The 541,629-nt window shown below is 45.7% G+C and overlaps 12 protein-coding genes across 42 annotated transcripts; 2 read left to right on the top strand and 10 right to left on the bottom strand.

Annotated features, from left to right (window-relative positions):
- Window positions 1–7,622: 7,622 nt before the first annotated feature.
- QSOX2 (quiescin sulfhydryl oxidase 2) lies at window positions 7,623–43,130 on the bottom strand. Of its 2 annotated transcripts, none has more exons than XM_038374955.2 (12): window positions 42,830–43,130; window positions 33,226–33,326; window positions 30,850–30,898; window positions 29,201–29,306; window positions 28,917–29,007; window positions 24,880–25,025; window positions 23,563–23,706; window positions 20,217–20,346; window positions 17,756–17,878; window positions 15,745–15,895; window positions 10,858–11,046; window positions 7,623–8,693 (listed from the first exon to the last, which is right to left on the bottom strand). In XM_038374955.2, exons 1-12 carry the CDS (start codon window positions 43,098–43,100, stop codon window positions 8,143–8,145), a joined length of 2,052 nt encoding a protein of 683 aa, XP_038230883.1. In that variant the 5' UTR covers window positions 43,101–43,130; the 3' UTR covers window positions 7,623–8,142. The 2 variants fall into 2 exon arrangements, with proteins under 2 accessions (XP_038230883.1, XP_038230882.1); XM_038374954.2 differs by having other exon boundaries at window positions 29,201–29,309; window positions 42,830–43,129.
- A 13,921-nt stretch (window positions 43,131–57,051) lies between these two features.
- On the bottom strand, window positions 57,052–125,897 carry CCDC187 (coiled-coil domain containing 187). Of its 3 annotated transcripts, XR_006276129.1 has the most exons (34): window positions 125,763–125,897; window positions 124,910–124,953; window positions 123,872–123,965; window positions 121,554–121,623; window positions 120,122–120,750; window positions 117,772–117,891; window positions 116,330–116,428; window positions 111,080–111,208; window positions 109,706–110,457; window positions 109,224–109,318; window positions 107,675–108,345; window positions 106,664–106,763; window positions 95,435–95,625; window positions 86,366–86,460; window positions 85,241–85,351; window positions 83,685–83,803; window positions 82,539–82,675; window positions 81,783–81,928; window positions 81,457–81,644; window positions 80,054–80,141; window positions 78,171–78,317; window positions 76,977–77,158; window positions 74,076–74,260; window positions 71,733–71,845; window positions 70,255–70,336; window positions 68,122–68,249; window positions 67,217–67,311; window positions 66,108–66,190; window positions 61,682–64,671; window positions 60,762–61,103; window positions 59,923–60,066; window positions 59,230–59,355; window positions 58,811–58,944; window positions 58,582–58,701 (listed from the first exon to the last, which is right to left on the bottom strand). XR_006276129.1 is itself a non-coding variant. In XM_038374438.2 (33 exons), exons 1-33 carry the CDS (start codon window positions 125,854–125,856, stop codon window positions 58,546–58,548), a joined length of 8,745 nt encoding a protein of 2,914 aa, XP_038230366.1. In that variant the 5' UTR covers window positions 125,857–125,897; the 3' UTR covers window positions 57,052–58,545. The 3 variants fall into 3 exon arrangements, 2 of the variants coding, with proteins under 2 accessions (XP_038230366.1, XP_043355088.1); XM_038374438.2 differs by lacking the exon at window positions 58,811–58,944 and having other exon boundaries at window positions 57,052–58,701; XM_043499153.1 differs by lacking the exon at window positions 58,811–58,944 and having other exon boundaries at window positions 57,052–58,701; window positions 82,539–82,669.
- Window positions 125,898–148,128: 22,231 nt separating this feature from the next.
- On the top strand, window positions 148,129–293,723 carry GPSM1 (G protein signaling modulator 1). Its single transcript, XM_038374448.2, is given in 14 exon segments — window positions 148,129–148,472; window positions 196,034–196,255; window positions 197,741–197,876; window positions 199,044–199,186; window positions 203,448–203,571; window positions 205,701–205,822; window positions 206,991–207,146; window positions 212,382–212,490; window positions 219,079–219,193; window positions 247,558–247,628; window positions 251,623–251,802; window positions 285,382–285,532; window positions 290,633–290,841; window positions 291,471–293,723. Coding segments are annotated over 14 exon segments (1,977 nt in total). The 5' UTR covers window positions 148,129–148,413; the 3' UTR covers window positions 291,651–293,723.
- LOC119844114 lies at window positions 293,571–309,332 on the bottom strand. Of its 6 annotated transcripts, XR_006276133.1 has the most exons (11): window positions 308,485–309,332; window positions 306,010–306,148; window positions 305,352–305,516; window positions 304,308–304,511; window positions 302,523–303,535; window positions 302,248–302,352; window positions 301,622–301,724; window positions 298,972–299,136; window positions 297,753–297,934; window positions 296,674–296,927; window positions 293,571–295,551 (listed from the first exon to the last, which is right to left on the bottom strand). XR_006276133.1 is itself a non-coding variant. In XM_043499155.1 (6 exons), exons 1-4 carry the CDS (start codon window positions 305,557–305,559, stop codon window positions 303,214–303,216), a joined length of 687 nt encoding a protein of 228 aa, XP_043355090.1. In that variant the 5' UTR covers window positions 305,560–306,003; the 3' UTR covers window positions 300,450–300,723; window positions 301,622–301,724; window positions 302,523–303,213. The 6 variants fall into 6 exon arrangements, 2 of the variants coding, with proteins under 2 accessions (XP_043355090.1, XP_043355089.1); XR_006276130.1 differs by lacking the exon at window positions 302,248–302,352 and having other exon boundaries at window positions 308,485–309,329; XR_006276132.1 differs by lacking the exon at window positions 302,248–302,352 and having other exon boundaries at window positions 302,523–303,388; window positions 308,485–309,328.
- A 2,457-nt stretch (window positions 309,333–311,789) lies between these two features.
- DNLZ (DNL-type zinc finger) lies at window positions 311,790–314,264 on the bottom strand. The gene is made up of 3 exons (XM_038374126.2): window positions 314,012–314,264; window positions 312,961–313,100; window positions 311,790–312,071 (listed from the first exon to the last, which is right to left on the bottom strand). Exons 1-3 carry the CDS (start codon window positions 314,219–314,221, stop codon window positions 311,900–311,902), a joined length of 522 nt encoding a protein of 173 aa, XP_038230054.1. The 5' UTR covers window positions 314,222–314,264; the 3' UTR covers window positions 311,790–311,899.
- Window positions 314,265–315,566: 1,302 nt separating this feature from the next.
- CARD9 (caspase recruitment domain family member 9) lies at window positions 315,567–332,691 on the bottom strand. Of its 4 annotated transcripts, XR_006276067.1 has the most exons (14): window positions 332,544–332,691; window positions 330,358–330,581; window positions 328,461–328,598; window positions 326,865–327,190; window positions 325,881–326,060; window positions 324,881–325,036; window positions 323,878–324,003; window positions 323,582–323,773; window positions 322,962–323,003; window positions 321,945–321,993; window positions 319,704–319,774; window positions 317,912–317,988; window positions 316,545–316,645; window positions 316,320–316,371 (listed from the first exon to the last, which is right to left on the bottom strand). XR_006276067.1 is itself a non-coding variant. In XM_038374120.2 (13 exons), the coding sequence occupies exons 2-13, from the start codon at window positions 330,539–330,541 to the stop codon at window positions 316,275–316,277; spliced, it is 1,638 nt and encodes a 545-aa protein (XP_038230048.1). In that variant the 5' UTR covers window positions 330,542–330,581; window positions 332,544–332,691; the 3' UTR covers window positions 315,567–316,274. The 4 variants fall into 4 exon arrangements, 3 of the variants coding, with proteins under 3 accessions (XP_038230048.1, XP_043354778.1, XP_038230053.1); XM_038374120.2 differs by lacking the exon at window positions 316,545–316,645 and having other exon boundaries at window positions 315,567–316,371; XM_043498843.1 differs by lacking the exons at window positions 316,545–316,645; window positions 332,544–332,691 and adding an exon at window positions 328,688–329,014 and having other exon boundaries at window positions 315,567–316,371; window positions 330,358–330,491.
- SNAPC4 (small nuclear RNA activating complex polypeptide 4) lies at window positions 332,573–365,336 on the bottom strand. Of its 3 annotated transcripts, XR_006276066.1 has the most exons (25): window positions 365,174–365,336; window positions 364,802–364,945; window positions 361,661–361,701; window positions 360,616–360,777; window positions 359,380–359,505; window positions 357,938–358,016; window positions 357,223–357,304; window positions 356,216–356,320; window positions 354,795–354,867; window positions 354,190–354,354; window positions 352,437–352,584; window positions 351,838–351,944; window positions 351,086–351,180; window positions 350,414–350,508; window positions 348,287–348,372; window positions 347,290–347,703; window positions 345,793–345,882; window positions 344,550–344,799; window positions 343,848–343,918; window positions 343,393–343,500; window positions 342,260–342,287; window positions 339,460–341,600; window positions 337,388–337,529; window positions 336,172–336,305; window positions 332,573–332,708 (listed from the first exon to the last, which is right to left on the bottom strand). XR_006276066.1 is itself a non-coding variant. In XM_043498841.1 (24 exons), the coding sequence occupies exons 1-23, from the start codon at window positions 365,217–365,219 to the stop codon at window positions 337,407–337,409; spliced, it is 4,779 nt and encodes a 1,592-aa protein (XP_043354776.1). In that variant the 5' UTR covers window positions 365,220–365,336; the 3' UTR covers window positions 335,903–336,305; window positions 337,388–337,406. The 3 variants fall into 3 exon arrangements, 2 of the variants coding, with proteins under 2 accessions (XP_043354776.1, XP_043354777.1); XM_043498841.1 differs by lacking the exon at window positions 332,573–332,708 and having other exon boundaries at window positions 335,903–336,305; XM_043498842.1 differs by lacking the exons at window positions 332,573–332,708; window positions 356,216–356,320; window positions 357,223–357,304; ... (4 more) ...; window positions 364,802–364,945; window positions 365,174–365,336 and adding an exon at window positions 355,751–356,194 and having other exon boundaries at window positions 335,903–336,305.
- Window positions 365,337–366,522: 1,186 nt separating this feature from the next.
- On the bottom strand, window positions 366,523–373,314 carry ENTR1 (endosome associated trafficking regulator 1). Its single transcript, XM_038374268.2, has 8 exons — window positions 373,186–373,314; window positions 373,007–373,104; window positions 372,540–372,902; window positions 371,777–371,850; window positions 369,583–369,694; window positions 368,842–368,904; window positions 367,823–367,962; window positions 366,523–367,268 (listed from the first exon to the last, which is right to left on the bottom strand). Exons 1-8 carry the CDS (start codon window positions 373,253–373,255, stop codon window positions 367,175–367,177), a joined length of 1,014 nt encoding a protein of 337 aa, XP_038230196.1. The 5' UTR covers window positions 373,256–373,314; the 3' UTR covers window positions 366,523–367,174.
- Window positions 373,315–373,426: 112 nt separating this feature from the next.
- PMPCA (peptidase, mitochondrial processing subunit alpha) lies at window positions 373,427–382,821 on the top strand. The gene is made up of 13 exons (XM_038374267.2): window positions 373,427–373,638; window positions 374,662–374,864; window positions 375,567–375,646; window positions 375,934–376,016; window positions 376,295–376,389; window positions 377,061–377,161; window positions 378,033–378,296; window positions 378,648–378,740; window positions 379,097–379,215; window positions 379,696–379,786; window positions 380,408–380,470; window positions 380,976–381,120; window positions 382,409–382,821. The coding sequence occupies exons 1-13, from the start codon at window positions 373,586–373,588 to the stop codon at window positions 382,576–382,578; spliced, it is 1,560 nt and encodes a 519-aa protein (XP_038230195.1). The 5' UTR covers window positions 373,427–373,585; the 3' UTR covers window positions 382,579–382,821.
- Window positions 379,096–400,516, bottom strand: INPP5E (inositol polyphosphate-5-phosphatase E). Of its 4 annotated transcripts, none has more exons than XM_038374263.2 (11): window positions 400,373–400,516; window positions 396,109–397,186; window positions 394,764–394,887; window positions 393,780–393,877; window positions 392,813–392,937; window positions 391,927–392,046; window positions 390,690–390,797; window positions 390,389–390,550; window positions 389,404–389,519; window positions 387,980–388,116; window positions 379,096–386,741 (listed from the first exon to the last, which is right to left on the bottom strand). In XM_038374263.2, exons 2-11 carry the CDS (start codon window positions 396,954–396,956, stop codon window positions 386,609–386,611), a joined length of 1,971 nt encoding a protein of 656 aa, XP_038230191.1. In that variant the 5' UTR covers window positions 396,957–397,186; window positions 400,373–400,516; the 3' UTR covers window positions 379,096–386,608. The 4 variants fall into 4 exon arrangements, 3 of the variants coding, with proteins under 3 accessions (XP_038230191.1, XP_038230192.1, XP_038230193.1); XM_038374264.2 differs by having other exon boundaries at window positions 384,666–386,741; window positions 396,109–397,180; window positions 400,373–400,511; XM_038374265.2 differs by having other exon boundaries at window positions 385,155–386,741; window positions 387,937–388,116.
- A 3,256-nt stretch (window positions 400,517–403,772) lies between these two features.
- Window positions 403,773–445,131, bottom strand: SEC16A (SEC16 homolog A, endoplasmic reticulum export factor). 15 transcript variants are annotated; one of them, XM_038374386.2, is made up of 33 exons: window positions 444,774–444,972; window positions 434,405–437,021; window positions 433,103–434,266; window positions 432,091–432,236; window positions 429,710–429,798; window positions 428,419–428,554; window positions 427,292–427,490; window positions 425,829–426,006; window positions 424,734–424,876; window positions 423,493–423,554; window positions 423,102–423,240; window positions 422,453–422,695; window positions 421,945–422,042; window positions 420,944–421,025; window positions 420,370–420,487; window positions 419,949–420,060; window positions 419,538–419,643; window positions 418,683–418,823; window positions 418,421–418,534; window positions 416,126–416,330; window positions 415,031–415,282; window positions 414,182–414,270; window positions 413,144–413,191; window positions 412,791–412,955; window positions 411,903–411,980; window positions 411,615–411,671; window positions 410,863–410,968; window positions 410,384–410,521; window positions 409,310–409,404; window positions 408,181–408,255; window positions 407,496–407,555; window positions 406,547–406,624; window positions 403,773–405,431 (listed from the first exon to the last, which is right to left on the bottom strand). In XM_038374386.2, exons 2-33 carry the CDS (start codon window positions 436,940–436,942, stop codon window positions 405,363–405,365), a joined length of 7,323 nt encoding a protein of 2,440 aa, XP_038230314.1. In that variant the 5' UTR covers window positions 436,943–437,021; window positions 444,774–444,972; the 3' UTR covers window positions 403,773–405,362. The 15 variants fall into 15 exon arrangements, with proteins under 15 accessions (XP_038230314.1, XP_038230311.1, XP_038230312.1 ...); XM_038374383.2 differs by having other exon boundaries at window positions 433,103–437,021; window positions 444,774–444,974; XM_038374384.2 differs by having other exon boundaries at window positions 410,384–410,518; window positions 433,103–437,021.
- An 8,082-nt stretch (window positions 445,132–453,213) lies between these two features.
- NOTCH1 (notch receptor 1) lies at window positions 453,214–534,402 on the bottom strand. Its single transcript, XM_038374675.2, has 34 exons — window positions 534,083–534,402; window positions 529,791–529,872; window positions 492,009–492,271; window positions 490,875–491,213; window positions 483,938–484,060; window positions 483,292–483,525; window positions 482,587–482,742; window positions 482,203–482,388; window positions 481,136–481,249; window positions 479,363–479,476; window positions 476,625–476,858; window positions 476,075–476,185; window positions 474,389–474,581; window positions 473,618–473,763; window positions 473,089–473,202; window positions 471,538–471,657; window positions 470,976–471,128; window positions 469,836–470,064; window positions 467,827–468,028; window positions 467,463–467,616; window positions 466,810–466,994; window positions 466,068–466,200; window positions 465,274–465,531; window positions 465,060–465,172; window positions 463,491–464,062; window positions 461,890–462,318; window positions 460,758–460,906; window positions 459,935–460,151; window positions 459,537–459,627; window positions 459,104–459,269; window positions 458,017–458,312; window positions 457,370–457,517; window positions 457,160–457,257; window positions 453,214–456,439 (listed from the first exon to the last, which is right to left on the bottom strand). Exons 1-34 carry the CDS (start codon window positions 534,138–534,140, stop codon window positions 455,021–455,023), a joined length of 7,599 nt encoding a protein of 2,532 aa, XP_038230603.1. The 5' UTR covers window positions 534,141–534,402; the 3' UTR covers window positions 453,214–455,020.
- Window positions 534,403–541,629: the final 7,227 nt, after the last annotated feature.

The raw sequence follows: 541,629 nt of genomic DNA, 5'->3' as shown, positions 1-541,629 counted from the left end.
GACCTCCAGTTCTCCCTGCTTGTTTCCAAGGCTTTGTGCATTTGTATATAAGCACCTGAGATAACCTGTTGATCGCCCCTCATTCCCAGTATGAGGCAGGAGCCCTCCCCTCACAGACATTCCTGCCTGTGCTTCCTCCCGGTATCCCGCTTTCCCACTTACCTCAGGGCTTTGGTCTCCTTCCCCCGGTGAACCTAGTTTAAAGCCCTCCTCACTAGGTTAGCCAGCCTGCTGGCAAAGATGTTCTTCCCTCTCTTCGTAAGATGGAGCCCGTCTCTGCCCAGCACTCCTCCTTCATGGAACACCATCCCATGGTCAAAGAATCCAAAGCCTTCTCTCCGACACCACCTGCGTAGCCATTCGTTGACCTCCACGATTCGACGGTCCCTACCCAGGCCTTTTCCTTCCACGGGGAGGATGGACGAGAACACCACTTGCGCCTCCAACTCCTTTATCCTTCTTCCCAGAGCCACGTAGTCCGCAGTGATCCGCTCAAGGTCATTCTTGGCAGTATCATTGGTGCCCACGTGGAGAAGCAGGAAGGGGTAGCGATCCGAGGGCTTGATGAGTCTCGGCAGTCTCTCCGTCACATCTTCCCCCCCCAAGGGTTTTTAATGTAGGGCTGGAGGAGCAAACAGGATTGCACGGCAGCCTATCGATAGCCCAAAGGCAAACAGCATTTGCTGTGATGGGACTGGAGATTAGCTTGCTGGTTTCCTTGCAGTCTGCGGGAGTTTTGCCTGAGTAAGACCTGAAGTGCTGCTCAGCATCGCTGAAAATCAGGCCCCGAATGACACCAACGCCTCTGCCCTGGGCCAGAGCTCTCTGAGTAAGGGGCTGCAGCAGGGATGGGCATGGGGCAGAGTAAAGCAACCAGGACGGTCATGACGGAGGCTGGAACTCTGTCCTCGCCTCACACCTGGAGAAGACAGGCCTTCAGACACCCCTCCTGCCTGCACTGCACTTTCCAGCCCAGGAGCAAGGGATCATTTCACACCTTAGTGCTGGGGGGAGCTGAAGCCCAGAATGGGGAAGTAACTTTCCCCGAAGTCATCCAGTGAGTTGGTCCAAGGTGAGAATAGAAGCCAGATCCCGACTCCCAGCTCTGATCCCCAAAACAGCCCTTTCCAGGTCAGTGTTGTGTGCATACAGGAAACCCGATGGATGGGGAAGCAGTGATTTCGGTACTTTTATTCAGTAAACAATCACTGTTGCTACTTTCATGATATGGAGCTTTTTTTGGCTGTGAAGGGCACTGCTTTTCATCTAGCTTTGCTCTGCCTGCTAGTCCCCCCTGCCCCACTAGAGGAGTTTGTCTCAAGCTTTCAAGACTGTACCCCTTTCAGGAATCTGATTTGTCTTGCATACCCCTAAGTTTCACCTCACTTAAAAAATACTTGCTTACAAAATCAGATAAAGTATCACAGCACACTGTTACTGACAACTTGCTGACTCTCTCATTGTCTGTATGACATTTATTTGTAGTGACTGCACTAGTGCTTTTTATGTGGACTGTTGTAAAATTAGGCAAATCTCTAGATGAGTTGATGTACCCCCTGGAAGACCTCTGCGTACCCCTGATTGAGACCCACTGCTCTAGAGGACAGTTCAGACACTGGCCGCCAGAAATCCTACTGGCTCAGAGATGTCCTTCTTGAGGCGGGTGAACTTCTGGGCTAGGGCTGAAATGCCCTCCCACTGTTAGCAGTAGTTGATGGCGCAGAGGCATACAAACCAGCCTCACCCCTCCTTATAACCAGTATCTACTACTGCCCTTTGGTAACTTGTTACAAAAAGAAGGAAACTGCTTGCTCCAACCGTCACCTTATGCTAAGAACTATAGTGTATTTGTTGGCATCCCTGACACACTGCAAGGAGAGGGCCTTTTCCCCCCGTTAGGCTAAATGTGTACCCAGTGTACTACCAACAGACGATAACATCAGCTTTCACTGAACCCAGGGATGGGTCTGAGATCAGAGTTTTCCTTCTCCCAGTTAGGCTGTCCTCGCCTGGCTAAAGGGCCCCAGCTACTCTGAGCTATCTGGTGATTTGAAAGGTGCCAGAAACCCACCTTTCATACCCCACCTCTGCCCTATGAAGGGGAATTTGGCTGTCAGAGGTTATTCTAGACCCCACCTTCTATAGGCCGGGTTTCTGTAGCTGTTTCTAGGATGTTCAAGAAAGACAAGGTGGGTGAGAGAGAGAGAGACAAGGTTTTGAGCTACACTGAGCTCTCGCCAACGGAAGCTGGTCCAATACAAATATCCCCTCACCCACTGCTTTCTGGAGGCATTTAATAGGTGGTGGGAGCTCATTCTCAACCCCACCTTAGCCGTAACAGCACTTTTGGGAGGTCCTCATAGTCTTCTCTTGTTTTGATTAACCTACATCGTATTTGCAATTTTATCCACCTCACTGTCCATATGAAACAAGTCCCTTGGGACAACCCACTTAATTTTCTACCCTGATGAAAATTGACCATCTATTCCTGTTTTCTAGTCCAGGAGAATTGAGTTTCCTTAATTCTCTTATGGATTTTTGTCAAAGGCTTTTATAAGTCCAAATCAATTATGTCAACACAGTCTCCTTTGCTGTTTTGTGGACATGCTCCAAGAACTTTAATCTAAAACAGTTACAAAACCTATAGTGTTACATATTTGTTACCATAGGGACAAACCAGCAAAGCTTCTGTAAAGGAAAATTGTGCCTCTAATATTAAAGTTTCCATCATTTTAATTGGTACTGAAATAAGGCTTCCACAGATTACTCCCAGCACCTATTTTAAAAGGAGGCACCATTTGTTACTCTGTGGGTTGGGGTGTGGGGGAATTATACTTCAACTAGCAGGACAGATCGCTTCATAGCGCTTTAAGGGGCTAGCTAACAAACCCATACATCAGGTTTCCCAGGAGGATCCAACCTCCAAACAGCTAGTGAGCAAACCCTACAATGAGGAAACACATCTTTCTGTATGGAAGTTTGGAACTTTGAAGTGCTTGTCTACAACCTATTTTTCCCTTACAATTTCCCACCGACAGTAGCCATCTTCCTGTCAGTGCCCTCTTCAGCACATTCAACAGTGTTGCCCAGAATTGATTTGAACAGGGTTAAACAATGGTGGCAGGGTCAACTTTAGCATGCCCATTGTTGCTACCATCAGAGGACATGCACTGGTGAGAAATTTACACATGTCTAGTGTAGTCACAGCCCAAAAGATTAGCAGCAGTGAGGAAGCAAATATTTTGGCTATTAGGCACATTCCTTTATCTTAGCTCTCAAAGAGAGCCGTGAAACAAAGTGAAATATAGAAAGCAGTTTTTCATCCTCACTAGACACAGCTTCCCCAATATGCCTTTTACATTAACGCTTTATGAAGAAGTCACGGGTTGGGGCTGAGGGGAAGGAAATTTGGAAATTCAAAGTGTTAAACTTAAGTGTTGCGTTCCGGCCAAATATTTTAAAAAAAGTGTACCACCACATGATATCCCCTGCTGGTTGAAATGGACTTTTACCAAGTTATTCTCGCAACATTCCCTAATTTGTACTAAAAGTCCAGACTCCAGATCAAAAAGGATTTGACCACAAAAAAAAATGCATTTTTCTAAAATGATGGCAATTTATTTATTTAAATGCGCACATTAATTTACAGTTTAATACAAAATGGGCATTTTCCCTGCTAGAGAGGTATCATGCTGACATTTTCATGTTCACTACTTTCTCTTTTATTCAAGTAATTCAATTAAAAATAAATAAAATACTTAAATTACTGAACGGTTATATTCAATCTCAACAGCTTGTAGCCAACATTTTTCAGATACAGAAAATACATCTGAACCTTTTGTAAAAATGGTACCAATTATCCAGTTCTAAACAGGAGTCACATGAAATGCACACAATTTGCGGTTAAAGTTAGAACTCAAGGGAATAGTTTCATTTTGGCATTCTTGGCACTGTAACTTCCCCTCCCCCCTTAGACCTAGTAGGTCCTATATTTGTTTTTTCACTTCTTTCTGCAGTCTAATATTTTCACACTGAAAACCTCTAAACAGCACAGAACCCTTTCAGTGAGTTACGATGGACAAAATTCCTTCCTAAAAATGGAAGTCTGATATGATCCATATGTATTGATTTATCTCACCTTGCAAATTTTGGAACTTAGCACATTATAAAAATCAAAATTCCAGGATTGAATAGGTGCTTTTAAAAGGTATTTTAATAAAAGAAGATAACCAGATCACAGGGTATTTGTAATACAGCATGTCAAAACAGCATCGTGTTATCTCATGACGGACACTTAACACTTTCTGGAGACGTGGTCAACCATGAGTAAAATCGTATTATAGCACCGAATATGGAAATCTTATCATGACAGTCATCACGCACAAAAGGAAATAACTCAGGTCAGTTTAAACCTACACAATAACAGCACATAAACTGAGATTTACATAACTAAACCCGAAGTTCAGGGTAGCTTTTCCAAGTGAGGTGGGCATTGCTACCAATGAAAATGAAAGCCATGTACCAATTACATGGCAGCACTTAGTCATAACACCAAGATTGGATAACCCAAATTCTGTTTACATCTATCTGTATTCTTTGAGAAAAAAGCCATCCTGTAAGTTTGGGTACGTATTCCACTTCCCATGTTTCAAACAGCATAAAGGCAGAGTGAAAGCTTACATTATTTATGCAGTGAACAAAACATTTTCTTCAATGCATCACCCACTAGCTGTTCTAAGGGCAAAATCATCCCCATGATCCTTCAGTGGCTCGATTGGTTCGATTAATATACAGATGAAAACAAAATGAGACACAAAACTAACAATCCCAATTCTACACATCCAGCAGAGTTAAAAATAAGCTAGTGTTGTTTGAATTTCCTTTCTCTGTTAGTATCACACGTTTAGTATTAAAGATCCCTCTAAGACTAATCAACATTTTCCAAATCAGGTGGCCAATTTAGAGATGCTGAGCTCCCTCCACTTTGTCAAGTCCACCCAAAAAAATCAGGCCACTTGGTTAGGTGCCTGACTTAAAGCCAAGTTCCAAAATTTTGGCCTCTGTTCTAACTAGCCTCCCCTCTTTGGGGCCCCCACTATTTGAAACCCTATAATAACAAAGCACAATGGCACTGATCAGACTAAGAAGCTTAATTGTTAACTTCCACTCTTGTTTCACCATCTCTCAGAGTATTTAAAAATGAGCCCCATGAGATCTTACAGGGATTCTTAACAATCCCACAAAAGAGGAAAGAAGCCATTTTGGCCCATTGTGTCACACCTTTAAAAACATCCATTTACCTAGAAAAACGTAGACTGACGTGAAATTGTCATGGCTGCTTTTTCACATCCATTTCCGGAGAAGTTCTTTCAACTTCACAGACACCCCAAGCATAAAACCGTCACCCTATGGCAGACTCCGCTCCCTCACCACACTGCCAAGGGGCCCAGGCAGTGGACAGAATACAGAACTCCTGCATGGGTGCTCAACCTCTAGCTCCAGGTATAGAGGTGGGGTTGGTCACGCATGCAAAGCCCATTCATTCAGGCTTTGCACATAAACAAAATTTTGCCCTAAGGCAGCTTAAGAAAAACATGAGTTGATTGTTTTTTCACAGCTCTTGTCGCGTGAATGCAGAGTTAGGCGTTTTTAGACACATACAAATGTATGCATAGTACATTTCTTGAAGTGGTTATTGTAAATATGCAATAGTCACTTCAGGTCCCTTTACACTGGCTTTCTCTGAATAATCATTTGCCTTCTTTTAAAGTTACATGAAGCTGTACTTTGACACACAACTCCCTATAATTTCCAGTTGTTACATATATGTTAATAAAAAAAAATCACGTCCTTATTGAGACGCATGTGCTAAATTTTAGCTCATTTTCACCGCAAAGTTTTAACTTTATAATAGGGCTTGCAGTGGAAATAAGGGGACGTTACGGAAGTATACAGATTAATAAATAAAATGAAGGAATAAATTATTGAATTAGCCTGGAGCTGTTTATTCCCCCTCTCATAATACAAGAACAAGGGGACATTCAGTGAAATTGACAGTTAACTTTAACACTGATATAAAGAAATACCTTTTTTACACAACGTAATTGATCTGCAGAACTCAATGCTAAAGGAAAACATTGAGACTAGAGCTTTGAAGGTTTAAAAAAAGATTAGACATTTATATTGATAAGAAGAACAGCAAGAGTTACACTAGATAAAATTGTAACCCTCATGCTCCACACCATAAACCATCCACTGAGAGTTGAAATCAGGAAACTTCTACTTTGGGCTGGTAATTTTGTCATCTGTTCACTTCATGGCTTCTTATGCCTTCCCCTGAAGCATCTGGCATAAGCCACTGTCAGAGACCGGATACTAGACAGCTGGACCAGTAGTCTGATCTGGAATGGCAATTTCTATGTTCCAAAAAGCTGCCACAACCCATATTGGAGTAGAAATGATTAGCACAATTGCAGCTAAATGTCTGTTTAGAACCAGGGGTCACTCCAATGAAATTAATAAGCAGCAGGTGTAAAAACAAACATAAGGTAGTATTTCTTCACATAATGCAGTCAACCTGTGCAACTCATTGTCAAGGGATGTTGTGAAGGCCAAAAGTATAACTGGATTAAAAAAAGTAGAGAAGTTCCTGGAGGATAGGTCCATCAATGGTTATTAGCCAAGACAGTAAGGGATGCAATTCATGCTCTGGGTGTCCCTAAACCTTTGACTGCTAGAAGCTGGAACTGGATGACAGAGGATGATCACTTGATAATTGCCCTGTTCTGTTCATTCCTTCTGAAGAATCTGGTACCGGCCACTATCAGATTCTGGAGTAGAAGGACCACTGGACTGACCCTGTATGGCCATTTTCATGTTGTTTTTTAATCCAAAACAGTGGAATGCACTAGCAGAAGGAACATGCATAAGGAGACTGTCTTGAATCACTCATTTTGGTGACACAAGAAAACTTTACAATTGGGAGCAAAGATTCCTCACCACCTCGCAGGCTCAGGAGGGGAGATTTCTAAATGAAATGCTTACATTGTGGAACCCTTTATACTGAAGGTTTTTTTGTATGTGTCACAATGTTGTAAGAAATTCACTGTAACCAGAACTGCAATTTGTATTGGTCCACCGAAACCACTCAGGACTTTCAGTCTATTTGACCTGGCATGGAGTTTCACTTTACTAGAGCTCATGAGAAGTGGCTTCCAATAGTGTCATTCAACAGTACAGTATTTCCTCTAACTATTCCTTAGTTACTTCCCTACTTAATAAATTAGCAAATAAAGAGTGGGTTATTTAATGCTCTGCTTAAACTTGGAACAGAGGGGCAGGCAAAAATATTGGGCTTGGTTCTGCTCTCACTTACAATGGTATAACTCTACTGAAGTCAACAGGGTTCCTTTTGAACAAACATTGCCATACACAAGATCGGAATCAGGCCTCTTGTATACTATTCAGATCATCCAAATACCCCAAATTGCTGAGCCTCCTGGAAGTGCATATTCCCTTGGTTGGAACTAAGGGGTGAGGGAGAAATTGTATTTGGACACTTATGGCTTCCAACTACAAAAATGTAATGGAGAAAAAAATATTCATTTTTTTAAAAAACATAATACATTTGTAAAGTTTATTCAATTAAAATACTTTTTCTTTCTCTAAAAAAAAAATCAAAATTCTTGCTTCTCCAAAGGCAACAACAAGATCTCACACAACATGCAGTGGGTGGACAGGTAGATCATTTAGTCAACTCAGGATAAAATTAAAAAGGCTGTTTCAGAACACACACAATAGTATTCAGTTTCTTTCCAAAACCTGGAGTAACTAATTACATAGTGCAATTCTTCACATTAGAGACCAATAAAGGATGGAAACAATAAGTAATGATGGAAAAGTTCAATCTTTCTCCTTTAGTAAACACTTTAAATTAGTGCTATGGACCTGGATACTAGACAAATATTGGGATTCCTAGAGCAAGCTCTACAGCACTAAGTGAGAACACTGGTGAAATGAGTTGGGAGCTGGGGAAGAGGGCTTTTGAAACAATACTGTGTATAAAATCCCTGATCATAAATATTAAAGCTGCATCTGGTACTGATCAGCCACTTACAATGCAAATATCATTTCTGATAAGTTCTACACAGCTGGACGATAATACCTCACCTTCCACCGTTTGGACCTCATTCGGAAAAAAAAGTACATTATCATTAAAAATAAGGATGATGCTATATAAAGTACAACACATAGACTCATGTCTATGTTAGAAAATCCAATCCCTAAGAAAGACACAGATGGCTTGGTCTCTTTATGGATAACTGATTCGATTGCATTTTTACCTCTATCTTTGACAGGTCCATTATTTGCTATTAATTTATCTAAGACCTTAGATTTTGAATCCAACATATTTTGTTGATCCAGGATCTTGTCCTCTTTGTCTCCACTTGTTTTTCTTGGGTAAATTTTTGTCTTTCTCTCTCTCACATCCCCAAGTTCTATTTCATTAGCGTTAACCTGGCCTTCTGTGTATTTATATAGAATATTTTCATGGTGATAGTGATGCTTCAAGAACTGTAGCACTTGGGCCTCATTCCAACTGTGTAACCCTTTAATTTCATCATGGCACTCAGGACAGAGATCTGGAGTTGGCCATTGAACTTTAGGAAATTTTGGGTCTTCACTTGGATCACCTAAGTAAGGAAAAAGAGAAAATATAAATGGATAAAAGAATATAATCTATCCATCTGCTCATCTGAAATTGAGGAGACAATTTTCCATTTAATGCAAGTAATAAGCTTAGTTTAAGGGAACAATAAAAGTCGTACTTAAAAAGCCAGAGTCAACAGGTTTATACTAATCTAAGAATGATCAAGAATGAATTTTGAAATCAGTACAAAGCCTCCCTTGCTGAAAATGTTAATTTTCATATTCTGAGTTACTGCTTTTTTCTTGGAGAACACAAACATTAAATTATGACAGGAGAGCAGTTCACAATGCTACAGTTTTATCAATGATAAAACCCACTCGATCAATGCATTTCCAGGAGTTAATTGAAGTTATGGCTAAAAAATGAACTACTCTTCTGTGCAACAGTACTATGTAGTCCTGAAGCCTAGTTTTCAGAAAGATGCTTCAAGGCCATTCCAAGTCTTGTAAATATATTACAAGTTTCTATAGATACTGGCAACATTCCATCCTTACCCTGCTTATTTCAGAAGTGTGTTTTACTACTATAGCAAATCATTTTTAGTACTTAACAAGTCAACTGAAACATTTTAAATGTATGATAATGGTTTTTAAACTTTTAAATACAGTATATAAGCGTTTCTCTTGGACTGGGTTCAATTTTAGTGTTTCAATTTCTCATAGCAGCAGCCATCATTCTGTCTTAATTGGTGGTAGCTGTCCTCCATCACTAGTGTTGGACTTTGTCTGCTCTAGAATAATCTCCTTAAACTTCAATTGAGGTATTTAAAAACAAAAGTCCTCATCTGGTTGAAAAACTAACAGGGCTACAGTGTATATACAGCACCTCTGATTTTGATTAATACATTTATTGTTCAAAGATTTCACAGAACTATGCTAATAAACAACAGGAAATAACTATTTGTAGAATTACTAGGTGGCTTTTAGAGACAGCCCTACTCATTGTAAAGTTCCTATACTACAGATTAATCCTAAATCACAGTCCGAAAGAGAAAACAAATTTTAACAAATTTAGCACATATAATTTGGCATTATTATTTGCAATGCATGTTCAAAATTTTTACTAGAAGGGATTTTGACCAATTGTTGCATCACTCAAACCAGCATCTTAATGAACTCTCCAAGGAGGAAATATTTTTTATCTAAAATATTATATTCTATCTTGACAACACTTAGCAACCTATTGTGAAGAAAAAAAAGACTCCAATTTTTCCCTTTACCCCCTCAGACATTGCTAACATGCATTATGGGGAAATATCTAATATGTTGTGTGCTTCTCCTGCTTGGAGGCACAAGACATAATGTTTGTATTCAAAACAATATTTAAAACTTCCCATATCTTGGGAATGCAGCTTAACCAGAAAATAAACACAATGTTGCACATTTGAATGGTAAGTAATGTTACATACACTAATCCATAACAGCAGACAGGTACTAAGTGTAAATAGAAACCAATTTCTTTAGGTGCTTTTAGTTATAGGACACCTGTGCAACACAATGGATTAAATACAACCTAATATTTGGTGGTGTTTTAGTCCAATTGTTATAAAAAAAAAAAGCTCCATAGGAAAATAAATCTTGTTTGAAGAATAATTTTAGTTTATTCTATTACTGATTTATGAATAGTTTAAGCCACTCTACACAGAGGAACAGATTCTCTTCAATTATGATCTCTAAATTACATTTCTTTAGTGATTTTTTTATTCCCAGCTAGAACAAAATGAAAACAGGTTTTAATGGTGATCTAAAAATTCTGGAGAGAAAACTGTAATTATTCTCCGTCCACAGATTAGTAGCTGAGCTACATTCCTCAGTTTCAACAGGCTTTGAATTGCACTCTGGAAGGATCATCCCATCATGCAGCAGGTGGAACTTCAGAAAAACTGTTGCTTTTGAGAACAATGGAGCCTCTTCCACACACATTATTGTATCCTGAAGACCGGTGTGCCTTAAATGAAAGTTTTACTCACTCAGAAGTTATTTCTGTTGGAATTGGAAATGTGCCTTGTGATCAGTTCTAATAAACTTTGAACACCCACAGAATTAAGACCACTATTTGTTCAAATTATATTGTAGAACAGTACTATCATCATAGCCACCAGACCAAAGCTAGCTTTGGTACATGTTCCTACGTCAGATCTCCCATACCTGCAAGCCTGTCATTCACTATATTGTGCTTCTCCCACAGCCATAGAACAGCTTTGTCTAAGGTTTTCACGGACTCCATGGATTCTTTAGCCATCTCTTCAAAATGCTGTGCACAAGCCTTGCACCCAAAAAAGTGCTGAATATATTGCCGCATGATCTGTAGGACCACTTGGGGATTATCTTCAAAACCTGTAAAGAGCAATGGGTCCCTGTTAGCAGCACCTGAACAAACACAGCTTCCAACATTATTCCACCTGCACAAGCAAGATACATCGCAAACCAAAATAAAAACGAATCATGGGGGGAAAAGGGAAGGAAATGCTGCCCCCTGTTGGTTCCACACCATGATGCTAGCATTTAAAATGTAGAATGTTGGTTTTATTTTACAGCTGTTCCTTTATGAGGATATCCATCGTACAAGTGAGCTCACATAGCAACTGCACCTCAGTGAATCACAACTGAGGTAGACAGTGGACAGTGAACAGTTTTGCATAAAACAGTTCTGCTGCCTAAAAATATTGCTATTTCTACAAATAAAACCTTGTTGTAAACAAATACTAGACAGACACAGAGGTGTTAAAGATATTTGACTGTACAAAGGTGCACTGAATGCAGGATGGATAACATTATATATAGTATCAAAAGCTAATCAGTGATGTCACGTCATTTCCCCTTTCAAAGGATATTTTGCCAGTACAGAGAAGAAAGGCAATTACAAGATCTACGTGCAACATGGATGGTAAAACCTTTTTCTCAGAAGCTCAAGTCACAGAATAAGATTTGACACTGTGAAGCCAGCTGTAGTTTCTTTATATAGCAAGTGATTTTTTACAAAAATAGAGTATACTCCAAGACCTCTTTCAATGACTGAACATACACACATAATGTCAATTCAATATTAAATCTGTGCTCAGATACTATAATGATGGGTGACCTCATTTAAAAAAAACCTCAAACAGCAAAACCCCTCTAAGAGGTAACAATGTCTCAGTAGCCCCAATCTGCCTCTCACCTTTCATTAATATTCTTCGTAAGTTTGAGGAACACAAATATCCCATTCTCACTACATATATGTATATTTAATACAGTGACTTTACTTAACACTTATAAAAAAAGAATTTTGGAATGATTTTCTGATAAAATCATGACTATTGCTTCATAGTGTTTACATGTCCATGCTGAAGATACATGAGTGCATTATTATGGAGAGAAGAAAAACTGCTAAGACCTCTGCAAATGAAGAGCCTTATCCTGCTGTTGTGACTGCACGCACTGTTACTTCTACAAGTAGTCCTTATTCAAGTCCATGGGCCGTAGTCAGCAACAGAGTGGTCTTACTGTACTTCTCAAAGATTTAATTGCAGAGCAGTGTAGAGATGTCTGACTAGTATACTTAACTTCTCCTGTAAAACACACTGTAGTATATTTACTAGTATACTATGAATTATCATAAATAATTGATGTAAAACCTTTGTCAAATGTAGTATATTTGTGATGTAGCATCCTGGATTGAATTGACTGAATTAGCAACTACTGTAGCTGAACAAAAATTCAACAATCTGTAATGGGATGAGATACAGTAAGGTTCTACCATAATTGATTACAGTATTTAATTGAACATATCTTCCTAATGGCATATACAAAATTTAATTTTATTTACTATTGTTAAATATTTGAAGTACTTTTTAATTTCAAAACAGTTCTGTAGTGCATCTATAACCTCCTGCACTGTTCCCTGGAAAAACTGTTAGCACAAGCTATTAAAAATATTAACTGTTTATGTACTCCAGAAACATATGTACAAGGGTCTATTCATAAAACACATGTAGGCAACAAAAACAGCAGCATTATGCTGTAAACATGAAAGCTCAAAACATAAAAAGAAATGATTTGAAACCAAAGAGAAGTAACAAATGGTGAACAATCTCTACTCAGACATTCAATATCTGTGATTGAATAGACATGTATAAATAAACAAACAACTGAGATTAAAGCAGATTAAATGCGAGTATTAAAAGAACTGCTGAAAAATAATTTTAGAAAGCCAACATGAATTTCAGGCAAAACAAAACTATTACTAAGCAACAGTATTTTAAAGATTGATCTTTTAATTTTTTAAAGCAAACGCAGTTTATACTATTCTTCAGATTATTGGCAAACTCAGCCCCTTTACATAGGAGCAAAGAATCACATGCAGATTTAACCATATCCATTAATTCTTAAAATTCTACTTCCTTGAAATCTCAAGCATCACAATGTTCATCTTTTGACGGTTTCTTGTGATTTTATGGATTTACAGATTCTTGAGAAAATTTGGATGTTCTCAATAAAACAAAATACAGGAACACATCCTGCAAAACCTTACACATGTAATATTTACTTATGCAAATAGCCCCATCATCTCAACGGGACTGCTCCGATGACTAAGGATTGCAGGATTGATTCTTGCAATGATTTTAAGCACTAAGATTCCACTAGATTCCTTTACACCAATCTTGGTTGCAGGATCAGACCACACAGCTCAACATTTTAACAATGTGTCTGCAAATATATATTGAAGGAAACAATATGTTAAGAAAACTAGAGCAATTCAACTTAGCTATCATACTCTCTACAAGTAACTAGAACTACCAAGAAAATACTGATGCTTTTAAAAAATAAAAAAATCCAAACGCAAAATGGCTCATAGTTTGTTTTTTTTTTTATCAGCCGAAGATGGATCTTCTATTAACATCTGCCATGTATCATCGTGTAATCCTTCTTTTCTATTTCCTCCCAAACTACTGCAATTCAGGGTAACCCTAATCTTTAAAGTGGACAAGAATCATAAACCCTACCTGTAGTGGGAAGGATTAGGGAATGCATCATGCTTTTTAGTAGATGGGATTAAACAAGCAATAAGGAGAGGAAAACCTCCCAAGACATAATCCGACAGTCTCAGAGTGACCCAATTCTTTCGCCATAAGAAGTGATCATCAAATTCTGCCCTCATTTAAATTGATAGTTAAGCGTACTGTACTGAAGATTTTCAGGTTCTAGAGTATACTTTAAATTTCTGCCTCCTTGAAAACACACTTGCAATATGGGAGCAATTAAGATTCCATTTTGTGTAGTTAAATTATGGAGAACAAAAAAACCAAACATACTGCTAAATTACAGCATTTTTGTGACAAGTGGAATGAGTGAATGAAGACCACCGGGAGGTGTAACTTATACCGGCTGTCAGTGCAGTGCCATCCAATGTGCCTCTCTAGGGTGTGCTCTTCAATAGGCACTATTGGTGTTAACTTCTAACACCAATCTAAGGGATTCAACCTGTCTTTCCACAAGTATAAATGTACAAGTACTGCCAGTTAGATGCTGAACTACCTAATTTGTAGATGGAGTCCAGCTAAGACAATTAAGCAATCTTAATTGTATCTGCAAATAATGCTGCACAAACATTTGTGCCTATAATTTGGGAGTTCAACCACAGAGCCTTTTTTTTTTTTATTATTATTTTATTAAAACTGGCCTGTTACAAACGGCAACTGGAAAAAATTAAAACCAGATTCTGACATTGGCCACGTGGTGACATTCTTCCTGGAATTTTATCTTTCAAGGACATTTCTTGCCTGAAAATTGTTTTTGTTACTCCAATCCACCCATCTGGATACAGGGTTATTCCACACAGGCTTCCTATAGCCTGGCTCTGCCTAGATTAGTTGTCCATTCTGTTTTACAAAGTCTCTCTCAAACAGGTATATCAGCAAAAGGTACAAACCTCCATATTCTCAATCACTAAATAGTCCCTCCTGACTGATGGAAACCGGATTCTTAACATACAGAGCATTTGGGGCCATAGTTAAGGGAAATGAATTGCCTCAATTTTAATTGTAATTGGTAGTTTCCAACCTCAGATTAATCTTGCTCTATTCCTGAAGAGGTGGTTTGAAAGGTATTCCACAATTTATCCATTTGCTATAACATTTCCAGAACTCTTCCATTACATTGCTTTGACATTATAATCAGCAAGTATTTTAAAAATACAACAGAGCAAGAATAAAAACAAATTGTCCTATCAAATACAAAAATGATTTAGAAAATTTCGTTTTAGCATCAGTAATTCAGTCTTCTAACCATGATGGAAATAAAATGTGCATCTGACAAACAAGCTTCTTAAATGTGAATCAATACCAAATTTTCCTACCCCCCTGTGGTTGTAAAAGACAAGTAATTATTTGGTATGTCTGCTATTAAACAAGAAATGTTGCTTATGGACACAAACTTTCCTGGTGGACCTACAATATGAAAATGAAATAGAAATAATTATTCAGTCCTGTGATTTAGTATCTATAAAATTACATGAATTGGTTCATGACCAATTATTTTGCTTTATAAACTAGTTTAGCTGCACTACTAATTTACATTTTTTTTTAAATACTGGATATGATCTATCCTAACAAATAGATTTGCATACCCCCTCCCACTCCATTGGGAGAAACATCAGTTCAGTGTTTCAAAGACATTCCAACTCATCCATATTTCATTACTCCCCCCCATCTTCAAGGCCATGTACCTAACTAAACCACTCTTGCAGGGAAGAAGGGAGGGCTGTTGCTCCTTTCAGAGCCCATAAAAACAGTTCAAGTCAACCAGAAGGGTTGAAACAAAGCAGATATGCCCTGACCCCTACTGCTCCAGAATTGAAACACTGAGCCTTGGATGTCAACGTCCTCCATAGAACTGGAGTGCATCTTTTATTAAAGCATGTGCGTGCATGCGTGTGTGTGTGATCTCTGAGCAGAGATTTATCAAATCTAGTATTTGTTATGCTAATTTATGCACAGCTAGATTGCCTCATCAAGATCTCCCCTCCTTTAGTTCTCCTGCATAACTGCTGCTTACCTGTGTTGATTAAGGCTTTTGGTCGAACTGCAGCTTGAACAGTTAAGGTGTGGAACAACTTCCAGAGCGAACACGTATAACCTCTCAGCTCTGGTCTGCTCCCCTGACAGCTGACCCACTGAATGTGGTTAGTGAGAAATATTCCAGAAATCTGAAAAGAAAATATTCTTTCAAATGTGTCCAGTCTGGGACCACATTACTTGAAAATGACACTTCCCTATTGAACTTATCACGTCTGTTAATTGCTCCTGAACGTACGAGATAGGTCAGGTATGTGTGCACCTCTTTTTGTTGTTTTTACCTGGTAATTTCAATAAGTCAATTAAAAGAAACAGACCTTTATGCACTTTAGGCAGAAAAGGGCCTAAGACAAGCAAGCCCATACAGCCAAACATGTACAATGCTGATATTACAGGTTGATGTTTGGACATTCTTTGAACGGAGTATTATCTTCTGGTTAAATATAAGGTACGTCTACCTTTACAGTGGTGTGTGGAGTACAGACATTGCATGACCAGCTAGCACAGGAATCAACAGCAGTGTTGATGATGAACACAGCTTAGGTGAGTCGACTAAATGTCCTAAATGCCTGAACCCCTAGGTTCCATGCCTTACATTGCTCTCTCCATTCCCAAGCCATGCCTCCAATGTCTACTTTGCTATTTTTAGTCGTGTAGTTTCCTGTTGCTGGAGCATTTCCCCACCACAGTGAAAGGCTCTGGCCAGGGGGAGGGAGCAGGGAAAGGCTTTGGCTGGCTTTTGGCTTTTAGCCTCGTGGCTAAAGCCTTTCGTCGCTTTCTCCCCATGCAGGAGTCTTCCACAGCCAAGTGCAGCTACACACTGCAGTGACAAGTGTGGACACAGCCTGCCTTTCATTATGGTAGACACATAGTCTACACTGACATAGCCTTAGTTAATGCATTCTCCCAGGTAGCACCTTCCAAAAAAAAAAAGGCAGTTTAATGAAATGCTCAGTTCAGATCAGAATGGCCCAAACCTGCAAGATGAAGTTCTCAATTCCCACTGAAATGAAAGGGAACTGAGGGTATCCAGTGCTCCACAGACACTCAGCACATTCCAGGATCAGCCTCCAAATTTATTAGTTAACACTACTATTAATGACAGTAGATCCTAATTTAAAATAAAGAGGATCCATTTGTGAAAAAGTGTATTAAGTTGAAGCTATTAAATTCACGTTTAAAGGAACGTAGAGTTTAAGTAGTCTGAGCTATTCTCATGTATTAGTAAATTTTTTTTGTGTAAGCCTTAAAGCAGGACATAATACTTTTCTCTTAAACACTATAAATTAGTATGATGGAAAATATAAGACATCCTAATTTGTAAGATTCTTTATAAAAACATTACATGAAGAATTTTTTTTTTTAATTCTCCTCAACACTTGTTCTAGGTCAGTACATTAATAAGTTTCTGAAAAGTCTTCAGGGTTAATGTAAAATCACAATGGCTGACTTTGCCAGCTTTTAAACTCTGGCCTTCAGGACAAATCACAGTGCTGACAATAACTGGTCCAATTCAAAGTCCTAAAAATCCCATTCATCAGAGGAGAAGGAAATAAAGAGGGAGGTGTGTCTCAACATACAATAAATGTGTGAAATTGATTTGCGCTGAACAGTCTCATCCTGCCCTTCTCTGCCAGAAAGGCGATGTTCATATTTTGTGTGTGCGTCTTTCTTTTAAAGGATATTGAGCAAACATTTTCATCAGAGACACTGAATTATCTGAGCGTGGCAAAGGAAAGATCTGTAACATCAGTAACTGCACATTCATACACAGAGGGCTGTGCTATGCTGCACTGTACTTAATTTCTCTCATTTAAGTTCCTTTGTAGGGATTTTTTTTTCTGGTTAATGAATTCACTTTATTTCCATTTTAACCTTCTTATAACTGCATTATGCCCAAGGGAGGCATCAGTAAGCGGTGTCTTGGATTTATACAGAACCTTATCCTTTACTAATGCTGTATTTTATGCTGGAAACTCGTAACAGCTTACCCGCATTTTGTTGTTGACCAGATCTAGGATAGCATCATAAGGGATTTTGTCTAATGGAAGGCTCACCAGCCACTCTTGCAAGGTCTCTAACAACTTCACCACAGGCTGACGGCCAGGAAATAACTAATAGAAATAAGAAAGTACCCATAGACTTTTAAAGCACTCATTACAGTGAGACCAATTCATATTTTAAAATGTTTTTACTTCTTACAAGCTTTATTTAAACTTGCCATACTAGATTTTTTGTTACACACAATTGGAATTAATCACTTATATTTTTCAGTAAATAATCATTTTGCATTAATTTAACATCTGTACACATACATTGTTAACCACTGAAATGAAGCTGGTATTTTACAGCACACAGAAATACAATACAGCAGTTTAGGACAGAACATGAAAAAAATTGTATCCAAACTGCAGAATACACCTCAAGATGGAATTCTGGCAGGCACTTCCAGACGACTTTTAATGTTCATGATCTCGTTTTCACACCTCTCCTGAATGATACCAACCCCTAATACAAATAAATAATAATAATGCCAGAGTATTGGTTCAATACTGACTCCAGTGGAAGAGCGTCACAATGCTTCCTACAAAAGCTAGGCCTTCCATGGAGATTTCCCATCAAACTTTTGACTCAATCTGACCCTACTTTATTTGAGATGTAATGTCACTTCTAAAATTGGAAGTGCATTGTAATTTGTAAGTCTACTTTCATGTTATTACAGTTCGGGGAGTTTTAATTTCCAAAAGCTTTTCAGTTCTCTGTTGGGAACTGATCTTAAAAAACAAAACAAAACAAAAAAAAAACCCACAGCTCTGGACAACGATGCATGAACTTGTAAACTGCTCTGACTATACTGCATACAGCATCAAAGACCTCAACCCAATCTTTGGATTTGGGGTTCCTATAAACTACCATAATAGGAGTAAACTGTACACAACTGAAATACTGATAGTGTATTTGATAGATATAACTTTAAGTGCATAGATATAATACCTTCCCAAAGTAATGCTGACCAGTGCAAATGAAAGAAAGGGCTACTGCAAGTTGCACAAATAGCCAAGAAACAACAACAATGAAAATCTCTGAGCAGGAGATGGGACCACAGACTTTAGTGACGTAGCAGCACTGTAAATGCTCTTCTTCAGAAATGAGGCTGGTGTACAAAGTCCTGAAATCAAGGTTCACACCGATGTTTTTATTAACTGATCACAAAATATTTAGTTTAAAAAGGAGTTAGGTTCTTAAAAACAAAACCTCAAATAAACTAAATTATGGCATCAATGCAGTATGCTACATTTTCTGAAGTCCTTTGGTGTAAAGAACCATACAGGAAAGAAATCAGAATTGTGACTAAAATGTGAAATATTAGAAGAGAAACGTTTTTAAAAAAGTGTTAAAAAAATACAAAATAAAGAACCCTTCTGCTGCCTAGAAGGGAGCATTCCCCATTTATTCACTAATAGCCAGGAAAATAAATTACATTAGCTGGCCAGGATCCATCAGGAAGAAAAGAGGCTGTTTTAGGGATAATATGATGGACAGATTAGCACTACACTTTCTTAAAGGAAATGAGGCCAGCTAGAGATTTCTGATCTCTGACTGTCATGGGGGTAAGAACCTGTCTGACTGATTTTCACATAATGCCAGATACTTGGAAATGTTATATAAATCTTATTGTCCCTCTAAACAGCCATTTATTTGCTTTGGTTACAAACAAATACAATCTGTTAATTACTTGATAGTGAAATATGGAGAGACACTGCAGCTCATGTTTAACTGGGGGGTCACTTTTAACAATTAAAATATTAGAATTTTTCTAAGTCACATTTTCTTTATGTCAGACTCACTTTAAAAATATCTAAACTTTAGGACAAATAAGTCAAAACAAAGCACCAACTAAACTCCCATCATCGTCAGAGTATCTGAGCACCTCAAACATTAAAGGGTTTATCCTCACAACACCCCTGAGGTGACACTATTTAGAATCTTTGAAATACGGTGCTCATCAATCAGCTGTATCGTTAGAAGTCCAACCTAATTTTTTAAACACTGTATGTGGTCACGTAGGCACAAGTTACTTTAACAAAGTCCTAGAATCCTCTGTGTGTGGGGGGGGGGGGAAGAGGGGGAATAATCTACGCTCAGTTACGATCACTATCTATCCAGAAAAATCTGAGCAACCATCCCAATTTTCACAGGTCTGGGACAACCAGAATCCTTATTTCATTCTGAGCCATGCAATGCAACAAAGCGCATTTTAATCCTTCAGGTTTATCCACAGAAGCATAACAGAATTTCTATATCTAAGATACTGCAGAAACCAAAACTTGTACATTTTTAAGGGCACTCTGAAAGACATTTTCAGAAGCATAAAATATTCTGTCAAATAATAAATTTCACATTATATTTGTAAGAGTCAAGTGAATGTAATCAAAGACTAGAAGTGTATACCTTGGAAATGACTGTAACAAAATCCTTGAAGGTCTTTAGCTCAGCTCCCTCAAGCGTCTTGTGAGTGGCAAGTTCTACCCTGAGTAGGTAATGCAATCCTGATTCAAGGTCAGCCATGTACAGCTTAGCTCTAAAACACACACACACACACACATACATATATATATATATATATATATAAAAAATGTTAAAAATTGAGGCAGCTTTCTTTCACTCATTTTCTCACCAGTCATTAAGGTAAAACTGATATGTAGTGGGCACTATTCAAACCTCATAATCTGCAATTCCACAGTGATTGCAGTATCTCCTATTCCAAAGGCAGGAATATACAGTGCAGTGTGTAGTACCGTGAATTTCAAGTTTAATGGCTTCCATAGTACTCTAATTTTAGAACAGCAATTTTATGCCACTAGTTCAGAGACTAGACAAATGAAGCACAACTGCATAAAAAATTATCTTGTGTTTGAGTAAGAACTTTCTACCTCCCAGCCCAATTTCTCCCTCTAGAGAAATCGTAACCCTGAGATTGTCAGCAAGCAAATTGCTGGTGTCACAACTTGTGACTTCTCTACAGAGTTAAATATAAAGTAGAGAACAACAGGCTGTGAGGGGAAAAGCCTTTTATTTAACAGAAGTATCTTTGATGTGGAACAATGCCAAGGAAACTGACAACAACAAAAATGAAAATAACCCCATATTAAGAAAGATGGAATTTAGAAATTCTCCCCAAATGCAGCAGTCCCACTAGAGAGACCTTGTACACCGTAGCGTATTTAAGAGTCAGTCAATTACAGAAGGTCTTGTGACAGTCAGTCACCCACTGATGGATATGGATAAAGCACACATTTGAGGTGAATGAGACCTTATCACCTCCCTTTCTCAGGGCAGCAACTATCATGGAAAATATTTTTATATTTATACCACCACCACCCACAGACTAGCAAATGAACAAAATATAAACAACTTAAGAGTTTGTATCCTTCAGTGCTTTTAGATTACAAGCCCAAGTTAGTACAAAATACAGCAACACAGCAGAACAAACAGAATTGGATACAGACCTGACAGCCTAATGTTTCAAAAAATTCCTGAGGACCTTTATGTCTTATAACCCACATGATTAAACAGTAGATTTAAGAGAGCTGATCAAATCAGAAAAACAGCTTATTCTGACAACAATGGTTGCAGAATGAGAACAGTACACTTAAAAACACATGAAAAGCTGCAGTGGAGAACTGGGAAACTTCTGATTTATTTTCATGAATAGACGTGTGAGACTCAGTTTCCCCTCTCCCCTTGTATTGTTCTGCCATGTGTGTAGGGGTTAATTTCTTTTTTGAGACAAGGGAGTGACTGTGTGGAAGTCACCCAAGCATGAATGAATAATCAGGAACTAAAATTACTGGGGAATAATTAATGTGAATCCCTAGGCAGGTAAACAAGTCTGGAAAGGCACCACACATGAAGAAAATGGACTATCCTGCTTTGAACTGGTTGAAAGAAGTTATCAAACAAAGAATTGCCAAGCCTGCTACAGGAAGGAGGTCACTCTCACTGGACTCAAGAACTGACAAAAAGCTATGACAGGAAGGACACAGCCCGCAGAAAGAGTTTGAAAACTACCAGCATCTGCATGTTGAAGACGGGTGATACCTGGTAAGGGAGGCAGGCATATAAGCTGTTTATTATTTTCAAGATACGTTTTCTCTATAATGTTTTTGGTTCCAAATAAATACTTTGATTTATGAAGGCTGGCTGGAAATTGATTAACCCTGTCATAGCCCCTGAGAGAGCGCACGATGTCAGGTGCTGAACTAAACTCAGACCTGCTAAGGTGATTGAAGTGAATTGCAGGAGGGATTTTAGCCTAAATCCCCTGTCTGGAAGGGGAGGAATGTTGGCTCCCCCAAGAAAGGGGATGGCTAGAGACCTGAGTCGCATCCCCTCATGGAGGCCATGAAGAGGTTAGAGATACAGGTATCTCAGGAACTGTGACAGCTGCATTCTTAATAATACAGACTACAGACATATTCCGAGTGGCCAAGTGTCACCTCTTTAGTAAACAATGTATTCACTTAAGAACAGTTATAAAAAATTTATCTATTAGTAGGTCTGCTGACTTGTCAGTATTAAATCATCAAGCACACAAACAATCTAGCTGGGAGATACTTATATAGTGATCTTTTATAAAAAAAATTGTATTGTACAAGCACTAAGATTGATAGTATCTTATTAACATGAATGATTCTCATTAGCTACAAAAATCAGTTATCAAAACACAATATTCTATATAAACTGTTAAAAGCAAACAACATAGCCATCTGTCAAAAAACAAAACAGGGCTGACACTTTAATAGTAACCGTAACAAAAAATGAAAATAAGTATAAAATGGAAGCACTCAGTCCTATCTCTTTTCCAGCTAAAGATGCTGAAGGATTATCTCACTGCAAAGCTCCTGTATCCTTCTCTCAAACACTCAGAGGGTGAACATAAACCTAAGTGGATTTGGTCTGATAAACATCTTTTCTGGTGACTTTAGGGTTCTCTAATGTATATGCATTTACCTAACACTTTCTAGTGTGTCTTGACTCACCATTATACAAACAAATACTGGGTTCGCTGTTTTCTGTGGGTTTGCCAAAAACTTGTTAAAATTTTTAAATACTGACTTTATTTTTCTCTGGGATATTGATTTACAATCTAAAGTTTTCCAATAAAAAATAAACTAGTGAACCCTACATTTCAGATACTGGTTTGATCCTCAATCCTGCTCACACTCTGACACCAATGGAAGCAGAACCGAGATATGGATTTTTTTTTTTTTTTTAAAAGTAAAACGTGTTTAAAATAAAAACAATCTCTAATAGAACTTTCTTCCAGAGAAATGCAGACATTTGCTCCAAATGCATATTGAAAATATTGCTTGAAGCTTCTTTAAAATCCCTAAAACATCAGTCATAATTGCAAGAAAGGTACATTCACTAACCAGAGTATTACATCTTTGCTGCTAGGGCTGAATTAATTTACCATTGTATCTAGTATATTGTGAAAAGGATCCTGCTGAAGAAACAAATGAAAGCAATGCTGTACAACGTGATCTGCAAGACATTTCAGTGCTTGGATCCCTTTAATAGACACACACAATCCCTTTGTTCTGCTCAGCAAGTCACTGTGTGGTAGTTCACCTATTCAATTCCGGGTGTATCCTTTGAGTAGTTATGGAATCAAATAAAGCTTTCAGCTACAGTAAGATGTTAAAATAAATTATTTTATAGTTTCCCACTTGGCAATAACAACTGCGGATTTAAACTACCAACCACTAAACTGAAGCTCAACAGTATCACTTACTTATCAAATTCCTTCCATGCCTTGATTTCTGTGCCCTCCTGTTTATTTTGCTTTTTTGGTAGAGGAAGTTGTGAAACAAGTTTTCTTCTCACACCAGGAAGTGATTTTAAATAGGAAGAAAAGAAAGACCGAAGAGGCTTCAAACTGCATATGAAAGGACAGTGTAAGGGTTAAAAATCAGCTCAAGCTAATTGACTGACAGGAACAGTTTAATATATCTGAAATACGAGATTTGGTTTTCTTTACTCTGTTTTACAAATTTGGTAAAAGGCAGCAAGTATGCAAATTTTAGAAGCAGCAGCAGCAAAAATAATTAGGACCAGTGGCTTGCAATACCATTCAAGCTAACAGCAACATCCCCATTTTCATAAAAACTTCAGGTCATATTTGTACGTCTTATTGGTTCACTTTCACTGAATCCAACCGGTGATTTGACTGAGTAGGATGTGTGCGATTTGGTACTTAATATTTTTATTTCAGATTTGTCCCAAACCATACATATTCTCCTCACAGGCATCACAGTTTCCACTGAATGCATCCGATGAAGTGAGCTGTAGCTCACAAAACCTTATGCTCAGATAAATTTGTTAGTCTTTAAGGTTCCACAAGTACTCCTTTTATTTTTGCGAATACAGACTAACATGGCTGCTACTCTGAAACCAGTAATGAGTCAGTGATACTGACTGGTGGCAGTGGAAGACATGACTAATGCAGAATCTCTTCCCAAAAACCTCAATGATATTCTATTTATCAACATCACTAAACTATCAGCATGTCACTAACTACTGCTTAACAGCTTATATTTTCTGAACGCTTTGCACTGACACCATCAGCCTGGAATTTCTATTTCACAGATGGAGTATTCTTCTTTAGCGCTCATTTTACAAGCAAGTTTGTGAGCAGTCTAAACTCACCACTGCAATGAAGTTATAACTAAGCACTATAGCATTTTGTTTTTTCTCCAAGATGAGGGAGAAATCTATTTTTTGTTCTCTTAGTTCATTTCAGTGTATTGTAAACTCCTACAGAGAGTCAGCAGTATAAGATTATTAAATATGAACAGGTTATTTTTCATACGCAATGGAATAGCTGTCAAGATCTGAGATAGTCTCTTCAAATATGAAGAGTCTGAATATTAAACATCAGTAAAATGCACTGATCACATATTGGGATACATTGCCTTTATTTAAACACACAAATAAAACCTGGTTATCAAATACATTAACTTGTATGCAAGGAAACTAAGGCAACGGTTTTAAAGCTTAACTGAACTCCTCAAAGTCCTGCAAGTATCCCTTACAAATATATAGTACTTACATGTTAATTAATCCATGGGACCCATTTGGATAGATCAGATAACATGAAGGGATTGAGGTAATACCAAGTTTCTCTAGAAAAGCCTTATCAGAATTCAGCACTCTCTTTACCATAACGTTTTCATACTGAATCAAGTCTAAGATCACCTGGGTGATGAGAAGACAACATGAGAGTTACACACTGTTCAAAGAATATCCAATTCTTGTAAGAAAGGACAAATATATTATAGGGAGTGCACCATACTTTTAAGTAAACTATGCTGTTAATAGAACCACCTTACTATTCACCAAGTATGTATATTTATTAGGGCTGTCGATTAATTGCAATTAACTCGTGTGATTAACTCGAAAAAAATCGCGATAAAAAAATTGTGATTAAATCGCAGTTAAACAAATAGCATACCAATTGATATTTATTAAATATTTTGGATGTTTTTCTACATTTTCAAATATATTTATTTAAATTACAGCACAGAATACAAAGTGTACTGTATTCCCTATATTTTATTATTTTTGATTACAAATATTTGCACTCTAAAAATGATAAACAAAAGAAATAGTATTTTTCAAACTCACCTCAAAAGTACTGTAGCGCGATCTCTTTATTGTGAAAGTGCAATTTATAAATGTAGAAATTTGTTACATAAACTGCACTCAAAAACAAAATAACGTAAAACTTTAGAGCCTGTAAATTCACTCAGTCCTACTTCTTGTTCAACCAATCTCTAAGACAAACAAGTTTGTTTACATTTACGTGAGATTATGTTGCCCGCTTCTTTCTTACAATGTCACTTGAAGTGAGAGCAGGCGTTCATATAGCACTTTTGTAGCCAGCATTGCAAGGTATTTCCGTGCCATATATGCTAAACATTCGTATGCCCCTTCATGCTTCAGCCACCATTTCAGAGGACATGCTTCCATGCTGATGACACTTGTTAGAAAAATAATGTGTTAATTAAATTTGTGACTGAACTCCTTGGGGAAGAATTGTATGTCTCCTGCTCTGTTTTACCAACATTTTGCCATATATTTCACATTATAGCTGTCTTGGATGATGACCCAGCACACATTGTTTGTTTTAAGAACACTTTCACTGCAGATATGACAAAATGCAAAGAAGGTACCAATGTGAGATTTCTAAAGATAGCTGTAGTACTCAACCCAAGATTTAAGAATCTCAAGTGTCTTCCAAAATCTGAGAGGGACGAGGTGTGAAGAATTCTTTCAGAAGAGTTAAAAGAGCAACACTCTGATGCGGAAACTACAGAACGAGAACCACCAAAAAAGAAAAATCAACCTTCTGCTGGTGGCAACTGACTCAAATGATGAAAATGAACATGCGTCAGTCCATACTGCTTTGGATCGTTATCGAGCAGAACCCGTCATCAGCATGGATGCATATCTTCTGGAATGGTGGTTAAAGCATGAAGAGACATATGAATCTTTAGCGCCTCTGGCACATAAATATTTTGCGACGCCAGCTACAACAGTGCCATGCAAACACCTGTACTCACTTTCAGGTGACATTGTAAACAAGAAGCAGGCAGCAGTATCTCCCGTAAATGTAAACAAACTTATTTGTCTGAGCGATTGGCTGAATGTGAAGTAGGACTGTGTGGACTTGTAGGCTCTAAAGTTTTACATTGCAGTCAAAAACAAAACAGTTTTTTGTACATAATTCCACATTTGTAAGTTCAACTACAGTACTTGTAATGGGGGAACTGAAAAAATACTATTTCTTTTGTTTTTTACATTGCAAATATTTGTAATGAAAATAAATATTAAGTGAACACTGTATACTTTGTATTCTCTGTTGTGACTGAAATCAATATATTTGAAAATGTAGAAGACACCCAAAATATTTAAAAAAATAGTATTCTATTATTGTTTAATCATGCGATTTTTTTAATCTCTCAACAACCCTAGTATTTATTAGTGTTCTAACATGGACACTAACAATTTCTGTTCAACAGAAATTTTACTTCACTGGGGGAAACTATTTTTTCTTGTCTTCTGAGCTATATGATTTTTCCTTAGCCCATTCTGACTGTTTTCCCCTCTCAAGTCTCACATGTCTAAAGACCACATGAGAGAGAGTGACAAAATGTCCTGGAGAAGCCTCTAAACACAGATAAGATGATATCTGTCACACCCACTGGTCTGTCATGACAGGTTACATACATACAAGGGTTTAAAGCCAATTTTTCAGGTACTGGCTTCCATTTTTCTGAGCTCAAATGACTCCGGTTTTGCCACTAACCAGCTCCTTGTCTAATGTAATCAGAACTGTCAAACACACACTGCATGTTTCTATACAGATTATGCCTAGTAATCATGCAATATGTTTTTGTTACTTATCCTAGAGTTTGGCAGTAGTAGAAAACTAACAAAAGTTGTGTAGGCTAACCGTAGCTCTTTAGATTGTGAAATGGGGCCAAACCAAATTTCATACGAATTTAATTCTCCACTTCCTCATACCTCAGTTCAAGATGCTGAAAATACTTACTATCTAGTCTACACTAAAATGATGGCACAACATTTTCCACTGAATGCATCCGATGAAGTGAGCTGTAGCTCACAAAAGCTTACGCTCAAATAAATTTGTTAGTCTCTAAGATGCCACAAGTACTCCTTTTCTTTTTTGCAAATGCAGACTAACATGACTGCTACTCTGAAACCTAACACTTTGTAAGTGTCCTTAAGTTTCACATTTAATTAGGCATGGTGGCACATAAAGCTACCCATTCATGTAGAGAAAGATTTATATGCTGGTGTAGACGGTCATCTCCTTGAGGCAAGGACTAAGTTGCATAGCACACTGCTAGCACTGGCTATCTACATCCCTCCTACCAAGCAGCTTGTTTCAGTCTGGCATTTTATTGGCCTTTTCCTGCTGCAAAAGACCCTGCTGTGTCTTTACTTAGCCTTCCTTTGGATATGCCAAGTACCCCAGAGGGGTTCTTACCTCACTTATTTGCTACAATGACATATTTAACTGCTTCACTGATTGATATCCATCACACACAAAAATCTGTTATAAGATTTAAATGGGCAATTAGGCCCTGACTCCAAGAAACATGAGCAGCTTGGGCCAATTTGAGACATTCAATAAAAACACAGCCTATTTCCACATTATAACAACATACAGGAGATGCAATACCCTAAATATAATATCATACAATTCCTGAAGAGTCTACTACACCTCAGCACAAACTGAGCTAAGATCACCATCGAAGAGTTTTAATACAATATTCTGTATTGTCTTGGTTTTGGTGGCTTTTTTATTTTAAAAAGTGTGGTGTATGGACCACATAGACACACAGTATATCATACAGGTTTCAGAGTAGCAGCCGTGTTAGTCTGTATTCGCAAAAAGAAAAGGAGTACTTGTGGCACCTTAGAGACTAACAAATTTATTTGAGCATAAGCTTTTGTGAGCTACAGCTCACTTCATCGGATGCATTTGGTGGAAATTGCATCCGATGAAGTGAGCTGTAGCTGACGAAAGCTTATGCTCAAATAAATTTGTTAGTCTCTAAGGTGCCACAAGTATTCCTTTTCTTTTTGAGTATACCATACAGATTAAAGTAAAATAACTACGTTGCAAAAGGAGGCCAACAGGAACAAACTTTATGAATGGTTCTCTACTAGTGATAAAGCAATGTCATTCATGATCTGAAATATTTTTCCTGTGATGATGTGAGGTTTGACAGTCAGAAGTATTTTGCGGATATTGAGGAGGATAAACTAAACTTCTACTAAGGAAAGAAAGGAATCCCAATAGCCAGAAAAGTAACACTGCATTTCTTTAAAAAACGCACTCCTCTCTGCGACTAAAGTAAAAGCCAATGCCTTATGGCATCATGTGACTTAGTCATATTCTAAACGCATATGATCTGGCTTTTACTACTTACGTGCCAATCCTGCAAGCAGTCGCACCTTTATTCCCATGCATAGTTCCACTGACTGAATAAAATAAAACCTCAATTGTAATATTATGATTTAAATATTGGATTAAATTCACAAGTCACACATTACCTCTCGCCCAACATAGGAGTTACTACTTTCAACCACGATGGCAGTATAATGATGGCTATTCTTGTCAAAAAGAGAAGTAATCTCACTGGACCTTTTAAGAAAAGAAAAGCTATTTAGCACATGAAGAATTCAATGTTCTCATAGCTCACAACATGAACTTACTCTAAGTATTTGTTAAACAGAAATATAAAAACATTCTTTATCCTTGGAAACCGTCTTGACATTTTATTTGAGTAGCATACTAAGTGTACAATATTTTCTGTTATTTCAAACAAGATTCTTACGGAATTGGATTTAAGGGAGGGCAAGCAGGTGGTCTTGATTCTTGAGAATGGTTCTGTAGAAAATCAATCATCATCTGACGAACGGTTTGGAGCTCGCGATCTGACCCTGCTAAAAACAGTTAAATAAAGAACTATTCAGAAGACAAAAAAGTATCACTAAGTTCAGGTTGAAAAGGAGTACTTGTGGCACCTTAGAGACTAACAAATTTATTAGAGCATAAGCTTTCGTGAGCTACAGCTCACTTCATCGGATGCATCCGATGAAGTGAGCTGTAGCTCACGAAAGCTTATGCTCTAATAAATTTGTTAGTCTCTAAGGTGCCACAAGTACTCCTTTTCTTTTTGAGAATACAGACTAACACGGCTGCTACTCTGAAACCTAAGTTCAGGTTGTCTCATTCTCAGTTTTGAGGGGGTTTTTACTTAAAAAGGTAGGTGACAATGTTTGTTTTAGGAGGGGGTTGAAGTACTTTTATTTGCAAGATTAAGTTTGCGGACTTTTTGTAGAAGTTGTTTTCCCCAAGAGCTTAAAAAAAAAAAAAAAAGGACATTTCTAACTCAAAACAGCTGACCTGCCTCTCAAAAGGGTTTTCAATACACTATCATCTTGCTTCATACAGGTCTATACTCACACATAAACAACACTTATAGTGGCAGGAGTTCAAGCAGCTTTTTTGCAATGGAGATGTTCAGTGACCAAATGAACGCTTTTTGTTTGCATACTGGCTAACAGCAAGCGTTGAAAATTTGAGCCACTGGTGTAACACTCTTAACAAATGGCCCAGGTAAGGTAACAACCAGCCACAAAGGGAAATTAATAATAAAATAAAATAATAATAATAATTAATAATAATAATAAAAGGTTTTTGAGTTTAACTTAAGGTTTGAAATGGGGGGGAGGAAGAGAGGAGAGAGCCTAAAAACAGATTCCTTAAACTTTTTTTTGCCAACAAAAGCAACCCCCTCCCAAACCCTAAAAAAAAAGCAGGTACAATTGCAATAATAATCTACCAGAAGGGTTAATGGTGCAGGTGGTCTGTTTTCTGACCTCTGGCCTTTTATATGTTAGTCCAATCGAAAAGGTGTGTTACTTTAGTCTGTAGCCAGACCACTTCAAGGTGTGACCATGTCAGAGCCATAGATGACCAAGTCTAATGTCGTTTAATATTAAATAAAGGACTTCTAATAAATTGAGGTGTTGCAGAAAGTAGTGCTGGTAAATCAGAAGGTGGCAATCTTCCACTGAAGTCAGAGCCAAGCAAGTGCTTCAATAGGGACACCATGCTGCTGAGAACTGTGTGCGTTTTTTTTTAAATGAGATTTAAAATGAAGGATCTGCCCACTTGCAACAATTAAATACTACAATGTATTTTAAAAGCACAGGGGTGTTAACTCTACCGTCCTGGACAAATGTAAACTCTAGCAATTACATTCTGCCATCTAAAATTTCCCCTGCAGTTTCATTTTCAAAGGGTATTTTTAACCTTCTCTTCTAAATAGTTGCTTACTGTCCTGTTAAACAGCCTGTGTATTCCACCTAGGGATGTCTGAATTGTATTGATGGGTAAAGAAATCTTGTTTATTATATAATGTACTCTGGAATAGTAGGATAAATCCTTTTGAGATAGGTTAGAGTGGGGTTTTCTTACCTTTGTAATTTTCCCCAGTTGTGAACTGCTTTGTAAATGCTTTGAAGTACTGTGGGGTGAAAAAAAAAAACATTCCTTTGAAGACAACTCCTGGCTCAAGGGGAAAAAGCACTTCAGGAAAGCTCAGTTCAGAGGCAGAACACAATTTTCATGAGTTCTTGCTTTTTACAGTTTTAATTCATCACGTTGTTACTTAGCTTACAGACAAGCAGAATATACAATAGAAATTTTAGTCTCGCCTGGTAAATTCCAAGGGCTGATCCTCAGCTGGTGTGGGTATAATGATTGCTGATTTACACTAGCTGTGGATCTTGCCCACTGATCCTTAAACAATCAAGCTCTTATAAGTCAAAAATTTCTATAAATTTAACTAGTGAGATAAAATTCTGTATAGATTTTCTGAGAAAAACAATTTTCAGAGGCATTCTGAAAAAATTCAACTGAAGTCTCCAACTTCATAGACAAGGTTAGGATCAAGAGGTTGACTCATACTGATGATTTACTAAGCAAAACTATTAACTGATAGATATACTTGATAAATTGGACAACTGGTCTGAAATCAACACAATGCAAGCCAATAAAGACAACTGCAAAGTTACACAGGAAAAATTAAATGCACCAGTATAAAATGGGGAATAACTGGCTAGGCAGTAGTACTTCTGAGAAGGAGCTGTGGGTTAGAGTGGATCAAACTGAATAGGAGCCAACACTACAGTGCAGTTGCTAATATCCTGGGGTATATCATTAGGAGTGTCACATGTAAGACACAGGATGAGATTGTCCTGGTCTACTCGGCACTCGTGTTGCCTGAGCTGTATCCGGATTCGGGCCCCACATTTTAAGGAAACAGTCCAGAGCAACAACATATGATAAAGAAGTTTAGAAAACATGACCTATGAGGAATTGTTAAAAAACAGGCATGTTCTGAAAAGAAGACTAAAGGAGGACATGGTAAATCTTTAAATATGCTAAGGGCTGTTATAAATAGGATAGTGAGCAATTGTTCTTCATTTCCCCTGAAGGTAGGACAAGAAGCAATCAATCTGCAGCAAGGGGTTTACATTAGGTATTAGGATAAACTTTCTAACTATAAAAGATAAGTACTGGAATAGGTTACCAAGGGAGGTTGTGGAATCCCCATCACCGGAGGTTTTGTTGGACAAACGCCTGTCAGGGATGGTCTAGGTTTACTTGGTCCTGACTCAGCATGCGGGGCTGAACTAGATGACCTCTTGAGGTCCCTTCCAGCCCTGCAATTCTATGATTCTGTGCTAAAGAATACTGCTCACACCCTAAACAGTCTTAACTCCCTCTTGTGGTTAAAACAAAATACATAATGCAACATAACTTCTACCTATTTTAAAAAACAAAACATACAGTGCTTTGGGAAGAAACGAGTCACATTTTGGCCTCACAACATGAAAAGAAAAAAATCACTATTGTTTTTCCCAACATCAGAAGAACAAACAGTTTTTATATTATAACACCTCTCTTCTCCCTTCTCACACTACAAACTTTTTATTGAGATTCTCCTTGTCCCCCATTTTATTCTCACATGGGGTAAATAATGATAATGATGATTACACACAACAGGAAAGATTGGTAGTATGGCAAATACAGAAGTTCAGTTTCATCCTTAGATGCAAAATTTCCATATTAAACACAGTTCCTGATTCTCTTGGCAAACAGTAGAAAGTATTTTTAAATTCAATTTAAGTAAACTGTGAAGTAAAAAATTAAGAATGTTATGAGGCTAGTGAAGGATCGATTCAAAGATTACAGCACTAACTAACACACAGTCCCTCATAAAATCAGCTACTTGATTCCATCTTTGTCCCTGATGTATCAGTTTTAAACTACTGGATTTACGCTCATGACACTAACTGAGACAAAATGTATAACTATTAATATTGTTTACTATATATGGATCTTTACATGTTTAACAGCTAACAAATAGTTTGAATCCAGATACCTTAGTGATGGGAGACAAAAATGCTTTAAAAGAATATATTGCTTTTTGGTGCCGTGTCTCTTATGTTTGAAAAATTCTAATTCAGTGTTTAGGACAATCATAAGCCCAACTGATTCAGATAATTGCATTATCTATTCCATTCTATTGATTAACAGAGCCTGAAAGCATCTTTTATTATAATCACAAGAATCTTTGCAGAAGAAAAAGAAAGCACCCAGATCCAAGAACAAGTACACAATATTCTGGGTAAATAAGTTTGCTCTGTTTTTAACTACAGGCAGCAGGTTCAACAGTTGTAGTTTGGAACATGGAATAACAGAAACCGTTTGAGATTTAAAACAAGTATTTTTTTTAAAAAATGGAATGACCACCATTTGCCTGATGCTGTATATCGTGCTATTTACCCTAAAAGTTGGATAGTAGAGAATACCATATTCTTTACAGGTCTCATAGTTCTCTTCCTCCCCGCAATCCAGCACACCAATCCTGATGGAAGGTTCCCAGTCTGAAAAATAAATAAAAAACACATTTACTTTTTGGTGCAGCAGTGACCAGGCATCCTATCTTAGGTCATGCTCTGGCTCCCATGGAAGTCAATGGCAAAACTCTCACCGACTTCAATGGGGTAAGATCAAGTCGTAGGTCTACCCACATCTGTCCTGCATTTGCACCCTCAACAATAATTTGGCTGATTAGTTTTGAAAACTAACTAACTAACTTAAGATGACATCTACCACAATGGAGAGAAGTATTTTCAACAAATCTAAAGAAAAAGAAATCCAAAGCAAACAATTAGACTTATCTCTAAGGCTGCTGGCATTACTCAGTTCAAGTGAACAAAACAGGGCCCAACCCAACACTAACAAGTGGTAGGTACTGTATTCTCTGGTTTATCCTATCAGCTAAGCTCATTACTCAGTTAATTGTATTCTTCATGTCAGTTTTCAAAGATGAACATAATGGCTACCCATCTGCATGGCTTTCAGTTACATGGTTACATAGATGATGTATAATCTATCAGAGCTGATGGTAACATAGACCTGCTTTTTGCTGAACTTGTAATTTATTCAGAGGCTTACAAAATGGTGCAATACCTAATTAAACCACAAAGATCACACTTTGATTAATGAAGGTGCTTTTAGGTGTAAGTGCTGTCCAAGAGCATGTTGGATGCAACTGGAAGATATCTGAGCAAATACAGCACCATGAAGATTAATTGGGGTGTAGTTTCAAGTTTTGTAAAGAGTTTTATTGAGAATAAATATTTAGAATGATAAATAGCTTGAAACATTCTTACACAACCATTTTGATGAGAGAACCTTTGGAGGCCTTTAATAGTTTTCTTTCCCCCTTTATCGGTATTTTAAAGTAATATGGTGAAGTACATGCTACCAGTAAAGATTTAAATGAATTAATCTTCATTGCTAAGAGATACTTGTGTACTGTACAGAAAAATATTCAATCTTTTAAAAATAAAATTCTGTTGCAACTCCCACTCCAACAGCCTTTCTCCCCTACCTATGTAGAATAATAGCAGGAAACAAGGGAACATTAAATGTCCATAACTAACCCAGAGAAATTGGAAAACAGCCATGACAACTCTGGACATCCTCAAGGAGGGAGCTTCAAAAGCCATCCCTCAGCACTGAAAAGGTCCCACCTCCAGCATGTCTTCCCCCACAATAGGAAACAAGGAATAGCGTACGTCACTTTCCTTGCTGTCCATCACTTTAATCATTCTTTAGTGGCCTTTAAAGAAATTTGTGTTTCTTGTTGGAGGCCAAAAATAAAAGGCTTGACATTTGGAAAAGGATCATCACTCATTTTCATTACTCATTTTGTTGCGTAATAGAATACGCTTATTAGGGATGAGTGAACTGGTTCAGATAAATTAACACCATTGTCCCTCAAAATTTTCATCCAAAACTTTATTCAGATATTTTTAAAGATATTAGCTTGACCTATTTCCTCTGTTGCTTTTGCCCACATACGCCCTCCAGGGACTGTGAAGTGTAAATTCCAAAATGCTGCAAATCAAGCTGTTCTTGTGAGATTTCCAACTAAATTTTGAAGCTCCAAGTAGTTTGGATAGTTCACACAGGCATTCAAGCTTTTGGATCCTTTGGTATTCAAACACACTGTTGACATTTAAGTCCTATGCCTATGTGTGGTACTAAAGCAAACAGATACATTCATGTTGTCAGCTTAGCATCAAGAACTTTAGAATTGTCTGTATATTTTTGCCCCAGAGTTCTAAACTTAGCAACCATAAGAAGAGCTAGATAACTTTTACTGTAATTAGTGCAACCTTCATGTCATGTCAAAATCGCAAGACTGTAAGCAAAACAAGTGTACAAACAATTTTTTTTGGCTACATCCATAACTTAATAGGATGTAGTCTCTCTTTGGATAGACAGTCAAAAGACCATTGACAGACGAATTCTTACAGCAGTATCATAACTCAAGGCATTTTCCAGAAGGATTTGTTTATAACTAATTCCAGTCTATTTTCATCTGGCAGACTACAGTAACAGTTTGAACAGCCTCAAATATTGCTTTGTAAGCTCAATTGGATTATTCATGCAGAATTCTCATAGCACACCAAAAAATGTCTGACAAAAAGCATCAATGCTTCCTGTCCTCAGGACAGCAATGGCAGAGATTTAAAAAGGACTCTCTCACCTTTTTGACACACTGAGTGGATTGGGAAAGTTATGGTCTTAACTGCCTCTCCCAAAAGTTTATTTCTAGGCAGAAGAAATGACTGTTGTTGCAATCCCTTACCCAATTAAATGCACGCACAAGTGGTACAAATTTTTCGTACTCTGCACTGAAGGTACAGCATAGCTTACAAAACTTGGAACCAATGGTATGTCATAGAATTATTCATACACTTCTTGCAAGAATTCTAAATCTTTCTATCCTGGTAAAATCACCATGTAGCTCTGAGAAAAAGCAATAATATTTACAGGAAATAGTTTCTTTTGTCTTCAGGTACTGACTGTTGGATTGAAGACCGATCTGAAATACAGTCAAATCTCTGGATACTTTCTTCCCTACTCCCAAAATATAAATCCACTATAAACTCCCTCTTTATAGAAGCAGAAAGCTATTGTTCACTTCTCTGAAAAAGAATACCTTGTATAATACTGCTGACTTAGAATGGCTGACACATTCCACATCTGCAGATCAGTATTTTCAGCATAACAATGTGCTCACCAAGCTATTCCTTCTATAAGGATAAAGTATTCGTTTTATTATTACGAAGATAGGATATCCATCCATGAATAATCAGGGATTTTTCGTTAGTGATAAAGCATAACACAATATGAAGGACAAAAGGAGAAAAAACTTTAAAATGTCTGCATCATGATCAATAAGCAAAATCATAGTGACATTTCATGCCATGTTGTGCAATCAGCTTAATCCGACTAGCTTCAGTAGGTAATTTCAAACCCTAATAAAAACAATATCATACAAATTGCACTGGAACAACAGATCACATCATTCTGAATTCTCAAATTGCATATAACTAAACTAATATAGTTAATACTATCATCCAGTTGGTGTAACAGATGGCAACCGTACACTTATCTGAGGAAAACACATTTTAGGAAATATTCAACATGAAAAGCTGTATTAATGTTTATTATTACAGTTTCACAGTGAAACAGCTCAATGACATAAGGTACAGTAATATGCCTCCCTTCTTGCAGTCCTATACTGCTATACTTTACAAAAAAAAGTTGTGGAATGCAAGCATCCATCTGTAGGAGATGCTGAATTTTATCTTACAAGTTATTTTTCCGTGTAGGTGTGGAGATGAAGCTAAGGGTCTGCCTCCCTCTTCCTAAAAGTAAACAATAAGGCCATGTACTTACTAGGGCTTATAATATTTTAAAAGCAATTCACAGCCAGACACAGTTTTACAAAGTTTGGTGGTCACACCGCACATAAGTCAGTTTCAGAAACTGTGCTTCAGGACTTGATAAGGGTGGAAAGCAATTTAAAGCTAGGTTCTGGTAGCACCATTCTCTCTCATTTCCAAAAAAATCTGTCTATACTATGCAGAGAAATGGTTCTTTCATAGTCATGCTAGAAAATGGCTATCAAGTGTGATGCTAGCAAAACCACATCTGGTGTCTGATCACCATTTCTGAACACTGCTGTCTGTATCTAGCAAAGTTCTCTGAATGTACACAAGACTTAATCTGTACAATTGTTTTTGAATGCATAAGAATGCAGGAATTTTCTTTTTAAGCCACTTCCTACTACACCAGTATGTCGAATGAGAATCCTCAAGTAGTTACTTTAAAATACTGAAAGAAGAATCCAAACAGCTTTGGCAGAAGTTGAAGATGCATCTATTTCTATTAATGTTGGTGTCTTTGGGAGTTTTTTCTTTTTCTTTTACGAATTCCTGTGAATCAACAAACTCCTTTAATTTAAAAATGTTTTAAAAGTTAAACTTGCCTCTGTGTCAAAGGACATGAAAAGTTCAAAACTTGATTGACATTTCTATGCCAGGCTGCTTTTGAAATTTAGCGTTACCTTTGTTTTTCTTTGAAAGAACTCCTGCATTTTTATCAGGGAGGATGGGGTAGCTGATTGAGAATTTCAATTGCAGTGAACATGCCGACAGCTGAACAGACGCCAATAGTAACTATAAGCATCCTAGAGCAGATGGACATGTATTCACAGGAACACAAAAGATACAACAGTCTATTTTATCAAATAGAACTAAAAAATGTAAAAAATAAGTTTGGCTTCATGGTATCCGTCTCATTCAACTTTTACCATTCCTCCTCCCTTTTCCACCTGTCTTGATCCCCCTATACACAATGAACAGAAGCACTATAAACCTAATGCAAATAGCCTACTTTACAACAATGCAAGCCCATCACTAGCTAAATACTTGGGTTAAAGAGCACCAGCTGGGATGCGTGCAGTTTAGCATTCACTTCTGTTAAAAGAGCCTTTAGTTTTCTAAGGGAAGTGAAACCCATGCTTCTGTTGACCTCTGTAACATGCAGCCTAGATTGTATACAACACTACTGTATATTAGATTTTAAAGTGATATTAGTATTACCGGAAAGGCCCAAATAGATTTCAATGAATGCAGAATGAAAAATAGTACCAAGATTTTCCAACACTGCATTACTAAAGAGTTAAAAATTTAACATGCCACAACTCACATGCCAAATTTAGTCCAGTTCTTCCAAAGTAACAGTCATACTTTGCTATACATTTAAATATACTGGAAACTGTTCCAAAAAATGAAAGTTAGGGATATCAATGGAAAACAATTTCTGATAGAGATCCTCCAATCCGTAAGGACGCAATGTGTATCCTAAAATGTATGAAAAAGGAAGTCCAGTAAAATTATTTAAACAAAGACTATTACTACTTATTCTGAACGGTTTCAGAGTAGCAGCCGTGTTAGTCTGTATTTGCAAAAAGAAAAGGAGGACTTGTGGCACCTTAGAGACTAACAAATTTATTAGAGCATAAGCTTTCGTGAGCTACAGCTCACTTCATCGGATGCATTCAGTGGAATTTCCACTGAATGCATCCGATGAAGTGAGCTGTAGCTCACGAAAGCTTATGCTCTAATAAATTTGTTAGTCTCTAAGGTGCCACAAGTCCTCCTTTTCTTTTTACTTATTCTGAAGAATTTTCTAGCCAGCAAGCTGATTTTCATCCCTTATAGATCCCTACAAATATAAAAGTACAAACGATAAAAAATTCAAAGGCTGGTCAAATTGACTAGATTATGAAACCTATCAACATTTAATATTCTAAAGTATCCAAGATATTAACATCAAAACATTACTAAAGAGGGAACACTTTTTCACAAATCTTTTCCTTTTACTTACTACAGGCATTGCAGTATTCTCCATTATGAATTTTTAGTAACAGATAAGAGACATTGCAGGGCTTCCCTCTATTAGTATTTCCTGCTGATCAGGTCTACAACTAGCCTGAAAGTCTATTCCTGAACTATACAGCTTCTCCTGAAAAGATGTTCATTTAAGAAACACGAGGGAAGACATAAGTGCCAGCTTTGGAAGCGGTGGTTATAGTGTTTTTCAGTTATCTTTGCACTGAGAACTATTACATAAAATTCCAGCCCCAAAGCAAATTTTACAGGCAAGTTTTAATTGCCTTTAAAAAACAGCAATAGTAAACTTAGAGAGCAGCAGTCCTGGGACCTGTTTTAATACTGAGTATTTTAGCAACTGAGCACCATCAGGACCAACTCCAAAATTAATTTTAATGTTTATTCTGATGGAAGAGTAGATACCTAAATGAAAATACAAGTTTTGATGCTCCATTAGTGTACGTAGCATTGCACAAAACAGCCATGGTTCCTGCTTTCAGTTTTTGAAGTTTGCAGTTGTTACTACAGAATTTGAGACCTTTAGAAAAGGAATAAAAGTGAACTACATTAGCACAGGCCTTCTCTATATAGAAAAGCTGTACCAATTTAACCAGATCAGTAAAACTGCTTTAGTTCAATCACTGCAACCCCCTTGTGTGGACACTGTTTCTGTATAAGAGTGCCTTGTATTGATTTAGAGATCCATATAAGGTCTTGTCAATGTGGTAAATACAACTGAAATACCTAAAATAGGTTGAAAAATCACTTCTTTATTTATTTCAGTGTAAATTTGTGTGGGGGCATTTATTTTGGCTTAGGTGCCCTATTTTGATATAACAAGTCAAAATATGACTCTCCTCATCCAAAATAAGCGTGTCCACACTCCAAGTTTCCTCAAAGTAACCAAGTGTGAATTATAAACAATTTGTTATTTTGGTTCCAGTTGTCATGTAAACAAGCCCTAAGACCAGCCACACAAAGGGGATGCACCAAATTCACAAAACAAATTCCTAACTCAATTTAGTTAAATCAGTACAATTTACTTATGTGAACAAGTACCAGGAGATATGAAACACATCTTAGTGTTTGAGTAAAACACCCATGAAAGATAAATCCGAGTAGTCTCCCCGTGTGAAATATTTTCCATTTCCTTCCTCACTGTGGCAGTTCCCAGGGGTCTCCTACTAACACCACCTTTCCAGACACTAAGACAGAAAAGTTATTTCAGACACTGCCCTAACCAACTGCATTGCTAGTAGTGCCCATTTTGGTCTGACAAATTGCTAATGCACTACAGTCTGCCAATCACAAAAAAGTAAATCTTTTAGGGGTGAAATTTTCAGACTGTGGCTAGAAGCACAAATCCTTCCTCCCACAAGGTGCTCCCCCTGACCCCGCAGTTGGTCACAATAATATAAATAAAGTTTCAACAAACGTCTAATCCTATGAAGTGCTGAGTTGAACTCTATGGTTATATTTGCAAAGAGCTGCCAGCTCCGATGCATTTAAAGCAAAAGGCCTTTTTCAAAACTAATAATTGGAACCCATATGGTGCTGAGTTGAGCAAAAACAATGGCTCCAAATAAGATGTTCCATTAAAATCAGTGTTTCACAAGAGAACAAAGGGGTATCTTTCCTTACAAGTCCCAACATGCACACATTTCTCTGGAAATCACCCAATTTTGCTATTAAGAGTTGGGAGACCCTCTATTCCAGAGGCAAGCTTCTACCACCTCTCTTTCAAATTCCTCTTCAAACCACATTTCTACCATTCAGTCTATCAAGGTTAATGTACCACCCAGGTAGGGTTTTTTTTGTTTTTTTTTTTTAAAAAAGGTATTTGTATTTGATTGATCATCAGTAATGTCATATTGGATTGAAAGCAACTTGTGGCAGCGACCTTTCTGGTGTATATTCTATATGGCTCTGAGATGACTATCACTGCTAGCTCAATGAGTAAAAATAGTAAAATAATAATATCTTAAGTGATTAAATACACATCACACTTAGGGATAGGGGTGACAAAACTTTTTTGGCACACAAATCAAATACCGATTATTTCAAAATGATTCTGTCATGACTATTACATGACTGCTGGAACATTGTGCAGTCTCGCACCACACACAGAATGTCTACCTATTTCCCCCATTGTTAGTCTTATCCAATACTCCCTTTTGGAATAAAGCACTTATTTTTGCTTTGTGCTAGGACGCGAGTGTCTGTATTAACTGTAAGAGCACAGAAGCAAGAGAAAGCACTATTAGCAGCCACACTGTGTAAGAGTCAGTCTTCCAGAAGGCCACAAGTGAAAATTCATCACAGTGTCAAGTAATATGCGAGAAACACACTGAATGTGCTGCATATGGACCCACCCTGCAGAGTAGCTACCAGTGCTGTCTCAAACTGGGCTAGGGTTCATCCAGACGGTTCTCAAATGTGTCTTTCAATTCATGTGAAGGGAAAGGCAAACTCATGTCAAGGATGATATAAATCTTGTGGTTGGTGATCCAAGAAGCCAGACTGCTGATGAAAAATTAGTGTTCTGGACTGGAGAAGTTTAAAATGTTGCTGAAAAAGTTATTAGTAAGAACATATACATTTTAACTATAAGCAATGAAAGCTATTTGTATGTAAAATGAACAAGGTGCCATGTTGATGTATAAAAATAATAAAAGGAGATTGTTTACACAACACCCAAAAGAAAGCCCGGCACTTCTCATTAATCAAATATTACAAATTCATTAATGGGATCAGAAAGTTCATTCCTGGGAGGCAGCACCTGAGTGAAAACCTATAGTCAATATAGGACTATAGCATTTCAAAATGATAAGAAAATAAAGGTGGCTTGTCAAGACATACATGCTCAGATTGTTAACAGGAATTTAGTACAGATTACATTTCATTTGACAAGAGTTCTGTTCTATTCAGGTTCTTAGGTGGTGCTCATCATCAGGGTATCTGAGCACTAAATCCCCATGCTGCCCACAATTTGGCTTACAGTTAGTTTGGATTTTTACAGTACTTCATTCTTTTCTGTCTTCATTTCTCTATGCAAGTGTTCAGTCTTCCTTTTTATATTAACAAAGCTTAAGTTAAGTGAATGCACTGCAACTCAAACTATTATTTTGTTATTTGTTTAGCTCTTAAAATAGGGTAGGCACTTTACAAAACATACAGAAGATGCAGTGCCTGGAAGCGTTTACAATCTAAATATACCGCATATGCTGTTAGAGCTTCCACTGTACACCGTGAAGCACCTGGATACTGGATATTTGCACATACATAACACCCTAGCAGTGGAATTCTCTTCTTCGTGATAGGGAAAGCAGGGATTCCCTTTTTCTTCTTCTTCTTCTTCTTTTTTCCCCCCCAAACTTAATTTGAAAATATTTTTCACTATTACTACTGTTGTTGCCATTTATCACATATTGCTCCTTTTTGGGCAGCACTCTGATGTAGTGACAAGTGTTTTGCAAATCAACAATAAAATAAAGTGGGGGCAAACTGGGATTTGGGGGATAACGTTGAGGCACGTCCTGATGTCCTTGTCCAGGGTTCTGCTGGTGGGTGTGCAGCCCATACAAGCGAGGTAGATGGAAGTTGGACAGGTTAGGGGGGGGTTGCTATGGGGACTGGATTGGCGATGGGATGGTGGGGGCTGCCCTGCTGTAAATTGCTTTGAGATCTACCAACTAAAACCAGCTCTCTACGGGCAGAGTCATATTTTGACAGTTACTTATTATGGTGGCTAGCTGTGTGAATGGGGATTGTGGGGGCAGTAGACCAGTGATGTTAAGGGGGGGAACCCCATTACTGTACACATCCCAAAGCACAGATCTCAGGGACAGGGCAAAGCTGAGGTGGGTGAAGGGGCGATGGGGATACAAGGTTGGAGGAGGAGGGGAGACTGAAATCTTCTCTCGCATGTGCAGCCAGGGCGAAGCTGCTGCAGTGGGGGCGAGGGGGTAGGAAAGGGTGTGTGTGTGGGGGGGGGGGATCCACATGCACATCCCCAGCCAGAGCCTGCCCAGCGGGAGGGCGGGCAGAGGGGCACGTCCCTGGCCGAGGCGGGGCGGGGGAAGCTGGGCTGGGCTCCCCGGGGAAGGGATCGGGGCTCCCGGACTCACCTCTCACGTCCCCGGCCAGGGCCCGCCAGGTCGGGGCGAAGCCGATGCAGTGGCCGCACGACGAGCTGTAGAACTGCAGCACCCAGGCGGCCGAGGAGTTGAGCAGCGCCCGGCGCACGGTGCCCGCCTCCAGCACGGTCAGCGGGTCCTCCCCGGGCCGGTACAGCCGCGCCGCCTCCCCGCCGCGCCCGGCCGCCGCCGCCGCCAGCCCCAGCAGCAGCCGCAGCAGCGAGGCCGGGGGGCAGCCGCCGCCTGCACCACCCGCCGCCATGTTGGGAGCCGAGAGGAGGGGGAGGCCGGCCCTGGAGACGGGCCTAGGCCAGCACCGGGCACCCGGCAGGAGGGGCGGGGCCAGAGAGACACGCCCCCCTCCCGGGGCTGCCGCACTGACACGCCCCTCAGACGCGCGGAGTCGCTCCGAATTAGACCCCCCCGCTCTTCCTGTACACGGGGGGGGGGCTTCCGCACTGACACGCGCGGAGTCGCTCCGAATTAGACCCCCCGCTCTTCCTGTACACGGGGGGGGGCTTCCGCACTGACAGGCCCCTCAGACGCGCGGAGTCGCTCCGAATTAGACCCCCCGCTCTTCCTGTACACGGGGGGGGGGCTTCCGCACTGACACGCGCGGAGTCGCTCCGAATTAGACCCCCCGCTCTTCCTGTACACGGGGGGCTTCCGCACTGACACGCCCCTCAGACGCGCGGAGTCGCTCCGAATTAGACCCCCCCGCTCTTCCTGTACACGGGGGGGGCTTCCGCACTGACACGCCCCTCAGACGCGCGGAGTCGCTCCGAATTAGACCCCCCGCTCTTCCTGTACACGGGGGGGCTTCCGCACTGACACGCCCCTCAGACGCGCGGAGTCGCTCCGAATTAGACCCCCCCGCTCTTCCTGTACACGGGGGGGGGGCTTCCGCACTGACACGCGCGGAGTCGCTCCGAATTAGACCCCCCGCTCTTCCTGTACACGGGGGGCTTCCGCACTGACACGCCCCTCAGACGCGCGGAGTCGCTCCGAATTAGACCCCCCCGCTCTTCCTGTACACGGGGGGGGCTTCCGCACTGACACGCCCCTCAGACGCGCGGAGTCGCTCCGAATTAGACCCCCCGCTCTTCCTGTACACGGGGGGGCTTCCGCACTGACACGCCCCTCAGACGCGCGGAGTCGCTCCGAATTAGACCCCCCCGCTCTTCCTGTACACGGGGGGGGGGCTTCCGCACTGACACGCCCCTCAGACGCGCGGAGTCGCTCCGAATTAGACCCCCCGCTCTTCCTATACACGGGGGGGCTTCCGCACTGACACGCCCCTCAGACGCGCGGAGTCGCTCCGAATTAGACCCCCCCGCTCTTCCTGTACACGGGGGGGGCTTCCGCACTGACACGCCCCTCAGACGCGCGGAGTCGCTCCGAATTAGACCCCCCCGCTCTTCCTGTACACGGGGGGGGCTTCCGCACTGACACGCCCCTCAGACGCGCGGAGTCGCTCCGAATTAGACCCCCCCGCTCTTCCTGTACACGGGGGGGGGCTTCCGCACTGACACGCGCGGAGTCGCTCCGAATTAGACCCCCCGCTCTTCCTGTACACGGGGGGGGGGCTTCCGCACTGACACGCCCCTCAGACGCGCGGAGTCGCTCCGAATTAGACCCCCCCGCTCTTCCTGTACACGGGGGGGGCTTCCGCACTGACACGCCCCTCAGACGCGCGGAGTCACTCCGAATTAGACCCCCCCGCTCTTCCTGTACACGGGGGGGGGGCTTCCGCACTGACACGCCCCTCAGACGCGCGGAGTCGCTCCGAATTAGACCCCCCGCTCTTCCTGTACACGGGGGGGCTTCCGCACTGACACGCGCGGAGTCGCTCCGAATTAGACCCCCCGCTCTTCCTGTACACGGGGGGGGGCTTCTGCACTGACACGCCCCTCAGACGCGCGGAGTCGCTCCGAATTAGACCCCCCCGCTCTTCCTGTACACGGGGGGGGGGCTTCCGCACTGACACGCGCGGAGTCGCTCCGAATTAGACCCCCCCGCTCTTCCTGTACACGGGGGGGGGCTTCCGCACTGACACGCCCCTCAGACGCGCGGAGTCGCTCCGAATTAGACCCCCCCGCTCTTCCTGTACACGGGGGGGGCTTCCGCACTGACACGCCCCTCAGACGCGCGGAGTCACTCCGAATTAGACCCCCCCGCTCTTCCTGTACACGGGGGGGGGGCTTCCGCACTGACACGCCCCTCAGACGCGCGGAGTCGCTCCGAATTAGACCCCCCGCTCTTCCTGTACACGGGGGGGCTTCCGCACTGACACGCGCGGAGTCGCTCCGAATTAGACCCCCCCGCTCTTCCTGTACACGGGGGGGGGCTTCTGCACTGACACGCCCCTCAGACGCGCGGAGTCGCTCCGAATTAGACCCCCCCGCTCTTCCTGTACACGGGGGGGGGGCTTCCGCACTGACACGCCCCTCAGACGCGCGGAGTCGCTCCGAATTAGACCCCCCCGCTCTTCCTGTACACGGGGGGGGCTTCCGCACTGACACGCCCCTCAGACGCGCGGAGTCGCTCCGAATTAGACCCCCCCGCTCTTCCTGTACACGGGGGGCTTCCGCACTGACACGCGGGGAGTCGCTCCGAATTAGACCCCCCCGCTCTTCCTGTACACGGGGGGCTTCCGCACTGACACGCGCGGAGTCGCTCCGAATTAGACCCCCCGCTCTTCCTGTACACGGGGGGGCTTCCGCACTGACACGCCCCTCAGACGCGCGGAGTCGCTCCGAATTAGACCCCCCCGCTCTTCCTGTACACGGGGGGGGGGGCTTCCGCACTGACACGCCCCTCAGACGCGCGGAGTCGCTCCGAATTAGACCCCCCGCTCTTCCTGTACACGGGGGGGGGGGGCTTCCGCACTGACACGCCCCTCAGACGCGCGGAGTCGCTCCGAATTAGACCCCCCGCTCTTCCTGTACACGGGGGGGGGCTTCCGCACTGACACGCGCGGAGTCGCTCCGAATTAGACCCCCCCGCTCTTCCTGTACACGGGGGGGGGCTTCCGCACTGACACGCCCCTCAGACGCGCGGAGTCGCTCCGAATTAGACCCCCCCGCTCTTCCTGTACACGGGGGGGGCTTCCGCACTGACACGCGCAGAGTCGCTCCGAATTAGACCCCCCGCTCTTCCTGTACACGGGGGGGGGCTTCCGCACTGACACGCGCGGAGTCGCTCCGAATTAGACCCCCCGCTCTTCCTGTACACGGGGGGGGGGCTTCCGCACTGACACGCGCGGAGTCGCTCCGAATTAGACCCCCCCCGCTCTTCCTGTACACGGGGGGCTTCCGCACTGACACGCGCGGAGTCGCTCCGAATTAGACCCCCCGCTCTTCCTGTACACGGGGGGGGGGCTTCCGCACTGACACGCCCCTCAGACGCGCGGAGTCGCTCCGAATTAGACCCCCCGCTCTTCCTGTACACGGGGGGGGGCTTCCGCACTGACACGCCCCTCAGACGCGCGGAGTCGCTCCGAATTAGACCCCCCCGCTCTTCCTGTACACGGGGGGGGGGCTTCCGCACTGACACGCGCGGAGTCGCTCCGAATTAGACCCCCCCGCTCTTCCTGTACACGGGGGGGCTTCCGCACTGACACGCCCCTCAGACGCGCGGAGTCGCTCCGAATTAGACCCCCCCGCTCTTCCTGTACACGGGGGGGGGCTTCCGCACTGACACGCGCGGAGTCGCTCAGAATTAGACCCCCCCGCTCTTCCTGTACACGGGGGGGGCTTCCGCACTGACACGCCCCTCAGACGCGCGGAGTCGCTCCGAATTAGACCCCCCCGCTCTTCCTGTACACGGGGGGGGCTTCCGCACTGACACGCGCGGAGTCGCTCCGAATTAGACCCCCCCGCTCTTCCTGTACACGGGGGGCTTCCGCACTGACACGCGCGGAGTCGCTCCGAATTAGACCCCCCGCTCTTCCTGTACACGGGGGGGGGGGCTTCCGCACTGACACGCCCCTCAGACGCGCGGAGTCGCTCCGAATTAGACCCCCCGCTCTTCCTGTACACGGGGGGAGGCTTCCGCACTGACACGCCCCTCAGACGCGCGGAGTCGCTCCGAATTAGACCCCCCGCTCTTCCTGTACACGGGGGGGGGGCTTCCGCACTGACACGCGCGGAGTTGCTCCGAATTAGACCCCCCGCTCTTCCTGTACACGGGGGGGGGCTTCCGCACTGACACGCCCCTCAGACGCGCGGAGTCGCTCCGAATTAGACCCCCCCGCTCTTCCTGTACACGGGGGGGGCTTCCGCACTGACACGCGCGGAGTCGCTCCGAATTAGACCCCCCCCGCTCTTCCTGTACACGGGGGGGCTTCCGCACTGACACGCCCCTCAGACGCGCGGAGTCGCTCCGAATTAGACCCCCCCCCCGCTCTTCCTGTACACAGGGGGGCGGCTTCCGCGGTGGCACGCCCGACAGAGGAGGGGGAAGTCACCCCGAATCAGCCCTCCCTCCCCAGCACTAGGACTTCTGCACTGATACTGCCCCACAGATGAGGGGGAGTCACCCCGAATCAGACCCCCCCCATCCACACAGGGAGCGTCCACATTGCCCTACAGGGGTGGGGGCGCAGCCAGAATCAACATCTCCCAATCATTATGTAACCCCAACATCATCATTACCAGTCCCAAGCCTTCACAAATCAAGAGATATAAATAATAATACATTTGGGGTTCTGTTTATTTGCCTCCTGGCTTTCAAGCCTTTAGGGGATCCTGTCTTTGAGCCTTTCTCTGCAGCCAGGGGGCCTAGAAACTTACTGGCTTTTTTATTTACTTGACAGCCAAGAGTTGCACCTAATCACAGGTTTCAGAGTAGCAGCCGTGTTAGTCTGTATTCGCAAAAAGAAGAGGAGGACTTGTGGCACCTTAGAGACTAACAAATTTATTTGAGCATAAGCTTTCCTGAGCTACAGCTCACTTGTGACTAAATTTGTTAGTCTCTAAGGTGCCACAAGTACTCCTCTTCTTTTTACCTAATCACAGGATTCCAGGAGCTGGAACTTTAAGAAAAATGCCAAATATCATGAGACTTGAGATAAGATTGTAAGAATTGGGGAATGCTGCCTCCCAGTGAGGGAGAGTCACTCAAAGAAACTCACTCCAATGAGGGAAGTCATCCCCAAAATGGAGAGTGACACCCCAAAACAATCACTCAAATGAGGGGAAACCCTGCAAAATGAGAACAGGTATCCCCCTGAAAACAGAGCGGTGCTGCCCTGAGAATTGTCCCCCACCAAAAAAATTGCATCTTGTCCCCTCAAATGAAGCTGTCCTGTCCGCCCTAAATGAAGGAAAGCTCCATATAAATGAAGTGGAGTCTACACCCCCAAAGAAGCTGAGTTTCTCCCTTACACTGGTGAGATTCGGAAGCACTAAAATGTTGCACGAAAACACACACTCACAGCCAAAACTTGCATCATAAAGGGGCTGCTGCTTTAAAAGTATCTCAAAATCAATCTTCTTATACTTCCCCGTCTGAAAAAAATTCCCCCATACACACACTTCAAAATGGGGCAGAATTCCCTGCTCCCAAATTAGGATCTGCCCTAATTTACGGTGGTTACGGCCACAGTTTCCACTGGGCTACTCAGTGGCCCAGAAAAGCTTGACAACCAGCATTCCCAACACTTCCCCTTCTACCCCTGATATTCTCCCATTCATATTCACAAAAAGAAAAGGAGGACTTGTGGCACCTTAGAGACTAACAAATTTATTTGAGCATAAGCTTTCGTGAGCTACAGCTCACTTCATCGGATGCATTTGGTGGAAAATACAGAGGGGAGATTGATATACACACCCAGAGAACATGAAACAATGGGTTTATCATACACACTGTAAGGAGAGTGATCACTTAAGATAAGCCATCACCAGCAGCAGGGGGGGGAAAGGAGGAAAACCTTTCATGGTGACAAGCAAGGTAGGCTATTTCCAGCAGTTAACAAGAATATCAGAGGAACAGTGGGGGGTGGGGTGGGAGGGAGAAATACCATGGGGAAATAGTTTTACTTTGTGTAATGACTCATCCATTCCCAGTCTCTATTCAAGCCTAAGTTAATTGTATCCAGTTTGCAAATTAATTCCAATTCAGCAGTCTCTTGTTGGAGTCTGTTTTTGAAGTTTTTTTGTTGAAGAATAGCCACTCTCAGGTCTGTAATCGAGTGACCAGAGAGATTGAAGTGTTCTCCAACTGGTTTTTGAATGTTATAATTCTTGACGTCTGATTTGTGTCCATTCATTCTTTTACGTAGAGACTGTCCAGTTTGGCCAATGTACATGGCAGAGGGGCATTGCTGGCACATGATGGCATATATCACATTGGTAGATGCACAGGTGAAGGAGCCTCTGATAGTGTGGCTGATGTGATTAGGCCCTACGATGGTGTCCCCTGAATAGATATGTGGACAGAGTTGACAACGGACTTTGTTGCAAGGATAGGTTCCTGGGTTAGTGGTTCTGTTGTGTGGTGTGTGGTTGCCGGTGAGTATTTGTTTCAGATTGGGGGGCTGTCTGTAAGCAAGGACTAGCCTGTCTCCCAAGATCTGTGAGAGTGACGGGTCGTCCTTCAGGATAGGTTGTAGATCCTTGATGAGGCGTTGGAGAGGTTTTAGTTGGGGGCTGAAGGTGATGGCTAGTGGCGTTCTGTTATTTTCTTTGTTGGGCCTGTCCTGTAGTAGGTGACTTCTGGATACTCTTCTGGCTCTGTCAATCTGTTTCTTCACTTCAGCAGGTGGGTATTGTAGTTGTAGGAATGCATGATAGAGATCTTGTAGGTGTTTGTCTCTGTCTGAGGGGTTGGAGCAAATGCGGTTATATCGTAGAGCTTGGCTGTAGACAATGGATTGTGTGGTATGATCTGGATGAAAGCTAGAGGCATGTAGGTAGGAATAGCAGTCAGTAGGTTTCCGATATAGAGTGGTGTTTATGTGACACAAATCAGACGTCAAGAATTATAACATTCAAAAACCAGTTGGAGAACACTTCAGTCTCTCTGGTCACTCGATCACAGACCTGAGAGTGGCTATTCTTCAACAAAAAAACTTCAAAAACAGACTCCAACGAGAGACTGCTGAATTGGAATTAATTTGCAAACTGGATACAATTAATTTAGGCTTGAATAGAGACTGGGAATGGATGAGTCATTACACAAAGTAAAACTATTTCCCCATGTTATTTCTCCCTCCCACCCCACCCCCCACTGTTCCTCAGATATTCTTGTTAACTGCTGGAAATAGCCTACCTTGCTTGTCACCATGAAAGGTTTTCCTCCTTTCCCCCCCCTGCTGCTGGTGATGGATTATCTTAAGTGATCACTCTCCTTACAGTGTGTATGATAAAACCCATTGTTTCATGTTCTCTCTGTGTGTATATCAACCTCTCCTCTGTATTTTCCACCAAATGCATCCGATGAAGTGAGCTGTAGCTCACGAAAGCTTACGCTCAAATAAATTTGTTAGTCTCTAAGGTGCCACAAGTACTCCTTTTCTTTTTGAGAATACAGACTAACATGGCTGCTACTCTGAAACCTCCCATTCATATTCAGTCACTCCTTCAGCATGTCCTTACCCTGGGGGCTTTGTGTGTGGAGTGTCCTAGGACTGACTGCCTGCACCAGCCCACCCCTGTACAGGCACAATTTTTGAGAGCCTGTTCTGCTCACTATGCCCCCACATATACAATCAGAGGAGAGTAAAGGGGGTCACAGGTAAGAACCCCACAGTGGCTGGACTAGCGTGTCCCTTGATAATAATAGCTAAGTTTTTTTTGCATATTCTAAAGCCTGGCCTTGTTTTCCAAGGAAATTATTGACTATACAATTAAGTAACAAGAGATGTTGTCATGGAAGTGCAGGAGAATGAACAAACACCAGAAACATTTCTACAGTTTATTTTAAAAATTATATATTTATTATGAAAATAAAAGTTTTTAACTTCATGACATTTCTTCCTGGCTCATGGAGAAGAACAGTTTAAAACTGTGGCTGTGAGGAGCTTTGATCAATCCTACTAAGAACCATATTTTAAATTGTAGAACTCAACAGGAGAGAGACACTAATGGAACTACAATAGTTTAAAGTTCTTTCAACACACAGGACATGATAAAAAGACTGACCACAACTCCCCACGTTCTAAAGAGGACTTTTGAAATACTGTCCTTTTTAAGTCAGGTTGGTTATGAGCTAGTAATGCATTTCTAACACCTTCTATAGCACTAGCAAACATACCAAAGCCTTCTTTCATTTGTAGATGTAGGATTAAGGATTTTCATTACATTACCAAAGAGAGAGAAAGAGAGAATGTTCCCAAGAGGGAGAATTCAAAGGACTCTAAGAACTCACATAGATTCCAATAAAGAATGAAGTCACCCAAAACCCAGCTAATTCTTACTTTGTCTATTTAGGGTACAGACCTAAGTTAAGTCACCTCTTAACACTTCAGGGTAAAATAGTAAACATATGGGGCCAGATTCTTATCTCAATTACACCAGAGTAAATTCAGATAATGGAATCTACTTCCATGATAATTTACTCTGCATTTACACTGATGTCAACAGTGTAAATCATAGTCCACATGATGTCTGTAGCGTGGATTAGAACCTTACAAATACCTAACATAAAATACAGAAATAATGCTGATCTGAGAATCAGAGACCAGATTCTACCATCTTTATTTATGCTGAGTAGCACTTACACAAGTGAATAAATGTGTAGAATTGGGGTGTCTGTTTGTATTTGTCTGTATGCTTTTGATTTGGTGCATGCAATGTCCTTTGACTGGATATTTGGTAAGGGAATGTATTTTCATTGCAGCAAAAAAGTGAAGCAACGTGAAATGGACCAGACAAAAGAAAAGTGTGGCTGAAAACGTATGGCTCTGTAAGCTGTGTAAATGCAAGAAAACTATGGACGCTGACTCTGCAGTAAAACGACCTTTTCAGCAGATAGGCCACTTGCTGCAGAACCCTGTGGGCTTGTCTGCATGAGAAAACTGGCTGGCAGAACTATAGTGGCATAATTATAATGCTTGTGGCACCTTAGAGACTAACAAATTTATTTGAGCATAAGCTTTCATGAGCTACAGCTCACTTCATCGGATGCATTCGGTGGAAAATACAGAGGGGAGATTGATATACACACAGAGAGAACATGAAACAATGGGTTTTATCATACACACTGTAAGGAGAGTGATCACTTAAGATGAGCCATCACCAGCGGGGCGGGGGGGGGGAAGGAGGAAAACCTTTCATGGTGACAAGCAAGGTGGGCCATTTCCAGCAGTTAACAAGAAAGTCTGAGGAACAGTGGAGGGTGGGGTGGGGGGAGAAATAACATGGGGAAATAGTTTTACTTTGTGTAATGACTCTTCCACTCCCAGTCTCTATTCAAGCCTAAGTTAATTGTATCCAGTTTGCAAATTAATTTTGCCCCACTGTTCCTCAGACATTCTTGTTAACTGCTGGAAATGGCCCACCTTGCTTGTCACCATGAAAAGTTTTCCTCCTTCCCCCCCCCCCCCACCTCCTGCTGGTGATGGTTCATCTTAAGTGATCACTCTCCTCATCGTGTGTATGATAAAACCCATTGTTTCGTGTTCTCTGTGTGTGTATATAAATCTCCCCACTGTATTTTCCACCGAATGCATCCGATGAAGTGAGCTGTAGCTCACGAAAGCTTATGCTCAAATAAATTTATTAGTCTCTAAGGTGCCACAAGTACTCCTTTTCTTTTTGCGAATACAGACTAACACGGCTGCTACTCTGAAATCTGTAATTATAATGCTGTAGCTATGCCAGTATAACTCCTCATGTGGACACACTATTGTGGAATAAAGTGACTTGCTCCAGAACAGTGTTCAAACCAGGGGGAGGAGGACAGGGGCAGACGGATATCAGCATTGCCATAGAGGTATAATTATACCACTATAGTGCTGCTGGTCAATTTCCCCATATAGTCAAGCCCAAAGAATAAAAAAACCAACAACTTTGGGTAAAATTCACAGAGGACCAATACAAGGGCCTATACATCCTATTTTGAGGGTATAGACCTTACCCTGGCCTCCGCATAGGAGTGAATTTCACCCCTTAGAAGCAGCCACAAACTACAGAAATGCCAGGAAGGAGGAGAATAACTAACAGAAATGAGCGTCATGCCTTTGACCTTCCACTACTTCTGAAACTCCTCATACAACCAGCTCAGGTGTGTCCATGATGGTGTGATGGTGATGGGTTTTAAAAAAACCCACCTAGACAGCAACAAAAACACACAAACCCCCACTATATTTGGGAATCTAATCCCCACTGTGTTAGGGCTAGTAGGGATGGAGATTCTCAGTCCAGTCACAAATTCACTGTGCATATTTGAAAGTGTTCTTTACCTGATGATTATTATTATTTGTTATCATAATGCCTCGGTGCTCTAATCCTGGGCCAGAACCCCATTGTACTAGGTGGTGTACAAACCGAACAAAGACAGTCCCTGCCCCAAAGAGTTTACAATCTAAGTATAAGACAGGAGACAACAGATGGATACAGATGGACCAAACAGGAGTACAAGGAAATAATAAGACAATATTGGTCACTGTAATAGGCAGCAGTCCCAGCACACCAGCTGCTTTACCTCTGTCAAATTTTTTGTAGGCTGTTTGTTGGCAAGGAAAGATTTAAAGGAAGATAATGAGTTAATTTTCCAGTTGCTTACAGGGAGTTTCTCCCAAGCATGAGGGGCAGCGTAGGAGAAAGCATGAAGGTGGACAGTAGAGACTGGCATTATAGTCTGACTGGAGTTTAAACATTGTTCATTACTGAAGTTTTACCATCACTGAACAGAAATGAGCAAAAGTTCTCGGGATGTCAAATACTTTTTTGCATTTAGCTAGATCTATATTTTGAGATCAAATTTCCATGAAGCCCTTTTCACTATATATTTGTTGTTTTTAGTTGCTGTACCATAAATATCCAATAGGCCAAATTCAGAGAGAACATAAATGCTGGTATCATCCCTTGATTTATCCTTTACTCTCCTGTTAATTGTTTCACCTGCTACACACCTCTTTGCCACCCCTTAGCAGTCTATGTTCCTTTAATCTATTTATAGAATTGTAACTTATGCCACTCTTTATGTCTTTATATTCTTTTAATTTGATCCAAAGAATTTTCTGTCTCTATTTTTATTGTATATCCAATGCAACAAAATGAGATTGTTTCAAGAGTGGAGTCTAAATTAATCAAAATCTCATAGTTATTGCTAACTAGGAATTTAAATTGGCAATGTTTAAGATATTTTAGGGTGCATTTTATTAAGAAGAAGAATTGTTAAATGTGTGTGACTGAAAGAGATGGATTACAGGAAAATTAAATGTAGGGTTTAACTGAGAAATAATCATTTTCTATGAAAGATAATGACTTCTCTTGAGGCTAGTATCAAGATTTATTGACCCAGGAGGTTAATATTGATCAAAACCAAGGCAAGCAAAATATTAGACCTTGAAATAAAGTAATCTTGATATTGAAGTCTTGCCACCGCCTGAACAGGTCAATATATCTGGGTGTGAAAGTCTAAGGCTTTGTACACATAATGGTGGAGGATATTAAACATGTCTGACATGTTCTGTGTATAAACTTTTTATTCCCATCAAGCAGCAGTTACTTTACAGCTTTGTCCTTCTTCTATATATAGTTATCCTGCAAATGTTCAGACTTCACTTAGGTTCCTGATTGCTGCTGTAATGGTCATCTCTCTCAAGTGTAACATACAGCCCTGCAATCTGAATTCTCTAAAATAAACCAAGCCCTTGAGGCACTCATTCACATATATAAATTATACTCAAAAATACTTCTTTATTGCTAACATACATAACAGGTATCCTTGATGATGGTGGTACTAAATAATAAGAAAGTAAACTTTGAGAAAACTATGGTGCTTCAATATATAGATGTGTTACTGTACCCAACAACTTGTCTGTAAGACCAGGGCAGGAGCAAACTGTGAGTTAATAACCCATCTAGCTGACTGGAAGAGAGGTCTGAGAGATGGAGCTTGAGCCAGCACTCTGGTCACTATTAGCACCAATTAGGTTCCTCCAGAGAAAGCCTGGCTGGTGAGGAGTGTGCCTGATTACTAGGCTAGACTGGGGTTAGGAAGTTAAAGAGCGAATTAGCCCATTAACAGGCAAGTCGTTTAAAAAGAGCACAGGAAAGAAATGCTTGGGGGAGGAAGGGAAGCATGTAGCCAACCAGCACTGGCTAGGGTAAAGGGAAAGCTCTTCTCTCTCTGTCAAAAGGGGATGATGATTCTGTGTCACTGTAAATAGAATTGCTGCATGGGGCTAGGCTGAGCAGATAGCAAGTGTCAAAAATTGGGACAGGAGGTGGGGGGTAATAGGTGCCTATGTGAGAAAAAGACCCAAAAATCGGGACTGTCCCTATAAAATCGGGACATCTGGTCACCCTACATGGGGCAGTAAGGGAGGGGGGGGAGTTGCTATAACACAAATAAAATACACAACAGTGGTTACAAACCAGAGGTAGGGTCTGAGCCGTTTGTGCAGGAAGACAAGCATGGAAGGCCAAACTCTGTTGTACTGACAATAAGAAAACCTTGTTGTTGGAACAAAGAACTGAATTATCCATGAGGATAAAAATAGGAACATTAACCTCCCCAAAAGGGCAGAGGTCATGTAACACTGCACCTTGGGTGGTCCACTGGCATCAGGGAATGAACCTGGGAAACCAAAGCATGAGCCTCTTCTACCTAAGTTAAAAGACCCTGTATTATTAGCCAAGGCTGTAGTAGGCTCAGCAACTTCTATACGTGGTCCAGTTGCTACTAGCTAGGGACCAGAGCATTTAGTTTGGCATTAACATTCTTCCAGGCTGCCTTAGTCTGTGAAAAGTGACTCAGGGACACCCTTCCCTCAACCAGATGTTCAAAATGGGATTCAAAATGTTCAGTGCACGTAGCTGCTTCTCTTCTTTCTCTGTCCCTCCTTTCTTCATGGCATTTGGAAACAGCCAAAAGGCAGGTTCTCACTTCTCACTGCATCGGATGCTTTTGCCCTTTGATTCTGTTTTAGCCTTCACCCTCAAGAGTTTTAATTTCAATTAATTCAATAGGTATGAAGGTCAGAGGTCAGTTTACTGTGGTGACAAGAAAGCATAGCTGGTCCCAAAGCTTGTTTCTACAGTAGAGAATCTAAATACTGTAACTGAAGCAGTAGGATGGCACGCATGTAAACAGGAATGGTGCCAGAGGCAACAACAGCCATCTTGTTTTGGTTGTGAATACTATCGTCCACTCACACATAGCTCTCTAATAAAAAATTGCAGTGTATTTCCCTCTTGGTATCTATCCAACTGTTCCCATCAAAGCTTCCAAAGCAGTTGCTTGTGGGAACTTTAGCAACTCCTTCTGTGTACCAACAGAATTGGTGGGGAAATACCTGATGCCTTCTGGGATGAGGGAGGGAAGGCAGTTTGCACTGCTGGGGTTATTACGTCAGTACTTGCTGTCTATAGTAGCATTGCATTGGAGGAGAGTGACATGATGGCTAGCCTTGTTTGAAGCCGGTGCAATCTACACAGTGGGGGTGAACACCTGTGCATTGCCGACATCAATTCTGGCTTGGGCACTTTTAACTGAGAGCTCCATTAGTGGTACATTAAGAATGAGAATTTAAACACAAGAAAGTCCAGCCAACTCCTTCACTGGTATAATTTGACATCTTCGCTGAAGTCAGTGCAGCAATGCTGATTTACACCAGCCAAGGATCTGGCCTAGAATGTGCGTTGCTGTGGTAGTGCCTCTACTTGTACCCCAGGACATGCTAATTTCACCAAAACTGAATAATTGAATATATTTTAATATTGCAGCTGAATGTCAGAATTGCCCATTCTATTTGCTTTACTTAGGGACTGAATCTGCAAAGACTTTCACACATGCTTAACTTTATGCAATGTGAACAGTCCCACTGAGTGCAAGAGGACTATAATGTGTAAAGTTAAGGACATGCACAAATCTTTGCCTACATCTGTAAGTTCTTTTCATGTTATGGATGTACAATTCCTAGCACAATGGGACTTTAATCTCTTATTGGTGTCGCTACACACTATTGTGATATAAATGGGTAACTAATAAAATAATATAAATGTATTAACATATGGTATTCAATCCATTCCAGTCTGTGATGAAAACAGTTAAAAAAGGTTTTATTTAAGTTGTTCAGAAGTCTAACAAATCAATATGAAAACTGCAGTATGAAGTATCTATATTTAAAAATATAAACACAAAACACATTTCTTATCCAACAATACCAAATCTTAAATATTGTGCCTTAAATATAAACAGTTATATATAATTTATATTAAATTAATTATCTTGATTCCCTGAATGAGGAGGATTTAATAAATCAACTGAACTAATTATTTAATTCCTCATATATAAGCAGTTTCTGTATATTGGTAAATTAAATAAAACACCAATTAACAAATCATATACAAACAAATCAGATCCCTAGGCTCTATTGGCCAATGTTTGTTTAAAACAGTAACAAAGTCATTGGCCTTCTCTGAATATGAAAAAAATTCAAGGACAGGTCACACACAGAAACCTTATCTGGATCAAGGACAGGGCACACACAGAAACCTTATCTGGATCAAGGAATTGTGAAGATCCTATTTTCCTCCTCTACTTCCTCAGTTTCCCAATTTTGCCCATTAAAGGGCAAGTCGTACATGTTCAATATACATGCTTTTTAGGGGGATTATAATAATTCAAACACACTCACATGTGCTAAATGCATACCAAAGACCTAATTATTTTCATAAATATATACAGCATTCATTAAACTGGGCTGCTGATAGGAAACATCCCATTTAAAGTGCATCACAGTGTACATAAAATTGGTATGTGTCTTATTTACATCAGCGCACAGACACTAAAACAGAAATACCTACTTGGTCATTTGCCTACCCCAGCCAGCGCAGGATCATTCTATACAGTATGTTCTTGCTGCAGTCTAATTTTGCTTTCTCCAATTTAATCTTAAATATCTCAAGAAACTGAGAGGTTTAGCACAACCAGCAAAGGGGACAGCATGGTTCTAAGGCTCATGAGCAGTAGGGCCGAGATATTAGTGCAGAGAGCAGGCATCGTGGTCCCAAATGTGAACAAAATCCATTCCACCTGTGTAAATCCTGAGAAATTCGGGAGAGCCTGGAGGGAGTTAGGGAGATCAAATCCACTCCCACAATCCAGGGTCAAAGTGAAGAGCTGCTGGTGAGCCCCTCTGTAGCTGCTGCTACTGCAACTCCAGCCTGTAGGCTGCCACAATGGCCACAGCCTCTCCATAAGTGTGTAGGGGGTCACAGGATCTGCCTAACCATAGATGTGTTGGCCCCTCCTTTGGGCTGACCCCTTCTTGGCTTTTAGGAGCAGCATATGTGGGGCTGCCATGAAGACATTATCTATAGTGCATAAGGGGTGTATGATATTTTTTCATCCCTATAAGTCAATTGTTTGCACCCTTTTCACTGTGAATATGAACATATAACTTAGCCAGGAGATGCTGGTATTGGATGCAAAGTTCAGAATGAAAATTCTTAAGCATATGCTTATGGAACCATTGCCTTGAAACTCACAGAGCTTAAAACCTCCACCACTATGGGCTCTAAGAAAAACATCTAATCAGAAGTTCTTTTGAGAGAGATCTTTTTAAGAACTCCTATTGTATCAAGGACCAAGCTGTCAAAAATGTCTTCAGTTACTCTCATCTTCACAGCTAATTCATCCTCAGCATAGTCAGTCCATTGAGATTCTTCTTTGTGGAGCTCCTGAATCTAAAAATATAGCATAGACATAAAGGTTGACATCTAGAAAAAGGACTTGATCTTGCAAGATGCTGAGCAGCTGGTCTACTATTCAGAAAAGCAACTTCGCACATGTTACCTTAAGCACATGAGTAGATCCTTTGAAGTCTATTGGAGAAGTCACACGTTTAAACGCCTGTTTAAAGTCTTTGCTGGCCCAAGACCAGGGTGCTCAGCACCTTGCAGGATTGAGCCCAATGAGCAGACTTAATTCTGCATTCAAACAAAAAGCTAAATAAAATGAACTAATTCAAGGCCAAAACTTAGGAGTTTTTGAGTAACTGCAATTCCCATTGAAAGCAACCACTAGAACATGCAATCAAATCCATCACCTGAGCCTTAATGCTTTGACAACGCTGGATTATTATTGTAAATATAAAGACGGGAGAGTCATAACATTCTATATGATATTTTAAGTAAGTGTAGCTCTGTCACAAGAATCAGTAAGGAGTGTAGATTTAATACATATAAAATATAAAACATTTCCATTAGACTTACCAGAATAAGATCCACTCGGTCCCTCTTACAGTTTCCATACTTGGTCATATTAAGGAGTTTCCTCTTCATCTCCAAGCTGTTCTTTTCCAAGTTCATTATCTTAATAATTTCTTTCTCAATAAATGACTTTGAAATAAAAAAAAGGCTGAATTGTAATGCTGTGCATATAAGATTTGTCACTGATGTGGAAGTGGCAAATGAGAGATGTTGATTTGATCTGTGAAATTCAAATTCAAAATCTGGAAATGTCCCAAAGATTGTGGGTTTGGTGTGGGATGTGCTGAATTCTGGGTTTGGGCTCAAAGTCATCATTACTGAAAAATACATTTTTAAAGTGAGAATACTTTAAAGGCTATACCTCTGATTAAAGCTGACTAAGAGATTTAAAGGCCCAATTCCCATTTCTTTTAACATAAAAACATCTCCAGGCTGTAGAATATGTGCCCGCCACTTAATTATTCATAATTAAATGGCTTTAGAAATCTACGTGCTATGGGGATTTTGGGATTAGCTGCCCACCTCACTCTATTGTTACGCATGCATTCAGTTCAACCCTCTGTATCACCACCTGTGTTATGCTCTTATCACCCTGTTTGCCCAAGTGTTGTACGTTTCCTTACCATTTTACTCATCACACACTTAGAACTCTACACTGACTTTCAGAATTGTGCCCTTTAAATCACCATGATGTACCTTGACCTCACTGATATCTGTTTTTCTGCGAATATGTCTGTAATAGCGAGAATCCAAATTTTGTTTGAGCCACGGAAGAGGATTTGGATTTGCCATCACCTGATATTCTGCATGCAGCAGCTCATGAGTTAAATCGAATATAACCTGGAACAAAGAGAAAACAGAATAGCAAAATCAATTGAATCTGCCACTGCTATTTTTTCAAAAGTTAATTTAAGGCTGGTGAAAGGGGCCAGACTGACAGCCCTGGAGTCTCCAGACTCAGTGCAAGATTCCCACACACAATTATATTGCTGACATCTCTAAAGCGGGTCTGATTATGCCACCCTCTAGTGGCCAGAATCTAAAGAACATATGAACCCTAATACTAGTCGCTATCAGCGCAGCACTATCCGAGCACCTACTGTGCAAGTATGAATGGTTTAGGCACTGCTGCTATTTTACATGTAATAGTGAACAGGAGGGACTGAAAATCATGTTGGTTTTGTGTGTGCTCCAATGGACGGCAACCAAATAGTTTTTTTTTTCCACCAAATGCATCCGATGAAGTGAGCTGTAGCTCACAAAAGCTTATGATCTAATAAATTTGTTAGTCTCTAAGGTGCCACAAGTACTCCTTTTCTTTTAACAAAATAGTTGTCTCACATCAGTGCAATCTATATTTTATTTTACTATAGCTTAATAAAAATAATGTATTAACTCTTCATTTTTCTGTACCTGTTTTGGTCTCCCTTTGCTATAGTTGGTACAGTTAGACTGAAGGTAGGTGCTCCTTAAAGTCCAATTTTCATTTTTAAAAAATGGGAAAAAGCAAACCGCAGTTAATGCTTTAAAAATACCTGATTGTAAATCCTATTGCTTTCTGCTTCCAGATCGTCATCTGAGATGTCATTACATTCAAAATTCTTTGGCACATTGATCCTCCTAGAATTTGAACAAATGTTTTGAGGAGTCCATAGTTCATCTACTGCATGTGCAGACAGTATCTTAACATGTGAACTATTATGTGGTACCACCAGAGGAACCTCCATTGTTTTCTTCCAAGGAGCTGAGTGCCAGTGATCTAATCTATGCTGAATTTGCCTTTGAGTTTTTATCTCCTTGTTATGTTGGATTGAATTGAGCTGATCAAAATCTTCAGAGCTTCCAAAAACACCCGCATCAAGGATCTTAATAAGGAACTTGAATGAAAAAAAAAGAAAAGAAAAAATCCATTGCATTTACATTTGTATTTTTGCATAATTTTAAGAGGTATTCAGTTTGCTAATATTTAAAGAGCCATTTAAGCTTAGCAGCTAATAGCCAGATTCCAGTATAAATGATCCCCAAGCTGATGTACATTAATGCTGCACAAAAGTTTTAACTATAACTGTCTTTTGCTCCATGCACAACCCACCACACCCACACACCTCTGCTGATTGCAGGGGTACTCTGCATGCGATGGAGTCACTCTGCGATGGGTAAGGGTGAGCCTGGTCTATGCAAGAATCATGCTGAGCATGTCCCCGATCCTTAATTGCCTCTCTGGAATGCCCCTCCCTGGGCAGAGCATTACCTCAAAGGTTGGAAGGGAGCCAGACTCAGGATTCCCTTGCACATTCCCAAATAGAATTGTTGTTCTCTTGACATTATATAACCTACTGATGGCAAAGAAACCAACTGGACAAGCACAAAGATCTGCCTGCAGATACCCAACTGCGGGATCAAGGCCTAAACAGATATATCTAGAAGACAAAGAAACTCCTGAGTCTATACTTACTGGCAAAGTGCCTTGAGGAATTTCAGAAGATACGTGAAACATCGTGTCTGCTTTAGCTCCTTGTTTCCTTTTAATTTTCTTATATTCTTTCACTGCATCATCTACAAATTTAGTGACAATTTTTTCTGCTACTGTTTGTGCTGTGTGAGGCCCATGAATGCTAAGTGTATCAAAGTCACATAGTAAGACATCCAAAACTTCAGCTGATTGCTCTGATAAGCTAGTCCTGTGATTGCCTTCTTTTTTTAGGCCTTTAACATGATTCCGCAGTTCTCTTTCAAAGGCACTCTTATATTTGTGTTCAGTTGTATCAGAAAATGCACTTAAAGTGTCATACAAAAGTTTTTTTGTGAGTTTGTTTGAGATATCATCAGCCAGTTTATTTCTTTCTTGATCTTTCAACAAGCAACTAATATGTTTGCTCTTGTTTATTTCTTCTGAGTTACTGTCTTTATTTCTCATTGGAAGCACATCTTCTGCAATTGTCTCTTTCTTTATCTGTGTTAGTTCTGTTGTTTCCTTCTCTGATTCGAAACATATTAAGTCAGCTTGACAAGTGAATTCATTGGACACATATTGATCATTGGTAGGAAACTGACCTTTGGGCTCTTTTCCTGATGGCATGGACATGAGTGATCTAGACTTGTTTTCTTTCAGTGCTGAACCTCTTGCACTGTATGTGTCTTCAGGTTTCCGCTCTATATATCCTGTTCCCTGCTCGTTATCATCAGCATGTTTGTAGTCCCCCCTGGATGATTCATCACCAGAGAATGAGTCTTCATCCCCTGAGAATTCAGAACTCTTTTCATTATCCTCCAAGAGATGTGAAATTTGATCAGGTCTGACAAAGATGCCAAAATATTTAGCGCACATGAAGTATTTCACTCCTCCATAAGTTCCATCATGATCACCTTCTGGTTTGTCAAGTGCCACACCAGCCCAATAACCTTCATCGAAAGAGGTACATCCCTTGAACATCAGCGTACCTGGCTGGATGTGCTTCACTAATACTCTGTCTCCAACTTCAAATGATAATAATGGTTCATCATTATATTCCTGAGCTTTGGACAGTGTTAAAAATGTCTCGCTTTGTTTCTTTAAATGTTCCGGCTTTTTAATGGCTTGACCTGAAGAAGTGGGACTTGACACACAGAGTGAGCCTAAAGGCTTCAATGTTGTCTCGTTTTCCGCTGTCACATGTTCTAATAAGTCCTTCTTTCCACCTAAAATAATTTCTTTACCCCAACAACATCCAGAGAGAGTCCCATCCTGAGCTGAAAAAACATCCATTAACTCTGGAGATGGCGGGGGCAATTCTTCAAGCATAGTGCTATCACCTAATGAGGATAACTTGTCCGTTTGTCCTGACATGTCTTCATTCAGAGAATAGTGTGAATCTCTCATCTCAAAGAATGTCATTTGTTCTGGTGGAGAAGGGAAGTCTTCTGTGCTGAAGCTAATATCCCCACTTTTTATCCCACCTACCTTTTCTGGGGATGTGGGAAGGTCCTCACTGTACAATGAGAAATCTTTTTTATTAGATGATGGTAAATCAACACTTCCATAGGACAGCACTTCATCAACAGGAGACAGTATTTCTGACAAGGTATCTTTATCAATAGGAGGCAGAACCTCATCACTGATAAAAATCATATCATCTTCACTCTCAGAAGGGCAGCGCCTTGCTTGTGGCAACTGCTTTTTGGGGGCGATAGAACAAAGTGGCACTATCTCAGGCTTCTTGAAAGTTTGACTTTCTCTTGCTGAGTTATTTTGATTTTGTGCAGTCTCGCTTTGAAAGGTTCGTGCATCAAATGAACTGACTTCAGCTTCTGTAGGAGCCTCTTCAGAACTTGTGGCCATTGATAAGTGTGGAGATGCAATTTCATTTGGTTTATTGGAGACATGTTCGTCCGTTAAAAGTTCTGTGTGATTAATTTTAGCTTTTGACAAGTCTCTGGAGGCTAGTGAAGAGTCTACAGGAAACAATGGCATCTGATCATTTGTCATGGATTCTTTAGGTGGAAGCAATACACAGTTATTGAATTGCTCAGGAACAGCACCTAGATGCTTCAGGGAACTTTCGGGTGGAAACCACTTGAACACTACTTTACTCTGATGAACAGATAAATCATAACTTTCATCATCCTTTTCTGCTTTGCTAGTTGCAGAACCCTGTTGTTCAAAGGTCTTCTCAGTACAAAAATCATCATTATACAATAAGGAGCTAGATGATGAATCTGAATCCTGCTCAGATTTTCCCTGAGAGGGGATCTTGTTTACACTGCAATTTTCTGAGCAAGGCAGTAGAGCTGAAGCTTCCAAGTACGGCTTGCTTCTTCCATTAGCAGTGTTATCAAACTGAAAGGAAAATGGTTCTTCTCTCCCTGAGGCACTTAGTGTTGGCTTTTCGCTGTTTGAGGAAGTGACAGAATGTGATTTATAAGCACACTCATATTCTGAAACATCTCCAAGATATTTTTCAGAGCCATGAAAGAACGATGAGGCCTCACGATTGCAATCATAGTGGGGCGCTTGTTCATCACATATATCACTGGCTAATAATTCATTTCCGTCACTTACTACTATCTGTGCCTTTGTCAAAGGGTTAGGAAACACAACAGCATCATCACCACCACACAGTTGTTGCTGGATGGTAAACTCCTCAGGGAGGCTGATATCTGTGTCCTCAGCTTCTAATTCAGAGTCTGAAACAAAGCTTTCTGAGACATAGATCTGAACTGCAGTCACTTTATGAAATTCAGGGAGGGAGGGGTATGAATTTACACTCTCACATCTCAGAGAGGAGTCGTGTGATTCAGTGGATGATACTGTGGACCCTAGTCCCTCTGAACATGTTTTCAAAGCAGGCTCTTCATCAAAGGGATCACATGGATCGTTGTCCACATGCTTAAGCAACTGGTTATCCTCAACAGGATTTTTCTCATATGGTGCAGATATTTTTGCTTCTTCTTCATTGACTGGAACATCTGCCAAAATCAGCGATCATGACAGTCATTTAGTTTTATTTTAAATGGTTAGTGTCAAGTACTTGAGCCTTCAAATCCTGCAATCCTTTACTCCTAGGGCCTTTGCTCCCTTACTTCAATCAATCTAGATCTGGGAGTGCCTGTGGGGAGCCAGCCACAGGACTGGGGTCTAGTCTCTTTTTCTTTTCATTCTGCTGTTTGCAAGAATCTTTTAGAAATTTGCAAACAACATTTCTCACCCTCCAGGTATTGACTTTTTTCCATCTGGCAAATACTGATTTTTTTATATAATATATATGTAGTACTTTCCTACTCAAGCTACACCTTCTATTCACAAGTTATATTTTTAATTTCAAAGTCAATAAAATTAACTGTGCAGTCAAGGCAAGCACTATTTTTAATATCACATTTAAATTTAAAATAGGCCAGATAACACTGAAGAGCTAAATAATGTAATGAGTGAGCAAATATAATAACCTCCAGTATGGTTACTCAGAAGGGTTTAAATCCAGGACTCTCACCACCAAAGCATAGACCTCTATCGTTTGAGCTAAAGGAGTAATTCCACTACCAGGTAGCAATAGTAGGCTGTTATCTTTTATGAGGATTGGTTGCTAAAGGGGGATGTGACTCACCTGCAAGTGTTTTTGTGATGTACCCCTAACTGGAGACAGAGCAATTAATTCACCTGGTTGCACCTCTTACTTCTTCTTATTTATTTGTATTAAGCCCAGCTGGGGAAGGAACTGTGTGGGGACCATAAAGGGAGAAAGCCGAAGCTGCTGGAAGAGAGGGGAAGAACTCTGCATCCATCTCTAGCTGGTAGAGAGTGAAGGAAGGACTTGGAGAGAGGCAGATGTGGGAACGGGCCTGAAAGAACGCCAAGGTAGGATGAAATCCAGGGAGACAGTAAATCTTAGCTGCTCACCACAAGGTCCCTGCCTGGACTGGAACCTAAAGGTGAGGGACAATCTCGGGTCCCTTCTGGTCCACTGGATAAGGTGGTGTGGAAACACCCTGACACAAGGGAAGAAGGACTACAGAGTTTAGAGCTAGACCTCCAGGGAGAAAGCCCTGGGAGGCATCACTGCAAAAAAAGTGGAAGGACATCCCTGCAGAGCCTGGGAAGGGGTGAAGAGCCCGCAGACGAGCGAGCCTGGGTAGCAGCAAAGAGTTATGTTAATTTGAGTTTAGTTTATTGGACTCTGTGTTTACCATGGGAGAGGTGAGACTAAACATGACCTGACTGAAAGGCTGAGCTATGAGAAGATGCTGGCCATCACTGGGTTGGAGCAACTGTTATCAGGGAGAGCTAGAGGAGGAGAGTCTGCTACTCCCACATCCAGCCATATGGGGGCGTACCAGCCCTGAGTCAACCCTTCTATGGTGTTACACAAACACACAAACTTTATTGCAAAAAATTGTTTGTTTCTTACCTTGCAGTGGAAGGATTTTAGATACCAGGTTTTTTACACCCATGTAAGTGATGTCCGAGTCTCGTTTTGAGTCCACATTTGTCCTGAAAATACAGTCACACGCTTGCTGGATTTAAAGTATTTTTCCAGTGAATTTAGGAAGAACTTGGCATCCATTAGTATTTAAATCCTGTATTTGGGTGATGTTAATGAATGTCGGATGTAATGTTAAATATGTCAATCATTGTCTACGCACAATAAATAAATGTGCTGGTAAAGACAAAATGGTATTCCTTATTTTTTAACTGTGTTCTCAGACACTTATGGCCTGATTCAAAGCCTTCTGAAGTCAATGGCAGCCTTTCTATTGACTTCAGATGATTTTGGATTAGCTCTTAGCAGTAATTTCTTATACATGTAAATTGGAAGTCAATGCACATTCATCAGACCCATAAAACGATTCCGCATAAACAAACTGTCATTTTCAACAGGAAGAGTTAATGCCTTTAGTATCCTGACCCATTATGTTGCATCTTATATGATCTTCAGGCACGCGTATACTATAAGCATAGATTAGGGCCAAATGTTCCCTTGGCTGTATGGCTCTGTGGCTCCCAACGGCTGCAATGGGATTTTCATACGGGCCTCCAAGTGCAGGACTTGCCCCTTATATCTAAGTCTGCTTAACCTGGAAGAATAATTCCCCCTTGTTGCTCAGCTGTGATTTCATATCATATTGCAATCCATTGCTTTGCATTTACTGTGATTTGACTGCTCTGGAAATCAATGCACAGCCTGAGAGGTCACTCAGTGAATGAGGGGTCTCCACTGGAGCTAAGCAATAGATAGCTCCACCCCCAGGCCACAGAATGGCAGTGGAGCTATTCTGTGCTTTTCCCTCAGTGGGCGTGGGGCAAAGGCTAGTGGATCCCTGCAGAGCTCCATGGCACTCAAGGTGAGCAAACCCTTGAGCAGGGTCCCCATATCCTACTTCCCCCTTTCAGCAGTAGAACCAACAACTTGCATTGGGTCAGGGCTCCCTGAAACCTCCGAAGTTGGGGCAGGCTTTGATCCTTCGTGAGTGAAACAGAATTTGGGACAGAAGTCCATGCTCTCAGGGGTTAATGTACCTCTGCTCTTCTGACCGCCTTCCTTTTCCTGTCTGTGCTTCCACTGCTGAGGTTCCATCTGAAATCAACCCTGACCCTCTGTCACCATCATTAGCCTGCATGGACCATGGTTAAGAGAAAAAGGAAGAATCAGCCCCACTGATTATGTAGGAGAAAGAGAATATAAATGGAGAGCTGTATAAGTAGGGCCATACCAAAATTCATGGCCATGAAAAACGTGTCCCGCACCATGAAATCTGATCTCCCCCATGAAATCGGGCTAGTGTAGGAGAGACCAGATTTCACAGAGCTGAGCAGCCGGAAAGCGGCAATTACTGGCTGGGAGCCCAGCACTGAAGGCAGCGCCGCCACTAGCAGCAGTGCAGAAGTGAGGGTGGCATGATGCGGTATTGCCACCCCTACTTCTGCACTGCTGCTGGTGAGGTGCTGCCTTCAGAGCTCAGTGCCCGGCCTGTATGCTGTCCAGCTCTGAAGGCGACAGCACAGAAGTAAGGGTGGTAATACCATGACCCTCCCCCATCAGTAGGCTTGTGGCCCCCTTCCCCACGACCCTGTTTGGGGTTGGGACCCCCGTGGTTACAGTACCATCAAAGTTCAGATTTAAATATCTGAAACTGTGAAATTTATAATTTTTTAAATCCTATGACTGTGACTTTAACCCAAATGGACCATGAATTTGGTAGGGCCCTTTGTATAAGAGTTGTACTGCCACAGTAAGCCAACCTATCAGATTTAAGGGTCATACATTAACATATCGCAACAAAGTGCTGGCATAAAGAGTTAGCTTTTATGTCACCAGCTTGAGTTCATGCTGTCACGCTGGCTGATTTTGAGGGTTTATTTGGTTGCATGTTTATCTGGGAAAAAGCCAGTTTTAAAACATAAATAGCAGCCCTGCTACGTACCTTGTATGGACAGCAGGAGCCTTCATCTTCTCCTGCAGTCTCTTGGCTTCCTCCTTTCATCCTGTGCACCTTTCCCATTGTCAGTGTATCACTCTCTAATTCTTCCACTGAGGAGGAGGTAGCACTACCTGCAATACACCGATTATTGGGACACAAAAGGAAGAATCTACGGCCCTGTGCTCTGTGTCAGCAGCACCAGGCTAGCTCTAACCATGAGAATGTAAAGTGGTGCCAGATGTTTCATATGGCTTTTTTGACCCTTGTATGCATGGATATTTTACTCCCCCAAAAGCTGTGCTAGCCAAACTGTCTTCTACCACTGTTATACCTAAAGCTACTAGTCCCCTCTGTCTATCTGTAGATGGGCTTATGTAAAGCACCGATCACTGCAGTATCTAGCAGATATGTAGGTAATATCTCTGGCATGCTTTTATTAAAAAACGGTCTAGTCTAACATGATTTTCAGACAAAAACTACCCCTGTTCACACTGGGAAGGACAACCATGCAAGTGCTAACGAAACACATTTGTACTATGTATAGTTTGCTTCTGAAAGCACTACATCAAGTGTTTGGGCAAGATTGATAAATATATTCTGAGTGGTGATGTTTGAAGAGTGCTAGGTATTTCCCATGGAAACAACAAAATATCCATTCCAGTCACAGTTTTCCATGGAAATTTTCAGTTTTTCAAGGAAAAAAAACAAAAACATTTTGTTTTTTCTCCTCCTTTTTTTCCATTTCTGGAAGGAATAAAAGAGAGAAATGATTTGGGCATGAGAAAAGATGGATGTTAAACTTAGAAGTGAAAGATAAGAGAAGGGTTGAAAGACCCAGACAAGATGGATGGATATTATCCAGAAGGATGTGATTAGCTGCAGAGTTTCCAATGAATGGCATCAGGAGAGACTGAAATGGAGAAAATGGACTCAAAGACACAACCCCATATAGATGGGACTAAACCTAGAAGAAGAAGGTAAGAGAATGGAGTGAAAGGGGAGAAAAAATGAGAACCAAAACATTCTGTATTTTTCAAAATTTGGCAAAACCACCATTTTTTCTTGAAAAAAGTGTAACAAAAATGTTTTGACCAGCTCTAATTCCAAGTCTGAGAAAGCCTCAGTAATCTTCCACCATCAGCACAGAAGGAGCCAGCTAGGTAGCACTAGCAGAAAGCAAAATACCTGTCCTGTGCACAAGTGTTAACAGTTAACCAATGGCAAACCTAGGTAATGAAACAGAGCTGAGCCTCTGGACAGGAATACAAACGAGGACAAAGCACTAAATGTGAAATCCTGGCTCCATTGAAGTCAATGGAAAAATTCCCATTGACTTCACTCACTTAAAATATGACTACCCACATGCTCAAAGTTAGGCATGTACTTAAGTACATTCTTGAAATGAAGCTTCTACTAGGCCTATGTAATCTGGATCGTTGTTATAAAAAATAATTACACAAATGAATTGAGCATTCCTCATCATGGGTTCTGTGTTAATTTGATGCAATTAAGAGACTCCATTAGTAAAAATGATACAAATGAGAACTGATCTGACTATAAATATATATATATTTATAATACTGAGACTCTGCATACACAGAACTATATAAATGATATAACTGTCTCATATATAAAAAGCCAGTTTTATTTGTTGTAAGTTGAACTGGGAGCAAGAAATATGAACTGAAGATAAAACCTGGAAACAAAAATAACTCCAGTATGTCCTGTCAAAGTCTATCTTCAGCTGATCTATGTTCTTTTAAGATGCAGACCTTTAAATTATTTTGAAAATACCTCAAAATAAAGTAAATTCTTAATGACACAATCCAAATAAGTTATGATTTTGTTCTGAGAAAGCAGTATAATCATCTCTCATAATAACCCTTAGACAGATCTCCAACATCTTGTCTGAAGGTGATTTATACATTTGGTACAGTGAGCAAGACACTTTGCTAATAAATGAGAAGACTGTTTCTCTTTCTGTCTATATTAAAGTTTGATTGAAGCGCCTGAAACAGATTGGACATAATAGCATTAAATATGATTTACCAGTTCCTTGAAGAGTATTTTCTATTCAAACAAGGCATAAGCTATATCAAGTGGAAAGTATCCCCAAATCTTTCATTGTAAACTCACTGTCATGGGAATTAATATCCTCATTGCCTTTAGGGGCTAGTGCTCGGTTTGAAACAAACTTCTTTTCCTTATGATCGGAATCCTATAATGTAAATGTTCAAAGGTCAGAATTAGTATCGTAAAAGGGGAGAGAGAGGGGCCAGGTCTACACTACAGACCTATATCGGTATAACTATACGCCTGAGTGATGTAGCTGCACTGACCTAACCCCCCATGTAGACAGCATCATATCAACAGGAGAGCTTCTCCCGCCAACCTAGGTACTGCCTCTCGCGGAGGTGGATTAACTGTGCCGATGGGAGAAGCGTCTTCACTATAGTGACACAGCTGTACGTGAAGACAAGCCCAGACTCTCTGCAGTTGGGAGATTTGGCACAAAGCCAGTTAAGCTATGTCTACGTTACAAAGAAAAACCTGCAGCGCCAAGTCTCAGAGCCTGGATTAACTGACTTGGGCTGTGAGGCTATAATTAGCAGTCCAGACATTCCTGCTCACGCTGGAGCCCAGACTCAGAGACCTTCCCGCCTTGCCAGGTTTCAGAGCCCCAGCTCCAACCTACATGGAAACAGTTATACTGCTGTTTTTAGTCTCCCTGACTGAACCCCACCAGCCCGAGTCCAGTGACTCAGGCTCTTAGACTGGGCACCGCACGTTTTTCTTTGCAGCGTAGACGTACCTCAGAGTACGTCTACACAGCAGCTTGGACCATGCCTCCTGATCCGGATAGGCAGATTCACGCTAGCTCCGTTCAAGCTGGCATGCTAAAAATAGCAGTATAGAAGTTGCTGCAACGGTGGCAACCTAGGCTAACCACTTGAGCTGGTTCACACAGGGTGGACGGGCTTGGACTCGGACGGCTAGCCGGAGCCACTGCCTGGGCAGCAATGTCCACACTTCTATTCTTAGCATGCTAGCTCAAACAGTCGGTGTGAGTCTGTCTACCCGGACAGGGAGGCTTGCTCCCAGCTGCTGTGCATACATACCTTTAAGGGCCAGACAGTGGCCAGGCCTACAGACAGACATAAGGAGGCATAAGACACCCCCCTGTTCCCCCCCTCCACACACTCACCCTATGCAACCTCCCTGCATTTCTGCTGCAGGTGGGTGGTGGGGATAATGACCTGCTGGTATGAGCATGTAATAGTTTACTGCCCTTGGGAGCAAGGGAGGGGAAGGTTAGGTCGCTGGTTAGGCCACACAGCATTTAAGCCTCCAATACACAACACACAGCACAAGGGAGCCATATTTTCAAACCAGTTACCCTTAGTAAATTTAACCTAGCAAGTGATAAAAGCTCCTGCTTATAAAGCTATTCAAGATCTTAAATGGTGGAATCGACCCTTGTGCAGAGAGGCCAGTATAAAGCCAATGCATTACTTCATCCCTGTTTGGACTGGCGCATAGGCCTTGGGGTAGAATTATTGCAGTGGCCATGTGGTCATAAGCGGACACAGGATCTCAAAGAAGGATGTGCTTACAAGAAATTCATGGGGATTGTCTTCTATCAGAACAGGGGTGAGTGTAGCTTCATCCGTTTCGGCTGAATTTGTGTGTTCCGAATGTAAGAGAGCATGACGCCTATCATTAATCTCTGAAAGACATGAAGTTCTTAAAGTTACAATGGTGTATTTTTATGCATGGATAAGGTAACTTATACTTTATTTTTTTGTTAAATTCAACACAAATTTTTCATGGTTTACAAAAAGTGTATTTAAGTAAATATTTTTAAAAAGATTTTGCCCCAAATATTCCTTGTCTGAATAAAAATCACCCCAACAGAAGTAGCAGCAACTAACAATAATACTTAATATTATTCAAACATTTATTGTCTAATCACACAGCTATTTGTACATCCATCCTATCCATTTCATTAATTTACTAGCGCACCAATCTCCAGCTATACAAAGCTATCCTTCCTTTTAGGGGTTCAACAAAAGTACCTCTGTTTTTGTTATCCAGGAAGTGATACTCAAGGATGGGTTGTTTATAGTGTAAGCTGGTTTTTAGCTAGTATTTGTTCTATTAAGAAAAGGACCCATGGAGATTGTCAACCCTCATAAGAGTTCATATTGCACAGTGAGTGTTTGTGTGTAAAAAAATATTGATCACATTTTCCCGTGGGAGATACCATGAAATTTCCAGCCTGGAGAAACAATGATGATTTACAGCAACACTTAGATGCAGCTTTGCCAACATCTTAGTGCCTCTATTATTTTTTTACTGTTAAAAAGAGACAACCGGTGCCTGCCAATAGTGAGGGTGCAGAGTGAGGGCAACTGGCTTCAGCAGTGTTACTGAGCACGCTCAGTCCATGTGAACATGCTCAATACAAGCTAAGCAGCAAATCTGGGGGTGGCACATGACCCCGCATGTCCCCCTCCACGCGTCGCCTCTGCTATCAAAGGGTGAAACACCTCTGTGCAGGGGCTTGGGATCCAAAGTGAAATACTCTTTCAAAGTACAAATCTTCATTTTGGGTGAAAATTTTACCCCTGTGCAGAGAGCTAGCACAAGACTTACGTATCACTTAAGGCCAGCTTAAGCCCCATAGCTTTACACTTTCTGGGTGAAATCATGGCCTTACTGAAGTCAATGAAAGTTTTGTCATTGACTTCAATAGGGCCAGGAGTTCACTCTCTGAATGCAATGCAGATGACATAAAATATATGGGGTGCATTATGAAACATCATAAACCTGGAACATAACCTCTGGACATGCGCATCAACTGTCTGCCAGCCCAACATTATCAAGCTGCATTCTGTATACTGCAACCAACTGTGCGGCACATAAAATGTATTGCCTGACTGCAAAAGACCCATTTGTATTTATACTATCTTCTGGTTCCAGCATTCTTTAGCTTCTTATGTTGTGATTTCATGGCCCTAAAGAAACCAGCTTGACATCTATTTAATTCCCCTAGAACTAGTATTTAAATCTATCCTCTTAACCAAGTTACACTGTATTATAAAAGTGAAACCATTCTGCAATGGTTGACGCTCCCTAGTAACTCTTGAGTAGACCATAATCCAGAAATCCAATCTGGCGATGACAAAAACATGGATAATTGTGGCAAGGTCTACTTCGGACACCAAAATGTAGCAAACCTAGTCCAACAGAAATATTTTACATTGGTTCAAATATGCTTACACTCATAGACTTTATGGCCAGAAGGGTCCATCACGATCGCCTAGTCTGACCTCCTGCACATTGCAGGCCACAGAACCCCACCCACCCATTCCTGTAACAGACCCACAACCTCTGGCTGAGTTACTGAAATCCTCAAATCATGGTTTAAAGACTTCAAGTTACAGAGAATCCACCATTTACTCTCCTGTAAATCTGCAAATGACCTGTGCCCCATGCTGCAGAGGAAGGCAAAAAAAACCCCAGGGTCTCTGCCAATCTGACCTCGGGGGAAATTTCTTCCCGACTCCAAATATGACTATCAGTTAGACCCTGAGCATTTCAGCAAGACACACCACCAGCCAGACACCTGGGAAAGAATTCTCTGTGGTAACTCAAAGCCCTCCCCAATTAGTGTCCCATCACCGGCCGTTGGGGATATTTGCTACCAGTAGTCGCAGATTGCCTATAATGCCATTGTAGGCAGTCTGATCATACCATCCCCTCCATAAACTTATCAAGCTCAGGCTTGAAGCCAGTCTTGTGGCCTTGAATTAATCGTCCCCTTTTAACAGATCATTTAAAGTGCTACATGGAGGGTTTCAGCTTTCAACTTCTACCATGTTTGCTTGTTTTGACTGAATGGTCATGCCACTCAATTGGGATGGTTCTGGCATGGAAGCTTTTGTATTGGATACCTGTGTTTTCAGAGTCTTTATCCATCATGAGTGGGCCTGTGCTTTGATCACTGGAATCACATGGTTCCTTGGCCATTGTTTCAAACACCACAGGGTCTTGTGCTCCTGACCATTGCTTCCACCTCTGAGGCGCCTCTGTCTGTTGCCTGCATAGCAGCGATGTTTTCTCTTTCTCAATAGGAAATCTGTACACAATTAGACAAGCAATTAATGATTTCAGGTTGATTCATGGTTGCCAATTAATCATGACAAACCCAGGGGAAGTCAATAAAGGTATGTATCAAAGGCTACTGCAAGTCCTTCTTAGAGGCTGGAGAATGCTTATGTGGGTATATTTGTAGAAAGAGCAGCAGAATATTGAAGTCAGTAGTATTCCCTGCACGGAGCATTTGTTTTTCCATTCCAAATACAGTTAGCAAAAAAACCCGGCATTTTGCCGTCATCTCATCTATTGCTGGGTTTTGCATAGCTGAAATCCCTACCCTCTCACCCATACACAGTGGAAGACTAAAAAAAAAATAAATAAATCAGCAGCATCAAGGAAAGAAAAGTATAGGACCAAATTCTAGCCCTTGATGCCCACATGCTGTTCTCACTCAAGTCAGCAATGATTTGCTAGATTTCAACAGTTATTTTATATGAAAAAAATCTAACATAACAAATCTGTGGCTATTTGAACTTCACATGTTGGTCACTGTAATGGCTTTGAACTTAAAAGGGACTAGGAAATAGAACTCATATCCTCCTACTCCAAAGGCATAAAGCTCTACCATTTGAATTAAAGGAGATTCTCCATTAACTGTTAGCAGTACAGGTACCATGACACATAGTTGAGCAATTTGATTCCACCCTGCAGAGGGCAGTGGTGCATACTAGCCATTTACTATAAAAACACTGAAACACTTTTCATATGTTATCCATTGGGCTAAAACTATCTTCGCTTCTAGGAGTTAATCAGCTATTGGATAGCCGTGAAATATATATTTTTTATTTTCTCTTTTTTAATTTGGACAAAATAGTTTTAGGTGGTCATATAAAGCAACTAATATCACCAATCCTTAAAATTACAATTGGAAATACATTTCAGAAGATGTATTTGACTCCTTAGCTGAAAACTGTTATTTGACAATAAAACATGACTACATAATTGTTTTTATTATTTTTGTTTCCTTTTATAATTATTATAAACAGTGTAAAACATTCAGATTAAAGCCACTATACAGAATAAAGCTTAATAAGTATAATTCTTTAGGATGAAAAATTGAGAAAAAGCAATAATAATAGTGGTATAGATTTGCTTAAATTTACAGCAATATCTAGTCCTGCTCTGCATAAAAATACATATAGTATCTGTTCCAAACCCCGCTTAAGGCAACAGGAAACTTTCCATTGACCTCAATGAGCTATGGATCAGGCCCCAAGTCTTGTAGGAGAATGCTGAAAAAATAATATAGGATTTCCTCTGCTGTTAACGTTTTCCTATTAAACTGGGGCACCACTATTGCAACATTTCCTGTTTGGATGAGGCTCTAGAGATGGTTTTAAGGAAGGGTTAGCCTCTTTCCAAATGAACCAACGTTGCAAGGTGTTTTGAATCAGCCTGGAAGCAGAAAGTTATCACAGGTGGCTCTTTACAAGTTCTGGAATGCAGCACCTGGATACCAGCCTGATCCACTCATATAATCTAACAGCAGCAGTGCTTTCAGAATATCAGCATTTACTTGTTATGTCTGGGCAGTTGGAAACATTATTTTAATTTTTTCTTTAATTTTGTAAGTGTTGCTCTACCGCCTACCCCCACAACAGCTCTAAGACAGTAACAGAGAATGCCAATTGCTTTTCATTATTATCCTGATTGGTATAAAATATTAATGCACCTGCACTGGTGAACAGATAGCATGCTTACCCTTCTGCAGTCTTACACGTGAAACAGATCAGTATACAACAACGCAGCCACAGTTTGGGTACTAGGCCCTGTCTGCTATGGACTTGGGCTAATATTTACTCTTCCACTATGAGCAAACTCAGTAATAAGAAGTGAAAGTCCAGCCAAGAAACCTTCCTAAGGATTCCTGTGACTTGTAATCAATAACAACATGAATTATAGATCAGTTTCATGCAGAGATTTATTTGAAAGCCTTTCCCTCTGGGAAGCTAAGTAAATGCCCAGTACTAACTCACCAGCCTGCTAGATTGGCTCTTAGTTATAATGAGTGAGGCTCCTTTATATAGAGAGAGGTGTAATTTATATTTCCCTATATTATACATATATATCAGCCTGCTTTGGAAGGCTGCTGTTCAGTGGGTATGTATGAAATCCCAGGAGTGTTTTATAGATCTTATTTTCAGAAGTGCTGAGCACCCACTACTCCATTTGGAGTCAACGGGAATGGCAGGTACTTAGATGGGAGACCATGAAGACAGTTCACATACCTGCCTGTTGGACCCATGTGCCAGCAAAAGAATGTGCACCACTGTTTCTAGAGGTGATATCTTTCAGATGAGCTATAGTAGCGTGGTTCCACTATAGTTTGTCATTAGAGATCATATAGCCCTTTCTTCATCTCCACATTCCAACTCACATAACTGCATTCTGCCTACAGAAACTCCCACTGCTGTATCAGCTGGGCACAGGCTCCCTTTCTGTCCTAACCTATTGTGTGTTATTGCTGTATGCTGCTCAGCAGCTGTAGCAGTGTGTCCCACAAGTTCTATGTAACCATGACAAGTCCCTTATATATCTCTCAGGAGTGCTGGACGCTTAATTAGCTATGTTCGTGAGTCTCAAAACCTGGCTTTAATGAGTGGTCAGTTAGCTGGGATATAGCAACACACATCCTTTCCCCACTGGTTTTATCAGTAACCATAACTGTAAAAAAGAATTTAAAAGCTATTACCGACCTCTGGTATTTCCTGCTTTGTGCATTATTTAACTGGGCACACCAGTTTCCATTCCTTGACAGAACAGGCCTTTGTGAGTATGCTGTAGCTTCTGCTGGCATGGACGATATTGCTGGACTGGAAACTGTCCCAGTCTTCTTCTGCTTTATTGCTTCTTCAAGGTCTACTGAGCTGTTTGTAAACTAAAAGGAACAGGGCAATGCATAAGAGTTTACCTGGGTTTCTTCAATGAGTGTCGGTTCTGATTTCAGTCATTTTCCATTCCAAGGGACTACTGCAACCTCTAGTCCCTGCCTCTTACAGGCTGAAAGAATAACCAGTAAACTCCCATTGACTTTAATGGGAGCAAGGTTCAGCCAAAGCCCTCACTGAATGCTTTTGAAATTGCTACCCTTAAAATATATGTATAGGGCTATACTGATACACCAGTATAAATCTGCATTCGCTGAAGATAGTGGTGTTACATTAGATTGGTTCTGATGCAAGGAAATCCTGAATCCTGAGCCCTTTTCTGCAGGTGTGGAGGGCCATTTTTACTGTGGAACCCCTGCAGTCCTGCTGTATAGAGGAGGAAAGATTTCATGAGCTCACTGAAAGGGGTGTGCATCCTCTGTATTGTGGCTCTTTGGGAGTGGAGCATGGGCAACAGATCTGCTATCTTGGGCATGTACCTCTTTTGAGCAAAGCTGGTATTACCAATGCCAGATTCTGCCAGATTGACTGACAGCGTATAATCAATATAACCCCCCCCCCAGATTATGATGAGGCATCATGTTCATTTGTACTGATATTTTTGAGGCGAAGGGCTAGAACATTAATCCCATGTGCGTTTCCTCTCTCAATTCTGTCACATCACATGTGCATCCCTATTCTGTTGGGCAGAGCATTTATATGCTGATGCTCAAAGGCCGCTAGGGTGAAGTGAAATTTACCCATGCCAGGCCTCCAGCGCAGCTTATACCAACTCTGCTAAACTGTATTCACCAGCTTGTTGAGGCAAGTATTTTTTTTAATGGGCAAGTAAAATATCATTCCTCTTTTCCTATAGGAGTCAATACCATAGCAACATTTATCGTTGCTTTAGCTGCATTACTGCAGTTAGTAAGATACCAAACCCATGACTTTCCTCTACCTGTAATGCCCCAAATCTGCCAATGCCAAATGTTACTGTAGCCTTTTAAGGGTTCTATTAACCTGTGGCCCTTGTGCCAACCCATGCAGCTCCCGCTGGAGTTGTGCTGTTGACTGCTGCATCAGTAAGATTTCTCTCTGCTGTTTTAATAGCAGCTTTCTCTCCTGGTGAGCTGCCCTGTAGATATTTCGCAGGTGCTGGATTTCCGCCTGCACAGAACAGACAGCGAAGAGGGGGGAGCGTAAATTACAGTTAAAATACAAATACACATGAAAATGGCCTACAGGTCAGTTTATTATAATTAGTAACAGGTGGAAATATTGCAATTAAAGTGCATTTTGGATATTCAATATGCATAGCTATTTTTATGTGCATTTTTGTGTACAATGTTTTCAGTCTTTGCTTTGAGCAGTGCATGCTGACTTGTGCCCAGATACGCGAGGTTACTGGCAAACAGGTAAAGGAAATGTTTCATAGAGTTATTAGAAAGTGGCAAACTGTTCTGAATGTTGATGAAAGCATGTGCAGAGAAAATTGGGGGGCTGGGAAAGGTGAGAGCGAGGCATGGTCTAGTAGCACATGGGAGCCAGAAACTCCACACTTCAAACTCAAGCTTTGACACTGACTCCCACTGCCCACTTGGGCCTGATTTTCCAAGGTGCTGAGTACCTGTAGATCCCGTTTCAATCAGAGAGAGCACCAGTGCTCAACACTGTAGTATAATGGGGACTGAAGAAAGAGAGTCAGGTTTTATGAGGGACCTATTTGGTAAGACACCAGGGGCTCAGGTGAGCATGCTGGGCCAGGTTGCTATTAGATACACAGGCCTCTCTCCAGGTGCTTCTGTGCATGCTGAGTAAAGATCTCTGTCCTACGACTCTATCTGCTGACTGCAACACATATTGCTAATGAAAGAAGCACCTCTGAAAGTCAGGCCATTGGGCTCAACTTTTCAAAGGTGATCACTAATTCTGGATAACTTGGTTGTTGCTTGCCCAACTTGAGACAACCCGGGCCTAGTTTTCAGGTGGGCTGGGCTCCCACAACTCCAAATGAAGCCATTAGAGCTGTGGATACTCAGCTGCTCTGCAAATCAGATTCCTTCAAGGCATATAAGGCTGGGCAAGCCCCCAAAATGACAGGCCACTTCTGAAAAATCTGATTGCATGGGACTTGTCCCAAGTCACAGAGGAATTTACAGCAGAGTCAGGAACGTAATCTAGATCTGACTCCCATGGCTGTGTTTTAGCCACAAGACTGTGGGAGATGGAGACTATCAAATGTTCTAGGAAGAATTTCTCAATGGAAGATATCAGAATTTGGCAGAGCATAAAGCTACCCCACGGGTCATGAGTAACGAAGTAAACAAGATTATACAGGTTGGGAATTTGGCCACACTACAAAGCTAATAGCATGAGAAGCAACTTCTAGTTTCCAGCACAGCAGAATAATGAAACACTAAGATAAGGACATTGGATAATGAATTGTAAAAAGGTTAAACAACTATCGTATATATATGACTGTATAATCAGAAATAAAATGCTTTTACCAGCAACTGTCTCAGTTGTGCTGCAAGCCAGCCTGCTAACAGCGACACAAGACCACCACTAGCTGTTGGCTAATTTCCTGTATCTCAGCAATGGAATCCTAAACACCTCATATAATCTGGATGTATACACTAAGAGTAGATAACTGCAGTAACACTGGAGTTGCAGAGAGAAATGATGTTTCCTGCTTCTTTACAATGTATAGAGGACAGTCCATGGCATAAAATAACGTATTTGAGGTATAAAAATCAATATCAGTGAAGTATATTATGAAGTCTGTGCAACAACACTATGTACTCCTTTACTACTGTTCGTGAGATTCTCATCAGCATTGAGTGTTAAATCTTCCCCTTGTTTTTCAAGAAGAAAGCAGGATTGTGTAACTGCAATAACATTACCTGCTCTTGCTTCAGCCTGGTTAGTATTTTGTGCTGCTTCTCAGCTATGGCAGACACTTCCTCACTGTCTCGCAGATTATCCAGACAGCTGAAAGCAGGGTGGAGACCAAAATCACTACCAGAAGGACATTTGGATGTGTGAATGCAATGCCCATGACAGGTGTCCCCATGACAGGGCTGGGGCCTGGAGTGATGTCTTTATCCTCAGAACAAATACATCAGTGCAAGGCTTACCATGCTGCCCTGCCCGTATCTCAACCCCATCTGGAGAATGAGAAGATACTTCAGTATTCACAGCCCATTTCATCTTGTACCTCTTTGCAAGATGGCCAGGTTTCCAGATGCGCCCAGCATACTGCAGCTCTCATTGACAGCAATGGAGATTCTGTCCTTTCCACAGAGAGCAGTAGGAACTGCTGGATGATGAACTGGGTTGAAAATTTGATCACTTCCTTTCAGATGCCTAAATGGGGCCTGGACTCTTTTGGACATCTGGCCCTTAATATCTATGTATTGTGATGCATACTCTGTGGAGTGACACCCAGCAAACTTATTTCACTCAGGCTACCAAACAGACCCCAGATGGTAACAACACCCAGTGACTACCAGCTTGGACTCAGAGCAGCCACTTCAGCAAGCAAAGCTTAGTCCTTCACAAGTCCCTAAGAGAGCCCTTCCCCCAAGCCCAGCCCTTAGTTATCGTATATTTTGCTTTTATGGCATGCTCCATATTGTAGATGAAGGCGGGTGCAGTGGTTAGGGTGTTAGCCTGGCCTTCAGACAACTGGGGTTCAATTCTTTGTTCTACCACAGCCATCCTGGGTGACCTTGCATGTCTCTCTCTCTGCCTGTGAAATGGGGATAACTGTACTTCCCTAACTCACAGGGAAGCTAACCCAAAATCCAGGAGGTGGTGAAGGGTTCCAGTTCAGGCTCATGGTATGGCTTTCATCTTATGTATGCCTGACTGGAGGCTAGCAGGAAAGGGGTTAACGGTCACTCTAGTTAGAAGAAGAATTGCATCTGCCTTCCCTGCAAGGCTGGGTCAGCTGTGGGGAATTTATTAATTACCTCCAGCTCCAGCCCACTCCAGGAGGCATTTGGTGTGGGGAGCCAAGCTGCATATAAGAGCTTAGCTGGAGTAAAGCCAGACTTTGGATGTGGTTGAAACAAGCTGGGCCTTGTCCCTTCTGGCTGTGGGGAAGCCTGGTTGTACCTTAATTTGCCCTGTAAAGGGGCAAGTTGTTTACTTCTCTGCTTTTACAAGGTAGCCTATCATGAAGAGGGTATAAGCTCTCCTTAGTGGGCAGAGCCAAGCTGCCTTGTTCTGACTGGCCTGTTGCAGTCAGACAGCATGTTTACCATGTACTGAAATAAGGAAAGGGTATGCAAAATGGGCTCACTGTTTCCGATGCTCCAGCCAGGCCAGCTCTGCCTTAGTTTTCTCCTGAAGGGCTTTTTCACGGAGTCGAAGGAGGGCAGTCTGGTGCCGGGCTCGTAGTTCTTCTTCCCTCAAGTACTGCTCGGCCATTGTCAAACTAAAACGGCAAAAGGTGCTGGACCCTCCGTAGAACTGACTGATTTCGCTCCACTAAAAGCAGAAGCAGAGGGCTGCATTTATTGGGGGGAAGCCGCTGGATGTCCCATGAGTGTGGCATTGCAATTAAAAGCCACATGGGTGACTCCACGTGCAACGACTAGCAGGAGAGGAACTCTGGAGACCAAATACCTGGCTTGTGGAATCCATGTGTTCGCTGCTGTCTCCTGAATCATCTGCTGTGAGCGTCTTGCTGTTGGGCTGATTTACTGAAGGAGGCAAAGGATTCAAGGATCGATGTATGTGCGAAGAGTCACCATGCTTTGCAGACAGAGATCCTAAAGAAAGAGACATTAAAGTCACTGTAAGTAAAATATTTCTTCATACTGGGGAGGGAGGGGAGAAAAGTGATGTATCCCATTTCAAAACTTTATAGCGTGGTTGTAAAAAATATAAATTAAAGCTAAACAATTTAGCTTTCTAATATGCTTCCAAACAGATCAGTTCATACTGTGTTCTAGGCTAGTTAGCTTCCATTCCAAAATACTAGACAATCTGAGCACGGGGTCGGAAGCCTGCCACACATTCATGTGTTGTAATCACTGCTTTGACATTAACTTTTCCTGTGACCTAAGGAAAGTCACTTAATCTTTTTTTCTCTGATTTCCCTGCTGTTATATAAATTACGTTAATGACACTAGCTGACTTAACTACCAGGGTGTTCTCAGGGTTAATGCCTATAGAGTGATCAGAGGTTATAAAGATACTGTTCTGACTATTCATATATACGGTGAGTTAAATCATTTGGGGCAAAATTTTCAAAGGTGCAGTAAGAAATTTGATGAAATCTCTACCCAACCCCAAAATACTGCTCCACTTCTGGTGCCACTGCAGGGCACCTGTAAATTTGCCCCCAAATGCCACTAAATCACCTAGCTGGATGGTCACCTTGTTGCTGGGTTGAGGAATCCAGGTTCATTTCCCCAGTGGATTTTCTCTCTGTGGCTTTTATGGCATCCATCACATTGCAGTTGATTTCAGTTTTCAGTGCAGATTGTTTAGGAGACTGTGCTCTAAAGCTACCGCTGTTGGGGGGAGAAACACATTCTTACATGATATTTTGGTATATTAGGTGCCAGGAACAATAATAATACCTAGCTCTTGGGAAGTATTCTTCCTCAGTTGATCTCAAGTACCTTTCATAACAGCGTGTTAGTAATATTTATTCTATAGTGGATCTTCTATACATATGAAAACTTCTTTTCTGGTACTTAGCTCAGTGTGAGCTTGGAACCAGTTCTCAAGTACTTTAAATGAGTATGAAAATGTGCACTTAGAAAAATGCTCCTTGACAATGCTGGTCAAAAGGGATACTCCTTCTCTTCAGCAGGTAGCAACATAGATATTTATCCAAGATACCTGACTGTAAATCAAAGGAACTGAGGAAAGGATGTTCCTGTTCATCAAAATAATAAATGAGATCTTTGATCTATAGTTAAACACAATTTTTCCTGCTACAGAAAATACAGCAGAGATCATGGGTGGCGGGTAAACCGGCTCGACTGTTGTGGGGGGCTAGCTCCTGGCCCCTCCCTTTCTGCCTGAGGCCTCTTCGCGCCCCCCCCCCCACCTCCATTGCCAGAGCACCCAACCATGGCCAGTGGCTGCCTGTGGGCTCAGAGCCCTGGGTGGGCAGAGTGGCCCCCCACCCTGCAGCGTGTAGGCGGGGCCATGCTGGGCTATTTGGGGAGGCTCAGCCTCCCCTAGCCTATGATACTCGCTGCCCATGGCAGAGTCGTTTCCCTTCAGGATCTGGGCAAAAATCAGGCCAGAGAAAGCTTGCAATTGGAGGATGTATAGTTTACAATGGAAAACTGAAACATCAAAAGGGTTAGGACGCTAATCCCATGTAGAGGGCAGCTGCCATGTGAGCTATTCCCATTGTTAACTTGAAGAACATCCACAGCAGAAACATGTTACTGATGCACAGTTCGCTGATGCAGAGTTCAAACACTCCAAAGCCCTGAGTCATTGAACTTGAACAAACCACAGAGTAAAACAGTCAAGCATCCCATTGTATGTTGCTTATTGTACCTGTCCTCGGCTGTATCATCTCTTTCAGGATCACCTTCAAATTGATATTCTCTCTGGTCTATCTTAGCATGCTTAAGTCTTGCCTTCACAGTACAGCTGGCTTGGGAGCCATTCAGCCCCTGTAAAAACGGAATGGATCCCAATGACAAATGAGTGATCTTTACAAAAGGTGTCACCTTTCAGCCCTTTTGGTAATTCTCATGGGCTAGAATCTGGGTTTATACAGTGCCTTTCATATTCCAATGACCCCTAAAGAGTTGTATTGACTAATGAGTTAGATCAGTGGTTCTCAACCAGGGGGATGTGTGTACCCCCTGAGGGTATTCAGAGGTCTTTCATGGGGTACATGAACTTATCTAGATATTTGCCTTGTTTTACAACAGGCTACATAAAAAGCACTAGCGAAGTCAGTACAAACTAAAATTTCATACAGACAGTGACTTGTTTATACTGCTTTATATACAATATACGGAAATATAAGTACAATATTTATATTCAATTGATTTTTTATAATTATGACACATGAGAAAGTCAGCAATATGTCAGTAACAGTGTGCTGTGACACTTCTGTATTTTTGTCTGATTTTGTAAGCAAGTCACTTTTAAGTGAGGTGAAACTTTGGGGTACGCAAGACAAATCAGAATTCTGAAAGGGGTACAGTCATCTGGAAAGGTTGTGAACCACTGAGTTAGAGGCTAGCAGTGAAGTGATTATGTAGGCATATGGAGATGTCCCATGATAGCTCACACAGAAGCTGCTCTGTTGACAATGAGCATGTCCCATAATACTGTGGTTACCCTCTGGTCTTTCTTTTTAAAAAGCCAATGAGATGTTTCTTTTACCAGTGCCGCTAGTAGAAATGGACAGAAGTAGTGGTCAAAGCATCATACAAAGTATGGCATTCTTAATAATATAGCAATGCCCTAGGACTGCACATTGGGTCTGAGTCCAACGCGTTGTATTCATGAACATGGGACCAAATCCTGGGATCCCTTACTCTGGCAAATGCCCATTGACACCAGTAGGATTTTGCCTGAATTAAGGACCTGGAGACCTAAAGACAGAAAAACAAGCCGTGCACCAACCTCCCCACATATTTCTTTTTTTAATAGGAGACTCCTTGGCTCTGGTCAGACAAGAGGCCTATGGGGCGTGAAATAGAAGCATGAAAGAATAGTTTACAACCCTTCAGGAGAAAAGTGCTCAGACACTACAGTGAAAGGTCCTACAGAAAGATGCCTGGGGTAAAATTTTCCAAGGTGCCAGAGTCCCACCAACTGTCTATGGGATTCAGGCACCTAAGAGACATGAGCCCAGATCATCAAAGGTATGTAGGTGCCTACCTCCCATAGGCACCCAAGTTCCATGGAAGCCAAAGTACCTCTGAGGATCTGGGCTCTAATACTTTGGGAAATATACCCCCAGTCTGCATTCTTTGTTCATTCAGGTGAGAGAGGCAGGTAGGTGCTGGCCCCAGGTCTGAATGATTCCAAAGATGATAGTGTCGAGTCTGGAATGGTGCCATTTTCCTGCTGCTGGGGCCACACAGATTTACCGCTAACTGATGCTTGAGCAACTCATCCAAAGCTCTCTGGTTCTCTTGAGCTTCTAGCTTTGCTTTCTCACCCCGGATAGCCAGCCGCCCTTCCTGCTGGAGCTGATTGGCCTGGATTTGGGAGAAAATTGTTGGACTTCTTAGCTCATTACCATGAATTTAAAACCTCACTGTGAGCTCCTTACAAGGACTTTAACAATGCCCAGAGCTGAAAAACTTGTTCTTGCTCTCTTGCTACTGCAGGCAAACTGGTGCATGTAGCTGAGCTTTTACTAGAAACCCTGTGATAATGAATGTGGCTGGGGGGATGAAAGGATGAATAATTTATATAAGGAAGCGGAGTTCAGTTTTAAGGTCCAAACACGTGGTGTGGGCTTTTCTTTAAATGATTGTGCGTAATAACTGTTTTTAAAACTGTGGGAAGTAACTTGCCAAATTCAACACACAATGCCAAGCTCCACTCTCACGAGCAGCCATGTAACCCTATTGGCTTCGGTATGGTTGCCCAGGCAGAATTTGTCTCCTATGGTTGAAATCTAATTAATTCTAGAGAAATAGCATCAAGGACTCTTTCACCATCGGTACAAATTCTGGGTAACAGAAAAAGTACCCATGATGTCCACCGATCCCCACCACCACTGTGGCCTTCATGCCCCATGGCTGCATTCTGCCCTTTTGGTGTTTCAGACCTGCCAGTGACCTTCACCTCCCACACAGCAGGAGCTGGGGCCAAAGTGCAACTTTGCAGGCAAAGGAAAATAAAGAGATGGAGGATTGTCTATAGGTGTGGTCCTGCTCTTTTGAAGTCACTACCAACGCTCCCATTGACCTCGGCTGTAGCAGGTTGGGGTACTGCCACTTGCAGCGGAGGACACTGTGTCTCCCAGGGGCAATCCAGTCTTGCCTGTTGATGCTAGAATTGGGTCTGCCAGTGGGGAATTGGGCTTAGCAGTTAACAGTGGGTGTAGGTGTCATTGGGAGTTGACCTGAGGTGGCAACGCTGTGATCATAGACCTAACACTGCCATTTGAAGGTAACCTGCTTTAAGGCATGTACAGGAATATCCAGCATCTTTCCATGGAGAACTGAATCCACATTTAATTTTGCTTAGGGTACACGCTTTACCTTCAGTTTGTGAGCCAGCCTCAGAGATGTTTGCTGTATGTTTTCAAGGTGATCCCTGTATCTCTCCTCCGGATCTATGCATCTGGTGTCTCTGCCTATGAAAGATGGGAAAATAGAGACCGTATCTGAATTTTTAGCCATGAATTAATTCTGAAGAAAGAATAGGACCCGCCTGTACTCCTTCAATAAGGAATGCATTAGAGAAAGCATCCAATGCTTTAACAGAAATAGCCAATGGGGCACTAGCCAGAGAGAGCAGTATTGAGACAGCTGTATTGAGACCTGCATTTTCAGGTGTACTCCAACAACTGCACATCCAGGATCACAACCACACAGCAGCCACGGCAAGGTACAGAGAGCCAGCAAGGAACCCACCAAGTCCCAGGGCTGTCCCAGGGATCCATGCCAAGAGGAAAGGGTTACTGATCTGCCTATTCTGTGCTATGCACTAGCCACCACTCCACAAGCTGTGAGATCTGGAGCAGGATGTCCTAAGGCATCTGCAGCTGCTGGTAGCATAGCTCCATTCAGCCAAAACCACATCACTAAATCTGCATAAATCATCACTGACTTCAGGCCCCAATCCAACCCTACTCTGAAGCACCTGCTTAAGTCCTACCAAAGTCAATGGGATTGAAACACTTGTGTGTCACTGCTTTGCTGAACAGGGATGGCTGGTTGGATCGGGGTCTTGGTCAATGTTATGTGATATGTAATCTAGCAGCATTTTGAAGGCTACTTTTCATCAGGATCATGGGGTGGCTACTCCCGATCTCTGCAATGCTTTAAGGCTGGCCCTGCCCTCCAAATTGCATATTATGACAGATGATGTGTGTTACTTAGTCATAGGGACAGGTGGTGGCTACTCAGGAGGACAGAAGAGTGTATATATGACCCCCTAGCTGCTTCACCCCGCTGACACCTCCTTGGATCTCCTTTCAGAGGCCTTCCTGGTTGGATTTCTGGCCTTTATTAGAGCAGTAGTGCCTCCCATGTGCTTGTGACAGTTTGGCGTTTACTCTGCACCCCCAGTCTGATTCTGTGAAAACCACATTCTATCTCTATTTTGAGGGTGACCTTGATCACACCTGCACGCTGTAACCCTCATGTTGGCTTGCACTCTTGTGTTAGGGATCCTACGTGTCCAACCCTGAATGAGAGACGCATCCAGGGGGCATCACCTTTGAACGACTCTCCTTTATGAGAACGGCAGGGCCAGGCTAAAGGAACTTGGTTCTTCCAGTTTGTCTCCTGGGCCCTGGGACTTTAGCCACTTGACTAGGGCTTTGAAGCTGTCCAGTGAATTTCTGACAGGGGACTGAAACTTAAATTAAGAGCATCTGCACCAGACACGCCCCCCCCGTCTCTCACCAGCCAAATATCACCAGCAACCAGATGGACTGCAAGGGAAAGGGGGGCCTACCTGCCTCACACACAGACTGGGCCTAGGGACTCGGGGAATGGGTCAGCATAGACTCAGGGAGAGTATACAGGGCTTTGCTGGTTTTGTGTAGCTCTGTATCCCTCCTGTACCGTCTAAGAATGAGTGTTTGTGGCTCTAAGGGAGCATGCATAAGCTACTGGAGAGACTGGATGGGGTCCAGTGCTGATCTTGAGGCTTAGTGCAGCTGGACTGTAGGGTCCCACATTCCAAAGAGGGGGTGCAAGCCAGGGGGTCTGCACCCCAGGAGTGTGCCTCAGAAACCAGAATTAAAGACCGTGTTTGGATGCTGCCCAGATCTAGTGAGCTTGGGAGCAGGCAGGATCCAAAGGCTGGTGACCAGCCACAAAAGGGAGAGGGCTCAGCCAGGGCTGAAACAGTGCTGCATCCACAGGAAACAAATGTCTCTAGCCTAAGGAGCTCAAAGTGATTTTGCTCCATTCTATGCAATTGGATAATCTTTTTAGCATAAACCCTTGCAACATGAGGGGCAGAGAAAAGGGGTGGAACTTCAAAGGGTGTGTGCTGGCAGTGGGACTGGATGAGGGCTGGCTGCCATAAGTTAGAGCAGCTAGGGGCTGCTCTATCTTACCTGGGGCTATTTCAGCCCCTGGAGCAGCCCGGAATCTGGAGGGTACAAATGGGGAGGGGGTGTAATCCCACCTTTTCCTCCCTCTCTCGGGGCTGCATCTACAGAATGCACACACATAAAATAGAACAAAAGCTTTCAAACCTTGATCCACCTGTTTCAGACTTCTAGCTGCACTGCACCTGTTCCTCCATGTCCACTTCTCTCAGCACTGCACTGCCATTGTGATTCTTTCCTTTTGTCAGGGAGGAACATCTCATAACCACAGCATATTGATGCTGTCGCTTGTTCTTACTCTAGGCACTCCCATCTCAGAGCTACTTCCTTATTACAGCTCTCCTGGCTGTTGCTCTATAGGTGATGTAATGTTTACTAATTATAGGTTCTTGGCTGTGTAAAGCTTTTCAGATGAGTTTGTGAAGCCCGCTCAGACAGGTTACATATTTACTCTGAGCTGCGTCACTGTCAGAAATGAATATCATAAATGGATGGTCGTGTGTATCATAAGTAGAAATGGGCCTGATTTATAGATTTCAGAGCTGCATCCCCCCCCCCCCCCCGGATTTCAGGGATATTTGCATTGAGGGGGATAGATCAGGCTGCCGTACGTCGGGTCCAAAGGTTCCCAAAACCCCACGCTAGCTTTACATATGCAGGGTTTTTTAAAATGCCAAAGCCCCTTTTTTTAATAGGGGATTCTATCAACGCTGCAGAAAGTGTGTGGGTTTCTTGACTTGAAAAGCATCATGGCATGTGTACGCAGAGGTGAGGGAAATCAAATGTCAATGCCCCAAATTTATTCAGGCTTCCTACGGGAACACTGTTGCCACTTTGGGAGGTGATGAAACTGACAGCAGAGCTCTTCACCGACATCATGTGGCGTCGCCAGCTCTCATGATTTTAGCACAAGTCTTATGATATTTGGTGCTTTTTTAAAAAGACCTAGCTTCTGGACTCAAGAGAAGAGTACATGAGAATCTCAGCTTCCTTTTTTTTTTTTTTTAAAAAAAAGGATGTTTCTAGCTCTCCTGGTTCTGGAGAAAAACTTGAAAAGGTAAAGCAAATGTGTCCTACAGACACAGAAACCAGGAGGTAAATAAAAAGAATCCATCACTTTTTTTTTTTTTTAAATCTTTGTCTTTAAAAAAACACAAACTCATGATTTTGGGGACCTGACTCATGACTTTTGCATACTTGGACTGGCAATACTGAGCTGGTGAAATGTTCCAAGGTACTTTAGCCAAAAAGCTAAATCTCACATTTTTAGTGACATTGCAGGGAAAAGAACTGTTGATTCATAGCAAGATATTGCATGTATTGAAGAGAGTAGTAGGGAAAAGACAGATGAGCAGTACCTTAGCTTCTACTTGGATTCCTCCTCACGTTCAACAACAATTTCAGGGTGTCTCCTTATATAATTGTATATAGGGTAATTTTATATACAAGTGTATAGACTAAGGTTCTAAACACTAATTCTGCTTATTTGGTTGGTTAAAGGCACTCTAACACCTGGGTCATTCCAAAGCTTTGGCTGGGAATCCAGAAGGGATTCTCCAGGATATAACTGACTGTGATGTAGCCTTAGCTTATCCTCCAAATTTGAAAGTGTTACTGCTGTATGGGTTAGAGGCATCAAAATGCCACTTCGGCCACAGTGAATAAATGATTTGCTGCATCGCTTCCATCTTGTTTTATTTCTCTTGAACATAAGGTTAATGTGAAGTCACGTTATAGCTTCCAGTGAGTAATATTGTTTCGCTAAAGCACGTGGTAGTGTCCATCTTGACTGTCTCTCTCCTGACTTTAAATAGTTTCAGGAACAACAAGCTTCTTAGCATACACTCTGCCAGGGAATGTTTCAGGAACATTCCCTGGCAGAGTGTATGCTAAGAAGCTTGTTGGCAACTTAATGCAGAACCTCATTCATGGTGTGCACAGTGGTATGTGCCATGCAGATGCATATGGAGCAGGTCAGATGCAGTTCTATAGAACCTGTAGCGGGAACTTGCCAATGCAGATGATGCAAGTGCACCTAATGCCTACATATGCCCAGCATGAAAGCAAGCTAGATAAAGGTGGACCTCATTTAAACAAACCCCACTCATCCAGCACCCTCGTGTTATCCATCTTGCTATATCCTGATGCACTCTTTGCATCCTGCATTCAAAAACGCCCTTATCTGGCTAAATTTCACAGCCTCCGTTCTATTCCAATAGCATTTAAAAAAACATACCGGAGTGTGCGCACATTGAGGCTATTTATTAAATCACTTACCACTACACCTGCATAATCTAAGTAAACCCTGTAGAATCCCTACTCGATATAATTTAAAAAGCTGGGCTCAAAGTCTCATTTTTCTAATCACTTGAAGTTAGACAGAGGCACTTACTGCTGTTTTATTCAAGGACAGCTTCCCTTTTTTCTGCCAGCGTCAGCAATCAGTCCAAACCAATTATTACCAAGATGCGCACTTGCAACTTGAAAGGTATGTAAGTGCAACTTGGGACAACTAACTATCACGCTGTATTTTTTTCCTGTATGATAAAATTGGAGTAATTCTTATAGAAAAGCTTTCTTTTTCCGTGTAAGCCTGCAGGGCGTTTCAGCAACCCAAGATCACGCGTACGTTTGCACTGGTGCAACCACAGCTGGCATATTGTGTCCAGTTCTGGTGTCCACAGTTCAAGAAGGGTGTTGATAAATTGGAGAGGGCTCAGAGAAGAGCCACGAGAATGAATAAAGGATTAGAAAATGTGCCTTATAGTGATAGACTCCAGGAGCTCAATCTATTTAGTTTAGCAAAGAGAAGGTTAAGGGGTAACTTGACTGCAATCTATAAATACAAATATTTGATAATGGGCTCTTTTGTCTAGCAAAGAAATCCAATAGCTGGAACTAGAAGCTAGACAAATTCAGACCAGAAATAAGCTGTAAATTTTTAACAGTGAGTAATTAACCATTGGAACAACTTACCAACGATATTGGTGGATTCTCTGACAATTCACTGACAATTTTAAAATAAAGACTGGATGTTTTTTCTACAAGATCTGCCCTAGGAATGATTTTGGGGACGTTCTGTGGCCTGTGTTTATACAGGAGGACAGACTAGATGATCCCAATGGTCCCTCTTGACCTTGGACACTCTAAATCCCTTTCAGAGGTTCTCGCAATTGAAAGTCCAATCACCTGTGCCATGATCACCTTATAAGAGGAGGGGAAAAGTCAGGTCAAATTTGAATCAAGCTTTTCACAATTTCAGCCTGATAAATGTTTCCATGAGTCAAGGAAATCAACCTCCAGTGGAAACAGTTTGTGATAGGGAGGGGAGAACCTCCTCTGCGGTGTTTACAGCCCAAACATTTCAACGCTGCTCTAGTGCAGGAGTGCCTGGGAGGGAGCGTGATTAGGAACAGATGGTAGCTAAGTGAAACTGAGTGGTTTGCTTTTGTGATCTAAGCTGAGAGGGTGTTTAATTTTTGCAGCTCTAAGAAGTGAACCAGGTGGCTAAATTCTAACCTTAGGCCTGACTCAGCAAGGTCGTTAAACACGAGAGTAGTCCCGTGTGATTAAGTGCATGCTTAAAGTTATGTATGTTGAGCCCACGAAAATGGATAGGACTGTTGGCAGTTTTGTGTATCTTGTTGAATTGTAGCCTTTGTGTTTTGGGTCTGTTTCCCTATATAAATAAACCTGCCTGTGAGCTGAGCACTTCCACATTTTTGGCTTGTCTTCATACTATCTGCTTGCTAACCTCTGGAATCACTTTGCCTACTCTCACTGTCCTCTGACATATTTTGTGCTTATTTTTAAATAGCACAAGAGGTTGGCCAAAATTCCACTGGTAGGCCCGATTCAACTCCCCCTACTGCAACTCTGCACAGTAGTCCAGGAGGCAGCCAAAATTTCTACCTATGGCAGTTTTCCCAGCAACAAAGCAGTTGGCTTCTGCTGCTAGTTAATGGGAGCAGAGCTAGGCAGGGAGATCATTCCAGATTGGAGCATGTTAGCTATAGTTCCAGCCTTTATGTGGGACAGAGAAATATAAGCTATTAAATCTTTAAACTATAGCTGGTCAAAGTTGTGAAAATCTCTCCATAAAATGTCACTTCCATTTTTCACCAATTACGTTTGGATTGAATTCTCCCAATCCACTGCACTTCTAATATGCAACCAGTGGTGCAAGAACCATGCTGGTTGCTTCAATGTAGGAGACAAGTGCCCAGGACACTTCCTGGAGTGGGATGTTTCAAATAGTGACCTGCTAGAGCTTGGGAGAAGAGTAGTTGTGAGACAGAATGAGGGAGTCTCTTCCTGAGCAAACAGTCCATGGTCTGATTTATCTGTCGGATAATGAAGGGTGCAAACAGCCCTCTGAAATGGGGGCTCATTGTAATCACTGCTTTGACATTAACTTCTCCTGTGACCTTAGGAAAGTCACTTAATCTTTTTTTCTCTGATTTCCCTGCTGAAAGGGGGCTCATTGCAAAACACTTTAAAGCCAGTTGAAAGTCAAAGACTAAACTTGTTTGAGCTTTGCTAGGCAATGAGGTTGTAGCTGTTATGAAATACGTGAGGTGATGCTTCAGTTTCTACTATATGATCTTAAAGCAAAACACCAAAGGAGTCTTATTTCAAGCTTTTCAGTCTGAGGACAATTAATGGAAGCAGTGATGTTACAATTCTCTGCCATGCTTTGATTCTACTAATTTAATCACTTCTCCATCTTCTACAAACAAGAGGCTAGCTCCCCCTAGTGACACAAGATTAAGTGTCTGCAAAGGAAGGAAATGGTTTTATGTATGAATACCTCTTTGTGCTTCCAGTGAGATTACTACATTTTAAGGCTATTCGCTCGACTCTAATGAAATAATTTAAAACATTTGCTGTACTGTAGCTTGAATTAAAAAGAAAATGGGAAATCTTGGGTCAACAGTGAATTTCAGTTTAAAGCCCGCAATCTTTCATCTCAGAAGATCTCAAACTATTCATTCTAGTCGCCACAAGCATGCACTGATTCTGTGACCCATAGTCATGTGAGAAGACCTCACTTTCAGAAGTCCTCTTAACTGAACATCATGGCAGTTACATGAGCAGACTATAGGATTTGGGTTAGAAACAGATATAAGTAAAGTATAGTGTGCATGGAGATATACTAACATAAAGGTATATGTTATATTTAGTATTGAGGTTAACATGTATGCTATTAAACATATTGTCTCCTAGGTGCCTAAATCCCTTTAGAAAAAGGGACTTGGGTGCTTTTGAAAATCTTACTCTATTGTATACTTTAAGGATTTCATTACCATGTAAAGGAAATACTCAGTAGCAATTAGTACTTAGGGGATGCATACATATTTTAAAGATAAATATTTATATTTTGCACTGATCTATATAATTGCACCTCATTATACAATCTGCACTGCAGAAATGACTTGTACTTTTTTCTGCAAGAGTGTACCAGTGTTGACTGACTGTTTTTGCTAGTTATGGGAGCGTTTAACAAGGTCTTTCATATCTCCCATCTCCCATTTGACACCATCTCCCATTTGACACCAGTGGTGAGCAGAGCTCTTTGTGACCTGTAATTCAAATCTATATTGTCCCTCAAAATGACCATACCTTACCTCACCTAGGAAGAAGCGACAGGCTAGAAGCTACCGTTTCCAGTTAAACTTGTGGCTGGATTCAGTCAAACTCCCTTAATCTCTGCAAATGCTGGGGGTTTGCAAAGACTTCTTCCTGTATATACAAGCCAGGAAGAAGTTTCTATCATTCAACTCATGCACTGTATGTGGCAGGGTGTTTTCCTCGCTGATCAAGAGACTGCAGAATCAGGGCCCTTATCCATTAATACCGGATGACTGAAACATCCTTTGTTCAATGGGAAACTCTGCAGACAAGAGACTTAGTGACCAAGCATCTGAACCGCCCTTCCTATTTGTTGGAGGCTGAGGAAGAGACAGAATAAATAATGTTGATTGCTCACCCACCAATATTTCATATAAAATCTTGGGGGGGGGGGCAACAATGAAACATCCTTTATAAGAGCAAGGGCTTTTTCAAAGTACCCTCTTTGGAGAAAGATTATCTGATCTTGTTCTTTTGTCTCTGAAAAGCCCTTGAAACAAAGCACCATCTGTTGCTGTTTGGCAAAAGGAAGCCAAGGTCTCCTCTGACAAAGGCATGCTTGCTATTATTTGCTCCTTAACCCTTTCAGCAACAAACTTTCTCTTGTCTCTATGCAAACATTTATTTAGAGTATAAACTGACAACGTTCTTCCTGCCAATCCCCCAGCAATCCTGAGTTCAGCTCCTGACTCTGCCACTGACCTTAGTTCACTTGGTTAAAAACTCTGCCTCAGTTTCCCCAGCTGCAGAACTGGGACAATACCCTGTATGTATCAAAGAGGGGCTTGGGAGGGTTAATCATAAAGCTTTTTGAGATCCTCAAACGAAGCCTCAAGGGGTTACAAAAGCATATGGCAACAATGTAGACTATCCCAATCAGGGGCATGTTTGTCACAGCTACAGTTGGCTAAAAAGATGGAGGGAATCTTTTTTTCACAATCTTTTCCTTTTTTGTCTTTGTGCCAAAGTTTGATATTTCAATGACCGTTTTAGCTGAAACATCAAAAATTAAGCTGTCTGACTATCCCAGTAGTTCTCAAACTTTTGTACTGGTAACCCCTTTCACACAGCAAACCTATGAGTGTGATCCCCACCACCTTATAAATTAAAAACACATTTTTTTAAATATTTGATGCTATTATAAATGCTGGAGGCAAAGCGAGGTTTGGGGTGGAGGTTGACGGCTCACGACCCCCCACGTAATAACCTGGCAACACCCTGAAGGGTCATGACCCCCAGTTTGAGAACCCCTGGACTATCCCTTGTCACAACTGGCAATGCGAGCCTCATAATACTCTTCTAATGCAGGACAGAAGAAAACGTATGATGGCATTACCAACCAACATTACCTTAGAAATGTAATGAATAACTACTGCATTTTGTGATACTACTTTGTTAAATGCTGTCTTACCAAAGTCGTCCTCAAATTCTTTTTGCATCCCAATCCTTCTGGTTGGAGAAGTGCAGGATTCAAATCCATGACTGAGAGATGTTTGGAGACTTCGTCTAGGAGAGGATGAAATAATTTCCGCTTGATTCTGAGCTTCAGAAAGAGCATCAAATATGGAGTGATTCCCTTGATTTGCTGGTTTTCTCTCTGGACTGTATTAAGCCAACAACAAAAATTTGCTGAATGACAGATGTGAATGAGAGAAATCTTTCCAAACATTGTATTATGTTAATAAGAAAAGATGTATAGTAGGGTTATATTTTGACCTCAAGATAAAGTGGGCCAAATTTGTCTTGGATTTGTCAATAGAATCTAGATTTATATCAGAATTATACCAGGAATGTATTTTTCCCACTGTGTCACTTGCCATTCAATGCTGAGCCTGATTCTGTATTTCTCAGTGAACCTTAGAGAAGCAAATGAATGAAAGCTATGTGTAGTGTCACTTAAACTCCCACACAAAATCTCCTGAGGAAATAGTGAATACAGAAATGGATGCAGAAAATCTTTTGTATGACTATAGAATCTTGCTGCCTAAAATGGCTTCAAGCTGTAATAAAAATAAGACTTTGTTTGATTCATCCGAGGATCTCAAAGCACTTTACAAACAAGAATGAGTAAACTCTGAGGTAAGGAATTTGTTTACAGGCCTAGATCAGGGCCCCATTGTGCTAGGTGTGCTATACAAACACACAACCAAAAGATGGTCGCTGTCCTGAAGAGCTTACTGTTCTTAGACCATCATTATGGATCATTATTCCCATTTTACAGATGGAGAGACTGAGGCAGAGGTAAAGCACCTTTCCCGAGGTGCAGAGTCACAAAATGGGGAGGAATAACTAGCTTCCACACCTATAAAACAGACCGGTACAATTGGCGTTTTTAAAAAGTCACACTTTCCAGTTAGATTTCATTAGCAAACAAATATTATAAACAGAGATACAGATATGAGTAGAGTGTTTTATAGTTGGTTATAAATATACCACTACAAAGTGTTCTATATGGTTATAAGCAATTTGCTGGACTTTGTAGCAATGGATTAACCATTTAGTAAAATGTCTGTTTATTAGCTCTTTTATAAATGGAAGCTTCACATAAAGTTGGACCAAAAATCATACCTGCCAATGTGCAAAATCCCCCTTCCTGTACCTTGATGATGATGGAGAAGCTAAAGAGGCACCTAATTACCCATCCAAATTATTACTTGCTCCGAGCTGGATTTTTCAGCACTCCTGAAAATGGAAATAACTACCTCACTGTTTTGAGGCTTAATTCATTAGAGCTGGATTGTGCAATCCATGCTTACGTTAGGGAGTATTTGTTCCACCACTATGAGTCAGGGTTGCACAACCTCGCCCTAGATGTTTGCAAAGCTCGTTGAAATGTTTTTATGCAAGGTGCTATGGAAATGCAAAGTAGCGCTCAGGATCAAATTTCTAGGACTTGTGGTGAGCATGGCGAAGGCACAGCCAAGTCCTGCAATCGGTGTAAACGCTTTAATATGGTAAATCCTGTCAAAATGCAGCCTACGGGGTCCCAATGAGCTGCTTTTTCCTGCAATCCTGTCCAATATCTCAGTAGTCAGACAGCTTTTACCCTGGATTCGAGCTGCGTGTCTCTGAGCGCAAAGCAGCTCATTGCCTCTTGGCTACATGGACACAGGGTCCACTGGGAATGTTTTAAAAAATCCTGCACAAAGCTTAGCTAAAAAGATTAGGAAGGAACGCGTGAAAATGGGCACCTATTGATCTAGTAGCAGCCCAAACAAGGCCGGGAGACCAAGGCAGACTGAAATATTGACAGATGGTTTTTGTACAAAAAAATGAATGTGGAAATGGGGTTTTTTTATCAGCAATCAGCTTAAGGAAATCCCATTTCATTTTTTTCATTAATAAGCTTTTCTTTGTTTTTCCTGGTGCAGAATGACCCAGAAATAGCTAAAACGAGTAGAACGGCTCCTGCCAACTTGTGCCTTGGATGCTGTCTTCAGAAAGTGGGTATGAAGATGGAGTAGGGGGAGGTGGCAGGGGATTTCTAAGGAAATTCTAATATTTGTCTCTGACAAATACCTGGGGCCTGGTCTCTGTATTTGCATCTTGTGCTAGTTTCTTAACTGGCTCCACAGCTTCCTTAGGGATCACTCGAGAAAGGGTGGAGATCAAGGGCCTGATCCAAACTCCCATTATACGCAATGGAAAGACTCCTGTTGACAGGATCAGGCCCTAATGGGAATATAGTGATAGCAGGGAACAGAAGAGCACTTGGTGATCTCTCCTGGTTCTTACCCTACGTCCATCTGCATGGTAGGATAGCTGAATGGAAAGCATAGCTTGGCATTGGCCATGTACACAGGGAGCTTGCCATGGTGGCCTTGAGCCTGGTATATAGCAGAGCACATGCTCCAGACCAAGTGGAAGTGCCGGTAGCTACTCGGGAGCCATGGGCACAAGTATGGGAGCTGCCCGAGCTGAGCAGTCACCAGTTCAGGTGCCTCTTGTGCGCAGTCAAAGGGGCAGAGCGTAGGCCAGTGGGTGTGTCTTAGCATGCACGGACTTCAGTGCAGTCCTCCTTGGTATTAATGAGGCACCAAGGCATGTGTTCCCCTCTTGGGCCTCAGTCTCGCTGCTTGGCAGGGGTGACTGGCTGGCTGACCATGCAGCCTTGCTCCAATGCAGGGCCTGGTTGCTTTGCAATCCCCGTTCAGCTCATTGTCTTTCAACTTGCACATAGGCTGACACCACAGCACCTGTGCAGGGCAGGATCAAAGCCTTGGGCACAGATCTCAGCACAAACAGAGGGAAAAGGGGCACGGCAGAGTCACTAGGGAAAAGGAGTTTTGAATCCTGTGGAAGTGACGTGTAATTTGTTAATGAATGGAGCTCTTCAAGGCCAGAGGTCTTCATTTGTACCTATTCAAACCTGATAGGCTAGATCCTCAGCTCATATAAATCAGCACATCTCTGCAATGGGACTGTCCTGATTTCCACCCGCTGAGGATCCAGCCCTGCAAACATTCACTTTTGAAAAAAGCTTTTTGTTTAAGACTCAGTTTGTTCAAAAAATTCTGGCCAGCCTGGTCTATCTAATTACCCCTCACTACTACATGATGGCTTGTAGGAGATGGTCTCTCTCGTTTCTTTATTGGAAAATATAGTTCAAGGTTTTATATCTGTCGTCTGTTAATTCAAAGGGAATTCAGCTTGAAAAATAACCGATGGCGTGATCTGGCCCTCAGAGCAGAACTCAGCTCATCATTATTCACCAACCCTAGTTCAGTAACAGCCTAACGCATAAATACTCAGACACTAGGTGACATGTTGGCCCCCTTGAAGTCCAGGGCAAAACTCTCATTGACTCAACTGGGGCCAGGATTTTCACCCATTATGGTCTTTGACTTTCCCACCCACAGTCACATGCATGTAATCTAGGCAGGGTTGTTTTCCCCCTTTTATCGCAGGATTTTATTGTTCTCCTCCTTTTATTGCAGGATACAAGACCCTCCTACTTCTTCTAGGTGCCCAGATGAATTTCCTGATTTTTCCCATTATTCCTGGATTTTAAGTGGGACCTTCACTACTGGGTATCTCTCTTAATTTTGATTCTCTTGTTCCTGGGCAAGGTGACTGTTCTCGTCACTTCACTGATTCTTCCCATCACTGTGTGTATAAGAGATGCCTCCTCTTTGTTTTATATAAATCTATGTTGGGGCTACAGGTCCAAGCTGCAAAATTAGGATCTTGATTTCAAGCAGTCCAAAGTTTGGGGTGGTTCAGAGCCAGAGTTTTGATCTAGGCCCATCTCTGATTTGCAGGCATCCTGATTCCGCCTATTGTCTAGTCCACCACTCGCTAAGAGAGGAAGACAAGGCCCTGTTTATAGGGGTATTGACCAAATGCTTTCGGGTAAGAGGGTCTACATGAGATATTCCTTCCCTACTACACAGACTGGCTGCCTAGGCTATGTGTAGGGCCCTTCGTTTTCGGGTTTTATTTTAATTTTTTTCCTGGGAATTTATCAGTGTTTATTACTACTACAACAACAAAAAGAGGTGAAAATCAGTGCAAAAAACTATGAATTTTTCTGGGTAAATATTGGGGTCTAATTTGGTGGACAGGACGACGGAGGAAATATAAATGCTTTCAACAGAATTCAATTTGGCTTGCTGCAGAACTAAAACAGAACTCAAAACACATTGCCACCTCTGAGTTAAAGAAAACAATAAATCTCTATTCCCCAAATAAAACTTTTTTCATTTGAATAAACAATTTACTGTTGTAGACTTAGAACTATTAGCCTATAAATATTTACATTTAATAATTGGGTTTGGCCACACCATTTGCAACACATACACTCAACTTCATCCTTTTCTCCTGTTTTTGTTTTTAAACTTGGGTTCTGAAACGTATTCTGATACAGATGTTTGTTTTCTTCCCGTTTTAGTGTCAAATATTTAAACCGTTATCTTGAAATGTGTATGTGGTGGGCGTGAGATTCATCAGTACGTTCAACTGCCTATGCACTTCAGAACTTGTGTGTGTGCCTGTTTGTTTATTGCGTGTATCTTCTAGACTAATACATAGTCTTATGTCAACAGGCAGCTTTGCATATACACACAGACTAATCTATTTTTGTAATACATAGATCTCATGCAATGGATTGTATTTTCCTAATAAAACAAGTTATTTTTATATATTTAATGATACAAAAGTAGGGTAAATATTGTGGGGGGGAAAACTAGTAATATTTTTTGTAAAACCCGGGATTTTTTTCTAAAAATCAGTTTAAACTGAAAATGAAGGAGCTTAGCTATGTGCTATAGGGCAGGATTGGAGTGAGTGTCTGTTTATATTCTCCACCTTCTGCACCTTCATCTCTATTATCAATACAGCACCATCTCTAGAAGTTCTTCAGCAAGCAATGGACTGAGCTCAGCATTACCCACAATCACAGCCTGCCTTCCATTCCTCAAGTCCAACTGTAGCTGTATTTTGTACGTACACAGTTCCTTTCATCTCTCAGGGCAGCGATCACAACAGGGTTGTGATGCTTTGTGTGAGGGCTTCTATTGGTCAAAGCGTTTCTGTGACGCCATAAGGACCTTGACTCTGCTCGTTAAACAAACGGAGCTCTGCTTTTTCAGTAATTGCGTTGTTCGGGAGATCAGCACACTCTATCTTATTTCTACTTTGTCTAGTGTTTGTCAATTACAGTTGAGGGTCGATTCCCATCTGGATTCAGGGGGATTTCTGCACCTCACTTCCATTAGCGTGAATGAGAGTTGCATATAAATCCCAGGGCATCAAGATGAGAATAACAGACCCCACAGCTTAATGGGCCTGATCCTGAGAGGTGCAGAGCATCTGCAACCTTGCTTCCCTTTGCGGAGGTTTATTTTTGAGATCTTTTGTGCTGTACCTGGGTGACGTAACTGCTGCATAATCCTTGCAACTGATCCACTGGAACAGGAATCAGTACACCCTTTGTGAACATGGTTGATGTACACAAAGAAGAGGTTTTACCTTTCTGTAATTCCAGTAATTGCTGTTCATAACTTCAGTAAGCTGAGCTATCTGGATTTCTCACTCCAATTTCCATTTCCCTCTTGTATACTTTTACAGTTTTACTGATCAAACAATCTTCTTAGAAGAATCTTGTTCCATATTTAAAGGCATTTACTATATGAATGGCAGACCCCACCTTGCATGTGAAGAGCAGCAGGTCTCCCTTTTGGTAGATCATGCTGCAGTTTAATATTTAAATAGAATCTAATACTGGAAATCCAATCCCACACACTTCAAATATTGCCTTTCTTCTGCTTTCTTCCTAGTATACGCACCCTGTAAGTATGAATTTTGCCCTGAGGAGGCAAACAGCCAAATTGTGCTTTATTACACCAGTGTAAATCCAGCACCTCATGCAACTACTCCATTTACATCTTTTTAAAGTGAGAGTAACATTGGCCCATCTTACTGGTGGTTTTGAAGTCAAATGAAAAACGCAGGCCAGGATATGGCCCTTAGTCTTATGCTGCACTTCCTCTCTCCCCCAGTAGGGAGAAGGAACATGTCAAGAATGGGAAAATCAAATGCTGACTGTCTCAAGCAATGCTGAATCTGCACTTGGAGCTCTGATCCTCACTCCGGTTCAAAGATCCCTGCTGCAGCCATGCAAACTCCTTCCCTTTTCCTGGGAACTGCAAGTTAGGGACAAGATTTGGGTCTCCTAGTCCATCCCTGGCCAATCCAGGGGTATATTTGTTAGTGCTCTGTCCTGTGGGGATTGAGGAATTAAGTCTACACTGATGACTAGGGCCCTGCCAAATTCATGACCATGAAAAACATGTCCCGGACCATGAAATCTGGTCTTTTTTGTGTGCTTTTAACCTATACTATACAGATTTCATGGGGGAGACCACTGTTTCTCAATTTGGGGGACCTGACCCAAAAGGGAGTTGCAGGGAGTCACAAGGTTATTTTAGGGGGGTTGCAGTATTGCCACCCTTTCTTCTGCGCCGCCTTCAGAGCTGGCTGACTGGAGAGCAGTGGCTGTTAGCCAGGCACCCAGCTCTGAGGGCAGCACCTGCCAGCAGTAGCGTAGAAGTAAGGGTGCCAATACCATACCATGCCACCCTTACTTCTGGCTGCTTCTGGTAGTGGCTCTGCCTTCAGAGCTGGGCTCCCGGCCAGCAGCCACCGCTGTCCAGCGCAGCAGCCAGGGTAGCAGTACCACAATCCCCGCCCCCCACAATAACCTTGGGATTCCCCCCACCCAACTCCTTTTTGGGTCAGGTCCCCTACAATTACAACTCCATGAAATTTCAGATTCAAATAGCTGAAATCCTGAAATTTATGATTTTTAAAATCCTATGACTGTGAAATTGACCAAAAAGGACAGTGAATTTGGTAGGGCCCTACTGATGACACAATGAAATGCCTTTATACAAACAGCTCTCACTGTACAGAATATATTCTATAAGCCAGGAGTTTTCTGTGTACCACCATCTGCATTAAACCTGCATTGAATGTAAGGCTGACGAGGAAAATCTGAGTCCACATTCATTGAATCAACTTTATAAAGAATGTTCATAGTGTAGCTTCCAAAATTGCCATTCTTGGCCACACTCCCTCTTTAATTAAACTTACATTTGTGTGGTGTGTGATGATACACACAAATGTGTACACACATGCACACTCAAAGCTAAATCTACAGTAATCATCATTTCTCTCTGCCCCCCACCCTCCCAAACTTCAAGAGTAAAGTGAGTGAAAACAATTACTGAAAATGAATCTATAGTATCCAATTGGCTAAACCACTCTTTAATCCTCTGCAAAAAGGAGATCAGTAGAGATTTAACTAGGTACTCATAAAGATAATCAATTTAGTCTACTTCTGTCAATGCCATATGTTATATCAATGTGTGTTCTGTGGAAGGGGTGGAGGGGTGAAGGAAGGAAGATCCACATTTTACTTTTCTAAACATCTTTGGGATAAAAAACACCCTAAAAGTAATGTCTTTAGACAAAAGTAAGCTTATAGAACTAAGCATGATGCATGGTAAACAATGTATGTCTCTGATGCTTGGCATAAGAGTACAAAAATCATAGTACATTGTTCAGGATGGTTTTAAATGCCCCCATTCCCTTTGGAGATCATTCTACATTCTAGTAGGAATCACCATGAGGAAATCAATGGTTTGTGACACTTGACACAATTTATTTAACATGTGTTAAATTTAACAAGAGTTCTGCCTGGATCAGGAAGACCCATTGGCTCTAATCCTACCAGGTGATCAAGGCTGTGATTTCAATGGGAGTTGGACATCTAGCCCCGTAAGGCATCTGGAAAAATCCCACCCCAAATCATTTGGAGTTGAGGGTGCTCAGCTCCTCACAGGATTGGGCCCACTGTTAACTTCAACTCCAGAGCTTTCAGCCTACATTTTTCTGTACATACCAAACAGAAGCTTGGCTTAAGAATACAGACATTGGTCAATAAGCAGCGATCCATCAGCTACTGACATAGATGCGCTCTAGACCCTAATATTAAGCTTGGCATTAAAGTTTTCCTAAACCTAGGAAAAGGTGAGTTAAGGTTAGGACTGTAACTCGGACAATTGGGCTTAGTATTTTCAGGGATTTCTAATGAGGGATTTTTAAGTAATGAATTTCCCTTTTGCCTGCAAAATTCCCATTGGTTTTAGCTGGCATTGTGCACACACAAGCAGGGCTGGATTAATCTTTTGTGGTCCCGATGCCAAATCTTTTGTGGGACCACCCTGGGGCCAGTGGAACATGGCGTGGGGAGGTCGATCCCCAGAGCAAGGGGCTGGCCTGGGGCAATGGGGCATGGCATGGCGGGGGCAACGCTGTTCCGCCCAGTGTGAGGGCACTGTTTGCAAACCGGCAGGCACCAGATGCACACTGGCCCACTAGGCCCTGTGCTGCCAGCATGCCCCTACCCTTTGCTCCACTTGCACTGATCTGGGCGTAGGGCAAGTGGAGCAGGCTCAGACAGGGCTGCTTTTGAGCGTGGGTCTGGCGCCACTGGCACCATTGTAAACAGGTACTGCACATAAGAGGCCTGAACATAGGAGGAGCTGGGAAGTTGTGGGTGCTCATTACCTCTCGGGATCCAGAGAGGTAATGGGCTGCAAGTTAAGGTCTGATGTGTGCTCCCCACTGCAAAGTATGCTGCGATAACTAGCTACACTGGGATAGTGTCCCAATCTGCACTCTGAAATTTTGGTGCCTCTGCAAATTTATAAACGTCCTTCATGTAATCAAAATCTTTTGTGTGGCTCAAAAGAAAACATCAAGAAACATGCAGGGGGCAAAAGCCATGAACAGTCACGCAAAGTAGCCGGCTTCTTAACACCATAGGGCCCTCCATCTGCACCATGCAACTGCTTAAAGAGCAGACACATTTCTGCAAAGTACACGTGAGAAGAGTTTGATTTGAATGGCGAGGCCTCAGAGAACACAGTGTTGTCTCTCCTCAGAGGATGGCCCTGAAACAATGGATCTTCCTTCTATAATTTAATTTCAACAACCTGGCACACAATGCTTTTAAAACCTAAGAGAGTAGAAAAGCAAACGGGGAAAAGCCTCTCTAAAGGGTTCAGTAGATTAATAGCTCTCCCTAGTGGGCAATCATTGAATTGTACCAGGAAGATCATAGTCTTGTGGAGCCAAATCCTGCAATTCCTTCTGGAAGGTGTTGGGTGCTCTAACTCCATTGAAATCAATGAGACACAAAGGTGCTCAGCACCCTGCAAGATTGGGCCCACCACTTTCTAAGTAGCCTGACGTGTTTAGTATATAAGGGAGGCTTTCTCTAGCCTGATCTTCATTCATCTGATCCAGTAGCACTAGTATTAGCTACAGAACATAGGGTGAACAATTGTTCTCCATCCCCATGGAGGGGAGGACAAGAGGTAATTGGCTTAGTTGGCAACAAAGGAGATGTAGGTTAGATATTAGGAAAAACTTTCTAACGCGGAGGATAGTTAAGCACTGGAAGAAGTCACTTTAGGTACGTCTACCCTGCAATTAAAAACCTGCAGTTGGCCCATGCTAGTTGGCTCGGGCTGAGTCTCAGGGGCTGTTTAATTGAGGTGTAGAGGTTTGGGCTCAGGCTGGAGCCCAAGCTCTAGACCCTGCAAGGTGGAAGAGAACATTAGAACGGCCATACTGGGTCAGATCAAAGGTCCATCTAGCCCAGTATCCTGTCTTCCAACAGCAGCCAATGCCAGGTGCCCCAGAGAAATGAACAGAACAGGTAATCATCAAGTGATCCATCCCCTGTCACCCATTCCCAGCTTCTGGCAAACAGAGGCTAGAGACACCATCCCTGCCCATTTTGGATAATAGCCATTGATGGACCTATCCTCCATGAAGTTATCTAGTTCTTTTTTGAACATTGTTATAGTCTTGGCCTTCACAACATCCTCTGGCAAGGAGTTCCACAGGTTGACTGTGTGTTGTGTGAAGAAATACTTCCTTTTGTTTGTTTTAAACCTGCTGCCTATTTCATTTGGGTGACCCCTAGATCTTGTGTTATGAGAAGGAGTAAATAATACTACTTTATTCACTTTCTACACACCAGTCATGATTTTATAGACCTCTATCATATCCCTCCTTAGTCATCTCTTTTCCAAGCTGAAAAGTCCCAGTCTGATTAATCTTTCCTCATATGGAAGCTGTTCCATACCCCAGAACTCAGGCTGAAGTTTGGCTCCCCCAACCCAAACGTTCACACTGCAATGGAGCAGCCCCTTAGCCCAAGCCAGCTGGCACAGGCCCAACCGTGGGTATCTAATTGCAGTGCAGAAATACCCCTTAGGGAGGCTGTGGAATCCCTGTCATGGGAGGTCTTTAAATGTGGGTTAGAGAAACACCTGCCAAGGATGATCTAGGTATTCTTAATCCTGCTTCAGTGGGAGGCATGGACTACATGACCTCTTGGGGTTCCGTCTAGCCCTACATCTCTGTGATTCTCTAGAGACCCTCACACAAGATCTTGGGGCAGCTAGCCCATCCCACAGCCAAGGCTATGTTCTATTTTTAGCATGCTAGCTTGATGGGAGCTAGCACGAAAGCTGAGACTCGCCCACTCAGTTCCAACGGCAGACATACCTTTGTGGTACAAACCTAACTCCTGGGCTGAGTTCGGCACAAGCACAAGGCTTGATAGGATTCAGGCAAAACACTGCTGCTGAGTTTTTTGCTTTGAATTTCTGGTCTCTAAACCTTTTGCAGATTCCTGTAAACTGCAGGCAACCAGTTGGGAACTGCTTTGCTTTCCATTCTCCAGGACAGCTAAGAACTTCGCAGAGCATTGGGATAATATTGTTGCCGTTTCAGGAAAAGATGTGGGGGCGGGGAGAGAGATTGAGAAATCCAGATCCCAATGCCCCCTAAACTCCAGAGAAGTTTTGCTCAAGATTCAAACTTTGTGGATTAGGGCCATCTCTTGAAAAGGCTGTTGTCAAAATGTTCCTGTTGATCTGCCTGATCTGTAGAAATTGGGGACTCCCTATTTCTGTACATCTTGTGTCAAAATCAGCCTATCTGGCAATTCTCTGATGAAGGAATAAAGAGCACTCGTACTCCATGCTCAATTGGTGCCATTTATTTTAACTCTGTGTGGGCAAAGCATTTAGCAAAGAATAGTATAACCAGATTTGTTTACCTTCTCGTGAGGAATCTGGGAGATGGAGAGGCTATGCAGGTTATCGACTTTCCTCGTAATGGGCACGTTTCCATTTCAGATTCCTTCTTCACGGTAAAACCTTTGAAAAAAGACAAATGAAGGTTTTTAATAAATACGCTCTTCACAGGAATGAAAGGGTCCCAGTTTTGAGTCTGTTCTTCTCTCCCCGCTTAAATACAAGCGCTTAGCTCTTTTGATCCAAAGATCTCCAAGTACTTCAGGAAGGTGGGTCGGCATTATTATTCTCATTGTAAAAATGGGGAAACTGAGGCATGGGGTGGGGGTATGGCATTACAGGCCAGTGGCAGAGCCAGAAATAGAACCCTGGTCTGTAGCTTCACAGGTGCAAAGAGGAGAATAAGCCTGTGAGACTCTTTTCCCAGCTTTCCAAACAGTGAACTTCTCAATCCAGTCCCCCCCAAGAGTCTCTCAACTTCCTCAGTGTGCACAGGAAGAACACCTTCTTGGATAGGTTGGGGAATCTAATTTTATCCCTATCTCTTGAATTTCTTGAACCCAACCCTCCTCTCTGTCAGCAGAGTAGGAATAGTCTTTGTTTTGGTGTCTTGGAGCACTCCAAGTATCTGGTGGCCGGACATTTCCCTCCCCTCGGACTCCACTGGGAGGATTATCCATGCTAAGCCTCTAGCTATGCAAACAAATGATATAACTGTGAGAGGTGGGCCCAAGCTGGGATGTTCTGATCTGAGAAGTGCTTCCCCAGAGTCTGAAGGGTTCAGAGCTGGTGAACCAGACTGCCCCCGCCTCTACTAGGTACGGTAAAATGTTCACTTCATACTGGTACAAACAGAACATTGCCCTAAAGTCTAGCTAGTTTCTGCTGTTTTCTACAGGGGTGATTTTCAAAGGCAAAACAGATCATGGAAAGTCAATGGGAGCGGAGTGGCTCACTCCCATTTCATGCCTTTGAAAACCTCCCGCAATGCTAATGTCAGTCACCCTGTGGCAACTTGTGTGACCACGCTCTACCTTTCCACACGTTCTTCACGGCTTTCCCATGCATCACCGAACTGGAGCTCCATGGTAACTCCTCACTAACAGTGGCTGTGTCGGACAGAAGAGCCTGTATCCGCTCCTTCCTTTTCTGGGCTTCTGCTCCTTTAGGGCTACCTGAGTAGAGAGTGCTATCCTGTGCATGGTCTAATGAAATCCATAAGCCATTAGGACTTGGAACACGCAGGAGCGTTTGTGTGTTCATGGTCCTGTTTCCCCCACTCTTAGGTGTCGTGGGCTTTGACGGTGGAGAAGACCAATTGGGAGGTTCTAAAGGTATATGTTCCTCTCCTCCGTTGTCGTTGGAATCTTGTAGCCTGCTTGTTCCCCTCAGTCTTTCAGTTGCCATCTCAATCCGCTCACCAAGCTCCCTGGCTAGGGAGTGAATGGCCTTCACTCTATCCTGTGTATTTCTATATGGAGCGGGGCTGGAAGTGTCCTCAGAAGCTGAGGCCTTGAGGCCAGATTTTGCAGTTTTCAGTGGAAAGAAAAAGCTCTGGGGAGGCAGGTATCGAGCTGGAGAAGGGGTGACTGCCAGGTCTTTAAGGTTCAAAGGGCTGAGGAACCCACTTTCAGATGCCAGTGAAGAAGGAAAATCTAATGTCTCCATTGCTTTAGGTGGCTGAATTGTCTTTGGATGTAAGTCACTGTTTAAATACAAAGGGGGACCCACATCAGTGCATGAAGTAAGATACAGTAACAGAAGTCAGGCTAATTTTTAAAGGCAACCGGGCAAAGAGACCAGATACAGAATAAGGCAGCTCATGAGACCGAGAGAGATTGATGCTTATAGATTAGAAAATGCTTGACAAATCCAGGACTGAAGATGTAGAGTGAGATGCTAACATCTAGGACGAAGCTTCAGAGGCTTGTCTATTAAATGCTGTAGAATTAAAGTCTTTAATAATATGAAGCATAAAACCAGGCTGCAATATTGGCCTATACCTAGACTGCATGAGATTCTCATGTTGTGTTTATAACCCAGTCACTGATTATTAGAACCAACCTGTGCACTGGGCAGAGTACTATCCTAGTTGGGACTGGGTTTGTTTTTTTTCTACAAAACTCTAATTTGAAATGAAATATTCTTATAATAGAGAGAGAGACCAAACCTACCAGCAAAATAAATCACACCAGGGCTTTTCTGGGGAAGATGTCACAATGCTTTACAAGCAATTATTAGTTAGGCCTCACGACCTCCCTGTGAAGTGTCATGATAATCCTTTGACAGGCTTGTAAACTAAGGCACACAGAGATTAGGCCATATTCTCCCACAGACACAGAACTCCTGGCTCCCAGTGAACGACTTCAACTATTGCACTTGCATTAGTATGTGATGAGGCAGATTTTAACATGGGGACTGACAGCACCTTGCACATCAGACTCGAAGTCCTTCCTTGTTGCTGAGTAACGAGTGAGCTTATTCATTACAGTTTAAAGCAGAACACTTATGACAAATCTCCAGGACACACTAGAGAAAGGGCTGAAGAGATGCACTTTTGTATCTCGGTGGCTCATGTAATACCTGCTTCCCTGCTCCTCACTTCTCAATAAAGCATATGATGTTTTATGCACCCACTCCATAAAATTCCTTTCCAGGCTCCTTTTCATTGCCTGTTCCTGAAATAAAAGAATAACAATTAATGTAATTGCAAAATAACTATGGAACAATAAAATACTGCTTGGTCTTCACCCCATCTAATAGCTGACCTATATAATCAGATAAGAGTCAACTATAGATGCCAAGTAATGAAGCTATTCTTTCAGCTCAAGCAGTGGAAGCTTATCCTTTTGCACCTAAAGTTCAAGGCTTCCAACCCTACGGATACCCAACCCATGCAGTGATCATCATCATTAGAACTTGAATTCCTGTATTTACCCAGATAGGACTCAATTTATATAAACCACTTAAAATTGCCTCCAAACACAGTACAGCTGGTCAGGATTTTATATTTTTTTTTCACTCTATCACCATCCTTGTTCATTTATCTTCCTTTATGTACTTACTTGGGCAAGTTTATACCGAGAACCTTGTGTTGCAGGAACAGTTCCCCTGTTTAAAGTCTGTGCCACCCCAGAACATGATTTCTTTGCAAAAGCTTCCTTCTGTTTCCTGTACAACTCTTGCAATCTCTGAGCTCTTGTTTCTCTTGCCTGCTTTAAAGACTTTTTCTCTTCTAGGTTTTTCTTCTTTCTCTCCTCAATCTTTCTGTGCATAAATACATGCACTTCTTCTGGGCTGTAGGTGTGACCTTTCCCTATGTTTACTCTCTTCTTAGCAGACTGGTTAACATTTTCCTTCTTGGACACTTTCTGTCCTGGGCGGTTTGAACCCTTACTTCTTGGAAGAGATGCACTTTTTCCGCAGCTGCAATTTCTTGGCTCTATTCCAGCTTTCATTAACAAGGACCTGGTCTTTTCTGTGCTGTAATCAGAGGCAGTGATGCTGTTGATTTCAGTTGAGGAAGGATAGGTTTCTGGATATGGCTTTGGATCTTCTGCCCTTCTTGTTGTGGTATCTTTCCGCAGCTTTGTACTTCTGTATTCCTCACAAGATTGGTTTTGCAAATGTAGTTCCCTTAGTATTTGCTTTGCATCTCTGGTCAGTGCATTGCTGGCAATTTCCATGGAACTGCCAGGTGTAGTCTGACAGCTTTTTTGCGGAAGGCTGTTCCACATGTGATCACCTCCACCGGGAACACCATTTTCTCTAGAGCTTTGTTCCATCTGTGGGGCTGCTATAAATTCTTTACCAGGTTCTGTGAGAACATTTTAAAGCAACAGTTAGTTTATTACTTTTGGGATGCATCATTTTCTGTATCTAACATCTCAGTCACAAAATCTACTTTCCGCTAACAGTCTGTCAGCATTTGCATTTATAACTCTGTCTTTGCTGGAGTTTACTTAGCAGTAAAACCTCAGGGCAGCTTGAAAATCGCTGCAGGTTTTTACTAGAAGTCAAAATTGTAAGGGCTCTTTTTTTGACATTGCAGTGGTTCGCTATATAAATGATCTGTGGATTATGGACCTTCCCTGTAAAAACAATTTAATACACAAGAGAAGTTGCAGATTCCTTATCAAAAGGCCCTTTAGATAAGAACTCCATCTAAGGTCTTGGTTCAAACACAATGACACCATCAACTGGCCACATCTCCACAACAGACAGGTGATATTGTAACTGTTCCATGGGGCTGTTAAGTGAAGAGCTGGGGAATTGTAACCATTTTTAATCTCAGGAACTCATAATGACCTTGAAGAAACAATTTGTTTCGTCTAGTTTCTAAAGGGGTGTTCAGCCACTATTTTTTTTTTCTTTATCAAAATAAAAGACCAGGATCTCTCCCCTGCTCCTTACAACCCAGAAGTTACAGGTAACTGTACCACAGTCATTTTTAGGGGTCTGCTCTTCAGGTGTGCTCCCCAGCTTTGTACATTTAGGAGGTGGACCAAGCAACTTTTTAACCAGCTTCTGACCTTCTCGCCATGCAGAAGCACCAATCCGTTTGGATCCTGGAAAACAAAATACAGATGTGGCTTTTCTTTCTTAAAAAATAAAAAGTGTGTGTGTGGGGGGGGCATTTTCTCATAAGTCCATTTCAAGGGACCACACTTGGGATGCTGGGGGGAAGGGGGGACAATAGGTTCCAATTAGAGCGAGTCAAAATTTTTCATCAACATTTTGACATTCATCAGACTATTAAAAAAAAAAAAAAAAAATGTAAGGCCGCTCAAATTTGAGTCCTACACTCTGTATTCGGGCCCATTTACAGTGTGGGATAGTGCCATCTTGTGGCGCCTGCAAGCATGTAAGAGGAAGTGGGCTAGAGAGAGACCTGGGGACTGACAGAGTTAAGCGGTTCTCCAGATATGAGACTGAATTCTATTTTTTCCATCCTGTTCCTGTGACGCTTAAAAGCATTTTGCTGAAACCTGAGACTCCCTGAATCCTTGAGGATACTAGATAAAGAAAAGCTTGCAAGTTTCCCAAGGCATGTCTATCGACAGGTGCAGCCGGAGCTTGGACGCAATGGGCTGCAGAAGGTGTTGGGGGTGTTAACAGCATTGCCACCTGTCCTGGCTTTCCCCAAATCAGTGCTTTTTTTGAGGCAGCTGTCTGGGGAAGTTTGTAAGGGTGCTCAGTGTATGCTTCCATCTGTCCCGTTATAAGTGCTTGGGATCATCCCATATGCCCCATTTTTTGTATCTCCAAGGTAGGAACCATAGGTGTTTAACGGGAACGTGATTTTATTTTTGATTTTCAACCTCACTAGAGAAAACACATTTATTTTTAAACAGGTGAGGATCAGCAGGATACAGTGTAGAAGAATCAATGAGCCGTACAGCAGGAGAGGCTGCGTATAATGCAAAAATAAATATACAGCATGAGGCACAAATGAATAATTCTTCCTTAATACATGGTGTCACATAATAGACAACATTTATCAAAGTTTGACTTCATAATTTCAGATTATATTCAGGGGATGCCAATACTCCCACCAGTATAATTATGTATTTGTACCAAACACCTCATCAGCAGAGTGTGAAATTGACTAAACAGACATATTTTTTTTTTCCATGTGCCAAAACCCCTGAAGTTTTCCATGGACAAAAGTTAACAAAGTTATGAAGAGGTTTGAAAGGGACGATTCCGTTAAGGTGAAATAGATACTGGGCCAGATTTACAAAGGCAGCTAAAGATTCAGATGGGGTCAAGTTGCAAAAAGCTAAAGCGTCCATGGATCCATGTATGCTTTGAGCTGGGGGTGTGATTCCCGGCTGGAGGAGAACTGCTCCTGCTAGCTCTGATCGAGCTAGCGTGCTAAAAACAGCGGGTAGCTGCAATAAAGCAAGCAGCGAGAGAGCCACCCCGGGTACGTTTGACACCAGAGGCATGTTCTTGGGGTGGCTAGCTCTCATGCTGCCGCAGCTACAGTGAGTATTTCTCCTTGAGCTGGGAATCCCACCCCCTGCTCCATGTGTAGACATCCCCCACTGGCTTTCACTGGGAGGCAGGAGGAGCCTAGCTGCCTTTATAAATTCCACTAAATAAATCTGGCCCGTTATTAAAGCAGCCTTTTGGGAGATTGGCTAGGTAAGGGATTTACACTAGCATAGTCGGATACCCTGTTTAAGTATCAACTTCAAGATACTGGACCAGTGTAACTGGGCCCAGCTCTATTGATTTCAATGAAGCTACGCCCATATACACCAGCAGAACTTCTGGCCATGAATCTGCAACACACTCGTTGCAACCCCCTAGCGCCATTCTGGAGCATCGGGTTCACCACTAACTCCTGGGCTAGACAATTTTGACTCTTTGCTAGACAATTAGGTCTTGTTAGAAAACAAAGCGGCTTAACTAACGTTCAGCACAATATCACAGTCCGTGTAGCTAGGGAGACAGGAAGAGCACCACCCACAGAATGACTGACATCACTTCCTGCAGCACCCTGTAGTTACTCTGGACGGCTTACTGACCAGACCACCCAAAGTAGTACCTGCAAACTCTAGCAACAGCCAGGGGGTTGAGACTCGTCGCTATTTTGAGTGAATCAACTTTCTGGCCTATTTCTCTGTATAGTTTTTGCAGTAATAGAAATGCAGGTGGTGGTTGTTAGTACGCAGTTTTAGAACTTAAATACCTGATAGTTTCTCTAAATGCAACAGACAAAAACTAAAAAGGCTCTAAGCCCTTTTCCCTCCCCCAGCGATGTCTAATTTCAATTAAATCTTTATTTTGTTTAATCTGCACAATTTTTATTAACTACAAAAACTTGTGTCAAAATTTGAGAACAGATTGAATCCCTGATGAAAGTGCCTGCCCAGAAGGAAACCATCTTAATTTAAATATTCTGCAATTATTTTTTGCTTTCTATGAACAGATGAATATTTTATAGCTGTTGCGACTTAACTTTTTGTTAAATACAGCAAATTTATAATTCATCAAATTCCCAAGTACTTTGCCTCTGACCCCTGACCCCTCATTCATCTCTTCTTAGCCCTGGCCTGGCTTCTTCACTGACAGAAACGAATGGCCAATAAAGACATCCTGACACTGGCAGTTACAATGATGAATGTTTCATATAGCATGGTCTTATTATGACCCAGTCTCTGAGGAAGATCAAGCCATTTTTCAAGCAATCCATTAAAACAAAAAATGGAGGGAGAAGAAAATTATTTTGTATTTCATGCATTTTAAATAGCACTTTGGTAACAGAATGCACCACGCTACTACATTCATAACCTCATCTGCATAGTGTTAGATGGGGGATCCTTTTGCTTTTTTCTGAAGTCACATACTTTATACTCTTGATGGTGTTAAATACCCCTGCTTTAAATAATCTGCACATCCAGTACCCCTTGCTTGTTTCCTGCAAAGTTTCATAGAATCCTAGAAATGTGGGGCTGGAAGAGACCTTCAGAAGTCCTCAAGTCCAGCCCCCTGCACTGTGGAAGGATTAAGTAACCCTAAACCATCCCAGACAGGGCTCTTTTCAACTTGTTTTGAATGCTTGTAATGATGGGGAGTCCTTTGGAAACTTATTCCAGAGCTTACCTACCCTTCTAATTCTATCTAACCTAACCCTCCTTTGCTGCAGATTGAGCCCATTACCTCTAGTCCTGCCTTCAGTGGACACAGAACAATTGATCCCTGTCCTCTTTAAAGCGTATGTAACATATCGGGAGACTGTTCTCAGGTTGCCCCTCAGTTGTCTTTTCTCCAGACTAAACATGCCCAGTTTTGTCAACCTTTCCTCAGAGGTCAGGTTTTCTAAATCTTTGATAGTTTTTGTTGCTCTCCTCGGGACTCTCTTTCCAATTTCTTCCCATTCTTCCTAAATTGTCATGCCCAGAACTGGAAACGATATTTCAGGTGGGGCCTCACCAGTGCTGAGTAGAGTGGGACAGTTACCTCCTGTGTCTGACAAACAAGACTCCTGTGAATACACCCAGAATCCTATTAGCCGTTTTTTTGCAGCTGCATCCCACTGAGAACTCGTACTCGGTTTGTGGCCCACTGTCACCCCCAGACCCTTTTCAGCAGTACGACCATCAAGTGCTATGACTTTGAATGCAGCTGTTTCCAAACCAAAATTGTGGCATTAAATGGGCAAAGTTGCTTGATTTCAACAATAAAATGCTGTACTTAGAAATAGAGGTGAGGAGAGGGTGTGGTCTAGTTGTTCAGACTCCCACTTCTAACGCTGACTTGCCGCAAGACCGTGGATAAATCATCCACTTTCTCTGTACTTCAGTTTCCCAGTCTGTAAAATAGGGGTGATAGTCCTTGGCACTTTTATAGTACCTTTGATTTAAGGAACACCAAATACTTTACAAGCCCTAATGAAATAAGACTCAAATCCCTTTGGATGCAAAGTATTACTAAAAATGGCAAGGCTTGTCCTATGGCAAGGATTGTCAATGGAGCATAAGAAAATGTACTGCTCGGTCTTCCCAGGTGCCTTTGGAAAGCCAACCTATATTTATTATGGTCATAATACTTTGAACGTCTACAGCAGCTTGTGCATACATATCTCAAAGCACTTTGCAGCTAAACCTCTAAATACCATTGTGAAGGTGTCCAGGCTGCAGTGGGATGGCAGCTATGCCACGCTAGCACCAGAGTGCAGATGTTTCCTACATCGACGGAAGGGGTCTTTCTGCTGCTGTAGTTGATCAATCACGCCAAGGTAGTAGCTAGGTCAACCGGAGAATTCTTCCATCGACCTACCCACATTTACCCTGGGGGTTAGGTCAACCTAACTATGGCGCTCTGGGTGTGAAATTTTTCACAGCTCTGACCTATTTACAGTGCTCAATCTAATTTATAAGTGTAGACCAGGCCTGACAGAATGTCATGCCTCACTTAAATAGAGCCACTTCTGGGGTGCAGCGGGTCAGCTGTTTTAATAGTGTGGCAACACAACAGTTTAGAAGAGAAAGTAACTCACACCATACCCCACTGAAACCAGAGAAAACTCCATTCTGCTTACCCAAGAGTCCATCTGTGTCGTAATTGGGCCATGGGTGTAACCAATATCCCTGCAAAACACCCCAGGGGATTTCTAATGACTATAACTGCTCCTAATCTTTTACTTCTCAGCCCAAAGATGGTACCCCAGTAGCTCAGTCCTGAGTTCAGTCTATCTGATAGATCACATGGCTTTCCTATCAACAGACCACTGAAACTGAGTTTCTGCTTTTCTGCCAATTTGTTATTGCTGTTATCTCATCCGCCCCCCATCGAATTTTCACCCCTGCCCTTATTTGACTGTTTTGGCCACCAGTTCCAGAATGTCACTGCCTTTGTTACTTTTCTGCAGAGTGCCTTGCCCAATGGACCATGATCCTTGACTGTGGTTCCCAGGAGTTAATGTGTATAATGTACAGTATAAATAAAGGTTTCAGAGTAGCAGCCGTGTTAGTCTGTATTCGCAAAAAGAAAAGGAGTACCCGTGGCACCTTAGAGACTAACAAATTTATTAGAGCATTAAATAAAACATATAAATAAACAACATGAGATTTTGCCAACTGGACATTTTCTTAAGCACCTTTGTCCATTTCCCCCCCCCCACCCCCACCCCTGTTAATCCCTGTCATTGTCTCAGCCTAAATCATTTGCCTCTTTACCTTTCTCTTTCAATGTTTTCTCAGGGACAGAAGACTTGGATGAACTCTGTTCTTGCTTGTGCCTTTGATGTCTGCTTGTCATGCGTCTGTCTCTTTGGTCTTGACCCATCAGAAAAGACAGAAAAGACTGAGCTTAGAAATGCAATCAAATTGCAAACATGACACCTTTTGCTGATATACCAAACACTGTGAAATTAACATAGATAGGCTTTAGTCAGTCAAATCAGTGGCAGGTTTCCACAAGCTGTCTTTTCATTGCCAGCTGAATTCCTAGGTTGTAAAGATAACTAGTTGGCTTTCACTCTTTTATTGTGCCATGCTTTGTAGAAGAATGGTTCAGACTTGATGTCGTACCAAGCTGCAACATTCAAAGCAAGATGGAGCCTGATCCAATTCACCCTGAAGAAAAAGGGGGTCTGTCCATCGATCTTCCCCGCCCCCCCCCAGGCATTTTTAAGCATCGTGCATCCGATGAAGTGAGCTGTAGCTCACGAAAGCTTATGCTCAAATAAATTTGTTGGTCTCTAAGGTGCCACAAGTACTCCTTTTCTTTTTGCGAATACAGACTAATACGGCTGCTACTCTGAAACCTGTCAGTAGCTCAGGAGGGCAGAAGAATTATCCAGATTCATTTGGACTTATTTGGGAGACCCCAGAAGGGTTTGAGCTTTGTAACTTGGTCACAGGGCTGCACCACAGAAGACCTGGAGTTGATGGCAGGCAGGAAACATGGAAGATAGCGGCAATATCCCACACTGCTGCAAGGGGGCACTCCACGAGTGAGCACACGCAACAACAACCCCCATGACTAGAGTGAGCACCTTAGTGCTCTATGTATTTATCCTTGCAACACCCCTGTGAGGTAGGGCAGTGCTATTGTCTCCATTGTACAGATGGGAAACTGAGGCACGGAGAGACTAAAGCCAGGTCTACACTGAAAAATCCACCCCCCTGAGCAATGCAGTTATACCGACTTAACCCCCGGTGTAGACAGCGCTATGTCAGCGGGACAGCTGCTTCCATCGACACAGCTACCATCTCTCGTGGAGGTGGATTAACTACGCCGACGGGAGAAATTCTCCCTTCAGTATAGTAGCATTTTCACTAAAGCACTACACTGCAGTGTTTTAAGTGTAGACCCGCCCTAAGTGACTTGTCCAAAGTCACACAGGAATCTCTTATAGAGCAGAGAATTGAGCCCACATCATCTGAGCTCCAGGCTGGCGCCCTAACCACTGAACCATCCTTCCTCTCTTCTTCAGCTGCTCTAATTTTAAATGACCCAAGTAAGAGAATTCCACCACTTTCTTTGTGAAGAGTATTATCTCTGACTAGTGGAAAGGTTTGGATATTCAGCCCAAATTTTCATTTGCAGAACTTGTATCTCATGCATGCAAAATCCCCATTAGCAAATAGTCCCCTGTGCTATTAGCAGCACTAACCTGGCCTCTTGTTTTTATAATCCCCACTTTGTCTGGTGGTGGCCACGTCTTCAAATTCTGATATTCCAGTCTCTTCATCTGTAGAAGAATGAGCAACCTTCAGTTTCACAGCACTAAAACCTAAATGAATGGAAATTTAAAAGAAGTCACTCCACAGTGAGACACACAAGGGCTGTTTGGTTTGTAACAATGTGTTCATGCAGTTGTTAAAAGTAGACACATACTTATCAAAACCAATTCCAGCTCATATCTGACCTGATCCTGGGGTGGCAAGGCAACATGGTTTCATGACTTAGTTTCAATCTTGCTTGGTCTTGTCAATAGTGAGTGATCAAACTGTGTTTTAAACTGTATCAGTCTGGACTGGTTTAAATTCTGTTTAATGCAGGCTTAGTAAAGATCCAGAGTTTGGCCCCTGTACAGATTAGGTTCCCCAGAGAGAGAGCAATTGGTATCAGTTGCAGGGCTTGGTTTTTGTGATGCTGATACCAGTCTACAGGGAATTGGACGGAGACCCGGCATTTCATTTCATGCAGGCCACTGAACAGCATCACGATGTAAACAGCCATTTCTGGGGAAAGCTCTCTGGGAACACCAGTGACTCAATGGGGCTGGGGCTCTAAATTCTATGATTGTTCAATTATCCCTGTGCACTAACTGAATTAATTGTTGGATTCCATTAACAGTTGGAAAGTATTAGTGTATGAATAAGACTGGTTGCCATGCTTAGTGTTTCAGCCTGTCTACTATATTCTGATGTAACCTTAATATTCCCCATCATCTGATACAGCAACCAGGCTGGCAGGCTAATCTAAACACACAAGCATCCTTGCTGCTGAGTCTGGGCCATCATTCACTTGCAGAAACCTGACCTAAATCACTCCAAAGCAGAGTGACAATTAACGGTGTACAATCCTCTAAGGCCAAGTTAGGCTCCCTTGTACCCAGCTTTGTGGCTAAAATTTGCTTTCAGAACCATTCTAGTTCCGCTGAACAAGCTGTTAAATCCTCAGTGGTGCATTCTGAACCGCACAGCTCCTGTTTTTTAACTCCTCTGTGATGCCCCCTCTACACTGCTATGCTGCCACTTCTCATGCATGGCAGGAGTCTCTTGCCATGGTTTTTTATCTGACAAAGATCAATATCATTCGCAGGGAAGGCAGAGTGGATCCTCCATGCTGACAAGTCAAAAGAACAATAAAATGGACTGACCCTTCCTCTATTATTTCCTAGTAACACTTAGCTCATGTCTAGCACTCATCATCCATAGATCTTAAAGCACTTCACACAGGAAGTCAGTATCATTATTCCCATTTTACAGATGGGGAAACTGAGGGGCAGGGAAGTGACTTGTTCCAGGTCACCCAACAAAGCAGTCACCCAGGAATAGAATCCAGCTCTCCTGAGTCCCTTTCCAAGACTCTATTCCCTAGGTCACCCAAAAGAGGCAACTACCCAAGAAAGTTCTCTTATGTCTACCTGCGAGCAAAGCTCTGAAACTGAAGGGCCAATGAGTCAGTGGTGGCCCTCCACTGACTCGGTGTGTGAAGCTAGTGGAAGAAGGATTATGTATTTTTCGGGGAAAGTAGGAAACATTTTCGTGGCAGGTTTTTGATTTAAGTCCTGACTACGCAAAGCTACATGGACTTGGGCATGTTGGAAAGTAAAGCTCCCAGGTGGATTAGGGGGAGGGATAGCTCAGTGGTTTGAGCATTGGCTTGCTAAACCCAGGGTTGTGAATTCAATCCTTGAGGGGGCCATTTAGGGATTTGGGGCAAAAATTGGGGATTGGTCCTGCTTTGAGCAGGGGGTTGGACTAGATGATCTCCTGAGGTCCCTTCCAACCCTGATATTCTATGATTCTATGATTAATGGGCAGGTGGCCAGTTTCAGATGGGGAGTGGGGGCGGGGGGAAGGGGAAGGAAGGTATATGAAATGGAGTACATGAAGGTGTGATGTAGACCGGATTGGATGGTGTGGAAGACGGAGGGTTAACTCTGCAGTTATGCTGAACAAATGCAGATAGCACTAATGTGTCATTGCTCCTGAGTCCATTTCTTGGATCCCTATGCCTGTAAGGTCTGTAAACCTTTGTTACCAGGAGTCCAAAAGCGCAGGGCTCAAGGGGAGAGAGAAAAGGCAACAACAATATAAAACACCACCACGAATTGACCTTTTTGGTAACTCTCCCTGTTCTAAAGTCTGGCGTCACAGGCCCCACCCCCATTCCCAGCGCTGGGAAGTGGGGGGGCTTTGATTCTAGCAGGTGCTGGGCCTTGCAGCCTGCCGCTCTACACAGCCCAGGCCTCTTCTCCGGCAGCACTCAGTAGGCACTAGACTGGCACTGACCTCTGTAAACTGGGGCTGGAGGAGCAAAGGCCACTTTGCAAACCTTCCTCTTCAGGGGCCCTAGATGCAGCACTTCCCTGGTGTAGCTGTCACTGGGCTGCTTCTCTTCCTGAATCAGAGGTTGGTGTCGCTGCTTCTGCTCCCGAATTCTCTCTCTGAGTCGCTCTAGTTTGTTGTCGGGTGATCTTCTCCTCAGTCCCTGCTGCTTCTGAGCAATGGGACTATTGCAGGGAGAAAGGGAGCACGTGACAGGTGGGGCTGACGTGCAGTCGGGAGTGTGGCTCCAGACTGCACAGGGGGCAGCTTGCTTGCTGTCCTCTGGGGAAGAGGGCAGATGCTGTGGGGAGCAGTGAGCTCCCTCCACCTGTTCTGTGGGGCTCGTCTTGCCTGTGGTTATCTGGTCACTAAAACTGCCCCTGCTTGTCAGTATACTTAGAGTCTCTGGAGTAGATTGAGTCCCAGCTTCAGCTCTGCCGCCTTGGGCTGCCATTCTGCCGGGGCTGCATGTTGCAGAGGTTGGCTCCCTGCTGCAAGGTAGATACGTCGTTCTGGCTGATCCATTCCTCACAGCCTGGCTCTCAAAGGACTGGTTCTCTGGCCAAGCAGGAGAAACACTTGCACAATTTTCCCTGTTTTGAGAGAAGAAAAACCCTGAACGCTGGGAAATTGAATGATCAAACTGCTAATTACGTTTCTTCAAAACTGATTTGAATTTGTATCACCCGCCTCTGGTGGAGGATCTCAGAGCCACACAGCAATCCTTATTCATCCATATAACTGAGGCACGGCAGATCAGGGACTTGACCAAGATCACACAGCAAGTTTTGTGGCAGAGCCAGCAATAGAATCTCAGAGATCACTGCTCTGACCTCTTGGCAACGCTCACTTGCTTCATAGTGACAAAGGAGAGAATACCCAGTCCTCCTAATCCAGTGCACAAATCCCTACCACTTTAGGAAAAGGGGAATTTCCCTGTTACCAGTGTTGGGTCTCTGTAACAGTTATACACTACTGCCTTCTCCTGCAAGGAGCCATATTTATTGCTAAGTTCAATATTTGCAAATTAAAGAAAGCAAGGAGCAGAGGGAGAATCTACCAAAAAAACAAATAAAAAAAAGCAGAGGAGGGGTGGGGTTATTATAAACTCTGGTTAAATTATTCAGGTAGGCTCATCAGGAAGATGAACTAGTAAATCAGCACGCTGGCTCAGCACACCTCTGGCCTTGCTGGTGAGATTTCCTAGGGTGAAACGATTTAGTAGCTTTGTGTGTTTAGTTCTTTTTAAAAAAAAAAAAAAAAAAAAAAAAAAATTTTGAGCTTAAGTGACTTTTGCTGTTTATGGGTGTCTGCATCCAAGGACCTAAAAACACTTTCAAAATCTGTACTAATTAGCTACTCCCAGCCTGAGAAGCAGATATTGGGTGTAATTTACCTGCAGGATAGACAGCTCTCCCCAGTCTTGATTTCATTTGAAACGGTTTCCTCTTGTCCTCTGTTACTCTCTATAACACAACCAAATCAGTGAGAGTCTGAGTTTTTTCTTGAATTAATATTTAAGTTTGGCTGAAGAGAGCACAATTAGGCTTTGGTGGGAGGTCTGTGGAGACCAGATCTGGCCCTTTTAAAAAACACCAATACAGTTTAATCTGTGAGGAACAGTACACAGTAACAAATCCCTGGAATGGGCCAGTCTTGACTTGGCCCAGCCTTTGTGGTTCTGGACAGGGCTGTTTCTGGGTTTGCACCTGAGTCAGTTTGCTCTTTGGTGTTTTGGCAAATAATAGCCTCAATCTGTCTCCTGTACTGCTCAGAACTTTTGTTTCAGTGTTGGTAGCACTTAGTGTGTGTGGTGTCAACTCTTTCTAGGCTTCCAGGAGCAACTGCCACAAAATGAGGGTGAAATGGTGAATTCCTGAAATAGATGGCAGGTGCGGTGGGGTGGGAGTGGGAGAGCATACATCACTGCTTATTGTTTGTACCATGGCAGTGCCTAGAGACCCCATTCACAGAGCAGAGCCTCACTGCTAGGCGTGGTACAAACAGGAAACTAAAAGGCTCCACAGAGCGCACACCGTCTCCTCCTTTTACAGCGCCTGCGCCGTGGCACTGAGCAGTGTGCACCTTACACGCAGTGTGTAGCACTGGCAGCGGCAAGGAGGAGCAGTCTTGGCCACCCCACTGCCCACTCAGACTCCTGCCATCACAACAGAGGGGCTGCAGGGCCAAATCTGAGCGAACACACTGGGCAGTGGGGTGGCTGGTGCTTCTGCTCCAAGCCACTGCTGTGGGACCAGCTCCTGCTTCAGGGCTCCCCGCCTGCTGGGCCTTGCCCCACTTCCAGCAGCCTACGTCCCTTCTGATGGATGGGGAGTGACACAGCACCTGGGCAGGCCAAGCTCAAAGGCAGGATCTGAGCATGGGACAGACTTGGCAGGCAAGGCCCTGGGGCCAGCAGCTGCAGCAGGGATGGCTGTACAGGGATTAATAGTGTGTACTATGGGAAAGATTTCTGGGGTCACCTCTGCACCTGCGTGGCAGCTGGGCAGGGCTCTGGTCTAGGGCTACACAAAGGAGGGCAGCTAATATACTCAAAAGTGTTCCCCAGCCCCAAGCAACATAGGGCCTGAGAATGAGCTCACTGGACTGTACGGAAAGGCGCACATTGGGTTCACTGGGTTTTGACTCGGGCTTATAATCTGCTGTTTGTAGGGAACATTTGTGCCCCTAGTTCACCCTCCTCTCCCATCCTGACTAAGCCTTTCTTTTGATCTTTCTCAGTCCCCTAGATCAGCACAGAGGGGTCCATGTGAAGCCCATTGACATCAGCAGGGCTCTGTGTGGAGTAGGCTCTGATGTCGTAGATCCGAATGCAGGATCTGGGCCTTAGGGAGGAGGATCGTTCCACTTGTTTCAATGGAGCATGCATCTTGCCCTCCATTGCTGTCACACTGTGGTCAGTGAACTTCTGGGCTTTAATGCTGCAGCCAGTGATGGAAAGTCTGAGAACCTTGGTGTCTGTTTAAACTCCAGGACTGAATCTGAATCCTCACTTCCCCTGTCTAATGGTAACTCTTGTTGGGAAAGAAAAGAAATTCCTCTTCAAAAGCAGTCAGCAAGGCAAAGCATCCATTCCCTTGGAACAGATCGGCTCCATATGCCTCTCTTGCTTTTCCCATTAACAAGACAAGAGCCTAGGAATTAAGCTGTTACCTTGAGAATGGTGCAGTGCCCTGGTGCTTTGGGAAGAAATAGCACCCCTAAATACAAGAGTCATCAGCTTCAATGTTTTGCTGCCAATACACTCACAGTTGTGAGTGTGAAAAGAAAACCAACAAACGGAGTTCTTCTTGCTTTTTGTTTTTATCAGTGATCTGGTGAAACTCCCTCCTTCCTTCCTTAGCCTCTTTTGGCTTTTAGAGAATGATTTTAAAGACTCTTTGCTGCAATAAAAGTGTGTATTGACATGGAGATAACTGTCCTGCTCTAAAATCCTAATGGAGACGAGTCATGGGTAGTTTTAATCTTGATATTGCTGTTTTGAGATTAACACCATGCCACCCGCCTGTGCTTTACCTCCACAGATTCCCTATACCTTACATCCACTAGGATTTCACCTCCTTAGTTACAGCCCCCACCAGTTAGTTCTTTCTCATTAAGCGCTGTGTAGCTTTCCCCTTTGTTTTCCCCTCCCTACTGCAGACAATCAGCCAATCAATCCCAGCATTGTTTCTTCAGTAAATCAGAACTCACCGGGGCTTCTTTCACATTGTAGCTTTTTCCTGGCTTTCTGGTGTTTGGCATAATTCCAATCTTCATGGTCAAATTTGTTTTCAATCCTTTGTAACTGTAAGAAGGCAAATTTCCCTTTCAAAAGGGACATAGGATGTATTTCTCTGGTTGTCTTTTGCTGGCATATGTTGCTTCTCTGATTAATTTTTTCCTCCCAGCTACTCTGCGTGTAAACACTGGCATGTCTAGGCATGTTGCTTTTGGTATTTTCTACAGTTAGAAGGAATGCAGTTGACTGGAAAGATAAGAGACAAAAACAACTCTCTCCATTATCTACGCTGGTAGGCCTAATAGATTTTTAAAAATGTATTAAAGCCAATGTTAAAATTATCTAATACATAGGTTAAGGAAAGAGTCTCTCTACATATAGGTATAATGCTAAACCCAGTTCTGATCCAGCTTGTGTGAATCAGGAATAGCCCTATGGCAGACACCAATGTGATACCAGTGATCCTGCAAACACTTATCTGTATGCGTAACTTTACTCGGGCGAGAGTAGTCTCAGAAGTCAATAGCACTAGCGTTAAACATATGCAGAAGTGCATGCAGGATCTGGGCCTAACCTATTAATATCATGCTTCACTATTGCCAGAGATGAGTCAGGTTGCCAACCCTCCAGGATTGCCCTGGAGTCTCCAGGAATTAAAGATTAATTGTATGTCGTATAATGAAACCGCCAGGAATGCATCCAGTCAAAACTGGCAACCCTAGCAGATGACCTGTGTGCCCTAGCAGAGTGAGGGCAGTGGTATCAGTAGATGTTACTGAGTATGCTCAGGGAAGCCAAGCCGCAATTCTGGGTAAGGCATGTGACCCATATGTATGCACCCACTCTCCCCCACACGTCGCCTCTGATTATTGCCATAATAGCAAAAGAGGACAGAGCTGGAAATATAGGGTGAAGTCAGTGGGGTCAGGATTTCAGCCATCATTTAGGCAAAACTGCATGTAACCAGAGGCGCTTTCTTTAAGAGTCAGAGTGCTACAAACCTCACTTACCACTTCTTTGGCTTTGTGAAGACTCTTCCACGCCAAGGCCACATCTGGGGAAAGAATAAAGATGCCAGTGATGTGACAGCACATTGGAATACCTGTCTTTGAAAGAGCTCATCTCCCCTCAAGTACAATTTAAGACTGAATGTTGCATCTGTAGAATTCTTGAATTGCGCCCTTGGTGCATATAGGATAATGGTAGCTGCTGGGTTGACTTTTTTTTTTTTTTAAATGTTTTAGTTCTGTTGAGCTGATGCTTACTGGGCCAGCTTGCGAAATGCTTCCTCAGCAAAACTTCCACCCATGTCCATGGGGAATTTTTGCTGTGTTAAAACTGACCTGGATTTGCCATGCTTATTCCTGTTGGATTGAACTTAACTTTGGTGCCCATTGGGCTACCTGTGTGAAAGCAGGTTTGCAAGATCAGGCCCAGCATCTAATTACCGAAAAAGTACATCAATTTAAAAAACCTGTGTTGAAGTAAGGTCAATATTCTACCCCTTCCCTCCCAACCACATGCACACTTGGAGCTGACCTTGACTAGTTACATCAAGGTAAAAACTTCAGTGCCTTGACTCCAATAGGATTTTACACTGGGATAGTGATCTCAGTATAAAAACACACCTATCTTTTGCAATGAAGACACAACCCTGATGGAGAGGGTGAAACAGTAAGAAGGATTTATAAAAAATGATTCTATTTTTGTCACCCAATCTCTGTCTTCATCTTGTAAATATTTAGTGATGGTAACTACACTCCACAGGCTTCTTTTAAGTAAAAAATCTTTGGTTTAAAATAAAAATAGACCTATCTTTCACTGTTACCCTATAAAGGCACTGGAAATTTGTAAGCCAATTACCTGCTAGCGGGGTTGATTCTTCGGCTGCAACTCTGCAGTCCACTTTTAAAGCCATGCTGCAAGTTTGATTAGCTGGCGTCCACCTCTGGAACATTCACAAGAATCAGGTTTCAGAGTAGCAGCCGTGTTAGTCTGTATTCGCAAAAAGAAAAGGAGTACTTGTGGCACCTTAGAGACTAACAAATTTATTAGAGCATAAGCTTTCGTGAGCTACAGCTCACTTCATCCGATGAAGTGAGCTGTAGCTCACGAAAGCTTATGCTCTAATAAATTTGTTAGTCTCTAAGGTGCCACAAGTACTCCTATTCACAAGAATGTGCTAGTCATTGGTGACAATTGATCACACTTCTATGCTTTAGATATGCTTAACAGTTTCGCCTTGTTTACAATTGCTGACCATCAGTAACAACACCTAGTATTTAAAGAGCAAATTGAAGACCTCTGCGGTGTTTGCAACTGACTATTTTCATTAATCCTCTCAATGCCTAATGAGGGATGCAAGTATCCCCATTCTACAGGTGGGGAAGCTACAGTACAGAGGGTAAATGATTCCGGATACCATGGATGGTCAGTGGCAGGGCTAGGATTAGAAACCAGGTGTCACATTTATTTGCTTTAGTCACTAGATTATGCCACCATTCCAAAGCAATGGCACTAAGGGACTTAATTCCCCTCCTCAGATCTACCCAACCAGTCCCCAGTTAACCAGTCTGATACCTTACTTGCCTATAATAACATCATTCATGCTTTTAACAGCTCCATGGCCAGTGGGATCTTTGTGATTCTTTGCTCAGGAGCTGTGCCGAGATTACATCCCAAATGCACCATTTCTCTCCAGCCATTCACAGAAGCTCTTTGGAGATTGTTCCTCATCTCTCCAGACTGATTAACCCCAGCACCCCACTCCCAGCAGGCTTGGGAGAAAAAGCCCCCCAAAAGCCCCCGAGTCTTCTCTTTTCTAGCTGCTCCTCTCCTGTCTGTCCCCCAGCTGCCGAGCTAACCTGCTGCCATTCTGCCTTCAGCCAGCCAGCCACTTGATGTGTAAAGCTGAAAGGAAAGGTCAACTTGACAAATGAAATCCAAGTCCCGCCACCGGCCACTCCTGTGTAGGCGCCACAAGGGGCGGGAGAGACGGAGAAGCAGGATCCCAGTGCACACACCTTTGTTTGAACTCTTTGGTGGGTGGACAGAAGTGACAGCACAATGCAAGGCTGCTAGGGTACTGCGAGAGAACAAACAGCAAAGCTATTCATTGACTACAGAGCGGCCTGAAAGCACATCGGCTTGCAAATATGTGGCAGGGTGCCAAAGGCTTTTCTTTAGAAGTCAAGGAATACTTGTGGCACCTTAGAGACTAACAAATTTATTTGAGTATAAGCTTTCGTGAGCTACAGCTCACTTCATCGGATGCATTCAGTATCCACCCACAAAGACTGGCACCCTGCTGGTGAGCGCCAAGCCCGTGCACACTGCCCACTACACCACTTAGGAAGGAACAATCAAATGCACAACTACAAAATGGAATAACTGGCGAGGTGATAGTATGGCTGAGAAGGATCTGGGGGTGATAGTGAATCACAAACTGAATATGAGCTGTCAATGTGATGCAGCTGCAAAAAAGTCTGATGTCATTCTGGGGTGTACTAGCAGGAGGGTTGCATGTAAGACATTGGCAGTAACTGTCTCACACCACTCGGCACTGGTGAGACCTCAGCCGGAGTACTGGGATGTTGTAGAATCCTCATCACTGGAGGTTTTTAGGAACAGGCTGGACAAACCCCTGTCAGGGATGGTCTAGGTTTACTTGGCCCTGCCTCAGCGCAGGGGGCTGGACTTCATGACTTCTCAAGATCCCTTCCAGCCCTATGTGTCCATGATTCACTAATGTCAGGTAATCAGGAATTCAGGGCCCAAGATGGGCAGAAGGCCTGGAGCTTTCAGACTGGCAGAGAATACTGCACTAGAGTGGGGGGGCTCACACTCAGTCTGGAGGAGATTGCCCAAGCACCGGCTAGGATGAGTCTTGCGCCCCCAGAAATCCTTGCTGTAATGGAATGAGTCCCCATCTCAAATCAAGCCGTCTCTTTTTTGCTTCTTTTTATGGGCCTGTCTCAACTCTGATCCCTTCCTTGGTGACAAGAATGAGAGGGTTTGTCACAACAAACCAGGAGCGTTGGCACTGCTGAGCCTTGTGATGTTTGATGTCTAACTTAAATCCCCAGCTCCTAGAGAAATATGGAGTAAGAATCTCAGCTTTTATGTAGGGGGGAAAAAGTCAATTTCTAGCACAAATGGCTACTGAACCATGACTGCACCCTAAAGACACGGCAATTAGAAGGCAAAGAGACTCCCAAATTTATTGATCATGATTTTGAAGCCAATGTCTTGATTTCTGGGAGGCCTGGCACCTGATTTTTAAATGCTTGCCACTGGTAGTACTCAGCTTTTGGGGGACTGTCTGATCTATCTTTTAAAATCTCTCTGGCATTTCAGACCAAAGGGAGGGAACAGCCATTGTTCGGCAAACAGCAGATGGCGCACTCGGCCTGCAGAAAGAAAGGTAAGGGAGCAGTTTAGGGGCTGATGAGGTCTTTTGTCTTCACTGTGAGATCCAGGTTGCTGGCTGGACTTGGATTGTCTAGTCCCAGATTTAAGAACCTGTAATTGGGAGCTCTTAACTCATTCCCTTGGTGTAATGCTCCATCCCTACACACACCAGTTTTGCTCATTTTATTACGATGATGCGAATTCAGTGCTCAGGAAAGGCACTGACCTATCTGAATCCTGGGAAGCAGGAGGGGGGAGTCCCCCAGAACCGTAAAAGGCCTGCTCCCTCAGATAAGCGAGTGGCTACAGAACCCAGAATGTAAGTGATTATAGGGGACAATAAATGGAACATAGGGATGGGGCATGCAGGTCAAAGGGTTAAACCAAGAAATCCCAGGGAGACACTGAACAGACAACCCTGGAAAATGCCCCTTGCCCTAAGAAAGAGATGAAGAAATCAATGGGCACCACCCAGAGGAACTCTGCCCAGATGCATGCATGGATGAAGGAGCATGGAAAGTTGTAGAAAACATCCCTTTCCAATGCCTTCCTCCTGGACTGATGAATGTGCCAGGAGAACACAAGAGAATAGAGTTCTCTAGCTAGCCACAGGCCAGATACTGAATGGGCACTAATTGTACCCCCTTGCGCTGCCACCACCCCTGCCCCCCCGTGTGTATTCCCTCTGCTCTGAAGAGAGGACGGTTCATTTCTGCCTGTCCTCAGAGATTGTCACGATGGAGGACTGGCCATTGGTTGTGACTGGTTTGCAATAGAGATTCCCAGGCATTGGACTGAGATGCAGCCACTCATTTCACAGTGCCTCAGATGATTCTGACCAGAGAGAGAGAAACACTTCACAGTGAATAACTCATCTGCTGAGCTGAGTCTGTTCTCTTTCTCTCTGCAAACTGTCCACAAGTGACGGTTTCAGATTTTTCTGAGGTTAATTGTTTGACATTATTCAGTTCTTTCCATGTCTAATTCTTGGATCTGCAGATGTCTAGCCAGCAGTTTCTTGAGAGTAGTTGATATCTGAGTTGTGTGTTTTAGTTTTGATGATGGCTCTTAATGATGTGTATCATAGTGTAGCACTTACAGGCTCCAATCCCCATTGTGCTAGACGCTGTACACATACAGTCCCCGCTCAGAAGATTTTTACATTCTAAGTGTGACAAGACACAACAGATGGTTCCAACAAATTGACAGGGGAGCTCGATTCCAATCTGGGATGATTGGACTCAGATCATCTGGCAATGTTTGTTTCTTGATTAGATGATTTTTAGACTCTGGTTTCCTGTGGAATGCTTGCATTTGTGAATTTGAAATCTGCTTCTCACAAATACCCTCTAATATAGGTTAAGACACGTGCTGTTTCCATGGGTCTTCCAGCCAATAAATCCATTGGCTCAAACACACATGGGAAGCAAACACAAAGCGGTGCAAATATAACAGAAGTGAATTGATTTCTATAACCAACCAAATATGGGTGGAAAACTTCTTCTGACCCAACTGCGGTAATGACTATCAACATCTGCCATTTTGGGGTGGAATTCAATGAGTGACCTGCAGATAATCGTATCCCACTCTTTGTCCCACAGTGACTGCTTTCCAGGGCAGACTGAGGTACTCTTTCTTCAGCTTTAGATTTACATTGAGCCTGATTCTTGCCTCTGTTTTATTTCCTCTGTTTTTTTCCCCCTTTGGAAAGTGCTGTCAGATGTGTTTAAAGGACTGTGCCAACTCTATAGAACTCAATATTATTGGAAAGTCCATACAGTGTAGGGCGAGATACTGACACAAACAACCTCCTTTCATGTACATGGATTCCTTTAGTCTATACAAAAGTTGGTTTGAAAAGCGAGTATCAACCCTTCCCCCAATCTAATAAACAACATCTTAGCCTTGGCTCAAATATTTCAACTATTTTAGTGTTTGGAGCTTAACCCTGCTAGGAATTCCCAAGCTGCAGATCACAGCAGCAAAAGTCCCCATTTCAAGTGGCTCCAAACCCAAATTTTGGCCTGATTAAGATGTTCCAGTGCTAAGAATGCAAAGCTGGGCCAAGAATGGAACCACAGCCACTCATGGCATGCAAGTGATAAGAGTCTTAAATTCAATCTCGTAATTCACAGAAAGCCCTTGTAATAATGGGTCTGAGCACTGGGAAGGGAGAAGGAACCAGCAATGGGAAACCTTGAGGTTGAAATAGGACTTTGGTTGAAAACATCCAAATCTTGGAAATCTTACAAGAGTGAGGGGAAAGTTTCATGTTCCCCCGCAGTCGTCTTCTGTTCAGTTGCACCTCAAGCCGTTGCTCACAACGGTAGCCCTGGATACACATGTCATGTCATGCTGTGCCTTCAGCTGCTCCCGCACAATCCTACTGAAGGTGCTAGGGTTGGACAGGTGTCAAATTTGGCTCCCATCTCTCTTGGCACAGCAAAGCCTCAGCAGATTGGCTGTGCAGAGGAAAGCCAAGAGATTGGCCACTTGCCCAGCGTATTGTGCTACACACAGCAGAGTGTTGGACCACAATTCTGTCAAGATGTGAGGAAGTGACACCTGACACTGGGCCAAATCCTGCCTGTAGTAGCATGCGTGTAACGCCCAAGTCGGTGAGCCAGATTCTGCTCTGCCGTGCAGAAGCACAGGCATTCAAGTGAATGCACTTTAGGTCTGCACCAACATGATTCAGAGGAGCATTTGCCTCACTGACTTCAATAGGCATTGCTCACAGGTCATCCAGGGCAGAATTTGGCCCATAGTGCTTTAGATCATCATCCAGCACTATGCTGCACCAGCCATCAAAACCCAAATTCCCTCCCCAACAGTCAATGCAGCCCCTATTGATTTCAATGCTGCTGTCCTGGAGTGTCAGGTGGGATGCGGGGATATGTGTGCCATAAAGCAGAGAATAGCCATTTTAAGGCCTTCCAAGGAAGATCACTGCAAGTTTTTTGCAGCTATGGACCTGCTGAGAGATTCACAGGATACCACACTCAATCCCATTAGCCCACAAAATGAACGTTGCCATTCTCTGAATCCAAATGAGCAATTTAGCAGCTCTTGCTAACTACCATTTCGGTCAGTGCCTGTGTAGTCCTTTCCTTTCTGCAGAATGTGAAGGTCTGAGAGGAAGGGCTGGACTCAGGAGATCTGGGTTCTAGCCCAAGCTCTGCCACAGACTCCCCGTGAGACCTTGAGCTAGTCACTTAATCTCTCTGTGCCTTAGTTCCTCATCTCTGAAATGAGGAGGGTTATCCTTCCTTTATCTGTCTTCTCTATTTAGACTATAAGCTCATCGTGGCATGGAGCGTCCCTGGCCCGTACTTTGTGTGTGTGCGGGGACTAGCACAATAAAGCATTGACCTAGGCGGTCCTGTAGTATTTCTGTAACTCCATGATCTTTGAATTGCATTATGGCTAAATATTTGTGAGGCAGTGTCTTCTGAGTTTGGAGGGTTTATCTGAGTTTGTTCAAACTGCAAGCTTGGCTCTGTCTTTGTCTTCTCTTAGAACACGTTGCTGCTGATTGGGAAATGAAACCAATAACCCACAGTACATGGCCAAATTCAGGAGATATGCATGTATGGGAACAAAAGGCGAAAGTCGTCCTAAGCCTGTGTGATTCGAAGCAGCTGATTTGCATAGTTCTAGCGATTAAATTCCAGGGATTGTAAGCAGAGATGGAGGCAGAATATGAAACTTGCAGCTCTTGCTCCTTCAGGCTACTTCATATGGATAAAACTCTCCACTCTCTCCTTTTGGTTGGTCTGTTGTCCTGAGCGCTTAGTTTTGGGAGCTTCTCACTTAGGGGAAATATGTGCAGGCAAATGAATAAATAAATGCTCCTTGTTTGTTTGCTGGAGTGTTTGGCGAAGCAATTTACATCAGAAGCCCTTTTTTCATAGCAGTTCCTAGTTAGCCACCAATCAAAGCACAGATCCAGGCTTTAATTGCAAACTGGATGTGACATGAATTTTGCGATAAACATATGGTGGGAGAAGAGAGCTGACTAACAATGAAGTGTGCCACTCTGAAGCCTGACAACCAAGGGCCTGATCCTGCACCCATTGAAATCAATGGCAGAACTCCACTTGAGCTCAGTAGGGGCAGGGGGCACGCCATTTAATAACCTGAAATTTGGGCTTGATCCTGCAAAGTGTCAAGTTAGGAGTCCTACTTATTTCAATGCTGTATCCCCTAAGTATTCCCTGAGCTAAGTGATGTGCGGTGAATCCTGCAAATGCAGAGGTGATAGTTCCTTGTTATTTAAGGCAAAGCTGAAAAGATTTTTAGGCTACCACTGTCCAGTCCTGAGTCTATGCAAGGACCCATTGAAATGAATAGGAATGCTGCCATCAAATGAAAGTCTTATGTGGCTTTCTGTTTGCACTGACTTCATTTGGGAATGCCTGTAAATTGAAGCCTGTATTTTCTGCTTGGTGCTCTACAATGATAAGAATCATGTACATCAAGAGGGAAACATACCTTTAACCCTACAGATTTTATGCTGAGTGCCAAATCAAACATGGGAAAGGACAGAGTATCATTTATGTATACTAAAAAAAAAAAGGCCATTCAGTTATTGCAACAGCAGTGGAGAGATGAGGTAGAAGTTAACTATTCATGGACTGCTTGTTTGTTTGTTTTTTCTATCAATATGGGAATATGTGAACAGAATCTTATTGTGAATATGTGAACTGGAAGACCCAGGGACTAGCTGCCTATGGTGTTACATCGAACGTGGGGGAGAGAATGTAGTATCCATGGTAACTGGCTATAGTAAACGTGGCTCTTCATCTATATTAGAGGGTTTATAGCACCAGAGCTGGGATCAGGCAATTTAAATGGAGGATCTCCAGATAAAACAGCATATTTCATTGTAATAACCACAACATCTCAATTGCCTGTAAAATGAAAAAAGGTGGCGGGGATGTGACAGCATGGTCCTATGGCTTATAAGCCTCATCCAAAACCCACCAAAGTCAGTGTAAGGATTCCCATCGGCTTCGGACCAAGTTCCGTATGCGCCATTGTGCAGCAGAAGGGAACAACCCAGTGCAATGCCGGACCCGCTGTGCCCAGCAACCACAGAGGGGAGAGCAGGTGCACGGCCAACTCGGCTTGTTGGCCAAGCCCCTCAGATGGCCGAAGCTGCCCCACGTGAACACCTTACTGTTAGGGCTCTGTGGTCCAGGGGACGGTCGGAGCTGGGGAAGAGCCCCTCTAGGAGGTACTGTCCCCTGGCAACAGCAGATTTTCTAGCAGGTGCTCTACAGGGAATTGATGGCGCAGCGTCCCCCTGAGCTGCCTGCTCACTGGCCCCACCCTCTCACCAGGATGCATTTCACCTCCGTATATAGCTGAAAAAACCCTTAAAACTTGGCTTTCGTTTTCCAAACTCACCAGGCAGTTTGGGTGCCTCCAGTTCTGGGTGCCCAACCTGAGATACCATTGAGGGGCCTGACTTTCACAAGACAGGTTCCCTTTAAGGCATGCCAGATTGGGCACCCAGAATAATCATAGTCTCTTTTGAAAGCATATGCCCTAATAGCGAAAAGCACTAGCCCCAGAGCGGAAGGAGACTATGCCATGAGCTTGAGCAGCCCTTCTGTAAGAAGGATAGTATCCGATGAGTACAGAGTGATTTACTGGCTTCCAAATCTTCCCTTTATTGACTTGCGGGCACGATGATCTCTGGAGTGGCATGAGATAGCAGCAACAATATTATTTTTGTGATGCTGCTTCCATCACCATACATTATTGAGTGATAGCACTGGGTTAAACCACACCATGTCACACAGCACACACCACTCCAGTATGCTCCCATTGAAGTCAACAGTAAACATTCTATTGACTTCCAAGGAGCAGGGCCCTGCATGTTCCTTAGTTCCTGCAGAACTGTGCACATCAATGCAAGTCACCTCTTTGTCTTTGTCATTTCCACTAGTTATGTTCAGAATCCTCTGATTCATTCCATAAGAAAAAAAATTCCTTTTGAGTTGGAGAATCACAGGTGCTAACAACGCCAGGCCTCTTGCACACCTCTAGGTGTGGGCAGGGTTGTGTTTTGCTTTGTACTGCTTCCTCCTAAAGTACAATCATAAGCCAGGGAGGCCAATTCTCCAGCCAATGCATCAAACAAAGCTCCCCACGGCTGTTGAATTTCGATCTTTTTTTTTTTTTTTTTCAGGGATGATTTTATTTGCCAAAACAGTCCAACCTAAATCAAAACCAATCGACTGGGACCTGCCTGCTGCCTGGCCCCTCCTAAAGTCATGTGTCTCAAGCTTCCATCCCAACCCCCAGAGCAGGTATCTCCAGCCAGGTCTCCCCCTAGCTATTGAGATGTGCCCCCTCCCATCTTCTTTCTTCTGACCCAAGTCTTTTCCGGGAGTATGCCTCCTCTTTCTCCTAACGGGGATGCTTGCTGCTCTTTTACCTGATGACTAGGTGGCCTGCAGGGCTATCGCCTGATCTCTGGCCTGAAACCCATCACTTGGGAGGCAACTAATTATGCCTAAATAGGTCTAAATCCACTCCCCTCAAAGGACCAGCCCACCCTATGACAGCAACCCTCTTACTTGCATTCTGCAACAGAAACTTCAGATGCTGTAGTGAGGAGGAGCTCCATGTAAATACCTAGCTAGCTGTAAACCTTGGACTGGCTGGAGTATTATGCCAAAGTACAGACACAGAAGGACATTTCACCTCTGGGGTAAAATGACTTGAATCAGATATGATTTGGATCCATTCCTTACTGGAACTCCAGTACGGGGACTATGATAGACTAAAAGAGCAGAATTGCTTTTTACATCTTACTCATGAAGAACAACCCCTGTGGGTGTCCATCCTTCACTTTTTTTAAATGCCATCCACCTGATTTCTCCTTATTGTATTTTGTTTTACCTCTGAGATAATGTTGCATGGTGAACCGCATGGTAAGCTAGCATGAAGGATTGGTTCCTGCCCCATTACGCTGCATCACCCTGGGTTGCCCTTAAATTTGCCACTGCCTGATTCCCATGATCTCCAAGGCTGCTAGGCAGAGGCATCCATTTAACCCAAGATTGTTTCTGACAGCGACTGTCTAGCTGTGATCTTGTTTGGGGCTTTTTTTTCCTTCTCCATTTATTGATATAAAACAGCAAACGTTTATCCCATTATTCACCAAGTTGATCACCTTGCTGAATGCAGGGGGGATGCTAGATATTACACACCCACCAGCCTCCACTAGAAAATAAATACCCTGTGAGCTTGAGGGCCAAGTTCTCTGCTGATGAAAACTGGCACAACTCCATTTAAAGCAAACAACAACACCAGTTTACACTAGCAGACCATTTGACCCTATTGATTTGTGCCTCCTTCCAGCAAAGTCAATGGAAGTACTTTGATGGGGGAAGGAATGAAGCTAGGGATGTCTTTGAGGAAGATGCACTGTGTGATGATACACATTCTTTAGGGCGTGATCCATCATCCATTGAAGACAATGGGAGTGTGTCCCTAGCCTCTGTTTGCCAGAAGCTGGGAATGGGCGATGGGATGGATCACTTGATGATTACCTGTTCTGTTCACTTCCTCTGGGGCACCTGGCACTGGCCACTGTTGGAAGACAGGATACTGGGCTACATGGACCTTTGGTCTGACCCAGTATGGCCATTCTTATGTTCGTGCTGGAGGCCTCCTAAGGCCATTCCGAATGACTAAGGAGCTTCGTACAAAGCGCCATGTTGTTCTAAGTGGAGGCGTATCCGCTGGCAAGTAGCCTCCGAAATCCCTCCTCAGCCAGGCAGCACCATGGCAATCTAAGCCTCTTCCTCAGTCACAAGTGCACTGGCTCGCCTCACCCCGATTAGCACAGCTGTCTGCTTATCACTGTTTAATGAGAGCTAATCTAGAGTGGCTGTGAAAAACTTGCAGCTCAAGGGACTGGCACAGCTGAGCAGCTCCAAATGCTGGAGCTGATCAACCTAAATCATCAACGCTGGGCTAGGACGCGGTGACCCGGATCGAGCTGCAGTGCAGAGTTCCCAGCCAGCCAGGCTTGGGAGAGGAGGATGCCGGCGTGATAGGCACTTGAGAGAGAATTTCATACCCTTTCTCTTTGCAGTTTGCAACTGAACATCAAGGCTTAGCTCTCTTATAGGCAAGCCAGCATCACAGGCCTGGCTTTACGGACAGTAGCTGCCGATGGAGTTAGCATACAAAAGCCCAGCTCACTCTCTGCTGACCTGCATCTGGGGAACACCCAGCCACCAGGCAGGCCTTCTTTCTCTTGCAGTCATCCTGCAGTGGGGGGAGGCTCAGAGACTGGAGCTGAGCAAGCTTCCTATCCGAAACCATCAAACCTTCCTGGGTCGGTGACTCTGAACACTCTCTCTTCCACTCCTCCGCAGGGCTGTGAACCTTGTTAGCCAACCCAGAGAGCAGACCTCTGGCTCAGGATTGGGGAAAAGAAAACATGTGCCCCTAAGCCTGGGGGAGGGCTAGGCAGAAAGTAACAGAGGGAGAAAGGAGCAAATGAAAGCAAAGTGATTGGAAGGGTCCTTTAAGGGTGTGGAAATGCAGATTAAGGGGATGCAGGGCCCCAAGAATAACCTCATTAGAGGAGCCTAAGCCAGCCCTGGAAATAGTGGCATAGAACCATTCATGGAATACTCATGTAGAGCCTGCAGGGGTAGAGAATGTGTGTGTACGTTCAGGGGCTTTTGCTATTTATTTAAAGAGAGTCCAGCCCAGTCTGAGAGTCACGGGAGGCAGATGAGATCTGCCTCTGGGCAAGGATGGGAGGAAGAGAATGAATGAAAAGAAAATGCAAGGAGGTTGGAGGAGCTGGCAATATAAAAGATAGACTCAGAAGGGGCAAATCCTGAGCTGCTGCAAGTCCTATTGAAGCCCAAGGCTGTTCCAGATGCTCAGTGCGGCTCAGGATCTGGCCCCCCAGGGAGGCTTTTACTCTTCAACTGTTACAGGCATGCTCTCAGCCATGCTGCACAGGGTTGAATTATTCAGAGAATCTCATTGCTGAGATTTATTCTGGAGCCTCTGGGCTCCAGGTGCTTTTAAAACAGGTGATCCACTCCAGCAAAGCAGCTTTTTACTGCCATATGATCCTCTTTATTTCTGATATGAATAATCTTTCTGGCCCAGTTAGAGGTTGGTTGCAGGTTGTAGTAACCTTTTTCTTCCTGCTTAGGAGGGGAAATAAAATCTTCTCACCAGCACCTAGGAGGGGGAGTTTATTGCCTTGGGACTGGAATCGGCTGAAATAAGCCTGTGAAAGCCTTTGAAGACAATCAGCTCTTCAGGTTCCTGAGCAAAACTTGGCAGGGTGGGAGCAAGAACGAGTTTTTCATAGAGGTTAGATGGGCAAAGTGCTGTGAGATCACCTAAGCCAAGGCAGGATTTCCTCCCCATGGTACGTTGTTGAACCTGGTCCCTCTTAATATGTTGTTTTAAATAAACTTGAGTGTTTAGCAGCTCCTGAAAGCTCTCCCGGTCTGCTCTGAGTTTCCTGCATGGCCCAGCGTGGTTCCAAGGAAACTGATTTTGCAGCTCTCATATACAGTTATTATCTTTTATGAAAATCCCAAAGCCAAAGAGAGCTCTCCAGGTTCAGACAGTGTGTGTGGCACAGAGTGGGAGGCCTGCAGCTGCCCTTCGCAGCCTCTGGGAGGCCTTTCTTTTCTCTTGCACCAAAGGACCCAACAGTCTTACCACTGTTCACAGCTCAATAACAGACCTAGCACTTCTAACCATTAACTAATGCTTCCTCCGTCTGCTAACCAAGACTGAGATGTTATGTAAACTGGCTGGTGCCTCTGAGTTGTTCGATGTGGCAGCTGGGATTAGAATTCAGGGTGATCTGGATATGAATTCTGTGCTCAAATATTCTTGTTGATCCTGTTAATTCATGGTCTGTTCATATCTTAATTTTTTTAACTATTTCTGTTCACACCTAAAAGCAACATGTATAGGTTAGACTGACTGCCTAGAACGTGCCCACACCCACACCTTACTAGCCAATCCTTTTGCATTTCTTTTTTTCTTCCTTTTTCTTGCTTACCTCAAATCACTTTTTGCCTTACCTTTGTCAGCATTTTTTGCTTGGTTTGTCTCTCTGACCCTTTTAAAGGATTTTTTTTGGAAGAACTATTGGGACATACTATTTTACCAGGGGCTGTACCCCAGCTGTGGGGGCCTTTTGGAATTAGTTTTTAAAAAATCAAATGTACAGTGTCTCTAACTATGGAGTGAAGAGTAGCTATTATGGGTTGCAAACTCAGCAGTGATTTTAGCCTGAGTGTCTGAGGTTTTGAAGTCTGAATGATAGTGCTCCTTATGTGCACGCTCGCCAGTAGAGGCCACCAGCAGCACATTTCATGAACGAAACAAGCTTACATGCTAATTACAGAGACATCCTATGATTGGAGTGAGTTCCTGCGTCCTTAGCATTCCTAGATGAGAAACTCATCAGATCCGCAGGAGGTCTTTTAATTTGCCACAAGTCCACACGTGATTGGCAAAAACATAGTGACCAACTACAATGTCATAATTCTGTGTTTATTTTAGAACTGGCTTTTCCTACAGCATGCTGTTTTCATGATTCTTACATGTGTGCAAATATTTTTACCTCCAAAGGGTACCATTTCTATTATTTTCTGGCACTGACACTGTGCAATATAGCTCTTAATCAACCTGGCAAGAAACACTACTGTTGTGAGGGCTTGCTTGGTAGTCTGGTGTAGTAGAGTTGGATAGGAATTAAAACAAAATTAGATTCCTGCAACCCTACCACTTCGTGTTGTGATCCTGTTTTGAGCTTGTAAGCCAAGCAAGATTGTGTTCATGTCTGTACTTGGATGGGAGACCTCCAAAAAATGTGAAAATGAACTGGTGCTGCATTATGATGTAAGGAACACCAAGCTGTTGGAGGTGCTGCTTGTCAGGTGATGTGTGTAAACCCCGACTCCTCCTCATTTGGATTCATGAAAGAGTCCACAATTCTTTTCATAAGTGGTGGTGTTGCCAAGAACTAGCCAAATTCCAGCTGCTGCTTCAAGCTGGTGCATTCTCCATATTGGCATTCTCAAGCATTCAAAAATGAGTGAGACTACAAAAAAATCATGGGGGTACTGCCCTCCCCCCCCACACCAAATGCTGTTCTTTTTCATTGCCTTCTAGTTTTTTGCCTTTAGGGTATATTCCGGTCATGGTTTCAAGTTTTTCTTTGCAAACTCAAGGGCTAGAAACTATTTTTTTTCTTTGTGGTAGCTGAGATTCTCACATGTTCACTTGACTCCAGGAGATGGGGATTAAAGAAAAACACCAACCATCATAAGCCTCATGTAAAATAACAAGAATATTCTTCTTCACACTGCATTCTTCTTCACTTCATTTCTCAAATGGATCAGGGTGGTATGAAGTCATGTGATCTAGAGGAATGTGCACAGGATTGGGAATCAGGAGGTCCTGAATTGTCATCCTGGTTCTCTGACTTGCTGTGTGACTTTAGCTATGTCACATCCACTCTCTCCTTCAGTTTCCCCATCTACAAAATGAAAATAATACCTCACTGGGCAACTCGTGTGTATATATTTACACAATACAATGACTAGCATGTAAAAAGAATGATTGTGCGCTTTAAACAGCGGCCATGCTTCTCCCAAGTGGCGGGTGAAGGGATCTCTATATTAATTTCGAAGAGTGACTTGGGGTTCTTTGGCATGAAAGGTGCTGTATGAATGTGCACTGCTTTTGTTTTAGTTTTTAAACTGATCCCCCCGCCTCCCATGATTTTTATTAAAGTGATTGACAGAGAGCTCTAGCCAGACAGCAGGTTTTCATGCCTTTACAGCATTCAGATTTTTATTTCAGGAGCTTGCCAAACTTAAATGGCATGACAGTATCCATTGTAGCAGCAGTTATGCCTGCCCCTGTGTTCTTCCAGGCCGTTCTGTCTCCTTGCCCTCTGGCCCGTGACACAGAGGAATCTGTTGAACTGTATCTTACACTTGTTCACTCTAAAAGCAGCCCTTGTGTTATCGTCAACAGCACAGAACGTGAACTGAAGTGGAGGGAGATGCTGGCCCTGATTTATTTCTCTCTCTCCCTTCACTGGCAAACTGTGATCCAGGCAAAACTTTTGCTAGGCAGAAATAAACAGTCATCACCACCACAGTGTCCCTAATGCAAGGGAATTTCCAGGCCTTCTCCTCGCAGCTCCAACAGTGTTAGCGATGATGGGAGAATTAATGTTGATTGCCACTGACATTTCTATCACCACATTGACTAACCCTTCTCAGAGCAGGTTTGGCTAATAGGCTGGTTAAGAATCCAGTGACCAGTCTACACTAGCACTCCTGCTATTGTTACCCCTGGTGTTAGTACAAGGATGGTAAAATTTGAGAGGCAACTATGTAGATAATGCCATAGCTTGAGCAACGTAACAAGGGGATAACTTGCAATGACTACTGTCCTCTGAAAAATAAGGGAGTTCTGTCTCTGCAGTGAGACTAATAATTTAAAAAGGGAATTGTCTGTCAGTTGTAAAGGAGCGTTGCAAGAGGGAAGATGCACAGAAGCAGAGCTGGGCGAGTGCTGCAAATAGTTTCATGTGAATGTTAGGTTTCAGAGTAGCAGCTGTGTTACAGTAGTAGCTGTCCTCATCATCTCCTGGGTGCTCTTGGCCACAAATAGAAAAGAAGGACTTGTGGCACCTTAGATTTGTTAGTCTCTAAGGTGCCACAAGTCATCCTCTTCTTTTTATGTAAATGTTAGCAACCAGTAAATCCCTATGCCTAGGAATTCCTAATTCCTGCTTGGTCTGTGGGGTATGTCTACACTATGAAATTAGGTCGAATTTATAGAAGTTGAATTTTTAGAAAGCGATTTTATATAGTCGATTGTCTTCACTTAAAACCATTAAGACCATTAAGTCTGTGGAGTACGTCCACAGTACCAAGGCTAGCGTCGACTTCCGGAGCGTTGCCCTGTGGGTAGCTATTCCACAGTTCCTGCAGTCTCCACCGCCCATTGGAATTCTGGGTTGAAATCCTAATGCCTGATGGGGCAAAAAACATTGTTGCGGGTGGTTCTGGGTATATGTCGTCAGGCCCCCATTCCCTCCCTCCCTCTGTGAAAGCAATGGCAGACAATTGTTTCGCATGTTTTTTCATGGGTTACCTGTGCAGACTCCATACCATGGCAAGCATGGAGCCCGCTCAGCTCACCGTCACTGTACATCTCCTGGGTGCTGACAGATGTGGGACTGCATTGCTACACAGGAGCAACTCGTTGCCTTGTGGCAGCAGATAGTGCATACGACTAGTAGCTGTCCTCGTCATCTCCTGGGTGCTCTTTGCCGGCCTTGGTCAGGTCGGTCAGGGCTCCTGGGCAGGCATGGGTGCTCCTGGCAGATCTCAGTGAGGTCTGTCAGGGGCGCCTGGCGGACCTCGATAAGGTCTGTCAGAGGCACCTGGTCGGACATGGGTGCTCCTGGCGGACCTCAGTAAAGTCTGTCAGGGGCACCTGCATATAAATGGGAGTGACTCAGGTCATTCTCTTCTTTAAGTTTTGTCTAATGGAGATTCAGTCCTGCCTGGAATATTGGCAGAGGGATAGCTCAGTGGTTTGAGCATTGGCCTGCTAAAGCCAGGGTTGTGAGCTCAATCCTTGAGGAGGCCATTCTGCCTCAGGCTGCTCTCCCAGCCAGCAGCACCGTCTGCTGCCAGCCTACCCCTCCCTCCCTTTTGAAAGCAACGGCTGACAATCGTTTCATGCGGGCATCATATTGCTGTCAGCATAGTCATCCACCTGCCCCTTCTGCTGCCATTCTGCTCTCCTGCTCACGCCATACCACAACAAGCATGGCGCCCACTCAGATCACTGCAGCAGTTGTGACCGCTCTAAACACCATGTGCATTATCATGCAGTATATGCAGAACCAGAACCTGCAAAAGTAGGCAACAGCAGCGCGGTGAGGAAAGTGATGAGGACATGGACACAGACTTCTCTCAAAGTACAGGCCCTGGCAATTTGGCCATCCTGGTGGCAATGGAGCAGGCTTATGCTGTGGAACGCTGATTCTGGGCCCGGGAAACAAGCACAAACTGGTGGGACCGCATAGTGTTGCAGGTCTGGGACGATTCCCAATGGCTGCAGAACTTTTGTATGCATAAGGGCACTTTCATGGAACTTTGTGACTTGCTTTCCCCTGCCCTGAAGCGCCAGAATACCAAGATGAGAGCAGCCCTTATAGTTCATAAGCGAGTGGCGATAGCCCTCTGGAAGCTTGCAACGCCAGACAGCTACTGGTCAGTCGGGAATCAATTTGGAGTGGGCAAATCTACTGTGGGGGCTGCTGTGATGCAAGTAGCCAACGCAATCACTGAGCTGCTGCTATCAAGGATAGAGACTCTGGAAAATGTGCAGGTTATAGTGGATAGCTTTGCTGCAATGGGATTCCCTAACTGTGGTGGGGCGACAGATGGAACGCATATCCCTATCTTGGGACCAGATCACCAAGGCAGCCAGTACATAAACCGAAAGGGGTACTTTTCAATGGTGCTGCAAGCACTGGTGGATCACAAGGGATGTTTCACCAACATCAACATGGGATGGCTGGGAAAGGTACATGACGCTCACATCTTTAGGAACTCTGGTCTGTGGGAATAGCTGCAGCAAGGGACTTGCTTTCCAGACCAGAAATAACCGTTGGGGGTGTTGAAATGCCTATAGTTATCTTTGGAGACCCAGCCTACCCCTAAATGCCATGGCTCATGAAGCCATACACAGGCACCCTGGACAGTAGTCAGGAGCTGTTCAACTATAGGCTGAGCGAGTACAGAATGGTGGTAGAATGTGCATTTGGATGTTTAAAAGTGCGCTGGTGCAGTTTACTGACTCGGTTAGACCTCAGCGAAACCAATATTCCCATTGTTATTACTGCTTGCTGTATGCTCCACAATCTCTGTGAGGGTAAGGGGGAGACGTTTATGGCAGGGTGGGAGGTTGAGGCAAATCGCCTGGCTGCTGATTAGATGCAGCCAGACACCGGGTGGTTAGAAGAGCACAATAGGGCACGCTGTGCATCAGAGAAGCTTTGAAAACTAGTTTCATGACTGGCCAGGCTACGGTGTGAAAGTTCTGTTTTGTTTCTTGATGAAAACCCAACCCCTTGGTTCACTCTACTTCTCTGTAAGCTAACCGCTCTCCCCTCCCCCCCTTGATCACCGCTTACAGAGGCAATAAAGTCATTGTTTCAAATTCATGCATTCTTTATTAATTCATCACACAAATCGGGGAATAACTACCATGGTAGCCCGGGAGGGGTGGGGGAGGAGGGAAGGACAAGGCCACACTGCACTTCAAAACTTATTGAATGCCAGCTTTCTGTTGCTTGGGTAGTCCTCTGGGGTGGAGTGGTTGGGTGCCCGGTGGCCCCTTCACCGCATTCTTGGGCATCTGGGTGAGGAGGCTATGGAACTTGGGGAGGTGGGCGGTTGGTTACACAGGGGCTGCAGTGGTGATCTGTGCTCCTGCTGCCTTTCCAGCACCTCAACCATACACCAGAGCCTATTGGTTTGATCCACCAGTAGCCTCAGCATTGTGTCCTGCCTCCTCTCCTCTCGCTCATCCCTCCTCTCCTTGCGTTCATTTTGTGCTTTCCTGGACTCTGACATTGTCTCCCTCAACGCATTGTGCTGGGCTGTTTCAGCATTGGAGGCCTGCGTGAGCTCAGAGAACATTTCATCACGAGTGCGTTTTTTTTCAGCTTCTAATCTTTGATAGCCTCTGGGACGGAGACAATAGGGGGAACATTGAAACATTTGCAGCTGCGGGAGGGGAAAAAATGTCTAACAATTTTTTTTAAAGAACGGGTAGACTTTTTCTTGGTGAACCAAGCTGTTAACATTACATAGCATGTGTGGTTTCTTTACAAGGTTGCATTTTGCCTCTTCTATTGAGGGCCTGCCAGTGAGAGATCACACACGCAGAGCCAGTGGGCAACAGAATTCAGCTTGCAGGCAGACATGGTAAGCCACAGTTTTTTGGCTTCTTTAACCTTCCTAACTTGTGGGAATGGTTTCAAACAGCAGCACCCTCATTTCACATACCAAGCACCCATTGGGTTGGCCCTTTAAAATGGGTTGGCCATCTAAAAGGAGGAGCTGCAGTTTTTGGGTTATCATGCAGCACAAACCCAACTAACCCCCCACCCCCCAGCACCACCACCACACACCCAATTCTCTGGGATGATCGCTTTGCCCCTCCCCCGACTGTGTGGTAACAGCGGGAATGATTTCTGTTCAGCCACAGGCAAACAGCTCAGCAGGAACTGCCACCTCTGAATATTCCCTTAATAATATTCCCCTATTTCAACCAGGTGACCATGAATGCTATCACTCTCCTGAGGATAATATAGAGAGATAAAGAACGGATGCTGCTTGAATGCCAGCAAACACTGGGACCATATGCTGCCATGCTTTGTTATGTAATGATTCCAGACTATGTGCTGCTGATCTGCTGTGTCCTACCATGGAGGACGGAATAAGGCTGCCCGCTCCAGAAACCTTTTGCAAAGGCTTTGGTAGTACAGCCAGGAGAGCTTCATTGAGATGTCCCTGAAGGATTTCCACTCCATCCCGATACACATAAACAAACTTTTCCAGTAGCTGTACTGGCCGCGAATGCATCCCAAGTCTTCAGGGCAAATTAATCATTAAACACGCTTGCTTTTAAACAGTGTATTATATTTACAAAGGTACACTCACCAGAGCTGCCTTCTCTGCCTTCAAGGTCTGGGAGCCCGGATTGGGAGGGTATTGGCTCCAAGGTGATAAACAGTTCCTGGCTGTCGGGGAGAACAGTTTCTCAGTGCACACCAGGCAAGCGATCATCTTCCTCGTCCCCAAAATCCTCATCCCTGTTGCGTGAGACTCCCCCCTTGCAGGAGTCCACGTACAGGGGTGGGACAGTGGTAGGGGCACCCCCTAGAATTGCATGCAGCTCATCATAGAAGCGGCACCTCTGGGGCTCTGACCCTGAGCAGGCATTTGCCTCTTGGGTTTTTTGGTAGGCTTGCCTGAGCTCCTTAAGTTTCACTCTGCACTGCTGTGGGTCCCTGTGATAGCCTCTGTCCTTCATGCCCTTGGAGATTTTTTCAAATATTTTGGCATTTTGTCTTTTGGAACAGAGTTCTGATAGCACGGATTCGTCTCCGCATACAGCAATCAGATCCAGTACCTCCTGTTTGGTCTATGCTGGAGCTTTTTTGCGATTCTGGGACTCCATGGTCACCTCTGCTGATGAGCTCACCACACTGGCCAAACAGGAAATGAAATTCAAAAGTTTGTGGAGCTTTTCCTGTCTACCTGGCCAGTGCATCTGAGTTGAGAGTGCTGTCCAGAGCGGTGACAATGGAGCACTCTGGGATAGCTCCTGGAGGCCAATACTGTCTAATTGCGTCCACGCTACCCCAAATTCGACCCAGCAAGGTCAATTTCAGCGCTAATCCACTTGTTGGGGAGGAGTACAGAAACCGGTTTTAAGAGCCCTTAAAGTCGAAAAATGGCTTTGTAGTGTGGACGGGTGCAGGGCTAAACTGATCTGATGCTGCTAAATCTGACCTAAACTCATAGTGTAGACGAGGGCTTAGTATTCAGCCTGTAGGACCAGGCAGTGTCACTGGCATGCCTGCAGGTAGTGTCAGAGAGCAAATGTTCTCATTTGCACGTGTAAGTATTTGTACAGAAAATGTTTACATGCTTGTCCAATTAAGGTTCAGAAACAATACCATGTGACTTATCTGACTAATTGCAGCTAACTGACTGAGCTGGAGTGTTGGCTGTGCATTGAATACTTGCGGCGAGCATCTGTAGTCAACAAAACCTGCACCAAACCTGGCAAATAAATTTGATTAATGAATTAAAATCTGGTGCAAATTGCTCACGACTGCCCTGCAAGCAGAAAAAGCAGCTCTTTGTCAGATGATAAATTATCCATTGCGGAGTCATAGTTTTTAAAGCCAGAAGGGACCTTTAGCATCATGTAATCTGACCTCCTGCATAGCATAAGCCATGGAATTTCACCCCATGACCTCCACATCAATAACTTGTGGGCAACCCATTTGCTCAGCTCAGTGGGGAATGATATTCATCTGGCACCAAACCAAAATGGAAGTCAGGCTTCATCCTCCTCTCTCTTGCTTCCTACTATAGCATTGTTCCTCTGCAGGGCGATTACTTCAGCTGCCCACAATCATTTAAATGCCAACCAAGTACTGGTGGGCTGCATGCAGCAACACACCCTCTGTCTCCTATGGGTAAGGGAGGGCTGCAGCCAGTGGTATCAGCAGCTGGTTTTCATTCTAAGTTTTTCTGTAGAAGCGGGGCGGGGGGGAGATCCCAAAAGCTGTGGGAGTCCCAATATCTCTTAGGGCCAGCCTGCAAAGTGCTTGCTCCTACTGGTGAAGAGCTGCTCACATGAAGAGTCTCACTGGTTTCAGTGGAATCCTGAGTAAGCACTGGCCGGTGTGAGTCGCAGCTCTCCAGCCTGGCCCTGTGGGTGTATCTTTCCTCCTGGATCAGTGCACACTCCCTTTTAATCAAGCCGAGTGACATGTACCCAGGACAATGATGCTGCTGAGGGTTTTGGGGTGATGGTTTCAGGTTTCACTTGCTGTGGTTTATTGGCTGAATCAAGCACATTGTTACACTGTGGGGATACAGGTTTGTTGGTTTTGTTTGGTTTTTAAAGCTCAATCAATCAGAGTGGAGTGAGAGGTTTCTGCGGTTCAGCCAGCGGGACATTGTTCAAGGTCTCTGAAGTTCCATGCCGCACTGAGTAAGATCTTCATGTACTCTAGAGAAGAATAAAACTGCTTCCCAAGAGTGCAAAAATGGTAATAAGTAGGACATGTCTCTGGAGCCCTTCTGCCGAGGGAGTCCCCAATGCAAATGCGAGTGGAGAGAGCTGGTGGAATCTGCCACAATTTATGTTTCCGGTGGAGTTGCCACAGTTTAGGCCATATCCCTCTCAGGATGGCCAGGATCTCGAACACGCTGAATAGGCAGCACTAATTTAGACTCTGCACTTGTACCCCGTGGAGGAGACGCTGGCTGGTCAGGCAGAGTGTGCCTGGCCTCCCATAGAAGCACTGCTGCAATGGACCAAGGCGTGGCCCAGATAGGCTGGGTGCCTCTGCTCAGCTTTCTGTTGAATCCGTATGGATCTCTGGACACCTGATGGGTAACACCCTGAAATCCACTGCGTGACAATAAATAGCAAATGCACAAAGCTTCACAAGGTGGTGGTGGGAATCACCTGCTACAGCCCAGACTGTGATGTCCCTCATCCTGCTGGATCCCGAGCTCCTGGGAGACTGCTGTTCCTTATTCCTGGAGTGTTCAAATCAGGGGCCTGCTACTCTGCAGGAGGAAGGGTGCCCAGTGCGTGGCCTTCCTTTGAAGGGGCGGGGCTGCTGCTTGGCCCTTGAAGTGCCCGCTGAATGAGTGCGGCCTGGGCGAGACTCTGTTAGGGCAGGGCCTGCCGGAAAGAGCGGCTTTCCTTATTCCTCCCTTCCCACATCCACGCTCAGCATTTCGGCTTTTCTCCTAGACGGCCCAGGGTTTTCTCACAGTGCCACCCTCTGATCCCACTTCCTCCACCCAAACAGCTGGCGCAGGCTCCCCTTCCAGCCCTCAGCCTGCTGCCAGCAACCTGTTGACTTCAGTGCCTGGGGGAGAGAGGGCAGCCCAGCCGCGCACACGGATGGAGGGGAGAGGCCTGCCAGGGGCAGGGGACACTGTGTGGCTGAAATCAGGAGTTTGGGGCGGAGGGGGATCAAGTCCCTTTAAGCCCCTTGACTTGTTAGCTCTGCCTGACATCACCAGGCAGGGGAGGGGCCTGCCTCATCGTTATTGTTACTATACATCACTTCCTCGCTGCCATCCTACTAACGGCTACGGCGCAGAGCTGCCGCTATAGGTGCAAAGGGGCTCGCTTTGTGTGTTTTTTGTTGCGGCTGCTCTTGCTCCACAGATCCTCCTTGGGGAGGCGGGGGAGGGAAGGAATTCAGGCTGGAGCTGCCTTTTTCATGGCTTTTCTCCCCCACGAGGAGATCCAGAACTCGGCCACCAAGAGACTCCACTCCAGGTAAGAGAGGACTTTAGGGGCAGCTGTTGGGGGCCGGGGCCCTGGCTTGCCCCCGGGGCGGTCTCCCAGCTCCTCCTGTTGCCGCATTCAAGTGCTCGCTGCAATCCCCCACACGCGGGGCCGGAGGAAAAGTTCTCCGGCTGCGGAGAGCCGCGGTGCTGCCAGCCGGCGAGGGTTGCACGGGGGCTGGGCGATGTTCCGCGCCGCAGCTCGCCGGTTAAAGCAGCCAGGCCCCCGGCCGTGGGCTTCCCCGGGCTGCAGCGGAGCGGCGGAGACAATAGACCGGCCGCCGGGCTTTGCTGCAGCTGTGCGCGCCTGGGCTGGAGCGAGGGGCCGGCTCCGGGGCTGCTTGTTCGCCGGGAACGCGTCTCCTGTCGTCCACTCTCGCCCTCGGCTGGCAGCGGGCAGGGGAGTCTCTGCAGCCCAGCCAGCAACTCCTGTATCGAAGCGAAAGCCCAGGGTCAGCTGGGTGCACACGGGACTGCAGTTAGCCGGTTTGTACCGGGTTTCTCTTCCGTGCGGTGTTCCCGGAGCCCGCGCCGCCTGCCTCGGGCTGGAAAGGCCCCCTGGGGTCGTGTCTTTTGCTTGCGTCCTTTGGTGTAAACCCTCCGCATCAAAAACGGAGCCGACTTTTAGCAAACCTGCTATTGATCTTCCCGGCTCTGGCGCAGACGGACTTAGCGGGAGAAGCATCTCCTCCCTGGCATTGGTTTATCTAGCCCCAGTTCAGAAGGATGTGGGTGTGCGTACACACACACACACACACACACACACACACACGCAGTTGATGCCCACATGGGCATCGGGGGGGTTGAACCAGAGACCTTTATTGCTAAAAGCAGGAGGTTCCCGCTACGGGAGCTGACCGGAGGATGGCGGGTCCCTTTCCACGGTAACTTTAGAGGTTTAACTCCTTACTATGGAACAAGCCCCTGCTGTGTCTGATTCAGCCTGATCTGGGATGTCCAGCTCTGCTGAGACTGGGGCAAAATGGGTATTTGAATTTCACTCTCCCAGGCCAGACCCCTAGCGTCAGGGCTAGAGAGTCCCCCTTTAAAACACTGTTTAAACCAAGATCTTAAAGCTGCCTGACAAAAATTAATTTCGTTGAAAACGTTCTCACCAGCTGTAGCCTCTACCCCCTGGAGCTGAAGGAGCAGCTCCATTACCTAGCAGCTGTAGTGGATTCTTATCCTCTTGACTAGGGAGGGTCACAGCGTGGGTTACCAGTGCATCTGGGAGGGGAATCGTGAAAAGATGTTCTGATGATTGCTTGATTCTGTATAGACCAGTGCTGCTTTTGTAAACATGTAGCAAGGTAGGGCCCTGCCCTGAGTAGCTTACGGTCTGTTTCAGGTGACAGAGTACACAGGAGGACTGCAATTCATAACATGCACTGAGGATTCTGGGTGCAAAAATAAGTGGAGGAGGATTGGTTAGAAATGGGTTTTCCGGAGTGTTTTGTAAGAGGAAAGGAAGTGCTGGTGTGTGGGAAGTGAGAGGGTGTTACTCTCATGGGGGCACAGAAATTGTAAAGATAAGAGCAGGAGAGAGAATACTGTGACCCTCATGGTAGAGAAAAGCTATGACATGGCTTTAATTAACATATAGGGGATTCTTTACTGAAGCTGCTGGCCACACGGACCCTTTAGTTCTCCTTGGTTCTCTTGCTCCTACAACGACTAACTAATTGTGCTACTTAGCATCATGCTAAGATTTTGCCAGGACCAAGCAGTCATGGATGAGACTATTGATTACATTACACATTCAGAGCAGAGGCAGATTTGCCCAAACCCCAGTCTCAAAGTGAAAAATGGATGCCACACATGTAAAAGTAGAGAATGTTCTCATGAACCCCATGCAAACTGAAATGGCTGTTTTTTCACAGCTCTGGTCCTGCCTGTTACTTGAACCAAATCAAAGAAGTCTAGTGAGCTGGAGAAAGTTTGTGACCTTAAGATATTTTTATGTTGCTATCAATATTATCTGCATTTCAGATTCTCTCCAGCAATGGGACACAGTCTGTACAATATCTAGAATTTAAAAAAAAAATCCTTTAATCATACACAACATGGTGTTTTTTCCATTGGCCCCTCTTCGATACATGCTTTACACAATAATTCAATCCAGCAATGAAAGGGTTATTTGTCTGATTCTATTGAATATGGGTTGACTAGAGCACTCGGTGCCTGTTTAGGTTGTTTTTTTGTTCCCCCTGTTGACCACCAGCTGCTGGTAACAGCCAAAAGAGAATGCACTGTTGCAACTAATAGTTTAGCCTACACCTGTTTTAAGCTGGGGTTGTGGAAATGTATACTACCTTCTAAGCAGGTAGGAGTCAATCTCTCTTCTTGCAAACCTTTTAGTTTAAATAAACTTCAATCATTTTTGTGAAGGAAATCCAAGTGGGCGTTTTGCGACTCTTTAATACATGCCCACCCCTCCATGGTTGCTGCACAACTGCTAATTCAGGGAGGGATAGGAGAGGTGGGTAGATGCCCCACCTCTTACACGTGGATTCATCTCGACAGCTCTCAGGAAAGAGGTGAGCTGCTAAAATCCCCAGCAAATGAAATCTGGCCACTTCAGCTGAGTTTAGCTCTGCGTTTTTGGGGTTGCTTGAACTCGGACTACGAGGACTATGAAATTCCCACAAACCGTGACTGCTATGACGGAATGTCGTACCCCTCTCCCTGCTGGGAGAATACTCCACGCTGCAGCCTCGAGACCATCCTTTTGCGCCTGACACATGCTTTGTGCACCCAAAACTCCCATCTGCTTCCAGGGGAGTCTCAGATGCTGGTGGAATGCGGCCGCGCCTTTTGTGTTCCAGGCTCATTGAGGGAGGCTGGGACTGTGACCTTAAGCACTATGTAAGAGCTCATACAAGGACTGAAAGTGACCAGGGTCCTGGATCGTGATTTGTGGTGGATACTGTGGATCAGACTCCTCCTTGGGGGGTGTCCTCTGAAACCCCAAAAGTTAAAGGCCTTCTGCTTTAAGAGGCCATTCTGCAGATTGATGAGGCTGTGTGTGAGAGAGGTCGGCAAGTTCTTGGGAAAGCAGCAGCAAGGAATTCACATCACAGGCATATTACCAATCCGGCACAGAGAGGACATTAGCTAACAGTGCAGTCAGATCAGAAACGAACAAAGCTGGCACAAAGGCTTGGATAAAAGAACACCCTCCCCAATGCTGCCTGTTTGAAAAGACTCATACAGACTCCAAAGCATTTAGAAACGTTCCTGATTTCCCCTGAGCATGGCATGAACAGCATCCAGCTCATTAGTGTCAATCCAGCGTTTACCTGACCTGTGTGTGCGGGGAGTGGGCAATAGGTATATCAGGATCCCTCAAAGCATCCTGGTTCTTAATAGGCGCCCTATAATGATAGACTCATGGGCTGCATTTTGCCAAAGCCAGTAGGAGCTGAGGTAGCTCAGCACCGGCACAATCGGGCCATATGAAGTGTGTTTGGAAAGTGTTTTAACAGAGCAGGGGAAAGTGAGCTAGTGTTCTGGATTTACTAATCCATTGGGGGGAAGGCCTGTGATCTGAGGGCTCCAAGCACAGCACGGAGAACCTGAGCTCTCCTCCCTGTGCTGACATGGACTCATTCTGTGGCCCTTGTGCAACCCTGTGACCACAGTTCCTCCATGCCTCAGTTTCCACATTGGTAAATGAGACTAATGAACCATACCTCAGAGGTGGTATGAGGCTTGATTAGAGGCTGTGCTCCTTACTTGGCTACATTTCTACTGCAGCCAGCCAGAGTCTGCCATGTTTGCTCAGGTCAGAGTGGCCCTGCAGGAGCGTTGATACAGATTGCCTTTTCTGTGCAGCGCTGCCCTTTTGAAGAGACCTTGTGTAATCACTCACCTTTGTACTGCTAGTCATGGTAATGATAGATGGTGTGGGCTGGCTGCTTGCTCCATAAATCTGAGCAAAGTTGGAGTCTGAAATGGGAGAGGGGTGGGGGAGCGAGGCCAGGGCCATTCTATTCATCCCTGTTTTAGAAAAGTACATTCTGCTCAGAACGGTTCCACTTTGAAGTGTTTACACCAGATCCTAGCCACTCTCCCATGCTAGGGAAGGGCACTAGGGCACAATCCTCCAACACACATACCTTGCATGGGACTGCCAGAGTTCTGGAGCTGTGCTTTTTAAGGGAAATGGGGTGCTTGTATAGCCATCTGGTGAGTGGGTGTTAGTTTTCCCCTCTGGGCTCAATCCATAGAGAATATAAGTCTGTATAGTTCTGGAGGTCCCAGGGTCAGTCCCTGGTGTGTCAGACAGGAGGATGTCCAATACATTTGTACCAACTCCTAAATTGCCCCCTTTTGTGCTACTCTGGCCCCAAAACTGCAGAGAAGATGGGGTCTAGGATTCAGATCCCAAACCAGCCCGCTGAGTGCCCTGAAAAGTTCAGTGGTTTTCTTCTTTTTGAATAAAAGACCAAGTTGGGTAGAAGAACTATATAACAGTATGTTCATCAGCTGGGGGATATTCCATATATTCCATATTGCTGCATTTTTTTTTTCAGTAGCTCCCAGAAATCGCAATCCTCCATGAAATAATCAGATTTTTTTTTGGACACTCAGCACTCAGAGAAGCAAATCTCCAAAGCATTCAAATAAATAGCTATATATTATTGTGAAAGTGTGGTGGTGTGTTGTGTAGTGAAAGTGAAGTATAATTGAGAGCAAAAGAAAATACTTTAACCTGTTTGATAAGATTGCTATCTTTTGAAATAAAATGTAGTAACCACCTCATGAAGGCAGAATGGTCATCTCCTTTCCCTGGCCTGTTCAGTCACTGGCTTTTCAGCTGCAATTACTCACCAAGATGAAAATTAGCAGGTGGCTTTTGTTACATGGACAGCTAGGAACTGGACTGAAATCCACCGACCTGTATCAACCCAGACTAGAAATGAATAGGCAACCTAGCGATGAAAAGCTTCATTATATCTTGCTGCAAATCCTCTGAGCCATCTATGAGAGGTTTCTGATTGTTAGTGGTAAGAGAAACATCACTGAAGCTTTTTCAAGAAAATACCAGAGATAAACAAACATGACTGGATTGTTCCATCTAACTGGAAAGGAGTTCAGGTGAAATGCATCCTTCTGAAATTGCACATGTAGACTAAATGGCTGGACACTCTGTACCAAACCTAAGTGTTTAAAGCACTAAATGGTAACATTGGGAAGGAAAAACTCTCCTGTTGCATAATGCATTTTGATGCGGGTCCCAAAGGGTTGGCCATGCCCAAGTTCCCAGGGTGGATACTGATTGGTATACTGCAAGTAGGCAGGCACCTTATTTGGTAGGACAGGCAAATAGGTGGAATTGGTGCAGCTAGTTATACATGCGGAGTGGCAGGCACTCGCTGCAAGGTTAAGTGACTGCACGACAATGATTCAGACCACAGATGAGATTTATTTTGCACAGTTGACTGTCTCCCCTGTACTCTGTTCACCTCACCTCTGCTGGGACCACTTCTGCAATTCCAAACAGCTACTCTCCTCCCCACCAATGTTTCCTCCTTCTCCCCAAATGTGTATTTCTACTGCCAAAATCTCTCCCATCATGCATCACAGGCTGAAGGACATTCAGTCCTAATCTCTGGCAGGTCGAAGGTCTGGTATGCTGTGGGCCATGAGACTTGCCATTGGAAAGCCGACAATGCCCTTGTGACATAAGGCCTTTGTTTTTGGCCCCGATATATCAGACCTTCAAACTGCTATATTATTACATTTGGAAAAGGCATTTTAGATCATTTTTAGAAGTCTCTAAATTATATTAGCTATAGTTTTTTCTCCTCCCCCCCCCGCCCCCCGCGGCCTGTGTGATTGGACTCTTGGCACCAAGATAGCCTGCCTTGGCTGGAAAAAGGGTCTGAAAAATCGCGCGCACGAACATTTCTAAAATGTCTGTGCTGCGTAATAGGGGGTCTGGGCAAAACACAGGGTTACTTGGTGTGGAGTAATGGGGTTTGACATCTTTTCGGCTTGCAGAACTTGTTTGTAGTTTTAACATTCGTGAGTCATGTGGGTCATCCCAGACTCAGGCCAATAAAACATTCATTCCACCGCAGCAGCAGGCATTCTGCGAGCAGCTGAATAGTTTTGTGGCTAAGGCATTGAACTGGAACTCAGGAGATGTAGGTTCATTTCCTGGCTTTGCTACAGACTCCCTGTGTAACCTTGGGCAAGTCACTGTATTTCTCATTTCACCCTATTTAAAAGGGGGATGATGATGAAGATCCATCTTTTCTCTCAGCCTTTGTCTCTTTTGTCTATTTAGAGTGTCAGTTTGTTGGGGCTGGAGACACCTCTTACTTTCAAAAAGAAAAGGAGGACTTGTGGCACCTTAGAGACCAACAAATTTATTTGAGCATAAGCTTTCTTGAGCTACAGCTGACTTCATCGGATGCACTGAAGTGAGCTGTAGCTCACGGAAGCTTATGCTCAAATAAATTTGTTAATCTTTAAGGTGCCACAAGTCCTTCTTTTCTTTTTGCGAATACAGACTAACACGGCTGCTACTCTGAAACCTCTTACTCTGTATATGTACAGCCCATCGCACAATGGGGTTCTGCGCTTAGCTTTGGCATCCAGTTGCTACTGTTATACAAATAATAAATGCACCGCCCTAAACACAGAGACATGCATATGTGTATATAGGTCATCAGAACACTTTGTATTAGTCTTCCAATCAAGATGCTCTATCCGTATTCCCTGTGCCAGTTTAGCTGACTGGCAGTTAACTAACACAGCTTATGCCAGACATTTATGCTTATGTCATGTTCCTGCAAGCAATAGCAATCCCTGCATTTTTTTTTGTCCTAAAATATTTCGTATTGTAGAGCAGATATGACAAATGGATGGAACAGAAATAGCACTTTCAAGTGGGGTGGCAGGCTTAGGAGTTATATAATTTTCTATCAACACAAGTCAAACCAACCTGATAGCTTTCTTTGCAGAGTAACAAGCCTTGTGGCTAGGGGGGAAGCAGTAGACATGGTATAGCTTGACTTTAGTAAGGCTTTTGATACTGTCTCGCATGACCTTCTCATAAACAAACTAGGGAAATACAACCTACATGGAGCTACTATAAGATGGGTGCATAAGTGGTTGGAAAATCATTCCCAGAGAGTAGTTATTAGTGGTTCACAGTCATGTTGGAAGGGCATAACGAGTGGGATCCCTCAGGGATCAGTTCTGGGTCCGGTTCTGTTCAATATCTTCATCAGTGATTTAGATAATAGCATACAGAGTACACTTACAAAGTTTCGCAAAAAGAAAAGGAGTATTTGTGGCACCTTAGAGACTAACAAATTTATTTGAGCATAAACTTTCTTGAGCTACAGCTCACTTCATCGGATACATTACAAAGTTTCTGGAGGATACCAAGCTGGGAGGGGTTGCAAGTGCTTTGGAAGATGGGATTAAAATTCAAAATGATCTGGACAAACTGGAGAAATGGTCTGAAGTAAATAGGATGAAATTCAATAAGGACAAATGCAAAGTACGCCATTTAGGAAGGAACAGTCAGTTGCACACATACGATATGGGAAATGACTGCCTAGGAAGGAGTTCTGTAGAAAGGGATCTGGGGGTCATAGTGGATCACAAGTTAAATATGAGTCAACAGTGTAACGCTGTTGCAAAACAAACAAACATAATTCTGGGATGTATTAGCAGGACTGTTGTAAGCAAGACACGAGAAGTAATTCTTCCACTCTACTCCACACTGATTAGGCCTCAACTGGAGTATTGTGTCCAGTTCTGAGCTCCAACTTGTCCCCATCTTTCCTGAAATGTGGCAAAATCCAGAGAAGAACAACAAAAATGATTAAAGGTCTAGAAAACATGACCTATGAGGGAAGATTGAAAAAACTGGGTTTATTTAGTCTGGAGAAGAGAAGACTGAGAGGGGACATGAGAACAGTTTTCAAGTACATAAAAGGTTGTTACAAGGAGGAGGGAGAAAAATTGTTGTTCTTAATCTCTGAGGATAGGACAAGAAGCAATTGGCTTAAATTGCAGCAAGGGCTGTTTAGGTTGGACATTAGGAAAAACGTCCTAACTGTCAGGATGGTTAAGCACTGGAATAAATTGCCTAGAGAGGTGGTGGAATCTGCATCATTGGGGATTTTTAAAAGCAGGTTGGACAAACACTTGTCAGGGATGGTCTAGATAATACTTAGTCCTGCCTTGAGTGCAGGGGACTGGACTAGATGACCTCTCAATGTCTCTTACAGTTCTATGATTCTAAATCAAATAAGCTTAATTGACTTTGAGGGTTGGGAGCATCCCCCTATAGTTAGTTCCCGGAGAGCTGAATGTTGACTCTTTAATTGGCCATCCCTGAGCCTTACTGGACTGGGAGACCTGGGCTTGGAAATGACGGCGTTTGCCTGACCCCTCCCTGTGGTGCATAGCCTAGCTCAGTCGTGCCTTGCACGTGATGACCTTGAGTTCCATCACCTGCTACGCCAAGGTCTTTTGCTGGGAGGTTGGCTGCTCTGCTGCCCACCTTGTCGTAGCTCCTTTCTGCCTCCCCTCCTGGGAAGGGGCCTGAAGAACCATGCTCATAGTCAGCAAAGGAGACGTCAGGGGTACTGATGGGTCCCCAGGTGAGGAGATCATTGGCCGTCAAGTTGGGACTGACTTGGGTGCTGAGAAAATGGTTTGGCTGGACAGTGGGAATGCTGCCATCGCAGAAAATGTTTGTTTTAAAAAGCCTGGGCTCTCTGGGTAGCGAGGAAGAGCCTTTTACCTCTAGATGGCTGGTTCAAATCCCGCCGGGGTCAGCAACACCTAAAAGACATTACCTTCAGGCTGAGACTTAAAGTTAGTCATAGAATTTCAGGGTTGGAAGGGATCACAGGAGGTCATCTAGTCCAACCCCCTGCTCAAAGCAGGACCAATCCCCAATTTTTGCCCAAGATCCCTAAATGGCCCCCTCTAGGATTGAACTCTCAACCCTGGGTTTAGCAGGCCAGTGCTCAAACCGCTGAGCTATTGACCATGCTGTGTCGGCAGCCAATCTCCCAGTGCAGAGGTTTCAAACTCAGGGAGGGCAGAATTTATTCTGAGCTGGGGGGGGGGCACGCATTTTACCCACAGCAATGAATACCTAGCACTCCTATTCCTCCAGACATATCGGGTCCTCAGATGGCGCTGTGCATTTGACTCTGGATGGTGCTGTGCATTTTGATGGATTTTTGTTAAGCTCGAATAGCATTATACAAACTCATTGGTACCTGTACGTTAAGCCGTTTGCTACGATGCGGTCTGCACATCTAACTGTAAGCATTGACCCCCAATTACAGTTTTGTTTGTGCCCTTTATTACAACGGATCGTTGGCTGTGTTTTAAATCAGAGCCTTACTGTTTTTAATATTTAGTGAGAGTTGCTTGTTGGTGTGGTTTTTTTTTTTATTGGTATATGTACTTGTGTGGTGAGGCAGGAGTGTAAATTGCTACAGGCACAGAGAAGGGGGGCATGGGTCAAATAAGTTTGAGAACCACTGTCCTAGCAGACAGGTGCTGGTTAGAGCCTTGGTGCTAACTGGTATTCTCTTCAGCAATATTCATGCACTCCATCTGCCCTTGGTACTTTTGCTGTATGGAATTAATTTCTGCAGTTGTCCTGGGTGATGTAACCAATTAGGGGTTGGCTTAATTTTATTTTAGAAAGGGAATTGGATAGCATGCGTCCATTACAGCCACAGGATGAAAAGCCATTACCAGGGCTGGGAAATTGATTTGCTGCAGAAAAAAGACGTTTGAAAATTCCTTTATGAACATTAGCCCCCACCCCCACACCTCCACGTGAAGGTTAAGAATGAGGATGCTACATGACAAATAGCTGAGCCTACTGCAGTGATGGGTGCATTATAAATACCTGGGTAAATGGATAGAATTTGAATTCTTATCCTTGGTATAGTAGCAATGAAAATATTCCAGTATTTGGATTTATGCCAGCACTTGAAAATAAAAAAACCTAGGGGTTATCTTTCCTTGGCCTGCTTCTCCAACAGGAGCAAAACCTGACTTGGCTGCAGGAAGGTTGAAGATCAGATATGTTGGCATAAGGCTGGAGAACCAGCTTCTGTCCCCCCAGAATGAAAACTGGTACAATGTGCTGTACAGCTGAGAAAAGCTCTTTATGGACTGTAGCTAATAGAATGATGTTAGCCTTTAAAGGAGCTCAGCAGGATGGAAGATCCTGCCTGGATTCAAAAGAACATCACTCATCTGTGCATTAAAGTATGATCTCTCCAGCTGTGATTTATATGGACACTTCAATGCTGTAAGTCGGGGTGGCCAGCCTGTGGCTCCGGAGCCACATGTGGCTCTTCAGAAGTTAATATGTGGCTCCTTGTATAGGCACCAACTCTGGAAAGTTGGCATCTATAGCTCCAGCCCCAATGTGCCAGGGGGTCCTCACTGCTCAACTCCTGGCTCTGCCACAGATCCTGCCCCCACTCCACCCCTTCCTGCACCCTCCCTGAGCCTGCTGTGTTCTCCCTCTCCCCCTCCCTCCCAGAGCCTCCTGCACTCATGAAACAGCTGATCGGGAGGGAGGGGGAGGTGCTGATCAGCGGGGCTGCCGGTGGGTGGGAGGCGATGGGAGCAGTAGTGGGGGGAGCTGATGCGGGGGGGGGGCTGCTGATGTATTACTGTTGGTCTTTGGCAATGTACATTGATAAATTCTGGCTCCTTCTCAGGCTCAGGTTGGCTACCTCTGCTGTAAGTGTTCAGTTCCCTGCTGATCTTTGGCCAGAATTAGGGATTGTGTATACAAATTCCGTGTTTCTTCCGGAGCTCCTGGGCAGGTAAGGGCTGGCCAGAGAGGTCAGCCTCAACAGGTGCAGAATTCAGCTTGGGTAAGTGGCCACAGAGGTTGGATTCTTTTCTCTCTTTATCTCTTCCCTCTGCAGAATCTGCTCCCTGCTGGGGAGAGCAGGCTCATTCTGCTAGTGCTTCTGGCCCTGGATGGGGTATAGTGAGGAGAGCCATCGTTGGTGCATTGCCAGGCCTAGCTGAGAACCGGAAATGAAAAGGAGCCACTTACCTGAATGTTTCAGCACTTTGCAGGGAGATTGGCTCAAGGGGGTGTTAGCCTGGACACACATGGCCTCTGAGACCAGGAAAACAGTAGGAGAGTGGGCTGTATAGCTGGGACTTGGGCTGTTTCCACTTGGCACTGCCAGGGCATTGGGGGTGCATGAGGAGGGTCTTCTCTGCCCTCAGCATGAAGCGATATCAGAGATTCTCTGGTGGGCCCAGCTGCCTCACAGTTGGGCCTGCAACGAGCACGGCCCTCTTACCTTCTGGTGCTGCTTAGCATAGCATTGTAAGGAGTCTTACATGATGCTTCATGGTGCAGGTGAAGGACAGCTGGGGCTAAGCCCCCGGCTCCCACCCACATCCTCACTGCTTGCATCTTCTGGTCCCACTCCCCTCCAGCACTGGAGCCCTCCCGGGTGAATCTGTGGCTCCAAAGCCAGGCAGTTTCTGGGTCTGATTTAGGGTCTGCGCTGGTGCTCATCCCTGTGGTACTTGAACACGTCTCAGGTTAGGTTGGCAAAGAAGGCCCCTAATGGACATCACCGAAGATTTGGCTCTTTCTCAGGCCTGGGAAGGAGAAGCTCTGCATGGGCTCTGATTCATTAGCAATATGTGACGAGGCAGGCAGAGTTGTAGAAAAGAGATCTTTATGAAGAAGCATGTTGAGTCTCTAGAGCGTTGGGTAGCAGCCTGGCCCTGGCTTGCGTTCCTGACCCCGTGGCGTCCCTGCCTACTGTGTCTCCCCTGAAACTTGACCATCCTTACTCACTCCCACTCCTCATATTACAGAGCAGGACATTTCTTTGGGGGTAGGGAGCCCTGAGGGCCTGCAGGCCCCTGTAGACCATTTTGAGCCTGTGCTAGTGAGCAGTCAGTTTGCAAAAGCAGAGTGTGGTGGTGAGAAGGTGGGGTTTATTGGTTGCAAATGTAGTTCCTTAATGCCTAGGCTGAGTTTGAATTAGGGCATATTACACGCATAATACTATGCAGCTGCCCCTCTATGAAATAGGATTGTTAGTGGCAGCACATTAAAGTATTAGGGATCAGGAATATTTCCCAGCAAACCACATTTCAAGAGAATTAATGATGCCTAATTCCATCAGGGTTGGTGGGTGGGGGTCTGGTAGGATAAATTGAACAGGAAGCAGGCGAGCTGGGCAGATTAGACTCGGTATTCTAAAGCCAAGAGACATCTCCCAGCCTCTGCAGCGTTAAAAATGTTGTCAGTCGTCCTCTACAAGCAGTGTGTCAGCGAACAACAAAGTCAGAGGTGTTTATAAACTGCTGCTGTAGCACAATTCGTGGAGAATTTCAAAAGATCACTTTATTATATATATTTTTTTATTTTTAAGGGGGTATGAAAGACTGCTGAGGATGAGAGGCTAATATCCATGTCTTGAGCCAAACAACTGGGGGCAGATGCTGTGCAAGCTTTCCCCATATAGCTCTGCGGATATTCTCCATCCTACCCCGCACCATCCCTCTAGCTATTCCAGTCTTTGTCCTGGCCTCCCCCACTCCATCCCCCAGCAGCTCTGCTGCTGTATGTTAGTCCAGGCCAGCAGGAAACACTGCTGCTTCAAGTCTGGGCCTCCGGCATGCTGCTGTACCAATACCTCATTCTGCAACACTGCATGCAGTTCCGGTCACCCCATCTCAAAAGAGAGATGTTAGAATTGGAAAATGTACAGAGAAGGGCAACAGACACCATTAGGGGTATGAAACAGATTTAAATATGAGGAGAGATTTAAAACACTGGGTCTGCTCAGCTTAAAAAAGAGACGACTGAGGGGGGATATGACAGAAGTCTATAAAAGTGTGACTGGTGTGGAGGAAGTGAATCAGGAATTTTTAACTCCTTCACATAACACAGGAACCAGGGGTCACCCGATGACATTAAGAGGCACCACAAGGAAGTACTTCACACTACGCAACGCCAACCTGTGGAACTCATTGCCCAGGGATGTTGGAAGGCCAAAAGTATAACGGCTAAAAAAAAAAAAGAGAGAATTTTCCGGACAATAGGTCTGTCAATAAGGTTATTAGCCAAGATGGTCGGGGACACAACCTATGCTCTGGGTGTCCCTAAACCTCTGACTGCCAGAAGCTGGGAGTGGACGACAGGGAATGGATCACTCGATAAATTGCCCTGTTCATTCCCTTTGAAGCACCTGGCATCGGCAACTGTTGAAAGACAGGATACTGGGCTAGTTGGACCATTGGTCTGACCCCGGATGGCTGTTCTTATGTCCTGGCACAACCCTTGCTTGTTCTGGTCCCTGCACCTAACCTCTGCACTTTTAAACCCTTCCACACATCACTCCCTGATGTTCCTCTCTGACAGCTCAGCAGGTGCACGTCAATCTGACCTGCAACATTTCTGCCATGTCTACTTTGGGATCTCACACAGCCAATGGACCTTTATTCTAGTCTACAACATCTCAGTGTTGTCCCCTTACTTTCTGTTCTAACCATACACCTTAACGCTTCCCTGCCACAATCCTGGCTAAGTCAATCTGGGCCCACCCAGAGATTTGTCTGTGAATCTCAGGCTGACCTTAAGCCCCCCCTGCTATTCCAGCCCTGCACCTCACATGGCCAGTAGATCTCAATCCTGACCAGTCCTAGACCTCTTGAGGAGAGAATGAAAATCATGGGTTTTTTAAACATTGAGTTGTTTTTGTTTTACACAGTTCAGGTGACTCGGCAATGTCTTCAGCCCTGACAAGTGAGCCACCAGCTCAGTCTCGGGAGGCAGGACCGTCTTAGGATCTGTTCACCTCTTGATGCTATGGTAGTTTAAGAGTAAACTTTACTCTAGGTTGCTGCCTCCTTCCCCACTTCATGCCTACCGAGCTCTGCTGGCCTTTGAGCAGCCAGCCCAGCTTCCAGAATTCAAAGCCACTTCCCTGTGTAAAAAATAGACTAAAAATGCTGACCATAGCCACAAAACAAAAATACATCCTGGATCTTTGCACAATCTGACCATTAAAGTTGTCTGTGGGGCTCTAAGTCAGGACTATTTTTATGCTGTCAATAGGAAAAGTTCCCATAGACTGTCTTGAGCTTTCCCTCCTCTAAGGTATTTGTAATTAAATTTTATTTGGCAGTTCTGATTTTCTAAACCGTTTAGTCTCCACTGGTACAAATAGGATTTTATTTTTCATGAGAAGCTAAAGAAAACTGACATAATCCAGTTGGTAAATTTATATCCTGTCTATCTGATCTTAAATGCAGTTGAGCCAGGCAACTCTCCATGTGCTCATTTCTGTCCCAATATATAGTTTAAAAGCACATTCCTGCAAGTGCTTGATACTGACCATAGTCCCACTGAAGTCAGTGTGGGAGGGAGTGAATCAAGTCCTAGATACAGTTTTTCAATTGTTTTCTCCTATTTTATGTATTTATTTCAATGTAAATTTAAAAAAAGATGGCTCTGCAAGGCCTTCGGCACTATAGCTCATCATTGGTACCTCAGCTCAGACCCAGCAGCATTAAAATAACCATGGAACTTTGCCACCTGCCACCTACAAAAAAATCTGCTTTCAATCGCAAGCCGCCTTTAGTTGCCAGAATCTTTCTTGGGGTTGTCTGAGCTGGGAAAATTGGTCTTTCCTTTCCAGCAGTGTAAGGTGCCCGGTTACACGCTATACTGCACTTATAAAGCTTAGTGTCCTGCCCTGTGTTTAAAAACTCCATAGGCCGTTAAACCTGAAGGAATTCCAGAGCTCGAGTTGGCTTTTCACCAGTTACATTCTGTCTTTTCTCTTTGCACTTTGCTCACCCAAGCTAGTTAGATTTCAGGCTCTGGTTCTCATAAACCAGCCCAGCGCGGTAGCAACTGTGTTGTCTGAATCCAAACAAAACCACTACACAAGGGCGTTTAAACAAAATGCTAACAAATGGTTCCATTAACATGAGGGATTTGTAAAATCACTTTTTATAAAACAACCCCTGTATGTGGGTACGTGTCCATGGCAAGCAGAAACCCGCAGCAGTGAGTCTTGGAGCCCAGGTCGCTAAGATTAGCTGTGTAGACATTTAGGCTCAGGTTCTGGAGCCCGCACATCTACACAGCAATTGAATGACATAGCACGGCTTCCTGCAGTGGGTTTCTGCTTGCTGTGCGCACGTACCCTGCAAGGCCTGGGCTCCAGGGTAGGTGCCCAGACTCTGACCTTAGTGAGGCAGCTCCAATGAATCCCTTCCAAAAGCAGATATTTTGGCCTGCCATCTCTTTTAAGATGTGGCTCTGATTTGGCACAATCACTTGATATGTATGTAGCTTGTTCTCTGATCAGCAGAAAATCAAGGCTCAGCTCCCACCGTGCTTTGAAAACCCATTGCATTGTTTCCTGTGCTGGGGACCTAGTGCTGCCTTCCCTCCCCACCCCCCCATGTGCCTGCCAGTGGAGTGAGACATCAAGATGAACCTGGTATGAGTGTAGCCTCATCACTTCAGAGTTTGTTTCAGAGAGTGGGTGTGGGTAGAGCACTGGATTGGGACTCAGGAGACACGGTCTATTCTTGACTGTTCCACTGACCTGCAGTGTGACCTTGGGCCAGTTACTTCACCTCACTATTTCCTCTCCCATACTTTGTCTTGTCTATTAGACTGTAAGTTCTTCAGGGCAGAGTCTCGCTCTTACTAGTTGATTTTTAGAGTGCTACCACAATGAGGCTCTGATCTCAGCTGGGGTAGGTAAATGCCACTGCAATACAAGTAATTAAGAATAATAATAACAGGTTCTGAGATGAAGCTCATGCACACGGCCAGATGGTCCCTGTATGTTCCAAATCATAGTGTCACTGAAATTCTATCGTACATTAAGATGATGTCATGCTGACGTGTGGTTATTTGAAGGTAATACAGAGCTTTTCCTATAGTGAGCTACCCTCTAAACATAGAGCAGCTCATCGTACATTTCTTTGGCTTTTTCCAGATGTCTCCTACATTTCTCTAAACCACAGCACCACGTTTGCTCTTGGTGGATCCTTCAAGGGCTGTCTTTTCTCAGTAGGATTGCCAACCCTCTGGGATTGTCCTGGAGTCTCCAAGAATTAAAGATTAATCTTTAATTAAAGATTGTGTTGTGAAGAAACCTCCAGGAATACGTCCAACCAAAATTGGCAAACCTGTTTCTCAGTAGTAGTTCAGTATGGCCCGTTGGAGGTTTTGACTGCTGCTGTAGCTTCTAAGGCAGATTTTGTAGTGAATTATTACAATTTCCTGTACTCCATGGCATGGAGCCTCATGAGAACAAATGACCTCAGGGCAAAATTCTCCTCTGTGATCAACCCTGCAAATCTCTGTATTCTGCATTCGTTCCACCATGAGAGCTAAACCTTGCCAATTCGTATCCTTCTCTCTAGGTTCATGTAGCGTACCCATCCCCATACTGACCAGCAGACATTGTCCTACTAGGATCTCAAAGCGATGTGCCAACATTACTGGCTATATTCTCACATCCCCCTGGGGAGCATTATCCCCATTTTTAGTGTGTGTGTGGGGGGGAGGGGAGTGGGAAATGAAGTACAGAGAGGTTGAGTGTCTTGGCCAGGTCAAACAGGAAGTTGGTGGCAGGGTTTGGCTTAGAACCTAGCTCTTCTGAGTCCCAGTTCATTCTTCTGCGCACGCCCTTCCTCCCTCAGAGGATGAGAGGTGCATTAAAAGGAGAATTTCCCCCTTAGCTTGGCTTGCTATTTTACTGCTTTCCAATACAATGGCATGGTGCCAGTGCTCTTATTGCTCCATGTTACAATATTCATATCATTCTTTCTGATCACTAGGGAAAGATTATTTAGAAGGAAGCTGGGAACTGATGATTTTAAAATCAGCTGCACCCAAAGCCTCCCTTGACCTTTATAATGTAGTCAGCAGTCCCTTCTATGATGGGGGAGTCCAGGCCAAGATTTCGGGAGACCTGGGCAGTAACAGTAGATTGCCCAGGCTGTATAGTCACTCTGGGGAGCGGCTGGCCACCTCAACAAAGTGTGTGTGTGTCGTTGGCCATAGTTTGTGAGATCTGCCCTACAGATGTGGTAGGAACAATTCAACCCGCAAACACACAAGGGAAATGAAAAGACATTGGAGTGAAAGGCCCGATTAGCATTCACACAACATCTGGTCTCCATTAAAAACCTAAATTCAGGTATAAGCTCATCAGAGAAACGGGAACCACTCTCAATAATTAGAGGGCCCAGAGCCCCACTTTGCTACACACCCATCCATCTTGCAGGCTCCAAGAAGTCAGCAGTTAATTTTAAAAAATACGCTATTTCCTGGTAGAAAACCACTCTTGGGGCCTATAATCAAATAAGCGCTAACTAGAGCCAGCCAGCTTTGCTGGAGCATTTGGTTGGCAGCTGTTCTCAGTGAGCTATTGTGAAATGTGGAGAACAGAGGAAATGCAGTTCCTAATTCCTTTGTACAATGAAGAAGCTTTTAGTAAGGCGTGCTGCAGCAGGTTTCTGGTTACCAGGTTTTCTGCTTCAGCCATGCCAGCTGTCCCGCTTTACCAAGCCTCTCTACTGGGTTCTGCTTTCTGATGGCTTCAAGCATAGGCACTGGGCAACATGTCTACGGTAACACAGCTGCATCTGCAGATGCCATTCCATTTGATTGCAGCTGGGTGGGGCTAACATGCTAGTCACCCTCTCTCTGACTTAGGCCAGGTCTAAACTACAAAATGAAGTTGCCCTAACTTAGGTGGACAGCCGCCACTGTAATGTCATCGCTTGTGCGCGTTTACATTATGCTCCTTGTGTCGGCGGTGTGGATCCTCACCAGGAGTGCTTGTATCCGTTGTACTGCCAGTGTGGGGCATTGTGGGATAGCGCCTGAAAGCAGTAACAGTTGATGTCAGCAACGCGGTGTCTACACTGACACTGCACCAAACCCACGTACTTTGACCTGACTCTTGGCTGCTCGTGGAGGTGGTTATGTGGGGCGGGAGTAACATTTAAGTATAGATGCTTCCATAGTTAGGTCAATGTCAGCTGCCTTGCATCACCTAGCTCTGTAGTGTAGGCCAGGCTTTAGACTGCACTGAGGTCAGTTTGCCTCTCAATGCCTCTGCTCACCTTTTGGTGTCCCCCAAAAGAGGGGACTGTCCCTGGCACTTGCTCTAAACAGGTTTTTTATATGCGTTTTATAGCCCCACCCTGTCTCTGCGAATGCGGCTGTGTTTACCTGTCTCACAAGGGGTCTGATGAGGCTTCACCACCTAGTGTTTGCAAAGAGCTCAGGAGCCTCAGATATAAGGTGCCATCTTTGTGTTCTGTGGCTGTACAGGGCCTAGCACAATGGGACCCTGCTCCATGACTGGGGCTCCGAGAAGGTACCACAACACAAATAATAATGAACATAAAACGTAATGCCCTGCCTAGGATCTCTGTGAACCACAAGCATATTTTTCTACCCCATTCGCTTAGGCCACCTGTGGAAGGAGATCTTGTGATGAACAGCGAAGTAAGACAAGCCAGCCAGTAACAGGAGGGTTTTGGGGAGGGAGAAGGAGGTGATGCTTAGATCAAAACACAGTGAAACCTCTTTTCTGCCTTGTCCTCACTGCTAATAAAGGTGTATCTTTTTTTCCTCAGTGCTCACTCGCATTTGTTACTATCTGTGATGCTTCCCAGGGTTGTGAGGCATCTTGCTACCGCCTGCCCTTAGCGCAAGTCTTGTCTGTGGCTGCTGGTGGTCAGCTCCCTGCCTCACCAGCCTCTGGGAACTCAACCACTGTCTCCCAGTTATCTCCCTCTCTGTACAGGTTAGTGATAGGCACACACCAACCCCTAAGTGTCCCTCTGGAGCATTCCCAATAAAAGAAAATCATAACATGCTTTCTAGAGCCTAAACGTAACACACTAGCCATTCCCTTGTCTCCTATAGCATCGCTTACTCCAAGTCCTTTTCCCAGTGTTTTCAGATAGGATGTCCGAGATCCCCCTTTCATAACATCTAGCCCGCTGGCAGCTGGTCTTCACAGGCTGAAGGATGCTAGGGTGTCTCTCTGCACCCCCAAATAGATAGACCAGACCTTTGATCTTCACCTGAAAATAGGGTTTCTCCTGCCCTCTGCTCCCTTTTTCCTGTTAATTTCCATTGGAAATCTCTGTAAACTCTTCATTAGCATTTGACTCAGTATGTTGATAGACTTCTGTTGTGAGACGCACACGATATCCATTGGTCTACCAGGGAGATAAGGGTCTCCCGCCTTCTTTCTGCAGAAGTTTGTCTCCAGACACGCTACCTTTAAGTGACCTGCCTTTAATGACAAGGCCTAGAGAACATAATTTCCAGCATATATGTATCCCACCTCAGGTATTTTTCCATACGTTTATCTCATAAGATTATGATGACAGGTGTGACCTTACATGCCATTTCTTCTGGTGAACCTCTGGGATCCTGGTACCCGTATGTACTCCTGTGCCTTCTGGCAGTCAACATCAAGAGGTCCTTGTCATGTTATCTTAAGGCAAAAACACAATAGGGATAAGGTGCTTCAGTTTTATCATGAGGTACACAAGGTGAGACCAACTCCAGGCAGGAGTAGAGTGCTGACTTTGTCTAATTTACTTCACAGTAACACTGAAGTGCCTTGTCCTCACTGTGTTTTTACCTCTGGATAGCTTACCTACTTTAGTTGCCCTGAGATAAACTTTCAGCATTGTTAGCAGTGAAGAATTGGACTGGAAGCCTGGGGGATTGTGGTCTCTAAAGATAGAAGTGGCCTGTTTGAAAGTGGCCTATAGTGCAGACTTTGGAGTTGGCTGTACCAAACAGGCAGAATAAGGGGCCAGTAAAGCTGATGGAGCGAGCACTGTGGGCTGGTAGGGAAGGAAGCTTGTTGGTACCTGTAAGAGCAACAGAGCTGGCAGCCATTCCTGCCAACACTGACTGTGTGCTTGTCACCATCTGTCATGAAAATGTATTGCCCACGTCAGACCTACTCCTAGAGATTTGGTGAGGATGTCTGTGTTGTGTGTATAACCTGTCATATCGCAGCTGATTCAGCATCAGGAAACAGTCATTTATTTTCCAATAAGCCTCTGGCACAGAGGCACATTTTAGAGATGAGCAGGGAATTGTTTTGGGGATTGTATCTGACTATAAAATACAGAAAGAAAAGGAGTACTTGTGGCACCTTAGAGACTAACAAATTTATTAGAGCATAAGCTTTCGTGAGCTACATGAAGTGAGCTGTAGCTCACGAAAGCTTATGCTCTATAAATTTGTTAGTCTCTAAGGTGCCACAAGTACTCCTTTTCTTTTTGCGAATACAGACTAACACGGCTGCTACTCTGAAACCTATAAATACAGGAGGCTCTCGGATTTTATTTGTTACTGAGCTCATGTTTTGTAGCAGGAAAGCAGGAATATAATCCATTGTTGCCAAAGCATCGGATAACACTCTGAAGATCAATGTGCAATTAGCATCATATAGAAGGCACGTTCTCTATCCCATTTGCCAAATGTGTCTGTCAGAGCTGGATGAGATAAGGGGGAATTGGCCTAGCAAACCAATGAGCAGTCATCTCATGGCCTAAGGAGGTGGTGTTCCATGGTGTAAACACAGATGGAGCAAAAAGAAAAGGAGTACCCGTGGCACCTTAGAGACTAACAAATTTATTAGAGCATAAGCTTTTGTGAGCTACAGCTCACTTCATGGAGCAGATTCTCTCTTGGAACCTTGAAATTCTGTGTGTTCTACCAGGTGTGTCCTGACCTGTGAAGTCTACTGAAGAAACTGAGTTTCTGTGCGGCTTTTTTTTTTTTTTTTTTTTTAAATTATAAGACACTACTTTGATGCAGCACAGGTGTGATTTTAAGGCTCCAGGACTTTGGGCTATGGTTTGCAGTGGTGTCCTTCACTAAGGCCCCGATTCACCAAAATGCATGCTTAATTTTAGGCATATGAGTAGTCCATTGATTTATGCATGCATTTAAATGCTTTGCTAGTTAAAGGCCTACTTAGGGGGACATTATCTTGATTCCTATTGTTTATGACAAAGGGGAACGCAAATGGATGTGCTTGCAAATACTGCAGGCATGATTCTGGCTTGTTTTAAAATTAGTTCCCCAAAAAAAACTGAAGGCAAGTTGTGTGGCCAAGAAGCTAATGAATATCTAAGGACTGGAGTGCTCGAAAAATGGACCAACTACTGTTGGTCAAAGAGGATAGAAGATAGAGACAAGCTGGGTGAGGTACTAATAGCCTGGGACCAACACGTCTACACCAACACTGCAGAACAGTGTCTTGGTCAGTGACCAAGGGAAAGGAAAAGATGCTCTGCCCCAGATCAACCCACAATCCCAAACTCCAATCCCCAAGGGATTGTGGGTGGAGCTTGGGTAGAGTCCCATCAAGTGTCCTTTTCACCTGGCCACTGACTAAGACACTGTCCTGCTTCAATGAAGCAGAAATGTAAAGCACATGGGCCAGATTTGATTTGCTGCAGACCCCAGGAGTAACTCCATTGAAATCAGTGGAGTTATTCCAGATGAAAGAGGTTGCCACGAGATCCAAATCCAGCCGTGGGGCTCTTTAATGCACCAGTTCTATAGGTGTCAGTCATTCAAGCTCTGGAACCTGCCCACCCAGATAGAAGGCAGTTGCCAAAATCCATTCCTCTGGGGGGCTAGGATGGGGGCAGAAAGAAGGCGCTGTGCAAACCTGGTTCTAAACAAACAGAGTCATCTGTCAAGGCTGTCAGCTCTCTCTACGGTAGCTGGCAGCCTGGGGCTAGCTTTGCACACAGTTGGGATACTTTTTTTTTTTAAATGCAACAGCTCAAAACATGTGATCAGAATTTTTTTTAAAAATGTACCAATTAAAGCGGTGAGTGTTATTGAGGGTGTAACTGCTCTTCAAAGGCTCCCAGCAGCCTGCTCATAGTAGAGGCTGTTTGTGAATTCAGCCTTTCCAAAATGCCCTGGATTAAGATAGACAGGCTCCCTCCAGCGCACTAAATCCTTATGGAAGTTCTGTCGTTCCTGTTTGTTGCCAGCTTCCCCTGCTGACAGGACCGTACAGGCTAAGGTAAGGAGCTGTCGAGGGACATTGGTGTCACTCATCTCGTTCTTGCCGTCACTTTTATTTGGGTTCCCCAAGTGTATTTCAGAGTGAAGCCTGCTTTTGTTCTGTCTTTTGTATCTTCTCCCCATCCACCCACGTGGGCTGCTCATAGGGGTCTTCCTCTGTTCGATACGAATGTGATAATGTGATTTTGGTAAGTAATTGATCTTTAAATATTCAGGGTAAATAGGACCAGGGTTGTGAGTTTAATCCATGAGGGGGCCATTTAGGGACCTGGGGCAAAAATTGGGGATTGGTCCCCCTTTGAGCAGGGGGTTGGACTAGATGACCTCCTGAGGTCCCTTCCAACCCTGGTATTCTATGTCATGTGACTAATCCCCTGAGATGGGATATTAGATGGATGGGATCTGAGTTACCCAGGAAACAATTTTCTGCAGTATCTGGCTGGTGAATCTTGCCCATATGCTCAGGGTTTAGCTGATCGCCATATTTGGGGTCGGGAAGGAATTTTCCTCCAGGGCAGACTGGAGAGGCCCTGGAGGTTTTTTGCCTTCCTCTGTAGCATGGGGCACGGGTCACTTGAGGGAGGCTTCTCTGCTCCTTGAAGTCTTTAAACCATGATTTGAGGACTCAATAGCTCAGACATAGGTGAGGTTTTTCGTAGGAGTGGGTGGGTGAGATTCTGTGGCCTGCGCTGTGCAGGAGGTCGGACTAGATGATCAGAATGGTCCCTTCTGACCTTAGTATCTCTGAATGTCTGCATGGGGCAGTGGTTATAAAAGGACCCCTCCTGGCTTCATGCAGTTATTTAATCTAGACTGTCAAATCCATTTTATATATGAACCAGCCTTAGAGTAAGGGGTTGGGCCAGTGCTTTAAGTCCTACTAAAAAAGCTGTATTCTGTATGAAACCATTATAATTCACCATGGGAGTTTTATAGAAGGGAGCTTAGGGTATGTAAAATAGCTTTGTGGAAGTGTCTTTGACGTCCATTCTTGGAGACCCATGACCATTGCAGCTCCTGAGCGTGCTTCTGGCAGGCAAGTAATAAACAATGATTGTTAAACCTGGGGTTTGACCCATACGTAGCTTCTGTCATGCCCAGGGCATCCCGCACCTGCAGGGAGATGGGAAAAGAAATAGACAAAGCTTGAGAGTGAGAGACAGCCTTAGGACCCAGTTGAATTGGGACTCAATTGGAAAAGAAGAATCCTGTTCTAAAGCACCGTGGCACGGCGTATGATAAAGAGCAGACATGGCTACTGCTTAGACACAGTAGCTGAGTATTACTACGTACAGCATGTTGTTCCTACTTCACCACCTAAATTAGTGAGGCTCCTTTGCTGCTCGGCCGCTCTGTACTGTCCGTTTGCTCTTCTGAAGAGAAGGATTAACGATTTATTGTTAGGAGCAGTCTTAATATTCCTTTTATTTGGAGCCCTGTAAAATCCTGAGGTGACCACAGCATTTGCACTAGCAACCTTAGGAAAGCTCTTGGGAATGATCTCCAGTTAATGCACTTTTTAGCCATGCTGGTAACACTGAACTATAGCTATGAAATGTCCAGTCCAGGCTGTTTTCATTCTGATATATGTTCCCAGAGCAATATTCAGTTGTTGGCATCCCCAGTTGGCTTTAGATTTCTCCATATTTACAGGCCATTAAATTATTTCAGGATCTACACTCCCTGGGTCAGAGGCATTTGTGGAAGGCTGCCTGTTCAATCCCTGAGAGGGGAGGGAGTGTCTGCCATTGCATAATAGCTATTGCAGCAGATTTAAGGAGAGGCCTTACTGAGGCCTGAGGTTTCAGAGTAGCAGCCGTGTTGGTCTGTATTCGCAAAAAAGAAAAGGAGTACTTGTGGCACCTTAGAGACTAACAAATTTATTTGAGCATAAACTTCGTGAGCTACAGCTCATTTCATCGGATGCAGTGAGCTGTAGCTCATGAAAGCTTATGCTCAAATAAATTTTGTTAGCCTCTAAGGTGCCACAAGTACTCCTTTTCTTTTTTTGAGGCCTGAGGGAAATTCTAGCTATCCTAGATGCGGGAAGGGAAACAGTGTTGCCAGTTCTCACCATACTTTTTTTTTTTTAAATCTCTGCTCCTGGAGTCAGGTGATTACATGAGAACTTCCATCTAAAGGAATGTAAGTTTCTGCTTGTGAAGAAAACATGAAAACACAACCCCAAAAATGTAAACACCAGAAGACAAATAAAAAAAAACACAATTAAAAAAAATCTCAGGATTGTCTTAAATCATAATTCTGGGGGCCTGAGACCTGATTTTGGGGTTTGGGAGAGTAATAGGGTTACTTAGGGTTCTCACTAGGCCTGGAAGACTCCTTGGGGAAAAAAATAGATGCCCATGGGACTGTCACCTGTGGATATGCAGGACCGAGCCTGTTTTTGCAGGCTTGTGTAAAGATACCAAGCTCTGGTTTCCAAGGCCAGACTTTTAGAACTAAGTGATTATCTACCCTAGGGATTTTTGCACCAGTAATGCAAAAAAAAAAAAAAAAAAAGGTTTCACTGTCCCAGTGCAAATCCCATCATGTAGGAGCCCTGCACTGGTGTAAAAGGTGACTTGCCACCATTCATTTTATCTTTGGGTGCTAGTGCAACACATGGACACACTAGAGCTTTCCATCAGAGCAGATATCTCAGCCTAGCTACACCAGTACAAAAATCCCCACTGTAGGATGATGCCAAAAGTCTTGAGAAAAACGCTTGAGAATCCCCCTAGTTACATCACATGCTGCTTTTCTGCAAGAACTGAAACCGTGTTGCACTAGAGTGCCAGGATTTGCCATTCAACTAGTGGCTATGCAATATGGGCTTGCAAAGTAGCATTAAACAGGCAATGGGTGTGCGAAGTCGGCTGTTTCTATTGGGTCAGCAAAACAGCATAATTCTTGTCTTGCTCTTTACTGTCCTGCTGCAAGGACAGTGGTTGAGCCTTCTATTGGGAGCCCTGCCACATTCAATTTATGGGCTTACAAATTAAAACATACAGCCTTTAATGATCTTTTTTCCCCTAATGTCATAAAAATGAAAACCAGCATTTTATGCTCTGCTGCTGACCTTAGCTTGTCATCAGTCCAGCTCCTAGTCTGCAAGGATCGGCTTTGTCTAAGAAAAACAAAAACAATAAAACTCTTGACATAAAGAAAAGGAGTACTTGTGGCACCTTAGAGACTAACAAATTTATTTGAGCATGAGCTTTCGTGAGCTACTGAATGCATCCAATGAAGTGAGCTGTAGCTCACGAAAGCTTACGCTCAAATAAATTGTTAGTCTCTAAGGTGCCACAAGTACTCCTTCTCTTTTTGTGAATACAGACTAACATGGCTGCTACTCTGAAACTCTTGGCACAGAGTTCTTGGGAAAAAGTTTCCCACCTTTACTAACTTTCCCACCGTTACTAACACCTTTGCAGCTCCTCAGGTGGGAGCACTAGCGTGAGCTGGCCAAAGGTATTTTTAAACTTCACCCTTGTCTAATCCTGCTCAGAGCAAGTCAAGCTAATTCTAGGCCTTGTCTACACTAGGTAACCCATTGTTGCTTGCATTGGTGGAGCTGCTCTAGTTTTAGCAACATGGGAAAAGTTTACCCAGATAACCTGGCTGTACACAAGGCTACTGCGTTTTCTTTGGCTTGGAGTCCCCGAGGAACACGATGCATTGTCACAGCTTGGACTTGTTTGCCAGTCTGAGTCTGGCTTTGCCTAGAGAACCGGCAGAGCTGTGTCCTCGGGTGTTGGCTTCTAAGCTGGATAGGCTGGTGTATTCAACTCCGAACTCCTTGGAAACTCCATTTCCTGGGTTGAAATAGGGGAAAGCCTTTTCTTAGAGAAATCCAACTGGGTGTTTTGTGGATCGCAACAGCTCAGGAGAACTGTGATTTGTCCGTGTTTGGAGTGTAACCAACAACCGGGGGTATAAAGGCAGCTTTTATTATAAACAAAGCACATCTGGTCTTTGTGTTTTGTTTTAGAATTTTATCACCCTAAAATTTCAGGGAGCACTCGATGATGCCTTTAACAGCCCTGAAAGTGTGAGACGGGCGCAGCTCACGGAGGTGATGCATCTGCTGTACCGCAGCTATGCCAGGGAAAATCTGTCATAGCCTGCAGCCTTCCTACCATTCCAGACCTGAGCTGCTCCTGCATGGCTGCTGCTGGGAACGCTGAACTGTCTGGAGGGGTTTTGTGTTTGGTTTTGTGACCTGCATAAACCACCAGCTCCGTTTTCACTTACGACTCCTTGGGTCCAAACCCAGAGGATCAACTGAAGGGGTAATAATAGGCAATTGAAGATGTGCTTTGGCTGGGAACGCATGAGTGGTATCGGCCCTCCCGGTTTGCATTAGCTGCCTGGCAGGTTGAGGAAGGCACTTACTTGTCATTCTGGGCTCTCTGAGTCTATTACTCTTGCTCCCTCTGCAATGTGAAGCAAAGGAATCTCAAGTAGAATCAAGGTCTTAGCCAAGCCCCTTTCAATGATCCTGATAGAGAACAAGCAACTCCCATTGATCTCCAGGGGCATCACGACTGCCCAGCACCTCTCTGGAACAGGCCCCGACTGACCCAGAAGAATGTTCTCTGAGGGGTGTGTTTTCAAAAGGATTCTAAAGGCCTCGGTTGGCCTGAAATATTTAGCAGCGCTGGAGCTGAAGAAAAGCAGATGAGACAGAAAGGGAACAGAATCAGATTGGCTGCAAGTCGCTGGCAAGTCTAGTCTGTGAAAAGACTCTCTCCCCACCCCATCCTGCCCTTGCTAATCAGAGCTGTCCATCACTGGGGCTCTGACCTGCGGCTGTGTGGTTAGCATGTGTAGGAGGAAGGCCGAGCACTCGCCAGCCCAGTAATACCCTTTCTGAAAGCCTGGGGCAGAGGGGAAAAACCAACTCAGATTCTCTTAAAGAAATCGTGTGGGCTACTAGGGCAGGCAAGGTCAGCTTGACTTGCCTTGATGGAGTTAGATACAATATGAGCCTTAGACATTGGTGTAAATTGGTACCACATTTTAGGTAGCTGATTCAGTTCCCTTGTTCAGCAGTCACGGAGACAGAGTCCATGCCTCTGAGCAGATGTAGCATGCTCAGTGTGGCTGGGGCAGAACGGGGTATTGCAGAAGAGGGGATTTCTAGGTGAGCTAGAATGAGGAAAGTTGCAAGAGTTCAAGTTGCAATGGGGGAGGTTTAGATTGGATATTAGGAAAAACTTTTTCACTAAGAGGGTGGTGAAACACTGGAATGCGTTACCTAGGGAGGTGGTAGAATCTCCTTCCTTAGAGGTTTTTAAGGTCAGGCTTGACAAAGCCCTGGCTAGGATGATTTAACTGGGACTTGGTCCTGCTTTGAGCAGGGGGTTGGACTAGATGACCTTCTGGGGTCCCTTCCAACCCTGATATTCTATGATTCTATGATTCTATGAAAGACTGGCCCCTCAGCCTATTCCTCTGTGTTTCTGGGAACAAGAAAAATCCCTTTCAATTGGCTTATGGGAAAAAACAATATGGGGTGGGAAAGGTAAATCCCTTGAAGTCCCAGCATGTGCAATTTCATAACAGGCATGAATTGTTGATTGGAATTCACTGAGCTCAGCTGGTTCCTTTGTGTGGGGTGGGAAGGGAGGAAGAGAGGGGATGCCTGGAGAGGGGAGTTAGTTGTATTGCCTTGGTTTCCACTTGAAAACCAAAACTGCATCCACTTCCCTGTGAACTGAATTGAAAGCGTTCAGACAATAACACAGTTAGTATTGTTCAAGTCACAGCCGCAGTATTGGCCATGAGAAGGAGTGTTGGGCAGGAACCCGGTTCCCCATCCTGTGACCATTTTTGAAAGTTCAAAACATTTTACCCTCCTGAATCAGGACAAGAAGTCAAAATCTCAGAATTGTTCCCCAAGTAATGCTTTTCTGGTTTGGGTCCATTGAAACATTTTGTTTTAATCATTTTAAAACATTTTATTTGAATCCAACCTTTTTTTTTTCTTTTTAACCTTTTAAGTGGCCTAATTAGCTTAAATTTCTAAATGAAAAGTCATTTCAAACCAGAAAGCTGGGGTTTTTCATTTTGAAAATGCATAGTTTTTAAACCTTTTTTCTTTTTTTTAGTCACTGGAACTGATCCCGTTTTGCAAACCATTTTGGTTTTGACAAATTGGCATTTTTCAATGGAAAAAAACCTTTTGTCTAAAATTTCCTCACTGGCTTAGTAAGATGTTTCCCTGCCTCCAGTATTTAGGAACATAGGACTTGCTAGATGGGTTCAGACCCAAAGCCCATCTAGTCTTGTATTGTCTTTGAGAGTGACCACACCAGATGGTACAGAGCAAGGAGCAAGAATTTTGCAATAGGCAGATGTGATGGGTAAGTGTGAAATATTATTCCATTCTCACTGGCAGAGAACTTCCCCAGTTTCTGGGGGATGATTTTGGTTTCTCTAGTGAAGGGGCCACTGCATACATAGCGGAGCTGCAAACACCACTGTTTTTAAATGAAGGCTCAAAGTTTTGAGAATCCAGCCAAACCACTGCAATCTGCACATTGATGTGACCATAAACATGAAGTGGGCCCGGCTCTCAGGAAGAAAGAACCTTCTGGGACTGGAAACATAACCAGATGAGGAAGACACTTTCCAAATAATAAGTGTGCTGGCCAGACATGGGCCCAGGCTGCAGAATTGGACTTTGGACCCACATCCAACTTCTCCCAACGTTTATGAGCATTCAGAACTGCAAGGTGAGGCTCCAGATCTGAAGTTTGGGGTGTGCAGGTCCCCGGTTTTAGTCCCTAATGTTAATATTGTAGGCCCAGTTATCAAATGTGGGTGCTGTACTAAAAAGATTAAATCTCATATTCAGGGCTTACTTACCAAATTTCACGTGTAGGCAGAGTGTGAATGTAAAGTAAAATAGCTATTCTTGATTGTCTCCAGTTGTGGGCACTGTTGTTCTGAAGTAGTAAGAACATCCATATATGGAGTTAATCAGGAACAGTTAACCAAGAAGACCTATTCCAGAATAACTCCATGTAAATTAGACTTTATATACTTTATTCATCACTTTAAGAGTCAAACCCTGATCCCATTGACGTGGTGGGAACTTTCCCATAGAGCCTATAAATGGGACTGAGGTGAGAGCCCTCTGCAGAGTGAATATTGATTCTTTTGTATAAAAATTGCACTTCCCTTTTATGGGCTGGTTTCAGAATCCAAATACAGACTTGCACATCCTGCCTAAAACGTGCGTCTTTGATGAGTGGGCTTTCCAGCAGTAGCAGCAGCCAGAAGTACCCAGCTTTGAGCTATGGGGCATCTGTTAAAGACACACACAAAAACAAAGAAATGGCTTAATGTGTTCATGACTCTCAACAGGGCAATTATTTCAGCTCCCCAGGAATGAAACCAGAGATGGAAAAAAGAAATCCCAGGTAAATTGAGGGTTGGGACATCCAGGGCAGTACATTAAAATGGTTTCAGTCTTGTTAATGCCCATGGGCTCTTTTTATGCCATGCTGGTTCATTTGGGCCATTAAGGAGTAGAGAATTTTAATAATCTGGCCAAATATATTTATTCTAAGATAAAGGAAGTTTGGTGGAGTTTTCGAAACTTTTCAGCCTATCTCCGCTCTTTGAAACCAACGGGAGTTCTCCCAGTGGCCTCGCTGGGGCAGAGTTGCGCACACTGAGTGCTTTTGAAAATCCCTGCTGTAACTCATAGATTTCAAGGCCAGAAGGGACCATTATGATCACCCAGTCTGACCTTGTGCATAACAGAGACCCGCGAAGCTCACCCAGGAACTCCTAAACCAAGCCCAAAGACGTACAGTCTTGATTTAAATTCTCCTAGAGGACAAACCTAGTGTTAAACTGAAAGACAAATAAATACAGCCTGGTATGTGCTAGGGGACAGGAACTGTGCTCTTCCCATGCTTAAAATTTGCCTTTTGAGATGCCCCATTAAATTCCAGTAGGAAGATTTCCCAAAGCATGGTTGTCCTATTACCCAGATTAGCACTGCTGAATTTCTCAGCAAAGATAGTGGGTAAACTACTGGCCCAGGAGTTTTTGCCATTGATTTTAATGGAGCCAGGATTTCACGCTGAAAATACAAGTCCAATCTTCCAGGTAACCCCTTGCCTCCCCTGAAGGTAATGGTGCTCTGTGTGGCTGAAAGATCTGCCAACATGGATCCTATAGGAGGATTGGGACTTCCAATAAATAAATTCTGTTGAAGATCAGATGGCTGAGCGTAGGCATCTCCCATTTAATGTTCACTATAGCTCCCTAATTAAAAAAAACAACAACGTCTAAACATTTTCAGTAATAACTGAGCCACGCACATGTCCCTGTTCGCTGCTGGGTTTATATGTCTAAAATAAATCCACTAAATCCACTATCTTCGTCTTGCGTCTATTGAGCAGCCAGCAAATTGCCTACCAATAAAATCCATCCGTTTACTTATGCTGTGCATTGTACATTTCATTCAATTTATTTTATTGTGAAATGACATATTGCCTTAAAACAAAAACAAATATTTAAGACTGAGTGTGCACTGATGTAACAACCAAGGGAACATTACAATGCAAAGCCATTCACGCTCTCTGTCCTCTCTTGCCCTCTGGATGCTGGAAAGAATCAGTCTGAGTAAAAGCTAAAGGAAATGTGACTTCACCTCTGGCAAAACCATCCCAAAGTCATTGTTTCCAGTCCAGTGCAATGGAACAAATTCCTTTGAGTGTGCTGACACTGCACTGTAGACAAAAGGTCCTAGGAACCCTTGCAAGCCTTCCTCCTATTCTGAAATGCTCGCTGAAGCAATTTAAAGTACCCTGTTTGAAAAAATATCCGTACCAAGGAGACAGAACAGTGCAACCCTCTTTCTGCCTGCTGCATGAGAGGAGGTTAGAGAAAGGAATTGACCCATCTGGTCCATGAATCTGTCCCACCATAATACAGGTATAGTTATCCTAACAGGGTACATATCAGGTGTTGAAGTGATGCTACCCTTGACCTTAGTCTATGGATATGAGGGTGGGAGTGGGGTTTTAACTGTAGAAAAAGGAAATCCATATTAAACTCAGCAATCTGACTTTGCCTCAATAGACTGCAAAACATGTAACATACTTGCCAGTGTGTACCACTGGCCCTATCTACCACTTGAGGATAATAGTCTACTATTGACAGCTGAGGGTGTTACCCTTTAGATTGAGTGGTAGAGGTCTGTGCTGTGGTGCTGAAGGTTCTGGGTTCACATCCTGCTGCCTGCTCCCACAAGGGGTCATTACACATGCTTTACAGAAGAGCTGATTCTCACTGATTTGGAGCGTAAGATTTCCTGTGCAGTTATTGGCTATTTCCCCATCTGTAAAATGAGGATGACAGTAATCACCTTTGCAGAATGCTTCGTGACCTCAGATGGACGTTGCCTAGAAGTGCCAGGTATCTTTCATTAACAGCTGTGCAAAGCCTCAGTGCTAAAACATGGCCTGAAACCTGCAAGCTTTCAGGTTCTTTGGAGCTTGAAGCCTCGCCCCAGGATGGGGAACATTGTGGGCGAGGCAGAGTCTGAATGTAGAGTCAGCTGCTGAAACTAAGCAGGGGAAGGTCTGGCCGAGTTTTGCTTTGAGGGGTGGGGTTTGTTGAATCCTGGCCTCCCGAAGAAAACTCGGGAGGTGAGAGGTATGAGTTCTTGAGCACCAAAGCCACAGAGGGGGCCCTGTCTGCGCGCTGAAATGTTGGCTTCTGACTCAGCTCTGTTAATAACCAGCGTAAATGCAATGAAATACAACAGCTGTCCATGCTGTTGTTTGCTAGCAAAAGTGCCATGGAAGCGAATAAGTACTCTGGAGCTAATGGAGGATAGAAATCGACCAAAATGAGCACTGGTGAGCAGCAATCCCTCTCTCAATGAAGAAGGGAAGAGAGATGAAGCCTGCGTAAACACCTTGGGAGCTCTGCACTTTCCCTCTCCTGCAGCCTCTCACCTATTTCGCACACAGGGCTGCAATGAGCCTTGCCTCACTGTGTTACTTCCAGGAGCTGTGGCTTGAGCAAATGTTTTTCGGGCAGCGGCAAGCCGATTTGTGCAGTGCGCGAGGACAATCGGAGGGAACCCCTGCAAATGGAAGAGCAACAGGTTTTTTTGGGGGGTTTTTTTATAATCCCACCCTGTCTCTTCCACATAAACTCCCTGGTGCAGCTTCCATCTCCTGACATGCTTTAGGTAAATATAATGCAGTGTCTGTCTCAGACAGCTGGTCAATTTTGACAGCTCAGAAGTACTGGGTGGAACAAAAACAGTTTAGTCTTGTGCCTTTCATTTCCATGTTCAGCTGTAATTCCTCCTCCCTTCCTTTGAAGATGACTGACTACTGCAGGGCAGGACTTAAGAAGAACCGATGTTTACATAGGGAGTTCGGGAGAACCACATGGTCTCCGTGTGTTCAGAATCCTCAGTGTTCTCTATTCATCACAGCTGAGTCCGGTCCTGCTGTGAAGGTGAGCTGCTGCAGTGCCTTGGTTTTACTTTTTTTCTTCCAAGAGCAGCAGGGGATTGTAAAGGGTTGAGCCATCACTCCATTCGTGAAAGCTTCCAGGACTTGCTTCGTGTCTATAGCAGGTGCAAGGCTTTTCCTGAAGAGAGACAGACCTCTGCCCCTCCTGCAGCCAGCTTCTCCACCTTATCTCTGGGCTGTGTTCAGAAGTGCTGTTAGTGACCCTTCGCTATAGATCAGGGTAGGTGCACTTGGGGATCCTAGATGCGTGGGCCTTATAGACAAGATATTTTCAAAAGATCTCTGTATCCGTTATAGGCTAGATTGTCAAATGAGCTCTGCTCCCTTTCTAGGCACCTTTAATGAAGTGGCCGGAACGGACCCCGTGGGATAGAGCACCGCCAATATCACAGACCCATGGTTCAGCCACGCAGCCTTTTTAGAGTAACTGTGCTGTGTTGTGGAGGGGCAGCGTGCCCCGACCCCTCCCTCGTCTGTGAACACAGACGGCACTGGGACCTTCATCCTTGTCAACACCATTGTGTCGTTTAGTTACAGGGTTTTACTCTCTCCACCAATACACAGCAGTTACCTTTACACTGTATCTCAGCTTTCTAATCCCTTCCCCAAAAGGGGGTGGGGGCGGGAGTAGGAAAGTGGCTTTCCCAGCCTTCTCTTTTTTCCCCACTGAACACTCCTTCCTGTGCCCTTGTATACAGCTTACCTGTTAATGAGCTTGTTGACTCCCCGCTCCCGTCTGGCCTTGTTATCAGGTACAACTCTGTCCACTAGGCCTATTCCAGAGAACATAATTAGTGCTAATAGGACGAGAGAGATGGCTCAAGTGCTAAGCCCACTGCACTCTGTCACACGTGTCTATCTGCTTAGCTCTTTGTATGTCATGACCGTTCAAAGTACGAGATTGCACCATTCTGCACCCACAGCCAGGAATCAAACCAGGATCCTCATTGCGCTGGTGTCTGAGAAATAGTGTTTAAAGTGTGTGTCTTGTCCCCATCTAGGGGCGGTCCATGCAGAGCAGTGGTTTTCAACTGTGGTCCGCAGGCCCTGGGGGTTTGCAGACTGTCTAAGATTTCCAAAGGGGAAATCTCCATTTGAAATATTTAGGAGTCCACAATGTGAAAAAAGGTTGAAAACCACTGAAGTAGAGGAAACTAGCCTATTTTTGCAAGTAGTTGCCCTTTAGTTCAGGTAGAAGTGGTCTGTGCTGTGAATCTGAAGGGTTTAGACACCGGGGTGACATGTCTGTAGCAAAAAAGAATGTGATCATGTAATAAAGACTAGCGTAGTGCATCCATGCAAGGGGCAGAATTAAAACAGAACTAGAATGGCTGCTCAGCAATCCTCCAGCTGCCAGAGTTCTCCAGGGTAAACAGGACTGATTTCTAATGCAAAAAGCCAACAGGAAAAAAAAATTCTATAGAGTGTGCTGCCATTTGCATTGCTAATTCATCTATAATTAGACAAACCAGTGAATATCTGGTTAGGCTGAGCACTTTAAAACTTTGTTCTGTGGTTGCTTAGAGAAGGAAGGATTTACACCCAGCCCATACTGATGCTGTGAAATATTTACTTTCATATAAAATTCAGTACATTTCAATGCGGTGTCTTAAGTTTATCACACTGAAGCCATAAAAATCACATTAACAGGAACAAATACTAGTCCTGAGCAAGGTTGTAGCCTCATATTCCCAGTGTATATGTTTCCTGTGCTGTTAATCATGCCTATCTTTTGATTCTTGCTTTACAACCACAGTGGCTCTGTTGGAGTAAGCTGTGCAATGGATCTGCTTAGAGCACGGGTCAGCAACCTTTCAGAAGTGGTGTGCTGAGTCTCATTCATTCACTCTAATTTAAGGTTTTGCGTGCAGTAATCATTTAATGTTTTTTAGAAAGTCTTTCTATAAGTCTATAATATAGAATTAAACTATTGTTGATGTAAGTAAATAAGGTTTTTAAAATGTTTAAGACGCTTCATTTAAAATTAAATTAAAATGCAGAGCCCCTGACTGGTGGCTAGGACCCAGGCAGTGTGAGTGCCACTGAAAATCAGCTTGCGTGCCATAGGTTGCTTACCCTGGCTTACAGTAACACACTACCTGAGTCGGCTGCTCATAACACTCACTTTCCCGTGCAGAAAGGAAAGGGTTAACATGTTGCTACCCTAGCGCTGTGTTGTCTCCCTGAGTGAGTTTTTTCTTACTGCAGTGAGAGCTGGTATTTAAGAGAACTGACTCCTAGCTCAGTGTGTGACATGGCTTTTTTGGAGTCGCTAGACAGGCATGTTGCCTGCTAGGTATTCATTATGAATGAGGCATGACAAGCCAAGCAGCACCCAACAGGCAAGGTGGAGGTTTTGAACAAGGGACAGATTTTTAAAAGAGCTGAGCATCCAACAGGTCCCACTTACACACCTAAATGAGTCTGCCAAGAGTGGACTTGAGACTTACCCTTCGATCGGAGAGTTGGACAGCTGGCTGTTCTATGCCTGGTTCTGCCACCAATCACTGAAGGCAGAACACAGCTCTGGGCCTCAGTTTCCCCATCTGTAAAGCGAGATGTTATGATTTTAAAGTGCTTTGTGATCCTCGGCTGGAAGCTGCTATGGAAATGCAAAGCATTATTATTTTGCAGTGGTGAAACCCCTGATAACTCAATGGTTTAATAATAAAGTGTTATCAACTATTATTATTCAAGGCTGATTGCAAACAGGGCCAGGAGGCTGCACTGCTTTTATCCAAATTTCCTCTGCAGCTTTGGTGAGATTTTTCCTTTCCTGAAGTGCTGTGATGGTGGTCCCGTTTGTTTTGTTTGCCAAGCATTTGCAACACGCTGGGCCTAAAATCTAGGCAGCCTGACCTGAGGAATTTACAAATTAGACAAGGTTTAGTAGTTTGTTTCACACCGTACTGTATTGTATTTGCTATTTTTTTTGGTCTCTGCTGTTGGTTGTGTACTTCAGTTCCAAATGAGGTGTGTGGTGGACTGGTCAGTTCGTAACTCTGAGGTTCGACTATACCTATCTACGCCATACCTTGTCCTGTCCTGTTGCTTAAATCTATAGAATTTTGTTCTTCTTTCATATTTTTCTTGACACTTAATTCAGTAACATGTATTCACTGACTGGTTTTAAATCAAATCCAAGCATCCCCTCATGTGCCATTTTTAGGGAACAAGAAACATGATAAGTGAATCTGGCCTTAATTAGTCAGATATTTTTGATCTGATATGTGGGAAAGCCCAGTTATAGCACTGTTTTGATGGGAGCTATGATAATGTGACCGCTAATGGCCCTAACAACCCTTCACGCTGCGCTTGCTTCATGCCTTACACAGCATCCCAAATGCAGCCATTGTACCTAAGAGGACGTTCTAGCTCTCCCACCAGCTCTGGTACATTCTCGGATAATGTGAAATCATTTTCTCTTTGGAGCCATTGTTTGCTCCCATAGATTTTGTGAAGGAATATTTAGGTTCGTAGTCCTTTGGTTAAGTTATGAGGCAGCAAAAAGATATTTGGTATAAATCATCATTAATCTTTAGCTGACAGTGATGAATGAATCTGAGCCACCTTGCTGGTCACGGCTACACCTAACTACCCTGCCTCCCTCTGCTCTGCTCTCGCTCTCCTTCCTCACAAAGAGAACATGCTTTAAAACAAATGGCAAACAAGGAGGAGGAAGGAAAACACCAGAAGAAGGAAAGGCTGGGGCTCCCATGTACCCCTGGAGGGATGAGCAAATAGAAAAGGTGGCCATGGGGTCTTCCATGGGATTCTCCAACCCTTGCCCATTTTTTTATTGATATAAAACTTTCTTGGGACATGTGGAGAACGCGTTGGCAGCAGCTGGAAGTGGACGGCGGCTCAAAGAGGAGTCTCTCCTGCGGAACTTCACGCTGTGTTGGCCCGTGAGAGGAAACTCTTTTGGCATCATGAGACCAACTTTTCTGGATGGAATGGGTTGGCGCTGACCGCTCAGTGATTCACGGTCCGTAGCCAGAGGAGAACCCAGAGAGGATGGGCCTTCTGCTCCATGAGGCACAGTGAATGGCCTGCTTACAATGTGCTGTCCCGCTCCTACCGCCACCATATGTGGATAACTCTGTGGTACTTTCTGTTACCCTGCATGGTGAAAGGTGAGAGAGAAGGTGGATGGAGAAGGGATCTTTGTTTGGTTGCTGGGTTTCAGTGATCAGGGTGGAAATTTGTTTTTCTGGTGCCCTAAGGCACTCACCCCCCCAAATTTTTTTCTGGGGCTGCAGAGATCAAGCCAGTAGAATCCTCCTCCCCTTCTCTGGTGCAGGGGTAGCACAGAAGGGAGCAAGCAGTGCATCCCTGGCTCAGTGTCTTTCAGAGACCAAAGGACTGACCATCAGAATCCACCAAGCACATGGAGCAAGGCTGCAAAGTTGTTACTGTGTTGGGTGGGACTGAAGCTGCCCACGGCGCCTCTAAAGCCCCAGCTTGTGGCCGTGAACTGAGCAGAGAAAGCCGTCTGCAAAACTGGCCAGTGCGGCTCTTTGCCCTACTGCCCCTTGCTGCTGGTGGACTTGGGGCTGGGCCTTTGGCTCTGTGCAGAAGATGCACAACTTGCGGAAAGAGAGGACCTGTTGTCTTGTGTGTGAGGAATGGAGGCTCTAACTTACTCATCTGCATTTTTTGTCCTTGGAGGGAGGCTGTCAAGAATGATGCACCGGTCCTCTTTTTTTCTCCTTGCAGTCCATGGTACTTGTATGGCCTCCATTAGTGCAGTGCCCAAACATTAATCACAGCTGTTAATGGATCTATCCTCAGAACACTCCTGTGTGGTGGGACCGTGCTATTATCCTCACTGACAGATGGGGAACAGAGGCACAGAGAAGCTGAGTAACAGGCTATGTCTACACTACAGCGCCTATGCTGGCATCGCGCCCCCTCCCCCACGTGTATGCCAGCAGAAGGAGTTTTTCCCAACAGTGTAGGAACACCACCTCCACAAATGTTAGCTCTGCTGAAAAGCATCTTCTGTCGGCCGAGCTCCGTCTACACTGCGGGTTTTGTCAGCAGAGCTGTGTCACTGGGGCATGTGGTTTTTTTTTTTTTTCATACCCCTGCTGGGCATAGCTATGTGGGCATCAGTTTTAAGTGTAGATCGAGCCTAGCTTGCCCAAGGTCATACTGGAAGTTTGTGGTGGAGCAGAGACTTGAACCCATGTCTTTGGCCAGTGTCCTAAGCATGCCACGATCTTCCCCACCCCAAAATCACCATCCGTCGTGGCTCTTTCTATGCTGTGTATGTTTAAAAAAAATCTGTTTTCCAAGCTGAGAGCCACTGTAGAGATCACTGGAATGTCTATTGCTCCAGAAGTCATGGCACTTTTACAAGTGTTCATTTAAAGCACATGGCATCCAGGCAGATATATAAGCAGCATTAGGCCACTTTTATTGATGAGTAACATGAGAGACACACTGTCCACAGGCTTTACATGAGATGACCTGGTGAATCAGTGGCAGAGCCAGGACTAAAACCAAGGAGTCTTAGCTTAGCGTCCTTTGTTACACTTCGAACCCATCAGGCTTGGCAGTGATACTCCTCTTTCCTACCTGCATCCTTCTTGCGAGTCTGCTGAAATCCCAACCCATTTAGCCCAAGCGAATAGCTCCTTCCCTGCATGACCTTCTCTGGGGGGCCCCTTTCCTCTGATCCAAACTCAGAGCATGCCCTGATCTGATTTCCACGACGCCCTGGGACTCCAGGAGCTGGAGGACGCAGTGTGCAACATTTCTTTATTTTATTTTATTTTATTTTATTTTATTTTATTTTATTTTTATTTTGGCCTTGAAGTTGGAGCAGCAGCACGCGAATGCTCCCACAGAATACAGAGGCTTTGGGGTGTCGAAGGACCAATGGTTGTGGGGGCCACATTGCATTCCCCATAATAATCAGCCCTGCAAATCTCATCCCTTCACACAGAAGCAAATGGGTTTCATTTGCCATGTGAGCAGGAGGGAAAAAGCCTTTTTTTCACCCTCTCTTTTTAGTAAGTCCCAAACTGAGCATCATTGGTAATTAGGCAAGTCAGACATTCAGCAAAGCAGCCAGTTCAAGGACAAACAGATTTTAATTAAAGGCTGCATGCATTTGGGAGCCGTGACACTCTTGTGCCTGAGTAGTTACTATGGTAACACCAGAAAGCGTATGCGACTGGGTTTGTGTGTATGAAGTTCACAAATTAGGCCCAGCGGCAGAATGGATTTCACCTCTGGCCAATGTAAAATGAGAGCGATGGATGTTGCCCTTGGAAGAAGTAGATGGGTGTTTTGTTACCGTTTGGGTTTTTTGTAAGCTTGGATTGTTTGGGGGTTTGTTTGGGTTCTTTTTTTTTTTTTTTTTAAATAAGTCGTTTACATAATTTTAACAGTTTCATCTCCTTTTGATGAGCCTGCTGATTGGAACGTGATCTGCTCCCTGATTATTCATGCTCCATAGGATTAGAGGAACTGGTGCACTCAGCTTTTATGCACGCTATACTCAGGCAAACGGGATCCTCTGGGAAGGTCAGACTTGAAGCCAGCTGAAGTTTTATTTGAGTGAGAATCTCAGGATTTGACTCGTTTGCAATGTCTTATTCCCCTTTCCCTGACCTCTGTCTTTTGATTGTAAGCTTTTTGGAGCAGGTGTTGGGAAAGTGTCTACCTAAGACATAGAAGGAACCACTTCAAATTATTATGAATAATAATAATGGTAGAAGCCATTTCTAATGATCCTGCATTTTTTGCAAACCACAAACTGCCTTTGGAACCAGTGGGAGTTTGGGATGCTGAAAGAATGCAAAACTGGGCCCTTACAGGGCAAAATACAACAAAGGACGCTTATTCTTGAAAGGCTGGTTTCTCTGCACAGCTTTACAGACATGATCTATAGACGTGGGTTGAAGACAGATGGTGTAATACCTTTTTATTTCCATTGAAAACTGCTTAAAGCAGGATTGCTGTTGCCCTGAAACTCAGAAGGACTTCCTAACCCGAGTAAAATAACCCATATAAATCTGGACATTTTACAGTAGTTTAAATCAAATGTTTGTGTTGGGGTTTGAGGTAAGCATTAAACAAGGTGTTCTGGGGTGTTTTCTCCCTTTGTTATTAAAGGACTGGGGTGCCACCAAGCAGTCAGAGAAGAGAGGTCGTGACGGTATGGCAGCTGGAGAGAGTTCTAGCTGTCTGTTTCCCTGTCTGATTGTATTATTTTGGAAATCTGATCCAGCCTGAGAAATAACTGCTGCGGCTTTTCTTTCTTCCAGCTACCGTACTGCCATTTTCCCTGGTTACCCGCCAGTCAGACTGTTGTTTATGAACTTGAGGGATATTTTCCAAGGCACAATGGAGAATTAGACACCCAGTTCCCATTTGGTGAAATAGCAGCAGCAGCAGCTGCTAAAATGTTTAGAGCTTAAAGAACTTAAAGCAAATGATGCTAAAACTATGCCCCATGTATGCCTTGGATTGTATTGGTACTGATTTTGTTGAGAACATCACAAATGTTGCAGCAGCTTCCCCTTTTGAGTCTGCGCAGAACAAATAACTGTAGCGCCAAATTGTCCCACAATAAAGACAGAATTGTGCCTCTTGCTCTGTGTGTTGGTATTTCTGTGGCCTGCTTCACTGGATGATGATGATAATTTCTAGCTCTTCTATAGCACTGCTCATCAGTAGATCTCAAAGCGCTTCATAAAGGAGGTCAGTATAATTTTCCACTAGGTAAACTGAGGCATGGAGATGTGAAGTGATTTACCCAAGGACACCCAACAGGCCTGTGGCAGAGCCAGGAATGGAACACAGGTCTCCTGAGCCCCAGTTCTGTGCTCTCTCCACTAGGCCGTGCTGTCACTTTGTAGTACACAGTAGCGTCTAGGCTCCTCACACACTGTCTATGAATTTTCCCCACATAGCTGCACTGTAGGGAATTGTTATCCGTGTTTTCCCGAGGCAGAGCTAAGGGGTTCTGCGGGGCTCATAGAGGGACTCTCATATCAAACCCAGATTAACCACAAGACTGTCTTTCCTTAGCAGTTAGGGTAGCACAGATTTTGGGTTTGAGTCTCGGCTCAGCCGCTGACTCCCTGTGCAAGGCGCCCGTCTGTTTCCCAGGATCCCCACCTGTGGAGCAGGGGTATTGCATTTCTACTTGCAGGGTGGAAATGAGGGTTAAGGCAACTCGCTGGGTTTCCCGCAGTCACAAGCATGTGACAAAGTAGCCCCCAAATAGTGACGCTGGTGAGGCAACCGGGAAGCTCCACTTCTCAGACTCTGTTGCCTGAGAACCCGTGTTTTGCAGCTCGGCCTGTGGTAGCTGTTCTTAGCCTTGCGTGTTGGTTAGTTACGCGCTCTGGGTCGCTCTGATCAGGGTGCAAAGCCAGTTGAAGCAAATCCTCCTGTTGGGAGGAGGGGCTGTATTGACAGGATTGCCTAGCGAGATTACCAGGCCAATAGGGTTATCCCATAATGGGAAGAGTTGGCTTGGCTTGCTGACACAAGAGAAGCACAGGTCTGCTTGCTCGGCTCTGATGTCGCCCATCTCAAACATGCAGCAGCCATGCAGGTGGCTGGGTGTGCGGAGTGAATAGTTCGGAACAAGGCATTGAACATCCAACCTGCAGCAAGGGTTACCCTGGGCCTCTGCAGGTCAGGTGTTCAGTGCCCCATTTTAAAACGGGTTGGTAGGGCTCTGAGTGCCGGTGGGGAGCTCTCTTCATCTACAAGGGAGGAACAGCAAAGGCACTAGTGGAGTAAGTTTCTTCGTGCCACCATGCCTCAGTCTTGATCTTCAGGGGTCACATTTGCCGGCGATTGGCCCGTTCTTTCCGTGGCCTCTTAGCTGTGGCAATGGGGACACCTGTCCACCAGTGTTACCATCCATCCTTCTACAATCCAAAACCAGGGAACCCCGATGCAGTGGTGCAGCTGTCAAACTTTCCACAAATCCCTCCATCTCCCCTCTATCCCTGGCTTGTATGACTCTGGACAAATGAGTTCTGTTTTCTCCAGGCCAAAGAGCAGTCTTGTACTCTTGACCTCAGCAACTTGGATGTTAGATTACAGGCAAACAACAAAACAAGAAAGAACAAAGAAAAGTCTGAGTGAGAGCATAGTGTGAGTGAGTCTTCTGTGACATCTTGCAGCCAGTCTGCCTTGCAAAACAGCAGCTGCCTTTGCAGACAAGCTAGACATTTTAAAGGTGCAGGATTGAGGGGGAAAATGTGTCATAAGCTGCATTATCAGTGACATTTCCAAAATGTCAGTGCCTGGGTCACTGAAACACTCTTTTCCTGTTCTGTCTTTCTTGTGCCTTGTCTACTCACAAGTTTTTGTTCTGCTATAACTATATTGCTGAGGGGTAAATTAGCAGCCCAAAAAGCTGAGAAATCCACCCAAATTGTTTCAGGAATATCATGTCCTTCATTTGCCCAGGAAGCTGCTCAGACAAACCAATCACACTTTTGGCAATCAGCGCGCGCGCGCGCTCTCTCTCTCTCTCTCTCTCTCTCTCTCTCTATATATATAAAGTAGTGCCTCAGTGAAATACCATTCTAACCACATGCAAAGGCAGATCAGCTGGGAGTCATCACATTTAAAGAAGGAGCAAGTTGTAATAAATGTGGGATTCTTTGTATAGTGTTTAGAAAAGAATTGAATAGAGAACTGCACCCCTGTGATAGAATATGCTAGCCAAGGACATTCTTGGGGGGGGGGGGTGCACAAGAGAGACAGATCTGCTCATTAGGGCTTGCAGAGATCAGTTTTATTATTTTTGGGAGAATTCAGTGGTGTCTCTACAGTTTTATCAATTGCTGGCTAGAATCTCTATTGCTAAAGCCTTAGAAGGGTCACTTTTGCTTGTTTCAGTTCCTTAAACAAAGGGGCCAGTTTTACTTTTCTAGCCCAAAGCGGTGACTTCGTTCTGGTGGCTGTGCAGGCCACTTGTCGATGAACGGCAAATGCCCAGGTCTTTCCTGGATTTAGGGCTGATGACATTTGGGTGACAGAGTGTCACAGAATGAATTAACCCTAGTGGGAAATGAGGTTTGTCCAAAGCATTGAAAAAGACAGGGGGAAAGGAGGGGAAAAGAGCCCCGTCTGCAACTGGAGACAGCGTGGCTCAGGTTCATCTTTTTATGCACTAGCTAGTCTTCATAGATACACTGCACTGTTCCTTTGTCTCCACCCTCCCTGTCATCTCTCATGTGCTTTTGCAACGTCAGCTCCTGACTCCACTCTGCCAGTGGTGCCAGCCTTTGCTGCCCATTTCTTAAATTAACAAGCAAGCACCTTCGTGCTTTCTCTCCTGCCACCCCTATGCATTGGAGGAGCTCCCTGCAAACAGCCACCAAGCCACCTCCTTGAGCTCCTTCAGATCCCTCCCTAAAACTGTCCTCTGCCCCGGGGCCTACAAAAAAAAACTCTGTAGTCAAGCAGCTGGTGTGCTGAGGCCACTGCTGATCATGCTGACCAGTGTTGCCTCGTTGTTTTCTTGTGCTCTTCCTGACTGTCTACCCCAGTGGTCCCCAGCCTTTCCCGTGGGTAGTATATTGTAATTCCCAGAAGACTTGGCGGGCGCTGCACACCCCGCTGCCAAAATGCCACCGCAGAGAAGTGGCAGCGGGAAGAAGTGTCACCGCCCAAATGCTGCCGTGAAACGGCAACGCTTCTCGGCGAATTTTGGTGGCGGGGTGTCCTGCAGGCGCACAAAAATGCCCCGGCGGGCACCGTGTTGGGGACCCCTGGTCTACTTCATCTACCTATTGTCTTATCTTAGACTTAGACAGTAAGATCACTGGACCAGGGACTGTGGGTTAGTTCTTTGTTTGTATAGCACCTTGCTGTACGGGGTCCTGCTTCATGACTGGGGCCACTAGATGCTAATGTAATGCAAATAATGACTATCTGATGATGATAATCTGCTCTATAAACATTAATTACCTCCCCCACCCAGTGTCTTTCTGAGGTAGGTAGGTAGGTAATATCCCCATTACAGATAAGGTAAACTGAGGCATATGTGATTACCAGAAGGCACATGGTGAATCAGTGGCACAGCCCAGGAGCCCTGACTTCCAATCCTGCCCTACCCCACTATTGCCCCTATACGACGCTGCTTCTGTTGCCTCCCGCTGCTTTCATTTTTTTTTTCTGATTTCTTGTGCAAAATCGACAGCGTCACAAATTTCTATTTTTAATTTGGGTTGGACGAACTGAGTGTTTTGGTTCAGAGAAATAATCTCCACTAAGCAGTCAAAGAGCCTTATAGCATGCCACTTTAATGCTGTGCCTCACTTTCCCCCTCTGTAGAATGGGGATAATATCGGTTATCTACAGTATCTACCTGTCTTGTGAGCATTAATTAGCTCTTGTTTGCATGTGTTTTGTAGAAGCTCTACGGAGTCGACGAGGGTTGTTATAAGAATCGAGGCAGTCTGGAAATCTAAAGGAGAAGGTTGGCATTTGTACCACAGGATATGATCTATCCCAGGACTAGTTTTGTGGTGGGGGTCCTGTACCTCAGCCATGCCTAGCAATTGCTCTTGGTATTGTAAAGGAGGAAAATAAAATGTCTCTGTCTCTATGACTCCCTGCCGTGTGTTAGACAATTCAGTGCTGCATGAGCAGACTTGGCAAGCAAACCTGTAATTGTGCCCTTTTGCTTCCTCAGCATGAACTCAGAGCAGGGGGGTTATTTTTTTTGCAATAAATATCATAGAAAAGTACAAGTGCAAAAGTCTTGCACTCTGCACTCAATGGCTTGCTATTCCTTCGGTAACTCTTAATTGCTCCATGGTGCTGTGATTGTGTGGACAGTTTATTTTCCTATCTTGCCTGGAAACCATGTGGTTTTGAGAGGTTAGATGTTTGAATAGTGAATCTGTCAAAACGACCATCCTGGAACCTAACATTGGCTCTGTCTTTCAGGAAATGTAAAGATGCTTCTCAGCTGTGAAATTCCTTTAAATGTGTGCCCTGGGTTAATCCCCTGTAGGAGGCTTATTGCTTTATCTCAGCATTGTTGGGCAGCACTGTAAATAATCCTTTAAATGACTAATCTCAGCCAACACTGTAGCTCACTATAGCAACTGCTATACTCGAACTAATGGCCTGTATCCTCTTCTTGATATTGACCGATCCAGCTGCTGCAGAGGAAATAGTGAAAACCCGCAAAATGCACCTGGGGGATTGTGCAATACTATCAATGTGGAGTGAACTTCTCCACCCATCAACTTGAGCCTCGATGCTTGAGGCTTGAACACCCTTGTTAATGTTCCTCTAGCGAGGGTTGTTGCTCATGCTCTTCTTATTCGTGGAAGTCTCAATTCCTTATGAGTCTTGCTAAGATACTTCCCTGAATAGTACCTTGCAGCTGTGTGTTCCACCGGTTGATTGTGTTGTGCAAGGAAGGTTATGAGCTACAAACCACCTAGGCACTGTCAACATTAGAGACTGCAGAGATGTTAGTGACAATTGTGTTTAAATACCTCATGGTTTCTATGACAGTTGGGATCTGTGCTGGCCAAACCATGCTACAAGATTATCCCACACCAGGGTGTAACACTGCATTTGTTTGTGTTTTGGGGGGAACCAGAAGGGGGGGTACACTGATCAGGCAGACCTTAATGGAAGCCCAAATCACAACAGATATTGACCCTAAATATGTGCCATCTAAACTTTTTAGTCAATGAAAAAAGGTGTTTTTGACCAAAATGAAATGTTCACAATAAATAAAGAAATCCATAAATCATTTTGGCCTAAATATTTTGGTTTTTGACCAAAAAAAAAAAATTAAATGTCATTTAATTTTTTTTAATGAAACAACCTCTCCCCCCTCCCCCCCCAAATATACTCCTCTTTTTACAAAGTGTAAACAAGGTTATAGCAGGCACGGCTTTAGCCTTACCGTAGACAGAGCTGCAAGGCTCTTTGTGCGGAATATATTGCTTTGGGAGGAAATACCTCTTGCACCGTTCTTTTGCCCAGGTTCCCTATGCTTGGATGGGCTGTTGACCCGTATTCCCATCACTATGTGTGTAAGTAATAAGAGGTGTCAAGAAGCACAAGAGATGAAAGGTGGGCCGTAGTGCTATTGTGTAAAGAATGCTGATGGAAAAACTGATGGCCAGGAAGTTAATGAAAAACAGGCCCAGGGCTGTGGCTTATAGGCCAAGAAATTCTATACAGTCCAAAGTTTGTAGTGCTTGCCAGATTTCTGTGGTATTCATTAAAAACGTGCAGCAACCAGGCTAGCCTCTGTGTTACCCCTTGGGAAAGTGGCATAGGCATTAATTTAGGGTGGATGAGGTTTGCACCCCCTTAAAGAAAACCATACCCATCCATTGCTCTTGTGCGGTGACTCGGAGTGTGTGTGGGGCCTGGGAACCAGGAGACCAGGCCTGGATTCTCATCTGAACGATCCCACATTGTCTCTGGGTGTAATGCTACCCAAATCACTTAAGCCAGCATTTTCAAAATTGGCCTGTAATTTTGGATTACCCTCGTCTCAGACGCATGGGGCTTGATTTTCAAAGCGGCCAAGCACTCTGTCCCAGCTGATGCCTGATATTTGCTCCAACCCTGTTCTTTTCACCGCCTCTTGTTTCACAGTCTCTTCAATTCAGCATCACTCCAAACCTGCCCTTCTCACCCCTCTTCCCTTCCCTTTTTGCTGATCCCTCTCCTAACTAAGTCCACCCCAAAAAAGAAGAAAATCGTGGCACTAACATGATGTTTGTTGCCATCACATTGTTGGCTTGGCTGGTGTGTTCTACCCCTTCCCCTACCTTGGGTCTATTTAATTGCAAGCTTTATCAAGGACTGTCAACCACTCTTTGTTTGTCCCATGCCTGGCACCAGGAGCTCCAGTCTTGGCTGGCCCTTAGGCACTGCCATAAAAACGTGATTAATAATTTTTTTATAGCCAGGAAGTACATCAGGTGCTGCTTGGGGAGGAAGAGAGGCAACACAACTTTGCTGTGCAGTGGAATGAAGAGCTGACCATACTGGCAGATGGTGAGAGCAGGTTGGGCAATAGCCCCTGGGTCCCCTTTGTGAAAGTGGTGGGCACTTCTAATTAGTATAGTCCAATAACCCTTTAGCACCTGGGCTATTTGCATGTGCTAATTGAAGCTGGTTCTAAGGGCTGTTAAGAAGAATGGGCTTGTGGTTAAAGCACAGGACTAGGTGCTAGAAGACTTAGCTTCTGAGTCTGGCTCTGCCACAGACTCTCTGTGCCACCTTGAGCCAGTCACTCAGCCTTTGTGCCTCGGTTTCTCTGTTTCTAGCATGAAGAGTGAGTGTCATGGGGGTGTGGCGGCTAAACGTAATACGGGTGAAGCATTTGAGAGCCTTGGATGGAAGGTGCCCACGATGTGTGGAGTATTGTTATTTTTTTCTTATTTCAATAGGAGTCTGATGTATTTACACTGTTGAAAGGGGAAATCAGTAGCTGCTCCTCCAGTTCATGTGCCTAGCAGCCCTTGATCAGGTGGTTATTCTGTATGGAGAGTTTTGTACAACCCCCCATTCCCCTTCCCCATGTCTTCACACTTGGGGCAAAATTTTCAAAAGTTCCTAAGTCGTCACCTAGGAGCATGAGTCCTATTTTCAAAAGGGATTTAGGCACTTAGGAGCCTAAATCCCATTGACTTTCAATTAAACTTAAGTTCCTAAGTGACTTAGGAGCTTTTGAAACATTTGCCTCTAATCTTTAAAATCTATTCTGGCTCTCCCTTGCCTTCGGAGCATAGGGCCTTCTGTCTGCGTAGGGACAGCCTGTGGTTTGCATCACACATTTGTTCCTTGTGCTCTCAGCAAAATGTCTGTCTTTTTAAAATGACAGTGTAAAAAGGAGAGAACTCCAGAGCTTGGCTCATCTGGAAATGATCTTGATTTTAACAGAATGGAGGCCTCCTGCCTCGAACTAGCCCTCGAAGGAGAGCGCCTGTGCAAAGCTGGGGACTTCAAGGCTGGAGCAGCCTTCTTCGAAGCAGCAGTGCAGGTGGGGACAGAGGATTTGAAGACTCTTAGCGCAATCTACAGCCAGCTGGGCAATGCCTACTTCTACCTAAAGGAATATTCCAAGGCCCTGGAATACCATAAACATGACCTCACTCTAGCCAGGTAAGCGTGCCTGCGAACGCGATCAGTCAGGGCTTGAGTTAAGGCAAGATCCCTGGTATCCCAGGCCAGCAGCCTGAGGGAACTGGTCACTGCAACTGAGAACAGACCTGGGGCACCAGGGGATGACTGTCTGGAGAGAATCAAGGAGCCAGGGAGGAAGAGTCTGCCCGGGGTATGGGATTGTGAGGAAGAGCAAGGAGTCTGAAAGTGGCAGAGGATATTGGGAGGAAGGTCTGGGGCCCATTTAAAATCTTAATCCACCCCTCCCTAAAATACCGTCTCCCCCGAGGGGGGAGGAGTGTCACTACAGAGGAGCCATCTCAGCCAGGCATGCTCCCTCTGCATCCCACCCAGGCCAGAGCAGAAAGCAGTGCACAGCTATCTGTTGTGTCCTCTAACAGTCGCTCTAAGGGCCACCTCCAATCAGACTCCCTGCCTTGAGGCGGGCAGGCCATTTCTAGTGCCATTGTATGTGATCTTCAGTTAAAGACACCGATACTGGTCCCTTGGATATTGGTGAAAGGTGGGTTTCATGGGACCAGCTTTTAGGAACAAAAACATAAGCATTCTTTCAGCACCACCACATTACACCAAGGCTGCTCCCCTTCTCATGGAGCATCTTAGTTGGATCATTTGGGCCAGGTTTTCCAAAGGTCCCCCACAACGTTTGCAAGCACATCCGCTTTGTGTGTGCAAAGAGGTAATGCTGATTTGCACACCCATGCAGTGGGTTTTTGTCAGCTGAAGCCACACCTTTTGAAGAGTAGTGAAGGAGACCTGCTGAAAATGTGGCCTCAAGACCCATTTAATAGAGGGGGCAACTTTAAAAATGGGACAATTCTCCATCTGCAGTCGGTTAGATTTACTGTAATATCTGAGAACCTTCCACTCTCTGCAGAGAACGTAGCACCAATGTGGTGGCCCGGGTGAGCAGCATGGTGTGGCATTTGTCCCTGCGTGACTTGCACTCCCTGCAGGGCAGCTTCCTCCAGACACCGGTATAAAACCGGTAACTAGACTGGGCTGGGCTAGTGGAAGTGCCATCCGGTGTGGCTGCATGTAATTCCCTGGTGCAGCAGTCCCCGGGTGCTGGGAGTTGTGTTGTGGCAACAGTATACTTGGTTCCTGGAAAAGAAGGCAAACTCTGATTGAGCAGAACTGATAGGCCATCTGGGGCATTGTGTCCTGTCCTCTCCAGCTGAAAGGACCGTAAGTGGGGAGGGGGAGCTTCAAGTCTGGGGGGCCTGGTAAATAGAACTTTTACTTTCCATCCTGGATTTAGACAACTGTCAGAGGGAAAGCAAAAATCTGTCTCCAAGACTAAAGGAGCTTTCTCCTTCCATTTGCACATGTTGCCTGCAGGCTAGGAGCGGATGGGTTTAGTGCCTACCCCTGCTACAGGCTTATGTATCAGTGTGATTGAATTCTGCCTGCTGAGTCCCAGCATTTATAACAGCCCTTTCCCTTCCTCCGGTCATCTTGTAGAACCATTGGGGACCGGATCGGAGAAGCCAAGGCCAGTGGCAACCTTGGGAATACGTTGAAAATACTTGGGCAGTTTGATGAAGCTATCGTTTGTTGCCAGAGACACTTGGAGATTTCTCAAGAGCAGGGAGACAAGGTACTTGATCCATGATGCCCCACAGGAAATATTCCCTGGCTTTTAAAAGATTCCTCCTGCCAGCCAACAATCAGGACAGCATTGAAGCTGGCTCTGGAAGGAGACTGACCGTATCACCCTCCCTTTCAGCTACAGATCTGATGCCAGGGCAGCTAGTGGATGAAAATGTGGGCGGGCCATCTCTGGAATGAAGCCCCCAAAATACCCAGGAAGCAATGGATTCCCCCAAAAAGAGAAAATTGAACCCAAATAAATAGAGATTCACAGTCTTTGAGTTCACAGAATGGGGCCAAGCAAAGAACTCCAGGATGGCTCTTGGAAATCCATTGTACAATTATGGAAAGGGATTCTTCCCAGTCTGTCTCTCTGACACATGCTGTATGGTGGCCAATATGAAATGAACTGGGTGTCTCTCAGCCCCGTTCCTGCTGGACAAGCATCCACGCCTCTCTCTCACGCACACAAATCCCACCATGCTTGGGAGCATTGAGCTGGCAGTTACACTGACTGGCCTCTCTGGTGAATGAGTTATGGGGGGAGAACTCTCCCTCCGCGCCCACAGGAGATTGGCAAGGAGCATTGTGGGATAGCTGCATGTGCTGGGCTTGTTATATGTATAGATAGGAGTCTCCATGGTCCCCATCCACAAGGGGCTGGACTGAAACCATCCCTTGCACATAAGCCACCAAGCAGTCATTGAATGAGGACTTGAGGTTAACTACTGGTTTCTCTTCAGAACAGTGTATCCTAGTGGATAGAGCATTAGACTGGGACTCAGGAGAACTGGGTTCTATTCCCCACTCTTCCACTGGCATGCTGGGTGGCCTTGGACAAGTCACTTTCCTGATCTGTGCCTCAGTTTCCCCATCTGTAAAAGCTGGAGAATGAGAGTGATCTCCTTTGTAAAGTGCTTTGAGGTCTACTGTTGAAAAGCACTAGGTAAGAGCTAGGGATCATTGACTTGGGCTGGCTTTGAACTGGCAACCTAAAGGTGGCAGGTTCTATGTCCTTTTTAACAGTCCCTGGATTCATCCAGTCCTCCAGACTCAGCTTCTAAAATGAAGCTGTAATGGTCTACAAGGCTGCCCTTTGCCCAGAGACGGGAAGCTTGGCATTGCAATGTGGAGTGTAACACCAGCTCTTCTGTGGTTCCGCCCCCCTTTCCAGGTAGGTGAAGCTAGAGCGCTGTATAACATTGGCAATGTTTACCATGCAAAGGGAAAGCAGTTGTCTTGGAGCACGGCCCAAGACCCAGGTTTCATGCTTCAAGAAGTCAAGGAGACGCTTCAGAGAGCTTCGGAATACTATGAGTAAGTACCCACCCTTCCCAGAGCTGCAGGGGATGGGGCTGCACAGACAGCCCCATTGTGGTCGGCAGTACTTTACCCAGATACAATCATGCATGTGGCAAACTTGCAAAGCGTCTGGCACTTTCTCAGTGCTCAGTGATGAGTGCATCATGCCAGCACTGTCTGCGTGTGTCTTGTTACTGTCCTGATGACAGCTCTGGGGAGCTGCAGAAGTGTGGGGCCGTCAGGTGAAAGATAACAGCACTGGGCTTGTGACAAGTGATTTTTCACACAGCCCTCTTTAAAGCACTCCACTTAGAAGGTGACTGGGTCCCACCTGACTAAACCAGCAAGGAGCTGGGGGCGGATTTGGCTGAGCTTTTGGGCAGGGGAGCGCTGTGCATTGCTCCCCTGTGATCCCCACATCAACCCACCCCTTGTGGCTGACCCAAGGACAGCCTTGCCTGCCTTGCCTTGCCTTGCCTCCTCTTTGGCAGGGTGGGGCACACCCATATGGGCTGTTGAGAGGAGAATAAAGGCAGAAAGTGGGGGGAGTGGGAAGCGGGGAGGAAAGTAAAAGTTGATGACATATTAAGGCCAGAAATTAGGCTCATCTAGTCTGACCTCCTGTGTAACACAAGCCAGAGACCCTCACCCAGTGCCCCCTGGAAAAGACCTCTCTTCCCCTGCACTAAACATGAACTGAACCAAAAAGGAACTTAGATACCAAGACCTGAGATTGGAGCTTATTCTCCTGCGGCTGGCAGTGGCATTGGATACCTCTACCAGTTCAAAGGGTTGCATCCCTCGGCCTGCCTGAGGTGTTGGCGATATTGTGGGATTGGGCAGAAGAGAGACGCTACTCTTGGCAGGCCATCCAAGGAGGAATTGGCTTTTTGGCTGCTCTGAAATGTATTTATTGATGGTTTTTAAAGGCAAGGCAGGAGACAGGCACTTCTGGTTAGTGTAGGGGACCTAGGAGCCAGGACTTCTAGGCTTTTTCCGGATTGTGTGTGAGAACTTGAGCAAGTCTCTTTTGGCCTGATATTCCACGATATTGAGCATCTACAGGAAGTCTTTGGGGGCTTGGCACCTCTAAAAATCAGGCCACTGGCCTCTCTGTGCCTTAGTTTCCACATTGTGTAAAACTTCATTAAACATTTCAATGCGGTGTTGTAGCTGTGTCAGGCAGGCCCAGGCTATTAGAGAGACTAGGTGAGGAAGGGAATATCTTTTATTGGACCAACTTCTGTTGGAGAGAAATGAGATTTTGAGCTTGAAAAGCTGCTCTCTCTCCAACAGAAGTTGGTCCAATAAAAGAGATTATCTCACCCACCTTGTCTCTTAAATATCTCAAAGCATTTTGAGAGCCTTTGATGAAAGGCTCTGTATAATTGCAAAGTGTTGATAATCATATACTGCTACATTAGACTTTGCCAAGAATCTGAAATCCTAAATAGCTCTTATTTTATATTGTGGAGCAGGCTCAGTTCCCCTTTAAGAACGTGCAGTGCCTGTAACCCCTGTGTGTTTATTCCCCTGCCACATACTGTAAGGAGATAAATGGAGATATAACTAGAGATCTGACTGATGGTACATCAAACTGCAGTCCCCTGCTCCAGTCTGAGCAAGCTCAAATACAAGATGGCTGAAATAACGTAGTACAGCAAGGGGATCGTATAAAGCATGTGGGATAAGCAAAGTGAAAGGAGGAGTAGACTGCTGTGAATAGAGAGTTTGTGATGATCCTTAATGAACGAACCATTAGTCAACAATTGCATTATGGTCCCTAGATTTTGTGTCTGTCCCTTTTACTATGGGGACTGGGGATATTATAGTGTGGTACAATTTTAGTGCCTAGAATTGGAAAAGGAAACACCTTGCACATTTTTGCAGAGGGTTTATAGTTTTCTCTTTCCCTGGAAGGATAAAGGGGAACAGGAATGTTGGTTCTGTGGGTGGGATCAGCTGGGTCTGGTTCAGCAGCTGCGGATTAAAGGGACCCAAATGCTGTACATACTGTTTTGCAGATCGGCTTAGAGAAGCAGCAGAATAAGCTGCTTTGTCCCATCTGGCAGATGCTTGGGAATGAGCAGAGATGCAGAAACATTGCGCTCAGCATATGAAAAGCTGGGCCAGAGCTGATCTCATCTGCCAGAGTCGGATGTCGCTTGTCTGTGCTCCGATCCTTATCTTAATTGAGCCAGAATAATCAGTGGGGATGATGCTTCCTGGCAGTTCATATAATGTTGACCAAGGGTTGCTTTGCCTGGAGGTCTCTGAGCATGGGAATAGGATTCTCTACAAGGAGGGATGAGGAAAGACTGCAGGCTTTTTTAATTAAAAAAAATAAAACAAAACTCCTTTCAGAGAGTTGTAAACTAAGCTTCTGAGCTTACCTGTCTTGAGTATAGCTGAGAATAGGTCAAACTGTAACACGTGCAATTAAATTCAATCCCTGAGCATCTGTTTTGATGCCACAATGTTCTACAAAGTATGATAATTTGGAAGGGGGGAAATGTACTCACAAACTCACTTGTGTGCACACCACTGCCCTCTACTGGATAGAATTAGAACTCTTCAACTTTGTATCATTGGCCCTATACTGCAATAGCTAATAGAGATCACCTCTAGTTCAAGTGGTCAGAGCCTGCATTTCTGCAGAAGAAGTTTCCTATTCTGTCACCATGAAGTTCTGAGGCATTGCAGCGTGTCCCACAGTAATAACTCTGCCTTTTCCAAATAGCTGTAGATGTGTTTGCTATGGCACGTGCTGGAACGCTGTCACTAGGCTTATTTAGAGCTATCTGCAAGGTTTCTCCCCTTTGATTTTAACTTCAGTAAAGGAAATGGGTTTTTAAAAATAACCTTTTTTGTCTGAAAGGGAGAGACGAGCATCTCCCTTAAATCAGTCTCCTCTTCTCTGCAGATGTGATAGCTCCTCGATATAGCTCCCCATCCTTTTGTCAAAGGAGCAGTGCATGTGGAGCATCTACTGGGTGAACTCATGCCAGCCTGAAGCGTCCAGGCTGCTCTGAATGTGCTGAGCAGATGCTGCAGAGGGTTTGACTGTGCTTGTTGTTGTAGTGTTGCATCCAGTCATGCTCATCTCAGATGCATCCCAGCTGCCAGAGGAATAGCTCAGAGCTCCTGGCCCTTCCTGTTTTTTTCCCCCTGTTTCTCTTTCTTCTTCCTGACTTCATCAAAGTTTAATAATAATCATAACATCTAACTCTTATTCTGGTTCTTTTCACTCATAGATTTCAAAGTGCTGTACAAATGAGAGATGTGTCATTATCCCCATTTTACAGATGGGAAAATGGAGGCAAAGCATGACTGAAATAGATACTGAACTTGAAACCTGAAAATAGCGCTCTCTCCTTTTCTTTGAGATAACTCTGGGCATGAAGGTATCTGCTCTTCTGGTTAAGCAGGGCAGTTGTGTGTAAGGAGAGATGGTTAGAATAAGGGACACTGAGGCAGCACCAGTGGTAATGCATTGAGTTCCCAGCTCTGCCACTGGCCTGCTAGGTGACCTTGGGCAAGTAATGCTCCCTTCCTGTGCCTCAGTTTCCCCATCTGTAAAATGGGGGTAATGACACTGTTCTCCCTTTGTAAAGAGCTGCGATTTCTTACCAGATCTGAAGGTCAGATCTGGCAGCTGCTGCAAATCAACTGAAGTTGAGGGAGTGGTGCTGGTTTGGGCCAGCTAAGGGTCTGGCCAGTGTGAAATGCTAAGTGTCCCAAGGTGGAATCTCTCACTTGTGTCTGAAGGCATAAAAGTGCCATTCTACCCAGCGATTAAAGGTGATTGAAATGGGAGGGGGAGCTCTCGCCACATCAGGCGAGGAAGAGGGGCAGATCATAGAATCATAGAAGATTAGGTCTGGAAGAGACCTCAGGATGTCATCTAGTCCAACCCCCTGCTCAAAGCAGGACCAACCCCAACTAAATCATCCCAGCCAGGGCTTTGTCAAGCCGGGCCTTAAAAATCTCTTAGGGATGGAGATTCCACCACCTCCCTAGGGAACCCATTCCAGTGCTTCCTCCTCCTCCTAGTGAAATAGTGTTTCCTAATATCCAACCTAGACCTCCCCCACTGCAACTTGAGACCATTGTTCTATGAGGGGAGCTGTTCATGCAGGCCCGGGAGAGCTGTGTCCCCTCAGAGCCCCTTACTTTGACCCTGGGCTTTCTGTATCTCATGTTAAGGTCAATGGAAGCTGGATGCCCGTTGGCTGAGAGTGACCGAACGGGCTGCTGTGACTTTTTTTTTTTGTAGGAGGAATCTGTCTCTGGTAAAGGAGCTCGGGGACAGAGCTGCTCAGGGCCGAGCCTATGGGAACCTCGGCAACACCCAGTACTTGCTTGGCAACTTCAGCGAAGCCACAGCTTTCCACAAAGAGGTAAGGAGGGCGTCGATTGTTCTCATGGGGCTTGGGCAATCCAGTCGCTTCCTCAGATGCTGTGCCTGGCCTGCAGTAGGGAACTAGACATTGGTCCATTAGCCCCCACCTGCATCAAATACTTCATCTCCCATTACAGACACTGCACACCAGATCCTGTCACCCTTCCTCAGACTCAGTAGCTCCTGACTCCACAAGGTATCCCCCCCAAAGCCAGTGGGAATAAGGTGGCACTCAGCACGAAGGTGGAAGACTCTCACATGGCAGCTGCTGCCAGATGAGGCGATCTAGCCAGGTGTTATTGAAAGGCTCAGTAAAGATCCACCGAAAAACAGTCATTGGTCACCTGTGGGAATGTTGCCCTGCAAGGTCAACTCTGTATGCTATGGGCTATCCCTGCCTCCCTCCCGGAGGAGGAGATGCGTAGGTCAGAGCGCTGAGAACCACAGCGCTGAAGGAGGCTGCTCTGCTCAGAAGACAGATCAGTGGTGTTTGGAGGCCTGTGTTTTTACCAATCCACAGAAACACTCTGCCTGAGGTATAAGCGTTTAATATACACACTGACTACTGCCCCGATTGAGGCACTGTGCAGAGAGCCCAGGGATGAGCTCCTCTCCCACGCTTGGGAGCCATCCTTCCCCTCGTCAGGGGTGAGGCACATTCGCCAAGCAGACGGGAGGCAGCTCGCAGGATTCAGGCTGGGCATAAATAGAGGACTTGAGTCGCCAGGGCCGGCTGCTGTCCTGAACAAGAAACAAACTTGATTAAAAAAACACCCCAGACGTGAACGCCTCTTGTGTGAAGTGGGGAGATACGCAGAGGTATCCGCAGCGCTAAATAACCTTCTGGAGAGAGAAACGTTACAGGACAAGTCTGTTTTACTCAGTGCTGCAGAAGCAAATGATTTGCTGCCACTGCCTGAAACAGCCCACTGTGAAGTGACGGGCACCTAGCTTCATTGCCTTACCGGGGCCCTGCTCCAGTGTGAGCCGAGAGCAGCTCTTGGGCCCCATCTTTGCTGGGACAGCTGCCTCGCGGCATGGAACAATTCTCCCAGGAAGGAACACAGTCAAAGCTGCGATGGGGCCAGGCTTTCCCAAGCAAAGAGAAACCCGGCCGCCAGGTGACTGGCTGGCCCCGCAGCACCAGGCAAAGTGGCCTGAGTTAGTGTCAGTGGCGGCAGGGCCAGCATCGAGTGGGGAGGTCACACAGGCTGTTCTTAGTGTCACAGCAGGTATCTGGCACCGGATAAGTCCCAGCAGGATTGGAACAGCGTGGTCTTCCCCGGCGGGGCCAGAGGGCTAGAGCCAGCCAGCTGTGTTCTGCATGGAGCCCTGTTGGAGCCCAGTAGTTTGCAAGGTGCCAGATGACTGTCTGGGGAGCACCTGATTCAGCTGAGATCAGCTGGGGGAAGCTACAGAAAGCAGGCTGGATCCTAGAGTGGGCCCTGGCAGGGAGGTCCCAGTCAGTTGGCCTGATGAAGAGCTGCCTGGAGCAGGTCAGCCTGGCAGCCTCTGCGCATGGCCTCCCCTTCCTGGGGTCAGCAGCCAGGCCTACAGGCCTGCAGTGGGGTTTGCTTGGAACCACATAGGCTGTTCCTCTGTAACCGGGGGAGGAATTGCAGACAGAGCACCTGGTCAAATGGGATCGGAAGGAGGGGGAGGGCTTGGGACCCTGCTCCAGGCTCAATGCAAAGCCGAGGATGCGGCCTAGCAAACACGAGAGAAGAGAGGAGGGTGGGGCAGAACCAAATCAAGGTCGAGACATGGGCCCAGCTGGAGCAGTGCAGAACCAGGGAAGAGCGGGGTTGGGGTTCAGTGAGATGTAGCCAGCTGGTGAGGGGTGAGGGGATTCACTCTGTGCCCACGTACCTGAGCGACACGACAGAACCCCTCCTGAGCGTTACGATGGAGTGATCAGCTGCGTCACTTCTCCAGCTGATTTGGGACCCCCCCCCTCCAGCTGACCACTTACACGCCTATCTATAAGCCAGCAGGACTGCTCGCGAGCTGACAGGCACACGCCTCAGTGGATGGTTGGGTCTGGGCCTTGGAGAGAGGACATCAGTTGCCAGCAGTAGCGCATGCTTCCCCAACGGGTTCTCACACGCTTGCCTGTGTCTGTTTCAGCGACTCGCCATCGCCAAGGAGTTTGGGGACAAAGCGGCCGAGAGGCGAGCGTACAGCAACCTGGGCAATGCACACATCTTCCTCGGCAGGTTTGACATCTCGGCTGAGTAATTACTACGTAAGTGCCACGGCTGCTTGGGGAAAGCAAAGGCTGGGCTCCTGGCCTTTGCCGAATGTCAAGAGCAGCCAGGCTGAGCGAAGCTATCCCCTGGAACCCCAGTCTGATGTAATGCATACGGGCTTCAGACTCATGATACAAGCACTAGTATAAGCCACCCACAGGGAAACTGGAGCCGGTTCAAGGGAGTCTCCGTCTTGTCTTCTCCAGCCGGAGCTAGGCTCCAATTGATATGTGCATTATGTTGCCCCCCTGTTGGCCACTTGTGTAACTTGTACAGATTAAGAAAAGGAGTACCCGTGGCACCTTAGAGACTAACAAATTTATTAGAGCATAAGCTTTCGTGAGCTACAGCTCACTTCATCGGATGCATTCGATGAAGTGAGCTGTAGCTCACGAAAGCTTATGCTCTAATAAATTTGTTAGTCTCTAAGGTGCCACGGGTACTCCTTTTCTTTTTGCGAATACAGACTAACACAGCTGCTACTCTGAAACTTGTACAGATTAAAGTTGGTGCATGTTATAGTCCAAATTCTCAGATTCTCCAAAGCAGCGATCTGCTGTGCTGGAAGAGCTGTACCCAAGGAGGCTACCTCCCAAAAGAGCAGGGACTACCTGCTGTGTAACAGGAGGTGTGACAAAGCCTCCAGCCTTTCTGCAGACCTCCACGTACCCAAACTTATCTCAATCGGTTCTGCTTGACAGAGCAGAGCTGAATTTATTGATACAACAGGTTTAAATTCACCCTGGTGTAAAGCACTGAAGCCAGTGGTGGAACAGTGTTGGGTTGGGAAGGCAGGGGCAGCCATCAGCAGGTCTTAGGGATATCCACACTAGAGCTGGAGGGAAAATTTCCAGCTTGGGTAGACATACCTGCATTAGCCCCGACCTAGCAGTGAGTCACCCTACATGTACCTTGGACATTGGATGAGATCATACTTGGAGGTCTGCGGCTACACCTCTGCTTTTAGCTCACTCGCTCTGTCAAAGCTAGCACTGGGATGTCTACACGAGTTGGAATCCCACCTCCAGTGCTGACACACCCTTAGAAGGTGTCATTCTTTGGCTTCAGATAAACTCCCTAAGGAATCTACCCTCAGCAGATCAACATTTCTCCCTGGCTTGCACGTGTGCTGTGCATGAATGTGTCTGTCTCCATCTGTTTATTGCAGGAAAACACTCCAACTCTCCAGACAGCTGAAAGACCAAGCAGTAGAAGCTCAGGCTTGCTACAGCCTCGGAAATACTTACACGTTGCTCCAAGACTACGAGCGAGCCATCGAGTACCATCTAAAGCACCTACTGATAGCACAGGAGCTGGGGGACAGGTGAGAGATTTGGGACCGAAATGTGCCTTGTTAATATAATGGCCTCAGCAGGGATCGAACCCAGCGTGTCTCACACTAAAAGCCTGAGCCTCTAGGGCTAAAGGACTAAGACCATTAGCTCTGCAGTAGTAGCAGACTCATAAACCTTTCCTATGATCCAGCCCCTACAATGGGGGCAAAGCCTCATCCCCAGCTGTAATGTGGGTGATATCAGCTCTCTGGTGAGAATTACTAAAGGTCTGTTGTGTTCAGCCCTCTATCCCAGCTGCTACTCCTGTTTATCCCTGCAACCTCCTGGAGAGCACCCGCCGGGAAGTAAAAATAGCTTCTGCCTAAGGAATAAAGTGAGCTGTGAATGAGCCCAAAAGCCCCACTGCTGTGTCCTGCTTGCAATGGAAGCTCTGAGAAGCTGCAATAAGATCCCACACTGATGTGACCAGAAATGGCATTTGAGGAAAAATGGTGTATTGCCTGGAATAGTTAGGGAAATGCATTTTACTCCATAGATAAATTATTGCCAACTTGTTACTGCATCTATCTCCAGCCTTGTGTGAAGTTTCCTGTCTCCTGAGCTTTGCCACGCTGGGTCTCAAGTCTCTTGCAGGTCCTTAAGTGAATTTTCAGCCAGCTTGTTGAGGATCTCTGCAAATGACCCTCTTAAAACCTGAGCAAGATGGATATTCAGCTTCATACAGTGCAGAAGATTCAAGGGAAGGAATTGGCAAACAACTAGAAGAAATGAGCATTGCAAAATGGAGAAGGAAGTATTCAGCTGGGAGAGCATTTGAGTTGAATGATCTGCTGTGCCATTAAAGGGGGTGGTCAAAGCACCCAAAGAGTGGACAGTGCCTCGCTTTGTGGATGTCCAATTTGAGACACCCTCTAAGGGCCTGTTTTTCCTAGTTGCTGAGCACCCACACCCCAGATGAAGTCAATGGGCACTGCAGATGCTCCACCCCTTCTGAAAATCAGGCCCAAGATGTGCATCCAAAACCAGGCCCAGCTGAATATTTGGCTGTGTATAATGAGGGTTTTCACACAAGGGGTGGAGTAGTGAACTGGGAAATCAGGACTCATGGGTTCTATTCCTGGCTCTGTCACTGATTCACTAGGATACTTGGGAGAATCACTTCACCGTGCTATGCCTCCGTTTCCTCATCAATAAAATAGGGTTACAAATACTCACCCCACAGGGGTGTTGAGAGTGATCTACTCTTGTGAGGCATGGAAAGAGCAGTTCCATAGAAGAATCATAGAAGATTAGGGTTGGAAGGGACCTCAGGATGTCATCTAGTCCAATCCCCTTCTCAAAGCAGGACCGACACCAACTAAATCATCCCAGCCAGGGCTTTGTCAAGCCAGGCCTTAAAAACTTCTAAGGATGCAGATTCCACCAGTGCTTCACCACCCTCCTAGTGAAATAGTGTTTCCTAATATCCAACCTAGATCGCGCTCACTGCAACATGATACCATTGCTCCTTGTTCTGTCATCCGCCAACACTGAGAACAGCCGAGCTTCATCCTCTTTGGAGCCCCCCTTCAGATAGTTGAAGGCTGCTATCAAATCCCCCCTCACTCTTCTTTTCTGCAGACTAAACAAGCCCAGTTCCCTCAGCCTCTCCTCGTAAGTCATGTGCCCCAGCCCCCGATCACTTTCGTTGCCCTCTGTTGGACTGTCCAATTTGTCCACATCCTTTCTATAGTGGGGTCCAAAAACTGGATGCGGTACTCCAGATATGGCTTCACCAGTGCTGAATAGAGGGGAATAATTACTTCCCTTGATCTGCTGGAAATGCTCCTACTAACACAGCCCAATATGCCTTTAGCCTTCTTGGCAACAAGGGCACGCTGCTGACTTATATCCAGCTTCTCATCCACTGTAATCCCCAGGTCCTTTTCTGCAGAACTGCTGCTTAGCCAATTGGTCCCCAGATTCTTCCATCCTAAGTGCAGGACTCTGCACTTGTCCTTGTTGAACCTCATCAGATTTCTTTTGGCCCAATCCTCCAATTTGTTTAGGTCACTCTGGACCTTATACCTACCCTCCAGCATATCTACCTCTCCCCCCAAGCTTAGTGTCATCTGCGAACTTGCTGAGGGTGCAATCCATCCCATCATCCAGATTATTAATAAAGTTGTTGAACAAAATGAGCCTCAGGACTGAACCCTGTACTCCGCTTGATACCAGCTGCCAACTAGACATTGAGCTGTTGATCACTACCCGTTGAGCCCAACAATCTAGCCAGCTTTCTATCCCTCTTATAGTCCATTCATCCAATCCATACTTTTTTAACTTGCTGGCAAGAATACTGTGGGAGACGGTATCAAAAGCTTTGCTAAAGTCAAGACGTATCTCATCCACCGCTTTCCTCCTATCCACACAGCCAGTTATTTCATTATGACTTGCCCTTGGGGAATCCATGTTGACTTTTATAGTGTTGATTTTTATAGTTCTTGATCACCTTCCTCTCCTCCAAGTGGTTCAAAATGGTTTCCTTGAGGACCTGCTCCATGATATTTCCAGGGACTGAGGTGAGGCTGACTGGTCTGTAGAATAGAATGGATGGAGTGAGCCAGGGACTGTTTCAGGGCAGAATCTGAATGAAAAGCCTCAGATGTTCAGTGTGAGAAGCCATAGTGTTGTGTTGGTGTCGCTTTAATGTGAAGTCTAATTAGTGAGCGTCCTCAGAAGGTACAACTGTCCCCCCAGGGGAGACTCCCTGTCACTTGGGTCATCTGACAGGAAGACCCTTCAGGCTGTGGGATGGTCTCTCTCTATGGAAGTGGTGGGAATGCCATTGCTGGAGATGAGACCAAGCGCTTGAATGGGATGGGAATGGGAAAGAACAACTCTGCTTGGACAGGGAGAGGAATGGGGGGCATGTCTACAGGAGCTGCAGTCACCACCCATGATCTCAGTGTAGCCATACGGTGGGTCATTTCCATCTGTAACTTCTGAGAGTCCAGGAAAACGAGACAGGACAAAGTGCTACAGAGTGGCACGAAGAAACAGCCTTGCACTCCGAGGATGGACTAGGTGTGTTGAAATAGGCCTTCCTGTCTAATCAGGCTATGAAAATACCACTCATTGGCCCCATATAGAGCAATTTCCAAAGAGCCTTTGGGACACTCCAGTCCCCAGGGGCACTGGGTCTAAGAGCACTGATTGTGCGGCAGCACCCTCTGGCTTGAAGGAATAACCGCAAGCTTATGCACAACTTCTATTGCGGACTGACTTTGCAGCTTTGTTCGATGGCTTTCAGCATCCCCGCTATAAAAATCCTCCCAGTGCCCCTGCTAACTCCTGCCACTAGATGGAGCATGGACATTAAAATGCAGACAGCCTGCATATTTCTGCGCTTTTACTGTCTGATCAGAACCCAAGAAACCCCATTGGGTGAGATGCCGGTTCTGATGGCTCTCTGGGAGATGGAGAGCGGTCTCTTTCCCAGCAGCCCCCCGGGAGTTCATCAGGCATTAGGGGGGCTGGCGAGCTTTCGGAAGGGGATATTCTGCATTTAGGTTGATGCTAGTAGAAGCAGCACAGAAGCAAAACCTAGGGAACAAGTTTTTATCAAACATGCTGGACTTCCCATTCCTGTGTGGAGCTGGGAGCAGTCTTTAGGGGAGGCTGGTGAGTCGTAAAGATCTTCTGGCCCCCCCCGGGAGCTGGCCCTGAGGAGTGGAGAGCATGGAGAGGTTGCTTCATATGAAATGCTTAAACGTGGGAGTTGGGGGGGATGATGTTTAACCCTAAAAAGTGAGTCACAATCTCCTTTTAAAAAACAAAACAAAACACTGAAAATTAGAAACCCTCCAATAGCCCATCCCCTGTCGATGTCTTCCTCATGAACAGATTTAGGGGGGCTCCGTAGGTCCCCCTGCCTGCACCCCTTGAGTAGCATGCGGTTCCGCTCCATGGTACATAATAGGCACCTGTCCTTTTACTACACATGCCATTAAGCTAGTTGTGTGCTAGCGAGCAGTCTCTCTAGCACTCCCTAGCTCGGTGCAGGGAAGCCTTCCCCTGCTGCTCTGACAGTCTGATGACCCTCCGGGCCTGGGGTAAAGCTCGCCTGCTTTCTCAGGTTCATGCCTGAAGTGGGGTGGACTGTGAAAAGCTGCACCCTGGAGGAGGAGGTAACTGAGGTTATTGTCGGTTGTGGCAGTCTCTGTGTGTGGCCCATGGAGCTGCTCATTCAAAGGCCAGTGCCGTGTGCAGGTTGCATTGTTGCTGTGTTTGATCCATGCTCTCTCCTGCTTATTCATCCCTGGCCTGTGAACAAACGGGGCGGCTCTTGGATGCCCTGTCACTGTTGCTGTGGGAACCTGTGTGCGTAGCGAAGGGGTTAATTGCCAGGGGGTAGCTGGGAAGAGTTCAGTGACAGCAGCCTGCTGAACATCTAGTTGTGTTTGGAAAATGAGGACAGGCGCATGTGTGCTCTGCTGCACGGCGGACCCCCAAAGTGATTGCCAGTTTCCCACCCCTCTGCTCTCCAGGGGGGTGGGAGTGCTGCAGAGGCAGCTGCTCGCCCCAGGATGAGGGAAAGTCTGGTAAGGGAGGAAACTGATTGATTTGATGACGGGAAAGAAGAAATCAAGGTGGTTTTTGAGTGATTAAAACCAGTCTCAGGAAAGAGGAATTTTCAAAAGGCCATTTTATCCGCAAGACACTTAAAATAAATCCCCCTCTTGACTGTTGACCTTGCACGCAGTGGGTCAGATCCCCCACCAGCATAAATCAATGAAGCTCTATTGCAGTTAATGGGCTACACTGATTTACACCACTGATTATCTGGCCCAGGCTTTTTAAAGTGTAGAGCCATTTTTTTTCTCCAGGGCCTCTGATTTCTCTGCTCGCTTCAGCTGTCCCAGCTGATTGCCTTTACAAAAGGGGGATGTGCCCTCATTCTGCACAGCCAGCTTGCATACGCGGCTTGTAAGCGTGCAGCCACTATTCGAGGTGCAGCGAGATGCCATGCAAATAGCTGCTCTGTAAGATATGGAGTGAAATCCCAACCCTATTGATATCAATGGGAGCTTTGCCATTGACTTCAATAGAATGAGAATTTCACCCATAGGCTTGATTATGTGTGCAAAGTGGGCACAGAAATCAACATGGAAACAGGGTCTTTGATGCTTCCAAGGAGCCGCCGGAAACATACAGGTTCTGAAATGGCTGGTTTTTGCTGTGTCTCACAGAACGCCTATGGATGATGATTTCCTGTTTTGCAGAGTGGGAGAAGGAAGAGCCTGCTGGAGTCTAGGAAATGCCTATGTCTCTCTCAGGAACCATGACCAAGCCCTGCGCTTTGCAAGGAAACATCTTGAAATCTCCCAAGAGGTAAGACAAACTGGTCTGGATCAGAGTGAAGCAGATCTCTCTGTTGGGAAGAAGACCTGGATTATGCTAATAAGACACACTTAGGGAGTTCTTCTCCAGTCTTGAAAGCTTCCATTGTGTGTGGTGCTTGGTTTTTATGTGCTATCTTTGAGAATTGCAAATCTAGGCTGGAAAAATCTCATCATGGGAGACCCGCTGACACCAGGGCTGCCTTTTAATTGTTGTTAATATAGTTACTGTACCTGGCTAACTTGGCCCTGGTTTGCGAATTGATTTCTTGGCATAGTTTTTGGGGGGTGTTTGCCAAGGCAAAAAGGAAAGGGTGGGGCCCACTTTCCAAGCTATTCTGCACTGGTGGGCTCCAACTGGCATGGAGGAGCCTAAATACAACATGTGTCCAACCACTTAGGAGAACACCCGCATTTGAGACCTGGGCTGTGTGACTTTGGCTGAACCCAGAGAGCACGTAGCTGACTCAGAGCTCAGTCCTGTTCTGTAGAGGATCAGGGGGTCTGAAAAGATGGATGCTGGATTTTCTCTTCAGATGCAAAGTGAGGCTCACATGGGTGAGCGGAAACATTGTTTTACTCAGGGCTGGCAGTTCCCTGCGGCACCATAAGGAACATGATGGAGAAAGGGGCAGGGAACGTTTCTGAGTAAAGATGGGAAAAAATAAGAGCCATCCCCCTTGTGACCCAGGGTGCCTGGGGTAGCCCTCGCTGAAAATACCAAGCTCAGGGCAGGCTGCAAAATGGCAAGCAGATACTCCCAAAACAGGTGATTGACTGGTGGATGAGTTTAACTTCAGTGTTACAGACTGTACTTCTGATCCCCACACTGGTCATCAAGTTTAAAAAAAAAAAATCTCATATTCTAGTTCTCTGGCTCCCAATCAGCACCTAGGTCCAGTACAGTGAGAAGTTATTTGAAAAACTCTGCCCACTATACAAAATGTTCCTCTGAACCCCACATTGCCAGGTAAATATTAGGCTGGATCTTACCCAAAATCCCACACTGCCAGACATTCCTTTAGTGCCTAAAACTAAAGGTGTATTATAAAGAAAGAACAAGAAGAGAGTTGGTAAATAACGCACTCAGATACATACAGAGATTTCAAAGTCCATGTATCAGGTTCTTAGCAGTGTTGGTGAGTTTGCTGGCTTGAAAGTCCCTCTGGAACACATCCATGGCTTGGATGGGTCATTCAGTCCTTTGTTGGGAGCTTTGTTTGTAGAGAAATTACTTCAGAGGTAAGAAGCAGGACTGAAGACAAAATGGAGCTGATGCAGCTGCCTTTTATAATCTTTTTGCCACGTGGCTTGTACTTCCTGTGTCCCAACACAAGCTTCACAACACATGGCATGGAAAAACCTTAGCGTTTTCTATCCACAGGCATACCACATGCCTTGCTGACTCAATAGGTGTATCCCCTAGCTCCTTTTAATGGGTTCATTGTGCAGCTGATGACTCTTGATGGGCATTGAACAGGCTAGGCAGTGCTGATGCCAATCCATCTGGGAGTGTCACCCAGAAACACAGCACAAGTTTTGAAAAACAGAGTTTACATATCTATAACTTACAATACAAAGGTGATACAAACATATAAACAAGATGATCATACTTGGCAAATCATAACATTTTCACAGATACCTCACATGGCATATCTGGTCACATTCCTTGCAATTTAATAATATTGGTATCAACAGTATCATAAAGTGTCTCCCGTATTCCATACAGCATCACACCCCTTGTGTCATAGTGTTGTATTCTAGAACCAAACGGTTACCTTTCTCTTCCCAATCCTGGTTTTGCTCTTGCTTGGGTGCCTCTAGGTTCAGAGTGGAAGGGCCAGAATAGCCCCGTGTGGCTCTTACCATATTTCTGGCTTAGAAGTGCAGGGAAGCCCCCCTCAGAAGCCAGTTCTTCTGAGCCTTCCACCCAGGTTTGCAAACAGAGACTTGGCTGAGGCTGAGAAGCAAGTGGTCTGCGTTTCCGAACCACAGCCAGACAAGCGTCACTCATCTTTTAAGGACAGCATTGGCACCTCTCGCCTCGAGTGGCTCAAACTGCTACCAAGGAAGTGACTGACAAATATCATCTGCAAGCCTATAATTGTGTGCTGTTATTTTTATGTTTATATAATGGTGCCTCTTGGGGCACAGATAACCGAAAGGGTCAACACAAGAGAGTTGCTAATCCAGCGGTAGCCAAAGCAATCCTATAATTACCCCAGAAAACACTTTCCTCTGTCCACAAACATTGGGAATGTTCAGACCCAGGGCAAACCACACAGATGGGTGAAGTTTCACCCACTTTGCTCTAGATCTGAACGTGGCTCATAGCCTGAAGCCCAAGCCAGTGGGGTTTTTGACATGTTGCTTTTCCTATATATATTATCAAGCTAGCTACCAGAGTCCAAACCCCGGAGCCACATTTAAATGTGTTCAAACCTCGCTTATATTGATTTCGCTCAAATTGATACAAGTGAGGGCTAAACCAGTTTGTGTCTCCATTAGGGTTTTGCACTGGTGTAACTAGATCAGTTTTAAGTGATCTAATTATATGGACGCAACTTTTCTGATATAGACAAAGCCAGAGGCTTTTCAGGTGGCTTAGAAATCTAGACTGCAAAAGTGCTTTGTTGTTTACCCTTTGTAGCCTGATATGCGGAAATCAGCCATGGTCCCTTTAAAGCTTTCCCCAGTTGATGAAATTGCCCTTTTGAAGCATTAGTTGAAACCACCATTTATAAGTGCTTTGTACATTTTCCTGCCTCTATTAGCTTGGCTAAATCTTGAGGTAGGGCTAACACACCAATCTAATTATACACTTAATTATACTTGTCAGCCATTCAGAAGAAACACTGTTCGTTGGCCCTGTTCATTTTAGAACAAATTGACTTTTTGGCTTTGGGTTGGAGTCTTCCAGCGTGGAAGACTGTGATTACTCACAGCCAGATGGAGGTTCAGCTGTTGGCACTGCAGATGAATGGGGATGGGAGGACAGAAACAATAGCAGCCTTGACTGCTCCTGGGGGTGGCGGGGGGAAGCCTTTGAGGATTTACAATACTGTATTCTTTGTGGGCTGATGGCTTTGATTACAGGGCAGTGTCAGAAGGGGTTTACTCATGGCAGGTGGCTAATAAACTCCCCCATGTTGCTAAATATGGAGTGGTGCTGAAAAATCATGTCCTTTTCAGGGATACGGGGGGAGGGCATGTATTAATTTCTAGCATTCGTCTGCTCTTAGGGAGTGAAGAGCCAGATTAGGGACATAAATTGCTCCAAGATAACAGAGCAAGGGATGTAAATACAAGAAAAAATGTGGACCATGTCCCAACTTTTAGACGCTGCCCACCTTTCCATTTCTCCGTTCACAGCAAAGCGGCATCTCTGTTTTGGGAAATCCAGGATTAGGTCAGAAATCTCTGTCCCCATATTCCCCCTTCAGGACCTATGTGTTTTGACAGGTGCCCACAAGCAGTCCACTGCCAGAATTTCTCTGTTGGATATTAATTCTTCCTTTAAGGTCATCTGAAACAAGTGGAAATCAGCTAATCATTTCATAGAGCATGTCTGGGACTATAGGACCCAGCCAGAATGGGATAAATTTCCTGGAGATCATCTCAACAACAAATCTGGTGTAACTGGGAGAGGATTTCTGCCTAATTAGAAATGGTTTGATCTCGCTCCCTTTGACAGGCATTCAGTGCTTTGTCAAAGGTAACATGGGGATTTATTACTGCGTTTTTAAGACTGCTCACACCATAGGTACTATTTCGAATGGCCACAAGATAAGCCACAGTGAGGCATTTATTAAGAAGTTGTGTTCTCTGGATGACCAAGATGTCGTTTCTAAAATACACTGCTGTTGGTAGAGAAATTAGAGGCTGCTTTCAAATGACCTTTATGTGGTGGTGGCTCCTGGCTAGTTAGTTCCCATATTTGGGGAAACCTGTTAGGATCCTGCACAATCTGTTCCCACCTTTTAGACAGTTCCTCTCCCTTGTTCTTCAGCACAGTGGAGTTGGGCTTTTTAAGGAGCTATCAGCAGTTATAAAGTGACAAACAAAACCCCCCACTAACCATCATTTTGCACTGCTGATGGGTAAAATATTTTGGATTGACATGGGGTTCAGGGTACGATCCAGACCATAACTGGTTGTGTCACCACTGGCCATGCAACCCTGCATGCCTTACAAAGTTTTGCTGCTGTAGTTCCCATCCTGGGATGCTGGCAGCCAGCCTACAAGCATGCCAGTCACACCTTGAGTGTTTGGGCATTAGTTCGAGGGGATGTCCAGTGGCAGCAGCAGGGTTCCAGTGGCCAGCCTTCTTCCGAGCCCAGGGGTGGGCAAACTTTTTGGCCCGAGGGCCACATCGGGATGCGAAACTGCATGGACGGCTGGGTAGGGAAGGCTGTACTCCCAAACAGCCTGGCCCCTGCCCCCTATCCAGCCCCTCCCACTCCCTGCCCCCTGACTGCCCCCCTCAGAAACTCTGACCCATCCAACCCCCCCGCTCCTTGTCCCCTAACCTCCCCCTCCCAGCATCCCACGCCCATAACTGCCCCCCCGGGACCCCACCACCACCCCCTGACAGGCCCCCCGGGTCTCCCACACCTATCCAACCCCCCTATTCTCACCCCCGCCCCTTAACAAGGCCCGCGGGCCGTAGTTCGCCCACCTCTGTCCTAGCCACTGGGGAGATTGATGTCAGTGTCTCCTTGCTCGTAGAAAATCCAAACTTCTCCAAAGTACACACTCTAGCTAATCTTTTTATAAGTAACTCAAAAAAAAGCATAACTCAGAGTAACTTCTAATATGCTAAAAATTTCTCAACAGCAAAGAACTCATAATTTTTACTTATTGGAAAAGCAGCTCTAGCAAGAAACTTACAAACATAGGCACCCAGACCAAGCTGAGCTATCTTTGTTAGTAACACTGCAGATGTGCAGATGTTTTTGTCTGCCTAAGCAAGGCCAAATTCTTTCTCTCTACATGGTGTGTCCTCACTTCCAGCTTATGGTGGCTAAATGCACACACGGCTGCGGGGTGTGTCCCGTCCAGTTCTCTGGTAACCCTAGCAGCCTGTCCGCAGCCCCTCAGTTCCACCAGTCTTGGTTATAACCAATCAGGTGATCCCAACACATTCCCAGCCCCAAATTTTCTCTGCATGGTCTCTTCAATGTCCAGCCCTCTCCTGGACTGTTCAGAGAAATAATAAGGTTGGTTTGTTCCTTTAAAGAGACAAAAGCACATCGCAGCTTATTAACCTAACTGCGGTAAATAACCCAGCACTGAGTTAGTCTATAGTAAAAATAAAACAAATTTTATGAACAGGGCATAGGATAGGTGATGCCAAGTAAGGGGAATAAAGTTAGAAAGGGTTACAAGCAAATAAAAGAGAAAACATGCATCTAAATCTTAATCTAGCAAGGTACAAGCTTTATTCTGGATGGCTTTTCACACTGGTCACTCTCCTTCCCAGCCTTGGCTGACTTTCTCGCAGTCAGGACCTTCCGTAGAAGTACAAGGTTCTGGCTTCCTTTGTCTTCCTAGGTGCAAGTACTTAGCCTAAGCAGGCTTCTCGCCTATATTCAGGTACCAGAGACTTCATATCCCCCTTCCTCCTCCCTCCCGCTGTGATTAAGGGACCCATCTTTCTCAGCTTGCAAGAGCTCGTTTCCCTTGTGGTTGTCTAGTGATGGAAGCCAAAGATTGCTTCTGTCCTTGCTTATATATTCCTAAATTCAATGACTTGATTTCAAGAGGCAGAATGGCCTCACACTGTTTCTCCCTTCTTGGGGGCTTCCCATCTCCTTATATGTAAATGGGGGTTCCATTGTTTTGATTCCACCATGCTTAATATACCTAGGACGCAGGTAAATAAGTTCCCCACCCAGACAGGAGAGAAGCCAGCTTTTTCTCCCCGTTTGGCCATGGGCTTTAAAGAATATCATTAAGTATCCCTGTTTCCTCATATAGTGTTAATACAGACATTTCACAAGGATGTTACTCACCAGCGTGTCATTAACTTTCAGAAAAGACCTCTTTTGGGGCAGTTTGTCATGGGATATTGCTAGGGAGAACATAAAACCCAAGAATCTGCTCCAGAATGGAATTCTTCTAGAGCATCCAACTCTGGTTTAGTACCGACCCAGGCGTATCCAAGCCCCACAAATGCACTGTCCATTCAGCTGCTAAGGCTTGCTCTACATTACAAAGTTAGAATGACGTTATCTGCCTTGCACTGACCTGGTTATGCATGAGTCTATACTTAAATTTGTCCCCCACTGATCTAAATGCCCTGGTAAGGTGATGCAGTAATACCACCTCCCTGAGTGGCTTTGAGCCATGGTCGATGTCCTGAGGAAGACACTGCTTTACTTATGTTGACCTTAACAGTCCTCCAGCATCTGTCCCACAATGCCTGACACTGCTGGAGTGATGGAACACAGCGTAGCCGAGCTGTGTCCGTGATGCAGTGTCGCCTGGGTTTGCCGGGGCTTTCTGAATCTGCACAGAGGATACAGGCCCATGGCATGTTGCCCTTTCAACAGCTCCCTTGCTGGTCTTGGCTTTGCAGATCGGGGATCGGAATGGTGAGCTGACAGCTCTAATGAACGTGGCCCAGCTGAAGTCAGCCCTTGACGATGAGGGTGGGGATGCAACCAGTCATTCCGCTGGCTACGAAGCGCAAGGTAAGTCTCAAGAACTGTAGTCTCTCTGGGTACGTCTACACTGCAACTGGGAGCGTGGCTCTCAGCCCTAGCTGACAGACTCACACTAGTGCCACTTGAGCTAGCACGCTAAAAATACCAGTGTGGACATTCCGGCACTGACTAGCCGCCCAAGCCTGCCCGACCCCTTGGGGGAGGTCCAAGTTCAGGCGTCAAGTCCGAGTCACTGCTGGTGCCATAACATCCACAGTGTTTTTAGCGCGCTAGCTGGAGAGGAACTAGGGCACGTCTGTCTACCCAGGCGGGGAGACTCGCTCTCCGCTACATTTATACTCCCTTACTTCCCCAAGTGCCCTTTCCTTGAAATAAGACAGGTTGTGGTTTCTGACCTCTTGCTCTGTTCACGTGTCTTTGGAGCTGCTAGTTTTCTTGTACATAGTTGGTTTAAAATGTAAAGCAAAGTTAAAACAATAGGAACTATAAGTGTTGCTTTTGGTCCTCTAAGTCTGGTATCCAGCCTCTGGCAATAGTCAGTATTTCTGGACAAGGTGAAAGCATCCCCAAAAATGCATCTAGACACGAGCAATGGGGAAAGACCCTGGCCCTTGCAGTGATTGCCTTGCATCCAGAAGTATGTGGGAGCCGCCTCTTAAGTGGAAAGTTTTTTGCAGTATTTGACTGTCTGGCCTCCTGCAGCAGTGAGTTCCACAGCTTGCGACTGCCCTCCGTGTGAAGAGGCATTTCCTCAGACTCATTCTGAGCTGACCAGCTGAAGGCAATACGCTGCTCATCACCTTTGTCTTTATTGTTGCTAAGTGCTGACAGCGCTCTTAGTGCTTTACAAACACATGGATAGACATATGTCCCTGCCTGCTGGGGTATGAAGGACCCCTGACTCAGACAAAACAGTTCAGACGCAGTACATCAGATGATTGCAAAAACAGGAGGTGATGCAGAGATCTGTGTTTATGTGGTTGCTGAGAGATGGGAACCTCAGGGCTGGGAGAAGTGCGGTCTTCCTGGAGGAGGAGGGAGATTGTTTGGCACATGTGAAGAGGGAGGTTTTTCCAGGTGTCAAGAGCAACGCAGGAGAAGGCGCGAAAGCCGGAGCGGGAGAAGGATGCAAAGGGGATGGTGCGAGTGCTATAGGGCATGGCTGCATTAAATGTTCCATAGATGGAGGGAGGCCCAAGATGATGGTTGGGAACAAAGGGGGTTTTGTTGTTTGTCACCAGGAAAAGACTGGGGCCTGATTCTCCCCTTCCTTGCCCCTTGCGGAATCGTTTTCCACTGTGCCACATGGGTGGGAAGTCGTGCCAGTGGTGTGAGCGCGTGCAGAGTCCGGATTTGGCACCACACTCTGCACAGGTGTGTACATGAGCCAAGGTACAGGGTGGTGGAGAACTGGGCTCCAGAGAGCAGAGAAATGCAGATTAACAGCGTCGCTATGAATTCTGAATGAAATCTTCTTGTGACTGGCAACGAACCCTCTACTTCCTCTCCTGCAACACTCTGCTGAGCTCCGTATGCTCCTCTGACTGCTCTAGGTGACAGAGCAAGTTTCCAAAGGGTGGTCACTGTTTGTTTGGCTGCCTGGCCACTCGTGGGCATCTGAGAAAGGAGCCTCCGGCAAGCCCTTGCATTGACCTGCAGTGAGTGACATACTTCAACATTCCCCAGGGCCTGACTCATCCCTGAAAGCTGCACAGGCATTTCCCTGTTTCCCAAGAGACAAGGTGAGATGTTGCATGACTTTGATGCAGGGGACAAAAGGGCTTTGATTTCTCCTCCCCCCCCCCGTTTCTCCCCCCACACACACACACACACTGTGCCCTGGACAGTTTTCTCTATGCTCCCCTGGTAGCAGATTGAGCCCTCAGCATGGCAGGCTCTTTGCCTGATCATCAGATGTGCTTAAAAGGATCTGACCTTCAGATCTAATCAATGAAACCCGAACCAGAATGTAACCAAGCAGAGCCTGCACATCCCTTGCTGATTTGGGGGTGGGGCAGATCAAGGGAGGAGTGGTGTGTGTAGAAAGGCAATTTCATTTCACGGAGGATTTTGATGTTTCAAATTTGCTTTAATTCCAATTAGGAATATAAACAGAAAAATGTAAAATTCTCTGTAAAAGGGGAAGCCCTGGGGTCTGAGATCATGGACCCTGGAAATGACCCCGGGGTGCTCTGCCTGGCTCCTTGGCCTGTGGCCAAAGGACCTAGAAGTCCCTGCCCCGGGACTGCAGATTCTGGAATCCTGGCTTCCCTGTAGCCTTGCAGGTGGGTTGCTGAAAGCCAGACAGAGGAACTGGCAGGACACCAGGCAGGTTTTGAAAGCCTGCCTGGCTTTCCTGACACTTCATCAAAATCAAATGGTCTTCGTGGAAGGTTTTGGTTTCGACGAATTGGGAAATTCGGATGAAAACCTGTTTGGTGTGACTTGTTCTAACCAGCTCTCGTCACCGCTGCTTCAGGGTTTCCATTCTTTGGAAGTGGGGCAGACACAACTTAGCATGCTGGCAATGGGCTATCTGACCCCCCGTGGCCTATGTTCATAGCCAGATTCTGTCTCACCGTTCCCAGGCCCCTGTGGGTGAGGGGAAAACACTGCATGTCACCAAACGGTGCCCTGCAATTCTTGGCTGGAAGGATAGCGTTTGCAGTGTGCGTGTTTTTGGAGAGCACAATGAAAACGGGCCCTCTGCATGCCGAAAACTAGTGTCAAAGTACCCCCAGAATAATGTATATCTAGCGATGCTGAATACATGGCATCTCTTACATCAATATCCTTCATGCATCAAACAGACCTTGTTTCTCCCCATACATGCAGTTATGCTTGGGGGCGGGACTGTTGGTAAGTTAAATATGACCTTATTAGGGCTGACACTTTTCTCTCGCATTGGTTATTTTGTTATTGGCAACAGATTTAAAGAGGATCGCACAGCGGTCTGAGTGTGTTTCTCAAATGAAATTAGCCATCACAGTTTGCGTAGGGTGTTGATTTTGAAGCTGTAGCCTGGAGCTGAAATACCAAACGCCTTTCCAGAGGATTCACATCACCTGAGCGGTAAACGCTTTCGTCCAGGCTCAAGCTCTGTGCTGCATGGGAGCGGAGCTGAGCGTGCTCAAAGCTAGTTTGGAATGCTGCAGCCGTACTAACCAGGCCATCGGCCTCATTTTGCAAGGCCGTCCTTTCACGTCTCTGTTCGTCAATTAATTAGCTCGTGTCCTCCGTTGTTTGCGATACCTCATTAGAAGCTTCCTCCCTTTGGCAGATGTTTTTGTTTTGAATGGAGGCGGGAATTAACCTAGAAGTTTGAATTTGCTTCCTAGTTTTTTGGTTCTACGACAGAGCTGAATGTGGCGGAAAAGAGCCTGTGTGCCCATCTGAGACGCAATGTGTAGCCTCACAGCAGACCCAGCAGGGCACAATGCCCCCACGTGGCGTGGCCAAGTTGCCTCAGCCCTGACCTAATCTGTCTTCTAGTGTGATGGCGCTCTGCGTGCTGGGTGGGTTTGATAATCCCAGCTGGTGGGCAGGTAGCCAGCTGTGGCTGCTCCCACTGTATAACAGGGCTTGTCTACGTGGGGAAATTGACAGGCAGAACTGCACAGTGGATGCTGGTTATTTGCAATCCCGATAAAGACCGCTTTCGGTCATTAGCGACGCTTTCCCAAGAGCTGATCCCGTCCCACTCGCTTTAACGTTAATGGGATTTGGATACTGGCAACTGCCAGGCAGCTTAATGGTAACCATTTGACATGCCAGTAGCCCCTGCTTCCCGTGGCAAGCCCTGGCCACAGGCAGGTTTGCAGGGCTGCAGCCAGGGAAGGAAGTGCTGTGATATGGTGAGCCTGGTCCCTGGTTCCAGGACTGAGTGCAGCCGGTAGAGGGCAAGGAGAGGACCCATGCAACCCCAGGATTCCCCTCCCCACTGCCACCTTCCTTGCCCTCAGCCTTCCCTCCAGCCTGCAGCCCTGGATGCCAGCCGGGGCTCCCCTGTTACGTCCTGTGCAGGCGGCGGGTCCTCGTGGGGCCACCCCATGCTGCTGTCTCAGGCTCGGGCCTTTGGCTTACTGGAAACTTTTGGATAATAGAAGCATCTTGCTAGCAGAGAGGTTGCTAATAAGCTGTACTAGTATAATGACACTGCTGTGGCTCTGCTGGCCCAGCTTCATGGGCCGACGGCTGTTCTGGAATAAGAGTGATCTCTTTTTTTTTTTTTTTTTTTTTTTTTTCATGTTGCGTTGGAAGCAGTTTAAGCGATGTGGGGGGAAAAAGTCACTTTATTCCAAAATTGCGTCCACATGGAGAGATGTATAATTAGAGCTCTGGAGGTCAGCTGATCCGTTTCCCCATCTAGACAGGATGATCAGAGTTGGGGCCTCAGGTACTTAGTGCTGTTCACTCCTCTTTCCTCCAGACTTGCCTCCATGATACGACTCCCCCATATGCTGGTTCCCAAGTGAACGCAGGACCGGAGCTGAGCTGAGCCTGGAGGAAGACTGCGCTTCCAACTAGGGAGAGGCAGATTGGGTGGCTTGCTCCCCCTCCCAGCATCCAGAAACTGTCCCCACACCCTGGCACCATGTCCCTAGTTCCCCAGTCCCCAAGACCTCAAACCCCTGGAGATCAGCCAGTGCCGGAAGGGTTAAGCCTTTTGCAGGGCTAAAGAGAGACGGGGAAGGGGAAAGTTGATAACTTAAACTAATTATTATGTAAGGGAGTGAACTCAGGAGGGACAGCAAATCTTAGGCCCATCAACCTTGCCATTGTCCCCTCCAAGCCCAAGGCTAGTGCTGTGCTTGGTTAGCATCCAAAGCCGGATTTCGTTTTCCCCTTTGATCTGAGCGCGTTTAGGACTGACTGAAAGCCATGCCAGTCTACGTGCCTAATTATCAGAGAGCGGGACAGTGGCTGCGTTAATCAGACGGCACTGTTTGTTTGAGGCTTTTATAGGTTATAATGACCTCATTCATCAGCGGTGCCACGGATCAGGTTTCCAGGGTCAGGTTTGTTCCAAAGAGAAGGACAAAGTGTTCTTTTAAAAAAAAAAAAAAAAAAAAAAAAAATACAACCAAAAAAAACCCACTTAATAAAAAAGCAACCGACTGAGGGGAGCGCGGGAGTAAGAGAGAATGAAAAGTGGGCCTGCAGCAAAGATCGGAGCTTTCCTTAACGAACTATGGCCTGCCAAGGAGGGACTTCACCGCACTTCTCGGGCATGTCCGAGAGGGGAGGTAAATACGGTCCTTTCAGTGACATGGCAATTTATGAAGCATGGCTTCTTGCCATCTTTTATCAGAAGCTGGGTGCGGTGTGATTGCGGGGTGGGGCTTACGGGTTTTCCAGCATGTTGAAGATTATCTGGCTACAGTTTACTGATACAGACCCATTTCTACTGTGGGGAAAAAAAAGCCAGCATTTTTTCACCTGAGTTGGAAAATCTGGTGTTGGTCCAGTGTCTCTTCTCTCCCCAGCTCCCGCTCACGGGACAGCATTGACCTGTTAGTCTAATCTTTATTTTCCTGCTTGCTGCAGCTTTACTGATTGGATACAGCATTCTTCTTCACCTCCTGTTAAAGCAGAAATTGTAACTTCCCTAGAGGTTGTGTTAAAAAGCTGCCACGTTCTACCCCAGATGTAGCTGCATTTTGGCAGTGGATGAAATGATCACCTAACCTAGGCCTGAGTTAGGACTTTCAGTGAAACCCCAAACGAGATGAATTTTGACAACCCACCCCTGGGTTTTTCCTTTGCTGCAGAGATTTTGCAGAGCTGTATTCCTCGGTGGAATAGATGCATATTTGTCTTTGTATCTCTCTGTGTGTATCTGCACCCATGGAAACAACTATAGGACGTGGACTGTCACTAAGACATGTATTTGTGCTGTGTAAGGATGAGCTTTCACTTCAAGAGACAAGGAAATGCTCAGATTTGTTAGGATAAATGTTAATGATGCCACAGCATGAGTGCCTTTTCAGTGACCGTGTGTGTGTGTGTGTGTGTGTGTGTGTGAATAGTTGCGTGTATATAATAAGAAAGGAAAGTTGGCCTTGTAGATCAGACACAGGAATTGGAATACAGACTCCTGGATTCTGTCCCTGGCTCTTAGGGTATGTCTACTCTGCAATTAGACACCCATGGCTGGCCCATGCATGCCAGCGGGCTCGGGCTAAGGGGCTGTCTAGTTGTGGTGTAGATGTTCAGGTTTGAGCTGCAGCTTGGACCTTCCCACCTTGCAGGGTCCTAGAATCCAGGCTCCAGCTCGAGCCTGAACATCTACACTGTAATTAAGCAGCCCCTTAGCCCGAGCCTCATGAGCCCAGTCAGCAGGCACAGGCCAGCCAGGGGTTTTTAATTGCAAGGTAGCCATAGCCTGAGACTAACTCCTTCCCCGTGAGAATTTGCTGAAGTCACTGATGCACAGGGGAGGTTAATCATGCTACTCTGCTTCGCAAGGAAGCAGTGAGGCTCAGTTAATGGTTGCAAGGCACTTTAGTGGGTGCCTCTGATGGTCCCAATGTGTAATATAAAAGCATGGTTACCATTAATAGCAGCAATTCACAGCAAGGGAAACAGACAGAGGAAAATGTGCATCTGTACCAGGAAGCAGGCAAGACGTAGAACTGATGCTCAGTTTGACTTTGGGACAAGTCGTGCTTTTTGGGGTCAGTAAATCTTGTGGTGAGAAACTCTTTGAACACCCCAACCCTTTCCATTTCAGAGCATGGGGAGGGTTATTTGGTGGCTCTTTATTCATGTGGATGCTAAAATCAGCAGATGGCGAAGGGAGAGCATTGTTGGAAATATTCTACCTGTTTGAAGTCAATTGAATTGCTTTTTAGATTCCTCTGGCAGTTTTACTTATGGTCTCCATGAATCTAGGCCTAGAACTGAAACACAGCCAACTGTATTGTCAAACTACAGACGTTGTCTGCTGGTTATTTTCGCGTCTAATTAATGGGCATCGGATTGTGTTTGGAAAAGGCTCACATCTGATCCGTCTCTTCTGCTGTTTTGGCTCTTCTTGCTGGGTTCCTTGTGATCTAATTAATATCCCTTGAACAATTGGCTGTGTGGAGACAAAGCGGGAGGCCAGAGGAGCGGGATGGCGGCTGTAAAAGTCTTGTGAAATCAGCGACCTTGTCATGCAACCCAAACATGGCGAGCTTAAAGCAACAAACAAAAACAAGCCAGAGGAACAAAGACAGAGCAAATAAATGGGCAGTAGCCATTCCTCTGAGCACCGGTATGTGGGCCTGAATGCAGCAGAACTGGAAAACAAAGGGTTTTGCAGTACTTCTGCTCAGGAGAGGTTGCCACTTCTATTTTAATTTAGGGAACCAAGATTTCATAGGCTTTAAGATCAGAAGAGACCATTAGATCATCTGGTCTGGCCTCCAGCATAACACGGTCTTGAGAGTTTCACCCAGTTACCGCTAGGTTGAGGAACCAGTTTGGAGAAATGTAACTGACCAGGCCCATTGCCCGGAACTCCCCCATTGAATTGCTAGGGGTTGGGCACGCACAGGGAGCCTCATCTTCTGTTTTCACTGGTGCCTTTAGACTTTGAGTCTCTTCCCAGTGTCTGGGCCCAGACCACAATTTCACCCCCCAGAGAGGGAGAGTCTCCCTCTCAAAATCAGCGAGTGTCGGGGAAAGGGAAAAGCCGTGAATCTCCCTAGAGAACCTGTTCTCCTGAGATTTCTGACACGAGGGCTTGGACCTGTCCCCCCAAGTAAATAACACGTAAAACTTGCTAGAGCCCATTACACCTATAGGCTTCAAAGCCTTGTACAAAGGAGAAGGAGTCTCGTCGTCCTCAGTGAGCAGCGGGGGAAACTGAGGCACGGAGCAGTGACGTGACGTGACTTGCCTGACAGGAATAGGACCCAGGTCCACTGGACCGTGCTGCCTCCGTTTTAAGTGGTACGAGGTTTGCATTTGATGTCAGAGGTCTCGGGATGGAGGCTTCTATGCCATCCACACTTGTCGGGGCTCATCCCAGACGAACCTTCTGAGATTGGCCCATCACCAGTTTCGAGATGGCTCTGTGCAGGATCCTGTCCTTCCTGCCCTTACCCCACCTTCTCTGCTTCTTGGGCCAAGAGATTGAGCCTTCTTTCCATATCCGGCTGCCTTGCGTTGCACTTTGCATCCCCGGAGGCAGCAGTGACTCATGTTCTGGCTGCGCCTACTGGCTCTGTTTAAGTGAGGCAGTTATTCAGTCTTCCCACAGTGGCAGGTGTGCGAGTTACCACCCAGCCAGCTGGGTCTGGGCTGGAACAGAATTTGTTCACTCAAAGAATGTCAGAAAGCTGTGAAAATTTAGAGGCCAATCAGCACACAGCTGCGGCCCATGTGACATCCTCAGGGCCATACAGGTAATATATATGTTGTGTGGATACGGCCCACATAGCTCATAGAGACCAGGAATAAGTGGCCCACAATGGTACATGGGTTGAGAACTGCTGATTTAGAGACTGGCGTTACAATGGCCATGTGCAGACAGAGCAGGCATTCTGATAGGAGCTCACACGCAGCCTCCCCACCAGAACCTGTTTTGTTATGAATGAGAAGAGTGGCCAGGACATCCCCTCCCTCTCCAGTCCCCCATCCTTGTTTCCAGCGGGCCTAGGGGATTATGGTCCGGAGGATAGGGCACCAGACTGGGATAGGAAGGCTCCGATTTATGCCTGGTTCTGCTCCTGACCTGCTATGTGACTTTAAGCAAGTCACTTCTCGTCTCTGTGCCTCGGTTTCCCCATCCGTATCGGGGAGCTGCCTTGCCCATCTTTGTAAAGCACTTTGAGCTCTATGTATGAAATGATACTGCATCTGATTAGTTTCTGCCTGGGGTTCAGGTAGGTCGTTTTGGTATCTCATAGGAGAATTCAGTGCCTAGTGGACAAGTGTTCACACCTGGCACCTCTTTTTGGCACTTTCAGCAGAGTGACTGAGGGCAGAACAGGCCTTGGAAACCACATGCCCCGTTCATTCCTGGAAGATGATGGGCCTCGTGGAAGCAGACTGGGGGTTGGGGAAATGGGGCCAGGCGGGAAACCTTCTACCCAGGGTAGGATGCCTGCTATGAAGCCAAAGAGCCTCTTGTGATGGGAGGGGCAAGTTAAGAGCTGGTTACTGGCAGGTTTTTGCTTCTTGGATAAAATGAAAGGAACCTGCTGGGCAAATAGCGAGGGGAAGCCAGGGCAGCTGCCAACAATGGAAACCATTGTCTTGTGCTGGGATGGGATCCAGAGAGCAGGAGGCATAAACAGCCCAATGTGTGCTTGCTGCTCCAGTTAGAGACTGGGGGTGGCTGTGGGGTGTCACCACTCGGAGGCGGAGAGAGGTGGCTCCCCGGGCAAGGGCACAGCTCGTTCGGAGCCTCGTTTTTCAGGCTCTGTTCTAAATAGTAAGACAGGCCTTAGCGCATGGCATTTCGCAGGCATTACGCGATCCCCGCAGCATGGCTGTGAGGAAGGTGAGTTTGATCCCTCTGCAGGCCGAGGCATGGAAGGGTTAAATGATTCACCCAAGGCCATGGAGGGGAGTCATTTTCAGAGCTAGATTAGAATTTGTGAGGTCGTGGTTCCGAGATCTGTGCTCAGACCACTAGGCTATGCTTTCTGCATGTCTAGTGGGTGCTGTCTTCCCCCCACGGTTTCGCTCAGGTCTCTTTGGTACATTAAACAGAGCTCCTGCTCTTGCTCCCCTCAGCGCCTCAGTGGCGGTTCTCTCCCTTGTGGAAATTGGCATGGATCTGGGGAAACCTGCCAGCTGGTCAGAGGGATGGGAAGGGAAGGGGGTTTGGTCATGTCAAAAAGGGATGGAGATGCTAGACAGAAGGCAGAGACCCGTCCCTGCCAGCCAGCTAGCTAGCTGGAATTTTTCAGTGCATCCCTTACGTGAAAGCTGCTCCAGGACTGTTTGTGCTTTCACACCCAGCAGCAAGTCAGCCTGAATCCACTTCACTTGACAGCAGCAGCGTTGCAGGACATGAAGTGACATCGAGGTGGGATGGTCAGGAAGCAGAGTGGGGGACCAGCTTGGGCTCTGGGAGAGCATTATCGCTTGTCTCCTTGCATGATTTCCTCATCCATACCAGCGCTTAGCCCAGTGAGATTGCATTGGTAGGGCTGAGGGCCTGGACAGGAATACCAGGGGCCACTGCCCGCAATTATTGAGAGGCCAGGTGATCAGTGAGTGTTTAGAGCCTGGTGTTGCAGGGAGGTCGCATGCAAACAGGGTAGCTGATCTGTTCTGCACTGGGAAGCCCTGGGAGGGCCCAGCAGAGAGTGCTGCAGATGAGGACGGATGAGCATGTGGAGAGCTGTGCAGAGCAATGTCCTGACCAGGGCCTGCCTGCCCCTAGCCTGACAGCTGCTCAGAATGCCTGGAAAGCAAAGCTTGCTAGTGGTGGCCTCTCGTAGCTGTCTGGGTGGTGTCTGGTCCCTAATGCTGAACTGTGCAGAACTGGATTTTGTGTGTCCCTAATTAGAGAGCAACCCAGTCTGTCTGGGGATCCCCACTTTCCTCCGCTGCCCTGTTGCGAGCTTCCTTACAGACTGGTTTCCCTTCAGCCCATTTCAAGGGCAGGTAGCAAATAACTTCAGCGGGGCGCCAGACCCATTCCTGCAGTTCAGACAGAGTAAGATAAATTGCAGGGATTCAAGATGCTCTGACACTAGTGAAACTTCCTTGATTTCACCAGAGTTACTTCTGATTGATCCAAGCATGAGGGAAAACACACACTGGTCTGGTTTCTGGTGATCAAACAGCTGTTTACTAGATATTTAGATTAGGGGATCTTATTAATACTGTGAGCTCTTGAGGGCAGGGAACCTCTCCCCCACACCTTCCAGTAAAGCACTGGCACACTAGCGATGCAGGAATACTACTGTCTCATTGCCCAGCTGTTAAACCACAAGCTTATTCTTAATACTCCTTGGGGATTGAGCCTCTAGCTAAAGCCATTCAGATGTCAATTGTTTGGGATGCTCAGTTGAGAGTGGCACCAATTGTGTCTTAATGCCATTTAAAAATACGTATCCTGTGTTTCAGAATACTTGATTCCCTTTCTAGCCTACTTCATAACTAGCTCCAGTTGCCTCTCTTCTTAAGCAAATCTCCTTTCTGGGATAAGTGTATAGTATAGCAAGTCTTGTTTAGGTCACAGCGGAAGGCAATGAGCTAATGAAACCAGTGTTTGTTTTTCTAGATGTCAGAGGCGATTGCTCAGCTTGTCTTCTGCTGTCAGGGATTGGTGCATCTGAGAGAATGATGAGCCAAGATGATGTCTTTTCTGGCATCCCATGGCACATGCATGTACATATGGCTGGAGATGCCAGATGACGCCTCCTATGGCATCCCATGGCACCTTTGGTGAACCCTTCCAAACTTTTAATTTTGGGAGAGGCTAATAATTGTGGGGATATTTAATCCCTCATAAAAGTTTGTTTTACCTTTGAACTGGAGGAGTCCATCTTTAGATGGTAGCACGAGAGCCCTGTTACCATTTACATCTGCATCTTGGCTTCTTGGTATATGCTGTGTTCGGTTCAAAGTTGCATGTTCAGTAAGCAGTTGCCTTGTCCAGCCAAGGGCATGGGAAATGACCATGGTTGTGGTGATCTGAGCTGAAATACATACCACCGTTAAATGTAAGAACACACCCACCTGGCCAGGTACAAGGGGGCTGAGAGGAGAGGATGAATGGTTCTTTCTCACCCATACAGAATGACACGGCCCTACAAGAGATGCACAGGGTCCCACTATCAAGAGTTTGAAGTACCTAGCCATGGTTTGGGTGGTTGTGTGTTTTTGTTTTGTTATGGTAAAGAAAAATTCCCACAATGGATTAGTCCAGTCTCGCGGTGACCTGGAGAAATACTCCCTGTGGAATGTTCTGCAGGAGGTCAGGTTGCTTGCATCTTCTCAGGGGGGTTATAGCTGCAAGGTAAATGTCTGTCCTGGGGAGATCATCATCTGAGATTCTGGCCTTTGTGCATCCCCTGTCTGTAGTGTAAATCCCTCTCTCGCAAAGCCTGCATTGTATGTAGCACTAGCACTGATCTGTGGAAAGGATTTGTTCGTTGGCGTTTCACCCAGGAGGTGTGCTCCACTCTGCAACTGACATGTTATAATCAGGGCTACACTAGAAACTTTTGCTGGTATAGTAATGTTGCTTAGTGGTGTGATTTTTATTTTTTTTTTTTTTGGGGGGGGAGCAACATTTTCAATCCAGCAAAAGGCCTAGCACAGTTATGCACAAAAGTGGCTTTGCTGGTTTGGCTTATTTTGCTCACCAAACTGGTGTAAGCTATGCCAGCAAAAGGACTTCTTAGCTGATATAAACTGCATCTATGCTCAGAGGTTTTGCCTGTGTAGGCATACTGGCAAACCTTTTCTAGGGTAGGCCGGGCGTATGTGATCTTAGGTAAATCATTTCAACAGCTCTCAACGCCTTGCTGTTCCCATCTGTAAAAGGGGCATAACAAGAAAGTGCTCTGAGGTCTGCGGGTGACAAACACTATGTACATGCAAGCCCATAATGTCTGCAGAGCACCTTGAGACCCTTGAATAGAGGGCTCTAAACTATCTCCATCTAAGTACTTTTATGGCTCCATCACTACAGTATTTGAATGCTTGAGTACTGCAGAGGGCATTTTGACTCCAAGACTTTTTTGCTTCCTCTTTGATGGGGAAGTTTAATACGGTAGAGAAGGGGCTAATGCTGTATCACTCAAAGGGTTTTATAGAGATGACTTGATGACTGAAGTCTCTCCTATATCATCTCAGTGAACAGAGTAAGGCCAGATCCTCAGATGGTGTTAATTGTTATGGTTCCATTGACCTCAATGCTAGCTACTCTGGTTTATGCGAGCAGAAGGGCTGGCCCTCAGGACAGCTGTAACTTGCTTGGCACAGTGAGTGGGAGTTCCCCGGGTGGGTAGCACTGATGACACCCCCGGGGGGGGAGCCCACAGTCTGGCACCGCCACCCACCTCCCGTCATGCACTACTATGGGATGCAGGGAGAGGGATAGCTCAGTGATTTGAGTATTGGCCTGCTAAACCCAGGGTTGTGAGTTCAATCCTTGAGGGGGCCATTTAGGATCTAGGGCAAAAATTGGGGATTGGTCCTGCTTTGAGCAGGGGGTTGGACTAGATGATTTCCTGAGGTCCCTTCCAACCCTGGTATTCTATGACTCTATTTCAGAGTAGCAGCCGTGTTAGTCTGTATCCGCAAAAAGAAAAGGAGGACTTGTGGCACCTTAGAGACTAACAAATTTATCTGAGCATAAGCTTTCATGAGCTACAGCTCACTTCATCGGATGCATATGACTCTGATGATTCTATGCTTCAAGGTGGATCCTCGGAGATGAACAGCAGCCCTGTTCGGTCATTGAGCTCTCTCTTGCACGCCGCCCCATTAGCAGCTGGTTCCTTTTCATCAGGTTGATGTCTTTATGAAGAAAGCAACTCTGATCCTTGGCCAGACAGTGCCCTGTTAATAAGAGGCTTGTGTTACTAATGCACGGCAGCGCTTGTGAGACGCCAGCACCAGGACTATGGGTCGGGGTCTCTTTACAGGGACTGATGTTGTGGGCATTGGATGAGGACTTGCAGGGGCTATGAGTGGCCTGAGCCAGCTGCTGTTTGCTGTGCCCTCCCTGTATCCGTCTGGAGGAAACAGCTGCCTCCACTGTGTTTGTTTAGCTGCCTCAGAAGGTCCATCCGTCCCCCGCGCCCCACCCGCCTGCCCGTGTTAATTACAGCAGGTCTCTGCTTAGCTAAGTCTCAGGTCCTTTTTGGTCTATTGTTTATTTCCACAAGCTGATCATGGCAGTGTAAGAAGCTCTAAGCTCTCCTGCAGCAGGCCCAGGGGCTGCCTGTTCTTCCCAGGGCCCCAAGGTTACCTTACTGTCTCCCTGCTATCCTAGGGAGCCCCAAAGAGGACGCCCCCCCTTTCAGATGAGAGCTGGGGGTCTCTTCTCCTGAGTCCATCACTGTTGCTCCTTGAATGGCCCCCGGGCTCGCTCTTGATCAACACAAAGCAAACCCTCCTACCCCCACCCTGTGGGGCCAATCACCACGGGCCTAGCAATTCTCTCTGTCAGGCTGGATCCTGGAGCACTGCTGCATCCCAGCCCCTGACCCAGTCCAGAGGCGAGTCTCTTGGACGCTTTTAGGGTTCCAGATGGACTCAGATCCAGCTCCCGATTCCCCCACTGTTCCGGCTTGGATTCCATCCTGACTCTATTTTTGGCCATGCAAAATTGTTAGGGGCTTGGCTGGAGTCCTGTTTCCAGAACCAAACCCCCCAGCCTAGGGTTTTGCTGGTTGGGCTGTTCTGGTTCACGAATTCCCTCGAGTTTCAGAGCGCTTTGCCAGTAAACTTCCTCTGTCTCCCGCAGCCCTGTCTGGGAGCCAGACATCCCTGCTTTACAGATGGGGAAACAGAGGCACAGGGCTTTACCCAAATGCACACGAGTCAGAGCAGGGGACAGAGTCCCTTTAGCCCGCCACTGTGACCCTGCGCACCCTGGTTCCCAGTGCCTTGCTCTGACCACTAAAGATGTGCAGCCTCCCAAAAGAGTATTCACTCCTTCTTGAACTGCTTCCTTGAAAACCTCGATGGAAAAGCCATGCATGATAGAGCAGCCGGGGGATTGTAGGGGCAGTTCTGTAGGAAAGTCTCTTTTGATGGCTTATCCACAAGGAAAGAGAAACCGGATCCTTAACGAACATCTGAGTCCATGAGAAACGGAATCATTTCATACCTGAGGCCAGTGGTTTTTCTGAGGAGCCTCATTCTTTGACTTCTGTGCAGGTCAGATGCGCTTTCCACCAGGGGATGATGTGTCTGTGATCTCACTGGCTCAGAGGAGGCTTTCCCATCTCAAGTCCCGCCTGTCCCATGTGGACATTAAAGATCTCACGGCAGTGTGGAAAGGCAGGCTTTGCCCTGTCCAGTATTTCCCCTCACCCAAGGCTCACTGCGCAGGCTGCCCATCACGGAGGTGGCTGGCTTCCAGGAACGCACAGGTTGCTGAGCTCTGATGGGCTCCCGGCGGCCATGTACTTGTGAAATATTATTAATGCTATTCTGAGCCAGTTGTCCAGCTGTCAGACAGGCTGCTGGAGGGTGTAGAACTAGGGTGACAACATTGTGGTGCATCTCCTGCCAAATCAAGCAACTGAGAAGCTGCTCGGTTGAGAAGTGTGATTTTGTGGCTGTATATTCTATTTATCGTAAAGGAACAGTTTTGTCATGGGGGGGACCCCCTCAAAGCTGTTGTCGTGGGGAGTTTTCGGGTAACATTCAGGATCTGATATTGACTCAGCTGTGTGCTGTTCTTTATGCCAGTGAATGCAGCTCTTCAGAGCGAGGCAGCACAAACACGTTGGAAGCCTGTCTTCCCAGCGGAAACTGTCCAGATACCTGATGTTCCCAGTCGGTTAGTTGCTTTTGGTATGTTGAGGAAAGGGCCCAGAATGCAGAGCCTTGTCCTGGAACTCAGCATTTAGGAGGAGAGTCCAACTAGACTTGGGAAGCAGCCAGGTTTGATCCTGGCCCTTATCCATGGGCTGATTTCATGCTTCTTGTCACTACCTCCTTATCCATTGGATTTTGAGCTGTATTTTTCCTAGCCTAGTGCGGCCCCCAAACACTGGTACACGCACTCCCGGGTTTTCCAATATGACGGGTACAAGCACCCTGAAATGTCTTTTCTGCCTGGGTAGGGAAAATATCCAGTCCCCGTGTTTGTAACTCTGTGTACGCCAAGTCCAGCAGCTGGCTTTGGGGAGTCAACTTTTGCTGGGTTCTCTGAACATGGCAGGCTCCTGCATACTCATGATTTATTTCCTGTAGCAGACAGAGACCGTGCTGAAGATCGGGGCCCCTTTGTGCTGGGCGCAGCGCAGACTCAGAGGGAGCGACAGTCCCTTCCCTGAAGTGCTCACAGTCCAAAAAAGGTGGGAGGAGAAAGAGAGAATATTCATCATCCTCACTAGATTGGTTGGGGACTGAGGCCCAGAGAGATTGGCTGAAGGTTACTCAAGGCATATTTGCTAGCACCAGGCATGGAACCCTTCGGCGGCTCAGTCCAGCACTGTCCCCTCTGCAGATGGTTTAACCAGAGCCAGACTTGTTCTGCCTGAAAGCCACTGAGCCGCCACCCTCTCACTGCACCTTCTCCCTGCATGCTCAGCCACTGAAGTGCCAGGAGATCCCAGGATTCCTCTCCTCCCCCAACCCTTGCAGCCATTACCACATCAAACAGGGAAATCCCCAAAGTCAGGATCCCATGGTTACAGGTACTGTAACCATCCCTTCAAGAGACAGGGGTTTAGTGGCCTTGGCCAGCAGTTTGGTTTCTGGGTCATGAGGCTTGTCAGCACCCGGTCACTGTAAATAACCAGTATTATTTGTGTAGTGCTATCTCACGGCAGTGGTGCTTGGGAAAGCAAGTGCCAGCCTTTGTCAGCCACGGGGAGGAGGGTTAATAATATGAGAGGTCAAGTGGATTTACAGCAGCCGAACCCATTATGTGTTTGAAGACTAATTAAAGCCCTAACTGAGCTGCTGCTCCTGCTGCAGGCTCCCGCCCCCACCCCCTGCTGTGCTCTTCCCCACCCCCTTTGCAGAGGTTGCTGTAATGATGGAGTATTAGCTTGACACAGATTTCCCTGGTTAGGTGTCATAGAAGAGATCAGAGCCATGCTGTGTGCATGCCAATCACTAGACCACATCTCAGGGTGCAGTTCTGAACCCTCGAAGCCGAGACTAGTTTTACAGGGCCTGTTGGTGGTGTGTGGTTTTTCAAAAACTTGGGGTTCATGATCTCGCCCACAGATCATGAACCCCAAGCCTTGAATCCCTTTTACCCCTTTTAATCTTTCAATTAACCTCATCGGGCTTTGGATCGGGCCCCAAGGGAGAGAGAAACAGCTCCTGAAAGAGTGAGCGTTGAAGGGTGCCGAGGGCCAAAGCCAAAGTTTGTCGTGTTTTGTTTTCATCTGTGGAGACGCTGTAAGGCAGCTCTTGTGCCCAGGGTGGCGCTGGATCAAGCCACTGAGCCAGCCACATGAGCCAGAGAGAGGGAGGGTAAAAGGACATCCTAGCCCTGTAGCCTTTAGAGACTGGATTTCTGTGGAGTTTTGCTGTCAGGTTTCATCTGGTACAGCCTTCCCACAGGGGCCCGGCATGTCCCTGTCCCACAAATAGAACTGCTGCTCATTACGTTTCTAGAGGGGGCTTTGATTTGTCTTTAACAGGGATGGAGTAGGCAGCTCCCCGAGGGTGGGGGAGCCTAGGTTTCATCAAAGCACATGTCATCTCAAGGAGAGCTCCTTAAACAGCTCCCTGAGTGACCACTACATGCGTTCTGCGGAATCTTACCAAAGCCTTACATCTCCGAGATGCCAGTCAGGTACTAGCCCTGCAGTCCCAGCCTCCGCTCACCTCGTGGGGGGCACAGCAACTCCGGGTGAGGATGGGTTACAGGTGGGGTGTCTCATCGCCACGATTAGGAAAATCCATGTTAACGGGTGGTGGTGAAGAGAGGTTCCCCTTCCTGGTGGTTTCTATGGTCGCGTCTTATTTTGTATTGAGCTGCAACCGCGCATCACCGGTGACTACAGCCTCGCAAGCCAAGCAAGGCCAGGCCTGGCTGTTGGGAGACGTCCTTGGGAAATGCCGGTGCCACAGGAAGCAATGTTGCTTATTGTTCTTTCCTTCCAAGTCAGTGCTGACCCCGTCCCTTCAGCATGCCGCCACCTCCACAGCTTGTTGTAATTAAATGGCACTGTACAAAGGGAAGAACGGGAGAGGATGGCGGTGGGGCTTGTTTCCACCAAGAAGCAGAGTGCCTCATGCTTGTTGTCTTTATAACGTGTTCCTCTTCTTCTTTCCTTCCATATATCGCACGCTTGAGAGAACGCCTTGAACTAGCGCAGCCGTGGCTCGGGGTGACCTGCAGTGCTGCCGGGATGTTCAATGGCCGTTGTGGCAGCAACCAGCTGACACGGCCGCACAATGGTTGCAGCCCTAGCAAGGTGGACACGGGTTGTGCCTCGTTTTCCTGAAAAGCATCTTGAGAAGAATCTTGACCTTCCCACAGAAACAGGGCAGGTGCGACTTGGGCTGAACGTTTCAATCGAAGACCCAAATCACGCATCCTTAGTGCCGCACTGTGGATATAACCCCAAGGTGTCACTCCATAGCCTCTTGCCAGGGTGGAAAGCATGGCATGTGCATGACCCTACATGCTAAGCAAGCCTTATAGTGAAAGGGGGATGCTCTTTGGATTGAGAAGCAGTGGGATGAAACCTTGGCACTGAAGGGGGTAGTTAAAGGGTGCTTCCTGTTTGGCTGGCCTTTTTGCCAGAGTAAAGAGCGTCTATGGCATGTTGCCAGTGGAATTTGCCAGCACAGCTTTTGGTCTGCCCATAAATGCTTCCCCTCTGTCACTGACACTGATGAGATGGAAGAAAAGCCTTCTCTATGCAGAGCCACAGCCCCTACAGGTGTGTGCTACCTCCCCATCCTCCACCTGTTGTTCAGGATCCTACAGCAAGCACCCAGATAAATGCCAGTCTCCATCTGTAGGGGTAGGTGGAATGAGGGAACCTTACCTGGTCATAGCTGTAACGTTACTCCACCAGCAATATGGCTGGGCCAATGAAACTGCTAACCTGAAATAGCTGCTGTTGGAGGTGCACCAGGTATAGAGATGGGCCTAAGGAGCTGCCATTCACATTGGAGGCTGAATCCTTACTGATGTCCAGTCTCTTTGGTGGTGATCTTGTGAGATGTGACCTCAGGATTTGCTTGCCACCTTGGACTTTATTGGCATTTGGCCCTGGAGAACTGGTAACTTCTGGCTTTGAACTGTTACCCCACCCCAAAACTGCAGTGGCAGGCTCGATTCAGGGATTGGATCCAACCTTAGTGTTCAGATTTGGGGTTCTGATTTGGGCCTCTCTCTTGCTGATAAAATCAGAGTCCCTGATCCTGCAGATGATTGACATGTATGTATCTGAAGTCCTATTCTGGGTTCAACACATCACAGATCCCCGGCTGCACAGATTAGGTTGTCGGGTCAGGGCTGTAGACCGCTTCTGGTTCCATGCTTGCAGAGAACCTCACATATTTCTGCTCCTCCCCCACCCTCCCATTCTGTGTCCCACAGCTAACATGTGGTTCAAGTTTGATCCCTTGATCCAAACTGACCCTTATAGTTTTGTTTCTAGGTCACATTGAAAGCCAAGAGGTGGGGCGTGTTTCTTGTGTGTGGTTCAGCTGCGACCCCATGATGGTGAAACTCTGGTGAAAATCAATTGCTGTAGTGACAGCAACAGGGTACAGCCAGACAGGGCATTGGGGTGGGGAACTGGGGCAACCAGTGTTCTATTCCTGGCTCTGACACCTACCTGCTGTGTGACCCTGAAGAAGTGACCTCCCCTCTCTTGTCTATTTGGAGTGTAAAACTGGGACTGTCTCTCTCTCGCTGTGTGTATGCACAGTGCCTACCCCTATATAGGCTGCTCACAGCAGTTGTACAAATAGTAGTAGTAATATCCACCATTGGAGCTGAAATCTTACGAGACAACTCAGGACTCACTGAATGTGAATCATAGCCCTGAGCCTCCTCCATCCTGAACTGTAACAAGAACTTAATCCAGACTGAAAAATCCCCTCTTCAGGACATCTCTGTATATCTGGAGTATACAAAAATACAGCAAATCTTGAGCCGTTCATGATACTGTCAGTATTTCCTTGCATGTCGTGTGCTTCCTTAACCACACACATGTTCTATTAAATCCCATTCTCCACAGGGAATCATTTGAATCGATATGTTCCTGAAAGATGAGCAGAGAATAAAACGCTTGCAATCTTGTTTGAGAGTCAGATTCTGAGCAAAGTGGGTCTCTCGTTGGTCCCAATTTATGCATAAAGAAAAAGAGTACTTGTGGCACCTTGGAGACTAACAAATTTATTGAGCATAAGCTTCGTGAGCTAAGCTCACTTCATCGGATGCATTCGGTGGAAAATACAGTGGGGAGATTTATATACACACACAGAGAACATGAAACATTGGGTTTTATCATACACACTGTAAGGAGAGTGATCACTTAAGATGAGCTATTACCAGCAGGAGGGGGGGGAAAGAGGAAAACCTTTTATGGTGATAATCAAGCTGGGCCGTTTCCAGCAGTTAACAAGAACGTCTGAGGAACAGTGGTGGGTGGGTGAGGGGGGAGAAATAACATGGGGAAATAGTTTACTTGTGTAATGACCCCATCCACTCCCAGTCTCTATTCAAGCCCTAAATGATTGTATCCAGTTTGCAAAATTAATTCCAATTCAGCAGTCTCTCATTGGAGTCTGTTTTTGAAGTTTTTTTTTTGTTGAAGGATAGCCACTCTCAGGTCTGTAATCGAGTGACCAGAGAGATTGAAGTGTTCTCCGACTGGTTTTTGAATGTTATAATTTTTGACGTCTGATTTGTGTCCATTATTCTTTTTACGTAGAAGACTGTCCAGTTTGACCACTGTACATGGCAGAGGGGCATGCTGGCACATGATGGCATATATCACATTGGTAGATGCGCAGGTGAACGAGCTATGATAGTGTGGCTGATGTGATTAGGCCCTATGATGGTATCCCCCTGAATAGATATGTGGACAGAGTTGGCAACGGGCTTTTGTGCAAGGATAGGTTCCTGGGTAGTGGTTTCTGTTGTGTTGGTCTGTGTGGTGCTGGTGAGTATTTGTTTCAGATTGGGGGGCTGTCTGTAAGCAAGGACTGGCCTGTCTCCCAAGATCTGTGAGAGTGATGGGTCGTCCTTCGGATAGGTTGTAGATCCTTGATGATGCATTGGAGAGGTTTTAGTTGGGGGCTGAAGGTGATGGCTAGTGGCGTTCTGTTATTTTCTTTGTTGGGCCTGTCCTGTAATAGGTGACTTCTGGGTACTCTTCTGGCTCTGTCAATCTGTTTCTTCATTTCAGCAGGTGGGTATTGTAGTTGTAAGAATGCATGATAGAGATCTTGTAGGTGTTTGTCTCTGTCTGAGGGATTGGAGCAAATGCGGTTATATCGTAGAGCTTGGCTATAGACAATAGATCGTAGGGCCTAATATCATAGGGCCTAATCACATCAGCTACACTATCAGAGGCTCGTTCACCTGCACATCTACCAATATGATATATGCCATCATGTGCCAGCAATGCCCCTCTGCCATGTACATTGGTCAAACTGGACAGTCTCTACGTAAAAGAATAAATGGACACAAATCAGACGTCAAAAATTATAACATTCAAAAACCAGTCGGAGAACACTTCAGTCTCTCCGGTCACTCGATTACAGACCTGAGAGTGGCTATCCTTCAACAAAAAAAAACTTCAAAAACAGACTCCAATGAGAGACTGCTAAACTGGAATTAATTTGCAAACTGGATACAATTAGCTTAGGCTTGAATAGAGACTGGGAGTGGATGGGTCATTACCACAAAGTAAAACTATTTCCCCATGTTATTTCTCCTCCCCACCCCACCCCCCACTGTTCCTCAGATGTTCTTGTCAACTGCTGGAAATGGCCCACCTTGATTATCACCAATAAAAGGTTTTTCCTCCCCCCCCCCCCCAATCCTGCTGGTAATAGCTCATCTTAAGAGATCACTCTCCTTACAGTGTGTATGATTAAACCCATTGTTTCATGTCTCTGTGCATGTATTATAAATCTCCCCACTGTATTTTCCACCGAATGCATCCGATGAGAGTGAGCTTTAGCTCACGAAAGCTTATGCTCAATAAATTTGTTAGTCTCTAAGGTGCCACAAGTCCTTCTTCCTTTTTGTGGATACAGACTAAGACGGCTACTCCTCTGAAACCATTTATGCCTGTGAGTACTCCCAGGAGTTAAGTTAATCTTGGTGAACTAGGCAGGACCTGCCCACATGTGCAGAGTGGCACACAACATGCGTAAAGTTACTCGTTGTAATATTCACAGAACTGGGGCCTCTTTCTTTCTTTCTTTTTTTTTTTTTTTTGTTTGGACACAAGTGCAATAAAAAGCCTTTTAAAATCAAATAATTTATCTTTTCCAAGTGTTGTCTTCTAAAGCCCATCTCCCCACTTAGAGTATTTCACTGCAGAAAACCCAACACTGGAAATCCCTTTCAACGTCAATGAGTGGCAAATTAAAACCCCAGATGTGGTCATTCAGTTTAGACCTAATGTTTTACAAAATTAAAAAGCGTTCTATAAAACACGTGTCCGTCAATATCCCGCGTATACATATAAATATATTGCCCCTTTCAAACTCAAACAGAACCACGTTTTGAAAGGCTTGTGTGAAGGTTGTAGTTGTGGCCAGAGAAGGGCAAATAGCAACACCATGAAGTGCCGCGGCTTCTCGAAGTACCAGAGGGACGAGTTGCAGCAGCTTGAACTACTCCCATCCTGGGTTCTACCCACCCAGATCTGCCAATGCCCATCATTACATGCATTATTCTCTGGGTGTGAGTCACTGAACCTCCCTCGGTCTCACTTTCCCAGGTTATCTTATGGGGCCAATATCCACCTTCACAAAGCGCTTTCATAGCCATGTGCAGAAGGTGCTGAGCAGGGCAAGGGTTTGTCTGTTGTTAAACAGCTCCTCTGGATGATAAAAGTGGTTAGAGCTGTCACGAGACATCCCTGGATTCTCCGTCAATAGACAAAGACGTACCATGATTCTGACCTATTAATGTCACTTCAGCGAGGCTGGAGAGTATCTAGCGGAAGCATGTGTTCCAGTGCATCACATTGGATTCCTGCACTGCAGACGAGGGTCAGACCCCTTTCCTTCACTGCCTGATGCAAAGTCACTAAGAGGCCGGCGGGCCAGATGCTGAGCAGTGAAGTTCCTGCTATCTGATGAGGGGAGCCATTCCCAAGGCCCTACCGTGGACACTGGAGAGGAAAAGGCAGGATTTCCAGTTCAGTCAATTCTGGTAAACAACTGAATCCAGGGCCTGCAAAGCTGGAACCTACTTGCCATAATTCAATCACTCCAGGAATCAGGAGAGCTTTTAACTCTCCCCAACATGATGGGGGCTATGAAGAGTAATGTATAAATATAGGGAAATACAGGAATGTGAGTATGAGAGAGAGGTCTGTATGGGTGTTGGATATAGGTAGATATGGTGGGCTGTCTGTGAGAGGAGAGAGAGGCAAGAGGTAGAACGGGTATTTGTAGATATGAGGTGGTATAAAAGAGAGGGGGTGTATTATGCATATAGCTCAAATATGTGCATAGAGAGAATGTCTCTCTGTGCTTATCATTTTATGAAGGCCCTCACGTCTGCCCTGCCTTTAAGATCAGGTGGTGGTGGACCTTACCCTGGTTTTATAAATGAAAAAAACGAAATGCGAAAAACATTAACGCGGCCCAAATTGTCAAGCCAGAGAGATTCTGATTGGTTTAATCGAGCTATTTAGCTCATAAGGTGATATATTTTTAAAAAATTATTTAAAAAAAAACAACCCATGACCTTGAGTATCAAAAAACAAAAAACAAACCCAGATCTCAAAAAAAAAAAAAAAAAAAAAAAAAAGAGCATGAATACAGTCCAGTCAGTCAGGTTGTTCAGTTTATGTTCACAAAAAGGTTTCAACTTGCTAGATTAAAGACCTCTGCAAACCTTAAGAGAGAGAGAGCATTTAGAAATGCCTCTGAGTTTTCCGTTAGTCTGCAATGGGCTTTGTAAACATGCCAATAAATACAGGGGAGAAGAAAAAAAACCACAGAGTAACAGACACAGGTTTTCAGTTGCTCAGTCTTTTGCATCCAGGACTGCTGCTGCTGATCAGTGGAGGAAAGAGAGAGTAAGAAAGTGTTATTTTTCTTGCTGAATATTAGGCAGTTACAAATATCTCTGGGGAAAAATAATCTGTTGGAGGCTGTGGGAGGGGACTGGGTGCACCCTAAAGTTAGTTTGGAGTCATCTGAAGTAATGCCCCTGGTCCGTAATAGAAATTAGCTGGATTCACATTTTCCTAGTGGTTAGGTGAATAAGGAAGTCTCTCTGCTATTCTTCATGCTGAGGGCGATACAAAGATTAAAGGCACCACATTCTGGTCTTGGTTGCACCTCTGTATAATGTGGAGAAACTCCAGTGAGCTCCATGGAGTTACTCCAAATTTAGGGCCAGCTTCTGAGACCTTTACTCACACTGAGTAGTACCTTACTCTTTGTCCATTCATTTGAATGGGGCTGCTTGCAGAGTAAGGTATTACTCAATGGAAGTGTGGCAAAATTGTCGTAACTGAGTTCAGAATTCGGCCCCATAACTGATTTTAATTTCTCTCCCAGGTAAATAGTCTCCTGTCTGTTTGGAAGCTGTATTTGTTAACTCTTAACTTCTCCCTCAGATGAATTTGAAATCCTAGTGGCAATAAAGGAAGAACACACTGCCACAACTGAAAAAGCAAATTATTGTTACACCCCAATTACTGGGAAGGTCTCAGCTGAATACATATATTAAAGTAACAAAGGTTATGGAATACTTGTGGCACCTCAGAGACTAACAAATTTATTTGAGCATAAGCTTCATGCATCCGATGAAGTGAGCTGTAGCTCACGAAAGCTTATGCTCAAACAAATTTGTTAGTCTCTAAGGTGCCACAAGTCCTCCTTTTCTTTTTGCGAATACAGACTAACACGGCTGCTACTCTGAAAAAAGGAAAGGTATGTTTGTGAGCTCAAAGATTAATGGTTTTATCTCCAACAGTTTAGTGCTATTGCAAATACACTTAAGCACTGAGGATGGGGTATATAATTAATGACTCTTTAAGGCTGTTAGAAATTATTTCTGTTTATCTAATCAGATACACTGCTCTTTGTTTTCACGGTGATGCACTCTTGCTTTCGAACACTGGACTTCACCTCTCAAAGGCATTGCTTAAGCAAGAACAAAATGCAGAAACTGCTTTAAATGTTTATAATGATCTTGGTTCCAAACCCCTCGCTGCACATAATGGAGGAGGCAGTAGCTTACTTCAAGGAAAGTTCAGTGCCTTGAGCAGCTTTCCGGTAGCTGTGGAGATTTGTGGGCACCTTTATTGAGTGGTCCTTAATACCGCCGCCCACTCCCCCACACCAGCCTTCTATTTCCCAACTCGTATATGGACTCCCTGTTTATACAGATGCACCCAGAGAGAATATCTGTAGCAGCAGAAATAATAGTCCTGACAAGATTCTCTCAGAGTCTCACTGATACCTAGAGGGTGCAAAGCATTCCTGGATATCAGGGAGCAATCTTAACAGCAGATGCAGGAGAAAGATTATTCTGAAATGAATGTTGTCCGAAAAATGCCTTTTGTTTTTAATGGGAGGTTCCTGGAAGGTAACTCTTGTAACTGTGAGGGGAGGAGCATGCTTCGATTTGGGGCGGGGGAGCCTGGGTGATGGTGGCTCTTCCCTCCGTTCTGTCAGCGCCCGAAGATGACTTGTGAGAAGGCAAAAAGAAAAGCAGTACTTGTGGCACCTTAGAGACTAACAAATTTATTAGAGCATAAGCTTTCGTGAGCTACAGCTCACTTCATCGGATGCATTTGGTGGAAAAAACAGAGGAGAGATTTATTTCCACCAAATCCGATGAAGTGAGCTGTAGCTCACGAAAGCTTATGCTCTAATAAATTTGTTAGTCTCTAAGGTGCCACAAGTACTGCTTTTCTTTTTGCGAATACAGACTAACACAGCTGCTACTCTGAAACCTGTCATTATGTGAGAAGGCAGAGAGTGTGGCTTGGTGGTCAGAGCTGGGAGTGAGCATTCCTGGGTCTGCCAGGCCCTTGCTGTGTGACCTTTGGTTCAGCTCTGGGCTCTGTCTAGGCTCCAAGGGACAGTGATGTCCTGGGGGAGGGGGCAAGGAGGGGCTTGAGCAGTGTTTGCAAAAATGCAAAAAAGTGTTACTTTAAAATGACTAGATGACAGGGGCTATGTAGACAGTGGGCCAAACTCTCTGATGGTATAGATTGGTCAATGCCATTGGTGTCAGCAGAGCTGTCAGTTTACATGAATGGAGAATTTGACCCGAGCATGTATTTACTTGGGCCCCGTTCATGTTCTGAGCGCAAATGCTGTGACTGGTAATTAATGCTTTCAGATACTGAGGCACCACAAGGTCTCTCAGCAAAAGTAGGCAGGGATGGAAGCAAACACTGCAAAAGCCAATTAGCCCTACCCGAGTTGCTCAGAGTAGCAGAGGCCCTTCTTCCCATCTGCCCAAAAGCTGGGCGAGCTCTGTGGCTGAACACTGGCTAACTGCCTGACTTCCGGGACAGAGTCCTGTTTTGCTGAGCGAGTGCCAGCTGAGAAACTGGCCTTGCCTTTGCATCTGTGGCAAGGTGACAGATCTCCCTGTTGGAGGGACATGGTGGTTGCCTTACTCTTTGCTTTGAAGCCTAACCAAAAAATCCTTTTCTCTAGAGAAATTCAATTTCTATTTAGGTCCCAATTCCACAAACTGTTCCAATTCAGCGAAGTCCATCAGCCTGTGCTCAATTTTAAGCATGAGTTGAATTCCTGTTGACTTTAATATGACTTTAGCACATGCTTAAAACTAAGCAGGTGTTGCCAAGCTTTGCTGAATAGAGATGGACTTAAACATGTGTGTCAGTGTCTTGCTGAATTGGGGCTTTAGGACTGTAATAATCTAAGTATTTTAGGCTGACAGGACAGGGTTTAGGGGTGGTGCAATTAGATATAGGTTAGTCAAATGAAATTACCATACACTAGACCACATTTTATTACAGTGCTGGTCACAACAAGAGTTATGTGGACTTTGTCCTCTCATCATATGGAAACCGTGCATTGAGTGTGCCCAAGAGACATTCAGCCCAGCTCCTTCCAGAATAGCTAGTGGGAAGGCTCAGGCTTGGTGCACCCAGTATAGCTGAGACTTGCAGGCCATGAGGGTCCCAGTTTGAGCCCTGGTCCTGGTTACACACAGGCTCGCAGTGCAGCTGGACTCTGCTTGGGGCTGTTGTTTCCTGTAGAAGCATAATGCTGCTATGCTTCCCCACAATTATCTAGCCCTCCCGCTGCCATTTAGTCTGTCTATTACAGGCATTAATTGCATTTTGTCTTAAACTGGAGTGTAAATTCTTTGAGTCTGGGAATGTACCTTGCTCTCTGCTTTGTACAATCCCCAGTGCAATGGCACCTCAATCCTGATCCGGGTACCTGGGCATGACGGTAATACAAATATCTGAGATTATTAATGGGCTTTGCTGTGGGAAATCAGAATAGTTTTGCTCTTGGTGAATTTGCTGTCACAACCATACAAAGCTCTGGCATTTCCATTCTCAGGAATTGGCATGGCTTTTGTTTTCCGAGCCTGAAAACTTCCAGGTAAAACTGGTCCCAAACCTCTAAATTTAGCATCTCTGCCACCTGAAATCACTGAATTTTGCATGGTTCCCACCCAAACTTAGACTCCTGAGAAGAGGGGAGAGCCGGAAGGGTGGGGGGAGGACTTGTGCCAGGAGTTTTCCCAGCCATGATGATTACGGCACAATGGGGGATGCTGCATGTATCTAATTGGAAGTACAGAGGCAAGAGGAAGTATGCTAGAGAGAGAGAAAGTTTGGGGAGTCAGAATCTAAATCTAGAACTCTACAGTCAGAATCTACATCCATTTTCATCTGTTATATTCTTGATGTAATTGTTTCATAAAATGAATTTGCTGGAAACTCAGACACTCTCTTCAGTGTTGCCAGCTCTCATAATTTTATTGTCAATCTTGCGGTACGTGGTGTATTTTCCTGATGCTCCAGCTCCTGGAGTCATGTTAGCTTTTAAGTCTATCAGCTTTCATTTACGTTTCTAGCCTTCATGGTTGTGGACAGAAACTTGAAGATATGACCCAGGCATATCCCAAAGGTTTGAAACCAGATGGCAAAGAAACAGAACCCAAAACATATTATTTGGTTAAATCTCATGTTTTTTTCGCATGATTTTGGGGGGGAAACTTTTGATTTTTTTTTTTTTAAATGTTTGCGGTTAGTAACACTGCTACAGAGCATCTGGCTCAGATTCTAGGCTTGAAGCACTACACTGGCATGGTGTCCAGGTTGCCATCGTGTGACTCTAACTGTTACTAACTGAACTGCGATAGTGGTTTGAAAAAACAAACGAACAAAAGGGAACAAAACATGTTTTGAATCTCAAGGACAACCTGACTGCAACATCCTGTCCTGTTGACTTCGTATCACTCCAGTTAACAGGAGCTGGGGACTGCTGTGGATTGAATTTTATCTGCCTGACATTAATACCGACAATAGGTGACAGCCACTTGCATAAAGTCTGTGGTGTTGTTTTTTCAGGAGCCAGGCCTAAGAGAATCCAAAGGAACAGCATGGACAGTTTAGACCTCTTGAAGTTCCCCTCCGAAAAGGTAAGCAGAGCTGTCTGTGAGAGGAGGCAGGGAGGGAAGGGGCAGGGAGGCAGGACAACCAAATTCACATTGGTTGGCCTAGGACATTAAATATCAGCAAGACCTATGATGGCTTATTGGATGACTTCATCTGCAGGGACATGTGCAATTAGTAGATGTCACTAGAATCTCTGGTTTCAGAGTAGCAGCCGTGTTAGTCTGTATTCGCAAAAAGAAAAGGAGTACTTGTGGCACCTTAGAGACTAACAAATTTATTAGAGCATAAGCTTTCGTGAGCTACAGCTCACTTCATCAGATGCATCCGATGAAGTGAGCTGTAGCTCATGAAAGCTTATGCTCTAATAAATTTGTTAGTCTCTAAGGTGCCACAAGTACTCCTTTTCTTTTTACTAGAATCTCTGGGATTAACCAAGGAGGGTTTCTAGGGAGCCTGGAGAAGAGGAACAGCTGGTCGAGCTAAAAAAGGCACTTAGTTGAAATCTGACAAACCAATGGCTACGCTTTTTGGAAAACGATCCTTCCTGGAGAGGACAATAGTTAACTTTAGACTCTGTTAGCTCTCGGTGGCCAATCTCAGTCTGTTTTACTCTGGGACAGGGCTGTCTTCAGGGTGAATGTGGAATTAGAGGCCAAAGGCAGGAGCCTTCTCTTTACCACAGAGTTTTGCTCTGTTAGTGCACTGAGACTTTCCTGCCAGTGGCTTCTCCAGAGGAAATGTGGGGTCCAGGCATGTTTCTTCTCCGCTCTGTCTCTCTCTCGTGCTTAGGCTCGTATCTGAGCCAGCTGGGAGACACTGAAACCTCCCATCTTCGGGGAAAAATTTAATTTTCCTGTGAAACCTTCCCCAGGCCATTGCTCGAGTCCATCTGTAGGTGCTGGAGCTGAGGGTTCTACCGCACCCCCTGGCTTGAAGTGGTTTACAGTGGGTGCAATGGCTCTCAGCACCCCCACTATGAAAACTGTTCCAGCGCCCCTGTGTCCATCTGCACCTGAACACCTTTGTAAATCTGACCCCAGACCTCTCAAGTCCCCGACGTGATAGCTGCCCCTTTAATTCACTCAGCCACTGACCGGGACACATCGTGCTCTGGAGCTGGACTGGCACTAGTGATGCCAGCTTCCCCCAGCGCGGCATCCAGCCTGCTGTTCTGACTCGGGAGCGGTGACGCCCAGGCTGTGGCGCTGAGATCAGAGAGGGCGTCTGAATGAGCTTCCGAGGGATAGTTAGTGCTGAGTAACTTGGGGACTCTCTCGCTGATGTGTGGCTTGCTGCAGGCTTCAGTGTAATAGCTGAGCCCTCAGGCAGGATTATGAGCTCCCAGAGATCTTGCTGGGAGGCTGGAGTAAACGGGAGCTGTCAGCAGGCAGCGGCTGAGTTCTCCCATTCTCCTTTAAGTGGCCCTTGAGGAGACAGAGTATTTTGGTCTCTTCCTGGCGGCCTCTTCAGCTGCATTGTCCCTTCTGCTCTTCAGCCCACTTGGAGGGAATGTGATTATAGCCCAGAAGGGGGGCATCCGCTCTGAGCTCCCAGTGGGGGAAACGTGATCGGATTAAAGCTCACATCTCTGTCTCATCTCTTCAATCTCTCCAGCCCCTTTTCCACCCCATTGCCTAATTCTCTCGCCCTTTCCTGCGTCGATCCCTCAGTCACTTTCACAGATTCATAGATGTCAAGTCCCAAAGAGATCATCTAGTCTGATCTCCTGTATAACGCAGGCCTTAAATTTCAGTTACCCCTGTGAGAGACCATATCAAAAGCTTTGCTAAAGTCAAGATGTGTATGCTTGAGGACAATAGTCGCAAAACCGTTCAGTACTGCAGCCGACGTTCTAGCTGAACCAGCAAGTGCTAAGGCTGAATATGGTTTTTGGAGCATTCGGGTGCTGTGCTCAAGCGAAACGCACAGTGCTGTGTAGCCCAAGGACTGGAAGCACTGAGCGTCAAACCCCTCCATGCTGCCCTGCACCAGCGCACCTCTGTCTGCCTCAGCCACACGGCAGAAATAACCACGTGTCGGAGTAGACAGGCCAGTGAGGGTTGGTTGGTTTGTTAGACAGGGAGAGGGTGGGAAGTTGGATGCATCTTGGGGGAGGGAAGTAAGGAACAGGAACCCATGATTGGGGCGGAGGTATTAGTAGGGATTTTTTCTTTTAAAGCATGGAGGGTTGGAATGGGAGGAGCTTTATTTCCAGAAATGGAGGTTACGTGATCCAATGGGCAGGACACTGGACTAGGAAACTGGTTCCTCTTCCAAACTCTGACCTCTGTGACCTTGTGCAAGTCACATAGAATCATAGAAGATCAGAGTTGGAAGAGACCTCAGGAGGTCATCTAGTCCATCCCCCTGCTCAAAGACGGACCAACCCCAACTAAATCATCCCAGCCAGGGCTTTGTCAAGCCTGGCCTTAAAAACCTCTAAGGATGGAGATTCCACCACTTCCCTAGGTAACCCATTCCCATGCTTCACCACCCTCCTAGTGAAATAGTGTGCTGGGCTCCTGGAGGATGTAGGTATATTATGAAAGGGAAGAATATCTTCCTAGGTGTGGAAGCAAGTGGATGGAAAGGGAGTGATTCTACTCTTGCAGTAGCTGATTCATTTGTTGAGCTCTAAGGACCCTTTGTGTTTGCAAATCAGAGAGATGCCTATTACTATCTGTAGGATAAATGGGTTTTTTCCTATCACAATTACACCCACTACGGATGGAATTAAAGTGATTGAATCAAATTTCTGGGGAGTTGCTTCAGAACGATTGAGTCACGTGCATCTGCCTGACCTGGTAATTTCTCTCGCTGAGTAGTTTGAAATGTGACCAAGCTGCTGGGTTCTCAGTTTCCTGAGCCTTAATCTCTGATAGGAAATCCTTGCATCCTGTTTGTTATCCTTATTGAGCACTGTCCATGTGCTAGGTGGTGTAGAGGAAGATGCTGTCTCTGTCTCATGGGCTACATCAGTGATTTATGCCAAGATGTTTGTGCAGGATTGTTTGTGCTTTCGCTACAAACGGGTGATATCCTTGAAAGTCCCAGTTCCCATTTGTTAGTTGACACCACTCAAATATTTTGCAGTATTGTTCCAGCAAGGAATCAGGCCCCTTTGGGGAAGGGGAATAGACCAACCTGAGCAGGCTTTGAAAAGCAGCTATAGAGATAGAGAGCTGACTGTCAGGAACAGAGAAGGCAACTAAGAGACCTCTCTGATGTGGTGGTTACGTCCAGTCACACCTTAATATGTTGTCCTAGGATTGCAGCCAGGCCTGCAGGATGGTTTTCTATGTGCCTGGTAAATATAATAAATTATCAGTCTGGACTTTTTTTACAAACATACACACTGACAAGCTAGTGTAAGCTTGACTAATTTTGTTTCCTGTGAATGATGCATCCTCTCCAGTAATGTATATTGTCCTCTACTAAACGGTGCATCAGTCACAAACTAGGGACCACCAAATAAAATTAATAGGCAGCAGCTTTAAAACAAACAAAAGGAAGTATTTCTTCACACAATGCACAGTCAACCTATGGAACTCCTTGCCAGGGGATATTGTGAAGGCCAAAAACATAACAGGGTTCAAAGAAGAACTAGATAAGTTCCTGGAGGATAGGTCCATCAGTGGCTATAAGCCAGAATGGGCAGGGATGGTGTCCCTAACCTGTTTGCCAGAAGCTGAGAATGGGTGACGGGGGATAATCACTTGATGATTACCTGTTCTGTTCATTTCCTCTGAAGCACCTGGCATTGGCCACTATCAGAAGACAGGATACTGGGCTACATGGACTATTGTTGGCTAGATACTGGGCTAGATGGACCCAGTGTGGCCATTCTTATGTTCTAAAGCTTTCTATGCCTAACCCTCCATGACACCATCATAAATGTGCGATTGTGGCTTCTAATCTCCAGGTTAATTTCTTACAGATTCTAGGTGTAAATCTGCAATCACCACATTAAGCCTCAGCTGAATGATTTGTGCAATGACTGTTTCTTGTCCTCCCAAGGAGCAGAATGGGGATAGCCACCACATGGGAAACTTGAAGATCACAGGAAAGGACTTCTTGTCTCTGCCCGTGAGATCCAAGAAATACCAGGAGAACCAGTCCCATTCAGAGAGGAAATCCCAGGAGTCCAATATGTCACCGCTGGATGCAAGTGATGTCCGACTCCAGGTGTCTCAATCGGTAGGAAGATGAGGGTTTGGGGGGGTTTTCAAACAGAGCTCTTTGAGCTTTTTATAAAATGTTTGTTTGTTGTCACATGTGTAGCCTGATGAGGCAGGAGGCAGTGTGGCCTGAACCTGGGCAGAGCACTGGATTTCAGAGACCCGGATTTTATTCCCAGCTCTCCACAGGCCTGATATGTGACTTTTGGCAAGCCAATTCACTGCTCCCTGCCTCAGTTTCCCCATCTTTAAAATAGGGATAATGATACTGACTTCCCTTTATAAAGATCTCCTTTTGTGATCTACTGATACAAAGTGCTATGTGAGAGCTGTGGATTATTATTGTTAATAATGTGAATAATTATTATGATGTGAAAGATCCTATGGTGGTTTTCCATTTGCTGTTTTTACTAGAGAGGGGACCTGAACTTCTCCTAAGTGTGGGATGTTAGCGTGGGAGGCCAACATTTTAACAATTTTGGCTGTCTCCGTCTGCGGGCCCCTAGCTTGATCCATGTGAGGATCCTTGCTCTTAGAGGGCGGGTGCTCGCCACTTTTGGAGAATCAGACCCTTTTTAGGAGTTCTTACCTGAGTGTCCAAAATGATGAGTCGCTTTTGGAAAAGGTTGGCCCATTTTTTGTTCCGAGCTCATCCCTAGGCTGGCGCTGATGTTCTCCTGGGAAATTGTTGGTGTCTTTTTGTATATATTGTTATCCCTGAACATCAAGCTCTTCGGTACCATCAACACAATCAGAAAATAACTGTGTGCCGGTTTCCATTCTGACAGGCATCTAATGGGTTACCCTGCGGAGGCTTCCTGCAGCTGTGTGGGTTGTATAGTCAGTACTGCAGAGGGGAGTCAGACTCACAAGCAACTGCAGGTTTCTTTATTGTGGGCAAGGTGGCTTTGAAATGTTTTCACTGAGTGATCTCAGATGAGGAACTCTGATTCAAACAAGAATGAGATAAGTTCATAGAAGATGGGTCCATCCACGGCTGTTAGCCAAGATGGTCAGGGCCACAGCCCCTTACCCCAGGTGTCCCTAGCCTCTGACTGCCAGAAGCTGTGACTGGACAATGGGATGGATCACTCAATAATTGCCCTGTTCTGTTCATTCCCTCTGGGGCACCTGGCACTGGCCACTGTTGGAAGACAGGACACTGGGCTAACCGGACCATTGGTCTGACCCAGGATGGCCGTTCTTATGGTTTTATCGCGTTCTTTTGATTCCCGAGGTGGCTGTTTTGCGCTCCGTGTGATAATTATGATTTAAATAATAAAATGGGCACTGCTAAGCCTTGCCGGCTCTGCGAGAATGCTCTGTTTTCATGCACTCGAACAACGCTGCAATGTTTGGGCTACAAAAGCCTACGGGGGAATATTTGAGTCCAAATGCAGAAAAAACAACCAACCAAAGGACCTATTTTCTTAGCATTAAAAACACTAACAACAATCAAGGGAAACAGAAGCTTTTTGTATGAGCTAGAAATGAATCTCAGATGCAGTTTGGATCTAGACTCAAAACTTCCCTAGGGTTTGGGGTACTTGGATTTATCTCGACTGTTGCATTTGGATTCCCTGGATTGCGGTCTACTGGTCAGAGCCCAGGGCTGGGAGCCACAGACCGCCCTACGTAGGATATTTACCAGGATTGTGTCCTTTTAAAAGAACTCTCTGGGCTGATGTCCCATTCCCAAGCTGCACCTTGGAAAATGGGAGTCTACTTGGAAGAGCGCTTTGCTCTGTTTACCCCTGCAAAGCTGGTCACCAGCAAGGAAAACACAGCTCCGCGAGCCAGAGAGGAGACGGAGGCGGCACGGGGGCAGCAGAAGGAACACAGAGAGAGAGAAAACATTTCTGCTAGAAATAGCCTTGTATTTTTAACACAAACATACAGCCCGAAACCAAACAAAAGCCCAGCTCCAGCAAGCAGTCAGGCAAACCGCGTCCCCCCAGGAGCACAATGCTGAGTAAATAGGCTGCTGTACACGGTAGTAAAGCCCCCACTGAACATCACTGACCGATGGTGACCTTGTGGAAGTCTTGATGCAGAAAAGCCAACCTGTCTGCGAGCGAGACCTGGGAGGTGAGGGTGGGAGGAGGGGAGAGAGGGTGGCAATTGGGGAGTGGCTTTGAGGCGGACATTCAGGTCTGAACCAGAACTTGTAACCCCTTTGGCTTTCCCCTCCCCAAATGCACAGGCCTGCACACGCTCACTGGCCAGCAAGGGGTAGCAGTGCTCATGCGCGCGTGCTCTCACACACACATACTTTATTTATTGCTATTTTACAGGGAGGAACGTTGCACTTTGCAGACCAAAAGACAAGTCGCTATCCTGAGTACTTTCCAATCCTGCAGACAGGGCGTGCTCTGCTCAGGAGCCAGGGCTTGTGGGCACTTTGAAATGTACTGAAATGGCTCTGTAGGTGCATCCATTGCAGGATTTATACCCAAAGGATTAGTCCAGAGTAGCCCTTTTGATGAATTTCCAAGTGTAGACAAGCCCATGGTGTGTACAGGATCAGACCCTAAGTTGTACACAAATCAATATTTTTTTTTAAGGCTAGAAGGGGCCATTCTGATGATCTCATCTTACACATGTGCTAGCTCCTAAGCCTCTACCATAGAAATGTGCATGCAGACGAGGGAATTACTCTTCCCAGCATCATTAGGGAAATCAGACAGTGCCCTACTGGAGGTCCTCTGGAAGAGTTTTCTCTCCTGGGCAGTGGTGGTGAAGGTTTTACTTAACTATTGGCAATCTAATGCTGGTGTCAGCTGCACTGCCAAGGCAAAAGCCCCTTTCACATCTTCTCTGGCCTTGCATAGAACAGGACGTGTTGCCTCACAGCCTGCTCTGGATTTTCAGGCTGAGGTTTTTCTTCTACACCTCTTCGTCTGTAATATGGGCAGAGGCCTAGGGTTCTTCTCATTTGTTCTGCATGCTGGGGCAACAGCATGATGTGAGGCTAACGTACCTTGCAAAGCCACAGGGCGTGGGAAAGGGTGGCAGAATTTAGAGAAGGACAAGCCTGAGTCTGTTCCCTGCAAGCACTGAACATGGCCTCTTTGATCCTGCCTGAGCAGAGAATGGATCGGATACTCAGGAGTGCCCTGGGTTGAAAGCTGAGGGTGACCACCTGGCTTGTATTTGAAGGGGTGTCCCATATTTGGTAGCTAATGGCCCATATCCAGTGAAGAGCTAGCAAGAAGGGTTTGATTGGATTTGTTTTCAATCAGTAGCCAGGCCAAGGGTTATACGCTGGTACAAACGTATGCTTTTGGGTCAGGAATAAATCCGTGTGGGCTGGTGTCCCTACTATGGCTGGTTCCTTTCTTTACACAGAGCTTTGTCCCTTATCTGTCTGCCTTTTCTCGCGCTGAAATGTAGGCGGTTGCCTTGAAGGACGGGAGTGTATAGCAAAATGCTCAAGTTTCCAATATTAATTTGCAATGGGTGCTTGTGACTTCCCCTACCTGCCAGCAGGGGGTGTTGTACCCCCTCTCTAGGGTTTGCCCCTCTCTTCATACACAAAAAGGTAGGGGCAGTATTTTTTTGTCCTTTTGTAAAATGGTGAGACATCCCTGTGATGATGGCTCAGTAGAAGATAGTCTGATGTGCTCATCAGTACTGTGTGTGTGTGTGTGTGTGTGTGTGTGTGTGTGTGTGTGTGTGTGTGTGTGTGTGAAATATACACACACACGGGGCCAGATTTACAAAAGTTCTCTGCACCCAATGGCCCCTATTGTGACACTTCGGGTGCAGAGTTCTTTTGAAACACGGGCCCTGGTTACGTGTGCTGAGCCCCTCTGAAAAGTGTGGCCATGCTGTATGCATGCGTTCGCACACGTACACATGCACACGTGTGTACACGTACACACCCACCGGCTTAAAAAGAACCCCTCACTCCAGACTGCATCTGCATGTCATAACCACTCTATTTTGGATAATTCATGGCAACTTCTTGCCCCAGTTACTCTTCCAAAAAACCTTTCGTTCGGTTTCTTTCTGCTTAAGCCCAGTGCAGCAGTTTGTTTTATGGGAGCGTGGGTGGGCTTTTTAAGCTATAATTCTCATTTACATGATCCTTTTTTAACTCTGATCCGGCAAATCCCACCCTAGATGCTAACGTGATGAGGTAAAAATAGATGTGTCCTCTGGGTCACATGACGACGCTGCAGAGCCAGCTCCATGAAAGCTGCCATTGGCTGGACTTTTTAGACGAGAATCCACAAAGTCTGTCCTTTAGTGAAGATTGTTTGTTGCTTAAAGCCTCTAATGGGTGAAATCTGTCAGTGAAGGACACCAACAAAGAGATGTTTTCTTTGCTCAGAGTTTAACTTACTTAACCCCACAACAGTTCTGTGCAGTAGATATTATCCCTATTTTACGGGTGGGGAAGTAAGGCCCAGAAACGAAGCCCAAGGTCACACAAGAGCAAGGAATTGAATCCAAATCCTAGGCTAGTGTCCTAACCACCAGCCTGTGCTTCCTCCTAGAGAGTTGTAAAACCCTGTGCATTGCAATGCCCTTTATTTTCGGTAGCATTTTGAATACCGCTTGGATTCCAAAGGGCTTTACAGAGTTAAGCAATATACCTCGGGGAAGGGTGGTCTTGCAGCTAAAGCATAGGACTGAGAGGCAGGACACATGGATTCTTTCCCCAGCTCTTCTGCAGACTAGCTGTATGACATCTTGTGCCTTAGTTTCCTCTTCTGTAAAATGGTTACTGCCCACCTACCTCACCCAAGGTGTGTGAGCCGCAAACGATCACTGTAAAGATGTCTACGAACCTGGGATGCATGATGCTGTATTCTTATTGTTGTGGTCATTGATGCCAATTACTGAGATGATGATGATGATGATAAACTCCTAGTGGGAGAGGAGTCAGGAGAAGGGAGCAGGAGACACTGGGCAAGCCAGGAGGCTGGGGAGAGGGAGGGGCCCCTGCATCTGCCAGAAGCCTTGGTGTCGGGGCAGGTAGAGAGCAGCTGCCTGCAGCCAGCGCAGTTCAGATCTCAGGGACAGGTAGGAGGAAGCCATGACTTAGCTTCTGTGTAAGGTAGGAGAAAGCGCAGCGGGACCTGCTGGGCTGGGGGGGCGGGGTCAGCCCCAACACCTCTGAACGGATGGGCAATATCATTGTGCTTCAGACCTTCTGCTCTTTGGTCCCCCTGAGCCAGGAGCACTCAGCTGGTTGGGACTGTTTCTCCAGAGGACACTTTGCTCACCCTCTCCACCTATCTGCCAAAGTTCCCCCCTCTGGGAGCCCATCCGCCCTCTGGCCTTGGCCCTTGCACAGAGCTGGCAGGACTGGGAAGGGCTCGATGGGACCTTGGATTCAGCTAGTGTGCTGCCAGCGAGCTGGGAGAGATGTGAGCACAGATCCCAGCTCCCCATGGGGCTGGGAGAGGCTTTGCTTTGCTTCCCATAGATCAAGTTTGCATCGGAAGCATAGGGTTTCTGAAGACCTGTTTCTCTGCAGTTAGGATACAGATTGGGTCTGGGTTGGGGTGGGGCTGGGGTTGGTGGAGAGGGATTGTTTGGTTATTTTTTTTTTATAGCAGGGCCCTAAGCAAAAGTGTGTGATGTTAAAGTTCACTCCCATTTCCCTGTGACTGATCATATGCTAAGGCTGGGTCCAAATGCTGATGTGCTTTTTGGGGGACCCTGCATCTTACATGGTGCATCCCCAGAGAACTTTCTCACTACTTGACTTTGCATTGCTAAGGGTGAGATTTTTCCAAAGCTTTTTAAAATGGCCCAGGAGCACAAGTCCTGTTGCTGGTCAGTTGAGTTTTGTGCTCCTAACTCACTTAGGAGCATCTGAAATTTCACCCTAAAGCACCTTCTGTCCAAGCATCTCAAAGTACTTGACAGTAGTTGTGATGCTGGCAGACCAGGTCATGCCAGCATGTATCCAGGCCAATTCACTTTTGTATTAGTATAGATCAAAGTGATTGCTGAAGGTAGAAGAGTATATTTAGTTTTATGAAGTGTAAACACCAATGGGACATTCTTTGCATTGTTTTCTCTTATCTGTATCCTGTTACGAGCTTGTACATACCCCTGGAACTAAATAACCCATCAAGAAAGCCTTGCGGAATGCTAATGAAGGATTTTATCAAAGTGCTAATTTCAAAGCAAATGGCCACTGTGTGTGATGGCCGGAGGTCAGAGACTCAAAGTGCTTTCCTCGCTCACAAAGCCCATGTGGGCAGAGACACTGTCAGCTTGTTTTCAGTCAGAAGAAGCTATAAATATGGATTCAAGGGAAGATCCTTCATCTCTGAACTGTTTGGACTCTGACAGGGAAGTGTACTGATGCAAAGTAGAGATCCCCAGGGACAATATGGGTACCCTGAAAAGACTTTTAGGAAACTGGCAGTTGGTTACATATCTGCCACCATTTGGCATTACAAACTGTGACTCACCTGTGCATATATTTTACCTCCTTTAACCTCAATAACTCTCATTTCCTTTTCTTAGCTAATAAACCTTTAGTTAGTTTACTAAAGAATTGGCTACCAGCATTGTCTAGGATCTCGAGTACCAGCTGATCTGGGGTAAGTGGCTGGTCTTTTGGAACTGGGAGCAACCTGATGTCATGTGATTTTTTGCTTTAAGTGACTTTTTATCACATAGTCCAGTTGGTCTGCGTGGTAAGCTAGGCTGGAGAGCCTAAGGATCTGTCTGTGACTCCATGGTAAAACTGGTGTAGAGCTCCAGGAACTCACATTTGTCACTGGCTTGGTGAAATCTAACTGTAGAACTGCTTTCTGCCTTCCTGCCTTAGCCTTCCTGAGGTAGGCATTCACAGTTGTGAGCCACTCCAGTCAGCGTGACAGTCGTAATGGACAGAGCCTCACCATGCTTCTAAGAGAGGGGAATATTATACCCATTTTGCAGATCAGGACGTGAACTCAACTGTCCTGTGTGGTAGGCCAGCGTCCTAACCACATGGCCGCTCTCCCCCTGATTAAAGGCTAGCAAACTGGAGAAAGGGTTCTGTTTGCTCAAGGTTTTGAGCAAAAAGGTCCAGGTTGATTTGTTCTTTCACTGATCTGGCTCGCCAGTTCCTTCTGCCTGGCTGGGATATATCATGTGCAAAAAGGCTCTGAGGAAAGAAGGGCAGTGCTTTGCAATAGTCACTTTTTAAATGGATGGATTAATTTGAGAGGAGAACACCCTGGATTCCAAAACTGTCTCACATGGGTATTGCTCTCCCATTCCCCGTTCTCCCCGCCCCCTTTGTTTTTAAATGGGCAAATGGACTGAGGTGAAAACTGGCAGCTTCAAATTCCCATCCAGAACAGACTGGTGCCTGGACTGGGACTTGCATCTCATGTCCTCTTCAGACAACGCGCATAAAGCCTGGGTTTCCAGGCTCCATGGTAAAACTGGTGTAGAGCCTGTGAGGAGTTCTGTCGAAGTCAATGGGATGGTTCACACGCCTACATTCCCCTGCTTGCTAAAGTACTTTGCTGTGTCAGGGCCTAAGTGCCCATCTGCTGGGACTGAAAACAGACAAGTAACAAACCTAGGGCTAATAGTGGGAATTCTGCCGTAGGCACCACAGCCAAGGGCAGCAGCCCCTTGGGAATGGCCCTGCGCATGCAAACCCTCCTCTGGCAGGCAGGATCCACCTGGGAGGTGAATGCAGAGCCCCCTCCTCCTCCCTCACAACTGCCCTGCTCTCAGTTCTCTCAGCACAGACCATTTATAGTCACAAGAAAGAGGAACCTGGTTTTGATTGGAATGAATGCTTGCAGAGACGGGCCGATGATGTGTTTGGATACTAAACAGTTTTCATGCACGCCGTATCTCTAAACATTCCCCATGACAAATGGCTTTACTAGGCTTTTTTTTATTATAGCGAGCTGTTGCTGTAAAAAGAACGGAAAATCTTGCAGATTCCCCCCATAGGCAGGATGCAGGGGGCTCTTTCACTTGTCTTATTTAGAGTGGGCCAGTGCTTTTGGCAAGTGGTTTTTATGACCCCCCAGAAACAGCGTACTGAACTGATGTCTTGGTCACGAATGTCGTGGGACTGCGAGGCTGAGACGTCAAAAGCCTGATGTCACCAGCGAGGGAATGGTGCTGTGCCAACAGCAGGCGTGAGTGGAAGTGACTGTGGCTGGCTGTGCTAACTAGCTCGGTGGGATAAGCATTCCGCTGTGGCTGGAAAACAGACAGGGGCCCTATCTGCACGGTAGTTTATCCATGAGTGGAAAAAATTTCTCCTAGCCCATGTTATCCATGGCCTCTCCTGATGCCGGTGCTGGAACTTGCTTTGCCTGGGCTTGCACGTGAATGCCATGCAGAAGCAGCAGCTCATAACACACCCTGCAGCTAATGTCTTAAGCACCAAAGGTCACCGTAAGCTGCTCGCACTGGTGCTTGTGCGCTTCCCGTTCCTTTCCCAATTGAGCTCAAAGTCCCTGTCCAACTATAGGGCTCTTCCTGAGTTAGCACCTAGCTATCCCAGCGAACACCTCTCCACTGGCAACCCTCCAAGATGCACCAAAAACGTTTCGGAGACTCAGCTGTGAAGGACAGAGCATTCTTGAAGGGGGTACCAGGCTATGGAGCACACCGCTAGAGGAGAACAGATTGAGCACTCACCAGATCAAACGCAAGACCCACTTTTTTAGTTAAAGTCTTTCCCCCAATAGCACCTTTTCTAGGACCAGTGCCTAGCATGGATGTTGGGTGAGAAGAAAAGCGTACGATCTTGTCTGCACAGGAAAGTGAGGCCAATATAAGCTAAGGTGTGAATTGAAAATGATGTCGCTATACTGGTATAACTTCCCAGATGAGTACACTTATTCTGCAGTACGTGTCCACAAGGGGGATTATACCAGTATAGCTACACCAGTTAACTATACTGGTATAAGCACACCAGTATAACTGATAAAACTTCCCCATGTAGAAAAGCCCTAGGAAAGAGGAGGAGGAAGAGAAGAAGAAAAATACCTGTTGGAATCATGGACGGACAAGGCCACTGATGGGTTTGTTACATCCTAATAGGATGACACCATGACTGCCACCTGGGACACTGCCACGGTTGTGTAGATTCCTTTGAAATACCAGGGATAGGTACCTGAACTTTCACCGGGCTCTTGAAGCACTTGAAACTTGAAACTGTTCCCAAGGTATTTGCTACGCAGAGGCTGGACGTCTCAACAGAGAGCCTGCCCTGGAGAGCTTTCTAGTGCCTCTTCAGAGACTGAGCTTTCTGAAGTTCAGCCCTTGCTCATAGCAGTCTCCCCTTGACTTGCCACAAGGAAAAGGTCTGAGGCATGTGGTCTTTTGTGCGCACGAGGGGCCATTTTCTTTTTGTTCTTTTCCCCGGGCCAAGCAAGCGGAACGGGTAATTGCTGTACAAGGCGTGGAACGTTCTAGGAATCTCACTTGTGAGCTCTAGAGACGCAGCACAAATAGCTGAGTGGGAACCAAGCCAGGCTCATGCGCTCAGCAGCCCAGAGCTTTCACTCCCCAGCAGTACACGTGCAGTATCTCTCCCTGAATCTGAAACCCTGGGATTCACTGACTGGGGAGTGAAGGAGAGAGGCTGGAATGGTCAATGCATCGCAGTGAATCTCCACTTGGAAGGAGGTCGTTCTGGGGGAGCAAAAAATAGCCTCACAAGGAGAGAGGCTCCCATCAGTGCTACCAGCTCACTTGTCGATTTTCAGAGCAGCGCAGCTTCCATGACTGTTAGGAGGGACCAGGCAATGAAATTCCCTCCATGAAAAGCCTCATTCCTCCCACTGACGATAACGTCATGAACGTGTAGGATTTGCTTTGGTTCTGTCGTTTGTTAAAGTGTGCGCGCGCGAGAGGCTCCGAGCACCATGGCGACAACTGGGTCTTCACTTGCTTCATTGCTGCTAAGCCTGCCAGGCATCAGGATTGGATCTCGGCCAGACCCTAATACTACCTTCTGCTGAGCACGAGCAGCTAGCGCTGTTTCCCCCTCGGCCCCCGGTGGGCCATGTTCACGCTGTGATGCCACAAGGCCAGCGTGCTGTAATGGATCGTCCCAAGCGTGTCCTTTTTGCAGGCATTGTGATGACCCTGACACAGCTCTACAGAGCCGCAGGAAGTCTGGCAGCAAAGGGGTTAATCATAGCGCCAGTCAGGAGCTCATTTGTCCTGCCTCGGTCCATGTGTTCTAACCAGGTTCTAGAAAAGACGAGGTAGGAATTACCTGACAACCACCTACGGCGCCGTGGAAGGACACTTATCCCCAACATGAGGGCCCTGTCCAGGACTCCTTTGGAGCCATTCTGGCAGGGAGGGGACGTCAAGGATTTGGGAAGTGCCTTTGGCCCCATCTACACAGTTTGTGGGAGAGCGCTCAGCTGATTCAGAAACAAGGGGCCAGGTAGTGCATCTGCATCGCAAGTAAAGATGCAATCATCAGGGCCAGGCCTGCGCTAGCTTTCATCCAGCGGTTACATGCCGTGAAGATGCAGCAGCACACGACAGCAGCCCCAGTACATACCCAGGGTCCCTGGCAGGCTTGGCTTGGGCAGCTGGCCTGGGCTGAAGCCCATCCCACAGTGTCTGCACGACTATTGTTACCCGTGCTACCTAGATGAAATCTAGCCTGGGTGAGCTGACAATCAGAGACAGGCTGGGCTGGAAGGGATTTCAAGAAGTCATCTGCCCAGGTGCCCACGCTGCCGAGTAAACCTGGCCCATCCCTGACGGGTTTGTCCAACCTGTTCTTAAAAACCTCCAGCGATGGGCATTCCACAGCCTCCCGTGGGAGCCAGTTCCAATACTTAACTATCCTTAGGCTAGAAACTTCTTCCTAATATCTAACCTAAATCTCCTTTGCTGCAGATTAAACCCATTGCTTTTTGTCCAACCTTTGGTGGACTTGGAGAAGAATTGACCACCATCCTCTTTAGAATACCCCTGAGCATATTTGATTTATTCCAGCGGGTTGTTCAGCTATTAGCATTTGTAGACATAGCCAAGGCCTGGGCTTCTCTTTGTGCTGTCATCTCTCCAGCAAGGCAGGTGCTGACACTCAAGTGGGGCAAGACAATAAAAGAAATGTTTATATTTGCTGGGTCTCATAAACTGTCACTTTAAAGAGAACAATACCAAAAAAGAAGGACGAACTAAAGTCAGTCCCAGAGCAATAAAACTGCAAATGTTTGACTTGTCTTGAAATCTGGAACTCCTCACTCATTTCTAACTTCTCTGTCATGCCTGGGGGCATTCCATACACTCTCTTGTAAAATCTTCCAGAGTTTATTTTTTTTCATAAATTATACAGGCCAGGAGACCTTAAAAAAAAAAAAAAATTACAGGACAGATCCTCATCTGGTGTAAATCAGCATAACTCCACTGAAATCAATGGAGCAACAGTAATTTACATCAGTTGAAGATCTGAACCATAATTTTTTGCTTGCACAAATGCTCTTTGCTCATGCAAATGTGGGTTTTTATGGGCACAACAGCTGCATGTGCATTTTGTCGCTGCGGCCGCTTTTGCAAATCAGTCTGGGGTGGGAGAGATTTGACTGAAGTCACTGGAGATGCACTAAATGCCTTTCTAAGGATTTGATTGTTATTGCCTTTCTGTCCATTCTACACAATACTTTCAGAAATTTACTACACCAGTAAATATACCTTTAGAATAGATTATATATAATCTAATATAATCTAAATAGATTATTATATATAATCGAGAGAGTGCTTAAAAATAGTGAACTGAATCATGCTAATACATCTATTAAATTAAAGAGCATATCTGTAGCAATTAAGGAATTGCCATATATTGCAAGACCAGTGGTCCACTTAGCCCACTGTCCTGTCTCTGACATTGGCCAGAACAGATGTTTCAGAGGAATGTGAGAGATATCCCAGAATGGACAATTATGGAGTTTGTGTTTGGTTTTGTTCTGAAGCATGAGGGTTCACATCTCTTGTTTTTTTCTATCTTAATGCAGCTGTGGATTTTCTCGGTATCCATACACTCTAATCCTTTTCTGAACCCCACTAATGCCTTAATATCAGTATCTTGTAATCGTGAGTTCCACAAGTTGATTGTGTTGATTTCTTTCTGTTGGTTTTAGAGTTACTGTCTTTCAATTTTATTGAATGTCACCTTCTTCTTCTATTCTGAGAGAGACCATAGAGCAGTGCCTGATTTAGTTTCTCTGCACTGTTTATTATTTTGTATGCCTTTAAATCATCCCCAACCTTTTTATTCTCTCTTCATGGCTCTAATCATTTCCAAACCTGACTGAGCGCTCACTCTTTTTAGATCCTTTTACAGACACTGGCTGCCTAGAACGGAACTTAATATTCCAACTGCAGGCGTACCATTAGTTTATGTGATGGCATTTGGATAGTTTCAGTCCCATTCCTTATGCACCCTGACGTTTTGACTACTGCGGACATTTTCCCTGCTCACATCATGATGCCTAAATCTTCTTTCTGTGCGTAGCTACTACTAAGGTAGAACCCACTTCTCCTGACTCCCAGCCTTTTGCTTTATCCAGGAGACAATCCTCCTTCCCTGACAGATGCATGCAGCACACACATGCAAGCGACGAATGAGACAGCAAAGCTCTTTGATTTCATACGGCTTGGCACTTATGCTGCTTGCTGGCCTTGTTCCCCATGGGGCTGCTTACAGTGCTGCAAACCACAAGCAGTGTTAGTTTACCTTCTCGCCAGGCCGTGACGGCACCCCCCAAACTGCGATGCCTTAGGACTAGCTGGGACCCATGGGAAATGGCATTTTGAGGCTTCCCTTGAGGCTTGTGAAGGGTAAATCCTTGATTAGAAGCTGCCCAGCAGAGGCTGTTCCATCATTTTTGTCCATTCCAGCAGAAAAGAGGCCTCACCAGTGACCCTTTGACACAGTGATGAGAACAAATGTCTTTTGAAGGCTCTGGGTTGTAATTCTCAGGCAAAAGAGGATTATTTCTGGTCCTCGACTCGGAGGCTTGCTGTGCTGCCAGAGATACAGCAGCCCTGTGAAGTCCATGGGCTTAGCTGCACAGTTAATACGTGGTAAGGAAAAGCATCGGCTTTTGTGTAGTAGATTCAGACCCTGCCGCAGTCTGCGTCAGCCTTGTGCACTTTCCACACTAGGCACGGTTACCTCTGCACATCCTCAAGGCTTTGTGCCCCATTCCTTATGCGAACACCTGCCCGTGACAGAGAGCCATAGGATTGGTGCCGCTCAGCTGGTGGAATGCTCATCCCTGGAGCCAACGGCGGTGGGTTCTAATCCCCCATCAAGACTCCATCCTGTCTCCAGCATTTGCACTGTGGCGTAGGCTTGGGAGATGCCCAGTGAGAGAGTCTGATGGATGAGCCCCGAGGCTGAGATCCTGCTGCTTCTCCAGGGTAAGTTCAAGCGCTGAGGGGATAGCCTAGGGTTCATGGCCACCATTCCTTCTGTCAAAAGCCAGTGCCAGATTCATCCCTGGTGTCAATCCATAGAAGTCGGGGAATGCCCCCAGGCATGAATTTGGCCCTTGATTGTTACTATCCAAGGCTACATGTGAACTATGGTTGAAAGCACAACAGCTGCTGGAATATCACTATCTAACCCATTCCTTCGGAGATGGCCAAGGTATATTGCCTAAAACCAATTCTGTCCCTTCTGGATTGCACATCACCTGGGGACGAGCCGCGTGTTTTGCTCCACTTGTCTGGAGCCAGTTTGTGTCAGAGTGGTTGGGATGGATCCATGCTTTGGGGCATAGACAGGAAGCCATCACTTACAGAGAGTGCTCGGGCGAGGGCCGTCCAAGGCTGTGGGGAAGTGGCGAGGATTTGGCCCTAGGCAGGTATGTGACTAGATAAATAAAAGAAGCTTGAGACAACAAGGATTACCAGACAGTCATGGCTGTAAGGCACTAGAGGCGCTGTGCTCATGTGAATGCCTGTTACCATACAGGAAGTCTCGTGAGTTTGTTAGATACACAAACTCACTGCTGGAAAGAAGAAAGACACCTTCCTCTGTCCTGTTCCAGTAGCTGCCTGTCGGCGCTTCATCTGAGCTGTGTCTGACAAGCATCCCTGGCAGGCAGGGACCGGACGGGGCAAACCTGAGACTAGAGTTAACATGAAATCCAGGGAGCCCCTCTGGGGAGAGCAGGCAATAGAGGCTCATTGAGGCAGGGATTGCCTCTGACCACGGGGAAATCCTAGTCTCATTGAAACCAACAGCAGAATTCCCATTGAATTCAGTAGGGTGAGGATTTCATTTTGTATGGGTTTGTACAAAGCCTAGCACAAAGGGGCCCTGATCTTGGCAAAAGCCCTTAGGCATTACTGGATTACAAATAAATAACAATAATGACGGGCTCTGGCGTCCTCTGGGATGAAAGGTGTTTATATAAATGGAAACTAGGTGTAGTTGTTAGTGCGGGTAGGTGTATATGTATACATATTCTACCTTCACATGATCCTTATCACTGTTGCTATAGAATGTGCTGCCAGATGGGTTGCAGATTTAAGTTACGTGCATCTCAATACACATTTAAAAATCATAACTGTAAGAACGAGCATGTTTGCAAATAAACACAACTAAACAGCGCCATTTGGGGAACCAGAAGGCACAAGCAGGCTTCTTTGCAGAGGTTTTCAAAGAAAATATTTGGCTGATTCCAATTTCAGCTGCATCGAGCACAGTATGTGGGAAAATACATGTGCTGTTTGGGGCATATCGGTTAATTTCCCCCCTTGGATTAGGAAGCGTGTGTCCTCTGATGGCATTGCCCGTGGTGCTTACCCACACCCATCTCATTATCCCTTCCCCTCTCAAACTGCAAATGAAATACCTGCTCCCAAGCAAATCTTTAACTGAGGATGCAGAGTGGGTTAGTGGACAGAGAGTAGGCAAGTGGGAGCAGAGTGCTTGTGTGATGATCTTGACTTTGCCATTAATTCAATGAGTCATTTTGGGCAAGTCACTTAAACTCTCTGCAGCCTCCGTTTGTGGAGTGGTGATGGTGATTCTTAACCTGACTTGTAAAGTGCTTTGAAACCCCTGGATGAAAGGTGCTGTAGTAATTGCAAAGTAGTACTGTTAGTGTGTGTGAACTGAGTGGATACAACCGTCAGTGGTATGTTGTCTTCTCCACAATAAACTGGAGATAGTCATGCACCAGAAATGCATTGGACTCTATATTAGAGACCTTGGCTACCAGACTTGTAATTTCAGGCTAGATTACAGTGTATTAAAAAAGAAAGTGTAAAATCAGAATTAATGAAACTATTGCACAAAGTAGCTATGTGTGAATGTTTCAGAGTGTTGGCAATAGCAATTTGGCATTCAGATCAAAAGCTTTAAGTATCTGAGGTGTCACCAACACCTAAACCAAACACCCCCACACACCCACACAGGCGTTCACACATTCTCCCTCTTATGCAAAAATCATAATGTTATCTGTTTATCAGATCAAATTATTTTTATTTAACATGTGTAAATCCATTTGGCATGAGCCATGCAAATGAACAGGGCCTTAGCTAAGGCATTTGGAGGAAGCGTGGCGTGCTTGATTTCTTTATTTGAAATAATAAAATTTGGTTATTTGAAATCCAACAACAGACCCAGCTTTTAGCAGGTGTATATGGGGGATGAGTTGTCTAAGGGGGAAAAAAATCATTGGAAACAATCAAAGTAGGAAAATAAGTACAACCCTAGGGAAAAAATGTGTGTGCATCTTTGTGTCCGCACGCGCGCACACACACACACCCCTCTAATTCTGATAACTGGTAATTCCCAGCTATGTTGCAGATGACCTGGAGTCTTTAGCCTCTGACCTTCCTGACGTGCACGTTGCCTGCCCCTTCCCTTCAGTCCATCCAAACTGCAGGTCCTAAAACGATCTCCCTTGCCTGACAATCAGACCACATCACCCTCTCAAAGGCTGGCTTCCCCTTCTCCACTACATCAAGTTCAAACCCCTTCAGAGCCCTTTGTGACGTGCCTCTGCCTGTGTATCCAGCCTGGCGGCTTCTTGCACCATCCCACGTGCTCTCCATTTCCCCATCAGCCCGTCTTTGTCTTCACAGCCATCCTGTGCCTTTCCCCACCCTGCTCTTTAAAAGAATGAGACATGCTCCCGATTTTGGTCTAGCCCACTGCTACCCTGTTTTCATTCAGAGCCCTCCTTAAGCCCCACTCCTGCCGCAATACCTCGCGTCAGCACTAAAAACCAGAGGTCAAATCCTCGGATGGTGTAAATCGATACAACCTTATTCCAGTCAATGGAACCAATTTACGTCAGCTGAGGATTCAGCCCTGGAAGCGGAACCACGACACCATGCAGGTGCCCAAACCGAGTACTCTTGTTGTCTTAGTGCTGTGCTCCTGGTTCTCCTTCGCCCCATTAGCTCTAGGCCCTGTTGCTGCAACATGTATAAAATTGGGATTGCAAGCTCTGCAGTCAGCAGCTGGGGTTTTAAGCCCGATTCTGGTCCCACACCTTGTGCAGCCACTTGCACATCCCTGGCTGGGATGATTTAACTGGGACTTGGTCCTGCTTTGAGCAGGGGGTTGGACTAGATGACCTTCTGGGGTCCCTTCCAACCCTGATATTCTATGATTCTATGATTCTATGATAAAGTGGGAGCAGAGGGTCATCAATATGGAGTTAGTGGCATTTTATACCCTCTCTGCACTGGTATAAACAGCTCTTCTGGGTACACGGCCATGGAGAATTGGGCCCTTTGTTTTCTCCTGAACATCCTGATGGCAAATAATGACAGGGAACACAGTGACCCCCACATCTCCGCTCTGCTCACCCCCCCTGCAGAGGGCTCAGATGGCTTTGTATGGACTGTCGGCACCTGACTGGGGTTCACTCAGTGCTCCAAGGGAATCCCCTGTGATGCTGTAGCTGGCATCAGCAGTCTCCACAGTCTCGTTCCGTTTGATCCTGTGTGGCAGCTGAAGGATTTGCACTGTGCTGTCTGAGGGGATCAAGGAGCTAAAGACAGACCCTCTCCGACGTATGAAGCATTTCACGGTTTTAATTGCAACAACTAATGAGAGTGTTTGGAGTGGGTAGGGGCAAAAGTGATGTTAACCTGCATGCCCCCAAAGAGTTGTGATTCCCTGAGGCTGCCCTGCAGTTGCTGAGTCTCTGACAATCTGTTCCAAAGTGGCTCTGGCTCCCCCAATTTAGCTCTTCCCTTTGCCACGTGCTCACTGACAGGGCCTTGTGTCACTATAGGTCAGTTTCATGGGTCATTGCTCCCAGCCAATTTTCTGTAATTATAATTTTGCAGGGTGTCCTTCCTCCATTCCGTGTTCTGGGATGAAGCCACAGGGCCAGGTGATGAGCGGGGAAGTAGATCCAGGGGTGTTCCTGCACATCACGAATTACATTTTGGTCATGTTGCATTTCCACGCCTCCTTTTTAATATTTGCTTTCTGGGTGAAATCCGTCCCCTGCGTGTTTAGCCAACACACAGCTTAGGTCCCCCTTAGCCCTCCCTGGAGATTGTGGTTCAGGTCCTTTCTTGTTTTAACCAAACTAATTTGCCAGTACTTAGTGCAAATCCAGCGTCCCATAAGCCTTACCTCTGTGTCTGCATGGCTGAAACACTCTCTCTCTCTCTCTCTCTCTCTCTCTCTCAGATCCTGCTCTTGCTTCTAGTGAGCAGCTCTGAACTTAGGTTCTAACTCACCCCTGCATCACTGAGCTCAGACTTTGGTTCTCTGACCCTGGAAGGATTTTCCTATGGCGATTTTCCTTTAATAAGCAGAGAGGCTGAGATTTTAAAGTCACCTAGGTGATTTTGAAACCAAATCCCTATTAAAATGATTGCTTTGGGGACTTTGTAAATGTCAACCAGGGTATATTTCCACTCTTCCTGTACCCTAGTTTTTCATTTTTCCTTCTCATCCACCGCTTTTCTCTCCATATTCTTTGCCTACCTTGGTTTCATGGTCTGTTCTCCATCTCCTATATTTCATGTGCCTTTTCCTGTCCTGTTAGCTGAAATGTAATGAACATTTTTCTTGAAAAGAACCCCCTGAAAGAAATGTATTTACAAAGGAAACACACATTGCCAGGTAGCAGCCGCTGCTTAAAGTCTTTGAGGCAGGTGACAAGAAACTTAATGTGGGAGACATGTCACTTGTACGGAGAGTCTCTTGGTGTTGGCACTCCTATCGTGTCCGGAAGGCCAGTCTTGGCATGAAGTGCTAATAGGCACCTCCGGTGCCCTTCTCTGGCTTCTCCTGCCATGTGGGAGCTAAAGGATGAGGAAGAAAAACCTGTCTCTGTCAAGCCGGCGTTCCAGAAAGGGAAAGCATTTCTGCAGACGTGCCTCCTCCATCACTCAGCTGTGCTGAGCTTGTCATCCTGCTATTCAGCTGAGAGATCCATGGTTTGTTTGCCTGAGCATCTTCTCTAGTTTTCTGATTCATTACTGGCACAGTCAGAAAAGGAAAGAACTGGAGGAAGTAGTTCCAAGGTGAATTTCTCTCTGTGGATAGATTGCAGGGTAAGTCCCGGTTGGAGCGATGGCTTTGGAGTTTGAGAGAGAGTGGCAGTGTGTCAAGGCTGGTTTATAGAGTTACTTTTTTCACTGGACAGTCGGGAGTTCATACATTCATCTACCTGACATTCAGGGCATCGAGTCTCAGGGAGGGAGGGAGGGCGAATCTTAGGGCAGAGTGCCCCAACACTGTTATGAAGTGTGCACTGTACTTTAAGGGACTGGCTTTCCCCCCTGAAGAATTCTGTATTTTCTCCTAATGTCCCAACATCTGGATTTCTCTTGACAACCCATGGAGTACTGCAGTTGTACTAATGAGGAGAGGAGCTGACCAGAAATGGGTGAATGGAAGGGCGCATGTCGGGGCTAGTTCTGGTCTGTATAGGGAGGGGGGTTGCATGGAAGGGCATGCATTGGGGCTGGCTCTAGTCCATGCTGGGAGGGAGGGTTGCGTGGAAGGTCACACATCGGGGCTGGCTCTGGTCCTTATGGGGAGGGGGTGGTTGCGTGGATGGTCAAACGTCAGGGCTGGCTCTGGTCAATACAAGGAGGGGGGTTGTGTGGAAGGTCACACGTCAGGGTTGTCTCTGGTCAATACGAGGAGGGGGGTTGTGTGGAAGGTCACACGTCAAGACTGGCTCTCATTAATGAGTGATTTTTTTCATTCATCAGTTCAGAACTGTCCCTTGCCCTTGCACACTGCCTGACCCGATCACGGTCACAAGCCACCCTCCATCTCGCAGCCTAATTGTCTCAGTGACATAATTCTTTCTTCTCCTGTTCGAATTCATGTCCCATCATCTCTGAGTGTGAGCAGCTTTACTTCCAAATCCAGCCCTCCCCCATCTCCAGCCACGGCCCAGCTGCCCCCTCCTGCCATAGGTGGTGGTAGCATTACCGCAAGGAGCAACCAGAGCTGCTGCTGCAGTAAGGTGTATTTAGTAGTAACCCTTTGCATTTCCTTGGCACTTCTCATCACGGGTCTCGCATCACTTTGCAAACACCAATTAGGCTTCCCAGCCTCTCTGGGGGCATGGTAGTTATCTTCCCCTCCCCCCGTGGGGAAACTGAGATGCAAGGACTGACTGTCTCAGAGCAGATCAGTGGCAAAGCCAGAGAGAGAACCCGGGGGTCCAGACCCCCTGCTCCAACCACACTGTCTCCCCTTTTTAAGAATAGTGTGCAGTTCCCTGCAAAGAAATCCATGTCTCTAACTGAATAAACTCTCCCTGCTTGAAGAACAGGGAACTTTCACCACTGCTTATTTAGACCCTGATTCTGAGAGGTACTTTGCTATAAGTGGGAACAAATGGGGCACTTGGGATTAAGCCTGGAGAAGCAATTCAGAAAGACAACTGGGTTCACAACAGCCACATTTGTTCTGAAGCTGGTAGCTTTGCCCAGGAAGAAAGGGTCCAGTCTAGGGAGGCAGTGTGGTCCAGTGCCTAGGCTGCTGGACAGAAAGCCAAGAGAACTGGGTTCTGCTCCCAGCTATGCTATTGCCCTGCTGCATGACATGGGCAAGTTGCTACACCTCTTGTTGCCTCATTTTCCCCATCTGTAAAATGGGGGATAAGGTTCTTTGGCTCTTACAGCATTTCCATCTGATCAGTGTTGTTGTTAAAACCTTGTTGCAATTTGGTATTGAATTCCCAGCTACTTAATATCAATGCATTTGAATTAAGAGAGGAGGTTACAGACAGTCGTGCCTCTGGCTTTTGCAATGGGAGAAAAAAATACAAACAGAAATTGTATATAAAAACAATTAGAAGGAGCAGCAAACAACGTGGTAGTTTTGGTTTGAAACTCTTCCCTGTCATATTGTGTAAAAAAAAAAAAAAAAGAGTACTTGTGGCACCTTAGAGACTAACAAATTTATTAGAGCATAAGCTTTCGTGAGCTACAGCTCACTTCATCGGATGCATTTGGTGGGGAAAAAAAAGCATAAGCTCACAAAAGCTTATGCTCTAATAAATTTGTTAGTCTCTAAGGTGCCACAAGTACTCCTTTTCTTTTTGCGAATACAGACTAACACGGCTGCTACTCTGAAACCTGTCATATTGTGCCTCTATGCACTGTGTGTTTATTGCCTGTGTGTGTGTGTGTGTGTGTGTGTGTGTGGCTCTACTCTGGCAAAACTGGTAGTCTATTTATAAGCTAAAATGTATGCGGTGGACGAGGTGGAGGAGGGAGAGCTAAATATTCTCCAATCTCTAGCGCATATTGAAGATCATCTAGTAACATTAGGATTGTGGCATCAGCGGTGAGAAAGCCGACCTATTTAACTGAGTCCACACATCCCTCTCCATGTGCGGGCAGAACACAGTCACCTGAGGACAGGGGCTCTGAAAATGAGACTGTCACTTTAAACCACATCTCAGCTCAGAGCGGGTCATTGGCGCTGTCTACGTTTTTCACATGGCTGAGTGCTCCGCATAAATCTTACCTCTGGCAGCCTGCGAGGGGAGATAGCTGGTGAGAGCTCTCTTGGCTGCTAGCAGTAGCTAAAAAGCATCAAAGCAGCAGCTTCTCTCCACAATTAATTCCTAGATGGGCTTAGATTGTTCATGTGCTTCAAGATGTGAAAGCAGAAGCTTTAGAGGGAATTGTTGCTGGGATCAGTAAGTAGCACTCTGTCTTTCTATTTGTGTTCCTTCTTGTTCTCTGGAGGGAGAAAACACATGAGGGGAGAGAAGGAATTTGTTATATATTTGTATTTTGGGGGGATAGGAAGGCTTGCATTTGGTCTGGAAATTGTTTAAAAAATCAGCTGCTTTGAAGTTTGCAAGAGCCCTTTCAGTTTGAACTTAATTGTAACATAATTGTTTGTTGCTTTCATTTATCCCCCAAGCCTCAAGAGAGGAGCCCCTGGTGTCTTGGGAATGTCTTGTAAAGGGCAGTATGGGGATTTTGATGACTAGGGTCTCACTCATGATGACGGGTGTGTTTATTTAGGAGGAGGTGAGGGATGCCTGTGTATGGCCAGGACACTGTGAGATCATTTCTGAGGGTGGCTGGTCGTGATACTGAAAGACCATTAAAATGCTCTACTCAGCACAAAGACTGTGCAAGTTGAACAGCCCTTTTGAATGTGTTAAAATGGCAATAGCATTAGCATGGGGAGTGCGGGCTCTAGCTAGCAGGAGACTGTTCATCACTAGACGCTGTGAATCCAGATTTTGAATGAAAACTCCAGACAGCTCCTTTTCCTGTCAAACAGACTGAAATGTTTGACCATGGGGTTCCCCCCACCCCTCACTTTTCCTCTGCAAGGCTCACTTCGGTGCCTCCGCTCTGTTTGTACCTTCTTGCTTCACTTTTTGTCAAGCAGCAGTTTTCCAAAACAGGTTAGACAGCAACGTTAGTTCAGTGCCCGAAGCAGGCAGAATGTGTCTTTGACGCTGATGGCCAGTATCGTCATTCAGTCCCCTCGCCCCAGGCTCGGCTCCTGCCTCTCTTGGCACACCTCCTGCCAGGCCTGGACTTCTTCCAACTCCTCTTGAAGTTAGTGGGAGCGGACGGTGCCTGCCACCTTGCAAGGTGTTTTGCAGGAGTGAGCCCTTAATTGGCAGGTGTTAGGGAAGACGAGACTGAGAAAGCAGTGGCTGGTGGTACTCAGGAGATGGCTGGCTGGATTGATGCAATAGATCTACCCAGCGGCTTCAGGTATTGGCATGTCCTCACTCCTGTGCGCTGGCTGACACTGTTGTGGTAGATCCCCCTTCAGACAGGATTAAGTAAGTAGCTGTAGTGTCTGATATACAGAGGGCAAGATGGGCAAAGTAATGAAATATGGGGTTTGTGTGACTTGGGACAAATATCCCACAGGTGATGGGCATATTAATTATCTTCTGCCTGGAATGAGGAAGATATTCCCCAGAGCTTCCTGCAGTATAGAAATGAACACTCTAGAATCCAGGAGTCCCTGAGTCTTGTCCCAGACTCTGTTACTGACTCACTGTGTGACTTGGGCAAGTCACTTCAGCTTCTTAGTCCCCTCCTGGCTAAAATAAGAAGGAAGAGCCTGAGAGATGAAGTTTCTTTTCAGTATTTGGCAGGTGGTGCTGAGTGTGAGATAGCCAGTGTGAGAACCTACATAGGAAAGGGGTCTAGTGATATTTACCCGCCTTACTGGCATGCTTAGGTGTTACAGTCCAGGCACTTTGCGTCTGATCTTATGCCACTGACGTCGATGGGGAATTTGCTGCAGACATCGGAGGGGTCGGAACTGAGTCCTTTGAAATCTTGTGATGGAAGGTGCTCTAGAAGACTGAGGGACATTAAAAACCATGCCTTAAATTTGGAGGTTTTGAAGTTGATTTACCGTTCAGAAACTTGCTACCGTTTTAATTTCCATTCAGTGATGTCCCACATTGTGTATTTAGAAGCGATGATCTTTCATCCAAAATAGGGACGTTTTAAGTGGCAGTGAAAAGTCCTTAGAGATCCAAGACTTTCTGCTGGCTGGGAGTACGTTTTATAATGAAACAGACTTCTTTTAGTTGGGGTGGGCATCAAAGTTCTCCAAGGCCCCTTAATGGAATTGGTGCTACAAGGGGATCTTATTTGTGTGATCAGAGAACCGAAGACTAGCTATTTACATGGATAATGAGCACATCTGTAGTTACAATGAATGGGATAAACACAGTTCAGAAGGGGTATTAGCCTTTGTGCTTCATGGCATAAGCCAGCCAGATGGGTGTTGGAACAAAATGCCGCTCTGAACTTCCTAGTCCCTAATTGTCCACTAGAATTTCTTTTACTTGCCTTTGAAGCATCCAGCGCCAATCGCTGTCAGAGAAAGGACACTGGATTAGGTCAGCCCTCTGCTCTGATCCGCAATGACAATCCCAATATCACTTGGAGGGCTTAGAGGCTTTGAGAGCCCCCACGATGGCCTTGGGTCATTGGACAGATGATAGAATCACTGTGTGAAATTCCACAGCCTACGTTAATGGAGATCAGACTAGCTGATCATGATGGACTTTTCTGAACTTTAAATTTCTGACCCTCAAGCCAGCAGCACATCAAAAAGTCACACAATCGCATCTCATGATTGTAAAATAAGGTGAAAGTGGGAGGATTTTTCTCTTAGCGTAGGGATCAATAATAAACCTTCCTCCCCAAATTGTATCCCACTCCAGCCACTCTGCCTGGCTCCTATTTCCTGTTTGACTCTTACGGTGTTAAAAAGAACTAACTTTAAAATGTTGTGGAGGCAGCAGGAAGCTTTGTGGGAGAAGCCCCAGCTGCCAGAACCGTTTGGCTGGGGTATTTATAACTGGCAGGTGATGTGTATGTGTCCATGAGGAGGAAGCATTTGCCAGCAGGAAAGTTCCATGACTCTTTGTGGTTAAATGCATAACACAGAGAGCTGGACAAAAAATGCCCATCAACTTTTGGGGGGGCATTTTTTTTAAATCACTACCCCCTTGAAACTTTAGCCTGAAAAGTTTTTAGGTTTGGGGAGGGAGAGAGGGAGGGCTAACTAGAACTTGAAACATTTTTTGGTTTCAAAAACTGAAAAATCAGTTTGGGGTTTTTTTGGTCAGAAATCTCAACCGAAGGAACAAAACAAACATTTCTATTTTGGCTGAAAAGCCTCCTTTTCTTTGGTGAAGAAAATGTTGTCATGAAGACTTTTGACCAGCTCTAATAATAAGCCTCTAAAGGGGACTGAAACCTTGGGCGTTATTAGCAGATATTGTCATTCCGAAGCCCCTATGGAGTATATGGATAATAGTGTGATCAGTAGAAAATGCTGATCACCATTCTTTCTGCATTTATGACAGTATTGAATAAAAGGTGTCAAGATGCCGTGTACTACACTTGTGTAATAATTATAATAATTAGTAGCTTTTCTCTAAAAAAAGATGCTTTTCTCTGGCATCTGAGGATCTCAAAGTGTTTTCACAAACATAAGGTACTCAGGGAAACTCAGACAGGGAAAGGTTACATGGTTTACCTACAGTGAGTCACAGAGTGGGGAAGAGAACCCAGGAGACCTGACACCTAGTCCCCTGCTGTAAGCCCTACCATCCGACCAAGCTTAGAAGGACATTGTGGGGTCGGTGAGTCAGAATGTGACTTTCTTCCTTCCACTCGCCCTCCAGGATTTATCTCCTTGTTTGTTCCTTCTCGCACTCTCTCTGTTTTCTTGTCCCCCTTCTCCTGGATGCAGGGTGGTTGGGATTTATTATGGGTATTACAGTAGCTCCCTCGATGTGTTAGGTGCTCTTGGCATAAGAAGGAAGACAAAGTCCCTGCCCCAAATTGCTCCCTGTTTAAGGTGAATTTTAATTCCTGGCCCTGCCCTGCCGGGGTTTGCTTTGCGGCCTGTTGGGCTGGCCATGACTGCGATCAGTGCCAAGTGCTGTGCTCTCCACAGGTGGCTGCTGAGCAGAAAGGAACACCGATCAATGACTAGGCAGGGTGGCAGCTGCGTGCACAGAACAGCCACACTAGCTGCCAGGTTCCAGCACTAGGTCCGTCTCTATTTCGCTCCGTGAAGCTGAACATCTTGGAGATGGAGGGACCAAGCCAATGGAAAGGTGGTAACTTTGGCCCGCACGCCCTTTCGTAATAGACCAGATTCTCACCTCCCCAGCTGGACAGGAGCAATTGCTGAGCGCACAGAGGGTGTTTCCATTGGCTGGCCACTCGGCACTGCTGTCTAGCTCGTTGCTTTGAGAAGCACTTTGGGGCACCAGCCAAAGGAGAGGTGCTGGATAAAACCACCCCACGGTACCACAGAGACGGGGCTCATGCACATGTTAACGCATCCAGTACCATGTTCAGAAAGTAGCTCTGTCTGGGTGCGTGTCAAGGGAAGGCTGCCTTTTGCAGAGACATGCCGGGGCCAGGATGGGGAAGACGGGACCCCAGAGCCGCCCTGGGATCTGCCTTTGTTGTGAGAGAAGACAGAGGCAGTTTTAGGGGAATTTTCAAAGGGACTCAGGCGCACGAGTGCTATTGAAAGTCAACAAGACTTGGGTGCATACATCTCTTTAGTGCTTTTGAAAATCTCCTCCCAAGGGCCCTGATTCAGCAAAGCCCTTAAGCAAGTGCTTACGACTAACTTTCAGCATGTGTGTAAGTGATTTGCTGATTTTCCCCCTAAGCTGTCCCTGCACAGCTGCTGCTACACTGTTTTTCCAAGGCCCTGAATCACATTAATCTTCCCCAGGAAGCCAGGCAGCCTGGGACCTTCTAGCGGATGTCTACATTGCTCTGTAAACCTGAGTCTGTGGGCTGCATTGTAAACCTGGGCTCGCAGTTGCTGGACCTGGGTCTCTCGCCATACAAGTGCGTCCACGCAGCAGAATGAGAGATCTTGGACCAAATGTCAGCAGGACTCTGACTCTGTTCAGCAAGCACCGAGGAGGTGGGTCTTAGGACCCTGCTAGTGGGATGGGTCAGAGTCTAACTGATTGGTGTGTGGACAGAAGCGGGGCTTGGGCTCAGACCTGAGTCAGAGCCCAGGGACAATAGAGGGAGCCCTGAGCCAGGTATTTTAGGTGAGTTCAGTGTAGAGCTTTTAGACCACAAGAGCAGGGGGGAAACCGGTGGATTATGTCTGTGTTCGTACAGCCCCCGGCACAATGGGGCCTGATCCTGGTATAATAGTTCCAAGCATAATACCTTTATGCTAATAATGGGATATGGGGAGTTTTAAGGCTAAGTGGCCTTGGGAGAAAAGAGTTCCACAAGATCCTCACTCCCTTATGAATGCTGCTAAGGAGGTAGAAGTCTCCGAACCCCCTAAGCTTCTCAACCGGATTGTCAAAAGCGCCACGCACTCCGTCAGGAGTTATGGGTGCGCAGCATCTCTGCAAATCCTCAGTGCGAGAAGGTGACTCAGAGACACCCAATCGCCTGGGCACTCACTTTTCGATGCATTTCCCAGACAGCAGCTGGTGTTGTCTCTACCTTGGTTACAAAACAGCAGATGAAACGGGCCTGCTGATCACTTAGAGGAAAAAAAAAATGTATGCAAAAGCCTGGATGTCTTCAAATTAGGGAGGCCTATTTCAAGTAAACGAGTCTGACTGGCAGGGTTTCATTAGCCCTCTCTGCACTCTGATTAGCAGTCAGGTGTTGTGATGAAAATGTCAGTCATACAAAATGGGGACTGTGATTTTAAAACAAATGCAGTTCTCTGCCCCCCTCTCTGGCTGGGTAGATCTCCATTAGTTCAGCTGATGCAGGCTCCCTGAGGGGAGAACATGGGGTCAGCCTCCCTTGTTCTGACCCCCCAAACAGCCCTGACCCTGTCGTTGGCTCCATTCCAAGCTGTATTTTCTCAGATGGCAAGAAGAGAATTCATGTCTTGCCCAGTAGCGAGGCCAGGGGAGAGGAGTGTGTGTCTCCAGTGCCCTTTAGAGCGAGAATGGATTTGTAGCTGAGCTGAAGAAGTCTGCATGTAAGCTGGCTCCCTTTGACAATACTAAAAACCCCAGCAGCACGTGGCGGAGGCACAACTGGATTTTCTCTCCCTTTCAGGGCCCACCTGCCTGGCCAAGACCAGACTCTCTTGTTGAGGGAGCCCCTCAGCTTTCCCCTGACAATTAAATACCTCGTCTGGTTTTCACATGTCCTTTGCCACCCCCGGAAGAGGCTTAGGAGCTGTCTCAGGCTTCCCCTCCCAAAAGAGAGACTGCAACTCCTCACTTGGGTCTCCCACAGAGGAACAAAGCCAGACCTCCCCACAGCCCCTCTTGGAGCAAAAATAAATCTTTGGGGGAAGATGAGGATTGAAGCCTGTTTCTGAAACACAAAGGAGACTCCAAGAGTCTGCTCCAATGACCGTTGACATCAATGGATTTTGCATTGGGCCCTGAATGCTGCAATGAGGCATTTGGAATGATTTCTAAGTAAGAAGTAGAAATTCCCTATATCAGATCAGCAGGACCAGTAACCCAGCACTGGAGCACGGGCTAACTCGTTGCTTTGGGACCTCAGCCAAAGCAGAGGTGCTCTGGAGACCGCTAGCACTTGAGCTACAGGAGTCTCTCCATCAGCTGGCAGAAACTGTCGCTTAATAGCACGAATAAATATGTCGAAATTGCAAACCGCTGACAGAAAGAAACTAGATTAGTCAGATGCATTCCTCCATTGCAGACTAAGAGCTCTGCTCTGGCTGCGAGGCTGGGTTTGTGTTTGAGTGAGTCCTTTGAGATCCCGCTGTGAATGGTACCATGTGAGAAGAGATTTTCTTTCTGATCATAAGGGCAGTTCCACCCCCCAGCATGCATGCGCATGCGCGCGCGCACACACACAAAAACCCACCCCACCCCCTCATTTCTATTTAAAATCCGTATAGAGAAGTGCAGACCCATTTGACCAGTCTCTTTGGCACGGTTCCCTGGGCTGTGCTGGACCGCAGGTGGTGGGTGTTCAGATAAATGATGAGCCACTCGGCGGAAGGGCCCCTCATTTCTCATCTCCTTACCTGCCGTCCTTATAGAGGACACTGGGGAATGGGCAAGGAGTCCTTCAAAGGAGGCTTATTGATATGGCAGGTGGGGAAGCCCCCGTCTCATTTTTCATTGTTATGGTAAGTTAAGGACACTCGTAGACAAGGTCTAATTCATGGGTGAAAGATCCAGGGAACTGGGGACCAGTCCTATAGGCTAGAGCAGCAGTTCCCAAACTGTTTGGTGGCAGGACCCCATTTTGATGCTTTATTAACTCCCACGACCCCAGACGGCACGGAGGATGCCATTTTGTAGCACACACACCATATGTGCCAGATGAGGACGCCGCTTTACTCTACAAAATGGCATCGTCCGCACACTCTTGATCGCCACTCCATCCGCAGCCTGCATCGTGGTGGTCCAGCTCTCTCCGCACCTCCTTGTCCGAGGCCAGGACGGAGGGAGCCAGGCGCTCGGGGTATCGTCAGGGTTTAGCATTTTAATTAGAGGGGTGCTGAGCCAGTCCCTGGTGAACCAAGGGGAAAGCGAGCCGCTAGTCCGCAGTGAGAGGGACATGGAGGAGGTGGGAGTTGTTTCTCAAGGGGGGTTAACTATGTGAGTGGTGCTTATGAAGGAGGAGGATGAATAGCACTGGCTTGGGCCAGCAGAGTGCAAAAGCTCCCCCGTCCCACTCTGCCAGTGTCCCGTTAGCTTGACCTGCATCCCTTGCTTTTCTCCTGGGCTGCCTGTGAACACTGACCCTGATCTGCAGCTCCTCCTGCAAGTCCTGCACTGGACTCCTATATGGCTCCCCCAACATGCCTCCATCTCCGAATCTGCCTGACCGTTCCCATGCTGTCCCGGGTCCCGCCACACCCCACCCCTGGCTCTTTCTGTCCTTGACTCCTCATACAGATCAGGCAAAACACCCCTTCCTGTCCCAGTCCTGGGCCTTGCTTGAGCAGTGGCTGCCAGTCACCTGAAACTGTGTGATGCTTTTGTGACACAGACAGAGTGTCCAGTAGAAAGTCATTTTTTCCCACCATGGCAGATGTGAACTCAGCTCTTTGGAGTGCATGACATCACTTCTTAGCTTAATTTTTCCTCCCCCGTGACACTTCCCTAATGTTTGCACCTCTGAAGTCAGTGTCCTTCTCTTGACCAAATGCTACTCCCAGTTACGCTGGTGCAACCCCACTGAAACCAGCTGGGTTGAATCGGTGTGACTGAGAGCAGAATTTCTTCTCCCGCATGAAATTTGGGTCACGCAACCTGATGTGGCAGAACTGTAATAAATGCAGCACATCCTCAATTTAAACCCTTTGATTTCCAGAGTGCAACTTTTATTGGTTCAGAGGCTGTCTTTCCATCACACCATTTTATTAGCAGATCAGCACATGGAAGAGGTGGGGTTTTACTCCCCCCCCCCCGCCCCCAATCAGCTCCCAGATTGCTAATGTTCCATTGCCTGGCCTGTTGCTAATTTTGACGGTGTCCTAAATAGAAGTTGAGTGTATCTCGGCTGGTTTGAGAATAAGAGAAAATTATTTTCCTTCATTTACTGAGCCAAAACCATTGCGTTAACCTCCTCATCACAACTCTCTCCTGGGATTTTCCATCCCCTTTGAAAACAACCGAGCTGCCCTTTGTTAGAAGTCGTCTTCACCTGTTTAGAAGGTCTCGCCACTTGGATAGAACGAGGAGGAGCCCATAAGAGAAGCCTCACGTGGCTTCTCCTGCTCCAGACTCAGTTCCATAAAGGATAACCCATAGCTTTGCTGACAAGCTTGAGAGGATCCCAGAGTCAGCAAAGGACCCGAACTCTGACTTCTCCTCTTGCTTTGCTGGCTTTACTCCAGTGCCCTATGTGTCTGGGGCTGGAGTTCCAGGTTTTCTTTGCCACCAGCAGGCACCTGTTGCTTGAAATCTTGAATGAGTTAAGGCCTTTCTCTGATGCCTTTTCTGTGTCCAGCGCCCAGTGCTAAAAGGGCCGGGCCTAGGGGCTGAGTGCTCCATCTGGCTTTGACTCTGCTACACCTTGCCCTGTTCCCTGACTTGGAAGGGATTGCAGTCACTCCAGAAGCAGAGAGTTCAGCCAGCGTGCTGAGGAGTGTGAGCTAAGCCTTGCATCACCCAGGAGTTCCCCTCTACTGGCCAAGTTAGGAGCCCTGCGGTGGTATCTCCCGCAATGGGAATCCCTGTCCAGACCTCTGCCAAAAGCTGGTGTGGTGGGGGTTGAGGTGGCAAATTAGCGCAGATGCACAAGGCCACAAAAGCCAAAAACCTGGAAGGAAAGGAAGGTTCGTTGTTGCTGTTGGTTTTTTACATTAAGACGCAAGTGCCTCTAAGCGCTTCTATCCCAGGATGCATTGGAGCTTTACTTCATTTTGTACCTTCAGTGTCCACGAGAGAAGCAGATTCCAGTGATCAGAGCAGGGGACTGGGAGCCAGGACACCTGGGTTCTACCCTTGGCTCTGCCGGTGACCCGCTGTGTGACCTGGGCCAAGTCACCTGACCCCTCTGCTCTGCAGCCTGTAAGATGGGGCTCAGCCCTCTCCTGCCTCTCAGAGATGACGGGAGGAGAAAGGGGCTGCTGCTGGCATCAGTCGGCGCTTTGGAAAACGTAGAATGCAAAGGGTTAAAATTGGCAAAGGCTGGTGAGCTCTTCGAACGGCTGTCTGAACGCGCTGCTGATGCATTAAAGAAGAAATCTCCAGACAGGCATTGCATTGAGGAAGCAGTAGCACGACTGGCTTCCCTGGTGTCCCACACGTCTCTTGAGCCTGAAGGCTGAATGCTCCACAACACCACAAGCGCAGCCAGCCCATTTATTAGTAGGTATTTCCAATAGCACCTGCTGTGCACTTGTGCTTTCAAGGCACTCGTGGAGAGCAGTCCTGCTCGCAATTTAAGGACAAGACCAGCACACAGACAAGTGGTCCGGGCGAAGGGAACAGCGGTGGGTGATTTGTATACAAGCCAGCTCAATGTATAGAAGCAGCACAGCAGAGGGGATGGCAGATGGACTTGGGTACGGACGGGGTGTGGCCATGTAGTGAGCGCAGCATGAGCTGGCCCCGCTCGCATGGAACGTGCCTTCCCTGCTTCATCCAGTTTGGAACCAGACCGGTTTGATTGTGATCAGTGAACGTTGTGCTGGTGAATGGCTCGAGATTCACTAACTCGAGAGCTAACTCTCCATCTCTCCAGGGCAGGTACCCGCAATTCCCCACTGACTGGCCTGGAGGGACCCGCCTGTAGCGGGCGAGAGAAGGGGGTTCGATCTGTGGGCCCCATTCATGCATCACCTCTCTGCTGAGGCAAGCACCTGACTGGAGGGATGGCTGTGCAGAGAAGGCCCTGGGACACAGGCCATCTGGGGTCAATCCCCTCTCTGCTACAGCCACCATGTTTGGCAGAGCACTTCACCTCAAGCCCTGTAATAATCCTTCCTGTCTCCCACCCTTTGCCTGACTTGTCCATTAAGATCATAAACTCCTCAGGGCAGGGACTTTCTCTTGCTAGGTGTCTGTACAGCGCCTAGCACTATGGAGACCTGATCCTGCTTTGGGGCCCTGGTCCAGATCCTCCAAGGTATTTAGGTGCCTGACTCTCATTGGTTTCAGGGTCCCATTGGTTTCAATGGGAGTTACGTGCCTAAATACCTTTGAAGAGCTTGGTCTTCATAATACTAATCAAAATAATTGCTCTTAGTTTTGGTGCTGTCATTCCATCCAGGCCACCAGCTCATGTCAATGGGCCACTGAGCAGATACCAGAGGTTCATCAATGTCCACTGATTTTATCCGTTGCTCTTGGTAGCATCTGACCAGTCTGTGTGACCGTACCAGATCCCAGTCGGAGCCCACCTGAGCCTGGCAGATGCCTCTCTTCTCATTTGCTAATTTTACATCCAATTCTGAGTAATGCTTCAGAGAAATCTGCTGCTTATGATGCATTTGGCTGAGTCAAAGAGGGGACTCTGTGTTTACTCCATTAGCGAAGCGTGCCTCAGAATGGCATACAAAACACATCTGTCTGAAGTGGAATTGGTCACACCATAGGGCTTGTGCATGGAGGCTTTGGAAGCAAATCTGTTCCAGAGCACAGCTTAAATATATCGCTGTCTGGTGAAAGGTGCTCATTTGGGGCTCTCGGGCGGGAATTGTTTTCCTCAAGAGCTATAATCGAGTGGCATTTGCAGCTCACAGATTGTTATAACCAGTGGTCTCCTGTGGATAGCCGAAAGGAAGGAAGAACTCTGGGAAGCCCACGTTGTGGAGGCCTGTATGGGAGTCTAAATTTAGCTGGCTTGAGAGGAATACTCACTGTCTGTGCATACAGGGTTATAACCTTGCAAAGGGAAAGGATGGGGATGGGGACAACACATCAGAAGGGAGTTCTGTGTGATACCCTGTGGTCCATCTCATTCACTGGTTTTCTATCCCTCAGGCTTCAAGCCCGGGACTGGGCTCCCAGGTTACTAAACTCTCCCCGGGCTGACTCTGCTCCTGTCCGGATCGCTTCTCTTTCACTTAGCTGCCCCAACACTGCTCAGTAACTAATTCCCTCTCCCGTGCAGGGCTACAGAAACCCCTCCCTCTCTCAAAATCTCTCCTTTAGAACCAGCCTTTTCTCCCTGCAAGAGAACAATCCCGGCGCGCCAGAGAGAGCTTGCCCATGTGTTCATGATGCTCTGTAGCAATGAAGGCTGTTGAACAACGAGGCTAATTTTCCCATTGCTGGAGCCCAAAGGAAGACTAGAAACGCGGCCCCAGCCAAAGGCTTCTTGGAAAGCATCCAGAGTTTCCCAGGGTCGGCTGGAACGTGATGGGATTATTTAACAGAAGGGCTTGCCACAAATGTTCCTCTGGTGAAATGGAAAGGAAGGGTGACGGCTGCTCACCTTGTGCCTTTGCAAATGCTCCCTGGTAATAGCCCCTGAAGGAGAGCTCTTGCAAAGGAAGGTAACTCTGCCTTGCTGGGGTGTGTGTGTGGGAGGGGGTTGATCTTTCTTTCCGGTGGAGGCTAGTTTTACCCGCCCCTGATGGAAAGGCAAGGAGAAGAACAGTGAGAAGCTATTTTGGAAATGGGAGTGGATGGGGACACAATGCAGCTGTATGCCTGGGGGGGGGACACCTGCGCTGGAAACGAGCCGCCTCACTAGGAGATGAACAATGAGCTGAGTGAAAGGGAATTTGTTGGCCCCTGGACTCCCGGAGGCACATTCGCTGTCCTGCTCTGCTCCCTTTGCATTGCTCAGGTGGGAACCCGCCATGCGTCCCAGCTGGGGTGGCTAAGGGTGGGGTGTGTGCGCGTGCGGAGAGAGGCTGCAGTAGGGACAGAGGCAGTTTCTATGCTTTACCGTCCTAGCCCTGGCCAAGGAGGGAACTGGGGGACGGAATGGGGTGCGGACAGTCCCTTGGAGATGATTGCCAGCCACTGCAGGTTAGAGCAGCCCCCAAACTGGTCTTAACCTATCCTGTGGCTGGGGGTGGAGTCAAACAGATAATCAAATATTGCTGACCCTCTCTGACGGCTCTACTCTGCAGCACCGAGCAGCAGGGAATCCGGCCTCCACTTGGCCTAAGACAGGGCAGGGAACTTGTAAGTCAACAGTTGCAGATGAAAGGAGTTGCTTTTGATTGCTCGACTTCTTCTGTTTCCTTTCTTCTTTGCAGAAAATCAGCCGGGCCCCTTCAGACGAGGAATGCTTCTTTGACCTGCTGAGCAAGTTCCAGAGCAGCCGAATGGATGACCAGCGCTGCCCACTAGAAGAATGCCAAACAGAGGCTGCTGGCACCTCCATTCCTGCCCTGGAAGAAGGAATATGTAAGCACTTGGGGGGCTCCCGTTAATGAGAGTAATGACATGTCTGCAGTGCTGCCAGTTCTCAGGAACTTACCTGCAAGTCTGGCAATAGTTGGTGTTTTCTTTTAAATCCCAAGCTCCTGGAGTCAGGTGCTCATGTGAGAATCTCAGCTTTCGCTTGTTCAAAAGTATCTTTCCTGGTTTCAGAGAAAAGCTTGAAAAGATGAGCCCCAAAGGCACAAGGACCAAGATACACAAGAACCCCAAAATTTTGGGGTTGGCTATAAGGCGCTTTCCAGATCTGGATGAAAAGTGCTATAAGTGCTAAATATTATTAACTGTTAAGGCGCTCTGGCAAAATTCTATTTGCTGACACACCTGGGTCATTTGCCATGTTTTTTATTGGGCAAGTAAAAAGAGTGTTAGGTTTTTTTCATTGAAATCGTCATTTGGTTTTTGTGTTTCTGAATTTTGTTCAGCACTTAGATACTATGAGGAAAGGTTCTGGAGAGACAGATAAACCATAGGGGGGACACAGAGCACAGATAGGTAGATAACCACAGGGCATCCAATTAAGTGAGCTGTAGCTCACGAAAGCTTATGCTCAAATAAATTTGTTACTCTAAGGTGCCACAAGTACTCCTTTTCTTTTTGCGAATACAGACTAACACGGCTGCTACTCTGAAACAACAGGAAGATCATAGATAGCTGAATGAATAGGTAGATAAACTATATGAAAACTAGATGGTAGTGATATCAACATAGTACAGGTAGGCAAGGAGATTGGGTGCTGGACTGGTATATTTTCATGGCCATTTTGCAAGGCTGTGATGAGATGTGTTTAAACAGTCATCAGAAAGCAATGGCTAAAGAGACAAGTATCCAACTCTTCGCTTTAAAAGCCATTTCTGTGGTACTTTATCCTTTTATTTGTTCCAAACGTTTTTGATGAAACTGAGCAGTTTGGAACAAACAAACATAAAAGAAGATTTAAAGAAAACGCCTGACATCCCTAAAACAGCCGACACATGAGAGACGGCACCGAAGCATCCAGGGAATACAGAGCGGGCACGACACGTACACAGCAGCGAGGGCTAAATAGTGCTGAACAGGTCAGGCTGTGTTGTGACAAGGAGCACAGACTGGCTCCAAGTCAGGTGGCTTTTTCCAGCCTAAAAAGAGGCTGGAAGCGTGCAGTGTTTTTATGAAGATACGCATGCTTCTGATACAGAAACCAGTGTGGGTTTCCCAGCTGTGCTGAGGTCTATAGTCAAGGGAGCTGTAGGCAACAGCAGCCTTTAAGCTGTTCATAGAATATCAGGGTTGGAAGGGACCTCAGGAGATTTAGTCCAACCCCCTGCTCAGAGCGGGACCAATCCCCAATATTTGCCCCAGATCCCTAAATGGCCCCCTCAAGGATTGAACTCACAACCCTGGGTTTAGCAGGCCAATGCTCAAACCACTGAGCTATCCCTCCCCCGCTGTTCCAATATTGCCATCCGCCCAGGTGCTCCAAACCAGGCGTTAGAACTCCAGAGCAGGAGGCTGGATTAAAAATCCTGATTTGTTATTAAATACGTGAATTTGGGGCTCTGTTGATTAGGCTCCTGATTTCTGAGCTTTTGTGCTGTCCTCACTTCATATTATGAAGCTTTTCTCCACAACCCTGATGGCTGGAAACTTAGGTGCTGAAATGCCTTTTGAGCTTCTGGGCCAAATTCTCATTGGACTCGATCCCTTTTGACAGTCTGGGCCTTACTTCCTCTTTTAAATGAAAGCTGAGATTCTCATGTATTAACATGCCCCCGTTAACAGGAGGCTTTCAGGACAACAGCAAATACTGTGAGACACTCGATAAAAGGGCGAGTTGGGCACACTGCTGTTTAATTAATTTGCACTCTCACTTAGACAGTAAAAGTACGTGGCCTGTTTTACTTTCTATTTAGAGTTATTTACTGGGTCCCCTTTGCTCGCCCAGTGTTAGCGTGTTTGGATTTCTACATTGCGGGGGAATGTTTCTTTCCTAACCAGCAGCAAAACGGAACCACGCCGCTGTTTTCATGGACTGTTGAATATTGTTTCAGGGCTTGCGATTGAACATTTTCGTTGTGCAGTGCCTTCTGTTTGCTTACACCCATCATTTCAAAACTCTCCTGTCTGAGGTTCACAGCAATGCCAAATGTGGTGCCATCCAGACCTGGTCATGTCAGGCGTGATGGGCATTGGCAGCATAATAAGTCTTCACTTTGGCATAAGGACAATAGCCAGCACGTTGGGCCAGTGGCTGAGCTTGCAATGCACCTTCCCCTTCGCTTCCCCAGCCCCGTTTCCCACGGGTATGCTCCAAGACCGAGCACGGCCCTTCACATGGAGCGCCAGCTCCTCGGCTCGGGGAGCTGTCTGTGCCAGCAGCCTGCTGGTCTTTTGCTTCTCATAGGGAGACAGCACTGGAATCTTCAGGTGGCATTTGGAGCGTGTGCCCTTGTGCTAGATGTGAGCATAGCACTGAATGCTTGTAAGGAGGGTGGTGGGAAGTCATGGCTCAAATTCTCCTCTGGGGGAAATGGGCAAAAGTCCACTGAAGCCAATGGAACTGAGCCCATTGAGAGCTTGGCTCGTGCTCTAGCTCCCAAACACACACCCGGATGGACAGCCTTCGGAGGAGCAGGCTGGCTCCGGGAGAGCTGAAAAGAACCAAGCTCAGACTGTGATTTCCTAAGGCACACGGTATGATGCAGGTACCTCTGCTTTGTGCTGGACAGAGCGTCTGCAGCCATTGCCCAGGTAGATACCGTATCTGCACTGGCCCTGAAAGGCGAGAGTTGTCTGGGGGACTCAGAAAGGACGAGCTGTCTGATGAATCACTTACCTCTGCTCGCACTTGGCTGACTACATGGCCTCTAATTATATCCCACCCCTTGTAATTGCATGGGGTGTCTGTCAGGAGGCTGCCTGAGTGCAAGACAGAAAGCCACTCAAGCTTCCAGGGACTTTGGAGTCAATTGCAAGCACAATTTCTGTAACTACCGCCTACTTGGAACTGGCCACCCCCTGCCCCCGAATCCTAAAATTAGGCTTAATAATGAGGAAGGCGGGAAATGACGCTTCAGACAGGGTCCTTGGTGGTTCACTGTAATCATGGCCTATTAACTGACTTGGGATCTGCAGTTGCACTGAGGAGGCTGCTCCGGGGCTCAGAACAGGCAATTAGAGGACGCCTCAGAACCAGGAACAGGGGCTGTTTGGTCCCACCACCGGGCAGTTCGCAAAGGCAGACCTGCTCGCCCATGTCAGAGCTTAAAAGGCCACTTGGGCGCTTGTGCCCGCGTTGAGGGCAACGTTCTGTGCCCTGATCCGCTCAGCCGCTCCCCGCCGCGTTCTCCTGCGCGCCTTGCCAGCCGCTCCCAGCGGGCGCTCGCTGCTTGGAGCGACAGCAGCGTGGGGGAACCAAGATGCAGCTTAGAATCCTGCGTTTCTAGCCCTTTGTATGGCACTGGAGGGGTGCCAGGCGCTTCAGGGCCAGGGCAGCCTGGCAGCATACCCTGGGCGGGCGGGGGGAGGGAGGGTTACTTTCCTGATCTGGACGGGTCAAGAGGCACAGAAGTCAAGCTCCTGGGGCAGTACAGCCATTCGCTAGGAGAGCCAGAGATGGACCTTGGGAATCCGTGTGCTGGGGACTAGACAGCACTGCAGCAGCTGTTCGGGAGTGGATGATGTATGGGTGACAGGGCTCATGGCCCCGGAGTAAGGTACAGGTTTTGCTTGCCTGGCTTCACAGGCAGAAGGCTGGCAATGCAATGAGAATGCTAAAGATTAGGTACCTTCTTGAAAGGCCACGTCAATGAGGCATCTCTTCCCTAATCTAATCTAATCTAATCTAATCTAATCATCGGTCCATGTGCAATTAATATCCTGTCCTGCTCCCTTAGTGCAGCCTTGTCAGCCAGGGGGAGATGTGTAGCCAGAGTTTCTGTGGTTTACCTTATAAAGCCAGCTGCTTTCCCCCTTCCCTGCCCGATGTTTATGCACTCACAGAGCCCTCCTTCCAGGGAGGCACTGATATCGTCTAGACTTTATTGATGTTGTGTCAAGCAAGGCAATAAACCCCCTCTGATCTTTTAAAAGATTTTTTTTTTAATGTCACAGAGAAAACAATAGCCGCAGCATGAGCTGCTCCCAAGGCCAGCTTTCAGGGTGCAAACTGAGCCTTCGTGTCTTCTACACGCAAGGTCCTACCAGCCATTGTGCTCTGAGTGAGCGCGCTCCTTGTAAGGCCTCCAGCACACCCAACCTGAGTGGATTGTGTGGCACTGCTATGAGGAAGTTCACAGCACCAGCAGTCTGCTCTCCCTAAGAGTGGCAGTCACTTTAGCGGACTGATTTCAGAAAGCCTGGTCTGAAATGAGGCCCTGGCTGGCTCTGCACATTGGTAATGGGAGCTGCCTGCAGCTCAGATGGGCCATTCAGCTTTGGCTTGGCCAGACCCACTGTTATAAAAGAAAAGTCTTTGGTCATTTGTTCTTCTTTGCCATTGGATGAAATGGCTGCAATTCGTTTCTCTCCTGCTGTGGGTCAGCTGAGCGCATTCAGTGCAGGGAAATGAGGTTCCTCTTAGCAGGGGGATCAATTAAGAGATCAAGTAGGGCAAAAAAAAAGACAGCTCAAATCACCTTTCTGCTGAGAGAGGCTGACCACAGGCCTGGTCTAATCCCGGCTCTGCCACTGACTAGTTGGATGCCCTTGGGCACATCACTTGCTCGCTCACTGCCTCAGCTTGCCCACCTATAAAATGGGATCATTTACTAGTTAATAATGATGCATTTGGAGCTTTATGGGGACCAAGCTCTAAGGGCTTTACAAAGGCAGGGTGGGATTAGCTACCCTCACTGTGCATGCCCTGAGAGGCACAGAGGGGTGAAGTGACTTACCCAAGATCACCGAGCAAATCTGCATCACAGCCCAGAACAGAACCCAGGCGTCCTGGCTCCCAGACCTCAGAGGGGTGGTGAATGAGTTTAATTAGAGGCTGAGCAGCATGTTGGAGTTGAACAGGGCCGTGACGCAGGCCCCCTCCCTGGACTGACGCCCGGGTGCTCTCCCTGTCCCCCCCCCCCCCCACAGCTCAGTCCTCGCTAATGGCATCGCCGCAGACGGAGGAGTTCTTTGATCTCATCGCCAGCTCCCAGAGCCGGCGGCTGGATGACCAGCGTGCCAGTGTGGGCAGCCTGCCCGGCCTCCGCATCACTCACAACAACCTGGGGCACCTGCGCATGGAGGGGGATGCCCAGGAGCCAGGGGATGAGTTCTTCAACATGCTTATGAAGTGCCAGGTAGGCAGCTTGCTCTTCTGTACTGACCCCAGGGCCTGAGATGCCGCTTGGCCCAGGACAGCGCCAGGGGGCAGGGCAGTGCCAGCTTTCCTGCCACTCCTAGGGCTACCCCTGGGGCCCATCCTGAACAGGACACAGCACTGTATGAACATGGGGCAAGACCGGCAAAGGGCCCAGTGAGCTCTTTGTGGGGCCGCGTTTGTGCCTCCAGAACGGAAGAGCAGGTGCCAGTCAAGGTCTTGTGCTGCTCTTCGATTGGCACCTGCAGTTAGGTAGGCCAAGGTGCAGGGCCCACGCCTGTCCAGTGAGTGCACTGTGCCCAGGCTTTGCCTGCAAACTGGGAGGAAGCAGGGCCTGAGAGGCTGGTCCATTACAGCAGGGCTCGTGCCAAACCCTGTGAAAAGCCCTTCTCTCCCCCCCGGGCTCAGGGCCACCGTTTCCAGGGTGGGATTCTTCTGCCCTTTCTTGCCACCTCCTCGTGGCAACCGCATTTGCCTATAGCCAGCTGCAGGGAGCTCGCTGTCCCCCCAGCAGGACAAAGCCAGCTGTCACTGAATCCCCTGGTCCCTGCGCTCGGGGGCAACTGTTTCTAATGCCTGTTTCTCCTCCCCTCCCCTCGGCCGTGCCAGTCATCCCGGATAGACGACCAGCGCTGCGCTCCGCCGGACACAGTCCCCCGTGGCCCCACCATGCCCGATGAAGACTTCTTCAGCCTCATCCAGCGTGTCCAGGCCAAGCGTATGGACGAGCAGAGGGTGGATCTGGCTTCGGCCCAGGAGGAGCAGCAGAGGCGACCCACCTCCAGCTAAGAACTGGGGTTTGCTTTGCGGAAAGCAGCGTCTGTTTAAAAACTGAGCCCGGCGGTTCCACAGCAGGCAGTCCCAGTGAGGAGTAGCCCTACTCAGTGAAGGGGGGGGTGTGGAGGGGGAGGGGGCGTTTCCTACTGCTTTGGGGGTTTTGTCTTTCTTTGGAGTTGGGGCCAGGCAGGTTCACAAACTAGGGACAGTTTTTCTATATGGCTTTTTATACAAACAAGGACTCTTCTACGGCTGAACAGAGCTGGGAGGAACTGCTCACGCACGGCTGGGCGCCAGGTAAGTAGACTGAGACAACCGGTGAATTGGCTGCTGCAGTTCCCCCGCCAGCGGTGCCTGCGAGCGTCTGCACCTCCCTGCCGAGCTCTGTGTGGAAGGGGCGTCCAGCTGGGCTGAGATGCAACCGTGGAGAAGCTGAAGGCAGCCAGCGGTGTGTAACCCTGAGCCCTGGCTGCAGCCCTGGGGAGACCATGGTCCCCTGTTCCGTAAGGTATTTTATTTCTGCAACACATGGGTTAACGGGGAGCCTCTCTTTTCTGTGGACTCCTCCCTCCCCGCTTACCGTCAGGCTAGGAGATGTTTGGAGCTGTCCTCACCAGCCTACCAAGGTGACAGCCGCAGCCATTGGAACTGGGGTCCTGCCCTGCAGGGCCAAGCTTGGCTTTTTCCCACAGGGCTGAGCAAGCCCGCTTCAGCTGCTGTGCGCATGTGGGGCTGCCACTACTCATGGCAATGCCCCCCCCCCCCCACAAAAGCAGCAGTATCAAGGAGGTTGCCTATAACTTATCTCCACAGCCAGCACATTCATGGCCCAGGGAGATCCTCTGGTGCCATGCTGGCTGTGTTGTTACAAGGGGAGCAGGGAACTCTGGAGTGGATCCTGTGATCATGAACCAAGAGGTCCCCAGTATACTTAGCACTAACCCCTGCCAGCTGTTGGCCTGTGTGACAGTGCGCCTGGGTGTTTGTGTCACAACTGGCATTGCTGGCAGCAAACCCCATCAAGATCCACTGGAGACCCGTCAGGTTGAACCAGAGCCACAGGATCAAAAGCTTGGTTTGCTGCGTGTTGTGAAGCTGGTAGCTCACGCCCCAGGGCTGTCAATCGGGCACCGTTCATCCTAGGAATACAGGTGCCCCATGTTTTTAAAGGAAAGCTGTTAGTCTGTCCAGTGTGAATCTAGCTTAGAGCACTTCCCCCATGCATGGGGCTTCATAACGCTCCTCCTTTCTCTTGCAGTAGTAGCTAGAGGCCTCCAGCCTGGTAGGCACAGGAGCACACAGGGAATGGGCCAACTTTAGTGTGGATTTGTCACTTTCAAATACGTTGAAAAACAACCCTCCTGCCTCACATAGAATGGGGCTAGCTGCTCTCAAGTTTAGCTGAACAGAGGTGCCCCTTTGCACTGCCACGCTAGCTGGGACTGGCAGGGCTGCATCAGTCCTCCGGTGGGCCTTCCAGCTGCTGCTCATCTTCCCCCAAGTCCATTCCTGGGTCTAGCGCTGAGTTCCTGTTGCCCGTGTCTCTCTCAGGAGTGGCCTTCATAGAAAATTTCCAGAAGCAAGAAATTCAGCCAGGCCGCACTTAGCCCAGCTGAACGGATGCTGGGGAGAGACCCCTGGGCCCTAACGTGTAGATGTCCTAGGTGTGAGCAGGTACAATTCACCCCTGAGTACTGCTGGAGGGATCAACCAATGCAAGGACTGGTTCGGGGCACCATCAGTCCCTTCATTGTATTCGGTAAGAGAGGCCACCTCGCCGGGCTCCTGCTGTTACGACAACATGCCCAGCAGTGGACTCATGCCCGTGCTGTGCTTGGCCCGGCCACAAACTGGAATCTGACCAATCAGCTTGCAGAAGCGTGATGTATTTACCATATACTTGAATGTATGAGCTTATTTATTTTTTACATGTACATGTGCATTTGCTAATGTCATTTTAAGAGGGAATTTTAACCCATCAGGTACTTTGTTTTTTCCTTAAAAATAATAATCTGCCAAATGAATTAATATATAGAAATGCTTGGGGGAGGAGGGGTTGTGCTTAATAAACATTTGTGATCCAAACTTCCAGGCCAAGAGTAACTTTCTACTGCTTCCCTAGAACACAGCAGCCCCTTGTCTGGGCTGAGGACTCCTAGCCCAGGAGAGAGAAGGCAGGAAGCAAGGCCTTTGGGTGTTGTTTTTTTGGAGAACTCCACCAGCAGTGCAAGCAAAGCCCTGTCTGGGGAAAGTGCACATGCTAAAGTTTAAGCAGGTGGTTACGAGCTTCCCGGGTCTCTGTTTGCATTGACTGCCCAATGCTTTGACTAACAGCCAGTGGTGCAGGGCTTTTGGGGAACAGTAACTAGCTCTCCTAGCCAACGATGACAGGCCCGTGACTGTTTTCCATCTCCAAACAATTGCTTGAACTGTCTGTCCTACAGGGCAGTCACAGAGAGGCAGGCTGCAATGGAACAGAGTTCCAAAGCCTAGAAGCAGCCCCCTCCCCAAAAGGAGGCCTCGCTCATCCCTTAGGGTACCGAGAGCCCAGTCCCCACCCAAGCTGTGCACACGCCTGCTGGGGGCAGTGGTGTCCAGGTACACTGAACTGCTTTCACACACAGCTGCTCCAGGGCCCCAGCCTCTCTCCCTTCGGGCATGCACCCCGGCAGACTCGCTTTCAGAAGTCAAGAGCCATGCCAGTTAGAGTTCTGACCCCTGCCTGAAGCGATGGCCTTTGAATCCTCTCCAGGGAGACAGGAATTGCAAGGGTGGCCACAGATTCCCCAGGCCCAGCACAGCTGTTTGACTCTTCACAGCTGCCTTCTCACACTAGCTTTAGGTTGGCCATTTGCTTGCCATTGCACTCTGTATTTGCTTGCTGGTAGCAATACCGTATCGATAACCTGCTGAATAGCAGGGACCCCCTAGGTGCCAGTGCAGTCAGGGCTGGACATTGTGCTGCCCTGGGTACGGCCAACAAAGTCAGTGGCCTGCCAAGGTGAACGTTGATCTTAGCCTCCCCACGCACGTGCTGTCCTTCAGCTTTCACTATAAAGCAGGCGCCATTTGCCTGTGGAGCTGAGAGCAGCCCCCGCAGCTGAGCTGGCAAACTGCGTTCTGCAACCCACGCTCCAGCCCCCAGGAGCGCTGGGGCAGCCCCGCGCGCGCTGCTAACGCGGAGGATGGAGGCTGCTGGGGAGGGCAAGATGCAGAGACACAAAGCAGAGGCTCGGTAAGTAGGCTAAGGACAAACCTTGCAGCTGGCCCCCAGGTACGGACCAACACAGGAGAGAACTTCAGAAGGATGGGACTCTCCAAGCAGAGAGGAACATCGCACGTGGAGGCTGCAGGCAAGGCCCAGCCCTTTGGAAGGGGGGGAAGTGGGGTCAGATGCCAGATGTTTTCACTGCCTCCTGCCCTCTGGTAGGCAACAGTGAAGAGGTTTGGGATCCTGCAGGAGGGACAGCTGCAGGTCTGCACTGTCATCACACCAGCACCTTCTCTTGCCAGGCCAAGGGGGAACCAAATGCTTAACCCTGCGCAGGCTCCTGCTACAGAGTCAGACTGCAGCGGGGCTGGCCCAGGGAGTGGAGGGGATTTATGGTTAGCATTCTGCACCAGCAGACAGGAGCCCTAGGATTGACTCCCAGCCTTTCACTCCCCTGCCCTGGCTGGGAAGGTGGCACCCTCACACACCTCGGGCTGAGCGAAGGGCAGAGCCTGGAGCTAGCAGGCTGGAGCTGGGCTACAAGTGTGAGCAGTGGGGTTCAGGCAAGTCCACCAGAAACGCTAAGGGGAGGTGAAGGGGGAAAACTCAGAAAGGATGTTACCGGCTGTCAGGTCTCAACACCTCCTGCCAGCTGGGATGGGAGCCTCGATTCTCGGGTGGGCAGTGGGCCCCTTACAGCACCTAGGGAATAGAAGTCACCCAATGTGAGCATTTCCTGAGGAGAATGGCCATGTAAGGGGTGCCCAGGGGCCAGCCCCCTGCCAGATTGCTATGCAATCAACAGCCTCCCCTTTGCCCCATGCACTGGGAGGAAATCCTGGTACTTTAAAGTCACTTTCTCCATGGCACATGTTACCCTTCCTCAGTTTCAGAGCAGCACACTGAGGGTTAAGGGGTCTGGCAGAGAAAGGGCTGAGGGTGGCACCACTTGGGGATAAGGGGAGACAGGCTGTAAACCATCAACCTGCATTTACAGCAGGTTCAGAATAGTAGCAGGATGGACAGCACAAGAAATGCGACTGCTTCTGGGGAGGAGGACAGCAGCTGATTGGCACCATGCATCAGACCAGAAAAGTTTTGGACAAGAGCAGCAGGGTAAACATCTACTCCAACAAGAAGTGCCAGGGGCTCTCTGTGGTGCAGACATGGTGGTGGCACATGCACAGTGGGGAAATGGCTTGCAATACCATTTGTATATCTCAGGAGGAGGAAAGGTGCCAGCAGCCTGGCTGGGATTTGAACCTGTAATCTCAGAGAGCCTCTGGAGCCCAGGTTACATCCCCAGCAGAGGAGTTATGTTGTGGTACATCTATGTACTCGCACCCTAGGCCTGCTGTTGGAACAGCCAGGGAAGTATTTGGCTGAGCTCTCTGGCCTGTCCTGCTTTGCTAAGATCACTTCCCACCATCCTGGCCCAGCCCCAGCTTCCGGCTGTCATCCTGTGCAGGAGACGTGTCTCACCCCAGCTCCCTGCACACACCTGCTCTCCTCTGTCTGTCCATTGCTCCACCCCAGCTGAAGGGGCAGGGGGGATTCTAGATCATTCCAAGGCTCTCTTCCCCTCACGGTTGCCCGGGGAGGTGCCCCTCCGCTTTGGCCTAACATTTGCTCAAGAGCTACCATGGGTCACAGCCCTTCCTGAGACCCCGCCTGGCCCAGGGGGGTGGGAGTGTTACACCTCTCCTCCTAGGAGCCCCCCAGGAAATCCCCCTCCCCTCACCCCGCTCTCCCCATTGCTGTCATGCAATTCCAAAGCCAACGCAAGGCCTGGACTGTCCCCAAACTCACCTGCAACACAGCCACCAAGAAACTGGCCCCCCCGGGTTAATGGATCCTGGAACAGCGCCGTTGCTTGCCCCCATCAGGATCAAAGGAGGCTGCAGCTCTTGGCCTTTCCATAGTTCCTCTGCTCCCTGCATCTGCTGACGGGCTGAACACATCCCGGAGTCTGGACCAAGAAGCTGAGAGCGAGCCAGAGACTGGACCAGGGGTGAAGGCTGCGCAGGGTGGGCCGGATCCCTCAAGTAGCCAAGTCCCTGTGGATGCTGCTGCTCAGTCTAAGGGGTGGGAGAGAAGATGTCCATCAGTCTGCAGGGAAAGTTGCACAGGGTACCCGCAAAGTCAAGGCAGGTGCACGCCGCTCGCCCCCATAAGCATCTCCTTAAGCCTTGCAGTCTGGCAGGCCTTGGAATCAATCAGCACTGATAGAGCATCAGTTCAGCCTCCTCACTTGAAGGGCTCTGCCATGGTGACACCTTCGGGACGAGCCACGTGTTACAGGAGGGCTGGGCAATGGTTAGTATCAATCCCATGTTCTTACATAGCACGTTCCACCACCCACAGATCTCAAAGCACTTCTCAACCTACCTGTGGTCGTGCTTTGCACGTGGAAATATGGCCCCAACCTTCACAAAGCACCTTCCTTCCCCAGAGCATGGCACTCTTCACAGGCTAGCAGGGATCGCTCCCAACACCGGGGAAGGCAGCCGGCAGCTATTGAACAGCACATGGCTGCAGGGGGACAGTGTCTACGTGGCAGGCAGGGGGAGTTCCTGGGAGGCAGGACACAGTTACCCAGAGCACTAGGGCTAACACTTGTCCTGCTAGAGGTCTCACTGGGAGCCACAGATGGCCAGGCCAGTGGGTTTATGTTTACAAGAGGCCTGTGCTCTGGTTGCTAAAATGACCGGGGCATTCCTAGCACTGGTTCCTGGATTGGCTAACCCCACGTAAATTGCCCCTCTCTAAAGCATTTGGGATACTGGGCCAAATCCCCAGTTGGAGTAAGTCAACACTGTCCCATTGATTTTGATGGAGCTGCGCTGATTTACAGCAGCTGAGGATATGGCCCATGGCTGGTGATGTTTTACCGGACGTATTACCTAAGCTATGTGCAGTAGGGGACTGGAGAGGGCGAGAGAAGCTGATGGAGCAGCAGCCAGTGCAGGAGAGAACGTGCCAGCTGGCCTTCTGGTACAAGGTGATTCTCCCCCCCAGTGCCAGGCGGTGCTGAGACAATGCTAGAGACAAGCGTGGCCTGCGGTGGGGGGCAGGGGTCCAGAGCCTGCCAGGGAGCCGGAAAGGAAGATCATTGCCAAGGTCACCAGGCTATCACAGCAGTGGGTCACTCCAGGGTGATGCAGCCTAGTGGTTGGGGCAGAGCATTGGAAGCTGGGATTCCTGGCTTTTTATTCCCGGTTCCTTAAGCTTTCTGTTAGTCAGGCCTCTGTTAGAGATAATGGGGAGGAACTTGGACAAAACGATGTATGGGACTCTGGCTTCCATTCCAGTTAGTGCCCACAGACTCCCTGTGTGATGCTGGGCAAGTCACTTTGTCACTCTGTGCCTCAGTTTCCCATTACATGGGGGTAAAAGCACTTCCTTCTTTGTCTCTCTTTTTATATAATAAGCTCTTCAGTGTAGAGATTAGAAAGAGGACAGCGATCAATTATTCTCCACATTAAGGAAGGTAGGACAGGACACAATGGGCTCAATCTGCATCAAGTGAGATTTAGATTAGAGATCAGGAAAAACTTTCTACCTACAAGGGCAGTTCAACTCAGGAACTGCTTCCCAGGGAGGTGGTGGAATCGCCATCATAGGAGGTTTTTACGGACAGGCTGGGCAAACCCTTGTCAGGGATGGTCTAGGGTTACTTGGTCCTGGCTCAGCACAGGCTGGCCCAGAGATGAGCCAGCAGGGATCACTGATCATCTAGTCCGGCCTCTGTACAACACTGATGACCTCGTGAGGTCCCTTCCATTGCTAGGATTCCATGAGGGCAGACAGACGAGCTGCTCCAGCAGCAACTCACCAGCCCCTAGGGCTTGGGCTGAGACTGGACACCGTGCACCACGTATGGGCAGAGGGGGCTCTCCATGGAGCTGCAGGTTCAAGCACTGGGCGAGGCTCCCGCATGCTGCCTGCACTGCGACCTCTCGCTCCAGGGCTCCTAGCCACCAGCTACTGCCAGCCCCAAGCAGCTGTGTGTGAGCAGGAAGGAAAGCAGCCCCCCAGGGAGAGTTGCATTCAACAGCCCTCAGGATGCCCTTCCTCCCTGCACGGTCACAGAGTCCACCCCAAACAAGCCCTTCTACTCACGCCGGTTCCAGAGGTGGGTGGCTCGCCAGCTGAGGATGGCCCATGGACCGAGGCTGAAGGCAGCTCCTGGGAACCAGCTGTGGAGGGGGAAGCCAACGATGGTGCCTGACTGGGTTGCGCTCTCTCCCCAGCAACAGAACCCTTCTTGTTCGGCTTGGGATTCTCCTACAGGGCGGGACGGGAAGTCAGGAGGTTAATGGAGCAGAAGGGGAGAAGATACGGCAACAGAACACACAATGAGCCGGCTCCTCTGGTCTGTGTTTGGGGTGCCACAACCCAGGCTGAACATGGCTCCCGATAACCCCTTTTACACAGCCTCCCTCCTGTCATGGCTTTGACCTCAGACGCCCACCCTGCAGCCACTAGCCCGCCACACTGGGATCAGGGCTGTTTGCTCAGCCTCTCTGTGTAGGACTGTCTGATAGTCCCCGGGAGCTCCACACCCTCAAAACAGGCGGTCTCCCCAGCGTCTGCCAGGGGGGCCAGCTGGGGTGACCGCTGGCTAGGCCCACATGCTGCAGAAGGCTGATGCCATTCAAAGTTAGAACGGAGGCTGCAAAGGTCACGTTGATAAAAGCAGGGGAATCCCAGAGATGTGCCTAATCCATTCAGCTGGGCCAAACAGCCCACATGATGCTAGGGACTCTGAGCAGAGAGAAAAGGATCCATCCAGAGAGTTCTTGCTCTCCAAGGCCGAGACACCCCACCTGGCACAGCAACAAGGAAATACGTAGCATGGGCCAATCCTGTTCTCACCCACAGGGGCACGGCAGTCACCAGGGCACTTCAGAGGGCACGAGCGCAACTGAGCCATGGCGGGCAGGATGCCTTTAGAAGTCACCCAGTCCCACCGTGCAGGAGAGCTGGGGCTCACGCCTTGCCCTGGGACTGGTGGGAGTCGGTAGGAGGGAGAAAGCAGCACTCGGCATTAGGATGGCGGGTCATGACCTCCTCCTGGTCAGCCAAGGACCAGCCTTGACTGGTTCCTCTCGAAGGCTGATGAGGGGCAGGGTGAGGAAGTTTAAAACAGAGGGAAAAGGGGCTGGTCGGGGATTGTTATTTCAGGCAGTTTGGAGACAGGTGCCAAGGTTCAGCCAGTTCTGAGGAGCGACTCAGTGGGACCTGGGCTATTTCCCATGCGCTGTTGTTTCAGCGCTGAGGCCGGACACTTCCCTCCCCTCTCCTCAGGGCCCTCACCCTGTTCTTGCTCCAGCCATTGACCATCATCAGGCTGAAAAGTCTCTCAGGCCCCCCATACATTGCAGTCCTGTATTTTCTTAGCAGGGCTCAGGTGGGGCTTTTCCCTTTTCCTGACTGTTTGGAGGGTTTCATTGCCTTGGCCGGTTGGTCCCACACAGATGACACAGCACCAGCAAACAGGAGATCCAGACCTTATAATCATCGACGCCAAGAGAATCTCCAGCAGCTCCATTGAGCCTTTTAAACTTCTTCGTTGGCCTTTGCTATTATAGGAGGGCAGCGGCATGGGCACACATCGTGTTTCCAAATAAACCCCGAGTTTTGCTCTGTGCTTATTCATAAAGTCCAAAGCCAGCAGGGATCACTGTGATCATCTAGTCCGGCCTCTGTACAACACAGACCACAGAACGTCCCCACAACAATTCCAGCATGACCCTTGGTAGGTTTCTCCAATGGTTAGTTACTCTCCCTGCTAAAAATTTACCCACCTTACTCCCAGTCTGAATTTGTCTAGCTTCAACTTCCAGCCATTGGATCGTGTTAGACCTTCTTCTGCTAGAGCAAAGAGCCCATCGTCAAATGTTTTCTTCCCCTGTCGGTACTTACAGATGGTGATCAAGTCACCCCATAACCTTCTCTTTGTTAAACTAAATAGATTGAGCTTCTCGAGTCTATCACTAGTTCTTTTACTCAGTCTGTTCTCTGAACCCTCTCCAATTGATCAGCATCCTTCTCCATTTGTGGACCCCAAACTGGACCCAGGATTCCAGCAGCGGTCTTACCAGTGCCAAATACAGAGGTAAAATAACTTCTGCTCCCACTCAAGATTCCCCTGGTTATATGTCTCAGAATCACATTAGCTGTTTTGGCCACAGCATTGCATGGGGAGCTCACGTTCAGCTGATTATCCACCATGACCCCCCAAATCTTTGTCAGAGTCACTGCTTCCCAGGCTAGAGACCCCCTCCTGCAAGTGTGGCCAATATTCTTTATTCCTAGATGTATATGTTTACATTTAGTTGTACTAAAAGGGCCTATTGTTTGCAAGGGACCAGTTTACCAAGAGATCCGGATCACTCAGTATTCATGACATGTCCTCTTCAGGATTTACCACTCCCCAAGTCTGTGTGTCATCAGCCAACTTTATCAGCAAAGATATTGTGTTTCCAGCACATTGTCCAAAGGTAAGGGGCTCAGGATATCCCCGGGAGGATGAGGAGCACATGTTTAGATATGGAGGCATGATGTCCATGGGCAAAAGGGTGCACAACCTGTGCCTACAGTTATGCAGTAAGTTGCCACCACTGTGCACACAACTGGATAGGTGTCTGAATTCCCTTCTGTGCATGCCCATTATGGTAACGTTCCCGCACATGAAGCTGGCAGACCTGTGGCATTATGGCAGACCAGTGCGATCACCAGAGGGACACAGCACATGCTCACAACTCACCTGAGGGCATCAGCATTTCAGCTAGGACTCGGCGGGCCTCTAACTGGCCCATTAATGCTCGATCCCTCCAGTGCTGCAGCAGCCGGCTGTAGGTGTGGGCCATCTGAGAAGGAGCCAAAGGAGACAGCACAGAGGAAACCTGTATGCTATATGGTACAGTCCATATACATGCCAGGCCGCCTGATCCACCCCCATCAGAGTGAAAACAGGCTGGACACACACCTCTCAGGCATGTGGAGCAAGAAGAGGACACTAACACATCGGGCCAGTGCCCAGTGCAGTCTAGGGAAAGGAAGAGAGCCCTGGAGACTGGATGGTTTTATTTTAAATATTTGAGTGAGGAAAACTGAGGCACAAACAGATTAAGTGACTTGCCCAGAGTCTCACAGTGAATCAGAGGCAGAGACAGGATTAGAACCCAGGAGCTCTGGCTTTTAGTCCCCCTAGCTCTAGCCCTCACGGCCTCCCCAGGATCCTTTGGCAGAGAGGCGTTGGTATGCCAGATGTTCATTTTTTTTTATATCTGACTGACTTGCTCTGAAGACTTGATGTGCCCCACCGCTACTGCGAGCCTGGCATCCCCGACACCCCCGTCCCCGCAGTGTGGGGACACCTGGAGTATTTACTGCAGTGCAGTTGTCCGCACAGCACTTCTCTTTGCCAAGTTCTGCAATGGGCTTGAGGAGCCCCAGAGCTCCTTTCCCCTTCTTCCGCTCAGCTCTGGGGAGCTTCTGTAGGGAACACCAGGCTTTCACTAGCAACCGCCCTGGGGTGTAACTCCGCCCCGCCCCCACTGCCCAGAACACACTCCGTCCCCATCTCTAGGCTGGTTAGCACCACACTCTCCCACACAACCCCATCCTTGGAGCAGGGAAGGGGGAACATTCATATGTCAACTTACCTGGCTGCTAGTTTTGAGTTTCTCATGCAGGAGTATCCCAGAATCCTTTGCGTGGCTCTCTCGCATAGTTTCAGCTCTTCACGCAACATCCTCCGGCTCTTCAGGACAAAGTCCTCAAAGACTAGGGACCTCCGCTGGCCGCTTCCCAGCCCAACAGCTCTCCTCCTTGAGGAAATCAACAGGACAGTGTTGTTCCCTTGGCTCAGGGCCTCAGCGCGCTGCATGGAATCAGGGTGCCTAGCCCCCATTTCGCTACTGGAGAAAGGCAGGGGAAAGCACTTGCCCCAAACAAATTATACACTGAATTCATACCGGTGCTGGGAAAAGAACCCAGGAATCCCAAGGCCCAGTCCCCTGCTCTAACCACTGGACAACATAGCCACTCAAAAACCAGCTGGGCTTGCTGCTAACCAGTACCACCCCATGGGTCTGCAGAGGCCCTGGGAGCCTATGGACACCCGAGACAATAGCATGTCATCGCCCCAAATCCCTTCCCTGTAGGTCTCCCTCTGGACTGAAAGTGATCAGTCGTCACCCTAAACTCTGTTCTTGTCCATGATTATCGGCATTTCCCACGAGTCAGCTGGGCCAGAGCCCCGGCAGCAACACATTGGAGGACACCCTGATGGAGAATCCTGCCTGGGGAAGGCTCTGCCCACACGCACGACCCCTCAGCTAGGGGATGTGCTGCTTACACCGCGGATGCTCCATTACTCCCTAGGGGTTTCACCCCACCCCACTCCTTGCCTCCTGGGCTCCCCGGCTTGCCCTGTCGCTGCAGAACTTCACGGCTTTCAGTTGCTTGGATTCCTGCAGCAACCTCAAGAACTCGAAGGCTCGCGTACGGCTCTCGCTCTCGCCCAGCCCTGCCACGGGAGCAGCATGTCAGCACATCAGGGAGTCGGACATGGAACCGCATGTGGATGGGGGGGCTCTACAAAGAGTGGTGCCCTGCTACGAGGAGCTGCTGAGCCCTCCGGGAAGGGGAGGCCCATGGGATTGGATCCGAGAGGCTGGGATTGACGGGGCAGACATTTCAGCTCTAGCTGACAGCGCCCACAGGACCCAGCCTTCCTCCCTCCTTGCATTACACTAATGCTGGGGACTATTTTTTATGGCTCACTTGGTGGCACCCTCACTGTGTGTGCCACCAGGTCATGGGTTCGAATCCCACCCTAGGGTGTAAGCCAATAGCTCAAAGCAGACACTGGCAGTGATGGAGTGAGATGCCACCTTTTGGGAGTTACAGCCAGTGCCCTCTCTGCCCCTCTTGGGGGGCGGGGGCGGGCAGGTGAACGTGTGAGCTGCTTTTCGAGAAGCACATGGACTAAGCCATGCATCTCGGTCAATCTTCCTGATAGCATTCAGGCACCATCGTGGTGGTCCACAAACGTTTCCCGTACTTAGTAGGTGGAAGTTTTAAACAACCTGACTCCCTGGGACCTCAGGTTGATATTCTGGCTGGGATGACCCAGCCCTTCCCCTCTTTCTGAGCCAGATGAAGAGAGGCCTGTACAGTTCTCAACATGTGGGGCTTTCCACGATGACCTTAGAACAAAGGTCCAGTCAGCTGTAGAGGGACACCACGCTCATGGCAGTTTTCAAAGGGTACGAGTATGTCCCGGTGTTCTTGCCAACATGTCCCGTTCCTGTCACTAACATGTTCTACACTTGCTGGTTGCCACCCTCCACCCCAGCAATGGCTGCATTTCAGTAGTGCACTAAGTACAGAGCTCTGGGATGAACGGCACTACGTTATATTACTCTAGGTCCATCTCCATCCACCTGGGGCTTTGAGATAATTCTGGAGGCAGAGGCAAGGTTTCCTGGTGTAGGCAGGACAGCAGAGCTTGCTCCCATCTTGGTCCCCGAGCAGCTCCACCATGGACCGTCCAAACGCCTGCAGCTGCTCTTCATGCCGCTTCCTCTCGTCCGGCCCAGGATCCTTCACAGGGTTCGGAGTGCTCCGAGGCCTGCTAAGTGTCAGACCTAGGGGAGATAGCCCCGCCCCTGGAGGAGTTACAGCCAATGGTTATTACAGATAGCGAAGGACAAGCTGTAATATTTTGCGTTTTCACACGTACGCGCAGAGCTCCTACACAACAAGGGCCTGATCGCAGCAGTAGCACCTAGAGACGGTACGTCGCTCCCAACCGCCCCAGCTACTGCACCTCCCCTTCGCTGCTAAAAACCCACAAAGACACTTCGGTGATACCAGTTACCACCACACCACTGACATTCTCCATGTCACTCTTGGGCTAGCCACCATGACTATACTCCTGGGACAGTAACCAAGCAGAGACAATACTGGGATCGGAGTGAAGGGCTTGGGGGACTGTTCGCAGGGAAAGGTCACTCTGCACACGTTGCAGCTGCTGGATCTCATACGGGTGGCAGTTGATAAAGGCAAAGGCTGATGACCCCACTGGGACTGCGGGGACATGATGTTCAAAGATGACCAGACATCACACGGGGGGGGGCCTGGCCAGCACTCACCTGCTCACATCTAACCAGAGAATAGACTTTGGGAGAGGATCATAAGGGCCTGATCCTCTTCCTATTACAGGGAATTTTGCCACTGATTTTCAGTGGGAGCAGGATTGGGCCCTACATACAGACTGGCTGTATGGGGCCAAGATACCCAACACATCACACACAACGCATTGGCTGGATGGCTCAATATATGCATGAATTTTGTTTCCCCAGCAGGGGGCAGGATTGCAGCATCCTTTGAACAAGAGGGAGAGACAGATAGTGAACATAAGGTAGGGCCATCAGGTGATGCCCAGCTCAACCCCGCACAGACCACAGGAGAGAGCTTTCCCTCACCGCATGCATTGCAAAGTGTCAGCACCTGGCCTGGCCTGGCTTCCCGTTTGTGGCGCGGAGAAGGCAGAGAGCTAGAGGTCTTCAGCTGGTTGCCTCTGCGGCCGGGGTCGATGGTGTAAGGAGAGCTGCAGAGGTCACAGCAGAATCCGCGTCCTTTCCCGGAATCTGGAATGACACCTACATGCTGAGCACGAGAAGGGAACGGCATCTCCAGACACCGCAACCAACTAGCCACCTGCCACGTTTCCCCACCGGACCTAGCCCTGGAGTAGCGCACCCACTTCCTACCTCCTCACATGGGCCACCGAACAGCAGTGTCTTGACTCTATTATACAGGGTATCAAGGCTCCCTGGGATCTGAATGTGACCCAAGAGGAAATGGACTGAGATCTCTTAGCGGGAGAGGCAGAAAGCAACCTTGCAAAGTGTATTTGCCATGGTGCTGAAAAGCCTTTGTGGGGTCTAGGAACACAGGAGTCACCAGATTGTATCAGATCCAGGCTCGATCTGGTCCAGCATCAGCCACCGCTTAGACGCTTCAGAAGACAGTGCAAGAAACTTTGCCTGTCTAGCATAATTCATACAATGCTGCTTTGCCACCCTTTCCACCCGCTATCCCCAAGTCTACTTACCCAAGCCAGCTGCTCCTTTAACCCACCTTGTCTGCCCTGGCCCGGCTGCGTGATCCCCCCTGCTCACTTTTCTCCCTTTTGCCACAATTTCCACTTCAGGAGAAAAGTTTCTTTTCTTCCTCACTCTCCTGCTCCTTTGGCCGACAGCCGGGTGCTGGGTGGCTCCTAGACACAGCACATATTATTTATCTATTGTCTCCTTCAGATAATATCAGAGCTGGACCCACAGGACAAAGTCCAAAGAGAAATTCACAGTCCCCTGAAGTCGGGAAGTGTTTGTTCGGACCTATGGATCTGGCTGAGGCTTGGCTCATACTTGGCATTTCATAACTATAAAGTATGATGTGACGCCTGAGAACAGTCTTGGAAAGTCAGTCAGTCAGTCAATGTTCTACCTAATTTTTGGAAAGGGGAAACTGAGGCACGGAATAGGAGAAAATGACTTAGCCAAAGTCCCAGAGGGATTTAGTAGCAGAGTGAAGATGAGAATTCAGGAACTCCTGGGTCCCTGCTTTGTGCTCAGACAACAGATATAGCCTGTACAAACCCTGAACGCATCTCCTTGTGTTGCATGGACATAACTAATGACATCTTTGTGATTGTGTCTTAGATGAACAGAGCCATCTGTTGAGAATTTCTCTTAGGACAAATAGTCCTCTGAGAAAGTGAGTGAATAATTGACTCTCTTGCTGTGTGTGAACATGGAACCTAGCACAATAGGCCCTGTACAGACTTACAGTAAGGGACAGCCCCCGGGAGCTCCCAATCTAAAGAGAGGAGGCAGACAAAGGTCTGAAGGAGATACAGAGGGGTGAAGCGACTGGCCTGTGGTTACAAAGTCAGTGACAGAGCGGGAATTAGAACCCAGGTCACGTGAGTCCCAGTCCAGTGCCCTATCCTCTAGACTGCACGGCCTCTTCATGTGTAAGCACAGGACTTAAAAATCCTTCAATTTACTCCCAGCAAACCCTCCTCTATTAGTCACAGATTGCCCAAGTGCACACAACCCCCTCCCAACCCGATGTTTTTAATATTTTCCAGTATTTTCTGATGAAGAGCACGTTTCGTGTGTGCGTGGCCTGAGGGTTTGGTGCCATCGAGTCCCTAGGGACTAGAGTCTGTACACAGTTTGCTGCAAATTTTACAGAAGCAGCGGTTAGCTGAACTCCACGTGGCCACACTGACCCCTGCAGGCTTGTCAGGACTCTGCTGGCTGCAAGCTGCTCTTTGGAGTTCCATTGGCGGCGCGGCTACTGCTTTTCAGGGCTCTGCATTCAGTCTAGTCTGCTTTTGTACTGAACATAAACAGCAGCACCATCAACCCCCCGGCCCTGGTATCTATTAACCCTGTGAAATCTGGCAGGTCAAGTAAATGAGAACAGAATAATTATTTAGATTGGAAGCTCTTTGAGAGCAGAGACCATCTGTTTGTTCTGTGTTTGTACAGCGCCTAGCACCCTGGGGTCCTGGTCCAGAATTCACTGTAGACAAAGGAGATTTTGCTCCCCCAAGCTGCAATTTGTAATATAAAATGGAAAAAATAACATGGCCTTCCTGGCCTGTAAACATCAAACAAGGCTGACAAAGAAGGAAACAAGGAGCTCCAGTCCAGAATCTGATTGTTTATTCATTATTGGTATCACGGTAGTGCCTAGAGGCTCTCCATTTGTGCTGGGTGCTGTACAAACAAGAGACAGTTCTTGGCTCAGAGACTTTACAGATCTCAGGGCTCATCTGTCCATGAGCAATTCCGGAGTAAGAGTGCCTGTCTCCAAATTAGTTTAATCCACTTTGGAAGTGGATTAAGATAAACCAGAAAAAGGTACTGATTCCAGAATAAGAACATTCACACTGGGAGCTATTCCGGACTAGCTATTCCATTTTCAGTTCACACCCTGCCTTATTCTGGAATAACTTTTGTGTGTACATAAGCCCTACAAAGATAAAACAGCAAAGCGTGGGAGAAAGGCGGGGTTCTACTTCTATAAACAGGGAACAGAGACTCAGACAAAGTGATTGCCCCCCCCCGCCCCTGCCCCAGGTCACAATGGGAATCTGAGGCAGAGTTGGGATCTCAACCCCTCTCTCTCAGCTCCCAGCCCAGTGCCTTAGCCACAGCACTCGCCTGCTGCTCTTCCATGTGAGAGGCCAGCCTTTGGGGCTGAACCCTATGCCAAGTGCCCCTGTGAAACCAGCTGGAGCCGAGTAAATTCTAGAGCGACCGTGGAGCCTCAAAACCCAGGAACCCCCCCACACCTCGGCTGGCACGGGCCCAGCTCAGCTCAGCCCCAGCAGCCCCTGGCCTTCTGCAGATCCAGAGGCAGGGCCAGCCAGGCTATGAACAAACCCTCAAGGCTACTAAGGGCAGCAGCCTCCCAAAAAACTACAATGCCCAGGAGTCTCGGCAGCCCCTTCCTCCCTGCTCTAGTAAGGAGAAAATGGAGTGAATGGGGCATTGAGGGGCAGGCTGGTTCCCCTCTGGCAAGGGGCTTTGCACCTACCTCAGCCATCTCAGCCCAGCCCCTGCTGTGCAAGGGGGCAGCAGCCTGGCTCCTGGCTCTTTGTGCCTCCTCCCTCCTGGCCACCTAGCACAGACCCTCAGAAGCTGCAAATTCTCCCAGCTCAGACTCTGCCTTCCCTGCTGAAAGGGGGCCGGGCAGAGCCAGTGTTAAAGGGGCAGGTGCAAAACTCCAGGGGAGTGAACAACTGACACAAACACAGACAACTGAGCCACTCATTCACCCTGCAGGCGGTAACAGAATTCAAAGGGGCCTGCTCAGGTGCACAAGGATTAATCCGTTAAGCGTTGGAGCCGCAATTAGTAAACCAGCATTTAATGACTACATTGAATTAAACATCCAGCCTTTTAAACCACTCTGAACATTGAAACATGCTCTGGAAGTGCCAAGAGTTGTTACCGATTTAAAAATCACATTGTTTTAGTGAGGACGTGTTGCCTAGTGGTTAGACAGGCTCTCAGGCGCACTGCCTCACTGCATGACTTTGGGCCGCTCTCTCCTATAACAAAATGCAGATAACTGTTTCCTTTGCCCTCTATGAAGCGGGTTAGTTTATCTCTTATGATTCAAAGTGCCAAGTATTATTCATATAAGGGATGGGGGGGAAAACAGAGGGATAAAAGCAAAATATACAATAGCAATAGAAATTCCAATTTAGACTTTTCAGCAGTTTTGCTTCAGACAACAGTGGATTTGTTTCCCAATTAGACTTCTCCATCATGCAGATAAATACATCCCTTTCCAGGGTGCTCTTAAAATAGGTCATTCAAATCCAATCCAATCCATGGACAGCATGGAAGACCCTACAGAAACATTGCTGTGGATCTTGCAGGAGCGAGCCCCTTTGAGCAGGGACCACCTTTCTGTTCTGTGTTTGTACAGCGTCTAGCACAGTGGAGTCTTGGACTGTGGCTAAATAATAATAAACAACTTGTGGCCTGATTTTCAGAGGTGTTTATCCCCCATTGGTTGTGAATCCTCGGTGGCTCTCCAGCCTTCTCCCCCTTGTTCATTGCTACCTTAGGTTAACAGTATCATTTAAACAGCGCGTTCCCTATGTCACTCCCTTGCCAAATGGCCCATTGAGTAGTGTAATCCCATTGTCCTTAATTAGCATATAAATGGACAGGTAAGAGAGACTTCTTAAAGATAAGTTTGCAAATTCATGATTACCAAGACAGCACCAAGCTCGCAGTGCTTAAGGAGAGGTATATATATTATTACATTCATTTCTAAAGCATCTGTCACAATGGAATCTCAGCACTTTTACCATGCTGAGAGACAGGGAGGTGGGAATAAGCTCCTAGGAGGACAGTGCTAGCCTGTTTCCACAATTTCTAATGGGATGTGTCTACTGGGTAGAGCAAGGGGCTGGAATATAGGACCTCCGACCCCTAGTTATTATTTGTATAGTGGTAGACCTCACAGGGTTCATTCAAGCACTGGGGCTGCCTTGTGCTAGGCGCTGCACAAACACACGACAGCACCGTCCTCCTTAGAGAGCTGCCCTTGTAAATTGCAGCCCTGTGGGAGTCTTGCTTCAGCGGAGCTATCTAACGAGTCTAGGCTTATCTGTAAGCACGAAGACATTCCTAGCCTTCCACCCAGAGCTGTTCGGTGGCTAAATTAACATTTCTAAAGTACTATGAGAGCTTCAGATGAATGACACTGAGTTCATGAATATATGTGAGGTGCTCACATACTCTGGCAAGGCCATATAAGAACCTAAAGAGACAGATATTCAAGCGCAGATAAGGACCGGGTTCTCTTTATTACACTTCAGCAAGAAAGGCCACTACACCTCAGGGACTAGTCCGTTTTCTTCCCCCCTCTCCAAGAATAAAGGGTGTCAATCTGTCTTTCCCAAAGACAATCTAATGGGACCATTCTGCTGCAAGACGCATCACTGAAATCACATCCTGCTAGCCTTTTAGTTTTTATTGTGGTTGATTTTAACATCGCATAATAAAATTAATAAGCACCTCAATAGTGTTTGGCAAGTTGCTCTAGGAACACTCTTCAGACTTAGCACTCATCTTCTCAGCACTTTACAAACTTTAATTAATCCTCAGAACACCCCTATGAGGAACGGAATTAGATTTCCTAATCCCCATTTTGCACCACGGGACAACTGAGGTAGAAAGGTGAAGTGATTTGCCCAACACCATGTAGCAACTGTGGCAGAGCCCAAATTAGAACTCAGGAGCACTTGGGCACCAGCCCAGCATTCAAGACATGCCCAGGGCAGCACAGGAAAGCAGTGCGTGCTGCTGATGGATTATGAAAGGATGAAAGTTTGTGCATGACCTGGAGAGGTTGTGTCCAGGACACTGCAACTACTTTCTGGCTACCTCCATCATGCCTGGTGTAAACCACAATGGAGATCTTAGCTGTGGCTGACTAAACACCATCCCTCTAGCTTGTATGTGCACACACTCATCCTGCCAGAAGGCCCTGGTGCAGAACTGAGGTAGAGTAACTGCAGTTCTAGTACCTGTAAAGCAGAAACCTCTGGTTTGTCACTCACCCATTTGATGGCTCTTGTGGCTGGAATGGAGATGAAGGAAGACAGAGTAGGGGTCTCCAGCCTGACTGCAGCAGCCCCTTGGCAGGAAGGGTGCCAAATCCTTCTCAGATAATTACAGCCAAACAACCCATGCCATGGGTTGCACTTTCCATTCAAAAAAGTGCCTTCTACAGACCAAACTTTCATCCTCAGAGGAATCAGACCCCAAGTACCAGCCACCTCTGGCAGATGATTTATCAAGCTGCCCAAAGTTAATAGTGGATGCAATAAAGAAACCAAGGTGGGGAAATAAGAGGCAGAACAGCCACCCCACTAAGCAGCAGAGAGGTCTGGGGGCATACTTCCCTGCTACAGAATCTCACTGGCTACGCAAGCTCCAATTCCGTTAAGAGCCCAGCTCCTCAGCTGGTATGAGTCAATCTCTCTCCATTCAGCCATGCTGATTTATACCATCTGAGGAACTAACCTTAATTTATGCAGATAGCAGATGAGAACAGCAAAACACTGCTAAAACTCACTAATTTAGTGCTTTCCCCCTCTGGGCCCAAACAAGTTAACGAAGACCTGCTGGTTCCAGGCTTGGAACAAGAGAACAAAACAGGATTCCTAGTGTCATTTAAGAAATAAGGCTGGTTTTAAAATCACCACTACACGCTATAGTGAGAACATGAAGATTCTAGCTGTAAAAAACAACTCTCATGTGACTGGTCAAAGATGAAGCTGCACAGTACAAAGACAGGAATAAACCAGAGGCCAAGGCTTCCTTGATCTTGAATTTATTTAAAAAAAAACAACAACACAAAGTTGAAAGGGGGAGAGAAATGGCAAAGTCTTTCTCTGCCAAGTGCAGAGCAGAGGGAACTCTGTTGATCAGGTTGTTCCCTTGCCTCCAGACTCCGAGGACCTTCCCCCACCTTCTCCCTCTGTGTGGTGGTTTTGCGACTCTGTCTCTGCAGTCCTCTCCAGAAGCAGTTCCAAGGCATCCTCGCCAACCACACGTCTCACTTTCTCCCCTTTGGCTGCTAGGATTTCCTCAATGTTCCTGAATTACAAGTTAAAAAACACTAGTAACATTACAAAGGTGCCCATGAGACTAGATGTTAGATTTTGCAGCTGAGACTTAGGGGCTCTCAGCTGCATTCTGTTTTCACCATTAGCAGGGATTCAAGTTCTGAAGATAAATATAACATTTCCTCCTGGCATCCGCTGAAGTGAGCTGTAGTTCACGAAAGCTTATGCTCAAATAAATTTGTTAGTCTCTAAGGTGCCACAAGTACTCCTTTTCTTTTTGCAAATACAGACTAACTCGGCTGCTACTCTGAAACCTCCTAGCAGAGTTAGTCCAGGTGACTGTGGAGAATCTGGGATTACAGGCCTTTAGGGGCTACTTTCACCCAATATAATCACTAATTTGGCAACTATAGTTAAAACAGAGGTAGGATTTTCAAAGGAGTAGAAGGGAGTTAGAAGCCTTTGAAATTCAACAGGATTTGAGCTCCTGGCTCCTTTGAACATGCTAGCCAGAGACCAGCAATGATTTAATAAGATCTGATAGAGAACAAAAGAATATCACATCCAGCAATAAGATTGCAACTAGCAACAGTGATATCTGTGCAACATGCACTTTCTAACTGTTTTGGCTACATCCCACTTAGTGGGCCTTATTTGGGCGATTCCATTATTTATACCACCCATCTGCAACGGGTCAGAAAACTTGGCCATGGGAGTGGAAGTTACATGTTTACATGCTTCAGAAAGTTGGCTGTATCAGAGATTATCCCCCGCAATAACTCTCCTGAGCATTTAAACCACCACTTTCAAAGCCTATAAGAAACAGAAGTCCAGTGTACCAGTTAAACAGGACTGGGATATATTTTGATGGCCTTTCAGGGGGGAGAAGGGGGAAGAGTTGCTGTCACTGACACACTTACCTTTTCCCCTCCAAATCTGAAAACCATCCCAGGTTATCTGCTATGACGTGATGATTCTTGCAACCAGGACACTTTACTATCACGACGCCGTTATGATACGCTAGTTTGGAAATCGTTTTTGCTGACCGCGTTTTGCAGACCTAAAAAGTAAACAAAGTTTATTTCATGACCAAGATGCTTACATTTTATATGTTTATTTTGTAAAAAGGCACAACTCTATTACAACCCAACAAAACCAGAGACACAGTTTATCTCAGTAAAAAGGACTTGTTTTCCCCCATCCATAACATTCCTTCAACTAAAGTGGTCATGCAGCCCCACAATATGATCCTACCCAGTTGTATGCTCCCTTCCTATGCCATTTGAACTTGGGCCAATGGAAAGAACACAGTCTCAAATGCATTCTCATTTCTGAGACTTACTGATCTTTCCTTACCCTCTTGCTGAAAGACTAATTAAAAAACCACAGTGGTTTGCATTCCTAAACGTAAACTAGAATACAAATCAGTTTCTCAAGCCTGATATTCTTGGTTGTTTAGGTACCATGGATTATACTGGTTTGTGTCTTTAAACCTCAGGAAAGACCAGCTCCTGTGTATTTAAGTTTATTTTGGATATGATTTAAAGGTTTGAATTCTACTATGAAAGCAAATAATCAAAACATTATTATGAACTAAAACCACCCCGATGCGGATTAAAAAATATTCACCCAAAATGTGACATCTCACGTGTTAGCTTTTAGTAAGACAGTCAGGGGCGTAAATGAAACACACGCACTTTATTAATACTAAAAGAAGAGTTGAAAGGGGGAAGCAGTTTTTAGTGGGCACTAGCCTTAGTCGCCTTCCCTTTGGCAATAGGGGCTGCGGGGCTACAAAACATGCTTTGAGGGGGCTTAAGAGCCCCCTCATTTGCAAGCATGCAGCAACTCCCAGCCCCAAAACAACACAGGTGCCCCCCAAAAGATAACAGCGAGTCCTCAGCCCTCAACCACTGGGGTACCCCACGCACCCAACTCCCAGGGCCCCCCATCCCCCCAGGGCCCCCCCACCTGGCAGGTGTACACCAGCCGGTAGTGCGTGGCCTCCACCCGCCCCACGGCGCCGCCCGGCCCGGGGGCGCTGCAGAGCCGGCGAGGCCGGGCGGGCTCCGGGCAGCAGGGGCGCGGCCCCGGGGCGGCCCGAGCCCTGGGACGGGGCGGCGGGGCCCATCGCCCCACAGACCCCAGCCGGGCCCCGAGCCTCCGCCCGGCCCGCAGCATCCCGCCCGCTCCGGCTGCCGGATGGGGCGGCCGCCGAGGCCCCGGCCGCCATCTTAGGTGTGGGCAGCGAGCCTGGCTCCCCGCCCCCGCTGGGCCCGGGATGTGGGGGCCCTCGTGCACCCAATCCACGGGGGTACTGCGGGGGGGTCCCCACGCACGGGGCTACGGGGGGAGCCCGTCCTGCCCCTCTCCGGGCTACTGGGGGGGGGCGGGCTCTTCTCTCTGCAAAATCAGAAGTAGGGCCCCTCCCCAACATCCCCGAGCTGGGTGCCCGGCTCCTGGGCCCCAAAATCCCACACAGGAGGCTCCTGTCCCTGGCCCCCACAGCAGGCCCTGCCCCTTCATCCCCCCACCCCTGAAGCGCGGGGGGGAGTCTCCCCTACTGCCTCTAGACCCTACAGCCTCAAATCAACCTGCAAGGTCCCTGTTCCCCCAGAAAAATCCATCTGATAGAGGGGATCCCTCCTCTCCCCCCCCCTCGGAGTCGCTGGTGCTGTGTCCCCCACGGCTGGTGGCGGGGCCGTGGAGAGGCGCCCCTACCCCACTGTCACCATGCCAGTTAAAGGGACACCCTTGCTAGCCAGCCGGGGCTCGGGTGGACCCAGGTGTTCTGGAGATAGCCCTTCAGTGCTGAGAGCGCTTTCTGCCCCTCCAGCAGGAAGCCAGGGCCCCGTAAGGTCTCACAGCCCACTTGGCAGAGTAGGGCGAGAAACCTTAGCAACCTCTGGCTGACTGAATAGGCAAGAGAAATAAAAACCTGTTACATGTTGAAGCTATCCAAGTCCGGTTGCAGGTGGGCAGAAGGACAGCAGGTCACGTGCAAGGAGAGTGTGTTCTCTTCTTTGCTAGTAGCATTGGGCATCTACCCCTATAAACCAGCAGTCGGAGTCACTATCCGCACACTAGTGCTCTCTCTTTCTGAGATTACACAGAGCCTTAGAAGCGCTTAACATAACTGATACATATTCAAAAATGCTATTCAAGAGAGTAGAGCTAAATTAGTTTTGGTCAAACCTACACTATTGTGTGTTTACTTTTGTATTTGCTAATGATATAGGGGCAGGCCCTTTGCACCCTGCTAGATTTGGTTAGTTTTCTGGTTTAGGCCCTTCTGGCGTTGGAATACCCGGCCATGACACCTGCATAGAGCTCCAGTCGCTCCACCCAAGGCCTGCTCACACAGCTGGAGTTACAAGAGCACAGTGTTGAACTCTAAACATGCTTAATGCCCCAGCTCCTCTTGTTTCATTTAAAAAAAAAAAAATAAATAAACCAAAACAGTAAAGTTCTAGCCCTCATGGATATGGAAAAAAAAAAAGCCAACCTGAATGCAGGAAGCAAATAATAAAATAAAAGGAATCCACCCTTTATTAAAGTCTCACGATTTTGTTCGGTGGTGAGCAGGGGATGGCTTGTTATTTAACTGATAGGGTTAGCAACTGTGGAATTGAGGCATTATATTCTCCCTCAGTTATTTTTCTGGAAATCATAAGAAAGATTTTCTTAAGCTAGTAGGTTGGATATGGACACAAAGGGTTTTTCATATGCCGTTGTGTGCTGTTGCCATAGCAACAACTTTTAGCATACCTTACATTTTTAGCACTCTGCTTAAGCCCATTTTTGATGCAAATAAAGGGAATTTTTTTTTACTTGGACTGTTTTTTTGCACAGAACACTACAATGCATTAACATAGCACCATGATTGTAAGGATTTCTGCTACAGCAATTGGAGTTTAATTCATTTAGACTCATACCACTTCTGGAAGGACATCATCATCCCCATTAAATATATAAAAGAATTAGGGTTCTGAATCACAGATGTCAACTGGTTAGGTGACTAGGCCAAGGTTGCATAGGATTGCTATGGCAGAGGCAGAAATATAGTCCAGATCTCCTGCATCCCAGTCCAGTGCAACTGACTTGGTAAATGTTCACGGTGGTTGTTTAGAAGAAGTTTTAAACCTCAATCAGCTTGGATGGGCAGAAGGGAAGATTCTTGCACTACGCCCCCAGCAAACTTTTTCTAATTTCCGTTGCAGTTGGGCTGATGCTATTACAAGCCTTCAGTATCCGTGTTGTCACTACCGGTGTTGTTTTCCCAATCCACTTCATGGTGTCTGCCCTTCTGAACCCTTCGCAATGCCCTCTTCCTGTAAGTTAGGTTAAACATTTAGGAGAAAAAGAAAATTCCATAAGCGACAAGCTTCTCAATTACTCTTAAACCAGCAAACAAAAAATTCACTTAGTACTCAGTCAAACACTGGCCAAAGTAAAAATTAAGAAGGCCTGTCTACATTCATGCATCGGGAAACAAAGTAATCACCTGCTGAAGGTCAGGAAGAAGTCTCCTTCCATGATACAGTTACACACATGCCTGTATCTTCTGGGGAGCACTGGCTGAATCAACATTGTTCATGGGGGCAATTTTGTCAAATAAATTATCCACAATTGTTATTAGTATTCTGGGTTTTCTCCAGCATCCAATATAGACTGTGATCAGAAGCAGTTCATTGGGTTTAGTCTAGAGCAGTAAAGCCAGTCCTATATTCCTGTAAGTACAGTACAACTGAACGCAAGAATTTCTAGACTCTCAGTTCCTTCTTGAATACAAATATTACATAAGAGCCCAGCACACTACCACTTACAGAGGCAATACAACATGGTTTTAGATGTTTCCTGTAATCTGCTCCAGTATTTAGCTCTTTTGAATCATTTCTATTTAGTGTGCAAATTAAGATCTGTATTTTAGAAGATGCTCGGCCCTTTCAATCCCCAAAGACGGAGATGGAGGCGATCCGCAGCTTGCAATAATTCTGAAAGGGCTCAAACCTGCCGCGAGTCTCATTAATAGGAGCTTGGTCTTTGGTGTCAGCAGTAGCAGGATGGAACCCTGCGCTAGTAAAATAGATCAAATTTACCAAGCCAGCAGTTCCCAAAAATATAGTGCCCCAAGGATTGCAGAGTGCCATTAAAAGTCTGTGGGTGGGAGGCATAGATGTGTCCCTGCCACCTGACCCTCATTTTCTCCTCTCAGGAACCCCTTTTCCCCCACAGCCCATGAACCCCTGCATAGACCCCCTACAAATCTGACAGGTTTCAGAGTAGCAGCCATGTTAGTCTGTATTCGCAAAAAGAAAAGGAGTACTTGTGGCACCTTAGAGACTAACAAATTTATTAGCGCATAAGCTTTCATGAGCTACAGCTCACTTCATTGATGCATCACTGCATCCGATGAAGTGAGCTGTAGCTCACGAAAGCTTATGCTCTAATAAATTTGTTAGTCTCTAAGGTGCCACAAGTACTCCTTTTCTTTCTACAAATCTGAGTGGCATTGTGATCCAGTGCCCATGACCCAGGTGACCACCCCCAGCTTCATATCCTCTGGGTACCCCTCTGTTAAACTACTGTGGAATCGGTAAATGGCATGAAGCAGCCTACAACACAGGCCACGATACACATTTGTGTCTGAAAACATCCACACTTGTTTCAGTGCAATGCAACGGCTGCCATTTTGGCCAACATGCTCGGTACATCTGGGACTAAATGCGCGAGTCCCTACAGCTTGAGCTAGAAAAGGAGGCAGTAACAAACTCTCATCCTCCGTGGATCAGGCACAACAGGGGACATGACACAGTGACCAGGTTACACAAACAAACATGGCAAGAGCAGTCCTGAGAGCACAGGCCACACCTCCGATAGTGTTCAAAGCTGTCCTTCATCCGCCGCCGCTCCTTCTCAGCCAGCTCTCCGTTGGGTGGGCCACCCTTCTGGAAAGGAAAAGAAGGGCCTAGTCTAGTTGAGGCTTGGGGACCGGGTGGGGATGGGGCCAGCCTTGCTCTACAGAGAGGCCAGGAATTACGTGGGCAATGAGACTCAACTTCTGGAGTTGGCCTCTGAAGGACAAAGGAGAGGCACAGTGGGCAGGGCAGTGGAGGGGGTGTGGAGAACATGGACAGCCGCTGTCCATGCAGTGCCGTGATGTGTGCTCCCAGTGGTTTCCATGAGCACTCAATTCACTCATTAAAAATGAGCCTGTACCAGCGAATGGGCGGAGAGCAACTTCATGGCCAAATGCATTCTCTGGGTGCTGCTGCCCTTCAGAAAGCACTCGAGCTTTGCGCTGGCAGCTTCTGACATCCACAAGTCCCAGGGGAACATTACAGCCTCCTGCATTCACTTCTGGCCCTATAATCCTGTGCATGGCTGAGTCAGGCTCCGGCCCTGGCTCACACTTAAAACTCTCTGGCCTTATTCTGAAGGCGTCTGATGAACTGAAGATACACACCACTACTGTTCCCTCCCCAACTGCTGAACTGCCCTCATCTCTCCTGAGCAGGTTGGTTCTTCATAGCACCCAATGTGTGTTGTACAGGAGCCTGCTCCTTCATCGCTTACAGGTTAGTACTCATGCTACCGATCCCACCAAAGGCAATGGAGCTACTTGCCCTAGTAAGGGCTTGGAGGGTGAAGCCCTAAACACCAGAATCAGAAGATAAACCACTAAGATCTCCTTTTGCCATGACAGCAGAGCTCCTGGGGCACAGAAGGGATGTCCGCATTCATCCATTTGTAAAGCCGGAGGTTCACACTCTCTTCCCAGCAGCGCGAGTAGAAACAGCATTACTACTTTGGAGACCATTTAATCACAAACATCAGTGCCCAAACAACACAAACGCTGAACATTAATTAGATACAGCAGGTTTGGGGAACAGGGGGAGAAATGAGCAGTGGCTGAAATAATGATGTTAGGAGAAAAAGGAGAAGCTGAGAGATATTTGCAAGGGCTGACATAGATGAGAAAGGAAACACTCCCCTGTCGATAGGAAATTGATTAAAAACCCAAATAGTGTTGCCAGTGCTAATTCTAGAAAATCAGAGGCTTGATATCGTCCCTTAAATTTAATGTGAATTATTCCTGAATTAGATCCAGCCAATCCTATTCAACAAGACACCCACAGAGTCTAAGCTCTCTGGGACAAGCATTTACTATGTGTTATGTGAGGCGCTGTACAGACAAAGGTCCTGATCTGGCACTACAGCAATATAAATGATCGACAACAAAGGGCGTTCAGGTTATGCAAAGAAGGCAGGATCAGCCACTAAATCCTAAAGTTAAGGTCAAGTGGATGAGAGAAACACCAACAACTGTCCCAAGTGTCCTGCTGGAGATGGCACCCGTAGGCTGCCCATTCTTGTAATACGAGTTGAAAGCGGTACATTCTTGACAGCGCGGCAGCGGAAGTGTTGATTGGCAGATTCCATTCCCACCCATACCACTCCTGAAGAGCAGCAGCTTCCAGAAGAGATGTAAGGGACGCTGATGCCCTGCTGTTATTTGAAGGATGAATTTGGTCATGAGAATACACAAACTTTCCCTGCGAAAGTGCCAGGTACCTCCAAACTGGGCAAGCCTATCGCAAACGCAAACGTTAATCGTCATGAGCAAGGTCCCAAAAAGCAGAGGGTTCACAAAGACACTTACGTTTGCCGACTGCAGGCACTGAATGCTCTCTAACGCACTGAACTGCTGATCCTGATCTTCAGGGAGATTTTCTAAGAGAGAAGGAAAAACTGCAAGTGTAGTCGCAAACTGGTGTTATTTATTATCTGTTACATTAGCATTTGGGGCCCTGCTGTTCTAGAAGCAGATCCAGCCCCAAAGAGCTTTCCATCTGATAGAGACAAGACAGACAAAGGAAGGATTCTCCCTTTGTACAAATAGGGAGCGGAGGCTCAGAGAGATGAAGTGATTTGCCCAAGACTACCCAGGGATTGTGTGGCAGAGCCAGGAATTGATCCCTGATCTCCCAAGTCCCCTTCCAGGGCCTTCACCACAAGCCCATCCTTCTTCACGTCATTGGTTTGTGGTTTTACAACCTTGGAATAGAATAAATTGCTTGTAAACGTTGTGCATTTCATACCACGGGTGTCCCAAAGCGCTTTGAAGAATTAACGAGTGAGACAGCAAGAACACAGTAACCGATGCAGGTGAAGGGCGATGGCCACTGTGTCATTGGCAATAGCTCATACCTAGTGTAGGAGATTATTGCTTGGTACATGCAGTGTGTGCCACATTTTCAAGGTGCTGCACATACATTAAAAGCCAGTCTTCCAACCTCTTTGGAATGTAATCTGCATTACTATCCCCAACTGACAGATGGGTGGGGAAAAGGAGACAGAATTGAAGCGACTCACCCAAAACTATATAGCAAATCAGTGGCAGAGTGAAAACCAGATCTCAGGAGGTCCTGGATTCTAGTCCTGCACTCAGTCCACTAGAACAAGCTGCCATTTTATTAGCCATTGGAATCTTGCTCAGGACAGTGCTTTTCAAACTTTTCAAAAAGATGTGGGATCTTTGCTATCTGGGACCTCAACAAAGAAGCCCCTTAAGGTTGTTCTCTAATGAAGACAAATTGAGAGGTCACATTACCTAACATGATATTAAACATGACTTGTCACTGTTCACACTAGCTAAGTCATGTTTAATATCATGTTAATTAGAACACACTCGAGGGTTGTGTTAACACAGCCTAGTTTTGTAGCAAGGTCAACCCTATATAGAATTGTGCAGTTCACACTATAACTTCATCATGTGAGTGCAGAACTTGAACTCGCAGCAATCCATCCAGGAGCAGAGATCGCTACCAACCTGGAATGGTACTTAAAGTCAGACCAGGGTTTCTCAAGCTTTTGAGTGACCTGCCTTCTCAAAATGGGTGAAAAAAATATTCAGGCCGCTCAGAAGTTAAAACAGGAAGACGCTCCCATGCTGGCAGTTTCCTTCTCTACTTTTTTAGATCAAGCTTTTTTGGAAGTGTAGTTCAAACTCTCAGCATAGCCTGTCAAGTCTTTCTCAGTGATGAGTCATTTCCGCTTGGGACTCCACAAAAGCAGAACCGGGGATGGTGTGTTCATTAGCTAGTTCTGCTTTTGTCAAAACCAAGTGAAAATAACTTAATTTAAGGAAAAAAGCAACCCAACAAAGAGCATGGAGAAAGGTGCACAGTCCAGTTAAAGTGGAGTCAGGACACCTGGGTTCTGTTCTCAGATCTGCCCTGACTAGAGACCAGGTGAGTCACGTAGTGTCTGATTTTCATAGATGCCAAATGCTCACAGTACTCCTTAACTTCACTGGGGACAGAGAGTTCTCCATGTCTTTAAGTCAGGCCCTGCACATCTCCAATCTCATTTTTCCTAGGGGCATCAATACACTGGCACTCTCTTAATAATGAGACTTTAGGACCAAATGGAACAGTTCTGCCTAGTGCTGTTATACTGAGGTAGTCCAATATATTCCTTCCAGAATGCAGCCACTGGAGGACCCTCCCACATCACATGTAATGAAGAGAAGAATGAAGGTAAAAAGCTCTAAGTGCTCAGCAAGGGGCTTCACAAACATCCCTTTCAGGAGATGACCGGGGGTTCCAGACACCTCCATTTTCGGATACCAAGTTGAGACACCTTCTGTGGGTTGACTTTTACAAAGTGCTGAGCACCCACCCTGGAAGAATCAGATCCTTTAAGCATGTCCCAAATTGGGGCCCCAAAAAACATTACTTTTGAGAATTCAGACCCCAGTGATGCCCCAAGACCACACAGCAGAGCCAGTGGCAGAACCCAGGAGTTTCCAACTCCCAGCTGCCTGCTTTGACCACCAGGCATACTGTCTCGGGAATACTGCTCCAATGTCTCCAAGCAGAAATTAAACAAAAAGTCTTACTTTTATCAGACAGCTGTGTGTCCTCATCTAGGTTTCCATGGAAAGAGAGCTTTGGGACAAAAAGAAATAGGTCTAATCTGGGGAAATAGCAATACTCATTTTCCTCTCCTCATCTCCCACAAAAAAGACAAATAATAAAAACAAACAGAGCCCCAGGATTCCACAAGTTTCTCTTTCCAGTCTAGCGAGAGTTGCAAGGCAGCCGACCCAATATCACCTTAGTGACATGCCTGTAGATACAAGTGCTATGCATGAATGAAGCCAATTCTCCAGTGAAAACACTACCCCACACCAATAGGATAATTCTTCTATTGTGTGCATGGCACCCTTTGTCCCACATCAGTCTCATCACCTACCGCTGAATGCAGCTGCCTCACGGCAGCTGAAGCAATCTGGCCATGCTAAGGACCATGCTGGAAAGGCTGTCTCAGTGCATCCTTGCAGAGACTTGTCTCATCTACTTGTTGGGCTCCCCACACGAGTCAGGACTGCAGAACTGGGCCCTTTATTTGCATCCCAAGCATTTAAAGTTACACTCACAGAGCTACAAATCTTGGCCCAGAATCTGAGCTGCAGCCCAGATGTGCTTGGATGACTCTCAGGATGGGTGCACACATCCTCTCAAACCCGATGCCACCCAGCCACTGGGCTGGTCTCCGTATAAAAGCAAAGCAGACTTGGTATTACTCTAATCCTGGTTCCTGCTCACAGGGATGGCTGGAGCACTATTTGTCCTCGCCACGCCGCACTCTCCCCCAGATACACACACTCTTCTGGCAGCTGCAAAGGGGGAAGACCTGCTATGGCAGGATCTACACCTCCTAGAGGTTTCCTGCACCGGGGCATCCTCTGTTGGCTGGTTACACTGGGGTGGTTTTTTTCGGGTGCTTCGTGCCACTGGAGCACAAAGAGAAGCTGGCTGCAAGTTATCTGCTAAGGAGCCTTTGAGCAGAGCTGGGGAACCCAAAGACCTTCCATAAGGAGGTCAGACTAAAGCCAGCTAGCCACCTTCCTCACCTCTTGGGAACTCCTGGGCGAGGCGTCATCTAGGTCGGAAGTCTGGAATTGGAAGAAAACAAGCCAGTCAGGGATTTGTCTGGGGACCACACTCCACAGTGAGACAGCAGCAATGATGGCACGTAAAACAGAACGAAAGCTAGAAACGAAGACGCAGGGATTTCCTCCCCCTTACCTGTTCCTACTGGCTGAACCAGAAGGCACCCAAGAGACTATGATATTAGGGCATTGTTTTCGTTCTGGGTTTAGGAACAGAGTTTATGGTACATCTTCCCCCATGCCCCCGATTTCACCCCAATGGCTCAAGCCTTGTCCTTCCTGGGCTTCAGTCGCCAGCAGTTGGCCTTGATGCACCAGGGCCAGCCCCAAATGCAAACAAGGAAGGGATGCATTTGCACCGTCGGAGATTACTTACACTGAAACCAGGGTGAGCTCTACTGAGGCGAATCCCAGCTTCCTTTGTCTAAGCACAGCCATTGATTGCTGAATCGAGGCTGATCCCAGCTATAGACAGCGTCAGTGTCTGAAGTCAGTGGAACAGCCACAGCCAGGGCTCACCGGCCTCTTCCCCTGCCCATAGCACAGTACCTGCATGTAGCTATGTATTCCTACAGACATACCAGCGTGGGTGGCTCCAGGTGCAACTTTTTCAGCTTGGCCTCAGCAGCTAGTAACTGGCCCTCCTTCTGGAATAGCTGTAGCTGCATGTCATCACACCTCTCCCCCAGCTCCCGGATCTCTTTGCGGTATGTGTCTTTGTCGACCAGGCTCTTGGAGTATTGCATGTGGAACTGTTCTCGGGTCAGCAGCGCCTGGTACAGAAAGTGGGAGAGCAAAGCATGTCACTGACCTGGTGCCTGAGCTTACACCTTCCATTATCTTTGATAGCTGGGCTCCAAACAGGAGGTTTTATCACCTGATCTCTTTCTGCAGCCACTTCTTCTATCTGCTTCAAGATGGCCTCGATGCGATCCTTGTACATCCAGGAGTCCTTTCTCAGGGACATGCACTGCAGCTCCAGCACCTCCTTCTCCTCCGCGTGCTGCAAGGAAAGCACAGAAGCTCACTTTACTCTTGAAACACCCGTGGCTTGTAGTGTAAATATCAGACACGGATTGCTGAGCCGTGCCAGAGCAAGGAGACTCTTCTACAGTCATCCAAGCCCAATGCCAATTACACTGATGAGTCCACATGAATGTTCAGACAGCCAGGCACTCAACGCTGTGACCCAAACTAGGGGGCTAGGAAGCTGGCTGAAATGACACTTCACATTCACGTGCATCCGAGACATTAACAGCAATACAAGCTCCCAGCCCCAGGATGCTGCAGAAACAATTAATGGAAGGGCAGCTAACTGCTGGGAATGCTGCTGGAGGCGAAAACATACTTTCTCCTCGTAGCTCTGATTGAGTGGATGGAGGGTAAGTTGATCTGGGTTAAATGCCCAGCTCCAACACTGGCTTACTGTATGATCTTGGACAAGTCATATGACCTCTTGATGTCTCAGTTCCCCCTGGGGATGGATGCTTACTTCTACTGGAGAAAGCGCATTTAGATCTACAAGTGGGAAAGTGCTTGGAAGGCAAAGGAGAAGTGGGGCTGATGTAAGCACTTTGCAAACAATAACTGATCAGTTCTACTGGTGATCCAGGTGGATCAGTGTCATCATCCCCATCTTATACGTGAGGCAGAGGGGCCAAGTCTTTCCCAAGACAGAGAGTCAGTACCAGAGCAGAGGAGTACCCTTCAGAGCATGTCTCTCATTAAACTGCTGCAACATTTGATCTAAGCCAGAAGCCAAGCCGCAGTGCTAGTTGCCCAGGCGCTGCTCTGCTCCACAGGGAAGAGTGGCTTTCATGGCACACACGTTCCCATGCCGAGTTTACTCAATCTCTCCCCGTTCCCGCCAGACTTTGTACTTTGTCCCGGAGATCCTCTGCTTGCCGGAGTGCCTTGCGCAGGCTGTAGATGGTGTTCACCAGCTCCTGATGCTCCCCCAGCGTCCGTCTCCGATCAGCCTCCAGAGCCTGGACGTAGAGGCTGTTCTTCTCCAGGAAGTTCCCTTCCTTGGCGACCTCCAGGAGGAAGGGGCAGGGGGCTACAATGAGGGTTGGCCTAACTGGCTAGGAAAGCCAGGGGCCAGGAGGCACTGTCCCCTTCCCGAGCCTAACAGCACTAATGGCCAATTCTCATTTCCCCTTCCACCATCCCCGTGGCCTCCACCCTGCCTCCGGGTTAAAGCAGAGGTGAGCAACGCGCTCTCCGATGCAGCACCGGGCTGCCCTCATCTGTGAGATGGAGGGGAGTCGCCTGGAGAGCGAGAGTCCCAGCAAGTGCTGCTCTGAGCAACACAGAGCTCTGAGCATCACAGGCTGCTGTGCCCTCCATGTTACAGACGAAGGCATCTGCGCTCTGTTCCATTTCCTGCCAGGCCGGTGCGATCCGCAGGCTCCCGTGCAGCCCTGCGGAACACAGGCATTGCCAGGCATGATCAGCCCCTGCATCCAGCCCCGCATCCCGCTGTCACGGCAGCCAGTTTAGGGGAAGGTGCAGAGTGAGTTGGGCAAGTCTGGGGCCCTTGATTTAAACCCTTCGGAGCCTCAGGCCTAGCAGTTCTCTCCGATGCTGTACTCCTCTGCCACCATGGCTGCTCACACCTCTCCTTTTGCCCTCCGAGCCCATCTAGCTTCTGTCAACCTTTACACACCATGTATCCCACCATCACTGCTCCGGGGGTCCCTCTGCCACAACGCACCCATGAGCACACTCTGCTCTAGCCCACGGATCTCACCCCACCAAGCTCTCCGGCCTCACTAAGAGGGGGCCCTGACACCAACCCCTTGGAGAAGCCTGCGTTAGCAAGGCAGGCTTGTTACCCCAACTAGTCCCAGAGGCCCAACGCCCGCCCTCCTCACAGACCTGGAGCGTGTTCTCTAGCTCTTGATTCTTGGCCAACAGCAGCTCCTTCTCCCGCTGGATCTCCCAAACTGCTTCGTGGCTCGGCCGCTGCTCAATGGCATGCTTCAGTTTCATCGTGTGCTTCCTCTCCAGTTTACAGTCGTCCTCTGCCTTCATCAAGCTGTGCCTCAGATGGTCAATCTGCAGGGGAGAAGAGGGGTTTGAAGCTGCTCAGGCCTCATCAGGAGGGATAACTCAGTGGTTTGAGCATTGGCCTGCTAAACCCAGGGTTTTGAGCTAGATCTTTGAGGTGGCCATTTAGGGATCTGGGGCAAAAATTGGGGATTGGTCCTGGTTTGAGCAGGGGGTTGGACTAGATGACCTCCTGAGGTCCCTTCCAACCCTGATATTCTATGATTCTATGACATCTTTGTAGTGGCATGGTTTTAGTCCCATCCTCCAGCAAGAAATACAAGGGGAATGCCTTCCCCACCCCTGGGAATGTAGCACAGTCCTGAGGCAGAGTCCTCTCTCTGCCCACAGCACATGGTACCTGCCTACCCACATGTAAGATACATTGCAGCAGCACTGCAAACCGTCCCCAGCTGCTGCAACGTTTGATCTGAGCTAACAGGCCAAGCTGCAGAGACAGCCCTGCCAGTCTCTCCCATCCCTGCATAGGGGAGACCCTGTTCATTTTCTAGGGCCCATGCAGCCGCTAGCATCTGGGCTGATAGGCTTGCAAATTAGCGTCAACTGCATGATGCCGTCTGCATCACGTGCGCCCTTGTTGCCCTAGGGGGAAAGCCAGGCCTGCAGCACCCAGTGTCAAAAATCCCCTTTAATGCACTAGTCTTGCCCAGCACATTCAGGACTCCTGGCATGCGGTGCAGAAAAGAGGCACCCATCGGACTGTAGTGTGCGGTCGCTAAGGCCCGACTGCGCTCAGCTCTCCAATCCCTCGTGGGTGCACGAGAGAGGAAGGAGAGCAGGCAAGGCACCGACCTCTAGCTGCAGATCCCGGTTCTTCATCAGGGCCGTGTTCTTCTCCTCGCTCTGCTTGGCGTAGCTCATGGCCAGGTCGTAGTTCTCATCCTTACATTTCCGCAGCTCCTTGGCCAAGTTGTCCCTCTCCTCCTTCATCTTCTGGGCCCTCTCCTGGTGCTTCCGCAGCACGCTGTCCCTCACCCGCATCTCCTTGATCGCATCCTCCTTGGCATGGAGCCACATATTGAGCTCCTGGGCCTTCCTCCTCTCCTCCTGCACGGCACTCTGCAGCTTCATGATCTCGTTCATCAAGAGCTGGCTCAGGCCCGATTCCCCCGCGGTGTCTGCGCAACAGAGACCCTCACACAACACGGTCCCTGCCCTGCTTAGCCGGGCCCAGCGTGAGTCCCCAGCCCCAGGTAGAAAGGTCCCTGATCATGAGTCAGGATCACAAGACCTCCCGGCGGGTGCTGTCCAGTCCACGGTGCAAGTACTCAACACCCACAGGTGAGTGCCACGGCAGCTTTTCTTCCCCCGGCCCTCGAGCCAGCCCCACAGCCAGCACGATCACACCCAGTACAGTCACACTGACATACAGCTGGCCAGAGCCAGAATGAGCAATGACCCAACTCGCCCTGTACCATCAGTGGCCCGTGGACATGCCAGGTGCTCCAGAACAGCACCTCTGGCCTCGGCCACCTGGGAGCCATGTTCAGTGGGGGCACCTCCTGGCGATTTCATGGGGAATTCTGTCTCCTTGCACCATGGCTGAATAGTCCATGAGGGGGAACTGGGCCATTATCTAGCACAGACTACAGCCTGCAGGCCATATCCGGCCCACGGAACCGTCCTGCCAGGCCCCTGAGTTCCCAGCCAGGGAGGCTAGTCCCTGGCCCCTCCCCCGCTGTTCCCCTCCCCCACAGCCTCACGCTCTGGCCCGCAGCTCCTGCCAGGCAACGCTGCAGTGGTGTAGCTGGCTCCGGCATGGTAAGGGGGCGGGGCGGGAACACGGTTGGGGAACGAGGGGGCTAGATAGGCATGGAAGTCCCGGGGGGCCTGTCACAGGGCAGGGGTGTGGATAGGGGTCGGGGCAGTCAGGGGACAGGGAGTGGGTGGGTGGGATGGGTCGAGGGTTCTGAGGTGGGGGGCAGTCAGGAAGCAGGAAGTGAGAGGGGACGGATGGGGGTGGGGGCCAGCTGTTTGGGGGGAGACAGCACACCCGATTTAGCATCTGTTCTTCCTTCTGATACAGGGAGCAGCACTGGCACTCCCTAGGAGAGGGTGGCGATGTAGCTCCTAAGACAGCATTGTGTTTTTAGTCTCCAACCTACAATCTGATCTGGGTGGATAGGCCCGGGGGTCCTTGGCTTCCACAGAGCTCTCCCCACAGGAATCCGACTGCAGGATCGGGGCCTTAGTATTGGGCGGCTGCTCATGAAGATTAGTCTGACCCTTGCTGAAGAGCTTTCGAGCCAGTGGCCCAGTTTGAAAGGCTGGCTGGGGCTCTGACCACATGACCCACCAGATTTAACTGGGTGTGGAATTTGAGGTCTCCTCTAGCTGCAAAGCAGCATCAAATAAAGAGACCATTGTGGGAATGAATCAAAATGTTACCTATAATCATCGAAAAGACCCTGCTGGGCTCCTTGCCGGTTACTTTCATATATAACTGTGGGTAGTAAAGCTCTAGGCTCTCAAGAAAGGCCTCAAAACCTTTCTGGCCTGTTCTCTGAAGTATATCCAGGAGGACACCTGCAATACAGAAACAAAAGCACTTACTCTGACGTGCTATGTTGCAGTAACGCACATTCCCTGAACTTCCAGAGATGGCTGGTACTTGCGTTCCTCTGTAAGCAGGAGCAGACAAGAGTCCTTGATGTCAAACCCTGCAGGCCTGGCCCAGGCAATTCTCTCACTGGCTTTAAGGGGCAATGTAACTGAGCAACGGCTGCAGAGTTTGCCCCTAGGCCCCAGCTCCTACTTTAGTGTTGCAAACAGCAGGAGCTGCAAGAGAAGCAATCCCTTGCTGAAAGCTAGGGGGGAGGAGGAGGAGCAGCAGGCAGGCTTGAATGAAACAGCAGTTCCTATAACTCTGGGCAGCTTTGGTCTCAAATTCAAGAAGAGGCGATGGTTAGGTGGGCCCCACTTCTGGCACAGATGTCCTGATCCTGCAAGTGGCAAAGTTCCTGCCATGAAGTGCTGGAGCCTCTGCTCCGCTCTCAAGGTCAGCAAGACCGAGCCTCCGTCTCCTGCTACAAGCAGGGTCACAGTGAGAGCAAGAGAAGCAGGGAGTCTGTCACCAGCTTTTAAAGTTGGAATTATAAAGTCTAATAGGACCAGAGACGCTTTCACAGTCAAGTCTCTCTCATTGTGTCATTCTGAGGTTAAACACTCCCTGCAATGCTGGAAACCTAAACAGCAGCAAAGCGTGTGCTAGTCAATATCCTACAGAGAAGTATTCTACACTCAGCTGGACAAGGCAAGGCAGGAGTCCACAATAAGCCTTTCCAATCTCAGCTTCTTGCCATGGTGGCGAAGGAGAACTGGAAAGCGTAACTCGCTAACCAAAGGAGTGACAGGCCTCATTTCATGGCCCACACTGTCTGAAACAACTATTCTGAGACTGCAAACTCTTTGGCCAGGGGCTGTGTCTGCGCAGCACCTAGTACAACAGGATCTCAATCCTGATTCAGTTGTTTATATTGTAGCAGCCTCCAGAAGTCTAACAGTGATTCAGCGTGTCCTTGAGGCTAAGACACTGGGCTGAGACACCAAAGCCCTCGATTCTGTTCCCATCTCTGGCCTGCTGGGTAATCCTGGGCAAGTCACTTCCCCTTTCTGTGCCTCAGTTTCCCCATCTGTAAAATGGGGGTAACAATACTGGCCTCCTTTGTAAAGCACTGAGATCTACTGATGAAAACTGTCCCAAAAGAGCTAGGGGTTAATATTGTAAAACAGAATAAGTGGTGAAAATTACCTTTGATTTGTAATGTTTTCAGACTGAATAATGCAAGGGACTCCTAGTAATACAGGCTAATTTTTCTTTCTAATGTCGCCAGAGTCCCTCTGAACCTGAGACACAGGAATAGTTTATCCTAGATTCAGAGCTTTTTAAGGCCTGTAGGGATCACTGTGATCCTCTAGTCTGACCTCATCTATAACACAGACCAGAAAACTTCCCCAAAATAATTTCCTTTTGAACTAGAGCAGATCTTAAAATAAATCACTAAACAAAATCCAATCTTGATTTAAAAACTGCCAGTGATGGAGAATCCACCATACGTTAGCTTGAGGAGAAGGAATTATTTAACTGTTTATCTGGATTTAGAGAAAACCATCCTCAAATGGCTGGGAAAAGATGCACCTTGAAAGCATGATTCCCAGAATTGCACTACATGGGTTGATGGGCCTGCAGAAGTAATTGACACCACGGCATTTTCATTCCAGTGTATCGCCCCAGAGCCAGGCCATCCTCACACACATGTGGAGTCGGAAGCTGCCTAGTACCCACCTACTTTCCGTTTCCGGACGACCAGGCTGGGGTCGTTAAGCACTTGCTCTTCGTCATCATGGTTAATCACTTTGCACTGGCGGAGATAAGGCGTTATTCTGCTGGGGTCTATCACCGAGATCAGCTTCACCCGGAAGTTCTCCAAGTTATTCCAGCACATCTCGTCATCTTCCTGCTCCGACATGGCGGACAGCAAGAAATACTGGTAGGCCAGGTCTTCTTGTCTGAAAGCCACACCACAAGCCTCAGAGCAGCTCGGGCTGAGCAGCAAGGATAGCAGGTGGCCCAACACCATCAACCTGAGACTAGGAACATGCTATTTGACCATAAGGGATGACCATGTCTCCCACAGCAGCCTGTAACTCTGTACGCAAAAAATACATGCACCTCCCCTTTGCATGAGCATATTGGGTCAGGGGGCACCTTAGGTACAGAAATGCCAGCTTGTGCAAGCACTACATCCCGAGCTCCTTCAGCAGCTGGCAGGTTTGGCACCACTGCTGAAGAGGTGATGAAATTCTGGTGAGTGCCCTTCAACCGGCCATCTCCCGAGTCATTACAGGAGGGAAGTGAAACCACTTAAGTGTGCATCCTGGGTCATTAGCATTGAAGACCGGAAGCTCCTGCATGGATGCTGGGGACACAAGGAACTCAAATTGCATATGGATTCCCAACAGGCTATACCAAGGGAGAACCTACATGTCCCACCAACATTACCTGGGGTCACACGTACTCAACACCGCTTGGGATTGGGCCCAAACCTAATCTAGTGACCCACACATGCAAGGGTGGAGCATAAACAAGAAACCATCACACAACAGACAGCTATTACCTGCTTGAAACAAGAGATCTAAGGAGAGGGTGTTGTACAGGCAACAGGGATAGAACATTAGAGTGAACCTGTTTGAAAGGTTCCAGGGAGAAGAACCCTCCACATCTATGCTCTTAAATTGCAGTTAACTAACTACCAAAAGCGAATATTTTTAATAGTGTAATTTGCATTTGCAAAGGAAGAGAATGTGCAAAACCTACAACTACACACATCTTGCAACTTACACAGAACGTTGCAAACCATATGCAGTACCCGCCACATTGCACGTGCAAATCACAAGGTCTGGATAACCCTAGCAATGTTTACATGCACCATGTACATTGCTTTGAAACATCACTGCCTGAGCTGGTCAACAGAGCATTGTATCACTGCAGAGAGCCTCCTGTGTGTCACTTTTGCAGGAACTTATCGACATCCACCCTCAGCAGCAGCTGCACTTTGGAGGTTTCTTTCCCATAATGCTTCCTCCGCAGTGCAATCTTTCCCATACACCCACAAACCAAAATGAAACCAGACTGGAGTTTTCCAGTGTCAGCTCAACCAGTCTAAACGTGGATTCGAGGAAATTAGGAAGCCATTCAGGGACTGTAGTCACCAAGATGCAGAAGCCACATTACAGAAGTTGTAGACTACAGTTAGATCTGCGTTATCCTTGATTAGCAAATCACATTTTGATACAATGAATGCACACTTGGGCCAGGTTCACTCTTCCCCCGTTTAGAGAAAATAACGTGGAATAACCTGATGCTGCGTCAAGACCTCTCTGACCTAACAATGGCTTTGTCTGTAATGAAACACTAACACGTTTCCTCTTATCCCCATTCCTTGGTTTGCCCATTTGGGGCCAAATGCTGCACCAAAATGGGTGCCTAGGTTCTAACCCAGGCATTTGATTGCAGTGCTCAGATCAGAACAGGATTTGTTGCAGTAGCCAGTGGCCCAGAGTGGCTGTCAGCCACCTACAAATCCAGGAGCGTTTCCCTTGTTTGGGGGAAAACTGCATCATTCCTGACAGCAGCAGCTCTGTAGAGCCTGGGATATATCTAGCTCCCTCTCTCATAACGGGCCAAATTCTACAAGCCTTACTCTGTTTCCACACAGGCAAAACTCCCACTGACTTCAATGCATAGATACTACAGTGATCGACATTAGGTAAAGCCAGTGAGATTGACTTCAGCAGCCTGCCTGACCCATCCCTAAATATTCTGATATCCCAGCACACAGACTGCTCTGCCCACTAGCAGAGCCAGTCCCAGTTCCCAGCCAGGTAAGAGAAGTAGAAATGCATTGCCCAGTCAATACACACCCCACTCTTCCCGAGAGACAAAAACTGGATCCAGATTTCCATAATTACCAGTCGTTCTATGTCACATGGACCAACCTGGCCCTGCACATCAAGCGTTTCCTCTTCTCACAGGCTCTCCTCTCCTCCTTCTCTCACTGGCTCAGCATGGCAATGCTCTTTGTGCCCAATCTCCCAGCAAACCCAGTGGCATGGCAGCCTCCCTAAATAGTCCGTCTGCAACACAGATGACTCGGAGTAAAAAGAAGAAGGGGGAAACCAGTGGGTAACAGCATTTATCCGAGACAAAGGAGAGAGAAAAAAAAAAAAAAAAAAAAAAAAAGAGGAAGCCACAAGAGGAGAAAAAAACAAAACAAAACAAAAAACAAAAAAAACCAGTGGCTGGAAGCACCTCACATCCCCATTGACTTGCTGAACAACAGTCTCTCTGCGCCTCAATTTCCCCATCTGTACCACGCAATACCTCTGAGAAGCAGATGAGGCTTCTTTATTTAATGGTTATAAGGTTCCACTGATGAGAAGTATTACAGGAGTGCACTAGCACTGTCTAGAATGTACAATCTCTTCAGTAAGAAACTTGCATTAACAGCCATGTGGGAAAACTACAGCTTCTGAAGTAGGTTCTCCTCTTTCTATGTCCAACATTATATATGACAGAGGTCTTCAGGGACAGGAAGGTTGAGATAATAAACAGAACTAATGCTTTCATTTAAAAAACAACCGCCCCACACAACTGGAGTTATAACAGCCTTTCAGCTTAAGCCTTGATACTTTTAAAGGCAGCCTTATCAACACACCAACACCTTTGTGCTGGAATGCAGACAGAATTCTTGTCCCTCTTTTGGTGATGAACCATAGCAGGTATGCCTGGGATTGATGGGATAGACCATTATGACACTTTCCCAAATGGGGCCTCAAGTTTTGGGTGCCCATTGACTTCAATGGTAAGTGTGGGTACTCGGCCCTTGAAAAGAGTCAGGCCCTAGGTGTCTCAAGTTGGACAAAGCAAGGAATAGAACCCAGGAGTCCTGGCTCCTAGGTCCCAGCTCTAAGCACGTGATGGGAGGGGCAGCCCAGCAATAGTTGGAGGATTTTAAGCACGCACACAAATCATTTTGACTGCTCCTTTACAGAACTATTTTTGTTGTTCTTCCCACACAACTTGAGACTCGTAACAACGATGACAATTCAACAGCCACCTGATTTTAAAGAGTCCAGAGGATTCACATAACTCGATACTCCTGCAGTTAATGCAGTGTCACACAGTTTTGGATCAGCACCTCTCCCTGCTTTTGTTCTACAGACTAAACTCCTGAACAGCCTCATGCAGGGCTGTCAGAGCCTCCCTCCAGTCTCTCTCCTCCCTCCCCCCCGGTACCTCAGCACAAACCCTCTGGGTGGGGAAAAACTGGTTGGAGCTTCTGTAACCCTCCTGCATACAAACTGCACGTGTAGCATATGCCTTCTAAGATATGTTTGTGAAGACTTAGTGTGAGGCTGTTCTGAAAACAACGTGATGATAGACCTACCCACATTGTGGGGCCTTCATCATGACAGTATTTCAGTGCCATCTTACAGCATAAAAACCTGCCTCTATTTCTGTTTTCTTGACAAATAATGCTCAGGAGCATCGGGGCTGCAGGTGTCAGCTGGCAGTGATTTTTTGTTTTTTGGTTTTTTTTAAGGAAATGGTATCGAAGCGAGGCAGAAGATGTATACATTCTAATTTGTTAGAACCACTGAAGGGAGAGGCTCAACTTCGGACAAGCCAGGGCTGCACTAGTTTCAGATGACCTCACTTGGTTCCTAGGTGAAAGTTTGCTTATTGATCATTTCTTCAGCTGTGTAACAGACACAGATGGGTAAAGGACTCGCTAGCATGACTGATGCCCAGGGCTGAGCTGTAGCTTAAGCAAGTTTTCTTCATTTAATAACCAAGTTTCTGGCTCTTCCTATAAAATGGTTTTGGGAATTCCACTCTTGCGTCCTCCAATCTCTATTACGACAGAATCCAGGTAGTGGGCATATTTGTAGCATGGGGGGGGGTTACTTTTAAAGCCAAACCACTGGAGAGACCTCCCTGAAGCAGCCCCCCTTTAGGTGCCAGCAAACAGGACCTGTGCACACTATGCATTTATCATCTCTGCAACGGAGCCTGAGGACATCTTCCAGAGTCAGTCCAATTCTCCCGCCCCACCATCTGGTGGAGTACCACGTAGACCAAAGGCGTGGGCATCCCATGTCCTTGAATTATAGGGATGCTCTATAGTATGGTCCCTATTTCTATTCTCTCCCAATGCTCCATACCTTAGTCCTAGCTTGCTGTCCACATCCCACACACAACCCTCCAAGTGTGAGGCAGTCAACCATGACATTCCAATTAATCCATTAAGTAGGAGGCATTACGATTCGACCCCATCACCAGAGATTAGCCAAGCTGCCACTGTGCAGCACCTCATCTCAATTAGCCCAGCAGGTGTCATTACCTAAGCGGCATTCACAAAGGCACATTCACTCCAGGGCATAATGTCCTATACCCCACTTAAGCCTCACTTTAACAGCTGCGTGTTAAGTGGTACACAGGGTTTCATGGCAAATCTTGTGCCCTGGAATGAATTTCATGCAGGAGGATCGCTTGCACACGCTTTGAGAGAGGGACAACTCGCCCGCAATTCCCTTCTCTGGGCACGATACGAGTTTAACATTTGAATAGCAACTTGGCCTACTGGAATTTAGCGACAATAGCAACTTGGCCTACTGGAATTTAGCGACGCTGGAAAGCACCACACTCGCGTCGGGTGGAACAAAGCGCTGTCGGCATGGCCATGCTTCATAGCATCGCTACAGCCTGAAATCGCTGCCGTGCTCCTGAGAAATTAGAGCCACTCCGCAGCATTTGCCCTTTCCCAGCATCTTTCATCCACAGGACTCCAACTTTACCAGATTTAATTCATTTAACCTCAGCACTCCCTGGGGGCAGAAATCCCTGATTTGCTAATGAGGAAGTAGAGACAGAGTGACATGCCCCAGGTTGCACTGCAATCTGCGGCAGAGACAGGAAGGGGATTCTATCTGACAAAGTCCTGCGTCTGAACCACAAGCTCAGCTGATTCCCACTCCCTCCTTGGTTCTATGTGAGGAAACAAACATCACCTTTTTTGTTGTCAAAGACCAAACAGTTACGGGAAAGCATATTCAAATGAAACCTCTCCTGTTTGCGTGGCCAGAAAGAACATGCCTAAACCTTTTTAAATGAGAAAAATATAACATTTATATTTAATCCAACAGTCAGAATCATTGAGGTACAAAATAAATCCACTGATCATTCAGCAGCGTTGTTGCCTCAGAACCAGTTAATTGTCAACCACAAGCATTGCCACAGAACTAAAAAACATAGACTGAGACTCATGTTCTGAACTAGGGGACAGACATTTATATAAATAGGCTCCAACACAAAAAACAAACAAGCATTCATTTTTAACGTCTGTCTCCAATAGTCTTCTCCCACCTTTGTCTGTGCTGCTGCCAGATTGTAAGAGTGTTAGAACAGAATCAGTCTGTGTCAAAGGGTGGTGTGGAGGGGGGGAGGAAAAAAAAAAAAAAGAAGAAGAGAGAGAGACTTCCGTCTCTAACTTTCCCAATTAGTGGTTTTAAACGAGAACTGTAGTAATATACAGACTTGGGAAAAACAGTGCAACCATTTTCCTCTCTTCCCCAGGACTGCAGAGACAGTTTATTTGAAGTGTCACTGGTCGGTAGTGCAAGGAACAGCTGCTATTGCCACGTCTGAAAGCAAGCTTCATTCAGAGACTCCTGTAATAAGGACACATTTACCTTTCATTAGACACAGGACAGTTTCTAAAGCCATTTAAGAAAAGAATCAAAAAGAAACAAGAACTCCTCCATGAACTGAGGAGGGATCAAGGCAAAAAATCTTTGCACTTATTCGGTACCTGTCAACCAAAAGCTGTTGGTGTTTTTTATGATGATCAGACCACAGCACACCTGTGCAGTATGGTATTAGCTCTGTGAATACAGGCAGGGAAACTGCTTGCCCTGCAGTGTCTCTATGGTAGAGACACAGAAAGAATCCAACTCCCCAGATCCTCTGAGAGGTAAACAACACTCCTTTTGCCCAGTTGTGGCTTGTGGGTGATCTTACTCATGTTAGAAACACTGCCTGATGGAGCCCATCTTCTGCACTCTATTTAAAAATCCACCAGTCTGGCCACTGAGAATTTAAAAACAAACAGCTGCCATTGCTAGTGTAGGACCTACACTATCTTTGCTCCACTGTTGCAGAGCCGGCCAGACATCAGACAAAGCAGCCCAAGTGAACCCCCACCACCAGAACTCTGCTAAGGCCATCAGTAAGGGGCACAGAGCAGCCGGGGTGTAGAGAAGACACTGGGACAATGTTTAGGCTCTGCAGCAGGAGTCAATAGCTTAAAAGGCATCCTTCAAACATTCCTCTCCCCAAGAGTTCACTCCTCCTCACCTAAACTGTCATCCTTTTTTTGTTGTTGTTAAACTTGTCTTATCTTAGCAACCAATCGTGCAAAACTATCAGTTGCAGTGCATTACGACCAATTCTTACCACTGACTGCAAGGACTCTGGGCTGTCGAGCCCATATGACAGTGAGTGGGACTTTGTCTCTAAAGCACTGTATAAATGCAGCATGTCTTATAATTACGGTCTTTACAGATCACGGCTAAACAAGTGACTTCAGACCTGCATGCCCACAGGGAAGGCGAGACAGGCCTGTTTCAAACCACTGCTATAGGCCTTGAGTCACGATTCCCAGGCTATTTCTAAGGTGTGCCTCAGAAAAAAAGTGTCTCTCCAGGTCTCTCTCCTCAAGCTAGAAACAGCTTCATAGCGGAGTTACTAACACATTTCTCCCCATGCGTCTCTCACGTCTGCCTCCTCCTCTTCCTGAAGCGAGCACTTCTCCGGGTTTGCAGAACTCTGGCCTCACCCACGTCAGCGCAGGAGCCCGAGACTGACTGCACAGCAGGCACTTCAGCTCCAGCACCCTGCAACATAACCAGTGACAGGCATGACTGCAGGCTGAAGACACTTGGGACCGCAGGAAAGACCGGAACCCCCTCCCCCCCACAAATCATTAAGGGATTCTGGCAAGGCTGAGAAGGAATGGGACGAAAATAGCACTCCCTTTATTCCCAGATCGTTAAAAGCACAGCACGATACCTGTTCCCCTTGATCACACAACCGTGCCAGATAGCATGTGTTCTCCAACATCGAGGAACATAACATACAGAGTGCAGTAAAAACACATCTAGCCAATGCGCGGGTGTTTCCTCCTGGGGACAATGATACTGCGAGGGTTCAAGCTGGAGCCTTGCTTTTACAGCAGCTCCCTGGCTCACAGCCTCTGCCTGGCTGCATGGGAATGATTCCTCCTCCCACACATGATGCTTTTGCCACTGCTGCTGGGGGTCAGGCCAGGGCCCTGCTGAACAAGGGGCTCCAGAGTCTCTCAAAGAGAAAGACTTTTCCCCACCCCAGTGCAGCCACCTGGACCGCGCGCACGTTCTAGTAGGTAAAGGGAATCTAGTCGGACTTCTCCCCCATCAGCCCCCGCTGCTGAAAAGAAGCCGCTCTGACTGAATGAAGGTGGATGTGCAACAGGATCTGCAAGTCTTCGCCCACACCTAGAGCAATTTGGGAACTCGTCCTGGGTATGACTCCCCATGCTTAGCACCCCAGTATCTGAGCTTGTGGGGCTGATGCAGGTGGCAAGCCTAGCTGCAGGTTCTTCCCTGAGGAGAATGGGTGAAGCTGGCATTATTCTAACACCCTTCAAACCGCCAGCTCCATGAAGAGAGCATCATTGGTCATACTGGGGGAGAGGGCACCTTTGATCAGCACTTCTAGGAAGGGACCACTGGTAGCAACATAGGAACAAAGGAATAAGGAACAGGAGGGCAGAGAACGAAGGGGTGGACGGTGACTATGCCTCAGTGTTACGGAGCTTCAGCAGGAACTTTTCTCTCCCCCAAAACCCCTTCCATCAGACAGGCATACAAGCACTTGGAAAACCCTAGTCTAGTCACATGTGACACTATGGAGTAGGGACCTCATATTCTACATAGGGACACAGGTGCTCTTCCCCTTACATTGTGGATAGGTAACACAGTGGTCTTTGCATCTCCAGGATGTAAGGAAATCTCAGACACACCCAATCCTGCTAACCTAAGCTTTCCTGGGAGAGGTAAACAACAACAGGTCTTCCCTAAGCATCCTTTCTGCTTTGCCCTACTGTAGTATCCACCAGCACAAGCCTAAAAGGAGGTGTTTTATGGGAAATGCCACCAATTCTGTAAACAGGACATTGAGAATAAAAGTCAAGAAACAGGGTTAGAAGTTAGAGGATCATTTGTGTTTTAACACTAAAAAGAGAATTTAAGAGACTGGAAGATATAAAGAGATTGCAACCAAGAAATGCACTATTGTGAAACCAAAACCAACTTCTGTGCCGTCATGGCTACCAAAAGCCCTAACCAAATTCTCCAGATTCCCTCTGACAACATTCTACAAAGCAGCTCTGGGTTTACATCTGCAGCCCCGTGAAAATCTGCGGGTACTGTAAACTAACCTGAGCTTCCTTTTTAACAGACCCAGAAATGCTGCACTGACTATGTTGTACCTACTGACTGGGTGCGCCGGGGAAGAGGGCTTTGGCACGGGTGGGAAGGAGTGGTGCATAATCCAGCTCTAACGTGTTGCATGGGAGCTTGATCTTTATTAGGGGAGGCTGGGGAAATCATCCGACTTGGCTAGGCATTGCGTGAAACAGGGAAACTTTCTCCTAGTTTTCAACACGTAAATCCATGCTTATTCAAAAAGGAAAAAGCAGTTAGTTACAAGCCAAATCCTGGCCTCACCAAAGCCAATGGAAGTTTTATTAACTCCAATAGGAGCAATTCAGTGCTTTGACTTTACCTGATGGGTGATGTCAGCATCCTCACTCCCGGGGACAATGCCAGCTGTGCTATCCAAAGGTACTTCGGCTGGTTCTTTCCCACAGCTTTCTGCCTCCATCAGTTCCTTATCAGTAGGAGACTCCTCTTCATCACTCTCTGAACACTGCTGCCAGCTGCTGGAGAGAGTCGTAGTCACTGTGGGAGGAGGCAGAGTTGCTAGGACGGCTGGGAGAGTAAATGCTGCTAAAAACCTGGCTTTCAACAGGAGATAGGCAGGGTTATTGCCGAGTTTCTGCCACACCAGCTGTCGGACAGCAGGCAGATCAGCCCCTGCACCCCCATCGCTGCGCTCTTCAGAGGTCCTGAGACACGACACACGCTGCTCCAGCGTCTTCTTCTGCAGGAGCAGCCTGGAGAGCGTTTTCAAGTTGCACAAGAAAGGCGGAAAGTAAGCCAAGCTGGTTTCTAATGGGGGCACCGGGATGCCCTGCTTCCCTCTCAGCCACTCCTTCACCAAAGCCTCATCCTCAAGGGAGAGAAGGCTGACATCCAGAAGGTTCTTTTCAGCACTGGGTGTGGGCAATCCAGGGGGGTTGTCCACATTTGGGGTGCTCTGTGGCTTTGGGAAGATCGGCCTGTTCCTAGTTACCTGCGCACCAGGAGAGTCTGAGTTCTCTACTATGTTGTTACAGGCCAGAAGCCGATCCGGCCTTTGCACCAGGCTCCCTTCCAGCAGGATTTTTGGATTGGAGGCAACCCCGGTGAGCATATTGCAGTTATTGCTCTCGCTTGGGCCAGGGAGACTTGGCAAGCAGAGCTGGTCAGCCCACGGAGTGCTTGCAGGAGGCTTCATTTGGGGCAACACCACAGGGCTGGGGTGCAGAGCTGCTCCTTCATCTGGAAGGCTCACTGGAGTTGCACTCCTCTCTCCAGAGGAGTCGGACATCCTCAAGAGGCTGTTTAAAGAGGCAGGAGCTGGAGGAGTCACGCTGGGTGAGTTGTGCCCAGAATCCAAGGAGGTTACAGATGAGGGACGAGTGGAAGGGTTTAAGCAAAGAGTCTTCCCTGAGGGTACCCCTTCCGCTAACTGTGGGCTCAGCACTTGTGTACCTGTGCACCTGATGGGAGGGTGACTTGCTTCGACTGGCGTCAGCAGCACTCTTGGGGCAGAGGTCTCTCCAGTCCGACTCTGATTTTTGGCAGCACTGCCTATGATCCCAGCTGTGGGCTGCTTCCCTTGGCTGTGAACACTCACCAATGCTTGTATGGAGGTGGGGATCAAACCCTGTGGTGTTACCACCCAGGTGATGGGCATGAAGTTCTTGGGAACCACGTGAGACCCCCTCTGGGGAGCTAGGATAGCAGGCAACAGATTGATTGCCTTCTGCTGTGCTCTGACCAGGGCTGGGGCACAAGACGTGGATGTGGAGGGAGAGGTTTCCTTGGAGCCTGACTTCATGGCGGCAGGGTTCAGAGAAATGGCTGAAGATGGCATCAATGCAATCTGATGCGGCACAAAGGCATGGTTTTGCAAGACTACAGGTGCTGAGCTGCCACCAAATGCTTGAGCTTTCTTGCACCCCTGGGACAGGCCATTCTCCCCTGCACTCATGGGTCTGTCCTGAGAAGCCTCGCCTTTGGACACATCTCCCAAAGCTGCCTCACTGAGCTCTCTCTTGGATTTTGCTCTCCTCTCGGAGGAGCAAGCACTCTCTGCAGATTCTGGGGCTGGAGATGAATGGCTTCCGACAGGTTTGGGAGAGGGGACAGAAGCCACAACAGGAGTAAATGCAGGTAGTGGCACTGGTACACACGCTGCCTGAGCATTCCTGCTACCTGCCAGTCCAGCTGTCTGAGGCTCACTTCCTCCTTGTGGGGCAGGAATTACCTGCTGCACAGGGTGCTGGATTATCACAGAAGGCGAAACCAACACCTGGGGGGCAAGAATCACTGTTCTCTGCAAAGCTTTCTTAGCCCGGGATTCCTGCAGCCTTTTCTCCCTCAGTAATTCTGAGACAGTTTTAGGCTTTTGCCTGGGAGTGGGAATAGTAGGGACACCCGCCGAAACAGCTGCAGGGTTCTCCTTTGCTTTTAAGGCGATGGGTCTCCTGGCTCTTCCCTTTCCTGAGGCCTTCTGGGAGTGGGGTTGTGCTGGCAAGCCTGCAGAAAGAAGAGATTTTAGCAATGCTTTCAAAGCCAAATGAGGTTTTAAAAGTCACTCTCTAGCTATTAAACCATAGGGTAAGTGTTAACATGGTAAGTAACACACAGATGCCATTCATGCTAAAAGGGAGCTCCGGGGGATGCTATGACAGAAAAAGGATCAAATCAACCCTGTTCTGAGGGCCTCAAAAAAAAAAGCAGTGACATACTTGAACCCCAGTAATGAGGAGTGAATGTAACTATCGTCCCAGGAGTCATGTGTGGCACTTACTGGCAGTATTATATACCATGGAAGCGAACACCCGCTCAATCAGGTCAACATAACACCAGCATTCAGTATTAAACCATGCCAGGGTGCTCTGCCAGAACACCTAGCCTTCAACAGCACTACCGTGCTAATGCCCAGAGATGTCACAGTATTATTGGTCACCCTGTCCCTCCAGAATCTTTGCCCTTCTTTATTAAGTGGCATCTTTCTATGGCCAGTAATTGAATGATCAAATACCACCAGCTTAAAAGCTACCAGAGAGTAAAATTTAAAGTGATTTTGTTCTTGAGGCTTTTATCAGATTAGATCAAGAGTCATATTAACCAGGATTAACTAAGCACAAGTCCCTGTACATTGTGAAAATAAATGGAAGTGTTACGGTAGGTACCTGAAGAGTTCTTGGAACTGCAGGAGGGCTGCAAAAAACAAACAAACAAAAAACAAAAAAACAAACAAACACAGACATGAATTATGTTCTTGGGATATCTAGAGGTCAGACACATGGCACTGAAGTAGAGGGGACTCATTGTGGATATATCATTTCTCCAGATGTTTCTGGGAGAGCTTTTACTCCTGCAGGAAAACATGATTCTGGCAGCTATACATTGGTGCATTAGTAGGAAAATATCCTCAGGACACTGAAAACATATGTCAGAAGTGGACTCCAACAAAACTAATGATGTCAGGCAATTGTGCAGGTCTGATTTCTCTTATCTTCCCTTCTACTGGCACCACATGCCTCTTTTGGAGAGTTTGAGCAGCAGGTCCACAGGACTGACTCCCGTTCTAGGCCAAGAACTTCTGGTAAGAGACACACAAACAATCCTCTTTGGTAGATGTTGCTGTTCTTGGAGCCAGCTGGCACCACTTGAATCATTCAGCCACAGAGCATCAGCTTATGAAGCAAGGGTCCAGCTGACCCTTTCATTACTGTGAACACCAACAGCAAAACCATCTTCACTATTTCCCCATTACCTCCCAGGAACTACTGCAATACAGATAAATAAGTGTTTTATTGCCTGCACATAGGGCATGGAGGGAATGTATGGGAGCTTTTGAAAAGAGAATCATTATCAGCAGATCCAGCAAGTATAAGGTATCCAAAGCTTCGACTGTCTAGACAAGCCATTTAGCCAGTTGTAATTACAAATTCACAACAGCCACTTCCTCTTCTAATACAGCATTTCACTAGTAGATCTCACAGAGTTTTACATAGATAAGTGACTTATTAATCTCATTTTATAGCTGAAGAAAACAGAGGTTAAGTGACTAGACTATGGTCACCAAGAATTAGTGGCAGAACTGGAAACTGAACCCAGGTCTCCAACTGCCCAGTTCAGGGCCCTATCCACTGAGCCACATTAACGTTGGTTTTGGTCTCTCCTCTGTGAGAAGTACAAAGCAGCAGCTGACGAACAGAATACATACAGCTTCCCTTGACACAAGCAGTTGGTGATTTCACCCAGGCATCCCCTTGAGGCCTGCACGATGGGACAGGGTTTGAAACACCAAGTACAGTACCTGCTGAAGTCTCCTTGCAGTCCCAGCCATGGCCTTGATGAGGTCTGACTGCCTCATCTTCCTCTCACGAATAACCTTCATGCAGCCACTAGTGTCAATCTGGAAGAGCTGCAAGGAGACAAAAATCTTATGTTAAAGTTAAGCTTGGAAGAGAGGCATTCTGGGGGCGGAGGGGATGGCACCCTGCAAACAGGAGACATTTTGTTTGAAGAATCTCGGGGTCTTTTTGTTGCCACTGGAAAGAAGCCAGGTAGTATTTGATTCTTTGTATTGCAAGATTTTTTTTAAAAGCTGAATTTACAATCATGGTTTCTATACATAGGCCATATAAATACAGTGAGATGTAACCATTCAAGAGCAAAATGAGGTGCCAGTGATGGATGTTAAATATCAACCAACTACAAATATAAAAATAACTTAAAATTCTGGAGTCCAGTTAATGCAGCGGTGCCCACCTGAATGAAGAGCGTGAACACCGGAGTGCTGCCCAGCGTGACTGTCTGAAGCTGTTCTTGAATAACAAGAGCTGGGAAAAAAAAAAAAAAAAAAAAGAGTCCAATGTAAAAAATAAAAATGTTAAGTGGACATTCACATAGGTCTGTGGAGGGTTATGAGCAGCACCCCTCCAATATCAACATTTGAGAAGCTGAACAACTTGCAATTCACCCTGCTCCTATAACAGACTTTGGCAAAAGAGAATCCCCTCTGTTAATACTCTATCTCAGAATGACCATATATTTTGCGTAAAAATACTAGTATAATTCCCTGCCTCTTGATTAACAGTGACTTGTGGATAGGAAAAAGTACTGCCTCAATAAAATCTAACCTACACAGGAAGAGAGTGTGGTCCAGTGGTTAGGGCAGGAGACTAGGAATATGACTCCTGGGTTCTACTGCCAATTCTGCTGCCATCTTGCTGTGTGACATGGGGCTACCCACTTCACCTCTCTGGGTCTCTGGTACCTGTGCTGTAAATGGTAAGAGGTAATGCCACTTACCTTACACCTGAGGTGGTCAAAGGTGCTTTGAGATCCTGAGATGAAAGGTGCTGTGTCCTAAGGCACAATCCTGGAGCCATGTTTAAGAGTCTGGTGCCATGCTTGTGAAAGGTGGTGGGGAGGGGGAAAACACTTAGAAACCTGATGGGTCAGTGGTACCTTTTGTCTGACGAGACGCCACCCTCTCAGCTCTAAAGGCACAAGGCAGTAGGACATTGCCCACCCACGGAGTCACTGCCATCAGGAGCCTCCTCTCCAGCTTCTTTTTTTGGAATTGCTCTCTCTGGCGACGGTACTGTTTCTCCATAGTGTTCTGTAATCCCTGCAGCACCTGGCCGACTGATGTGCTTTGTGTCACTCCAGAAACCACTGCTGAAGAGGGAACATAAGGCTTCCGTAGCCCGTCTTGCTGTATGTGGCAGAACAAAGATATAAGCTCACAAAAATCCAAACCAGCTGCTGTAAATTAGCAGAGCTCCATGGAATTCTATGGAACGATGCCGATGTATGCCAGTGGAGGATCTGCTCCAGCGGGTTTTTATTCCATTTTACCAGGACACTGAGGTCAAACACTTACTGTGTGTTAAAATAAAGGCTGCAGGTTAGAAGAAAGCATATACACCCTGGATTTCTTACCGGGGGGTTGAGGGAGTTATAGGTCAGACCACCAACATTAAATGATTATCGCAGAGCCATAAATTTGTTTAGGTTAGGAATTGAGAGTACTGTTATCCTTCCATTTCCCCTTCACTTTCTCTTCACAAAGTGCATCAATGTGGGTTCATAACCACATCTTTAGGGATGCCAATATTATTAGTTACAGGGCACTCCACTATTTGAGTGTAGATGGGGACAGGGCATAGGTTGTAAGAAGCTGACCAGTTAGACTGTTTTGCCTCCCTTGTTAATTGCACATTAGCTACCTATCTGCTTATCTACACAGAACTAAGGTTCAACTGCTGCTCCCTGTGGCAGGATCACACTGGATAAACCACCAGTTGAAACACTTGTGTGTTTGGTCATTCATGGAGGATTAAAAAACAAACTCGGCTGATCATGTGCGCACTAAAGCGAAGCCTCCCATCGGGGCATATAAATGAGAAGTGCAAGGCACTAGGTTTAGTGGAGATCACATGGAACTCTCAGTCCCTAAAGCCCTAGCATTGTTGAAGTGCGCAGCCTGGTTAGGTACACTTTTAGAGGCAGTCTCAGAGCTACACACATCATTGGCCCTTTAACGAGAGCTCAGACAGGAAATAGGAGTGTGGAGGTTAAAGTTGTTTTGGGAATTTTACTCCCTTCAGTCCTTCGTATGGGTATCATGAAGAACGTCTGGAATTACAAACAGATTGTCTGTGCTATTAGAGAGGGAAGCCAGAACACTCAAACAAAAGGCACTTACGCATTTCCTCTGAGAATAGGTATTATTTCTTAGCACTCTCCTCACATCTTCCAGGGTAACCTTTAACACTTGCTTTCCTCTTATGAATGCCTAGAGGAAAGTATACAAAAGCCATAAGAACATAAAATGACCATACGGGGTCAGACCAATGGTCCATCTAGCCCAGTGTCCTGTCTTCTGACAGTGGCCAGTGCCAGGTGCTTCAGAGGGAGCGAACGGAGCAGGGCAATTTATCAAGTGATCCATCTCCTATCATCCAGTCCCAGTTTCTTGTAGTCAGAGGTTTAGGGACACCCAGAGCATGGGGTTGCATACCTGAACATCTTGGCTATTAGCTATCAGTGGACCTATCCTCCATGAATTTATCTAACGCATGAGCCAAAACAAAAATTTACAGGATTAAGAGTCTTATGAAGAACTAATCCACGCTGCCAGATGGATATTCTGCACCAAAAGGACACGAGCACTCAATATTTCTGCTATTTGTTGCATTTTCTCAAAGTAACCAGTTCAACTTTCGTTTGTGGTCAGTTTAATTTTCTGTCTCTCACACACTAGCCCAGTGCTGCAAATGTTTGGTTTGCAGATACTTCAGAGGAAAGTTTATATGTTACAAAAGGAAAAAAAAAAAAAGTAGGAAACCGAAATTTAGGAACCTTTTGACCCACCTGTTCTGCTTTTCTGGCTTCACAGTGGGGGGAGCAAACCTGAAACTTTTCCCAGAAAAACTGGGTAATTAAAGTCTCCATAAGACACATTGGGTAAAACTTTCTAAAGGCACCTCATCCCACTGGGGTGTGGCAAAGTTGTTCAGGAAAATCAAGCAGTGTAACTGATTGAATATCAAGCCAATGCTATACCTGACCATTTGATTTTCCAGAACAACCTCGAAGAGAGTGATCCAGACACAGTACCATAACATTTTCCCCAAGTTATGCAAATACCTCTTCTGCACTGAGATTAACAGAGGCTCCCACAGCCAATACACACTTTTGTTTGTTAGCTTTTAACCCCAGGTGCTCTAAAATTTATACTAACAGACCCCTGTGCACAGATGGCTCTTCCTTGACCCCAGCAATACCATCATCAGGGGGGGAGAAGGGGAGGGTGGCCACTGTTTGACAGCCACATGAAGCCACAGTTTGGGCAGGAAGAGTGTCATGGCAGAAGGAATTGACAAGCAGAATGCATTTGACGACACTGCCACTTGGCTAGGACCTTGAGGTTAACACCCTATTCTTACAGGAAGTGCTACAGAGGTCTTGAGGATTCCAAAAAGGGCCAGACCTTGGAAATTACGTTTCATCCAAAAGATGGTCTTTCCTAATGACACACAGGAGCAGCGGTCCAGTAATGATTCACAGAGGAAAAGAGGCCATAATCACCCACACCACTTGCCTTTGCCGTCTCCCATCTGACCTGATCAATGCTTCACAGCTTGAGCTTAGTTGACAGGCCAACAGTTACAATCTTTTTAAAGTAAAAGTCAATGCTCACCTCCTTTACCAGTTCTTCTGGATCCTTCAAATTGATGTCAGTAGAAGGTGGACATCCAATACCTTTCAGTATGGTATTTAACCCTGCTGAATCAGTTGGGACTCTGTCCCTGCCTCCCCCAGCAGATGTAGCTGGAATTCGTTTCAACTGTCCCTTTACAAGAGAACTTTTGGAACAGTAGAGGGAGGGAATCAAGTGTTTGGCTTTCCTGCACTTGGCAGGATCTGTCCTCGTCGGGATCCACAGGTCGAGACCGGGCACTGTACCCCTGAGTCCTGAGGGAGGGTCTATTTCGCCCTCAGAGCTATCCATTAGCTCTGGCTCTGAATCCTCGCTGCTGCTCTCTGAAGAGCTGGAACTGTGTCTCCGCACTCGCCTGCGTTTCTGAAGGCGTTTCCTCGGCCCCGACTTTTTCTGTTTAGCATTAAAAACACACACACAAACCCAACAAATAAGAGCTGACAAACATTCATCATTGATTTGCGTCTCCCCCATTTCTTCTTATTTTCAAGCGTGTTCCACCCCCACTGAAGAGCTGGCCACAGGGCGTGTCTACACTGCACTGTAATCCCATGTCTGCGGGAACCAGGCTTGTGGACTTGCAGTTTCCAAGACCATGCTTGAGAGTGTCCACATGGCATTGTAAACCTGGGCTTACAATTGGTGGACCTGGGTCTCATGGCCGTGCTAACACATCCACACTAGACTATGCCGACTTTCTGACTCAGGTCCACAGCTTGAGCTGCATGCATGCTTCAAAACGGCAGGGCGAGGACCAATCACAGTAGGACTTGGGCTCCAACCCACCCCACTAACAGGGTCCTAGGACCTGGGTCCTGAATGCTCACTGACCCGAGTCAGATCGACTTTTCCCAGTCTTTTCTTAAATAAGATGGGTCTACAGCATAGAAGGATGTTGTACTTCTAAACAGGTCATTTGATTACTGCAAAGGAAAAGGAACATAACCCATTACACCAGATCAGAGAGTTACATTACCTTAGCCCCAATCATGGCTTTCCATTTGCTTAGACACTGGGAACCAGTTCTGTGTGGTAATTCAGAAGCTATTTTGGTCCAGTGACCTAAGGAGATAAATAGTTGGGCCATGTTAATATCTTAAATTAAGAAAAGCAAGTCCCTCTCTCACCAGATTAACCTCCAGATAATATTGATTTATACTGTTCAGGAAGATTTTTATTTAAGATTTTTTTCACTGAATAGTAATTCTTTTAAGAAAAATCAGGCATCAGTGAAAAGAGTATCCCTCAAAATGCTAATTCTGAAGAGGTTATATGTCATTAAATCATTATATCTGGACACTGATCTAGCTTTGTGTCTAGGTCTGCTACAGATGTGCTGGCTGACTTTAGGCAAGTCAAAACCTCTGGTACCAGTTCAGGAAGTCAGACAAGAACATGCTTAACTTTAAGCAGTGAAGTCAAGGGGACTTAAACACATGCTTATGCGCGTTCCTGAATCCGAACCTCTGCGCCTCAACTTCCTTCACAGCAACGTGTAAAATACAGCCTACCAGACAGGAGTTACACAAAGATTAAATAAGAGGGACATCAGTTTGAAATCTGGTCAATTTAAGAAAAATTCCAACTAGTTTCAGATCCTACATCTGCCCTGAGCTCCCAGCCAGTTTTTTGTGGCTTTATGATCACATTGTATTACTTTTAAAAAGTTCTCTCTCTCCCATGCCTCTCTGTGAAAGACCCTGATAGAGGAAACTGACCAGCTACACAGGGAAGCTGAAATGGACAATATGCAAAGTGCTGTGAAATGCACAAAGTACATAAACTAGAAAAGTGGGTGACTGTTCTTCTCTCTAATCTCTTTCAGTTCCAGTAATCCAAGGAGTTACCAGTGTCAAGAGTAGGTCAACATTCAGAAAGTAGTGTGATTTTTAAAGGAAGTGCTTTTCACACAGAGTTTAAGGTCAGGAGGGACCACCAGATCATCTAGTCTGTTATCCTGTCTAGCATAGGCCACCACCACCACCCACACACTAAATCCAGCCACCAAAATTAGACCAAAGCATTACAGCCCACAGGAGACTAAACAATTTTGTGCCACAGGCAGAGAATAGGAGGGACAGAGGCGCCCAGGGCCCCCACAATGAGAAGGAAAGGAGATATACCCAGATAATCCTGGTGAGTGATTAGTGAGTGAGTAGTTTGCTAATTCAAAACTCTCCAGGAACAACCTATACACTGCAGAGGAAGCAAGAAAAACAAACAAAAAAAACCAAACAAGGTCACTGCCAATGTGATCTGGGAGGAAATTCCTTCCTGATCCCACATATGGTGATCAGTTAGACCCAAGCACCTGAGAGAAACAGAATGCTTGGTGCCACCTCAGGGTCATGGCCTACCCCCTATCCAGGTCTCACCTCCTGCAGTGGCCATCCCTGATGCTTCAGAGGAAGGAGACCACAAAAAAAACCCAGGTACATTGTGGGGAGATGGGGAAAAGTCCCTTCCTGACCCCTGCAGGTGGCCAGCTAAAGCCCTGAAGCACGAGCTTTAGGAACACAAGACTGGATGTGAGCCAAATGAAAAGTGCTATACAAATGTTACGTAATTTCTTGTCCAAAGCCATGAAGAGTCAGTTTCAGATCTGGACCAAAACTAGAGGAATCCCTAGTTCCCAGACTTGTGCTCCAACTCAACCTCTCTTTGCCATACACTTGTAGCTGGTGTTAGACCCTGGAAAGAAGATTCCCTTCCAGTAATTACCATTAGAAGAGGAAAACGTATAGCTGCCTGCCCAAAGCTTCTGTACTGCCATAAGATCTTATCCTGAAAGAGAGCGATGCACAGGGGAGCCCATTTATAGAATTCTTCCTCCTCCACTGGTGAACTTCACAAGCCGAGGGTTTCTGTAACCAGGACTGCATATTGCACAGAAACAATTCAAGACTTCTTTATGTGAACAGTCTCCCTCTTCCAGAGATCACTACATGCAGGCCATACCATACATGGAAGATTGCTTCTTACTGAGAAATGCATATTGCAAAGCTCTCCAGTACCAATTGCAGGATTTTAATGAAATTTGGGCGGGGGGAGGCAGCTCAAACCATTACAAGCCCTTAAAGATCATGCCACAGTGAAAACTTACCCACACCATGTTTCTCTACCAGTTCAATTAACTTTTCTTCTTCGTCTAAACTCCACCTGCCTTTCTTTACGTCGTGGTGTAATGCATTCAAATACCTATAAAATTAAGAGATTTGATACAAAGATTAATGGGATTAAATGTTCTCTTTCATGAGACATGTTTCTAAAATTAAATGAAGAGAGTAAAATCAGTGGACCCCTTCCTTCCCCATGTAGTCCCACATGCCTGTATCCTTGACACTGCAGCACCATTGCTGGTAATGCAAGTCCTTGGTTCTCAGCAAAGATCCCAGGACTCTCAATTAAGGTGTAGTAAAGGCAACACAAAACTAGATACACTTCAGGTACAATTGCTAATTTAGGGCCTAATCCTGGAAGGTGCTGAGCACCTCTAACTCCCCACATCAGTGACAGATCACAAGAGTCACTGACTAGACTTTTCATAGACATACATAGAATAATCAAATAGTGAAAATGTGGGAGGGGATATGCTGAGATTCCTTCTGGCCTCTGTTCTATCTAGAATATAGATTTTGAAGGTTTTTATTTGTGAAAGGTGCATAGAAGAATTAGGTGCACGCATTGTAAAAATCCTTTTTTTTTTTTTTTAAATGCTGCATCTTTGTTACAGGAGAGAACTTGGAAGCAAGATTCCTTTAGTCACTATACGGACCTGTCTCTGCATTGAGCATCACTCCTTCCTGGTACCTCTGTTCGAATTTTATACCAGTCACGCTCTCCATACTTAGCAACTGCTGCCAACAACTTCTACATGAATTACACAAAGAAAAATTAGGCTGGTAATGCATCCAAGTCATTCCAAGTTAACAAGTCTCCACTGGCTGGAATTTTTTGGGAATTACCTAGCTATATGCATCACATCCTGCTTTTAATTAATTCTGCCTCCATTAGGTCTGTGCCCTCCCAATCACGTCCACCCTCCCTCCCCTCCCCCATAGAAGAAGCAGCAAATAAAGATCCATCATAGGAAGACTTTAATTTGGGGGCATAAATTATCTGGTATGACCCCCTCTGTGTAACTCCAAAGATCAGCAATGATAAAATTAATTTTACTTTTAATAAATACCCATTACTTTACCAAAATTCATTTTCAAATGGAAACACTGCTACACTGGTCTAGTGCATGAGGAAAAGTAAGAAAGACTTGGCATTTCAGCTCTAGTGAAATTTGTTCAGAGCAAATTGGAAGCTCTTCAGGGGAGAGTTGCGCATCTACCTCTGGGTTTGTATAGCACCTATGCCATCCTTGTAATAGAAATCACAACCCGCTTCTGTCCTTGGATAATGTGTGAAGACAGTCAAGTGTCCATAGAACACTAATTAAAGTTAATGTTTCACTAATGAACCCAGCAGAGATTGCATGTTGGTCATTTTTCTAGCACTAGAGAAAAGAAAGGAATTTACAGCATCTTCCTCTGGTGTCCAGAATCCTTTCCTTAGGTTGGGATCCACACTCTTTGTCCATCGGTAAATTAGCTGCATAGAGTCTCTTCCTTCCATGTAATAAGCAACTAGAAATTGAAAGAAATGTTTAAATTCTGCTTTTAATACGATGCTTCTAGCATTCTTGTTAAAGCACATTGTAGTTATGACTTAAATATTTAACTTCTCAAACACAACTGGCATGTAACAAGAACCGAGAGCACACAGTGTGTAAGTGTTACCATTTATACTAGAATCATGTGTATTACAAACATACACCACTCCCAACAACAAACCTTGCAGCACCCGGGAGGTTTTGCATCCAAGTACTGACCACATCCATCCTTGGAAGATATGATGGACTCCTGGCACCAGGTGTCATGACTGCAGATGAGCCTTTTAAATTAAAGGAGGAAAGTCCAAGGATTATATGAAATTAACTCCACCTCTCCAGAACAAGGACCATGTCACCTTTTGCATTTGGAAAGTGCATTGCACATTGGGATCATCACTGAAAACAAGACCTCGGAGACTCGGGCTTCGTGAGTACAAGGGAAGGGGTTGCCTTGGAGATCACTTACTTTTCTTGTAAGGTATGTGGCTTCCTACTCTCATTTCTTGAACGAGCTGTAGAAGCATCCGGTCCTCTTCCTTTGTCCATTCTTTCCTCTTGAAGTCTTTGTTGTAGGCTTGAAACTTCTGCAGGCACTGGAATGCACTTCGGTTTGTCTTAATAAAAGAACAAAAGTTACTTAGATCAGAAGGGGCATTCTGACCTAGGAAAGAGAGGGTTGAATCAATCTGGCTCTGGCATGAACCTGTGGTCGTTCAAATCCAATCCTTTTAATTATTAATACTGCAGTAGTGCCAGTCAGGGACAAGGGCTCAATTGTATTAAGCACTACACACAATGAAAAGACAGTCCCTACTCAAATAGCTTGTCACTGAAATTTAAGACAAACAGGATAACAAGTACATACCGCAAAAAGGAAGGGAGCACCAGACGACAGTGAAGTGATTATAATCATTGTCAATTAATGGTCCAACACCAGCTCTCACTGATTCATTATCTTTCCTCCTTTCACAAATTAAGGCCAGAAGATCTGATTATGATCATCTAGTCTGACCTCCTGCATAACACTGGACATAGAGCTTCACAGCAATTTCTCCATCAAGCCCCGACCTTGCAGTTGAGCTAAAGCATCTCTGTTAGAAAGACATTCAATCTTGATTGAAAGACTTAAAGTGATGGAAAATCCACCATATCCTTTGGTAAGTTGTCCCACCGGTAAATTACGCTCCCTGTTAAAAAGTTGTGCCTTGTTTCTCACTTTGAATCTGCCTAGCTTCAACTTCCAAGCCACTGGATCTCGTTATGCCTTTGTCTGCTAGATTGAAGAGCCATCTTTCAGAACTCTTCTCCCTACATAAACTGATCAAAGTCACCACTTAACCTTCTCTTTGAGAAGCTAAATAAATTCAGCTTATGCCTCTCCCTGCAAGGCAGGTTTTCCAGACCATGACTTTTCTCAACCCTCTCCAATTTTATGACATCCTTTTTAAAGTGTCGACACTGGAACTGGACACCGTGGTGCAAGGAGTTTCCTGCTGCTGTACAAATGGCAAGTTATTGCCGCCCAAGTGGGGCAGTTACACACCGTTAGCCTTCAATTGACACTGCCTGGAAAAAGTCCTGCATAGATCGGAGAGTGTGTTGACATGCCTATAAAGTGTTCCTAAAACCCCCATTCACTAGAGTCTCAAGAAGGGAAACGTTTTTCTGGTTGCTTCAATTTCTAGAAAGTGAACAAGTTAAGAGGTTTTGGTTATGCTCCCTGGAGTGTTTCTCACAAAAGCATTTGTTAGCATGGTTTCTGGCTTACATTTTCCTCAAGCAGCAAGAGGGTATACAATAAGGAGAAAACTTGCTGAGAGCAAATACACCTGTCTTTAGTTATAAGTGCCAGGAGTTTGGTGATCTCAACCTCACCTCCACTGGATGTTCTAGCAGAAATATTCCCTATGCAATGCCAGTACACAACTGGTGTCTTACCTGTTGGAGAAAGGCCCAGAACTAGAACAGCAGAAATGCTAGAGGTCAGAATAGAGGAGTATGTGTGGGCAGGTCTGCATATAGCACCTGCCTACACTATGCCTTGCTAGGACTCACTTGGTTTATCCATTTCCTGAGCACTACAATGAACTTCCTTTTTGAAAACAGCACCCTACAGTACACCCATCGCTGCAAGCCGCTTCTCAGCACCGACTGCATTATTTTCAAATCTAACCATAGGCCTCAAATAAATATTTGGTTCATAGTGGGGAGCACCTTACCCCAAGCTCCTGGGCTATAGTTTGCCAGTCCAGACAATTATGTTTCACGGCTATTTCCTTTAACTTCTCTATCTCCTCTTCATTCCACTCCCTCTTGTTGATGGTCGGATGCTCCCAGTTCTGCCAGAATTTCCTTAGCTCTTCTGCGTTGCGACTTCCATCAAACTAAGAGAAACAACACAAATTAGCTCTGCCTTGCAGACATTACTGAAATATCCTAGCAAACTGAATGAGATTGATGCAAAAGGCTTATTTCTTAAATAAATTTTCAAATATATTTTGCTGTTAATCTTTGTGTAAAGAGTTGGGTATTTTCCATTGGCATCTAACTTTTGAATCCCTTCCACAATGCCAAGTCTCAAACCTGTCCCCTCCCACTTTGAACCCAGATGGATATTTGGAAGTTAAATCACAGTTTGGGTTGCAGCCCTTTGAAAAGAGTGAAGTGCTAAAGGCTGGCTTCTACCTCCCTTGTCCACCCAAAGTAGTTCTTTATTCACAACTAGTCCCATTGAGGTTGCACCCAACATTGTTCCACCCAATGGGGAAACTTGGAGAGGAAGGGAGGCAGAATCTGGGTCTAAGTAATTGGTCTACCAACTTACATTGATGTTGGAAATCTTCTCCCAGTCGTGCTCGTCCAGTCTGTTTCCTAATAAGGTCTCCTCTGGCAGATGGCTAAAATAGGGGGAAGAAGAAATGATCACATCAACCACTGGGTCTCTTTATATGCCTAATCTTGCAAAGCGCTGTACACCTCCAAATCTCATTGCCTTTAATGGGAGATGTAGAGACTTGGGCTCTTAATCATAGTTAAGATAATCGGACACTGGCATTTGCTTCATCTGTTTGCCTTCCCTCTCCCACCCCAGCACACCTGCACAGTACAGGCTTTCTAGGGACAGATACTTCCTTTGGTAACATCAAGGTCCGCCAGCGAACAGCAAGAGAAGGTAAGCACTTGTGTTTGTTAGGCTCACAGCATGTCATGAGACAGGTTGTATGGGACTGAAGCGACACGAGATTGGAAATCATTCTATAATGAAGACAAAGGGATCCAAGAGCTTCAGGCTCCCAATTCTCTCTGAATTTCAATAGAAGTTGGTTCCCTAATTCCCATAGGCCCCTTGGAAAAAATCCTCAACACTTTTTGATTAACAGAATACGCTGTGTTTAGCACAATGTGGACCAGTCCATGACCAGGGCTCCTAGATACCACGACAACACAAATAAATGATAATAGGTACACACATTAATTAACTCCCTTAGTATACCATAGCTGCCAAAGCTGTAAAACACCTACCATATAACTTAGACTTGTGTCTAAATCCTCTTATGGACTTTAGAGTGTCTCTAACTAAGAGAGTAACCTGTGTATAAACTGTATTTTTTTTTCACAGCACCCAGATGTGACAATGCCCTAAGGTGACATACTAATATACTTTGCAATTGGGGTGATGACAGGAATGCAGAAAAGTGTTGGCTACAAACGTTTAATTTTTATAATTTAGACAAGCCCAAATGGCACCTATTTGAATGAGGCAAATTCACACACACGTACCTTAGCACACACAGATCCTTGATGCTGGCTTTATAGGAGTTTAACTCTACCACAATTCTGAAATGCACTATACAGAACATGTCAATACATCCAAAGAAGTGCCCAAAGCTTTACAAATGGCTCTGAATTCCTAACCTCCGCACAGCTAAACCAAAAGCTTTTGCTTGCAGCACTTCAGTACTGGAGGCAGAAGTTATTAAAGCGGGATGCCTACATTTGCCTATTAATATCCAAAACACTCTACAACACTGCTACCAAATAGTTGAGGAGTGAGGACTCTGGGACAATGCTGGAAGGTTTGAACACTGTTTTTGGAATAGTTTGCAAGCCAGAATAAGGCAAGGTTTAGCCATCTTAAGTCGGTTGGTGTTTGAACTTTACAAATGTCTTTGGGGGGGAGGGGAGGTGGGGAGAGAATCCCTACAAGAGATAGTGTCCACTTCACCCAGAATATAATCCTCTCACTTGATCTCCTCTATTTCACGCTCTGCTTCTTTGACTTGTTTTTCCAAAATCTTCTTTTCCATTTCACTCTTGGCTTTTTCCAGTTTCTGATTCAAATAGCTGAGCCTGTTTAAGGATATTTCCAAGATTATTAAATATGACTAACACAGAAGCAAGGGTAAGTGCTATAAGATAGTGTTAAAGTTAGCAGGCCCAAAAGCTGGGTTCTTTCTTCTGCCATCCTTATTCCAAGGAGCTTATTTCAAAATCCAATGCTTCGCATTTGTCCCCACCTTCCAGAAAACAGTCCCCAACCAGACACTCTTCCACATAGCAGACCCACTGCTCATGCTTTGCCTCCTCATCTATACCAAGCGCTAATCTACAGAACAGGTGACAGACCAAGTGCTTTCCCCACCTCCCGTAAGTTGGATCTAAGAAGATCTGCATGGCTGCTGCGACCGCAGACATATAGAAGTGTGCCACATCCATGTCTCAGACAAGCCATATTCCCCCAGAAGCCCAGTGCAGGGAGATACTGAGTAGGAACAAGAATCTGTTTCCATGCTGTTCAGTTTATTCTAGGATGCACAGCTAAGGCTCAAGGGCTACACACTAGCCCTCCAAGCCCAAATGTCATAGTTCCTGTAATAGGATTTTAGGCCATACCAATTATATTAATGGGAAGGGCTGAACGGCTAGGAAATGTCTTGGTACTTTTGGAGATATAAAAGTGAACTCCCAGCCTGCTGTTTACCGGCAATATAATCACTGAGTCATTCATATCTTGACCTATACTCCCTACAGTCACAGGCTGACCACGCCAGGCCCAAACACACAACCCTCTCCCGGCTGTGCTTTGTAACCTCACTGTAGGTGGGAGTAACTGTGCCAAGGCATGCACTTGAGAGAAGGGAGGTGGAAATGATAACAGCTCTTAGTCACTCTCCTCCCCACTGCCGAACCAGTCATTAAATCCCAGAATACACTTGTCTCATCAGCAGCAATGGGACTTATGCTTTGCTTACTTCAGTAACTTTGGCTGAAGCAGACGCTGCAAACGATCACTTATTACTGATTTGTTCAGAAGGCTCTTCTCTCTGCTTTTCCCTGGGGACAAAACACAGATTGAGGGCACAAAGTCACTAATACAAGGCCACTTCCAATAAGCAAACCCATTGGCTTCAACCACCACTTCAAAGTATCCCCAGGGTCTCTTGGAAAGGTCCACCTGCATTATGCCCGGATTGTTGCTGGTCCCCTCTGTGCCTTGAGGCATAGAGAAACAGGAAATCTGGGTTCTATTCCTGGTTCCATTGCTAACTTGATGCGAGACCCAGCTCGTGGAAGAGCGTCACCTACTGCATCCCTAGCACCAATTTCGTAACATCTAGGTGCTCCCATTCGAGTACAGACCTGGCACGACCCTGCTTAGCTTGAGTGAGCTAATAGGACAGCCGCACAATTTAACATGCAATGCGTCAGGGCAGATGAAAGAGAAGGGAAGAGCCGTGAAACTATCAGCCATGCCAACATTCAAGGCTAGCAGAGTTTAGCATAATTCAGAGCAGTCCCATTTACTTTTAGCGTCTGCACCATTTCCATGGTGCACTGGTGGCTTCGACGCATAACAACGTGAACACTGAAGAAAAACGAGGAGGAAGCAGATGCAGAAAACCTCAGTGAGTTTGCCAAGCCTATTACAGAACATGGAGCAGTGCACAGAGACAGGATGTTTCTTACACTTTTTTATAAGCAGCTCCTCAAAGGATTTTATGCCTTGTGCTGTCTTCTCTCGGGTATCTTCATTGGCAGGAGGGCCCTAGCAAAGATCAGAGATGTTAGATACAGCATAGATGTTACATTTTTATTGAGAATTCAGCTCATTCCCAGAGCTCCAACATCAGCACTGCTATAAAACAGATTCTACACTCAAGCCTGCGCATTCACACTCTCCCACTGCGCAGGGCACTTTACAAACTCTAGTTCAGAGGAACTCCATGAGAGATGGGCATGCAAGCCCCTTTATTCCCATTTTACAGATAGGGAACCTAAGGGAGTGAGAAGTTAAGTGATTTGCCCAAGACTACCGAGCAAGTCAGTGGCACAACTAAGGTAAGAAAAGAGAAGTTCCTTTCTTTCTACCCAGCGCTCAGTCCACTCATCCATGTTGAGTGTCTCGCACCGGCTGGGAATTGGGTGGAAGAGCACTTTGAGTAATGGTATGCATGCGACACCTGCTCACTCCAATTCAAAAAGATGTGTGACCATTTTGGATAAGGATTCATAAACGAAGAGCAGTTATTATTTGTATTACAGTAACCACAACCGAGGTCAGGCCCTAGTAGGCTAAGATACGTAACTGTGGCACTGACAGGTTGTGAAGGCCAAAATTATAACTAGATTCGAAAAAGAATTAGATAAATTCTTGGGAGGATAGGTCCATCAATGGCTTTTAGTCAAGACAGTCAGGCTTGCAACCCCATGCCCTAGGTATCCCTAGCCTCTGACTGCCAGAAGCAGGGACTGGAAAACAGGTGATGGATCACTTGATAATTGCCCTGTTCTGTTCATTCCTGGCACTGGCCACTGTCGGAAGACACGATAGTGGGCTGAATAGACTATTGGTCTGACCTAGCATGGCCATTCTTATGCAACAGAGATGACAGCCCTTGCCTCAGAGAGCTCAGTTTACATGACAGTCAGGACGCAATAGGTGGGTGAAACAGACAGTGGGGGTTGGGCTGGGAAGATGAGGTAACAAAATAAAGAAGTCACAGCTTGTCACTTGCCTGACATCATACTGTGCTGTGCCTAGAGAGCTTGGTGGGTAGATTTCCATGCTATTACCCAGAATCCTCTTCCAGGTCACATGCATTTTATAACAGAAAGGTTCTGAACATGCTGTATAAGCCAGAATTTTGTGGGGGGGGGGGGGGGGGAGACATCCCCCCTCTTATATCTTAAGAGTCCGATAGGCAAAAGAGTAGCAAGCAAACAATAAGTTAAGTCTCTATCTCAAATCAGGGGGAAAAACAAACAAAACAAACAAACAAAAACCATTGAAAACTTAGATGCAATGACCTTAGCATTCAGCAATGTTCATTTCAAGGGGAGTGAAAGTAACAAACCAAGGCTAAATGACCCTGGAATAATGAGTGTAGTATGCATTTAATTATACTTACAATTCCCGATACTTTATCCTTGAAGTACGGCTTCATAAAATGGCCCAAGAACATATTCAGTGGTAGAAGTTTACCATCTCCTGCCTTCGCCATCTTTGGACCACCAACCTCACACATAATTTCTTTCTACAATACAATCATTAATTGAAAACCATACACTTCACTTCATTTTAAATGATCCCACCTCAAACTCAGCCAGCGGCCCTGCTGTTATGCATATCCCAGGCTAAGCCCCAATTACCTTACACCATCACACTATATATATTAGCTGATCTTTTAACTGTAGTTTCTGCAACCTGGCAAATTCCCTATGTAACTGCCAAGTGGACCAATGCAAAACAGAGACAAGAGCAACTTACTGTAATGAGCAAAAAATCTAGCTGTCACCATCCCAGTGCAAGCAAAAAAACTAACTACATACACGTAATACATGTCACAATCACCAATGGCAAGGCATGAAGTGTCCAAAACCATAATAGAAAAATCACCAAAAAAACCTGTTTGCTTTGTGAAGATTAATATCCCTATCTTAGGCCCTATGGATAAAACTATCAAGGTGTTATTTCTGAAAACTTCTGTGCAATCTACTTTAAAAAGAAATTCCTTACCCACACGGCACCAATTATAATAAAAATCTAGTTTACCTCTCACATTGATGCTCTTAAAAAAAAAAAAAAAAAAAAAAAAGAGCTTCACTCACTTTAGCTTCATTTTTACTGTAATGTTAGTGCTTCTTCTACATTAGAAAAATGCTGCTTGGAAGTTTGTAACTCATCAATTGAATGCTTTTTTTTTTTTAAATTAAATAACCCAGTGAAAACAGACCTCTAAAACAGTATTTCATAAAAAAAGGTCTCTCTTCATATTAGGTTTTGCAAGTCATTTTAAACCCAGATTTAGGGCCTGATCTTGTCAATCCTTACAATCCATAAGCAGTTCCACTGAAGTTAATGGAGCCACTCACATAATTCCCAGGATCAGGCTCTTGGTATACAAACAAAATCAAAAGGATTCTTTTACTCTGCATATCATGCTGCCCTCCGCTGATACTTGATCAAATCTTCAAAGTTCCAGAGATGTGAAAATGATTCACCAAATAAATCACAATTCAAGGACTCAAATTTACTCCCATTTAAAGAACACCCACAGGACTTCTTCCCTCATTGATATGAATGGGGGGGGGAAATCACACCCCAACTCTGCACCAAGGAACATTTTTCCCCAAGTTCCACCTGCCTGCTGTTCTTTGTTTTGTGCGATCAGAAGGTTGACTTCCTCTATCTTTTCCTGAATAACTTCTTGATACACGAGGTTCATCTGTAAACACGTTTCTGGGTCTGCTGGAAGGTTGTTATCAATGTCGTCATCATCACTACTGCCCCCTTCTTTCTCTACTTCCTGATGTGAGGTGAAATAAATGTGATTTAAGCAGATAGAAGGGGAGAGAGCCAGGCTTGCTTTGAGCAGACAGACAGTGATTTTAATTTAACCAGCCACTACCATTAACATCAGGAATATTGTGTAAATCCTTCTGAAAACAACTGTGCATCTCTAACCCGGCTGTCCTCTTTAGTGCTCTCACTGCCAACATCATCAACCTTGTCTATTTCCCCTCTCTCTTTTCCTCTACTGATTTTGGACCTGAACTTGCTTCCATTGAAGTCAATGGGAATGTAACTACTGCTTCTATAGGTGCAGCATCAGACCCTTAGTACTTGCATCTTCTCTGGCCGGTCTCACAATTTTGCAGCTGTTGATGCCAGGACCTTCTCCTCTGCTGTATGAGCCAGCCTTCCAGAACTACACTCCTGACTCTTCATCTCATTTCTCCCCCTTTGCTGTTATTTATCCCCAACTGCATGATTTCTAGAGTGTCTAGAGATTGTTTATATTGAGTAGTTCATACTAAACTTTGTGGGTGAAACAGAACTCTGTTTTTGCAAATGCACTATATCCAAATAGCTAACTAGTCAGATATGAAACTCCAGTGAGCCCTGCAACATCATCAACTGGGTCTGACCCACAAAGAAAGTTCCCATTGTACGTGCTCTGTTATACAAATATTTTTAAATACGAGTTCCAGGAAACATTCTCTAATTAAAATATTTTATTTTTCTATAGAAAAAACAGTAATAGGACTTGTAAAAATGAAAATTTTAGCAGTAACTTTTCCCTTTAGGTGCAAAAATGTGAAAAGTCTCCTACAGACATACGAAATTCTGTTTGTTCTTCCCCCATTAGCAGAAAGATAGGATGATGCATTTTAAGTAAGATGAATTACCATTTCAGTGTGGACATCTGAGTCATCATCGTCCAGATCATCTGTTAGAAATAGAAGATTTTTTTTTTATTAAGGGAAAAGATGTATAAGTCCATGGTACACCCACATCTTGAATACTGCGTGCAGATGTGGTCTCCCCATCTCAAAAAAGATATACTGGAATTGGAAAAGATTCAGAAAAAGGCAACAAAAATGATTAGGGGTATGGAATGGCTTACGTATGAAGAGAACAACAACACTGGGACTTTTCAGCTTGGAAAAGAGATGACTAAGGGGGGACATGACAGAGGTCTATACAATCATGACTCGTGTGGAGAAAGTAAATAAGGAAGTGTTATTTATTCCTTCTCATAACACAAGATCTAGGGGGTCACCAAATGAAATTAATAGGCAGCAGGTTTAAAACAAACAAAAGGAAGTAATTTTTTCCACAAAAAGCACAGCCAACCTGTGGAACTCCTTACCAGAGGATGTTGTAAAGGCCAAGACTGTAACAGGGTTCAAAAAAGAACTTGATAAGCTCATGGAGGATAGGTCCATCAATGGCTATTAACCAGAATGGGCTGGTGTCCCTAGTCCCTGTTTGCTAGAGGCTGTGAGTGGGCGACAGGGGATGGACCATTTGATAATTACCTATTCTGTTCATTCCCCCTAGGGCACGTGACATTGGGCACTGTTGCAAGACAGGATACTGGCCTAAATGGACCTTTGGTCTGACCCAGTATGGCCGTTCTTACGTAAAGATGACAAGAGCTTTGAAAGCAAAAGCTTTCCAGCCAAGATGATCACAAGAAAACAGAACAATACATAATTTTTTAAGTCTGACCCAACAACATTCGAGGTCACTGTTAAGGTTGCCAAGACCAAACTTCAATCAATCACCATTCACTGACTTTTTTTGCTTTGGAGAGTGAAAGAACATCTCTCAACAACTAGAGCTGCAATTAAGCTACGTCTCAGCTCCTATGGTGAGCAACATAAACAAAAAAGAAAAGGAATATTTGTGGCACCTTAGAGACTAACAAATTTATTTGAGCATAAGCTTTCGTGAGCTACAGCATCCAATGAAGTGAGCTGTAGCTCACGAAAGCTTATGCTCAAATAAATTTGTTAGTCTCTAAGGTGCCACAAGTACTCCTTTTCTTTTTTGCGAATACAGACTAACACGCCTGCTACTCTGAAACATAAACAAATAATCCAGGGTGCAGAACCAAGCAGACTAGGGCTCCAATCCTGCAACACTTAACAATGTGCTTAACTTTAGAAGCACATGAGTAATCCCACAGACTTCAGCCGTAAATACAGCTTCCATTTTTGTTCTCCATAAGACCACTAAAGGTAAGATGTACTTGGGTATGTGGAGAATTGGGGTGTAGGAAAATGAAGGAATGTGCACAGTGATCACCAAGACTAGCAGCTGGTGGCTTAAGACTTTTTGCAGTTCTTTTTTTAAAGGGATGTCTCACCACAAAGATGCAGGCAGATGCAGGTTAAAATAGATGGTTTGTGTGTATATTGCACTGAACAGACATGCCCAACCCAGTTATGAACAACAACAAAAATATGACTATTCACACCTGCTTGATTTAGCTTTTGACAACACTCCAAAATAGCAGCTTGAATCCATGAGCCAGTTGAATATTCCTTGTTTGTAACACACTCCACTGACTAGTTCCAGCCCACTTGGCAGATCATGCGCCTCCTTAATCCCCTCCCTCTCAACTACTGCCCACTTCATCTGTCTCATCACAAAGCCTGGCAACTGCTGGCATAAGAACTTTCTCCTAAGTAGACACCACAATTTGGAAAAAGCTTTTTTGTAACATCTGCCTCTATGCACATTCTCTAAGGGGATGTGCCACAAGTACTCCTTTTCTTTTTGCTAATTCATTTCAAGTGTCTATTACTCCCCTTTACCTATTCCAGACTCCCTTTTCTTTAGCTTTAAAGCACTACCATAGAATTTTGACATTACATAAAATACAGTACAGTTGTATTTACAGCAGATGTAATGGAATGTGTGCTCTTCATGGAAAGGAGCCACAGAAATAAGACTCTTAGATAAGGCCTAGTCTCCACGGGGTGGGGGGTGTTGATTTAAGTTATGGAACTTCAGCTACGTGAATAACATAGCTGAAGTCGACATACTTAGATCTACTCACTGCTGTGAGTCGACTGCTGACACTCTCCCCTCGACTCCACCTGCGCCTCTCACTCCAGTACCAGAGTTGATGGGAGAGCGCTCGGTAGTTGATTTATCACGTCTAGACTAGATGGGATAAATCGACTCCAGCTAGATTGATCACGGCTCACAGATCCAGTATAGACATACCCTAAGTAATGTGATGCAATAAAAACCACAGGTATCTGACTACAATTTGATAGCAAAACCAGATGGTATAAGCATCCCTATAAAATGAGTAACAGGTGCAATTGCTTAGTAGAGAAGTACAAAGTGTCATGTTTTGCATGCAAGTGGTCACAGGTTCAAATCCCACCCAATCTATCATAGAAGAGAGGACTGTTCTCCTTTAGTTATGCTAAAAGAAAAGGAGGACTTGTGGCACCTTAGAGACCAACAAATTTATTTGAGCATAAGCTTTCGTGAGCTACGGCTCACTTCATAGGATGCTGTATCTCAAACAGAAGTTACAGGCTTCATGCAAGAATTATTAAGAAAGGTTCCCGATCCTCTGCTATGCAGGAGGTCAGACTATAGGATCGTGACAGTCCCTTCTATAGGTAAAATATATAAATCTAAAGCACTTTTGTATACAATATAAAGTGATTTTAAAAATATGCAAGCAAGACCCTCACGTTCTCAGAGTTTTCAGGTGACTACCGTAGGATCAATGGGATAACGACTGGATTTCTAGCACCCACAAGAAACAAACGTCACACTTAATTTTCCCCTAAGGTACCAAACAAGCCTTTCACAAATTTTAAAGCAGGCGCCGACAAGCAGGTTTTAGCAGGAAACACTGGGACAGCATTTCAGCCCTGCACACAAGCCTGATGCAATTAGGAGAGTAGGCCACCGCCTTCACTAGCAGGGTCGAGACGCCGCGGGACACATCTTTGGGGCAGACCTATAGTAGCGGCAAGAGATCAGAGAAATAACGTCACGCCGTGAGAACGGACCTACGTCGGAATCCGAGTCCAGACTGGAATCCGACACCAGGACTTCGATGCTGGGGATAGTGGGGTCCAAGCTCTTTTCTAGCTCCTCTATTTCCCGCCGGATCTTCTCTCTTTCCGCGTGTAAATCCGCAGGCGACATGACTTCTGAGACGGAGAGGGAGGCAGAGAGAGACGCAGAAGAGTCAGCGGCAGCACATGCAGCCGGGGCGGCGCCGCCCCCGCTCTCCCCCCAGGGCCGGCAGCCGGGGTTCCACAGGCCCCCTGCGGACCCCTCCCGCTCCCCGAGGGCGCGTCGCCCGGGTAACGGCCGGACACCCAGCCTGCAGCCCGCCCCTGCGGGAGCCCGCCCCGGGACGAGGCCCCGCCCCTCACCGCGCTCCCGCAGGAGGTCCCCAGCCGGGCCCAGGTAATGGGCCATGGCCGCGAGGGAGGCGGAGGCGAGATTCCCTCAGCGCCTCCCGGCCCGCCAGCCGCGCTAGCTCCGCCCTCCCAGGGCCTAGGAAACGATCGCCTGTCCCAGGAGCTAACTTGATTGGACGGCCGGTATCACGTGCGGGAGGGGGGGGAGAAAATGTGCGGCTGTCACGTGCTAAGGGAGAGGGATTTTTTTGAGTGGCCTGAGGAATCACGTGCCGCGGCACTTTTCCCCTCTCGCCTAGGAGACTTGTTTGATTGGCTGAATTCCGCCACGTGAAGGGGCGGAGGCGTTCCCGGCGAGTGGACGCGGGGAGGGGCGGCGGTGACCCCGCACGTGTTTCCTGCAGGTTGCGGGCTCGCCCAGGGCTCCCGCGGCCCCGGGAGGTGGAAGAGCAGGGGCCAGGGCGGCCGCCCGCCCCTGCAGCCAGAGCAGAGGGGACCTGGCCGCCTTCCCCACCCCGCCCCCTGTTACACCGCGAAGGAAGGGGGAGGGAGGTGGCTGCCTCGCCCCACACATCGTAACCGGCCGCACAGCCAGCAGCAGGCCGGAATAATCGGACCTCAGGGCTCAAATGTCTAGGCAGGCGCTTGCTGCCCCCAGCAGACTGCTAGTCCTGCTGGTAGTTCATTTGTCTGGCCTTAAAGCGAGGACCACCGCTCCCCCTGGGAGACAACCGGTGTATATAAATAAAGGAAAGCATGCACCTGCGCTGCCTCTGAAAGAGGTTGCTAATCTGATCTTGCTGCTGTCTTTCCAGAGCTGCCCTGTGGGCATGCCACTTACACCCACCTTAGTGTTAACAACGGAGGTATGGTGCTACAGCTAGTATACACTTTTATTTCCTACACTTCCCTGAACTGCACCTGCCATAGTAACAGTGGAAATAAATAATGCAAATTTGAGTAACTGCTAATTCCCAAATGCTAATTTCTTCTCACACTGTACCTATAATAACTTCCCATTTTTCCAGTCACTACTATTTCATTGGCAGTCGTTTTGCACAAAGAAATGTTAGCTCCATGGTTTCAGCCACACCTGAAATTGGTATATGTAATTATAGTATTCACATCTGCTCAAATTTGAGTTTATGGGTGTATTTATACGCATTACAACAATTCCTGTATTAGACAGAATACACTATTGTATTAGATCAGAGTTCTGGACTTTTTCTGGAAAGTAGTCCAGTGCACAAACGCAGCTGCCTCACCTCTACCAAAGTGACTGACTTTTCACTTTAAAAAAGAACCCATTTTTTATTTTCTGAAAACCGTTTTGTTTAAACCACCAAGAATCATCAACCAAAGGCAGCAGTATTTGCAATTTACTTTTTTTTTTTTTTTTAAAAAAAATTGTTACAAAACCTAATACAATTAAAAAGCCATTTTTAAATATATTTAGGAAGTACTAAACTGTTAAAGCATTATGTATGGTATAGTCTCATTTTCATATTTAATTATACAAAAGTTCAAAATATTTTCCCCTATCTCACCCCTCATGGCAGTAACAAAAAAACAAAAAACAAAACCCACAGAAAAGATTTATTTGCTCCTAGCATTTATAAAATACTTTGACACAGCACTACTAGAGGGAATGAGAGGAAAATGCAGGGAGCACAGTGTTTTGAGTCCAGTGCTCCAGTTCATTTTAATGGGAGACTGCAATGCACAAAGAGCAAAGGCTGGGTCTTGAAGTCCCAATCCAGCAAAGCACTTAAAGTATATGCTTTGCTGGATCAGGTTTCGGAGAGCCAGTGGCTGCCATTGTACTGTTGATTCAATATAAGGAAGGGTAATACTGCACCAGTACATAACTGTTCTCCCACAATAAAAACATTAAGGGTAAAGGTTGCATATTTTAAGACAAAGCATTTTTTAAATATTAAAGCAAACAATCTTTGAATAGCGATTTTGGTATGTAAACAGAACTCTTTGGGTTGAGTTCCTTTAGTGGTTTTTTCACGGTCCATCATCTGAAATTTCAGAAATTCTGTCTATCGATTTAAGGAGTTCAGCAACAACCTGCAATGATTCTGCTCCAGAGACCAATTGCCTGGAATTTAAACAAAATACTGAACAGGATAGGGTAGATTACAAGTAACAAGAAATGTTACCAGAAGAGGGGTTGATATGCAGAGACAAAGAACATCAGAGAACATTTATGCAATTTCAGTTGCTAAGAAAAACAGTTCACTTGAATTGCAAAATTCACTGTAAAAGAAAAGATTTAGGTAGTTTAGGATTAATATTTACAATGTTAATTAAAAACCCTAGTTGTATGAAAGCTTAATACTACACAGAAAATGGACTTAATTTTGAACAGTTAGTGAAAAATCTGAATCGTCTAATTATTTTCCTGCAGTGTGTGCACAACACAAACACAGCAACACTGAGCTACTGTAAGTGAAACTAGAAAGTGAAACTGAACAGTCTGTTTGCATCTCCATGCTATGTGAAATTGAAATTCAAAATGTAAACAAAAGGCAAAATCATGATCTCATGAATGTCAATGGAAGAGCCTCCAGTACCGTAATTTTCATTTAGTCTATAGACTCCTGTTAGGACAAGTTCTTTATTTTACTGTTCTCTTTATAAAGCTGAACTTACTTTATTGAAGATCGTGAATTTGTAATTACTCTCAGAAGATTCTGCAGAGCAATATCTGCATTTTGTTTCACTACAGCCAAACTAGCAGACTGGCCAGTCTTCAAGGCTTCATTCTCTGTCTTGTAATTCTTCAGCTGAACCTTAGGAAGAATTTAGTTTATTATAAACAATTTCTCTGGAGCAGATGCACATTTATTTATATAAAATGGCATGAGAAAACAATTCCTATGAGTACCTGAATGCTACTTTTGGGGGGCTAATTTAGGGCTCTCTACATTAGGAACTTGTGCCTTCTGCAAGACCATGGTCTCCACTTACAGGGATCAAAATTTTTCATGTGATCTCTGATCCAGGACTAAACCTTGGAAGCCTTTACCAGACCTGAAAGCATTTGTACTAGAGTTCCACCATGCGCTTCTAACCCTGGCAGGTTGCTAGTTAGCAATCTCGAAATCTGCTTCATTCTGAAAACCATCTTGCTGCTGCTTCCCTTACTCAATTTTAATTCTGATATTATAGTAGTAGATTTTCCAACTCATTTAGAAGTTAATATTTGATATCAGAAATCTGGACTTCCAGGTGGTATTGGAGTTACTGTCTTCTCTTATCAGTGTAAGATAGAAGGCACTAAAATCAGTTCAAATTTAGTGTGCATTGGGGATGAGGAAGAGGTTAATCAGAATAATACAATTTTAATGTCTATCACGTAACATACCACGGCTAAAAGTCAGTGTTTATGCCAATGGAAAGTGAGAAATCTCAGATTCTGTGGGATAAGAAGCCTCACAATAGTTCTGGTCCCATGGCGCACAAGTTCTAAACTTTGGAATTGTGAAATTTTTGGTTTACATTGAGTTAATATACGTTCAATCAGAACACAAGGACATTTTATAGAAGATTCACCCACATGTGAATACTTTTCCATCAGCACTGTTATAAACTCTGTGAAATATCAAGATATGTTCACTTGAAGTTCATACAGTAAGAGAACCTTAAAAAAAGAGAGGACAGATTTATACCTGAAGTAATGCATTTTCCTGTTTCAGTTTTACAACGTTATTTTCTGCTTTCACAGCCCGTTTCTGGAATAAAAGATACCAAGATTATTTATATTGTGGTAGCGCCCAGAATGCACTATGCATTTTCCTAATACAGAGAATGTATAAGCCCTACCTCAAAGAGATTAAAACAACATAAAAATTGGGATGTTACATCCCTTCCCTATCAAGTGATCAAGGCAGCAATATATCTCCTTCCTTCTGAGTAAGGAAAGGATTTACTCACTATAAACAGATGACTTAAATACCAACTTTCTTGCAGGCAATGTCTATATGTAAATATCTGTAAATTATGTGCAAGTTGGGAGTTTCCAGAAAGCTACACAGAATCAGCTGAACATGAGTGAGAGAGAATTAAGATTCTTTAATCAGTCATGCAAAGCCCTGACTCCTGTATAACTGAGGTACTTTTGGAGTGGAACTCAGCTCCTTTTTATGTTAGCAGCCCTTGCTTCAGACTTGCTGTCAGTAATAGACACTTGATACTATGAAAAGTGATAGATGACTTGTCTCCTGAATAATGTAAGGGAAAAAGTTGAACCCAAGTGTCAGAGTTGAAAAGAGAATGTTACCATTACTGAACCATCCTCCCACCTGCATTGCTTATGCTTCCTCCAGTGTTTGAGGAGGAAAACAAAAACCCACAGGGCAACCCTGATCATGGTTCTGTACTATACTATAAGAACATAAAGAAATATTTACAGTCATCAACTGGAGATTCTGTTCTACATGCTGCACCATTGCTTCTAGATCCTGGGCCTCTTTTTGCTCTTTAATCTTGTTCTCGTCTAGTTTTTTTTCAAGCTTCTTTACCCTTGTTAAAGAGAACAAAGAAGGCATTTTTATTTGCATTCTGGGAGAGTGGGAGAGAGTACAAAGTGTTGCAGGTAAGAAGATTCTATTAAGGGTCCAATATTTTTAGAACATCCTAGATAGAGGCTTCAGTATGACAAAAATGTTCATTCTAATATACTATAGAAAATCCACCCACAGAATTAGGTTTCCAGGCTGGGCCTCAGGGGATTTATTTGTTCAACATCTATTAGCATCAGGGATAATTATGCAGCTGAATCTCTGCACAACAGGTCCATTCGCTGTTGTTATGTTTAACACCAATAATTTGGGCTTGAATAGGGACTGGGCATGGCTGGCCCATTACAAAAGCATCTTTGCCTCTCCTGGAATTGACACCTCCTCATCTATTATTGGGAGTGGACTACATCCACCCTGATCGAATTGGCCCTGTCAACACTGGTTCTCCACTTGTGAGGTAACTCCCTTCCCTTTATGTGTCATTATATAAGGCTTGCATCTGTAATTTTCACTCCATGCATCTGAAGAAGTGGTGTTTTACCCACGAAAGCTTTTATATATATATAAATAAATCAAGCCAACCAACCAGCCAGCCAGCCCAAATAAATCTGTTAGTCTTTAAGGTGCCACCAGACTCCTTGTTCTTTTTGTGGATACAGACTAACACGGCTACCCCCGATACTTGTTATTATGTTGCTTTTCAAGCCATTCTGAGGTGTGGTTGGTGGTGTAACAATCCATTTTTAGGAAAGTGTGAATTGCCTCAGTGCGTGAAGCAGCATGGTGTAGTGGACAGAGGAATTCTTGAGTTCTAATCACAGCTCTGTGACCTGGGGAAATTCACTTAACCTCCCCACTATCAATTTCCCTATTGGTAAAATGAAAATACTTACTTGCCTCACAGGAGCAAAGGAAGGATTATTAATACATCACTCTGAAGTGTTCCAGTAGGCAAGTTTGCCCTCATTGACAAACTGAGTTGAATAGGTTATAAAAGGATTTGGGCCCAATGATTATTAAAAAAACAAGACACCAAATCAGATTAACACTCTACTTACTTTCCCTGATTTCTTTCTAAAAGGAAATCCAGCTGATTTCTTAGAAGCCAAAGTTTCTCAGCTGAAATAACCCTGTAGTGAAGTTGTCATACAACAGTGTAAACCAGTGGTCTCCAACCTTTTTACACCCAAGATCACTTTTTGAATTTAAGGGCAACCCAGGATCTACCCCATCCCTTCCCCAAAGCCCTGCTCATTCTATCTCCCCAAATCTCCATCGCTCGCTCTTCCACACCCTCACCGGGCTGGGGTAGGGGTTGGGAGGGAGTGCAGGCTCAGGGCTGGGGCTAAGGGGTTTGCAGTGTGGGAAAGGGCTCTGAACTAAGCCTGGGGCACGGGGTTGAGGTGCAGGAGGGGGTGAAGGGTGCAAGCTCCAAGAGGGGGCTCAGGGCTGGAGGTTGGGGTGCAGGAGGGGGTTGGGGTGCTGGCTCTGGGAGGGGGCTCAGGGCTGGGGGGGGTGAGGGGAGAGGAACACAGCCTGCCGCCAGACAGCCCTTTCCTCCGATGGCTCCTGGTTGGTGGTGCAGCCTGGCTGCCACTAAGGCAGGCTCCCTGCCTACCTTGGCCCCACACCACCCCCGGAAGCGGCCAACGCGCCCCTGCAAGAGATAGGGGGGCACATGGCTCTGTGTACTGCCCCTCTCTGCAAGCATCGCCCCTGCAGCTCCCACTGGCCACAGCTCCCTGTTCCCAGTCAATGGGAGCTGCAGGGGTGGTGCTTGCAGAGAAGGGCAGTGCACAGAGGGAGACCACTTCCCCCCACCCCCTGCTGGCTGCTTCCGGAAGGGGCCTGGGGCCAGGGCAGGCAGGGATCCTGCCTTAGCAGCAGCCCTGCAACACCCCCGGAGATTGTGATTGAGTGGGAGATCCTCTAGGATTGACCCGTCAATCGTGATTGACCAGTTGGTGACCACTGGTGTAAACGGTCACAAATCTCGTTTCATTTAGTGACAATGTATAAGCATATCAGCACTTCATCTTCATTTATTAAGTTAATGATTTCTTTTCCACTGTAGTATACATACTTGTCTGTCTGAGTTTCAGAGAAGAAGTGAAGCTGGTCAATCTTGCTTCTTAGTCTGGCATTTTCTTCTTGTAGCTGCAGAAAAATTCTCATTAGAAATCAGGAACGTATGGTCTGGTGATCGTACTGATCTCTTTAGCTTATGCTATAAAGAAGAGTTTAGAACTATTTCAGGGGGCTTCATTTCATCCAACTCTGAAGCCAAGTTGCCTTAGTACCATGCACCCCCTTTCACTTAGCAAGCCTCTGAGTGCAATCCCCCCTTATATATAAAAAAAGGGTTTTTTTTTTTTTTTAAATTTATTTAACACCATTATAAGTGCTGGAGGCAAAGTGGGCTTTGTGGTGGAGGCTGACAGCTCGTGACCCCCCCTCCCCATGAAATAGCCTTGTGACCCCCCTGAGGGGTCCCCAGACCCCCTGCTTCAAGGTGGCCTAAAATAACTTTTCTGTAACATGCTGAGGTGCACACTTAAGCTCCAGCACTTCACAAACCACCAGGACTATAAAAAGAAAAGGAGGACTCGTGGCACCTGAGAGACGAGCACAGTTATTCGAGCATAAGCTTTCGTGAGCTACAGCGAGAAAGCCAAGGCGGGGGAGGCGATCTCTTTCACTGGACCGACTTCTCTGACGGCGAGAGAGAAGCTTTGGAGCTGGCAGCGCTCCTCGGGCCTGGGAAAGGTTCTGGGATGCTCCGAGCACTTTTCCCCCAGAGCGCAAGAGCTCTACAAGCTCGATCGGAGGCGAGCTCAGCCGCTTACCTCCCGGACGGTGGGCTGCAGCGGGCGATAACGCCCGTCTCCGGCTTCCGCCCCGGCCGCCAGGCTCCGGTCCCCGGCGTAGCCCAGCGGGTCGCTCTCGTCCAGCGGCCAGGGAGCGGAGTCCTCCAGCCCCGACCAGTCCGGGCGGTCGCAGTAAAAGGAGTCCGAGGCGCTGGGCCCCGGCGAGGCGCTCCCGGGCCCGGCCAAGCGGGCTCGCTCCACGGCGGCGGGCTGGTAGCAGCCGCTCCACTCCGCCGCCTCCTCGTCCAGCAGCGGGTCGCCGGCGCTGGGGTCCGGGAAAAACGGCTCCGGGAGCCGCAGGCCCAGGCCCGAGGCCTCGGGGGGCGGCGGCCCGGCGGCGCCCTGCAGGGAGAGAGGGCGCAGGTGGGGGGCGCGAGCTGGCGGGGCGGGGAAGGGTGGGGGGGAATCGCGCGCCCGCCCCTCCCCGCGCCCCGCCCCCTCGCTACCTTGGCGCCGGCGCCGGCGCCGCGCGGGGCCGCGCGCCGGCCCTGGCTCCGCACGAACTCCTGGAAGGAGAAGGGGTTGGCCGCGCCGGGCTCCTCGCCTGCGGGGAGAGAGGGGGCGCGTCAGCCGGGCGGGGCGGACTCGGGGAGACCCCCCCCTCCCGCCATGTCCCGGCTCTCACCGCCCCAGAGGTGGGGGTTCGGGGAAGGGGAGCGGGGGGCGCCGGCCGGGGCGCGGTTGTGAGCCGCCATGGCCCCCCCGCCTCCCCTCAGCAGCGGCTAGAGAGGCCCCAGGCCGGCCCGTCGGCTCCTAGCGGGGCAGGAGGCGGGGCCATTCCCCGCCTGGGCCCGCCCTTCCTGGAACGGCCCAACCAGCCGCCACCTCGGGTCATTCCCGCCTCAGCGCTAGCCACTGAGAACCCGCCTCCGGACACTCAGCCCCACCCCTCGCCGGCATTGGCCAACCAGCAAGCGCCGCCCTCCAACGCGTTTAGCTCCGCCCTGCGCCACCCGCGTGGTTTCCGTGCCGGGCAGCCGGGCGGAAGGGGAAGGCGGCCGAGGCCGGGGCTCCCCGGACATAAGATGGCGGCGAACATGGTGCGGTTTCGGGGTGGCGCGTGGGGCCCGGCTCGCAGGTGAGAGCTGCCTCCTCCCCCACCCGAAGAGTAGTTGAATAGAGCGGCCCGTGGCCCCTCGCTCTCCCCCCTATTGGAGACCCCAATGACCCCCCCGTGACCCTTCCCCCCACTAGATTCCCCCCATAACCCGCTCCCCCTTCCCCCCAATGGCGCCCCCGGTGATCCCTCACCTTTCCCCCCAATGGAGCCCCCGGTGACTCCCCACCCTTCCGTCCATCAGTGACCCATAACCCTTCCCCCAGAGAGTCCCCCCGCCTCTCCTCTGACAGGGGCCCCAAGGCCCTTGCTCCCCCCGAGCTCTTCCTCCTGCCAGAGACTCAAGAATCCTGGTCCTCCCCAGTGCCCCCTGCCAGACACCCCTCCACTGCCAGAAACCTCCCCCACCCAAACCCACTCATCAGTGACTCCTAATTGCTTCACCATCACTTTTCCAAGAACCTGGGTGCCACCCCCAGGCTCTCCTCTGACAGGAACCCCCAAGATCTATGTCGGGGATGCTGCCTTCAGGACCCTGCACACCCTTAGCTGCTCTTCGGCAAGTGACCTCACAAGATCCCCACAGGTCCTGACCCTGCCCATAAATAAGGGGGCATAAATGAAAGCATATCTGTCTCTCACCTACCCAGCCTCCTTCCCTTGGGGCATCATGCAGGGCTTTTGTTTGGCTAGGAGCCCATTTGCTCAACCACGTGACTGTGGGAACATTTTAGCCTCCTTCATAGTTTGCTGGACGTTGAATAGCCCTTGATGGACAGAATTGGAAACCTCAACAACCTTCTGGCAGTATGACTGTCACTAGTGAGGTCAGGGCCAGTTGATTCCATGTATCTACTTATGTGGCCCCCAGCACTGTAGTATCTGAGGGGATTTTTATCTTCTCAACACTCTAGCAAAGTAGGGAAGTGCCATAATCCTCACAGTCAAAGCATCCACTCTCAGTTGTTACTAAAAGCCTGTTTGATGAACTGAGGTCCGGTGCACTGATCAGTGTTTTTATACAAATGTCTATGATTGATCTAGGTTTGGCCTGGCAGCCTACAGAAAATACAGCAGTGGTGGTGGTTGCCCCGGTGTCCCTCTCACTTCTCCTCTGCCTGGAGTGCCTAAGCCTGTCTTCGCAACAGTTGACGGACAGGAGAAATTTGAAACCAAAGTTACAACGCTAGAGAACGGACTGCGGATTGCGTCACAAAACAAATTTGGACAGTTCTGTACTGTAGGGAGTAAGTACTGAATGACTTCAAGCAGGCAAGCAGACTTCACTGCTCAGGGGAAGTGCTATGACTGGTGTTATACAGGTCAGACTCAATGATCACAATGGTCCCTTCTGGCTTTGGAATCTAGGAATCATTGCATTTGGATCTACTGTATATAGAGGACCACATCCTGCTTTGGCATCAGTGGCCAAATTCCCATTGACTTAATTGGGAGCAGCTTTGGTATTTAGGTACCAACGCAATACAGACATACCTAATGGCTTGTCTTCACTGCACAGTTAACTTAAGTTATCTACGCTTGAGTTACTCCCCTTGAGTTAGCCTAGCTCAAGCGAGAGCAGCCACACTGCAAAATAACACTAGAGTTGTACCAAGTGGCAGAGTTGGCAGCTGATAAGTTGCGTTAACTTGAGCTTTGGCCTATACCCCAGTGGGCCAGCCAACTTGACTCACTTGCGTCAAGGGGTTTTGTGTGGGGACAGGAGCAACACTTGAGTTATAACTCAAATGAAATTTGCAGTGAAGTTAAGTTCTTAGCGATATGGTAGTTAAATATTTACTTAAAAATAATTGAATGCATTGAAATTATGATGTTTTAAATTGAGATGGTCTTCACTAGTCATATGCTTTCTCATGCTTGTAAAAACAGTGAATAGGCTAAGGGTTAAAATAAATATTAACACTTTTTAAAAATTTTTTTTGTGTAAGTTCTTATAAATTCAGGATCAAGACATGAAGCAAAATACCTTAGCGGCATTTCACACTTTTTGGAAAAGTTGGCTTTCTCTGTAAGTATTGTTTATGACGATAAGGTTCCTAAAGCTTCTGTGTTAAATACTTACAAAAACCTAACCTCAGTTATTAGTGTGGCTGTAATTATTCTCAGAAGGCCCAAGTCTGCTTTCCTTGAGCACCCAAGATTCTTATTGACTTTAAGGAATGCAGCTCAAGCTCTAAGTATTTATTTGCTTCAAGTGGGGAAAAAAAGAAAAGTGCTTCAGTTTATTAGATCACACTAACAAATGGGTAAATAGACACATTTCATAAGCCTTAACACTTTTTTTTTTTGGGTTAGTCTACAGCCCAGTTTGGCAGCAAAGATGAAATTCTTCTCACCTTGGAAAAGCACGGGGGTATTTGTGATTGTCAAGCATCAAGGTACACATCTTACTCTGTATTTCCCCATGCATGAATAGTTGTCATGATTGCTGACAGTGATGCATGACTGAACTTGATTTTCTGTTCCACCACAACAATGACTTTGTTTTTGAATAGCAAGAGTAATCTCTTTGTGGCAAATTGCAATAAGGATGCTAGTGTGAACATAAAATAAGGAATTTTAGCGCTTTACTATCTCCAAAGTACTGGGCAAATATTGCCAGGAGTTCATATATTCCACTTGTAAACTGAATGCAAAACATCTGTTTGTGTTGCAGGGATACCACAATGTATGCTGTTTCTGCTGATGCCAAAGGCCTAGACACTGTGGTCAATCTACTGGCTGATGTAGTACTACAGCCCAGGTTATCAGGTGTGAGAATCTGAGTCACTGTTTCAGGAAAGGATACCTAGACGTCACATGACACAATTATTTCCGTATTCAGAGTAGCAGCCATGTTAGTCTGTATCCGCAAAAAGAAAAGGAGTACTTGTGGCACCTTAGAGACTAACAAATTTATTTGAGCATAAGCTTTCGTGAGCTACAGCTCACTTCATCGGATGCATTCCTTTATTTCAGTACTATCGTTCATTACATCCTACTGATTTAAAGACTTTATAAAGTCTGTGTTGAGTATTGGAGGATTAGAGCAAACATTAAATTGCTATAGAATGTTTTTATTATGAAAGTTAATATGCTAATAAGACAGGCCAGTCATTTCCACTTCCTTCTAGCAACAGGGTTTGTTTTAGACTGTTTGCTTTCATCTGAGAAGATGAACAAAGAATAATATTGCCCTAGTCTGAAAATGGATCGAATCTATTGCTGCTTTCCTATCAGCCTCAGTGTTTTACTTAAGACTGAATCGTGTGTATGGATTCTTTCCCCCACCCCTCTTGATTTGGGCTTCTTTGTTTCTGGACCTCAGAGATTCTGCTGGAGCCAACATGGTGCTCCTCATTGTCTGTGCAGGACCCAGGGAGTTCATTACCTATTCAATACTTTGGACAGTGGTTCATAGCCTTTGTTTTATCTCACTGTAGATGAAGAAATTGAGATGACTCGAATGGCTGTGCAGTTTGAGCTCGAAGATCTGAATATGAGACCTGATCCAGAGCCTCTACTAACTGAGATGATACATGCGGTAAACTGCTGTGGGGTTTGTCTCGCACACATTGCTCTCTGCTATATGTGATGCAGTTTCTTTCTCACCCTTTACTTAATTTCACTGGTGCTTTTTATCTGGTCTATAAACACACTTTTATTACGCTAACATAGAATTTGGGGAGCATTTTGCTTACACCTCCATTTTGAAATTCTAGATTCTGCATGAGGTACAAAATCAAGAAAGGGGCAGTTAAGATTCCAACATAAACCAGAGCTTATTCACACTGCCATCTTTGTATAGTGTGCTTGATGCTTGGACTTCATGCTTCTTTTAGAACTTCCTGTCTCCAGCATTTCATTGTTTTTCCTGTTTGCATCTCCAGGATGATGACTTACATTTATGTAGTGCTCTTTCTCCCCAAGGATCCAAGCTATTCATCTAACACCACTGAAGTCTGGGCACTGGTTCTGCTGAGGCGGGCGCGATCCTGCCCCTGAAAGTATAGGCTATAGATACTGGACAAACCCCTGCTCTTACAAAAAGGGCCATGATATCATTAATATCCACATACAGCAAACAGGGTCTTGGATTTTTAAAGCCTCTGGAAGTGCCATGTACATTGAGTCCATTAAGTTTACTGTACCTTCCTCAAAAGAATGAAGGGCTTTGTTGATCCTATGAGTCCAGTTAGTCTAGCTGTTTCAAACCTGACAGTTACCCAGTCCTCTCCTGCTATAACTTATCTTTGCGGGCAGGGCACAAGTGAAATGATGCTCAGTATGTGTTCTCTCTCTTACTGCATCTACATTAGCCTAAGTGGGCAAAGGAAGGCACTCATAATTTTGAGGGAGAACAAAGCATTGTGTGTTCTAAACTAAGGGTGGTTGTGTGTTCGCCCTCCCAATAGGCAGCTTACAGGGAGAACACCGTGGGACTCAACAGGTTCTGCCCCGTGGAAAACATAGAGAAAATGGATCAGAAAGTGCTCCATTCATATCTGCAGAATTACTATACACCTGACCGGATGGTGTTGGCTGGGGTTGGGATAGAGCATGAGCAGTTGGTGGAGTGTGCCAGGAAGTATTTGCTTGATGTAGATCCAGTGTGGAGAAGCGAGAAGCCCAAGCAAGTTGACAAATCCGTCGCACAGTACACAGGAGGAATCATCAAGGTAAAATAAAAGCAAGAATTAATCAGTGCATCATGCGACTTCCTCGTGTTAAAGTACAGTAATAGATTCGAGCTCCTTTGATTTCATTCATAGTGGTAGGTCTTCGTTTTCAAAAAGGCACCTCTTGAACTTGTGATAAGCAGCATTTGTACCCACAAAACAGCTAATTACATTAGTGCTCCTTTGTACATGCAGTTGCCTAGTGCAGATGCAAGTTCATAAGCCTGCACTTCTAACAGCTCTGTGTGCACCCATTGTGGCTGCTGCTGGGCAACCCGTTTGATTTCTGTAATTTACCAGGTTACGCTCTGAAGGTGAAATTCAAGCCTAATTTGTTCTCTCTCCCCACAGCTTGAAAAAGACATGTCGGATGTGAGTTTGGGTCCTACCCCAATCCCTGAGCTGACCCACATCATGATTGGGTTAGAAAGCTGCTCATTTTTGGTAAGCACTGTCCCAAAAGTCACTGCTGTGCACACCCTAAACTAGCAAAACCTTGAGCAACCATGTCATCGTTCAAAAGTTGGAGCTATTTTGTGTCAGAGTACAGACGCATGCAGGTAGCAATGGAGCTTTTTCCAGCAGTTGCCTGATGGGAGGCTGGGAAAGGTTTTGCCATCAGACTCAAATGCAGGAGTGTGCTATCACGTGTATCGCTAGTTAGATCTTGGAGCTATGCACCAATATTTGCATGGCTTCTTGTGTTCATCGGGGCCTTTCTCCTGGTATTTTCCCTCTTCCACTTCCCTTTGAGCACCGAGAGGCACTGCAGCTCCACTGATTCTCTCACTGTGATTCAGGAGGAAGACTTCATTCCCTTCGCTGTATTAAACATGATGATGGGAGGCGGTGGCTCCTTTTCTGCCGGAGGGCCTGGCAAGGGCATGTTCACCCGTCTGTATCTTAATGTGCTCAACAGGTGTGTTTACCTCCCTTTCAAGGAATGCTGCCAAAGGACTCATCTTTGATGAGGGCCCTGAAGAGAAGGCCTCACATGAAAGCCTAAATATGTCCAGTTTTTAAAAATCAGCTCTTAGAAGCAGACATGGCTTATTTGGGAGGAGGTGGGTGTCATTCAACTGAGCACACAGGTGCCCTGGGATCCTGTCATCCTCCACTGGCCCAAGTCCTCAATTGGGGGGAAAAAATTGTGAAAATCAGCAGTTGATGCAGCTGTTCCTGCACAGTATCCTCCTCCTGTCGAAACAGTGGGGAGGCGAGTAGAAGGCAGACATACATAGAAGAAAATAATCAGGGGAGCGGAGACATGTTCCTGACGATTGGACTGATAGTTTGAATTGCAATCAGCATTTGGGAATCCTATCTTGAAGATGAAGCAGGGAGTGTATTGTCTTTTGTTAGTTATAGAGCACTCAGATGCACATTCTTGTACTTACAGGCATCACTGGATGTATAATGCAACCTCTTACCATCACAGTTATGAAGATACAGGTCTCTTGTGTATTCATTCCAGTGCAGATCCTCGACAGGTATGTACTCTTCTATCCCAAGCCATAAATTCATAAAAGGTAAGTCTGTCACTGACTTAATTTCAATAACCGCTAATGATAATATGGAAAAAACGACTATCAGTTGCATATAACACATCAGACTTTGTCATTCACACCTACAGGGTATGATATGTTGTTTTGTAGTGGGGTTGCATGTTCATAATGGCCAATTCTAACTGTAAAATGTTACTGGCATTGTGAAAGTTCACTACTCTGGAAGAGAGTATCCTATTTTCCCACTTAGCTGACTATGTATAAAGATGAATTGGGTTTGTGTGTTCCTGACCCACTGTTATAAACATCTTCCCTAAATGGCTCAAGTGCTCTGCACAGCCTCACTCCCCTTCTGGTAAAGCTCCATTCTCAATGATGGGAATTGCTTCTGTGGTGCCCTACTACAATTTTCCTGTACTCATGCAGTTCAGCAAGGGAGGGGTTTGAATCTTTCAGACTCCAAAAGGAGAAAAGGGAAAGTCATGTCCTGCTGATCACTGGTTTTTGATCTTTTTTTCTTGTTTTGGTTAAACCCGAGGTGAGAGAATGGACAGGCATTGTTCTATTTTTTTTTTTTTTTTTTCAAAGACTCGCTTGTTTTTACAGGTCCGAGAAATGGTGGAAATAATCACAAGAGAGTTCATTTTAATGGCGGGAGCAGTGGGAGAGGCAAGTTGCCCAAACTCTGTTTTATGCACATAGTCTCAGTACTGAAATACTATGGTAATGGGCCCTAGCTAGGCTGATGAATTTCATATGTAAGATTCTGAATGTACATTTTCTCCTGACTGTGTATCATGTCTTTAATAGTCTAGTAATCACAAGAGCATCTCCACAAGGAGGCAGGTGTTTGTAGATCAATTTTGTGTGTGTACGGGTGTCAAATATCTATGTAGAAGAAGGGACCCTTTGCCCATGCCTGACTTCACGCCACTTCATTTTGGTACCGTCTGTTACCTTATCAAGCACCTTCCTTTTCCTTTTAAAAAAAAAACAAACCCACCTCTTTAGACTCATTCCAGCTGTAAAGGCCACCCCCAGCTCCAGACTTATGCTGACAGCAGAATGCGATGTTGATGTCTTCCAGTTATTCTTGGAGGATGTACAGCAGGTAGAGTAGTTGCCAGTCCTGAGACCAGTTTAAAGCAATCTTTTGTATTTTGTTGCCATACAGGTAGAATTGGAGCGAGCAAAGACCCAGCTGAAATCCATGCTTATGATGAACCTAGAATCCCGGCCAGTTATCTTTGAGGATGTAGGAAGGCAAGTGCTGGCAACAAACACAAGAAAGCTCCCTCATGAGCTGTGCTCTCTCATCGGTGAGTAAACCCCACTGACTTTGCGCTGACCATGTTGGGCTGTAGGTGCACTCTGCTGATACCTTCGCGCAGGAGCTACCTCGCAAGTTCGGGTGGGATAAACACCTAAGTCCTGTCCTTGATAAAAACAGGACCTTTTGGTCAGGTGCCACCTCTGCAGTTCTGGTTCAACTCTTCAGCAGGGTGGGGCTCCTATGGGCTCTTAACCCCCAGAGTGGGGGGCAGGGAAGTTTCAGCAGAATCCCTCAATGACAGCAGTCGCTCTAAGGATTAAATATTTGTTTGTCAGTATTGGGGCAAATGCCCAGCTCACCTTGCTGCTGATGGTATTTCAAATATAGACAGCAAATGTAACTAGTGAGGCGATGAAGTCTGAGCCAATGCCCATTGAAATCAATGGAAAGAATTCAGATTAGGCCCTTTTTGTCTAATGCACTGGAAGCCAGGCCATCCCAGCTGTCGCATGGTCTTGCTCTGTGTCTGGCCAAGCCACTTAATGTTTCTGATCCTCTGTTTCCCCCTCTGTAGAACAGGAATACTACCTTTCTCACTTCATGGGGTGTTAGGAGGGAGGGTGACAGTGCAAATGGAAGAGCTTGTTTTGCCCCCGTAGCCCTAGGGTGTATTTACACTAAGCAAGGCTTAGAGACACCATCAATTTGATTTTTAAATTAATTTAAGAGCCAGCCCCATAAGGCTTTTATGCACAGCCCTGGGAGTAGCTGCTGCGAACAGACCTAGGCCCAGTTCTGCCCCTCCTCCCCATTCCTGTCTCTTCTGTCATCTGTGTGTTGCCTCTGAATTTATTTCACCTTTGCTGCTGTCATTACTGAGAGAGGCCCTCGTGGGTGGGGCGTAGTGCGTGAGTGATATGGGCTGGTTTGTGTACCAAAACCAGAGCAACTGACCAGCAGAACTGGCCTGACAAAAGCACTATCAAAAAAGGTTTTCTCTGATCTCAGAACAATTGTGGCAATTATTTAACAGTTAAAAATCAGAGGGAAATGCAGTTGTGAATGTCCCCCTTTAATTGGGCATACTTGTAATAAATTAACTTAATATCTTCAAAGTATCTTACAAAGTAACCCTCAACTGCTTGTGAGCTAGCTAGCTTGGTGCTCCCGTTCGATAGAAGGAGAAATCTGACACACAGTTTGTCAGAGCTGGGATTAAAATGCAGACATTCCAAGTATAGATCTAGCACAATGAAATCATTCTGTTTTCAGAGCAAAGCTTCTATCTCTGTTTAAAATGCATTTGAAATAGCTCTTGTTGTCATCGTCTGCAGGTAACGTGAAACCCAATGACATCAAGAGAGTGGTCGCTAAAATGCTTCGTAACAAACCAGCTGTGGCTGCACTGGGTGACTTGACCGAATTGCCTACATATGAACACATTCAAGCAGCACTGTCTAGTAAGGACGGGCGGCTACCTAGGATGTATCGGCTTTTTCGATAAAGCAGCAAATGCTGTATAGAACAGGAGACTTACTTTTTTATATACACATATTGTTCTTTGGATTATGTCACTGCAAAAAAGAATATTTACATGCACACGGTGTAAATATGGAACTTCTCTTGTAGCTGAGACTGCTTCAGCTGTTCAGAATGTGAAGTGTTCACGCTGGTATAAGCTTACAGAGCGGACCCAGCTCTGAACGAGCACTTTGGCTATCAATAAATTCTTCTGCCTTCTGCGGTAGGCTGTGTGTGTAGGCCTATCTCCTTGGCACCTTGAATAGCAGTGTGGCAAAGCAAACGTAAACCACTACAGGTGAAAGGGCTACGCATACTGATGAAATAGCCAAGATTCTTACAGTTACCACTTGCTTTAAATAACCTGTATTGCAAGGGAAGTGTGTTCATGTTATTTTTTCTTGATAGGTCTGAGCATTGGTGGTTGTAGCCCAAAATGTGTTGTATTCCTTACGAAAGGAATAGATTTAGGTGGAGTTACATTTCATAAATCAGTTGTCCTCCAATCTTGTAGACTGTGAGTAGTAATACTGTCACTTGGGGAGGATTGTTACAAGTATTGCTAAAGTAAGGTGCTAATGTGATGCTTCTTAGTCCAGAGAACATATAAAACTGTAATTAAGTTGAAGGGAGGACACTAGAACAATCCGTCCCAACGACAAAGTTCTGAGTTTATACTTAGTTCATTTTAAAATGTAAATATTGGCTGCTTTTGTAAAATACCTTCAATAATCTGAATTGGATTTCTGCATGTTCTCGTTAAACGTATCATGGATAACATACTTACTTAGTTACAGCTTTCCATCAAGTGCTGTGCTGTCAGACAGATCCCCCTGTGAAGGGTGTGGGGTGGTAGATACGTGGCCACCCAGCGCTCACTTGAAATTAGGTTGAACCTTAAGTGCAACTCATGGTTTCTTGCTAACAGAAAAGCAATTTACCCTGATAACTGCCTATTTCCCCAGGAAAGACTGAGCTGATTTAAATGTTGTCAGCAACCAGACAGTGATTTGTATAAAGAGCTTAGTTTTGAAGGTAAGTGGTTCTTACTAAAAGCCCATAAGAAGAAATCCATATAAGAATACCAGCAATAACAGGGTTAACACAAGAAACCATCATCTTTGACAGGTGAGATGTAATATCCAGTTATATACAAATTTCTGACCTTTCTAGACTAAATAGTGAAATTATTCAATGCTGCCATTAAATGACTCTGCATAAGTGATCAAACTGAGCAGAAGGTTCAGAGGCAGCTACTAGATGCACCCACGTAACATCCATTCATGTGAGTGGAAGTTGTGCATGTTCCTGGACCAGAGAACAGGCCCAAAGTGGTGGTGTTAATACTAACAAAATGCAGCCGCTTTTTGAACCTATGGTATGTTTTACAACATACAGCTTTGTCCGGTCAGTTGTGGTGTGTATATTTGTCAAGGAAACAAATAAAGACATTGAAATGAATGGGTGTGATTAGTAAGTGAGCAAAGTGACTGACAGTTTAGAAAGTTATCAACTCTTAATGGATTTCTAGAAGGCTGTTAAATTGATAGTTAATGAAGTGCTTTTAAACTAATCCATTAACACTTAGTAAGGCAAGCAAGAAGCATATCCTCCTTTACAGCTGAGGAAAGATGACATGATTAGCCCCTGGCCACCTGGGCAGTAAGCACATGTCACAGCTCTGACTAGAACTTAGCTCTGCTGTTGCTCAGCAAGAAAGCTGGCTCTAGCTAAGGTGCACAGTTTTGTTGGCTTTTTTTTTTTTTAAGGAACCCAAAAAAAAAAAAAGGCTAAGACTGATGGCTGTACCTGTCTTGTGCACAAATAGAGACGGTTTTAAATTCACAGAGGCTCTGTTTCACTCTGGGCTATTTATCCGGGCATGTGCATGGTCCCATAGGCTCAGGGCTATGCATCTTATCACTACTTCACATACCCAGGAACCTTCACTCTCTCTGCAAAGGATTTATGGCACATGGGCAGTAGGTCCCTTTTATAGCTGAGTACTGTTCCCACAGGAAATCTGCCTCTCAGTAATAAGCTTAATTTTAGAAACCATGCCATTTGAGGTATGAGTAAATCTACTCCTCATTTTATTTGTAAACAGAAATTGGGACAGAAAACACACTAACAGGTGCTTTAACACAAAAATGCTGAAAACAGAGAGAAAGTTGAACTTTTCTTTATAATTTAATTTCTAGGCTATGTCTGCAGTATGAAAATATCACTTAAACCAAAATCTGATGTGTTTTTCAAAGGGGATGGGGAGACACATTAAAGACTCAATTCCATAAGGTGCTCGGGTCAGTTGAGCAAAGCACTTAAGCACATGCTCAACTTTAAGCAGGTGAGTAGTCCCCCACGCTTCAGTCTTGCTGTATTGGGGTTGGCATGCTCAGCACCTTGCAGGATTGAGCCTTATATTCCTTCAATAAAGCAGCCAATTCTCATTTGCTCTCCTACACATTCAACAATTCTATCCTCAGATACCTCAATGAAAGTTTTGCTCAAGGAGGGATTGATACATGATTACTGAGAGCAACATTTTTGTTGAAAACATGAAAAGGTGATTAATTTATTACCAATGAAGAGTAGTACTTCTCATAGGTTTTTTTCCAGAGTTTGGAATGATCACAATATTGTTCATGTTCTAGAACGTACCTTTTCATCCAAAGGTTTATTGTGGAAGTAGGTGATTGCAAAATACTGAATTACAATGGAGCGTTCTCCAAATCATTTGCTTTGTATTTTCAGTAGTAATGTGGTTTAAAAAGTGTTAGCTTTAGCTAATGATTCAAGCAAGGTATGCCCATGAGAAGTTTTACTGTAGTAACTGTCACGCACATTTTACAAGTGTAATACTTGACACTTAAGAGTGCCTTTACCTCCAGAAGAATCCACATTTTGCTGATTGGGAAACAACCACTGGGGGGACATAGTTTCTCCAAACTGAGAATCAGAGAAAGAACAGAACTGAGTTATTCTGACTCCTGGTTCTTGCTCTGAATATCTCCCAAAGGTCAAAACATATTTTTCTCCTACCCCAAAGTAGCTTTCTTTAGTGCTGTCTTTACGTCTACCGTAAATCACTTTTTGCTGGATTTTTACACATTAACGCCACGGAGGCCACTGATTTCAGCTGCAGTGTTTCTTGCTGCTGCACGCTTGTGGCCAATTTCTCAATGAAGTAGAAACTGGATCTCCACTGCAGAGGATCCATAAATTATGATATGAACATTGGTTCAGAAAGTCTGACTTTATCTGAGGACGTGTGCTCGTTTGAGAAATTAATATGCACCCTTAGCAACAACAGAAGTAGTAAAAATAAATACTAATTAAAAGGCCATCTCAAATGCACTTTGATTACTGTACATCCATACAGATCTTGCTGCAGTGGCCCACAACAGCAAAACTATTACGAGCAAGCATCAACCTGGGAGAGAGACTGCTCAGGTTCTCTAGTTGATCCCCTTAGGTATTTTACAGAATACATTTGGCTATAGGTAAAGAAATAAACAACTGACATCAATGCCCTCCTGAGATGGATACTTACAAAGCAAGTATCCAGAACAGACTGAATAGAACAGATGGAACCACCATTGTCTCCTTTTTGAAAACTGTCCCTGAGTAACCGCTCCAATCCAAGACCACTCGTAATACAATGCACCCAATGGGGCACCTTGTCTTGGGTATGGCCAGAATCACCACCGAACTGCATCCTGTTGCTTGCAAAGGAAGTTTTGCTAAAAGTGACCTGACTGAATAAGCAGAAGCATCTGTTCTGAATATTTACTCCCTTTCTCTTCAGCAATAAAGCACTCAAGTTCCTTGGATTAGCTCATGCAAATGAAACTTGAGAACTGAAGTTTAAGATGTTTGGCACAGGCCACAGCAACTGGTACTCAAACCGAGTTTGAGCTGTACCTCTGCAGACATGGAATCAAGTCATCTTTGCCTGGGTCTGAAATCCTCCTCCAGGGCACCATTTACAAGCTTGTTGCTGGGCTTTAAGGTCAGGAAACAGTACAGACTCTGCTGGATTTTTGGTCCTTTATCTCCTGCTGCTTCTGAAGTTCCCTTGTAATTCGTCTCTTTATTCCAATTAAATAAAGTTCTCTGTCAAACTGCCCTGCAGCGAGCGGGATGCTAAAAGATAAAGAAAAGCTGTTAGATTTGTGCAATGTGCACAACTTACGTTGGCTTAGAGCTCCATGATTAGTGAAGGACCCAACACTAGCAAGAATGAACTTTTCCATTTTCTCTTGCACTAAGGCATCTGGCTGTTGCTCTAACATTAAGTGAAACTAAATGTTTCTCTACCGTCGCAGCAAGTTAGGCTTGTTTGGAGAGGCTAGACTGAGTAGTAAAAAGGAAACACCCTCAATTTAAGCATGAAGCTTCCAGTATTAATGGGAGACATACATGAGGAAGTGGCTGTCAGCACTGGGCCCTTAAACACATGACTGTCAGTCAAATAGATAAAAGAAACGATAAATGTTTGGTTAACTATTAACTGGTCCTGCGAGTCTCGTTATCTAACTTCCAAGAAAAGTCACTCTGAAATGTGTACGGCTCCACAGCTCATCCCAGTTGTTCCGCTCAGGCTAAGATGGAGTTTACTTATACAGAGTCGGAAAGCCTTCCTCTTCCTCCTGAGCCCATAAATTACTTCCCATCCTGTAGCCAGGGAGCAGAAGAATGGGAGCAATGCACCAAACCTGTCTGCCGTCATGGAATCAGCAACATCTCTGTATTTATCATGTTGACATGGTCACATTTCACCCACACCAGAACAGAGCACCTATTGAGTTCTGGGGGTGGGCAGGCACAAACCCGCCCACATCTGAAACCGAGCAAACAGTAATTTTAACTGCACTGACTTCCCAAACACCCAGTCAGCACTGTTTTCTAATTTATACATTCTTTAAAATTTTTAATTACTTGGGCATGCAACTCACAAGGAAGACAACTAGCTCTACTGAAACGCAACCACTTCTAGGGAGGGGGAAAAGTAAGTTTTGGGCAAGGAGAGAAGGGCAGCCCCCCTATTTCCTCTATAAAGGGCAATGAGAACTGTCTCTCAGGTGAGTATGCCTATGTGGTAAATGCACTGGACTTAAGTTATGTCCCTCAGAAGGACCAAGGGGACTGGCAGGAGGAATTCTATTATTGCCAGGCTGGGTTAAATGCTTTTTATTGTTTTCGGCACTGGGTCCAAACGTTACACAGAAAGCACCCAAAATACACTGCAGTGAGTTACAGGGGATTCATTCCATCGCAGGAGCTCTTGTGACAACATAAGCCACAAATTCCTGACTGGAAACATGTCCTAGGAACTCACTGCAGCCTGATCACATGCGTAGATGCACAAACAGGTCACTGACTTGTCTCTGCCGGGCCTGACTTTCACCCGGAACAGCCCGTACACTGGCCTGTGGTCTGACGTTTTGACCATGGAACAGGAGGAGTACTTCACTGCATGGATGTCATCCTTGTGACGGCTCCTGTAGATCACTCGATCCTGGGAGGCCGAGAGAGAAAGAAGGAGGGAAACAGATGGTCACTCCCCTTTGCCTATCTGCTCTGGAGAGAAACACTTGTTCGCTAAAGACACAGGTTAATTTAAAACCCTCCACTTTTAGAAGTGCCTTGCAATCAAAGGAACTCAGAGCCCTGTGTAGGACTCATTCTCCCCTACCCCAGCACCCTGGGATGGAGGCAGCACGCTGAAGCATGCATATCTGGCACTGTAAACCCAAGGATCTGCTTTGCATACAGCTCTCCGTGTGGGTGAGAATTCCCTCTCAATGAGCTTCCATGCTCTACATGGCTGACCCTCCGGTCTCGAAGAGCTATTCCTATAGCTGTCCCTGCCACATCTCACCTCCTATCTGGCAGGGGACTGGGGATCCTGGATCCATATATTTGAGGATCCACTGACCCTTCCCCTAGCTCACCCCCTATGTGCCACTCTGCTTGGGGTGATGTGGAAGTTTCCAGCATGGCTGTTTGATCAGGTAGACACACAGCGATGGGAAAGGCATCCCATCAGTCCCCCACAACAGGTGGATTTCCTCCCATAGAGCGGAACAGAACTGCTATCCAGCTGTGATGGGATGTTTACCCCACATTAGCCTGGAAAGTGTTAATGTGGCTCAGAGGGGTTAAGTAGGCCCACCTGAAGGAGAGCTAGGCTTGACAAGGAAGCAGTGAGAGAGACTGAAGACCAGGTGGGCAGGAGCAGGCGGGGCTGGTATAAGGCCAGGAAGCCTGCAGTCATTCTCTGGGCTTACAGAGGGAAAGGAGGAGGCCCAGGGGGACAGTAAAAGCCCTGGCCATGAAGGCAGGGTTTACCCAGAAGGGCGGTGGAGCGGAAGCCTTGTAGAGGTGGAGCAGGAAATGGCCCAGGGAAATAGCAGCAAGGTTTTGGATGGTGCAGACCATGGTCACTGATTCGAGGTTCCCTGACCTGGAACCCAGATTAGTGCATGGGCCCAGATTCCCCGATCCTCCACTGGGGAAGTGGTATAGTCTTGAACTGGAGGACTACTGGGAATGATAGTCGGTCCACCAGTGAAACTCTAGTGACCTGGCCAGCGGGCCAAGCCATAAAGAGGAAGCACCGCAACTCTTGGAGCATGAGAGAGGCCACCCGGGCAGCAGGAAGGGCGTCAGACCACGCAGAGCCATTTCCCAGATGCAGTCAGGAGGAGGAGCCCCAGCCATGAGTAGAGAACCTGGTACAGTGGCCAAGAAGGACTGTTAGTCCACTCCCTCCCCAGAAGCGTGCTTATAAGTAACCCTGTACCGTGTATGAAGGCGTCCTCTGCTTGGAAGTGGTGTCGTAGCTATCCTGCCCTATATCGAACTTATAGGAAGGACGGAAATGAATGGCAGCCTCCTGGAACCCTTTGAAAATAGCCCCTGTAGGGGAAGGGGAGGCAGTATGAAGAACAAAGTGATTCTTCCCTAGTAACCAAGCATTACAGCATCTGGGCATTTACAACACACATTTTAAAAGCAGTTTACCAATCGGCTAGAAACTAAACCAGTAACCTACAGGGCTACAAAACCAGACCCAGACAGCATAACCGGGGGGTTAGCTAAAGTCTGTTCAAATTAAGGGTGAATCTCTAATAAGGGAACATTTAAAAGACTGGAGAACTAATACTTGGCATGTTTATGGTACCTTCCATTGCAACCCTCCGCATGCTTTGCAAATCAATCAGCTCTAAGCACCCCTGTGAGACAGGTGGGAATTCTCTCCAGTTTACAGAGCAGTAAAGAAAGGCAAAGCACACCCCACCTAAGTGCAGGGGAGACTCCCCCAACTCCAGGGGCACTAGGACCCCGGTGGTGGAATTAACATGACATTTGCTGCCATCACATTGTTCACTTGTGTGTTCTGCCCTGCGTTTCTCTTGTCTGTTTAGACTGTAAGCTCTTCAGGCAAGGACCATCTTCTACCTCGTGTTTGTGCAGCAACCGGCACAATGGGACCCAGTCTTGGCTGGCCCGTAGGCACCACCATAATAGACGTGATTAATAATAATTGACTACTTTGGCAGGAGCATGTGGAATGTCAGGCAGAACCCAAGAATTCACATTCCTACTCCCCTACCTGGAAGTGTGATTAGATTTGAAAGCTATTGGCTTTCCCTTCCCAAAGACAACGCCCTCACTTATTTCAGTGGCTATCCAAGAAGTAAGGAGCAGGCTGTAGACATTCACATGCTTGGAAATCTCCACTCAGTGGGGACTAGGAGCAAAGGTGAAGGCAGCAAGTCCCTTACCATCACTCATTTCTTTAATGAGCTGGTCATACTGCAGTAGCTTGGACAGGTCTTTTTCCAGATGCTGGTTCAGGATTGAATCTACACTCTCACGATCCTTGTTTAGTCGGAAATTGAAGTCTCCAAACCAGAACACCTCGTCAAACCGAGTTGTGACGTCAGCTGCAAAGCCAAGTGAGACAGGCCATCAGCCTGATTTCTGCTTTGGGGTGGAGCAGCAAGTTAACCCACAAATCCTTCCACTAGCCACGCATGTGCGTGCACACACACACACGGATTCTGTTCACATCAAGTTACTCACAAGGGCTGGATCGATAGGGATTTGTATCTGGGACGTTCTTGGGAAGTGCAAGTGCTTGGATGGTTTTATTGTAGTCCAGTATCCTCTCATACACTTTACCATCCCCCGCTGAAAGAGAGATGCATAAACACTGCAAATTCATGTGGAAAGATGGAGATTTTGTACAGAATATAAAAAGAATCGCCATGGATCATTATTATGTAGATTGTGGTAGAGTCCAAAATGTGCTGGGCACTTTTTAAACATGTAGGATGAGATGGTCCCTACCCTGAAGAGAGTACAAATTAAAAAGGCAGTGACAGGTGTGATAGGGAAAGGGGACACAACATACAGAGCATTTGGTGTGTCAGTAGAAGTTTGGTTTGTGAGTTCCCTTCCCTCATACTTCCCAACCCTGCAATCCCCAGCTTCAAATCCAGTGTCGTTATGCACCACCACCCCTCTGCATGAAGGAGCAGTTAACTCTCAGGATCCATTAATGTAATGTACAAGGAGGTGACCTAGTCGGTAGGAGTGATCTTCAGAAGAGATTTAAATGAGGGGAGGGGAGTCACTTTGTAGACCGGCCCTCATTCTTTATGGAGGGGAGAGCTTGGAAGGAGACACAGATGTGGGAGAGCTGGACAAATGGCGATAAGGCTGGCATCACTGGCAAAGTGGAGGAGATAGGGATGGGACAAAACTATGAGAAACAAAGGGAGATATATGAGGAGCAGCAGCCTCAAAAGCAAGGAGCCTGAACTTGATGCAACAGAGAAGAAAGGAGTCAGTGGAGGGATTCAAAGCACCTGGGATGGAATGAGAGGCAAGAGAGGATTTTAGCAGCTGTTCTCTGTATGAACTGGAGGGGGCAGAGTGAGTGCTGGAAGACCAGAGAGGAGCTTACAGTAATAAAGCCAGAAGAGGAGGGTTTTAGCTGTGTGGTTAGAGGGAAAGGCTCAGATCTCAGAAATGCAGTGAAAGCAGAAGCAGTAGTTCAGACATGCCAACAAGGAGTTCATTCTACACTGGATTTGCTCACAGCTTAAATGGTGAGGTGTGCTATGGCAAAGAGGAGATTAAAATAAGGAATTCATACACTTTACCACTGCCAAGAGCAAAACACAGGAGCTCCATGTCAGAGTCAGCCTTAGAGCAGCAAGTAATACAGCAAATGGGCACAAGTATCTCGTAAGCCAGGTGAAGCAATTTTTCCCCCCCAAGCAGGACATTTGTGTTAAGTATGTAACTGACTCACATGTGAAATGGGATGTGACGAAGAGGAAGGAAGTCCCAAAGAACGTGAAGCAGATTCCCAGGGCTCCCTTGGTTTTGATCTGAGACACAATGCGAGTGGTCACAGTGGCATATTCCACCTCTGCAGAGAAAAGGAAAGAGAAGCTGCTGCTGTTACAGGAAGCCCATTGAAACTGCATTGTGGGGAGGAAAGAGGGTGGGGAAGGGAGGAGGGAGCAGTCATTTAATCAGACTGCTGCGTTGTTGATAGGGCTCCGAGGATCCCAGCTCGCTTTACAAACTGTACATGCATCATTGCAGTACACCCGCCCTCCGGCCGGGCCCCAGCCAGGCTGTTAGCAGGAACACACACCACCACTGGCTCAGGACGTAGGGAAAACACCTAGCAAGTGCCACAGGTTTGTGAAGGTCCATGTGGCACAGACAGGATCTCTGCTGTCAAGGTGGCATCTGCGAGACACACACAGCAAAACAAATGTCACTCAGCTTCTCTATCTGGGAATCTAGCCTTCACAGAAGGAGGAAGGATGCACCCATCCTGGTGGCAGATGAACCTCGAACTGAAGGGAATCCAGAGGCTTCAAACATGAGGTTTAGTCCTAAAAGCCATCCCCTCCGGCTTGTGGTTCATAATAAATACGTAGGTTATCCTGCTCCCAAGAGGTGCTTAGCGCTCACAACCCCCATGGAGCTCTCAAAGGCCTGGTCCTATTTGGCATGGCAGAGTTTGGACATCACAAACACTTTCAGCAGGTAAGGAGAATTTACACCTTTAACTGATGCTACTCTCTGAGGTTTCCACCCACCATTACAAGCCTCCCTGTCTCTCACAGTGACAGCGCAATGTTTCCCTCTCTGTAATCTCCAGCGCCTAATTAACAATGTACCTGAGCAGAACCAGATGAGGTCTCTTCTTATGAACACTGACAGGTAGAGAACTCCATGTGCAGCTGAGTACAGCATGACGTAATGGGGCCCCAGCGTCTCCTGCAGACGGATCTCCCACTCTCTTCTATGGGAGACAACAAAAGCACCATGGCTATATCACAACTACAGGACAATGTAGAGGGGAAGAGTTGTCAGTCTCTGGGCAGTAGGAGAGAGAGATGTAGCCCTTGGGAGGTGCCACAATGATGCCCACTGGTGATGAGAGGAAGGTGATGGTGATGAGGAAGACAATGGAATGGGCAGGCAGTGGGGGGAGCCAGCAGTGTGAGGGTGCAGCAACTGCTACCATATTAGGGTTTTCATGGCAAACCTCCTCTGCCAAAACAATGGTGCACTGGGCTGATCTGAAGACAAACAGCTTTTTAAATTGAGGACATATAAAACCTATAGGCAAACACAGTAAGCACCTTGTTGGTTGCATGCAGCAACTTTACTCTGACATAGTTTTACATATCAATAGATCACAGGAACTGCCAGAGGGCATTCTGAAATTCTTGGAAGGATGCTAAGAATGAATGCACATCCACAGCATCTTTCAGCCAGCCTGATGCCTCACAGTACCCTGGGGAGCAACCCTACTTAAGGTCACACAAGTCAGCAGCAGAGCTGAAGGTTCCCACTGAAATCAAGAGAGTTTTGCTACTGCCTTCAGCAAGAGGAGTACCGAGCCCAAACTTTGGGTGATGATAGGTGGTTAGGACTACTATGAGGTTAAATAAAGTCACCCTCTAGTACTCGTTTTCTCCTTATACTGAGGAGTTCACAGATTTATGAAATATAAATAAAGCACAAGGGCAATTCTATTCCATTTTTTGGTGTATTGAAAACTAATTTAAAAAGAAGAAAAAAAACCTGCAGTGATTAGCAAGTGACAAGGGTAGCTCTGCATTACACTGTTTCTGCTACCTGTCTGGACAGCCTTCTTGAACGCCAACAACATACATGTCCTGGGCATAGTCAGGATCCGAAGGGAACAAGAAGTCATCCAGATTCTCTGGAAGTTCCTACAAAAAAAGGAAGAAATGCACAGCATCCGTTATGCTAGCATTTGGAAAAGGAGGGGAGGGAAAATCCAGAAAGGCTTCAAGTTGAATGAGTTAATAAATCATTTACGACCACTGCTAATATTTTGCACTTACATAGTATTTTAGATCTGAGACGCTCAACATTAATCAAGTCTAATAACCTCCCTGCCCCATAGCTAAGCATCATGATACCCATGCTGTAGATATGAAAATTGAGACAAGAGGGGTGAAGAGTTTTGGTCAAGGTCACACAATGAATGCCGTGGCCTAGTGTGTATTTTTAACTTCTCTTGGATATTTATTTAAGAAGAGTTTAGAGGCTATATACAGACATCTTTAAGGTCCTGAACCTGCATCCCCCGTTGAACTCACCTAGTGTTCCTCAATCTCTCGGGCTCCATCCCTAAGTCACTTGCTGACTGCAGCAATCTCAGATTTCTCTGCTGTGCAGAGATGTAGTTACAATTATGTTCCCCTTCAGAGACATTCTCTCCATAAGCAGTTGTGCATCACACAGATTAATAGGGCCCCAATCCTAATTGAGGCCCTAGGGAGCACTCACAATATTAATAAAAAAGCAGCATCTCCCACCTTCCTGCTCGCTATATATCAAATAATACAGGTCACAGAATTTCACCATTACAATAGTCACGTCCGCTCAACTGAGCATGTGCAAGAGGATCCAAGGACACAGGAGGAAGGCTGAGCTGCCCTAGAGATTAAGCTACTCAGGCAGAAGAAGATCAACATCATAAATATACTGAAAGTGACAATTTCGCAAGAAGCAGCAGCGCTAGTCTGTTTAACAAACACAGGGGGAAATATGCATCGCCAAGAGCCAAATTGAGGAGATTCATGTACCCACCTTCCGGCCTTGCATATTCCAGGTGGCCACAAATATTCCAATGCTCCGATCAGGGAAATATCTGCTCAGTTCTTCTGCTCCCAGCAATGCACCACTAGCTAGAAGACTGCCTTCCAAATAGCTTCTGTGAAACAAGGAGAGGGAAATATATTTTAAAAACTCCATATTATTAAAAAGGCATATAAGCAAATGTTCTGGTTGCTGGAATCCTAATTTGCATCACTCAAGAATAGACCCAAATCTTAACAATATTTAACATTTTATAGTACTTCGTGTATTAAAAGTTCCTTTAAAAAATGAGCTAATATTCACAGCCTTCAGAAATGCAGCATTAAATATTGAGTTGCTTCCAGGGAGAGAAGACATGACACCAAAAGAGGAATCTGGCCAGAACACCAGGGTCCATACGCTCTCTTGTGAAAAGTGTCACATGGTTTTTTAATACTCACAAGTGGTCAGGTTTGTTTGATATCTTAGTCAAGAGACAACAATTCTAGCAGCACAGTTCTACTCACTCTCCTATAACACATGGGCACCTGTCAGTAATGGCTCAGCAGGAATAATGCAATGTACTCAATCAGTAATACTACTTCCTGCAGCACCGGGTGCTCCTTGGGGGTTTTCATATCCACTGAAGTGAAGTACTGAGCTGGCCCAAGCCTGCTTTAGCTTGGCAAATCTGATGAGATCATCGTTGCCTGAGGGGGCACCAGGCCATAAGCATGAGACACTAAAGATATGAAGCACTTAAAACAAAGCAGAGTAGCTTAGAGTTCTCAGAGGTCTTCTTATGAAGGAACAGAACACTCATCATCCTGTTTCACAGCATGCAAGCTTCCTGACTATACACTAAACCAGAAAGGACGTTTTTAAACAGCCAAGTTGTATTAAACACTCTTTTCAGTTACAACATCCCATTTAGAGAGCTCTCTGAGCATTGCCAAAGCTGCTTGCAATTCTCTCAAGCGATCCCCAGTCAGCCTCTGACCAATGCTCAGGCTGGTGTCAGGAAGCTCTATGATTCTAAACCTTGATTAATACAGCCAGCGACTGCACTTTCTACATGTTATGCTTGTGCTCTCAAAATATTCCCCACATTTCCTGGACACACATTGATCCAGCCCCAGTGTTTCTTCCCAGCATGCTGCTCTTCTGAGGAGCTTTGCCATAAAGCAGCCATTCAAAAACTTGCCCTTCCCATGACAGTAAATATAAGGGAACAAACAACTAATGATAATTTGCTCACTGGTCAAGTTACTTATTCCAGACAAACAGAATTCTGCAAGGCAGTTGGCCATCTAGTAACAAATACTGTATTCTCTCTGCTATGAAAAGGAGAATATACCTGTTTCGAACATCCTTGGCACGAAGAGGGGTGAGCAGGCTGAACGTAGACTTCATGGAGTCTGTGGAACAGCTATCGCAGACCATCCCACTGTTGTGAAGCCCGGTGTTACTCAGGCTGCTGCTCAACCTTTCAAACCTGCTCTGAGAATAATGCTGGTAATCCATATAATCTGAGTCGATCCTATTAGCTGTCCTCAGCACGTGAGAGGCCACGCTGAGTTCCAGGGGGGGCAGCGGTCGAGGCGGTGTTATTTTGGACAGCCGGGGTTTGCTGCCTGAAGATTCTTTCCCCTGCATAAGCCCCACAGAGGCACTGGGAACCTCAGAGACCTGTTTCTCGGAATCTGAAATGCTACCCTTGTTCTTCCCATAAGGGCTCACTTCTGAGGCATCCTGCAAGTTGTGCAAAGAACCCTGTTCACCATTGAGTACCACTCTGCTCCTGGTGGGAGGATTCAGGGACGACTCCTGGAGAGAGCCATTGGAGGAGCTTGTCTCATCGGGATCAATCAGATTTTCCAGACTCGTTCTAAACACTCTCCTCCTCCTCCAGCTTTTCTCATCAAGAGATGATGCTCGCGCTAGCCTGGGTTTCCTGGGAGGCTTCGGAATGACAGATTTAATCTTCATATTGGGTTTGATTTCATCAGGGGGAAATCTTAAGGTGTCATTTAAAAAGGATTCTATGTCTGGATGGTCCTCAAGTGCAAGCACCTTGCTGTCACCAGCCTCCTTCCTCATAGCTCCACCAGTCTTCTTCACTTGCTGGTCCTGTAGTACTCTGCCCTCTGTGCTCGAAGTAATACATGCCACTGCATGCTCGGAAAATCCATTTGGAGGGTTCATTCTCCTCCCATGTACCAGCTATGGACCCCTCTCCATAGAGTCAGTCCCTCAAAGAGTCATCTTCCTTTACTGTATAGTTTTGGCTCCCAGGGTGGTAAGTTCAGGTGTTTGAACCGAAACACAGAGATCAGGAATGTGAATACACATGAGTCTTTTGCCAGGAATACAGGAAAGTTATGTGAGTAGCAAGATGCATGGCTGGAAAAACCTTAGAGGTAAGAAACCTGCAACTGCCCAAAAGAAACAGAACTGTAACAACCTGCTGAGCCGTATACTATAAACACAATAAAATCATGCTCTTGCATAGCCCCTTCCATCAGAGGATCTGAAAGCATTTTGCAAACCTTAACAAGCCCCCTGTAAAAAAGGTCAGTGTTATTTACATTTTACAGAAGGGGAATTTAGGCCCAGAAGAGTGAAGTGACTTCCCAAGGGTTGTATGTGACAGAACTGGAAGTAAATTCCCACCATGCATTTTATAAGACAGGATGTTTGTTCACTTTAGCAGAGCAGGAAATGAAAATGAAAATCACATACAAGTTACCACCTTAATCTTTTAGGCTTTCAGATGGTCACTCTGTGTGCTGATTCTGTAATACAGGTAGGTAAAACATTCAGCATCAGAAATCAGTAAGTTTTCAATGATCTTAGGTTCTGTAATGATCCCGTATCACCATAATCAATTAAGGTTAGACCTGTGGCTGCAAAACACATAGGCCACTACCACTTGAGTTGAAGAAGACTCTCCCTTAGCTGCAGCAGCATTAGGCGTTATATGTGCCCCTCTATGGGACACAGTCTTGGGATCCACAAAACAACTTCTTCCTATAGAAAGGCAAGGTGCTTGTCCGGATAGCTACAAGCAAATTGCAATACTACACTACATTGCTCAGCAGTCTCACCTGACAGGGGTGAAATGCAAATCTTGTCAGAGTTATCCTGTTAAATATCCATCAAGCCTGAATGCTACCTTAATCTTCTCAACACGTATAGGGTCAACATGTGTATGTTCTCCAGTGGCTGGGAATCTGGAATGATATTCTATTCCTGGATTCACCACTGATTATTTATTATTAATATGGCACCAAACATTTACTAGGAGCTTTATGACCTTTTAACCTCTCGGAGGAAATTTACTCACCTGTAAAATGGGCATACTACTACTTACCTGCCTCAGAGGAGCCTTATGAAACATAGGCCTCACCTGCACACAAGCTTGCATAAGTTGTTGAACTGATGCAAACCGCTCTTATTTTGGTTTAAGCACAGCTTACTTCATTTTACGGTTCCTAACCAATTTAGAGCTAAACCAAAATAAACTAAAATCCTTTGAGACTCTTGGGTTCAAATCACCATACCACAGATTATTTTCTAAGGTACTTGTAAGAGAAGTTCTGCTGGTAATGCAAATAATAAAATTTTAGTAAAGCTACTATGGTGACTGGAGTAGCATAAGAGTCTGGAGAGAATAAAGGCAGGGTTTCTTTATTGGCTAAAGAAAAGGAGGACTCCAGATTGGGCCTTAATTCCTGTTCAACCATAACATTATGCTACCCCACAAAAGGGCGGGTCACTCCCAGAGCCTGGGGAAACTATTTTTATCCAAAGGGGCTGGGACTTTTCAGTGACCTGATGGACAGCATGGTTGGGAAAGGCCACCCCACTAGCTCCCCTTTCCTGGGGCAGGAACCCCCATAGCTAGGGCTGACAGTGCCAGAGCTTTGTGTTAGTGATAAAAAAGATTTCACTCCAGGCAAGTGTGTGTGCATATGGGGACTGGGACACAGATACTGTGTGTGTCTATATATATGGGGGGGGGGGGAGCAAGACAGAGATGGGAGGGCACAGAGACTGTGTCTATCAATATAGCAGTGAGACATACCAGTGTGTTTGTGTGTGGTGGGGGGGAGAACACAGGCAGTGTGTGTCTGGTTGGGACTCAGACTGTGCATGTGTATGTAGGGGGGATAAACAGTGTGTGGGGGACACAGAGATTGTGTCTGTCAATATTCCAGGTCTCACAGTAGCAGCCGTGTTAGTCTGTATTCGCAAAAAGAAAAGGAGGACTTGCGGCACCTTAGAGACTAACAAATTTATTTGAGCATATAAATAAGTGAGACATACCAGTGTGTGTGTGTATGGTTGGGGGGGACTCACACTGTGTGTGTGTGTATGTAAAGGGGATACACACAGTATGGGGGGACACAGAGATTGTGTCTGTCGATATGGCAGTGAGACACACCTGTGTGTGACTCACAGTCTGTGTGTGTATGTAGGGGGGATACACAGTGGGGGGGAGACACACAGTGTGTCTTACTGCCATATCGATAGACACACACTGTGTGTGTGTGTGTGTGACACACTCTATATGTGGGGGGATACACACAGTGGGGGGAGGCACAGAGCGTGTGTCTGTCGATATGGCAGTGAGACACACCAGTGTGTGTGTGTGACTCACACTCTGTGTGTGTATGTGGGGGGGATACACACAGTGGGGGGGCACAGAGAGCGTGTCTGTCGATATGGCAGTGAGACACACCTGTGTGTGTGTGTGTATGTGGGGGGGATACACACGGGGGGGGGCACAGAGCGTATGTCTGTCGATATGGCAGTGAGACACACCAGTGTGTGTGTGTGTGTGTATGTGGGGGGGATACACGCGGGGGGGGCACAGAGCGTGTGTCTGTCGATATGGCAGTGAGACACACCAGTGTGTGTGTGTGGGGGGGGGGGGATACACGCGGGGGGGGTGCACAGAGCGTGTCTGTCGATATGGCAGTGAGACACACCAGTGTGTGTGTGTGGGGGGGGGGGATACACACGGGGGGGGCACAGAGCGTGTCTGTCGATATGGCAGTGAGACACACCAGTGTGTGTGTGTGGGGGGGGGGGATACACGGGGGGGGGATACACGGGGGGGGCACAGAGCGTGTCTGTCGATATGGCAGTGAGACACACCAGTGTGTGTGTGTGGGGGGGATACACGCGGGGGGGGCACAGAGCGTGTCTGTCGATATGGCAGTGAGACACACCAGTGTGTGTGTGTGGGGGGGATACACGCGGGGGGGGCACAGAGCGTGTCTGTCGATATGGCAGTGAGACACACCAGTGTGTGGGGGGGGATACACACGGGGGGGGCACAGAGCGTGTCTGTCGATATGGCAGTGAGACACACCAGTGTGTGGGGGGGGGGGATACACGCGGGGGGGGCACAGAGCGTGTCTGTCGATATGGCCGTGAGACACACCAGTGGGGGGGGCACGGGGGGGGCAGTGCCCGCGGGGGTGTGATCAGACACTGAAGTGCCGGGCGGGGGGGGGGGACCCCCGTGTCTAGAGCAACAAGGGCGGGGGGGGGGGCGAGTCAGAGGCCGAGCGACCCGGGGGCCCCGCGGGAGGATCCGGCGCCGCCCTCACCTCCAGTCCAGCGAGCAGCCCGCGGCCCGGCCGTGGCAACCGCGGGCCGGGGCCGCCCCTCGACGACGAGCAGCCGCGGCCCGGAGGGCCGGAGCCCGCCGCCAGCGCGCCCTGCCGCCCGGAGGAGGGACCGGCGCCTTCAGCCCCGCCCGCCCCCGGCCCTGCCCCGCGGGGGAGGCCCCCGACCGGCCCAGCCGCTCCCGGCCCCGGTGGCCCCTGCAGGAGTCTGATCCGGCTGGGGTACCCCAGCTTTCACCTCACTTCCTCAGACCTACAAATACAAGGGGCACAGCCCCCTGACTGCAAGAGAGAGAGAGAGAGTAACCCATTTACCAGAGATCCCCCCAAAATCCATTGGACTAGCCCCAGGGCGCTCACATGGCCCTGGACAGTGGTATAGACAAGCCCCTGGCTGCGTGCAGTTTTCGTTTGCCAGTGCTTTTCATGTCGCCTATGGTAAAACTAGGCAAATATCTAGCTGAATTGGTGTACCCCTTAGGGGGACTCAGAGCCCTTGTTGAGACCCAGGGGCCTCCCTTTTCAGCCTTTCAACAATTTAGCAAGATGCAACAAGGGATTGAACATGATATACTAAGAGCAGCTATTTCTATGGGGTAGGATATAGAATTTAAAACGAAAAGGAGGACTTGTGGCACCTTAGAGACTAACAAATTTATTAGAGCATAAGCTTTCGTGAGCTACAGCATGCATCCGATGAAGTGAGCTGTAGCTCACGAAAGCTTATGCTCTAATAAATTTGTTAGTCTCTAAGGTGCCACAAGTCCTCCTTTTCTTTTTGCGAATACAGACTAACACGGCTGCTACTCTGAAACCAGAATTTAAAACGTATGTTTCAGGGTATGAGACGACTGAAAGAGCTTAGGAAGCAACCTTGGCTATAGGCAGAGAAAAGGAGGACTTGGGGCACCGTAGAGACTAACAAATTTATTAGAGCATAAGCTTTCGTGAGCTACAGCTCACTTCATCGGATGCATGAAGTGAGCTGTAGCTCACGAAAGCTTATGCTCTAATAAATTTGTTAGTCTCTAAGGTGCCACAAGTACTGCTTTTCTTTATGGTATCCTACATTTGCCTCCAACGCTGTCAGTTCTGGCTGCACTACACTGGAGCACTGGCTGAAGTAAGTATGGCAATTCTTATGTTTAACACCCATTCCTTTTTCATTTTTTACCCCTTAACTTGCAATTATACATGTATATTCTCACTAGAGTTAGCCAGAAACCCAGGTTGTTTGCAGTATTCTTTCCACCATACGCTACAAAACTTGAGCAAGAACAACTGGAAACCTTTTGTCTCACCTCTGCAACTCGGGAAAGGAAATGTTTTTCTAAAAATATACATGGTAGAGCAAATTACTAGGATTTTTGAAAAACTAGCACATGAAGTCTGAAGTGATCTGCAATATCAATAGGCAGCCCTATGGGAAATCATTAAGGATCAGAGGAGACACCATCTCACCCATTGCACCTGAGAGATGGAAGGAGAGAACTCAGTGCTTAATTTGTGCCAGTGCTTGCCAAGGCCATGCCCTGGCACCTCCAGGCCTGGCAATTCATAGCCCTGGCATTCCTGCATCAGTTATCAATGTAAAAAAATTGCTTGAGTCACAGCACCTCTTTCATTACAAATTAAGCACTGGGAGGACTTTCATATAAAATTGGATTTGAACATGGAAGTGTCAACTAAAGAAAGGTGCCTAGACCTAAGGATGAGGCATTTCTTGCTTCTCAGTCTTAGAAATTGATTGGAGGTTAGATACATGCTACTAAATACTTACTCTGTATAAAAAAAAAAAAGGAAAGGAAAAAGCCTCATTGACTTGGGCCCATAGAGTAGAGATGCAACAGGTTTTAACTATGCTTGTTCCAAGCAAGCACCTCCTACTTCAAGCCGTCTGTAAGTGGACAGAAACTAATGCAGCTTTTATCATTGACTCTTCCAAAAAAAAAAAAAAAAAAGGGGTCAGTGAATATGCACATCATAAATAGGATCAGTGCTTGTCATCCCAAACTCACCACTATATACAAACTAGCATCAAAATGCAGCTGCATTTCAGGTGGAGGGAAAAATTTATCCAAGCTCCCAGAACTTTTGAAAACTACCATAAGACCTTTAGTATCTACACCAAGAGAGGACCTCTCTTTTCAAGGTTTCACAAGAACTACAGAGTCAAATCCTGACAGCTCATCCTTCTAACATAGATAAATTAAGTTTGTTGCAGAAGGACAAACAGCTGCCAGCATTTGACCCTGCGGTTGCAGGAAGTGCAGGTATTTCAAAAGACAAGACATAAAACATGCAGTGGAGGTGTGAAGAAAAACTAATTATCCATATCTATAAAGCAGCATTATTAACTTTAGTAAACTGCCTGTATCTGAATACAGAAAACATAGTAAAAACAAAAACAAAAATCAAGAAGGCTGGCACTTAATACAAAACATTCAAAGCCAAGAGGATTAGATGAATATCTAGTCCGCACCATTGATGCTTTGTATAACATACTTGATTGCCCTATGACTCAGTTAACAGTAGCATATTATAAAAGTAAAAACATTGCGCTTTCTAAATCATTCCATGACAAATGGAAAATTCCACACACAAAAAAGTATCAAGGCAGAAGAGAAGATACTGACTACTTTTGATGTCTGGCTGCAGTAATGCAAAACCAATAGGAAACAGCACATTTATAAAACCATATAAAAATCAGAGGCTTTGGTTACCCAGGGATGAATCCTTTCAAAAAAAAAAAACAAAACAAAACAAAAAAAAAAACACCTTGTATGATATTTACTGAGAAGTTTCAGAGTAGCAGCCGTGTTAGTCTGTATTCGCAAAAATAAAAGGAGTCCTTGTGGCACCTTAGAGACTTAACAAATTTATTAGAGCATAAGCTTTCGTGAGCTACAGCTCACTTCATCGGATGTATTTGGTGGAAAAATGCATCCGATGAAGTGAGCTGTAGCTCACGAAAGCTTATGCTCTAATAAATTTGTTAGTCTCTAAGGTGCCACAAGTACTCCTTTTCTTTTTACTGAGAAGTGTACATTTAAACCAACTGTATTGCTTTTCTAATAAGCACTGATTTTTTTTTATATTGTTACAAGCCTGAAACAAATTGGAAAGTCATTTATTTACTGTAAAATAGGTTTTAATTTTGAACATTAAAAGGAAAATATTCACTTTTAAATCAGAGGTTGAAATATCAATTTCCAATATATACAAGTTAAAGATTAGTAATGGATAAGTGGCAATCCTTGAGATCAGAGAGGCAGTATTTTCTAAATTATTTAAGAAGTCTGAAGTGTTCAGAGTTGTATCTTCAACTGTCCAGAAAAGTTTCCATCCAATTAGCTTGCTAACCAATAACCACAAGAAAAAGTAAAGTGTGAAAGTGCTCCAGAGCGCAAAATATTTTATTTAAGAATTTACAGCATCAAATCTAATACTTCGTAAAGACAGCAGCTCCCAGCTCAGAGGAAGCCTTCTTGAATTAAAAGATATTTGGCAGTCTCTGAAGCCAAGTATCTGAACAGCTTTTTAGTTACAAAAGAAAGCCACACTGACTGCTGCCGACCAAGTTCAGGATTTAGAGCATGGACCACTACCAGAAGGCTACTAATTCCTCCAGGTCACCACATTTTATTTTAAATCATGTATAATCCCTTTGGAAATATACGTACGGCTGTCCAAATCTCAAAAGGTGGTATGTATTACCCAAGAAAAGGGGTGGGGGGGATTAATTCCACATATACATTATTTCAACTCATGGGCAGAAATGCAAGTAACATCAATCAGCTTCCTTGACAAATCCTAAAGAAAATATGACCTAATGATTTAATAAATATTTGAAGTTTATTTTCTCTCCTTGTGAGCCATTCAGATTTTTCAATGCATGTGAACGTTACACCTCAATGGTTTACAGAATTTCCTATACTAAACCTAAAGCTTTTCAAGTCCACCAGTAGAAGTGTAATCCATTTAATTTAGTATGAAATTCAGTTGTTAGCTATTTAAGACCTTAGTTATTTTATTAACAGAAGTTCAAGAGCAGAGCATTAGGAACAGATTCTGGCACTCAAAAGGAAAATAATTTTTAAACAACTTTCAAGCTGTTACCACCTTAATTATATAGTGCCAGTAGTTTGAGAGAAAAAGCAAGTAACCATATTGCACTTAAGAAGAACACTCACTCATCAGAAATAGTACAGCATTGACTATTGTACAAAGAGCTTTTTTCAGACTATACAATTTGTTTTACAAGGAGTCTAAAACACAACTACAGACATACTAGATAAAATCCATATCAGACTAATTTCAGATTTTATTACAGTCACAGTTTTAATTCACTATAGGCCAATTTATTTATTTGGATGAGCTGAGGCCCCCCTTCCCTAAAAAAAATATAAGCATGTGAGGCTTTTCCCAGATGAGCATCTTAAACCTTCATATATTGGAAAATGCCAGTATTGTTTTATATGCATTACAATTGTGCATGGTCCTGTTAAGGCCATAGAGTTTTCTGTTAAAAGGTGGACATGTATGTCCTACATTGGGCGGGAAGTGTCCTTCAGAAATGACCCTGAAACCTAATTTATGTCTTCAAGTCACCCTAGTAGGTTTAAAATCAACCGAAGAACTCCTCCCTTTGGTGACAGTTTACAGTTGGTTTTCACAACAGACAGTCTGTGTGAAACCACATCCTTCCCCAGTCATCCTTCTCCAACACCAGTAGGAGATTAGACCTTTCTAACCAGCTTTTAAGGGAAAATGTATATTTTTTTCTAGTTTGGTAATGATTCATGTACATGAGCTACAAGTAGGGAGACCCATGACAAACGATCAGCCAGCATTAAATTACTGTCATGTCAATTTCAAGATTGCAATGATACTACTATGTGCCATAAAATTTGAGTAGTTCTTTGAATGTCCAGAACTAGTGTAAGTGTTCCAAACATCAAGTTGTTATATCCTATTTCAATGTTGGGTATTTTCTCTGTCCAATTCTCCCCAGCCTTGAACTTCCAGTAGTTGCAGGAGACTGAAAAAGATAAAGATTTATAAAAATCAAGCAATTGCTCTTCTCACCTACTAAAAATCCTGCAAAAATCTGGTTACCTTTCAGAACAAAGACTGAATATTTTTTTCTGTTTTGAAAAAAAGACAGAGGTTTAATACACTGGAGGTCTAATCCAATTCCTGGTGATTTACACAGGAGCTGGACTGGTCCACAACCAAATTTAACATCCTAGCGTCAAACAAACACGTAACTACTATCCATGTAAACTGCTTAAATATAAAACCAAAGTTTATCAGAGATTCAGCTGGCAAGGCAGATAACGATTTGCTTGTCTGCTGCCATTAAATATTAAGATGCTAAGCCACATTTCAGAAGTCTGTTAAAAGAAAAGGAGTACTTGTGGCACCTTAGAGACTAACAAATTTATTAGAGCATTACAGAAGTTACAACAAGTTACAGAAGTCTGTTGTAACACACCAAGATTGATTCTCCACAGGAGATGTGTGTGGGGTGTTGCATATGTAAGCAAAAATTCAAAAGTGATGAACAGGATGGGAGAGCTAGGGAACCTGACCAGGTAGTAATGACAGCTTGCTGCATGGCTACCCCGTGATTCCTGTCTCCTCACAGCAAAGCCTAAAACAAGAGAATATTTCCCATGCCTCACTCCTTTTGACCCTGCATACTTGGTTGGGAGGAGCAGATGTAAAGGACTATGGTTTAGCACTTAATAAGATTAAATTCCACAACACTATGGAGGGCAGGGCAAGCAGAAGAGATAGGGCCAAGTGATTTGTAAATTGAAGAGACTAGCATCTAGAAACAATAGGAGAGCTGTAGGTGTGGATCAGAAAGATGAACAAGAGTGAATAGGGAACAGAGTGGAAAAGAAGAGCATGTGCAGAGATGAGACAGAATGAGATTAAGGGCAGAAAAGAAAACAGAGTTTGTCTGTATGTTTGAAACTGGTACGTCATGCCACGTCACTTTCTGAAGGCAGATATGAAAAGCAGACACGAAGCAAGAGATTTCACCATCACTGTCAGCTGTGTCAAAATATTTTGCTACCTGGCTTTATTTTCAAGATAAAAGAGCCCACACACAGTTTCTCTAGCAACAATGAGGGTTTCACTCACTTGTGCAAATTGAGAAGGGTTGTAGAACTGAACAGTTCCAGCTGGAGGTCCCCCAGAAGGTGGCACACTACGGAGAGGCTAGAAAGCAGATTACATTCCATTAATGCTACGTATTATCTCTCCCAAGTTTTGTTTGCTTACTAGTAGAAAGATATTATAGGCATTGCTACTCTAAAGTAGGTACAGAGCAGCAGATTGTAACACATGGGTGCAAAATGCGTCAGCATTTTTTGCAACTCTTTATTATTATTACTACTTGCTTAATCTGTAGGCATTGGCAAAATAATATCACATGCACGAACTGTAAACAGCTCTGAAAATCCAAGCATGCAAAAACGGAAGTAACAAGACACCAATGCAGCTTTACTGAATTAGTATCCTGTGGTTTTGTTAGTAGAGCTTAGGCCTCCCCCAGAAATAAAATGTTCCATCTGTGATAACTGTTGTGCTTTATTGTAAGTACAGAAAAGTTTTATGATGTCAGCTCTTTACAGTGCACTGAAATGTAATAGCAGAGATGAAGCATTCCTTTAATTCCTACAGGGGTTGTTTACAGATTAAAGGGCAAGGTTATCATTATTGAGTTCAGAGTATTGCAGCATATTAAGTGTTTGTGTTTTTGTTTGTTTTTAATTTAAGACAACTGACTACTTTGGCTCCCTCATTAATGCAAGGACAGAGTTGAGAAAAATTACCAAGTGAATTACTTAAGAACATAAAAATAAAGCAAGCATGCCTAGATTATGTGCTTTTTGATAAATGTAATGGTGAAATTTTGAAGACCCTCTTTAAGTGTTAAAAGGAACACTGCATCATATGTTATTTTTAATATTAATTCCTTGAAACGGAGAAGGGGGGAAATGACAAAGTAGCATTAGTAAGAAACTGAGCAAATGCAAAATAAAGGGGGAAAAAGCCAATGTAAGTGAAAATGGCCAGCCACATGTACCTGATTAAAATGCTGGCTTACTTCACGTGATAATGAACTCATTGAACTAGAGCGCGAAAGCTACAAAACAGCAAGAACACACACATACAAAAAACAAATAAAAATGTCGTCATGCATGTCACTGCCCCAAGCAGTTTTCAGTCATTTCATTAAAAATGAAGTTTCACTCTGTGAAAGGTTTAAACCAATTTTGAATTAAAAAAAATGAAGAGCAAGAAGTTAGTTTAAATCAAAAAGTTTGGTTTTTTTTTAGAAAGCACAAAATTATAGATAAAGAACACATTTAGTAGGAACAAAGGTGACCTGGCATATAGCAATCTATTCTCCTCTTTGTGTGTCAAGCATTTAATATTAGTGAAATTAAATGCATGAACAGAGGCAAGACCCCAAAGAACTGTTACTGATACTTTGTTCTGAAAAGACCTTTTAAAATCCTGTTCAAACAGAACAAGGTGCTCTTGCAGCAATGAAATTAAGACATTTAGCTTGTACTTTGCTTATGGAATTGAGGGGCTCTTTTGTTTAGATTTTTAGAGGCAGTAACTAAGTTTCCATCTTGGCTAGTCATCAGCAATTGAATCAGTTACTTGCTGTTTTAGATTATGCAGGTTAAAACTATTACAGCCTGATGGTTAAAATACGCTGCACAGAGGCAACAGTTGACCCACTTTGAAGCAAGCCTTACCTCTCCTGAATGGGAGCCATCTAGATTGGACCCAGGGAGTTCAGAACCAGGTGGAAGCATTGTAGAGTTTAAATACTAAAAAAAAAGTAACCCTATTCATTTTCAATATCTTAAGTCAGCGAGACCAAATGTAAATTTCCAATGGGATTCTGTATTGCTTTATGCTTGTACTAACATTTCTGAAGCAACCATAATAGAATACGCTGAGATATAACAAACTTGATAAGGCTAACACTGCTGAGCAGGCTGCCATATTCTGCATGACCTGAAGCTTTTGGGTTTCCTTCAAGCATAGCCCCGAGAAGAGCCATTTTACTAAACCATCAGGGATTGAGTCAGCTGAGTACACGGAGGTTCAATGGCAACTATTGCAGGGAAAGAATGAGTAGTTAGGAGTTCTAATTAGTACTCATTTGTACTATGGTAGCACCCAGAGAACCCAAGTTAGACTGAGCCCCCATTGTGCTACTGCCACAGAGTCTGTGCTCCAAAGAGCTCACAATGTAAATATCTGAAATCTACATCTTAAATATGTGGCAGATATGGAGGTGTGCAGAAGAGATGGTATTATATTAATAGGTTATTGGTATTACAAAATTCTACATTTTGGGCGGAAGTCATAAGACCCAAGAATTCCTGCCCGTGTATTGACTGATATTTCAATAACGTAAATGTGGCTTGACTACACAATGTAGTTATGAGTAATATGAACAATAAAGTAAATAGTACTGAAGCATGGAAAAGGTATTTCATCTCCACAGAGGGAGTAGATCATGTCACTCTCAGGCTATAAGTTACCAATGACATATAGAGTGACTACCGACATATTATATACACTAGGAAAAATAATTAAGGGGTCCTAATCCTATAGGTGCCCTGCATGTGGACCCATACTGAGCACCTACAAAACTGGGGCCCAGGCAAAAGTTCTCCATCTTCCTTCTTCCCGTGTTTTCTCTTCTGTCTCCTTTTCCTAGTTTATTCCCTTCTTTCGATACAGGTTATTTACGTACAGGTAGAACAAGCCTTTTAGGTTACGCCACTAGGAAATGGCAACCATAATGCTTAGTTTTTTCCAATAAAAGTTATAATTGGATATGAATGGTGGTTTGCATCTTTACTAACCTACCTGTGGCTCTGTAGTAGCATCAGCGCTGACTTGATTTGCAGAGAATGTCTGTTCTCGTGCCCCACTCCCTTCCATAGGTTGCTGTTCCTCAGGAACTACAGAAGAAACAGGTTTTAACCAAAAACGAACACTGTATCAGACCTTACAGCTATATGAGGAACAGAATCAACAGCAGAACCAGGTTTTCAGAGTAGTAAACTGCAATCAGCGAATGAGCTGAATTAAAAATCTCATTTGAAAAGTTACACTGGTTTGATTATATTCAAGGAAAAATATATTAGATCTATTTCCATTATTTTTTCCATCTCCCCTCAAAGATGGTGGCAAGTCTTGTTCAATGGATGAGCGCACAGCTAATTATATTTCTATAGTTAGCCATATGCAATAGACGCATATACATTTTATATGGGAAACCTTGGAGCATATAACACAGTAAACAGAGGATCTGTAGCAAAAAAATATGATGGTAAGGCCCAGAAAAAGTGATTCTGGGACAGAAAACAGCAGGTGAGAAAGAAACGAGAACTGATGCCAAGTACTTAGCAAATATGAATAAGGGTTGATGAATTATGTCACCTTGCACAGTTCAAATTTTTGGGGAAACAAAACCACTATTTGTCAAGAAAAGAACATACATTGCTTAATCAGATTGCTTTATGAGGTGCTCTTTGTGGGTTCTAGTAAAAACTCCCATTTCCTGTTAAATAAAAATAGAGTTACTATATAGCATCAATGTTTAAAAGTGTCACGTGGTTTGGAGAACAGGTGCTGGAATCACTCAGATTTGTTGTTCTGAGGTCCTAGCTGCCCAAGTCAACTAAGACGTAACCCCTCTTAGTACACATTTTCTAGAAGACGAGGTTTGTGAAGTGCAGAGCTGTAGCTGTTTTCGCCCAGTTGCCATCTCCAGGCTAATATAGCATTCAATAACTTTTAAAGTTGTTTTAAAGTTTAGACCAATAGTAACAGGAGTTAACATTTTTTGATTCAAAAGGACACTTGTGATGCATATAATGGATAAGCATCCTTTAAGAGGTTTGCTATTTGCAGTTTATCTGCATTGGGTTTACACACCTGAGTTTGGAACAAACAAGTTTGCAGGGATAGGCAATGGTGCCAAGGGGGCAAAGAGGTCTGATGGGGCAGGAAGAGCACCACTGCATTTCGCTCCACTTGGGTTTAGAACATCAACGTAACGAGCTCTGGTTCCTGCTGAAACAGGACAACAAACATATGGAAATAAGTTAGCTTGAAGACAGAACAGGTCTTCTGGTTAAAACATCATTCAGGATCAGAAAAAAATAGGCCCAAGGATCAAGGTGGTAAACCCTGAATCACAGCATGTGGTGTTTGCATTAATCACAATTGTGATGCTAATTTACCCAGGAAGGCCAATCTTGCCCACAAGTCCATGACATGGCAAGCTGTCCAGTGCTCATAAAAGAAGCCACCTCCAAAAGGGGTGGCAACTTTGCCTTAGGTTCTTCACAACAGGAACAATCTTAAGCCTTCCCCTCTATCCTGGGGACTGCCATTCACCACCATGCGGTTACCTGCTTTTCTGGAAAACATGTTGACACCAGGTGGACCCCCGGGCCCAGGTGGAGCAGTCTGAGGAGTTTTAGGAACCCCGGCTGGAGGTGGTGGCGGTGGCTTGCTCTGGAAGCAAAAACCAGTATTAGCCTTCGAATGGCATTTTTAAAACGGACATTTCTCTTTGTTGTTGGCCTTAGCCATTCCATCACATATGTAATTGGACACATTCCCCACCCTCTCCAGTCTAGCTCAGTATTTCTCAACCTTTTCAGGCAGGCAGCCCCTTATGTGAAATCAAACGTTTTTACAATCTCCTGACATTGACTATAAGCATTAAAAAAAAGTAACCGCAGCAATATTTGACCTTAAAGAATAAGGGTGTGCAGAAAACGTGATGCCTTGTGACACCTCCCTATGCTCTCGCCAGGATCCTGACTCTCTGGGTGAGAAAAAGTGGTCTGAGTGGTATCAACTCTCACAGGCCATAGTCTACTTTCAGTTATTCTGATTTACACCAGTGTAAGTCCCCTTAAGAAACATCACAGCACTCATTGGATCCACACCAGTAACTGAGGGCAGAAACGGACCCAGAAAACATATCACTCATTCTGATTTATGTAAATTATTTACCAGTTGCAGTTGATGTCATACTACATTTTAACCAAAGTAGCCAGCAAAGATGGCTTTTAAGAGCCACTATTTGGAAATCCCATTTATCTGACACTTATCCACTCAGGCAAAGGAAAAGAGAAACTCCTCAGTATTTTACCTCCTCTTCTGGCTCGTCTAAATTAACCCAGCGCTGTTTCTTTTCATCCCAAACAATCTATGAAGAAATCAGTTCAAGATTAAGCGTGCAAATAGGTAACAAGACAAGTAAGCAGCAAATCATTTATAATATTAATTTTGAAAGCCATTTTCAGAATTAGCCATTTTGAAAAACTTTATATTATTAAGTTTTGTTTGGCTGCAAGAAAAAAATATCCATACTCTATGGACTTGAAATAGTTTGAGCAAATTAACATGTGTGATGTGTGCTGCGGTTTAGGGCCCTTACTGATTTGTTCTTATCATCTGGAAGGTGAGCTTCATTCTTTCCTTTTCCCATCAGCCAGCGAAACCAATTTGCACCACTCTAAAAATAAATACAAGGCTTTTTAGTGTATTCCTCTAAGAATCTGCTGATAGCAGATTTAAAAATCTAACTTCATACAATTCCATTTCAATTAGTCCTTCATATAAACTGTATCCCAAGACAGTTTAAATGATGATCAATAGAGAAAAATTAAGGCTCACATGGAAAGGAGAAAGATGCTAGTAGTTGAAATTTGAAATCATGAATTTCAATGAGGCAGAGAGATACAAGAAGACTGAGCCAGATGTAAGAAGCTGCAGAGGAGAAAGCTCTTCTCAGCTGAGACACGTGTATGGCAGGCCAAGAGGTCAGTGCTAACTGAGCAGAACTGAGTAGGAAATGGGGAGTCAGACAAGTTCTGAGAGATTGGCTGAAGTTAGAGAAGGCAATTTTGAACTGGCTCCTGAAGAGAATGAGAAGCCAATTGCAATGCGCGTCATTGCTTCAGTTCATGTAACTTTAGTGCATGTTGGAAAGCCAAGTAGCAGCATTTTGCACATGCTGGAGTCTGGGGCCTGAGCTGAACGTGTAGATTGAGGCTGCAATAGTCAAGACGAAATGTCCATCTGATGATTCAGGTAGGCAACCTCTCCCCATTTTAGCACCATGATTTACTATAGATGCCATGTTTCAGAGTAGCAGCCGTGTTAGTCTGTATTTGCGAAAAGAAAAGGAGTACGTGTGGAACCTTATAGACTAACAAATTTAAATTTAAATTTGTTAGTCTCTAAGGTGCCACAAGTACTCCTTTTCTTTTTATAGATGCCACTAATCATTGCTACTTGTAACTAGATACCCATTTTAATTTACCTTTCTCGCTGCTGGCTCCTTCTTGATCTCTTTGTTGGTCTCTTTCCCTTCAGGAATGGATGGAGGAGGAGGAGGAGAGGGCTGCTTTGCTGCAGAGTTACATCTTTCTCGTCCTATAGAATGGGTGGAGGATTCTGAGGTGGTCCGAGATCTTCGCCCATAGCCCTGTATTACAAATACGCAGGGATTTTAAAAACTATCTTACTACTAACCTAGAGGGATTATATTTTATTTTGCTTAAGAAATTCCTTCTTTTGAAATGTCAGTAATAACAGAGATGCAAACTCATTAGAAGTGGGTGAAATGTAGATAGGAATGACGATATAGTGAAAAACAGCCTAGTCATGGCATACCATATGTGCTGAAGACTGAGAGGTAGATCTGGATCTTCGTCCCGGTGCCTGGTTAGATACAAAGCCAGCACATGCTTAATAAGCAAGCAATTAAACAAAATGTAGACAGTACAGTCCCCTTCATTTCCAATTTTAATTACATGTTTCCAAACAAAATGCAAGCCATTTGAGTTAGTTGTTGAGGCACATCTCTACCCTCCGGTTTAGGTACAGAGGCAAAGAAAGCTGAAACCTAACTATACTTTCACAGTAGTGTGTCCAATCTATTAAAGAGGTAATCGTGTCAGGGCATCCCACTGAACATACTCATTAAACAGCTATCACCATTGAGAGAGAGGCTGTAAAAAAATATTTAAAGGTGACTGATGTTTGCTACATTGTCTGTATGTGATCTTTAAATTATTTTTTAAAATCTTTTTAAAGCAACTTTGGTATTAAAAATACCAGAATTTAGATTTGTACATTTATTTATTTAATAAGTGGTTAACATCACTTCATCCATTGGCAGTAGCCAAATGTGTCCCTATTAAGCAAAATTAATGTTAATTCTGTTTCAATTAAGCAACTGTTATCTCAGGAGGCTAAATCAGTTCCCTAGGAGATGTCCAACTTAAGTGACTTAACACTGAAAATACCTGCTGTACAGTAAAACAGATGTTCACGGCTAGGTTTCAAACTCTTATGTACAATTTGGATAGCATCACCCATTGTTCAGGGCAGGACTCCTTAAGTGCAAATCAATACTGCCTTTTAAAAGCACAGTCAGCAGACTTGCTCACTAGGATCTGCTTTTCTCTCCCACTGATGTAGCTGGGTCAGCATATGAACATCTTAAATCCAACAGGTCTGATTTTCTACTTCCATGAGTATTTTAAAATCGTAGGTTTCATGTTTCTCCTGGATTGTTTTTCTTCTGCAACAAAAGACTGGATTGGTCCTGAGATGCACTTAGTATTTGAGAGTGCCACTAAATAAGGAGTTCCATATTTGCATAGAGCGATTCGGAGAAAGCACTAAGGATACATGATATAAAAATACCATATTTGCCATTTTTCCATAGAAATCCTCCTCTCTTTGTTCAGGGAAAGTTTTTTGAATTGGAGATTCCTGGGGAATTCTCTGCATTGCTTGAAAAAGAAGAACAGAGTAAGTTAGTAAATTTCAGTGTTTTTCAACACATAATAGATGTCTAAGCAGTTGCACTAGAACTGTGATAAACTTTACCCAAATTCTCATTGATTAGTGATTTTAATGCTGATTCTAGAGAACCTGATGCTTTAAAGAATTAACATTAAATCTCAGGGCTTGCATAAACTGCATTTGATGTCTTTTTTTTTTTTTTTTTTTTTTTTAAGTTTATTCATGTGTATTTAGTTTCCTAAAAAGGAGGGTCAGAACAGGCTAAGTGAGGCATTCCTTAGGATGGTGCTGTGCGAGATTCTTTGCACAGCTCTGGTCAGTGGACGTCAGCCTTCACATGCAGCATCTCCTACTATTCAAATTCTATGATTCCTGCACTTCTAAACATTCACTTTCAGTCTGAGGTGAAGAACTTCCTCCAATTCCAGTCATGAGCATTTCCAACAGAAACTGCCCATATGACGACATTAGGTAGTGGTTTTGTGATAGACAAGTGTCCAGTAGGGAACAGGCTGTGACTCACTTACTTACACTGGATTTATGTCAAACCTTAAGTCAAACCTGATATGCAACACCAACAGTACTCAACTCTTCTCAGTGAGATTCTTTGCTTTCTTTTAAGTTTTCACTCTACACTCAGTTACCCAAGATTTACTTTACTATTGAAACATGCTACTGTGCACTCAATCTCCAAAAAAGACTTCAGTGCCCCTAAGGGCAGGGAAGACATTTATTCAGAGCACAAACCTGTTTCCTGGTTTAACTGCTCTTCTGGCCGTGGTTCTGCTGCTTGCGGAGGTGGTCCTCCCGGTGGCACTGTAGATCCCAGGTACAGTGAAGACTGTTCAGCTCCATATTGATTTGGAAAGCCTGGTGGTGCAAAGCCAGACCCTGGCCCAATAGAGGGAGGGGCTACAGGATAGAAAGGAACGCCACCAACAGTTTCTTGCCGAGTAGGAGGAGTCACAGCTGCTGATTCCTCAAGGATAGTTTGAGGGGCTGCAGAACAAAATTTAAGAAAATTACTAGTAATAAAAAAGAGAGACATGGTCTAAGCACTAGACTGAGGACCCCAGATCTGCCTAGTTCCAATTCCCACAACCTCGTCTGTAAAACACAGACTATTTGTCTACTTTACAGGGATGCATTTTACTGTGAAGTTATTGGAGTTCATGGGCAGTAAGTCTTTTTTAGTCTGTATTTATTTATTTATTTGACAAATGTTAAGCAAGTCACCATACCAGGAGACCTCTCTCTGAGGAGGATCTAATACCTCCATATGGATAAGCTCATGGAATGCCTACTTGGGAGAAGAGACCTCAATATTCCCATTGTTGCTGCTTGGCATTTTTTACATCCTTAGTTCTCACATTTGCTCCTGTGGCAGTAGTAGCAATAGGATTTGAAGCATCCGACGTACAAAACAAAACATGTCGTTCAAAGACAATGACAACAGTTTAAAAAAAAAAAAAGCAGGAAACTCCTTTGAAGTCAAAAGGGAACTGTTAATACACTCCCAGTTACGTTTCAAATATCTTCTATTTCTGTCCCCATTACAAATGAGACATGAGCCCTGCGCCTTTATGGGTTTCTATATGAACTGTACAATCTTTACATTCCTTAATATACAATAAAAAATTAACTGGCAATTATGTAAGGAAGTGTTATTCTTACTTCCAATGCTGCATGAATCAATCTCCAAAAGAGCCGATTTATAACTAAAATGATATAGTTTAGAAATGAAATCCCATTAGTTTTACTTTTAAATGATTTCTCTATTTTGTAGTCCACTGTATTGGTTCTTCCCCTTGACACACATGGAGAACAATGTGAAATACTAACCTGAAGGCATTAGCTGCACATCTTGCATGGGGTGCACCGTATTAGGTAACAAGGATGCCAACAATGGGTTTTCAGTAGCAGGCCCCATTTCCTGTCCAGATCCTGTTCCATCACACTGACTGAGATGGTCTAATTCAGAGCTTGGTGTGCTACAGGCATACTGCTGAGGGGTAGATCTATCTGCATTGTAAGCTATCGTACCATCCTGTCGTTAGGAGAAAACAAAAGCCTATTAACCACCATAAGATGTTAAACTCATAACCCAGCAAGAGCTTAACAAGGAAAGTCTTCTAAATAAAAAAAGATCATTGGTTAGTTTCTTGAAGGTGAGGAAGGGAAAACTTTGCAACTAGATTTTCCATTCACAACTTTCTCAGGTAAAAAATAAGCAAAGGGTCACTGTTAGATCAAGTTCAGCCCCCCAAAAAGATGCTTTAAAAACCACACACACACGCTTTTGCAAAAGCAAAGGCAAGTTTAAGAAAAGTTTTTCGGGTTTTATAAAAAAAATACTAATAGAATCAGTGTTTTAAAATCAACATACCTCCCTCCTGCAGTGTTTGCAACTTAGTTACTACGATCAATACTTACATGCTTACCTTTCTTCTAACAAGTGCATCTCTGCTTGCTCCTATAAAAGCCTTGGAGCTTTACAGTTCTCTTTGCACAAGGATGCACAAAGAAGTCTATTCACACACATATGGGGCCATCCTTACACTGGTGCCCCTATTCCTGACAGCAGCTCGGACTCACATGTGTATTTTAGATAAGTATGGTCTTTTGAAGGATTTATTTAAAAAACTACGTCTGAAGATCCAAGCATTTAAGGTTAAAGATGAATACTCAGATTGTGCATCTAAAAATCTATGCAAGGATTTTTTTAGAGATATGTTATAATCTTCAGCAACACACATGAAATATTTTTAAAGAAAATTTTAAACCAAGGTCCTGTACGCTAACGTGTTCTGAGTAAATATTACAGTAATACACAATGGTTTTTGCCAGTAAATTCAGAAACTGACAGTATATACCTGGGGGTTAGCACAGGGGTGGGCAAACTTTTTGGTCCAAGGGCCACATAGGTGTTGCAAAACTGTATGGTGGGTTGGGTGGGGAAGGCTGTGCCTCCCCAAACACCCTGGCCCCTGCCCCCTCCCACTTCCCACCCGCTGACTGCCCCCTCAGAACCCTCAACCCATCCAACCCCTACCCTGCTCCTTGTTCCCTCACTGCCCCCTCCAGGGACCCCCCCACCCCAACCACCCCCCGGGACCCTATCCCCTATCCAACCCCCCCCCCCGCTCCCTGTCCCCTGACTGCCCTGACCCTTATCCACACCCCTACCCCCAGACAGCCCCCCCCAGGACTCCCACGCCTATCCAACTGCCCCCTGCTCCCTGACTGTCCCGACCCCTATTCACACCCCCACCGCTAACTGCCCCTCCGGGACCTCACCTTTGCTCCATCCAACCACTCCCTGTCCACTGACTGCCTCTGGGACTCCCTGCCCCATATCTAACCTCCTCGCCCGCCCCCCCTGCCTCCTTACCATGCTGCTCAGAGCAGCAGCAGCTCGCAGCCCTGCCACCTGCAGCAGGAACGTCAGGCCAGAGCGCTGGCAGCACGGCAAGCTGAGGTTGCTGGGGAGGGGGGAGGACAGCAGGAGAGGGGCTGGGGGCGAGCCTCCCTGGCCAGGAGTTCAGGGGCTGGGCAGAACAGTCCTGCGGCCAGATGTGGCACACGGACAGTAGTTTGCCCACCTCTAGATTAACAAATGCCTGTTAAATGGCTTCATTACCACTTGAATGGCTCTTTTAACAGTTTCAATGTTGTGCTAATAGGTCTGGCAGGCTGTAAGGCTTTTTTTACTTTCAAGTACTAGATCTCCGCTGGAGGAAGACTCACCAGGCTGCAGCAGCTAGCCGTGGGAGCCTGCTGGAAGGATCAGAACAGGGATAGGAAAAGGCAGGCAGGTGGACACTAAGACTCAGGGGTGCCCCAAATGTTCGGGTGCCCTACACAGCCGTATGCTACGTATGCCTAAGGATGGCCCTGCACACACACACACCGTCTTTCAACTATTTTACACTGAAAACTGGGCACCCACAAGACTGCACATCAACCTGATTTAAGTGGTATGCAACTGGGTAGCTTTAATAAGTAAGAAATCAGAATTTTATAATTCCCATCTATTATTAGACAAGAACAAGTGCACCACAAAAGCATTTTATGAAAAGGATCTTAAGTAAAAATCTTAGCATGGAACCCTTTAATTTTGGAAAGCAGATTTTATACCTTGATCTGTCCATCCAAGTGCCGAAGTCGTACCAACCATGAAGGTTCAATAAATAATTCCTGCTCTGGTTTCTCTTTAATCTGTGGGTCGAACAGGCGCAACTGAGATGATATCTATCAAAGAAAGCATTATAAAAATAAACAAAATTGGTAAAGAGGTCAATAAAATAGAAATTTTAGAGATTTCTAAGCTATCATTCATGAACCAATATGTATCAAGCCATGAGTGCTTAATTCTGAAGAGCATTCATCCCTATAGTACCTGAATAAGTTGGCCGATAAGCACAGGTGAATAATAGTAGGGATTTTTAAGAACTGTTTTGGAAATCACTTCACAATAATGGAACGCTTGTGCAGCAAGTCCCATCTCAGCTAGTCGGCAAGCATAGATGAATTTGAAAACCTGTAGAAAGAAAGAAGGCAACGTTATGCTGCATGGCCACAACATTTCTAAAAGATATTGCAGGGCAGTTTGTTACTCCATCCACAAACTGAAGTACCCCATTATCACATATATTCTAGATTTAAAAATGAATACTAGTCAAAAAGCTTTCAAAGTGTTCCGCCACTCAATTTCTACAAGAGGGGTGTCAGATTGTATACAACAGGTACAAACAAATCCTGCCTGATTTCTTCTTTGAATTTTAAATTTAGTCACTATCTTTAATTTAGGTCTGGAAGTCTGGAATTCACAATATTTGCTCCTGGGGAAAATCAGATTTAGTGGCTAGCATCAGGAAAATCCTAGAACTACACAGTGCAATGATCCAGTCATAAATGTAGAATATTTAAAAGATCTACATTTATTTGGAAGGCAAACAGAAAACAAAGATCCAAAATTATGGGGTGATTTTTTTAAATGTTTAAGTCATTCCTGAGTTTAACTTTTGTTTGCACTAGCAAATTACCTTGCATTATTTTCATCATCAGGAGTCTTTTGGGAGCAGGTTTTTGGGAGGGAGGGAGGGAGACACAGAGGGAGACCAGGCCCTTCAAGTACATGAGAATACGCAACGAAAGTGAACACAACAACACCATTCATAAAAAGGATAAAGAGCACTTCATATAAAAACCTGTGATACGACATTAAAAAAAACAAAACAGAACTGCTACTAGCCTGGAAATTTGGTAAACAGCAGGGCTGGGTTCCCAGTGACTGTGCATATTCATAGGCTTCAGTTCTTTGAATGGCTTCATTGGTGGCAAACTTTAAAAATGGCAAGCTGAGAGAAAAGTGGAAAAACAAATTAAATTTTGACATATTACTTCTAATTTAGATCATGTAATGTTACTGGCACATAAAAAGTTAGTCATATGACATTACTGAGTATAAAGCATCAGATGAAGAAACTTCCATGCTTCAGAAATAAGCAGCTAGGTCCTAAACAACTTTGGTTAAATAATTAAATATTGTGGAGTGTTACTTGTTAGAATATCACAAACCATTTCCTTCTGTTTTCGTCTTTTAATTTAAATAGCAAAGTTTTACACACACAAAAACCAAAGGCAAGTCATTTGAATTCCACACCTGTGATTTGATCCAATTAGGACAAGCTTTGTTGTTTTCTTTGTATAAATGCCAAACCCGATCTGGGCCATCAGGTAGCAAAAATGAGCAGCATCTAAAAGGCCTTTAGAAGCTGAAACAAAGCACAATAGATCTCTCATGAAATTCTATCTGAATTGTACATAACTAATTCATAGTATCTTGAATTGTTTTGGCTCTTTGTAATTCCAATTTATCCTCACAAAACAGAAATCCGCAGAACTAGAAAAGATTTGGTTTCATCGTATAAGTAGCAATTGTTTTATAAAAACTAACCCAGCAACTGAAGTTTAAGAAAACCCTTCATTTGTTTAGCGCCCACATCCATTCCATTGCTCCCAGTATAAACAGCCCTGCTGTTTACCCACTTTATTCTCCACAGATTCAACTTCAAATTACTTACCAAGAGTATCTCCCATGGTGGTAATAGTTCTTGATTCCACATCCATGTTATTGGTCAAGTTGGATAGCACCATAGCCAGATGAGGCCTCCAGTCTCCCCATTTCTCATCTCCACAGCACTAGATTAGAAAAGGACCCATCAAGCCATAGAACAGAAGGTTGCATGGATAAGAAGTACAACCTGAGTAAGGGCTAGAATAATTTTTGTGTTCTAGATCAGGTATGCAAGAACATAAGAATGGCCATACTACTGGTCCATCTAGCTCAATAGCCTGTCTTCCAACAGTGGCCAGTACAGATGCTTCAGAGGTAATGAACAGAACATTGTTATTGAGTGATTCATCCCATCATCCAGTCCCCGCATCTGGCAGTCAGAGATTTAGGGACATCCAAAGCATGAGGTTGTACCCCTGACCATCTTAGCTAATAGCCATTGATGGACCTATCCTTCATGAACTTACCTAATTCTTTTTGGAACCCAGTTATATGTAAAAGCATATTGCTAATGTGCTGTAAGAGGTAATTCACAACAGAACATATACAAGTCTTAATTGAAGCTTATTCTTAAGACTCACTGTGGATGCTGCTGGCATTCTTCCAGACATTAGCTGGTAAACAGTTTGCAGAGGATCATTAATTGGAAGACTGTTGGCAAATCTACAAAAAAACAAAAATAAAAATAATTGTAGGTAAGCAGTTAACATGATTAACATTTTTATATTTAGTTTAGCTTTGAGAAAGGAGTACATTTTCAAAGTTCCACAGTGAAATAAGTGTAATTGGCCAGTGAATCACCTTTGAAACAGTTACTGGCTAAATTATTGGACCCGCAGTACAGCCATATGCAAATACAAGCCTAGGAACAATCTCAAGAGTCAGGCTCCTAGTGCCAGCAGGTGTAACACTGTTTCAGACGCTGTGGGAGGACAGGAAAAGCTCTTATGTACAGACAGTCCTTGCTGGAAGATGGTTGCTTTTTCCGAAATAAGAAGGAGCGGGGGCATAACATTACTTGGGTATTAAAAGTCCCAAAGTGAGTGGGGAAATAGCCACTCAAAACTCTGAAGGAAGACAAGAATACATATAGTGTACTTAATCCCTTTAGTGTGAAAATCTGAGTTTTTTAAACGTGAAGTGCAGCTAATTCCTACACTATTCTCCCTCCACCCCTTTTCATTAATGTGTTATAGTTTGTATGGCATAATTCTATCAAAGCAAGGAAGATCCATCAGTCAGCTAGTAAATCAGTTTATGACATGGTTTAAGATCCATAGAGGAAAACAGGTTCCAGTGAAGGTGGTAGCAGAATAGATCTTGATAACAGTTGTAGCAGTCACTGCAATTCTGTGAAGTCTAACTTTAAAGGCTAAAGTCCCTGAAACTAAAGCTCCAACATGACTTAAGTCAACACACAGACAATATATCTAAAGCAGAATTCCTGCATAAGCGCAGGCATACATCATAATTGTGGCCTCAACTTCTGAGCCACAGGACTTTAACTGATTAATGGGAAATAAATGGCTATTCCATTCTAGAAGCATATTCTAATCATCATCATCAAGCAGCAAATCATTACCTGGTCATGACTCTTGCATGTGTTCTGCTGTCCATTTTACTGGCAAGCAGCAGAGCATGACCCCATAATCCATGCTTCATGGCAGACTCCAAAGCATCCTATTAATGTAGAAAGCATATGAAAAGTAAATTAATTTACTGGGGAACAAGTTCAATACACCACTCAGGACAAAGTACTAATGATTTCTAGTGCAGATATCTTGTGACTATGAACTGAAAATGATCATTAAGTCACATGCTAGTGTGTTACAATATAATTTGGTTTTGAATTGTGAATTCTTTGGGGCAGGGAATCTGTCTCTTTATTGTAGCTCGCCAAGGACATTGATGGTACTATAAATATTATATACATTAATATTTGTGTAGCTTTCATTTTTATTCCCTGACATTTTAATTATATGCAAGCCATTAGGGCTTTAAGGATACGTGGGTTTTGGAACAATAAATCCAAGTTAAAAAAAAAACAACCAAACTCAACCAGTACTTTAAGCGACAACGTGACCATTCACCTTCTTACGACCATAAAGCAGAAGTTCCCTGAATCTCTCCGTCTCTCTTTCAAGACTATCAATTGTGGTTATAAGACTATCAGTGAGAAATGAGAGTTGAGCTTCACCAGACTCCTCTTCCACTTGCTCCAAAGCCTCATTAGTAAAGTCAATCAAGTTTGCTTCATTGGGCGATTTTCCAGGAAGCCAGACTGTTTTGTGATCCCGTAGCAAAAGCTCTGCAATGTCTGTGCCCACTACGGTCTATAAATGAAACAAATTCAATTACTTTAAAATATTTCAGTCAAATTATTTCAAAACACTTGAAGTCTAAAGTTAATTAACACAAATGATGCAGTGGGTTGGACAAAAAGAGGTAAGATTGGATTAGCCAACTCAAGTGTCCCAGCAGGACTATAGAGATAAAGACTCATTGCTATCATCTTATTTGGCACTTCAAGCAGCAAGATTAAGGAGGAATACCTGCCTTTTGAGCATTTGACCTGCATTCTTGGCCCAGTACAAAAACCTTGCATATTCTTGCCGCCTTTACATAAATGGAGCTGTTCTATCTTAAGATTTTTATCTAAAGCCTAAAGATAAAGGCTCTGAAAACTGACCTTCAGGGCATCAAGAGAAATCTTACAAAGATTTAAGAAATAAGACATACCCCATTCTGTCTGCACAACAATACAATAAAATCCCAAAGCAGGCTTGCAGACTCTTTGTCAATTAGATTTTCATTCTGAAAGCACTGTATGGCTTTGTTTTGTGCAAAATTAATGACATCCACTTTATGGGTATCATCTCTGGAAGAGGAAGAAAAGTATGCAATGAAACAATGTATCAGTATGAAGTGCCAGACATCATCATCACCATAATAAGTAATATGTAGAACAGAGCAAAGTCAAACCTCCAACAACATTTAGGCTTGTGGAATATAGATAAGAAATATCTGATCAAACCCAATTTAAATCTATTATTTGTGGCCATGCCAAATTACAAAGAAATATTAAGCTTGAGAACACTTTAAAACAGCTTATCAAATCCTTAAAACATACTTAGCAAGAGGGCCCGGAAAGGCTCTCATCTCTTCTTGTTCAGGCATATGTTGCAACATAGTCTAAAAAAAAAAATACAAACCATAAAAGCATGATGAGAAGCTCTTACATCTATAAATTCCACTATTTATACAGTAATTCATTTGTACCTAACAGTGTATCTAAAATTAAATAAATAAATGAAAGCTACACAATCTATGGTGTCATCTAGTCTACCACTTCTGGATAGCATAACTGTGTTCCCTATAGTATGTTCGTTAGGGCCCTGTCCAATCCCATTTAAATATTTTAATTAATTTCCATGAGAGATTATTCCACAGCACAAGATCTCATGGGAAGTTTTTCCTGGTATTAAGTCTACATTTTCCTTTTCGTATCTTCTTGTGACATTCTAAATAATTCCTCTGTCTCCTTTCTGTGTACACCATTCAAATACTCGTAAATAACTGTGTTCTATCTTGGTCATGTTGGCCACATTCTACTCTTTCCCCGTAAATCAGATCCTGCAACTCACTTGTTACTCTTCTCTGAACCGTCTCCAATCTGTCCACATCTTTCTGGTGACCAAAACCTTTGTATTCCTTTGGCCCACTGGTAAAGTCACAAGAGAAAGGGAAATACACACAAGGTACTTATCTCCTTCCAACGTCGGTACGTCTACACAGCGCGTCTCAGAGCCTGGGTCAACTGACTCGTGCTTGAGCTACTGCACTAAAAATAGCTGTGTAGATAGTGTGGCTCAGGCTGAAGCTCAGAAGCTTAAGGATGAGGTGGGCTTGAGAGCTAAGCTGCAATGTCTACACAGCTTTTTTAGCATGGTAATGTAAGCTCTATGAGCCTGAATCTGACAACCCGGGCTCAGAGATTCACTGCCACAGGCTGTATAGCCATCCACTAAGATAGCAAACCATCACCGTCCCAGTTGGCAGAGAAAAGTCAAACGCTCATGTCTCAATCAATGGCTGCATGTATAAAAAAATCAAGACCCCAACCTTCCTAGGACTTGGAAATTCTTTTTTAATTAATCAAATGCCATAGTGAGAAAAAAGGGTTTGCGGAAGAAATCAAAAGTAAAAATATAAGGAAATTTTTACAGAAGCAAAGAATCAACATTTGTTTTTCTATAAACTAATGCACACACCACAGAAAGCCATAACATAATTGAAGTGCCCTATTTCCCTTTAGAAAAAAAAACAAGATTTTATAAACATGTTTGTATTCCTGGTGTACTTTTGCTTTACCTCCATACTGTGTATCTCAACCAAAGCCGGCTGTCCTTCTGAAGGCAGGTTTGACAGCACTTTTGTCAGATGGCCCCCAGGACCAAACCTTGCACAGACATGAGGAACTAAAAATTTCTCAGGTGTTGAGGGTCTTGATGGGACTACAGTACAGAGAAACATCAAAATCAAGTGACTTAATTACCTTGCAGCAACTCAGTTATTAACGTTTTGTTTAGTTTTCTATATAGTTCTTATCACAATCAAAGCAGACATGAAAAACTAGTTATTGAAGTTGGCTAAACACCATCTTCAACAAGTTAATAGCTATACAGTCCTATCAAATGCAAGACATAGTACTGAGAGCAGACCCCTCAGAAATTTGAAATCATGAGAAAAAATTCTGTACAGAGAACTGGAAAATTGTTTTATTTAAATACATTATTTTTCCCATAAGAGACATATTGCTTGTCAATCACCAGTACATTTCTGTGCATTTCTATGTTTTCAAGGACTTCTGACAAATATTTTCTTTAAAAACTACTAATACTTTTTGATATGAAAAACTCTTTTTAGAAACAATGATGTTTAACTGCAAGAAGCAAAGTTAATAGAAAAATCAAAAGATTATATAAACAGAATTGTTTCTAAGTTATGTTTATTTTAAAGATTTTCATGAATTAAGAGTAGATTGAATTCAAAGCATGCTTGGATTCAAGAGAGTTTTACAGCATCCCATTAGTATACACATGCCTCTACCACAAACCCGACAAATGCAAAATAAGTGTGCAATACTTAATACATAACTAGTAGCAATTAATATCTGGCCATAAAACAACAGAACTGTTCAGCGACAACCCAGGATGGAACAAGCAAGGACTATCCTCACAGTGACCAAAATTTAACTTAGGTATAGCTCATCTCTATGACTCTACAAATTGGGAACATTACATTCAACCGTTATCAGTTTAACGTCTATTACGAACACAGGTGTCTTTACTACCAATAGGTTCAATAAGTGTTTGTAAAGCATTTTAAAGTTGAATGAAAGGCACAAAAGCAAAGAATTGTTAACTATCCTCTCAACCCAACCTTCTCCCACATTTCTGAAAATACCTTGTTCTACAGATGGCCATCCAGTTTCAGCCGAGTAGCCATAATCTGTAAAAGGCTGTTGACGATCAAAATTAGCAGGGTATCCTCCATATGGATAATCTGTGTGAAGCGAGACTGGTTGGGTGGTGGTTTCATATGCATTAGCGGTCAGATCATGGTTGCTTCTATAAAGCTGGCTCTGAATAGAACATATTAGTAATTGTTACATTAAAGACAAAATAGCTGGAGGAGAAAGAATCACATGGGCTGAATAATGTGGCAAGCAGGACTGAGGAGCTTTTTATCTCCCATTTAGCAGCTATATGGGCTCCTTACAAGTATTTTAATACAGTAAATTGCACAGAACTTTCACTGGATTTATGAAAGCTGCACAGTGAATCAAGTGGTATAATGGACTTGAGCTAAAATAGTTTGTCTGTTTTAATGCTCTACTTCCCTATGTACCTCTCTTACAATTTGATCTGCTCACCTCAGACTGCACTTGTGGGTTTACTTCTCACTCTGCCAACTCCTCCCCCTCCTTTTTTAAATGATTATTTGCATGTGTATTTTGCCAAGAATAAAAATTCATAGAATGATTTGCAGACTAGAGTGCTGCTTCATCTACAGCTCAGCCAAGATCAGAACGACCCCGCAACCTTTTCTTAGTGCCTCTCCTGACTTAAGAGAAAATCCAACCTGATTGAGTATGGATACTCAGTATAAATGCCTGGTTAGCCTCCATCTCTCCATGTCCAATATCAATGAAACATTTGGGTCCCAAATGGATGACTAAATTTAAAACTACATTTGGATTTCTGGAAGGTTAACATACGAGACCACAGATAATGCAAATGCAAACTCTACTAACAGTATACAAGAATCTTCTACCAGTTAGAATGTTTCATGGAATTATCTGTGCATTTGTACTTAAAATTAGAAGAGTAATTTAAAAAACAAAACCAAACCACAACCTTACATTAGAACACTGTTCTGTATATCAATCCAACAGCCTCGACTCTTTACATGTATTCCAAGTTTCAGCCCAGTATTAGTGTTTATGCTTGTGATGTTGGGAGGAACAGGACATATAAAAATAGAAATGTGGACGCAATGCTCCCATTCCCAGTGAATTGTAGGATCAAGCCCTTAGCCAAAGAGACCATTTCTTCCTACATTCTTATGTAGTACCAAGCACAACTTGAGCCCCAGTTCTAATCAAAGTCTCTAAGAACTATCAAATATTTTAAAAATCAAGCACACGTTGTGGCACAACGTTCAGTCTCTGGTTGCTGAATATGACCTTTCAAAATGCGCCTCTATTACCCAACCTCAGAACAGAAATAATTGCAACTTTTGTATGTTTATGATCTTCCACTAGCTTCTAGACATTTGGTCCAAGAGATTGTCAGGTAACCCCATTCCTAACATCAAGCAGGTTAACAGAACAAAGTCAAACACATAATGCACTCATATGAACTCACTTGCTGAGAGCGAGAACTGAAGCTGCTCTGATGGCTATGAACACTGTGGGAACTACGGAGACTATGGGCAGAATGTTCACTATGGACACTTCGTCTGTCAAATTCATCACCATAAGGGTCTCTGTGAGGCTCAGTTTCATCATCAAAGCTTCCAGCAAAGCGAGGATCATATCGCCAGTGATCTTCATATCGGTCTTGTCTAAAGAGGAATGAAATATGAAAATAGAGATAAGAACCTGTATCCTGGGAAGAACTAACTTCAGTGGATATTTGTGTCCATTAACTAGAGAGTACGGTTTCAAGAGACCATGTCACAAACTAGGCCACAGATTTAGGTTTTGTAAAGTAGACAGTCCAAAACCTGATTTAATAGAAATATCTTCAGTTATTTTTTCCCTTAAATATATTTTCTTGCTGTGATTTAAACCCAGCTTTATAGCAAATACATGATAACCAGAAAGTAAAATTGACTAATCTTGTGTTCACTGTCCAAAACGAAGTGCAAAAAGTAAAACAATGGAGCAGAGTTTCAATTTTTTAGTAATCATGCGTTAGTAGCAAAAGTATAAAAATCAGTTTTTAAAAAGATGTGATTTTACCCTGACAGTATCCCTTTCAACTTGAAATGTTATTTAGAGACTAACTGTAAAAATCTAGGTTTTTCAAAATTAAGACAAATATCCCATTTTGAATCCATCTAAGACAGAAAACTTGAAGAACATCATTTTCCTACTTTGGTTTCTGTTTAGACTCTGTACTAAGTCATTTAAAAAGCTAGTTACAAAACAAGTCCTATTTCCTAAAATCATTCTCTCAAAGCTGGTTTATCCAATGTACCTCAATTTCCATAACAATTCTCCTTGCCATAAAGAAAACATGCAGACTGATAAAGAACACTTTAAAAAAATCCTGTTTTAAACCTCAAACATTTTTATAGTCTGTCATGCAATAGATTTGCCTACCTAGAGTAAGACACTTTCCCTTGAAATGAATTTAAAAAAATGCTGCCCAGAACTTTTACAGAATAACTTGAAACTCTGAAGCTTTCTGAATAATCAAAAGTTTCAGTAAATTACACTAAAGAGCCAGCTCTCAAAGCCTACAAATAAAGGGCATGGATTACAAACCTGCTATCATATGGATATGCCTCTCTCTTTTGGTATGGATTCTGTTCAGTGTCATACCAGTATCTCTGGTCATAACTTCTGGGATCTCTATATCTGGAGTCATATGCTGATGGATAACGTTCCCAGCGACCTGGATCTTTAAAAGAAAAAAAAAAAAAAAAAAAGAACGGGTTTAATCTAAAAATCTTTGCCTAGTTAGTTGTTCACAGAACTTCTCTATTTGTTCCCTCCTGAAATGAATACACCTATGTTTTGTTAACATCTGAGATAACTACTGTACAAATCCAATTAAAAAAAAAAGCTTTCAAAACAAAGCTGAGATACTCATTTTATTAGAAATATGTTTACTCATACATTTTGCCATAACCAGATGAGATCAAATAAAAGTTATGAACTGTTGAACTGTAAACAAAAAAAAAAAAAGCTATTTATCAATTTTCATGTCCCTGTGATAAATTTGATTATATCCAAGTGTAGTTATCAGATTACTGTTATGTACCTCTTCTGGATACTATACTGTACTCTTTCAAAGGGATGGTCTCTGCAATCTAATAGATCTTTTCATCTAAATTACTATGAGGCTAAGTTATGATAAACTTATTTCTGCAAGAAGATATGGAAACCCTTAATATACAATCCTGGAGTTTGGAGGAGAGGTAGTTCTGGAGAAGGGGAAAGAATTGCCTCTAGAATCCCCTATCCACATTGGTCTGATAGAATTCAAGTGCTGATCTCCAGAACACTGTTACCCCATGGGTGACTGTGGGGCATACTATTTGTGCAGAGCACTACATTTTGAGGTAGTCAATTTATGTTCTGATAATTAACTAGTTTTCCAGTGATTAAGAATTTGTCCACAATACATCTGTTCAGGCACAAGTGGCCACAGCGATATATGTTGTACACTATAGCAAGCAATTCCATACATGTGCCACCGTATAATTTTACCATGATAAATGAAGGCAAAAGAAAAGTTCGACCATTTTCCTCATTGTCAAATAGGGAATCAAAACAATGAATTCAAACTTAATTCTCTGCTTTTTCCTCCTACTGAACCAAGGATACAGAGATGACAGCAAAGCATTAAGGACAACTGCAATGCAGGACATCAGTTTTCAACAAACTGAAAGCTTTATTCTCATTAGCTGTGGAAAACAAGACAATCTCACTATTTCAGTAAAAGACCACAAATTTAGTTTTAACAGTTCTCTGATGCTAATTTTAATACACTTCCCATGTTTTTTCTGAACCAACTACTCAGAAAAATTTAGCATTCATTGTCCAACTGTACCTCCATAATTATATGGGTTTGCATAGTAGTCTGCATAGTAATCATTCCAACCACTTTTTGGATTATAATAATCTTCAGCATATCCCTGTCTGAAAGAGGAAAAAAAATACAGGAGATAAAATACCATGATTAAAAGAGGCATAGTGACTATTCTTACAGTTGTTGGAGGATAGACACAGCTGATGTTGGTTATACTCACTATGACAACAGAATATCTAGCGTTATCGTTTTTAAAAAATTGGAGTTACAGGAAGTGGAAGGTTCAGGGAACTAGAGCCTAAATACCAGAACATCACTAATGCAAATCATTCTGTGCCATCAGTGACTGAAAATTGTTAGCATACAATAGCTTAGTGGCTTGTGAACAGATTTGTTGGTCAGTCCAGTCACTTATGGACAATTAAACATATCACAAAAGCCATTACTACAACTGGCATTCTTACTGGCTTCTCTACTGATGCTGCCAGTATAGCTAACTAGGTATTGAGATAACTATTCTCAGCTCTAGAGCCATGAGAGGTCAGCCATATTACTGAACCAGGCACAAATGTTTGGTGGGGATCAACTTTTCCATTTCTGCAGGATTAATTTTTAGTAACCAATGCCACTAATTAAATGAATCTGAAAGTCTCTGTCAACACCACAAACTCATCACATAATTGGTAGTGTACACTCAGTGAGTGCCTGAATAGGTCAAGAGAGGTGCAAGCAGTATAGTGAGTGGGAAGCTTGTAAAGACAGCATCCACTCTTGCAGGAGTGAATTTGATCTGATAAGATTTTGTCAACCTGGACTACTTTGGGAGAGATTTTCAAAGGCACAAAAGGTAGCTAAGGCAACCAATTCCCATTTGTATCTCTGGGAAATCTTAACCTACCATTGTGAGCCAGGCCCATGAGTTATATTAAGAATTGTGCAATAAAACACTAATTAACAGAAGAAATGTTATTTTGGTTAAAAATAAAAAAAGAATAATTTAGTTTTGCTCAGTCTTAGCAGGGCAGATATGAACTTTATAAAAGCATTAAAACATTTAGACAGAAAGGACAGTAAAGTTTTGTTATTGCACAAACTGACAGGAAAATCTATCAACCCAAACAAAAACCTACTTGTCTGCTCTCTATTATGATAAAGAAACTAAATTTTATTCCTCTCTTAAAAACTTTTTACAGTAAGCGGGCAAGAATAATTTTACAAGGCTGTCATTCCAAGGAGCTTTGAAATACTATCTGTAATAGTGATGATGTGCCCTGAGAACAGTGCTATCAAGAGAAAGCAACCCCATTAACTCATCTCACCACAAATTCTCACTGTTTTTGGAGGTTCAGATGTGCACAAGACTTGCAGCTGTTTGTACTGCTCCTTAAACCCATAACTTCCACCATTCCCTTTTAGAGGCTGTCAATAAATATTATTTCAGGAGAAGGAGTTCCATAACAGAATTACTGAAGATATAGCTGATGGCAACTGGTGTGAGGTTCATGCTTTCCAGCGGACAATCCATTCTCTCAAAGCCTATCGACTTCTTATTTACATGTCATTGTTACAGCAACATCTTGTGATGGATGAAAAAGTCATACAAATCACTCATGTAATATTCATTATAAATTAGTTACCCTTGTGAAGGGTAACTGGCTGCTTCTTGACTGACATTAGTAATTTCAATTAATCCTCTTCCTTCATTTTATTTTATTTGTTAATTGTTAAAAAGTTTATCACCACCACAGTGAAAGTCATCACTGGAAAAGTTGACCTGATACAGAATTGCGGCCTTTTTCATCTGATTCACAGCCTCTCTCCCATCTGAGAACAAAAATCTATGTCTCAGTAGGCAACATGTACTGGTAAGTTTTCAAAAGCAAATCCCAGGAGGTACATGCAGAAATGCCATTTGTTAACAGGACTGGAGAATGTACTGTTTACACACAGCTTTGTAAACGTTACTCTTAAACTCTCATGAGAGGCTGTAACCTGCATTGCTCTCTCAGTGGACAGACAGAAAATAGATAATAGCAGTACTGATGCTATTGTTGAGCCCACTCTAATGGGAATAAGACAGTAATGACAGCCTACAAATGGGCATGAAGGAAGGCTTAAGGAGCAGTAAGGAGATGACCACAGTCAATGCCATGTATAAAATGACAATGGTATGTGTTCCCTCACCTCTAAAAGCAGCAAACAATCTGCAATTCATACTTTTGGATTATGTATTTAATAGAATGTGTAGTTTAAATTGTAGAATGTTTTGTCAATATTGACAGACTCATTTCCACCATCTAGCTCCCATACTGTGAGCTACACAAGATAAAAGTTCATTACGCATAATTAAATTTAATCCATCAGGACACACTAAACCTTTGCATAGTTCCCTAATTACATACCTAGAAGAAGGTCTATCAGAGCACTGACTAGCTCTGGAACTAGGACGCTCAGGCTCACCATATCGATAACCACCAGGCTCCACATAGGCAGCAACGCTTCTATCATAGTGCTGGTAGCGGGGACCATATTGTCCATAGACATCATCCTCGAGAAGACAGGTTTATATATTACCAACTAGTAAGTTAAATTGTTTGAAAATCTGACAAGGAATAAAACAAAAACAAAACCCGCACACATTTTGCTATGGCTAACCCCTTTCTGAACATTCAATTTCCCTTCTTCCTCTCCCCACCACCTTAAAAAAATTGAAATTAGCACCCAAGAAAGATGCTGTATTGACAACCATGGATACTGAAGTATATTATCTTGCCACAAAGGGTACAGATGGCTACACTGTTGCCTGACAATGTGCCTTAAAACCCAATTTATGAAAATACTTCTGAAATTGTCAATAGTCCCACCTGGGAGGTAGGGCATTTTTAGGATTTGGACATCCGTCCCACTAGGACAAGGTTGAAACCACCATCTTTTTCACACAGGCCCAGAAAACAGTGTTCTGATAGCAGTCACTGTCACTCCTGGAATTTAACAGTATTAATACTCATTTCCTATCTTAAATCTGTTTATAATTTATCCATCATTTTCAGTTCTGTCTTTATAAGTTTGGGTTTTCACACTCCTGATTGTAAATTTATTTTTCTATGAATTTTGATTCTGCTTTCTGATATCAGATATGTATCATGTTTGTTAGCTTTAAAGCTGCCAGTTAGTAATGAAAATGTTACCAAAAAATCCTTCCAAAGGCTCTCTCATTACCTAGTTTTGTTGAGTTCTTGCATTATGTTATTGACATTGTGATATCTCTCTATAATGAAATATAAAGTGAATCTTTCAAGATAAATGCTATATTGTTGATCACTTCAAACACTTCATTATGATTCAAAGACAAAAAAAAAGTTACTAAAAACATCAATACAATTATGAGAGAAGAGAAAAAAGTTCCTGCTCTACCTGGTAATAGAGATGAGCTGCACTTCTAAGATCCAGGGGAGGGTAAGGCTGTGGATATGGAGTCTGATAAGCATCATAAGGATGTCTATAATAGTAGTAAGGGTTTTGTGGTGGCCCACAGGCATCCTGAGGAGTCTGAGAAGGTGGTGGATTCTGCTCTTGTTGCATGGTTGGCATGGCTGGCTGACCGGTGGTAACAGATGCTGATGAAGTTGGAGCACTCAATGACTGACCAGCAAATGCTTGTTTATCAGGATTTGTTTGACTATAGCTTGTTGGTGGCTGTGTTGAACTACCCTCTGGGAGACCCGCTGGATAATACCTATTAGTTGGCACCTGATTCTCTTGTCGCTGTGGTGCTTGGGTAGGTTTAATTCCTGAAGCCATTTGATAATTTGAAGGAACCAAGGACTGCCCAGAAGGTACTGTTTGCGGCATTTGAGCAGTCTGCTTTTGTTGCTGAGAAAGCAATGCCCCCTGTGTGGCTCTGTCTGATGGAGCCTGAAGCTGCACATCTTTTGTTACCTGTTGATAGAAATGTTGTTTGTCATGTGTGTCTGGCCCCACCTGGCTAGCATGATTAACTGGTTGTTGAGGAAATACTGGACCACAAGAAAGTAATGGATTATGCATCTGTCCAGGATTACTGGTCTTGCTTTTGTCCAGTGTCCGTGTTACTGTAAAATCAAGTGCTCCAGAATTTTCTTCATGACTATGTGAATCATTTGTAGAATTATTATTAGGCACCATGGTATACACTGGTGGGACTAACACCACACTTGCATTTCCACTGGGGAGATTTGTCCCAGGAGAAACAGCTGAGTCAGATCCTGGTTTACTAGCAAATTCAGGCAGACAACCTTCTGAATTAGTATTCTTTTGACCTTCTGGAGCCAAATTAATTGGAGTTTGAGACGGAGGTTGCATCAAATTTATGGATTGATTTGAGGTGATTTCTGAAGAATTAACAGGGCTTTGTAATAAATTAGAATGTGACAGGTTAGAAGATGGAGGCGTATTAACTGAAGATCCAACCTGCATCACAGACAATGACACATTTTCCCCAGGGAGGATCCCACCAGCATGTGGAGCTTGGAGTCCTGTTACAGGTTTATCTTCAACTCCAGGATCTTTCAGTGAAAGATTATTTTCATTCCTGGTTAGCTGATTACATAAAGAAAGAGAAAAATTAATTGGCTGAGCCAAATTATAGCTTTGATTAGGCTGGGCAATCAAGATAGGATGATTTTGCAGAGACTCTGTGGGTGGAGAAGACAACAAACTTGCATAACCTGAACTTGCCTGAGACTGAAGTGCCTCCTCCTCTCCCATTTTGGGAGGATTCTCAAGGTTTTCAGAAGATACATTTCCATGCTGGGATGGTTGCACAGGAACACACTCTGGTTTATTTGGATGCTGATTCGACAGCCCTTCTTCAGGCGGTTGAATAATTTCCACTGTCTGTTTAGCAGGTACATACACTGCAGGAGCAGCAGGGGCTAGAAGGACATTGCCCCCAAAGTTAGGTAACTCATTGTGAGCCCAAAGAGTTGTTGCTGGACTCTCACACTTTTTAGTTGCTCCCTGTGCTCTAGTTGAGGATCTTTTCTCAGGTACCAATTGTATGTTTTCCACAACAGGTTCACTAGCAGGCTGCAACATTTTTCCAGGTTCACCAGTGACTGTAAGAGGCAACGGATGTACTTGGGGCATGAAAATAGTTTCCAGGTTATCTGGCGGCTGTTCAAGATTACCTGGTGAGGCAGCTGGCATAGCCATACTTTTCTTAGTATTCTTTTGGTTTGGGTGGTTCTCTCTTAGTTCAACCACCATCTTCGCTTGGTCAACCTCAGCAGGTTTTACCCCAACCCCATGGGACCTTACTGGTTCAAAAGAACTATTTGCACTTGTCTGAAATATTCCTGTAGGTTTGGGGGGACTTGGAGTTTGAGGCTGTGACAGATTACTATGGTAATTCTTGCTGACATTCGGCTCACTCGAATCTCCTCCCAAAGGAGAAGAGTCAATCTGCTTAAAGAAACTGGAAGAGGACTCCTCATCAGGCTTCCCACTTTCTTGCTGAATAAATGTACCAACAAGCTCTTGAGGTCTTGTTGAACTAGAAACACTCCTGTGGCTTATGTTACTGTAGTTTGAGGATACACTATCAGATCGGACAGGATGAGATAACGAGTCGGGTGCCTCTAAATTTGGTCCTCTTTCTGCATGGCTCACAATGGTGTTCTTTGGAAGCAATTGCCCTGGTAGTGACCCATATCTGTACAGATCAGAACCTACACTTGGGGATGAGCAATTAATATTCTGTGGTTCACTTGGCAGAACTTCTTGATTCTGAATGCATTCCAGGTTCTCAACATTTTCATAATGTGACCCAACATTCTCATGAGCTTTGCTATCATTTGCTTTGTCATCACTAATATTCATAGAGTTTTTACTGGTCTGTGTGTCATGCTGGCTACTTATAGTTTTAGAAAAATATTGGACATCCATTCCCTTTTGCACTGCCTCATTAGCTGAGCCTGTGCTAATCTCTGGTTGAGAGAGAACACTAGTTGCAGCCTGCTGAGGATGCAGTGGTTGGTGATACATATGTCCTGAATTTAGCTGACAAGCATCATAGTTAGCTTTACCGGATAGATCATTTTTTTCTGATGAAAGTATTTCTTCATTTTCTGCCTCATCCCCTTTGAAAAACATGGAGATAGTTCCTGAATCTGCGTTTGTGGATGTATGTCCACTTGGTGTTTCAGACACCTTTTGAGATTGTTTTTGTGGGTTATTTTCCTGAGTGATGGGATTAACAAAACCAGCATCTGGTAAAAGAGGCTGTGGGTAAAACTGTTCTTGGTAAGGTTGACTTGGCCAAGGATTAGTCATTCTTACATTCTGTCTAAATATATTTTCAGGCTGAAAGCTGTTCACATGGTGGTTGGCAACTGGGAAGCTGCTTATCTCATTCTTTTCACCACCAATGGGCAAAGGTGCTTGCACGGTACTTTGTGGAGTATGTTGATGTACAGGTCCCTGATGCAGATTTGCTTGGGGAGGAAGATGGGACTTAACAGCAGAAGAGTGAGAAACGTTATAAACTGCATTCTGAGAAGGTGGCTCAGTATAGGGCCAGTAATTCTGAACTTGAGGCTGCAGGTTATCTTGAATGGGTCTCCACTGAGGTGGGGTTTGTTGAAGAGGTGGAGGGAGGAATGGTGCTATTGTAGGCACTGAACTAGTGTTGCTTGGATCCCTATTAATATCTTGTTTGCTTAGGGCTCTGTTTGCCACATGTGCCATAGCTGGATGTCCACTGAGAGAATTTTCATGTGCTGCTCCTGTATTATAAAGCGACTGTGCTGAAGAGTTATGGGGTCCATGTTCTGCATTTGGATGCATTTGATGCATTTGTGCAGTGCTATTTATAATATGTGCTGGTGATGAAGGAGTCACCACATTAGAAAATGTATTTGAAGTTATTTCTGGTTGAGATACAGATGTTGGTAAAGATGTAGGCAGTCCATGAGAATTATCCCCTGCATATGATTGAGAAGAATGCACACCAGCTGGACGAGGAAACGCTGATGGAGCAGGACCTGGCATAATCAGGGGATTGCCTTTGGATGGATTACCTAACAGGGAACCTTGTGGAGTTTGCCTGCCAAATGCAAAAGGGTCTGTCACAGGTTGCACCAGGGCAGTTGCTCCTGAGACCGGTGCATTTGCCCGTCTACTAAATGGGCTGTTTCGCCAATACGTGTTCCGAGCAATTCCTGCAGGAGGCGGTCCACCAGCCCCAGCTGGAACTGTCTGTGGAGGTGGCTGCATGATGAATTTCTAGCAAAGTCAAATGCTGTTTGGAGAACCACCAATGAATGCTGTAGACAGGTTTTCCTTTTTCAGCACACTGCAAAGGAGAACATAAGACAAATTAGTTTCACATCCCACTATAAGAAAACTCAGCATTTAAAAAAAAAAAAATCTAATTCCGTTTTTTCCCCTAAAAGAAAGAATTTTCAGAAAGTGATCTGCTGAAGACATAGGATTCCCAAAAATAAAATATATGCCAGTTTTTCCAGAATGTAAATTTATTTCACACATTGACTTTTCACTACACTAAGACTTATAATTGTATTTATATACAAGGTTCCATCTAACACTATTTGGCCAGTCAGTGCAAATAAAGCAAAGCCATTTTAAAAACAATGTAAAAAAAAAACCTACAGGGAAATGATTGGATCCAGGCAATGTTTACACTGACTTTTACACTTATGCTAGCTCTTTTCTAAAGTCTCATACAGCTCCAATAGTGGTAGCACTAGTGCAGTGACATTTATACCATCATGTTGTCTAGACTTGATTTAAGCAGGATTAGACAATATAGTGGCAAAACATCAGCAACTGAGTTATACTAGCACTCCCACCACTGGTAGCACCAGTTAGTGGTAGTGCGCTAGTGGAAGATATTAAGAAATGCTCAGTTAAGAAAACTATCAGCTTCCCATACTTTTTTAGAAAGCATTTTAGCTTGAACAGCATTTAAACATAGGAAGAGCTGTATGAATGGAATAAAAGCATATTACTTTCAGAAAGAAATCCATATAAACAACAGAAAATGTTATTTGCATTAATTTAGCGCATTCCACTTTTATCACTGCAAGACAGTCTGGGGCGTGGGGAAGGAGGAACGGAAGGGAGACATTACCAGAAGCAGAGTATTTTAAACTTAAAATACAGTCTAAATTCTCCTATACAGTTCGTCAAAATATATATGCTCTCTGGTTAATTTTAACAGGACTGTTCTGGAAGTTTTCCATCTCAACTCAAACTCACTGATATCGGTTGTAAGAATTCAGTGGGTTGCACAATACCAGTTTTCGTAAGTTAGTTAAGACCTTGTATTTTTCCATTTATAATACTGTATCACTTGAAAAAAATTAAAATAAAACAAGCCATGGCAATTTATATGAGATATGGGGCATTATTACTAGTCCTGTACTATACAGTGTGACCTTTCTTTAATAGAAATATGCTATTGATGTAGTTCAGATAATGGAGAAAAAAGCATTCTCAGTAGTTGTGTCATCTATTGGATACATTTTTGTTTATCCCTGATAAAAGGCAACCAAGAGTTGTGCAGAGTGTTAACAATATGACTTCCAAAGTCAATGGCAATCAGATGACAAAAACCTATTTAAAACCACCTTTAAATTTCCGGTTAAGCAACTTGTGTCTTTCGATAGCAAGAGCTATACGTTAAGAAACTACAACAGAATGATGTTTGTGAATGGGTCAGGAGCTAAGCAGCTAGAGAAGAGGTTAAATGCAAAAACCTCTCTCTGGGGTTTCAGCTAAATCAAAATATAATCTTGGCAAACAGTCTCTGGCTGCATTCATTCTGTAAAGCTTTAAAATCAGTAAACTTCAAAAACACAAAGCACATAAGCCAATGAGCAGGATAGCCCTTATATATTTCCCGAAGGCAACTTCCCCTGGCTTCTAATCAATACAATCTCTCATTACTATTTATTATTTGTATTACTGTAGCTCATAGGTCATGGTAATGCAGCCCCTCTTTATGTGGGATCATTGAGGAGGGGTTCTGCTATCGGGGTTCCCCTCCATGGGGACCAAAGACCCAATGCATCCCATTACAATGTTCTAGTTATTGCTTTATATCCCATGTAAATCTTTTGTTAAGATGGGGAGGAGCAGCAGAATTGTGTTAATGCTAGGCTTTTGAATAGAAATATTGAACTTAGGTTTGTTAGTTTCAAGCATAACTTCAATTTTTCTTTAAAAATTCTTTTTTAAAACAGTTGCATGCTTAATCCATGTCAGGGAACATTAGTTGCAATTCAAAGAGTTTTCAAATACTGTAATCATTTCTCTCTGCCTTGATATCTGGGAGAAGATTTTCCAGCAAGGCACAACTACTGCCAACCAGGATGTTACCAGGAAACCCTGCCTAGTCAGCGGCTCCTGATTCTACACACTTAGAAAACGAACATGCTTCTAAGAATCTGTTTTGGGCATCCCCTTATATTTATTTTTCCACATTAAAGTTTTCAAGTTTTTACACTAAAATTATTAAAATCTGTGTTTTCATTGTACTAGTTGTTCTCATGCAATGCATGGGAAAGTGGAAACCAGAAATGTAAGACAATAGTTGAAGTGGAAACCATAATTTCTTGTGAACAAAATGTTTATTTCCAGTTTATAAATTTTTTAGTTTACCCAAAAACTTGTTTTTGAAAATGTAGTTGGGTAGAGAAATCAGTTGTTTTAGAATATAGGTGTTGACTTTCACATTTCTAAGAGGGACTTTGTTCCTAACAATATTTTATCAAACACACACAAAACACTAATATCTTCAGTGTTCTTGTAACAACGAATAATTAGTAAATTCAAAATTAGCGAAGAGTCCAACTTTTCATTAATTACTTGCTTTCTTTTTTGTGGATCTCAGGAACAAATAAAGAACTCTAACCACAAACTTATTTTAGAGGCCCAAGCCAGGAGGATGCATCCTTTTCTGGATCAAAGTTAATAAAAAGATCGCACACAGCAAGTAGAAAAGGTGTGTAAGAGATTAAAAACACAAACTGTGCAGGTTATTAAAATGATGAAAGCAAGTAGTTTTAATCCACAATATCAATTTGGAAAAAAAATCTTTTTTCCAAAACTTAAAATTAACAGAAGGGTTTTTTTGTTTTAAATAAGTGAGAACAATGATGGCTACACAATAATCTCAAAGCTAATCCAACTAGAGTGTTCACATCTAGGGTGGCAAATCTTGCATCTCAAAAAGTTTTACTAGTTGATAAGGCACAATGGCCTACCAGTGACTAGAGAAAAATCTACAATTGCATAAAAATGGCAGCCCCAGAAAAGGTTACCGAAAACAAAGTTTTACTAGTTATACCAAAGTGTAGCTATCCAGGTATAGCTACACTCATAACCCAGTGTAGATTTTTCCACCAAATGCATCCGATGAAGTGAGCTGTAGCTCACGAAAGCTTAATGTTCAAATAAATTTGTTAGTCTCTAAGGTGTCACAAATACTCCTTTTCTTTTTCCAGTGCAGACACTTACTCCAGTGTAAGAGTGGCTTTTTTGATTTAGCTTAAACCTCCTCCCCAAGTAACATAAAGTAAAGCAAAAAAGCCACTCTTGGGCCTGCTGTGCTCTTGAAAGTTTTGCTAACATAGCTATGACAGTTAGGAGTAGGAGGCAAAAATCCCTCTCCTGATAGACATAGCTATGCCGGCAAAAGCCCTAGCGTATATGCACTTTATAACAACAAATTCCTTTTCTCAATATAACTTATTTTCTTCAGGGAACTTGTGTAAATTATGCTGGCCAAAATATTCTTCTGCTTGTACAAACTGCGTCTCCATTAGGAGAGTTTGCCAGAATGTCCAAACAGGGAGTTATACCACTACAACTATATCAGCTTAAATTCACTCCTTTAGTTATACTAAAAAAGCTTTCCCATGAAGATAATACCTAAACGAAGGAAAATGAACTGTTTAAAAAAAAAGTCATAAGAACACCCTAAAAAGATATAGCTAAAATCTGAAAAATTAGGCTTAAGCTTTAAGAGTTAAAGTAATATCTAAAAGATGTATGAATACATTTCAGAACAGTCAAACTGAGAGGCCAACATAGTCAGTGTGATTGCTCAAAGTAATATTTGTTAGCATGTTTACAGAATCGATCGCTCAGTGTGCAAAATAATTCTACTGAAAGCTCGTGTAACTGTCTTTCCAGAGGCCAACTAATAAAAACTCAGATTGCAATGCAATTTCAAGAACCAGACTGTAGCTTTTTTTTTTCTTGTTGCCTCTTAGCAACATGCTTTATGAAGAGATATGTTTGGTGTTCTTAATTAATTTAATAATGTCCTGAGGGTTATTACATCATCATCACCACCACATGCAACTTTCAGTATTAGCCACAAAGGATAAAACATTTATGTCTGCATTTTATCTAGTGTCTGACTAGATATTGGACTTAATTCTATATCAAATTCTACATTAACTAATGTTATTACATAGCCGAAGTCAGTTTATTCAAAAAAAAAATACAGCATAAGGAGTGTTTCAGACATGCATTATTCACACACAGTTCTCTACTTAAGTATGCAGAATAGCTCATAGAAGATTTTTTCCATCTCACAAATTTCTTGCAATTCACATGAAGATATTTATATTCATATGATCTTTCATTTGTATAACTTATTGTGTGTCAAGAGTGGCATCTTAGTAGAAAACTGAATTTTTGCAATGGATCAGGATTTGTACCCAAACAAGAAACCAATGAAATTCATTGAATAGCATCTGCAACACTTAGTGAAGTTTGAATGCAAAAGGTGTACTTGAGGTGATCATTTACCCCAAAGCCAGCCTAGCTAAATAAAGCTTATAACAAATGATCAAAACTAAAATGGTGTCAGTTTTTACAGGTTTCTTAATTCTTTGAAAAGGATCTTAATGGAGCAAATGATACACCCTGGTATAATCTGGAAAAATTCTCTTTGTTTATGTTAGGATTTTCTGTGAAGCTTAAATGGCAACTACTAACATGAAATATGACATATGTTATCATGAAGCCGTGAACAATGAATGAAGACCTATTACTTTCTTCACAGAGCTTTTCAATGTTGTGTACCTCCTTCCTAACATCCTTTGTGTACCGTAACCCATGTACAATGACATGACAATACATACAAACCAAAGTAGTTAAATTAGTTATCTATTACAAGAGTTTGTCAACATCACTGTAGGAATACGTAAACGGCACAAATACAGTTAGATAAATTTGTAATCAGTATTCTAATTGAAGATCTTGGGTCATCAATATTTTATGCATAATTTATTCATTGAGCAAAACAGCCCCAATTAAGCAATTTTAACTAACAAAACAAGATCTAGAGGCAACTGTAGTTTTGGCTGAGATGAAAGGAATCCAAAGTTTTCTCAACATTTCTGCTATGCTTTGGACACAAGCAAAGTAAGAGATAAAAGCTTATGAACTGAATTGAAATACAAAAAGCTTTGCTAGCTGGCATGTTGGGGGAATGGGGGGTGCTGGTTAGTCAAAAATTCTGGTTAACTAAGAGTTATACTTACCAATGAAGGGCGGGAGTATGGGTGACGGAGGTGGCTTATGGCTGTGGTGTAGGGCACGGGCTCTGGAAGGGAGTTTAGGTGCAGGAGGGGGCTCAGGGCAGGAGGTTGGGGCATGGGAGGAGTTTCGGGGTGCCGGATTCAGGTGGCATTCACCTCGGGTGGCTCCCCACAAGCAGCAACATGTTCCTGCTGCTCCTATGCAGACGGGCCGCCAGGCAGCTCTTCACACTGCCTCTGCCCTCAGGTGCCACCCCTGCAGCTCCCATTGGTCATGGTTCCCGGCCAATGGGAGCTGCAGAGCTAGCACTCAGGAAAGGGGTAGCGCACGGAGCCCTAATGGCTGTTCCTCTGCCTAAGAGCAACAGAGACATGTCACCGCTTCTGGGGAGCCCTGCAGGTAGCCTGGCAACCCTACTGAAGATTTTTATTGGGAGATATCAGAAATGCCAGTGTCTCGAGCTTTCGGGTTGGTAAATTGCTGGATAACGCAGATTTCACTGTATTATCACAGAAGACCCTGCAAAAGGACACCAGTGTCTACAGCGTTAAGTGAATCCTATTCTGCAAGATAGTTTTTCTCCAACACTAAAAGCAGAGTAACTGAACACTTTTTAAAAATCCAATGGTATGATTTATTAGTCTCCCACACCTTTTATACGTTACTGGTCATCTTAGGCCGCAATCCTGCAGTCGGATTTGTATGGGCAAACCCCTGTGTTCATACGGATCTAATTACAGGATCAGGGCCACAAACCATAAGCTGTCCAGAACAGGCACTTCATCTTCCTGCATGCATGGATGACATCTAACATACTGTGGAACACTATCATACTGCAACAATAATGCTAAACACTTCCTACCAGCTTCCCCATAAATGCAAATATTGCTCTGATGCTCCTGGAACCAAAAACATAGAGCTGAACATGCAGCCCTCAGACAACAGCAACATAAACCTTTCCATTACTTTGGAAAGGAAATTACTAGTTAATTAGATCAGTGGTTTCCAACTTTTTCAGGCAATATTCAGCCGTCATCAGCACTCACAATCTCTCCTGTTCAATTATGCACATGGCTAAGAAGCTACAACAGTTTGAAAAAGGGAGACTAGTTTTGAAGAGAGCATTTTAAATGTTTTTTTGAAAATAAACAAAAACATTTACACTAAGAGACATACTTTCAAAATAGCCTTAATACCCCACATCTACCCACAAGACAGACGTGCAATCAGACACTCTAACTTACTGTGGAACTTGGGTTTCCCAAACACAATCAAATAGGTGGAGGAGCAGAAACTTCAACTGCCATCTTTGCAAATTCATCTGACAGTATAAACCCATACATTGCAACATCTGAGCACCACCATGTCACAATATCATGAAATGTCACATCAGGGACCCCAATCCAATTTCAGGATTTCCAAGAAATCCCTTTTCTACAGCTGCTTCCGTTGCTTACATGCCACAAAGGCACCCTGAGAAAAATCAGAATTGTCCAGGGTGGGAACACTAGGTACCATGTTCTGGGGACCAATATGAATTCATATGAGAAGCTGGGGGTAATCGTAGACAGCCAGTCCCTCAAGTACCCAGTGGTGGACTTTCCTCCTCTACTATCTATACATCATACTTGTATGTCGCCCATTACTCAATAAGTGCCTTGCAACCTTTAATTTATTTAATCTCACAACATCCCTATTTGATAGGGGAGTGATAAGATCTGCATTTTACACATACAGAACTGAGGCAGAGAGTCAAAATCTCCCAAGTCCTAAGGTAGCACCCTATCCACTGGGCCATCTTTTCTCTCAATGTGAAGAGCTGCCCACCCATTTGAACCCCACAGCCCAGCAAGTCTTGAGCCACATTTCTCAGGCTATGCCCCACCACCACCACCACCACCCAAGCGACCTATCCAAGCGACCTATCCAAATGACCTCCAGATTTCTTCCATACAGCATCCACACCTCTTCATGCCCCAGGCTTCCCGCTAGCACCCTACTGACATCCAGCGTTCTCACTTTGTGGCTCCAAATCTCCCAGGCCAACGCTGCTTCCCTTCTCAAATGCCCCCGAAACCAGTCCCTGGCCCAGACTCGACTCCACCCCATCGCGCCCTGTCACCCTCCGCCCCGAAGTCCCCCTCTCCCTGGCCAGCTGCAACCCCAAACTCCCTCCCATCCACCCCCCAAAGCTTCCCCCCTCCCCACTCCCCGTCCCCCCCAAAGCTTCCCCCCTCCCCACTCCCTGTCCCCCCCAAAGCTTCCCCCCTCCCCACTCCCTGTCCCCCCCAAAGCTTCCCCCCTCCCCACTCCCTGTCCCCCCCAAAGCTTCCCCCCTCCCCACTCCCTGTCCCCCCCAAAGCTTCCCCCCTCCCCACTCCCTGTCCCCCCCAAAGCTTCCCCCCTCCCAACCGCCTCCCCACTGCCTGTCCCCGCCAAGCTCCTTCCCCCTCCCCACTCCCTGTCATCCCCTCTCCGTGCCTGCCCCAGCCCGCCCCCCAGGTGGCCCCCGGCGCGCTCCCCTCACCTGGCGGAGCCCGGCTCGGCCCCCAGGGGGTGCACGCAGCAGGCGAAGCCCCTTCAGCAGCAGGCGCCTCCCCCGCTCACAGAAGCCGCAACCCCAACAAACGCCACCATCTTGGAACATCCGGCTCCAATGGCCCCCGCCGCCGACGTGTCACGCTCCGCACGCGATGACGCAGCACGTACGCTTCGACGCCACACACATTTTGTTTCTCTCCCCTCCCCGTAGAGTTGCTTAAAGGGTTCGTCGGGGGGCGGCGGCCGATGTAAACTCAGCTGCGTCGGCGGACAGAAAATGTAACCATCCCTTTAAGGGTTCGGCGCTCACCCGCGGGTGTCCTCCGAAGGCCGCCAGGATTATGCGCATGCGCATTGAGGGTGGGCGGGCACGCTAACAAATGCAGCTTCTGGAGACGTGAGGGTTCAGGTTCGAGCCCCACCTAGGGAGGTTGGAGAAGCCTTGACGGGCCTGAGCAGGATTCACCCGCTCAGCCTGTTATTCCGGGCTCGGCGTGTCCGTCTCGTCAGACCTGTCCAACCAGACCATATCTCCCTTGGGACACTATGACCCCCCCAGGATGCCAAGCCACATCTGAGCCTGGCCTGCCCACCGTGTTGGACGGGCAATGCCATATTAAACACAGGAAAGCAGGCGCCCACCTCCCCAGTGGCCCCTGCACTGCACAGCCTTAGGGGCCCTCCCCCTCTTGCCTGTGCCCTCCAGTGCATGTGGTGGTGAAAGCTTGTGTCCCCAGGGATGGCCTGGGAGCGCGGTCAGCCCCTGCACTGGCAGCCCAGGCGCCGGAGATGCCTGGCTGTGATGCAGGCTGGGCACAGGTGTGCAGGAGGAGGCGTCAGATAATTAGACATCTCTGACTAAACTGTAAGGATCTGTGTGACGAGAACCCCACTCTGCAGAGCCAGGGCTGGCTGATCTTCCCACAGTGTCACCAGGCACAGCCGGGGAACGCCAGGGAGAGCAGGCGCTGCTGGAAGCACTGCCCAGGAGAGGCAGCGTGACAGTGCCCTGCGGCCCTTTGACTGTCCAAATGCACTATTTAACCCTGGAGGCTGCCTAGAAAGTTGTCTAGACCACCACAAAGACTTCTGGCCTGTTGTGATTCCAAACCTCACCGAAGTCTCCTGATCGCTGTTCTCCAACCCCAGCCCTCTCGGACCCTGACCCTGCCTCTTGATTCCAGCCTAGCACTACCTATGATCTCCGACCCCAGCTGGACTCCAACCCTGACTTTGCTTATTGAACCTGGCTCCAGCGATTCCTCTCACCCCTGCTCGCTGATGACCCTCCTTGACTTGTGGATCCCAGCTCAGCTGTGACTGCAAGGCCAGACTGCAAACTCCAAATGGAGAATGAAGAATCTCCTCTTTCTGCCATATGACGTTTCCACTACCTTCCTTTCCATCCCTTTTGTTTTTCTTGAAATGTGAGCATCTGAGTGGAAGGGCTCTGCCCCCGCAGATTCACCCAGAAAGCTCCATTTAGAAAAGGCAACTAGAATAATCAGGTGGTTTCCTGCCAGGAGCTTGCTCAGTGTTCTCAATAACCACAGAGCAATAAACTCCTCTTACTTCGCATATGTTCTCTGAATTCAAAGCACCATAGATTCACATCACAATGAACAATAAACATAATGCATGGGAGTCATTGGCCAGCAATCTTCCTGCCTGTTTCACAGTCTTCACACAGCTTCGAGAAGCATGCCATACCACAAACTAATCTGAGAAGTAAGGAAATTCAGGTTTAGCAATCGTAAGGCCTAGTCATCTGTGCCAGTTCCTATATTATTATTAATTCTTACTGCATTAAGATAGCATCTAAAAAGGAGTCCCAGTCATTCACCCCACTACACTAGGTTCTGGACAAACACAGAACAAAAAGACAGTCTGCCCCAAAGAGTTTATGGGGTGGCCTTGGCTATTGTGGGGTTGTAGCATTGCAGATACATGAAATAAGGAAATAAGCTGTTAGTTTAGTAAATTATGGAGAGATGTGGGAGAGCCAAAATCCTGGATCTGATCTTTGATTTCAACTTTAAGAATGGACAGGTGTCCATACCACAAAACCCAATGTCACAACAGGTAAGCTCATGGAAAGTTTCAGAAGGAAAGTCAAGAGTTGAATGGACCATATAGACTGTTTTGAGGCCAGGTCTATACTATAAACTTACATTGGTATAACTAGTTTCATAGTAGCAGCCGTGTTAGTCTGTATTCGCAAAAAGAAAAGGAGTACTTGTGGCACCTTAGAGACTAACAAATTTATTAGAGCATAAGCTTTCGTGAGCTACAGCTCACTTCATCGGATGCATCCACAAGTACTCCTTTTCTTATTGGTATAACTACCGTCTCTCAGGGGTGTGAAAAATCCACACCCCAAGTGACGTGGTTCTACTGACCTAACCCCCAGTGCCAACAGCGCTATGTTGATGGGCGGGCTTCTCCTGATAGCTACTGCCTCTCCTGGAAATGGATTAACTACGCCAATGGGAGAGGCTCTCCTTTGGTGTAGTAGCGTCTTCACTGAAGCACTGCACACAGCCGTACCAGTGTTTTAAGTATAGACCTGCCTTTACGGAAGAGATGAACTTGCAAAGAAGAACCACTGGGGTGAGGCAGAGCACTGCCTGTGGAATGTTGGACCTAGGGTGACCAGATGTCCCGATTTTATAGGGACAGTCCCAATTTTTGGGTCTTTTCCTTATATAGGCTCCTATTCCACCCCTCCACCCCCCCTTCCTGATTTTTCACATTTGCTTTCTGGTCACCCTAGTTGGACCTGTAAAATTAGCATCCAATTAAAAGGGAAATGTGGGTCTACCAACCTTTTCCATTTCCTTCATTAAATAGCACACCCTTTCAACAAGGCGGATGCTGGAAAACTTGTTTTCAGCTTTCAGAGTAGCAGCCGTGTTAGCCCGTATCCGGAAAAAGAACAGGAGTACTTGTGGCTCCTTAGAGTCTAACAAATTTATTAGAGAGTAAGCTCTGTAGCCCACGAAAGCTTATGCTTTAATAAATTTGTTAGTCTCTAAGGTGCCACAAGTACTCCTGTTCTTTTTGTTTTCAACTGAGTCAGGTGCCTACTCTAAGGAGCATAGAAAGGGGGAAAGTGACTCTGATTTTTTGATTTGCCAGAGTCATTCTGCACCAATATTCTAAAGTGTATGGAGCAATACTAGTTAGAAGTTTACTCAAAAGAGTCAACTGCATCCCTAGAACACTGTCTGGTTTCTTAAGGCAAAGATTTTGGAAGTTCTGTAGTAAGTATGCCTAGAAAGATTCGCTGAGTTACTAAAAGGTCACAGAATGGATCACTGAAGTGCAATGGGGCTTTAATAGTACTGGGTTATTAGAAATTAAGCCTATCAAAAATTATTTTGTCTGAGCAGAAGTTGAATACACCAAGATGCTTGTTATCTTACTGCTTTCAGAAGCAATAAATTAAAGCCCTGATCCTGCAATCATTTACGCACATGCTTAATTTAACAGGAATGCTTAAAGTTAAGCATATGCATATTTGTAGAATTGTGGTTTAAGATTCCATGGATTGTAATTTTACAGATGAAGTAGATACAGGGCCCTGTCTATGCTGCAATTTGAAACCATAGTTCCCCATTTTTAAAGAACTATAAGAGCACTGCTCCAGAAAAGCACGAGTTTTGTTTTTCTAAAGAAGCTGCTAACACTCTACCATAAACTGGGCCAGAGTTTTTACTGCATGTAGGTCTGTGCTCTAGCTCTGTTGTGAGGATGTATTTCTCCTGGAGACAACACTTTTAAAGAGGAAGTCATTCTTCAAAAGTAAGAATGATGGGTCTTATTTACAACAGTTTGTGTACAGGTGTTTCCACTGTGCCTGCATTGTCATATTCTGTGTTGAACAAAAAGCCTCTGAGACAAAAGTACAAAAAATACAAGTGACCTAAGCAAACATCTTAATTAAGGGTCATTGTCAGTTCAAGGGCCATTTCCTGCCCACTTGATCATTAGAGCAAGGTAATATCCTCAAACCCAGCCCGAGCAGGGCAGGCAGCACTTTGATGATGGTGTGGGAACCAGACGCAGTGATGTGATTTTTAAAAGTGCCTTTCATCTCTCTTTTGTGAGGACATTCTTATGAACCAGCTTGTCAAATGCCATTTACCTACACAGCCCTAAAGTGAACATAAAGGCTATGTCCTGGTGCTTCCCCCAGGGGTATTTTGTGAGGACATCTGAATTTGATTAGCCTGGTTGAGCCTACATGGGTATTTTATTATTGATGCTATTTACTGAATTCAAACACTATCAGGTCAGAGTGGGAGCTTATCTTTGCTCTTTCTGCTCTTAAGTGAGTGATTGCATTAAAATATCACACTGATACACTGATGATATTTCATTCTGTACCTTTACAGTCTACATGCAGCACCGCTAAAGTGCAGCCAGCTCTGGGGTCAGGGTACCAAATAAGAAATAAGTGCTAGCCAAGTAACGGCAAAGGATCCTTTCTTTGTACACTGGACAAAATGCAGATGCGTGGAAGGTAAGACCAGATCATTTGCAAACCTCCTTTTCATTCTGTTCTGTGCAGTTACCATTACTGTCTTTGGGGTGCAAAGCAGTTATATGCACCTTTCATTATTAAGTGCCAGCAGTGCACTCAGCCCTGTACAACAGGCAAAAATGAAGACAGTCCCTGCCTCAAAGAGCTTACTGTTGAAAAAGCTTTTACCTTTCAGTCTGAGTTCAACAGGGAGGCAATTGCTCTGGGGAGAGCTTATGCTTCAGCTATCTGCATCCTATCAGTCCAGCCAACTCAGATATGCTAAGCTTTTTCTTGTTAGCCTTCATCATTCAAAGCACACTGAGCCCCTGGTGCAGTGCCACTGGGTTTACACCTGGGATGAAATGGTCCCACTTTGATCCTTCTAAGGGGACAATCAGAACTGCTGGGGCACAACTCAGAGATCAGGACCCAAGCATCTGTGCTGGAAACTTTCAGAGGAAGCACAGACAGCCCCCAGAAAGCCATGCAGAGCAGCAGTTTCCAAATGCTCCATCTAATTGAGCCGGAATAATGAAAAAACAAACACAAATACAACTAATCCTCCAGTATAAAAACAAGTAGCTCAGATGCACCGGTGTTTTATTAGGAACAAATGTGCTTGCGCTCAGAGCGTCTGAGTGATATTCTGATCTAAACAGGTACTTATAAATCCTTTGATCACTATGGTATAGTATAGAGGTTGTCCACCACTTTCCAGCTGGACCCTTCAGGCCATCTGCAGGTGCTTGCCAGGACCCACCCAAATCCCATCATCTCTTTGCAGTCACAAAGATTGGAGGGGGAGTCACGGCAAGAAAAGACAGGTGATTTGGGGGTGGGGGGTGTAAGGATGGGGGAATGTTGGTATTGGGGATGGTGAGACCTGGGTATCGGGTGGGTTCTGTTGCTGGGGGCACCTAGGCGAAGGGTTGATGGTGGGAATATTTTTCTCCCCTCCTCTCCACAGCGCTCAGGAGTTGTTAGCAAATTGGAGAGCTTGGTCCAGTGCCCAAGGACAGCATTTTCCTCAGCATGTCTGGGGAGGGGAGAAGAGGGAGTTGGGGAAGAACTGCCCTGGGACTTATTAAGCTATCAGAGGGCTGGACCAAGGGAGAGTGTGGAGGCAGTAGCAGGGAGGAGGTGAGATTTTCCTTCCCTCCCTGCCTGGGCTCCTATAGGGACTTGGGACCATGGGATTTTGGTAATCATCTGCCCCTATTATAGGGTTGCCAATTTTGGTTGGATGTATTCCTGGAGGTTTCATCACATGACATTATCTTTAATAAAAGATTAATCTTTAATTCCTGGAGATGCCAGGACAATTCTGGAGGGTTAGCAACCCTACCCTATAACCAGTGGGGTTGTAATCCAGAGGGTAGCCCCTTGTAACTTTCACCAGTTCACACCTGACTAGTGGAATAAGATTCGAGGGGCATGGTGGGCAATCAGCTGAACATGAGCTCTCAGTCTGATGTTGTGGCCAAAAGAGCTAATGCGATCCTGGGATGCATAAACAGGAATCTTGAGTAGGAGCAGAGAGGTTATTTGACCTCTGTATCTGGCACTGGCGTGCCCACTGCGGGAAGACAGTATCCAGGTCTGATGCCCACCATTCAAGAAGGATGTTGATAAATTGGCGAGGGTTCAGAGAAGAGGCATGAGAATGATTAAAAGATTAGGCAACATGTCACAGTCCAACGTGTCACTGGGAATAAGGTGTAAATTTTTAACAGTGAGAGTAATTAACCATTTTGGAACAATTTACCAAGGGTCATGGTGGATTCTCCATCACTGGCATTTTTTAAATCAAGATAGGATGTTTTTCTAAAAGATCTGCTGTAGGAATTATTTTGGGGAAGTTTTATGGCCTGTGTTGTATTGGAGGTCAGACCAGGGGACCACAATGGTCCCTTCTGGCCTGGGAATCTATGAAATGTTCAGGCTTGAAATTTCTCGACACTCTGGAACCACAGGTTCAAATCATTGTGGAGTCAGCTCAGCTTTCCTCCTTTATGAGGTAGTTAACAGCATGGGATTTGATGCATTTGGGAGTGGCTCTTTCAAATGAGACCTCAGAAACTGAAGGTATGTCTACACTTAACACATGACAGCTGCACAGTTGCCCCACTGTAATGTTTCGGTGTAGGCTCTCGCTACAGCAACAGGGAGGGTTCTCCTGTCACTGTAGTTAATCCACTTCCCCAAGAAGCAGTAGCTAGGTTGAAGGAGGGATTCTTCCATTGAGTGGCGCATCTACACCGAAGTTAGGCCGACATAGTTCCATCTCTCCAGCCAGTGGATTTTTCACACCCCTGAGAGAAGTAGCTATGCCAATGTAAGTTTTGGGTGTAGACTAGTCCTTAGGAACTCTCTATTAATGATCCCATTGCCCTTTTCAGAAGAGGAGAGGTTTGTCCCCGGTGTTCTTAGCCAAAATATCACTGTCCACTATGTTTGCATAGCGTGGTGTATGGTGGTTAGTCGCCTCCCTCTACCCCAGAAGCAGCTGCATTTCATTGGTACTGGATGGCTTGTGAAGTGCTGTGGGATCCTTTGGATGGGAAAGGGCTATGGAAATGTAAGATGTTGTTTCACTTATTCTTGTAATTAATCACAAAGACTTGGTATGGTAGTCTGAACATTTTCTGCAATAAGTACTATGGAGTCCTTATTGCTCCTAAGGGATGCATTACAGATTCCTCTGCTATTTCATCAGTATGGAGGAAGCATTGCATGGGCAGCTTCTTGCTAGACATACTGCAAATATTTGGAAGAGACCCAGACAGTACTTTATATATAGATGTGTACAGACATATATAGATATGTATACCCACACCCACACACTCTTCCCAAGCATTTGTTTGGGCAACTGATTAGAAATATCAATGTTCCAAGAGTTAACATGCTTATCTGATTTAGTAGTAGTTTCCAGTCATTGTAATAAATTAGGTTTCTATTTATATTCAGGTACTTTGGGACTTCACAGTTGCATTAAGAACAATACAGAGTTCTTATTGAAAAAGAATTAAAATAACTAACTGTCTTAAAGATCTAAACACAACATAATAGTCATGTTTGCTTTTTTGGTGAGGTTAGTTCACTGAATTTCATAGTGTTGGTTTCATTTTCAGTTCAAGGCTACGTTCTCACTTAACTAGGGATTTAGATTTCTTTTCAACTTCTTTACAATATCTACTTTAGCAGCCCCACTTGTGGCCTTTTCCAGATGCACTCTGTTTTGGGTGTGAAGTGTAAAGCATTTTGCATTATTCAATACCATAGGGTTTTTTTTTTTTCCAATTGCCCATATAACTAAAAGAAGCTATCCACCACTCACTCTTAGCGATCTCATCTACCAAAAAGTTATCCTAAAATCTAACCTTTGGGGTCTAGAGGGATAATTTTTCCAGTGGGAGAATTAAGAAAGTAGTTGAGTTTCCATACAAGAAGCTGTTTAAAACATCTTCCCAGCTTTTCCCATTTTAGTCCCTGATCTAGTAGCGGGGTCCTCACAATAGCACAGCTCAGGTGAGAGACCTCCTGTACAGATCTCACTGCAAGGTCAGGGCTTTACGCAGTAAAAGTCCCCTCCTACAGACCTTGCTCAGGCAAAACCTCCAACAAAGCCAATGGGAGTTTTGCCCGAATAAAAGCTTCCAGTAGCATTTCCTACTGGCCCAATCCAACTTCCACTGAAATCTTTATTGACTTCAACAAGAACTGGATTGGGCCTTAGTTACACAAACAATGTATTAAGAAGGTACCAGTGTTTCATTTGGAGATGCAGGATTTTCACGCAGCCCTCAGATATTGATGAGGAGCAGATGTCAGGTCAGGCAGGCTGGGGAGTTTGTCCACAACAGTTCTACCGACACATGGCAAAAACATCATGTTCAAGTTTTAGTAAAATCTAGACGCCCATGAGCATCATTTATTGCAAATCAGTTTACCAAAAAATACATCATTTTTGCAAACTACAACTTTGCAGGTAGATAATTTTATTACAGAAGATTTTTTCGTAAACTACATTCTAGTTTAGAAAACAGAGGAAGACAACACCACTTGATGTTTAAATCACTCATATTAGGGATGTCACAATACCGATGCTCCGTAAGTGTTTACTAAGAGATGAGCACACAAGGGACTGCAGAAAGCCTTGTGTTTTTGAGAAATTTTAATCATATTTGGTTTCTAACTAAAAGGGATCAGGAATCTCTCCCTTTTCTTAGGTTTCCTTGATTGACTGCATTTTAGGTGAGTGAATGTCCTGTATGTAAGCATAGTGTTTGCTTTTCTTTCGCAGTCAATGAGTGAGCAATATTCTGACACCTCTAATAAGCATGATGTACTTAAGACTTGTTCATTTAGATTTTTGAAACAAAATCCACCTTTTAAAAAAAAATTTATTTACAAACATTAAATCTGCCATAGGCTTATACTATATTTTACATGGTTGTTTCCCCCCCACCTCCACAAAAGAGTACGCACCAATATAAACCCGATGCATCACTCCAGACTAGCAAGAATCAAATGTCACCATTTAAACACATGGGCTGAGCAGTCCAGTTTTTGTCTGTGTCTCCTAATTTCTGCCCTCCTGGTAGAATAGGTCAGGGCTACAGCTGCACCTGACCTCTTAAGTTGCAAACCCAAAAGTTCAGCGTTTCAAAACCAGCTTGAATGTTATGGATTGATAGTAGACTGTGGTTGGGCATTGTAATGCTCTGTTAACTTTCATTCAAGTTGGTTTCCAGTAATTGACAAATGCCTCCTTCAAAATAGGACAGGCCACCCTTAAATGAAGGATGTGGTTCTAAAAGTTCAACTCCTAGCATCTTTATTGTTTAAATTGTTATTCAGTCAATTGCAGAAGAACCCCGAGAAACCCTTCGGCATTGACTCCATAGCTATGGATTTTCAACAGATTTGGCAAATGTTCTGTTTCTTTAGGCAGCAACAATGTTATGTAGATTTTTTTTTAGCTTAGAACCTATCACAGGTCTGTAATCCTGATTTTTTTTTATATAGACAGCATTTAAATATATATAAAAAAGAAAGAACAAGAATTTCTATGTATTAAGATAAATGTACAACTATATAATACTGAAATTTTAAACAAAGATTCATGACTAGTACCATAAAATGTCCTCAGATAACACCCAAGAAAACATTTTAAAGTACATTTCAAAAATCGATTCATGCTTAATTTATAATTTTTTCAAGGGGTGACATTTGTAGCTAATTCTCCCCCCTTCCCCTCCCACTTTTTCTGGGTTTGAAAGCAAAAAAAAAAAACAAAAAAAACCCCCACAATAAATAAATGGCATTTCAGAATCACGAATCTTTGCTTATAACTTTACAAAAAGAACCCCCACCCCCTATCAAGTCAACATATTAAAAAACACCCCAAAAACAAAAACAAAATTTCTATAAAAGATCTAATAGTTTTTAATTCCTTGGCGCACAACTGAAGTGTCTCATTTTGAGTTCTTAACAATAGAACATATAAATAAAAAGGCAGTGTTTTCATGTAAAATAAAAAGTACATAAATAAATACTAAAAAAAGATTAAACATTGTATTCTTATTTTGTATAAAAAAACATATAAAAAGGGATCCTTCAGTCAAAACAACCAGTGTCCTTAGAAGAAGTTTTTAAAAGATGATCCTAAGTCCCACTGTGTCAATGTCTCTGAAACACCGTTTTTACTTGAAGGCTTCTGGGATATGTCCTATCTGTGACTGCATACTCGTGGGAGGGCTGGAGATTCCCTCTGACCAATCAGATATGTTGGAATGAGGAGATGAGCTTGACCATTGGTCCGGTGACTCCGGGGAAGGTGTTAAGAAAGGGTGGTCTGGCACCTGAAGCTGGTGATTGGGTGTATTGTCTAAGGGGGAGGAGTAACTGTGTTGAGAGGGCGGAGTTAAAAACTGGGTGGTGGTCATGGGTTGTGTGAGGGAGGATGGTAGAGACGTTGATAGGATCTGGGTCTCTTGAGGCAAAACAGTGTGCACTGCCATGGTAGTGCTGCTCACCTGCTGCATGTCTGCCTGGTTTAGCTCATTACTGAGGAAATTTTGGCTCATGTGGGCGTTGGTGTTTGAGCTGGTGTTGTGATGCTGCTGTTGCAGCTGCTGCTGTAAATTCTGCTGCTGTTGGATCTGTTGCAACTGCTGGGCCTGCACCAGATGTGGCTGGGAGGCCAACCTTGTATTAGGCATGGGCTGGTAGCTCCTCATCTGAGACAAGGTAGTGGTGGGCATGCCGTTGTGCAGGGAGGTCATCATGCCATGCTGAAGGGCTTGGGTTTGCGGGTGAGCCCCGGGCTGGATGTTGTTTCTCATTGGATTATATTGGTTTTGGACCATCCCATTCTGCAGCCTCGTTAGCCAGTCGCACTGCCCGGTCAGGCTGGCCGCTCCGCCTACAGTGAAATTCATCGGTGCACTGCTCATGACTGCGCTGGGGCTGGATACGGGAAGGTGAGAGAGACGCGGGGGCATTGAATCGAAGGCCATCCTGCTGGAGCTGCCCATCGTCATATCCTGCTTTCCCGCCATGTTAAGATGGTTGATACTCATGTGGGCATCAGGCATGCCTGGCAGGTGATTCAGAGGCATCGAAGGGGACTGCTGAAATGGAGAGGTCATCAGTGGAGGAGAAGCAACATCCGACAGGTACCCATGGGGTGACTCCAGGGAGTCGACTGGTGACAGCACGCTAGAGCTATCTAGAAGGCACCCTTTCCCATCCTGTGATTTTTTCCTCCTGGCTTTGATGTCTTTGGAATCTTTGCTATTGCAGCTCAGGCCCTTGGTACTTGGCTTCCTAGCTTTCTTCCCCTGGACGTTGGGTTTCAGGTTGCCGATGTAACTGCTGGGAGAGCAAAGTGGAGGAGACAGGGTGGGCGCCCCCAGCGGACCATTATGCAGTGGAGGGCTCCGTACCAGGTTATACTCGTCCAGCAGCCGCACAATGTCATGGTGCATGCGTTCCTGCGCAATGTCCCGCGGGAGCCGGTCCATGTGATCTGTTATGTCACGGTTCGCAAAGTGATCCAGGAGGACTTTGGCAGTTTCGTAGCTCCCTTCTCTGGCTGCAAGGAACAATGGTGTCTCCTCCTAGAAACACGGGGGAGACAGTTTATTTTAAAACCCCAAAGCTAACAGGTTTCCCTAGCTGGTCCAGTCCTGTTTTTATGTTAGATGTGAAGACATCACTCTTAATTAGGAAGCTCAGCAGCTGCACAAATAATTGCTAGGTTCATAAGTTCATGGAGTTCAACTTCATGCAAAGGTAAGGGGCAGTCTCACTTCCTTGCATAGCTTCTCTCTCTCCTGGCACAAGTGCTCAGGAGAAAGGCTGCTGGGGAGGCAGAGTGGGGACAATACTCAAGGGAAAGCTGGGCTTCAACTAGTTACAGAACTGGGTTGAACCCTAGGCTGGGGGAGTTTTCGGTTAGCCCTTTTTTGGTGAGGTCCAGGGAAAGACCTTGCTGAATGCCTCTGTGTTTGAATTCTGTGAGTTACCTCATCCATATTCCATACTAACCCACTAAGCACATGTGATCTTCACCTAAAATGCACAGTGAGGTGAGCAAACTAACACTTGTTATTTCCTCCTAATCCAACAGCACACAGGTCACTAACATTGCATACAAGGCCAACACTTGGGCTCTGTATTCAAGCCAACTCCCATCCACTTCAGTTGGAGTAAAAATCAGATGCGAACCTCACCATCTGGCAGCCAGGATTACATTTTAGGCAAAAATGAGCCTCGAACTGACTTGTACAAGGAAAATAATTGCCTTGCATCTGCTAGCCCTGTAGATCCATCCCTACCTTATTGTTCTGCATGTCTTTATTGGCACCGTTCTTCAGCAGCACCATGGCAGCTTCTACGTTATTCACAGCAGCTGCCCAGTGCAATGCCGATTTGCCTAGGGAAGAAGGTGACATATAGCCTGCATTAGTCAGCAGTTAGAACAACAACAAATATTCCCTGCCCTCAGCACCTCATATAGCGGTGCGTGTTTTAGCAGGCTGCCATACCTAGGTCATCCACTGCATTGACATCTGCGTGGCAATTGATCAGATCCTCCAGCATGCCCTCCACGGCCAAGCGAGCTGCCAGGATCAGCGGCGTGGTCCCATCGTGCATGCGGGCATCCAAATCAGTTGCTCTGTTCCTAATCAGGATCTGCTCATAAAGAGACGAACGCATGGAAAAACCCCAACATTAGGAGAAAGACAGCGGATATTCCAGTGAGGTGTCCACATAACAGAAATCACCAGCCCTCTTGCTGAGAGCCGCTACAGAGAGATCAAGGTCTGGAAGGGGTTATGAAGGCTCAATTCCCCCTCTCTCTTGCCTAGGGTTGGTCCCTGCAGGCCAGGAGTGGCTCATATAAGCGGGACAGCATTGGGGAGGCTTGCACAGTATCTGCTCTGTGACTAAAGAGGCGGCTTCAAGGCTTACATCATTGTATCTTCCCACGGCACTAAATGTTGGGTCAAAAGCTAAAATCCTTACTCAGCAAAATTCTCATTGACATCAATAATGACTTGGCTGATTAAGGCCAGGATGGAGACTTTGGGATATGATCAATTAACAGGGGCCACAAAACTGACTTCAAGTGGCCCTTTACTCTATAGGAAAGGACCACAGTAGGAAAGGTTGCTAGCTAAGGTTGATGTACCTGGAAGACTCCTTGAGCATCAGCTGACACAGCTGCATGGAGGGGCGTCCTGCCCATGTTGTCCTGGATGTTTGCATCTGCACTGGCCTCCAGCAGGCGTTTGGCAGCATCGGAGCGAGAATACCTTGCAGCCAGGTGGAGTGCTGTCTCGCCGGTTCGGTCTGTCTGGTTGTGCAAGCTGGCACCCTGGTAAATGAAATCTGAGATGACAGCGGGAGCATCCTCCTCCTCTTCGCTGTTGCCAGTCTCCAGTCCTCCTCCACTGCACGAAGCAATCATGAGTGGGGTGAATCCATCTGGAAAACACAGAGCGACCCAATGAACAGCGAGGGGCTCTTTGCCCTTCTATAATGGGCGATTCCAGGGAGACTTTCTGACTTGCAGGGGCTACTTGTTTTCCTGGCACATCAAGCTCTGGTTCCTGTGTACTTCCTGACATCAGAAACTAACACCCTTCCTCTGATTTTGGTCTGAAATTATTCCTCATTCAGTAGCTTCTCACCACTCACTGGCTTCCCTATTTGGTCTGCTGTCTTGGATTCAACTCTCCAAAGCATTTCAGGGCACAGTTTACATGGAAGACACTATGTGGAATACGGCTGCACTGTACTGCAGTTTAAAAGCTTTCTGTATTTGGTTGTGGAACAGTCTCCTAAGGGAAGTGGATGAAGCTCTGATGCTTGGGATAGTTAGAACCTGACTAGACAAGAAAACACTTGTAAACATCCTATAGGGATCAATCCTGCACTGGCAGGGAGATGAGCGGCATGATCTAATGGGTATCTTCCCCCAATTCTAACCTCTTTGATTCTCTGACTTCCCTCTCTGTGGTTAAATAAGGAGAGATTTATGGAAAACAAAATGCCACAAAGGCAAATCTCCTTAAATCAAACAAAACAGGAGCAATGCAACATGGAAGGACTTCTAGGCGGGGCACTTCTGTGTTCGGTTGCATGAAGATTGATGTGTAAATGGCAGCACAGCCATAGGCACCTTAGAAATGCAACTAGATAGATATTCTTGCTCTGTTCAATTGCTGAAAGAGAACTAAATTATGCAAGCATCAGAGCAAAGGAATCTCCCTTACCAGGACCTCGAACGTTGACATCCATACAATCTGCATCAATTTCACCTTGCGGTGGGGTGGGTGCCATGGAAGAGATGCGCAGGTCGGCTGCATCTAGGTGCTGTTGAGTCCACTGCCTGTGATCTGTCTGATCGTCCGTGTCTGGCAGCATCGCCTGCTCCTCAAACTAAGAAAGGACAAAAGGAAGCTGAAAGTCAGACCTCAAGGAAAAGGCAAGAGAAGATATAAAAAAGCAGAGTTGAAATGAAAAGTTCTGTAAGACTCAAAGCTACATTTACATCACACACAGGTTGAAAAGGAGCCTTAAAAATTGTGATCAACATGGTCTGTAACCCTAAGAGCAAACCCTTGTGTTATGTCTCGTAGCACTGTTCACCTTACTAATGAAATAGCTCACTGCAAGCACAGTGAGCTAATGTTACTCTTAGCTTACCCTGAACTTCTTAGTGTCCAAGGTTTCTTCATCACCCCATTCATTCTGGTTGTCATCCATCAAGGTGCCATCAGAAGCATTTTTCAAGGGTCTTTAAAAAAAAATAGAAAAACTCAAGTAATTAGTTGTTTTGCAAAAACTGAGAGGCAATGGATCACATGCTCTACACGCACAAAACTAAATGAAGAAATACCTGGCAATTTAGAGAACATTAAAATCCCCCCAAAGCTAAGGTATTGTTCCCCCCTTGCAAAACCCTGAAAACTCTTCATAACCTTTTCCCCGGCTGTATCATATCAAGCACTAAAGGAGAGAGCTCTAAAGGTTCCGGTAGAGTAGCACTGCCATTAGTAGCTGCACTCCACAGCATTTAACAGGTTAACAGTAAGATTACTCACTTCAGTCCAACGGAATCCTCCCCAAGTGGTTCTCGTCGCTTTTTCTTGCTTGACTCTGTCACTTTGAAGCCTTCTGGGAACCAGAGCTGCCCATGCTCCCTGCGCCGCTTTCGAGATACCACTACTCCCACTCCAATGAAAGCAAGCAAGACAAGTGCAGCCACCACCACATACATAGGATACAACTGAGAGTTCCTCTGGGGCTCAGCTGTTTCACCTAAAAAAAGAGTGGGGCGCATGGAGAAACTGAGACATTAAGCTGCATATCAAACTGGTGATGGAGCACAAATGAAGTGAAATTAGTTAATAGAGGTACCTATGGCTGATCTAAATCATCCCCCAAAATAAGGTCATTTTATATGCTATTAATCAGAATTGCAAACTATCAGCAAATTCTCCTCTGCACAAGCCAGCTGCATCAGGAGACAGCTTTACTTTTTTCTCCTTTAAGGAAAAGGATTAGCAAACTTCAAATCACTGCGCTCTCATTGAGCTGTTAAGACAAAAGGATTCATGGGGATTTCGAAGATACAAACTCCAGCTCCTCACATGTCACTGATTGATTGGAGTTGGGTGTTTTTTTCCCCTTTTTTAGCTGTAATGATTTTGAAATAAACCCAAACTAAGCAAAATAAAAAAAAATACAGAATTAGTTTATTAATGTAGATTTAAAAAACACAAAGATTCAAGGTTATTAAAGCTGAACTGTCTCTGGATACAGCATTCTGAGCTCGGCTGGCTGATTATTGGATCATGGATGTGGGCTGGAAAGTTTCAACCACCTCCAGTCTCAATCCCTTCAGCAGCTGCCAGCTAAACTTACTTTTAACGGCTTCTATTTTGTAGGGGATGTTCAGGTTACCAAGTGAGGCCAAGGCACCCAGGAAAGCCGCCACATCAGTTGCACTCTGAAAGCATTGCGAGGAGGACTGGATACACTGGCGGTTGTCAATCTCCAAGTATACGATGGATCTGTATGGAAGGAGAGCAAATGGAAATAGAGAACAATGATCAAACTGAAGGAGAGTCAAGACCTAGGTCTGTTCTCCCCATAACCCCACATCAGGGTAGATTAAGATGGTGGAAACAGACTTGTTTACTCATGCATGGCCCACACCTGCAGACCTAAATTAGGCAAAGCCCCTGCTAATGTCAGTTGGAGTTTTACCTGTGTGAGGACTGTAGGATTTAGCCCCAAGTCTATTTGTCAGCTGTTCAGTAACACAGGAATGTCTTTCCTTAGCAACGACAGAAGTCACACAAACACAAGAGGGTAATAAATAACAATGCTACTTGGGGCCTGAATCGCTTTTCACACCAGTTTTACCCCCATCGTATTCACCACTGATTTTAGTGGAGGGACTCTTGACTTCCACTGCTCTGAGTAGGAGAAGAATTGGGCCCTTTGTAGCTATTCAGCACAAGTGTCTCAAAGCACCTTACAACTTCGCAGTAATTGAGATTCATAACAGAACTCCACAGTCAGGAAACCAAGGCTTAACTAAGTGACTTCCTAAAATAACAAGAGCCAACCTAGTTCTGACTGTCAGTCCCACCCCCCGAGCGTGACTCCTAGCCAACACCTGGGACTCCATTAGCCATGTCAGTTGTAGCCACTGTTCCCTCTAAGCTGTGCGCATGCACACAGATCCTAAATCCCGTGCACACGGCAAAACATCGTGCGCACAAAAATTTGCACAGAAGAAATGGCCTGTCACAAATTAGAGGGAACATTGGTTGTAGCATTATTTTAAAAAATTTAATTCCAAACCATAAAGCAGCATTGACATCCCCTTCCCAACTTCTCTTGCATAAGAAATTCAGTCCCAGTTCATATTTAAAACCAACATCTAGGTAACATTCTCCATCCTGCAACATTTTCCTTAGAGCAGGTTATTAATATCAATAGGGCACAGTAACTGCTGTTCAGTGAAAGCCTTTTCTCTGCCCCTCACCCTCTGATATCCATCTGATCCAGCTCTCTCCGCTGCCTTTCACTGACACGCGATGAGAGGGATGTCTTTATTGTGTTGAAGACGGCACTGGGCATGTCTGACCAGTTCTCTGTCGACCTCTTGATGTGGTGCTTTTTCAGCTCCTCTTCATTGCCGTAGTATGGGAAGATCATGTACTCTCCCTTGGGGTTCTTTTTGAAGACCACATTGGTGTGAAGGACACGGCTGAGCTCTCGGAGGAAGTTGAAGGAGTTGTTCTTCAGGTTCTCTGGGGTTATCAGGACCACCACTACCAAAGTGCCATCTGCAAGCTTCTCAGGCATGTTGTTGGCACAGTCCAGACCATCCCATTCACACTCAGCATTGTTACACCCCTGGTCGCAGTGACCATCTGAAAAGTGATCTTTACAGTACTGGTCATACAGAGGACTAGGGAGAAGGAAAAGAAAGGGGAAAGGATTAATTACACCAACAGCCACTCTTATTATCCATCTATTAGTATAGTAGTAGGAGTTTCAAGGATTTCTCTCATGTAACAACAGCACTGCTCACCCTGACACATCCTAAATTGCCGTATAAAGAGGGGAATCACTTTATGCAACACTGAAAAGCAACCACTTCTGGGGTGAAACATGGCAGCTATTAAACTATAGGTAGCAATTTAGGACAGGATGTGAAGACAATTACTTTGACCCAGGGAAGTTGAGAGAGGCAGAATACAATTACTCAAAACAGAGTTTGTCCAGGAACCGGAGATCAAATCTGTACTACTGCAAAAGAATTCTCAGTAAAAGCCAGCAAGTATTTGGCGGATCTTCTGAAAGTTGGTGCCATCAGCAGCACACCAGCAGGATGGCTTCAGTATCGGCCCACATGCTCAGAATCCAACTGATCGCCATAGTTGGGGTTGGGAGGGAATTTTCCCCCAGGTCAGACTGGCAGAAACCCTGGGGGGTTTTCACCTTCCTCTGCAGCATGGGGCACGGATCACTTGCAGGTTTAAACTAGTGTAAATGGTGGATTCTCTGTAACTTGAAGTCTTTAAATCATGATTTGAAACTTCATTAACTCAGCCAGAGATTAGGGGTCCATTACAGGAGTGGGTGGGTGAGGTTCTGTGGCCTACAATGTGCAGGAGGTCAGACTAGATGATCATGATGGTCCCTTCTGACCTTAAAGTCTATGAGTACCACCAATTGTAACATGAGCACTGCTTCCTATAAAATCCTGGCGATTTCTTGCTGATCTCCCACTAAGCACTAACAGTGCCAAACTCAACAAGGCACTGCTACCTATTGAGAAGAATTCACCAAAGTGGTGAATTTCTATACAGGATGCTCCATCAGCAGAGATGCCCGAAAGGGAGCCGACAGGGGTGTAACATAATGGGGTAAGTAAGTCAAAGAAGGGCCAAACCCAGGAAGTTGCTGATCACCTACAACTCCCAGTGAAGTCAGTGGATGTTGAGGTTGCTCAGGTTTTGGCCTCACCTGATATAAAATAGCATCTGGAGAAGCAAAACAAACAACCAAAGTTCCTCTGATAATCAGCAGAAAAGACTCTGGCTTTGAAGGGACAGCAATGGGGAGGAGGTTGCTTACTTGCATTGCCCTTCCACCTTCTGGCAGTCAAAGCCATCATACAGACACCCAGCATTGTTGCACTGCGAATCGCACTTCCCGTCGTTGAAGTACTTCCAGCACTGCAGCGACTGGGAGCAGTTCTTCCAGGGGTCGTTGAAGTTGAGGGAACAGTCCCCTCCATCCCAGCCGCAGGCATGGTTGTTGCACTTCCCATCACAGATCTTGTTGCCAGCGAAACCCGCGCAAACGGGTATCTCACATTTCTCTTCAATTTTGGGTGGGGTGATGTCCTGTCCGACGCCTCCCCGGAAATCAAAATCCAGGATGTGGCAGTATAGGCCATTGAAATTTGCAGGGCAATTGCACTGGTAATATGGGGGAGCGTCACTGAAGTATTCACAGGTGCCCCCATTGTAACATGGGTTTGAATTGCAAGGGCTGCTGACGGGGTGCTGGCAGTCTGGTCCCGTGAAGGCAGGATCACACATGCACTTGGAGCTCTTGTGGATGGAGATGCAGGTGCCGCCATTCAAGCAGTGCAGGTTCCCACAGGTGCGCGAGTCGTTTTCACAAGTGGCGCCGACAAAACCCTGGGGAGACAAGAGCCAGGGAGGCAGAGTTAGCGTCTCTGATGTTGCAGCCATCAGCCTTGTGAAGCATGGATCAGGAGGAACCAACTGATAGGGAGACAGTGAAAGCAGAAGAGCAGTGACCTAGCCAGGCTGGTTTTGTGCCCAGTTCTGTGTTAGACACTCAATTCTCTCATCATCATTATGGCCAGCCTGGCCACAGCTCTGGGAACAATAACTGTAATGTCCTTTAGTAAATTACAGTCTAAGGGAGTTTGGTGCTTAAATCCCATTGAAAGCAATTGGGAATCAGGCACCTAACTATTATCAAAAATAATAAATCAGAAGTAGAGCCTTAACATTTCCCTTGAAATTAAACATGGGGAAAAAATCTAGACGCTCCTCTACCATGCAATCATCCACCTCCAACCAAAGCAGGTCTCTTCCCCATAAGATATTTTCTAGCGCTCCATCCAGTCCAGCTTTAAATGACCCATATAACAGAGGTTCCACCATCTCCACTGGGAGCCTCTTCCACAGTCCTAGCAGATCACACCGCTAGGCACTGTTCTCTTGATATTCAGCCAAAACCTCTTTCTGCTTGACATCCCCCTCTTGCTCCTCGTTAGGATAATAGATGGCATTCTCCCACTTTGGGTCACCTGCCCCAATTCCTCTCTCTCTGCCATGGTCACGGCCTGCACACGCTCACACCTGGCTACCACAGTCCCCTTGCTTTAATCACTCCCTGCAGCCCCCTAACCATTTGGGGCCAGATTGTGAGCAGTTACTGTCACATGTGGAGTCCCATGAACTGCAGTGGGATTCATGAATAAGGGGCTCACAACCTGGCCCCTTTGGTCTGAGCTCCCCTCCAACGTCCGGATTTGGAGGGTCCACGTGATGTACTAGTACTCAGATTTTCAGGCTACATGGGACCATTAGATCCCCTAGCTTGCGCTCCTAGGAGCATGGGGCAGAAATGTTGGGTGAAACCTGGAAGGAGTTAGATACGTACCGGGGGGCATTTACAGATGAAGCCCCGGCCAGTGTTGCTAGCAACTGCACACGTTCCACCGTTCCTGCAGGGTTTGCCCTTACAGCCATCCACCACGGTATCACAGCGACGGCCTGTGAGGGGGGCGGGGGGGAGAAAGGAGGCACCCATGAGTGTGACGTGTTACCAGCAGCCTTGGGGTCCTTCACGGGCTGGATAGAAAAGGCTCGCTCACCTGCATACCCCTGCCTGCACTCGCACTTGTAATCGTTGACACGCTGCACGCAGTTCTGGGTCCCCCGCGCGTCACAGGGGTTGGACAGACATTCATTGACGTCCCCCTCGCAGCGCTCCCCCACGAAGCCGGGTGGGCAGATGCAGCTGTAGCCGCCCACTCGGTCTGTGCATTTGCCGTTGTTAAAGCACTTGGGCCCCAGAGTGACGGGATCAAAGAAAGGGCTGCAATCATCAACGTTGATTTCACAGTGCACCCCTGGGGACAGATGGGGCGGGGGAACAGCCCATGTTTAGTCTGAATTATTTTTCGTTTTACCCTAGCTCTGGTCACGGACCAGGATCCCATTGTGCTGGGTGCTGAACAAACCCAGAACCAAAAGACAAGGGGCTTACAAGCTAAGCATAGGACAAGAGACGGAGACAGACAGATTGATGGGGGAGTGCAAGGAAACCATAAGACAATACTGGTCAGCATGGCAGGCACTGGTCTCTGCTGATCATGTAAGACACTAACAGGGCAGCCAGATGGTGTCTCCCTCTGCAGCATGAGTAGCTGCTTGCCAACCTCCCTTCCAGCCATTTCAGTGGGAGTTGAGGACACCCGGTCTCTGGCAGGAGGTGACCAGTAGCGTTACAAGACCACTTGAGTTCCTTGGTGGCTGGGCTAACAAGCTACTGTAATCCAATATTCCTGCAGCTGCTTCCACCATTAAGACCAGCGTGCATACACAGGAGCTAATGAGCACATACCAAGGATTTCTGCACTCAGAAAAGTATTCCCCATTAATTTACCTTGAGTCCCTCTGGGGCAAGAGCATTTGTAGGTATTGATGAGATCGATGCAGGTTCCTCCATTCTGGCATGGGTGAGACAGGCACTCATTGATCTCCTCTGAGCAGTTAACTCCGTGATAGCCAGTAACACACTGCAAGGGAAGAACAAGGGGAACCATTAATTACATTCACTCTGATAATGAACCTGTTCATTTCTAATCTCAGGTTCCTATGCTGTTCCCATCACTGAGGTATCCAAGTGCCTGATCTTTTCCTTCAGCGGTCATGTGGGGGCTATTCTAGCCCTGATTAAAGGCCAGGATGTCCAAAGCATGGGCTAAACACTGCTTCCCCTCTCTTCCCAGCAATACCCGTGCCTCACTATTGCAAATACAATTTACTGCATTTTATGCAACCCAGAGGCAGCCCAGTTGCCAATGAGGCAGTGTGGTTTGGAAGATGTTTGGACAGCTTTGTTTATAGAAAGAAAGAAAGAAAATAATTAGCTTTTAAAAAGCACCTGCCATCTGTGGATCTCAAAGCACGCTACCAACACAAATGGATTATGCACAGGCAATGCCATTAATCCCAGTTTACAGATGGAGAAGAGTGAGGCACAGAGAAGTGTATTGTCCAAAGCTGTAGAGTCAGGAGTAGAACCCAAGAGTCCCGTCTCCCAGCCCTTTGCTCTAACTGCTAAGCCCCACATGCTCCCCCTGAATGCTGCTGACCGCGAGTAGTCTGGCAGCCAGCCAGCGTACCTCACAGGAGTAGCCTCCCAAGTAGTCCGTGCATGTAGCTCCATTCTGGCAGGGGTTCGGGGAGCACTCGTCCACCTGCTCCTCACAGTAGCTGCCCGTGTAACCAGCCTGGCAGCGGCAGAAGTGCGTGTTGCCTGTATCCACGCAGAGGCCGGAGTTCCTGCACAGGTGCGCCACGTCGACACCTGGGAAAGCACAAGGCCGGGGAGCAGACAGTGAAGCACACTGCAAGGCCAGCGATGCATGGGCACGTTTGTGCAAAATGGGCCTGTAAAGGGGAGGCTGCTCTTTGAGAAAAGCACCCCCATAGGGCACTATTAGAAGTTCCAGGTCTTGGCCCACGCTCTGGCTTCTTTTTGTCTCTCCGGTGATCTCTGGCCAGGACAGCAGCCACTGGGAGTTGTTCTGAGTCAAATGTAAATCACAGCAGCCCTGAGATTGCTTTAACTTGTGTCAGAGGCTGAACTAGCCCCCAGCAGCGCTAGGAATCAGGGAAGTGCAATGGAGGTGTACAGCCACCTTTGTCCCCATTTCCTGGGCCCAGTGCCGAACAGAGCTTGGCTGTTCCTTGGAAATCTGACCCTAAACTTCCATGAATTCACCAGGCCCCAGGGCACTATTGCACAAAAGACAGCGCTGGGAGCAGAAGTTACCTTGCTGGTTCGCAGCCACATCACAGGATACGCTGGGGACGTCACAATACAGGCCCGTCCACCCGCTGTTGCACTCACAGCGGTACAGGTTGTTGGTCTGCCAGCACTTGCCTCCGTTTTTGCAGGGAGAGGAGTCACACCAGCGCACCAGATTCTGGGGAGAGAAGAGGGAAGTTCATACTTTGCTTAAATGGAAAGGATTGTGCGGGACATAGCAAGTAGGGGAGAAATGAGACTTCTGGATCTGGGGTGCTGAACTGTAGTGAACCTGGGGCAGATCCTCCGTTGGTGTAAAGTGGCAATCCTTCCAAGATGCTACGTGAGAATCTGGCCTCATGTGATTAATGGGCTGACTGTTCTTTACCTGACAGTTGAGGCCGGTGTAGCCCTGCGGGCAGGTGCACTTGTAGGTCCCATAGCTGTCCTGGCAGGTGCCCCCATTCAAGCACGGCTTGGAGTCGCATTCGTTGATGTCATGCTCACAGTAGCTGCCCGTGAAGCCCGGTGGGCATACGCAGGTGAAGGTATTGATGCCGTCCACACAGGTTCCCCCATTAAAACAGGAGCTGGAAGGTGGGAAAACAAACATTGCTTCCCAGTAAACAATAGTGACTATTGTAATGGCGTTCTCCATCCATGGATCTCAAAGCCCTTGTACCAACATTAACTGATTCAGTCTCAAAACCCCTCTGGGAAGGAGATAAGCACGCAGATGGGGAAACTGAGGCTTAGAAAACTTATGTGTCTTGCCCATGGTCAGACATCAGCATAGTGGCAGAACTAGAATCAGAACCCAGGAGTCCAGACTGCTAGTCCTCTGGTTCAACCACTAAACAGCATAGCCCATGGGTTGTACCTCTCACAAGCTAGCACCTAACACAAGGAGAGTTCATGGGAATTTTAAGAATCTATGCTCTTGCAATGTAAATCTACCATTTTAATGACTGGAGCAAAAACCACATGGTTTGGGCCCAAACTTCATTTCCTGACTTTGTGTAAGGTATCTACATGGCCCTATTCACTGTTATATGTGAGCCAGTCATGCCCTTGAACATAGTAACCCTCACAGCCCTGCTGGGAGGCAGGGACATAAATTCATAGATTCAGAGATACTAAGGTCAGAAGGGATCATTCTGATCATCTAGTCCGACCTCCTGCACAACGCAGGCCACAGAATCTCACCCACCCACTCCTACGAAAAACCTCACCTATGTCTGAGCTATTGAAGTCCTCAAATCGTGGTTTAAAGACTTCAAGGAGCAGAGAAGCCTCCCTCAAGTGACCCGTGCCCCATGCTACAGAGGAAGGCGAAAAACCTCCAGGGCCTCTCCAATCTGCCCTGGAGGAAAATTCCTTCCCGACCCCAAATATGGCGATCAGCTAAACCCTGAGCATATGGGCAAGATTCACCAGCCAGATACTACAGAAAATTCTTTCCTGGGTAACTCAGATCCCATCCATCTAATATCCCATCTCAGGGGATTCGGCCTATTTACCCTGAATATTTAAAGATCAATAAATTACCAAAATCACATTATCCCATCATACCATCTCCTCCATAAACTTATCGAGTAGAATCTTAAAACCAGATAGATCTTTTGCCCCCACTGCTTCCCTTGGAAGGCTATTCCAAAACTTCACTCCTCTGATGGTTAGAAACCTTCGTCTAATTTCAAGTCTAAACTTCCTGGTGGCCAGTTTATACCCATTTGTTCTTATGTCCACATTGGAGCTGAGCTTAAATAATTCCTCTCTCTCTCCTGTATTTATCCCTCTGATATATTTATAGAGAGCAAATATACTATTTGCTATTTGATATACTAGCATCCCCACCATATCCTTGGAGAGCTGAAACCCAGAGACACTAAACAACTTGCCTGAGGTTGCGGGGAGCGAGCAGAGATTGACCATAAGTCTCCAGAGTCCCCGTTCAGTGCCTTAACATAACTCCAGAGGAAGTATGTGGGAGTTCTGGCTGGGAAAGGGCTGCATATCATCATTGGCTTGAGTGGGACTACAGCAAGGACCTCCGGGGCCTGATCCAGCTCCACAGAAATCAATGAGGGCTTTTTTATTGAAGCCAATGGGAGCTGAACTAATCCCTTCCTTCACCTTTTGGCAAGATTAGTTTAAACAGACCAGGCTCCTCAAGCGAATCCAGAATGGAGATGAGATTCCCCTGGGGAGACAGGATATGTGCCTGCCCCAACATAGCATCTTCATGAGGGCCACCTGCAATGCCACTGGCCAATGGAGTGAGCCCCTTGGGGCTGCTGGGACACTTGGCATTACAGCAACTCCCGGGCCCACTGTCACTCCCTGGTAGCAACCAGGTGTTCAGCATCCCAAGCAGCGCCCACCCCGGCCAGTTACCTTTCTGTGCAGTCAGGTGTGTTGTTCTCACAGTGGATCCCACTGAAGCCAGAGGGGCAGGTGCACGTGTAGCTGTTGACACAATCCGTGCAGTTGGCCCCATTCTTGCAGGGGTTGCTGGCGCACTCGTTGATGTCCTCCTCGCATTTGGGCCCCCGGAAGCCTGCCAGGCAGTCACAGAAGAAGGCGTCGATGCTGTCAGAGCAGGAGCCACCATTATGGCAGGGATCTGAAAGAAGAGGCAGTCATGTAGCATTAAGATACAGCAGTTCACAGCCCCGAACACAGCAGCTTTCATGCAGCATTAGCCCATAATTCTGCCACCTGTGAGCAGCCAGATCTTGCTGAGAAAACGGGGCAGTTCAGCCATGAAAAGAACCCAGCCCAAATTGAAGCTATCTCCAGTTCTGGAGCTCAGCCGGCAGATTCGCTCACAGGAGTATCAAAGCAGCTGAGCAAGGCAGCCCTGGCCTGATCCTGGACAAGGCAGGAGCTGGCACTGAACACACACAGAGCCTGATTCTCCATTCCCTGTTCCTTGTGTTGTCATTTGTGCCAGGGCAGGGTAGATGTGAAATGCTGCCATTTCTGATTCGCACCCATTCTGCCCTGCTCTAAATGACGATACTGGGTACAGGGCCATTGAGAATCCAGTCCAAAAGTTCTGATTCCTTTTTGGACAACATCAAGGGTACCTTTAAAAACCACACAAGGTGCAACAGGTGGCATTAAAAGGGGAACATTGTTTCCCAACCTAAGCAAAGGGGAATCCCAGATGTCCCTGCGGGAGGAACTGTTGCAATTGCAGGCTTCATTAACAGCAGATCATGTAAATGGCAAGCCAGGGAAACACTGCATTTCATTGAAATTTTTGGAATCTGCGTCATCGTTACAGGTTGTAACGACTGGTTGCCCTCATCCTTTCACTGCACCATGTACTGCCCTCCCTGAAATGTAAGCTCCCTTAAGGAGTTCAGAATACATCGCTGCAGGTTTCTGCCCCATGAGCAGCCTCCATTTATTCATTCCGCACCAAGTGTCCCTGACTCCAGACCAGGCGGGCAAGGGATGCCAGCGGCTGTGGATACCCTTAGGATTTTAGCACCAGCTCGGAGAGTGGATGCTCGGCCCAGTTCTTACTTGGCTTGCAGTCGTCGATGTCGGCATCGCAGTTGCGGCCGGTGTAGCCTGCTTTGCAGTTGCAGCGGTAGCCCCCATCTGCGTTCTGACACGTGGCGCCGTTTCGACAGGGGCTTTTCACACATTCGTTGATGTCAATCTCACACGTTTGACCTACAAGAGAAAGGGAGGGGAAGCTTTAGCACTTTAACAAGCTGGTAGAAGTCCTGCAATCATGGTTCCCTCTAGCAGCAGCGCAGATCACCCCTACGGTGGGGAAGGATCACCATTTCCACTGGGAAGGAGAAGGCTGCAGCACACAGACAGGGAGTGAGTTGACCACAGTCACACAGTGAGTCAGTTGCAGAGCCAAGGATCGACCCCAGAAGTCTTGGTTCTCATGTCCTTAATTTAACAACGAGGCCACTCTCCCACCTTTGTTCTGATATTCTCTGAGCCACATGGGAAAGGGAAGGCACAAAACCAGAGGAGGGTTCAGCATAACCTGGCTGCCCAGGAGAAAGGAGAGTGCTGAACTCGGAAGAGGACGGATCAGCGCACTCATCAGAGATCCCCTCCATACCTTGCCAGCCAGAGGGGCAGACGCAGGAGAAGCTCTCGTAGTCCTCTGACTCTCTGCACTCGCCACCATTCTTACACGGACTGGCCGCACACGGAGCTAGCACGTCCTCACACGTAGCCCCTGTGGACAGAAAGAGAAGGACACGCGGCTGAAGCCTTGATGGCAGGCTGCTGTCCCAAGTCAACAAAAGGTGGCAGGGCCTGTGACATGCTCGCTGCATCCAGCCTGCTGCCCAAGAAGTCTTGGGCTAGTTCCAGGCCTTGACTAAACAAAGGAGCTCGTGCTTCCTCCATAACCCACCAGGGTCATTTCAGAATTCCCACCAATTTCACGGAGACCGACACGCCTTTGTAGAGCGGCACTCCCCACTCATGACCTGCCTCTTGGAGGCCTTCCAGAAGAGCTCCTTATTGGGAAGGACGGGGATGTCCCATCTGCTGCGGGGGGCTTTGAATGGTTTTACTTGGTCCCAGTTCCCAGTCCGGAGACAGCCTGGGCACCCACCTTTCAGATTAAAACTATGGAGACAATCCAAAACCAAGCCGTTATTTGAAAGGAAAGTGCAGTTTTGGAAGGAGGGCTTTCAAATGCCCCTGAACGGTCGTTTTTCCTGTTTACACACTAGCCAAGGGCTAAATTCCCTCCAAAATGTTATCTTCCTTGTCAGCCGTTATCTTCTAAGTTGGCCTTTGCTATTTTCCAGAGCCTTCCACTTTCTTCCTCCCCCCATTGGTTTCCATGGCTACTGGCAAAGACAGGAAACTAGTCATGGCTTCCTACAATTGTGCACATGTTGCCATTTTGTGCAAGAGGAAGCAGGAAACTGGCAAACAGGAATCAGGTCAGCAGAAATTCCTCCCCCTACGGAATCCACAGCCTGTTATGCACCCCGACCTGCTGCATATTTTTCCAAAAGGAGTGTCAGTGCGTAAACAGAGTTGTTCACAAAACAGACCCTGAACGGGGGACAGGACTGAAAGCAGAGCAGACACGACACGCTGTCCTTAATAACCCAGCGCTGGACGAGGAGGAGAATGGGAGCCCAGCGCCCACAAACCACATCTTCACTTCTGTATTCATAGGAAAGGGGCAGGGATGAAGCACAGGTTCAAAATCCTGCCCTGCCGCTTCCGAAAGCTCCTTGGACTTTCCTTTTCTAAGGTTTGGCTGTGCCAAAACACCGCCCAGGTCACCCCATAGCGTCCTGTATGCGGTCCCAGATCCTCAGCTCATGTAAGCTGGCAAAGCTCCAAGGAAGTCAGCGTTGCCTCTTTGACTTACGCTGGCTGAGGATATGGCTCGTGGCATGTGCACAACAGGGAGGGAGACTGGTATTTTATGAATTGTGGGCTAAACCTTGCTCCCACTGAAGTCAATAGCAAAACTCTCCTGCGGAGGTACTGGTGTGGTACCGCCTGAGAAGGGAGGGTGCTGTGCTGCTCAGTGACTCTCTTTTCAGGGCTGATCTCTCTGGAGGAAAGGATGCAGGACCCTAAAGCCCATGTAGCAGTTCTGCTGCAGTGCAACTTTCAGCACAGGCTGCTTTCTTACCTGTATATGGCAGGAGACAGTTGCATTTGTAGCCGGCTACATCATCTATGCAGGTTCCCTGATTCAGGCAAGGGTTGGAAGCACATTCATTGATATTGGTCTGGCAGTTGGGCCCTGAATTAGAAGAACCAAATACACATCAGCAAACTCGGTGCAGACCATAATGGTGGTTTCCTCTGGCTCAAGAGGAATGGTATGATGGGAAAGCCAGAGAGAAGAACAGGAGGATGGGATGAATGAGGCAATGATGCACACAGAACCCACTGGTTACCTCTAGAGGCTGGTCCAGATAAGAGGTTAAGAGTTTACTACTGTTACCAGCTAGAGGAGTTTCTCCTTTAGCTGAAGTTGTGGCAGTCAGCACTTTTAGTGCAGAAGGTCCCAGGTTCAAAGCCCAGTGCTGACCCATCCATTGTTGCCTTTCCCATAGATGCACAGTTTGCGTTCCATGACAATAAATTCACACAGAATTATCAACAGCAGCAAAGCTCCTGCCACTCAGCTGTAAGAAAGTAGTGACAGCCCTTACCACTGAAACCCTCCCGGCAGGTACAGATGTATCCGCTAGTCATATCCTTGCAGGTGCCTCCATTCATGCAAGGATTTGATTCACACTCGTTGTTGTTGATGTCGCAGTTTGTCCCGCTCCAGCCTGGGTCACAATCACACCTGTAGCTTTTGTCAGAAAGAAAAATATAAAGCAGAGAGTCCAGTTGTACTCATCCCCCCAACCCCTTCAATCAACCCTTATTTTGTAACCATCAGAACTTATTTGAAGCACAAGTTCCCAGTCACATTGAAGCAGAGAAAAGAGCTCGCTACTAGTCCTGGATGACTGAGCAGTTGGAGAACCAGCGCTTTAGAGGCTCCTTGATAGGACTGCAGGATTCCAGAATTGTAAGAGACCCGCATTAAGTCAAATGCTAGATCTCAGTTTGGGGGGGGAGGGGGACACACCACACTACAGCTCTTCACACCTGGAATCTCCAGTTCAAATCTAGATTTCTACAAGTCTCCAAACCACCATGGCAATTCAGGACGCTAGGCAGTCTTTGCTCAGTGGAAGCCAGGGGCTGCACCTGCAGCTAGCCATGTACACCAGCAACGGGGCGCATTGACAGGCGTATGTGGGAGCCTATCTCTGTAATAGCAGTAGGGCTGCGGAGCAAGATTTGGGTGTCGTAGCAAAGCTGTGCTTGGGCCCAAAATTGAAATAGTGAAGGGTTGCCGCTGGAATTAGGAAGGTGCATTAACAGAGCTGCGTGGACAGAAACATGCTGTTGGCTTCCTGAAAACCTACCCATTGAGTCCATCATTGCATTTCCCATGGATGCAGGGGTTGCTGTTACACTCATTCACTTCCAGCACACACATAGGGTCGTGGTAACCCTCGGGGCAGATGCACGTGAAGCCATTGATGCCGTCCTTACAGGTTCCACCATTGTGGCACGGGTTGCTGGCACACTCGTCGATGTTGATGTTGCACATTCTCCCTAAGAGAGGGAAGAGCCAAAAAGCGTCACCTCCATGAAGTATGTGAGGCATCCTGGGAACCCTCACCCATCTCATCAGGGGAGTAATAATAAAAGGGGTCTCAGGGCAGCTAGGCAAGACTCCCACTGAGTGCAACGGACACCCAGCCTGCATAAAGGCCGGTAGGACAGAGTCTCCAAGTGGTGTTGGTTCTAAAGGTACATGCACATAACCACCAGCATGATTCCTCTTTGGTGGAAGGTGACTTAGCAGTCGCTGGCCTGCCTCTCTTCTTAATTAAAGTTGTAGTGAGCGAGGCCATCCCTGACATTACTTTAGCTGCAGGAGGAAACAATGAAGGGGAACAATCTCAGCCTGTAACCCTACCTGCTGGCAGCTTAGCAAAGAAAAGCCCTATTCAAAGCCCCTGGCAGCAGGCATAGGGCAGAGAGGCTCTGCAAGGCTACCGCCCCCGCTGCGGGTGAGCAGGGAGCCAGCGGGGTCTGTGCGTATCAAAGGATGTACACATTTTCCAGCGGCAATCAAACAAACCAGTTAGACGAGGCAGCAACCCGATACCCATGGGATTTGACGGTGCGGGAGCCTAATCACCAGCTTTCGACTCTCTCTATTTCTGGACTCATCTAAGTCACCCACCCGAGCTGGCAGGAGCCCCAGCCTCCCTTAGGGAAAGCGAATAGCTTCATAGACCAGCAGAAGCTGTGGCGAGGAGGCAGGGACAGGGTCTACACTCCGTCCAAGGCAGGCTTCAGATGCAGCTAGAGCCTAGGCTAGGCTAAGCATGGAGCCCCCTGAAACAGGCTGATGGAGACTGGCAGCGAAGGCTACAATTTCCAAGGTGATCAGAGACTTTGGGGCCCAACCGGAGACCAGCTAATGAGGCCGGCTCTCTCTCTGAGCACCCGCCCTCAGAAAAATCTGGTCCTTTGGAAGAGTCTCGAATTGGGGCCCTACGAACGGAGGCATCCAGGATCTCCAGCCACTTCCGAAATCGTGGCCCACATCTCTCTCCTGCTGCAGAACGCACCGCACCAGGGCAGCTGCCTCGCTCTGCGCAGTGAGGTTACATCATTGTAAATTCTCTAAATAAATGTGTCTTCCGACATGCACTCATCTCCTGCCCAATGTACAGATGACAGCTCTCTGGGGCAGGGACTTTTTTATTATATGGGTGTACAACACCTAGCGCAATGGGGCCTTAATCCCTGATTATGGCTCTAGGTCCTACCATAATAGAAAGAATAATCCATCATTTCATAACCTCTTCTGCCATTACCTCCTCTTTACACCCAGCCTCAGAGTCAGGGGAGGGACTGCATTCAAAGTTTGTGGGTGTGATTTAGGGTATTCAGACATCTAAATACCCGACTGAGCTTGCAAATCAGAGGGTTTAATTAAACCTGGGTGGGAAAATCTCACCCTATGATCATAGCGAGTTCCCCACTCCATCCTGTCCCCGACCCTTTCTCCAGTGGCCAGCAACAGCTCTCACCTGTGTATCCTGGCTCGCAGGTACATTCATAGCCATTGATCTTGTCTAGGCACTTGCCATAGTCACATGGGTTGCTAGCACAGTCGTCCAGGTTGATTTCACAGTTAGGCCCTTAAAGAGGAAAATGTTACGAGAAGTTTACAGGTCTCAGGCCTCACTGACAAGACCAAATATAGTCAGAAAAGAGTGATAATGGGGGTGGGGAACTGAGGCACTCTTCCCCCCTGAAAAAAGTCCTCCTTTGAAAACTCTTTCCACACCCCCAGGTGCGGAGGTGCTTCTAAAATAGACAGTCCAGCTGGGAGAACTTGCCCTCTTCATAGGAAACCCACAGGCCTTTCCCATAATCAGCCGGGCACTGGGAGACAAAGCAAGAGCGTTAATTAGCTCCACATCCCCTGGTTTTGTTTCCATGACTCAAATGTTCACACTCACCTTGACTGATCACATCCCCCCCACCACACAGGGACAGATAACTGGAGACCTGCCAGAGCCCGGACTGCCCTCTTCACTGCTAAAACAGAGTCCCAAATGGGTGACTCCTCCTTACCTGTGGTGCCTTTGAGGCACAGACAGTTGTAGGCATTGTTCCTGTCCTGGCAGGTCCCTCCATTTTTGCATGGCTGGCTCTGGCACTCGTTGATGTTGATGTCACAGAGGTGGCCCGTGTAGCCAGGCTGGCAGAGACAGGTGAAGGCAGCAATGCCGTCTCTGCAGGTCCCGTAGTGGCACGGGTCAGGATCACATTCGTTTTTGTCGATTTCGCAGTGAGCACCTGCAAATCCTGGCACGGGAAGAAGCCAACAGTCAAGCCAGAGCGGGAGCCTCACGTCATGCACTTGCCTCTCCTAATGCAGGGCCTGATCCTGAGAGGCGCAAAGCATGCACCACTCCCTACTGAGAGCTGCAGTGCTCAGAATCCCTTCAGAGCAGACTCATCATGCCCATGGCTCCTCTCCCCAAGCAGCTAGGGGAAGGGGGGGGAACAGAGAGAGAATCTAAGTCCTAAGGAGTACCTTCAGCCATCCACAGACTATCTCACAGCCATTCCACTTCCACTCGAACACGCCTAGATAGCGCGCTGTCCTGTGCCCACGGACATAGCCTCTGGAGATACCACAGCAGAGTCAGACTACACACTGCTCATCCCTTTCCCCGCCGCCCCTAGGGTCAAATGAGCTGGGACCACGGTATTCCCCACAGCGATCAGCTCAAGCACTGCCACTATGCCATGGAGCCAGCCTGTATGGCTCATGTTTGCCTATAGTCGCTGGCTTCATGGGAGAGCCCCGGTCCCAACCCTGCCTGATCTGTCATGTCAGCAGCTCTGTAGGGAACAGTTGTCCAGTCTAAAGAACCTGGAAATAGAGCCAGCCCGAAGGGAGAGTGGGTGAATTGCAGGCTGCAGAGATTCACAACGTGCTTCGGAGGTAGTCCTCGTACGTCAGAATGGGTTTGCAAATAGTTAGATGGGGGGAGGTGGCACCATTGTATCCAGCCTCTGGGTGAACTGGACAGTGGGCATGAGTTGCTCTTGAATGCAGTCACAGTGTTTTTATCTACCTAGGCACTTGTCTGATCCCAGCGTTTCTATCTTGTCAAGCCCCTGTCGCTGCAGTATCTGCACACCTCACAAACATCACTGCATGTAGCCTCTCTAGGCAGCAGGGCCGTGCTATTATTCCCATTGTGCAGAAGGGAAACTGAGGCACAGAGCAGTCATGTTGGGAGTCTGTGGCAGAGCAGGGACTTGAACTTGGGTCTCCTGACTCCTGGGCTAATGCTGTAACCACTAGGCAATTGTTCCTTCCCCCTTTCCATTTGAGAGTGGTTCCTTGGCCTCTTCTAGCATAAGGACCCAGGTGTCCAATCCCACACTTCACACTCCCTTAGCTTTCAGTAGGAATGGAAGCCTCCCTTGGGGAACTGGGCCCCAAGATGCCAAGCTGCATGGAGAGCCTGCCTATCTCTATCAGCTTTGCAACTGCTACCCCCTCCCCCTAATTAATAACTGTCCTCCCCTGCCAAGCTCCCCCAGCGCAGCGAGAGCACAAGCCTGGAGGAGTCAATGGGGCTTTGCTTGAGAACGTGGCCAGAGCGCACAGAACAAAAGCGTCTCCCCCGCACTCAAACGAAAGGGCCTTTCAGAGCCAGGAGCGCTGGGCTTTGTCCCGGTGATACACAATGATCATCATTAAGCTGGCTCCGCGCAGGAGCCGGTGCCTCACTCGCTTGCCGGCCCCTCCGTGTGTTTGTCATGGAATCCGAGGGGGGGAAGGGGCGCGCGCACCCATAGATAATAACGCTCTCGCCATTATCTGGCCCTACTCCACTCCCAGAAGTGGGGGGCGGGGGTGTGGAGGACAAAGTGCAGCTTTGACTATCCTCCATGAAACCCACATAGCAGCTTTTCATCGGGGCTTGGCATTAGCAATACATTAATTAGAGGCCATTCAGCTGGAAGATTTCTGGCGGGAGCTGCTCCACAAAAGAGCCACTGTTCACCACTGGGGCTCATGTCATCGTTTGGGCCAGTCATGCCTTAGGTTTCACTCATCGAACCCACAGAGTCTTGCACCTTGTTTGGACAATAGAGGCTGCTTTATTTCCCTCCTTCTCTGTCTTGCTAGCGTTTGCCGTGGAGGCGGGTAGTAGAGACAGGGAAGAGGACAGGCCCCAAACAACAAGTCCCAGGCAGGTTGGATTATATGTAGGGTTCATTATTGGTATAATGGCAGTTCCTACAGACCCTGACCGAGATCAGGGCCCCGTTGTGCCAAGCGCTGCAGGACACACAGCGAGATCCAGTCCCTGCACTGACCAAGAGCAGGGCCCCATTGTGCCGGGTACTGCACAGACACACAGCGAGACAGTCCCTTCCCCGAAGGTCTTACAGTCTAAACACGGCACTAAATCAGTTCCAATATCCATTGAGTCCAGGAATCTGGCCCATTATTTCTAGATGCTGCCCTTCTATAGCACCTTTTGCCCAAGCAGCTCAAAACCCTTGACAAGCTTCCAGAACTCGATCCTGCTGCCGTGGCATTCAAGCACATAACTCCCCACCAGGAGCAGGATCGGTCCCTGATTAACGCTTCAGCATTAAATATTTTTACCATTTTACAGAGGCCGAAACCAAGGCAAAGGGTGACTTATCCAGGATCTCTCAGCAAATCCATGGCAGAGGCAGGAAGGGGACCCGGGGTCCCAGTTCCCAGCCTCCCCGTTCTAGCTGCCAGATAACACTCCCGCACCCCATTCTGACTGGTCAGTTAAAGGTCTCCCCACCTTCTGTGCACTCGCAGGTGTAGGTGTTGGGGCCGTCTATGCACTTAGCCCCGTTCTTGCATGGCGTGCTGGCGCACTCGTCGATGTCATATTGACACAGGTGCCCATTAAAGCCTGGAAGAGAATACAGAGAGAACGCTGGTTTTGCACTACCCCGGCAAGGCCAGCGCTGGGACAAGCACTGGAGGCTTGGGAGCATTTCAGGGGCTGTCTCAGAACCTACCGGCTTCCGAAAGAATGGGACTAACGGGGTTGCGGGTGTTGAGAGGTCTGCACTGGACGGGAGGTGGCGGGTAGAGCAGGGGAATGAAGAACCCATGGCTTCACCCCAACAGCCCAGACACAACCTGGATTAACTTGTTCCCCACCCACTGCCTCTCTACCCTCGCCCCTTAACCGGGGCGCTTACTGGGACAATGGCTCCTAACACCAGCAAGGGGGACGGGGCAGAAGGCGAGCAGCCCTTGGGCTCGGCCATGGCAAACAGACAGGCAGCTCCAGCTAGCAGATTCCACCAGTGGTTTGCCCCCTCCACCGCCCCAGCTCATCCGAGTATTCCCAGCCCCACACATGAGGCCGGAGGAACCCTCGCTCCCCTGCAGGAGACTACATTTTCCAGACTGGGCTGGGGTTTCCATGGTGATGGCTGTATGGGGGGCTGTGACCCAGTATTGAGCACATCGTATTTACATCTCTAGAGAAGCGAAGGCTCTGAACTTCAAAACCTCCTTTCACAGATTAACTGTCTCCCCATTCTCTGCTCTACCCCCTGACTTTGACACCTTATTCAAACCCGCCAGCGTGGCCCCTCTGCCCAGCCGCCCCTCCTCCCCACACTGGGGCCTTTTCAAGTGCAAAGTTGGGCTTTTTTAATCCTCGCTCCTCTCTCCGGCTGGCTGGGCAGGCCCTGCTCGTCTCTCCTGTTGAATGCCAGTGGGCTGCGCTGCATCTTCCCACCCACAAGGCCCTGATCCCGAGAAGAGCTGTGCTCCCGCTGAAGTCCCTGGGATTTATGGGCGCTCAGCTCCATTCAGGATTCGGCTGCACAAAAGGAAAGGGCTGGGGCTACTGTGAAGGGAACTTCTGTGCCCATTCTTTCACCTGGCCAATTGGGCCTCGCACCAGAAAAGGACCAGATGCTGCTCTGGAATAAATCAATTACGCTCCATAGATTGCAATGGAGAGATGCTGATTTGCACCAGTTCTTTTGTGGAGACTCAGACCTTTGTGACTGTCACTGCACTGCACACCGTTGCTCTTTGAGGCATGTTCCCCCATCTCTGGAGCTAAAGAGAATCTCTTCACAATACAGGGACTATGACACACAGGAAGGCAGCTCTTAGTCCAGCCAACAGAGGGCAGTGGGACACATACACCAGTCACCGGTTTACAGAGCTCGCTACCTTGCAGGGCTCACTGAAATCATCTGCCAGAATCTCTCCAGCATAGGCCTTTGGGTGGGAGAGGGGATCCCAGACCAGCTCTCCCCACACACTTACTGGGTCTAGAGGGGGAAATCCCACTGGTGCTCCTTCCTCCCTTCACGGAATGTGCCTGGTGCTCACATTTAAGTTTCCAGACTCATATCCAGGCTGCCAAAGCTAGGAGGCTTCAAACAAAAGGAGCATTATTTCCCTGAGCTCCAGGGATCTGCCCCACTCTGCTGGGTTGAAATCCATCGGCCCAGTGTTGCCTCTGGGTGGTGGATTAATTCCAACTTTGTTTCCACTACAAAGGCTTATGCTGAAGGCAATGCTATCGATCGCCCTGTACCTGTGGGGCACTCGCAGTGGAACTCGTTGATCTTATCGATGCAGTTCCCGTTGTGCAGGCAGGGGCTGCTGGCACACTCGTCTGTGTTGATTTCACAGTAAACTCCCTCGTAACCTGCGAGTCAGAGATCCAAAGTGCCTCTCAGAGTTTGCAGCAAAAGACCCACATGTGGAGCATTGCAGGCCTGCTCCGAGGGACGCCAGGCATGGATGTAGCCCGCCGTGTTTGGGGAACATGGGACAGTGGCCTGCAATGCTCCAAAGCAAAAGCCAACTTGCGGCTGATGGGGGTCATCAGGAAGCCTTCTCTATGGGCAAGGTGTTCCATAAATCTCCACCATGGGGTACTTGCACCTTCCCCTGGAGCAGCTGGGGTTGGTCACTGTCGGAGACAGGATATGGACCCCAGCCTTGTACGTCCTATGTCTGTAAGAGGCATTGTATAAAAAGGGCCCGATCTTGCATTCTCTGTGCACCCAACGCCCTCGTTGGTTTCTATCTCCCCACCCATCCCCAATATTCCTATCGCCACAGTATCATCAAGGAAATTTAAACCCTGCAGCAGATTTTTCTCCTAAGCTTCATTCTCTGCCAAAAATCAGCCTCTCACCTCCACCTGCACAGACCTTCCCTGCAAATCAGAGCTCTGACTCAGGCCCACTGATGTCACTGGAGGTCTCTCCACTGATTGCAAATGGCCTTAAGGGCTCAGCTTGCTGATGTCAGGGGCAGCTGGGCTGGGCCTGTGGGCTCTGAGATTTAGTTATGGGTCTTCCTGCTGGAGGGTTTTTAGATGCCCCACAGCAGGATTTCCCCGGCCCAAGGAACCTCCCTTGTCATTGTTCCTAGAAGGTTTCAAAAACACTGATGATAAGGTTACAAATAAATCACACTTCCATGCAAAGTAATCGTTCATTGCTAAGTGGTGTCCACAATCCTGCCATCAGATCTGCATGCCCATGGTGTCCTCTCGAAGTAAACCATGCTCCCCCGCAGGACCAAGTCTCCTGCCTGCACAGATCAGGATCAGGGTCTAGGAGAGAGAAAAGTGACAGCCCTTCTACTCACCTGGCATGCAGATACACTGGAATTCACCAATCTGATCCAGGCAGGTGGCATCGTTCTGGCACGGATTCGAGAGGCATTCATTGACATCTATCTCACAGCGGGGGCCCGAATACCCCTGGAGACACTGGCACTGGAAGGATCCTTGGGTGTTGATGCATTTCCCAGCATGCTCACAAGGATTGGCTCCTAAAAATGACAAGTTCCATTGATAAAACCATCTAGCAGTTTCTACTAATGGCCCCAATGTCTGGATCAAGGGGGTCACAGGGCATTACACAACCTCCCCGCCCCATTTATGTATTTTTAAACCAAAACTCAGCTTGGGCCTGATCCCCCGACATTTCCTTAGAAATAACCCCCAAAGCTGGCAGCCCCTGTGTTTACCTAGAGAGCACTCGTCTATGTCTTGGTTACAGGCTGGGCCCGTGTAACCCGAGGGGCAGGTGCAGATGGCTTTGCCGTTGACAGGGTTGGTGTCGCAGTTAGAGCCTTCGTTGCAGGGGTTACTGATGCAGGCGTCATCCAGGTGGCACAGCAAGCCTATTGACCAAGCACACGCAAACACACCTGTCAGGGTAGAACTGTGGAGGCAAGTCTCCCACCTCCATATGAATGGAGTGCCTAGAGACCCCAGCCGAGAGCAGATCCCATTGTGCCGGGTGCTGTACAAACACAGCATCAGAGACAATCCCTGCCCCAAAGAGCTCCCAATCTAAACAGACCAGACAGACGACAGGTGGCAGAAACAGAAACAGGGAAAGGGGAAGTAGCCTGCGCACGGTCAGGGCAGGCCAGTGGAAGAGCCGAGAAATGAACCCAGTCTCCAGACTCCCAGTCCAATGACCGATTCACTCTTTATCCTAGGTGAAGGCAAAGGGCTAAATTCCCCTTGGTGTAACTCCACTGACGCCAGTGCTGTTATACCAGAGATCAATGTGGCCCAAGGATTATAGAACAGAGAGCTATTAGATCAAGCCAACTCCACTGCCAGGGCAGTATATAGTCCCCAGAATGTACCACTGGACTTTCATCTGGCTGCACACACTTACCTCCATCCCCATGTATCACACTAAACCTGCAATCACCCACCTGTGCGGCCATGTGGGCACTCGCAGTAGAAAGAGGCCACCCGGTCGTGGCAGGTAGCACCCTGGAAGCAGGCAGCCATAGCACAGTCGTCAATGTTCTCACTGCAGTCCTCGCCAGTCCAGCCGTTGACACAGACGCAGTTGAAGCCACCGTGGTTGTTGTGGCACGTTCCTCCATTCTGGCAGGCATTCGGCATGAGCTGGCACTCATCGACATCTTCAGTGCAATACTGACCTGCAATGGGGAGGAATATCATAGTGAGTGAACCCAACTCTCATGCTTCAGGGCATGAGATGATCTCTCCACAGTGGTCAGGAAGGAATCTCCTGCCTCCCCCGCCACATGTATAGCCCTGCACAGTGAATTAGGTACAATGCAGGAATTTTTCATCTTCCTCAGAAGCATTGCTAGAGGCAGGATACTGAACTGGATAGTCCAAAGGATCTGCCCTAATGGACCAGACCAACGTCCATTATGGCATGCAGCAAGCTGTGCACTGGCAGTAACATCTGCCCCACATCTGCTCCCAATTCAGTCAATGGAACTTTTGCTATCTGCTTCATCTGCAGTATGATCTATCTGCAGTCCCTGGTCCGTAAGCTCACACACCCAGTCCCCCATGCTCTCTCCGCAGTCCCACCTTTACCTGTCCACTCAGGAAGGCACTGGCAGTTGTAGGTGTTAACTCCATCCACACAGGTGCCTCCATTCTTGCAGTTATTCCCAGGACAGTCATCAATGTTGTCCTCGCAGTTCTGACCAGCAAAACCTGGGGAAAGGAAACACCTAGGTCTACTCTCTGCTCTTGGCAATGGGGGCAAACAATCTGGCCCGGCCTCTAGAACACCACAGAGCTAACTGGAGCTTGATCTCCCACACCCCAGATAGGCTTGGCTATCCACAGCAGGATTCAGGTGCTGAAGTAGGTACCAGCCACCTCCATCCAATGTGACCTGTGCCAAAGACCCGGGGTGTCTGGCTGCAGGGTTTGGGTTCAGCTCCACCTCTGTTCCCAGCTGAACAAAATGCCCTCCTCCCTCTCTGACTCCCCATTCCCCCTTCCCCTGGGACCATACTGCAACAAACTGCTGCGTGCTTCACCTCTAGGATACACAGCTTTCAGTGCGACACTCTGGGCCCAATCCTGCAGCCTTTATTCCCGAAGACTAATTTAATGGCGTGAGACCAGAATCAGGCCAAAGTTTTCTCTTCCATTTCTGATTTTCAGTCAGGCTTCAGTAAGCACCTGGGCTTTGTTTACTGCAGCAGTAAATCCCTGTTTGTAGCAGGGATGTGTCAGGTGGAGACTCTGTCTGCTCCCTAATGCAGCGCTAAGCTGTATGTCACTGCTACGGGGACACAGATGTTAGCTGGAAAGCCTCATTGCTGCTGGTTAGTGAGAAGTCTCCTCCCCCATGTGCAATAACGAACAAGAAGTCTTTTCATTCCAAGCCACACAGCAAGCCCAACCTGTGGCAGATTACTAATTAACGTGCACCGACTGTTTGTGGCAGCTCTTCACCCTTGGCTTTGAAGAAAGCCGCTCAGGTTCACCTCCATTCCCCTCTGCAGACATATTTATGAGCTACAGGTTCATTCGAATGAAGAAATCTCGCTCTAGAACTTCAGGAATCTTGGGAGGCAGCAGCCAGGTTCCTCCCACTTGTTGTTTCACAGGACAGGGTCTGTTTTTCAGAGACGCAGAGCACTCACAGCTCCCGCTGGCTTCAGCAGAAGCGGCAGCTCCCTGGCACCTCTGAAAATGAGGACCTTGATTCTTCACAGGGAATAGGTGGGGGCCTCGTTTTGCACACCCTTCACTCATGAGTGCAGCCTGCTGACTTCACAGGCATGCCCATGTGACCGAGGATCACTCACGGAAGGGGCTGCAGAATCGGGCTCTGAATCACTGCATTTTAATAGCCCATTCAATGAGGCTAATAGCCAGTATTTCCTCCCAGGGAAAATTCTTCGCCACTAAGACTCTTGCAACATGAATCAAGGCTTCCAATGCTACCGAAATCCCAGCACTCTTCTTTGTACCATCAGGCTAGGGCTTTTTTAAATTATCTTCATCCCAGAGCATGACACACAGGGCAACTGAACAGCTTTTGACCTTTCCCAGCTCCCCAAGGTGGGCGGAACAAACACAAAGAGGCCAGGTTTCAGAGTAGCAGCCGTGTTAGTCTGTATTCGCAAATAGAAAAGGAGTACTTGTGGCACCTTAGAGACTAACAAATTTATTAGAGCATAAGTTTTCGTGAGCTGCAGCTCACTTCATCGGATGCATTTGGTGGAAAAAAACAGAGGGGAGATTGATATACACACACAGAGAACATGAAACAATGGGTTTATCATACACACTGTAAGGAGAGTGATCACTTAAGATAAGCCATCACCAGCAGCGGGGGGGGGGGGGGGGGGGGAGGAGGAAAACCTTTCATGGTGACAAGCCCCACTGTTCCTCAGATATTCTTGTTAACTGCTGGAAATAGCCTACCTTGCTTGTCACATTAGAGCTTATGCTCTAATAAATTTGTTAGTCTCTAAGGTGCCACAAGTACTCCTTTTCTTTTTACAAAGAGGCCAGGATCTTATCAGCAGATCTGTCAAGCAGGGCCCCATCCCCTCCCCTGCTTGTTAACATTTTAAACTGTCCTTGTTACAGGGTTAAGTGATGTATTTACTGTAAACACTGTGTACCACAGACTGGCTCCTCTACAGCAGCTCGGCCAGCCTGCCAAAAAGAACATGCGGTAGACCTGGGCTAGACTGAAGCAATGGCTGATTTGGGGCTACACTGCAGGTGTAATCAAATCTCCGCTCACCAAGCTGTTTGTTTAGCTCTGTGCTCACCTAGTCAGCCACTAATTGAAATCAGACACAACTAACTATAGAAACTACTGAAATTAACTGTGTGTCCAGATGGCTACGCTGCAGAGACAAGGAGGGTTATGTCTACACTGCAAATATGGGGACAGGAGTAACTGCAGCTCATGTAGACACAGCCGAGCTAGCTTTAATCTGGATAGCTCACCTACGGGAGCAGCACGAGCTAGCTGTGCAAGCAATGGTTCTGGGCGGGCACGTATAGCCCATGTATGCTGAAGCTCATGCTGTTGCAGCTTCACTGCTCCAGAATCCTTAGCTACATTACAGCTAGCTGGGTCATAGGCACATAAGCTGCAGTCCCCCCCACAGGACATCACTACAGACATACCCTGAAACACATGCCACTCAGATGGCTGCAAGAGTGGATACAGCCAGGCTGTGATGCTTGCAAAACATCACAGGATGGGGACCCTGGAGCATTAATGTGATATCTACACAACACAGCCCCAGGTGAACACAGTCCTGTAGCATCCCCTCACGTGATCCTGACCTCTCCAGCTCATCCAAATGTTTCGGCTGTCCCCAAAATATTCTGAATAATATTGGGTAACAAAGAAGATCCAGGTCTCCTGGACCCAAGGCTTTGGTTTTATTTCCACTCCTTACAGTATATCTACACTGCAGTTAGACACCCACGGCTGGCCAACGCCAGCTGACTTGGGCTCGCTGCAGGGCTGTTTAAATGCAGTTTAGACTTCCAGGCTCAGGCCCAGATCTCTGGGACCCTTTCACTTTGCAGGGTCCTTGACCCCGGGACATGCCCTCAACACTTTTAAAGGACCTGATTTTCCACAGTGCTGAGCACTTGCAGCTCCCACTGGTGCAAGCTGGAGCTGTGGGTGCTCCCAGCACCTGTAGAAAATCAGGCCCCTCACATTCCACCCAACACCAGAGAAGTAGATTTAGTAACATTGTCCCCATTTTACAGATAAACAACCAGACACAGAGACTTTACGCAAGTTGCCCAAGGCAGGTCAGAGGCAGGATTAGAACCCACGAGTACCTGCATCCCAGCCATGTCCTGAGCCTCTCTCTAAATGACTGCCTTGTTCTCTTCCCACAAACATCAGCCCCATATTGAATGAAAAGCAATAATAGTTATTTATGATTGCTGGTAGAAGTCCAAAGCAGATAATGTTGATTCATTCCTAGCTTTTAAGCTGCAGATCTGAGCATGAATGGCAATAACTTGTAACGTCCTAGATACCAGGATTAACTGATTTTGAACCATCCGAATGAGTAATTAGTGCTGCAATTACTTTAAATTCAGGGTTAGGTACTAAGGCAAAGGCATGATAACACAGATTAGATTAGCTCGGCTGTAAAAGACTCTGAACAGACAGACTCTTTTTAAATTAAAAGAGGGTATTGTTTTAAAATGTGCTGAGCTACAGACCAGCACATCAGTGAGTATCTTATCATGAGAAATGGCCCTCAATCTTTTATGCCTCAGCCAGAATCATCTGATACAGTGTTTGCTTCACAAGACACATGCCTCGGCTGGCCTGATCCTTGCGAGGTGCTGAAGGGTCTTAATGGAGCTTGGCACCTGGCAGGATCAGCCTCAAATAGAGAAGTTACCAGAGCATTCAATAGCTCCAAGGTTATTTTGCATGTTAATATTTGGCCATTGGACTTCATGGGAGGCAAACCAATAAAGGGTGCACTCAAATCCCTAGGAAACAGTTCCCTCCAGTCACACCTGGGTGCCAAAGAGCTAATGCTTTCCTCACCCATCCCCCTTGCAGTAGAGATTCTCTCTCTGAGCTTAACAAATTTATTTGAGCATAAGCTTTCGTGAGCTCACGTCATCCGATGAAGTGAGCTGTAGCTCATGAAAGCTTATGCTCAAATAAATTTGTTAGTCTCCAAGGTGCCACAAGTCCTCCTTTTCTTTTTGCAAATACAGACTAACACGGCTGCTACTCTGAAATCTCTCTGAGATGACATTTCACTAATGTACAAGGCAGGCTGGTTTCTTGCAGGAAGCTGGCTAGTCAGAGCTAGACTTCCTTTCCAGTTCTGAGAGGGCCAGCAGGGCACCACAAGGCGTCTCCCCTCACTTGGAGGGCTGCCTTCTCCGTCACAATAACCCATACAGAGCTAAAATGGCCATCCTTCCAAGCAGCCACCAGTTAACTGCTAACTTCTGGTGAGTGTTCCTGACCCGTGCAGGTGACGCCTATCAGAATTCGCTCCCAGCTCTCATCAGCTTCGGAAGTTCATTCACTTATCTGGCCCAGGAGAAAGCGCTGCTGTTCTAAGTCACAGTCAGCTCATCTATAGCTCTGTCGTTTTAGGTCATCTCTTGTTTGACGAACACGGACGACAGGAGCCTCACGACAGCCCTGGGAAGCTGGGCAGGGAAGTAGTACATTGTGTAAGGGATATTGAACGTCATGCTCCAGGGCTAAAACTAAATGTAACTATTAGACATCAGGATGAGAGCTATGCCAAGGACAGATTATCCCACATCTGCCTTCTAGAGGGTTCTTACACCTTTCTCTGAAGCAGCTGGTGCTGTTCACTGTCAGAGACAGGACACTGGCTTAGACGGATTTGGGGTCTGATCTACTCTGGTAATTCTCCTGTTGCTATACAAATATCATAATTCCCATATTACAGAGAAGGAAACTGAGGCACAGAGAGGCCACAAAGCAAGTCAATGGCAGAGATAGGGACAGAACCCAGGAGCGCACTCCCTACTCTAACCAGTAAGTGTGACTCCCCCAAGGGGATGGGAAGAGAAGCAGGGGAAGCCTCAACACAAGTCTCCCACTCTAACCACTATGCCATCTTCACACCCAAAGTAGCCACCCTATCATGGTTTATCTGTGAAAAGAGGAGATTAAAAATTCTCGAGCCCTCTCCACCACACAGAGATTTCCCAGGCAGCTTAACACGGCCGATAGCATCTTTCCAACGGCGGGGTGACCGGGCAGATGCTTCCTCTTGCTGCATGTGCCTCAGACAGGTGGAGGAGGCTGGTTTGGGTGAGAAACCAGACTAATCCTCCTGAAAACAAAGCTCTCCTGCTGTTCGGCCCCCTCGGCGAAGGGCCCGGCCTAACTGCAGCTCTTTCTTGGGGGCAGGCTGCTGACAGGCAGGAAGTTTGTAAATTTCATTCCACCTGGCTGCGAGCATCTCGCTGCCGCAGAAGCTGGGGAGCGGTCTCACACCCACGAGCAAAGCTCAACCAGTTCCACTCCAGCTGCTCAGGCTCTGACCCCAGCGCGCTGCGGTGAAAACCTCTGAGGCACGACAGAACTGAAAGGTCTCCCTGAGTTCAGAGGCCTGGGTTCATCTCCCTGACTGGTGAGGAGTTAGCCTGACACCTGAACTCCACTTCAGTCCTCACTGGTTTAGGCCTGGGCCCACTGCCTCTGCAGAGGGGTGAATTTAACCCAGAGCGGGTAACCCCACCCCTTTCCTTCCCCTCTCTCTCCCACATTCTCCCCTCTCACAGTCATTTATTCAGCTACAGGAACTGAGCTGTCTTGTTCCTTGGTTTGCCCAGCAGGGGCAGCAGAGAGCACGGGGAGGGTCTCCCTTCTCCAGCTCAGGCCAAGAGGCCTCACTTAACCGTGGCTCGTCTCCACTTGGAAATTTACCAAACTAGCTATTCCAGAATAATTGTGCCACTTTAGAAGTGGATTAAGCTAAATCAGAAAAAGGCACTCTTCAGCCGGAGTAAGCGTGTCTGCACGGGGGCTTTTGCTGAAATCACTATTCCAGAATACCTTCTGGAGACCATTTCCAGCTGGAGATAAGCTCTCAGGTGACGTTTCCCATCATTAGGGACTGCCACAAAGTATGCGCCCAGACTTACTGAGGACATCTTTGTTCCACCTCTGTTAGAATTGGTTGTTCTCAGTCCCTTGAATGGTCACTCCAGGTAGAGTGCACTGTAGTTCCTCGGAAAGGTTTTGAATTTGCTGAGCTTTCTGCACCTCAGTAGTTCAGGGACAATAGGATGAAAGTCAATCCTCCAAAAAGAATGGCAACTCGGACAAATCTACTGATCGGCGACGTTTATATGGCCCTCACCAATGTTGCAGCTCAGCATCTCACAATCTAACATGGTATTTATCCCCACAACACCCCTGCAGTAGGGACATGCTGTTATTGCCCATGTTACAAAGGGGGAACTGAAGCATGGCGAGACTGAGGGTATGTCTACACTGCAATTGGGAAGTGTGACTGCGGTACGTGTAGACATACCTGAACTAGCACGGATTGAGCTAGCTTGCTAAAAATAGCAGTGTAGCTGCATCGGCAGGGGCTAGCCACCCTCCTACCCTCAACCCCAGGGTACATACCTGGCAGCTACACTGATACTTTTATCAAGCTAACTCAATCAACCCTAGCTCTCAGAGTAGCAGCCGTGTTAGTCTGTATTCGCAAAAAGAAAAGGAGTACTTGTGGCACCTTAGAGACTAACAAATGTATTTGAGCATAAGCTTTCGTGAGCTACAGCTTACTTCATCGGATGCATTCGGTGGAAACCCTAGCTCTGTTACACCTACAGGTGCTGTCCCAACTGCAGTGTAGACATACCCCAAATGACTTGCCCCACGTCACACAGGGAGTCTGTAGCAGAGCAAGGAAATGAACCCTGATCTCCCAAGACCCACACTAGTGTCCTCACCCCTGGATCACCATGGGCAAAGAGTAAGAAAGGCAGGCCGTACCTGGAAGACATGTGCAGTCATAGGTGGTGTCGCTAGTCTGACGGCAAGTGCCCCCGTTCTGGCAGGGCGAGGGGTTGCAAGGCACATAGAGGTGCTCACAGTTCTGGCCCGTGTATGCTGGCTTGCAGGAACACTGGTAGGTCCCGACCTCATTGGTGCAGCTCCCGCCATTCTTGCAGATGGGAGGACTAGTGTTGCACTCGTTCACGTCCTGCTTGCAACTGGCCCCATGGAAGCCCGCTGTGCACTTGCAGACGTAATGGGCTTCGAAAGGAACACACTGCCCTCCGTTGGCACAGGGGTTGGAGGCACAGGGATCTGCCTGCTGGCAGGTCTTACCTGGAGAGCGGACAAAGAGGGTGAGGCTGGAGACTGCAGCTCACCAGAGGGCAGATAGATGCAGAGTCCCTTGTGGGTTCTTGTGCTCCCCAATCCTGCCCCCTCTCCGGGATTCTGGTGGCTGAACGGTGCTCCTCCCCAAAGAATTTGCACTGGCATTCAGCTTGCACAGAGGTGTATTTCATTCACAATACACACTCCCCATCTTGATAGCACCCCTCACCCCAAAGCGCGTCCCAGCTGTACACATGCTGCTCCCGCACGATGCCTGGCCTGCTGCAAGCTAGCAAGAGAACGGGACAAGCCACTCCACTAACCAAAAAGGCTGAGGGATCCCCGCAGAGCAGACAGGACAAAGGATGGAGTCGCTGATGCTTTCCCTGGAGCCTGTAGGTGCAGGGCCTGGAGGAGTTTCGAGGCTGGTTTCTAAGCCTCCCCCTTTCTACTCATTCCCATGGACAGGCACTGGATAGCACTGTCATGTAGGAGGCCCACGCCCCCATGAGGACGGCAACACACTCACTGCCTGGGGGCAGGAGAAAGCACCCCGTGTTGCTCTGCATGGGCCCTCCTGCCCCTGACCAGCTGCAGTGAGCCCCCTTAGAAGACCAGATGGGGGCTGATATGTGGGAGCAGGCATTGTAAATGCCCCTCGCCCTGGATTTTCAAGGCACGTCCTGGCTTTGGGGACTCTGCTCCATGCAGGGTATTACAACAATCCCACCCCTGTGGGTTGGGGATGGGGACAGTAGGGCTCTCGGGGCTCCCCGATGGAGGTATGTGTGCTGGCCTCACCTGACCACCCCGGAGGGCACCGGCACTTGTATTCAGTCAGAGTGAGCAGGTCGCAGGTCCCCCCGTTGCGGCAGGGGTTGTTGAGGCAGGCGTTCTCCTCGGGCGTCAGGCACAGCCTGTCTGTGAAGCCCAGGTGGCAGGAACAGGTGTAATCCACAGCATTGCCACGGATGACCGGGTGGCAGGTGCCGGCGTTCTTGCACGGGGAGCTGAGGCAGGGGTTTGGCAGCTGGCACCGGTCACCTACGTGGGCACTGTTGCATCTGGGGAGAAGAAAAGACACCAAGTCAGAGTCAATCAGACTTCCCCACCATTCCCAAGATAAAGCGGCCCCTGCAGAGAGCCGGCAAGTGCAGGGGAAAGGGTTTGATTTGGTCCATTTCTCTTTTGTATCTAAATTCTTAGCTGCAAAGGCCAGCGGTGAGCTCTCAGACAGGCAATGCAACAAACAACATTTCAATTGGTGCAGATTGGCTCTGGAAACACGCGGCCCCGGGTGACTTAGTCCCCGATAGCCACCAAGCGACGATATAAGGGGATAAGGCCAAACTTTTAGCATCAAAGAAGCATCTTGGTCCCACCCCTCCCCTATGGGGGCATCATGAGGCTGAATCAGTGTGGAGGAAGTGCTGTGAGATCCTTCTCTGGAGTGTGCTAGGTACTGTCACTCACACAAGAGCCGTGGCAGTGAACTAGTTCCTACTGGTTCTGCGGTGCCCGCTCTGAAGGCAGGGAAAAGTAAAAGGAGACATTTTTCTTCATCCCTAGGTGTTCTTCCTTCTCCCAAGTGCAGCCTCTATCCAGAATTTCACAGCCCTAACAACCACAGACAAAGCCACTGGGCAAGTCAGACAGCACCTAACCCCCTTCCCGCAATCGAATCTGTGCGGGTGGACCCCTTGCATCTGTGAGGAGACTCACTGACTTGTATGGAGTCTGCCTGTGCAGACTGGATTGCAGGCGCCACATGACAGGGACTGTGTAATCAAATGATTGTACAGCACCTACCAGAGGCTCTGACTTCCGGGGGGGGGGGTGCTCAAAGCCCCTCCTCCTGCCTTGGGCCACGCCCCTGCTCCACCTTTTCCCCCAAAACCCCTCCGCGCCCTGCCTCTTCCCGTCCCTGCCCTGCCCCCCCCGTTCCCAACTCTCCCCTCCCCACTGCTCCCCCTCTTCCCCAGCACCTGAACAGCTGATTGTGGTGGGCAGGAGGTGCTGGGAGGGAGGTGGACGAGCTGATTGGTGGGGCCTGCTGGTGGGTAGGAGGGGAGGAGCTGATCCTCAGGGCTGCCAGTGGGTGCTGAGCACCCACTATTGTTTTCCGTGGGTGCTCCAGCCCCGGAGCACCCACGGAGTTGGTGCTTTTGGCACCTAGCACAGTGGGGCTCCGATCCTGATCCAGGCCTGTAGGGGTTATACAGGTTTATTAACTGTAATGTTTCTTCTCTGATCCGTTACCATTTGCCTTGTGGGATGTGACCATCTCACCGATGAGAAAATGCCAGGTTTAGTCTCAAACTGAGTTACACATTGATCATTAAAAACAAAGTAAACACACAGAGGGCAAATAGCAGCTCCCTTTTTTGGCAGCTCAATGCAGGCAGTCGGGGGTTAAATACACATGGTACAAGACAGCTAGGTGGATTGTGCAGGAGAAAAGAAAGGGAGAAGTTCAGTCTGTACTAAAATCAGACAGAGAAGAGCCCACTTCCCATCTCAGATGTGTTGTAAAAAGGTAGTTAGACTAACACTGAGCATACAGATCCTGTGCTCTCAGCTTGAATAGGCATTTTCCCTCCTAAAGCCTGAGATAGGCTTCTGTGCTTGGTCCATTGCACCAGTTTGCTTTATCTTAGGACAATTTTTGTACATGTGGTTTCAGTTACAGCATCTGTTTTGGCTTTTCCCCTTCCCCGTCCTTTCATGGGCACCTTTGATTACCCCCACGACCTGCTGTGGAGGAGAGAAAGAAAAACACTCCTTGCAGCCCACAAAGCTGCCAACTTCCATGCCTGTGTGGGAATCACTTTCACACACACCCTGTAGCTCCCATCCCTTGCCACCTGTCTCCAACATTTTCCAGAGCACAGGAGTGCCATAAATCACTGAGATTTCAAAGAGCTTGTGGGGATCTTCCGACCCCCTTGAAGCACAACCAAATAACTGAAGCTTGAGATCCATGCAAATTGCCTTTCTCAGTCCAGCTGATCAGAGGAAAAACAATCCCCAACCCCCCTTCCTGTCCATAATCAATATCAGAGCTGTTGGGGTCTATTTCTTTAAGGGATGCCAGTTAGCATAGTGCATGTTTGCTGGAAATACCATTTTACTGATTTTTTTAATGGAACTATGCAAGTCTAAGGATCAAAGCGACCCAAGCACTGATGACACATGTGTGTGAGATATATTCACTCTGCTTGAAATTCCTCCCTGTATAAAGAGCCAGCACAACGGACCTCTTGAGGCCTATTCTGAAGATTTACATGGGGTACAGGCCTTGTGCCAGCTTCTCTGGAGAAGGATGAATTTCACATTAAGAGAGAAGGGAAGGAAAAGGTGAAAGAGAAGCATGGAACACATGCCAACCCCAACCCGGTAGCATGCAGAGACCTGCAAAATAATAACACCTGGCTCTCATGTAGCACTCATCATCAGTAGATCTCAGAGCACTTTGCAAAGGAGGCCAGCGTCATTATCCCCATTGTACAGATGAGGAAACTGAGGCACAGAAAAGAAAAGTGACTTGCTCATGGTCACCCAGCAGGCCCGTGGCAGAGCTGGAAATAGAACCCAGGTCTCCTGAGTCCCAGTCCAGTGCTCTGCCCACTAGGCCTTTGGATGTTTAACTAAAATGCCACATTGCAATCATAAGATGAAGTCCCTCTAGAGACCCAATCAGGGTTTGTGGGACAGCAGAGAGTATTCTGAACAGTGCTAGGAGGTCTTTGTACCCACATGCTTCTTTTTCTTGGATAGATTCCCTCGCCCTCTCCTAAACAGTAAGCCAGATTTGACGTTGACAGGTCAATTTCCACCCCTCTGCCCCGAAACAAACATACTTTCCGACTGTGCTCTTAATTCTACCACTTTGTCTCAAGATCTTGGCCACTTGCAACCTGACAGCAGAGAGCTTAAAGGGGTCGCATGCAAAGTGCCTTCAGAATGATCTGCGATCAGGGGCCCCTTTGCATTTTGACATGTGCAGCAGCCAAAGCCCCTAGTCTAACAAAGCCCTTGAGCATGTGTATAAAAGACCCGAGTCATTTCCCTGAAGTCAATGGGACTATTTATGTGATTAAAGTTACTCATGAGCTTGAGTGCTTAGCTGGATGGGGGCCTAAAAGGGCCACAACGCTCACGTAAAGTGCTTTGAGATCCTTCTGGCTTGATGTAAACTTTACAGTATTACTATTTCATCGACAACTGACAGCTTCCCCAACTTCCCTCTGTCTTGCAGAAATCAAAGTCAAACATATCTCAGCATTGGCAAACAAGAGCTCAGCTTTAGCCTGGATAACAGGTGTGGCATATTTATGCTTTCTCTTACATTACAGTCTTCCTAAACAGCTGCTCAGATCTTCCTTGAAGATAAACGCTTTCCAAAGCAGTATTCTCTCCAGCAGTGGGAGGGGGCCAAACAAACACATGCCTGATCCTTATCTCAGCATGAAAGCCTTTTAAAAAAAAAAGACACATGAAATGGCCACTGGCCCAGCCATCTGTTACCAAAAGCCAAAAGGTCCAAGCCAACTGGCTCATGAAAAAACAAAACCAGGTGATGGGAATGGGTTGCAAATGGGGAGTTTTCTGACCTAACACTTATGTGCTTTAACATAAGCCAGCCTTTCAGGGATGATGGCAGGGAGGAAGAGAGGATGAAGAAATAAGGACCAGATTCTGCCCCCAGCATAAAGACACTGATCTCCTTTATAAAACACTGAGATCTACTCCTAACAAGCGTGATATCAAAGCATGCATTCTTTTTGTTACCTTATTCTGCACCTAGCCCCACTGAAATCAGCTGGATTGCTTACATGGTAAATGGCTATTCAGTAACGGGTGGAAGGATCTGGCCCCAAATAAATATGGGTAAAACCCAGCAGAAAATGGAAGCTGTGAAACAGTGCCTTGCGAAAGGGCTGAGCAACTTCAACCAGCACTGAAGTCGGCAGGAGCTCAGGGTGCTCTGCAGCTTGCAGGACCAGGGGATTGACATGCTATGCAAGGAATAAATTGTCATTCCTGACTCACAAACAGTGGTTGCTTAAGTTTGCTTTGTGGTATCCCCGGTCCCCCAGTAACTGACCAGGCTTAATGCTTCGAAGAGATTCCCTTCACCCAACACTCCCAGATCCTCCCAGCAAAGATGAATCCCCTGCAATGAAGTGGGGCTCGCCCTTACGTCTGCGTCCCGTTGTTCTCTTTGATTCACTCATGAATTAAACAAGGAGGCGGGGGGAGGGGACAACAATCGGATTTCAATGCACCCCATTGTTGGGAACGACCCGCAGCAGAGACCCCTCCAAGCTGATGACAACAGGGAGGGGGAAGGGTGGGATGGGGAAAAACTTTCAGAGGCAAGAGGGAGGGCACTTGATCCTCAAAAGAAGGTTCTGGAGACAAGTCTCGTCAACACCTCTCTTGCACAAATCTGCCCGGCTCAGCACCTTTTGTTTGGCCTTTTCAACACAAGATGCTGTTTATTTCGCTCTTTGAACTGGGATGCTCGCATTACTGCGTTTCAAAGGGAGCTTTACTCCATTGCCTTGGCCAAGCCATCAGCAGCCTCCCCAGAAAAGGAGCACATAAGGAGTGAAATGTGATGGACATGGGCTGGATCCTGAGCCTGGTGACGCAGCTGTAATTCCAGAGTCACTGTTCTTCAGACAGCAGCAGGGTGACCTGGCATATCGAGGTATTCCAGATTTACACTGATGTAACTGAGAGCGGAGTTTGGCCCACCCTGTTAAATTCTCCTCCAGACATTTGCCTATTTCATATTATTTGGTGACCATCAAAGCTGTAACTGGGGGAAATGAGTTTGGAGAAAGATTGTAGTGAGTTACGACAAGGCCTAGTTCTGTAGCTCTTGGGCCCTGATCTACAGCCCGTTGAAATCAATGGAAAGACAACCACTGACTTCAACAGGCACTGGATCTGGGCTCTGGTCACATACTTTTAACAGCCACATTCAATAAAGCTACTCACAGTGGGGAGCTGTGTTCAGAATCCCTGCTGCCCTTGCCAGAAATATTAGCGCTACAGCTCAGTAAATTGGTTAGAGACAGAGCCTCAACTAGAATAGGTCCACATAGCCCCACCGACATGACTGGAGAGATGCTGATTCACACCAGCTGCAAATCTGGCCCTGAAACCCTTTTTTTTTTTTTTTTTAATTCCCCACATGTCAATAATTAAGAGTTTGGATCACCCTTTAAACTCATTCAGTGCTTTCTTTTCCCCACATGACCAAATCTGTGAATTTGCTGACAAGCTACTGGCTGTGGGTAGTAACGAGTTACACTTTGCAATTGGTCATTTGAGGTCACATAGTATTTTTTTTTGCATTTGTAACTGGATAACTTAATCCTTTTATAACGGAGGAGGAGTTGGATAAGCTATTTATGGTGCAATCATTTGTGCACCACATATTTGCACAAGGACTGGTGAGACTTCTGCTTTCTCCAACATCCACGTGAACAGCGGTGACAAAGAGTCACTTGTACAGAAGTTCATGGAAAATAAACAGGGGCTGCTAGCAACACTGATGTGAACTGAGGCCTTTAAGCCAGCACAAGACTTCTTTGCCATTTCACCCTGCCGTGTTTAGCAGCAAAGAAAAAATTACCTGGATCTTTAAGCATGAGATGCCTTTTACTTCACTTCCTGTTGGCATAGTTCTACGATCACATCATCGTTAGTATGAGTAAACACAGCCATGAGGCTAACTCAGTTTATGCAAGTGGCAATCTGAGCCTTCTGTTCTCACATGCAACTCTATTACTTCATTGTGATCTCATCCTCCCAACAGCTCCCATTTGTGTTTTGTCCATCTGTTGGGTCCTGTGAGCTTTCTAGGTCAAGGACTGGCATCTCTGTTCCTCGTCTGTGCAGCACCTAGAACAGCGAGGGCCGGATCCTTGCTTGAGGTGCTTAGTTGTTACCGTAATAGAAATAAATAATATGTGCATATTTAACATCTGATCCTCTAAGCGGGTGAGTCCTCTGCTCCCGGAGGGAACAGGATCAGAAACACACTGAGCTGAACTATCTTGATTTTCTCTAATGAATACTTCACCGCCCCACAAAGCCTCATTTCCAACCTGACACTGGACAATACTGAACTGCCTCGGAAGTGTGAGGTTCCTGTGGTCTCACCCTGATGGCCTGCAAACCGCCAAAGAGTTTACAAAATGCCGAGTATTATTAAGCCCCATAGGGGCGATTCTTCAAATGAATCATAGCAAGTGTAAAACCCAGAGGCATTCCAGCCTGTGCTAAAACCACCAAAGAAGCAGGTTGCAAAACGTTCTACTGGGAGATGAGAGAGGCAGGAATACATCTAGGTCCCGTCCCCCCTCCTCCCACCGCCAGTCCCCCCCCTTTTTTAACCTGATTCTGATTTCATTGTTGGGGATTGTGTGAGAATTTGTCAGGATTCGGAGACATTTTGAGTTAATGAGATGGCATTATCCAGGCCCAATGAAAAAGAAAATGTGTATAATAATAAATCAGGGCATCTGCTGGACACACAAAAGGCTGTGGGGAGCAGGTGTGCATGTTAATGAGGGGACGGCAGCTGCCGTGTACCCTGCTGTCCAATAAACTTCAAGAGCTGCACAGGGTGGGCGGGGGGCAGCTTTGGGGATGGGGAAGGAAGTGGACTTCTGGGTGGCTGAATTGCATCCCTGCGTTAGGGAATTCAACAGGCTGGTTTTGAAGCCTGCTGTTCCTATGAGAGAGGCCATTGTGCAGCGCACCCCTCCTCTCCGTCCCAGAGGGCCAGCGAAGGCACACCGGCTGTAAACTGCTAAAGTGTGCAGTCATCTGTTAAAACCACCATTTTCCCCCTTTTTTTTAAAAAAACAATCCTCAGAACTTGCGCAGTTGCTTGCGCTGAGAACGTTGCAAGATTCTCACCCGTCTCCATCCTAGAGAGAAAAAAAGAAACAAAAAACCCCCAATGTGCTGTATTAAAACCAAACCAAACTGGGCTCTGCCGTTAGGAATACGCTGTGAAACCGTCTTCAGCTCGCTCAGTGGCGCCTTCCTATGTAGGGTCCCTGCAGAGGCTCAATGGTTTGTGAAGTGAGAAGCAGAGGTGGGGGAAGAGGGTTCTGTATCCAGGGATGTACTGAATTGCAGTGACATTATAATCTTGGAAACCACTCTCCTTTTAATACAGCCTCAGTTTATCTGGCACTCAACCAAGTTCTAGTGGGAATTGAATCAAAGGGAACTGGGACGCGGTGGGTTCTCAGTAATTCCATAATTGGAATTCAGATTCATGTGTGGTGGGGTTTTGTCGGGATTTGAAATAAGGCTCACATGGAAACTGCTGGGAGTAAAGCCCACCCACCCAATTAGTTTTCGGACCATTTCCAATTTAGAATCTTGTTAGCAGCGTTTTAAGATTCAGTGGCTATAGCTCAATCAGAAGTTATGGACCTGATGCAGCAATCACAGAATGAAAATTCCTGGCCTGTGTTATGCAGGAGCTCAGATTAGTTGATCAAAAAGGTCCTAAAAGTCTATCAATATATGATCATGTTAAAGGGTTTTTAAATTTACAAATCTTATTTTAAGCAAACAAATGTCCCTACCTAGGTTATCAGTAACGCTGCAGAACATTAACAGCAAAAGAAGTGTTAAGATGCTATAAATTGTTATGCTCTTTGTTTACTTTTTGCATTTCTCACACCTTGGACAACAAAATCACTTTCATATTTATTTAGGGTCAGTTTCCCTTTCAGTTTCTTAGTGCAGCAACCTATAGCTTACAAGCACTATGGGCAGTTGTTTTAAAATAGCTGTTTGGTTTGTATTTTTCTTTAGTTTCGCTACTCTGAGAAATATTTTTGTTGCTTTTAGGTTTTGAAAAGGTGGTTTTGTAGAAATTCTGAACATTTGGGGCCAAAATTCATTTGACAACACTGCTTATAGGCCCCCAATTCAGCAAAGCATTTAAGCATTTGCTTTGCTCCATCCCTATTTAGCAGAGCGCCTAAGCATAATGCTTAATATTAAGCATGTGCTTAAGACCCACTGGAATATAAGTATGCACTCAACTGATTTGCTGAAACAGGGCCTAAGTCCTGACACCTGGAAGTTCAGAACTCCTTGGGAGAGAAAACTCTGGCCATACCAGACAGCAGAACTATTCTGAAAAAAAGGGAACTGATGCGTGCAAAGGATGCAAGACAAAAGGGACTTGAAAAACAACGAGGAGTTCGGCTCGTTGTTTTTGTGGATACAGACTAACATGGCTACCCCTCTGATGAAATGGACTTGGTAATATTAGCACCTTTGGTTTCTTTCTTGAAGGAGCAGATGGGGCAGACACAGAAAGACTGAATAAAATTTACTATAAAAGCAAGTTTTAAGCAAAAAGCAACCAAACAAAACCCACCCGGCTTAATTCCTGTTGTAATCAACGTAATAGTGCAGGTTTATATGGTACATTGACTAAGACCCGTCAGGGCTCTGAACAGACTCCAGGAGCCATCTGCACAGACCCAATTGCAGGATCATGGCTCCTAATTCCCTGCAACTGCTGACTTAGAACCATCAAAACTAGAAAGAAAGGAAAGAAAAAGTGTCCTGGTGTCTCTCTCTGCTATGCACTCAGTACTGGAAGCAATGGGATGCCATTCCCACCTGCCATTGGGGAAAACATATTCCTAATTCAACTGTAGGGAAATAGCTACCATCAAATCTCACTCTGTGGAGCTCTCCTTGCAGGTTCACGTTAATCTGATTATCTTTTCAAAACTATGGAGTGAGGGCTTCCTCTATCCCCCAGCTGCGGGCATGAATATTGCTGTCTTTGCAGAGACAATCAAATGGTTATCAGTCTCATCAGGAATATTGAATGCTGACACCAGCAACTTCTGCACTTGTGCTTGTTTTTTCCATGCTTGTAAGGCATGGAAACAGGATAACTAATAATATCTTACACGTTTCTAGCACTGCCCACCCTGCAGGATCTTACAGCTCTTTATAAACAAGAATAATTTTGTCATTAAAGACCACCAACTTTTGCAGTTCATGGGCCCATATTTGCAGACACACAGGGCAGTAACTTTACTCCTATGTGCAAGTGGCTGCGGGATCAACTGTTAGAACAGGGAGTGAAGGGTACTGTAGTTAGTTGAAATACAAAGAAGATTCCATTGAGTGCCAACTTTTGCAATTTTATTGTGAGTCTGACACTGTTTGGTGTTTTAATTCAAGCCCCAGCTCTGGGAATCCTGTGATTAGCTGACAAGCTCAGCTTTAATTTAAAAAAAAGTTTCTGGTCCTTATGGTTGCAGAGAAAAGTTCAAAAACATGATCCATATGACACCTAAAGGCTCAAACCAAAGGCAAATAAAAAGAATCCAAAATGTATTATTATTATTTTAAATCTTGTGATTTTTAAATCAATCTCATGATTTTGGGGCCTCACTCATGAATTTGGATGCTTGGGGCTGACAATACTGGGATTCAGGAAGTGAAATGTCACTGTCTGAAATGGAAATTAGCCAAGGCAACTAGAGGATTCTGAAAATCCCACCAGGTGCTGAAATACCTTTAAAAATCCAGCGCTCAGTTCCTTGGCTAAATTCCTTTGAAAATCCAGCCCTAACTCTTGTGAAAAGTGCCATGGGATCTTTCCTGATCACAAGTGGGAAGATCTTTCAGACTGATCCCGTCGTCAGTTAACCTTGGTTTTCACCGAATGCAAAAAGACAGCACAGCCCCTGCTAGCACCATGATGCAGCATTTATTGTTTTAACTCAGGCTAGACGGAAGAAGGAAGTAGTGTTGGTAGTGCCCTTCCCAGGTTTTTCTTAGCTGTCTCCCACCCCATCCAACTACGAACCAGACCCAACCCTGCTCAGCTTGGGAAAGTTAACAAGATACAAGCTACTGGCAACAGCACAGTGAACTTTACCGGGTTTTGGTCCAGGACAGTGTGACTGCCCCATGACCAAAATGTTTTTAGCAGGGCCTTTAGAGACAGACTTTTAGCCCTCCTAGCCTCATTCACCCATGTAGCCCAATCTATGAATCATATATTAATTACATTGATTACTTAAGAATTCTGAGTTATCACTTTGAGGTTTGACAGGTTCTTGTCCTGAGATCAGGTCCAGTATTATTAAAATTACTGTATAGTTGTGAACCTCGATGGGCACAGTTGCAGCACTCACACTTTAGGAACCCTGGTGTATTTGTAATAGTTTATTTATGCAGTTAGCAAAGTCACAAACACTCTAACCTAGGTAGAGATGCAGAATGTGCATCTGAACATCCATATACTCACACCACCCCTCACACAACAACCTGAAGTGTTAGCCATTATCTTCCTCATCACCATCCTCCTCCTCCTTCTCATCACCAATGGCCATCATCTGGGCACTTCCCAAAGGCTAAATCTCTCTCTTCTCCTGCCCACAGGCTGGTGTACAACTTCTTTAATATGTTACACTGATGCCACTATGTTTAATGCATATTCAGTCGGGGTTTCTCCCCTCTTCCTTATTTGTATGTCCTCACCCTACTAATGTTGGGCTGCATTTCTCCTATAAGTTAGTGTATTAATGATCTCAACATATTCTCCAATATGTCAGTTCATTCCATGGAACTCTTGTGGTCAGACATCTGCAAACATTCCCATCCTAAAATATCCCAAAGGTGGTGTTCGCTCATGTTCCTGTAGCTGGCTGGTGTCGTTATGGACAAACATCTCCCTTAAACACTCTACTCACAGTTCCCCAAAATTTAAGGGTGACCGTTAGGTCTGTGCCAAAATTCATAGGCCTCAAGCCATATGCTAACTGCTTAAGCCAATGTCTTACAGGAAACAGGCTTGTAGGTTCCTTGCATTAGTGCTGAATTAAATAAATGCTGCAGCTAGCTCTATGGGCTACACCAATCCTCCATATAACAAATCCCACCCTTAAGTAAACTGCCTTTATACAGTAGGGTGCTGAGTATCTGAGCTGAATAAGAATTTGCACTAGACGTGTCAAAGATACACATTCGTTTTCATGTGCTGACAGACAGAATATAGACAAACTCCCTTGCATCACAGAGTTGATCTGCTTTCTCCCAAACCCCAGATTCCCTTTGAAACAACAAATAGCTCATGCCAGAAATCAGTTCCCAAGGCAGAAATCCCGACCCATCCACAGCCCGTTCCCAAAGCAAACAAGAATGGCTAAAATATCTGTGTTCTCCCTGCTGGGAAAAGCTTCCATTTATTCATTAACCTGGCGATGAAGTGTCAAATATTTCAACTGCAAAAAGAAACTATGGATAGAAGACTCCAACAGGCAAATGACACCTGAGCTCAACACCTTTGACCAAATGAGCTGTAGCTCACGAAAGCTTATGCTCTAATAAATTTGTTAGTCTCTAAGGTGCCACAAGTACTCCTTTTCTTTTTGACCAAATACTTTCCCTTGCACCCACACTGACCTCGCTAAGTTATTTAAGATGCTGCCTGGGTGGGAAAAGGTTGAGTTCGCACACTAGGAGGGGACGTACTGATGACAAAGTTGCCTCTTGACTCCCAAAATCCCCTGCATTTTTAAGATAACATTTTCAAAATGATCTAACCCAAATGTGACTGATATTATCATGTGAGATCTTGCGAGAAATGGGGATAAGACATAACAGAATGCAGATAAAGCAACCGTTTTCCGACATGTGCAGATACAAAGATATTGGGCAGCATTCTCAGCTGCCGTATGTCGGCTCATTCCAATGGAGCTATACCGATTTACACCAGCTGGGCTTCTCGCTCTTTATGTTCACTCTAACATCCTTTCAGTTTAGCAATGACACAGGGAGGTTGATGGGTCAACTCCCGTGACACCATTGTGGCAGCTTTGGCTTTTTTAAAGGTATGTCCCTGCCAAATTTTCTAGTAATAAAATGTAATATGGTAAAAAAAAAAAAAAGGTGGATGGAAAGGTTGTAATTAATAACATTTAGCATTTCTTTAGCACATTGTATCCACAGATCTTGAGGTGCTCTGCTAAGGTGGGGATCATTGTACGCTGATCTTCCTTTTATAGATGATGCACCAAAAGGTGAAGTGACTTGCCCAAGATCATATTATGAGTCACAGTGGCAGAACTGGGAGTAGCAGCCCCAACTCCATGCACCAGCCGCTGGACTATGGCTGACTTGAAATGCTATGTAGTATGTTCATTTTCATCCATTGTGTCCATCCCAGGCTCTAACAGATTAGAACACAAATATTAGAACAGGATTAGAACAACCACTTCTACATCCATGGATTGTACAAGAGTGTGTGTACCACATCCACATACATGCTCATATGATTTGTGGATGTAGAATTGGTTGGGTACCTCTTCTAATGTTTTTAGATTACACACACACAAAATAAATTCATTTCCTGCATGCTGAGTGTATAAGAATATGGTGTACTCAAATATGCATTTACAAGAGATAAATACAATGTAAATACCCAGGGCCCAGTGCAGACCAGGTATCTTCCACTGAAGCCAGCTGTTCTTCCCTATGTCCGGTCTCAATCAGGCCTCCAGAGTATCACAGAGCTGATTGCAAGAGACTAGTATAACTGCGTCCAAAGACAGGGTTGGTGAGATAGCGGCACAGGAGCGCAAAGTGCAGACTCGGGGGCTGACAGCGTGCAGGGACGGGGAGGACGCATGCCAAAGGCTGGCCCGTGTCTGTTGTTCAACAAATAGCGCCTCCCCTTTTGTTCACTTATTTCAATATTTCCACTGTGCAGGGATTTTCTGTCAGCTTACCAGCAACAGGTTCTGTCACACATACACTACAGAAATGCAGCCACTGAAAGCATCCTTAGGCAGATGTTTCTGTGACCTTTAACCCAGGACTAATTCAGAGTGTTGCTGTTTTCCTTTCTAAGCTAAGCTCCCATCTGCCACCCTAGGGACAGATGACAAACCAACTGCCCTCCCCACCCCAAAGCAAAAACAACTGAAGAGAAACCCAAGACCACGCTCCTACGGGATGTGCAGCACATGGTGGGGGAGAGCAGGCGAATTCTGGAGAGCAGCAAAGCCCTCACAAGACAGACATGGTAACACCCTATGCTATGAAACAACCAGCATTTTAAGGGCTTCTTGCAGATGAGGTTATTGAAAAGATGCCAGGTGCGTACAGCAGAATCAGCACTTGTAAACAGAGCCAGCCTGTATTTCCCAGTTAGCATCACACGAGAGTATTACTAACCCATGAGCTTTCAGCCTCAGACACCCCACATAGGTTTTCAGGGTGGCAGGAGGAAAACTCTTGTCATAGAAAGTGGGTGTTTTCCTGGCCAGCGCTGGGCACTGTTGCCTCCAGCGCAAAGGGATAAAGCCACAAATGAGAGTCAGTAGGGCTCAGAACAAAGCCTGTGTGGGCATAACATTAAAACTTCCCAGAGACAACTAAGGTGAGTCAGCATGTGGCTTCTGTGTATTCAGGGTGCGAGCTCAGGTTGAGAGGAGGGAGAAAGGCAAACAAGATGGTTTCACCCACAGAGCTCCAGCAATCATAGGACCATGGCATTCAGGAGACTGAGTCACTTACTGGAGATGGGGGTGCATGGCAGCTGCTCTAGGAAATAGCCAGAGGTGCTTGCGATCTCACCTAGCAAGGCCAAGTACATGCCCCAGGAAGAAAATGCTAGTGCCTAGTACACCAGCCTGGGGGCTCCCTTAAGACTGGCCTTCTGGTGGGATTAGGTTCAGTGAGGAAGAACCAGTAAAAAAAGGTGTGGGGGGGAGGGGTTTGGAACCGGCACCTCCCACCTTCTAGACGTCCCCACCAAGTTTACACTGACCTGCTTATCTCAGGCAGGAGCAAATAACTTCTTCCTAACTCTCATCTGCTGGAAACATAAATGGCCATGTTTGTTTTCCCCCCCAAGGTAAAAGCACCCGTGGGAAAGTCTCGGAAGGAAGGGTCATGGCTTTCGTTAGTCCCCCTGTCTTTGAATTAATTAATGGGGCCCATAGTTTCCCTCTGCCTCCTGAATAGCAGTAAACACTCGCAGGTGAGAGTGCTCTCATCTCCACAGCTGACATCTGCCACTCGCACCAGCCCCAGATTGCCAAGCCTTCTCCTTGCATTTCCTGCATTCCCTTTACCCCATTGATTACAGGTGTCGCCCTCGGAGATTACAAGCTCTGCTGTGCTCCAGGTGGTGTTTTATGGACAAGTCCCTGGTCTCACATCATAGGGATTATTTATTTATTTACACCAAATGCCTGGGTTCAAAGCTTACAGCTATTCATCAGCCGGTGGGTAACGTTGCCAGCTGATAATAAAAGCGGCACTTTATCATCTGTACCAGGAACATATCAGAGCTTGGAGAGACAGGAGCTAACCTCTCAATGTTAGAGATTAGACAAAGGGCCTTCTCCAGCCCCCATATGGCTGGCAATACAAGAGTGTTCCCTACAGTAAATTCCCCAGGGGATCTGTGTATTCTCAAGAGACAGGGCTTCTAATACCTCTCTGGGGATGAGCCTCACAGCTGCATAAAGGGACAAAGAGGCTGAATCATGCTGTCAATTTTTAGGCAGACATCTTCAGTGATTTCACTAGAACAAGGATTTCCTACCCTTCATCAATGCATGGTAATGATGTGGGCACATGAAAGGTGCACTTGCAGATGTAGGGGCTCAGCACCTTTCACAATCTGGCCCCAAACATTCTCCTTCGTTAGCATTCACAGCATTAGTGTATGTTGGCGAGGCTTGAGAGGGAAAGATGGAAAGAGCAGCTGTAAAAGAAAAAAATACTTATCACAAGATCTGGTTGCACAGCGATAGATCGGAAAAAGAAACTGTTGCGTTATGGGGAAGGAAGGTCTTGTGGCTAAAGCACAGGACTGGGAGTCAGGAGTCTGGTTTCTAACTTCGTTGTGTGGTCTTTGGCAAGTCACTTCACTGCCCAGTGCATCCATTTCTGCATCTGTAACATGAGGACAATCACATTCCCCAAACCCACAGTGTAATGTTTATAAAGAATGTTAGGATGAAAAGTCCGACACAAATGCAACCTATGCTGAATGTGCATAGCACACACCCCAGCAATATCCAGAAAGTGAATCTGTTGTTCCACAGTATTTGTGGCCTTTTAGCAATGATCCTAGATAAGCCACCTGACCTGGTGTCTGAAGAGCGCCTGGTACAGCATTCTTTCCATTGCTCGGAAACAGCACAGCAGAGGAGATGAAAATCAAATCCATGAGGTATTCCCTCCAGGGCTTCATGTCATACTTCACCATCCTAAAAAATGCCCTTTCCCAACAACAAACTAGCGCGTGGACCTCACTGAGCCTTAAAGGCAACTTCCTCGATTTGGCGCAGTATCTCAAAGCTAAACAACTATCCTTGTAATAAGAATATATGTAGCATGTAGCACCTAAAGTAACATCAAACCAAAGTTTGGACAGTCTTGTCTCTGCTTTGATCTCCTCATTCTCTTGCCCCCCCCCCATGGGGCAGCCATTTTGGTCTTGACGAAAAGGGAGCTCAGAAATCACGTTCATGGCAAGCTTTAAATTCCACTGTGGCCAAATGAGCCAAAAGATCATCTACACGCCATGCAATAACCCCACTCCCTATCTAGGTCAAAAGCAGGGGTGTTGCAACACAATTTGGACCTGTTCACAGGCCAAATTCCAGCAGAACCCTGACTGGCCAAACACTATCTGGATATCCCAATAGTGGAACATTTGCCAATGACAGTTAAAGAAAAGGAGACTCTCCTTGAATTGGATGCAGTATAAAGGATATGACACAGCTGAACATTTCTGATTTTAAGCAGTAGAGGGCAGTGGTGTACAACCAGTTCATTAAACTATTTTGCAGCATTTATAATGGATAACTGTCATCTCCATGCAGATAAACAGGAACTAGAACTGTCTACCTCTTGGGCAAGTCTTTAAAAAGTCCCTTTATGTGAACCAAATACATGTCTAGTAATCCAGTGGTTGCTTGAAAACAACTGTCAGGTCTGTTTTTACTGTTAAACTCCTACACAGAGGAGTTATTCACACAGTTATATCACTGGTTTCTATTCGGCTGAATTCTCGCTGGAGAATATAGGCTACAATCAAGCCCATATTTCTTAATTTAAATTAAATGATCAGCCTTTCAGGTGTGTGCTTATACAATGCCTAGTGTGATGGGACCCTGATCTCTGCCTGCAGCTCCAGGCCCTACCGCAATACAAATAATAATAGCAGCAAGACCCATTGGTAGAGAAAAGCTGCTCTTGGGGACACAGAGAGAAAGATTTGCTTCCCGTATTCCAGCTGGTGTTCCAGTTTCATTCACACACTGAAAAATCAGTTCATTTGAGAGCAATTCGTAGATCCTGATTTCCACTTAGAGGCATAAACTCATGGAAGCTGCTCTCCCTGAGTGCACACCAGCCATGGTGGTCACCGCAGAATTCCTGTGAGAAGCGTTGCCAAGGATTAGACATGCAAACAAGTGTCTACGTGACAGCTTAATGTCAGGGCGTCAGCCTAGCTGACGTTGGAAGCATCCCATCTACTTAATTGCAATCTGGAAATGGAGGTGACCGCAAGATAGCTTGCATCTCTTGGTCTAGTGCAGTGCAAGCTAAGGTTTTCCTGCCATGAGAGAAGACAAACAAGCACGGAAAATTGGTCCCTGTGGGAACGCAAATAGCAGGAGTCGTCCCAGGTCTGTGCACTAGCCAGAGGTATACTACAGTCTCTCTTTCAGCATGATACATCCTTTCTTGGATTGCCTTCCCAGTGTGGCTGTGTGAACAAGTCATCAGATGCTCCAGGCACAGCCTAAAAGATGGAAAGGAAAGACAGCTTTGTCCTGTTGGCCATCTGCCATGATTCCTCAGGGCTACCACGGGACATTCCATGTTTTAAACTACTTTCTCCCCCAACAGGGCTCTGGCAAGGAGGTTTTTCCAAGGCCACCACAATTTGGGGGAAGAAGGATGGTCTTGTGCTCAAGTCACTGAGTCAGAAGACCCACGTTCACTTCCCAGCCTTGCCACATACTGCCTGTGCGACCTTGGGCAAGTCCCTTAACCTCTGCCTCAGCAGGGATAAAAATAGGAACTCCTTTCCTTTATCTTGTCTATTTAGATTTTCAAGATCTTCAGGGCAGGGGCTACCTCTTACTTGATGTTTGTACAGCTCCTCGCACAACAGGCCTCTAGGCACCACTATAACACAAATCAGCATCACCAACACCACCTGGGTTATGGACAGGCCACTGGGAAAGGTCCTCTCCTCCCGCAAATTAAAGGACACCTCTAGTGCAGCAGATGGGTTGGGATGAACAAGGAGACCGCTCTCTGGATCAGACATTAGAAAACTAATGCAGGTTGAAAAATGGGGACGAGGGAAAGGCAAACACACACATTTTTCTGACAGTTTTTCCTGTTTTCTCATTGAAATTTACAATTTTGAATTCTAAAGAATGTTGACCAGCTCTTCTAGATACAACTCAATTATATTCCTGGGATTCTGGATTTCTGGAGTGTCGGGGAGGGTGGGGGACCATAGCAAAATGGAGCCCCATGATCTGTGCCGCATGCATCAAACAGCTCATGTCAAAAAGGGTTAAAGAGCACACACAACCTATATAAAGATGGGAGTTTTCTCAACATCAGAACGATCAAAGTCTTAACCAGACTGGCTCTACATTCCCGAGGGAGCCTTCGGCAGAACACCTGCCTGTCTCATCACCACCTTCTGCTTCCAGGAGGTTGTGTGTGAGAGCATTCACCTTAGAGGAAGCCTTTGTTTTTAAACCTTGTTCCCTTTCAGATTTTCTCCACCCTCTGGTTGTTTGTGCTTTTCCAACGCCAAGCACACAGGAGCACCTTCAAGCCCCCCCGGGTGAGCTGAAAGTGGATCATTGTTGCGGGGCCGAGGGGAAAAAATCACCAGAACACCACTGCTGTGTTCAAACGAGACATGAGTTATTTCCAACACCTGCCTCTTTAAAAAACAAAACAAAAACCCACAAGACGTCTGTTCAAGCCAATCTCTCCTCTGCAGAGCTTAAGCTCTTCCTAATAATGAGGATGGCATGGGGGGTTTAGGATCAGGTTACTTTGAAACTACACCTGCAGTTTCTCACTGTGGTTTCTGGCATATGCATCCGTTAAGAAATTGAATGTTTCATAGTAGTCACAATGGGTTCCCAGGAGAGCAAGAGAGAACGGGGGGAGGGGGTAAGCGAGGTGGCAAAAGAGGAGGATCAAGAGTTAGAAGCCAGTTCATGGCTTTCCAACACACACCTGGATGCTGGACACTTTTAGATGCAGTGAAGACTTTCAATGACCATTTAAAGAACAAAGTGCATTAAGAAGAATAACTGGGGAGAAGAGAGCAGAGGGTAATGAGATACAGGACCTTTCACTCCTGGGTCCCTGGTTCAGATCCCACCCAGCTAGCTACAGAGTTTAGGCTTTCTCTCGGCTAAAAGCGGTTAGCCTCTGAGGGGGGTTTAGTGGTTTTCATGAAATGCGTTTTGGGGGGGGGGTCCTGTCCTAACCAAGCAGAGATTCCCACCTCTGACAGGGTGTTCATCCCAGAGGAGCCCAGAAAGGACTCAGAGGGGGTTAAGTAACTGGAGAAGCCACACCTGTGGGAGAACTAGGCTGGATGAGCAAGCACTGACTGAGGATAGCACCCAGCTGGGCAGAACCAGGTGGGGCTGGTACAAAGCCAGGAAGTATGCAGCAGAAAGAGGGTTGCAACATAGAAGCCTGCAGTCATTCTCTGGGCTTAAAGAGGCAAAGGAGGAGACCCAGGGAGAGAGCAGAAGCCCTGGGCTCCTTGCCCTGAAACAAGGGTGGTGGAGCAGAAGCCTGATGGGGCTGGAGTAGGAAAGGGCCCAGGAAAACAGCAGCAAGATTTGAGATGGTGCAGCCCACGGCTGCTGATTTGAGGGTCCTTGAGCTGGAACCTGGAGTAGTGGGTGGCCCCAGTTTCCCTACCCACCACTAGGGAAGTGGCATAATCCAGAATTGGAGATGATACCCAAATAGCGAGTCCAGTGAGACTTTTTTACTCCAGAAGGGGAGGACTGTTTAGTGACCTGGCCAGAAGGCTGGGTCATGAAGCAGAAGCATAGAATCATAGAAGATAGGGCTGGAAGAGACCTCAGGAGGTCATCTAGTACAACCCCCTGCTCAAAGCAGAACCAACCCCAACTAAATCATCCCAGCCAGGGCTTTGTCAAGCCAGTCCTTAAAAAAATCTTTAAGGATGGAGATTCCACCACCTCTCTAGTAACCCATTCCAGCACTTCATCACCCTCCTAGTGAAATAGTGTTTCCTAATATCCAACCTAGATCTCCCCCACTGCAACTTGAGACCATTGCTCCTTATTCTGTCATCTGCCACCACTCCATAGCTCCATCCTCTTTGGAACCCCCCTTCGGGTAGTTGAAGGCTGCTATCAAATCCCCCCTCACTCTTCTCTTCTGCAGACTAAATAAGCCCAGTTCCCTCAGCCTCTCCTTGTAAGTCATGTGCCCCAGCCCCCTAATCATTTTCATTGCCTTCGCTGGACTCTCTCCAATTTGTCCACATCCTTTCTGTAGTGGGGGCCCCAAAACTGGATGCAATACTCCAGATGTGGCCTCACCAGTGCCGAATAGAGGGGAATAATCACTTCCCTCAATCTGCTGGCAATGCTCCTACTAATGCAGCCCAATATGCCATTAGCCTTCTTGGCAACAAAGGCACACTGTTGACTCAAATCCAACCTCTCATTCACTGTAAACCCCAGGTCCTTTTCTGCAGAACTGCTGCTTGGCCAGTCGGTCCCCAGCCCATAGCAGTGCATGGTATTCTTCAGTCCTAAGTGCAGAACTCTGCACTTGTCCTTGTTGAACCTCATCAGATTTCTTTTGGCCCAATCCTCCAATTTGTCTAGGTCACTCTGGACCCTATCGCTACCTTCCAGCATATCTACCTCTCCCCTCAGCTTAGTGTCATCTGCGAACTTACTAAGGATGCAATCCATCCCATCATCCAGATCATTAATAAAGAACAAACCAGCCACAGGACCAACCTCTGGAGCACTTCACTTGATACCGGCTGCCAACTAGACATCGAGCCATTGATCCCTACCCACTGAACCAGACGATCTAACCAGCTTTCTATCTACCTTATAGTCCATTCATCCAATCCATGCTTTTTTAACTTGCTGGCAAGAATACTGTGGGAGACTGTATCAAAAGCTTTGCTAAAGTCAAGATACATCACGTCCACTGCTTTCCCCATATTCACAGAGCCAGTTATCTCATCATAGAAGGCAATCAGGTAGGTCAGGCATGACTTGCCCTTGGTGAATCCATGTTGACTGTTCCTGACCACCTTCCTCTCTTCCAAGTGCTTCAAAATGGATTCCTTGAGGACCTGCTCCATGACTTTTCCAGGAACTGAGATGAGGCTGACCGGTCTGTAGTTCCCCGGATTCTCCTTCTTTCCTTTTTTAAAGATGGGCACTATATTTGCCTTTTTCCAATCGTCTGGGCCCACCCCATATCACCACAAGTTTTCAAAGATAATGGCCAATGGCTCTGCAATCACATCAGCCAACTCCCTCAGCACCCACAGATGCATTAGATCTGGCCCCAGGGACTTGTGCACATCCAGCTTTTCTAAATAGTCCTTAACCTGTTCTTTCACCACTGAGGGCTGCTCACCCTAGCAGATTGCACCAGGCCAGCAGCCCATCTAGCTCAGCACCCCGCCTCAGACCGTGGCCATAACCAGCTGCTTCAGAGGAAGGTACACAAAACACTACAAATTCATTTACCAAATGAAAAGGAGAATGGTCAAAGCAAAGCCAATATAATTACTCTGCCCTGCTCTACACCCCATGGAGAACTGTGCAGGCTTGTCTGTTCTTCATCTGCTTCTTGTTGCAACTGGGTTTGAGGAAGGAGTTCAGCGCTCACACACCCAGCACATCTTGGATAAAACACAAGGACAAAGATTTGTTCCTATCAGCACCAGGTCCTCAAGCAGGAGCTTGAGGAATTTCCTCTTGCCAGCATTCCTTCATCTCCCCCTCCTCTCCTAACAAGACAGCACTAGAACTGCAGAATCACCGTGGGAACCACTACAGCCAAACAGTGATGCTAAATTAAAAACAGCCTGTTTCACTTTAAACTCCTGTCCATACCTGAGTTTATTAAACACCCCAGGACACTGGCTAGAAAGGAACAGTGGTTGGGTAAGCAACAGGTTATTATGAGTGACATACGGTTAATATAGCAGGCAGCTGCATCTGCAATCTTTGCTTAATTTAAAAAAAAAAAATCAAATTGCAATCCAAAGTCTTTGATGTTTTTTATACCTAGCCCAAGCCATCTAAGTGAGATTTTAAGAAGTAGGCTTTTATCTGAAAGACAACAAAAGGAATTCCCCAAAGCTGGAAATGCTTGTGTGAGGGGGAGGGGTGGATGAGTGAAGTACAGGAACTCAAGCTGCTGTTCTTTCTAGCAGGGAGGGGGCAAATCTTGTATTGTTTTGTTGGCAGAAATATCTGGACAATTTTGGAATCAAAGTCCCCATTGTAATGAAACACAATATAATCCCATCACTAAGTGAAACAGCCCGGACTATTCATCAATGATGGTAAATAGCTACACGGAAATAACTGCCTTTCAATGGGATGATGAGTCCCGGAGATTCATTCACAATAAAAATGTAGGATGAGAAATGAAGAGGCTAAGAGAAAAATCATTTAATTCCCACCCTCAGAATCCAGGCTGCTAACTTTTTCTGATGATTTTTGCATTCGTTTTCAACGCCACCTCTTCAGCTGGTGTAGACCAGCATAACTCTGTTGGCCGTGGCACAATGCTGATTTACACTAGCTGAGGAGCCAACCATCTCTTGCCATAAAGTATTTTCAGATCCATCTGCGCTCTGCCATTGTTGATCGAAGGCCTAGAGAATTCCCTGGCTATGTTTAATTGAAGGTTAAATTAATTTCCTCAGGGATTCTTTACTCCCAGACGCTATCTGAAACAAAACACTTCTGGCACTTCAAATGTAACCGATACTTCTAAAGCAGTCTCATCCCTGAAAAACAGAATCCAGGCTTAATGCAGAGTCATGCATTAATTCCAACAGGTCCACTGGGCTGTCCAAAGAGCAAGAGTATGAACTAACTCTGTGGGTTAGTTCATAAGGATCTAAGGCCTCCTACTCATGCAGGTTGTCCCCATCGTGTTACTTTCTTGAGTAAGGACAGCTAGCGTGAGTAAAGCTTACAGAATCAAACCCACAATTTGATTGCAGGTGGTCTAACTTCGATGTACCCCTTGGGAATCCAATCCACACAAGCCTTCTACATCAACTGAGTACACATCCACTGCACTTTGCATATTAGCTGCAAATGAACATGGGTTTGAACTTTTCCCAATTTGGATTTTGCAATGAAACTTCATTAGAAATTCGTCCGAACATTTTTTATGAGAATTTTCACTTAATTTTTTGATGTTCAAAATAAAAAATCCACCTTGTCAAAATTTGCGGGGGAAATTATGACATTTTTTACCTTTTTTTTTTTTTTTATTAAAGACAGCTATAGAAATCATTAACCTTGGAAATGCTGAAAAAAAAGGAGGACTTGTGTCACCATAGAGACCGACAAATTTATTTGAGCATAAGCTTTCGTGAGCTACAGCTCACTTCATCGGATGCTGGTGCCATTGGAGAGTATAGGATGTGACTTTTTATGGCCTACGGTGCCATCTTTCAATACTACTCTTGCAGCAAAGTGAAAGCTCTTTTTTTGACTTACAGTAAGAACGCTACATTGTGTGAGTAAATGTACCTCTGCCTTAACCAGAGGATTCCCATGTGGTATTAGGCCAGAATTACATTTGATAAACAGTGAAATTTTGGCATAAACTTCAGTACCAGTGAAACCATCATGTCACTAAAGGATGAATAAGACTTACCAGTACTTCATTTCTTTCTCAAAAATCACCTCATTCATGTTTTGGCTAATCATTTAAAACGACCTTATCTCCATATATGGGAAAGTCTCACAAGCAACACATTCGATCCATATATCTACATTACTAATCTTGGAAATAAAACCCAAGATTAAAGTCTGAAGATACCAAGAGTTAAACAACCTATATTCAGCCCTGATTTATAAACAGAATGAGGACAGGTTTCAGAGTAGCAGCTGTGTTAGTATGTATCCGCAAGAAGAAGAGGAGTACTTGTGGCACCTTAGAACTAAAATTTATTTGAGCATAAGCTTTCAATAGCTACAGCTCACTTCATCGGATGCATTCAGTGGAAAATACAGTGGGGAGATTTTATATACACAGAGAACATGAAACAATAGGTGTTACCATACACACTGTAATGAGAGTGATCAGGTAAGATGAGCTATTACCAGCAGGAGAGTAGGGGGGCGGGGGGAACCTTTTGTAGTGATAATCAAGATGGGCCATTTCCAGCAGTTGACAAGAACATGTGAGGAACAGTGGGGTGGGGGGAATCTCCCCACTGTATTTTCCACTACATGCATTCAATGAAGTGAGCTGTAGCTCACGAAAGCTTATGCTCAAATAAATTTGTTAGTCTCTAAAATGCCACAAGTACTCCTTTTCTTTTTGAGAATGAGGACAGGATTTTGAAAAGCTCATAAATGACTTAAGAGTGACTAAAGAGTGACTAATGACTAAATCCCATTGAAAGTTAGTGGGATCTCAGCTCCTCAGTCATTTGGATGCTTTTGAAAATACTAACCTAAAGTATTTCACTAGTTGCACTATGGTGAAACAAACGAGACAGAAAAGAGGAAGAAACAGTCAGCAAGAATGAAAGAGAAAGACAGGAATAGTGATGGATCTTACTTGTGTCTTCCCATAAACTACAGAGGGGTTGTGTATTTTTAAAGTAATAAAAAATCCCTTAAAATATTTTTTTGGCAACAAAATTCCCCCTCTCCAAAGTCTGAGATTAAAAAATACATTTGAGCAGATAAATATTTCCTTTGAGTCTGATATTTTGGTTGTTAAGTTTAACCAAGGAAACAGCCAGTGAGGGGGAAGACTGTGCCTTCTACACCTTTCGCCTGCAAAAATCCCTGTGTCAACATGAAGCCTTATTGACTGAAAGCAGACAACAGGGGAGCCTCTGCCCTCAGGCCGCTATCCCACATTCTTCTGCAGTGTTCCTTAGAAACCCACCTTTTATTAAGAACAGCAGGCACGGTGAAAGGGCCGTCTGTCGCCTTGCCTTTTGACTTTGAGGCCTGTGTCTAACATTTTAATAGCAGCTAGGGGCCAGGGAGAGGTTGGGTTTTCTTTCCCCTCTTCTCTTTCCTCCGGGGTCATTCCATTGCAGGGTCGGTCATTCCCCCATCCAGCAACTGTCACTATCCTTTTCCTCTCTAACCAGCCAAATTAACCGCTTTTTCGCCTGAACATTCAGACAGCAAGAGGACACCAGAGTTTTGAGCCTGATGGACGCCGGCAGAACTGCAGAACAGAGCGATTCCTATCTTTACCTGTATTGTCCTCATGACAAAATATTACAGTACTGGGTCTGCCTGTTACCCATAACCACGTGTCTGCATGCCCCAAGTGAAGCTATTGCACTGTTTAACTAGCACTGCATCTCTTTGGAAGAGCCTTATCCATGTATCTTAAAACACTGGCACCCACGCATTATTTAACTATAGCCTATCTGAATAAATCTACTTTGTGTCTAATATTGATATTTTAAGCATAAACACACACACACACACACACACACACACACACACACACACACACACACAAACCCCTGCCCGATCTAAAACAGTCAGTTCTTATAAAAACAAAATGAAGCTGTGCATAGTCAAAGTTCAATAGCTCTATGCAGCAAACACTAGAAGAAGCCTTAAAGTATTTTGGCTCTTGATCTTACAAGGCATTAATACCATTAGAAGAGATTCTATGATTCTGTGTCATTAGCACAACCCCTTTAATTATGGCGGAGGGCACAGGACTATAGGATGACTGACAGCGTGAACAGCACAAATGCTGAAGTCTTCTTTTGTTATCCCTCATGGGGACCGTTTTTGGTGGACACAAGAAGGGCCATATTGCAGCCTGAGCGGGCCTTGATGGATTAGCCTTTCATTCTCAGGGTCACAGCATGGCCCATAAACACAGTCAAAGCATCGTGCCACTAACTCTGGCGCCTGTAATATTATACCATAGGATGGAGGTTTGGTGATTGGACTGCGTTGATGGCTCAGAAATCAGAGGCTGTTGTGCCAGAAATCAGCAGGCCTGGGAAAGAAAGATCAGCCCTCCAATGTCTCGGAGAGCATCTGGGGGGTAAAGATACTATGAAAGATGCTGTACAAAATGAGGCCCAGTTCCCCTGCTCCATGGCAGCTATCCCATTCAACTCCATGAGACTACTCAAGGGAGCAAGGGTTTGCAGGATCACCCCTGGGGCCCACATGCCACCAATCTGTCAAAGAGCTTTCGGCTTCCAGGCTGCAGAGTCTCCATTCACAAAAGAATAAGACACTTGTGAATGAAACATTCTCCTGTTCTGCAGTAGCTTAAAAACTCCAGCTCCTGGCCCAGCACTGGAATCAAACTTTCACATACAGCCTGATCCTTCAGGTCCATTCTTGCCTTCAGCTACATCTCTGCAAACTTTTTGTCTTCCCAGAGTTAGTTGTAAGGCCTGTTCTAAAGCCAAATTAAGGTAACCAAAGTCTTTCTATCAACTTAAGCAGACTTTGGATCAGGCCCTAGGTGACAAGATAGTGAGATATTGCAATATCTAAACTTTATTAAACTGGTTTCTTTCCCCCAGGTCAGAGCAGCAACATGGCATCATAAATCAAAACAGTTTAGCAGACTAACCTCCCAGCCTTCCATGCTGCAGTTATACAGTCTATTAAAGAGGGGAGCAATTATGGCATTTTTAACACTTACAAATCCATTTCACATCTAAATACCGTTAATTCCCTTCCCAAAACTCTGGGAGGCTTAGGTTAAAATCTTGTTAAAAAGAAACTGATTTACGTGCAAATAAACTTTTTGCAACTTGACTGAGCATGAAAGTTTCCCATTAAATTTCAGCTCCCTTCTCGCCAACCCTCTCCACCGCCCCCCCATTTGCTGAAGGTTCACGAGGGCTTTCAACCAATGCCTAAATGTTAATTGATTAACTGACGTTGCCAATATTAACTTCAGACAGCCTTGAGGACTGAACATCATGGCATAAAAGCTAGAACAAAATGTTAACTCTTGTATGGGGAATAACAGTCACAAATTACAATATTCTCTGCCCTCGTTAGGTTCAATGTTCAAATCATTGCTTGCTCCAATGGCACCAGCAATTAGGCCCTAATTTGGCAAAGTAAATGGGCTTGTATCTAATTCCAACTGTGAATAATCCTCCCGATTTCAACCAGTTAGGCATGTACTCACTTACTTGGCTGAATCAGGGCCAGAGTTAGGACTGCTGAGTTAAAAGCCACTCTGGTCACTTTTGATTTTAATGAAAAACACCAAACCAAACCATCTAGTACAGTGATGGAGTTAGAAAATAATTTAATACACCATCAGCCACATTATAGCAGAACTCTTCGCCTCCTGCAGTGAGGAGGGAAAACTATTCAGAACTGGGCTGTGCCCCCAGACACCTCAGTTACACCAGAGCCACACACTTATCCAAAGCACTGTTTACCCATGACCCTGATCCTTCTTCCATTCACGTCAATAGGATTCTTGTCACTACAGTCTCAGGGAGTAGGCACCGTATCTCCTGTTCCATCTGTATAAACAGATTCTACTGCACTGTGTTTCTGCTTCAACAAGTGCCTAGCAAGAGATGCACAGTGCTCTATGTGTCATATAAGGAGAGTTTTCAATGCACAGGGAACGTCAGGGGGTGGTCAGGGGGTGGGAAAGAGCACGGAGAGGTTAAGGGATTTCCCAATAAAACCAGGAGCCCGGACTTTCTTCCCCACCTTCTAACCACTCAAGAATGCCACTTCCATATTATGATGGGTAGGCAGATAGCTAGGGAACGTATCTATTACAGCTGATAGAGATAAGATTAGATAGTAGCCGCTGTGCCCAGTGCAGTCAACAGGACTGAGAGTTGGACTAATCGTTCCCATTGCAATAGTTAGTCCAATGCTGAGTGCTCTGGAAAATCCTGCCTACAATGCGCATATGTACATAGCTCACAAAAAGTATATACAATGTTTTACAAATAGCATTTATATATATATGCCCCAATCAAAGCAGGCTTAAAGCACAGTTTTAATGAAAGGAAAAATTCCAGCGTGGCAGACAGGACCCCACCAACACCTCCTCCTCCTTCTCCCCCTCCTCCACCATCCCTTGTACTGCTGCACTTCCGAGCTGCGGGCTCTGCTGATGTACCTGCAAGGCAGCTAGCTGGCTCTGACACACTGCAGAATTTTTCACCACTCTGTAAAGTGCAGCCCTGCAATTAATTCGCTCCAACCTGACCTTCTCAACAGCTCTTTCGTTTCCTGTCGTTTCCATAAGGAAGGTCCAACCAAGTTGTTTATCCGAATGACTCTTCCCACCTCTCCTTACTGTGATTGGACTTTTTTTCATTTGCAGACCCCTACAAAATTTCAAATGGAGATGCGGACCCCTTTGGAAATCTTAGACATAGTCTGCTGCAGACCCCCAGGTATCCATGCACCACAGGTTGAAAACCACTGCCTTAGAAAGATGTACGTGCTTCATCCATACGGTCAGTTTAAAACAGCGCTGAATACTCTTTTACTTATAAGCTTCAAAGAGATGGACTTGAAAGAGAAAACTATAAGTGATCAGGTATTTTAAACCACCATTGGATATTGAGCAGGTAGGCAGAGGGATGAGGGGCCCAGGTATGGTCTTACCGAGATCTACCAGAGAGTGCTGCACAGACACCAAAATCACGTCACAGGAGGCTATTGGGAGTTCTGCTATTAGCTTCAATGGGAGCCCAGAATGAAAACTTCAAAGCCTCCATTCTTCACCCTGAACACTGTGGTTTAGAGGTGTGGGAGGGAAGTATTTAGCATGCACACAGCATCACCTCTGGATACACAGGCCTGAGATGGTATGGACATCTACACAGGATTTCCCTCACTTCTGCTGAAACTGGAAGCCTCTAAACCAAGAATAGCCAGGCTTAATCCATGTGGTTTTTCATGATCACAGAATGGTAGAACTGGAAGGGACCTCAAGAGGTCATCTAGCCCAGTCTCCTGCACTCATGGCAGGACTAAGTATATTCTAGACCATCCCTGACAGCTGTTGTCTAATTTGCTCTTAAAAATCTCCAGTGATAGAGATTCCACAGCCGCCGAAGGCAATTTATGATGTATATCTATTCAGTACCAATGAACAAACCCCACTCTTATCAGATTCTCATCTCAGATATGAATGGGAAAGATGCCCATTGACTTCAGTGGGCTTTGGAGCAAGCCACTTTGGCTTATTTTGTGCATTGTCTTCCATACTATAGGCCAGGTTCTCATCTCAATTCCACCACTGTAAATCTGGAATAACTCCAGACTTCTTTGGCATTACACCAGAATTACAAGAGTTTTGCCAAAAGGAGAATCTGATCCTCGGATAAGACAGCCTGATTTCAAGTTCTGATCCTAAGAGCCTCTGAGTACAGATGTCTGTAAGATGGCAAAGAAGCATAAATGGAGAAAAACTCCACAATAACATGTTTCCCTGTTTGGCCCCAATCCCCAGCTGGTGTAAACTGAAATAGTTCAACTGAAGTCACTGGAGCAACGCTGATTAACAATAGCTGAGAATCTAGCCTATTGTCTCTGTATCGTTCCTTGGAAATTAAATAAACAGTCACAAACCTCGTTTGTGAGAACATGGGAGCAGAATTCTTTGCAACATGACGGTTCTATGGGAAATCAAATTCCTGGACCTGCAGAGAAGGTGCTAATATTAAACTGACCTTCCTCAGGGATATCTTTAATGTTATGCCCCACATCAGGCCTTCCTTACTGAACTTATAGTAAATGCACATTTTTATTGGTCTATTCCAGTGGTTCTCAATCTTTTTACCACTGTGGGCTGCATATGCGGCCCAGAATGTGTTATGTGGGCCGCATCCAATGCAACCTGTATGGCCCTAAGGATGTCACATGGGCTGCAGCTCTGTGCTAATTGGGCCGCAGGTTGAGAACCACTGGTATTCCCTGTGTGCAAAAAATCTAACCTATTCAAGTAAGTGCAAAACTTAATAAGCGAGAATCAAACTAGAATCGCTACACTTCTGTCACTTGGGTTATTGTAAGCTGTTTGGAGCCATCTCTTTGCTCTTTGTTTGTACAGTGCCTAGCACAATGGGGTCCTCGTCTGTTACTCAGGCTCCTAGGCACTGCCGCAACACATATAATAAATAGTAATAATACCATCCTTCTAACAGCACTGCCAGAGTATCACGCAGGATCAGGCTCTTACCCAATAGACACGGTACCCCGAATATCACTGCTAAAGGGATGTTTAGTGACTGTGTTTCAAAAGTTGTCAGTATTGAAGAGGGACAGCCAAGCATCAAATACCATTGACAAGCAGAGCAGTCCAGTTAATGGGACTGCTGAGATCTGTCAAATTCCCCAAGGGGTTCGATGGTTTTAAATTAGAATAAAAACCAATGTGCACCCAGTCCGCCTGCCATTCATCCCATTGACTTCAGAGGGATTTGTGGGATGCAGATCTGGGGAGAATTTGGTTCTTAAGGCCAGATTCTGTTCTCAGCTGGCTCCAATGGAATTACTCTGGATGTACAATGGAGCTGTTTCCAGATTTACACCGGTGTAACAGAGCAGTATGTGGCCTTCAGCACTGAAAGTACAATGGATGAGCTTTCAAAACCGAGGGCCAAATTCTCCTCAATTACATCAGTGCAACTGCTGCAGTGATATGCGGACAGCCAGCACATGGTATTACAGTTGCCCCATTTACCAACTCCAAACGGGGGTATAAGCACATGGTCCTGGGGCTGGTTCTCTGCACAGAGGTATATTTACCTTGAGAGAAAGGAATTTGTCACTTCCCCCCACACCTAGTTATCCTGCTGATAGTTCTGGCTGTCCATTTCACCATGTCGCGCAGTCACTCTCTCTTCTACCTTATGGCTCACAAAGCTTTGTGCGTGTAAATAAGGAATACACTACAGGGCTTGCTCCTGAAAATGCTGACATATGCAGCCCATATTCAAGCAAAGTCCTCCCAAGGCTAAGAACTGAAGCAGTTGGCATTTGTGTGGCCATGCTCTGACACCACTACCCACACAGCCCACTGGAATGAGCAGCTCAGCTTTTCCTTTTTTGCCCTGAAAACACAAAAGTTTACATCCCATGACCTTCGATTTGAGCCCTTGAAAGCTTCCTGCTGTTGAACAGCCCATTACACTCCAGGAATGCCATTCCATTGACTTCCTGCATTCGGCTTCAGCTCTGCACACCTGCTCCAGGGATGCAGGGCACCGATTGCCAAAGCTCCATCTTAGTTTAGCTACAGCCAAGTAAACCATTTACCTCCTGGCGGTTGTGGCATTGCAGCACTGCACTGAACCGTGCAGAGGTCTCCAAATACCTACACTTCCAGAGAAACAAAACTGCCCCGTGTTTAGATGTGGCAACAGAAGCAGAATTACATGGAGGAATCACAGAGCCTGTGGTTCAACTCCAGTGTCCAGGAGCAGACATGAACAGATCCTAAAAGTCTCAGCATAATTCTTCCTACACCAAATACAACTCAAGTTGTTACTGCTCAACAGGCCAGAAAGCAGAGCGAGCACCAATAAAAACTGGGCACGTACCACCCGCAGGCATTAACCACAGGGTGTGGGGCGGGGCAGTATACCCCCTTCTAGGCACAGGAGGATAAATAGCCATCTCCTAATGGTGCCCAGTGTGATGAAGAGTAAGAGGCGCCATTTGAAAGGCAGGCTCCATTAGTCTGGAATTTGCACTGGACTCTTGTTTTCCGCTATGCACTTAGATCCCTTCAGTGCCTAGGCCTGACACAAACAGGCTTTGTTTGGTGGATGTGGGAATGGCACAAAGGTGCCCTTTGCACTTCCCTGATCTGATGTGCCAGGCTGGTCCCTTGGTGCCATTTAGAGGCTGAAACCCCCTCCTGCTGTATCAGAGGCCTTGTTCAGTGTCCAATCCCAAGAGATGCTGAGCATCCACAAATCCCATCAAGGTGAGCGGGAACTGCTCATCACCTGTCTGGATATGGCCCTCAGACAGATGGATGGATTCCTATCTAGCATCTAAGCCAACCACCCTTCACATCAAAAGTCTACTTTGCTTTGCAAAGATGTTGATGTAGGATTCTGCAAGTAAATGCAGGCTCCTCTACCCCACAGACTTGATTTATGGCCCTGAAAAACTGTACCCATACCCTGGAGATAGCTTAGCCATGGGAACTCACCATAATGACCACACGTACACCAGCCTATGGTAATCGCACCCTGAGGCTACTAGTTGGTTAAATATGTTTATGCTCTATAAATTTCACATTCCACTCACATACATACACGTTACCAGTCAGCAAGTCTATGAACATGAGCAAAGTGAGGGTCAGGGCATCTCCAGGTCTGGAAAGAGAAAGTTAATTTACAAAGGATGTTAGTTTAAAACTTGCTAATTGCTTGCTGATGTATGTTATTCAGTCCTTTAACTGCCAAATTGTTTGTTTCTAATGTCTTACAGATAGAGGGGCAAAGAAGGTGGGGGAAAAGTGGAACCATCTAATGCAATATACAATAAACTATAACAGCCTTTGGGCCAGATCCTCAGCTGGTGGAAATCAGCAGAACTCCATTGAAGTTAACGTAGTTATGACAATTCACACCAGCTATAATTCTAGCCATTTGAGGTCAGATAGTTCTGACAGGGCAGGTTCAAGCGATGAAGGGAAAAAAAAAATAAAATAACATAACATACGGCCAGAATCCTACAAGCAGCGTAGCTACACCTGCCATCATGAGTACAGGGTGTTCAGTAAACAGGATCCCCACAAGTTCTAAGGCTCTTCATTCTTCTAAGTCTTGCTCAGAGTCTCTGGTGGCATTTAAGGAAAACGGAGTGATCAGTCGCTGTATTAACGATTATGCTCCTTCTGTTCCCAAGCCCTTGGCCAAGGGATTGGAATAACTCAATGTGTTTTTGTGGAGGCAGAATCTCAATCAGCTGAAGGTGTGAACGAGGGATTTCACCAAGGCCAGACTCTCAGTTCATCAGTGTGACTCCGCTGATTTCAATGAGGAAACACTTTGCACAGGCACAAGGCAAAAGGCACTGGAGAATGAGCCCCCCCCAAATCCCTGTTCTGAAAGACTTCCAAAATGATGTTTAGCAGTGAGGTGGCTGGGCACTGCAACCAGTTTCTTGCACCGAGCATGTGACAAAAGGTATATGCAAAGTTCAGCCATGAAATCACGCTTCCAATCCCTCTGCTGACTCTTTGAGAATAGAAGCCACATTGGAATGGGTGGGGGAAAAGTAATGTATTAAAAAATCCCTATAAACCAGCATGCAATAACACAAGGGGCCAGATTCTCGGCTGGTGTGAATGGATGAAGCTCTGCTGACTCCAGGGGCAGTGCTGATTTATGCCAGCTGAGGATCTGGACCAAGATTCTCTTCCACTGGAAGCTGCAACAGGGGATGCTGGTACTTTTGTATTTTTAATCTCCCCTCTTCCACCAAGTCTCCAGACTCCAACTATGTTCCTTCCGAAAACATGAGATCAGACTTGAAATGACCACCCAGGAGTCTCAACGTGGCTGAATCACCATGAGACTGTTCCTTTAAGAGTTTCCTCTGGTTGATTGTTTCACACTCCACCCTCTTCCTGTCCAGCATGAAGGCGACGTTTTTTCTTTGTTATTATTTCATGGAAATAACGTTGGGCTAAAGCACATGAGAAATATCAAACCAGAAGGAAACATCCGTCCTTTAAAATGAGATAACAATGACTGAGGAGTTGAATAACTCAGAGGCCACAAAGGACTGCAGAATGAAAACTGTCGCTGTAGCTTTCTGGTTGTCGCCACAAAATTATTTTAATCTCTTGCTTTTTAAAATCGAGGTTTAAACAAATATTCCCCAACTCCTACGGGTCAGATCCATTGGCCACTGCAGTTTTTTCCTTGACCTCCACGGCCTTTGGATTAGGTCCTATAGTCAGAAGTTGAGCCATAAGGCTGCAGAGATTCATAAACAAAGGAAGTAGTTTAGCAAACTGACCTTTTCCTCACTGCAAACCTAGTGGTTAGATTTAACCTGTTCCTTCGCCTTAACAGCTGCTTTGCTACACAGGGCCAGATTCTCAGCATGTTGGCGTAACTCACTGCTTTCAGTGATGAAACACAGGTGGGACTGAGTTCGTAATTCAGCCCCCTCCCAAACCATCCGCTTTTAACTAGTGGATCGGGGGCTTGCTGGGAATAAAATTCACGTCACAACAATCTTAGATCAGTCCTATTCATTTGCGATGGTACCAGTCCAAAATATAACTGTACCAATGTTTAATTAGGACTTATCACCACAAGTCAAAGTGATCTTCAGAAAAATCTTTTCATCTGATCTGGAAACATGCTTGATTCAAATGAGAGCCTATTCCTTAAAGCCACAGTTAACACACACCACAAAACCACACTTGTCAGTGCTGTTGCAGTCAGTGGCTAGCATCACCGCCTGCAGGTACAAGCTTTTGCAAACCAGGCTTTTTAATGTTATAAATCAAGGGCAACAGTTTGGTGTTGGGTTACATTTACCTTGAGTTAAGTTCCTCGCAAGATCCCGTTAGGTGAAATATCACAATCACCTTTCTAGCCGTTTGCAAGATCATATTATTCCTGCATAGGAACTTGAAAGAGACAAGGTGGGTGAGGTATTATCTGTTATTGGACCAACTTCTGCTGGTGAGAGAGAGAAGCTTTTGAGCTCACACAGAGCTTTTCTTCAGGTCTGGGAAACATACTCCGAATCCCACAGAAGAGATCTGTATAAGCTTGAAAGCTTGTCTCTCTCCCCAACAGAAGTTGGTCCAATAAAAGATATTACTTCCCCCAGCTTGACTCTTTAATGTCCCAGGACCAACCCGGCTACAACTATACTGCATATAGGAACTCTAAAGGCAATTTAATTAGGCCACTTCTGTTGCAAAACCTCTAGCTGATCAAATGCCCAGGCCGCTTCATTCAATTAAAGCTCTATGTGCACAGACGGACTGGCATGGAGACATTAAGCTAAAGGACCAGGAGTCTTAGGAAATGTAGCTGTAAAATAATAAAAGAAAATGAAAGCTCATCATTTCATCCTAGTGATTTGCTTTCCATAACAGGGCTTATACATGGATAGCTCTGAAACCAAAGTCACCTTCAAGTAACTCAGTTATCTCTCTGCTGTAATGAGTATCCACAACAAATGCAGAGATACTTCTCCACTGGAGTAGCTTCTCCCTTGTCCACTATTTATTTCACTCCACTTTCTAATTGGATTTGTGGGGGAAGCACAAAGGGGCTTTATGGCCAAACTGTGTTAAGTGCCAGGACAAACTGAGATGTGGCCTCAAGCCAAAATGGTATGTTTCATTCAGGCGCCAATGGGAGGTGCCAACTTTTTCCACTTCTGCTATCTGTGCTCTTAACTTTGCTTTGTTTAAGGGGCTTGGAAGCAAAACTCCTAGTAAAGAGATACTTAGAGAAGTTTGAAAAATAAGATTTTGCTAACCCCATCAGCTACCTTGGAAGTTACATCTCATTCAATGTCTCAGTCCCTACTAAATTTGCCTTCCCGAAATCATCATCCATTAAAAGTTCAACCTACACAGACAGCATTCAATATTAATGGCTACTGAAACCTTAGTTTTCTGCAAAAAACAGCTCACATGTTTGCAAGCAGCTCTATATTTGTGGTTAAGATGATAAGTCACTTACGGCGGCCAGCAAAGAAATTCTTCAAAGATACCAAACTCTCTCTTTTTCTCTTAAAAAAGACAGATACTTTGGAGGCTTTTCCTCCTTTTAATAGAGCTTGCACACATCGGATCTAATTAGATTCCACTGCCATCTGCACATGCAATGTAAATCGGGGGAGTTGCAAGGAGTTGGAATTTAAGAGAAAGAAAGAAAGAAAGAAAGAAAGAAAGAAAGAAAGAAAGAAAGAAAGAAAGAAAGAAAGAAAGAAAGAAAGAAAGAAAGAAAGACCACAAGGAAAAGGAGGGGTGTAGGGTTGGGGTGGGGGATGGAAAGAGTTATGCATTCGGGGAAGCCATACATGATTAGTCACACAGCATTAATCTGCCTCCCTTAACAATAGCTGCCGAATTTCGACCGAATCCCAGCTGTCGCTCTTTGAATGAAAGAAAACAAGATTTAGAGCGTCAAGCGTTGGTAAGGGCTTCTGCAAAAAAAAAAAAAAAAAAAAAAAGTGGCATGCATTCATTAGTAGCTCACAAAGGGATCCAACTTTTGTCCATTAAATTGTTCATGTGCCTGATTAATTTGCTGATTTTTTTTTCCAAGGGGGTGGTGGTTTGGGTGGAAGGGAGCGGGCAGGAGATGCCAAACTGGGCAGAATAACCCAACCGAAGCAAACACGCAAACCTGATCTTCCCCCTCCCACCCTCTCCCCCTGAACGTTGTCGAGGAAGATTGCCATTCAACAGTTGGTATGGAAATGCCTTCAGGTCCCTCTGCAGAGGGGAGCTCTGAACTGGAAGTCTGGAACGGACAAGACTGTCTTCTTGGCTAGCCCCAACCTCGCACACGCTTAACAGGTGGATGTGGGAGGTTGGCTGGAAAACAAACCCATTTGGATTTTGTTTATGTAACAGTGAAAAAAAAAATAAAAGACTGGAATCTTATTCATTTCTCTTTGGTTATTGTTCCTTGGAAGGTTGGAGTGAAACACTCATCACTGTGGTGGGTCAAAAAGAAAAGGAGGACTTGTGGCACCTTAGAGACTAACAAATTTATTTGAGCATAAGCTTTCGTGAGCTACAGCTCACCTCATCGGATGCATTTCCGATGTGCTGGGTCAGTTAGTGAGTCCTTCAGGGAATCCCAACATTTTACATATCAGTTGGCTCCATGATTGGAGAAGGCCGGTCAGAGAACCGTCACATAAAACTATCTTGCAGGCAAAAGGTGCCTCCCTCTTACTGAGTGAACCATGCATTCTTATGAGCCTAATCCTGCAACACAGCATGGGCCATATCCTTGGCTGGTGAACATCGACTACACTGACTTCAGTGGAGTTATGCTGATGTGCCATAGCTGAGAGCCTGGCCAAAACCGCCTTCAACCCCCATTGACTCTAATGGAAGATGGTGGCCCCTTGTCACACCCACTGAAATCAATGGATACCTAAATGTCTGTTTATTTCAGCGGCAGCAGAATCAGAGTCATGATGTTAGGAAGATCAGGCTCTATTGTAAATTGACATTACGGTGTCCACAATTCAAGAAGCATGTTGATAAATTGGAGGCAGTTCAGAGAAGAAGCAGGAGAAGGATTAAAGAATTGAAAAACATGCCTTATAGCAACAGACTCAAGGAGCTCAATCTCTAACAAAGAGAAGGTTAAGGGATGACTTGATTACAGTCTGTAAGTACCTATATGGGGAACAAATATTTATTAATAATGAGCTCTTCAATCTAGCAGAGAAAGGTATAACACAATCCCAATGGCTGGAAGTTGAAGCTAGAAAAATTCAGATTTAGAAATAAGATGTAAATTTTTAGCTCTGAAGATAATTAACCACTGGAATAATTTGTCAAGGGTCTCCATCCCTGGCAATTTTTAGATCAAGATTGGATGTTTTTCTAAAAAGATCTACTCTAGGAATTATTTTTGAGAAGATCCATGGGTTTGCTATACAGGAGGTCAGATTAGGTGATCAGAGTGGTCCCTTCTGGCCTTGGAATCTATGTCATTGGGTTGTCACTGAGTGTGCTCTCTGGCCAAAGGGTAGGATAAATAATAGGATACTCTTAAAATGCTTGCTGGAGTTTTTGCAGTGGACATTAATGCTTTTTACAGGCCCAGAAGCTGGTCTCCAAAGCACAAGATTCTGGGGCCAGAAGCAGGAGATTGTCCTGGAGTGAATTAAAAAAAAAAACTGAATAAGGCTATCAGGAGTCTCCCTTAGAAGTTACTTATTGGTCCAGATGGTACTAAATCCTACTTCACTGCCTTCAACAGGGTGACACATTTGGCCCTGTCTTGTATTTTCCCCCAATCAGGACACCACGCTTCATCACACTTCCACTGAGGCCAAAGGCCTGACTTGCACTGACTCCTATGCAAATAGGACTGGGACCCAATATGGCTGCAAATTACTCTTGCACCTCAAATAAAGAAAATGCTTTTCCTCTTTTAGAATTCAGGTCCTTCAAAACAAAGTCAGCTTGATGGCAATATGTTCATCTTGATAAAGGAAACTCATTGGCTCAGTTCTCTTTTATACTTACAGGCATACCCCAGTCCCATTGGAGTAAGTTTCACACTTTCCTCCATTCAGGCAGGATTCGGCAGGCTGTGTACATCGTAAACCTGCAAACAGAAGATGAGAATTAACCAGGAGTTAGGCCATGTCTACCCTACAAAATTACATCGACTGTTGGCATACAGACACCTCAATAATTACATTGTGCGTGTTGACGCTTTGCTCCTTGTGTCGGCAGTGTGCGTCCTCAGCAGGAGTGCTTGTATCGAGTGAACTGTCAGTGTGGGGCATTGAGGGACAGCTTCTGAAGGCCAGTAACAGTCGACATAAGCAATGTAATGTCTACACTGATCCTGTGTCCACCCAACTACATCAACCTTGACGCTATGCCACTCGTGGAAGTGGAGTTATTAAATCGGCGTGGCAAGGCAGTTCTGTCAGCGGGAGTGAAATGTTAGCATAGACACTTCCATAGTTAGGTCGATGTAAGTTGCCTTGCATTGACCTAACTCTGTAGTGTAAACCAGGCCTTCGGCACCTCTATTAGCCTAATCCCCAGAGAGAACAAACTGAGTCTTTTGCTGATTGAAGGCTTCTCTTACTCAAGTCAATGAGAGGGGAGTCTTATACTTCACTTGTAGGTGAATGGCAGGTCCATGGTAAGAAGAGTCTGCATATTAATCTATAACAGCAGGCTCACAGAGACACTAGCTCTGCTAAACCTCTGGAAGCGATGGGCTCTCAGTAGAAGATGTCTCAAATGATGAAACACGTAAAAATGCATAGCTAATTGCAACGGGTGGAGCTGTGACCAGTTTCTAGGCAGCAGGTGATTTCAAAGGGGGCTGGCATAACATTGCCCAGTCTCTTGTCTTTCATGCAGGGAAAAGCTGGCCTGAAAAGATCATTTTTGCAAACTTGATGGATTTTGGACTCAATCTTGCATTCTTTATTCAGCTAAACTCTGAAGGAGCTCAGAGCACTGCCTAAGTACGGAGATGGTCAGGGCCTTAGGATTTGGGTGACATGGGCTATTCTAAAAACCTAACCAAGGAGACAAACTGGTAACCATTACTCATGGGAGTAATCTTTATTTAAGTGAGCAATCCATTGAAGGCTACTAGGGTAAGGATTTCAGGATCTGGTCCTTTGGGCCAAATTCTGCTCTCAGTTCCCCTGGAATTACTCCTGATTTTACATCTCAATCTGGCCTGTCGATTGTAAATTTTTCAGGGCAGAGACCCTTGGCCAAAATTGACTCTCACATTGGGCTAAAACCAGAGTAACTTCAGATCAATCAATGGAGTTACTTCAGATTTACACCAGGGTCTCTTCAAGCAGAATGCATCCTTGGGTGTTTGGTGTGTCTGCAAAGCCCCAAGCATCTCTACAGCACTGCATAAAAATAATTCAATAATAATAATTGCAGATAGGACTCTTAACCAATAAAAACCAGCAGAGGAGCCACTGCAGTGGCATGGGACATTAGTGGAATGAAGGCTGCCCATGACATAAGGTGTTTCCAATATGCAAATGGCAGTGTACAATGGAATGCCACCAAACATATGGCGACATGCTAGCAATTCTCTATAACAGCTTACAGGGGAAAGGGGGCTGCCATGGAGCTTTAAAGAAAAGCAGTCACAGAGCACCCTGGACTGCTTTCACAAGGCAAAGTTATCTGCAAACTTTAAGTTCAGATTTCAGGGCAGGCTCCCATCCTTGTTCTCAGCCACCTAGCTGGGTTTCTCTCCCCCACCCCCATACTGCTACTCTCCTGACTACAGAAAACGCTCCTGAAACTATTGCTGAATTGTCTGGCTGTTCAGATATTCATGGTAAAAAAAAAAAAAAAAAAGACAAAAAGTGGCTACAGACTGTCCTACAGAGGGAGAACAGAGAGTTGTAAAGCCACAGGCACACACTCCCCTCCTTGCTCGTGGGAAAACGCAACAGCTGCAGAGCAGAGCCTTCCCTGATTCCTAACAAAGAGGGAAATCAGAGCTACCCATTGTAAAACGTTAAAGACACCTCTTGTTACATTATTTACTGTAGGGCAGCTCTCAATCCTGTATCCCCCTTGATACTCAATACCTGCTGCCTGGAAGATCTGATTGAGTCAACTAACAGCCCCCCTACCTCCTACCATGCCAACACACTGCAGCCTGCTTTCTTTGGGGAGGAGGGAATTAAGCCAGCCTGTGTCTCTCCTCAGTTATGGAAAGTGAAGTGAAACCAGACAGCGCAAACGTTACCTAAACGGGGCTCTTTTCCCGGAAGGCTGTGATGACACCCTTACTATGAGTAAGACTTCTGACTTTGTATCATAACTCTGAAGTACGCCGGGGAACCCTACACTCCTTAAGGCACAGAGCATTGCTCGGTCCTACACTCCCTGGTCCAAAAGCTCCAGGAGAGAAACCTCAGTCTCTCTCCTGTTTAAAAATCGTTGCTTTTAGGACAGATGCAGCTAGGCATCCCTTTTTACACACACACACACACACACACACACACACACACACACACACACACACGAGGTGGCTATACAGGCTGGCTAAGCAGGGACCCCTTTTTTCTCTTATACACCAACACTGTGTCTCCTTTCAGAGTAGGAGCCGTGTTAGTCTGTATTCGCAAAAAAGAAGAGGAGAACTTGTGGCACCTTAGAGACTAATAAATTTATTTGAGCATAAGCTTTCGTGAACTACCGCTCACTTCATCGGGTACCTGGTAACCTGGTAACCTCCCTTGCTTGCATCAGTGGCACTGGTTTCAGTGGGAGTCAGGGTAGCAGAATCACAGTTAGCATCTGTTTGAGCCAAACACTAAGGGCCAGATTCTGCTGCCTTTTCACTGAGTAGCACTTACTCCGCATTAGCAGGCCCCAGGCAGTAAGTGAGACTACTCACGTGAGTAGGTGCTACTCCTGTATTTATACTCTTACATAGGGCTTTTCAAAAGCACTTCACAATCTTTATTTTTTCAGTGTTGTGAGGATAAAGGCATGATTGAAGCGCTACATTGTCAAGCAGAGATTATTTCTACATGTTCAGGAGAATCTTTTGTCTGAAAGCATCTTCCTACTCATTTCTCTCACCTTGGCGAAGCTTATGCATCTTTCATTTTAGGCCTTTTAGACTAAAAAAGAATTGTTGCACAAGTTTCCATTTGATTGTTTCCCCAAAGGTTACTGCCCGGTGCCGAAACAAAACGGCCTCTGACATCCGCCCCAAAACTTGCAAGGAAAGGGCTGAGAGCAAGAAATCTGACGTCGATTCGAGAAACAGGAAATAACGAATGAACCAGGCTTTCAAAAAATAAAAACCAGTCTCCGGCTTGAGCCTTGAAAAGAGCACAAGGGAAAGACCTTCTCTCCGAACTTTGCAACATGAAATATTCCACTGCTGAGAAAAAAGGGTTCATAAACAAAAGCCCCCCCCCCACACACACACACCACATTGCTATCCTGAGATCGGTTCGCAAAGCTAGCCCCCCCCCCCAACACACACGGGCTTGGGTTGTGTTATAAAGCCCGTCATGCTTTCCAGCCCTGGTGAGGGCAGCTTTTAAAGAGAATAAAGTTTGAAGCGCATTCAGCTCAACCCTCCCCGCTCTTCATCGCCTTGCATTTGGTCGAGGGCTGAAGGTCTGCCACCTTGCGAGGCAGGATCAGCTCTCCCCACCGACTGGTTTAAAAGCGAGGGGGTTAAACACACTGGCTTCCCCGCCCATAAGCTATGCCAGCCACACACCCTCTCAGGTGGGTTGTGATCTTTTAAAATCGGAGGGGAGTGGAGAGGAGAGATTCCCTCTTGGAGGGCAGTTGGTAGCAGACGGCAAAGGAACACACACACACATACCCCGATTTCACTCCGGATTGCTCGTTTCCCTAATAAGAGCAAAACTTTTCAAGCCACAGTCTCTTCCCCTTCAGCCTGCTCTGGGCTGAGCCGCTGCCCGTCAGCCCTTCTTTCACTTTGCAAAGGGTTTCACCTGCCTTAGTGTGAGCCCCGGCCTCTCCCCCCCGCTAGGACCCCCCCCAGCAAGGAAATATCTCCTCTTCTCCAGTTAGCGGCGGGGGGGGGGGGGGAGGCCGCACAGGGCAGGGGAAGAAGGGAAGGAAACGGGCGAGAAAGTTTCCACTTTGCCTGCGAGGGGAGGCAGGACTGTGGCTGGGACACGCCGGAGTCCAGCTCCAGCTCCCGGCCGGGGCGCCACTTAACTTCTGCCCCGGAGCATCCACTCTCTGGCGGCCACAAACTCCCCCCCCCCCCGCCCCGCCTCTCCCTTTCCCCCGGGCCCAGCCCTGGCCCCTACCTCGGCTCAGCACGGGCAGCAGTGACAGCAGGAGGCTCTGCACCAGAAGCTGCTGCATTCCTTCTCTTCGAGCTCCACACCGGCGTCTCTCTTTGCGCTGGTCCTGGCCCCCCCCCTCCTTCAGAGCCACATCGATCCCGGGGCGCCCCCAGCCAGCCGGCGGGCATGCAGGATCCTCCAAAAAAAAAGCACCCCCAAACTCAGGCGGGAAAAGGACTCCGCTCCCAGGGAGAAATGCCCGGTGCCCCCCGAGAGACGCAGAGAGCCGCGGCGCCCCGTGCAACCTCCGGCTGCAAATCCCCTAGTGAGGAGGAGGAGGCGGCTCCGAGCCGCGCTCTCCGCCCTTTTCTGCCTCCCCCCTCCTCCCCGATCCTTCCGCCCAGGTGCCCCGGGCTCAACCCTGCCAGCCAAAGCGCCCCGCCGAGGGGCAACGGGGAGCCTGCCCCTGCGCTGCACAGGAGCAGGTGGGGGCGGGATCGTTTTGGGGAGCTGCTCCCCAAGCCCCTGCGCTCAGCGAGAGCCCGGGCAGGGGAACTCCTTGGCGTCGGGAAGTTTCCCAGGCTGCTGGAAGTTGTGTGTGTGTGTGTGTGTGTGTGTGTGCACGCGGAGGGATCCCTGCGCTGCTCATCCCCAAGCAGGGTTGGGGTCCCCCCCCCGAGATGCCCTGCCCGTGTCCCAGCCCGGGGCATTGTGCCCCCCGGGCTCCAGGAGGGGGCTGGGGCTGGTCGAAGGGTAGGAAACTCTGGGGAAGTGTGTTTGCCCCTGGGCAGCAAGAGGGGGACTTGAGGCTGCATGTTGCTGGGGAGCGGGGGGGGGGCAAGAGCTGGGTGCTGCTAGAGGACAAGTTGTATCCACTATTCGGAGGGTGGGAGAGAGTAACCCGCCCCCCCACACACACACACAGACTAGGTCTGTGGGAAAAGTCATTGATAGCCAGGCTGCAAAACCTGGGGACTGGTGGGGAGAGAAGGGGGGCAGTATTCAAATACGGGCACAACAGATGCACCCACAAACGTGCACTCAACCCCTGCACCTCCCAGAGCCTGTGTGGTGCATGTAAAAGTGTGCATCTGGATCCGGTAACCCTGTGGCTAGCTACCTTTCAAGGCAGGTAACTGTGGGGTTTTGTGAGAGCGGACAGGTTTGCCTGCCTTTCTGACAGGCCAGTCCGGGAGAGGAGGTCTGTTCAATTGTCCAGGTGCAGATGGAGAGGATGCATTTTCACCAGGGCAGTGGATGCAACCTGCATTTTTTAAGGTGCAGTGTGAGCAGCTCCAAGTTTGGCAAGTGAACAGGTGAATAAACAGATCTGTGAGGTCACCTTTTGTGTCTGCCTTGAAAAGCCTGCCCCCTCCCCCCCACCCCCCAGTTCCACAGTCCCAGACACCTCTGGGTCTCCAATGTATAGACTGTGTGATTGACTTTTGCTCTTGGAATGTGCTAGGTTACACAAAGTGAGGTGACTTATCAAAACCATCCCTATAAAGATTTATCCACCCCCAAGCCCCTGCATATTGGGAATGCATTTTTACCTACTCCTAGCATATGTATTCTGCTCAATGGAAATAGCTCAAGTGGGGTCCGTTTGTTTATTTCTTTTGTGCTGTAAACTTTTGAACTTTCAGCCAAAGCTCTGGCCAACAATAAAGAAAGAAATTAGCTAACTAAATAAAAGAAGGCCTGGAAGCCAACTCTAGAGGAGGGAGGAAAAAGACCCAAACTTGAGCAAACATCTAGCCCAGACACCTGCATGGGCAACATTAAACACTGGCTGCTGCCATGTGCCATAGCTACCTCTGTATTTTATTCAGGGCACCCTGTTCCTCTAGCTCTCTCCTGTTAGGCGGGTCCATCCAAGAGCCCAGTCCTGCAAGGCAGAGAGCTGTCTCTGGAGTCAATAGGATTTCTGTATGTGGCAGGCTTGCAGGATGGATTCCTAAATGTGACTACTGCTAGGAACTTAACAATGACAACTAATTGTAGTTATTAATACAATCACATGTACAAGGCCCAGCTCCTCCTGCCCCATCTTGGTGCTCCAGCATGGCCTGAGCAATTACTATATAATCCCAGCAATTAAAGATGAACTGAAATCGGCCATCTGTCTATGTGCCTAAATATAGATTTAGGTGTCAAATTTGCGGCATTCATGTGTGAAAATCTTGGCCAAAGTCTGTACCTACAGTGAGCTTTTTCCTTCACCTCTCCCGCTACTACACAACCCGTGATGTAGCACCAACAATGGCATCAAGTGTGGGAAGGCTCATGTACTATCTTCTTTTCACTGTGTCATCTAATCCTGCGCAGATGGTAGCAAAAAATGCCAGTGCCTTGCCGACATTAGAGCTACCTCTTTTGCTACCACCTGTGTAACCACAAAATCGGTTAGTGCAACAGTGGGAAATGTGGAGAAAAAGCTGAGTCTGTGCAAGGCCTAAGGGATTTGCCCAAGGTCACACAGCAAGTCAGTGGCAAAGTCAGGAAGAAAGCATAGACTTCCTGGCTCTCATCTCAGTGTTCATCCCACTAGTGTACAGCTGGCCCTGCTAGCAACCTGGCACCTATCTTTTACTGGGATCCATCAGCACAGGCTATGACATCTGCACATAGGTCTGTGCTAATGCATCCTATGGGCCCCTATTTGCAAAGCATTTCTGCTGTGTACTGGCCTGATCATTGTTTCAGGGAGAATCCAAGTGAAAATAAGACAGATGACTTGTCCTGAGACAGCTGTAGCTGTTTTGCCCCTCCTTTGTCTCCAAATGGTTCTGTTCAACCTTTTGCTAACAGGGAATCAGAGTCAGGGAACATGCCTGTCCAGCTTAGTGTGCATTTGGTTAAAAGGGGGAGGGAGAGGGAAAGAGAGACCAACTCCACAATGGGTTATGAAAAGAAGTGACACCTCTCACTTGTCCCTTGTCACAGGTATGTCTCTCACTTCATCTCCAAAGGCACCTCCCATCCTACACAGAGCTGGTGTTACCCCACTATTTCCTGCTGTAAATTATTTCCAGAGCGAGTGTGAAACAAATAAAAAAACGGAGGGGAAAGACTGTTCAGCAGATCAAAGGGAAGAGCCCCTCAGCATCATTTCTCTGTTGCATGCTCTCTTCGTTTTCCTTGTGTCTTTCGTTCTTCAAAACAGGCCTCTGATGTAGGTGCCCCAGCCTGGATTTAGGGCTGTGATTTTCCAAGCAAGTTGGGCGTCCCTTTGAATTTAATCATCTGTGAAAATCCAAGTCTAAGTACCCAACTTTAGGCACCCAACTTTGGAGACTGTGGCCTTTGCCTTCACATGCCGGCTACCCCCACCCCGTGAAATGAGGCTAATATGAAGTAATTTATCCACCTTATGACTCAAGGTCCATGAGTAGATATAACAATAACCATGATGTACATTCTGACTCTTATTGGCCCTGATCTGAAACACCCTGAAGCCCAAAGGGGATCTTTCCCTTGACTTCACTGGATCAGGCACGTTATGGACCGACAAGAAGCAAGCGGGAATGTGAGCATTTACTTAAGTGCCTTTTATGCTTTACTGCTGTCAGGCCTAGAGTGTTTGATTTAAACACGTAGGGAGGCAATGGTGACATCTGATGATTTCATGGTTTTGTACGTGCCCTGGGGTTGATAAGCCGACAAACTCTAGCTCTAAGCAGTAGCTGTTGGCTGGTAGGCATGTTTATGTTTCTACCTAAGCAGCTAGCTTTAGTGCCTCTCTTTACATCTGTTATTTTCCACACTTGGACAGGGAAGGAAACTTCCCCCCTGTGTTTTCCTCCCTTTTTCCAGCTCTCCAATTTGAACGGGACACAAAAGCAGCTAGGAGAGAATGAAGAAGATAATGGGGGTAGGGTTATAAATGCTGCCAAAACCCAGAGGAGGGGACATCCCCGCACCTCATTAACACTTAGCTGCTTTGCCCTCATCTCTTCTTTCCTAGTCTTCTCTTTGAGATTACAGAACATCAGCCCCATTCTGCACTGATTGGCACTCCCACTGGCTGCAGCACTAGGACCCCTCTCTTGTCACTGGGGCTACAGAGCAGAGTGGAAGCGGCTTTGTGCATCTGAGTATGAGGTTTCTCCCTGGCAGAGGCAGATCTAGAATACTCCTAGGTATTGGCAAAAAGAACAGGAGGACTTGTGGCACCTTAGAGACTAACACATTTATTTGAGCATAAGCTTTTGTGAGCTACGGCTCACTTCACCGAATGCATCCATCAACTAGGTATTGAGTTTCCCTCCATTTTCCCCATCTTGTCCATTGTGTTTGCACATTCATAAGCAGTTAGCAGGAGCCCGCTCCGCTCTACCTGCTTGGAAATACCTATGTTCCCTTTGCCCGGGCTTGTTCTCTGAGCTGGGAAAGCACTCCACGTGCAGGTTAGCTGTATGTCTCCTCGGGTTGTTCCCTCAAGAAACCTGTCATGAGGGGTCCCACAACCCCAAATATGGCCTTGTGGAAGGATTCCAGACTCAAGGGGCTTGGAGTGGCAAGGCAGAGTGAGACTCACGACCCCTGGGATGCCTCCCTGACCCTTCTGGGCCAGTCTTTTGAGTCTCTCTGCACTCCAGTTTCTCCAGTGTTGACACGGGGTAGTGAAACTCTTGTGAAAGGCTTTGAGGTCCTCAGAGGAAAGGTGCTTTATAAAGTTCAGCCACCGTTACTCCTGCTGAGTAGTACCTTACTCCACACATATAACCCCATTGGAGGATGTGGTTGCTAGCTGGTTTCTATCTAGCTCATGCTGGTAGTGACTGAAAGCTGTTTCCATCAGCTGTGTCCCCCTCCAGCACTCTGTTAATGGGTGACCGTAGCACAGAAATCACCCCAAGTGGCTTGGTTTGGGTAGTCTCAACAGAATCCCTGCGGGGACTGGAGAATAAACTGCCATTTCACCCCTAGGCCACATGTTGCACTGCAGTACAAGTAATTGTGCCAAGAACAGTGTAGACCAAACAGTCGGAGCAGGTGAAGACACATGCTGAGGTGAAATCTTGACCCCACTGAAATCAGTGGGAGCCTTCCCATTGACTTTAACGGGGTCCTCATTTACAATAACAGCACCTGGACCATATAGGGTTCTTGTCCTCTACAGATCTCAAGGCACTTTACAAAGGAAATGGGTATCCCTATTTTACAGATGGGGAAACTGAAGCATAAAGCAGGGAAATGACTTGCCTAGGATCATCAAGCAGCAGAGTTGGGAACAGAACCCATGTCTCCTAAATCCTCAATTAGTGTGCTCTCTGTTGGTTAACACACTGGTAGCCATTGGCACCTTGTCTACTCTTCTGCTCCTATGGCTGGCCCCACCTGTGGAGTTACACCGCTGATAGCGCAAAGATGGGGGAGTTTGAGAAAAATGCCAGTGTCGACACAAGCCTTGGCAATGGGCCTGATGGCTCAGAGTTTAGGGAAACTGGGAAACTCCCCACTCTCTCCATAGACAAGGAGAAGATGCACAAGAATGGGATGATGCCGCTGTGTTCCCCTTCTCCTCCATGAGCAGTCTGCAAGGTTTGGGCTCTGTGTTTGGAGAGGGATGGGACCGGGGGCAGTCAGGTACAAGAACAGGCAGGGAATGAGCATAAAACACCCAAGGGGATATTTCTGCTGTGGTGCTTAGCCATTGCTAAGGATATTCGACTTCTGCTGTACATTACAGGTAAAGCTAAATCAGAGTCAGTCGCACCCGGAACAACAAGGGGCCCAATCCTGCTCCCGTTGAAACCAATGGGAGTTTTGCCACTGACTCCGCTGTGGCTAGAACCGAACTCAATCCAGTGCCCACTGAACCCGTTGGGAGTGCTTCCACCAACTTCAGGAGGTACCTTAACAGAAATGCTACAGCTATAATGAAATGTCCCTTTCCCTGCTCAGACACATACAAACCTAGTTTTAATCTGTTAAAATATTTTACCAAAAGGCTGATTATCCTGGCAGAGGGATCTTAGCACAGGGCTGCCTTTCATTTGCTTGTTTCAAAACACTTCCTATGAAGACTGTCCCATTCTTTTTAATAAGAGGCAAATTATAAAAAATAAACCTTTTGTACTAAAGTGAAGAAGTTACAGAAAAATAAGACACCAAGCTGTTTATTTTGAGTAGACTTTCTGGGTTAAAATCATGGGATTTTAGGTAGTTTTCCAAATAACAATCATAACATGGTTTTAATAGAAATCATGGAAAGTGTCCATATGATGAGTTGTTCAAAAAAATCCGGACACATATACAATTTTTAGTAAGTTAAAATCAAATGGGTCCGAACCTGGGATTTTTGGGGGGTTGGGTTGTTTGGGGTTTTTTTCTGTTTTTGTTTTGTTACTTCAAGCTAGGAAAATTATATTCACTAAGCAAAACTTCTTACAAATGTAATCAGGTAGTGCACATCTGTAAATTATTTTCATGTCTCCAGGGGCTGGAAAAAAACCCTAAGTGAGACCAGCATTCTTCTATATATTTTGCCTTGACAGCTCAGGAAAAAAATTGCCAAAACCCAGAGTTAGAGCACTGGGCTGGCGTGGGAAAGTTGGTTTAGTGAGAAATTTGCCCTAGGCTATTTAAATAAAAACAGGCGTTTTTTAATGGCAAATGCCTGTTAAACACAAGCAGCAACTGGTGTGTCTATTTCTTCATGTCACTGCCATCTCTTTATCATCCCATTCGATATTTTGCACTTAGACATTTGGTGCAATAAAAATAGGAACGAAAAGGCAGACAACAAACTGGATTTTACTTCCTTTTCCCAAGTCACGTTTAGCTATGCATTCCGGTGCCCGCCATCGTTTGAAACCACAAACAGTGCAGAGCTTTAGATATTGTTATGATCTGTTAAATATAATCTGGGGGATCATCCTGGAAAGTCTACACAAATAAAAATACAGGCAGTTGCTTATATAGTGGCTGCCAATGTGAAACTATCTTAGCCAAAGCTGCTCCATAATGGGACGAGACTGCAGTTCTCTGGGGCAAAGGGGAAATGTGGCTGGACTCGCAAGAATGATCTAAATCCTGATTATTTTTTTTTAAAAGAGCTGACTGGTGATTGAGTAGGCACAGTCATAAGATGAATTGCATTATTCACACTATTTCTCTGCAGTGTCGCTTATTAAAAAGACATTGAAAGCATGTTTCCTTTGATAATTACTCAGTGATGGAGGAGTAGTCCTGCATCCGGGGAAGGAAATCATGGCTAAAGGGGTGAACGTCTGGCAAAACTTCATGCACCTAATCTCCCTCTTTCTGCAGACAGTAACAGGGTATGAAGGGAAAGCAAGGGTGGGTGTGTAAGATCATTACATTTTTTATACTTAGGGCTATATTGTGGCTTAGCCACAGCCCATGCTGGGGTGGGGTTGGGACATGTACAAAGGCTCTGCTCCAGCATGAGTCCCCAGAGTCATTCCAGGTAATGTAGCCAGAATTGCCTGAAGGGCTGCACAACCCTGAGAAGAGGCCGGGACACTAGGTGCAGAGTGTGATCACCCCCTTCCCAGCTCAGCTGTGATGCCCAGTGCAAAAAGTGGTCAGGGCTATGG

The sequence above is a fragment of the Dermochelys coriacea genome, chromosome 16 (genome assembly GCF_009764565.3).
Source record: "Dermochelys coriacea isolate rDerCor1 chromosome 16, rDerCor1.pri.v4, whole genome shotgun sequence".
In the NCBI taxonomy this organism is placed as follows: domain Eukaryota; kingdom Metazoa; phylum Chordata; order Testudines; family Dermochelyidae; genus Dermochelys; species Dermochelys coriacea.
This window is presented reverse-complemented; position numbering and strand designations above follow the sequence as displayed.

Bases quoted from the DNA above. Each gene is read 5' to 3' on its own strand.
- CCDC187 (XM_038374438.2), bottom strand. From the start codon at position 125,856: ATGTTCCAGAGGTGGACGCCAGCTAATCAAACTTGCAGCATGGCTTTA. The intron at 85,352-86,365 runs GTAAAGCGTGTA...TCCCAAATCCAG, and splicing joins GGCTGGCTCACAAACTGAAG to GCCAATCAGCTCCAGCAGGA. The intron at 74,261-76,976 runs GTCGGTAATAGC...AATTGTGTACAG, and splicing joins CAAAGCAGGAAATACCAGAG to ATTTCCTATTGAGAAAGAGA.
- NOTCH1 (XM_038374675.2), bottom strand. From the start codon at position 534,140: ATGCAGCAGCTTCTGGTGCAGAGCCTCCTGCTGTCACTGCTGCCCGTG. The intron at 474,582-476,074 runs GTGAGAGCTGTT...TCCCTCTCTTAG, and splicing joins CTGCGAGCCAGGATACACAG to GGAGAATGTGCAACATCAAC. The intron at 459,270-459,536 runs GTAAGCTAAGAG...GTCCTTTCTTAG, and splicing joins TGGACACTAAGAAGTTCAGG to TTTGAGGAGCAGGCGATGCT.
- INPP5E (XM_038374263.2), bottom strand. From the start codon at position 396,956: ATGAACCCTCCAAATGGATTTTCCGAGCATGCAGTGGCATGTATTACT. The intron at 393,878-394,763 runs GTGGGTACATGA...CTTTTTTTGTAG, and splicing joins GGAATATGCAAGGCCGGAAG to GAACTTCCAGAGAATCTGGA. The intron at 392,938-393,779 runs GTAGCAGAAACA...TGTCTCCCATAG, and splicing joins CAAGAAGGCTGTCCAGACAG to AAGAGAGTGGGAGATCCGTC.
- QSOX2 (XM_038374954.2), bottom strand. From the start codon at position 43,100: ATGGCGGCGGGTGGTGCAGGCGGCGGCTGCCCCCCGGCCTCGCTGCTG. The intron at 29,310-30,849 runs GTAAGAAAACCC...AACTGTTTTTAG, and splicing joins AACTGGGGAAAATTACAAAG to CAGGGTCAGATCGCGAGCTC. The intron at 8,694-10,857 runs GTATGGGAGATC...TTCCTTACTTAG, and splicing joins AGTGAATGACAGGCTTGCAG to GTGATCCAAGTGAAGACCCA.
- CARD9 (XM_038374120.2), bottom strand. From the start codon at position 330,541: ATGTCGGAGCAGGAAGATGACGAGATGTGCTGGAATAACTTGGAGAAC. The intron at 327,191-328,460 runs GTAACATTTTGA...TCTGTTGCGCAG, and splicing joins GGTCTTTTCGATGATTATAG to ACACCGCGGGGGAATCGGGC. The intron at 319,775-321,944 runs GTAAGACTTTTT...CTTCTCTCTTAG, and splicing joins CACACAGCTGTCTGATAAAA to AAAATCTCCCTGAAGATCAG.
- DNLZ (XM_038374126.2), bottom strand. From the start codon at position 314,221: ATGCTGCGGGCCGGGCGGAGGCTCGGGGCCCGGCTGGGGTCTGTGGGG. The intron at 313,101-314,011 runs GTGGGGGGGCCC...TTTACTTTTTAG, and splicing joins GGCTGGTGTACACCTGCCAG to GTCTGCAAAACGCGGTCAGC. The intron at 312,072-312,960 runs GTAAGTGTGTCA...CTTGTAATTCAG, and splicing joins TCAGATTTGGAGGGGAAAAG to GAACATTGAGGAAATCCTAG.
- LOC119844114 (XM_043499154.1), bottom strand. From the start codon at position 305,559: ATGCCGTTCCCTTCTCGTGCTCAGCATGTAGGTGTCATTCCAGATTCC. The intron at 303,536-304,307 runs GTGGATGGAGAT...CGTCAATCCCAG, and splicing joins GAATTATCTCAAAGCCCCAG to CCTCTCGGATCCAATCCCAT. The intron at 303,447-303,493 runs TCAGCAGCTCCT...AGAGCCCCCCCA, and splicing joins GCCTCCCCTTCCCGGAGGGC to TCCACATGCGGTTCCATGTC.
- ENTR1 (XM_038374268.2), bottom strand. From the start codon at position 373,255: ATGGCGGCTCACAACCGCGCCCCGGCCGGCGCCCCCCGCTCCCCTTCC. The intron at 372,903-373,006 runs GTAGCGAGGGGG...CTCTCCCTGCAG, and splicing joins GCGCCGGCGCCGGCGCCAAG to GGCGCCGCCGGGCCGCCGCC. The intron at 367,269-367,822 runs GTAAGTTCAGCT...TTTAAATTCCAG, and splicing joins AATTCACGATCTTCAATAAA to GCAATTGGTCTCTGGAGCAG.
- SEC16A (XM_038374383.2), bottom strand. From the start codon at position 436,942: ATGCAGCCACCTCCACAGACAGTTCCAGCTGGGGCTGGTGGACCGCCT. The intron at 423,241-423,492 runs GTATGTTTTAAG...TTCCTCTTCCAG, and splicing joins TTTCCGGGCCCTCTTGCTAA to AGATGATACCCATAAAGTGG. The intron at 407,556-408,180 runs GTAAGGCTTGCT...GCTGTTTTGTAG, and splicing joins ATGGCTCCCATTCAGGAGAG to CTTTCGCGCTCTAGTTCAAT.
- PMPCA (XM_038374267.2), top strand. From the start codon at position 373,586: ATGGCGGCGAACATGGTGCGGTTTCGGGGTGGCGCGTGGGGCCCGGCT. The intron at 376,017-376,294 runs GTACACATCTTA...TTTGTGTTGCAG, and splicing joins TGTGATTGTCAAGCATCAAG to GGATACCACAATGTATGCTG. The intron at 379,216-379,695 runs GTGTGTTTACCT...TTGTACTTACAG, and splicing joins TATCTTAATGTGCTCAACAG to GCATCACTGGATGTATAATG.
- SNAPC4 (XM_043498841.1), bottom strand. From the start codon at position 365,219: ATGGCCCATTACCTGGGCCCGGCTGGGGACCTCCTGCGGGAGCGCG. The intron at 351,945-352,436 runs GTAAGTGATCTC...TTCAATTTCTAG, and splicing joins CCACATACCTTACAAGAAAA to TTGCTTATTACATGGAAGGA. The intron at 341,601-342,259 runs GTACCTACCGTA...TTCTTTCTGCAG, and splicing joins CAGTTCCAAGAACTCTTCAG to GCTTGCCAGCACAACCCCAC.